This window comes from Corvus cornix, chromosome 1A (assembly GCF_000738735.6).
Source record: "Corvus cornix cornix isolate S_Up_H32 chromosome 1A, ASM73873v5, whole genome shotgun sequence".
In the NCBI taxonomy this organism is placed as follows: Eukaryota; Metazoa; Chordata; class Aves; order Passeriformes; family Corvidae; genus Corvus; species Corvus cornix.
Genome location: NC_047057.1, coordinates 73186653 through 73732264, shown reverse-complemented (window position 1 = coordinate 73732264; position 545612 = coordinate 73186653). Strand labels below are relative to the sequence as shown.

The window sequence follows — 545612 nt, the reverse complement described above, 5'->3', positions numbered from 1 at the left end:
CCTATGTCCAAGGTTAATAATTGCCAAGGAAATTCCCCACCGATCATAAGCAATCACCTATAACTTCTCCTCTGGAATCGTTACTGCTTTGGCTTTCTGTGGAAGTGTTTCCAACATCCATTGAGGCTTCAGGGGCTTGCTCGGGTTGCTTATGGCTCACCCTGACAGGCCCAAGCCAACTCCAACTACCCAGAATTTCAGGGCAATATTGATGCAGTTTATAAATGCTCCCCTTCCCTGCAAGTCAGTCCTTCACTGCACAACCAGGGAGCCGATTTACTCCGTCCTTTGTACTCAAGAGCACCTCTCCAGCACAAATCCCACCTCTCGCAGACACAAACCAAACAGAGACCTACTGCAGGTGTTTGCATTGAAAGTACAATTCTTAGTACATCTGGCTACATGATTAAAACACATGCATGCATTGATGTCATAGAGGGAAAGCTTTTCAGTGGAGAAAACAGCCATCTTGGTAGCATCCTTGGATACACCTTCAGAAAAAGCAGAATTGGCACCAATTCCTAAGACTCCTGCTGAGGAATCCAGCCTTCCTTGGGACACCCAATGCAGCAGACACTGAAAAAGGAGGGAAAAAGCCAAGCTTGGAGTGGAAAAATAGAACATAAATACACCAGCCTTTCAAAAACCTTCACATTGCAATAGTGGGAAACGTCACATTTACTCTTTCCTTGCTTTTTGCGATTACACAAATATGAAATAGAAACATGTTACACAGAATGCAGAGCTAGGATTTTACAGGTGTTTATTTTGGCAGTCTGAATGAAAAATGTCTCTTCCCAACACTAACACCCAGCCCCGTTTAAATCCATACTTAGCCCAGGGGCAGGGCATATCCCCCCTCTCCCTACCACAGGCGGCTGGTGCAGACAGGAGAGACAACCCAGGCGGGCAAGGCCCAGCAGGTATCATCTCCTGGCACCAAAAGGTCTGCCAGCTTAAGAGTTGTGGGAAGAGATAAAGAAACAGAGGTGACCAAAAGGCCTGGTTCCACACTGTAAAAGTAGTACAGGTTGTCAGGAGGCAGAAGTCTCTTACACGCTCCCTGGGAACGGGCAAGACAAATTCTCCCTGAAGCCCGGACGCAACTCCGTGGTCATTTTTCCAGAAATTGAGGGAGAGGATTTCAATGCGTGCCCCTTCAACCATTTGGTGGTAAGAAACATTGGATCCTAAGTTCTGCTATTTCTTAGCTAGCTGAAAATTTAATGGTACATTTAACCCTGTGCATATCATACTAGTGGTCCCTTTTGTCTTACTCCTGTGTAGTAATAGTCTCTTTTAAGTCTCATGTCTGTTAGTTTTGTGTCCATTCACTAAATAATTCATTCTATAATAGACCAAATCGGCCATCATTAAAGAACTTACGAATGAGAGCGGCTCTTGGCGCGCTGGCCACCTCCCTAACGTGACTGCCCGCTACCAGAGGCCTGGGCTAAAGGCAGGGACTTCTTTAAACCCACATCATCCATTCATTACATTCTGGAGTAGTCAAGTGAATATTATGAATGAATATTATGAAAAGAGGGGAACGTGTTGCCCCTGTGCAGTCAGCTAAAAATACCTCTGCTGCTGCTACACAAACCGGCTGCTTGCAAGCACAACACAGCCGTGCAGACGCAAGCATCCCAGCCTCTGCAGAGGCAGATCTTAAGGCGTTTAAGACCGCTGCCGAAAGAAACTCCAAATGTACTGAGAAATTGTTTAGGAGAGAAACAGGAAACAACTGCCTGGAGTTTCCAAGTGCCAAAACCTGCTTCCGAGTGGCAGGGGGGGAAAGCGGCAATTCAAACGCCTCACAAATAAAAACCAAATCAACCAACCCATCAACCTAACAACACTCCTTTACAGCAAGCAAAGGCCACACATCCTAAGGGCTAGATGACCCATGAGCCAGCTTCCCCACATTCCTGCATTTCAACAGCTTCTGATTGCCCCTTGTACTCCCTACAAAAGCCAAAAACTAAACTCAAGTTTTAGAAAAATAAAATTAGAATTGGTGAAACTAACTCTAATAAAAAGTGTTATCTCTTACACGGCTAAAATCTGTTGGGATATCACTAAGAAGCAGTATATTTAGAATGCATTCTACTTACAACTCTTCTGCTTGACTAATCAAAGAGGCAAGCAGAAGCCAGCGTTTAAAAATTGATTCACAAAACCGAATCCTAACACAAAACCCTGTCCCTACAACTGTCCCAAATGCATTCACACATAAATAAAGGGCAGTTTGTAGGAGTGGCTGCCTTCAGCAAAATACCAAGTTCCCTCTCGAAGGTGAAACTCCTGAAAACTGATAACCAGTGAATCAAACTGTAATTACAAAAGCAGATGCTCTATCTACTCCCCACCAAAAGGAAATGTTCCTGGATTTTTCTGCGATAGCCACAGAGTTCGCTCAGATGCTTTAACTTCCATTTGAAAATTCTGTTCCTGTATGTGAATTACCTCTGTGTGTGGGTGTGGCAATCAAGAGAACCACTTCAGGAGATACACATTAGCACTGCTAAAGAAAGAGATAGACCACAGAAACTCCTCCTGCCTGAGGGAGAGATTAAACCAGTTCCCTTTGTCCCTCAACCCCCCAAGCTCTGCCTGCTTGCAAAGACGAGATTTAAATACCAAAGGCCAAGCCAATCCTGGTGATATCGCACCCTACAGCAAAATTGGTTCTAATGAATACTCCTGCATTTCTAGAAATACAGGGCAATAGCTCAAAATGTTGAAACAAGAGCACAAGTGATAAAAAAAAGACTAGGACGTGTACCAGCCAAAGAATTACAAGCTACAGCACTGGTAGTAAAAAGAAAGACAAACACTGTATGACTAATTTTGTATGGTTATCTGGGCTGGTGCCACATGGTGATTGTACCGCTGAAAGTGTTAGAGTGGCAAGTGAATGAAAAAGAGAAGTTTCAGCAAGAAAAAGCTTCAATGGTTGTCTCAATTCTGAGCCATAGAAGTCCAGTTCTACCTGACCCAGACCTTACAAGCCTATCGTAACAACAAAATGGATTCGCTGACAAAAATCAGAAAGATAAAAAGTAATCCACAGCACCGACATCAATTTGGTAAATGGTCGCATTATAAGTTAAGCCATACTAGAAACCTTATTTTTGCAGCACAAAGAAAAGACTAACCATTGACCAAAAAGGTGTGTAAAATACTTCTATACAGCGCTCCCAGTGCCAGCTGAAACTTAGATCAAGCCATCCAAACCTAGCACCATCCTACACATCAAAAGATAACAAAACACGCTGGTCAGCACAGCAGATAAGCTGTCTTGAACCTCTGAACCATCTACCAGTTACAAGTGATTACCAGGAGACGCAGGCATGCTGATACAGATCCTGATATTTCAAGACTTAGCCACTGCTTTTCCAGCCCCCCTGTCCTAAACTGTACAAAGCGACACCCTTGCCTCTGGGCGAGCTCAGCTTTGCACTGAAACAAAGCAAATTTCTCACTGAAGCCTCACAAAGCGCTCCTCCACTGCCCCCGCCTGACAGCAGCGAGCGCAGCGCTGAGTCTGCAGCCAGAGGGCAGAGATGGAACCGCTGCCGCAGCTCTCTGGGGGAAACGCGCCCGCTGTTGCTCAAGTTCCACAGCTGTGATTTCTCCAGTCACCTTGAATGCCCAAGCACACCCTCACCGGACAAAAGCCAGGCACCGGGCCGAGGGGGACCCGGCGGCGCCCGAGCCCCGCGCACGGAGCGCACGCAGCGGGCGGCACGGCCGGGGCCGGCTCGGCTCCGCACGGCTCGGACCGGCGCGGCTCCGTCGGGCCCTGTCGGCAGCCCAGCCCCCAAACTGCCGTTCCTCCTCAGAAATTCCCCGGGGGCCGGGAGTGCTCCCGCGCAAGACATTCGGTGCCGGGGCACGGCCAGAAGCGCCCTCAAATGCAGCGGCACGGCCCCACCTAAACCCTTCAAATGCTGGAAAAGCTGGAGTTTCCTTCAATTTAACCCCTGCAACTGAGGCAACGGGGGCCGTTTACCTCCATTTAAGCCAATACAATGGCAAATAAAGGGGTTCTCCCCTTCAATTTAATCCTCTGACATATCAGAAGGACAGGGGCTTTCCTCAAATCTCTCAAATGATGGGAAAAGGGCGATTTTTACCTCAATTAAAACCCTTAAGAAGCAGGGACAACGGGGCTTCTTCCCTCAATTTAAACTCCTTCTGTCCTCGTAACCCCCATTTTTTGGGGGGGCACTTGGGGAAGGTGTGGCTCACCTGCTGCTGCCTGGCACAAAGGTTCGTCCCTCGGCACCTCCTTCAAGCAACGCTCCACATCCGAGTGCTCCCCCAGACCCTGTGAGATGCTCTCACCGTCCTTTCGTGAGAGACCCCCCCAGGAGCTCACCGTAAGCCCCTCTCCTCCAACATAGCCCTGCAAAAGTGAGCTGAGGAAACCCCTCCTAAAACGGCCCCCGGCAGGAGCCACCCTCTCCTCACCGTCACAGCTCACACCTGGGTGTTGGGGTGATTCCGCCCACTGCAGGGCTGGGGCAGCGGTGCCAATCAATCCCAGCCCATCCCCTGGATCGAGTTCCCCGAAGAGTCAGACTCAGGGGGCGGCTCAGAAGCCTAAGCCGCACCCCCTGGGCGGTGCCCGGGTCCAAGCCACCTCCCCCGATTCGGGAAAATTCTCGGTTACTCGGTCGTTCATTGGTTCTATTACAACTCCCGCCTCTCGGTTTACCCCAGTGGTTCTTGTTAAATTGTATCCTCCCCCTGGCTTGTAACTCATTGGCTGTTTCCCTCTTTCACCGGGGTTTTCAAATTCCCCTATAAAACTGAGGACAAGGGTCCGAGGAGCGATTCCCATCCACCTCATCATCATCCCATCGCATTAAACCTGTTAGAAGCCAGACCTGAACAGCCTCTCTTTTCCTTTGTCTCTGAGCTAATGCAAGCCAACATCATCGGCTCCTGCCGTGTTTCCTCTGCCAAGAAGCCAGCTAGCTAACCCAGCAAGCAGCTCGTTTCCTGATCCCAAAGCCGCTTCTGCGGCGGGCAGAAGTAACGCAGCTGGACTGTCTCTGACCTGGGGCACGCCAGAGCTCGTCCCTCGAGCACCAAACGCTGCGTTACCTGGGGTTGTTGCCAGTCCCAGTGTGAGGGCAGGTGCAGAAAGGATTTGCTGCTCATTCCCTGGACAGCTCATCCTCTGCACCTGACACACTGGGGCACCGGGCTTTCCTTCCTATGGATAACAGATATTTGATGCAAGTTGCAGGTGAACTGTCAGGGTTGGGTTTTGAAATACTTCTTTAACTATAAAAAATTCTGTAATTATGCATGTGATTTTTGACATTTGATATACAAGACTAAATCTCTTGCTGGTTTTCGAGTATTGCATTGAAAGTCCATGTACTTTCTCTTCTTTCCCTGTTCCAGGAGAGATCTTAGGAAACTTCTGTTATCTGTAAGAAGGGTGTAATAACATCAGAACTACTACAACGTATTTGCTCGTAAAGCAATGCACAGCAGCACATTTTCAGGCTGCTGGGGCTTGTGCTCTGCGAGCTACCCAGCAGTGGAAATGATTAGGACATTGTCCTGCTACACTACTAACATCACTGTCATTAGGTCTCCCCTTAACAGGATTTCTACTCAAACAAGAGGAACAGCAACTGTGCTGTGAGGAAGAACATCCCCTCACTAGTCCTTCAGGGGGTTCTAGTAAAAATAAAAAAAATCCATTACCTTCTCCATACACCAAGGATGGATCCAGCCACTCTGTCATGTATTCGATTTCAGTCTCCAGCTCATCACACTGGGCTAGGGCCTATGTCAACACAGGCAGGAAGTCATCAGCTCCATACGGCCTCCCTGGGTTGAAGGGAATGCAGGCAGTGAGAGACAAACCACACTTTTTCACCAGTTCCCGTGTTTGAAAGGAAAGCACTCTTTTGTGCCTTCTCGAGCCTGCATGTCTGTGTTACTCCAGAACCCCCTGGAGTCACCAACGTGCAGCAAAGAGAACGTCGCCTGACACTCACTGCTCGGGAGACCGGCTCAATCCTGTCCTTCCAACAAGCACGAATCTTACGATGCACGCCTTGAGGCATGCAAGGGAAATTTAGAGAGTGGGCTCACCTTGGCACCAGCTCAACCAGTGAACTGGTGGAAAGGCTGCCATGCCAGACACCTGCACCGCTCTCATTGCCTGAGAGATGATGGATAGGCGTTTTCTTTATACATCCAGGGATAACATCCACCTTCTGGAAGCGTCCAGACACCAACACCAGTCTCTGAGTATGAATCCCACAGCAGAGAAGCCCAAGTATAAAAGCCTATTAGATTTGACAAGGAAATTCAACTCATTTCCTTGACAGAAAATAGTCAAAAACACCAGTGAGCAATGGCTCCTGTACCTGAAGGGAGCCTACAAGAAAGATGAGGAGGGACTGTAAGGGCCTGGATTGACAGTGACCTGCAAAGACCGTGCTGTACCAGGCCCATCCATGGTCCTGGCACTTTTCCTGCATTTTGATTTTCTGTTCAGAAGTCACTATGTGGCCAAATCTCTGGGTCTGGCTAAACGGTGTTTAGTGCAGAACTGATGCGATGGTCACTCCAAATTGCCCAGAGCAGGAGCCAACTTGCAACTCTGGTGAAACTCAAGTGACACCACCTGAGGCACACGCTCCAGATAACACGCTGGGGGGGGGGGGGGGGGGGCTGTGGGTGTGCCAGGGTCGGGAGCAAATGGTCAGGGTTTACCAGGGATGGCTCGGATGGCTCCGGTGCCTGCTCTTCCTCGATGCTTTTGTGTTTCCTTGCAGCTCCCCGGGCCGGAGGGAGCGGGGGGCGGCGGGAGCCCCTCCCCTCCGCTGACAGACCCAGCCCCGCTCGCTCCCGCTCCTTGCCCTTGCCACGCTCGGCAGCCACCGAGGCCGCCGCCCTCTCGGCTCAGCCGGCACCGGGCGGCAGCAGCGCCGGGGCGCCGTGCCGGGGGCGGCAGTGCCGCGCTCTCGCCACCAGGCGGCAGCAGCGCCGCCCAGCTCAGCCCGGGGGCAGGGACAGAGCAGAGGCAAAAGCCGGCTCTGGGCGCTCTGCAGCTCCTGCAGCCCGAGCGTCTCGGCTCCTGGGACCAGGCACTTGCTTCTTTCCTTCCTACAGAAAAACGCCGGCTCGTTATTCGCAAAACTTGCTGATCTCTATTCCCAGCTTCTTATATTCCTGTATGCGACAGAGTAGAGAGAGAGGGCTGGCGCATTTCAAAATGAATTTACATCTAAATTAGCAGCATTTGTCTATAGCTGTAAAAATGAAGAACTTAGCAGCTTTTAGTATTTTACACTGTCATACACACATCCCTCCCAGTGGATTTTCTGGCAGTTTTGGGCCCCTCTGGGGGAGGGCACCCAGCATTGGCCCCCCTCATTCCCCACTCACCTGCTCCTCCACTGCATCGTGGCTCTCCCTGCGACATTGGGGGGCCCCAAGTGACATTCAGAGCCCCCCAGTCTCCACCCCCTCCCCCAGCCGTTTTTCCTCACCCCCAAAGAATGCACAAAACGAGACAAACTGCCCTGGACGGCAGCACGGCACATTAATAAAGCCATTTCCATGCAAACATCCCCCAGAAAGGGGCTCGGCAGGCACAGCCAAGGGGGGCAGCCCCCAGAAGGCTCGGAGCTCCTCCCCAGCTCCGCTGTCCCGGGCTGGCACGGGGGCAGCGCGCCCCACGACGCTGCCGCGGCTCCCGCTCAGGCTCCGCTCCGCTCCTGCGCTCGGGGCAGGGGCAGGAGCTGTCCCGTCCCTTCCCTACCCCGCCGCTGCTGCCCCCGCGAGGCCGCGGCTCCGGGATCCCAACCTGCGCTCACGGACACATCGAGCGCTGCGGTGGGAGCACGGGGGAGAGACCAGGAGAGGCAGAAAGAGGGAGCGGGAGCAGAGGGGACACAGGAGGAAAAGGAAGAGCAGGCTGCAGGATGAAATTGAAAAAAAAACCCCACCTGCGATGGGCAGCACGACAGAGAGGGATTAAAAAAGAACAGGGCCAGGGGACGGGACAGAAGGATCCCGTGAGAAACAACGGCACAGGGAGCACGACGGATCCCCCGAGAATAAAAAGGAACAGCAGTGAGGCATGGAGAAGGACAGAGAAAGACGGAGCGGTAAATACACAGCAAAGACAGAGGGATAATACAGAGACAGAGAGGGAAACAAGGACGGAGGGAGGAAATGAGCGCGGCACGGGGGCGTGCGGGGAAGACGGGCAAGGCGCAGCAGAGGGATGGGCAAAGAGAGGGATGGGCAGCAGGACAGGGGGCTCCCAAGAGAAGGGTACCGTGAGGGAGAGGGACCGAGCAGCCGATGCAGACAGGGACAGGCAAAAGGACAGCGAGAGGGACAAAGAAATACAGTCACGCTGCAGCACAAAGGAAAAAGGAGAGCAAGAAAGAAGGAAAGAGAAAGATGCGGGTGGCGAGGGAGACAGAGGGAGACAGAACAGGGAGAGGGATTGAGCAGAATTTATTAAATAAAGATCAGTAAGTATTTCTTAAAAGAACACGAGGACATCCCTATTACAGAACTTTGCTGTCTGCTTCAACTTCACAGCTGTCAGGGAATATTTCTCTCCCCTCTCCTCTCTGCGGTGTTTATTAAATAAAGATTGAGTATTTATTTCTTAAAAGAAAAACAAGAGAGAGTGAAGCAGTGAAAGGGAATGGCATGGGGAGCACACAGGACAAGAAGGCAACACAAAAGACACAATGGACAGAGAGAAGAAAAGAGGTGGAAAGTTGGATGTAAGGCTGAAAGAAAAACAGGAACAAACCCCAGGAGCAAATCATGAGGGGCTCAACAGAGATGGCTGGAGCCATACAGCAGCGTGTCCCTGTTTTGTAGTCATTTGTTTTAATGCATGCCGTTGTCGTATCCTAGGTTGTTTGCTCCAAGATATGAGAACTTTGGAAAGGTTAAGCTTTCCCTGTGTGCCTTAGTGACTTTAACACATAATTTTTTTGTAGAGGTATAGGATGCAAACCTGATACAAATGGAGGAGGCCAGAGGAGTATGGCAATGAGGCAGGCTGGCCCATGATGTCCCAGCAATGGCCTGACTTTCTTCTCTACGTTTACCTCATTGTTTGGCTTATTTCATTTTGAAGATGTGAAGCATTCAGCACGGCCAGGTGTTGGCACTGGGGGTACTGTGAGCCAGAGGAGTATTGGTGACTGAGATGAGTATTGATTCCAGCACAGAGCTGGATGTTACCGGAGTTTTAATGTGTTAGTGATAAAACTATAAGCATCCTTTGTTTTTTTGTGTTTTACAGGTTGTCTGCAGCATTCAAACCGCTGGTCCAGTATGAAATGTGATATTCTTTGGAGAATTCAGCAGGCTCATATGGGTACAGAAAGATGTAAATGGTAAGCATAAGCTTCATAAGAACTCACAGATAAGGAAAATTGTGAAAATGAGCTACTTCTTCAAAATACCAACCGAGAAAAGAATAGAACTCATGATGACAGATCAGGACACATTACAGCCATAGCTTGAAGTGTATATATATTTATACTTTGCTTTTCTGCCAGAAGCTCCATTGCAGTGTTGGATCATTGTTTGCCTTTCCCTGTGGTTATGCTATGGGGAATCCAGCATTAGAGCCCATACTAATGCCCACCATTTTTGCATTTGCCAGGCACAGAGCCACAGAAGGAGGCTGAGTAATGAGCTGAGCTTCAAAGAACAGAATTTCCAGCCATTTTCAAGGGCTGCCGGAGAAATTCCACAGTGCAACATCTACTCCCACATATCCTGTATTGAAAGGTCTACTGAAAAATGGAATTAAGATTGCTTAGCTTTTTTGTTTGAAAAAAGCTTCCAGATCTAAAAATCATTTTTCTGCTGAGCTACAACACAGTCAGTCTCCCTTTATTTTAAGTGGTGGTTGAGAAGCCAGCTTACTAATACAGAACTCATCTGGGTGCTTATAAACAGAGCTGAAGATATGCAAGAGTCATACTATTTCATGGGGAACAAGGATACCATAGTGCAAGGAGACAGCCTGCATGCACAAATAAGACTTTGTGGTCTCACAGAGCTCTGCCTGCCAGGGAGATTGCTTCTTTCTCCTTCAGAGTGCAAATGCCTGAAGGATAGGCTTTGGGAAGAAAAGAAGAATATGGAGATGAAGCCTGGAGAGGTAGCATCTGAAAAGACTCTTTTCTGAAATCAAGCAGAGATCAGCAGGAGCTCCTGAAAGACATTTTGCATGCTGTTAGAGCAGCTAATGCTATTTTGTTTTTCATAAGAACCATAGGAGGAAAAAAAGAAAAAAGACAGAGTTGTAATATATGCTATTGTGAAGAAGAACAGAGAACAGGCCTAAGAGGATCAGACTGGAGACAAACTGGGGCAGAGAGACCTGTTCTGAAACCTTTACTTGCCTACTGTGTTAGACAACTGTATTAACTTTCTTTACCATATACCTAACTTAAAATCTGCCTCCCATAGAACACAAAAACTACTGAATTGGCATTTTGAACCTTTACGGTTGTATGTCTTTAGTCTGGTTATTTTCTGTTTACTTCAGGATTTTTTTGTTTGGGTTTTTTTGTTTGTTTTTTAAAGCTGTGGTTCAAATGTTTAAAGAGCAGCTAAAAGTAACTTGGCAAGTGTTTGCAACCTGTATGTTTCCATTTGTGTTAATGTCACTAAAGCCTGTCTAGCCACAGCTGGGTGCTCTGTACAAGCACTGTCTCACCAGAGCTCCTGCCCTACAAGGAGGAGGACAACAGCTCCCAAGTGCCTGGGTGTGTGACTGACTATAAACCTCATTTAAATTTAGCCTGACTTTGCTGTCTCATCTTTGGCTGTGACTGAACGGTGGGGTTTTTTATAGCGCCTATTTTCATGTACCAGTGGATCATCTCATGTGGAGGTGGTGTTCAGGAAAGAAAGGGTGGATCTTTCTGGATGCTGGGGTAGAAAAAATTTAATGAGGATTCTAATTGTCAGAAAATTTAATGCCAAGTGTGTATTGAACCTGCTGAGACTTCAGTCTCTTATTTCACATTGGAGAACCTCTACAAATCAAAGAAGCTATGTTTATTTCACAGATATGAATACTCCAAAAGAAGGAATTTTTTTCCTTCTTCCTTGTTGCCCTCTGTGGATACAGAAATGCTGCTAGCAAGGATTTTCTTGCTATTTTCTAAGTCCGTGAGAGATTTTTCTCTCTCACAGAAGAGGTAGCAGAATTATGTAAACAACCAAACCACCACCTGCAGCCTTGAAAAGTCTTGTTTACGGTACAATAGAAAAATATTTTGACAGTGGATGTTTTAGGATTTTAGCCAATCACCCCCAAGGGGTGGCTGATCCTTGTCCAATTAGACTATGAAGAAAAAGTCTATAAAAGAGTTCGTAAAATAATGAAATAAATCAATCTTGCTGCACAATTCCTGCCTGCTGGAGCTTCTCTCCTCCTCCTCCCTACGGCTGCAGGACATGGTGGGGCCTAGGCCTGTGATAATAGCCCTCTTGTACTTAATACTCTTCTACACCACCTTTAGAAGCCTTAGAGCATGCACCTGTGTGTGCCATATTCCTTCTACAAACATCTTGCTGACTGCTTGCAACAGGCAACATGATTGACTAGGAGGACCTTGGAGTTTGAGACCTGGCCTCACATGTTTTCATTCTTATCCTAAAATGAAAGAAGACAAAAATTAATTTGCAGTAAAATGAAAGAAGACAAAGATAATTTTGCAGGCTACAGTTACATGTGAATTTAAATCACAGGTCTCGGAATTTACTGCTTTCGTGCCAACAGGCTGCCTTTCAGCACCATGTTCTCCCACCTGTATGATTTCAGAGTCATGCATGTAGGTACCATGTCTAGGAGGAGCTGCTGCCTAGCTGGATGCAGGTAATACCTACATAATCAGGGATCCGTGGTCACTGAGCAGCAGAATATGAATGTCACACAGAGAAGTCAGAGATTTGCTTTCCTATTGCTCTGGAATATAATGAGTCTCCTCAGCCACACAAATGGAAGTTAGGAAAAACAAGCTTGGTTATTTCAAGATTATGGGAAAATATCCCGAACTTTCTCCCAGTTCTCAAAGCATTGCTTTGGGAACAGAGTAAGGTCTTTGGGAGACATTTTATTCTGTATTTCAGAATGTTTTTAATACTTTGTTTTCTTTAAAAGTTTCCTGCAAATAAACCAGTTTCTTTTTGCTTGTTTCACGTAACCCTTGGTTTTCTGTAAATCCCTCAGGTAACATACCTGAAAATGCAAAGTCAGCTCTTGTTTGTTTTGAAAGGCTGTGCCTAATGGGGAATAGGGAAACAACTAATTCAGGTCTCCAGCCAGCTGTAGCCAACTTTACCCACAAAACTGTTCATTTCAGAGGGAGCTGGAGTAACTGACTCAACTTTAGTCAGCTTTGAAAAACTTAAATAGTTATTTTTTAATATCGGGGAAAAAAGGGGAAAAAAAGAAAGGAAAATTAAAGTGGACTCAATGAATTGGGAATTGTTGATTCTGGCTTCATCTTTGAGTTTTCAGAGTTATTTCAGGTATTCCTTTTTAGCTCCTTTTTAGGCTTTTTGCCTCTAAATTAACAAAGAAGATTTTTTTAAAGGACTGAATCCTTAACTGAACAAATATGGTCCTAAGATGTATGAGACTTAGATCACAACCATCACTGAACCTAGATTAACTCTGAGATTGAAAAGAAAATGAGGGTGAGGACTTGTATTGCGAGACTGTGAAATGCAGTCTGATGAGACTGATCTTGATATTTTTGTACAATTGCAAAGAAGCAAAGCAAGGCTTGTTACCCTTTTTCATTGATTCCAGTTTCCTTTTAATTTAAATTGAAATGTCTAATGTTTCCTGTTTTTTTTTCACTGCTATGTAGTGTAATACAGTTGCTGTTTCTATTAACCTTCAGGCAGACAGAAAATCAGTGAAGGTTGATGTGTGATACACTTTCATCTGGAACTAATAATGCTTGCCCTCAGTTACAGAAAAAATATGGTAAGACTTGATTTGTGCTAAAGATAGTGGGATTGAGAGGTAATGTGGCTCAGAAAAGCCATGTTCTATTGTCTAATGGCAAACTCTGCTTCTGTTGGCCACAGGTGTCTCACAGAGCAAAGAAAGGAGTTACAGAAAACAGAGATTATTAAGCCCCTACAAAAACTTAATGTTTGATAAATGGCGTGTGGAAAAAGCACAACGGTAGCTGGTCTTGAATCTCTAGTGAAGAAAATCTTTGCCAGGTGCAACAAGCTGTTACCTATGCATGGTAGCAGGAGAAAACTGATAAAGGTATCTTGAAACCTGCTATGTTGGGCTGCACCCTGCTGGGAGCTGTGGTTACTATCTCCCAAGATCAGGAGACTTCTGCAGCAGCTGGTGAACGGAGAAGTCAGTTGCACCTGAAAAATGATATAATTTTTTCCTAAGCTGCATATGGGGAGGGCTTCGTGAACTTTTTTTCCACCATTCTCCTCAAAAGCCAATCAAAAACATTTCAGTCATTGCAACATACCTCAGCCCCTTACTTACTGCTATATCTCATTCAAAGGGAACAGCCGTTCCTGCATTCTCATGTGGAAAAAGTACCTGGCTGAGCACAAGCAGTGCTTGCAGGATGTACGACAATAGGTAAACTTTGTCTGGGATGGATGGATCTTATCCTGTGGCATAAGCTATACATATGTATGTACAGCGTATGGGATGTATTATGCTGCGCCTGAACAGAGAAACTGCCATGGTGACCGGAGTCTCAGAAAGCCTTTAGAAGCAGTAGCGGAGTGAAGCCTCCAGTCACCTGAAGGAAAGTGGCCCCACGGAAGAAAACACCATCCTGTCACCCAGTTTGTGACAGAAAGCAGCTCGAGGCTTCAGCAGTGATGCTTCCCTCCCTGCCAGGGCCTGCAGGCTCGGTAAAACCCAGACAGCGCTGGGAATCGGCGGCAAGGACCGCTGGAAGCCCCGCTGGGTGGTTCCCTGGGACTTGTGTCTAGCCGTTGACTGCCGTGTGTCTGTGCAGGTATGAGCTACGACCCGGGAGCCGACGATGCTCCCGCTTCTGGAGAGCCCCGGTACCCAACAGGACGCGAACCCGTGCGCGGCCGCCTCCCGGCCAGGACCACCGCGGACGGCGGTGCTGGATGGCAGCGACCCGGCCCTCCGGGGGCGGATCCCCGCTGCCCCTCGGCCGAGCGGGCCCCTCCCTCCCGGGGGCGGCCCCGCGCAGCGCATGGGGAGGCAGCGCCGCAGCCGCGCCCCCTCCCCATCGGCGGCGGCAGCGCTGGGGCCGCGCCCGGCGCACGATCGGGTGAACGCGGCCGAGCCGGAGCAGCGGAGCGCACCGCCCTCGCCCCCGGCCCGCCGCCGCCCCTCGCCCCCGCCGCAGCTCCGGCCGCCGCGCACATGGCCCCGCTCCCGGTGAGTGTGCGGGGGACCCGCGGATCCTCCGTAACAAAAGCTGGGCGGCGCCGGGCGAGCTAATGGGCTGGGAACGCCGCCACAGTGCGGGGGGAGCGGGGAAAGGAGCGGGGTGGAACGGGGCGGGCGCTCCGCGGGGCCTCGGTGGGGTCCGGGCGCCGGGCAGGTGGGGAGACCGGCCCCAGGCGGGGCCGTGCGGGAGCGGCTTTTCCGGCCCGCAGCCCCCGCAGGCCCGGCGGGAGGATGGTCCAGGAACGCGGCACGGGGCCGCCGCTTCGTGCAGGGCCGGGCCGGAGCCATCCGAGCGGGATATCTCCAGCGATCGGCTCGCGGCTGCCAAATCTGGCACCCAAACGCGCGGGCTGCCAGCCAAGCCCGGAGGGTGGGGAAGGCGGGCAAAGGCTGCTGCCAGAAGTACCCCCGCTGCTGGAGCTGGGGAAGCTGTCATTGTCCAGACAGCTGGATGGGGGCACAAGCCGTGGTGCCTCAGGCAGGGATCTGGCAGCTTTGGGCGCCTTCCAGGGAGAAAAGAATGAGCTGGTGTGCCGGAGTAAGGCCGGGGCAGCGTGTGCTCTGTTACGGATCCCACCTGCTAGGGACTGTTCCAGGGCTTGCACGTTTCCCATGTGTGACCTGCCTTTGGCCTTGGGAAAGATTACACTTCCCAGGACAATGGAGGACCTGTGATTTTGAGATCTTCTTTCTAAGGACTTCCTTCAGTGGATAGACACAGAGCCTATATTTCACTCAGCTGTGTTTGTGTCACTTAGCAGTATAAAGGGAACCAGCATCCCAGACCCTCTCCACAGGGATGTTGCTTGGTGTGGTGCATCATCAAGAGAGCTGCCTTTGACCCCTTTCTCCTCATAGCCCTTGGTGGAATAGATAACAAGAAAGCCTGTAGAAGGAAAGGTGAATAGGGCATTCTCACTTCAGTGGTGGTCTTCTTGGAAAGCCAAAACCACTGGAGCTTAGACTGAGTTTGAGGTAGCAACATCTTCTGAGTGGAGATTCAGAGAACCAGAGCTGCTTCTTGGAGAGTTCCCACTCTGGTTTTAGCAGCAAGTGCAGACTCCAGATGGCTTCACACTGTTTTACTTACAGGCATGTTCAGTGTTTAGAAAAGAAACAGCACTTTAGTCAAAGTTCCTTATAAATCAGACTCTCAGATTTTTTGCGAGAGACAAGAGGAAGCTCTTAATATGAATATTTATCCTGTGTGTTTCATAACAATATTTCAGAAGTAGATGTCAACCATGTGCAAACCCCAGCACAAGGAAAATGCTGGACCAGCAGTTCTCTTGCAGGATAAGGCCTTCCTGTACTTGTAGAGCACCCCTTGTATATCTGTGTATGTATATTCACACACATATTTCCAAAGAAGGTTCTTCTCTTAGTGCTTTTGAGCAGGAGCACCTACATTTATTAAAGAAAAGCCAATATTCTCCCATGACATCCCTTGAATGACACAACAAACACCATCAACGGTGAGCAGTTTTTACAGGAGAAAATGGTATCTTTTCAATACATTTACTTCCAAGAGGATACCATCTTTTTTCTTTGAATCCTGAGCAGTAGAATTTCCCATGGCTCTGTTTCCCCATGCACTTGGAAGAGATGGCTTTTCCCCTGTGTTTACCACACTGTTGAACTGTATCAGTTGGCTGGTGACCAAGACACGTTTGCGTTGTTCAGGGCCACCAGCAGGCTTGTGGCAGCTTTCCGCAACTCTTCCTCCTTCACAATCTTCCCAACGGACATCAGCAACTTCATTGTCTGCAGTGAAGTCTGCACCTGGCTGTCTAGTATCCTCAGGAGGAGATCCTCGATGTCACTGTTGGGCAGCTGTCCTTGCTGCTGGCCACTGGCTGTCACCTCTGTGGCTTGTGGGCCAGAAGGATTTGGTTGTGTGCTTGTGGGTAAGGAGGTGGGGATCACAGCCGTGCCTGTGCCAGGTCTGGAGCCAGATGTGGGAGACGTGGTGGGGACTGGCTGGGGACCAAAGCTGCTGGATGACATGGCATCACTGCTTGTGGTGGTGGTGCTGGTGCCTGCTTTGCTGCGCTGCCTGGCTCTGCTGTGTCCTGGGCACATGGTCCTCTGTGAAGGAGAAAACATTCCTCTGGAGAGGCTTAGGAGCAGGCACCTGTGCACAGCCCTGTTCTGTGTGTTTAGCTCTCACTGCACAATCTCATTTTTCCCAATTCCTACTAAGATGAGCCCAGGAAAGAAAAATAAACCTTCATATCCTTAACCTTGTCAAGTCTCCTCATAAATCTCTCTTGGGACTCACAGCCCTCTATACTCTCCTCTTCTAGCCTACATGAATCCCCCTTTCTCCTGGAGAAACCTAGATTGTCTCAACTTGGTTCGGAATGAGAGCTGGAGAAGAGGGCTGAGGTGGTCCTCAAAGGTTCATTTTTTTGAAGAATACCTTCTGCAAAGTCTCATTTTTGGCAAGTGGCTGCAGGTGGCATCTGTGTAAGCTAATCAGCTTGGTGTGAGTGCCCCTGGAAGGTGGGCTGCCGATGGCTCTCTTCTATCTTCCCTGTCTTTTAGCCCTTTGTTTTCCCACTTACGCATTTTCAGGGCTCTCCCTTTTGCTTGTTATTTGCTCAGAGCACACCGTAGTCTTCAGGAAATAGCTAAACAACTCACCTTAAGGAAATACTTTTTCGTAATACAGCGATAAAGAGAAAAGGTGCAGAAGTTGCGGAAGAAAGGATTTCCTGGCAGTTCGGAGCATATGGGCCCTAGAAAGAGGCAAATAAAGACACAGACCCCGTGTTAGATTCCAGTGCTGACATCCCCCTTAACAATAACCTCCCTGTTGAGTGATGTCCCTCCATGAAAACCCCTGTGTAATTTGGGAACCTTGTGAGAAACTCCAATGCTTCTTGGTCATCTTCATAACTCATGGGGTTAGAGGAGGCTGGTCCTAGGGACATGTGTGGATGCAATCAAATGTGAGAGAGGATGCCCATGAGCAGATGCCTTCTCCTCACTGCAGGATTGCTACCCACCTCTCTCCCCTGCCCCAGCTCCTGAGTGTTTCCTGTCCCAGTGATCTGGGCCATGCAGGACCCCTGTCCAACTGCCTGCCCTTGGGAGTCATGGTTGGCTTTACCTGGAGGGATGACTCCGTGGTTTTCATACTCGTCCAGTCTCTGGACCAGTGAGTTCTTGCAGCCGTACAGCTCACGAAGGTGGCAGGCAGTGCTGGCTTGAATGGTGATCCGCAGGAACTTGAAGAACTGGTGGTATTCCTGGTCAGAGAGTGGTGTTCCCAGCTGCCGTGCCTTTGTGCCCCGAGGGCCGGCTATGCAGCCCCAGCCCAAGAACACTGGTGGAAAATAGAGTGCAGGGAGTCAGAGGGAGAAGGAAATGCTAACCACAGCACGTTCGGAAGAGCTGGAGGGCTGAATCCAGATCTCTGTTGCCTTTTCTGGGTGCAGGATCCAGCACACGGGAAATGCATTAACAAGCTAGAGATGGAAGGTCCAGACCTGTGGGAAAGCTGTTTCGCCCATGTTGAAAGGAGTGTACTATTTTGGTGACAGTACATGACTGAGGGACCAAAGCTCTGGAGATTCAAATCTTGAACTGGGAGAAGTGTCTTGGAAGTCATGGCTGAAACTGAGAATATTGCTCTGTTTTCAGGGCTGGAGCAAGTAGACAGTTTCCTTTCAAGATTTTTAGCCTCTGCAAACTCTTCCTCTGGCTACATAGGTCTTTAACCAAGGTCCTCTCTCAGACCTCTTTCTCCTGCTTCCCCTATTGCTTTACTGGGCGAACTCTTCCCTCTTAGCTTTGTGGGTTAACTCCAGACCTGTGCCTTAGTGTCTGGTTTAATGCACCCAGCTGTCCCTATCATGGCATCTCCAGTCTCCACTTCTGCTCCACCCTGTACCCACTGCATCCAGCTCTGACTCCTGCCTGGCTCTTCGGTCACTCTGTGGCCCTCCTCGATGAATAAAATACCAACTCCAGTGGTGAAAACTGCCAAAATTAGAAGCCCTGGGATCTTTGCATCTGAGGCATTGGAGGGTGCTCCATATCTTCCTTTGGCCTCCAAACTGCCCAAGCTGAGGAGTGATGGGGAGGGTGCTGAGCAGCTGGGTCCACTGCCCTTCCTTACAGCTGGGTTTGGAGGAGAGACATTTCTTACTCACCAGACAAGGCCAGATAAGCCCACAAGACCATCATGGCACTGGGAGTGGTGCCTGTGACAGTTGGGGCCCACTTGCACTGCTGGAAGTGTCACCTCTGCTGCTTTGCTGCTGATGTCACAGACACCTGCGTTCCAAACATTCCATCCTCCGCTGCTCTTGCCCCCCATCCTGCTGCCTCCCATCCTGCTGCCCCCATCCTGCTGCCCCCCCCCAGCAGTGTTCCTGCATAAACAGGTGTGTGTGACCTCCTTTCTGCTCACTGCCGGCCCAGATGGTAAAATCCATCTGGAAGGAGGCAGTCAAACAGCCATTTTTCTGGAGCACAGGACAGGAAATTCTGCCTTTGGGCTGCTGCTGTTGATAATGTGTGAACAGATCAAAATCTTACCTCTTGCCCAGATCTGTGCATGCTTGGCTGATCCATCGAGACTGGATCCACAAGGCACTAAACAGGGCTCCAAACCATGGCAGAAAACACTGGGAAGAAAGGTGATGGAGAGAAAATGGTTTGAGGAATTGATATTTTTCTTACACAAAGAAAAATTTGGCATTTTTGGTCTGGAACTGCAGCAGGAAGAACATCCAGATACCTGTGAGAAGGCAGAAAGCTGTCAGGCAGCTCTCTGGACATGTGGTTGACCTCTCTGTGCTACCTAGGCTGGCCCTGGTTACTGGACCTGAACAGTGGTGTCACAGTGTGTATGGCAGGACTGACAGTGACCCTGACTCATGCTTCTGGGCATCATTTTCCTATGGTCTAGGTTACTTTCAGCTCCTAAATACTTATCCTCCTGTAATCTCACCCTACAGCACTGCTACTATGACAGGTATTTATTATGTCTGTTTTCCTTCCTCTGATCTGGACATGCAGTCCTCAGCTTGGCCTTAACCTTTTGGATAAGGTGAAGAGAAGCAGCTTTTTGACCGAAGCAGCTAAACACTGAGCCGGTAGAGAGACTGCTTACAAGGTGAGAAATTAAATTGCATGGAGTGTGTCTGGGAAGGGAAGAGCTGAATGCTGAAAATCTGGGGCGTACCGTGCTGCACATTCCACACCCACCCTGCCTCTTCTGCTTCCTCAGTAAATAGATTCTACGTCCAGGAAGATCTCTAGGCAGAGTATGGCAAAGATGAAACACAGTCCTGGGGTACCTAGTACCCTTTCAAAAAGACCCTGTCCAAAAAGAAATCAATCTTGTGTATTTTTCAGCAAAGAATATACTCATAATGTTAAAAGACATAAACCAAAGTGTGGCTTTTTCTTCTTTTCGTGCTGACAATATTTGACAATATCTGGGTCAGTTTGCTGCTTTGAGGTGCTTTTGAGTAACTTTGTTTATACTGCAAATGTTTTTCAGCCCTGAGTGTTGTAAACAAAACTTTGGGGATTGGTATGACCAGTGTAGTGGTGTCTTCCAAAACCTGCAGATCAGCTGAAACAGAACCTGAGGGGTTTAATCTGCTGCACCACCTCCTATTCCATGTGAGGGGATGATGTTTAGCCTGTACGCAATGCTGTCCAGCTCATCCGCTTACCTCACACTCCAGCATGAATTTCTAAGGTGTGTCTCCAAATCACTATAACCAATGAAAAACCAGCAGCTTCCAAATGTTTCAGTCTAACGGTTCATTTCCGTGCTTGGTTAATAAAACAGTTTATCATTCCACTCAGTTGTCTATCTGTTCTGTAGACAAAGAAAATCTAGATACAATTTGCTGCAGAGCTTTCTTTTTAAGGAAAAGGGCTATGACTGGAAAGAAGAAAGGAAATTGTTTGCTGGGCAGTGGTGGATGTTTCTGGGGTGTTGCTGCTTTCTTCCATGATCAAGCATGGGAATATTGGCTGAAGAGCAGTGATTCAGAGGCAGCAGGAAAAGCAGCTGCAGTGGGAATTATTAAGGAAAGCAGTCATGATGTTCCTCTAACCTTGCTAGACACGGGAACTTTGAGGGCAAGCGATGGGTCTTTCCCTTTAGGGCTGTAACTTTGACAGAGGATCCCCTTTGGAATCTGTACTGCAGTGGCCTCCTATCCTTGAGTGACATTCCCTTCCCACTCACCTTGGGCTCCATGCCCTCACTGTGCCCTGAGAAGATACCAAGGGGCTGTCTCCTGTGCTGTCAGCTCATGGTGGCCGATGTGCAGCAGGTCTTGGTGGTTTTTCTTCTGGACTTCTCCCTCAGAGAAGCAGGGGGTTATTCATTGCTAGTTCCTCTGTTCACTCCAGCAGGTGACAGGACCATGGGTGACATGCAGAAGGGCAGCCTTCATCAGGAACTTCATCAGGAAAGTTCAATGAGAGCTGAACTCCATCTGTTCCCTTCCAGGAAGCTCACAGGAGATTCCCTCCAGGACGCTGATCAAAGACAGGACCACAAGCAGGAGCTGGAAATAGAAAGTGAGATAGAGACGTGTTTTCCAAAGAGACAAGGAATGGTACCTCCTTATGGGATGGAAGTCTGGGAGTGCAAGGACAGTGGTAAAGCCCACATCAGCAAGGTTATCCTTGCTGGGGACAAGCTGGACCTGCCCATGTGTGGGAACAGTGCCATTTGGATTCAGCAGGCGGGGGGGAAAACCTACAAGTGTCCCGAGTGTGGGAAGAGCTTCAGCCGGAGTTCGTACCTGAGCCAGCACCAGAGGATCCACCTGTCAGAAAAACCCTTTGGCTGCTCCGAATGTGGGAAGAGTTTCACCCGCAATTCAGACCTGATCAAACACCAGCGGATCCACACAGGGGAGAAGCCCTACCAATGCAGCGAGTGCAAGAAGACCTTCAGCCAGAGGTCCAACGTGATCAGGCACCAGCGCACCCACACGGGAGAGAGGCACTACCTGTGCAATGAATGTGGGAAGAGCTTCAGCCAGAACTCGCATCTCATCGTCCACCAGCGAAGCCACAAGGGTGAGAAACCCTTTAATTGCCCCCGGTGTGAGAAAAGCTTCAGCGACCGCTCCTCCCTGATCATACATCGGAGGGTCCACACCGGAGAGAAGCCCCACAAGTGCCAGGAGTGTGGGAAGCATTTCCGGGACAGCTCAGCCATCATTCGGCATCAGAGGATTCACACAGGAGAGAAACCCTACGAGTGCACAGAGTGTGGGAAGACCTTCCGGCAGAGCTCCTCACTGGTGACCCACATGCGAACACACACGGGTGAGAGGCCCTACAAGTGCCCTGTGTGCGGAAAAGGCTTCAGCCAGAGCTCGGCGCTCACCACTCACCACCGGATCCATGGGAGAAAAGCCTTGCCCATGTGCCACGACGGCCTCCTGTCCAGCCCCTTCCAGTGTACTGAGTGCGGCCGGAGGTGCAGTAACCACTCCACTCTGGCCAAGCACCAGAGCCTGCACACTGAGGAGCAGCCCTACATCTGCGTGGAGTGCGGGGACAGCTTCCGCCGGAGCTCGGCTCTCAACGTGCACCTGAGGATCCACCGCGGTGAGAGACCCTACAAGTGTGAAGAGTGTGGGAAAACGTTCCGGCACAGCTCAGCCCTCGGTGCCCACCTGAGGATCCACACGGGAGCCAAGCCCTATGAGTGTGTCGAGTGTGGGAAAACCTTCCGGAAAAGCTCAACACTTAAAGTGCATTTGAAAATCCACACGGCTAAGAAACCTTATAAATGTCTGGTGGGTAAAAGAATGCTCACCTCCTGCTCACTTCTGCCATAAGCCTGGAGCGGTTGTTCAGTGCGGGAAAATGAAGTCGTTTTTGGGGTACCTGAATGCATGGTGAGAACCACAGTGGAAAGAGACTGGCTGGAGACATGGTATATGTGGTGTTAGGGCTGGGTTCTTAACCCCAGAGGCACAAAAAACTTCAGGAGATCTGGAAACAGGGAGTTAGTCCCAAGATCTGTGTACTGGTGGTTTAGGAAGAGTGCCAAGAGCCTGAGGAATGAGCACCAGCTTCAGGGTAAGTGGGGACTGTGAATATGTGCCAGAATAATAACTGGGAGAATTTGGCTTGTAAAATACAGCTAAAGTGAAGATCACAAGAAAATGTTCCAGGTTGGTTCTGACTCAAAACTTTGGCTAGTTAGACACTGTAGTAGTCTTAGGAACTCTTCTATTTATTACCTTCCCTCATTTTTCATGAACGTAGTATGTTTACACAGTGTTTGGCAAGGCATTTCCAAATCTTTTGAGAGTGACTTTGAAACTGAACTTCAATCTTTTTGTTTTTTCTTTCTATTCTCCAAATCTTACATGGGACAAAGAATTCCTACCTTATGATAGCTAGGTAACACAAAACTCTTAATGGCTGTTCCCAGAAAACATGAATGCAGAAGCATTTCCATTTGAAAGGCAGTCTATTGCTAGTCCGTGGCAGCTTCTCCCAAATTTGTTGTTGCTGATTTGAAACTCTGTCCAACTTGGGACATCAACAAAACGTGGACAAAAATGTGGCCTTACATTATTTAACCCAAAAAGAAAGGATTTGCCCTCAGGTGTCCTAGTCTGAAATGGTACACGGCAAGTTCTCACTGTTGGTCCAGAGAGTGACTGCAATTCTGTTGTTACTTTTATGCCACTCTTCTTTAGGTCATTATTGTTTTCAAACTATTACTATATAAAGTTCAGCATTTAATGGCTGCATATTACATACACTTCTTATATATTGCAGTGTTTTATAACAAGCTATGCGTTCCCATCCTAAATAAAACCTTTTTCTTTTTTTTTTCTCTGTAATCCAATTTTCTGACTGTGCTTGTGATGGGAGGGAACTGGGGAAGAGGGGTGAGCGCCGACCGGGTTTGGGAGCTCAGGAAAGGGTGGGGGGGTGTCTGTGCGGAGAGGGCAGCGCGGGGCGGCCCTTCCGCCGCGTCACGGGAAGGGGCGGGGGCGGCCCCGGCGCCCGGTTCGAAGCGGGGCGGGATGGCGAGTGGCGGGATGGCGAGCAGCGGGGCGGCGGCGGGCCGGTTCCCGTTCCCCTACACTCCGTACCGCATCCAGGAGCAGTTCATGGAGGCGCTGTACGGCGCGCTGGAGGCCGGCCGGGTCGGCATCTTCGAGAGCCCCACGGGCACGGTGAGTGGCAGGGCCGGGCCGCGGCTGTGGCCGAGCGGGGCCGCGGCGGTGGCGGCGGTGCTCCTCACCTTGTTGGCTCTCCGTGACAGGGAAAATCGCTGAGTCTCATCTGCGGGGCCCTGTCCTGGCTCCGGGACTGGGAGGAGAAGCGGCGGCAGGAGGAGGCGCGGCTGCTGGCGCTGGGGGCCAGCGGGAAGGACGGGCTGACCCCGCAGCAGGCACGGCCGGGCAGCGCGGACGCGGCCGGGGAGCCGGACTGGGTCACGGCCTTCGTGCAGAAGAAGGAGGAGCGGGACATGGTAGACAGGCTGAAGGTGGGGAAGCGCTCGTGTGTAGAGGACGGGTGAAATAACGAGGAGAGAGGATCGGGAGGGCTGATATCACATAGTCACAGAATGGCCGGGGCTGGAACGGACCACTGGAGGTCACCTAGAACAGCCTCCCTGCTCGAGCGGAGTCCCTAGAGCGAGGTACCCAGTGTCCAGGCGGCTTTTCAATATCTCCAGGGAAGGGAACTCCACCACTTCTCTGGGCAAACTGTTCCTGTATCCTGGATGATGAGGGGAAAACACGTGAGGCAAATTTGGTGGTGGTGGTCTTTGCCTGCAGGTTGCCCGAGACAGGAAGCTATATTGCTTTGAGGAGAGTAACACTCAGTAGGCGAGCACTCCGGGAGAATTGACCGTGTACTGGCAATTTTGTTTCATTTAATCTTTTTTCTACGCCCAGAGCGTAAGTAGTGATACCAAGAGTTGAGGACTAAATCCACTTCATTCTACCTTCACTCTCCCTTTATTGTAGGAAGAGCAGATCAGAAGGAAAAAGCGAGAAGATCATCTTGAGAAAATTCGGCATAACGTGCAGTTAAAATACGCAGCAAAGAGGAAGGTGAGTTACTCCACAGAGATCAGAGCTTTCTCTTTTAGTTACCTTCAGTGTTGTTCATACTTGCTTATGTGTGACTTCACACTGACTTTTCCAGCCCGCCTGTTTGAGGAGATTTTTGTATGAGATTTCTGAAATCGGTCATCCAAAACTATTTGTTGGATTTTCTTTTAAAAGCACAGATGTGAAAAACAATTTGTGCATCGATAATTTCCTGTGAAAATGTTTGTGTGTGGGCAGAAATTATGTGTATTCTGATTGCCTTCTGGCCCTCTGCTGTACTTCTAAAAGCTTTAATACTTGGAGGCTTTTTTTGGCAAGATCTCTGTTTTATGAGCATGTGTGAACACTCTACTTCTGGAATAAAAATGGTATTGAAGTTCACAGATATATTTTCCTGGCATTTAGATGCATGAACTGGCCTCAGTGCTCTTGTTGCTTTTTGATTATATGAGTCAAACTTCCCAGAAATACTCAGTTTAGGTCCTCAAATAGACAGATTTATTAGGCTGCCAGGTTATTAATTTGTAGTGTGCTCCATCTCAAATACTGTGTAATGTTTTGGTCAACACCTGTCAAAAGGATATGACAGAAATAGTAAAGAATGGCAAAAAACCAAATGGAAAAAAACCTTCTGTCTTAAAAGGGGATGAAGAGCATGTGAAATGGGAAGCATGATGAAAAGCAAGAAAGCAAATAAGAGAAATATTATGGAGATTTGGAAAAGCGACTGATTCCTCTCTTCTGTAGTGCTTACTAACTGCATTTTCTGTATAATGCCATGGTAACAAAATGCTCATTGATGTTGGAAGATACTGTTTTCAGATGGAAAAAATGAACTTTTCTTTATCGTGACACAGAAGTTAATCAGAAGTTCTTCAACAGTTTAATTGAATTTTTGTGGAGAGGTAAACCTGTGTTAGAGTAACAGTCACACAACTGGAGAAAAAAACAGCAAGAGAAATCTTGTTCTAAACCAGATGCTGAGCTGCTTCTAGCTTTGAGTTAAATGTGCACAGAGTGTTTGATTATGTCCTCACATCTTTGTTTGTTCAGGTTTATTTACACACTATTTTCTCTCAGGCAGACATCTTTTATGGGCCACTTTAAGCAACTAATACTGGATTACATGAACATTTAATTGAGGGTCTGTTAGTTCAGTAGGCCTGTGCAGAGAAGGTCCTTTATGTTTCCCCCTCATAACTGTCTGTGTGGGTAAGTCTTTGGTTGTTGGTAACGGCTGCATTCTGTGGGGCTGAACAGCTTCAGCCTTCTGTGAGGGACTATGCTGTCTTCTGACCTGTCCATGCCATAAGGCAACCCCTGTGCTACTCTTTTTATCTGGAAAATACTGTGCTCTTGTGTTCCTTCCAGAGATGCGAGGAGGATGAGGCAAAGCGCCTTCTTCAGCTCAGCAAGGAGGCTCTTCCACAGGGAGCTGGAGAGGGTGTTCTAGACCAGCTGGATCACAATGAGGAGGAGTTGATTCTTGCTGAATATGAGAGTGATGACGAAAAGAAAGTGGTATCTGGGTAAGGACAGGGACTGAGGGGGGATTCCATGCTAAGGAAACTTATTTCTAATTTTTGTCTTGCCCTGATTAAAGAGGTTGTGCATATTTTATTAAAAAAGTGTTTCTCACCTTTTCAAACAGTACAAAGTGGTGGTTGTTCTGGGTTTTTATTTAATTGGTTGTTTAGGTGGATTTTATTTTAGTTTGGTTTTTTTTTAAACTTTTGTTAGACTGATCTGAGCGACTTGAAGTGCTTTCTGAGAAAGTGCATCTTAAAGTGTGTGGCAGTGTCCTGCCTTTATCCACACTCAGTTTCCCAGAGAGTGCCTCTGGATGCTGAGTGAATGACTCAAGATCAAGTTCCTTGCATTAGAAAAGCAGAATGGAACTCAGGACACCAGAGGAAGCTGTCAGTTCTGCAGATTAGCACTGACATCTTTTGTTACTCTAAAAGCAGAGATGTTCACGTTTCTGAGACAGAGCTTTGGCATGAAAACCCCATGCACACTTTTCTCCCTCATGCATTTGCTTTATGCAGAAAGCCAGAAGCCATACTTCAACACAAAAAGTCAAATGCATTTAAAATACAAATTTACTAATTAATGTCTAGACAGAGTCTTCTGCCTTAAAAATTGAAGAACACTTAACTACTTTTTTTATATGTAGTTAGTTTATCAAACATTAAACTGCTGTTGCCTTTGAGGAGCTCTATGGCAGCTGAATGCTTTCCTGAAGCCTTTCTTTATGCAATAGCTGGAGGGTGGTAAATTGCTTCTAAAGGGAAAGCTTTACAAAAATAAATAAGCTCACCAAAGAATAGTATAGCACTGATTAGCTTATGCCTGAGGACTAGAAGCCCCTGAATCAAAAGAAAAAAAAATCTTGAACTTGCAAAAGGCATGACCTAGAAGAGATTTTTCTTCTAAAGAGAAAGGCTTGAGTTGAATATGCACACTTACACTATTCTTTAAAAGTTGATTTTTCTTCTACCACCTGAGTTGGGATCGGAGGCTTTTCTTGAGATGACTTAATCTCTCTTGAGACCTCATTCTTGTAGTGGAGCATCGTTTGATTTTTACTGTCAGTGGTCTGCTGAAAGGAGACTGTTTGAGCTTTTTCTTTCTTAGGCTGGAAGAAGACGATGATGATTTGGAAGAGGAGCATGTGACTAAGGTGAGATGAGGAAAGTAAATAGTGCCACTTCATAGAATAGTGTAGGAGTGAGCAGAATTATGGCTTCCTTGCACCTTTCCAACAGTCAGGCAGTACAGAAGGATTTAGGAGCTAGCATCCAAAACCTGCCAGGTTTCTTGATAAAGACAACTAGTTCTGCTGTGTTCATCTCCTTCTGGACTACACTGCCTGCCTAAGCAGCTTGCTGTGCTAGCACTTACTAATTTTTGCTGTGGCTTGCTGTAAAAGCACACTGCAATAAATAATTTTTTATTACTTTGCCATGGTGAGTCCCTGTTTTATAGAGACCTTGGAAAATTAAATGGAAACAATGGCAAATGCAGAAGGAAAAACAAAGGTGGAGCTTTTGGCCTCAACAGTTCTAAGGTGGCACTCAAACATGTGTGCCTTCCCTTGTGTTTTTGAAGGCTTGAGCAAGGTGAACCTTGTTGAAGTGCTTGGCTGCTTCCTTGTAGGATTGATCATAGGTTGGCTTCCATGTTCTTCTTGTCTTCCCTTTGTTCTTCCTCATTGCAGATCTACTACTGCAGCCGCACTCACTCCCAGCTGTCCCAGTTTGTGCGCGAGGTGCAGAAAAGTCCTTTTGGCAAAGACACGCGTCTGGTCTCCTTGGGATCCAGGCAGGTACGTGGTGCTGTTCTCAAGAGACCCAGAACACATTGCCAGGAGCTGTGTGGGTCTGGTGCCACCAGAAGTCACCTTGGGGATTGACTGAGTCTCCTACTGAAAAACTAAAGCAGGCATGAATCGGAACACAGATCTGTGTGCTGTACATTTTTCCGTGAACTCTGTTTTGGTCATTTACCTTTTGATGTAAATGCAAGAATCTGTTTTACCTTTTCTGATATGGTGTATTACAGATGTCCGAGTCACTGAGAAGGTGGTCGTCTTAGTAGAGTAGTACTTCTGGCAGCAATTTTCAGAAGCTGTTGCGTAGCAGTGAGCCCTCTTTTTCTCGTTTTTTTCTCCTAAGTTTCTGTGGGTTTCGAGCATGTTTGTAGCAGTTAGCATGCACAGTGTCTGACTGGTAGACTTTTCCTTTTTGGAATCTGGCCTGAGATTGCTTTCAAGAAAATCTTTCATTTTACAGCAGAGGGTGCACAGGAGGCACTCAGTTCTGAATTGACTCCCTTCCTCTTCCTCTCTTTGCACATGCCAGAACCTGTGTGTGAATGAGGAGGTGCGACGCCTGGGCGCTCTCCAGCTCATCAATGACCGCTGCATGGAGATGCAAAAGAACAAACATGGTAGGAACGCTCCCAGCCTGGGGAAGCAATTCCCGATAAAGCTGTCATGAGAGTGTGGAGACAGTGGGCACTGCCAGTCCGTTCTAGCTAGAGTGGTAGGAGCTTGGAAATGACAGGTTGGAGGAAAAGGACTCCTTGGTGCTTTTACTTTTCTTGGTCTCCAGGCTGTGCTGAGATCAGGATAAATTTTCTGAGTGTCTTAATTTGGTCAGGATTTCTGCACTGGAAAGATACTTGCGTTTGTTAACTCAGTACCAAAAATGTTGGAAGATGTCATATGCTAAATCTAACTGGCAAGAGTAGTGTCCACTGTGGAGAAGGAAATGTTACTGCTGAATAATTTTTAAATAGGTGATAGGTCAGGAATACACATGACAAAGCTTGCTTTGAAATCCATGAGGTTCTGCAAAGTGGTTGTTCTAGGCTGCTGTGTGTGTTGCTCATAGCTTTCTTTTGATTTCTGCTGTTAGAAAAGAAGAGTGATGAGGTGAATGAGGGGAAGAAGAGACGGGTGAGTCGCACGGTGTGCCCATTTTATTCCTACGAGCAAATGCAGTTTCTCCGTGATGAAGTTCTAGTGGAAGTGAAGGACATTGAGCAGTTGGTGTCCTTGGGAAGGGAGACCAAAGCCTGCCCATATTATGGGAGTCGATTCGCCATCCCTGCTGCTCAGGTAAGGTGTAACAGTTTTACTGACATTAAAGCCAGGCACTCTAAGAAGGAACTGATGGCCTGCTCCCTCTATTACTGTTACTTAGATTGGGGGAGTCTGTAGGAAACAGGCTGTGTTTCTGTCAAGCTACAGTTTTGCTCAGAAAGCAAAGGAAAATGAGAATTCCCATCAGAAGTTCATAGGGATGCTGTATGTCTCAGCATTTTGAAATACTTGAAAGGTTCAGCAAGTGTGAGGCAATACTGACACATGGGTGTACTCTTAGCTCTTACACCACTCTTCTTCCTTGCTGGGTTCTCTCTGAAGACATGCTTTCAGTGCTCTAGAGGAGATTTGGAAGGTAACCTGAGCCCATATGCAATTGTAGCATAATCATTTCTCTTCAGCTTGTATCCCGATGCCCCCCTCAAGCATGTGCTCCTGGCTTTTTTCCTACCTTTCCCATAATAATAGTGAGTCACTTGGCTGAATTCTGCAAGGCCCTCTGATACGGGCTGTTAATGAGTGGTTGTAGAATGCCTTAAGTTTGTAAGGATGAGAGCTGGAATCAGGGAAGTGCATGCTTCTCCTGTAGCTGGTGGTGCTGCCCTATCAGATGCTTTTGCATGAGCCTACCAGGAATGCTGCCGGGATCAAGCTGAAGGACCAGGTTGTGATCATTGACGAGGCCCACAACCTCATAGACACCATCACCTGTATCCATAGTGCCGAGGTCAGCGGCTCTCAGGTGAGTCACAGCCTGTGAAAGGAGAGGGAGCTCTTCTTCCAGCAGTGTCCTTTCTTGTCTCCTTTATAACAACAGCTTCTGCTTTCTGTTTGTGTAGCTGTGCTGTGCCCACTCCCAGCTGTCACAGTACATGGAGAGATACAGGTGAGAATCTCAGCGGAAAACAGCACAGCAGAGGCAAGGTCTGTGGATGCCTTGGATTGCCTCACGGCTGCAGGGTCTTTCTTGCTTTTCCCCAGTGGAAAGTTACTGCATTAAGAGTTCTGCAGATGAAAAGACACTTGCTTCATTATCCCTGTCTAGAATCCATCTAAGTCAGACTCCTGGGGCTAGTATTAAGCAGTGAGAAGGGGACACCCTGAGGATTCTGGCTTTCCCTTATACACTCAGTTCCTTTCCCAGTATCTCCCTCTAATCACTTGTACTTTGTGATGCAGACTTTCAAAAGATTCAGTCTTTCATGCCTCTCAGGGACCTTAGTCTTTCATGTGCTGACTGGCATTATGGTAGAGGCAGGAAGCTCTGAGGAGGAGGAAGCTGTATGTGGGTTCTGGCTCTGCATCTTGCCATCCCTGCAGTGGCTGATTGTTGTGCTCAATAACTCTGAAGTTGTGGAGCATTATTGCAATAGGGTCTTGAGGCATCACTGCCATCGTAATAAACAAACTATAATTAATACGCAAGGAGAAGTGCAGTAGTAAGAACAGTGGGGGGAGCATGGGTAAGTGCTTTGGGACAACCTTGGGCAGGATATCCAGAAGACTGTGCCCTGTCACAAACAGGGGGAGTGAACCTGCAAAAAATCCTAGTTCCCATCTCAGCAAAATGAAGAAGAGTTCATGTACTTGTTTCAAGCTCAGCTGCTTGTGTTCATCCCTGAAGATGATTTGGGGCCTAAATGTGTCTCATTTTTCATAGGAAACATTTGAAGGCAAAGAACTTGATGTACATTAAGCAGATCCTGTATTTACTGGAGCGGTTTGTGGCCATGCTGGGAGGTAAGCAGACCTCTCGTGTCTCCAGGGTTACTGACAGACTCTGAGCTAGTTAGTGCTTCCTCAGGACACTGTGCCCCTTCCCCCTCTGCAGAAACTTCAGGAAAGTGTTGCTGTCATGTATAAGTTCAGATGCCAGTAATTTTATTTCTCAGGCTGGTTTGTATGTGGGGAAGTTGACTGGTGTCTAGTTGAACCCTTCTCTTTGTTTTAGTAGCTGAAGAGCAGCAGATGACATTGTAAGTTGGTAGTTTCCTTCTCTTTCTGTGTGGTTTTCAGATCCAGTTGGAATGGGGATGATATAAGATGCTAAGTGAGGAATACAGCAGATGTGTAACAGATGCATAACAGTGTCGTACAAGAACTGCATGAAATTAATATCTCAGTTATCTGGTAGCAAGGCCTCTATTTGTGTCAGCATGCATCTGCAGAATGAATCTTTCTTGAGTGGTGCCTTTCCTTTGTGAGAAAATACTGTTTTGCTTTGATTTTAGATCCACAGGAATTTGCAGGACTCCTTTTTTCAAATGATCTGTTTGCTAGACCTTAGTGTGTCTTGAGGAGAGCATGTCCTAAGTTCATAAAGGAACTTCCTCCATGCCCTGGGGAAATGCAGCCCTTTGGGACAGGGGTTGCAAAAGTGAGATGTGAGGTGGGTGTTAAACACTAGGACATAAAATGCAGTGCGTGGCAGCAATTAATCCTGTTCTGGCTGTTGGGCTCTGGGCATGTAGGTGTCCTTAGGTTTTCCCCCTCGTCTCAGTTACCTGCCAGCCTCTGTGCTTCCCAGCTCCCTGCTGCTGCGTTGAGGAGGGGTGAAGGATGCATTGCAGTCCCTGTCCACTGGTCTTTGCAGCATGACTATGTAGTGTGCGAGCATTTCTGATCACCCACCCTACCTGCTGCTTCCTGCCACAGAAGAAATGTAGGTGGTCCTTAGGATGCAGCAGCACACGTGTCCTACAATGTAGGGCTACTCTACAGGGCAAATGAAAACTGAGTGGGAGCTGATGTTTTGTCTGTATAGCTACGTGTTGCAGAGCCGTAGTTACTTCTTGGGTTTTTTGTGCACTGTTCCTATCAAGTTCAGTCTTTAGTTTCTTGCTTAATTTTGAGACAGATTCAAGCCTTCCCTGAATTGGTTTCATGCTTTACAGGTAATGTGAACCAGAATCCTGGATGTCAGGCAGTTTCCCAAACAGGTAAGACTGGAGTGAACTCCTGAGGTATGCAGCTCTCAGTCAGGGACATGGGTATGGGGCAGTAAGGGGTGCAGGCCCAGCAGTAGGTAATAATTTCTTTTCCCCTTTTCCCTCTTTTCTTTCAGGGACAGTGCTAAAATCCATCAATGACTTTCTATTTCAGAGCCAGATTGACAATATCAACCTCTTCAAGGTAATGCAAACATTGTCTGTTAGGGCACAGGTGGTGGTGACTTGTTCGAGATTATTTGGAGCGTGTGTGAGAGCTGGAAGTAGAGCCAAAGCCCACATGGCAGAATCTGCTTTCTAGCTGTCTGTAGGCAAAGCTACTCTGTAAGGGCTGTGGATGCAGAAATTCTACTACTCCAGTAACCTAACTGCCGCCTTGAACCTCCAAACACAGCACCTTAACACTGTGTCTTTTCACTCTGAAATGTCATTGTAAAACTCTTGTGTGGCAGGCAGTGACCACAAAGAGCTGTGCACCTCTCCCCAAAAGCATGGCAAGTGACAGCTCTGCTCGACAGGGATCAAGGACAGCAGGATGGCAGAAGGGGTGGTGAATGCCAGTTCATTTCCTGTCTTCTCTCCAACAGGTTCAGCGTTACTGTGAGAAGAGCCTCATCAGCAGGAAGGTACTTCCCCTGTGGTTTCATAGTCAGCAGTGCTCCCATACTGTTTCACACCTGGAGTTTGAGATGGAAGATGCAGCAGCTGGGGTGGGAGCTTGTCTTCACCCTGCTCTGCAAACAAAATGGTTCCTGTAAAAAGCACTATATGGGCAGATTAACTTTTGCTTACTCAGAAAAGAAACATAAACGTGGTTTACCACGGTATTCCAGGGGGTGCCAATTCTATGCTGCTTGGCCTCAAATCTGCCTGCCAAGTAGGCTGCGTTGCCCTGGAAGAACAGATATCAGAGACTTGTTTTGCTTTTGATTGAGTGGGTGGAGGAAGGTAATGGGAGCTAATACATTCTGATTAGGCTTCTACTGAACACCTACTAAGTAACTTTATCTGTGGCAGGCCAGCAAACCTGCCTTTATCTTGTCTGATTCCTGCTGTTGGTAGTCTTGGTCTTTCTGGCTTTTGCTTGGCAGCTTTTTGGGTTTGTGGAGCGATATGGGCATCCCGCCTCAGCTGTGAAGACCAACAAGGAGAACCAGAAGCTGGCTGGTTTGCAGAACTTTCTTCTGACCCTTCAGCAGGGATCTGATAAAGAGGGTGAGTTCAGGCATCGTCTGCTTCTGCACCTGTGGGCAGAGTGAGGATGTGGAACCTGCATCTCTCTGCATGAGGAAAGCAGGGAGGCAGATTTGCAGAATGAGACTGAAGAAGGTGTCCTGTGTGGGTGTTTTTTAACAGGTCTGACTAGCTGACCTAGGCAATTGTACATTGGATTAGAGAAGTCCCTTTTGAGCTGAATGATGTAATTCCATGTTCACTCCACATGCATTCAAGCATTGCACTTCTGTGACTTGCTGGCTCTGGGACCTGAGCTACTGTGTGTAGTAGCTCTGCTTAGTGGCTCTGCCATCCACAGAAACCAGAGCTTTATTTTCTTTTTTTTTTTCTTTTAGCAATGAGACAGAATTTGGGTTTTCACCTTTAATGGGTCTTTGTTCTCTGCCTGCATATGTAGGCCAGGTATTGTGTTCCTGTAGAGCATGTTTTGTGCTTAGCCCGTGTCTTTAGAAGTGTGGCCTAAGTTGCCTGCCTCTCCTTTCCTTTTTGGGCCAGCAGGTACCCCCCAGAGCCCTCCCCTGGAGGCTGAGCACGACCATCTCCGAACTGCCTCTCCACTGATGCAGATTGAAGGATTTCTCTCGGCCCTTACAAATGCAAACCAAGATGGCAGAGTCATTCTCAGCAGGCAAGGTACTGGAGAGGGTGAGGTGGGGAAAGGTGGCATGAGTCAGTCACAAGCAGGGTGCTTCACTGGCACTGAGGGAAGACATACAGAACCTGTGGGGAACCTGCAGCAACATTTGTTCCATCTGTGATGTAGGCTGGCAGTCTTTGTCTGAGGATGCTTATGACTCCAAGGGAATTCTCAGCCAAGGGCATTGGGACCAGGGTTTGCAGAGGTCTGCTCTCACTCTGAATGTCAATTTTTGTTCTGCAATTTACTGCGCCTGTGGTACAGCTCCAGGGAGATTAGGAAGCAGAGGGTAACTTCCAAGTTGGCGTTACCTGCTGCTGCCTGTCAGTGTTGAATAACAAGTCCTTACTTTGAGAGGTGGGGTCCTGCCAGAGTGCCCAGGGCAGGAGGGAGAATCTCTCATATCCCTGTGTGTCACAGCTAGCTCCTGAATGCTTTTCTCTCCTTTTCCCAGGCACAGTTGGTCAGAGCAGCCTCAAATTCCTCTTGCTGAATCCAGCTGTCCACTTTGCCAAGGTTGTGGCAGAATGCCGTGCTGTCATCATTGCTGGAGGCACTATGCAGCCGGTGAGGGAATAAGGATGCTGTGCTGGGGTCTCAGGAGGTCAGTGGTGCTATCTGCAAGCCGGGGTGGAAAGAGAGCAGCCAGGCTGAGCTCGTGGTAGGTTGGAACTGGCACGGTGAGCAGTCGGATGACCTCATGATGCCATCCGTCATTTCTGCAGGGCCAGGGATCCCACAGGAACCATGCCACGGGGGTGTTCGAGGAAAATCAGTGCTGCTGTGTGTGGGCAGAGGGCGCTGCCGCTCCTCTGTTGGGCCGGGCAGAGGCTCTGGCTGGGCTGGGGCTGCCCTTGACCAGCAGTGCTGGTGCTGCCGGTGTAGAGTTTTTTGGGACACTGGTATTTTACTTGCCTTTGTTTTGTGGATCTTAGGTGGCTGATTTCCGAGAGCAGCTGCTGTGCTGTGCTGGCGTGGACCCTGCCCGTGTTGTGGAGTTCTCCTGTGGTGAGTGTGCCGGGCTGGCAGAGAGGGCTCAGCAGCTGCAAGGGCTGCAGCTTGCCTTTAACACTGTTCTGTCAGCACTCTAAGCAACTGGCATCTTTCCTAAAATTCAGGGCAGTAAAGGGGTGTGAGTTCCCTCCCACTCTGAGCTTCCCCTGTGGTCTTGACTGGTATTGGCAGGCAGTGTGCCATGGGTTCTTCCCAGGGACTCAGGGGATGGAAGTTGGAGCAGCTGAGTGACTTAGGCACTTTGGCTTAGCCAGGCAAACATTTGCCGCTGTCACTTGAATGCAATTAAAGTTCTTCAGCTTATGGGGTTTGTGCCAACAGCAGTGATGTTGACTCTCACTGCTTGTTTTTGTCTCCAGGACATGTGATTCCTCCAGAAAATATTTTACCCATCATCCTCTGCAGTGGTCCTTCCAACCAGCAGCTGGAGTTCACTTACCAGACCAGAGACCTGCCCCAGATGGTCAGTTTGTCTTTTGTTCCCTTCCTTGGGATCTTTTATTTGGCTTCACTTGCTTATGTTTCATAGAAGGGTACACTCTCTGTTTGAGAGGTGAGCTGAGCAAAAGCCATGGCAAGGAAAATCCCAAACCACAGGGGGCAGCTGCAGGTGTTTTGGCACTTCTTCCTTCTTTCTGTGGCAGGCCAGTAAGCACCCAAGGCCAGACACTAAGTCTGCTCTGCCCCTGCTGAATCTCAACCAGATGTGCTAACCAGCTGTCAGCATCTGTTCTAGCAGGACAGCTTCATCCACTGAGGCAAACCGTCCTTTCCTGAATGAGCACGGCTCCACAGCTGTAACAGAAACCCTGGGCTAGGGAAGAAGGCCGAGCAGTGAAGAGCTTTTTAGTGATGCCCAGCTTCCCTAGAGAGTTCTCTTAGACCTGGCATATTTCCCACATTTTTTCCTCCCGGAAGGCGTGTCATAAGGAAGGTGTGATCCTGGGATTGAGCAGAGAAGTGGAGCGGCTTTAGCTGGGGCTCCTGTCAGCTGCAATATGCTCTAATCTCTCTTGCAGATGGATGAGACAGGTCGAATCCTTTGCAACCTGTGCAACGTGATCCCAGGAGGTGTGGTGTGCTTCTTCCCCTCCTACGAATATGAGAAGCAGGTGTACGGACACTGGGAGAAGACGGGGCTGCTCTCCCGCCTGGCAGCCAAGAAGAAGGTGATTGTGCAGCCAGGGCAGTTGGTACTTTCCATGGAGGTGTCAAAAACCAAACAATTCCATATGCATTGCAGGCCTCTCTCTGAGTTATTCTCATAGTCTGCAGCGCAGAGCGGATGTTTATCCAGCTAATCTCTCCAGTAACGAATAAATGATACTTCCCAGATGGCTGAGCACTGAGCTGGGATCTAAAGGAGATTGATTGCAGCTATACATTCTTGAGTGCACAGTCTGTGTAGTGGCTATGGGGCAGACAGTCCTTGCTTTCCATAGCCAGCAGACTTGTTCTCTTGTGGCTGGGGGGGCTGTTCAGGTTGAGCTCCTACAGGGAATTAGTTTTTCCCTGGCTCATCCGTGTGTCCCTTGACCAGCACAGCCAAGGGCTAGGCAGAGTGAGACAACACTGCAGTTCATAAGACAAATGGTGTTTCACTTTCTGCTAGAAGTAGAGATGAGAACTGGAAGGCTAACAGTGGTGACTCCTGTTGAAGGAGCAATGAGACAGTGCATAGGGAGATCACTGCAAATATAAAATCTTTGCAATGACTCTCACAGGTATTTGAAAGCTGGGTATTGAAAGTCAGGCAGTTCAGGTTGTGGTGCAGGGATCTTGGGTCATGTGCCAGGGGCAAAAGAATTATGTACACCCTGGCTGTGACTTCTGTTTACCAAAAGCTAAACAATTTACCACAGTCCTAGACATTTCACAGCCTTGGTGCTGGCATTCTGGCACATGGGGCGGCCTGTAGGTTTCTGGGTGGAAGCACTGTGCTTCATTTTCTCAGCGTGTTTGTAAAGTTACCACTCTTCGTGCCTTTCAGGTATGTCCTGTCAGGGTCCCAAGGCTCTGCCTGGTTCCTCCAAGGCTTTGGGCAACAATCACACAATCTGTCCCAACTTTCAACTCTGATTTGTTCTTGTTTGGCCTTTGCAGTCTCCAGCAAATTGGATATGTGTTAGCAAGGCAACTGGGTGTAAGTGCAGCAAGCGTGACTTTCAACTGCCCACACAGAAGATCAGATCTTAGCAAGGGAAGGTTCAAGGCTTTCCTGAGGTTACTGTGGTGAGATCACACTGAGATTATAACTTATACAGAGAAAGTTAATTTAAATCAGAGGCTTAAATAGCTACTTTTCAATAAGTTAATTTTGGCTTATATTTGTAATTGACAGTTATTTTTCTACTGAAAGACTGATTTTGACTGGTAAAATTTGATACTACTTCTTGCTAACCAAAGGAAAACACATCCTGTAGGTTCTTTACTGTCACAGAGAAGATAGATGTTGGACCTCTTGTTTACTAGGAAAACTACTTGTGTTTTAGGCCAAGGTGCAGCATCTATACAAATGCAGCTAAATTAACTACAGAGGTTTTTAGTAACTAATTAGGTGTGCTAGAATAACATAAAGAAATATTACTTTATTTATGCTTTGCATGAAAAGGTAATTTATTCAGTGGGCAAGAGGAACCATTACTTGGAATTAATTGATGATTCAAATTGATTAGTCCTGTCCCTGTCCTCCAAGATCTCATCCCAGAGGATCTCGATTCATAAGTGCAAGAGGTGCACATTGCTTTTCTGCCTCTCAGCTCTTGGATGACTTGTAACTTCTTGCAGGATTGAACAAGTCTGCCAAAGCTGAAAGGGAATGTTGGAGGCACAGGAGCAGCTGCTGCTCCCTTCAGAGCCCAGCTGAAAAGGGCTGTAGTGTGTTTTCAGTGTGGAGGGAAGGTACTGGTTTAGTTGGTTTTTCAGGCACTTCTCCATTCTGTGACCTTAGTTCCATATGCTGTTAAATGGCATGGGAGTAAAATGATTTACATTCTTTAAACTGTTTGCTTCCTGTTGCTGTAACTGATGAACTGTGCCTGACAGATCTTTCAGGAGCCTAAGAAAGCCAACCAGGTGGAGCAGGTGCTGGTGGAATATGCCAAGTGCATAAAGGTAAGCTGAGCAGGCAGGCTGGTGGGAGTGTGGCAGCCCAACTGGTATGGGAATGCTGCTAAGGAGGGCACTGCATCTTTTAACAAGAAAAGAGGGCTCTAGCCTAGGTGTGGGAGTGTTTCTGTAGCACTGAAATCTTCCCTGCTCTGGTTTAAGTTGCTGGTCCCTCTCCTGCAGCGCTGCAGCCAGACAGGAGGACAGATGACAGGGGCCCTGCTGCTTTCGGTAGTTGGAGGCAAAATGAGTGAAGGGATCAATTTCTCCGATGACCTGGGAAGGTAAGGTGACTGCTCCTTGGAAAGCCAGGTCTGGCTTGTGGTGTAGTGACTCCAAGTAGGATGGGCACATCAGTACTTGCATAGACAGAAAATCCTGGGGAAGGTGTGACTTAGCTGATACTTAAAGCAGCAGGAGGGTCTGTTGGGTGGTGTAAAACCTGCCTGTCCAGGCCACTTTTCCTGTGAATAATGCAGTTAGGCTTGCTGTGCTAGATAATCTCTTGTTCTGGCACCCTGAATCCCTCTGCAGCTCTGTTCAGTATGTGCTTGTCAGACTGCTGTGCTTTATTGCTGCCTCTGGTTTGCAGGGCTGGCTGTCTTTCAGGGGTGCAGTGACCTCTAGTTTATCAGTCTGTTGGCAAAAGGCTCTAGGATAAGACATGAAGAATAATGCAGTCCTCCCTTGCAGGTGTGTGATTATGGTGGGAATGCCTTACCCCAACATTAAATCTCCAGAGCTCCAGGAAAAAATGACTTGGCTTGACAAAAGAATGGTAAGAGCCACTTACACCTCTGTCTCATTCACTTCTCCTTTTTAGTACTAACTTCCCAGCACGTGAGTCCCAGAGCTGCCTTCGGAGGTTTTATTTTTGAGCTTGCCCTCATTTCCCAGACTGTCTGGTACTGAGAGCCCAGCCTTCTCCAGGCTGCTCCTGAGCAGGTGGCCCTAAACACAGGGAGGAAGTTTGGTGGAGGGAAATGCCACCAGGGCTTACTGGGACCTCTGAGTTCCAAGGGGAGCAAGGACCCTTCAACCCAGAGAGGGTGGCAGGGTGGTAGAAGCTGCTTGCCAGGGTCATTTGTCCTTTCTCATTGCTCACTGGAGGTGCTGTTCCTGGGGGCAAAATCTCTGCCTTCAAGGGGGCCTTGGTTCTTTGTGAATGCTCAACACAGTTTTCTGACTGCCGCCTTTCTTCTGTTCCTCCTTACTCTCAGCTTGGGGTCTGCCTGGCCACCCTCTCACTCTGTAGGGGTAAAAGTATTTACCTCACTTTGTCATTAAGACTTCCCAATTTGATTTACATCTGCCTTGTGCCTCGTGTTCAAACTTGTCTATTTCTCCTTTCCAGCCCAGAGCTGCTGGCCAGGCACCGAGCAGAGTGCTGACTGAAAACCTGTGCATGAAGGCAGTGAACCAGTCAATAGGTAATTCATCCTTCCTTGGACAGGCTGGGGGATACAGAATACATTGAAGGAGGACGGTAGGAAAAAGAATGCATTACCCATCAGTCTACAGATGATGGGAACATGAGCTTCCTTGGCTGAGAACAAACACTTGCCTGGGCCATTCTTTGTTTTATCCTCTGTACAGGCAGAGCCATTCGCCATCAGAAGGACTTTGCAAGCATCCTGCTCCTGGACCACAGGTACGCACGCCCTGCCATCTTTAACAAACTGCCCCAATGGATCAGGGAGAGGACCCAGGTGAAACCTGCCTTTGGATCAGCGTTTGCTGAGTTAAGAAAGGTCAGAACTCTTGTATCTTATGTGCTGCTACCAAAACTGTTCCCCACTGTGCTCATCTGGACCTTTCTCAAGCCTTTCCTTGAGAGTAAGGCCAAGGACAAACTGCCTGGTTTTGTGTGTTCGCAGTTCTATCGAGGCAAGTTGGATGCTTTGTGATGTGGACCAGAGAACAGATGGTATTCAGCTCTGTGAGTTGCACCTCTGAAAAATGGGTAAAGTAACACAAGTTGCTGCTTTTCTGTACCATGGACTTTGTAAAATCTCTGCCTTCTGCCTCCTTTGTGGATGTTTGCTGTTCAGTGTCTGAGCACAATGATGGTGAGACAGCCTTCTGCACCACAGCCAGGAGGGAAACTGGTTGTAGGTCTGAGGCAGGTGAATGGAGTAGCAGCAGGCACCTACTTGTTTACAGCTGTTAAGGTTTTATTTAAATTGATTAAATACTTTGAATGAAAACACTCAAGTATGGCGAGTATTATTTAAGTACACTTAATTAAGGGGAGTAATTATTTTGACTGAACACATCTGATTTTTTCCCATCCACCACCAAGTGCAGGAGGCCTGACTGACCAATGCCATCACTGAGCTTTTCACAGGAATTGTAAACTAGCAGGCCACTAATTTATGTCATGCTGAAATAACACAGAGTGGTAATGGAGCGGCTATGGGTAACATTTCCTATCCCCTTCTTTCCATCCTTGCTTCAAGCAGCCAATAGATTGAAGCAGTTCATTCTTTCAAGGGGAGTAAAGCTATGGCCACAATACAGCACTTCTCCTTTGATCATGCTTAAGCACAGGATTGCTCTGCTCTTCTTACCCTCTAAGTTTCTGAATTCAAAGTTACTTTTTTAGTTTAACTTTCCTGGGGTCCTTTCCAGGGTTATGGGTCAGTGCTGGAAGGCAGCAATAACACCAGGAACAGCCACATAATCCCACAGCTGTTCCCAGCTACCTCTGAGCAAGTCTCGTCCACGGAGCTTTGTTTGCTTCTTTTCCAGTTTCAGCAGTTGGATGCTACCTCTCCAGGCTCCCCACAAGGAAGAAAGTACTTACGGCACAGAGCTGTTACCCACTTCCTGTAGGTTAATTAGCCCCACGGGGAAAGAAACAGCTGCCTCTGAGAAACGTCCATTGTGAGTCTCCCGCCCCGTGAGTGGGTCCAAACTCCATGGTCTGCACAAGCTCTGCCTTCAGGGAGGGGCGCACCTGCTTCTAGCAGCTGCTGCCCTCCAGCCTGTGGCGTGTGGTGCTGTAAGGCTAGACAGCTGGGCTTTCCCTTTACACACTCTTAATTGATGGCACTTCCTGCTTTTACCGAAGTGAAGGCAGCAAGGACCTGCTTCCTTCAGCTTTATTGAAAATTTTAAGATAGCAACAGTTTCACACTAATACTCAATGGACCCCATCTATGACTCCCAGTCATCCTCATCATCCTCACCTACGGGCTGCTGCGGGGGTGGGAGGGGTGGTATTGAGTCTGACATACGAGCAAAGGCACCAGCAGGACTGCCAGGAGCATCGGTGTTCCCAGGGGCTCCTGGTCCTTTTCCTGAAATACCTGTGAGGGAAGGAAAGTCACCAGTGAGTGACACCTGGGGACTAGAGACCAAAGATGCTCAGCAAAGGGGAGGGGGAAAGTTATGCTCCCACCACCCAGGTAACCAGAACAAGCCAGCATGTTTGATGTTGCCACAGACCTGTGCCAAGGTCTCATTTAACTACAGCTCCCCCTGAGCAAGTCCCTGCTGTCCTCTGCCCAGCACTGAGGTGTGACCGTGGCTCTAAATGCCCCAGGAACCTGCCACAGCCTCAGGGCATCTCAAGTGCCCAGATGGGCCTAAGCTGCCCAAGCACTGGATTCAAAAAGACACTGCTGTCCCTTCTTCACAGGTAGCTTTCAGAGTCCATCCTCTGAAACACACAAACCCCCCCAGTGCTTCCAGCTGGATTTGAGGTGGAGATTCCTCTGCTCATTCTCTATGAAGACACTCCCAGCCACACTGGGGTACACTGCCCTGGAAGCTCTCTGTTCCTGTTTCCAAGGCTGTGACTGACACAGCTGGGGTGCCAGGAAGTGCTCTCCCTCTTTCCTAGGGGGAAGGAGCAGCCCTTTCTACAGGACAGTACCTTTGCGCCTCAGCACCAGCTTGTTGAAGAGGTCTGACATCAAATCTCCACCTTGTCCCGTAGCTCTCACTGAAACAGAGCAGAACAAGTCAGTGAAAAAGGATTAGTCTGAGCCAAACATTATGGAAAAAGCATTCCCCTGCAATACTGCCTTGAGATTGAAGAAAAAACTCCAAACCTCGAATTTTGTATGACACCCCAAAACTATAGTCCAGTTTCAGGTCAGGAAAACACTAGGCACAGCAGGATTAATGGCATCTTCTGGGGAAATCCAAGAGTGGAATTCATTGAGGGGCTGTGCATTTGCAGTCTCGTTCTGCCAAAGCAGCTCAACAAGCCACTCCCCAGCTTCCTCAACCAAGGTGCTTAAATTGGTTCAGCTCTGTTCCACTTGGCCCCCAGGGTTTCATTTGTGTGCCTGGTCCTGTGCATCACATGTGAAACTTCTCCACAAGCCCTGAGACAGATGCCCTTCTGGCCAGTGGGGTTTAGCAAGTTCACAGAGCTCTGGCTGAGTGGTGAACACCTGAGACCTACATCAGCCTGTGAGCAGAAATGCTTTGTGAGTTCACTGTGCTCCTGACTAGCCCACCTGCCCCCAGACCCACACCTCTGCAGCCTGAGCATGGAAAAGCAGTTCTGCCAAAGAGCCTCAGCACCTTGTTCTTGTTCCTTCTGCTTCTTTTTCTCCAGCTTCCTCTCCTTGACACTGCGAAGGTTGGCCTTCCCAATGCCCCCAGCTTGGCGGATGGACTCCAGGAGACTAGCACGCCCAGTAGAGGGGTTCACCACCTCCTTCGGGGCTCCTTGGACCAGAGCTGCAGGGACAGGAAGGACAGGCAGCAGACATGGGTCAGTGCATCAGCTACAGGCCCAGCCAGATTCCCACGGGAAGGGCTACTCCAATACCTTGACAGCATCTCTTCCCACTGCAGCTTCCCCCCTCCGTTGGAAGGCTGGGAAGGCACAGGGGGTTCCCCAAGGACACAGGCTGAAGGCAAGGAGGCTGGTGCAGCTGTGGAGGAGCCCAGCCCTTACCTGCAGGCACTGTGTTGCTGCTCTCCTCGCTCGCTGTCTGGGCCGGTTCCGAGGGTGCTGTGGGCTGGGGCAGGGGCGGCGGAGGAGGCACCGGAGTTGGCATAACAGGAGGTGGTGGGGGAGGCGGAGGGGGAGGAGGTGGCAACAGCTCAGCATCTTGAAGATCTGAAAGATGAAAGAAGTTGCATCTGAAGAGTCCCATCGAGAGCTTCAGCTCAGACATTCGAAAACCTCAGCAGCAACAGATCAGAGTCCTCAGCACCTGCAGTGGAGCACTCCCACCCCACGCACCATCTCTTAACAGCAGGCAGGGCCAAGGCAGAGTCTGAGATTCCCCTACTCTCCCTCCCCAGCTGCATCCCACTCGCACAAGGGCATCCCACTGGGCTGACAGGAGCCCAGTCCTTGCACACTGTTCTCCCTCCTCCATGCAGAGAGGGGGAGAGAGGTAAAGGGACTGTAGTCAGGCCAGAACTTGAGCAGGGTGCAGCTTTCACTCAGGCCTAAGCCAGAAGTGCAACATCTGTCATCCATCTAACATCCATCTTAAAATTTCTACCAAGGGACTTTCTGCCTCATCTCCACTTTCTAGCAATCCCCGCCTTCCTCTTTCATAGGGTCCTGGGATCAGGGATTGAAAATACCTGGTTGCAAAGGCTCCACCGACTCTGTGTTGAAAGTAGGCAGCTCTGGAATAGCACTGCTGGGGGCAGAGGGTGCAATGCCGGGGCCCAGGTCAGCGCTGTACATGAGATCTGCAGCAATGCCAGGCAGGTCTGGCAGGTAGGAGGGCACATCAATCTCAGGGACCTGGCCCAGATCTGGCACATAGAAGTAATTTTCAGCAACCTAAAGAAACCCAAACCAACAAGATAAGGCAGTGACTATGTGCTTGCTGCAAACAGGGGAATTGCAGGGAACAGTCTGGGCAGCAGTCAGAGCTGGGCTGGTGTACCTGGGTACATCAGCTACTCCTACATCTCTATGTTCAGAGGCTACATCCTGCAGACCAGGCTTGGGAAAGGCAGACTGCAGGAGGAGGAATCTTCTTAGTAGCAAGTGAACTCTGAAGGGTTCATGCACTAACTGCTGCACCCCACATAAACCAGTCCCTTCTCCAGAAGAGGATAGTGTCTGAACCATTTCTGAGATTAAAATGCAGGAGAAGCATAACCTAGTAGTTACAGGCACTTGCTTTTGTGTTTAACACGCAGGCAACGCAGTAGCGATGGCACACTGTGAATAAAGGCTTCGTTCACTATATACATTATATTCTTCAGTCCAACATGATGAGCAAATGATTCCCAGGCTCCTTTCCCCAGTCCTAAATGACACTCCAGCAAAGCTGGTACATCCCAGGTACAGCCTCTAGAAGGTGATCAGTCACATGTTGGGGCAACTGGGTTGGGGCACTGCCTGCCCCATGTGTGCACCAAGCACAGCCCTTTGCTCAGTCTGGCTAGTCCTTCTGTTTGCACCAGCAGGCACCCCTTCCCAGCAGGAATGATGGGGATCACACTTCACCCCAGGGACCTTCTGGCAGTGGCACCTCACACTCAGACTCCTCATGAGGCTCAGGAGTTGGCACAACAGAGCTGATCAAGTGATGGATCCTCCAAACTCCCCTACAGCCCTAAGGTCAAGCAGCAAGGTGAGTAAATATCCCATTACTCTCCTTTCACCACTCAACAAAGGCTTGAGCAGAGAGAAACACCTGCCAAGTTTGAGGCTTTTGTCTCACCCATCAAGCTCACACCAGGACCTCAAGCACAAAACCAGGCACGATCCTTTGGATAATTGAGGTACTCTGCAGCCCCCTAAGGGGCTATTCTCCTACCTGCTCACCGTCCTATTGAAGCCCTCTCTTTTCAGAGAGCTGAGCACAACCCTCTGAAGTGTAAGCAGCTGCATCTCACCTGTCGGTCCAGCTGTCCCCTTTTGGTGATGGAGAGAGGTGCATCAAAGAGCTTCTCTTCTGTCTCTGTTTCCAGAGCCACATGGGTCTTGGTCACTGCTCCAGCCAGAGGATCCAGGAACACATACTTCTTGTACCTAAAGGCAGAGAACAAGTATTTTAGTGATGCTGCCTTGAGATCCAAGGCCAGAAGAAACAGTGTACACAAGAAGGCCTTGGAGGCAGAGACCTGACTTATAAAGACCAACATGTTGGGCCTTCCAGGTTCCTTCTTTTAGGTCCATTTTACCACCTTTCCCCTCTGCAACCAGGAGGTAACCAGCTCCCCACCCTGCCAGTGCAGCCTCCAGACTCATTCTAAAGCAAAGCCCCACTGCAGTAGAACCATGACCAAGCTCTCCTCTTTCCACCACCAGGCCTGAAACCATCCTACAGCCCACAGCAGGACACGGGTGACTTGACACTCAAGATCCAGGATGACAGACAAAAAGGAGAAATGATCCATGGCTCAGGAGCAGAAAGAGACGGTCCAGCAGCTGAAAGCTCAAGGGCTTAAAGTAACTCTTCAATAAGAGCAGAATGAAGAACCATGAGGCAAAGCCCAGTGGGAAAGGAAACTGCAATGAGGGAGGTGGTGGAGACATTAAAGCAGCAAAACCAGTAAAGTAATGCTGTGAGGAATTGTCAGGAGAAGAAGCAGTACCTAGGTTGGCACAGAGGCCAAAGAAGGGCAGGAGTGACACCACATCTCAAGGCTGGAGAGAAATTACAGAGGAACAATAGGAAGAACTAAGCAAAAGGAAGTGCAAAATTGGGTTGAATGCAGGTGAGTAGAGGATCAGGTGTGGACAAAATAACTGCTTCCCCCCAAGGGAAAGAGCAGGGAAAGCAAGGTTCCCAGCTGGAAGGCAGCGGAGAGGTACCAAACCCTGTCCCATCAGGAGCCTGATAAGTAACATCCCCAGGAAAGCGAGCAGTTACTGCTACCCCTGGGGAAGGGAAAGCTCTGCTGAGGACAAGCAGGGGCAGGTGAGCAGCGCAGCACTGCTCCAGCTCTCACAGGTTCTCGGTGGTATTGAAGAGTAGCAGGGAGCTGAGGGAGCTGATGTTCCTGGGAAGGCTGCCAAGGCCTTCTTCTGCTTCATCCTCCTGGTGAATTTTGGTGCTCACGCACACAGGGAAATACTTGAGCTTTTCCTGCAAGAAGACAGATAAAAGGTGGTAAGACACTAGAACTACAGTTGCTGAGGCAGCTCTCCCCAGCAACCACAACCCACACTGCTGGATGCACTGTATGGTCTGGGAACCCTACTGCTCCCTCTCTACTTCTCCTTGAGCTAGGAAGCACGTGGAGAACATTGCAACCCCACACTCGTGAGAAATCTCAGCAGTTCAGACTCCTGGCAAGTGCTTTTGGTGCCGTGGATGGGTCATGTTGAACAGGGGTTACTGTGGCAAGGATCCACCAGAATAAAACCACCACTCCAGCTCTGAAGTCAGAGGCAGGGATCAAGCACCACAGCCTAAAAGGTTTTTGTTACAGTGTCTCCAATTACAACACATTTTCATGCAGGCGGAGTTCCCCACACATCTCTATTACCTCCCCTCCATTGCCTTCACTTGATGTTTTAAGAGCTGTGATCCCAGTGGTGGGGTATGCAGGGAAGGCAAAGGAGAAAGAGGTTAGGAAAGAACAGAGTGCCTGCACTAGGCAAGAGATCAGGCAGAAAGGAGTGCGCAGGGTGGAGCGTGTGCCAGATGGTTTTGCAAAGCCTGAGGGATTTGCAGGAGTTTTCAACTCTAATGAACTGAAATCTTCTCTCTCTCGGTTCTAGAACTTCATGTGTAATATACAGAGCTCCCTTTCGAAAAGGACTTATTACATCTGAACTGCCTGACTTTTACAGAGCACAGGAATTGCCATCCCTCATCAGACCAGTGTTTCAGCTGGCGTGACAGTGCCCACTGCCACATGCTCTGGGATATGAAGCTCAATGCCCACAGCACTCTGCTCTAGAAGGATGAAAGGCATTAGTTCCTGAACAGAGACAGTTTGGGATGATGCCTCAGACCCCTCTGTAGACCCCTCCTCAGCCCCTTCACAACTCTTTACTATTCTTTCTTCACAACTAGGGCAAGTAGCAGCTACAAGGCAGGAAGTGTTCATACCAGGAGAAACCCAGAGCATTTTGTCAGGTTAAATAAGTGGCCACACCTGTGGTTTTCTTCTGCCACCAGAAAATGACCATTCCAAATACTGTCCACAGCTTCCTACTGCCTCACTACTTCCAGCATCCCTGCACCACCCCATTCTCTGAGTCCCTCTTCCCTCCTTGTATTTGTATGGGGGAAATGGAGACCACTGGTGGTTCAGTTTTAAGACCACATCTCAGTGACACAAGCAGTTCCTGTTGATTGAAATTTCAGTCTTGAATCTGGTAGCCAGAAATCCAAGGAAATGGCTTAGTCACAGCTCAGTTAATCCACTAAGAGTTTATATAATGCTCTGAGACTAAAAAATGCTATAAGAAAGGACCTGGAAGGTTTTGATTTAATTCAGGTTCCAACTTGTGAAAAATACACTGAAATTAACACCTTCTATTTTTTTATAGAAGCAAATAGGCAAAAAGATATAAATTGTTATTTAGAGATTGTAGAAGCAGACACTCAAAAATAAAAGTTCTTTTGATCATTAATATTCATTTCCCAATGTTTAATTTTTTTAGGCATGAGGGAGTATTGGCTTTTTTTGCTAGAACTGTTCAGACACACTTAGCCCTCAAGTCATATATATATATTTTTAATTGTCTCTTTGTAGATTTCAGTTAGCACTGGAAGATTGTGCATCACTTTAAGGGTGTAGTGAGAAAGCAACCATTACCTACACTTACTTACAAGCCTCATCTAAGGTAGTTATAAAAGCACTAAGCATGAGTATTCTGAAACATGAAATATAATCCTTTAAATTTAAATGCCATCAAAGTGCTAATCTTATTTGAATATCTAGATCTGTTCTGAAATTTGGAACAACTACATGCTGTCAAAAATACCCTGCAACTGTGAATTCCAGAAGTTAAGGTGCTGTTTAAAAATTAGTTTTCGTATAGGAACATTAGGTTCTTATGCCAAAGTTTGGCAACCTTGACATACTGAAATCATGGGGCGGGGGGGTGTGCTTGAATGCTCAAACACCCCAGCCTGGGGTCTGGCACCTGGCAGGATCACACCCCCAAGGACACTGCATTTTCAGGTGCTTTTCTTCCTAAGAACCTACAGTTAAAAATATATAAAGTCATTCTGGTTCTTCAGTTTAATTAAACACACACTATTACAAAGGGAATTGGTGTGATGCACCAGAAATCCCACTCCCCCCACACCAAAGGAGTGCTGAGGCCAGCTGGGAAAGCACTTCAAGATGAGCAAGTGACAAAAACCTGGTTTAGCCTCCACATGCCTATGGTGGGCTCTGGGAGAGGCAGAATTCACAAGGACATGCCAAGCCTAGCAAGGTTACTCCAGCAGTGGATGGTATCTTTTGCTTGGACTTCTTCCAAAGCCCGGGCAGACCATGTCTCCCACCCTGTTTTCCAGTCTCCTGAGTGGCATGTGCAGCACCCAGACACAGCTCCCACTACAAAAGCAGTACCCAGCGCCTGGGAAGCCCCACAGGGCTGCAGCCAGCTCCCTGCTGAACCCTGCCTTGCTCCCACCACTGCAGTGTGCAAAGCAACTGGCTTTCCAGTCTTACCACAAGCACTGTGTTTCTTACCCTTACCAACCTAAACAGCATCCTCTAAACAGCTGAGTTTTCACTTGCTTGGGGTGGAGGGGGCAAGAAGAAATTCCAAGGGGAAAGCATTTTAAAATAAACTGCAGAACAACAGACATTTCCAACTCAGCTGCTTATCCCCCAGAGCAAAAACCCTAAAGGCTGAGCACAGGCTGCCACCACTTCCCCTCAAACTGACCTGAGCAGAGTTTGCTCTCCTGATGAGGTGGTGTGTGCACGTGTGCAAGTGCAGTTTAGTAAAGGCCATTGCAACTGCTCCCAGCAAAGAGGCTCTCGTTAGAAGTGAAAACAGGCAGTGAGTCTCTGATGAAAGCCCTGAATAATTGAGGAGGGCATAAATGCAAACATTAGACTTCTCCCTGTCACGTTTCATTACTGCAAGGCACATCAGGCTCTGGCTCAGCTATGGCCGAGAAGGGCCTGTCCCCCTGGAAAGTGGTTGGAGCTTGGCCACACTGAGCCCCACTCAGCACATCAGTCCCTCCATCCTTCACCAGCTGACAGCAGCATTCCCCCACCCCTCAGAGGAGCTGCAGGAGCTCATGTGTGTGATCTTGGCAAGAGTGACAACTGCTGCATGAGGCAGACTCAGCAAAGCCAGAGAAAGACCAACAGTCCCAAAGGAGGATCAAAAGATGGGTTGCAAGAGGGGAGCAAACATCCCCCAGGGCCTGAAACAAAGTCCCTGTGATGATGGCAGCTTTAGTCACAAAGGGCAGAACATGGCAGTGGGAGAGAGACTGACTGGGACTGGAAGAGGTGGCATCCCAGGCAGACGGCTGTGGGGAATGGCATGCGGTGCTTACTGGAGCCAGCAGGCCAGTTGAACAGGCACACCATTTGTTCTTTGTGGGACACTCCTTTTTAACAGCTGATGTTCTTCTCAATCCCTTCCCTGTGCAAGGGGCTGTACTTTGGCACCAGCCCTTCAGGGGGGGAACCCATCTCCCTGTTCATTCCCTGCCTGCCTGTGCTCCCCCCACACTCCAGTGCAATGGGGCCACCAGCCAGACAGCAGCACTTGCTGGCCTCTCTGCCAGACACCAGCAGGTCCCATGAAGCTCTGCCTGTGCTATTGGCAGGACTGGAAGGAAGCAGGAACCCTGCTCAAGTTTGCCAGCTGTCCATTGGGCCAGCAATCCTGCTTCCTTGGCCTGGTTGAAATATTCATAACTACCTCGCTGTGTGAGGTCTGAACTCCATTAACACTCAGGAAAATTTAGCATGATAAATTATTCAGTGGCAGCTTTATTTTTGGCCAAGTCACACAAGGATGAAGAAGGAAGTCTCCTTAGGAGAAAGGAAAGCAGGGAAGTTGTCAAGTTGATCCTTAACCTGCTAGGAACAGCACATCTGCTACTCCTGACACACACATACACTGCAACTTTTAAACTTCAAGCATGGCAACTCTTCCTCCTCTCCTTCCAACCCAGGGACAATGCCTAAGTGCAATGATTTCCTGAGGCAGAAAAATGCTCTAATGAAAGACTCCTTTTTCTCCTGACACACTCACAAGGCTTCTTACCTTTCCCCTCTCACCAGAACTTACATCAGAGCCTTCAGAAACTATTTCTGAAACAACTAAGAGCCTGATCCCAGCTGCCTCACTATGCACAGCCAAGCCTTAAGATCAGGCAGCATCACCCACCAACACTGCTGCAGGAAACAGAAGCATTTCAGGAAATGGAACTGCTCCAGAGACCTGGCAGTTGACAGCCACCTAGACAGGCTCTTGTACTGACATGGCCCTCTCCAACTGGCATCTCCATAAGCTCCCCAGCCTGACCTCACACCCTCCCCACTGACAGACCAAAGGAAAATATATTCTACTCCCAGCCTATGTCCCAAAGCCCTGGCCCACTTTGTCAAAGAGATTAACAGCCTCTTTGCTTGTCCTTCCCAAGGTCTGTTCTCCTCCTTACCTGCAAAGCTCTTTCATCCAGCATTCGGTGTTTGCTCTGAATCTTGTGTCTTGGCCATTTCTGTTTAGCTGGGTCTTCTGCACCAGCAAAAATTGAACTGTACTCCTGCAGCCGTTCAGGGGCTGGGTACTTGGCACTGGAAAATACCTATGGAGAAACAAGGAGGGACTGAAAAATCCCAACAACTAGGCAATCCTACAATACAGAAACACATGGAGTGGAGTAAACATGCAATCTGTGCTGCCAGTGGGAATGGACAGCCTTGGAGTCGACAGGCTCCTAAGGGCTATGTGCACAGACCCAAACACACATGGGCTGCCACTTCTGAATCTGGAACTGCCAGAGCTTTTCTTTCTCTCTCTCCAAAAGTACTAGGAGATGACTGGCAAAAAGGCTTCCACTGGCAGGAAAGGAGTTGGAAAGGCTATAAAATGGAGCAAGAATGGGGAAAGAAGGATTTTCACCAGTTTTACACGGCTCTATGGGATTAAGATACACTAAGGGGAGTCTCTCTAACAGCAGCTTTCATTCAAATAACCAAAGTGTCTATGAGCCTGAAGTGTGAGAGCGTTAGGCTTAGCTCAGCACAGGCCTTCTCTCTTTCTCAGGAAGCAGCTGGGACAGAAGCCTATAAAGGCTACATAAAGCCTGGAGCTGTGTGGCTCATGGGTCTAAAATTCATCAGTTAGCCAAGTCAGGAACGGGATTCTCATCACAATCCTGCTCAGCAGCAAGTCATGGAGAGGTGAGTGGGCAGCAGCTGCAGCAGCTGAGCACATTTTCTTCTCCAGAGCTTACATCAGGAGTAAAGAAAGAAGAAAGAAAAGAGGCCATGCAGCCTTCATTGAAGTCACTACCTTAATAGCCTTCTTGCTGCCCTTTATCTTCTCAATCTTCACCTGGGCGAGTGTGACTCTCTCCCCAATTGCCTGGAGCTGTGCCCGGCTGGCCTCCACCCGCTGAGAGATTCTAGGAGGCAAGAACATTTCTTAAGCTGAAGAATCCAGAACAAGTTGGGGTTTTTTTGCAACAGCCAATGCCCAGCCCCTCAGAGAAGGATGTGAATCTCAGGGGATTGGGTTGTTTCACAGAGCAAAACAGTGCTGGCTGAGACGTGCTTGTATCCATCCTATTGAGAGCTTTAGGTACTCCAGCATAAAGTAGGATTAGTCCATGACTCACAGCATGATGTTCCTGTGGCTGTTTGAGGCACAGAAAGATAGAGAACTGGCAACAGAAACAGTGTTGATAACACAGGGATGTTTTGGTTATTGCTGAGCAGAGCTTAGACAGAGTCAAGGCCTTTTCTGCCTCTCACCCCACCACAAGGAGTTGGGAGGGGACACAGCCAGGACACCTGATCCCAACTGACCCAAGGGATATTCCAGACCATATGGCATCATGCTTAGCATACAAACTAGGGAGAGTGTCGGCTGGGGTCCACTGCTCGGGGACTGGACAGGCTTCATCTGGTTGGTGGTGAGCAATTGTTTTTACTTGCATCACTTGTCTTTCTTGCGTTTTATTTCTCTTTTCTGTTATTTTCATTTACATTACATGATTGTTTTATTTTATTTCAATTATTTAACCGTTCTTATCTCAATCCATGAATTTTCTCACTTTTACCCTTCCAGTTCTCCTCCCCCCCACCCTGCAGGGAGTAGGGTGAGCAAGGGGCTGTGTGGTGCTTGGTTGCCAGCTGGGGATAAACTATGCCAAGAGATCAGCATCAGAATGCTTTGGGACTGAGGTGAAAAGCACTCCGTGGCAGCAGGGGAGAGCAGTCAGTGGTTAAGTAGCTCTGCATTCACATTGTCAACATATTCCTTTCCCACCTGGCAGCCAGGGACACAACTGAAACTGCCTCCATGCTGTGCACAGGGGCTGCCGTGCTGCTGGAACTGTCTCACAGGTCCAACCAGAGCTTAGGAGGAATGCTGGGAGCAGGCATCAGCTACAGGTAACGACGGGGTCACCTTCTCAGGAGAGCCCTCCTTCCCCATGCATAACTGGCAGGTTCTCCCCAGCTTCAAGGTCAAAAGCTGAAAAGTCTTCTGAATTTTCACCCCTCCAGTGAAGCCAGGGAAGAATATTTTTATAGCTACATAACCCATTAGGAGAGAGAGCACCCCACTTCAGCACTGTTTTGTAGCAATGAGTTCCATCAGACCATTCTGTGCCTGTAAAAATCAATCTCAAGTACTGTCTTTAAGTTTCACCAGGAGTCTCTCTTTGCTTTTGAGGAGAGAGCTCTCATGCTCTTTTTCTGCTCTGTCTCTCTAATTCCCTTCAGTAACAAATTTGAGATCAGCAGTGATCCATGATTCCCAATTTCAAACTGTACCAAATCCATCTTTTCCTGTATTTTCACTTTGGGCAGCACAATCCCTATTATAGTATAGAAGTATAAAGCCCCCCCTCAATGTAGGTAGTGAAAAACAGTAAGTACAAGCAGCCTATTCTCCTTGTACCATTCTGAAAAAAACCACCCCACTTTCTCTAAACAGTGTCAAGTATTTCTGTTTGTTTACAGCCATGCTCTCCTCTTCCTCGAGGCATGAAAAATCCTTCCTGATGCATATGGCATGATAGCACACAGCCTGTTTCTACCTTATTCTGTTTGGAGTGGGAGATGAGCAAAATTGAACCTCATGAGATTCTCCCTCTCAGAATTATTCTCCATTTCCCCATCCTTTTATTTTAAACACAGTCTAACAGCTTGTATTTTGTACCAACACTGAGTACAAATCTGTTCATGATTTCCTTCCCACACCCTCCTTCTGCCTCAGTGGAGTAAGTCCACATCACTTACACACTTGATAAGTTCTCAGAGTAGTTTCTGTTGTTCCTTTCAGTGCGCATTCCCTGGCACCTGTCTGCAGCAAATTCCATGTGTCATAGGGCTGTCCCATTGCCTTTTGTTCAAGTGTGAGATGCCTCTGAAGGACCTAAATCTTCCCTAACTGCTCTCACCAGCAAATTTTCCCACCTCACAGTTCACCTCTTTTCTAGAAGTTTCATAATTGTATTGATTGACTCTATTTCCAGTACTGCTCCTAGGGGCATCTGACTATTTTTATTTCCCTTCAAAGCTGAAAAAACCTAGCTATTTATTTCTGCTTTGCTGCTCTCCCTCAAATCAATGATGCAATTTTCTTTCTCACCTGTGAGTAGACCTCTCTCCTAGAAGAACTTCACAAAGCTTTCCTGAAGCTCCAAATAAAAGCAAGGTATCAACTGCCTTTTAGCCAGTACCCTGCTGACTTCCAGACACAGTTTTCAGGATCTGACAAGGCACATATTTCTCTCCCAGAAGGAAGTGCTAAGCAAATAGTTATGCAAGCTCAGGCCTAGAAACCAGTAAGTGTTCTCCTCCCTTTCACTCCATGAATGTGAGTGGGTCCAGTGAGGCAGTCAAACACTTCCCTCATTCCCCTTCCTGCCCCACATTACGCCCAGTGCTTCACCAGGTACCAATCTCTTCCTCTCTCTTCCCTCACTCAAAGAAAAAGAAAAAAAAAAGGCAGAAGACATCCATCCCCACTGCCCACCAAATATAATCAGTAACAGGAGACAGTACCAGGCAGACAGCCCACTCCCAGCACAAGCTGGGGAAGCTGTCCAGTGCCAGCTCAGGTGTTTCAAACCATGACAGATCTTCTCTGAGGCACTATACTTTCTCCTGTGATCTCGTGCTCTAGGATTTGACAGCCCAAATCCCATTGACCTTAGGAGATCTGCCAAAAACCTTCACCTGAGGTGGTACAGTGGAGGCCCACAACACAGAAGGAATACATATCAGTCTACAGAATTAATTTATTTGTTGCTGAACAAGATAACTTTGAGGAAAAAAAAAAAAGAAACCGCCTCAATCCAATTAATCCAAATTCTATCACATGTACAAGCTCCCAGAAGTGCAACACTGTTATGCACGAACAGTTCAAGATACAGCTGTATGTGTTAGTTAGAAGAGACAAATACCATATTCTTACTGGAAAAATACACGGAGAAAACCCTCTCACGTTTGATCAACTATTTCTACTGCTGTGGAAACTGAACTTACTCAAAGGACACAACCAGTTTTTGTAAAGAAAGGAAACAGGAAGGAAGGGATGGAGGGATGTGGCCAAGGATTGCAGGGGCAGTGCTGGCAAGGTGGCACTCAGACCTTAACCTCCACTTAAGGGAGAACAAGGACAATCAGGACAAGAGAGGTAAGTGTTAACAAAATGGCCCAATACTGCCTCTCAGAACCCATTGCTCAAGCAGCCAAAACCACCATGAGCATCTGAACCTACCCCATGCCTACTTTCTTAGTCATTACTGTGTTATTTTGCTCTCAGGGCTCTTTTCTGCCTGATACACGCCTTTAGTTAAATTCAATGTGACTTTGGAGTTGCAAAGGAGCAGGAGGCTACATCGACAGCCCCTCCCTTTCAGCAGTAATGTGCTTCATCCAGGACAAGTGAAAGGGGGGTCCGTAGAAAAAGGAGAATACATCACCTACCTTCAAATGCTGGGCACTGAGCCAAATCAACCTTCCCCTCCCAGTGCTTTTCTTTGAGGAAGCAATACACGTGGCAGATTAAATCTATCTAGTGGATTATCTCTTAATCCATACAGACTTTCATTTTTTGATCTAAGCAGATATTAAAGCCAATCTTTCAGCTGCTTTGATTCAAGCTTTCACTTTCTCTTGTCCCTCTGAAATATTTTTGCCCTCAACCCCTCTGCACTTCACCCCCAATTTAGATCTTGTTTCTCCTTTGTTCTAAAGCCCTCATCCTGCTGCCTTAAGCTACTCTCCATTTTACAGGCAATTTTCTCCAACACCCACAGCAAGTTCCAGGAATACTTCCTCCCAGTTCTTGGGAGCCCTCCGGGGCCTCTCTTCCTGGCCCCCTATCCTCTGCCCCATCTGCAACCACAGAGCAGATCACTGCCTCTGATTCCCTTATAACTCCTCTGATAAATCTCACATTCAGGTGTCTACTGAAAGACCTCTACTGTATCTGTGTCTATTCATGGTGGGAAAATCACTGTTTCCTTACTCCCACAGGAAAAAGATTTGAGGCATTAGGAATCTGGCATCCAGGACACTAGATACTGCCTGACAGTACTGTCAGAAGTGGCAATAATGCTACATTTGCATGTGAGTCTCCAAGCACTCCACAGTGCCAACCAAAAAAATTCTGATTTTTATCATCTGTATTTGCTAGGGATCAGACAGCATTGGAAAAAAAGTTTAAAATCAGGGAAGGTTTAAAGACAGGCTGGCAGATTCCCAGAAAGGTGGATGAGAAAGACAGAATTCAGCTTCCTTACAGAATTCAGCTGTAAGGAAGCATCACAGCAGCAGGAGACTCTGCTGAACGTCCACGTCACCCGAAAGTGACAGGGATGACAAAACTTCTGAAGTAGGAGAGAGGATAGGCAAGCTGCACACTGAGGTGAACAAGAAAGGGTAGGCACAGAGGCTGGAGCAAACCTTTCTAGAATACCAAAGAATTTCAATTTTATGTCTGAAGTACAAAAGTAAGCAATCAACCAAGGAGAAAGAACATTACAGAGCAGAATGAGAAATGAAGTTGCACAGGAGGATAAGGCAGACGAAGTATTAAATTACTTTTTCCATAAATGAGGACTGAACACATCACAGCAAATCAGGCTTCTGGTCACCTCCCAGCCCAAGCTCCAAGCCAGAAAGATAGCAGGGAGATGCTTGGCATTGCTGTTCTAAACTTCAGGGTACACATAGTAAATTTATTTTATAAAACCTTGGCTTCTTGCCTAAAAGTCAAGCTGCCTTTTTTTTCTGTGCTAAATGAAGTGTGCTTTTATTAAATTCCTCCCTTACTGCAGGAGGCATGAATAAGAAGTGATGGAGTTTATGGTTCTTGTATTTTATTTTATTCCCAGACTCTCCAAGCAGCTGATGCTGGAGCAGGGTAACAAGGGAACAAAACAGTGTCAAAAATGAACACTGTGAGAAGCCCATTCTCCACTCCCACACAGTGCTTCTGCCCCAGCAGCTGGCAACATCTCAGGATTAAGATGGGGAGAGCAAAGGAAAGTCTGCTAAGACATTTATGGTTTACAGTGATCCAGGGAAGCATTCAAAACTGGCTCACAAAGCCAATTCGCCTCAAAAGTTTGAAAGGCAAAAAGGAAAAATACATACTCTTATGAAGAGCCAAACATGTTCAACCACTCATAGAAAGATCAACTTGTTTGCTTTCTGCTCTTCTCTCTCCATATTTAAGCAGTTTTAGAAGTCTTACTTCTTGTCTGAGTAAGTGTAATCAGAAACTGTCATCATACACCATCTCTGACAGAAAGAAATCCCAAGTGAGGCTGTGTAATCAACGTTCCTTCCTCCATTAAGGGTTTGGATATTATACTAATTAATGTTTATCTCACTTTGATTGCTCCTCGAGCCTGATTTGCAGGTGTTTCAGTATGCGCATATTGCCGTGCTCCTGTGATGCCGAATGGCTTTGCAGATTGGAGAGTGATCCATGTTGCCAGGTTATCCTCAGCAGGATCTGGCATATATCACTTTCCACAGGTCATGTTCTGACACAAAACCATTTCATTTTGATTTTTAACCTCTCATTTCACAAGGCCCTCCTGCTACTGTGAATTAAGTTTATGTAAAACTGGAAACTTAGAATGTTGACCTATCATCACAGCACCCTCCTCCCCTTTCCTCTGCAGCTTGTTCTCCTCTCCAGAAAAGCAGCTTCTCTTTTTCTCTTAGTAGAAAAAGGTCACAAACAAGTTCCTCTTCCACCTTCCAAGCTCTTTACTTGCCTCCCACCACCAACTGATTTAAAAGCAGATGTGCTTTTGGTTATTTTAGAAGAAATATATACTAAGCAGAAAGTCTGTGTTTGCAAATAAAATACACCATTAGATCTTTAAACTGTACACGCTACTTTTGGTCAAACTACTTCTCCTTTGACAGAGTTATTATACATATACTACACAGGTTCTACCATCACAGTGACAACTTTTAGGAAAGACGACTTTAAGAACTCCATTACTTCTAAAAGAACAAATGGATAAAATGGTTCTTTACCAGTACTGCTGGAGTTTCACAAGTGACCTTTTGTGACCTTTCACAAGTGACCTTGTCCTCCATTGGCAGTGGAATTGCTTCCCAAAGCAGTAGCCACAGGAAGAGTCTTGAGATACTAGGCAGCTGATGACAGTCAGTATAGAATCACAGAATAGTGTGGGTTGGAAGGGACCCTTAAAGCCATCTAGTCCAACCCCCTGCAGTGAGCAGGGACATCTTCAGATGATCCAAGTTGGTCAGAGCCTTAGCCAACCTGACCCTGAATACTCAGAGCAATCTGTTCTGGTGTTTTACCAGCCTCATCACAGAACATGTCTACATTATATTTAGTCTGAATCTACCCTCTTAATTTAAAGCCAGTACTCCTTGTCCTATCACAACAGGCCCTGCTAAGAAGTTTGTCTTCATCTTTCTTATAAGCCTCTTTTAGGTACTGAAAGGCTGCAATGAAGTCTCCTCGGAGTCTTCTCCAGGCTAAACAACCCCAACTCTCTCAGCCTTTCCTCATAGGAGCTATGGTGTAGTAACTGATACTAGTACTGTAACTAGTTGTAGTGATTTGGTTCAAAATATCCATTACTTACTTATTTTCCTTCTGTGAGATAAGAATTAGGAGAAAGCAAAGCAGGCACGAAACTTAAAAAGAATATAAAGAAGTTTATTAACACACCTAAAAGAAAGAAAAAAACAGTCCGACTAAACCTTCAGAACACTTCTCTTCCCCCCACCTTTCTCCCTTCTCCCACCGACAACGTAAAAAGACAACCCTTGAGATTTTTTTAGTCAGTTTACCACCTCTATAATAATCTCTTTTTTCAGTTCACTTAGGGAGAGGAGTCTCTCTTGCTCATGCTATGGAGACATCTCCACAAGAAACAGTTCTCTCATGGCTTCAATGTCACAGCAAGACAACCACCCGGGATGGTTCTCTGCTCACATGTGAAAATCCCTTCCCTCGACTTACAGCTTTCCCCACAACGGCTTTCAAGGGTCCAATCTTTAGCTAATGGGGTAGCATTTTAAGGATGAGCTGTTCAGAAGCAAAGGTTCTCTTCACCCATCTCTGGGAGCATCTTACAGTACTAAAAGGGTTAATCTCACCCGGGCCTTGCAGCTGGAATTCGCTTCTCGCTGTTGGTCACATGATCTTTGCCGGGCAGGGCAGCCTCAGATGAATTTTTGGCCGCACAAGGCGAGGGCCTGCACGGAGCAGGGCCGCGGGCTCCGGGGCGGCTGTCTCCCGGCCGGCACTGAGGGGGCTGCGCCGCACATCCAGCGAGCAGAAGCGGCTGAGATCTTCAGCCAAGCCGCGCCGCGGGCCCCCAGTTACCTGTCTGAAAGCAAGAGAGAGCTTTCCCGGGGTTTGTTCGTTCTTAAATGTGGATCACAGAGGCCTGTCAAGCTTCTTAAGTGGCTTTAAAAAGTTGCCAGTATTCACACTAGCCAGTTGATTGGTTCTGTTGGGTCTAGAGGAAGCTGTAAGCAGCTCTTTGCAAAGAATCACTTCAGTGGCTGATGGAGCCCCTCCTTAACTAAAAACCCAAACTATGCTAAACCATGACACAGAAAAGTATTTTTACTAGAAAAGTTACTAATAAAGTATAGTAACTGGATTGTTATCTTTAGAGTCTCCACTCATCCTCGCAAAAATCTCGTAAGTATTTACCCACTGAAGATCAATCTTTTGTAGCAATAGCCTTAAGTGTTTTCAGTTTTGTTTATCTTCTTTTTTTTTAATCACTTGTTAAAGGAAGGCTAATCCTGTTTGGACAGAATTTTACAAGACTGTCAAAAGTAAGGTTTTTTTCCATGTTGTTTGAATTAATAGATCTTATTTGGCAGATAGCTTGAGAAGGTGTTTTGGCGCCTTGTAACCTTAAATTAATCAACTGTGTGTACACAAACACTAGTTTCTCCTTCTCACATCAAAGCTCCATTCTCGGACTAGCCAAAGATCCTCCTGCCCGTCCCCATTGAAAAGAAAATGTGTATCACTACAGAGTCACAGGAAACACAAGCAGTGGAGAAACATCCAGGTGACCCTGTGGTGAACTGTATCAGGCAGCAGGGAGAGCTAACACCTTTAAAAGGTCTGAGATTCCTCTGGATCACTGAGGGTACTGTGTCTGATTCTACATAGACATTATTTCTGTTACACAGCTCACTCTTAATTGACATTACGCTCCAGTTTCCTACTAGCAGTAGTCACAGGAGACAGATCAGCCTCAACTGAAATGTCTGATCTGTGCCCTCTCCCAGGTGGGACTGCAAGAGAAATTCATAAGCCACCAGCCAGAAATGCTGTTTCTCCTGACCTTCACCTGAAGGTAGCAACAGCAGGAAATGAGTACTGACAAGTGGCCCTCCCAGCCCTTTTAGCCTGTGCCTCACTTGACCAAAAATACACCCCCATGATCATGTGGGAGGAGTGACCATTTGCAGAGCCTTCCTCTCCCCCAGCCAGGCAGTTAGGAAGTTACTCTTTATTCCTAGCTTTCCCCCATACCTTCCAAATGCTTTTAAATCAGTTTTCTTGACCAAGGTAAGGAGTACTCAGTTACACAAGTGTAGCAAAAAACAATTAAGTGATCATCCCTGCAGGTCCTGCCCTGATGTAAGGCTGAACCTATCAGGAAAGCTGAGCTCCCACTCCTTTACACCATGACAACACACAGCACAAACACTGCTCCTAGTCTGTTGATCTCACCAAAATAAGCCATTGTCATCAAGAATAAGAATACTGAGCAAAACATGCCTGCCTCCAGAGCAGAAAATGATTCCTGGTGATAGGAGTTCACACTCTCATCGTGCTCCAAGAAAAGTACTGCTTTTCTTTGCATTTAATCAAATATCCTTAGAACTTCATAGCTTTTCACCCAAAGATCTCAAAGCAATTTCCAAGTGTTAATTAAATCTCGGTTGCTTGTGAAACCAAGAGTGGAATAATTTGTCCCCTGGAACAAAGAAAACCTAGGGAAATTCACAGTACAGTCTCAGCAGATCCGATTTTCAGTCCATAATTCATTAACCTGAACAATTGTGCATTAATTCACAGGAATTAGCACATACCTTTCAGTAGTTGCCTAATTTTCCATTTTGCTGAGTTTAAGGCCACCTGTGCAAGTTCATCTGCCTTTTTCAGTGCCTTCCCATCACCAAATCCATCCCACTGCTGCTCTGCAGAAAAAACTACAGCCAGCAAGGACTGACACAAAACATTGACCATTCTCTCACCACTTCTTTCTTGGAATCCAAAATGTAGCCTTTACCCACACTTAGAACACATGTCTACAAGTAAAGGTTTTTGCATTGACTTGAAATTTTCTCCACTTCCAAGCAGCTGATGGCAATCACATGAAATTTTACTAGCAGATCACAAGTTGAACCCTACTTTTTAATAACGCATATCTAAAAGCTATCATTTACAAGCTAGTGCTTACTCTATAAAAACTGCTGTCCTGCAAAATTGGACTTGAATATTCAGGAGAAGGAAAGCCTAACCAAGAAAAAGGACTTGCTACCATAAAATGTCTGTTTCAAAGACAACTACACTTCATCTCTTCTCAAAACGCTTACTTCCTTTCTGACTTGCATCACATAATAAGGATCTGCCTCTGTGGTCTTCCCTCACTGTGCTGACCTGCTGAAGTTGTAATCAGATACTTGGTAAATGACCAAACCAGCCTTTGAAGCATGACTTGGGGTGTCCAGGTCACTTTGTTTTGCACTCAGTACTATGTTTCTGGTTATCACGTTTGTTGCAGTGATCCCTGTACTTTTCAACAGCTTACATCTCAGTGAAATTTCTTCTATTTCCTTGCACTCACTTCTTTTGCTCAGCAATGATCCTGTTCAGCATCCTGTGAGGAGTAGCGTGGATTCCCAAGACTCATTCAAAATTTTGCTACAATTAAACAAGTCCAACCACTTAAGATACACTTTCTCAAAAACACTTAACCAGCCCTTTGGCAGTTACAAACCCTCCTCGCTAGCAGCTTTTTTTCCCTTTCTCACCCTTGCTTTCAGAGAGAACTTCTCTTAATGGATCCTCTGTTTCAAAACACGCCTTCTTCTCTTAAAGGAAAGATATCTTCACATATTTTTTGCAAATGGAGTTTTTTATTTCATAATACTTACTCTTCAGAAACAGAGGTTGTTTAGTGCTACTTCTTCATTTTCCTACAATCAATTGCAGTCGCTCAAATCTCAGAAGGCACCTCCTATGATATGCCCACCAACAAGCTAATTTGAGTGTGCTTCTTCAACAAATTAGAACAACTCTTTATGATACCTTATTCATCTAACACCTTTCCTGAGTGATTACAGCACTTTCTTACTTTCTTGAGGAATTTCTAGTTACTTTTCCCCTGAAAACTTTGGGCCACGAGCAGAGATGTTCCTAACAGCATCAAAAAGCAGATACCTCTCTGCTTGCACGGACAGCTGCTCTGTCATTTCAATGAAACAGTGTAAGGCATGTCAGTGATCAGACACCTTTAGAACTGGTCTAGACACATGATTTCATTTTTCCCATTGTCATTTTAGAAATTACCTTTCCCATGCACTAACTCACAAATAGTCATTGTTGGAAAGACTATCTTTACAGTAACACTAGAACAAATTCGTACAGTGTACCTTCTAAACTTCCTTCCCCACCCCAAAACTGCCAGACCTGTAAATTCACACACTTTAATAGCTTAACCACTTTCCCTGTGACATACACAGGAAAAGTTCTCATGATCAATGCTTTAACAGCAGCTAAACCCCTCATCCCAGCTAAAAGTAAGCATGAAGTGTAATGAAGGGCACGATTTTGGCTGTGTGGTTGGTTGTTCCCCATCCCCTAAATCGCCCATGTGCTAGAAAAAAGAAAGAAAACCCTGCCAGGTGCTCAGTTGTGAGTTTCTCACCCTCCCTTCCTCAAAAGGAAAGAAAACCACATGGAGTCTGAGCTCATTCTGGAATTAACAAAATCCAGGATGTCACTTTCAAAAGTATTGTTGAAGCAAAATCAAACTACCCAGTTACTGGGACAAAGCAACAGAGAGAACTGCACTGTGGAGACCATGAACTTCCTTGCTTCTTGGTACTGAGCTATTGGAATGTTATATATGTGTGTGTGTGTATACATATATGTATATATATGTATATAGGACTGTTATATATATGTCATAGATAATCAGAAAAGCTATTCCTACTGCACTACCACAGAGCAGAAGTGCAACAGCTTTACCTCCTCTTCTAAAAGGAATTTCTTGTTATGCCTCTTAGGCATCAAGCATGTTTTCAGATTCAGCTTTGCTGGTTGATCCAAAACAAGAGTCCTAGAAGTATATTAAAATGCAAATACCCGGTTTTATAATGCACATTAATCCAGAATAAGGATCATATTCTTAGATAAATTAAGAAAGGAATTCAATTCACCATGCTGTGCCAGGGAAAGGAGGGGATAAAATTATTAATGGCACAGCATGGTGAATTCCTTCAATAAAATGTATGTCTGGAGGATTTAGAGAAGGGGATGAAAGTTTCTGGAGCCTGGGATAAAAAATTTGGATGGCAGAGTGTGTTAAAGAGAAACCCCAGGTGGGTAATTTAGGTTTTGGAGGATTTAGATGGAATAAAACCAGAAACTCCTTCCTTAGCATCTACAAATGAGTCTACTGTCTCCAAAAGCACTGCTCTGACTCAACTGTCAGTTGCATTTATATCTAAACCCTTATAACCTTCCCCATTTGCAAAACCCAGCAACAGCACCACAGCAAGTCAGAAAGAAGCACCATGGAAAGGGAATTTAATCCACCAGTCAAGTGTGAAGAACAGACCTTTGGCGCTGGTGCTCCTCCCCCAACTCTCCCCTCGGTGTGCACACTTCCCACTTCCATAGGAGACAGCCTGTAATACACATTTCAAGCCACTCAGTGTTATTTTCTAGACAGTTTTCTCCATGCTGAATCCCTAATGGAAGTCATGCCTGTAAAACAAAATGATTTGTTTGAATCTCTCCCTCCAGGGCTGACTGAGTACACAAAAGTCATCCACGGGAACAGAAAATTACTCCAACACGTGTGAATCTCCAGTGTCTGAAGCTGGTTGGGAAGGTAGAGCTATCACTTTGTGTAATAAAAGAATAACATGGCAGTTGTGTCACAAATAGTGGGAGAATCTGACAATATTGCCAAAACTGTGGGCTAAGAAATAAGGGAACACTTCTGCTGTGAGGCACACACTGATTTGTTGCTATGATCTGCCTCTCCTTGCCTATTTCCAGAGAGCCACAGCCACCTGTGCTCAGGGACCACGGGGCAAAGGAACAACTCTCTGGATGGGGAAGTTCATAAGATCTTTGCCAAAACCCTTTTAATTAACAGAGACTTATTGCTGGACAAAATTAGCTCACAGGAACCTGAAGGCTGCTATTCAATATTGAATTTTCTCCAACAAGGAACAGAGCACAAACAAGAGACTTCCCCCTCAGGGTTAAAAAAAAGCACAAGCTAAAATAAATCAACAGTTAATATGCACTGAAATTACCTTAGTTTCTCCTTACTGTTTGCCTTTCCTACTACACATGCCGTCTGTTTTGATCAAACTGTTTCATATTTCCACAAGATATTCCACTACCACTGTAAGAGTAGAAAGAACCTTCTCAAGAGCTCCTTAAAGTCTGAAATTGTTGTGTGCCTCCTTTTACTTAGCAGCTTTGAGACCAACTCCAGGAGTAGGAGAATACATCTCCTGCAATTTTGCACAGATCAGATCAGGTCCCAGAAGATCTTAAGCCTAAGGATTTTGGCAGCATCCAGAAAGAGTTGCAACCTAGTCTCTTGCAGAACAGTCATTCCCCCTTTGCCTCTTCTTAAGGGTGTAGGATGCCTGTTAGTGCCAGCTGCCCCCAGCCTTCCAAGCATGCTGATCACAACCTCGAGTCACCTCCTAAAGTCTTCTTCCTACAGTCTGGGAACCTCTGAAGCTTGTCTTGGTTTGAAAGACAGGTGTCTGTTAAGGAAGGCAGGAGCCTCCCTTGGAATGGAAAATGTAATCCCCTTCCCTCCGAATTATTATAATTTTGAAATTAAGGGGCTTTCAGGCAATTTTATGAGAAACAGGAATAACAGTTCTTTACTAGTGTGTGTAACAAGGCAATACTATGGAAACACTGGCCTAACCTGACAGAGTCAGGATACGACCCGACACCCTGCCAGGCAGGGTGGTGGTAGCAGTCTGATTAAGTGGTTGCTGCACTCCTCTTGAGGTGAGAGACACGGTTCTGCTGAAGCAGTGATCCTGTAGAAGGGTCTGGTCTCCTCTGAAGGTCCAGTGGTGACTATGTAGCTCTTGTCCTCTGGGAATCCAGTAGGTAAGGGCTGACTGCGGTGTTCCAAACCTCAGATTATATCCAGGTTGGTTCCTCGCCTTGGGTGGAGCACCTCACAAAGGGATGATGTAATTTTATGAGGCCCATTAATAGGAGACATCTCCCAGAGGGAGTTATCAGGGATGTGCCACGGAAGAGATAAAGAACCCTGCCCCACCTGCTTTTAACAGATGGTGATAGAATACATACTTTTGGTTACATCTTACATTGTAACCTAAGACAAAGCTACATCTTTACAAGCTGTCAAAGTTAGCTTCCAGAGGATTAGGGCACATGAATGGTGCCTTCCAAAGGGTGCGCTACACTTAAAAGGAAAATAAATCCACATTACTTGGACATACATCTACAAGAATAACAACTATCTGCAGGCAAAATGTCTTCCCCGTACTCCATGTCCTCATGTCTGCAGGACACTCCACTCACTCTTTACCTCACTGCTTCTGCTTAATCTTCCTGGCAGCAAATGACTGCTCCCACAGCCTCTCATGAGAGGTATCTGAAACTAAACTAGACCTAGCATCCTCTTTCAGATGACCCCTGGGATAACTTCAAAGTGCCACGAGGCACTTTGTTGTTAAACAAGAGTCATAACACTCTCAAATTAACTGGAGAAAAATTGGTTCCCTGTGCTACAGTGCGTCTCTTGGTGTAAACTCACCTGCATGGTGAGCCATCACAGTGGACAGCTCTCCTCCTAGAAAGATCCAACCCTTGCAGCCAGCAGAGGAACCAACACCATGCAGTGTCCAAGCTCCAAGCTGCATTCCAGAGCCCCACTGCACAACAAACAGCACAGTACAGCTTGCAGCAAGACCCTTCTTGGCAAGTTTCCATTCCACAGGCCTCCTAAATACAATACATTTACACTGATGTATTCAGTCCCCCACTTCCATTACCGATCATCATGACTAATCACAGTAATAAGTTTAAAACAAGGAGGGCTATAAAACACCCAAATGCACCTCATGATTACGATTTTGTTCCTATTTTCAATTTCAGAACGACTCACATCTCAGCTCTGCTCCTGTCCTAAACATCCCTTAAGGCTCTGCTGCCCAGCCAGCTACTCCTTACCTTCCTTATCACAGCCTCACCAGATTTCTTCACCACCCCTAACAGCATTTCCACAGTGCTTTTGTTTTCCAGCTATGGTTCTCAGTTAAACTTTTGCTTAATATTAAAGACCTTTTCAAATATGTAATATGAAATCAGTTTGAATCCAACTGGGGAGGAAACAGGATACACTGGTTTAGCAAAATATTATTCCAGACAAGCAAAAGACACTGAAAAAAGATCTTCAAAAATAACAACCAGAAATTCTACTATAAACTGAAAAAAAGAAGTACAAGGATGAGAAATTTTGTACACTGGACAATTTGGGGTTGGATCACAAGCAAAAGAAACCAGGACCTTGATAACAACATTCCAATCCCAAGTATTTGATTTCTTTCTACTGCTGTAACACTCCATGAGATAACTTGCAAAAGCAATTTTCCACACATCTATTACTAAAAAGTGAATGCTTCGAATAGCAAACTGACAATATTAGAGATTATTAACATTTCCTGCCAACACAAACTCCTCAGAAACTGAGAAATCCCAAAGGACAAGCCTACCTAACTAGGGGGGCATATCAGGAAACCTAAACCCATCACCTATTTCAAGTACTTATCACAACAACATTCTTGTAAAATATTCCAAAGCACATGATTCCAACACAAGCTCCCACCCAGAAAATACCGGTAATGAGAAAACAAATAGATGAAAAACTACTGTTAACTGAGTGTTTAAACTGGTCATCCCACCTCCTGTGATCTGTATTAAAAACCCTCCTTGAAAGTCCAGGAGTTAAATTCAAATAGGTATTATGTCAGATTGGCTATGTTAAGTAATGGTATGTATTAATATCTCAGTAACTACAGGCAGGGAATCTGATCTTTACTGCAGCTTCCACAACAGATTAATTACTTGGATTCAGTTAACACAAGCTTAAAACTTCCATTACTTCAAAGCATAAATTTGAGAAGGACATGAAGCCTCTTGATCTCCTCACAGCACTGATATCAGCACCAAGAGGAGAGGACTTCCTCAGAGGAAGGCACTGCTGGACAGCACTGGCCTAAGACATCAACCTGTATTGCCCAGCAGCCAAGAGCTGGGAAAAGTCAGGAAAAAGTCAGGTGGGTCTCTGCCCCTGAGGGTTAGGAATATGATGGAGAGGGATGCTGAGCTGATGTATCCTGCTCGAAGTGATTCCTGATTGCAGTCCAGGCCTGCTCTCCAAGGCTGGGCCAAGTGGGGATGCTCTGGGTCTCAGCCGTAGCTTACCTGTGGTTTTGCACCTGCACATCCCTTGATTGTCTATGAACTAATGAACTCTCCAGTGTCTCATTCACCAAGTATCTTGCCACAGTTAATAACAAGTAAGCTTCTTTGAGAATGATTGGAAAGAAGAGAGGCTGGCAGAGCCTTGTCACATGGATTATTTCCCAAATTGCCCAAAAAGGGGGGAAGAGGAGGAAAGCTCCTTGTATTTTCTTCAAACTCCCTAAATGGAAAGGTATCTTTCTTGTGTCATCTTGACACATTCATTTTAAGAATTCATACTCAATTGTCATGTCAGCAACAACTCTGAGCAGAAACTTTGATTAGCTAAAATGGAAACAATGGAAATATTCCTTTTTTCATAGAAAGTAAGAGACACTTTCACTCCACCTTCAACAAAGCAGATTGGCTTGCCACTCTCAAAAGCACTGTACCAATCCAACTGTTCCCACAAAACAACCTCAGAACATCTGCATCTTTGTAGTACTGAAGTAATGAGTTTGACACACTCAGCCAAGTCTCCCACAGTGAACAAGTTTCCTCTCCATCAACACTGCAAGCTGCTATTTTGCAGATCAGAACAGTCAGCTTCCCCAGATAAGGCAGCTCCTTCCTGGAAATGGAAGACAGAGCTGCCTTATCTCAGGCAAGGGAAGATAAAAGGTCACTCTTCACTAAGTGGCAAAGTTCTCACCTTGAGAGCTTTGCCCCTTGATTGACATGGAACAACCAAGGTCATGGAACTTCTCATCAGATGCCTGCATAATTACTAAATTGCTATTAATTATATCAGAGAGCCAAGACCTCAGCGGAATGGCAAAGCAAACAAAGAAGCCAATGAAGCCTCCTCTGTTGTTGGAGAAAATTGGTAATTAAAAGTCATGAGTGCACCGAAGAGTGAGGGAACAGCATCACAGTCACTGTTCAGTACTCGGGAGTGACTTGCATACAAAGCAGCAGGCTTGTCTCCCTAGGGAAATTACAGGGTACTGTGTTAGACAGCAGTGAGGAGAGGAAAAATAGGGAAAAATAGAGACAGAGAAAGAGCAACTCCTGTATTACCAAGAGCTTTATTTGCCCCACAGAGAGAGACAGGCCAACCTGCCAACCAGGCCCAAGTTTGAGAGGTGCTTTCCACATGTTTACGGCAGCTCTAGAAAGCCTTCTCCCAGCCTTAGATCATGACGTGTTCCCCTACTTTGAAGAGCACAAATGAAGGAGACCTTGTCTTCAACCTAATCCAGCCCACACACAGCTCTTGCCCAAACAAAGAACTATTCCAGTGGAAAGCCTTTATTTCCCTCAATAACCTGAGCTCAGCCTTGGTGACTGCTCTTCACCCAAAGGCTGCCCTTCAAAGTAGCACTATCAGAAACCAAAGAACTTCAATCTACCCTTAAAAAAAACCTCCAAAACTCAAAAAAAGACAGAATGTCATGACCCTGCTCACACCGTAATAAATTAAACTGGATAGTCATGGGACCTCCTGAAACCAAAGCATTTGCTTTTACTAATTAGGCTATGAGAAGATAAATGCTGATCTGTTTCCTTCCCAATGATACTACACACCATCTCAGAGAACTGAGATGTCAAAGATGGCACTGGATGGAAAAAGGCATCACGTTAGCTACCATCATTTGCAAGCAAACACAAGAATCTCTCTGATCTGCTACATAGGCAGTCTTATGGATCCAATCCTAAACATGATCATATGCAACAGATGCCAAGTCTGGACCAAAACCTTGAAGAGATGGGCTTAGATGGATTATGATACTGTGGCAAGAAACCCAGTCTCATGCACTCAGCCCTTCCAACCAAAAGGGAAGTGCAAAACACCAGAAGCCCAAAAAGAACAGTTTGTATGTTGCAAGATCAGAACAAAGAGACATTTTCTACTTTGCTGCTTCAAGCACAATGACTCAAAAAGACATATCTTCAAGATACTCTAAATAACAAAGCCTCCCCTCTAATACATGAGCAAGAAGGAATAAAGGATAAGTGCAGCAGAAGCAGTAATGCAATTTGTGGAAGTCTGCCACTGAATAAAAAATTAATAACCAACAATCTCTGGCTAACTGCAGCCATTTCATTATGCTTAACTTTGACAGACTCGAATCTAATAAACTTACATTGAAGTGCATCTGGTCCTTTTTCATCCCTTCTCTGAACTTCCATTGCTTACCAACACAATGCCCTTTCACTGCTGCAACCTAATCACAGCACTGTGTTTTGTAATGCTGAATGCTGAGCACCCAACCCCTCAGGAGAGCACTTTACCTGTTGAAGATATCACCCGACACCTTTTGCAGATACTGAAGTGCATCTGCCACCTGCTGCACAGCCTCCTCCCTGCGTAGGTCCGGCTGGATCAGGGGCACTGAATATGTCTGCCCTTCCAAAAAGTGCTTCTGGGCTACTGCGGCCATTGTACCTAAAGGAAAGAACAAATAGGTCATTACAATAACAAACTGCCATTTTATCACAGCAGTTATTCAGGGACTTCTACTTTCTGCTCCACTAATTACTTTAGGAAAGCATTTGCAACAGAATTGGTGAGCTGAGGAGAAAGGCACAAGTAGTAAGGCTGACATATTGGATTTTTAATAAATTCAAGGCAGCTACAGTGAGGTGGGAATCTCTCGCTTATCTGAATGTTTTTGGAAACCTTCATTTCATTTTAGCATGCTACTTAACAAATCTCTGCTCAGTACTGTGCTGAAAACAAAGACCAGAGTTAGAAGCAAGGTCAGTTCAGAGTGGCAACAAGACTCATCAGAAATCACCCTGTCCCCTCCTCCCTTTCCTCACATTCCATGTGTGCAGATATATTTCAGGTCATCCAACCCTATTAGCAAAAGGCAGCATTTCATCTTACACTTCTGGTCCAAGAAACACACCGTCAGTCCCTTCTAAGAACAGAAGCCATGAAATTACAAGGCATGCATGTGCACATGCCCCCTTGCTCCAAGTAGGTTAATGAGAGTTCTTCCATTCTGAGACTCCCAGGAGCTGTTTATTGCTTCTGGTGACTGGATTGTTCCTTAGTAACTATCTTGAAAGAAGCCTCCTTATTTTAGAATCCTTTCACATCTCAAGCCTAACCAGTCACTGAAATGTTTCAGTTGTGTGCAACACACACATGAGAGCAGTATGCACACTTTTGGATACAGCTGGGCCAGTACCACTGCTCTATAGCTCAGCCAGGAGACGATCACCCATCACTCATGTTTCCATCCTGAGCCTTGCTCACCTCTCCCTCAGTAATTCCCAAAAAGTCTGTCTCTCATGTCTTTACTTACAAAAATAACAAAAAAGTTCCTGGGACATGGAAGAATATAAAGACAAAAAAAATCCATTTCTCTGAGCACATTAGAAATTGCAAACTCACAAATACATTACTGTTAGGACATTCTGAAGAACGAACAGAGTAGAGTATCCATAAAGTTTTCTAACCCAAACTCTACTGCTAGGTCTATATAACTCCCTTCAAAGTTGTTTCCTCTGTGTCTCTTCCCATTCAGGCTGTAAAAAACACACAGTTTACAGGTGCTCATATCACACAGAGCTCTGTACCTCTGTATAAGAAAATATTCAGTAAGTTCAGGAGAAGCAAAACAAAGGAGGATCAAAAAACAAGGTATCAGAAACAGACAGGGATATCTCAGGATGCACCACATTCCCTCTGTGGTACTTGGAAGTCTGCAGGAGCTAGTCCAGAGAGCACTGCTGCGTGCAACCTGCATTCCTGGCTCTATGGCAGCACAGGCTGAGAATAACATAGAAACACAGCCCACACTGGAGAAATTCACAAGACAGGAGCCTAAAGAGATAGTCACAACATAAACCAACAGTTTAATATGTGAAAATTAGAGGGGTCTTCACATATTCTTTCAATTCCCTATCTTGCTTCATAAAATGAAGAGATAACAGATTAGACTTGCCCACAGCCATTTCTGTACATTTAAGAAACACCATCCATCCTCTCCAAATTTGTCCTTCAAGATGAAGGGTAGAAAAAGTACAGTAGGGTAGAAAAAGCTTTCTGTAAATGTGATGTGGCTGTTATTTAAGGGTATTCTTTTTGGGATGGGGGGTTTACTGGGTTGTTTTGGGGTTTTTTTTTGGTGGGTGTGTTTAGAAATGTATCATATGCGATGTAGAAGCCTTTCCACAGCTAACAAATTTGCAAGATCAAGCCCAGCCATTAGAGAGCTGGCTCTGCTGCCTGTCTAGGAAGCCTAGACCTATTTCATTTCATGCATCACTGGCAGCCAGACTCTGCATCTGAACTCTTTAGCGGCAATGTTTGCACACTGATTAGTCTTCTTGACTGGGCCTACTCAGCAGACAGGAAATTATTATTTAGAGCTGTAAAACATACAAGTTAATCTGAGAGGAGTACAGCTAATTTTGAGACAGCAGTTTTTGATCTGCTGACCACAATCAAGCTTCAATCCTTTTCCTTTCAAATCTACTATGTGACTGTCACCACGGAATAAAGCGAGCAGATAACACAGCAAGGACACGGCTGTGAGTTACTCTGGCCCCAGCAGCAAAAAGAATTTATGATCCTCCCTGCCACTGGCCACAACTCTGCTGTTGCATCAGTGCTGCTGATGTTTGAGATGCCTATTTTTAACTCAAATCAGTTCAATGACCCAATTTACCGCAGCCAGATAAACAGCTGTAATTGTCCAGTCATGAAGCATAGTAGGAAGCAGGGGCAAGAAGGAAACTTCTGAAACTTGCCTCACTATCAAAACCTGTGTAAAGGTAATCCTGAGTAAGCCAAGCTTTTCACCTCTTGAGACCAAACGAGACTATACAGCCCCAATATGATCTCTCAGATCTCTCACCAATCCTAATTCTCCTAGTGACCTTTCTAAAACCAAGCTCAGTTCAGCTGCTGACTGACAGATTTTCCCACTCGGGAGCAGCACTCCTCTAGCTTCCCCCAAACCATTTCTTTCCCTGCAGTCAGAAGCTACAGACTGTTCTTCAGGTCCCACTGCTGCCCTGCAAAGAGAGGAGCACCCAGGACTGGGCAAAGCAGGAAAATCCCTGGATGCTCCTGCTCACACTGTCACAGTTTGTCTGTCAGTAAACTTCACCTTCAGAGGTTCTCAATGAAGATGCTCAAACGAGCTTCAGATTCTCACCTTTCCTAAGAAAACCACAGTGGAGAAATACGGCAGACTCTGGAAACTGCTGCCAGACACAGATACAAGAGATAATTCCTTCTGTGCAAGAGAACAAGTTCGAGATCTACAGCAAGGAGGAGGGAAAACAGCAACAACTAAATGACTAGACTTGGGCAAAATTCTATGCTACAGCTGCTATTTGTTACCTCTTAGGACCAAAGTAATTGGAGAAATAAGCCAGTTTTACAATCAATTTGAGTAAGGGCCTCACCACATGCTTAGAATAAAAGGAGAATTGCTTCACATAACAGAGAGGGACTGTAGGAACAACGAATATTTCAACAGAGAAAATTCAAAATATTCCCAGCAGAAGCCAGGAAGGAAAGCAAAGACTGAATGTCACTTAGTAAGACTGACTCTTCCTTTATCTCAAACTCCAGTGCATTGAGAAGGAAGCAGCACATTTTCTTGCCATGCTCCACTATCAGAATTAGTACATTAAAAAAAAAAGTGAGTGCTGCATGTGAAAATATGTCAACTCTTCTACCCTACCCAATGGGTGCCAAGCCTTCATGTAACATAAACAGCAAAGGTGCAAATAAACTGCTTATACCTTACACATGGAAGGGACTTTTAGCAAAGCCACAAACTGGTTCCAGCATCACTCCAGAATCTTACAAAGGGAGCTGGTGTGTTTCAGCAGGAAGTACAGCATGCTGGAATTATGACAGCTGATATGAAATACTCTGATGCTACAGTGAGAAATGGACACACATGCCCAAAGCAAGTATGAGTCATAAAAACAGATGTCAGATCACCCAAGAGATGTAATCATTAGTGGTGTGACCACCAACGGGTCGCACAAAGCAGAAGAAACAGCAATATAGAGCTTTTATTTTTTTGTAATCAAAGAGGCTCTGGAAAAGAGCTGCAGCATCTGGGGGCTCCAGCCATTCTTTATTCAATTATTTTTTCTATGTCAACTTTCATGATCAAGACAAATAAGCTCTGATGTTATATAATAACCTCATTTACCTTATTAAAGTGAAAACAAAGAGAAAAAGGTTGTTTTCTCACTGCACCACCTGCTTCCAAGTGCTATGTCCTGATTTGGAAGTTCTGACTAAAGCTACTGACTGCTCAGATTTGCACTTCTGCCTTAAGCTGTCTGTGCCTTTCACCTCCGGCAAGCTGCTCCAAAGCTCCTCAGGGCTGGTGGCTGTCCCTCTGCACTCAAAGCTGTTCTCTCCCTCTCAGTTCCAACACTCATACTGGCAAAAGCTGAGAGAAACAGCAAGAGTGGGAAACAGAATCAGTCTCCACCAGACTGTCTTGCCTTTCCAAAAGACTTAAACCAGGCCAAATACAGGCTGAGCACTCCAGGGTTTTCAGGCATTTGGAACCAAGAACTGGGCTTACTGTTCACTCACCACAGCCAAGTCTAATACTCAGGGATATGTGAAGCTCTGCACCTGGAAAAGGAAGTATACAATTCACTGCTCTGGATAGGCAGAGAAATACTCCACCTGCTTTGCTCACCTCTCTCCATAAGAATAAAACTTCTTACGTTAAGGCAAGCTCAAAAGAACTTGTTACAGAGCAAACAGAGTTTGTAAAAGAAGCAACCTTTCCTAAGTTCCTTAGAAAATACTGCTCTGTGGAGGACTGACCACTGGGATAATTATCTAAAAGAAAACAACCCCACAACCTTAAAATATCTTAGTTTTTCAAAGGAACATAAACAAAGGCAATATTAAGAAAATAGCCTGGCTGCCCTCAACACAGGCAAAATGTAAAGCTATATACAAGCACTTACCAGATGTGTACTTTGCTGTGAAAATAAAGGGAGAATAAGGCAAGCCATCAACAATACCTGCTTCCTTAACATGTTTCAAGAAACTAAAAAGAGCAGGCTCAGGGGAGAAGAGGGATTAAATACTTTGAAAAAAATCAGTGTGTATACTTCAAAGCTACAAGGGCTGCTTTAGCAATTACTGTGCTGCTGCTTCTGTCACTGCACTGGAAAGGCAGCAAGAACTAGAGGCCTTTAATTCCCACAGGCAGTAACATCTCCAAAAAGAAGTGGCAGGCTGTCTCTAACCCTATGTCTCTCTTTTGTAGGATCCTAATAAAAGATCAATGCCTTGTAGCCACCTGTGAAGACATAGAGATCAGCAATATGCAATAAAACACAGGTCTGCACATCCCTCACCACATACCACTACCCAACTACCACCAGTATGGTTCCACAGTGGGAACAGACCAAGCCACAAATGAACTACAGGTTAAGATTAAACACACTGAAAAGATGGACGAGACAGGCTCTGGGCATAGCTTATCAGGAAGTGCTGTTTCCTCTGACAGAGGAAAGTCACATCAATAACTTGGTTAACGGTGAGAAGTCGTCCCAAATTCTTCACCGAGAGTAATTTCTTACATGTAATACTTTCTACCATGTTTACCCGGACAAACATTTTCCCACGGTCAAATCTGCTGGCATATTCAAGTCATGCCTTGATTGTTCTGGAGGCTTGCCTAGAGGCTATCCCAACGAATACCAGAATTAAATCCTCCAAGGAAAAAATATGAACAATAAAAAAAGATAATTACATCACCTTGTCCTCCAAAGATAAAGCACACTCATAGGAGTTTACCAGCTGCAAAAACAGACAACTGTATTTTAAAAAGAGACTTGAAAAGCTAGAAAAGCAAAACATGTCATTGCACATGCTCCTCCTGTTCAGGGGCAGGATAAGGCAGTGTGTGCACATACACAGATGTAGACACTGAAACAAAAGCTAGTAATCGCTCAAATGCAGCATAAGAGTCTACATACAAGTCCTATTATTTTGCAGGAAAAAATCATTCTGCCCTGTGTTGACATTTGCAGGAGGGGATGAAATTTAGTCCTCCAGCAGAGCACACAAGAGATAACTATCCTGGATAGGAGAGAAGGATACATTTCCAGAAGTGAGATAAGAGGTTCACCACAGTCCCTGTGCTAATCCAACTTTACGTTTTTTTTGGGGAAGCAAGGTGGGGGCAGGAGAGAAGCACTTCAGTAAGTTAAGAGGATGAAAAGTCTATTTATATTTTTTAATTAACCATCTTCTACAGTGTTATTAAGCAGCAATCAAAGATGCAGATGCTACTGATTTGATTGGCAAGAAGTACACTGTGCTGAATATTAAGGAACTCTGCCCCTATAAATAGGTCTAATCACCATCTGAAGGCTGGAAGGCAGTGATGAAAGAAAGCATTAATAAGACCCTAATTAGGCCCTGTAGCAGGCTGTACCACCAGGGTGCTCATGTTACTAGATGTCTCTTATAGTAGTGCCCTCAAACTCCATTGTAGATGTTACTGCTTTGGTCTCAAGACCTCTAGTAGCTATTTTAGACAAGACTGGGGTTTCTTCATCTTTGGAGCACTTGGCATTTGCGAGGATTTTGCCTCCGAGTGCTACTCCAGGAACCAAAAGGCTCTCCATTCCAGCTGTCCCACCCCGCCCACTCTCAAGGAGTGAATTAAACTGAGGAGCTGGAGTTCCCCAGACACAAAAACTGGCAACAGGTGCTGGAAAGTGAAAAGCTTGAGAAGCCATCATTCTCCCTCCCTCTCAGCAGCAGGAGCACACCTCTGCCACATCTACATCACAAAGTTACTTTAGCCACAGCTGTAAAAGCCATTTCTGCTCCTCTCCTCCAGCTTTAGAGGGTACTTACTCAACCTCAGTCTTTCAGCCTGTCCTTACAGTATAGCATCACCTCAGAAGAACACCACCAACAAAAAGTCCACTTAGAAAACGAATCCTACACGGCATCTCCTGCTCCCACAAGTGCTAGTGATACGGGACTACCTGAACAGCCAAAACCTTTTCAAAAGGAGGCAGTGTCCCAGCACACCATGGCCCTGCAGGAGCAGTAGAACACTGAGGAGTCTGACAGTCAGCAGGACTACCTAAAGAAAAGCACTGGCCTGTCAAAAATCTGCTTCTGAAAATGTGAGCCCAGCATTTAAGGCAGCCCCTTCTCAAGAAGCCAGGGCCTTTGTGTCTTTGGCTTAGACACTTTGCTTTGAAAGAAACAGTACCTGTGGCAGCTACTATAGGTGAAATCTGGAGACTCTCCCTTTCCCTAAAAACTACTTAGAGCCACTTAGATTTGTTGGTTTGTCACATACTGCCGTATTCCACTTAGGCTTAAGAGAAAGAATCAAAATTTGAGATCTCAGAGCCCAGCTTTACAATAGCATACGGCAACTCCTTGGCAAATTGCAAAATACCTGACATTTAAAGATGGATCACGTACAAACAAATTATATTGACTCTCCAAACAGGAGAATGCTATTACATTACTTTTTTTTTAAAGAGAATCTGAAAAGTAGAGACTTGAAAGAATTTAGAGGTGCACTTCAATCCTGCCAGCTCCATAAGCTAAGACTCCCTCTAAGCCACTACTGTCTTCAGGACAATCTTTCCCCTCAACACAGAGCTCTGTTTTGTGAAGCACAGGCAGCCTCCCTCACCGCATCACCTTGCTGAGAAGGCCCTGTCCTCTAAGCACAGGCTGAAATTGATTTCCTCCAGCTGGATACATAAAGCTCATTTTGACAGACAGATGTTGATGTCCAAAGTTAATCAGATAATCCCCTCTGCGACTGCCACCTTTGGCTCTCACCAGTAATGGAGACAATCAGACGCTCTAATGAACAATTGATCGATTCTAGGGCAGCATATACAACTGACCACAAACACTCTGCTAATTGCCTGCCTTCCCTTCCTATCACCACTTATTACAAAAGAAGCCTAAATAAATAGCTTAGCTACACCTACTATACAGACATCATAAGTAAAGCTGAGGGTCCCATCCCAAACATCCAGACACAGCTCTTTCTTCGATTTCCTAAATGGGGCCACTTCGGTTTTGTATGCCTGAAGTGCACAGAAGCCACTGGCTATGCAAAGTCCTCTAGAGAGCCACTTCTCTGCAATAAGTTCTCTTAAACAATGGAATTGCAAAACCGGGCTAACTGGAATGCTGCCGTAGACTCCCTGCAGAATGTTTGGAGCTTCTCATTCTCACTATCAGACCACAGGAATACTTACTTCCAGAAACACAGCACTTAAGAAAAAAAAAAAAACCAAACCAAGACTAAAAAACCCAGCTAGTTTTTCCCTCTAGTTTCCTGATACAAAATCAGCTTCACCCTCCTGCAGAGGGACCTTAGCTGCAGATCTAACCACTGACACATCTCACTGCTACAAACCCTAACTCACAATGTCCCGTTTTTCACCTCCACATTCAGTACCCTCTGCTCCAAAGTTCTGGAGTTTTACAAACCCCAGGCTCCACATGCACCATTACAACAAATCCTTAGACATTTAGTTAAGGAAACAACCAAATCAAACTTGCAATCACATCAGTTCCTGCCTGTTTTATACATTCAAAAGCAAAGGCAAAGCTTCCATTTCTAGAAGATGACAGGAGGGGAACTCACCAAATAAGGAATGTCTTCAAATCTGTTCACATTTGCTAGAAGGAATATCCCTACAGAGTGGCCTGATTGACAGGAGCTGGCAAAAAGCTGGGTCAAAAAATGACACCTGGATGGACTATTTTCTTGGAAAGGTTATCTTGTGAAGGGGTCTAAGCAGAGCTGATTAGCTACAGAAACTGCTTTTCTGAGTGATAAAAATGTTTCCCTTCAATCTCTTACACCACAGCCATGGGAAACATAACAATTTCACACATAATCCTCTTCTTCCTCTGCACATTACCTTCAAACTAAAAAAATGTTATGAAAAAAATCTGCCTTGCTTTCAGGATTACCTCAGTACTATTTTTCCCCAGCCCTCAATTTCTACCCTTCCCTTTCACTCCCAAGCTGAGTTTAAAGTGACTACAGTTACCTGGTATTACTCAGAAGCCAGATTGCAGAGTAGTTCCCAGGAATTACCTACTTTCAGTTTTCTGGCCCATGAACTCCTGAGCTGAGAGAAGAGAACAGCACTTTTTATCTGAAGGAATGAAGATTTAAAACTCAGTTTAAATATCCAGAGTGATAGAAGAAGGACAGATGCTAAGAATAGCAGCCTGTGCTGCTCTGGGAGTGCCTCAGGCACTCTTCTCCCTCAGGGCTCTGGAGGTGTGGCTGTCTCCCCCCCATTCAACACATCCCAGGAATACAGATATAGATAAATCAGGCAGCCTCTACATCCCAGCTTTACTACTCGGACAAGACAAACATAATGAAATATCAGAATTTATCAGATAACCTTCCTAAAATAAAGTCTAAGCAAGGGACAGTTGACTGGAGCACCTCTGATTCCCAGAAAACTGTCACACAGAAAAGCTTCTACAAGGACACGCCAAAGCCACTTTGCTTCCAGGCCTTGCCTCTGGCAAGAGCAGTACTCTCCGCTCCGCTTCCTTTCACTGCTCCAGGAAGGCTCCGTGTTTCAGGGAATTGGCAAGGAATGGGAGCAGTTTTAGCTTCTACCTCATCTGCTCCAGGATAGGTCAGCCCAGACTGCAAATCACTGCCAGCAACACCCACCACAAAACCTCCAAGAAATAAAGAGGTCATTCCAGGCAAACTCCCAATTGACATTTGCCTCAATCACGTGAAATGCCACAACCACAGTCAGCACTACCCCACGCTCCTTATTGGAAGCTGCACTGTGACTTGCACAGAGTCAAGAATTAGCCTCTTCTTTGGAAAGAGGCCTTTGGGAAAATCCAGGTGGTATTCACCCATTCAATATCTGAACAACATTTAATACCTAAAAAAAAAAAAAAAAGAAACCCACAAAAACCCCACAAACAAATAAAAGAACAAAAAGGAGTGGGGAAAGCTTATCACAGGAATTCCTGTTGATTACTAAAATAAATACTATCAACGACCATCACTGCTGGATGTGGAATCACAATGTTCTCTACATCCATCAGCATCCTTTCTTCATGTGCACAGTTAGATCTAGTAGCCCTGTGGTCTTCTTACTGCTAGCCATTTCATTCTTTATCTTGAACAGAATTTTTATTTCATTCTTTAATTTGAACATAGGAAAAGATTATTCCAATAACTGCAATTATCACATCAGCGTTTGGGTTCACTTGCAAACACTGACAATATGTGTTTATTTCACAAATCATTACAACAGCACAACTACTGGCCTGGGAGTATACTTGGAATAGTACAAAACACCCAAACCCCATCACAAGCCATTAGCTGACTTTCTGAGGAAAAATCACATAACTCACAACACAGTCTCATGTCTCTCTCAGACACCTCCTTCTCTTTTTTTTGTTCCTCCCTTCAGGCTGCAGCATCACCTGTCTGTCCCTGCGGGGTACCTGATCTACACTGAAAAGAGGCATTGTCCTTGTCATTCCCTGGAGCACTGTGTGGAGCTCAGGAGTCCTGTATGTCACTGCCAACTTGAGGTTTCCATGCTCCATGCCTGCCTGCCAGATTTCCCAATCCATGTCATAGCTCAGCACCGAATGGTTCAGGTTAGAAGGGACCTCGGTGGGTCATCTGGTCCAACCCCCTGCTCAAGGAGGGCCATCCCAGAGCACATGGCACAGGATTGCACCCAAACAGTCCTTGAATATAAACGAGGGAGACTCCACCACCTGTCTGGAAAACCTTTTCTCGAGGCTGAACAGGCCCAGCTCCCTCAGCCTGTCCTCATAAGAGAGATGCTCCAGACCGTAAATCAACTTTCTCGCTCTCTGATGGAGCTCCATGTGTCACATGCCCTGGGGAGCCCAGAACTGGACACACACTCCAGGTGTGGCCTCACCAACACTGGGCAGAGGGGCAGGATCACCTCCCTTGACCTGCAGGCAACGCTCTTACTAATGCACCCAGGATAAGAAGTGCAACGAACCACTTTCCGACGCTGCTATCCTTTCTAAACAGCCGCTGCTAAGGTCTCCTGCCCGACAGCTGGCGGCACTCCCGACGGGCGGTGCCTGCGGCCCTCAGACGTGACGGGCCGCAGTCCCGGCACAGCCGCCCGCGGGGCCCCGCTCGGGCCCGGGGAAGGGCACCCACCGGAGCCGCGGCTGCTCTCCGGAGCAGTTCCCGGAGCAGTTCCCGGAGCAGTTCCCCCGCCCCGCCCGGGCCCTCCCGGCGCTCTGGGGAGCCGGGGCTGGGGCTCGGCCCCGCCCCCCGCGCGCGCTCCCCGCCGCACCGCGCGCCCCTCACCTGCCGCCCGCGGCCACGCCCCCGCACCGCGCCACTTCCGCCCCCACTGCGCGTCACTTCCGCCCGGCCAGGGCGCCCCCGCGGGGCCGCGGTCCGAGAGGAAGCGACGGAAGCGTGGGGTGTCCTGGGCTGGGAGGGAGCGCGGGGATCACCGAGTGCAGCTCCTGGCCCTGCGCAGGACAGCCCAACAATCCCGCGGTGTGCCCGAGAACGCTGTCCAAACGCTTCCCGAGCTCCGTCAGGCTGGTGCTGTGCCCAGTGCCCTGTGCCCTGGGGAGCCTGGTCCAGTGCCCAGCCACCCTCTGGGGGAAAAACCTTCTCTGAGACCCAACCTAAACCTCCCCTGGCACAGCTTCGGGCCATTCCCTCGGGTCCTGTCCCTGGTCACTGCAGAGAGGAGACCAGTGCCTGCCCCTCCTCTTCCCCTCTCAGGGAAGCTGTAGCTGCAATGAGGTCTCCCCTCAGTTTTCTCCGGGCTGAACAGACCAAGTGCCCTCGGTCGCTCCTCGTAGGCTTCCGCTCCAGACCCTTCACCATGCTCCTTGCCCTCCTTTGGACACTCCCTAATAGTTCCAGCACGACTTCTGCACCTGGATGCTGTTTTGCTTCCACGTTATCTGGCACAAAGCATGGCAAGCAAAAGGGGGAATCTCTGACTCACACTCCAGTGCTCATGTTTAGAGTTGGGCAATTTAAAAGCTGATTTACCGAATGCGGAATTTTAAAGAATGTTGCACTAGTTTGCTATCGTGTTGCTTTCACGCTTCCCTTTGTGCACATATTGAAGCAACCAAGGTCTCCCAGCACAAACGCTCATGAAAAATGAATTGCGAGAGTACATCTGTAAACATTAAACCCACACTTTAAAGGGCTATGTGCTGCACATGACAGAGGTATTTGAATGCTTTCCCACTTAAGGATCAGAAACAATTTCTCAAAACTTATGTAAACAGTTACAACTTCACACTATTTGAATAGCAAATACCAGCTTTTGGATGCACCAGGGAACACTTGTGATTGATATGTAGCATTAAAAGCGGTGCACAGGGGAAAAAAACGAGGCAAGCCTCTTCAAACAGGGAATGCACTTGAAGACATCAGCACCCACTCATGCATATTCAGCTCAGGGGAAAAGGGTACATTCATTACATAAATTACCTGTTGCAGATTGTTTGCTCAGTTCCACTCCTTTACAGTGGGAAGTGCAGACTGAAGTGGGGGAGTGATGTTGGACCCAGTGGAGTTGCAAAGGAGATCAGGAGCCAGCAGCAGCAGCAGCTTCCCTGTTTCAGAGCCTGCAGGAGGTGCAGTTCTTGCCCTTGTGATGTTTTGATGACGGGCCTGGTAAGACCTGTAAGTATGGAAAGCATAAGGGCACGAGGCCTGAGCACTAAGGACCAGGGTAGGAGCTATTGAAACTCTCTATGAGGAATGGAAAATCCTGCCAAAAACTCAAAGCAGACAAAAAAATCAGATCTAGTGTGTGTGGGTGCCAGGACCTGTCAAAAACAAAATGGGGAAGCGGATGTAAGAAGCAACAATCCAATCTATTCTGATCCATTTTTATTTATATACTGCTGACGGAAAGCCCTCCAAGTGCTTTTTGCTGCTTGGTGAAATCCAGTTCAAACCATTTACAAAATACAAGAGAAAGCAAGAGATGATGGCAGGCTGATGCAGTCCCTTCCCATGTCCCCCTCCCAACCTGAGGAAGAGGAGCCAGTTTGCAAAATCCATCATTAAAGGACAAAAAGAGAGCTAACACAGAGAGAGAAAAGGAACACTAGATCATGGGCTGGGTGGGCAGAGCAGCAGGGACCCAGCAAGTCCTAGGTGAGAAGCAATAGCAAGGTAGCACTGGACTGGATAAAGCACTAGGAGGACTCTGGTAGTGGGTGAGAGGCTGTAAATGATTGTGAACTCCTGGGTAATGTTGTCATGTATCAAACTTCTTTCCTGTGCAGACAAAACCTGTCTAACCAGGCACAAGTAAGTGTGGACAACAGCACAGAAAGAATCCGGAGGCAAATCAGGAGAGCAGGTGCTTCACACAGTGTTTAATTCAACTGCAAAGGCACCAGTCTACATCTGGCTGCGTGGCTTGGCTCGTGGAACTGGCTGGTGGGGATGGAGGAACATGATTCCCAGCCAGTGGAACACAGGACACAATTTTTTCTGTCTCCAGAACAATGTTTACTGGGTACATTTCATAACCTTTCACTGGCTATTTTTTGTCATCCTGAGGACAGGACCCTTTTAGTTCAGCAAGGGCTGCTCTCAGGGAGTCAACTGGCACCTGTCACCACCAAGCTCACCCCACCTTGCACTGGCAAGTTCCAGCCAACAAAAAGCCACACACAGTATCCTTCTCCTCCAACAAAAGGAGCACTACTGTTTAGAGACTTCTTCTGTCTGTTAGTTTTTCCATCACTACAGTATTCAAGTGCTTCCACCCTGTCCAGAACTCTTGCATAAAAGCATTTTTTTCCTGTAGGCTAGACCCGTTGCAAATATCTATACACAAATTGATCGCTCATCTATTGTTGTGTCACAGCCACAAATTCGTGTGCAGCAGCCAATCCTTTTAGATTCACATTGTATCTGAGCTCATTTTCATATTTCTGAAACTGCATTTTCCCACCAGAGTGCTTTTTCTAAAGTAAAAAAAGATGCTTTTTCTGAAGTCAAAAAAAAAAAAAGGCAAAACACTCAACCTTCAAAACATTCAATTAACTTTCTCTTTCTTTTGTTATCTTTTACTGAGCAAAGTCACCTTGGGCAAGTAATTAGTGCCTCAACTTTTCTCACTAGAAAAAGGGAAACAATAATATTTTTCCATCTTTGATATTTTTAGGATGGAAAATCTTTCTGCTTAATATTTATTATAATGTTTTATACCAAAATTTAATAACATAAAACTCAGAACCTGAAGGAAAAAAATAAAAAGGGAAGGTGAGGAGAATACAGAGTGCTGCTGTGGTTGTATTTTGAAGGTGCTGGAAATTCCTGTAGTCTGTTGAACAGCGTTTGTCAAACGTTCAGGCAGAACTGTCTGAGTTGCTTTTGCACAAGGCCGGAACACAGATCAGCTGTTACTCCAGACATCCCTCTTGTTTTGGGGGTTTTCAGATTTGAGGGATATTTTGCTATTGCAGTTGGATGTAGGATTGAGCTCACCTAACCTTTAGAAGTGTTTGGAGCTCAGGTTTTGCTTCAGGTCTGACTCTAATGCTTTGCTTGTAGCATTGCCTTAGAAGAACAAGCAGGAAGGAACATCTGTCTCTTGTTCTGTGTCTGGTGATAATTAGCACCTCGTCTGAGTGCACACTAATGATCAGTATATGCTCACAAGATGTTGAAACAAGACAAAACTAAACTGTGTATTGTCATTTGGGAGTGAAAAGTAAAAGACAAAGTACCTTTATTTCCCCATGACATATAGATGCTCTAACTATAACATTAATATCTGCATTACCTCTGAGGTATTCTTACTGCAGGGAGTTAAAATAAGGTCCAAGTGTAGCCCCCTTTCTTTCTGCACAAGTTCCCTTCTGACTCAGATATCTGGAGACACTTTTTCCACACACTTCCTCTCAAACATGTGGCTTTCCTCTTCCCCTAGAAGTGGGGCTTTGGGGTACAACGCAGTGGAGAGGAACAAACTAGAGCGTGAAGTTGATAGAAGTACCATACCTGTACCCCCTCTTGACCACTCTTGTTCCTTCTCCTCCTCAACCCCTTCTGCTTCTACACTTTCTCCCTATCATCCAAGCCTACTGCTCAGCCCTGGAGTCACAGCTTTAAACATCACTCACCAGCATCACATTACTTATTCCTCATGAGTGCCAGAGTGCTTCTGATGCCCTGTGCCTGCACTGCCCATCAGACTGTAAGTTCTCCAGGGCACAACGTGCCACAGTGTTTCACGTAGGGCTCAGGCTGAAGCACTCAGGCAATGCTGGGAAAAAAACCCCCATGATAAACAATGAAAATGCAACTTCTTCAGTGCAAACTTGAGTATAAAATGACTCCTGTATTACTGCCATGGCTTAAAATGGTACCTCTCTGTACGACTGCACTGAACTAGTGTCTCTGATGCACCTTGAACTGGTTGGTAAGGAAAAGCTGGATTGCAAAGTTCTCTGGCTTAAGTGTCGCTGGGAAGACTCTTAGCTGTGAACTCCAAAATGCCGTTCCTCACATTGCATCCACACAGTTTTGCACGCTCACAGGCATAGCCTTTGTTGACTTAAAAAATCCCCCATGTTTCGGACATAAAGGTATATCAGTGAAACAAAGGTAACAAAAACAGACCACAAAGAGTAGAAAGTCCCTGGAGAGGAGCATGGATGAGGACAGTGTTCCATGCACATTCTTTTATTCTGTATCTCCTTTCCACACTGCCAGAGCACCCCCAGCCCTGAGAGTCCTGAGTGGGGCTGATCTCGCTGCCCACGTGAGATCTGTGGGAGCACAGCACAGCAGTGTGGCTGCAGGCTAATGCTTTTATTTCTGTAATGTGTAATCCTAAGAGCATGGTAACAGGAGGTAGGGATCAAATCCATGTTTCTTGCATAACTGAACAGAGCATTCCCGCTAGGCTACCTGGCAAGAGATCAAACCTCCCATACCAGGCCTTTATAAAAAATAAATGAAAGAGAGAAATATTAAGAACAGCCATGGCTAAGAGAAAAGCAACAGGTATTCTAAGGTCATCCATTTAGCCATGCTCTCAACAGGCCCAAATGACTTGTTTGACTTTAAAGTCAACACATACAAGACTCACAGAATCTGCAACATTCTGTTACACCCTCACATTCTCTAACAACCATGTACACAATTCTATACTCACAGTCTATAACACCCAGCTATTTGCCATGCAGACCCAGCTACCATTTCATATTCAAGCCAGAAGTCAGCTATCCAAAGCTCCTCCCCTTTGTTGCAGCCACGGACCCCATTGCTGGCTGTCCTTCTGTTGCCATAACAAAGTCAGGAGTAGTCAAGAATTCACTAACTGCCCTCTGACACATGAAGAGGGCATGACCCCAAGGAAGAAGGAGCCAGTTACAGCTCCCAGCTAACATGTTAGTGAGTCATCATGAAGATCATTCTTCTTTTGATTCTGACATCCATTAAATTCATTTAGAACAGTGTGAGTGCTAAATATTAGAGGTTGCTTCCAAAAAAATTGGAGATTGATACATTTTTTCCATCCTGAAAGGCTCAAATAAAATTCAGCATTCTGATGAAAATTCACTGCACTCCCTACCCAGCTTTGGACATCACTTTTTAAAAAAATTCTTCTGGACTTTTAATTCCTAAAAGGAGAAGAAAAAGGATGGAATTCTCAATAACATTTCTTCCTTTTTATAAAAATAGCTCTTTTAAAAATTAATATTTTTCAAATCACGTATATTTAAAGTAGGAACTTTAATAGTATTTTATCAGTTTCCAACATTAGCTTCAACGTTTTTAAATGTACATTTTAATGCTTCAAGACGTAAGTTATTGCTGGATACAAACTAGGGGATTTCTGAATATATTTGGAAAGTTAATAAAAAGAGAAGCATGAAAAGAGATGCAAGACCCTACATTACAGATTAGAACTAAAAGGAACTGGAGAGAAAGATGTTCTATTAAAAGTCTACTGAAAATATTAGTGTGTACTAAGACATTCTGACAAATGCTTGTCTGAATAGTGACAGCAGGACACACAAATCATTTTAGGAGAGTCTGTTTCCAAACAGAATAATGAGAGGTAAAAGCATGGGGGGAAAAAGAAAAAGCTTTCATTAAACAATTTATTTTCATTATTGTCACCATCAGTTAGGATTCAGTCCTGCACCATTTAATTGTACTTTTGACATTGCCTCCTAAAAACATATTTCAGAAAATTAAGTAGTATGTGGTTAAGAAAAATTTGCACTTAAATGGAATTTGCACTTTAATAAAAGCTTGTTCCTCCAGAGTTAGTTTCAAACTGGAAACAATTTTCCATTTTTTCAAACATAAAAGCTAAATAACAGAAATCAATATTCCCTGGGAATGAGACTCACACCTGTGAGAAGTTCATCCAAATTCCTTGTTGTCAATAGCAAGCTCCTGTTTTAGGATTTAAGAGGATGTTCAAATGGTTGGTTTGTGCAAATAATTGATTATTTGATTTAGTTGTTGAACCAAAAAATTAAACTCTGCTTTTTTTCCAAAGACATGCCCAAAACATTGTTTTCAGTGTATTTGGTAAATAATAAAACCTCCATAGTTTCAGGGTGAGTTATTTGCTATTTGTTTGGTCAGAACCAACATTAGTTCTGTAACCTTTTTTTTCCAGGTATGTGCAATAAGAGCAAAGGACTAGATTCATAGAAGAACCTAGGCATTACATTCAGAGATTTTTTTCCCAGTTCCTACTCAAATGGAATTTTAGTGAAAACTCGAAATTCCTACCTGAAATAGTTTCTTTCTGAATGAGCAGTGAAATACATGTTAAACATTTCCAATGAAGCCATTAGTTTTGCATTTCAATCTTGCAGATGCTTTGTATTGCTCTTCAGTATTCACATGAAGCTATTTCACTTCAAAGCTTATTGTGTGAGTCTATTATAATTCCTCTGTGCTGCAGGCCAGATTTCCTGGTGGTCCTTAAGATTATGCCATATTAACTGCCTTGTAATAGCTGTATGCCAAGGTGCCATGTTAATTCCACAGGATTTTTCTCTAGAAACATGAATATTTTTTTGCATTTGTGTTGTAACATCAGGTCCCTACTTAATTCTAAGACCTACAGATGTAATCTTTCTTTTCATTTGCAAAGCAGTAGGATATATATCTCCCACTTCAGCCTTTAATTCCCCTTCCATTTTAGAGCGATGTGAAGAGGCCAAAATAATAGTGTGCAACACAACATCTATTTTAACAGCATTTTGGTCATTGTTTCATAATAAAACCAGTGTATTTGTTTAGTAAATACTTCTATCAGTATTTCTACATGCTAGCTACACTGCATAGCTCATTAAAAAAAAAAAAAATAGTAAAGCTAAGCATCTATAGATTACTCCAGGCTTTAATTTTTTCCTGTTCCTGGGAGAAGACAAAGGGCTTAGAAAAAAAACAACCCGAAATGTTGTCCTCATTGTTTTAAATCTCAAAAATATTCAGTGAGTGCATTTCAAATTCACAAATAATTTTTCATTTTTCATTTTGACAAATGAACAATTTATGACTACATCCATTTTATCATGGCCTTCAGTTGTAGGTGAGCACATCCACTAAAATGAGCCAGGAACCAAGGATTTTCATTAGGAAGACACGACCACAGCCAAGCTCCCAACCTCCCAGCTCAGGCTGAGCTTCAATCAACAACAAAAGACATGTTCTCAGAGCTACACAGAACATGAATATGAACAGAACTGAGTCCAGAGCATCAGGGTTGAGCCCAGAAATCCTGCAAGTTTGTTTGAGGAGGCCTCTTTGTCTATTTTTATCCAAGTATTTTGCTGCCAGGCAGAGGTGCTGAGTTGGATTGCTGAAGACAGGCTGCATCCTGCCCTGAATGGTGAGACAGGACCCGTGTCCTCTGCCTGCAAGGCCTTGGGGCACTCCTGCCTTTAAAGTGGGTGGTTGTGGATGTGTCTGTGTGTGGAGCAGGGACTTGACCTTTCTGGCATGCAAGGAAGTAGGTAGGCACAGAAATGGCCAGGACAGGCCAGTCCAACAGCATTAGGAGCAAGAAACTGGCTTGTAAGGAAGAGTCAAAAGGCTTGGGACCTTCACAGAACAACTGCTGCAGGGGAGAAAGAATATCTGAAAGGATCCAGTCACATAAACATAAGGAAGAGAAGGATTTTTGGGTGTACCTCAAAATGAGTATGTAGGACTTTTCAGAAGGCAAATAAAAATATAAACCAGCTAAATTGGTCTAGCAGTGGTGGCACTATATCCAGAGGACAATTGGGGCAGCTCCTACCTCTTATTATGCTGACTGGGATTTACAGTTGAGAGCTCCTGACTTTATTTTGGGCTTAATTCACAGAATCACAGAATGGTTTGGGTTGATAGGACCTCTGGAGATCATCTGGCCCAACTTCCCTGCTAAAGCAGGATGCACAGGATCACATCCATTTGGGTTTTGAATATCTCCAGAGGAGACTCCACAGCCTATCTGGGCATCCTGTGCTCATTCCAGTGCTCTGTCACTCTCAAAGTAAATAAGTTTTCCCTCAGATTCAGATAGAACTTCCTGTGTTTCTGTTTGTGCCCTGTGCATCTTATCCTGTTGCTGGGCACCTTTGAATAGAGTCTGGCCCCATCCTCTTGACTGTATTCCTGACAGTCATGCAAATGGTGGCACAACTCCATTCCTCCTTTGAATACAGGCAGCAGGAGCTTGGCCTTGAGAACGGACCATTACCTTCACAAAAGGGAAGGAAATATAAAAAACCTAATGCCAAGCCCAATATTGTTTCAGTCACATTTGGTACCTTATAGACCTGTTTTGTTCAGTTTGGTATAATACTTTTTATGTCCTGAGATCTATGGGCTGAAACACAGGAACGTATGTTATGGAAGAATCCCCTCTGCTGCAGAATCTCAGCCACTCCATTTCCAGGAGCTCAGGACAACATGACAAACTAGTGCCAGGTGTGCATTAAGAACAACTGGTTTTATTTAGGTCCTCCTGAAAATTACTTTTGGTCTTTTTAAACTGACTGGCTTCATTCCACAACCACCGGAGTTAAAGAATAAATATCACATTTTTTTCATTACATCCAAACTCATGCCATATCAATAAAATGTTATCTGCATCTGAAAGACTGGCAGAAGGAGGTAAGTGGAAGCTGCAAGCTGATGCTCTGGCTAGACAGACTTTTGTGCTTGGCTTGAACTCACTGATTTCAAAATGAGGCCTCATGCACCTGCTTGCCTGGAGCAGCTTATAGGATTGGGGTCAGAACTGCAGCTACCAGGGAAGCCTCTCCCTCAACCCTGCCTCCAGTATTTTCTTATCATCATCATGCTTATATCATCTTTAGTAGCACTAATGCAGCCTGATCTCTCAAAACTATGTCGTACTAGTGGAAGAAAAAAACCAATGCTTGTCTGCCCTCTACTTCTCTGTACTCTCCTTCTTTTTATTTATTATCATTGTGGGTTTTTTTAATGATGACTCTGTGAGAATGCCAGATTTATTTTGGCAGATATGGCTGCTAATTCATATCTACTATCACTGAGAGACATGATCTGAATTTGGGATGTCTCTCTATTTATAACCTGTTTGTTATCTCAATAAATATTTGTGATTTGTTTATCTGACACAGATGACATTTTTGTTATTACAAATATGCTTCTTGGTCATGATTCACATTGGTCTCTATTATTTTGGACTGTTTTCATTTATCTGTAGGCAGCTCATTCTGTTTTATATATTCTGTCACAGTTGGTTGTGTTTTGCCTTTTTGTGCTGATCTCTGTCGAAAAAGCCCAAAACATCACATAAAAAATTAAAAACCAATGAGAATGTGTCCAAAACCACCACTTCACCACATCCGTCCAGCAGTAATTTCAATGTGAAACAGAATAGAAACCTGAACAGATGGGAAGCTTTTAAACAAATCATAACTTAAGTTATCAGCAAGTAGCTCTGGCTCCTTTAGGATCCAGACCTATACGCTCTTCAAGTCTTACAAAGTGGACTTCAACCCAATTTTCAAGTTTTGCGTCTTCCTTTTGACTGTACTCAGCATGTCTTTATAACAAATATTCAGCCATTCTCTTCAGTTTACTGGGAGCACTTTAGGAACCTTTCTGTCTCTTTTTGCACGCTCACTTCGCTTCCACAACTTCCACACCAGTCTTGCCTGCAGACCAAACATCAGCCTTCCCCTTGCCTCAGTTCTGCCCAGCACAGTGACTGACCTGCATCCTGTGCGTCCTCAGTCCCTGCCCTCTGCCACTTCCACCAGTCTCCCTGTGTGTCATGCTGCCCAATTCACATCAATTTTTGTTCCCCACCATCCAGCCACTGTTGCTGCTTCTGGCTCCTTAGCCCTCCCTCCTTCCAGGGACAAGACCTTTTGTCCTTTGCCATTTCTCTGCTTCCCAAGGTGAGCACTGCAGAGAATGCTGCAGAGGGAACGAGTAACTGAACTGTTATCTCTGCAAGGGATGGAACGACAAAGCAGTGCTGCTGTGAGCTGTGGGGATTTTTTTCTTTTTTCCCTCTTTTAAAAACGGGTGTAGTTCCTGCTCACTATCTGAAAAGATCTGCTAGGCTGCTCTTACTTGAGAGGCGTGCAAATAAGGTAGAAAATCAGTGGGGAATTTCTCTCTGGCTAAGGTCAGTATTGTAAGTTTTCAGCTGCTTGCCTTGTCACCAGATTGGCATCAACCATAGCCAAAATCCCATCAGTTGTGAAGAAATTCACAAGACTGAATGGCTCACACTCAGAGCTTTACCTTACGTGAAGCTAGCTCATGCAACAGGAAAACTAGACCTGTGGTCTGCCACCGTTTGACCTATATCCTGCTCTTTACATCTGGGGCTCCCAAAACAGAGGGGTCTTTTGTGTGCTTTGTGTGAGGCAGAGGTTCTACCCCGTGGTGTCAGTTGCAGCAATGTGGATGGTGGTAGATGTCTGAAACAATTCTGTTGTGTTCCTCAAAGAGAAGTCTGGAGGAACTTTTGAGTTTTGAGTTTTGTCTCTTCACATACTCCTTGAAATTCTTTCAGACACCAAAACAGAACACAGAAATATTTGTCACAAGTCAGCATGTCTGAGCAGAAGGGATCCTGTCTGAAAGCAGATTTGAAGGCAAAGGTTGACCTGAGCAAAAGCTTGACCCCATAAATAATGGGCAACAAGACATAGGAGCACATCTCAGCAGCGACCTCTTCAGCAAACATTTGGGCTGCCACTAGTTAGACCATGCTGCATATCAGGAAGTCTGAAAGATTACCTCAAAAACCAAAAAACCCCAAAGATTCAAGGTTTTAGAAAATTACATCATTTAAAGAGATTAGTTCATTTATCTTGCTAAAAATAATATCATCAGGTGATTTGATCAGTCACCTTCAAGGGGAGAAAAACTTGAGGACTAAGGAGCTCTTTACCTTCGTGGAGAATGGTATAATTACTCATGTCTGGAAAATAAAAAGGATAAATTCATATAAGAAAAATATTCCAACTTGTCAACGACGACAGAGATTAGCCACAGTGACAAAATATCAAGGAATGAAACAAATTCTCTAACTTTTCCTATCTTCCCAGTGGTACAAGAAGCATTTCTGGAGATACATTTTTCTTAAACTCATGTTCCAAGCTGCATGAGATTATACAGTATGAAGCACATCAGGCCAGATGCTTTATTGGTTTGTCCTGGCCTTAATTTCCCTGAGAAGTCAGCATCTGCTTATGAAACCTGAGCACAGACCAAACAAGCCACACTGTCAAGGTGAAACAGGACTGCACTGAGGGTCTGTAAACAGAAAAGGCTCTCTTTGCTTCAGATGAAGATTGAGTAAAGGCAGGAAGAGTCCTCTGGTATCTTCATCTTTAGTCCTGCAGCTAAAAGCCAGGTGTTATGGTCTGCACTCTTACGTTCTTTAAGCTGAATTCTGCAACAAGGTGAACTCTCTTGTGTTGGGGCTGTTGAATTGTTAGTTCATACTGATAGCATAAAATTAGAAGCAAAGGGAAAATATCTTCTGTATACCAAACATAAAGAGTTGAAATGTGGTAAGGACAAATGCTTCTTCTTCTGTCAATTTTTTTTCTCTTCAGTGGAACACAGCTAAGCTGACATAAATATTTTAAATAGCTGCTCATCAGAAAAATGCTGTACTGTAGCCTGAGCTGAAATGCATCCTGTTCATGAATGTTTTTTGTTTTCTTGACAGTATTTGATTTCTGTCATTGCATAAAAAACTTTTAGTTGTAGTATGAGTTTAGAGCTAACATTATTCCATTTCTTTTTATTTTTTCTCTTTTTTTCTGTGTATCTCACGCAAGGTCAGATCACACAAACTTGTCCCACTTGAAAATCGCCATATAATTTGAAGGAGCCAGTCGGATAATACTGGGAGAATCAAGCTCATATTCAGGTTTTTTTTTCATTTTACTGCAGTATTTACAAAAGACTGAACAACTGTCAGCTCAAACAAAAACCTGATTGCCTCTGAAGAAAATGTCTCTGTGTAGCTTTTGCTCTCTAGAATTAATCAATTAAGTGGTCAAAGCTTAATTTAATGAAAAAGGCAGGAGATAATGTAACATTTAGCAACATGAAAAGGGGAAGTGCAACCTGAAGAGAGACCTTGATTCCTTTTAATTTGCAGTAAATAACAGAAGGCTGCAACAGCACAGTTCAAATACAGACAAGATTTTAAAATGTGTCAAAACCACACATCTCAACTAAGGCTACAATCCAGAATTTGTAGCTTCTCCTGATGAGCAGCTGTTTTAAATATTTATATGGCAGTTTAGCTGTACTCGACCTAAGAGAAAAAAAGCCCCAACCAAAATGGAAAGAAACTGAAGTGTTTGTCCTTACCACATCTCAGATCTTTGTATTTGATTTATAAATTGAGATGTTCCCCACTGCTTCTGGTTTTATGGTATCAATATGAATTAACAATTCAACAGCCACAACACAAGAGAGACAGAGAGATTTCACCTTGTTGCAGATGTCAGGACTGCAGACCACAACACTTGGCTTTTAGGTGCTGGACTAGAGGGTGCCAGAGAACTACTCCCACCTTTACTCAGTGCTCACCTGAAGCAGAGGAAACACTGCTGTTGATTCCAGTGTTTTCTAATTACAGGCACTGAGTGGTGTCCTGTGTGATTGTGGGCAACACGCTTCTCTTGTGTTCGCTTCATTTTATCCATCTGTTTAGCAGGTGTAAGCAAATAGTGACTTGGCTTGGACTGAGGATGGTGAAACATCTCTCATTGAGCTGAATAGTTTTGGATGCAGCCTCAAGTGAAAGGCGCCTGAGTGAAAGAAGCATTCAGGAGGTGAACCTTTTTTTTTCCTCTGGCCATGAATTATGCATGAGAACATTATGATTGTCTTGATTCTATCCTCTATTTTGAAATTATTCATCTAATTCCTGCAGATTTTTTTTGGTCTGCAGGCTGTTTGCAAGCAGTTCTGAGAATTCCTACTTGAGCAGCTGCTGACTTCCAGGTGAGGCTGAAAGTGCCCCTGTCTTCCCCCCGAAATCAGAATGGAAGATGGCAACACAGGACCATGATTCTTGCATCTCTTACCTTCCATCTTTCACTCTAATTCTGTGGGGTTTTATGTGGTTTGTGCTATGCTTCCTTTTGTGTACTCCTTAAGAACTTAGATCCGGTGGGAAATATCAGCTGTGGGGATTTCACTTGCGTTTCTGACAGGACGAAGGGGAGAAAATGTTAGGTAAATTAAGGTAGTTGGCCAACATTAAATGTGCCTTTCCTTAAGTACCAAGGACTTGACCTTAAATGCCAATAATCTTTGTTGTATTCTGTGTCCTTGTACACACTTTCCTAAATTCTCTTTCTCCTCAAAGAAAGACAATAGAAATGCAGGTCTTACAGAAGTATAAAAAACCCTATCATAAGCTTATGATAATAAGTCCACAGAATCATAGCTGGGAGCCTAAGCTATATGCCCTGCTTCTCCAACTGGAAGCACTTTGGATACTGAATTACCACGAGTAAGTTGTTACCTTGCAAGGCTGAGGCATGGAAGATGGAGGAAATTGGGATCAAATGCAAGTAATGAGGAAAAGACTGCCTGGCTTTGCTGTGATGACCTCCTGTTCAAGAGGAGATAGTGTAACTGAGAGGAAGGGAATGCCTCAAACAGAATTTCAAATGGAAAAACATGGTAAGTCTCTCCCTGTCAAAAGGCTGGAGTGATTTGTTTGCATCAAGTTTCAGTGAGGTGTTGAAAATTGAAGTGAGATTAGGACCTCTCAGAAAATGTTGCAAGAATACCCTGCAGTCAAAGTTTTTCTGCAGTTGAAACACTTAAACCTGTTACTACCTTCCCTATCATGTATGCTTATTCGTAAACCTTTATTTATGGATTCATTTTACTCAGAGTAAATAGCTAAAGAAATAAAAAATTAAATCATGTAGTATTAGACCTTTCCATTAAATCCTGGGGCTTGACTCATTTGCATTTTGTTGTGGCTTTATAATGCATGCTTATTTTAATTACTACTGCTGCACTTTATTTGTAATTGTGTGTGCAATGCCCAAGCACCTTGCTAAGTGGATAAGAAAAACACTTTATTCTGTAAGAACATAATTAATCCATTATTATTCATTATTATTTTTCTGGAATGGACTGGAAACAATCAGTACTTTGAAAAATACAATACCAATAAATTATCTATGGCAAAAATAATTTTAACAGAATTCAGGCTTCCCTTATCTTTGCCATTGTTTCCTTCCAGGTAATATCTCTCCTAAAGAGAGAAGCAGCAGCATTTAATGACCTGAAGTTTGGGCTAAATGCCAAAGGTATTTGAAGTCAGAGATCTGTTGTGGTTTTTGTGTGTGGTGTCGTCATGTGTTTCCCCCCCACCCCCTTCCCTCCTGCTGCATCCTCCGTCCCCAGCTTCCTGCGTGGCCTTGGACAAATCATTTAACCACTCTGTGTCTGCATTTCCCTTTTTCTGATGGCTACAATCCTACCATTCACCTTCTACAGAACAGTACTTCACCAGTGTGCAGATCTTTGCAAATGATGTATGCTAGGTATTGTGGCAGCATAATCAAAGGGCCACAATGATGGCTGGACAAAAAAGGAGACGTTTTCCAGCTATGTAGGATTCTTGCTCACATAGAGAAAGAAGACATTTGGTTTCTGGTGATGTCCTTGCAGATTCCTCCTGGATGAAAACCCCATCTTTACTGAATTTTCTTATTACAGCTGATGATGCAACTCTATTAACTCTTGAAGTTTTGTATGGAGAACCCTGCATAGTCCCTCACATTAGGCACAAAAGCATTCTGCTGCATTTTCATTTGGCACATGCTCTCTATAGATACCTGGAAGGTCAGGGCATTTTTGTCCACCAGTCACCACACCTGCACAGAAAACAGGTTTGTTTCTGATTCTCCTACTAATCTGCTTGGTTTTAGCTTACCAATACGTGGCTGTAGGTCTCTGTTTAATTTATGACAAAGATTTGTTAGTACAAATCAGGCTAATGAGGCTGGTCAAGCAAATTAAAGGCGCAGAAACAGCGAGTGACTACATCAGGTTCACTCCGTACAGTTGAAGTCACATCTTCTGATAGGCATTGAAGCACCATGACACAAGACTTCCAAGCTGTTTTGCCCCAGCTCCAACCATCCAAAGCAGGAATATTTTTTCTTTTTGGTTAGTATTTCCTTAAGAATACATGCCACGAGCTGGCTGACTTTACCTGGATAGGCCAGTATGATGTCTATGACCCGTATTTCTTCATCTCTTTTATCCAGCTGTGCTGCAAAGAACATGATGTCCACTGCAAAACCAGAACTCTGCAAAGGGCTTGCCTTAAGATTTAAAACAGCCTCCTCTCTTCTGCCAAATAAACAATCTGTGCCTGAAGTCTCTCCTAGCAATGCTCTGTGTGTGTGTGTGTGTTTGTGTGTACATACATGTATGAGTGTGCGCAAAGCCACCCCTGTTGGTATCTCAGAATCTACTAATGCCTAAAGCATATTATTTCCACTGCTGTCCCTGGACTCTGTTCCTGTGAGGCAAGACTGAAATACTGGTGTTCGGTAGTGCCTTTGAAAGCAGACAGCATGCCAGCACAATCTCAAATGATCACTTCCACTCTTCCCCAAATATAGCTTAGGTGTTTTTACCTCCTGTCTTCCTCCGTGTGCCTTTTTTCACATTCCCCTATAACCATCTCTCCCCTTGCTAAATAATGCCAGTTTCTGCTCAATCTCCTGTCATAAAACATTAATGACACACTAGGCAATGAGATGGAGGAAAGTTTCCCCTACAATTTTCCAATAAAATCATAAATGTGTTGGATTTGAATGCTCATGCTCTTTAGAGTTCACTCTGGGGTCTTCCCCCAACACACAGAGGACATGTGGCAATGTTTCATGATCTCCCAAAGCCACCTCTAAGTGCTTACAAGAGAGCTGTGAATAGCAGTTCTGATTTAGGAGGAGTCTGTGAACAGTTTCTAATCCTGGTGATTCTGTTTGCATCAGTTTACGTTCCTAAGGCTATCTATGAACAGAAGAGACTGGAAATACACCTTTCAGCTCATCTGAAACAGAGATTCTCTTTCACATTTCTTCTTTCCTCACTTCAAGAAATCCTTGCTACAGTGCAGGTTTTGCTGATCTGAAAAGGCAAAATGAGAGCAGCTCTAGACTCAAAATCACTTAAAACCAGTTGGTTTTCATTATGTGGCCTTGAACTTTTTGTACAATCAGTCAAATCTACTGACATGCTTGTCTAACACCTGACTGCTTGTTATGCCTCCTGGATTTTCAGCACCCACAGTGATGGGATAGTATTTTAGCCATTACAGAAATACCTTCATGGATCGACACAGAAGTTCCTGAGGTAATTTTACTCCCCTTAGGCAGGTTATTTACTGATGAATGTAATAGAAAGCACACAGTCTCTCAGACTCAAGGCTGTAAGTTTGCAAACACTGATGGCTGTGGATAAAGAAGGGCAAGAGAAGGTGTTTATTGAGAAATGAAGAAAACCTGCATGGAGCCTTACAGCAAAGGCCCTGCCTGTCAGCTCTCACATCTACAGCAAAACTCCACAATAAGCCCTAGCTTATTTTCCAAAGAACCTAAAGGACACCAAAAATTCCAAGGAAGAAGCAAGTTCATTTAACATCCATTTTCCTCAGAAATTCCTTCTGAGAGATTTAACCCTGCATTCAGGTTACACAAAGGACATTGAGGTGCTGGAGGAAGTCCAGAGAAGGGCAAGGAAGCTGGTGAAGGGTCTGGAGCTTAAGTCATGTGAGGAGTGGCTGAGGAAGCTGGGGGTGTTTAGCCTGGAGAGGAGGAGGCTCAGCGGAGACCTGATCACTCTCTACAACTTCCCGGAAGGAGGGTGTAGTGGGCTGGGGATCAGGCTCTTTTCCCAGGCAGCCAGCGACAGGGCAAGGGGACAAGACCTCAAGCTGCGCCAGGGGAGGCTTAAGTTGGGTATTATGAAAAATTTCTTCACTGCAAGAGTAGTTAAGCATTAGCACAGGCTGCCCAGGGAAGTGTGGAAGTCCCAAATACAAGCAGACATGGCTCTTAGTGCTATGCTTTAGTGGGCATGGTGCTGTTCAGTCAAAGGTTGGACTTGCTGATCTTGGAGGACGTTTCCAACCTTAATGATTCTATGTTTCTAACCAGGTAAAAACAGAGACGTTATCAACACGGCAGCCAAAACTAGACACAATTATTCAAGTCACTCAGGAAAAAAAACCCAAAGAAATCACCGAGCCATCCTGGGTAACGAAACCACAGCAACACTCAGAAACGGCGGTCAGGGAGGAGGAGAACACCGGGCGTTGGAGGGGCTGCAAAGGGCCCCGCAGAGGGCTCGCCCCGGCGCCGGCCGCTCCGCTCGGCAGCGGCAGCGAGGCGCCAGCGGCACGGGGGCGCGCCGGGCGGACAGGGGCCGGCGGCGGGCAGCGCTCCGAGAGAGCACCGGGACGGGACCGGAGGACGGACGGGACCCCCCGGGCCAGATGGGACACACGGGACACCCCCACCCGCCGCCCGGTGCCCCCCGCGCGTGCGCGGTGCGGCCGGGGCCGGACCCGCGCGGGGGCCCCTCCCCCCCGCTCCCGTCCCTGCCCCCCGCGGGAGCGCGCGGCCGCTGGCGGCGCGGATGCGCGTGCCCGTGCGCGCGGGGCGGCGAGGCGGCGTGCCCGCATCCCGCGCCGCTCTCGCCGGAGCGCCGGCGGGCGGGCGGGCGGCGGGGCCCGCGCCGGCGGCCGGGGCATGGAGAGCCTGCTGGAGAACCCGGTGCGCGCCGTGCTCTACCTGAAGGAGCTCACCGCCATCGTGCAGAACCAGCAGAGCCTCATCCACACCCAGCGCCAGCGCATCGACGAGCTGGAGCGGCGGCTGGACGAGCTGAGCACCGAGAACCGCAGCCTCCGCGGGCAGCAGCAACAGCAGCAGCAGCAGCCGGCCCCCGCCGAGCCGCCGGCGCCCCCGCCGAGCCGCCCCAGGGCCCCCCGCCCGAGCAGCCCCCGCCGCCGCGGGCCAGCCCGAGCCGCTTCAGCACACCAACAGCTCCCGGCTCAGCCGCCGCCGCCCGCGGGCAAAGCGGCACCGGCGGGGCCCGGCGGCGGCGGGCGGGCTGCCGGCCACCAGCACCCCCCGCCGCAGCCCCACCCAGCACCCCGCCGAGAAGGACGGCAGGGACAAGGGCTGCTGCGCCGCGCTGCTCCAGCACAAGACCCCCCAGGCCATCGGCAAAGGCGTCCTGAGCCGGAGAGCGGAGTAAGTGCGAAGGGGGAGAGGGGGCGGGCAGGGGTGGCGGCGGGGAGCGGGAGCGTAGCGGGCTCTCTCCCGGGCCCGCATCCAGCAGGGAACTGGGTTATACCCCCCTGCAGCCTCGCACGGAGGGAGAGGCAGTGTGTGGGTGGGTGGGGAATCCCTCCCTCGATGCGTTCTCGGGGAGAGCAGGCAGAGTGCAAAGAGGAGCCAGGATGCTGCTTCCAAGACGCATCAGCCTCCCGGTTCACCGCGCTCATTCCTGTAGACAAGTGTCTGTAGCCCGTTTGGAGCCCCTCGGGCAGCTCACCCGCGGTGCTCACACACGGCATCGTGCCCTCATTGTCTGTCAGAAATAAATAGATCCGTGATCTACGATGAGTGCGGTTTAGCCCAGACACGGGAAGCCTCGCAAAGCACAGCAGCGTTGTGGTCGCTTCTGTTTGCCTTAAGTTGCTGGTATCTATCAAAAAAACCCCCATCATCCCTGGAGTGAGCTGGGGTTTTCCTGCCCTCACTGATGTAAGGGGTACATTATATTGCATGTGATGTATATATGTTCATAGAGATATAGATGCTGTACTTAGGTTTGACATTTAGGGTGCTTATCACACTCGTGTGTGGGTTGTCTTTTTTTCCTGTCTTTTTTTTTGTTGTTGTGTGTGTGGGGTTTTTTTGTTTTTGTTTTTCTTTTTTTTGTTTGTTTGTTTGGGGTTTTTTTTGTTCGTTTGTTTTTGGTGAGTGGCACCTGACATTGATCCAGCTCTCCAAAAGGACAAGGTATTTTTTGCTGGTCTCTCATCTTCAGTGAAGAAAGCTTGACTACTAGTACTGGATACTGAAATGTATTGTGTGCACATGAATGTATAGTAAACAAAGACGAGCATTCCAGCACTATAGGTGGTGGAAAGGGCTACTACTGAAGAACAAAATTCTCTTGGATTATGTATTCAGTATATGCCATCAGTTCACCAGCTGGTAATTACAGCTGCAGTCAGTACTGTAATTTCCTTTGTTTAGGCACTTCGAAAGAGGGGGTTGTTTTCTGGTTGAAAGCCAGAGTTCGTGAAGTTAGAAGGAGAAGGAGCATAGTTTCTGCTGTGGCATCTTTCAGATAAGAAAGAAACTAATATAAGTAGTAAAACTAGATTGAAATATCTTTCCTAGAATTGTCTCTATTGTCTTGGTTATAGTAATGTCAAAACAAGTGAAGTGCACAACACACAAGTACACAAATGAAGTACACAAGCCCAAAACATCTTCCTTGTCTCTTTTGACAATTTAAATAAAGGGACCCTTCTCTCTCATGTTTGTTTTGAATACACAAGCAGAGCTACAACATGGAGCTGGATTTTCCACTGGTGTAAGTAGAGTTACACCACTTCATAATAGCTAAGCATCTATCATGTGGTTCTATGAAAATCAGAGAAGATATTGCTATTGAAAGGAATGCTATTAAAGGAATAGGTACAGTCAAGGCATGCTTGAATCCCAAAAAGCATATGTTTGCTTCTAAAATACTGCACTGTAAGTCTCAATTTTGCAATCACAACTTAGAGGAAGTGAGTGGGCTCCTCAGAGTATTAATGCAGGTAGTAAGCCTTTGCAGGATCTGGCTCTTATTCATTATGAAATAGCTGGAGTTTAAAAAAAGAAGTGGGGCCAGATCCTGAACTCATGCCGATTAGTGTAAATCCAGAATAGCATGGTTTGAATCCCTCAAGTCAAACCAGTAAGAAACCCAAATAAAAATGCATAATCAACCTCATTGTTTTTTCAGGAGTGACTCCCTGCAGTGAAGGCTGTGTAAGAAACATCATCTTGGCAAGGGCTTTCCTTGCTTCTGCACAGAGTTTCTAACATACGTCATTACATGAACTGAAGAATCAATTTCTATGCAAAAGCCTAAATACTTCCTCCTTATCTGAGCTCTTTTCACAGCGGGGTTTGACTGGTGGAAGAATTGTAGGGTTTTTTCCTTCATGCCAAAATGCACAAAGAGAAGTGCATTAAGAACACAGCTGATTGCTGGTATATCATATGATGATCTTTCTATTTCAGATAGATAGATAGAAGGCTGGATGGAGCCTTTTTTGTGGAAAGTCAGGGCTGCTGCTGGGGATAACAGAGCAATCCCTGCAGCGTTCTTTGCTCAGGAAGATTAAAATAGACTGCTTCTGTTTCCTTCTATAGCTTAGGCAAACCAAAATCTTTGTATAGAAAAGGAAATAGGAGAGGTGCCAAACAGTCTACATTTCTCACTCCTGCAGGTTTTTTTTTTCCCCCACTGATTGTATATACTGGGTTTCATCCTCTCTTGTCTGTGACTGTTAGAGGGAAATCAAAGAGACTGCAAAATTTAACTTAAAGGCAACTTGGATGAAGGGTGACAAGTCTTTCACCACCTACTGACAGGATGCCCAATACACTTTATGATTCAGCTCGCCAACCTGTGAGTTGTATTTTTGCTTTTTTGTGACAGCAGGGGACAGATGCGTTAATATCTGCACAGACCAGGTATCTGGTCTCTCTTCCTTCCTTCCCCCCATGTCCAAAAATATTTTTCTCTCTATTATAAACCCTAAAATTCAATGTTATCTATTTTTTTTCTTAGCTAAGTGTAGAGGACTGACTGCTCACTACAGAAAATGGCCACTCTAAACAGAACAAAAAGGATATTTTAGCTTGCTGGGATGCGGTGGCTGAAAGCAGGGGTTAAAGCAACACCCAGGCAGTGCCCCCCCATCACTGCCCAGTAATGGAATTTCCTCTGCCTTCCCAAAACAGGAGGTTCTGACAGTGTGTTTAAGTGTGGACTTGTGCTGGTCCTTCTCACCTCAGACATGGCCCAGGGATTTTGCTCATTTTGAGTCAGGTTTGAGGGCTTTTTGCAGCCCAGCTTACCTCAGGCTCTGGATAGAAGTGAAGACCCAAGCTTTTGGACACATGTGACTATTCATGTCAGCTGGGCCAGTCTTCCATAAGGGATGTCTTCTGCAACCGAAATATCTCTCTTATTTTAAGGAAAACTTCAGTCTTATTTTTGCTGTTAGTTTTTGTAAAAACTGACAACTTTTCTTTCTTTAAAGCCTTTAAAAAAAAAAACCCAACCAAAACCTACATTTTAAAAGGGAACAAAAGCAAGCCTATCTCTGGAAATGGAAGAATTCCTGAGTTATGCAGAGGCCCCTAGCTCTTGCTGTATGTCTTTGTGTGGGAAAGGTGGCACTGAGCTTACCTATGAAAGGAGAGGAGGAAAAGGAGAAAGATTTTTGCAGAGATTTTCAGCAAGAATTAGGTTGATTATTATTCCACAGCATCTGTCTCTTCCTACCTTAGGAGGCTATTGCATAAGCACCTCACAGATTTAAAAACAAAAAAATAAGGTCATTCGTCATGGAATGTTTTGCTTCAAAAACACAGGTTGCCAAATCAGCATAGCAAAGATCACCCCTACTAGGAAGCCTCTTGTCTTAAGGGACCATCCTAAAGTGTCGGCAAATGCTGCGAGTATAAATTTTCCATCCCTTCTTTATCAGAATGCAACCTTCTTTGCCAGTCCCCAGTACCCTTCATTGAGTATCAGGGAAATGCCACAGGGTTGAATTTAGCAGATTAAGTCTAAATGACCCAAATCCTGCTGGTTTTTATCAGAGAAACTCTCAGTAGGAGCTGTCTGTGGAAAGACTTCAGATTCTGAGCCCAGGCATTACTGGGAAAACTCACTCCGATAAATACAATTAGAATAATAGCTAATAATCTGTTATAGTTCCTTCCATCAAAAGACATGGCTGCAATTCACAAACATTTTGTATTAAAGTGGCATTAAAGTCTTCTTTTAACCATGTCATCAACAGTGAAAAGAAGACATAGAAACAGTATTTGTCTGGCGTGACATAATGGATCTAAGTATTGTCTTTAAATTAGTAGCCTTGTTTGCTCTACAAGATAACTCCTCATGCAAAACAAACTCTTAGAACTCTTAGAAGAATTTTTTCTAAAATCACATTTTCCCAGACGTCTTAAAGCTAATTTTGGACTTGCATTGGATTGAAATCTATATTATTTTATTTTGTACTGGTTTAGGATAGAATTTTTTATCTTAATAAAGAGGCAAATTTTAAAAGATGATGTTAAAGTCACTTAGTTGCTTTTGTGTTCTGAGACTGTTTGCTGTTTTTTTGTTAATTTCAAAAGCTCAATTATGTAACTTTAAAATGAAGATATTGCATATGCAGAGGTGCTGTTTTCCATAATTTTTCTTTTTAACTATGCGTTGATGTTCTATTCTATGGATTATCTCCAGGGTAAAGGCATTAGAAAAACTTCTACAGATTTCAATGGGAGCTAACAATAACTGTAAATATTATGGTTTACCATTAACATATTTTGCTATATTTGCGCATTGCACCAGCACAGAAAAACCTCCAGCAATTAAAAAAAAAGATCAGAACAATTCCAAATGGCTCGTGTACCCCAGATATCCATTCCTTTCACTTTGGGCACACAAGGAATGCTACTTTTGCCCTCTTCTTTCAGTCTCTTGGTTTTCCTCCAGCATATTTCAGGGTTTAACTCCCTTGAGCTTTCACACACCAGAAATAGTTGCATTGGTGCTGCCCTGGGTTCTGCAAATCCCTGCTAGCAATGTACTGTCTCAGCATCAGAAGTTATTTGGAGTCGAGTGCTGTAAGCGGGTTTCAAATGACAGGGGTCTGCATTGGCACAGCTTCACAGATGCTGAAGTCCTGCTTAGATTATTTTGGAATAAAGAGCATACCCAAGAGGAAAACAGAAAGAAGACTCTCCGACTACTTCCCATTTAAAGATATATCCATGCTGCTTCCATTGCAGTCAGCTAAGATATACCTTATGACACGAACACACCTGCATTGTACCTACAGCAGGGCCTGTAAAATCCAGGCAGAGAAATATGGAGTTAATGATTCACAACAATATTTAAGAAATAACAGACGAAGTGAGAGATGGAAAAGGACTTGGCTTAGGAAGGGTTCAGGATGAAGTTCTAGGTATAGAATTGCTGAGTAAGGACAGCACAAGGACTTCCACCCATAGGGATAACACTACTGCAGGAAGCTGTATAAAGTCCCAGCCAGAGCAATACAGTGTCAAGGCTGAAATTTCTATTGTGAGAAATCTCCTTGGTGGGATGGGAGCATCAGGAAGAAATAACAAGAAAGGAATCTTTGAGAAACAATGTCTAGCAGTGCTTTGGACAAACACGTCCTCTCTATCTTGTGTCCTGAGCCCAGTTAGAGCAGTACCCGGAGTAGCAAAGACTTGTACTAATCATTTAGCAAGAGAAGCTAGGGGCTGAAAACAACAGCAAGAAGCTGAAATTTAAAATGCTTAAATAAGAAGGGATGCAAATGCATTATTTTGGGTTTGTTTTATAAGATGGTGATACTTTTATGTCACTCAGCTGTGTGCTCTGTTGCAACCAGGCTGCTCTTCTGTGGTGGCAAGGGTACCTTTCTTCCATATGCTTTGTATTGACCCATTTGCTGTCACTTCCCAGGCAGATCCAAGGTAAGGCTCTGTGAGAAGGCTTTAGGACCAGTGGACTCACATGGCAACACTGTTAGCATTCAAAATAATATACACACGGCTGTTTGGAAAAGAATTAAGGGAAAAGTGTCCCAGCTGAGTGGGTGATAACAATGCCCTTGAGAATTCCTGCCAGGGCCTCAGTGCCAGGTGGCTCTTGGGCTGGCTGTCCCACTCTTTGCAGCAACTGGCACTTCCACATCCTTCATTAAATGATGTGCACAGGAATATCCAGTTTAGGCATGCTTCAGACAGTTTATGCACGCAGCAGGTGGCTACTTATATGAGGTAGACTGTACACGTTCCCACCTACTCTGTATTTGGAATTATTTACACTTTTAGTCAGAATAAATCAGAGAAATCTCACCTCAGGATGCTCATGTAGTCCTTAGATAGAGTCAGACCAGAGCTTGTCAGCGGGAAGCTGGGTTTGCTATTAATGATGGTGTCTACTTGTTAAAAAATAAAGTTCACGTGATAAAATGATACGAACTTCTGCAAGAAAAATACCTCTACACAAATCTATATATTAGATTGCAGAAGTGTCTCCGTTTTATTTTTTTTCCTTCTGCCTTGGAATGCAGGTTGAAACAGGAAAAAAGAGCTACAGCCTGTCTACCATAATCTTTCTGTACATAGGGTTTATTCATCTTCTGCTTTTCTGTTATTTTCCCTATAAATGCCATTTTAGGTTGCTTGTTTTCTTCTTTCTTTCCTAGTTCAGCAGTAGTTTATTTCTCTTTTCTAGTCTCAGTTATGAAACCTTTTGTTTTTCTCCCTTAGGAAAATGTTATAGGAAGCCAGAAATAATTCTCTGTTTAAGAGATGGAAAATATTTTATTTGCTTTAAAATTACCTGTCGCCTGTGCTTGTTACTTGGTCCACATTCCATGGAACCAGATAAAAGCAAATAAGAAAAAAATAAAAGAGTAATTTATAAAGACAGGGTCTGAAATGTGACCATTTTCTCTTTTTTTCCTAATTTAAAAAAAAAAAAAGTATATATATGTATATGTTTTTTTCCTCTCGAAGAGATGTACCTTGAAACAAACTAGTATTGTTCTATTCTGGAATATGTAATTTCATACAATTAAGCCCTAGGTGAGAAAATGAGAGTCTTGATTGTTGGATTTGTTCTGCCCAATGGCTCTGTTTAAGATCTCAGTTTGAGCATTGGACTAGCAGTCCTAAGATCAAACTTTAATGCCTCCTAAATTTATTTTTAACCGACGTGCGGTGCTGGACTGACCCTTTCATCTCTGTGTATTTTAAGATCTGTAACAAAGCAGTTGGAGATCTATTGTTATAGACAGGAGTGGGCACGTAGCTCAGGAACAATCCTTTTTCTGAATTCCAGCATAGGAAGCAGTCTAAAGCTCCTGTCCTTGCTTGCAATGTGTACTGCAAGGCAATATGTATATTTGCACATAAAAAAAAGAATGTATTTGCATGAGCATTTGTCTACAGAAATGTCTCAGAGCCAAGTTGAAACAGCACCTAGTTTCTGTGCTTTTTACATACAGAAAAGCAAATCATCTGCTGGAGGAAACCAGTGCATCTTTACTGACGTCAGTACAGCCATGACAATTTACATCACCTGAGGATCTGTACCAGATTTTGGGTATCTGTCTTCTCACGCAAATACACATCCCTCCACTGGTGTAAATGAGTGCTGATAATAGCAATGGATAGCAATGCATAGAGATAACAGTGAACAATGAGAAAACCATTAAGCAGCATTCTCATTCCTTCTGTAACAGGTTTGTGATGTTCTCTCACGGTATTTTAATATAAGGTGGTAGGAGTTTTGCTGCTTCAGGGTTATAAAGATATATTTGCTCTTTTGATAATTTCTTTTCTCTGTGCTGTGTATGCACAGTCTGCTTCTCACACAGGTATTATTGTATTATTTTTATTGTTTTTGCTAAGATTATGCTCATTGCTCAGTTCTTATTTTCATGTAGTCTGAAGTTGCACTTTCTGAGAGAGCTAGAAGTGGATCAATATTTTCCATGATTAGTCACATCTAAGAGAGAACATTTTGATGAAATTGAAGTGATTTTGAAAACAAAATTAAAAATGGAAAGTCTCATCCTTCCTGCCCTCCTCTAGCTGAAAACAAGGCGATCTGTGATCTGCAGAACTAATGAAGCTTGGCTTCCAGAAGCTTTGTGTCACAGTTATATTTTCTGATGCCTAACAAGATGTGAGTTCAGATCTAAGCTTCTCCTGGTGTTGAGGCTTTTATAACGTCTCGCTCCAACATGGAGACTTCTCTGTGGAGAAATGGCCTCAGTTCAGTCAGCAGCCTTTTCCTCATAGGAGAACCTACAAAGTTCTCTCTGTTACACCTGTCAGCTACTTTATGGAACTTGCTAGAGGTTAGTATCTCTGAAATCACTGTAACTGACTCAAACTTGGTTGAAACTCTCTGTGGGATTTGCAGTTACAAAGCAGAAACCCACATAGACACATAGACACAGAGAGAAACACATAGGAGGAAAAAAGGAAAATATTATATGATCACAGAAATCATGTTTTTCTTAGGAACTCAAGGAGTAAAGATCAAGTCCTAAGATGTATTTTTGAATCCATGTACCAATACATCAGAATGGCTGAACAGTCCACTCCAAATCTGTGACCCTCTCTTGGAATTGGTGTTCTGTTTGTAAAAGCCACTTAAAAGTCTTGGAATAGTAAAGTTATGATGGATTGGGAAATTACTGTAGGAATTCAGGGGACACACCAGTAGGGGTTTACCACTGGCAAATGGAGTCTGTTGTTCCTCCTGTCTTTGCATGTGAAGTTGGTGGATCATCTTGTTCTACCTGCCAACATTTGCATGGGCATGGGCTGCTGCTGAGGCTGCTACTGCTAGAGAGTTTGTATTTGCTGAAGCTCATTAAAGCATCTCTGTCATTCTCAAGAGAAGTAGAAAATTGACACTGGAATTATTATAGCTCTTAAGAAGGCTTGGGATTTTCTTCAGGCTTTGCTGTACTTTGGATGTTTCTTCAAATTCTGACCTTTCTATTAAAATTTAGGACATTGCTGTCAATCTGTTTGTCTCTGTCATGTTGCTTTCTAGGCACTCCTCTGAAGTGGTTCACATTATCCTGCTCCAGTGTGAGAATTGCTCTGGCACTGTTTCTTCTTCTTCAGCCTCAGCATCCAGCATCTTGGTATGGCAGTGCCTGGGTGGATCCTGCCTCCATGGAGCATCTTTGGATCTGCCTCCTGGAGCAGTGTGGTTTTGACCCTAAGGTTCTTCATAAACTTTTTAAGTGACAGCATTTTCAAAAAGAGAGGGTATTTCTCCATATTTACAGAGATTATTGCCTTTCTTTTTACCTCAGTGATGGAACCGAGCTCAGCCCTATCTTTTCTTGATTTTTTTTCCCCCCTGTGAGGAATTCTGATTCTGCCTCTTTTGGGCAGTTCAGCTCTGCAGTCAGTTCAGAATTCTCACAGATGTCCTTGTCTTTAATTTGCTGGGTTTTAATTTGCAAATCTATTCCCTGTAGGACACCAGTAAATTGCCTGTGTCTGCCTAGGTACTCACATGGCCCCCTTCACCATAGTAACTGAGTATCTGGATTTGTCCTGATGTCCATGGACACTGGACCACTAACCTTCATCTGAACTAGCAGGGAATCTGAGGAATCTCCTACCTTTGCTCTGAGCATTCACTGATTCCCATGCCAAAGAACTCTCTTCAAGTAATTTTCTTCTATAATGTTTTGTGCTAATAAAGCTGTATCCAGTCAAACTGTTGAAGTAGATACACTGCATGGCTCAGTAATTTGTGCTCTTTTACAATCTAGGTAGGTCTAAGAGCCAGATTCTGTCACCACTTAAATGTAAATCTCCGTGGCTGAATTCACTTTACAAGGTGGCTTCAAATTTGAAGAGACATGAGATACCATCATACACATCTTCTGATGTTACAGATCTTCTTGAACTGACTTCCACCCCACAACTGGAGCTAGTTAGAGTTAGCTATTAGCCTGTCAGATTCTCTGCATACTTGCCATGACATTCATTTGGGATGGCACAGCCAACTGCTGTAATGCTTCCCCCAAGAATTCTTAATTACTCATTTGGGAACTGTGATCCCCATGTTAGCTCCAGGAACATCCATTGCTGGTCCCTTGTTTCTGCTGAGAAAGGGGTGAGTTTCTCCTTTTTGTTAAACTGAATACAGAAGTATTTTCTTCACTAGACATGCTCTGACTGGAACTATTATACCACCTTTATCACCTCATTTACCATGGCTCCTACACAGCCATGTGTACAAGCTGATAGGGAATACCAGAGTGTATCCTTGATGGATAAAAAGTGTTGGCAAAGAGCTTGAGTCTCAGACATTTAAAGGTATTTAGCCTCCCCCAAATGGAAGAAAGAATCTACTAGTTTTTAAGGCAGGGATCAGACTTCTGCCAAACTCCATTTGCTTTCACCAAGTTATTTTACAAGCAAGCAGAAGAAAGGAAGTACTGTGACAGGGGAAGAGGGGAAGAAGAGGATGAGAGGCATCTACAGTGTATCTCTACTCTCTGCTAAGGGCAATCCTCAGGCTGGTTTTAAGTCTATATTAGCCCAGTCTTCAAATCCCAAGCCCAGAAGCACGGCTGGAGCGTTGCCTCAGGAGTACATCCTGGCGGTGTGCACATCTGCATGCTCCCTGAAGGTTCTGCAGCACTCAGAGATAGGACATGCCATAATTTGGGCTTCAGCAGAGGTTATCTGTGGAGGAGGCTACGAGGTGGTAGAAGAGTGAACAGCAGTGGGAAGGAGTTAAAAGGGGAAAGGGAGAGGACCCAGTGGAAACTTTAGAATGCAGGAGAGCTAGGAGCCCAGCAGAGGCTCCTGTGAAGTTTTTGAATGCATGGTTCATTTACATGTGTGACTGTAATGATGCTTTGGTGTAGCTGGGGGAGGGATGGAATGACAGAGGTTTATGTTCTATTTTTATGAAGCCTCTCACTCAGGAGACATTAATAATAAACAGCAAACACTGAACATTATCCTTAACAGATACTGACTGGTTGAAGCCCAGTAGGCAACTCCTGGGCATAAGGAAGGAGCCCACTACTGTATGCCCAGAGTTTATGTGATTAGTTCTCATCACTGTGGGGTGAGGAGAGGTTTATCAGATCTCATAAAGCAATGCAGTTTAACCTGGTTGGGCAGTGCTTGGGAGATCTCCAAGAAATACCCAGAGTGCTAGGAGAGGACAGTGGAGTATGTCTGCAGATAGCACGATTTTTGGGTTGTCTCTGCCTGCCATTAATAGCTCTGTTTATCAGATTAAATGTTGGGGGTTGACCACCTGTGTCTCCTCACAGGATACACACACACAGAGCAAAGGCGTTATGCCTGTTCACATGCCAGAGTAAAATCGTCCTCACACACCTCTCACTGTTTTGTCTCATTGACAACAGGCCTCCTTTCCTGTCTTCAACTTGTGAAGTTATTTTCTTTTGTGTGACGTAGGTTTGAGATGCTGACAAATCCTCACTAAGCACTTTACATCCTGCTACCTTAAGCACAAATAGTAATATAAAATAAAAGGAATCAAAGCAATTTTTCTGCTGCAGTTTTTTACAAGGCTTCATTGCAGTCTGCTAGGGCCAACTCTCAGATCTAACGCCAGAAACACTTGCATTTAAGAAATAAGCACAAATACACATTAATGTTATATTTAGAAGTGCTTTAGGAAGTAAAGCACTTATTCACAGGAGGAGTATTGCTAGTAAATGTTCCTACCAATATCTAAAAGTGCAGCAAATAGCAAATATGTAAGCTTTTCCTCCAGTATACCTCTAACCATGGCAAGATCTTGTGGCAGAATGAATAATAGAAATACCATGCAAATGTAAGTAATAATAATAACAACAACAACAATAATAATGTCTTGTCTGCATTACTGTCTAGCAGTAGATCCTTCAGTTCTTACAAAGGTAGTTCTCATTTGACAGGAGGGAATGAAGACATGGAAAAGTTTTGCTTGAGTTCACCCAACCAGTCAAAGCTGGGAGTAAAACCTGTGTCCCAGGGCTCTGATTTGTCAAGTAGGTGCAGTGCCTTGGAAGAGAGACAAATGGGACAAGAAGCGTTAAACGTTATGAGGTTATGTCTATGGCAAAAATAATATTGCTCTAAATCCTGAAATCTGATTTACTCCCTGGATAGTTTGATATCAAAGAATTTTGGCCAATTAAAGATCTATAATTTGGCTGAAAATCCTTAACAGCCATTCATGATTGGTGTCAGTTATGTACACTAGAAAGAATGAGCATTGGAGGCTGGACACAAAACTGAACATTGAATTTGAGGAGGAACTGAGACACGTGGTTTCACGTTGGCAGGGCTGTGAATGTGTATTACGTGCAAGTCCAGCGAGGTTTACAAAAGAAGCTAGTCCAGCAAGAAAATGTGTTGGAGTAAAAAAGTACAAGAAACCACACACACATACTGGAGGTGTTTTGTTTCTTGCAGCAATGAACCAGATATGAGTTACACAGAATGATGAGGGGTAGAGAAAGAAGGTAGGTTAAGAAGCTATAGTCTGCTGTTTCAGTCTGCTTTAATGGCAGAAAGCTCAGCAAGCACCTGGAAGACACCAGAAATATTCCTCTCATGGCAGCCAAAGGAAAAGCCTCTTACAGAGGCAGGCACTGCATGCAGCCTGGGGAAGCAAAAAGTAATTATCACATACAGAAGTGCATATTAGTAAGTTGACAGAGTACCTTCTTCAAAAAACACTGCCTACCAAGACACAGTTTCTCCTTCCCACAGCTCTATTTCCCCTCCCCCCTGTCCTCCTATTACGTACAGAGCCATAGAGGGGTCTGCGGCCTTGTCCCCTTGTCCCCTGGCACAATCACAGCAGTACATGCAATCACCAAGTCATGCAGACAAAGTCTTGTGCTGTCAGATCTTTCCTGCCTCACCCAAGGAGAGCTCTTGCATGATGGATGTGTCTGGCTTAATTGGATTCTGGGCTGAATTTTAATGTCCAGTAATATGAAGAGCATTTGTGTTTGCCCATCCCTCCTGGCTGTGGTACAGGGTTTGATGGTAACAAGTTTCATTAGCTTACTCTGGTTAGCTTTTACCCAGGGACATCACTTTGAAATGGATCATCCATCCTACCTGGTTTCCCATTCTGTACTGGGGCAGACCCCAGTGGTTCACAGACCCAAGTGCTCTGTGGCATACGCTGGTGCATGGATGATAGCGGGAACACCCTGGGAATTCTTACACAACTTGTACCACAGTCAATAGGTGAATTCAGTGAAGACCTAGGCTGCATTTGTTAACAGCAGAGTTGGCAAGGGAGGTCTGGAACAAGGGCTAGAATGCCTTCAGGATGTGAATGTGCCTTGGATGTTTTTGGAATTTCTTTCTCTTACCAGCAAGGAGTTATCTGTGTTGGTTACTTTCTCCTCTCAGCTTGTACTGTAGGAGGATACTGATTTCCTCAATTTGAAAGGACTTAGGATCTTGGAGTATCACAATCTCACTCTCTCTTCATTATGTTCTAGCTCTGTTTTTTTATTTCTCCATTCTGGTGTTATTTGCTGCTGCTTTGAATTCCCTGAGGTGAACGCTAACCAGAGGCACAATTAGTAACTGTTCCCTGGGGATCCAGTGTGGCACTAGTTGAAGATATTTCACAAAAAATACTTTAAATATGACCAATTTAATGACATTGCTCTATTACTAATCCTTTTTTTAAAGTCACAAAGAAAAGTTAGGACCTGAGTGGCTCCTGATAATACAGTGGCATTTGCAAAGATAGCAAGAATGACACTGGCCTTCAGGAAAAGACCTTAGAGCCCCTCTCCAAACTTCACTGACTCCTTCCAGACAGCATGTCCTGTTTATTCTTACTTAGGTCACCCTTGTTCCTCTTTCTCATTTGCAATTTTAACCTCTCTTTGCCGCAAACCTCTGTTCTACAGCTCTGCTTTGAGAGCAGAGTGTGCAAGCTACACTGTAGGGGCTGTGTTTGAATATAGCAGTGCTGAGAACAAGGCTATGAGGAAGGTTTCTGCTGCTCGATTCCCAGAGAGCTCTTGGGAGGAGAAGAAGCATGGCATGACAGCAGGTACTGAACAGTAGGATAGGTAGGATGAAGTGGCATGGGGATGATACACCTGTATCCTTATTAGAATATGTCTTCCTTTCCCTCTAGATATACATATCTGGCAGGCAAGTGAAGTCTGAAGGAATGAGGGGTTCAAAAGTACATAAACATATATAGTCACTCACCATTGTCTATGAACTGTCATGTGCTTTATGTCACCTCTACTCAGTTTTTACAGCTGGTGACTTACATGGGTTTCAGAAACCCACTGAATTAACAAAATTATCAATAAGGAAAGATGGAAGGGAATATTTGCCCAATTTTTTTTTAAAAAGAACTTCACATTTAATTGTTTTGTTTAGTGGTGCAGTGATGACTACAGAAAAAAGTCAGCTCTTTTGACCTGTGTTTTCTGCTTCAAAGAGTAAGTGAGCACATTCTGAACCTGAGACTAAGAATGCCCCAGAGACAGCTTAGGAGAAACTCTGAGTAAGCAAAAAAGAAGTCATGCTACAAAAATGAAAAACTAAGGAGAGCCTTCTAAGCAAGAGGAGTCAAGCTTGGGAAACTTCTGACAGAGCACAAGAAAACACAGGTGGGAGCTCTCAGTAGGCAAGCAAAATGCAGACTGAAGCAAGCCAAATGCTGCCTACCTGTCACCCAGTTCCTGCCCTACACTGGCACAAAGAGCCACAGTTACATGTGCTACTCAAATCAAGCGTAGCCTTCTTCAGTATCAACATTCAGACCACAGCCTGTGGAGCTAAAAGACTCCTCTTTTAGGAGGAGTCTCTCTCTCACTCTTTTGGGCAACCTCTTTTGCCTCTCCATTCCTGAGCTGTTGTAGCAGATAGCGCGGCAGGTGCTGTAGGATCAGCAGCAGCCATGGCTTTACTTTGGCACAAACTTCAGCGATGTATTTATGCTGCAGCAGAGGATGCTCCTGTTTAAACTGAAATAGTAGCTGTTGTGTACTACCACTACCCTCTGCTAGCTGGGGAAGTCTCTGGTGACAGTCTGACCACAGAGTGGCTACCATCTAAGTAGACTACCATGTGTTTGAATTAAGATAAACTAAAGTGAGCTTAGTGGTGTTTCTGTGGGTAACAAATCCAAGTTTGCTCATCAGAGATGTTGTGAAAGTCCAGAACTGCGTTTGTGAGGTTGGAGTTGCTGGGCAGAATGTATACAAGAGGTCTGCATTTTAAGAAAGAGACGTGTAACTGGAGGAAGTGATGCTGCAGGACTCAGATGAAGACAGTGTTGTGCAAAGGACTAGCACATGCTGCATGTGGCAAGATGGGTGAAGGAGAAAGACTGGAGTAGCACGAGAAAGAGTAAGACAGAATTCTAATGCATCTAATCCACCCTGGAAGAACAAGCAGTATATAAATTATATACTTATATATATAAGTATATATACAGATATGCATCTTCCTGCATCAGCAGCAGAGCTATGTGGATGAGCAGGTCTGGGCTAACAGGGTTTGGGGGTACTGGCAGCGATATGGGTGCTCAGGACTAAGCTAAAGCAGGTGCTGCAGGTGAGAAGAAGCTGCAAAGCTGCACAAAGGAAACCTGCCTGCACTCTGCTTGCCACAGACAATTGCTATTAATCTTTTGCTTCCCCAAGCACTGATATTCATATAAATTATGAAGGAAAAAGAGAAGTTCCTCAAATGAAGCAGGAAAGGTTCTGTAGCTTCATATTTATGAACTTAGATAAAAGAGAACTTGATAGGGATCTGGAAAAGTGACATCTCAATTTTATCCTGCCTGTCATGGTGATGAATGCAAGCGCTGGCTGATTACTTGCTACTGACCCCTCCCTTTCCCTTGTCCGCTTTAAAGTTCCATTTCTCAGGGCCTCCTTTTCACTGAACAGTTCAGGCTGTTCTTTGTCCTTACAGCCTTGTGATCTCTACTAGCACCAAGCCAGAAATCGCCTCATTTGCTGATAGGTATTCTAGTTAATAACAGCAAGTCCATCCACTGAGGATATTTCTGGCCTGCTTTGCAAGATGGGAATGCTGTTTCAATGACACAATGCTGGCATACCTGTGGGGACGCTTGCACCCATTTGTGTACCTGCATGTTGCACACAGTCTATGCACCCCTGGGAACCTGGGATGACCCATGCCACTCACCAAACCGTAATTATAATGGTGGAGAGAGCATAACAATTCCACAGATGGCTGAAAATCTCCTGGGTAGAAAGCCTTGCTGAATTTCCATGCACAGGATTTCTCTGTGTGTGTGACTGGGGATTTGACTATGAAGAATCTAAACCAATTTTCTGAATCAGTCTTTTGATGTTGTCATTTTAATTATTAATTACATAAGAATAGGTTTACATGAAAAGAGAGCTCAAGCTATCTCCCAAACAGCATTCAAACCAGTCTCCAAAATAAAGATTTTCCACAGAATAAACTCTGGATCTAAAAAGAAAATGACTCATATATTTTGTCTGTTTCCAGTGTCTTCCAGATGCTTAGTGTGGCATTCCTGTTCTGTTACTTTACCACAAATGGAGAATAACCATGGAAGGCAATGAAGCCAATCCAGCTGAAGTCCACAGCCATGAACAGGCAGAAGTGAGGAGAGAGGAGGGGCCCCCTTGGTGTTCTAGTGGACCTGCAGGCAACAGATTCAGATTTAATTAAACTTTGAGTAGCTGGATTGAGCAGTTAATAGAGAAAGTTATTTCAGCCTTATAGAAGTACAAGCTGCATTGCTGACAGAAAAAAAGATCCTGAATAAGCAAACAAGAAGGGTAGTACACTGTATCAGTAGAGGCTGTTGCCTGTTGTGAGAACAATTGGCTGTAGTAATGGACGTGGCATGGCTCCCAGTGCCGCTGCAGATTTCTGCGCACTGCTGCATATCTCAAGGTTCATGCCCATCCTGGTTCTACCACAAGTGAGACAAAGATGCATGGGTAAATATTTTTTTCTTTTTACTTGTGTTTTAACTTTTAGCCCCAACAGATTTTTATTTACTAAACGCCCTAGGTACAAAGTCTTTGTTAGTGTCTCCTCCTTTTTGTTTAATTCAGTCAAGGATATTGGAGAATCACAAATAAGAATGTCAACACACTTCTTTCCTTCCACACTCCAGTATTAAATAAAAAAAAACCTCAAAGAAACTCATCATCATCAAGACCCTCACAAAATGGAATGTAAGTTACCCTGCCTGTATCCCTCTTTCCCTACTTCTTCCCTGATACACACTGCTGAGAACAAGAGCCTCAGGTTCCTTTTGGCAAGGATCTGACACAAAAGAAGAAGGAGGTAAGTTTGAATAAAAACTGTGAGAGGAAAGGAGATATGAAATTAAAAATACAGTGCCATATGAAGGCATCCTTTACAAATGATAAAGAAACAAAAAGCAAAACACTTTATTATACCTTGCATTTCCCTGCAAAGTATTTAGAGGGACACAGGAGAGCAACAGTCTGTTGTAATACATGCATAGTTAAGCAGTTGCCTCTGTTTTGCCTCCTCCTTTAACAGACTGAGGGTCTTGAGACAGACTGCAAGCCTTCCCAGGGAGAGATAATAAAGAGAACATTGATACAAGGACATGTTAAGAAAAATGAGTTTCATGAGAGTGATTTATGTAAAGGATCTTGTAATCACCCCAGTCCCAAATGCTGCCTGGCAACTGTGTTTTTTATGAAGGAAGTTAAACATGAGAATGACTGCTGCATGGCCCTCTCCTTCAGAAGGCTGGGTTAATTAAACAAAGCAAAGCAAAACAACAAACAGCTGGAAGGAGGAGATGAGGTAGTAGCTAATGTTAGCAACTGCTACATTTCAGAGGCACATGCCGTCCGGGAGCCACAAAGCTGCAGCACATTGTGCAACATGGCACTCAGTCATCCAAAGTTTCTGCTCCTGCATCAGATGGCCTTGCTGCTTTGCATGTTGAGTAGTCCATTCTCAGATCCAGCATTGTGGTTTTGAGCAGAGCTAGAGGTGAGGTGGAAAGTTTCCCATTCTCAAATGTGCTAGTATTGCTTGATCCCAGAGGTTCACAATTACCTCACAGCTTATGGAATTTCATATGGAGCACATTAGTGCAGGAGCCTCTGGATTTGTGTGTTGGTGTGGAGGACCAGCCTCCAGATGAATTTGAATTTCAGTTTGTTATGGTTATACAATTTAATTTTTTTCTTTCTTCTTGACTGTATTCTCTATTTCCTTTCATTATTACTAATACTTCTTCTTACCTTTCATTGGAGTACTCCTTGGATTGATGTAAAAGCCCTAACTTAATTAGTTGCCAAAGCAGAATTAGGATGCCCAAACCCCGTTGTAACACTCCCCATCTACCTCTTGTACTTCCATCACACTGTTCCTTTCCTCTTTTTGTTTTGCTCCCTGAAGGTTTTTCTTCCCATCAATCTCCCATTGGTCAAAAACGTCACATACTTAGAAAGACAGGGGATTTTTGTTTCATCTGAGGTCAAACAGTAAATGTAAGTGCCATTCCCTTGATCTTTTTGAGAAGCAGAGGCTGCCACAGTCTTTCTGAGCCATTAGAAGCAAGAGGAAGGCTGAGAAAGGTGAACAAAATGCTGGCATCTCCTAATTTCATCCTGACACTTGGAGCTCTCAGTACCAGCTGTAACAAAGTCACTGGTTCTAGTTCCTTGCAGACAAAAGCAGCCATGCTGTAGATGTCTAGTGACAAAAATCCACAGCACTTTTATTCTGTGTGCACTGTAGGCAGCAAAACACTTTCCAACAAACTTGGAGCCTCTAGCAAAAGATCAAAAGAACAGAAGCCAGAACTAGAAAATGTCACAGAAAGAGAGCAAAGGAAAGCAAGACTATTACACAAGTCTTAATTACTGTAGAAATAAAGTGTGATAACTTAAACTCAATGATCCTGGCAAGCAAGCCAAGCTGTCCGTGCGAGAGAGTGAGGATTAGAAAACACAGATAGGCTGAGGAACAGCAAAAAAGAATGCAACAAATGCTTTGGGTTTAGAATCTCCCAGAAAACAAAGGGAAGAAAGGCACAGACTTACATATGCACAATCAAACTCCTCCCTCCCCAACCATAACACCTCAGCAGCCCACAATGAAGGAACCTGTCTATTCCTAGGCATTCACAGAATCTTTTTTTAGGGCAGTTAGCACATGAAAAGATCAACCTGTTGAGTTGGACTTAGATGGCCTGCATATTTCATATCTACATAGAGACTATGAAATTTTGGGTACTATATAAAAGAGAAAAAAGCCCAACCCCATAGAGATTCAAAACACCATAACTCCTTCTCTGCTTGCTAACATCTCATTGGCACCTCCTGGCCTCAGCTGTGGTTTAGCTTCTAAAAGTTGAGTCAGTCTAGTTGCAGACATACCTTCAGAGGTTTATGAGTTCAGCTCTGGATTATGGAGAAGAGGATGATAGGAAATGTCACAAATAATTGTCTTTCCCAATTTAAGGATCATGACAGAAAATTTCAGGCTATGACACTGAACTGTTGAGTGAAGAACATCAAAGAATAGCCTTCCAACCTCTAATATCTTATCCATTCCAGCTCACCACTGTTAGATTTCCAGAATCAGTGTAATATGGAGCTGTACACAGATGTGAAAGTTCAATTCACCCTTAGTGTCTTTGCTATTTATTATTCCTAAGGAAAATCAGGCATGCATTTCCTTTCTGCACATGGCCCTCAGCAGTGCCCAGCCCCACAGGCCATCCCCAGAGCATCCCTTTGACACAACCAGGCAACACCACCTACTCCAAGCATGCTCTCAAGGTGCTCATGACCATTCCAATGGATTCTACTTCTCTTCCTCTATGATCCCAGTTCTATGGTCTGCTAGAGGCTTTGGTTTGCACTTCACAGGGGCTCTTACACAGCAATGCAATTAAATTTCCATGAGTTTCCAATAGTTGTGTGAACTTTATCAGGGCAATTCTTGGCATTCCTACCTTGCACTGAAGCAGTAGCTGAAGCAGTTAAGAAATTCTCTCCCTCTTATACCCTGCCTTAACAAGGGTTTTCAAAAGCTTTTCCCCTTAGAAAAAAAAGAGTTTGTGAATTGAGGAATTCAGAGCATATGTAATTGGAAACAGTTCCATCAAATAATGGCTGTAGACTGGAATTCCCCTCTTGCCCTGAGGGGCATAGTACTTTTTTTTTCCAACCCAGAAGAATATGAATTTCCATTTACAGGATCTCTTTTCTTTCTGAGCACTCAGACTGACCATTATTTGCCACTGAGACACAGCTGCCTCTAGGACAGAAAGCAGCAGTTCTCTGTAATCAGAATCGCCATTTATTCCACAAAATCTGTTGTACAGGTGTTGGGCTGGCAAACTGAGACCAGGCTGTTACTGGTGCCCTGGTGATTTTTGTTAACCAAATGGAGTTTGACAGAAGACTCCAAGTTTAGACACACAAGCATGGAACAGCCATAACAACAACAAAAATCCTTTTAGTCTTACCAGGAGTTCGAGTGGCTTCAGCATTCCATCGTGCTGAGGACACCGAGCCTTACAGCAGCATGCCACAGCTCAGGTGCAGTGGTGCCTCAGAAGGAAGAGTACCACTTACTGCAGCATCCCCTTTGGTTTCTGTTGGAAGTCTGTAATCCAGGTGCATGCCCAGAGTGACTCACATATAACAGCCAAGGAAGCTTCTTCACCTGTGGGCCCACTGCATGTTTCTAAACAGACCTTTCCAACTTGGTGAAAGAGGTCTAACAACTGTAGTCAAAACTTGTCACAGTCTGTCTGCTTTGGAGTCACCCTGAATATGACCTTGCTGTGAATTTTGTCATTCTAAACAGAAGGATCTTACTCCAGTCCTTTTCAAAGGAGAGATGCATGCCTTTGAATGTGGCAAGGATACGACACAAGTAATGTCCAGTCTTATTCCTAAAACATTTCTAAGTGCCAGTCTTGAACTAGCTGAGCCTCAATCTGTGCCTGTTTCCACATTTTTTCTTATATAAAGGCTCCTCATGCTGCAGTTTCCGCTGGTGAAAGGAAACAAAGCTATCAAACACAAATGAAAGGGTAATTTCCCTTTTTCTAATCCAGTCAGCTGCAACAACACAGTCGGAAGTACAGAAAGGCTAGTGCAAAGTGATGAAGAATCACACGGAAGCTTATGGAGGTCTAAAAGCAGTAGAATGGCATACTCTTGTGGGAGCTCACAAAATCCAGCCTGTATACTTGCTTTAGGACAGCACAATAATTGTAAGGAAACCAGACATCTTTCAAGGAATGCTGGTTTCTGAGGACATGCTGCAGTCATGTGCAGTATCTTTAGCTTACCTGCAATCTACAGTCAAGCAGGGCAGCTCTTAGTGCCTATCCAAAGTGACTTACTGATCTGAGCATTTATTTGCAAAGAGAGTTCTATTCAAAGGCAAAGAAACTCGGGGGCTCACGGTGGAGCAGCACATCTCAGATTTGGAATCTGAACAGCAGTGTTCCCATCTGCTCTGAATGACTTTAAAAGGCTCAGTCTTCCAAAGTCACCAGGACATTTCAGGTGCTCAGTTTTCATTAACACTCATGGAAAAAGAGCAGTTAGCTCTTCCCAGAATTACTTAAATCCTTAAATAATCTTCCAGTATATTTTGCAAGGGAAAGTGTTTAGATATCCCTGACTCAAAGCTCCTCCTCACACAGCTCTGCAGCATACTGACTGCCAGATCCCATCTGGTGGGATCCCACCGGATGAGATGGGTAGGCATCAGTGGCACTCCCTCTGTTTTTCTCTCCCCACTACCTAGCTCATAAAGCACTTAAGGGATTAATGGGAGTATTTTAAAAGTTGCCTATTGTTCTTATTCCAAACAGCTGCTCTACCTTAATTTTATGAAATATGTTAGTAGTGCCACAGAGGACAAGGTAGCTTCACTGCTTTTTTTGCCCAGCTATGCTCCTCACACAGGTTGGAGTCTCAAGACACTTACGTTTAGCATCCAGATATTAACTTTTATCTCTTTCACATCTTCTCCAGCAACCAGGTTTCTAACACCTCCCCCTCCCCAATACGAATGCAGTCACATTTGTATCCACAGTCACCACTACTGCATGAGGAAGACCATGCTATGCCCCAGATCAGTGAATAGCTGTGCAATGTCTTTCCCACAGAGACAGTATGGGAGCAGACATCAGAATGCCAGCAGATGGGATGGGTGGGGAAGAGGAGGTGAGTGTCTTCACAGCCAGTTCTGAACTGTACTAACACCCTTTTACAGGGAAGTAGACTTCATTTCTCAGGTGAAGTTCAGCCACCCTAAGCCAAGCTGGACCATGCTGCTAAATGAGGGAGAAAACAATGCACTCAATCTGTGATGATGGGATTGTGCTACCAGAATAACGGCATCTAGTGGCTAGTCTCCAAGAAGATAAGTTAGAATTCAGAATCCCTTTCCACTGAGGACAAGAATAAATTCTTGTAATCTCCCTCTGGCAACATTTAAGAATATTTATGAACACTAAAACTAGCTAAGAAACCACCCACACATTTTCAATGTATGATAAGGTCTCATGAGAACCTGTATCTTTCAATAAAATGTGATGCTTAAGAATCAGCAAACTGTTTTTTGTTCCTGGGTTGTTCATTGGAAGGTCATTAAAAAAAGTTAACCAACACTTAAAAGTCTTTTAGTATTCCTTTTGAGCCAAACAAGCACTTCTTGTCAGGAGGTTGTTTGGATTCTAGCAATTTTTGACTAGTTGTTGTTTAATGAATTGTCATTTAGACAAAAGCCTGAATGCTTTGACTTCTTTTGCTTCACCCAGAAGTGGTATGGGTCATGGCATCTTTGGAGCAAGCTGTCAGAAAGCAACGCAACAATTTTTGCCTCTAATTGGGCCCATTAACAGAGCAAGGAAACTTCCTACTCATTATTCCAAGAATAGCAACAATGCCTTTTGAAAGAGGATTAGCAGAGTATTCAAGTGTGGCAGTACTCCTCAACTCTGAAAGCTCCTCCACTGATGCCAAGCAGCAAGATTAGTCTGCAGGAGGAGGGAGCCTGCACAGCACTGGTGTGGTGGTGTTCATCATTGATGACGTAAGTTGCAACAGGCTGAAAACTCATAGCTATTCCACGTGAGCAAGCGAGTTATAGCAATTCCTACTGGCAGGCTCAGCAGAGGAATTCCCGTCTGCAAAAGCTAGCAAATTCCTTGAACCTAAAACCAAAGACAAGGCAAAATGCTAAAACGACATGGAAGGAGGGAAAAAGGCTGCTTTCCATTCTGCGTGCATGGTACAGCCCGTCGCTTTTGTGTTCCTTCCTCACACAGTAAGTTCCACAAAAAGGAATATGTATTGGGATCAAGCACAGAAGAGGATAAACCTCATTATTTGAGGGCTGTATTTTGTTTATGTGAGTTGTTTTATAAGGAGAAGATGTCTCAAATGCTTATGTGGAAGTTCGCTGGCGTTTGCTCCTGTCAGCTGGCTGAAGTTTCCATTTTGCTGGCTCTCCATTTTATTTTTCCCTTTGCTTGCAGTAGCTATTAGTGAGGATCAGTTAGTAAAAGAGATTTGGTGTTGCCTGTTAGGGCATGCTGCAACTTTTCAGTTTGATCACTTTATTATATCAACCCAAATTAAGTATCTTGCTTATGCTGCACTTCCTGCCTCTTGATATACTTTCTGTCTGAATGGAAGCAGGCAAGGTGTGAGGACTCAAAACATGTTAATGTGTGCCTTGGGAAAGGTAACATTTTTAATGAACCAATGAAATAGACCCAAGTTCTAGACAAACCCTTTATCTCTGGTTTTCTTTGAGCGTATGTGCCACCTGCTTTTTGCAGTATAGTGGAGATGGAGAATATTTGGTATAAGTAAGCCTGGAAACTGGAGGAAATAATCCTAATGACAGCTGCACATTCTCATGGAGTTCCTCTTTTATCTCAATCAGGAAAAGATTCTTTCTCCATAAGAAGATATCTGGGGCTCCACTTCTCTACTGTCAACCTACAAGCAGATGTTTAGCCTCGTTCTGCTCTGCCCATTTGTGTGCTGCTGCAAGACTTCCATGAGCTTTAGTGGTGATTCCAACAGAAACGTGTTGCTTACTTGGTGTGCTGGAGGTTCTCACTGCATTATTGAGGTTCTGTGTTTTCATCTAGAAAGGAGGAGACTGATTAAAATACCTGCAGAGCTGGCCTGTCAGTAACAACTGTGCAGCACAGGTCAGCTTCATTCCTGTGGTTTGTTAGTGATGTGAACCACTTCATTCCAGTTCATTTTGTGCCACCTTTGCTACTTGCAATGAATGGCTTGCTTTGCTCAGCCTGTAAGCCCAGGTTTATAGTGCTCAGGTTCGGGGCCTTTTAATGGTTATATGAGTTCATTTGCTATCCCAGTGACTGGTTACATAGCATCTGCAGCCCTGTCAGAGCAAGGATAATGCGTAACCCACACAGACACAGCATAATGCTTTTGAGACAGACATACTCTGCTTGGACCACAGTTTAGTTTATGTAGAAGAGCACCAGGATTCAAATGCCATTCTTCTCACAGAGAAGAATGTTCCTTTCCCAGTGCTGACTATTCAGTAAAGGAACTTACTTTAGGGAGACCTTTAGGGGAACTACTGGACAGAAGTGACTTGCATTCTGTTCTATAGGAAGTTTCTCCCTTATTTAAAGAGTCTTTTTGGTCTGCAAAGTATCCCAAATCAGGAGTATGGAAGGGCTAGATTTGACAGATACAGGCTTTAGCAGTTAAGTGTAGGTTGTTTCTGTCTTTTAATCAGCACACAGCTTCTTCACCCCCCTGACTTGTTGAGTTCTTTGTGCTGGTTCCTTTCTCTCCTGTGAAATTAATTCTTTCAGCTCCTGTTCAATATGGTGTTAAGTGCCTACTTAATCCTTTGCAGTAGTTTAAGTTGCTGAATAGAGAGAGAGCTTGGGCTACTGCTTAGAAACCAGGACTGAGGTGTTAGAATTGTAGGAGCTTCATGCTACAGACAGGCTTGCCGTGTGACAATGGGCAAATTCCATCGCCTGGTTTCACTCCAGCATCCCCCCGTATGAGCAGATGAGTGTTACTCATTCCCCTTGCAGGGGGTAGCACGAGGTGTCTGCCAGTGGGGTTTGTGGAGGGCTTTGAGAATGCTGCCTTTGAAAGTTGAGCATTGTCACTGCAGTGAGCGCTGGATGGCTGTACATGTTTGACAGCATGCTGTGGAGCAGAGAGATGAGTGGGATTGTGCATTGTAACAAAGGGGAGACAGTTTCTGAGACAGCTTTTGAAGCTCAATTCTATATATAGTTTTAATATATTTTAATTTAGACACAATTCAAGGTGCCACAACTTCAGAAGTTTCAGTAGGGGCTGAATCAGGCAGACATATTGGAACATTCCTAGTGCTGTCCCAAAGCCAGCACTGAGCTTTGGAACTTGAGAGCCTCAGATGGAGAGAATCATATACTATGCTCATATACTATGCTTAACAACTCCATTTTCTCTTTGAGTCAGTTTAGGTGGAGCAATTTGACTTACAAACACTGGTGAGAGAGCTCTCAGGAGGGCAGTTTTAAATTGCTTACACGTAATTCCTATTTTTCCAGCTGCTCAAAGCAACAAATATGGGTGACAAAACAACTTCTTCTCCCAACAGGTGGAAGTTGGAGCCTGAAAAGAGTCAAGAGAAAGTATGAGAAAGGCCAAGAAAAAAAACCGGAGAGAGCATTTTGCTAGTCTCTGAAAAAGATTGATATTATTTTTGGTATTTTTTATGTTTTGATGATTAGATCTATAGAGGTGTATGACAATCCAAATGCAATGGCACAATTTGCCAGTGAGAATACTAAGAAAAAAATGTGGAGGCTGAAATTCAGATCCAGCTTAGCATTTTTTGCAGTAAGTTCTTTGGATTTAGAGCTCATTTAGGAAGGGAGAGAGCCATAGGTTCAAGTTCCCACAGATTCAGAGCAAAGGTTTTCCTCTCCAGTCACTCAGAATTAGGCAGAAGAGGAACAAAGCTCATTCAGTCTTCCACAGGCCATATCAACAATCGGAAAAGCCTGTTATGAAGGTCATTTATACAACAGTCAGAGGTCTCCTTTTGGCTTTCTGGCACACTCATGAGAGGATGATGTAAGACAAGATACGAGGTAACTAAACATAGAGATCATTGCTGCTGCTCTTTTCCTTTCAAACGGAATTTAGCCCTGCTGAGAAATTCAGAGTTGACATCACTGAGGTCTGAGATTTCCTGTTTACCTCAGAAAACAAGTACAGCATGGGCTGTGGTGGCTCAGGCTTCCATGGAGTGCCTCAGCAAATCATCATCACCCCTCACCCAAAGGGACGTGCCACAGGAGCATGGGGCTGTGTTCCTGCATCCACCATCACTTCCCTCTTTCAAAGTGTCTTCAGCCCAAGGATCAAAGGTCTTTCCAGACACTCCTAAACAATGTTCCTGCCACCCACAAGAGGTTCACTGATCTCAGTGAAGAAATGGGGCAACTACTTATTTTTTTCCTGAAAGTGAAGTACTTAGCACCTGCTACTGCCAACTGTGCCTGCTCTCAGCATTGACTTAGTGGGACACAATAAGTCAGGTAGGACTTTGTAATACTGGCACACAGACTGAAGAGAGATTAAGTGGGACAGTTGAAACCTCTCTTGCTGTTTCAGTCTTCTTGTGGCTCATGCTGGATGAGATTGGCTCAGTTGGTTGGAGCACAGTGTTAATAACACCAAGGTTATTGGCTCAATCCCCATATGGGCCATTCACTTAAGAGTTGGACTTGACAATCCTTGTGGGTCCCTTCCAACTCAGAGTATTCTATGATATGGAAATAAATATTATGTATTGTGGATTATATGTGAGCCATGGATTTTTCAGAACAGTATGCCTTGCACACATAATCTCTCTCTAAACCCATGCTCAAGAAGTATTCAGGATGAAATCATTAAGGGCTCTTAAGATCAGGCTGTCGATTCTGCCACCCACAGTAAAATATTCGCATTTGAAAGCGTTTGGTTACAAATGTGAAAAGATTGAAGACAGGGAGGACAACACAGGCATTGCTATGAGAGGCTGCTGTGTGAGAAACCATATTGTTTACTGATTCTCCCACTTGCAATGGCAATAAATGACATTTCTCGAGCTACAGACAGAAGAATAAGATCTGTTCATAAGTAAGAAGAGCCTTCATTTGGATGCAGATAGTTAGCATTTGAGTCAGGACAGCCCTTAAGAGCTGAATTGGCTAGGATTCACTGCATGAGACTTGAAATCAGATTATATACAAACTCAGTGGAAATACTGTTTTAGTGGAAGCTGGAGGAGATCCCAGATGAATAACAATCAGATTCCCTTTCAACCCTTGCTCTTGGACAGCTGCTTCTTTTGTATGTGCTGGGAAAGATTAAAAAGTTTGGAAACAGTATTCACATGGTGCCTTATCACAGTTCTGGGGCATTCTCTGTCCTTCTCACTGCACAGAGGTGCTAGCAGCTTAGTAAGACCAAGGTTTGGCATTCAGGAGTGTGATGTTAAAGCATTGTGTATAGCCAGCCAGGGTACATTCTGTTTCAGTCAAACCTGTTCTGCCTTGGGAAAACTTAAAGGACAAAGGATGATTAGATGTAGAATCGATGCCTGCACAAGCAAGTAGGTGGTCAAAGACACTGCAAGCTTTATTTACCCTTCTCTGGCTGGCATATTGACAGCAGTTATTATATGTTTCCTCTGAAAAGAGTAGGAATTCCATAGAGGCCTCCAAACTCCGCCCTTATATTCTGTACCTTCGACTCTACATGGAGGTCTCGCTGTGTGTCATGGGAAACTTTTCAATCCTCTGGAATCCTTCCAGTTTTTTTGCTAATGGGGAATCTCTCAGTACATGTATGTTCTCCTTACATTTTATTTATGGGGTAACCTCTAATATGGTTAACCTTTGCTAGACTCTCTGATCCTGGGAGAAGCCAACTGCTCCAGGTGGCACCTTAACAGTGGTACCTGAAACATGCAATGGAGTCGTGGCCAACAGTTACACCCCATGGATGAAGCAGCAAAACCCCCTATTTTTTCCTCTACTGATGCCTTTTATACAATTCAGCACACACTTTTATACAATTCAATTGTTTCTCAAAGAGACGAGGTGTCCTATGGCATTAATCACTATGAGATCTCAATAAATGCTAAAAAAGTGTGGTCCATTCAAGTACAGCCTAACCACAAGACTCCAATCTGTAATGGAACCTGTTCTACAAGATGGGAAATTCTGTCTCCGTCCAACTGAGAGTGGGTCACTGTTTGGAAGGGAGAATGGGAATAGAATCCAAGTCCTGCTATCATAAGACCTAATGAGACAGACTCTTCTACTTAAGTTATTTCAAGAGCATAACTTTGGCAAGGAAAAATACTGCTATTCTAAGACCTTGCAGGTTCCAAAATAACATCCTGCTGGAACATCTCAATGTACTCTTCCACTGAGCCTTGTCTGTCCTGGGTCAAAAGTAGCAATATGATCTTCATTGCCTTAGTACTGTATTAGTGTAGACACACAAAAATAAAATTGTTATGGCAGTGGTTGTTCCTAGAAATAAAGGAATTAAAGTACCTTGTTACAAGGACATAGAAACAGGTTCTGAAATATCTTATGTATTCCAGTTATTACTTTGAAAAAAAAGGGATGGCATTCTTCAACAAGCCTAGAAGGGTGGGAGAATTCAATTGTGCTGCACAAAGGTACAAAGCCTGACAACCCCAGGTTGGGCAGGAGTGTTGATCTGCTGGAGGGCAGGAAGGCTCTGCAGAGGGATCAGGACAGGCTGGATCAATGGGCCAAGCCTAATGGTGTGAGGTTCAACAAGGCAAAGTGCTGGGTCCTCTCCTTGGGTGACAGCAACCCCCTGCAGTGCTACAAGCCAGGGGAAGAGTGGGTGGAAAGCTGCCCATCGGAAAAGGTCCTGCGAGTGCTGGTCAACAGCAGCTGAACATGAGCCAGTGTGTTCCCAGGTGGCCAAGAGGTTTATTTTTTATTAAAAACTTATTTTGGTGAGATTGTTTTTCATGCAAGAAGCTTCACTGTCTCTTCATGACACCTTTTGTACAGCTCTGGGATCTCTTCATGCACTACACGCTTCTTATACCACACAGCTGCTGCCAGAAGTGGAAGTTCCCCCACCACACAGCTTCCAAGGCTAAACTAGAGTCTAGACAGAATGTGTTCACCACAAGAATCAAGATTTCAACAGCTCCAAGTGCTAAAGTAACCACAAACGCAGATACAGCCACTGCTGTTGCCTCTTCCCAAGATGGGAAGTATTGTCACAGCCCAGCATGCAGGGTCTGGAACCATCGCTGATGTAGCTTCACAGTTGAAGTGTGAAACCACAAATAGCACTGCCAGCTTATTCTGAGCCACATGGTGTCAGCTTATGCTACAGCCCTGCTGGCACCAGGCTACTGAAGCAAACTTGTTAAATCTCAGTTGCTAGAGGAGATTGCCCAGCTGTAAGTACCACGGAGTTCAAAAAGTCTGCATCAGCCATTTTGTTTCAGGAGCAGAAACATAATCAATCCCACAGCTCCTCACTCTGAATTCTAGTAATTGTTTATGAAACTCTCCTGAAATATCTCTGCAGAAATCAGGCTCTTGCAACAGAGGAAAATCTCTTATGTTTATGTTTCCAGAACCACATTTTATATCTTGGTTGTTTTTTTTTTTTTTTTGCCAAATACAGAGGGCTCCAGCACACGGTGGGAAGTTCCAAGCTTCATTAAGTAGAGAACAGTAGTGGTTTTGTAAGTGGAATGCTTTAGCAAGTAAAGAGTCCCCACGAGGCACAATGGGGAATAAGGCATTACAGAGATATCCAGGAGTACAGACAGATATAAGTAGCTCATTGAATTCCAGGTGAACTGCATATGGTGGCAGGTGCAGGCTGTATAGGTTCCTATAGTCATCACTGACTGAAGCACTGCTCCTTTGGCCAGGTATATATCTATAAATGAGCGTTAGCTGACATTGGTATCTTGTTCTTAGATAGGGCATGGATGAACAATTACTGTATGCAAGGCTAAGAAGAGATGCCTTCTCCATTTTTGTGGTGATTTTTCCCAGTGCTGCCGCACCAGAGAGAGTATAAAATAATCCAACTCCTGCAACTAAGACTAACCTAAACTGTCATTGTCTTGATAAATTGACTTGACAGAACATTGTATGTCCTACTAGTTATAAATCTCAGGAATTATTGAACAGTTAAGATGGGCAAAGGGAACAACTCTCATACATTTTCCAAATATTAGAACACCTCATTAATTCCACCTGTTCTTCTGCAACTTTAGCAAGGCCAGGATTTTATGAAGCCCCAAGAAACTGTGAAACCTCCTCTTAACTGAAAACCAGGTATCTGTGATGGTCATGTGCTGAGCATTCAAGTTGCATCCTCTCCCCATTTGTGTTGGTGCCAAATGGTACATTCTTTCCAGAGCAATTACGTATGCAAATACAGCTGCTCTTGGTGTCAGCCAGCTGCTGTGTCCACAAGCAGCCTTGAGCACTGCCTGCTTTCCATATGTCAAGGCCCTGGTGGAAGCATGTGGGTGTGTTTGGAAGGGAAATGGGCAAATTAAATTTCCCCTGAAGCAGTGGTGACTATTGCTAACTGTTCCTTGAGGCATTACAGTCAGCTCTGCAACTGGGCCTGCACTTTTCCTCTGCTCTTCTCCTTCCCACAGCAGTAGCAACTCAGCTCTCCAGCATCAGGGAACAGCACAATTTAGCCCTGGGTATGCCAGCAAGCAGCCTGTGTCCAGTTCTGCATTCCTAATTCTCCTTGTGGTCCTTCTGCTTTACAAAATCACTCCTTTTTCAGTTATGGGTGTCACTGATGCAGCAGCCCCAGATATGTGTAGGTGTGGTGGTAACTGGGATTCCAGAGCCAAGGCTCCAAAACAGAGCTCTAAAGTGTTCTGCAAGCCAAGCCTTGATCTTCCTCACTGCATTCAATTGCATTCCTCGTGTGTCAAGCCCCAACAGCAGAGCTGGGGCACCTCAGCCCTTGGCAGCAGGATTTACTGCACAGAACAATCCTGAAATTCTTGGTGAGTGTGAAGAATAACATCACCACTGACATTTAGTGCATCAGCCCAACATGGTAGGAATGAGCTTTCCAGCTTCTCTTTGGTTGCTGGTGTAATTCACTGTCATGCTGCACTGGTATCCAGCGTGGAACCCAGAGCTGCCTGTGGGGTACCAGCAGCACATCTGGCCATGCAGTGCTAACCAGGGACAGGTCTGCAGCAGACAGTGTTGCCAAGGGCACAGAGAGCTCAGAAGTGAGCCGTGGATGCAGCTAATTTACATGCTTATGAGATTCCGCATTACTGAACAGCACTCCTTCATTTAGATTTGTGTCATTCTCCAGTGCTAGGGACATTTTGATTTTAGCCTCTGGAAAATTCCAGGGTTTTCTTCCTGTACTAAGGGGTTAAGTGTGAGTGAGAAGCCAGTAAAAAGTGTAAGCTTGATTAAAAACAGATCAAATATTAGTCATAATAAATATCCTTTTACTGAGTCCAATTCTGACACTTATTCAAAAAGTAAAAATAATTTATTCTTACTGAGGAAGAGACCTAAATTCCCTTTATATCTCACAGTCCCAGTAATTATGAAAGGGATTGCCAATTCCACTAACACAAGCCTTTGCCTTTTTTTAGTGTTCATATGTATTGGCCCAAAATAGGAGAGAAGAAAAAAAGGTGTTTGCTCTGCTAGCAGAGTACTCAGGCAGAGTGCTGGCTCTGGATCTCTTTAGAAGGACCACATACTCATTGATATGAGCTGAAAAACTGTAATTATTATATGAAGAACTGGAGGGGATTTGAAGAATGCTTATCAGTGTAATTAAAAGTGAGCTTTTGCCAGCTATTTCCGTTTTATGTAGTTATAAATCTATTATTTGAACAAAGAAGGAAGGGTCTTTGCATAGTACAAAATAGAAGAGGTATGAAAAGATGTTTCAAACTACAGAAGATCACTATCAGCATGCATCTGCTGACATGTAATTATTCCATTACACATATAAACTTTAAAAAAATGATGATATTGAAGATAGTTGGAAGTGAAGGATGCTGTCTTGGAAAAGACATGTTATCTTGGAAAAGACATGTTATCTTGGAAAAATAGCTTTCAATTAAGAAATTAATGGACACAGTTTCTGTTTGTGGTAATTATTTAACTGAAATTATTTCAGGAACTTACACAAACTCCCCCTCACACATGCTTTTGATTTATAGCAGCTTCCTTCCTAGTTGTGATATCTGAAGTATAGTTTTGGCTACAACTTATGAAACCTCTGCTCACTGCAGTGAGTGCTGCATGTGTCACCAGAGGATCCCCTCCACATGATCAGATGCGCACACACGCTTAGAATATCAGACTGCTCTTTATTATAGAGTAGCTGTTTTTCCTGAATTCCACTACTCAGCCTGTTAGCAAGCCAAAGCAAATGATGCTGTGGCTTGTCTAGCACAAAAAAATCATCAACTGTTTCCACCACTGACAGAGGATCTGAACGTGGCTGAAGGTGCACACTGAACTGCATAGTCCAACATACAGTGTTTCCTCCTCCAATGGCCATTTTGGCCTCTTCCTTTTTGTCCTTACAGGCACCAATCCAATTAGCAGACAGCCATGCTCTATGTGGCTGATGTTTCTCTGGAAGAGAGAAATCCAATTTAAATGGAGTGAATGGGCTCCTGATTGACATGTGATTCAACAATATTTCAGGAGATGCAGGCCCCCAATCCCTCTACCAGCTAATGATAAATTCTCTTCTTCTCAGGATGTTTTTTCCTGAAAGTTGATTATCAAGTCCTATAATCTCCCTCATCCCTGTTCCTACTGTGCCTTAGGAAAGAAATTAATAGCAAGAAGAGAAGCTTCTGAGTGAATCACTTCCGCTGGGCACGTAGGGGAGCATGAGAAGCATCCTCCGTAAACACAAAGTGTATTTCATCAACAAGCAATTCTGTAAGAGACACCAACGTATCAACATCAGAGATACAAGTGCCCCTCTACTGAGAGTTTTTAGCAATGCTAGCTTTCCCCAGGCCATCCCTGTGTCCCAAATTGGAATGTTTTGTTCCGTCCAATTTAAGTACTATTTCCAAATCCCTTCAAGCTGCTATCTTTTATAAAGGCACCGCATATGCATGCAATACATTATGTTTGACTACTTTAGGGTCTGACTTTGTACAGTAGATATTTGATCTTAAGTTTCCTCCTATGGACAATTGCTCTCATGTAGATTGTCTCTGGTTATAACAGAATTAATGCACAGATAATTGAGAGTGAATTTATCCTCCTTAGTTCACCTTGAGTGAGTTATTTCATCCCATTATAGCTGAAGCATCAAGAGCCACAAACCTGCACCAAGTAATGCCCCACCTAGCATGAGAAATGGGTCGTGGGTCCAAACTTTCGTGGGTCCAAAACCTGACCCCAGACTTTGCTTCTGGCTATCACAAGGAGATATCAGTCAGACTGGACCCAGAAGCCAGCATGGACTCTCCCCCTGCAGCTGATTCCTGAGCACATCCCATTCCTTTCCCCACTCTTGCTCATTTCTAGCATGTGGGAAAACCTGGCAGTTAGCCCAACTGTGCCTGGTAGACTTAACAAATGGATGAGATTTCCTTCAAGTGTTTCTGGGTGACAAGATGGACTTGTCAGCAGCAATTTTCACTGAATACAGTGAATTCACAGGTGACACAATTCAGGTGAAATCTTTAGGAGAAGTAGCCTGTCACCAAGAGAAAACCATGTGTTTAGGTCCATGGCAGAGGAACAGACCCTGCTGAGCCAGAACACAAGGCCACAGTTAATTTTCACCATCTCCCAGATACATTGCTGACTCTGATCCTAAGTCCAAAAATGCCACCTTACATTAAAGAGGGTCTATCACTACATGCTCAGACCCTCTTTGTACACATCCACACACATTTGTCTAGTGGTCATGTTCTTCGTACTGAAATTGCTGCAAAACACCACAATTTCTTTCCAAAATCCATGCACCCATCTGCCAGTCATGCCACATTTTCCCCCAAGAATTTCTTCAAGGTAAAAGTGAAGATGTACAGGAGAAATGCCTACCACTTATATGGACTAAAGTAAGCTGCGAAACCAACTGTTCAGGAAGATATGGCATTAATCTCCCCATCCCTAGAAGCAGATGGTGATAAGTGAATGGCACATTTGACATATCTGTTGTAGTCACCCAATGAGTTAACCAAAAAAAGATCAGATCACAGCAGCATTGGCTCAGACCTTCTTCCTCCAACACAGGAAATTCCATTTCCCCAGCACGGTGCCCTGTGCTTATCCTTCCAAGCTGTGCTGTTCTGAAAACCCCACAATAGCTCAGAGACACACATTTGTGTCAGTGTCACATTGGATTGTCACTTTCCAAACAGTAGTGTATGTAATGCATATGGTATTTTATACTAGCAAGGGCAATTTTGTTTTAAGACATTTCATAGGGTCTCTAAAATCGACATATTCTAGTGAGAAACTGTAAATACTCTGGCACTGGGAATCCCATCTTCATCCCATCTCCTAGCACTGAAAAAAGAAATTTATAGTAATGCTATGCAAAGGATGTATGACTTAAAATGAATTTTTTTACCAAGAAAGAAGACAATGATTAAGCAGGTGCTAAGTAAGTTTTAGAGGATGAGCACTGATCTTTCAATAATCAAATGTATAGAGAAACATCATGGAAGAAGACATTTTCTCCAACACTCATGAGATGATCAAGACAAGCCAAGTTCCAGACTACAAAACATATTTGATTTTTCATTTCTGGCAGGCAAGCAGAGAGAATAGATGCTCCTGGCAAGTTCCTCCCTCTTCTTCCCTCCTAGCATGACTTTGAGTGGTAGAGAAAAGAAGCAAGAACAGCTTTGAGAATGCTAAAGAGCTGTAGGATGATAGGCACTCAGGTGGACTGAAAGAAGGGCTACCATGCATCCTGGTGAGGCTGGGCATGCCTGTGTATGTTGTATATTCATCCATCATGCTGCCACAGCACAGAGTTTCTTCAGCAGCTTGCTTTTGTTAGGCAGGAGCTATGTGCTGGAATCTAGACATCATCTAGACACAACTTCATTTTTGTCATACAATTAACTAGGTATCTAAACTTGTGGAGGGTTACAGACAGAGGTAGACAGGCAGTGGCTAAATAAGTTAAGAAAATGCTTGATCCCTGCATCCTAGCGACACTCAGGTTGGGATTGTAGTAGTTACTGGGAATGTAAAATAAAATGATTGTGATGCCTAAAGATTTTTAGCTTTTTATATTTTTCATACATTTGTAGCTTTGTAGGTTGCTAATACATGGCTGTAGCTCCCAGTACTTTTCCTACCCTTTTCCCCTACATTTTAGAACAATAAGCTAACATTCTAACACATTTCTGACATACTGTTTAGTCTTATTCCAAGAAGAGAACCAACTACAAGGATGTTCTGTTTTCCAATCAGAATCTGGAAAGACATAACCAAGTGGGCCAAAGAAGCCCCTTGACTGATTCCAGTGGGCCAGTACCTGGGGAAATATTACCTAACCAACTACTCTCCTAATTGGACAGTATATGATAGGTATGCTAATCAACTAACCTTATCAAAATTGTAGAATTACTGTACCACATGCAGGTTTTGCCATATTGTGTACTTGAAGGCTTTCAAGTAAAGCTTTGCTTTTATATTACCATTTTAACGTTGTTTGGGAAGGTTTGTTCTATTTCCAGGCAACAATAGCTTCAGGCTTGTTGCACTCCTACACTTTAGTGTCTTGGGTAATAAGGCCCATGCCCCTTAACACAGAATTTTCTCAGTCAGTCACATTTGTGGTTCTGGTTTGTGTAACTGCTTTTCTGAGATAGCCAGTATCAACTGTTCAAGAGGAAAGATTTAAAAACAGCTACGGGCTTTCTAATGCTGATAAGTTTGAGTCCTATACATTGGCTTTGGAAAAAATCTGCATTAAGTACTCTAATAGGATAGTCCTTAAAATGTCCAGTTCCTCTCTGAATCTTATCAAATTCTTGCTGTCAACAGTATCCCATAACAAATGAGGAGGCCATCAAATTTACAGGGACTTAATGAACTTAAATTGCAGAAATTACTTTGAATTTATTTTTAATCATGTATGTTTCCTTACAATATGAACCCTGCCCATACTCAACTGCCTCCAAAACACCAGTCTAATGCCCTACAACTGAGATGAGCCATTAAGACAGCTAGAAAATTTTAGTGGTATTCTGCAGTGAAAAGTGAAGAAGTGGGGAGAAGCAGCTAGTTGTTAGACAGTACTCTTTTGGAAACAGTGCCTTTTTGAGATCTCACTTCAACTCTCAGTTCCAGTCAAAAATAGATCTATCACAGGAGGGAGGTGATAGAAGGAGTAAGGTCTGCAGCTAACCTTAGCTAGGTTGTGTCACAGCTCCATTGGTAGGTACAGGTAGCATTGAGCTACATTTTGGGGGAGTCACAAGACTGCAACTGGCCTTTCATTAACTTAGCATTGCTAAATAATTCCTGTTTGTGGTTCTCCAGTGCTCATCTTACGAAATGTAACAGCCAGTAAAACTTCATCTGAGATGACTTCAGTTCTCCTTTGACTCTTTCTGCCTTTAATCTTCCCCTGCTAGGCCATGATTTTCTGCGACTCCATCTGTTCTCTTGGCAGTTATCCGAAAAAAAGGCAAGATAGAGACAAGTGGCAAAAGACTCCAGGAAAGCTGAGATATCCAGCACTACAAACAGTGACTTTTGGTCAAAGCCTCTGGCTTTTCTTCAAAAGGCAGAGGTTTAAAGAGAAAACAGAAAGGCTGCATGAGTTGGACTAGTTATTTACTGATAGCACATTCCTTGATTCAGCATTGTCAGATTTCTAAGAACTGCTGTGTGCTTGGGCCAAGGGCAAGGCTGCTGGATATGCAGGCCAGTAGGGCTCAAGGATCAGAACCCAGAGGTTAGTAAGTACTGGCAGTTGGGGAACCCAGTGATCTTCATTTATGGAGCATGCCAGCAATCCTACACAACTGACCAGAGCAGTGGGATGCAGAGGTGTTGCAGCATGGTAGAGAAAAGCACGCTCTGTGTACTCATAGTGAGAGCAATTTTCATTCTGTCTTGTTTTGGCATTTCTTGTAGTCTAAAATCATTCATGCAGAAAAACACAGAGCTGCTCTTTATCTTTGGGAACAGGCCACACAGTATATATGTTTAATTAAAGCTGACTGCTGGAGAGCAGGGAGCACCACCGTTTTCCATATGCTGTCTGGACCGGGGTTTGCTTTTGTGGGGGTGCAGGAGAACAAAAAGAGGTTAGGTTTGTTTACCATAATGCAGCTCTCAGCAGATGGGCATCTCTATTTCAAGATGCTCTCATCAGTGCTAAACTACTGGGCACTGATGCTTGGGGGGCAACACTGACTGAGCAGAAAGCCCATGGCACTTGTCCAAAGGGAAGATACAGCATTAAGGGAATTTTAGGAAAGTTTGCCCTCCTTTAGCCCTGTGATGTGCAAGCTAGAGAGACTTTAAATTTTTGGCCCTCAGTTCTTGTTCCCTCTACAACGCCAGTTTTTAAGAGAAAAGAAGCTTATCCCCTTGGGAGCCATCGATGAAAGACCAAGGCACCATGAATCAGGGGCCCCTTTGCAGCACAGTCCAACTTTCTGAGAAGCCAGAAAGGTAGAGCTAACTCCTGAGCTGACTAGACAGCTTGTGCTAGCCAGGAGGTTGGGCACAAGCCTCTCTGAAGTTCATCACAGAGCAGGAACTGCTGTGGCTGGACAGTTCATTCACAGATACCCCTATTGAGGCTGTAGGCAGCTGGCTGGAGGATACCTCTTGTCAGGAGCAATGTTAAAGATATCTGAATAAAATTCAGTCAGCTGTTTTCTCTCAGAGGAGAGAGGGCTAATGTTTCATTTGACAGCATGGGTAACTACTGGGCCAAGCTATCTCTGCATTTAAGATAGGTCTGGACTGTCAAATCCTTGCCTCCGGAGTGTGCATCCCAGCTAGATGGAGCAAGGCACTGACAGGCTCAGGCTGTTCTCAGTCTTCCCTTTGCATCTGTGCTTGCCTTTGTCCTCTGCTGCTCCTCCACACACGGGTCTCATAGTGCTGGAAAACCTTACCCCAGCATGCCTCCTCCTTCTCTCCCTGAGCCCCTTCCTCTTTTGTGCCAACCAACTCACCCAGAACACCTTTTCTTCTTGCTGGTTTTCCCTTCCAAGCTTTCCTCAGAGTACAGACCAAGAGATAATAATTTATTTTTAAAGCAATAAATTGGAAATAGAACAGTTCAGCAGTTTCCTGGCAGATGGGGAGAAACTATCTCCACAATCACCTGCCTGATCTGCCCGTGATAGTGTGTGTTTAATTTCAGTCTCTGCAATGGTTTGAAGAAGGCAAAGCAGAGGATGTACAGAAAAACACAGGCAGAAAAGCAAGCCCTGGGCCTACCCTTTTAATTGCTCGACCATTGCCACCTACCAGAGGCATTTAAAAAGAAACAAAATTACAGATCCACACTCCAAAGTAATGAGTGAAGTTACATTGCCTCCCTCCCTGTTTTTCAAAGGCTGAAACAACCTCATGCTTTCTAGGGTTTAACTCCTGAGAGGCCGCATATTCAAGTTATGTAGCCTTTCTGGCTTATGAAGTTAAGATTTGTTTAAAAACAAAATAAAAAGGCAGCATGGAAAGGAAAACAAAAAACAAGAAATCACCGTCAAAACTATTATCCTGACTTATGACAGATACTAAATATCTCAAGGCTCACTTCAAACTTGCAAAGGCTGACAACACCACAGGAGGAGGAATTCCACGTAGCCACCAGACATTACAATCCTGACAGGCCCTCCTGAATCACAACAACAAAAATAATGTCTTACCTGAAGACTTCGCAGTGTTAGGAAGACAGTTGCTTTCCTGGAGCACTTCCTTGAGGCTTAGAAGTGGCAGTGAGGCTCTAGGACACTTGCCTTTTGCACCCAGAGGAGAGCAGCTTTGTCCTGATAACAACTGACACACAGCCTCTTCGGGTGAGAAGGGATCAACTTCTCCCACAGGTTAACCCTCTCCCAGCTCCTGTCTGGGTGCCACGATGCAAAAGTGAGGGTGTGGATTTGCAACACGTCAGATATGTGCAGGATCAAGAGATGGAAAGAAAGAGGAAAAGGAGCAGAAGTAGTCTCCACGGCAGAACCCAGTTCCTGTGGTGTATGCCTGGGGAGAACAAAAGAGAAAGAGAAGCAAGCTGTAAAAGAAGAGTGCGAACAGCCCCAGAGCTCCAACTGCTCCTGGGCATTTGGAGAACTTGGATTTAATAGGAATAATAAGATAACCTTCCCTGCTTCCAGTCATGGGAAGAGCTTTCAGCACAGGCTTGGAATACCCATGTGCAACTCATATATTTACCTCCATCAGGCAGTATCTGCTCCTCACCACCTCCCTGGTGGATTCTCCATGAGAGTCATGGCCCCTGGAGTGGGACATAAGGATCCCACTGGAGGCAAATTTCTGCATGTGGGCATGATCAGCATCTGGTGGTGGTACGTAAGGGGCACAACTATTCCAGAGATCTTGGGATCTCCAAGGTTCAAGACAGCTTTGGTTTGGGTAGAAAACACCCAAGGCTGTTGTTGAGCACACATAAGAAATCATGAGAACCAGAGTCAGGAGCTGACTGCAGCTGCGGTGCTCAGAGTGTGCTAATTCTCTGATGAGGATCTGGGATACTTTTTTTTCTTAAACTGCCCACAGGAGACTGAGCCTAAAGTCCTGAAACTTCACACCACTCTTCCTTTCCCTGCTTCCCTTTTACTTTTCTTTGTGTTTCTACCATGATAATTAACTAGCAAGGCATTTCATCTATATATAAGCTTCTATTTCTTAGGTTTTTGTCCATCCTTGTTCCTTCCTCTTTTTCCCTGTTTTTGCTCCCTCTTGTTTGCTTTCTTCAGGTGCAACTAGGAATTGTCATTGTGCATCTGCTGTTTGAATAAAAGCAGAGAACAGTGTAGTTAATTTAGGGAAATGTTTAGATTAGAAATGGCTGAAATGTGGGGTGTCTATTTTTTAAAAGATTTTTTTTGGTAGCTGTTGAAGGCTGTAGAGCAGCTTATGAGGAGCAGCTGAGGGCACTGGAGAAAAGGAGGCTGAGGAGGGACCTTATCACTCTCTACAATTCCCTGAAAGAAGGTTGTAGCCAGGTGGGGGGTTGGTCACTTCTACCAAGTAACAAGTGGCAAGACAAGAGGAAATGGCCTGAAGTTGCACCCGGGGAGGTTTAGATTGCTTACCAGGAAAACTTTCTTCACTGAAGGGGTGGTCAGGCATTGGATCAGGCTTCCCAGGGAAGCCGTGAAGTCACCATCCCTGAAGGTAGTTAAACGACATGTAGACGTGGGGCTAAGGGACATGGTTTAGTCGTGGGCTTGGCTGTGTTAGGTTAATGGTTGGCCTCAATGATCTTAAGGGTCTTTTTCAATACAAATGATTCTTTGTAAATGAGCAGTGTGATAGGATGTAGGAGCTGGAGTATTTGTGTGAGCCTGCTTGAAAACAGACTGAAGTACGATCCCACCACTTGCTCGGTCTCTCACTCTCTCACTGCCAGCATCAGAGGGGAGACAGGCTGCGGTTGCTGTGGGGACAATTCGCCACCACTGCAAGGCTTTGCCTCCTGCTGCCTTCTCCTACCGTGAGTAAAGCTCTGCTTGTGGGAGCGGCCATTGCACTGGAACCCCATGACTCCTGCCACAGCTGCCGAGCTTCTGTTACCTCTTGCTTGCTGCCCCGGGAGAGCCGGCCCTGCCGTTCCTGCTGCCGCTCCGAGGTTCCTGCTGCAGCCCATTTCGCCCTCCAGCCCGTCCGCCATCGCCGCGTGAGGGAGGGCGGCGGCCGAGCTCGCGGCACAGCGCCCCCTGCAGGCGCGGGGAATCCCCGCGGCCGCCCCGCCCGGCCGGGAGCCACCAGCGCCCCTGGCGGCCGCGAGCGGAGCTGCGCCGAGGGGAAAGCGCCGGCGGCCGGGAGCGGCTGCGCTGGGCTCCGCTGCTGTGCCTTGGTGCTGCCACAGTTACTGCTGCTTGCTTGCCTTGTTACACACACTAGTAAAGAACTGTTATTCCTGTTTCTCATATCTTTGCCCGAAAGCCCCTTAATTTCAAAGTTATCATAATTCAGAGGGAAGGGGGTCATATTCTCCATTCCAAGGGAGGTTCCTGCCTTCCTTGGCAGACACCTGTCTTTCAAACCAAGACACATTGACCACAGCCCTGACCAAAACCTCCACTGAAACTGACGTAAGGAGCATATGAAGAAGAGCAAGTGGCAACCACTTGGTAACAAAACACCAAACCAACAAAGAGCAAGGAGACCCCAGACCCCAATAATGCTGTTGGTCTGGACTGTCGCATGAGGGATGGGGAGTTTAGGTCATAAAGGTATAATTGTCCAGGGATTTATTTGTTTGGGGTCCCTCTTTTGAGGCACCAAGGTCAAGATACCAAATACCATAACTGATTTCTTGCAATAAACCTATCTAATGGAAATGAGAGCCCAGTGTCAAAAACTTCTGTAACACTAGGATTTCTTACTTTGGATGAAATCTTTTGTCTTTCTTATCTAATAAACACATTTTTGTCTTTTGTTTTCCTGTTTTGCTCAAGTTTTTTACTTCTTAGGGTTTTGCTTTTCTCTTCTATGGTCTCTTTCTCTTGTCATGGTCTCAGTCCCCATACCTGTGCTTGTTCTGTCAGTTCTCCACTACTATTCCCGGTAATCCCCAGCAGTGGTGTGCTAAGGCCATTTCTGTGCTCCAGGGAGGTTTCACGAGAATTGTCTGCAGAGGTTATTTAGCCCCTGGTAAGAAAAGATCAACTACTTCACAATGTATAGGAAACATATGTAAGAAAACACATATAAGGACATATTTCTGTCCCAAAAGAAATAGAACTAAAGACAGACAAAACTGTTTTTCATGAGATGTATGGGATTGTGAAACAAATGCTCCTAGAAGGAGAACTTTTGGGTTGTGCACTTTTGCCCCATTCTCCACAGGCTGCCATCAGCATGAGAACAGGTAAGGTAAGGGAATAGAACTCTCAGCCCCCTTTTCTCTGCTCTCCTCCACCTTGGAGTAAAAAATGTTCATATAAGAATTAGACTACTCTTTCAGCATCACTGGGAGTCACTGTCCCCTTGGAACAGCTCTAAAAATGGCATTCTCCCTTGAGCTTTCTGCTGAGTGAAGTGAACACTGACCCACTGCGGTTTGTTTTTTCTTGCAGGAATGAAACTGTTTTACACCAGTTCTGTTGCCCAGCAGCTGATGCAGAGCAGAAGCCTTCATCTCCAGACTCCTCACCAAGGTGGGAAATTGTTGCCAGCAAGATCTTTATTTTTTCTACTTCCTTATCATCCATCACTGATCTTCCTGCCCCAGACAAAACTCACATATTACACATGCCAATCCACTTCCATCCTCCCCTACATCCCATGTTCCCAGCACTGCTGTCCCTTGCTTTTCCCTCCCAGAGATTACTGTTTGTACTGTTGTGTAATTGCTTGCAACCTCCCCCGACCTCCACTCACACACACACAAAATGTTTTTTCAGCCTCTTTTCAAATATCTATTTCCATCAACCCACATTCATGCTTGTACCTCTTCTTACTGTATGTGACACTGACATGCACATGCTTCACTCTTCTCCTTCAAATTATTTATCTCACTCTATGAGGTTCCTGGACACACACACTATAACCTTTAAAGTATAGCAAAAGTCACCCAACAAACTCAGGGTTCTGTCTCACACCCTGAATCAGGGTGGGGGGAGCATTTTTGCCTGTGTTAGATGGTCTGAGCCTGCCCCCAAAGAACAGCTGTAGACAGGTACTATTAACTATCACCAGCTTGTATCCAGTGCAGCCAGGTGTGGGGGCACCAGCAGTTCTCAGCTCTCCCTCATCAGTGAAAGATGTCAGTGCCAGGACCAAGGGGTCTGAGGAGCTTCAGAGGTACTCGAGACGCACATACGGCATTTAGCTTCCATGCTTGGCCTTGTCCCTCTGTTCTCGCCATCTCCTTCTCCTCTCACGACTTCCCACCCCTACATCCTACAGACCTACTCTGTTTTTCCAGGCCTCATCACCCTTCTGAAAATAGCAAAGAGGTTTCTCTTTAAAGATTTCTCTCATTACGCTGCTAGGCTTACATCTGACCTTTGGCACCTGTGTAAGAAGCCTGAGTTACTAGCATGGCTCTGAACAGAACTGGGCAGCTGAATTGCAGTAGTGAGGCTACTGCATTTTTTAAATGAAATTTCTCTTGTTCTTCTCACTGGAGCAGGCTGTGGTTTCTGATTTCCTTCCAAGAAAAAGTGTGAGTGCTGGACAACTGTGAAGAGAACAGGGGTGGGTGGGTGTGTATGCTCAAAAGTAGGGTTTGGCTACACTTGGAGACAGGGTAAAGAAGCAGGACCCCTCCTGCCTATGTGTGTATGAAGATGGAAGGGTTAACCCCCATGATCAGTCTGCGCTGAAGGCTTTCAAGCATTGGTAAAGTTTGCATGACAGCCCTTTCATGGCAGATGGGGAGATGGCAAGGAAAAGGAGGCAACAGAGGAGGAGACCATGGAGATTTCTGTGGTAGGGAAAGCCACCTCTCCCTTACATTTCTGGAGTGAGAGAATTTTGTTTAAGTGCTCTAGTTTGTCTAGAAAAAAGGCTCAATTTTGCCATAGTGTTCTATCTTCATACCCTCATCCTTCACCCTGCCCCATTCTTGTCCCAGCCTCCATCTTATTTCTGATCAGTTCCCTTAGTTTCTAGAATGTTCTTGTTCTACAAGGCTGTCAGTCCCACAGTCTTAAGCTCTAGGAAAATTTTTGTCATGTTCTTTGCCAGGCCTTCCTTTTGTCCTGGTGATTCTGAAAGGTCCTGCCTATCCCTTGAGCCTGAGTTTGCCTGCCCTGCTTCTGCTGGGGTTTGACAGGTAAATTGAAGAAGTGACCATGTGTTTCAGTAATTTAACAACTTTGCCAAGTTGCATCCAAAGACAAGTCTGAGCCAGGAAATCCTGAACTGGGGATGAATGACCATGACCCCTATAGCAAGTTGCATCTGGACTTCTTGTACTGATCTATGCCTTGTACTGATTTGATGCCTTTTGCAGCTTGTCCCACACTGCAGGCCTCATGCATTCCTTACTTTTTCCCCAGACTTTCTCATGTTCTTGCCTTTTCTAATGCCTCCAGACCCCAATAGCAGTCCTGAATCTGTCTGTGTGCGACACAATATTCTATGCAGAGAAAAAGATGGTTGAAGCCACCGTGGCTGTTTGAAGGTGAGAATAGGCACAGAGAGTTATTAAACTCACCAGTTAAATTTATGCTGGCCATAAAACATCTTCAAGTCTCTGCCAGGTCCTGCAGTCAGACATGGGCTTCCTTCATGTCCGAAGTTACATGTGCAATGCAGTGAGGAAGGCAAAAGCATGACGGAGAGGGAAAAACACAGAGTCAGCATGGAGCTGATATCCATATGCTGTTGTGGAATGGCTCAGTAGGCTTCTAGGAGAAGTTCATCAGATCATTTACAGAGTCTGTCACCCTGCTCAAATCATGAACAGATTCCTGATTGAACCAAAGCAGAACAAAAGTCAATCAAGACTGAAATATGTGGGTCAGACAGCCTGAATAGGCAATCAGTTCCTGGGTGAGCCAAACATACCCCTAAATAAGCTCATCAGGGCTCCCAGTGGGAGAGCCTGGTACGTAGGAGCTCCCTGTGCACCTCTTCTGAGTGCCACTGAACGGACAGCCAGTCACAAGTGGTGCTGTTGTGAATTCTGATAAACCAGCTTGGGTTTATTCTCTCTTTTCCCCTTCCTGATGGTTTCCCTAAATGAGATAAATCCTGTCAGAACTGATGCCACTAATAACCATCAGCTATCTAGTTTTAATTAGAATTTGCTTCATTAATGCCCCAGCTCCTCTCTGCACAGCAGATTAAATAATGTACTTGCAGCTCATTTACACAAACCCCCAAACTGCAAGGCTGAGCTGCAATCCTTTAATTAAACAGCCCGGCTGATCCTTACCGCTGCCTCGGCTCATCAGTCTAAGCCGATTAAAGAGAATAGGGACTAATAAAGAGCATAAACAGGGAAGTGACTCTCGGCTCTTCAAGGGACTTGGAGACTCCAGTGGTGATCAGCTGCTTTCTCCTTCTCTAGCAGGAACCATACCTCAGCCCACATCCCTTCTGTTTGGGACCTGCAAGAACGGTTCTGTTCTCAGCAGGAACCCAGCCTCATCTTGTGGGACAGGAATCCTTTGGGGGACTGAGGTAACACACAGCAGAGAAGGGGAAGACAAAGAAGGACATCAAAACAATGAGATGAGTGGATGCCTGACTGCAGAAGAGACCAGCAGGACCAGCCATGCAGCTCAAGAGAGGGGCAGGAAGAGAAGCAAATGCAGGGAATAACAGTAGGAGGTTGACTGCAAGGAACAATCTGGGACAAAAGTTTGTCTCTGCTTGTGGTCTCTGATGGTCATTGTTGTTCTTGTGTGGTCTTCCCTAACATTTCTCTGCAAGATTTCTATCTCTTTGCTACTAGCTAAAAATGTCTTGGCTTCACATGGATGGGAATGATTAGGAACATGTCAGTGTCTAACCACTCAACAGAAGGCAACTCAATGAGGCAGTTGAGATTATTCCCACTCATCTTGTTCTGCTTTGCTTCACTGACTGCCACAAGCAGAGCTAGCCCTCTTCTCTCCTCCAGAGTGTAAATTCCTTGCGGGGAAGTTGCAGCTCCATGAGTTTAGCAATGCAAATTTCCCACCTGGCTGCTTTGCTGGGTTGCACCAACAATTAGCAAAATTGGAGCTGTAGGCCATGAATATTAAGAGACAGATTTGATCCCAGATTCTGCCAAAAAGCTCAGAGCCAAAGTACAAGATGAGGTGATGGCAGCAGCAGGCAGATTTCTGTTCCTGAACTCTGAGGTCTTTCCCATATCAAAGGACAGTATAAATCATTCACCATTGTCTCCGCTGGACTTGTACACCACTGGCTTCATGACCGTAAGCCATCTTGCAGGTTGGGTTTCCTTTGGGGATGCCAAATATCAGGCTGAGTGACATGAAGAAACTCCAGGGATGGCAGTAGGAGCTAACCCTGCTCCTTTACTGAGGTGCTGATTAGACTCTAATTTAGCCAAACCCTGTAATTTCATAAAGCAACGGCTCTTTTTCTCGCTGGCTTTTGCCTATTAATGGCAGGGTTTCATTCTAGGCATTTGAATAGCCTAGTAATTGCATTTCCCACTTCTCCCAGTCACATACAGTGGAGACTGGCATCCCAGAACAATGACTTTAAAATGTGTCCAGCAGCAACCCAGTTCTAACAGGATTACATACCATTTTCCTTTGTGTGAGGTAATAAGGCTGAGATGAGAAAGATTTGTTTCTATTAGAGTAATGAGAGGAAATGACGGAGTCACAATTGGAGGGAACAGTATATTCATTCAGTTGCCTTTCATGGGCTTTTCGGAGTCTGCCTCTGTGGTGCTGAATAGGAAATCAGCAGAAAATCACCTCTCCTCCTGTGATGGGAAAAGTTCTACAGAAAACTTTAAGCATCAGGGGTAGGTCTGCTTTGGCAGTGGACTTGGGAATAGCACTGGAGTGCCAAAGCATTGTGGAAGATGTACAGATGAGACCTGACCTGCTTTTAAGGCAAAGGAGACAGAGTTCTCTCAGGAAGAGGAAGCAGTCTTCTGGAAGTGCTTGGATGTGTACTGAGAAGAAGGGCTAGGATCTGAAACATCTTTGGAAAAGTTGGGCAAGCTCTGTTCATATTTTCCTCACTTTCCAGAGGGAGACTGCTGCTTAGATCAGGGTTGAAACATGATTAGTGCCACTGGAAAAGTGTTTACTTCATGACTGTGGACCAATGAAATTATAACTCAATATAGTTTGTAGTTTGAACAGCTGTGGACTCATTTCTAAAGTGCCTGCTGGATTAGTCACCATAACAGACTGGCTGCTTCCTGGCACCAGTTAGTAGTAAAGAGACACGTGAACCACTGGCTACTTCTCCACGCCAGCCTTCCTGGCATTTCTGGAGAAATTCCTTCTTGCCCCACTTGTGACTTATCAAAGTACTGAAATGGAAGTGTGTGTTCTTGCTGGAAAAAGTCCTTGGTGCTTGTTGCTCCATTTTTATATGTGGGAGGCTGATAAGTGGATGCACAGATTTTGGACAGTTTGTTCAAACAAAACCTTCAAACATCTTTCCTCCTAGCTCTCTGAGCTGCATGAGTATGCTGCACCCTCAGCAGCACACGCTTAAAGCCCAAAATCTGATTTCATCTACTTCTGGACATCTCTGTCTCTGAGTCTTCATGTCTCTTTACCTGAAGTCTCTGTTTCCATTGTACATGCATTTGTTCTTTGTCCTGTGAAGTCTTGCTGGAAGATGTTGACACAAAGGAGCCATGAATATTATCCACTGCCCAGTCACAGCATCACATCCCTCTTTGGCTCCCCACTGCTGTAGCCCAGGAGCATCTCTCCTCCCACTACAGCTCTCTGGATCCCCTGGATCACTCTAGGTCCTCTAAAAGTTAGATCCTCCAGAGAAATTCCCAAGACCTTGTTTGGGTTGTGACTGCAATGTTCATTAAGGCTGAGGCCCATGAAGTTGTTAAGAACTGAACCACTCACCAAGTGGACGCTGCCTCTGGACATTACTGAGGTACCTTGAAAAACAGGTGGACAGCTATGATTTTCCACCAGTATCCATCACTCTTTAAGCACTACAGTTAAACAACTGAACTACTCAACATTTTATCTTAATGTGTGAAAGACTGACCTTGCCTGACAGGACAAATACAAATCCAGTTCATGAAATGGGAAATTATAATTTCTGATTTAAGATTGCTGGCAGGATATTGTATATAGAATCTGGAGGTCAGTGCTTCATTTCAGCTCAGAGCTGCTCTGTGGCTTTGGCTCAGGTGTGAAACATGATGATGATTCTAGTCTGTATCAAATCAGATTTATAACCTTCCACTTAAACAAGCCTAACAACTCTGCCTGATTGGCCCCCAGCTGGCAGTGTCAAGTGCATGTTCCTGCAATTAGTGGACCATGGAGGCTAAATTCTTCCCTGATTCTTAATGAAGAAGACTCCAAGTCAGTCTTAACAGGATGTGGACATGCCAGTGCAAAGCAAGCCCCTACACCCATGGTCTTGTGTACTCTAAGGACAAATGACCACACACAGAGCTCACCAGTCTGACTTCTTTCACTTGCCCTGAAGTCCTCCACAGCACCGGTTTTGAAAACACACATAAGTTTGAGCAACATTTCTGCTTTGCTAGCACATCCTGTTTGTGCTTCTCATTTCTTTTCCTTATTGAGGTCATGGGCATGAAGAGAAGATTTTTTTCCCTGCTTCTTAACAGCTCATCTACTTCTTATTCTTCCCTCCCCATAGACTTAATAATCCTGTTCCAGATAGTACCACTGGAGGTTGCGGGGATGCTGCAAACAGGCAGAGATGGGTCAGCAAAGTTCACATAATTATTCCACCAGTTCACAGTTTTCAAAGTTTTGATTCCAGTCTGACACAAAGTTGTGGGACAAGAGTAATGTCTAGACCCATATTTGAACTCTTCCTAAGCTGGGGAGTGAGAAGATTCCTCACTTTTTGTGGGTATTTTGTACAGTGAGGACTAGCAGCTTCAGTTGCTTTGTAGGAGCCTAAGTCCAGAATCACAAAGATGTTTACTGAATGTAGATTTAGGGCAAATAAGGAAACACCTAGATTTATAAGCAAAAAATATTTTAGAGCACATCCTTAACATCGTAGTTACCAAGAACCTTGGGAATCTCTTACAGGGAGGTATAATTGGCAAATCTTCTGGTACTATAACCTGGGAAGAATGGCTCTTTCTGGAAGCATCCAAAGAAACCAGAGGTCTGTTTCAGATGCAGCGTCTCAGTCCTGTAGAGGAGCTCCACCAGGACATTTTGGCTCCCTCTCCCACACAGGCATTTCCCTGTTCCTCTCCAACAGCTGGTGCAGCTACTTTCAGGCAATTGTGGAGAACATGAGGGTGGGGAAGTAAAGTGAGGAATAGATTAGCTCTTCAGCTCTTCAACAGAAGAAAAATATTTCTGGTGGAATCTGGAATCTCCCTGTCACACTGGTTGCTTTCCTTCCCTCAGTCAACACTCTTCTTCAGGATGGTGGAAGATGCTAGGAGAGAGGCCGAAGAAAACACGCTTGAAGTACACTATTTTGAAACTGCAAAGATGCCCATCAGACACATTTTCTGAGAGTCTGAAGCTGTGTCCAGCCATTGCCTGGCCACATGTTCTTCCAACTCATTTTCCCCTGTTGCTTCTATCACTTACATGGGTCCTGCCCTAGAGGAATTTAGACTTGGATTCAAGTGCTCTTCTCCCACATGTGCCAGTGCTTGCTATTTCTTGGGCCATGGTAATATGTGTGAAAAAGGATCAATCATAGCCAACTTTACAGCTGTGGGAGCCTCTTTCAACAGCTGTTGAGATCAGTTAGTGGCATTAATACCAGGCAATTCACTCTGGCTTGCAGATGATCCTCATGTTCTCTCTCCTATACTGCAAAGAATTCCTTGCCCATACCATGGCAACTTTTTGGTACCAGGGGAATGCAACATAAACGCCTGCTCTATCCTGTGTTTCCTGTGTGATAATGCTACAGACATGCACGGGAAGAAACTATGCCAGCCTTGGAAATCATCCTGTATCTACCACTAGAAAACGGGCACAGACGGTTGGTAAAATAATAGCAGATGGACTGTGGTGGAGCTCACACCATTCATCCTAATCCTCTGCTAATATCATCTGACCTGATCTGCATCAGTCAAGATGCACACAGCCCCAAAATGGAACCACTCCAGACCTTTTGTACACTAAGCTGTGCTCTGGTGAACTTGACAGGTGGTTTCTGTGGACCCTCTGTCCACATGCTTGTTAATGGCTTACAAGGCAGCGACAGATAGGGAAAAGACATGGAAAAAAGAGTCAAGGAGAAAGAAAGGGAGACAGACTCATCCCAACAAATGTAACAGTGCTACTGTAAGAAAAATGGATGGCAAACATACTGTACAGAGAGGAAGAATAACAGGAGAGAAGAAGCAGGAAAAGCAGGAAGATAAAAAATAGCTTAAATGAAAGAAGGAACTGCAGGGAACAAGAACATATGAGCAGGAGATAAATGAGCAGGTCCCTTGGCTGGAATAATCCAGTTCATGCCAGCATTCTTTGGCAGTGACACAGTGAGACTGCGGCCTTTTATTACACATTTTCTTGTAGTGTGATGTCAATCCAAAGGCCTTTTGTCTTTTTGGTGCTCTGCAACACTAACTCACTCCTATGAAAGTTCATCTTCTGGTCACCCCTATGGGACAGGCTCTGTGCTCAGAAACACTGAGTTCTCCCTCTGGAAAAACATCTCTGTGTACTAGAATTCCTGCTCCTGCGTGTGCCCCTGGCAGGTTTTCATATGCTTCAGGAAGAACTGAAGAGTCTGAAATGCTGAAGAGGAGCACACTGTACAGCTGCTCAGCCCACCCTGTTTGGGTTCTGCAAACAGAAGCAGATAGCTGAGGGAGCACATGTAAAAAAGTTGGGAGGTATTTGGACTGTGACCTCACCTCTTCAAAAACTGCAGTATAGCTAGAGACTACTCAGTCTTCTGTGAGAAAACATCATCCTGAAGAAAAGTGTCATAAACAGGACCTGAGTTCAGTGAGATTTTTCTTATGAGACTGAGGAACCTAAGTCTGGCCGTGTCACTTGGAAGTGTGTTCCACTAACTTTTATCCATGCTTGGCACTTTGGCTCTTTCCACACACAGATGGTACCATTGCCCCACTGGAAACACTTTACTTAGTGACTAGAGTTGTGTGTCACCTTTGTCGTGTCCCACACTGGTATGGTGGGACTCTGCTCTCCTATACTGCTCTCCTGTAAGCAGGTCATGATGCTGTTATTGTTGCCTGTGTACCTCGGTTGGCTGCAGTCTCTCTCATTCCCTCTTTTGCAGAAAGAGGGAAGATGGGGATAGGCTAGTGCTTTTTTCCTCGTGCCTTTGGAGGTGACTGGCAAAATATAACCAATTCCTGTAATTTCCCAGAATGCACTGATGTGAGAGTGGTAGGTCAAGATGCACAAACCTGGATGGTGCAGAATGGTGTTGTGAAAAGTATCTCTGTGCTGTTACAGCACAACTGGATCTGATAAGAATGTTACAGAATGTCCTAAAATGGAGCATATTGGGCTAGATCCTCCACTGAGGAAGTTGCAATCCACAGGAATAAAGCCATTTATAACACAGGCCAGGATACTGCTCAAAACCACAGTAGGATTGGTTGAGTCTAGGCAAACTTCATGGTTTTTTTATGATCTTGCCCCAAAAGTTCCATGTCTGAGGACAGAGAATAGGGGTAGGAATAATTTCCATTCCTCATTGGTAAGAAAAGTTGAGGTGCCCTAGGGAAACATGAGCTTGTGTGACCAAATATGTAAGTTGCTAAGTCATCCTGTTTTCCAAACGGGAAAGAAAAAAGATAGAAAAAGAAATAGGGCCTCAGGGAAGAAATGTGACATGAAGTGGATCAGAGTGTAAGTGAAGCAGCAGAGACAAAATAGATTAAAAACTGGAAAAGTAGAGCTTTGTGCCTGCTGCATAAGGCTGTGGGGGTGGTCACTGCATTGGGGAAAGGAGGCAGGAATGCTAACCATGCTGTTTCTATCTTGGTCTTCAGCTAAAGGGCAATGCAAGATATCCCCTAGATCTGAACAGAGAGGCAAAGTTAAAACCTGGATAATATCCGATTTCCTAAAGCTGGTGAATGCTGTTTGGATTGTCTGTATTGAGGAGGATGGTGATTTGTGGCTTTGTTACTCTTTATGCTGAGGAGAACCAGGCTTCCTTCTGCTTGGTTTGACACAAGCAGTGACCTTCTACTGGGCTGCAGTAGAAGATGAAGTAGAGATGAAATAGCTGAGATAGTAGAGATGAAATAGCTGAGATACTTGAGAATAGAAACAAAATTTATCTGAGTTACACCAAGATCTTCCCATGAAGTGGCTCACTCACTGCCGTCACAAATCAATTACCCTGATGGCTTAGGAAGGAACCGAGAGGTGCAGTCCAACCTAGAGTCCATCACAACAGGTGGAAAAAGAGAACGGCAGAAGCACTTGCCTAGGTCTATAAATGCCGGGAGTCCCTCACCCAGCTCACTGCTGGATTGGGAGAGCAATGGGCTGAGGAACATGCAAGCTTTCCTTGTCTTGTAGAGACTCTCCTGCCTCCCAGCCCTGAATTCATCTCATTTTAGCAGTGAAATTCTGTCTTCTGCATGATTGCACCGGCAGGCTTTTGTCAGCGAATTTGGTGATGTTCAAACCTGCCTCGGGGATGAGGAGCCAAGAGATCTGACTCGAAGTGGCAGAAAGACTGCTGCTGAGAAGCCAAGTTTCCCTTTCCCGGGGTGCTGAGCGGGCAGTTACACTAATGCAGGATGCCATCTGCTTTTTCCTTCTCTAAAAGGTCATGTTTACCAAACACTGCAGAGGCAAGAGAGGTGTGGGGTTAAAAAAAAGTAATTAAACCCTGCAGAGCAGGGCCTCCTGTGCCTTCAGTGTTCACTTGGTGCTCTTCACACCTCAGTGAAGCACAGGTGCCCTGTTTGAAGCAGCCACAAGAAACCCTGTCTGCAGTGACAGGCCACGGGACCTGTGTCTAACCTGCAGAGACAGCACAGCAACCAGCCCAGGGTGCCAAGCCCTGAGGTGAGACAGGCAGCTCAGAAAGGGGCTCCACTTCCTAGGCTGAGCCGTGTGCTCCTGCAGCTGGTGAAACAGGAGGCATGGAGGGGAAGAGGAAAGAGGGGTGTGCCAAAGAGTTGGCCCAAGTGCCATTCTGAGGTGTCACCCAGACACATGTAGGAACTATAAGAAAAAAACTATGACAGCCACCCACACCACCCAGCACAGCCAGCCTTGCACCATGAGCACCACTTCTCATAAAGTGAGAGCTGCCTTAGCTATTCCAAGCCACCCTCTGGAGGAGCCTGTCTGTCCTCATGGAAAAGCAGAGATCTTAGTCCTCTGGTGGCTGAAATCCATCATGGAGAGCCAGGCCCTCAGACAGGTAGCCAGCCCAGTCTGACACCTGGACAATCATCTTTGCACCAGGAGGGAATGGGGTGCTTCAGAAATGTTTAGCTCCTGTAGTGCTGTTCCATAGCAAAAGGCACAACAACACAACAATGTGGGAATTACACAGCACACAGGGATCGAGTTTAAAGACTAAATCTGAAATGAAGGCCCTGACTTTGGCATGATGGTCCCTGTGAGACAGGAGGTTCTCGCTAGTATTATTACATTCTCTGTCTGCTTAATGCACATCTTACTGAAACCACTTCAAGTGATGCTGAAAAGAGGTTGCCTGGTTCAGTCTAAAGGATGTTAAATTTAATTGATTTCCAATATATTTACTGTACAATACTGTCAAATCTATTTTACAGGTGTGCATTCCAGACCTTTTATGAAACAAATAATGCATACTGGAATGGGTAATGAGCTTGGCTAATTACCACTAATTCCTCTTGGGTAAAACTAGTGTGAGAAGATGGCTGGATGCCACTGCTTTGCAAGGTGTTATGTGGATGTAGACAAAATCAGGATCTTGTTCCTATATTTGTCTTTGTTGGGGGAGACTGTCTGAGAAAGCTGCAGCTTGGCTGGCAGGGGATGATTTGCCAAGATCAAGTTCCAAGTTCCCTGCCTTTCTGGCAGGAGAGACTTTTGCCTTCCATCAGTTTCAGCAGGCTCCCAGAGAGCATTGCCTCCAAATCACCCTAAAACCTGAACTTATAAGCAAATCAGAAGCAATTCTTTTGCACTCAGGCCCCCTGCATGTCAGAAATCTCTCAACTTTGAAAAGATCCCATAATATATTACCAAGCCGCTCTCAGCTTTTTTTTTTTTTTTTTCATTGAATTCTGATGAACCCATTCAACATATGTCATGGGTGTCCTCAGGGAACACTGAAAGGAAATAAACTGAAAAGGCACTTTGGACTCTGCTAAGTCAGCAGCTGATATTTTTTCCTGAGTAGGGAAGCTCAGGAAAGACAGAGGGAACACAGGTTCTTGCAGACTTGGGGTCTGGACTCCATTCTACTGGCATTAGCTAGTGAACTCATTTTCTAATTCTCTACATGGCACTTTGTAGGGTTTTTTTGTTCTGACATCTCTCAAGCTTTGAAGTCTCGTATAAGGCCATGAGAGGCAATTAATCAGGCCATTAATCACTTACAGCAATTTAAGAACACTATATGTACAATAACCAACCAGTCCTCATAAGGAGCTCTGTGAAATGGATGCATAAATTTTTGTGGTCTTTCACAACCAGTCCATGTAGTCTTTGCCTCAGTTACAGGTCACAATCCTGCTCACTGACTGTGAATACCATGCAGAAGGCGTTTGGTAAGTTATACATGGGAAACAGAAATATGGTCTTCCCCTGGAGTGACACAGGGACACAAAAAAGAGCTGAGATAAGCCTCTGCAGGACCTCACAGCCATAGCGTCCTTCTGTGCGATTAGCTAGACCTTTTTGCATAACCACTGTACCTGGCAACAGGGCATCTGAACATCCTCTTCTTTAGTGACTGGTTTCTTAAACCACTCACCAAATCCAGAGGTGCCACTGCTATTGTTTGTTACTTTGTAACAAAATCGCTCTTATTTATCTTCAAAATCTTTTCTTCTTGGAAAGGGAGAGAAGGCGCAAAGAGATGAGTTCTGTGTGCTGACCACATGGGAGCTCTGTAGCTCTGGAGTGATCAGTGAGAAAGCTCAGTTTTAATTTCTTACAGGACTAACATTATTGTCCTTGAGAAGAGTAGCTCTTCTGGCCCCTGAGCCCTGTTTAGTCACTCAGCTACCCTGCAAACCCTTTCCTGAGAGCTCTGAAAATTACTCTTAGACCATGAACTGATCCTGGTATTTAACAGTGATGCAATGGAATATAATGGCTGGAGCATCCAACTTCTGTGCTCCTGCCTGCAGGTCTGCCTTGAAATATCTGAGGGGAAGGGGCTGCGTGTTGTTTCTCAAGTCATGAAGTATGGGAATGTCTAAGCCTGACAGTCAAGATCCAGTAGATAACCATGGTTCATCTCCACAGCTGTCAATTAGAAGCACAGATCCTTGCCCAGCTGGAAACATGTATTTCCATCCAGCAGCAAGGAGGTGATGAGGAGTATGCAAGGAAGTGCAACATCCTGATGATGTAGCAAGTGCAAAGCAGTCATATCTCTCCCAGGACAGACAGTGACACAACAGCTCTGTGCAGACATGGGGAGCTGATACTGCTAGAAATGGGCATATGGGCTTCTCTGGCTTGATAATTTACTGTCACAGATTTGGTCTTTACGCTTCCAAAACAGCAGGGAGGGAGAAAAAAGAGGGTAATAAAAACCCCTCACCGTGATACCATTTCTCCTCTATCCTCTCCCTTCATCCTTCCCTTACTCTAATCCTTACATAAAATCTTCCTGAGAAACCTGCACATAAAAGCTAAGTATCAGAAGTCTTACTTACTTGTGCTAAATAAAAATATTTATGGATGCCAGCTGAATTGTCTCAGTGAGAGCTTTTTCACCATCCCTCTTTCTTGAAACAAACACTGGGATTCAGCTCACAACCCTGACATCCGTGTTGTGAAATGCTAGACTGGGGATAATGTTTTATATAAGCCCTGAGTCAGATTGTCTGTAGTCACCATTTCTGTTGACAAAGCTGGCTGTGTCTGCCACAGGCATATCAAGTCAGCAGTGCAAGCGGACATACCTGCAACACGAGAGCCATTTTTCACAGCAGATGGAATCTATCTGTAATAGTGACTAGGCTTGTTGTTATGGGCCATAAAAGTCATGTAGGAACACCTAGGAGGAAGAGAACAGCTGAATTTGTAGTCTTCCTTTTTATGTGATTGCAAGTGATTTACATTAATATTGCAGCTTTGAATCAGACAGAATTCAAAGAAATTACAAACCTTCCCTAACTGATTGCGTGACTGTAAAAGCCGTGAATAATGGTGGCATATGATACTTGAGGACAGCAAGTAAAGAACACTGATTACAGCTGAAACTGCAGGGGTGATGCTGGGATTCAGAACTAAGTTGACCTAGTTGGAGTTTGGCCGGGACTTTGGGATTCACACCTTAGACTCTGCGTGGGACTTCTAATTATTACAAGTGGTCAGACCAATTTTCTCATCCAAGAAACAGAATGTGCAATAGCTCCATTCCCTTTCTTCATCCCACAGCCAGGGAGTCTGATTGCTTACTGGCCAAGGGAAAGCAAATGAATTCCCCTAATTTGCTTAATAACATTTTTTTTTCCCCAGAGATCTTTCATGCTATACTATCTATCCTTGCCCTCCTTACTTTCCATACTGTTTGTTACTGTGATTATAATAGATCCTTGAGCCTTCTTTTGTTAACAAAACCTGTGTCCTACCAATGCAAATCAACGGTGTCACTTGGGACAGAGGGAAAATGTCAGGATTGTTAAGTTTTAATTTATTTCACGGTAGCATCAATTTTGATCTTTAGCAGTGTATTTTATTTCTTATTTGGGGCTTCATCAGTCATTGCTACTGGAGAACAAAGAATAGGCCTTCCCAAAACACTTCCTCAGAAACAGGTTCAAGATGGGAGTAAACCTGGGATGAATACAGGTTTGGTAAGTGGAACCATAGGGCTGTAATGGTAACATTCAGACTGCTAAGCAATATCAGTCTTTACCCATTTTTTCCACTGCTTATAAGTCACTGAAGTTTACCGCTGAAGCTGACATTTCCCAGGTTTGTTCAAAGGTGAAGCAGGTCTGCCTTTTTTTTTTCCCAGATTTTTTCACACTAAAAAAACTTAAAAATGGTTCAGCCATTTTTTATCACATTTTTTCCCACAACAGAACATGCAGAAACTATTCCCACTTCAGCAAGAGTGTTTGCTATCGCGTTCTGGACAACACAACAGCCAAACCAGCATGGGGTTAAAAGTTTATATTTAGCATAAAAACATCTAGCTGAAAAATGCCTTTGAGTGCTCCAGTGGAATCTGATTTTGATTTGACCGAATTTTGACCCTGAGGAAATTCCATGCATAAGCACAATCCGTTCTGTATGGCTGTATCCACCGGGCTTGGAGCATGCACGGAGGAGGAAGGCAGGGTTAATGTGTATGTGTGCTTAGCTGATGTCCTTATCCCAGCACAGGGTCTTTAGGGGCTTCAGTAATGCCCTGGGAGAGCAGTGCTGAGGCTGATGGTGCTTCTCACACATCTGTGGCTGAATAGTCCTTGCAGTCTTAGGGCCCTCCTGTGTTTTGAGGAATAACCTAAAGGCCCTAAGGAGGTTAACGGAGGCTTCTTGAGCATTTTAGATTGGTCCAACACCCTGTGCCTCCCTGGCAAGGGTCAGAATTGGGTCTGGTGAGGGTACCTAGGGTCAGACACTGCCCAGTCATCAGTAGATCCATGGTGATGTGGCAGGTCCAAGGGTTAGTTAGGAAGTCAGTCTTCAAGGTCCAGATCAAGTGGCCTGTGGCCACATAAAGGGGAAAGCTGTGGCAGGGCTGGAGACCAGCACTCTTACAGTGTTTCTGGGGCAGGGATTGATGGCTCCAGGCTGGGGAGAGAGCCTGGGGAACCTTCATATCTGGAAATATATAAGAGCTGCCTGGAAAAGGCCCAGATCAACCTTATCTGTCTCCGAAAATGGCCCTTCTCTGAACAGGGAGGTGGAGGAGAGACCTCCAGCCTTCCCTCCCAGCCTAGGTTAGTTTGTGATTCTACAAAGCCTGCTAGTTTTACTTCTGCATTAGCAGAGGATGCAGGATATCCTGTCACTGTGAATGTTACTCACTCAGGCTCTACACTGTGTGTGACAGAAAACCAAGCAGAGAGATGCACCCACCAGAGGTGATGTCCTCCTTACGGAGCAGCAGGACTGAGCACTGCAAACCCTTAGGCACGCTCCATGTTCTACCCAGAGCAGCCAGGGGAGTCCTCGGGAAAGCAGAGCTAAGCATATGTGCCAGTGTTTAGAGGACCATCATGTCAGGGAATATTTGCTGGCGTCTAGAGTCCATTGAGGCTCCAAGGGAAGTCAAGGGAGGGTGAGCTCTCCATCTGACTGCCTCAGGCCCTGACCTGCCCTAAAGAAGGTCTGCATAGCACATTGGGCACTGTGGCCTTGACTCAGCAGAGCAATTTGGAGTGTGTGTCTTGCTGAATGAGAGCTTATGCATCTAGCTGAAATTGCTTTATAGGGTACAGTCCAGTTCCCACTGAAATACTCAGGAAGCTTTTGCCATGCACTTCAATGAAAATGTGATCAAATCTATGTCCCCTGGTCGTCCCTTAGGCTGAGGATAAAAATTGCTGCTCTGTTGGTTAAAATCAGAATGGATAGAACGGGGGCTGCCAATAAAAATGTTACAGTGAGATCTGTAAGGGAAAAGCCCTTTAGTAAGATTTCCTGCAATGTGGATGGATGTAGAACAGAGAGAGTTAAAATCAAGAGTTAAAAATATCTTTAGGTGTAGGAAAAAGTGTAGCATCAAGAATAGAACAATGCAAACTTTTATAAGGTGTTCAACATAAAAGAACAGTTTTATGCCTCATTTTAATGTATTTCCTGACTGATGAGTATGCAAAGACGTCATTTTAAGACTCTTTGACAGTTGGTTATATAGCATTTATGTAAGAGACTGGTTTCTTCTGTGAATTTATTTTTTTAAGTGTAACTAGTGACTACAGGTATATGTATAAAAGAAGAAACTTTCTAAATTTAAGTCCTTCATCTTTCTTAATTCTGAAGTTGTGGTAGTGCCTGGCTCATCAGACTTGGAGCCCTCTTAGAAACTGTGGGAATATTTCTAAATTTGACTGTTAATCTGTTGAACAGAAAAGCTGCCATTGGAGAGAATAAACTTCCTTTCAAAGTACTAGTACGTGTGCAAAAGTGCTCTGAGGCTTAGGAGGCAAAGTCTATCTACAGCTAGAAGATTTGGACTCTTAAGGGCTTACAGCACTTTTGAAAATGAGACTTAAATGCTTCTAAGTAATCTGGGCACTACAGAAAATCATATCTAATTTCCCTCTTTTTGCTCTGACATCAACACCAATCATAAAATGATTTATTATCTAGTTGATAGCAGAACTGGTTTTATGTGGAGCAAAACCAAGAGAAAGAAATATGATTCAGAAGTGAATTAAATAATTTGATAGTGTTTAAATATGGGAGGCAGTACATATCCTTGGTTTCAGTGAAATTAAATGCATTGGTTCCATAGTAATTATTTCCAAAGTTGATGTTGTTCCCAGCTAAATGCTCATCCCTTGGAAACCATTGAAACTGTGTCTGATGGACATGGTGCAGTAGCAGCCAGAGTCCATGTAGGCATGAACGCTCCTGGAAATCATAAATTATTCCTCTGTAGCCACAGGAAGGAGGCTAAGGTAACCATGAACAAACACTCTCACGGTTCAAACAGAACCCCAGAATAACAAAATCTTGTTTGAAATTTGGTGATTTTGGAATATAGTTGGGAAGAGGGGTTAAGTACAGACTTCCTCATCACTTCAGTGGATCAGACATATGCTAATCCCATCCTGCCTGGAGCAAGATGTCAGCTCTCGTAGAGTGCACTGTTGTCAGGCCCTAGTTTTGCACAACTGCTGCTGTGGCTGACAGGAGAAAAGAGAACTTTCCCTTCTCCACAAGATCTCAGTGGCAAAGCAATTTGTGTGTCACAAAGAGGCGGCTTCTTTCATGGAAGCTCTGCAGTCTGTGATGGCTGTATTGGAGACGCTCTTTAAAGGGTCAGGATCTCAGGGCTGGCTGGCTCTGCTGCCTCTTTATAGTCTCAGCTCTGCAAGAGTTTCTCTGGAAACTCTGCAACATTCAGTCACCCCTGCCCCATTTCCCACATGCCCTTAGACACTCCCAAGGGAAAACTGGTTCCTTGGGATCCAGGCTCCATGCCAGATGGGACTCAGAATGTGCAGGGAGATGCTGAGCAATAGGCAGCAAGTGCACAGGGGTGATTGCCAGCTGCTCCAGAGGGCAGGAGAGCAGTCCATAGGCCATAACACCCTCCTTGGCTCCCCGCCTCCTCCAGATGCAGCACCTGGAGCAGAGGCAGCCAGGCAGCTCCTGGAGTCACAGGACTGGTTCATACAGGGGTGCCTGCCCTTAGAGAGGGAGGCATCAGAGCTTTGGCTGGATCAGCCTTGAGTCCTGACCCATCACTGGAGGAGACCCCTGACAGCCCAGGCTCCCCAGACATTTAAAATGCAGCTTAGGGAGTGAGTATAGTGAACAACAACAAACATGACCATAAACCAAATATAATATAAACAAATAAAAAAAGAGAAACGTTGCGTTTTGTTCACAGTGACGATCCCAGCGGTTCCACAAGCAAGAAAGCCGGGTGTGAAACGGAGGATCCGAAGGAGGCCGGCAGACAGAGTGGCCAGGAAGGCAGGTCCGACACCCTGACGCTAAAAGCCCAGCATGCGGAGCTCCAAGAAGAGCAGGCAGCGGGGTGTTCCCCTCTGGTGCAGAAGGCGAGCCTCCACCACACGGGCTCCCCAGTGAGAGTGCAGCGCAGCAAAGGGACGGCCTCGTGTTCCCATGCAGCTGCCTCCGATTATGAGCTCTCCCTTGACCTAAAGAATAAACAGGTACCAAGGCTTCCTCCTCAGGCTGTGGGAGAAGGGGATGGGGCGGGTGGGACTGCATTTGCACTGTGGTGGGACGACTTTCAGCAAGTACTTTAGCCTTTTGTTCACCTTGAGCTTTGGCCCTGCCTACCTGCCCCGTAGGCTTCCTGGGGCTGATGGAGGAAGTAGCTTCCCCACCTCTGGCTGAGTCACCCTTTCACCCAAACCTGCCACTGTCTGCTCCTCCTTGCCTGGATTCTGTGGTCCAAAATGGACCTAGAAACCCAGCTGTGAGTGTAAGCTTAGAGATGGGCATACAGAGGTAGTGCCTTGCTCCCAAGCGTACAGTGCTTGTGGGGCTCCCAGCAGCTGGTTGCTCCAGGTGACCTCCCTCATGGGAGAGTCTCCAAGAACCATCTTGCCATCTTGGATCATGCGGGGCAGGCCCCCAGCACACTTCTGCATTGGCATGAGCTTTCAAGAGGAAGTGGGGTTTATTCAGTGAGTGTCCTGCACAGTATCTACCATGATATTTGTGCACTGCTGCCACCACTGCCCTCAGTCCAGAGTAGGATGCTGAAAAGATAGGCAGGATTACCACGCTGAGAGAAAATGACTCAGTCCTAGAAGTTGCAAGCCTTGCCTTCTGTGCCTGAGGCGCCAGCCTAGCTCCAGAACACAAGCATGCCCGTCTCTAGCTCCATCTCTGGATGGGCTCCCAGCAGGGGACAGTGGGACAGGGTCTAACAGCAGCTGGCCTCCTCCCTCAGAGATATTGAGGTGGAATGTGCCCCCTCCCTCCATGTCTCTGCAGATTACAGTCCAGGAGAGCTGTTGTGCTAAACAGAACCTAAAGCATAATTTCTGCCTTTTCCCTGGGAAGGCAGCTCAACCAGAGGCTGTAGGATATGCAGACCATGCAGTCTGTGAGGTGAGGAGGACAAGCAAACACTAGTGACAGTGTCCAGATTATGTTCAGTGGGAGAATTCAGTGGGAGCTGTGCTATTGCAGCTGAAGGGTCTCAGCTAATGAGGTTTTCACAGAAGAAGCTGCTACTTCTGGGACATCTCTCTACCACTTCTCTCAAGGCACTGATTCTGTCCCTAAACATACATGTCAGATCAATGACCCAATAATTTCTGAGCAAAGGAGACACCTTGGCTCTCTAACTCTGTCTTTCTCAAAATACTGCTTACTCAACTCAGACAGAATTCTTGCTTCACACCAGGAAAAAAAAAAGAGAGACTAATTAACTGGCTTCACAAACTAATGTGACACATCCTCAGGGTGGGCCACATCTTGACTGCTATATATGGGCTTAGCCTCCTCGTTGTCCTAGAGCTGCTCTGGTTTGTCCTGGGGAGTGTCTGTCCTGTGTTATTTTAGCTTTAAGGTCATGTTGCCATATCATTGTTCTTGCAGCAGAGGCCAAACCTGCCCTGGATGCATGTGAACAAGAGAGATGTGTTTAGCTGATTGTTCATTAATGGCTGGTGCCCGCAGAACTGACCTTGCAGGGACTGAGCTTATCTCCTTGGTGAAACCACCTTTCTCACAGCAAAGGGGCCTTACAATTTGTGTGCCCCTTCAGACGCACGGATGTCCTCAGTGAATTGCCTCCAGCTCTGGCAGGGGGTATTTTCAGGCAGCAAAGAACACTATTTCTTCCACCCTTGCACTGTAGTATGTGTCTTTATAGGTATTCCTATCAATTTACTCATCAGGTAGTTCTCTTAAATGGTAATAATGGTAGTAGGACCTGTACAGTGCTGTCCCAGTAGAGCCCTACTTATAGGAGAACTTGTAATACAGGAATAGAACTTACACTAAGAAAAACAGGTGGAAGGAGACATTTTTAGTCTCACTGCACAATTGAAGTCACATTTACCTTTTGAGAGAGGACTGAGTGCTAGTAAGGAAGGAGGGTAAAGTGCAGCCTCCTCTGCAGAGCTTGGACCAGTCATTGCCCCTCAGCATCATCCTAGAGAGCTCATGAGTAGCTTCATGTCTCTCCTTGCTCCCTACCCCATGAAACAGAGAATTCTGATAGTGAGCAGAGCAGAAGTACTCTATGCTTGTGATGCCTTTTCCTGGTCTTAAAATCAGGAGTCATACACAGTTAGAAGGGGAAAAGGGATTTTACCTTGGTATTTATTTTAAGGATCCTTAGGTGCACACGGCCAGGTCGCATGCACTGAAATGCACACCTCAATGCACACCCCCAAAGATCTGGTATAACATTATAGGTTTTACTAATTAGCATATCTATCAAAGATTCCCCAATGAGAGGCTCGAGTGAGCCCCCCTCCCTAAGGAACCTTCCCCTGGATGGTTCTATCTCAGGTTACAGAATGTGTTCTGGAGAGGACCTTGGGCTCTGGGGCACACTGATCCCTAGCTACGAAGCTTCTAAATGTTTAGTCTCTTAGCTTGACAAACAAGTGCAAGAATGTAGGCAAAAAGCACTAAGAATACAGAAGTTGTAAAAAGGTATAACAGGGGTATAAAAGAAAAGGCAAAAAATCTTCATGGCATCACTGGGGATCACAGGAAAGAGGAGCATGCTTTCAGTCACACATACTCTTGGGCTGTGCTGAAGGGCAGCAGGTGTCCCGTGGATGAAGGAAAACACCCCACTAACAAATATCCCTTAGAGCAATGTCCTTCCATTGTGAGAAGCTGGAGGGAGGGGGAAGCATTAAGAATGAGTGAGAGACAACATGTATGCTTTGTATGTTTTTTTTTTTTCTAATTTTGTCTTTTTTTCTTTGTAATTTTTTTACAATGCATGCATTGCCTTGAGTGACTCAGTTTCTGTCCCTGAGCCTGATTCTTTTCTTGTTTTAACATGGTGGCACATCACCATGCTCAGTGGCAACCAGTGCTAACCGAGAATAAGAACAGGCCATGATCTCTCCTGGCAGATTTATGAATTTATGCCTATGGGCAACAGAGCCATGGGGCATGAGCCTCAAATATTTGGCTGTATCCAGGCCTGCACTTTGGCTTGCCTTAGGCTGACCGTGTTAAATCTCCCTTCATCTGCAATCCCTCATGGCAGTGGATATTTCACAGCCATTTCTAATTCAGCCACAAGGCCTGAATTGCTCAGAATGGGTATTCATATTGAGGCCCAGAAATGTATTAAGCTAATTATTCTTTGAAATCCCTGCGATCCCCCTCCTGCATTTCCCTTCCTTTGGTGCCGGCTGTCAGATCATTCCCCAGAGAAGAGTAGCTTTAAGTAGGCAATTACTTGTGATTCATAGGGTTTATTAGGAGTGAGAGAAGGCCAATCAGGTCTGGCCTTTCTCGCCTCTCAGATGGGAAGAGAAGGTTCCTTCAGCCATACAGACATACATCTCCATTACCCGTGACTGCTGTGGTGCTAATGGATGCCCTTTCCTCCTCTGGAGAGGAAGAACACAGGCTACAGCTGTGTGAAATCCTTAATTCCTTTGGACTGTCAGTTAGCTCGACCTGACAGCAAATGAGTACGTCTCAGACATCAATAAGCAGTAAATGGCTGGGCTACAGCAAAGAAAAAGAGATGGAGACCCACTGCTACCAAACACAAGAGGGGAGGGTGCCTCTCTCTGGGGGCGGGCTGCGTCTGGCTCTGCCAGTTTTCTCAAGCATCCCCTGGAACAGTCCCTGTCCCTGTCATCCCAGCTGAAAGGTACTGTAGGATTTCCCTTTCTTTGGACAGTGCCAGTTGGCAGTGGACCACATGCAGAACCCATTCTTGCCCCCCTGGTATGAGCCAGAAAACAGACCAGTTGGGAAGTCCTCTCACTTTAGATCTTGTTCTGCTCCTTAATGTCTTAGTCCTCTGGGAGGACGGAGATTATGAACTGCAAAAAGCTGGTGATGTTTTTTATCAAGGTACTGACAGCTTGCTCTGTTCCTTTAGACCTTTAGAACGATCTCTCCTCACTCGTTATTGAAGTCTGCCATTTTTGGAACTGTCCTTGCATGAGATAAACTGGCCTTTTACTTCAGATCAGCAGTGACATCTTGTCTTGGCCTCTAATAAGATCAGAGCATATGAATTTCATGTTTTCAGAATGGCTGTCACCTCTTTGGAAACCTCAGATAATTGTAAGGCTCCTGCTTCTGCTTTATTTTGCATTTTACAGTTATTCTGTCCCTCCCATTTGTTCCTCTTTCCCTCCTAACACAATTAGCTCTACATTTTCATTAACCAGATCATTATTTTAAGTGCTCACGGTCAGTTGTCAGTAATAACTGTCTGGGTTGGGCCTTTGCAGGTTATTGGTTTAATTTACACTTATCTGCATGAGCCTTCCTCCTGAAGGAAAGCGCCAAGGGATACTTCAGTCTCTTTCCAGGCAGGCCAGCTTTAAAGACGTGTCAGGAGTGCTGGTTTTATGGTGTCCTTGTTTATTCAAAAGGCCTGCTGCCAGGTCTTGTGGTAAATGACACTGAATCCATGATTACTGTGGGGGTGATTTTTAGCATCATTTACGCAGACCCTTTCTGGGTGGGCAGCAGTGAAAGTATAAGGCAAATGTTCTTGAAATTAGGAGTAAGCAGAGCTCAGCCAGCTGCCTCTACAACTGCAGTGACCAACCCCATTACTAAGAAAACTGCTGGTGTTTCTCAGTGCTGGTCTTTGATGTTTGCCTTGGACAGACTGTGAGCTCAAGGGCCAGGCAGACAGAAAACAGAAGCCAACCTGATGTTTGAGCACAAGGCAAAGGTCCCTGCTTCATGTCCAGAGAGGGAAATATGAAAGGATGCACTCCCCATCCCACTCTCTTCCATAAATATCAGCCTCCCAGTACTTGCTCCACAGCCAGGATATCAGTGCAGGCAAAAAATGGCTGGGCTTATGTTGTTCCTCTCTGCCTGTCATCTCCCAAGGTCACATTATCTTCCTCTGCTTCCAGAGGAGAAAGTATTGGAAGGATTCCAGAGGTCATTTGCACTTCTCATAGCTGTCAGACCAGGCCTCCACGTGTACCTACGTCACTCACTGATGGTTTTATCTGTAACTTTATGTCATGTTGTAAAAAAGAAGAAGGAAGCAGGTGACATGACATGACTCTGTGAGCTGATGCCTCAGTCTCACTTTGACTGTGAAAGCAACTTGCACATAAGCTCAGACCTTGTGTGAGCTCAGTTCTTCAAACTGTGTGAGTACTGGGCCAACAAGGCATGGTGAGGGACAAGTGGTATGTCTGGGGATGAGGATGCAGTCAGTAAAACTTGTCCTTTGGTTCTGCGAATGAGCTCCTACTCACCACATGACTGATGCAGTGAATCCTCTGCTAATCCAGGACTGACTTAACCAGCACTCTCAGTCCTGCCCTTCATCATTTTTTGGTTTTTCCACATGTGTGCACACACCTATTAACACTACAGTCTGCACCTGCACTCTGCCCTGTGAAGTGCCAGCGATGTAGAGTTCAGCTCATAGTTCAGCCTAAGTCTCAGTGAAGGTAGTTTAAGTTCATTCTTTTTTTTCTTCAACCCCATCTTCCACCTTCATCTTCACACTGTCCCCCTTGTCCTCTGTTAGTCACTCGTTGGAACCAAATCATCTGTCATTCTTCTGGAACTTCTTGGTGAAAACCCAGCTGCAGAGGAAGAGTGGGGAGATTACCAGGAAGTTTAAATTCTAGACTACAGGAATGACTATACATACCTGCTTTGCTGAAGCCAGTTGAGATGGTGCTCAGCTGTGTGTTGATGTATTTACATGTGTTTGTTTTTACCAGCTCAGGAAAATCCTCCTTCTACTTGTTTTTAGTATCTTGTCTCGACACTTAAAATTCAGATTTTTTTACCTTTCAAAATCAAGAGTCTTTCTTTTTCTGGGTATTTTTCTTTTCATTGCTGGCTGACACCTGAAGAACTCACATATCAAAAAGGAAGACAATCTGGGATCCAGAGTGCTTTTTAAGAGACACAAACTCAGAACAAACCCAGCCTCCACTAACTTATATGGAAGTTGATGTTTCTCACTAACTGCTAGATCAAGCCAGCATTCTCTGCATTTAAAAATTGAATTCTCTTCCCTTTTTCTAAATGATTTCTCCTTCCCCTGAAAGTATTTCCTAAGGTTGCTGAGGAGGGGAGAAGCACTAGTAACACTCTGAGACAAGAGATAATGCTTAACATTACCAGGGCACCGCTGAGCAGGAAGACACATTGCTGGAACGTTGTATTCCCAGTGATGAGCTTGCCCTAAAGGCCATCAGAAGTGAGTCTGCAAGGGAAGGGCACCTGCAGGCTCCAGCTTTTATGACTGGCACTCAAGCAAGAGGCATGATCCCGTTACAGCTGTGAGGAAGCTCGTGGTGCTGATGATTTAGCCAGTCATGCCCAAAGGGGAACCTTCTGTTGAAATCAAGGGCATGGCATTGCAGGGAAAAGCTAATTCAGTGTCAGAAGTTCCTTTGACAGTCATTGAGGACTAATCAGTGTAGGGACTGGGGCAACAAGAAGCCATCGGGAGGCAATTGGCAAAAACTAATGTCTCTGTTCTCTATTTTTCAGATTGAAATGCTAGAGCACAAATACGGCGGCCACCTGGTGTCTCGCAGAGCAGCTTGCACCATCCAGACCGCGTTCCGGCAGTACCAGCTCAGCAAGAACTTTGAGAAGATCCGCAACTCCCTGCTGGAGAGCCGCATGCCACGCCGCATCTCCCTGAGGAAAGTCCGTGTCCAGAACTCAGAGAGCTTCTCCGCGGAGAAAGCCCTGGTGGAGGGGTACAACTTCGTGGGCATCCCACTGGTGAGGTCCCCGTCCTTGCCAGCCACCATCAGTGGGGCACTGACCGAGCTGGAGGACTCCTTCACGGAACAAGTTCAGTCCCTGGCCAAATCCATCGATGATGCCCTCAGCACCTGGAGCCTGAAGACCATGTGCTCCCTGCAAGATGGGGGCTCGTACCAGATCAGGGAGACCTTCAGCGCTAGCTCCATGCAGCCAAACCAAGACTTAGAAGCTGAGCTGCAGGATCAGGAAAAGGAGGAAGGTCTCCTGCCAGATACTCTACCCAAGAGCAGCAGCACTCTCATGATGGCTTTTCGAGATGTCACAGTTCAGATTGACAACAAGAACATCTCTGTCTCCTCATCTACCTCGGTGTCCATGGCAAACTGTCTCAGCAGCAACGACCAGGCTGGGCTCTCTCAAGCTACCAAGACTGAAGAAAGCCCAGGAGAAGGGGAGGGAGAAGCCAGTGAACCACCGTCTGCCCCAGAGAGCTTGCCTGAGAACAGCCACATGCTCACCGAGGTGGATGTCAGTACCAACGGCACAGGGGACAGCAGTGCTGAGCCGGATCAGATGGCGGTGCAGAAGCTCCAGTTTGACACAAGCAATGAGGCAGGGCAAAGCAAAGGCTCCGAGTCCGAGAATGCAGACAACTCAGAGCAGCTGAGCAGCAGCAGCACCTCCACTTCAGCCAAGTCAGCCTCTGAGGTGTCCTCAAAAGAAGCCCTGCAGGCCATGATCCTCAGCCTCCCAAGGTACCACTGCGAGAACCCAGCCAGCTGCAAGTCCCCCACACTTTCCACAGACACCATGAGGAAACGCCTTTACCGCATTGGACTGAACCTCTTTAATATGTAAGTAACTCTTCCTCTGCTTCCCGGCCTGTGTTATGCCTCACAGGGACAGATGATGGCAGGCTCTTGGTCTAGATCCATATCCAGGGAAGTTCGTTTCTATTCAAGGGCATGACCATCTGGGCATGCAATGCACAGGACAGGTTGGCTTCCCAGAAGCTCTTTCCCTAAATTCTCCCAAGCACTGTCCTTCTCTTCTGCCTAACAGAGGAACAAGCCCTCTGTCCCATGAGTAGTGTCCATGCTCTCAGAATTCACTGAACCTTCAGTTCCAGTTGCTGTCCATTTGGCATCCACCAGATGAGCCTGGAATCACTCTGGTTCACTCTGTTGCAAAGGAACAAATGCAGCTGCGACTGTAAAGCCAGCCCTGGTTACTTAACATAGGGCAATTCCAAGTAAAGAGACAGAGAGACAGAGGTAGAGTTGAGCTTAGCTAGCCCAGTATGAGTCATAATGACAAAATTATGTCTCTGGCTGTCATTTTTCTTCAGATACTTGGGTAGATTTTCGCCTGACAGACCAGGTTTAGTCACCTGTCTCTCACATATCTGAGTTTGATATCCTATGAGAAGGCTGTAGGTGTGAAAGCAAAAGCAGAGCTGAGGTTACCATCAGAGGAGGGTAAGTCACAGGGTCACACGTGGATTGGCAGAAAGCAGCTAAGGAGTTTTAGATTTGCTCATTGCCTTTTGATGAGACTTTTCTCATCTAAGCAAGCCACAAGAAGTACTGGGTTTTACTTTATCATCACGCTCTCATATCTCTGTCTTTCATTTTCCACTTGAGTCCCCTAACAATGAGGAAGAAATGTGCCCATACTAGGAGAATGTTTTTCCACACGTTATTGTGGGCATTTTAGTCAAAGCAAGGACTGATCGTTATGCAGTCCTAGGCAGAAGTTTGTCACAGACAAAGGGGCAATGCACAGGACTTATATATGTGTACCATGGAGGCTGTGGACTCCAGGAGGCAGGACCCAGGAGGACAGGTTTTTAGGATTGGTCTCAGAGCACATCTAGAAGGGAAGTGATGTTAGGTCAGACAGTTTTGGGACTCTTACAGAACTGAGAAGGACATGTTTCCAGTTCTAAGATCAGGTTGGAGGACAGGAGTGAGGAAACTAACGTGTTAGCCTTGGGGAATGACACCTTTCTTCATTCTCTGAGTGGTATCTAGGGGACACATGGTTCCCTTTGTGACTTCCTATCCAAGGGGCTGGGAAGGCCATTAGGCTTTCTGCAGTTATTTGGTTGTTGCTTTCCCTGTCTATTTCCAGGAGAAGCCAGAAGAAGTTTACTATTGTGGGGTTTGGGATGTGGGCACTGATCCGTAGGGCATGGAGCTGAGGCTGTGTGTGCGTGTGCTCACATCCTTTTTCCTGGCTTTCCCTGGAGCAGGAGCTGAAAGCCTGCAGTTTCTAGTGGAATCTGCCACAGTCTATCTGGCCTTGCCCTGCATTTTTGGAAGGCAGTGCTCTGGCTCAGAGCACGCCTTTGGAAACACATCGATGCAGTGTCACTTTCCCCATCCTTGCTGCACTGTGAGGGGGTGAAATCCCTGGAATGGCGAGTGCTTCATTATGCAGCACTGCTGTAACAGCTCAGTGTGTGTGGGCAGCTGGCTGCGTGGGCAGAGGGAAAGCCAGCAGGACGTGAGGAATCCCGCAGCATTTGCTGGCTCTTCTTCACACCCCTGCAACACCAAAAATGAGTAGCAGGGACCAGGCTCAGGAGAGAGGGGAGTAGAGTTGTCTGCTGCACATCTGGGTAAAAGCTGTATGCTGCACTACATGGGATACATCTGCAGGTGTTCAGTGGCAGAGATGCTGTATTGCTATCAGGATTTTGTGGAGAACAAATTGAATCCTGGGAAAAACTGATGAAAGGCTGCTGTTAGTGAAAGAATATTTGAGTTATAGTCTAGGCAGTTCAGGAGAGCTGTCACAGCTGGACTGTTTCATCCTGCATCCTCTGATGGCATTGTGTTTGCCACCTCTACTGAACACCTGTACATCCATGCCAGTGTGTGCATTTTTCTGGCCATATTCAGCTCTCAGCTCCTCTGGAGTGGATCCAAACTCAGTCCAGTGACCGGAGTCACACAGGTGTAGCTGAGTTCATCCTCATGTTGTGAACACCATACTGTCCCTAGCCAAACACCAAAGTGTGCAGGTGGACGTTCATTTTATGAATCTCTGTTGCTTAGTTTGACTTGTGTCCTGACCATATCACCTTTGCACTTAGCAGGGAACTTTACCTGTACGATGGTGAACCAGTAGGTCTGTGTGATAATAAAGAAGGTGTATTGCTGCTTTTCCATGAAGAAGGCCTGGGGGTTTCAGTATCAGATCTTGCACTGTCCTATTTATAAATTTGATTGTTCTTGCAGCCCTCTCCCCAGGGATGCCACACTGCCCAGGATATTTTCTTTTGACATTACAGAGTAAGCAGAACTATTTCAAGCCCATCTACTTTTTATATGCCCGTGAGGCCCCTGTAAGGAGCAGGCCATTCTGCTGAATGCTGATCCCCTTATAGCTAGACATATGTTGCTCACCCACATACTTCACCACCTGACAATGTCACAGTCTGTGCCTGTGCATATCATGCATTCACGTGCTCTGAAATCTCATCCTATTCTTTCCTCACCCCAGGAAACTGCCTGAGCAAACTCGCTCCTTGAGCCTTGACAAAGAACCCTGAATTTGGATTAATGATGGAAGTATAACATCATTTCATGAAGTCACCCTCTTACCTCTCTCCACTTGCTGGCTCAAGAAGTGTGGCAGTCTTCCTGCCATTGCAGTGATTCACCTCAACAAAGCACATCATGACAGAGACCCTTCAGTGAGACAGACTGAAATATAGGAAGAAAACTTCCTGCACAATACGCCCGTACAATTTGTTCTTGTCTGCGCTGCGAGACAGGCACCACATAGGCTCGCAGGCACTCCTAGGATACACAGGGGCTCATAAGAAAGATGGGGACAGATGTTTTAGCGGGGCCTGTGGCAATAGAACCAGGGGTAATTGTGTTAACCTGAAGGGGGGCCGGTTTCAATTAGATGCGAGGAAGAAGATTTTTACAATGAAGGTGGTGAAACACTGGCACAGGTTGCCCAGAGAGGTGGTCGATGCCTCATCCCTGGAGATATTCAAGATCAGGTTGGAGGGATCTCTGAGCAACCTTGTCTAGTTGAAAACGTCCCCACTCACTGCAGGGGGGTTGGAGTAGATGGCCTTTAAAGGTCACTCCCAACCCCAACCACTCTGCTTCTGTAAGAGCTGTGTGTGCAGGCACAGACACTAGCACACTAAGAAGCAGAAAATCACTCCCACAGCCAGGCAATCAGGCCCACTCAGCACCAGACCTGTTCTCGGAGAGACACAGCCACAGAAGGAGAAAAGCCCTCTGTCTGCAAGCCGCACACTGCTCCCTCTCTTCTCTGACAAAGCATTCTCTGGGTGCCTTCTCTCACACACAGAGATTTCTGCCTGATGGCATGGATCAATAGAGAAGGGACAAAAAACACAGCTAAGGGTGGGGGAAGTGGAGGAAGAGATAAGCAAATCTGAATATGGGATTTCTGTTCAGGCAGCCAACATCAAGCTCAGGTGAGGCAGGTAAAAAAGTATCACTCAACACTGAGCATTGAAAATGTATGAAAAAGAGAATTATTTATGTAACAGAAAAAGTGCCCATCTTTGGTTATCCCCCTTGGAGCCTTGAGCCTCGAGCCTCATTTGCCCATAGACCATGGCAGCAATGTCTCCTAAGTTTCTTCACAGAAGAAAGAGCCTTTGACTCTGGAGCAGATGGATGGCAGAAGAGTCACTGACAAGGTGTGGTACAATGCAGCAGGACCCTTTGAGGCAGTGGCATGCCACTTGTGATTACCAGGTGACAGCAGGTGCTGCAAGTGACACAGCAGGTCCTGTGACATCTTTTTGTCCTCAGCAGCAGCTAGGGGGGCACATAGCAAGTCACATTTCGTCACGCTAACCAGTCCCATTGCTGACACACACATGAACTCGTAGGAGCTTCATACCAAGGGCTGCATTGATGCAAGCCATGGGGTGAGCCTCTGAGAGATCAACGCAAACTCACCATGTCTCTGTCCTTCCCTTCCAGAAACCCAGACAAAGGCATCCAGTTCCTGATCTCCCGAGGCTTCATCCCGGACACCCCCATTGGGGTGGCACACTTTCTGCTCCAGCGGAAGGGCCTCAGCCGCCAGATGATTGGGGAATTCCTGGGCAACAGCAAGAAGCAGTTCAACAGGGACGTCCTGGAGTAAGTGTGGAAATCTCTTCCCCTCCTCCCTGCACTCTAAAGGAGTTGCCAGCCCACTCTGCCCCTGGCTGCACCAGGAAGAACTTTGTTGTCCTCCATGCCACTTCATCCCCACTCTTCAGGAACTCCACCATTGCCAATCCCTATCTGGCATCCCTCAACACATTTCCCAGCTATGTGATTGACCCTTAACATCATCAGTTTTTTCATTTCAGTCCCTCCTCAGAAGGCCTATGGTCACCTAGCAGGAGTTCAGCACTGTCAGGTAGTAGAACTAGACATGCTGGCAGGTTTGGGGGCTGCGAAACTCTGAGGCTATCCCATCCATATAAAGCACTTCTGATGCCTTCTGGGAAGTATTAAGAGAGGCAGAGGAGGAAAAATATCTGCTCCTTGCTGTGAGACCAGCAGGGAGAAGTGAATACTGGCTATACACTCAGTTTTCTTTCTGTCCAGGTTGGAAATTGGTGGCCCTTTGAGTTTGTCCAAGTGCATTAGGAGGATAATAAGAAGGGGGTTGGTCCTGTTTGTGGTGAGGAGGAGGTCTGCATATGAAAACATGCTACTAAGGACTTGTCATTGCCACAGCAGCCACAGAGCACTGAGGAACATCCTCACTCCAAAATCTCCAACAAGCTGAGCTGTCCTTTTCCAGAACAAAATCTGAGGTTTCCTTCCTGCTTCTGTTCAGTGGCTGCCTGTGCTGGATTGCTACCTTCAATTCTCTCACCGTGACCCTCTCCTGGTCACAAGCCATGCATCTCTCAGCCTACACCTCTCTCCTCATGCAAGTCGAGCTCATTCAGAGACCCATTTCAAGGCATGACCAGCACTCAGCTAGGCTTTTCTTTTATTATGCAGAAGCACAATTCTTAGTGAGAGCTGCCTTTCCATTAGGCAGGAAGTCCTTTGCACTGGGTCCTTTATTATGTTCTCCCATTCTCCAAAATGTTCTCCATTTCCCTTGAATTTTGCAGTGGTTTCTCTTGAACCAAACCATACAAAAACTCCAAATCCCATACACGCACCCCACTTCTACTCCAGGGAAAGACTGGAGGATACCAAAGTTCAAGAGCTAAATCTAGGCCCAAATTCTAAAATTGATTCCAGCTGCAATTGCTGCTTCTTATTGCTGCAGGCACCTGGCATGTGGTCTATCTCTTTTTTTAATATACTGTAGGGGTATTGATTTGGCCAGCAACAAGACACATGTACTCTCCAGCCTCTTCATGCTGAGAGCTACAATTAAAAGTAATTGCCTCTTTTTCTCCAGTAAGCATTGTGTGGGCTGCTTCCCCTGACAGATAATCTGCTGAAGTCCAAACCTAGCCTCTGCACACACAGGGAAATATTGCAACAACAGTAGGCTGACACTTCCTTGTAATCCTAAATCTGGCATCATCCCAGCAAATGACCATGTTCCTCTGCCTCACATAGGACTACGAACTCTGTGTCACCAGCTCCTGGGAACAGTCCCTATTGCAAAGCCTGGCGTCAGCCTCACTGTCCAGGAGCTGCTACGTTGGGGTTGCCTGTCCCGTTTCTGCACGTGGCCCGGGGGCCACTGGAGCAGGTGGCCCTACTCCATCGTGCTCATTACTCGAAGCTTCCACTGCCCCTCTTACGGTAACACTCCAAACGTTCAGTGAAAGAGTGACCTTGCCCATCCTATTAACAGCTGTAGAAAACAAGGCTCAAAGATGGGGACTGAGATATTAAGGATGTGTGCACATGGATATATCTTGGGCAGGGACTGAAGAAGTATCAAGCAACTGGGTCTGAATTCAGGGTTCAAACCTGTGTCTGATCTCTCCAGGCAACAGATGATATGCTTGCACTAACAATCTGTGCTGCCATCCCCTCTTCACAATAAATGGCTGATTCGTCTTCCTTAAAGGCAAAGATGAAAGTAGGCTTAAAATACACAAAGAATATTCTAAAACAGGAAGGAAAAAAACATGCACGTTCAGCTAGTTATAGCTGTGCCATTTGAAGGTACTTTCTTCCTGTGCCAGTTCCGAGCTTGGGGGTAGCGATGGTTGGTGGGCTTTGCAAGCAAATTTTTTGTCAACTGCTCATGAGGGCTGGATGGGCAATGGCTGCACACCCGGCAGCATGCTATGCATGGAAACAAGGCATTGAAAGGAGAAATTATAGCCCAGAATTATAATCTTGGTTATTTTTCCTGTCCATGCTGCAGGAAGAAGAGGGCTGGCAGTGTTGTACAGTGTGCTGGCATTTCCAGTGCCCTGTATCTCAAGGGCTGGTCACAACTTATGAGCTGTTTCTATGGGAACGAGAGGCAGATCAAAGACCTTTTGGCATTTTAGAACTGTCTAAGACCTAATCTGGTTCTCATTCCCTATCCAACTCCCATCAACTAGCTCAGGAACACGGACACAGGTTGGGAGAATAAACTCTGCAAGGGCTGTCTTGCTGTCCCCACATCCACCCATGCTTAGCGAAGTTAAGGTACATGGTATTCCCTGGAGAGCATGTGGCAGACAGGAGAGCTCATACAGTAGCTTTTGCACAATTTGCCCAATACCACAGTAATTTCTGTGGCCCAAATGGGCAGAAGAAGACTAACTTGGCACTTAGTCCTGCCAAGGTCAAATGCCCAGGCAGGGTGGCTGTGAGCAGGCAGTAGTGCTTGGACAGGCTCTGATCATCTGCAGCGAGCAAGCCTGTATGCAGGCAGAGATGCCTGTGCTCTTTCACATCCCAAACCTGACCCTGGAGCCTCCTCTACCTCCCAAAAGCAATTTCAATTATTGATGCCACTTGCTATGTTAGTTTAGCTTTCGCTCGATGTGAAAACTTATGTTGCAGTTGTGTATTGTAAGCAATGTTTCTATTGCAGCCAGGTTGAATTAACCCAGCTGCATGAATAAATAATAAGACAGCTTTTAAAACATCTTCAGAAGTGTCAGCCTCCCTTGTGCATTTGGAGGCAGGGCAGAACTGCCCAGGTTACAAACTCTAGACTCAGCTGTAATGTCCAGCCATAAGTCTGTACTCTGCAGAGTTCCCTTGGCTCCTGCAGGTATTGAAGCTGTGCTGGCTGACAGACAAGCCAGCCTCTGCCTGTTCCTGCTGTCAAACAGCAGAGCTGAGGAGTGCCGAGTGGCACCTGGCACTGTGAAGATGATCCCACTTTACTGCCCACCCAGTAAATGTAAAACTCCAGAGAAGTGCTATGCTGGGTGCAAAGCCTTTTATGCAGAAGGGCAGGGGTTGAGGTGAGGCAAGCAGTTTATGAGGCTTGAGCACTTTGGTGTGCTGTTTTGCCTTCCCACACCTTCATGCCCAGCCCCTAAATGCCCTGAAATTGTAATCTCCTTTCCATCCTCCTGCTCTTATCTTTCAACCTTTAACTGATTTTCTTGGAACTCAAAAAAGATGTCTGGATAACAAACAAGTAGTTCAACATACTAACCCAAGGAATAACAGAGAGAGCAGGAGATTTTCAACAGTTTCTGACTATAACTGGCACACATGCATTGATAACACTGAACCACTCCAGTTTGTCTCTTTAGGAAGATGCAGTATGTAATTAGCTTTTTTAGGAAAGGCTTCAATCTTTAAAACTAGGATTTATCTCACCTGTTGTTGGCCACCACCAAGTTTAGTGTCTTCTAGAAATTTATTAATTCCTTTTGTCAGTGGAGAGACACAGGGCCCTCCAGAGTGTTGTTTTTCTCAGTGTGCTAGTTTAGGCTGGACGCGCAGCTTTTAGGCATTTGGTGTTACAGGGCATAAATCCCACCTGTAACCTATTTTAAGCATCCCACAGGAAAACCATTCACTGTGATCAGCATCCCACAGTAAGATCCAAGAATCTCCTTCTACAACCTGCCCTGCTGCCAGCTAGGAGGAGTCACTGGTGACCTACCCCAGGGTTTCAGTGTCTTCCAGTCCAGGGAATACAGCTGGAGAGAGGTAGCCCAACCTGTTAAAGCACCTATGTGGTACTGAGCAGTTTTAATCAAATCTATTTGTCAAGTACTGCAGAAAAATAATTTTGTTGCTTTGAAAAAGTCAGGCCCAAGGCATTAACACAGTTTTAATATGAGACATCATCGTTCTTGCATCCTTTCTTCATTCTGTGTTTATTTGTTGCTTTTGTTCTCCTTCCTTCATACTTTCCTTCACTTTAGTCCATTCTTCCCCTCCTGTTCCTGACTCAGGAATTGCTTCCATTTATAGTTCATTCATGAACAAGATAATGTGAGTGATTTCATGAATGGAGTCAGCTGTGCTGCTGGTACTGGATGGTTTGTGTTCGGCTCGTGGGACTCGGAAGTGCAGATGTGGCTGTCCTGGTGCACTTACTGTCAGAGGAGAAATGGGCAGGGATTCCAGCAGAGGAGACATTGTGCTGAGTTGGGGTCTGGTTGGTGTTAGAGTGTGGAAGTTGCTGCTGGAGACATTCTCCCTGCGGGTGAGCAGGTCTCCTGTCTGTCAGGCCTGTGTTGTCTTCTCTTTCTGTCATGGAGAGTCAGGGAGAGAAAAGCTGCTCTTAGTAAGTGCAGAGCTGGGAGCCCAGCAAAAGGAGTGTCTCTCAAAGAAGAGTTATGTTCCTCTTAGACAGGCAGAAGGACTTGTCAGGCTAGGCCAAATGAGCTTTCTTTCCCCTTCTCACTGAGGTTGCTACAGAGGATCAGTAAGGGACTTGCATCACAGGAGGGTTTGAGCAGGAGCAATAGATAAGGATGTGATGGAAACAGGACAGAGGGAAGAACGTGTTCTGACCTCCTGCTGCAAGCAGGGCTGTAGCACAGACCAAATGTGAGTAAGAACAGCCTTCCCACGCCAGGCTTGTACAAGCTGAAGGTGAAGCTTGAGTGTGCCTAGTCCCTAGGGAAGTTCAGGAAGGAGCCTAAGTAAGTAGCCATGTGAGCTACCAACAACCACAGGAGGGCGAGTAGGCATGACAGCCCCAGGGAAAACAGGCAATACATGTCCTGTAGCATTCTCCAGAAAGGGAAGACTGGTGTGGGCTGTGGTCTCTGTTGTAGAGACTATCTTTCCCAAGAGGGTGTGGAGGGCACGACTGGGACACACACCTGCTAACTTTTCTCTCTGTTCAGTTAGCACATGCAGGGCAGTCTCCTCCCAGGGAGCTGAGCTCTTCTATGATTCACCCAAATCCTGGTTCATCTGCAGAAAGCTTGTAGAATTAGGGAGACTGCGGGAAGGGATGATTTTTATTAATATCTTTGTGCCTTGTGATTTTAAACTTTCCACCTGGCTGCCTCCCCCCTTGCTCCCTCCCTGAGTGGAGGCTGCAGGTTCATTACAGACGCTTTTAGTTGCATCCCAGCTCCTGCTGCACCGTCACCTGAGCGGAAAAGCTGGAAAATAGGTCATTACACTTGGGTGAGCAGATCCCAGCCCCACATGATACAGCTGCTTCCTGCCTTCACTGAACCCTTTTGCCACAGGCTTTTTTGCCATGCCTAGCCCTGTGCTAAATCCTCACAGCTCTTCCGCCATTCTGTCCATGCACTTTGGGGGGATCTTTGCCCTGTAACCTGGGAGGCAGCATGGCTACAACAGAAATAACAGCTGAGCAAAATAATCCATCTAGGAGCCCACTCTTTGGTCCTGGTACCTGGTGTGCAATTCTCTGCACTTGTGAGGTGCCTCAGGGCAGAACAAACTCCTCGTGTACACAGGTGGCACGAGAGCCCTCAAACCCTACCATCTTGTTTATGAGGCAGGGAGCCAGCGCTTTTCCCGCTCACTTCAACAATATGATCCAAACATCCAAAGTCATATCCTTGAAGATAGTGGGCTAAGTGAATCTCTGGGTGCACTGCGAGCTCAATTTGTGTGGCTTGTTGCAAGTTCATGGGCAGGAAGGAGTTGAAGCATGAGATTTTATAAGGTGATTACTGTGTCCCTGCATCATGATCCCTTAAGCCTCCTGATGGTCCTGGAACAGGCATCTCACAGGTGTCCAGCTGTTTGTGAAAAAATGAACTCAGCACTGGTTTTGGCTTGTGCACATAAGCTGTTGGTTTATTCCTGGGAGGCAGAGAGCCAGCTGCTCTCATATCTTTTGTCCGCTTCCATGATCTCTCCCTTGGAAAGAAAAGACCTCCTTGCTCTGGTTTCTCAAAGAAAAGTTGTGCTGTATTTCCGGGGATGTCTGACACAGTTACCAGAGTGCATTTGGAAAGTTAATGTGTGTCTGTGCAGGAATCCGACATCAGGGAAGGCTTCAAAACTTCCAGCTGTCTAGAAGAGGAGCAGGAACATGGCAGCCCCATAGCACAAGGCTGTTTGGCTCTTTGAATGGACTTTTCTGTGTCAAATTTGGTCACAAAAAGTATCAGACAAGTCTGATCCACCTTTCTTTCTGTCTGTCTAGCAGCAGAAACAGCACCCTGGTGCCTGATGGCTCCTCTAGGAGCTGTTCTTCAGGCCTTTGGCACAGGACTTGTCAGATAAACCAAATCCAAGCACAGGCTGACTTCACTTGAATCAAACGTTCTTCCTAACCTGTCCTTTCTGCCTGGTCAACTTTTCTCAGTAAGCAGGACAGGGGACACTGTTCTTTGGGCTGTGAGACAAATGGAAGAGGCTCCCAGGAGTTAGAATTTACAAAGTAAGCCTGCATCAGTCAGCCTGTGAGAGAAACTCTCACAGAAGAAGCTGAGCATAACTCATGCAGCAATGCCTGAGTTTGAAAACAGCTATGAACAGCTGCCCTGTCCCACTTGTCCTAATAAAGGCTTGATGCTTTCTGTATTAAGGAAATGGACTTTATTACTCGAGATTTGTACAGAAAGGGGAGGATGTGTTAGAGCAGCCTGTGTGGAGGGGGAAAGACTGATCAAAGAGGGAAGGAGTAAGCAAAAGATAGATGATTTAATGCTGGTGGATTTGAGTTACTAGGGTGACCTCAGAGGTGTCCCTGGGGTGTGCAAGGACTCTGTGTTCACATGTCTGGAAGCAGACAATAGCAGCAAAATCACCGGGGTCAGTGCTGAGAAACACTGCACACTGGAAAGGATTAAAAAATGATAACAAAAGCCCAAGTGCAGAGGTGGTTGCAGCTGTGAACACAATAATGACTAATAAGAGGAAAACTGTTCTTACTATCAAAGATGAATTCCAAGAGGCAGAATGCCTTGATGTTAACCCAAGGGAGTGAGTATAAGTATGAGAAAAATAAAAATAACAAAGGAAAGAGGCAGTGGAGGAAGTTTTTCTTATGCCAAGTGTTTCTGCAGTCCATCTCTTGGAGAGATAAAAAAATATTTCATGGAAGATTTCCTATGAGAGCAGTCCCTTTGATTCTCTTCTCTTGCTCCCTATTTGTTCCTGAATTTCGATTATATGGACTTTGTGCAGAGAAAGAGCCCACAATTCCTAGCTGAGGTTGTAACAACTCTAACCTCAGAAGATACAAAGCACTTTATGTTCAGTCAGAGCTCTTGGTAAGTTATTCTGCTGGTGTCACCCCAGTTAAACGATGACATCTCAACTCCTGTATCAATAAGGCAGTGGAGGAGACGTCTCTGAGCATTTGAACTCTGTCCCTCACCCATCTGAGGCATTGTGCAACAGATTTTTATTCTAGCAAGGCTGCACATGGCACTCAACAGCTTAGTTCACAAACCACTTCCCGACAACCCACAGCAAACTGCAGCACTTAGAAAAGACCAACAAACACATCCCCAGTTTATCTCAGAAAGGAAGAAGAAACTGGTAACAGCACATCCCTTTATTAGTAGAGGTTTCTTTGGCAAAATTTCCAGATAATCCTAGGAAATAGAAGGATGCAGAAGAAAGCTAATCCCCTCCCCCTCCTTTTTCCCTGTACCACTCCTCACAAGGTCCCAGACAACCTGTCTTGGGGAAAATTTCCTCCTTAATAACCTTAAATTTGTGATCAGTTTATCCTTTACCACACGACAAAGCAACCCAAACACAAAGAATTAAGTCAAGGGGTTAAGGGGCTGATAGATGTAGAATCCAAAGTACAGAGAAGCAGAAAATACAAAGTTCCTGAATTTTTAATACTCTTCTAATGTCAAGGTGGTCCCTTTAGCAAATTGGTAACTTGTATTTAAGGAAGACTTAAAGTAAATGGGATTTTGGCACCTGTGACTTTCTTCATCTGTCAGACAGAATTTCAGCTTTGAAAATTTATTTTTGGGAAAGAATAATGACAAGCAGGAAGGTAAATTGTACATACCAAAGTCAGCAGAAAGTAGATTAATTCAATGTCTGTCTTTGATAAAATAACTAGTTTTCTAGAGGGGGACATACAGAACATAATTCTAGACTTCAGCAAAGCATTGGACATGAGAAATTTTTTGTTGAGAGTAGAAGAGAGAGAAATTAGCAGAGGAATCATAAATGGGGGAGCAAATTGGCTGATACAGACATTAGTGCCTACGTACTCTGCTGAAATGGGAAGTTGGGCCTAAGGGACATTATGAAAAGGGGTTTCTGAGTCTAGTCTTTTGATTAATGCTTGCAGTAATGACCTGAGCACAAAAGGTAGGAGTATGCTAACAAAAGGTGCTGAAGCCACATGGGAAAGGTGTTGTCATTACAAGTGACTGAAATATCATGCAGTAAGAATAAGAACAAGTCGATTATTGACTAACACAGAGAGCAAGAACTGTAGTGGTAGGTGCTGGAGACTAACAGCAAGGCCTTTATGAGATGAGAATGCTTTAGTGGGAAATAAGAGAGGTGGCATCCCCTTCTTGGGGCTTCTAAATTGGCCATGAGTTACCAGTGGGCAGTGAATCGCATTGAAATGCAAAGTGACACCAGATGAGCAGGTGATGTTGCAATGTTATTTCTGTACAACAGCTCCCATTTCCTATTTTCTCTGAGCTGACTCTGGTCTTACTGATATTGATATAGGTGTCTAAATATCTGTCTCAATAAAGATGTCTCTATAATATCTATACACATATATATACTTTCTCTGTGTATGCATATGTGAATGCATATGCTGTCTATGGTATGATACGTATATATCATGGTGTATACATACACACACATATATATAAATATATAGTAAGGCAAAAGAATTGCTCACCAGCTGTAGAATGCAGGAATCACTTGTGTGAAATCACTGCCCGTTGTAAGCAGAATCCAGGAAGCCATAGTGATGTCCCAGGGCCTTTCCCATGGGATTGCCCTTGGGGACTGGGCCTTGGTACCACAGTGAAGGAGCCTGGTGTCACCCACGTGAGGATGTTCTGATGAAGGCTGTGTCCCCCTCTCACAGCTGTGTGGTGGACGAGATGGACTTCTCAGGCATGGAGCTGGATGAAGCCCTGCGGAAATTCCAGGCCCACATCCGCGTGCAGGGAGAGGCGCAGAAGGTGGAGCGGCTCATCGAGGCTTTCAGGTAAGAGAAGGAGTCCTTCAGGTAAGAGAAGAAGCCCTGCAGCCCCACTGCTGCAACCAAGGGAAGCAGGGAACACAACACACCCAAGGCAAAAAGCCAGCAGTCATGGAGAGAAGGGCCAGGGACTTCCCTTCCAAAGAGGGGGATCATGGAGGGGCTCCTGAAGGATGGAGTTCTCTGTGGCACTGCTGTGTCACAGGTGTGGCCTTGTCAGATGCTCAGTGGCATGAAGGGTACAAGGGGCCAGCATCAGGCCAGTCCTGACATGGCTGCCAGCAAGGGATTCCCTGTTCACTGGTGACCCACGGGAAGAGCAGCAGAGGGGCTTGCAGGGGGGCTGGGTTGCTCCCTTGGTGAATCCAGAGGAGTGCTTTGTGCTTAGCAAGGCAGGCTGGAGCAGACACCTCCTGTATTACTCTTGTGCACTGACACACTCTGAGTAGTCCTCTCCAGTCTCACTTGCTTTTTTGGTTCCTGAGGACAAGGCTGAAGTTTCAGTGGCCTATTTCAGCCATTGGTGGGGAAATTTGCCTTCAAAGAGCAGTCAGTTCCTTCGCATTTGTGTGAGAGGTGGAGTGAAAGGAGGAATTTGATCCACTTGTGATAAAGTCATTGTCAAGCTGGAGCAGAGTGCTCCCATGTTCCTTGTTAATTGTGTTAAGTATGTTAATGTTCCATGTTGGTGCATCCCTCCTGCTGCAGCCAGAGGTACTGCATGTGTAACCCAGATGTGGTCCAGCAGTTTCACAACCCGGACACCATCTTCATCTTGGCCTTTGCAATCATCCTCCTCAACACGGACATGTACAGCCCCAACATCAAGCCTGACAGGAAGATGATGCTGGAGGACTTCATTCGCAATCTGAGAGGTGAGGGTCCTGCCTTGATTTTTTTTTTTTTTTTTTCCGTCTTGCTGTTCCAAATTCTGCCTAGATGAAGGCAGGAAACACCTAGTGGAACCGCCTTTCTCCAGGTCTGCTGCTGCTTGCCTGTGCGCCAGACATGGAAGGCCCTTTGAGGTGCCTTCTAGGGTGCTGGGGAAGGGAAATTCTAATTAGCTTTGTTTTCTGCAGGAAGCTGTCCAGCCTTCTCAGAAACCAACCATTTTCCTTTGAGAGATGGCTTCATCTTTTAAAATATCTCATTGCTTGGAAACAGTCCATTGTATTACATTTTCCTGTTGTTCAGCTCCATCCTTCTTAGACCCTGCTGGATTGTGCTAAACAAGCCCTACTTGCTGCTTTGAATATATGAACACATTTTCCTTCTATTCAGGATAAATCTTCCCCTTCTTAATTGCCTGCAATTACTTGTAGTAACTGTAGGTGTGACAGAGTTCATGCATACATTACCTCTTTGCAATTTCTGATACATCAGTTCCCCAAATCAATTTTCTTCTATTTTCAAGGTCGGTCCTTTCCATCCCGGTAATAGGTTGTTAAAAGCACTTTTTCAGATGTGGTCACAACATACTCATATACAGAGCTACTGCCTCGTCCTTATTTTCAGATATAGTAATGCAGCTGAGTATGGTTTGGACTTTTTGACATCATGTCTAGACAAATTATTGTCTAATTTCCCAGCCATATTCACTCCTAGGTCATCCTAGGTCGGCCATTTTCCAAGTTTCTCTTACTGCACATCTGCAATTCAGATAAAGCTCCCTCAAAGTTTTCCCAGCGTAAATTCCTGTCTTTTTTGAAGATTTTGTACTTCTCTGGGTTCCTTTGACTTTTTTCTTTGTCCTGATTGCTGTACAGAAAGCGTCATCTCAGCCTCCCACACCTTCCACAGTTTGTCACCTACTTCAGACTGGTATAATGTGACACTGAGGCACTCTTTCATGTTAATTCCACGGATACTGAATGGGGCTGCTAACTGCCATCATCCCCTTTAGTACTACAATTGATAGCACTAACAAAAGAGGGGGTTTTTTTTATGTTAACTTATACTTAGAGTTGCCTTAAAATCTGTCAGTTCACACCACAATGAATTAAACCAGAATGAAGGTTACTCACCCCCAGTGTGCAACACACCACAACTCATAAGAGTGAGTGAGTGTCACCCCATCACAGACAAGGGGAGACAGCTCAATCCAGACTCACCTGCAGGCCAATGCCCAGGCCAGCAGCTTCAGCAGCCTGTGTTGGAAATGTTATTCAGGATACAGTTGCAAGGATGTGGGTAAGGGAGCCAGGACATCTCAATGCCTCTCCATTCCTCAGCAGTTCCCCACCTGCATCACTCAGGATAGGACATCTCAGACCAGGGAGCTGGAGGGAATGCAGAGAAAATCGGTATAAAATGACTGGAGGAATTCAGTTTGGAGGAAGGACTGGCAGCTTGGTTTGCAGTGTTTGGTTCAGGGAAGGGTGAAAGAAATATTTTGTGCCAGTCTCTGAAGGGTCAGGCAGCAAAATCTGGAGAATTATCTAAGGAGATGTAGAAGAGAAAAGGGGCAGGGTCAAGGCAGAGATATCACAGACAGAATTGCAGGAAAGTATTACTCCTAGGAGACAGCACAGAATGAAAATGGTGGCGATTACCAAGCAGACAAGGAGAGGTGATGCTTGCATTGGCAGGAAGAGCTGCTGAATCCCCTCACAGGCCATCTCCATATCTAGCACTTCTGATGATACAAAATCAATGCAGGGGTTGCTGAGTGGCCCAAGATATATGAATGTGAAATTGTGGCTATAAAACCTTAGGGAACACATGGAAATGAGCCACCATGCAGAGCAATGGAATAATGAATGATGAAATCAACTGCATTGGCCTTAGAGATGTCAGTCTCTCCTGCTGGTGCATTAGATGCATTAGAGAAAGAAAGGAGACAGCCTAAAGTGAAACACTGCTGTTCCCCTTCAGCCTTCCCAGCACTGCACAGTGCAGAGGCAGTAGTGACCTGCCAGGGACCACTGGTTCTTCCCTTTTCTTTTCTCTCTGACTGGCCTGCCCAACATTTTCTGTGTTTGGCAGGGGTGGACGATGGTGCTGACATCCCTCGGGAGCTGGTGGTGGGGATCTATGAGAGGATCCAGCAGAAAGAGCTAAAATCTAATGAGGACCACGTGACTTATGTCACCAAAGTGGAGAAGTCCATAGTTGGAATGAAAACGGTGAGCACCCATAACCCTGCTGGCACCCACTCAGCCCCTCTGTCCCCCACTTCCCTCCCTGCCCTCTTTTCTGTATTTTTCCTCTATGCCTTTCTTCTCTTACGTAATACTTTCCTTGCTTGCCTTTATAAATTTACTCCTTTTTCTCCAAACTCTTTATTCCCTGCTATCTCATTCTTTTCTAATTTTGAGGGATCTCCTTGGCCAGAGTTTACAGTATCTAGTGCAGTAATTGTTTGCCCAAGAATTTTACTGCAGGTCCTGCCTGCCAGTGCTCAACTGATAGCTCTGCAGTGTTTTAAACTTTCAGGCCTTTTAAGGGTGTAGGAAGTGAATGGCAAAGTGATAGAAAGCAATTTTATCCATCTGTCTCTAATGAGGTCCCTAAAAATTGCTGGGGTTAAGAGATCCCCAAATGCACAGCCAGCTTCTTTGGCAGTAATCAATCTGTAATGCAAAAACATACATACTGTGTACCCAAAATAAAGCAGAATGATTTCTCAGAGCCCAGGAAACCTGCAGATGAGCAGTGACCCAAGGATTGGGAGCCAGAGGTAGGTTGTGTGAGCAAGAAGGTTGCCTTTAGCCTGCCCTCTGATTTACCCGGATCACAAAGGCTTTCTCTGTTACTGCACCAGCAGGAGAATTGATGGTAAGGAGTGGTGGTGAGGAGGTGATTTGTGCGGGCAGAGAGGGTGGAATTGTGTCCCTGGGCAGGGTTGTGCAGTCTGAGGGTGGGGGAGACCCAGAGTGGCCCCTCCTTCAGCTGCTGCATGCCCTTGTGTGCTCTCTGCAGGTCCTGTCGGTGCCCCACCGCCGGCTGGTCTGCTGCAGCCGCCTGTACGAAGTGACTGATGTGAACAAAGTGCAGAAGCAGGCAGCTCACCAAAGGGAAGTTTTCCTCTTCAATGACCTGCTGGTGGTGAGTGTGCTTTGGCAATTAGGCACTGCAGTAAAAACACCCACCCTAGTTTCTGTAAGGAAACCTAAAACCAGTCCTTAACATCCATTTCCCCCCTGTTCTAAGGACAGACTAGCTCCCAGTTCATCAACATTGTAAGACACTGCTCTGGATCCTTCACTGTTAAAAACCTACTGAATCTAAAACTCCAGTAACCCCTGAAAAAACAAACTGTCACATCCCACAGCCATCCAAGCAATGTCATTGCTCTCTCCCATGCCTTTGCCAGCAGGGAGGTTCATTTCATGAAAGGGAGGTTCATTTCTTTGTCTGTTTGTACTATAGTAGACAGAGCCCTCTCATGCACTTTAAATCTTTCCTGCCAGACACCTTAAAATCACTGCCTTCTAACGTGGAAAAGGCTGTAGCAGACTAGGTAGCACTTACCAGACCCCCAAATGCGTAGAGTATTTTTGAAAGTGTCCTGCCCCAGTGATGGCATTAGGCAAGTAAAGGAGAGCAGAGTTACACTGAGGCTGGAAGGAGGCCAAACAAAATGAAAGTTCGCTGAATTTAATGGTAAAGTGAAACTCTGGTTTCTGCCTGCAGATGCAAGGCTAAACCCAAACCCTTTTGTAGAAGGAGAGGGTAAGAGAGTTTTACCCACCTATTCTTCTGCACCCATTTGTGCAGTCGTGAACCTGGGGAGAGGCTCTGCTCCTTGCAATCCCTCTACTCCATGGGAGAAACCAGATCCATAATATCTAGTGCTGAGGTGTGAGGGCAGCACAGCATTCACATCTGCTCTGGCTCTCAGCTCTAAGGTATTTATGACAGGCTTCCCTTTGCCTTTTGATCCGTTCCTTGGTGAAGAGAATTACTCTTTCAAAGTCAGAAATGTTGTAATCAAAAACCCAGCAGCTCTGGGAGAGAGCTGAGTGGGCCCAGGGCGATGCCTACAGGATTCCAAAAGTGTTGTTACAAGTGCAGCATTCCAGGCAGCTCTCTGGGCAAAGAGCAGGTCATTCACCAAACACTGCTCCCATGTACACTTAGCAGAGCTTGCAGAAAGCTTTTTTTTGCTTTGAGCAGTTTGCATCGTTCTTGCCCCACTGTTCTCCAGCACCAACAATGCTTCTCTCCCTCCAACAGATCCTCAAGCTTTGCCCGAAGAAGAAAAGCTCCTCAACGTACACATTTTGCAAGTCAGTCGGCCTGCTAGGGATGCAGTTCCATCTCTTTGAGAATGAGTGTAAGTCCAGTGCTCCTTGGCTGCCTGCAGGGGTTTGGCAGGGAGAAGGGGAAGGAGGGAGGGGGCTGTGGGAGTTTGCATTAGGAGAGATTCTACCACGGTTAAAAGTGCAGGAGAGAAAACTGAGGCTTGGTGCCAAGGAGATCACTCTTTAGGTACAGTGTGATGACAAGAAGCTCCTGGTACTTCTCCTAGGTCTGAGCACCTGCAGAAGGGCCTCACTGAAGGATCTGGTTTGTCATGGTTTCAGGAACAACGCCAGTGGTGAAGACTGGGGGAATCAATCCCAATATACATCCTACAGAGCTCTCAGAAGCCAACTCTAGGTGCAGAATCTTGTTGACAGAACTGCTGCTGCCAGCTTTAGCCCCTCTCCCCTCACGCCCAAAGTCACAACCCCCACCACTGCTGTCGGGGTCCCTCTCCCCGCCGCGCAGCCCCGGGCGGGGGGCGCTGAGGGCGGCACGGGGTTTCCCAGCCCCTGCTCAGCCCCGCTCCCATTGGCTGCTCTGTGCTCCCTGCGCGGGAAGGGCCCTCGGGCCGGGACGGCCTCAGCCCCTCGGCACAGCCCGGCCGAGCGGCTGCAGGGGAAATAAACATCTCCCTGAAACACCTGTCACGAAGCGGTCCATATATATTTCTTTTCCACGGCCTCCTTGTTTGGCACGCGTGTTACAGTAATCCCCACTGTAACACACTGCCTTTGATGCTGACAGAGGCTCAGGTGCTGCTGCCCCCTCCCCGCACAGTGCCATGCTGTGCTGAGAGCTTCCCAAGGCAGAGGCAGAGCCCTTGGATCAGCACCCACCAAAGCATGGCGGGAGGCCAGCCCTAGTCAGCCTGACCTTGATGGTCTGGGAATAGAGCCACGATGTGTCATGATTGGGGCTGGTTGTGCTGTGGAGGAGTTCCAGAAACAGGCAGGCTTCCTGCTGGCACTGGCAGAGGGGCAGCACAGCAGTCCCCGGCAAGCATGGCTGATGCCCCTGGGGCTTTGTGAGCACATGAAGAACATGCTGCAAGGCAGGCAAAATGTAGCAGCGCTGAGGCTGTACTAAGTGTTTTCCATCCCTCCTCTACTCCATTGGCAGCATGAGTCACTCCCCCAACACCCTCCTCTGCAGCACGAAGAGACTCCCACATCCCTGTGGGAACTATAGGGTCATTCATACCTGAGCATCCCCAGGAGCCACCATCAGAGCTGGAATCAGCTTTTAGGGGTAGCGTGACTATCCTGAGAGTGCCCAAAGATCTTCTGGCAAAGGCACCCTGTTGTGTATCCCCTGCAGAGACAGTAAAGCAGATGTCCCAAAGAGCTTGTGATCTGAACAGAGGAGAGAGACACAGGGTGGGAAAAGGGCTTGGCACGCAAACAGGGGGAGCTGAGATCTGGCTGAAAATAACAGGTTAGGCCTTGGCTTGCTTGGGAAAGGATGATAAAGGAAGGCTGCCCACGGAAGGCAGGCAGATGCAGGAGCAATGGGGAAGAAGTGAAAGCATGAAAGGGGAAGGCAGAAATTAAATTTAGAGGAATGTGAAAGGAAAGGAAGAAAGGGATTGAAACCACCAGCCATAGAGCAAGTGTTAGAGGAAGTCCAGTCAAAAGTGTGGCAAGTTCTCTGCACTCTTGTGTTCTCCTGATTCTGTTGGCTGAATCTCCAATCACCACCTCCATGCACACAGCCTGATCTTTAAAATGTAAGGCCTTTTGCTGTTATATTTTCCTCTCTTGGCATGTCCTTTCCTTTACATTCCTGTGTGTTTTGCCTGTGGAGAGTACTAAGCAGAGACCTACAAACCCGCATCTTTCCCTTTAGTATTCTCTCTGCACAGTGCAATGAGCTCCCCACCCATGCTGGGCCAACACTCCTCCTGTGTTCTCTGCAGATGAAAGGAGAGGCTGGGGAGAACTCTTGACACTGTGGATGCAATGGCTGTTCTGGCTTTGGCTCCAGAAGACAACCTCTCCTGCTGCATCTCTCACAAGAGAAAAAGTGTTCTTGGCCTCATAAACACTGTTTACTCTTCCGCACATTGAGACAAGCTTTACAGTCCTGCCTCTGTGCTCAGGTTCCCAGGGCTGGTGTTGCACTAGCAGTAACTAAGAGCTAGAGTTCCCTGCTTTTGGCAGCACTGTGGTGCTGGTGACACTTGCCTTGCTGCTGCAGCTTGGTCCTTCTGCTCTCTTCAAGGGCTGCAGTGCTGCAGGCTCCCGCAGTTTGCAGTGTGACAAACTCTGGGTGTGCAGTTGCATTGAACTCATGCTGAAAACTCTCTGTCCTTCAGACGTACCGAAACAACCAACTACTCCATCAAGAATGCCTAGCACCTCTTTATTTTGTTGACACATCTTTTTTCAGATTACCCCCATGGCATTACACTGGTGACTCCAGTCTCAGGCTCAGAGAAGAAACAGGTACTTCACTTCTGTGCTCTGGGTGCTGAGGAAATGCAGAAGTTTGTGGAAGACCTGAAAGAGTCAATAGCAGAAGTGACAGAACTGGAACAAATACGAATTGAATGTAAGGGTCTCTCATAAATTCACACTCCAATACCATCACACTGCATGTGACTACAAGGGAGAAAGGGTAAAGGAAAGGTTCTTCAGGAGCAGGGGCAAAGAGGATGAGCAACACAAGTTGCACAGGATTGTCCTGGGTTCACTGATAGGATGAAAAAGCTGTTGGGCTCTGTGGCCACTGGCCAGCAGGAGAAATGGAAGGACTTAACTACTTCTGATGCTTATGAAACATGGAGTGTGATACAGTGGCCTGGAATAGGGAAGCTTAGCCTGTCACACCCAGAAGATTCTTCTCTGCCCTATACCCCTTTGACTATGCAAATATGATCTGTAGATAGCTGGGATAGATCTGGTACCTTTAACAGGGTTGTCCTTCACTCCAGGAATGTCCAGAGGATGAGCAGTCTGTGTTAGACAAGATGTCCATGTAGCCTTTGATGGCCTTTCCATGTACAAACCAATGAGCCAAAGTAGCTCAGCTCCAGTGGTCCCCATCAGTGAAGCACTAGCCAATCCTGTATAAATGTAGGTCATACGTAGAACGTTGTATGGCGATACCTTTCTCCACATGTCAAATCCTCTGCAGTTTCTGTTCTTCCTTGGCTGTTCCTCTCTCCCTTCTTGACACTCGTGATTTTCTTGCATTAATTCTCCTTGCTGACTTCCCATTTTGCCCCTTCAATATGCTGGTGACCTTCCCTCCATCCATCTCCTCAATTATTTCCATGTGTCTGTTTTGCAGGGGAACTGGAGAAACAGCAAGGCACAAAGACTCTCTCCTTAAGGACCAACGGAGCCCAGATGGAACTGCAGTCTAAGCAAGGCTCTCCAACAGGTAAGAGGGCGCCCAACACCCAGCTTCTCTTGGTCAAGCAGTGCTGCCTTTACAAATGTGTTCTCACTGGTTCCTGTGAGAAAACCTGCAAAAAGAAGTGTTCAATTTCGTATCCTTTAGCCTTGGCCAAATAGAGGAAATATGAGAGCATATACATTCTTCAAATACCCTAGAAAAACCCCTGAAGTCTCATTACCCAGTCTGTAGCTGTAACATCTGGTAAAGAGGTGTTACTGGTAGAGCATGGGTAACTTCTGAAGAACCTGGCCCACTTTTCTTCCCTGAACTGGTAAAACCTACCCCATTAAGCAGCTATCAGGTTGCAAGAGGGTCTGGATCGGCCTTGCACCTCTCCCTTTAACTCTCCAGTCCACAGTATGAGGTCCAGCTCTTGACTAGAGGGGCAGACCTCATGAGTGAGATCTTTTGTTTTGTTTCAAAGGCAAGAAGGATTTGGGGGAGAAGGTCTCGGACAGCACAGTGGAGGTAAGTAGAGTGCAGAGCAGCTGAGGTAAGTAACTCTCCCTCACTTCAGCTCTTCTCACATTCTCTGTTGTTTCTTTTCTCAGGTTTTAATCAATGCCTCCCCAGCCAGACTGACAATTTTACCAATTTCCAGAGATACAATTAAAAGTTACTGCTAGGACGGGTAATACAACTTTCAAATCCAAACTAAACTTCAAAGCATTTTCAATCCGTTTTTATAACTGTAACATCCTTCATGGACCAAGCTCCAAACGCTGTAGACTAACCCACCCCACTGCTTCTGGGGAGACTGAGAACCCCACTAAGGACTTCCCTGACATGCTAACTCCATGCAGCATCACATGCAAATTCCCCTCAGCCCAGCTTTCCTGCACAATCTCTGCAGCTCTGTCTCTCCATCCCCCTGAAGGGGATTAAGCATGGCCTTTGTACACCAGATTTCCTTAGAGCTTCACCTTCCTAGGTAGGGAGCTTGGCTGTCCTGTGTACATCTATCTTTGCAGGAATGTCTAGCATCCAGTGGGTTGCCTGTTTCTTCGCAGACACCCATATTCCCACTGCCTGTGAGGAAACAGGAAAATGCAATCTTCACACTGAAAATCTTATCTACTACTTCCTACTCTCTCTCTCTGTCTGGAATATCTCCATTCTTCTAAACTTGCCCTTTTCCAGGGTAGTTCTTTCCCCTCTTGTCAGCATGTATTTACTTGAAGAATTCAGATTATCTGTGGAGAGTGGGTGCAGCTTCTTTTCCCTGGAGAGCACCCTATTTCCCTGCAGATGCCCCCTTCCTGGGAAAGGTGCCTCTGCCAGCCAGTTTCCTATTCCTGTTGGGAGAAGCGTTTCCTTGTGTAGAATGGCTTCCATGTATCCTAATATCATTGGCACTTCATGGCCCAGCAACCAGTTTTTCCTATGAGATGTTCCACCACCTAAACAAATATTGACACAATATTATATCCTGCTGTGCAGTGAGTCTGAGCAACCTCCATGCCTGAATAGGGACAGACAGCTCATCCTTGTTCCAGCATGGTGGGAGGCTTGGTCACTCCACAGCTCCTCCTTTCCAGTTGCTGGTGTTGCTGCAAACCCTGTCAGACCATCAGGGCAGCCCCACTGTCCCACCTGTGCCCCTGCCTGGCTGGAAGTGCCACGCCAACCTGTGAGCACTTGTTTCCTACCCAGGGCTTGTCACTTGACTGACATTCTGTTTTGAGCCAGCAACATAGCTCTGGTTTGGGGTCTCCATCAGCCCATGTCCTTGCCAGGAGGAACTATAACTTCATCCATCATTTGGGAAGCATTATTTCCCTGCTGCGCTTCCCCTGCTAGGAACCTCCAGTCCAGGCCAGCTCCTCCTTTTCAGACTGGTCTCAGTGAGCTCCCTTATTTGATTCCATTATCAGCACCTCACTGTGGAAACCCTGATGACCTCCTGCTTCCCTACCTGCTTTCAGCTGACCAAGTATTACTCTGCCAGCAGAGGAGCATTTCCATTTCTCTGAGATTATCTAATCTGCTGCCATTTCATCATGAATTTCTTTAATCATTGTATGAGCTAGATGGGCATTTTTTGTTTCTTTTATTTTTGTTTTTTTGAAAATCATTTCCTTTCACTGACAAACCATCAAATGGATCAGAGAGAGCTGCCTTTTGCTAGGCTATGTCAGGTTTCTGCTTTTTCCTTTGTAAAGAGATTAGCCAGTCACGTGGTGTACCTTCCTACTCAGAAAGGCAGGGAGCTGGGAAAGGCTTGAGTTTCTCTGTCGCTCTCTATCTCAGACTCAGCTGCTGTCATTTTGCTGAAACTACAGCCTCGATTACCTGAAACCTTGCGGTCTGGTCCCCCTCTCCTTTTTGCTGGTGGGAACAAAGGCATGACCTCGAGGTCTGTTCATTACCATGAGAATTCACAGACACCACCACTCCTAGAGTCGATTCGTGCTCCCTGTGCTGTTTGGATAATCAAAGTTGCACTGCATTTGGGAATGCCGGCTCTGCTGCCTTTGACGTGATGGAAAGGACGGGGCATTTAGGCTAGATGGGGACAATGGGGCAGTTGAGGGTGACTGTGCGGCCAGGGCCGTACCTATTTTGTTTTTTGAGGGAGGGAGGGTTGAATGCATGTAAGGTTGTCCGGTGGCGGGGGTTCAGGGCAGCCAGTAGCAGCAGATGGGAAAAGTCTTGTAACATTTAATGCTTCTTTGGCTGTTTCTAAACTAGGTGTCAATTCACAACAGGCTTCAAACGTACCAGCACAACTCTGCCCTGGGGCCCGAGAGTGGAATGCAGCCCAGCATGCGTCTTAACATGCCACGGGAGCGGCTGGAGACAGCACTGGTGCCCTCGCACCCCGCCTCAGCGGGGACACTTGTACAGTGCCAGCAGATTGTCAAAGTCATTGTCTTGGACAAGCCGTGCCTCGCTCGGATGGAGCCGGCCCTCAACCAGACTCTGACACGCTACGTCACCTCCGACTCCTGCACCTCCACCCCCTGGCACGGTGTGGGCAGTGGGCTCCCTGGGACCCCCATGAAGCTGGTCCATCAGCCTCCTCTGCCACCTCCACCCCCTCCCTACAACCACCCCCACCAGTATTGCCCCCCCAGCTCCCTGCTTCAGAGGCGCAGGTATTCCAGTGGCTCACGCAGCCTCGTGTAGCCACACCACCAGCACCAAAACAGCACAGACTTCCCCGCTTCCCGTCCCCACTGCCTCCCAGGGACCCTTTCTGCCTACAGAGATCTAGTTTGTGATTTATTTTTTAGTAAAACAAGAAGAAAAGAAAAAAAAAAAAGCCAACTGACCTAACTCTTACCCTGTCTCCCCTCAAGATGATGCTATTTGTGAGGAGCCATCTATAGAAACTGCCAACCTCCATGCTCACATATCCTCACACCTGCCAGCCCAGCTGGCCTCTGTGCTTGTGCTGTCCCCATGTAGCACTTTGCTGCCCTGTTCCTGAGAGGCTTGATGACCTGCTGCTTTCTAGGCACTGTGTCTTCCGTTTCCTATTCCTCAACTTCCTTTCCTGCCTTGCATTTACCTGGCCATAGGTTTGTACCCACCCTGAAACTTTGCCAGCCTCAGAGAGAAACGGACTCACCCGTGCCAAGGGCCGACCTTGGGGCACTCCTGGGGGTGGAGTTCTCCCTGCCACCACTGCTGCCGCCTACTGAGCTGGAGCGAGAACTTGCCCCACTTGCCACGCTTCCTCCTCATCGCTCTCCAAGTATTATCTCCTTGCAGCAGCCGGCTCCAAGCAAAGGAGTGCACGAGTGGAAGAGAGTTTGAGAGGAGGAGAGACTGTCCTGAGCTGCAGTAAAACACAAAGATGGCCTCACTGAACACCAAAACTTTTTCTGTTGTTATGTTGGAGCATTGTACCAGAGAGCTCTGCTGAGACCTAGCAGACCTCACCACATGTAAATACACCTGTATGGTAGCGTACGTATGCGCATGCTTACTAAGGAAACACCAAGCAGTTCTGAGGGAGCAGAAGAGAGGGATTCAGCCCGGGGATTTTCCTGGAATGGATGTGTACTTTTCCAAAGAGATGGCACCAAGAGGTGCCCTCCCACCTCAACACACTCTCACACACACACACACACACACACACACACACACACACACACGATTATGTTCTCTAAAACAGACCCACCTCTGCTTTCCTCCTTCTGGCTGGTTTTGTGTTTCCTGCCCACCTGCATTTTTGTATTCTGAAAGCAAAGCTGAGTGTTATGTTCATCTTCTGGGGTGGGTGTTCCATTCACTTGAGCTCTTCCACCTGTGTTAGAGGGAAGGGGTGTTTTGGAGACCACTCATATGAAGTCCCATCTGTATCTCTTGCCTGGCTGTATTCTTACCTCCATCAGCCCCTTCCTATAGGAAAACTGCCCAGATACCAGACTCCAAGGCCTCTTCTCTCTACCTCTCTATCCCAGCTTCAAAGTGAGAGGAGGGGCAGATCCTGAGATAGAGATGACAGCTCAGCTCCTCTGCTTTATTGGGGACATTGACGTGAAGGAAGACAGCATTAAAAACGGGCTGTGGATGTATTTTTAGAAAAAAATCTCTTTGTGCAGTAGGAAGGGGAAGGTATTAATTAGCTTAAAGGCTTTGGTCTCACTCCTTCATTCTATCTCCCTTCGAGGTTTAAGAAGATCAACTTTAGGATTCTAAAATAGGACAGAATGCCTTTTAGGGCCTTTATTTTTATTTTATTTTATGAGGGAAAGACAGAAATGCTCTTCCTTCCTGTGCAAGGCTGAGACATGAGCACTGGGTGCTGATGATGTAATGGTAGAGTGAGGAATGGCAGGGGTTGTTGCCATTGGTGGGGATGTGCAAAATGTCAGGAAAAGGGAGACAGTGAAGACAGATGCAGAAAACTATTTTTTTACCTGTGGGGTAAAAGGCACACAGCAATTTCCTTAGGGATTGTGCCAGCGTGCTCATCTCTAGGGCTATTGCCAGTGACAAAAGCCACAGTGCATCAGGGACAGGCCCAGTGCTCCCTGGATGCCTGCTGACTGTGCTGGAATGTTCAGGGGAGAGAGTTCAGCTGTGTGACCTGGGCAGAAGCCCAGCTGGAGTTAGGGAAACGGACAGAGGCTGGAGTGAAGGGTCCCTGCACTTGGCCAGCCCGCCAGGGCAGGAGCCTGCTCACCTCCAGGTCCTCTTCTGTCTGAGCCTGACCCATGGACCCAGCTGTGCCAAGAGATCTGAGCTGTTTGCTTAGCTGGGCACCAGGCTGCCACTTTTATCTGCAATAGTAAATGTACTGACTGGGAGCCCCCAAACATAGCCTCTGGGAAGAATGCAGAAGCAGATGACAGAAAAGATTGTAAGAAAACCCTGAATAGAAGCCCAGTCTCCCTCCAGACCAGAGAAGCTTACTCCTAGCCAGCCCCCCAGGGCAGTTTGGATGCTCTGCATCCTGAACTGGATGCTGGGAGAGGTCCTCACCCCTGGCCAGGGCTCAGCCCCTCACCTCCCAGCCAGCTGTGAGGCACAGCTGGCCTGATCTGCTGCTGACTCCCTCCAGGGTGACACCCTGCTTCATCACAGCAGCCAGAACCTCATCTGAGCTGCCCACAGCTTCCCGAGAAAGCATGTGTGGCATCTGCCATTGTCTGGTCAATGCAGTGTGTGGCTGCTGTTGGTTTTGCTCTCTGCTGCAGTGGAAGGGGTGTCCAGGAGGCACTGGCACTGTCCTCCCTTCCCAGTAGTTCTTCTGCTTTCTGAGAGGAATAGCAGTACTAGGTTTGGGTTTTTTCCAGAGTGCAGTGAGCCAATGAAGCTCTGTGTGTGTTAAAATAAATAAATTAGATTTTACTTGACATTTAACACAAAGTGACAACAGCAAAAAACCCTAAGATACTTGAGGAAATAATTTTTTTAGATAAAATATTTATAACAATGCCTATGAAGTTCCTACACAAGATGTTTGCTGCTTTAATAATTGATTGGGAGAGCTACACGGATTTTAAAGAGGGAATAAGGAAACTGCCTTGAGACTCCCTTCTCCATGCTGGATGAAGGGTAGAAGCGAGTGAACTGAAGTGCTGAGGTACCTGAGGCACAGAATTCTCTCAGGGCAGGTTAGTTCTGTTTCCCTGACCTTGCAAAGGCTACTGCTGGCCTTGAGCTTTGGACAGAGAAGCAAATGTAGATAACCCTTGCTGTCTTCTAGCCTGCTGGCTACCACATCTTCTGTTGGGTTTAGCTGGAGAGGCACAAAACTACTCTATTCCAGGTTGTCATGGAACAGGTTGGTCAAAATTCCACTGCAGAGCCAACCCCTTCGGACTTTACTTCAAAACACAGATTTTTTTTTTTTTATTCTTTGGAAGGTTGGTCTCGAAGGATGAAAGCACTTTAAAACATATCTGCACCTCGTCTGATCTATTGTATTGTCTGCTCCCACGGTCCTCCCACGCGCGCCAGTGAGACACACAGACTCAGTGTAGCTGTACAGCTGTGAACAGACACCCTTGCACACAGACTGACAGGGTGCAGGCTAGAAGGAGCATCTCAGTGACAACCTAATGAAGGACAAAATGTGTACCACAGCCCACCTGGAGGGACCAGCCCAAAGAAAAATCACCAGCTCTTGACAGCGGTGATTCTGATCATGAACCTAGCACAATCTTTCAGGTGGAGGAGTCAGGCAGGGAGCTGCTGCAAAGATTAACTCAACCCAAATGAACCAGTGTCTTTTTGCTGCCAAATTCATGCCCTTCTATACTAAAAAAGGAGTGGGGGGAGAGAAAAAAGAGATACCTAGTGAAAAGTGTTCTGCAGTGGGTGTCAGGTAGTCAGTGGACAAATGAGAAGGTGGCTTTGGTGAACAGTAGGAGAGACTGAGCTGTGTTACACCAGGCTCTATCCTGATGCTTGCTCATACTGGTGCAGGCCCAGTGTAATTAATCTGTTTGCACCAGTAGCAAAGGGATGGGCAAATGTGACAGGAGAATCGAGCCTTGCAAACACTCTGGGTTGAATGCAGTGCTTGTCCACTGCTGTAGTAGTTTGTAATGCCATAGTCTGGGCCGCTGGGTTAGCAACACTCCGTGCTTCCACAAGGCTTTCAAAGCATCCCACTGTTCACGTTTTCTCTCCTTCCTGTAGATGAAAGGTGTGGGTATGGTCCACAACCAGAATTTCATCAGTACTCATAGTGAAAGGTACCACCAGATTTGGAAGCATTGGAGGGCCTCTGAGCCATAAGGGTTTGAGTTTTGTTACATGTTCTTCGAAGGCTAAACCTGCAACTACCTGCACATGTTTCTGAGGTTTCCAAAAGAAATCTGAGCCCTAAACCAAGGATGCTGCTGCTTGGCGGAGTCTCTGCTTTGAAATGCAAGTTGCTGAGCAAGCTCCCCCCGTCTCCCACTCCACCAGCTGCCTCACTGTGCTAGTGTAGGCTCCAGGGACTGCCGGCAGTGTTTCGTGAGCTAGAGCTGTCCTTGTCCTGCCCTCTCGTTCACAGCCATGCCTGGGACAGCAGCTTTGAAGTCACCCAGCTCTTCAACACTAGTCACGACCCCATCTGAATGTGTCTTTTTAAAATCTAACAACAGAAGTGTTACCTGTGCGTAGGCTTTTGAAAGCACCTGTCTCTGTCTGTACCTGTCTCCTGCTGTAAATATCACCAACAAAAGCTTCCTTTGGGAAAAGTGGTGTGGTCACACCTAGCAAAGAGTCCAAATGGCTAATATTTTGTAACAAAAATAACAAAAATAGATCAGAGGTATTTTACCTGTTCACTCAATAGAGTTTTAGAAATTATATTGAGATAATGTCACTTGTGCGCCAATGTCTTCTTTGCCTCGGTGTCCCTGGGCTGCAGCTGTGTGTGCAGGCGCCACGCACCAAGGGGTGCTCCCATGGAGTGCTGAGCATCCCGGATTCCTGCTGGCCTCGGGGGCAGCCTGCTCCGGCTGCTGCTGCTTTCTTGTCAAAAGCAGCTGGAGCTAGCTCAGTGCTCAGGCTCTCTGAGGATCAGATCCAGAGGAAATCAGGAAGCAATAAACTTGTTCAGGAGGTGGCAACTTAATTGTGAAATTCACCCCTGCAGTGAGGCAGAGAGGAAAACGGTGAGGGGGGAAGGCAGAGCCCTTCTGTGCCGCAGCCCATTGCTGTCCGTCTTGCTGGATGCTCTCGGCCGTGCAGGCTGCGCCTCGGGGAGGGAGCCCGCACAGCCTCGCCGAGCGCTCGCTGCTGCCCGTGCGCCGCGGCCCGTGTGGAACGGAGGAAGCCGTGCAGCAGGGAGCAGCACACGCCGTGGGGCAGTGCTCACAGCACCTGCCTGCGCACAGGAGCACGCCTCGGAGAGCGTGTAGGCGCCTCGGCAGAGCGTGCTGCACAAAACCGTGGGGCACGGGCACCAGGGGCTGCCTGAGCAGGACAGCTGTGCTGGCTGCAGCGTCACCGCCGCAGCACATCTCACCAGCCACGCAGGCTCAGGCCTGGGGAACACTTGGATGGAGACAGTAAGGAAAATGACGTTTCCTGTGCAGATCAGATATAAGTGCATATTTACACAAAGCATAACCCCAAGGTTAATGAAGCTGACCTTAGAGAGACTGAAGCACGTGCACACAAAGCGAGCTCTCCTCTCCGAGGGCAGGGGAGCCAAGCTACATCTCTGCAGCTGGGTCGAAGAGATGCTGGATTCAGATTGCACCTGCCAAAAAACCCTTGTCTATAGGTTGCAAATTCTTTGCTGGCTTCAAAGAATCCCTTAGATCCCCAGGCCCACCATGAAACACTTGGGAGGACAGAAATCCCTCCCAGACACAGACAGGATACTTCCCAGGGATTCAGAGGCTTCCATTTATGTTTTTGTGTGCCACGGATATGTTATAAATCAGCCCATCACAAACAGTCATTTTCTAAGATATTTTGAAACAGAAGATTATTGAAGTTCCTGGCGGATGTTTAGATCACACACCTGGCTGTAAAGATGAAAGCAATAAAACCAGATTGTCTATATGTGAAATATTCCTCACTTGCTCCAATGTACAGATACTGTTATTAATCAGAAGATGGCAAGTCTCTCTGGGAAGGATACTATGTAGACATACGTAGATAGTGCTGGTACAAAGGATTAGAACCCAAAAATCAAATACCACAATTGTCACAGTGCACCTGTACCCTGCTATATCTATACGGCATCCATTATGTGCAATAACTGATACATAGTGTGGTTGGAATTGATCAAAATACACTGCTCTTTTCCACAGAGAATCTTGAGATGCAATTTTTCTCTGAAACTTTTCAGATAGACTTTTAATTAAGCACACATCCCTCAAATGTTTTGCTGTGGGTGGGGTCTATCCACCCCTGTCAAGCAAAATGCAGACTCACCACTGAACTCAGCACTTCGCAGCCTGCTGCCTCCTGCCTTGAAGGTGCTGCCTCTGGGGTCAGAGACCCATCCCAATGCCCCCACAGAGATGGGAGTCCTCCCGGAGCGGTGTGGTGGCAGGAAGGTCACCATAAGCCAAAGCTGCCACGTGTCTGCAGTGTCACTGTTGTGTGCGGGTCGCTGTGGGTCCCTTTACACCTCGTCTGGGGTACTCTGGGAAGACTGTGCTGGAAGGGGGTGCCTGGGGCACAGCTGACCAGAGCCAGGCTCCACCGCTCCCCACAGACTGAGGTTTCCTGTCATCACCAGCTGCTGGGAAAGAGTCATTGCCCAGACCCTTAATTCAGCAGCCTGGAGTCATGCACATACGCCTGCCTGACCTGGGAAAGGTGGCTGAAAATAGGCAGGTGCCTCAGGATGATGATGCAAGGTTAGCAGGGCTGTGGGATTTAACCAGTTTGGGAACTCCGTCATACTTGGTGGGTCTTGAAGCTACTTTTCTGCAGCTAGTGAGTGCAACTGAGGTTAAATCTGGCTGAGGAGCTGCTTTCTGTCTTAAACCATACAATTCATGAGCTGGGAATGTTCTCAGGCATGTAGGGCAGGATCTTATTTTATACAGCACCCATGCTCCAGCCTTGGGGTCTTACAGTGTGGCACAGTTATCAATGACTTTTCTGAAAACAAGAATCCTGTCTTCCTAATCCTTCCTCCTCATGAAGGGTAGGGTGTCCCAAACAATATCAAGTTCATTTGAAAAAAAACAAACACAAGGAACAGAAGGATCTTCTTCCACAGGAGTGTAGGATCAAGGCTGTAGCAGTAAAAACACTTCAAGTGATACATACCCATCCTGATATTCTATGTACAGCTTCCTATTCCCTCCCATTACAGAAGGCCTGACTTTTCAGTTCATTTTCTTTATCTTGTGGATTAATCCCAGCCAGCAACTAAGTACCTTGCAGCTGCTCACTTTCTCCCCCCCTCCTCCACCCTTGGTGGAATAGGGAGGAGATTAGAAAAAGTAGAACTTGTGGATAGAGATAAGAGCAGTTTAATAACTGAAATAAAGTGAAAGAATAAAAATAATGAAATGAAAATGCAAGAAAGATGCACAATGCAATTGCTCACCACCCACTGACCAATCCCTCAGCAGTGATCAGCAGCTCCCAGCCAGCTCCCCCCAGTGTATGTATGGAACATGAAGTGCTGTGCCATGGAATATCCCTTTGGCCAGTTCAGGTCAGCTGTCCTGGCCATGCTCCCTCCCACCTCCTTGTGCCTCTCTCACTGGCACAGCATAGAACCTTTAACATAGTTGTTGCTACGCAGCAACAACTAAAACATCAGTGGGTTATCAACATTATTCTCATACTAAATCCAAAACACAGCACCCTATGAGGCCACATGAACCAGGGCAGAATTGTCTTCCCTTTCTAAGAGGAAAGAAAAGAACCCATCTCCTGGGATCTGCCCTCAGCCTTTAGTGTCAGCTCACAGCTTCTGGCATCCCTAGTGAAAAGGACAACCCATCCAGCAGCTCAGGACATGCAGCCAGAAAAGAAATGTGCAAGGGAAAAGCCAGAGCCCTATTTAAATAGCTCATTCATAGTAAAGCTCCAGCCATCTGTCGACTTGCCCTAGAAGAGGCACAGCTATAATAATTAGCAGAGGGAAAGGCTGCAGAGATGCCAGTGAAAAAAACCATCAGTTTGCTAACATTTTGCACGGGTCTGTCACTAATGCAATGGGAAGAAGGAGAAGGAGTTAAGAAGTGCAAAAGAAGAAAGATCACTGTACTTCTTCAGAGCAGACACTGCTGGCAGGGTGGGACAGAAGCTTTCCAAGGGCTGCAGGATGCTTTGGGCTGGTGCAATTTGGCACTCAGCATCCCAAGAGCAGATGCTCCACAGGGATTGGCAGCAGCCGATCTCACTCAGGTCCCGAGGCTCTGCCCTGCAGAGGAGTTCCCACAGCTGGAGGGTCACTCTGGGGTCCGTGGTACTGCCAGGGATGGGGGCAGCCCCCACGGGGCTGGGTGCATGTGATCCCCACCAGGCAGTGGCTGGGATGCTGCCAGGGGGTCTGGGCTGCCATATCACTCACCGTGGCTGTGCTGCCCACCCAGATAGTTCCCATTTAAACAGTGCTGGCTGATATAGTTCTGCCCTCCATTCCCAAAGAAAGAGCCCACTCTTTCTTTTCAGAGCTCAAAACGTCTGGAATCTCCTGTGAATCCATTGGTGCAGCCTGACAGTGGCACCTACCCAGCGCTTGGCTGCACTCCCTAGTGCCAAGGCAAGTGCCCAGGGGTGGGATACCCCTATACCCCGGGCTTGCAGAGCCCCCCCCACACACTCTCCCACTCCCTGCAGAAGTGCCGCTCCGACAGCCCCTCCGCAGCCTGGAGCACACCAGTGCCACTGAGCCTCGGCTGCCGATGCCCAAGCACCCACGGTGACTGGGGCTGTGACAGCTGCCCTGTCACCACCTCCCCCAGGAGCATCACCCCTCACAGAGCTGAAAAGCCGCTTTAAAATAAGAATCTTGGATAATAACTTCTAATCCCTTCATTTGCAGTAAGTGCAGAGAGGGGACAGAGATGTCAGCTCTCTTTCTCTCCCCCGTGCAGGACCAAACGCACTTCAAAAACCCATCAAAGTATTTGTGCCACGGGCTGGGCAGGCAGCGACACAGAGTGGCCGCTTGGCCAGGACGTGGTGGCACCATCAGGAGGGCAGAGAGAGGCAGAGGAGGACGTTGCCCCTCTCCAACCAAGCGCAGCCATCCCTCTCCATCTCTTGCCCTCCTTCACACCCAGGAGTTATTTTTAGAGGTGTGTCAGTCAGCTCTGGCATGTGCTGGAGGGGGATGCACAGACAAGAGGGTGGCAGGCGAATGGGCTCAGCCACTCAGACAAGAACAAACTGTCCGAAAGGCACATGGGCTCCCTGGGATGGGCAGAGAGCAGGGCAGGGAGCTGGCACTGCCTGTGTGCTGGGATGGGGGCACAGATGCCACCATGTCCTGGTCTCATCCCCCAGGGCCAGCCCAGGGGCTGATGTACCCCCAAGGCTGTGTAAGGGGCTCTGGAGCCACTGAGCAGGCAGCAGGCAGTGCTCTTTGGGTTGATGGCAAGGGATGAGTTTACACGACAGAACCTTTTGTCTGGACAGACACAGAGCAGATTTTTTCTGGATCTGGGTCAGCAGCGTCAGCACAAAACTAGCAGGCGCGTTTCTTTATGGGGTCACTGCAGGGATATTTGTATTTTCCTGAACAGTTCAATGCAGTACAAACTGGCCAAGAGTCTTCTCCAAGCCATGCAGCCTTCAAAGGGAGAAAAACATCCAGCTCTGCCACCATGCCCTGCTCTGCCAGTGGCCCCTGGCCTTGTGGGAGATGCAGTGATCAGGCAGCAGTGCCCCCCAGCAGGTTACCTGCCCCTGTGTTCTGGCTGGGGGACCCTCGGAGGCCAGCCTGCTCCCCATATCATTACACCAGTGATTCAGACAAGTCCCTTCCTGATGAGTTGGTTTTTTTCATCTGGAAGCAGAAACACCTTGACCCCCCAGGATAAATCCCTCCATGACCACTCTCTACAGGGCTGCAGCTGTGGGGGTGAGGGCTGCTTGTCCCCAGCAGCTGTGGTGGGGACACATGCCACCCCACGAGGGCACATGGCTGGTCCCTGGGGCCCGGTGAATGCTGGTGCCGTTTTCTTGGCAGAGCAGTGGCATCATGCTGGGCTGTCAGGAGGCATCTCCATCAGCGTCATGGCTGTCTGGTATCGGCGCGGGGAGCACTAACCTCTCCTGAGCATCTCCAGACACGGACACTTCCCGGCTGACAGCATCACAGGCATGATGGACACATACTTGTCAGGAGCCCCACAGTGCCCGTGGCAGTGCTGCCTCAGCCAGGGCTGCAGTGGGGATGCTGGGATGCACCCCAACCCCCCTGTGCGTGCACACCATGTGGCCTCCAGTGCCAGTGTTGACACACAGAGCTGAGCACTGCGCCTCATGCACTCAGCTCCCGAGGAAGACAGACAGTGCTTGGTGAAAGCTGGTAGCCCTCAACACAAGCCAAACCACAGTGGATATGTCCCCTCAGTGATGCAGACCCTCTCCCCATTTGGCCATCAGCATCAAATGCAACCAGGATCCTCCAGTCTTGAGAGAAGCCCCCTGGAATAGGCAAGGGATCAGGACAAATTGCTCATCCAGAATGACACCAGCTTTAAGGGCACCCCTGATGCACAACACAACTCCTCTCCACACACCATTTAACAGTGCTGTGGCGAAACTACAAGCTGCACAGTGGCTGGCCAGGCAAAGCCTTGCAGTGCCACATGGCATCATATCCTGTCATGGACATGGCACACGTGTTTTACAACCAGCTGCCAGCTGTTGGAGCACATCTGCTAGAATGGCAGCAGGAAGAGCTCCCCTCTCCCATGGGAGAGGATCACACCCTGATCTCCAGGGGAAGCAGCTCTTGAGCAGCAACAGAACAATCCTGCCTTTCCTATGGCCCATGTCGGCCCCCACAGCAGCAGAGGATCAGGGCAGTGGCTTTTATTTTATATTTTGCAGGCCTCAGGAAAAAGAGGATTTCAGAGGGATTTGAACACAGGTCCCTAAATAGCTCCTTAGAATTAAGAGGTTTCATAAAGGATTATTTCAAGTGGCTGCCTATGGTGGGAGGGAGAGGCTGGTAGTGCTGAGCAGGCGAGGGGGCAGAGGAAAGGCAGGAGTGCTGTAGGTGAGCACAGGGGACCACAATCCCCTTCCGAACCACAGCAGTGGGAACAGGGGAGCATCCCACACCCTGGCTATGTGTCCTCTGTTTTGGGTGAGTCAGAAGGAATGAGGAGCAGAGTGGTGGTCAGCAGATGTGACACACCTTGGGAACAGGACAAAAGTGGTTCTTGCAGTCAATGAACAGGTATGGCTGCTTTGACAGACCCACCCACAGTGGCATTTCAGAGGTGTGGGATGAGCTTAGGGGGGTCTATCGCCATCCCTGACTCTAGATGGGAAACCTGTGCCTGATGGAGGTGGGAATGCTCTTCTAGTGCTAAGGATTGGATGAGTTTGAAATGCTGGAGAAGGGGATCAATCCATCAGACAGAGCTTGACTAAGGGCAAATTCCTATTTGCAGGGTTATGCATGCCAGACTTCACAGATCCAAATATTCATGGTGGAAATAAAGTAGCGCAAAACCAGGAAAGGCCACAAAATCTTTCAGAACAGGCACAGCTCTGTGCACACTGGTGGAATGTGGGTTGAAATGTCTTTCTGAAAATACCAGGAGATAGTATTGCATGGCACAACATTTTCTGGTGCAAAGAGGAAGAGAAATATCTGGAACTTCATTATAATTTTGATATTGGGATGGAAATTGGTTCTTAGGTTCTTAGAGCCTCTGTGGGATCCTGAGCTCCAGCTTTCAGTAGGCAGAAGGTTTGAGCAAGAGGCTAAGCCACAGGCATGCAGGAAGGAGTTCTAAGCTGGAAGAAGAAGTGAGAGAAACAAGGAAGAGAGGCTGGTGATAATAGAAAGAGATAGAAATAGGAAAGAATAGAAAGGAGAAGAGAAAGGGGGAGAGCTGTAATTTGACAGTAGTGGAACTAAGAAAGCAGGAGGAGAAAAGCTGAGGTAGATAATTTCCACTGGACAGATGATAGCAGGGAAGGACTGAGGCAAGAGAACAAAAAGGATCAAGGCACGAGAGAGAGCAAAGGAGAAGGTCACAAGCAGAAAACTGAGTAAATGGTTAAATCTCACCAAATATTGTTATTATGAGCAGCCCCTGCTGCTACATCTGGAATGATGTACCACAGGCAGGGCCACAAGTCAGAGAGATGCTGGGGCTAAAATCCTAGCAAATATGAATTGGGAGTTTAGAGATTTCCTCAGCAACCAGGGAAAGAACTTTGTTTTCTGGACCCTTCCTTCTCCACTCCTCTCTGGAGGAACAACCTTTGAACAGCTCTGACAGCAATCAAACTCTTTGGCCAAGAGTTAAAAAAATTACCACTGACACTGATTTGTTCTTCCTCAGACCTGAGCTGCCCCAATGAAGTTGGAAGAAACAAAGTCTTCCATGGTTTTAAGGCCTCGCTCAAAAATTGAGTCCTTTGCCCATCACGCACCTATGCCACCCTCAGTCTGCACTTGAGGGGAGGGAGGTTGTGGGATCTGGATGCACAGGCAAAAGCAGGTCTCTAGAAGGGTCATTACTGCAAAGTTTAGAGCTTTAACACATTTTTTGAGCACAGATGTTCCTCTCTAAGGTCATACATGTTTATAAAGAGTGGTTTCCTTATTGCCCTGGTTCATAAAAATAGGTGAAATTGAAATAGAAGTTTTCAGCTATACTGGCACAGACAATTAAGGGACAAGGAAAGATGACACGTCTGTAACTGGCTGAGATTAATGGTAATGAGCTATGATGGCAGCTTTCAGTGTTTGGTTTTTGGCTCTACAATACCAAGCCTGTAAATTCAGCATTTCCTCATGTCTATTTAACAGCTGCGGTTTTTTTGACACAAACACTGTAACAATTACACGTAGGACAGGGCATGATCTCAGCTCAGGGTGTTGGACACCACAAAACATGAACTTACTGCCCAGCAGCCATAACTGCTGAGGGCCATGTGTACAAATACAAATTGGTTACACATCTGAAGCAACATTAATCAAGATTCACCGATGAGTTGGCAGGGGACCCACTCCTGAAGGGGTCTGACTTTAGCTTTCACCAGAAAACTTCTTTGTTCCTTCTGTTACTGATCCACAGGCTGGAAGATTGGCAGGAGAGCAGGTTGGCCCCGTGCTCTGGCGAGTCCTGGGGACAGGGAGCACAGGGCCAACCTGCAGCATTTTGAAGCTACTATTGGAGTGCAAGACAATTGTGCAAAGGCTCATCACTCAGCTGTCACCTGCAGTAGGACCCTGGGGGACTACAGTGTGTCACTTCCGAGACCAGACTCTTTGGTAGGAAAGGTAGGTGGGACTTACCTTTTCTCGGATGCTCTTTTATGCGTTTGTTGATTCTGATCTGGAGCTGGGAGTGTGAGCAGACCTGGCAATGCTGGGCCAGGGGAGGGGAGAGACTAATCAGCACTGAGTCACAGCATGTGTGCTCATCAAACACTGTGTACAGGGCTATCTCTGTGCGGGGTCACTGGGAGGCTGGCACAACCGCAGCGTCACTGCCACACCTACACATGGTGCTGTGATCAGCCACCTCCTTTCACAAAGCTTTATCACCAAGAAATATGCTGCTGTTTTAGGAAGGCTCTGAAACACTTCCCAGCCTTCTCCAAGGTGTTACTCTCCTCCAGCACCATCTACAAGAACTCACAGCCCTCTGTGGTTTGTGTGTTGGGAGTTGGGATGTGCCAGTGACAGCAGCTGACTGAACAGACACTTCCCAAGGGAAGTCAGCACTGGTTCACAGGGGTGGGTATGAGCATGGTGGCTGCATCCTGCCAACTGCCTCAGGAGTTCTTGCCTTCCACCAGCTGGGATTTAGGTGTGGCCACTTCCTGAAAAAGGTGCAAACTGAACCATCCATGGGCATTATGCTCCACCTTACTGTTTCCCGCCCAGGGACAGAGTCAGAGAGCGTGCTTGGCAGAAACTACCCTGTTTCTTCTTGGGTGGAGATTTGCACAGTGCTGTAAAATCTCTATCACGCAGCCTTGCCTCTGCATGAAGCTTGTGGTCAGTGTAGGAGACTTGAACAGCCTGTAGCAAGGAGCCCTCCATTTACCCTTTCAGCTGCCTTTTAGGTCAGGGTGTGGCTACTGCACACAGCTGCAAAGGGCAGGATGCTCCAGAAAACAAAGGCTGCCTGCTCCACTGGGCTCTGGCTCACAGTGCCAGCCCCAATGGATGCAGCGAACACGTCTGGAGACTGTGCAGGGCTGAAACACGGCACCTGTGAGCAGCACACACTGTCCTTAAGGCCTTCTCTGGGTGTAGGGTCCTACAGCTACCAGCATGCAGAACTCCTCACTAGAATCCCTTGTTCTGCACTAGAATCCTTTGCTCTGCACATCCCCTCCAGTTACGTATTTGCCGGTGTTTTATGCTCCATCAATCAACAGCCATCTGGGATTTGAACCTGGTGGCAGCAATCTCTCTGGGGTGAAGCACAGCCGTGTGCTGCGCGATGCTCTGTGGAGTTTCACATGGAAAGGCAAGAAAAACAGAAGTGGACAGGAATCAGTCTAAGCTCTCTAGAGACACCACCTCTCCTCAGGAGGAGGAAGACGTGGGCACCAGCTGCTCCTCCCTGAGGGCCTGGACCAGGATGTTGCAGGATGAAGATGGTCACCGCACAACGCCCTGGTGGCAGCTTGTTCAGGGCCTTGGTCAGCCATGCCAGGAGGAAGAGCCATGAACAGGTTCCTCCACCGGGTCCTCTCTTGGACAAGCAAAAGCCACTGCAGAGCCAGGGACAGCAAGCTGTGCCAGAGGAGCTTGAGGGACAACGTGGAGTGGGCAGCTACAGGGCAGGGTGAGGAGTTCGGGCCTTCCTCCTACACGGCAGCATCCGAGATCCTCCCATTCAAGGACGTCTTTGGCTGGAGGCCGTTGTTCTGAGCGTGCACCTCTGGCCTGGGCTGTGTCATCTGCTGCAAACGCTGCCCGGGAACGAAAGGAGAGAGTGTGTCAGCCAGGGCTGGGGGCAGCAGCTGAGGGCTGGGACCCTCGGCGCAAAGCTCAGAGCTGACCCTGGTTACAGGGCGAGGGGATGGTGCATGGAGCGACTCCTCCAGCATTTGGCAGTACCCCGAAAGCTTCTGCAAGTCACCTTTGCTTTGATGCCGCACAGAGCACAGCAGCTCCTCCTTTTACCTGAAACATGGGGAGCACCCTGATAACAGAGGCAAACTGTTACCAAGCGAGACCAGCGGCAAGGAGGAACAAGAGAGAGCTGCAATGCCACAGGCTTCAGAGCAGACTCATTTTCCCATTAGGGTTGATTACAAAGCATTACTAAGTAACTACAGCAGCTTAACAAGGTTGCAGTCTGTGCCTTTGATGCAGATCAGAACATCGGCCTGCACAAACCTGTGCACAGCAGCAACTCCTGTCACCCTGAGCTGATCAAAAGAAAATTGCAGAGTCAAGTAAAGTGAAGCAAGAACCCAGGAAAATATGGAGGGGCAAATCATTACGGGAAATGTGTGGCATCAAGAGTGATGAAGAAGAATGAACCACTTTTGCCAGTCAGGGAGGGACTGATGCTGAGCACTGCAGAAGAGAATGCAGAGGAGGATTAAGCCTGACCTGAACAGACTCACTAAGACAGGTAGAACCTCTTTCCAGTAAAGGGAAACAAGCTCCTACCCTCCAACACCACTGAAGTGGCTGTTGCTGGGTGAAGTCCCTGAAATGTTCACTGAACTGCTTCTGCCATTCATGGTATTTTTTCCCTCTCTCGCATTCATGCTCAGTAGGATCAAAATGACTTGTAATCTTTCCTGTCTGTCAAAACCACTTTATTCAGGATTGGCATCTAATTTCCCTCCAGCTCTATGACAAATTAATCCAGGATCTGTGCATATAAGAGGCCAAGAATTCTCTCTGTCTCTCTGCTACCAGCACAGGCACACACAGATTAGCCTACTTTCTTCCTGCTGCCATGTGCTGCTCACTTCTGGGTCTATGAATGATTGAGAGGGGTCTGGGTCTCGTGATGTTTGTGGGCAATGTTAGAGGAAGAGTCAGATAGGGAGGGTGCACATCAGCCACTCATGCTGTTTACTGGTACTGATGGTTTGCACAAGATGCTGAGGGGATGGGTGGAAACACACTCATGGGGCTTCCCTCCATGCCCCTGGGGCTGCACAGGAGTACACAGCACTCTGGAAGCACTATGGATGTACTCAGCACAAGCCCTTGGTCAGGAGGAGTCGAGCTACTCCTGGGAGGTTGCAGAGCAGTCGGGGCTCCCCCAGATGCTGTGATGTGCTCTCTCCATTTCCAGTGAACAGGATTGAGAGTAGGCAAAGAGTTGAACCCATATCTGTGCTTTCAGGCTTCCTTTCCCCCTTTTCAACTCACATTATGAGTGAATAAGGAATCTTTTAAATGTCTGAGAAAGAGCCTACTATTGGAATTGCCCTGGCCGTCAACCTGAAATCAACAAAGTGGCTTGACATAACACCCTGGCTTGAGTCCTGCAGGAAGGACAAGTACCTAAACCCAGCTTCAGATGAGAAAACAGAAACTGAAAGCAGATCTGAGACCCCAAATCCACCAACTTCCCACATCAGAGCCCATCCAAATGGAAGGCTGGGAGGAAGAAAATGCAAACCCACCTGCAACTTCACCTCAAAGGTAGAGAACCCGAAGCTGACCTCAGCCCAGTAATTCCAGCCATAACTTTTCTGAGTCAAACTTTGTTAAAATACGGCATCCCTAAAGTAAGCTCATGTGATTTAGATGGCATCTGGTTGCTGTTCCAGCTGGGCTGGGAAAGCCATAAATCAACACTCCTGGGGTGACTTCCTACACCTGTAGCTTGTGGCAGACAGCACCGAGCCAGGGACTTGGGGCACAGTGCTCTCAAGACTGAATGTCAACACTGTAAATAAAATCTGAACAGTAGGGTGTGACCTAGAGGCTCATGATTCACTGCTACATAAAATCCTGCGCAAATTACTAAAGAAAATGTTTTAAACAAGGCTAGTGTGGTGAGTATTGTGGGTCTTTCTTGTTTCCTAACCCCTCAGTGACTGAGTGAACTGAAAAGCACATGACAAACCACCCCTGTGCTTGTCTCTGCTGCTGGCAGGGCCTAGCCTGAGATATTTCAGGATTCGGGCCTGGAGGATGCTGATCTCCCTGCTGAGGAGTGCCAAGAAAACTTGCTCATAGCCAGGGACTGTCAGGAGCTGGGATTTCTCTGGGTCAAGAAACCTCAAAGATTTCTTCCCAAACTCTTCCATGGCTCCAATACCCCACACCAAAGGGATATTCAGGGGAGGAGGGCTCCATTTTTGTGGTGGTGACCACACAAATCTCAACGAGGAACAACAGACATAGGGGTAGACCACCTGAAGGTCTACCTGCATGTCCAGCCACAGCCCAGCAGAGCTTCCAGGGTTCAGATGTGTCTTGCTCAGCTGTGCTGGCAGGTCCTCTCCAGCGAGCCCATGTCACTGGAGGCTGTTCAGTGCCCTGGGACTGATCTGAGCCCTCCCTGGGGGAGAGGGTGCACAAAGCTCCTGCAGCACCAGCCTGCTGCAGTCTGACAGCTCTGTCAGCACAGGGCTGCTTGGTCCAGGCTCAGTTCAGGGAGGAACTTGTCCTGAGCAGAGAGCAGAATGGTGAAGCTGTTCCTACCTGCCGGAGAGTCCCTGTTGAGGTGAAGAAAGAGTAGAGCATGTACCCTGGAATCAGAACCATGGAGGACAGGGCCATGAGCCAGCCGATGCCTTGTCCCCACGCAGGATAGACGTATTTTCCCAGTGTCAGAGGGGTCATTTCCACCACACTGAAGAAGAACACACCCTGGAAAAGATCCCCAGCCATTGCAGGGGAGAGTGTGCAAAATCAGGGTCCAGCCATTCTTTGCTTCATTATCCTCTTAGGTCCCAACAGCCTTACAGGAACCCAACAGCTCTACATTAGTCTAGATTCTTTCAGCCCACCAGCTGGTAATTTCATATAATTTCTTCCTATCCTACATAAAAAGCTGGAATTGGAATACCCCCGATTTCCTTCTTCACTAGACTACTCAGACAAGCAGCGCCCCCACAGCAGCTCCTATGCAAGTTAACAGCATCCTCACAGCTGGTCTCAGGAGTCTTCATCTTCCTGTCACTGGCCTTATCACACCACTCCCTGCACTGCTTCTGCTGAAAGGGCAGGAGCCTGCAAAGGCCAAATTGCTCTGAAGTCAGTTATCCTGCATTTGGTGATAGGTTTTGTTCTCATAAGCCTGTCAGAGGCTGAAGCTGGAGTAGCTGAAAGCCAGAACCAATAACAGCTTTTTAAAAGATTAAATTATTTTGCTTATCTTCTGGCATCTCAGAAAAAAAAAAAAAGAATTAAAAACTGATGGCCTCATTTAGATTAAAAGCAATCATCTAGAACTTTTTTACGGGTGATTTCCAGCAGGCAGAGTGAAAGAGGCTCCTGTACCACTTTATCCATCCCAAGTCTGCCTAGGACCCCCTTGCACCAGACCTGTGCTGGGTTGAGAGCACAGTGTTTCCCTAAAGCCCATTTAGAGGCCTTTCTAAAGCCCCTCCTGCAGATAGGATTCCTTGGGTCTTACCAGGCAGACAAGAGGTGTGAAGAAGGCCCAGCAGATCTTCCACCAGATGCAAGGCTTGTAGCCAATCATTTCTTCAATGTTCCTGTAAAACCTGTTCACACCTACAAGAAGAAATGAGCACTGGAAAAAACCCCCATCTCTGCACCATGAGAGGTCCTCCCCTCTTCTCATGGCAGAGCACAGGCCAGGCACAGCAAGAGGGTGACGATGCTGTGGCATGAGAAGCATTAGCTGGAGGGGACGGGGTACTGGGACACAAACTCATGCTAACAGCTTCCATGTTCCTGGCGTTCTCTTGAGGGCCCAGAGGGAAGGACCCCGGGTATCTGCCAGTCTGTGCAGAGGTCTTTGTGATGGCCTGCAGAAGTGAGAGGACAGCCTTCCACTCCTGATTTCCTGAAGTTATCAGTCTAAGCTATTTTCAGTTGCAAAATTGTCATTGTTGTCACTGGCTTCGGCTTTTTAAGTAACTCACTATGCCCATAGGGGAAACACAGGAACGAGGTGTTTTGTGCTTACCATAACACCAAGAAATTGAGATGGTCTCAAAGAAGACAAGAAAGAGAAGACACATGCCACTAGCTGAGTAGTAATCAAACAGCTTGAAGACATAAATGCCGCCCTTAAAAGACAAAAACAAGGTCAAGGAGCTCAGTTATAGATTATGATCGACAATATCAGCCAGCAGCTTGGATTTCTACTGTCTCTGACTGTTGGTTTAATATTAATCTCCTTGGACAGTACAGCCACTGTTGCAATGTTTCCACTGGAGTCTGGTTCCCAGCAGCAAAACTGATGTGCTCTTGCAGACAATTACCCAGCCTGTTCCAGCATAGCCGAGGGTGAGGAGAAAAGAAGAAACTCACTAGGCTCTGTTATATTCCTCTGCTTTAGAAGGAGTCAATTTAGTGTGCTCTGTCCCTCCCAGGAGTTTTGCCTTGCCTCTTCATGAACTCACACTGCTCCACAAATGGTCTTCAGACCACCCAGCCCTCAGTTCCCCTCATGTGAACCTCAGCTTCAGCTCCAGAGGTTAAAGCCCCCAAGAGACTGGGGTTTTTTGTGTTATCTTAACTCTTTGCAGCAAGCATTCCCTAAATTTGGCCTCTGTTGGCTTGAGTCCTTATTGCAAATAGCGGAACACCAGGCCAGACTGACCTGTAGGTCACCAATAGGATGGAGGCATCCTAAGTCACTTGAGATGTAGCAGTGATGAGCAAACCCCTTTATCCAGAATAGCAGAAATGCTGTCACTTCTCCCAAAGCTTTGGTGTTGTGCTATGCCAGGGTGGCCAGAAAGGTGTCAGGAATGGAGGGGCAAGCATAGCCATCTGTACCTGCGTGATGTTGGAGAATCCAATGAGGTAAGAGATGAAGCAGACCACTGCGATGAAGATCTTCTTCCTGGCTCTCAGAACTCGAGGGTATTCATCCAGCAGGGCTGTAATGAACCCTTCCACAGTGCAGAACTATGGGAGAAGGCATACACCAAGGATGGATGGATGGATGGATGGATAGATATAAAAGTATCTTAGCCTGACATCAACCCCACACACATTTAACTTCAGTGCTGAGAACCTTAGTGATTTATGGACTCTCTGCAGACTCTAGAAAAGAAAGAGGCATCTCTGCACAAAGTTGGTCTGAACCATCTTCTGAAAATTCATCTCTCTCCCCACTGAATATAGATAGAGCTAAAATCACTGAAGTTAAATACTTAAAAATAGCTGAGATAAATCTCTGCCTTTTGCTTCTCATGAAAAGCCACCACTTTCTTCCCCCAAACTCTCTAGGGCCTCCCCATCACTGCCCTGCTCCCCACGTGCCAGGGCCTGCGTCACAGTTGTGTGTCTGGCTGCTGCTGGGACATGTGCCGGGCTTTGATCGCTCTTCCCTTCTTGCTCTTCTCCGCCCGTGGCAACAGCACTTGTGCTGTTCAATGATCTAAAACACTCAGTAAGGACCTGCATTACCCAGTCTCGTGTGCATGTGAATAACATCTGACTACCCAGTCCTTGGCTTTATTTCACTTTTTCAAGCACACAACATTAAATGCATGCAGCAGACCAAAAGCCCAGCCTCACAGCGCAGCATCTTTCTAGAGATGGAAACCCCTGGATGGTTTGTGCAGCACTGTACCAGGCACAGTATAATAATGTTGTCTGCACATAACACATAACAAAATCCCCATGAGTGTTGCCTTCCAGTTTTCCTACTAGTTCTCCCTTCTGACACAAGGGCAGTTGGACTGTATATATGTGAAGTGCATCCTTCCCTCCTATTTCTTGATAAAGTGTGAGATTTACTTTTATATCTCGCTCCCAGGAACTACAGGTAACATACCTCTCTCAGAGAGCACATCATGCCTCTAGCTACAACCCTGGAAATTTATGAGGGCAGCAAACTGGCTTCCCTGGTCACGCTGAGCAAATGTACAGTGCAATGAAAACTGAAGCGGTTTCATCACTTTTTGATGTCAGTGACTTCCCTGTCCCTGGGAATAAAAAACGCCCCTGGAGTGAAGGTGAAGGTATACAGACCAAAAAGAGCAGCAGGGGCTTGGGAAGATGTGTGGAAGAACAATGGAGAGCCTGAGCCTATAGCTGGGCAGGGATGGGGGAAGAGCTTGCACACTGCTGACTGCTGGGGCTGGCTTCCACGTGGGCCAGAGCAAGGCAAAGGGAGATGTGCATGCCCAGGGTTTTACACCCGCACAGAAAGCCAGTATTCCCGGAGCGTCAAAGCTCAACTGCTTCCACCTGAATTTTTAATGAGCTAAGCTTCTTTGTTGGACACGAGTGCCATTAAAGCATCTTTTGCCATTCATGCATGGGTTCAGCTGCCTTTATAGCCACTGACAATGAGTTCTTCACCCCATCCCACCTGGCTTGTTGTCTGGAAGAGTCAGGACTGAGCCGGCACCAGAGTGTGAAGAGATAGCATGACTAAAAAACCACTGTCAAAAGCCATTCCTTCCACATGGATGCACGGCCAGGCACTGCTGGAGACATTGCAGGGCCAGGGGATCTGAGACCAGAAAGGGAAATGGGCTTGGAGGGAAACAGGGGTGGTCAGGGGCAGAGGGTGGAGTCCAGCAGAGAAGGAGCAAAGAAAATGGTGCCGTAGATAATGGGATGGAGTAGAACTGACAGCCCTTTGGTGCAGGAAGAAGGATCAAAATCAGGGAATGCACAGAGGGAAAGACAGGGAGATGGGTGATGAGGAACAGGGCTACAAAGTGAGTTGAATTCTCTTTGTCTCCTATGAAAATTAAGCTCCTGCGTAATGGATGAGGTGGAGAAGCAAATGGTTGTACATTGCTTTTTCTAGCCATAGAACAGGCAATTTACTGGAAATTGCCTCATGACAGCCTCAGACTTCATAGGGGATGCATCCTGGAGGAGGCTCAGCTTTCCAGCCCCAGGGACTGCAGCTGCCTGGCCTGAGGTTCACTTTTCCCAGCCTACAGACCAAACCTTGGCTGCTTGGACAAGATATGTAGGCACCTGAATGAAAGCATTCTGCTTTCAGAGTGGTGAGGAGCTGAGCACTGGGGCCTCCTGTTCTTGCCTCTTCAGTCTGCTTTCCAAAAAATCTGCTTTTCCCACCAACTCTCTCCAGCCACAATTTTTAGTACATATTCTTCTCTTCCTCATGTATCACCCCACGATCTTATTTCTTTCCTAAGCATTTTATTTCCATTAACTTCTCTCTTTTGCTCTTTTTCCTGTTCAGGGACTTAATTATTACACAAGCTGCTGGGTCCAGTAGTCTGGGCTTGGGAGTCAATATAGTCAGGAGCTCTGTCTGAAGGAGAGTCTCTCTCCCACCCTCTCCCAATGTCAAGGGCTTGCTATTCCCTCCTCAGCCACACAGAGCTCCCTGCTGGGATGCACGGACCCGTGGGTAGTTTGACCACAGCTGCCAGATGTGCAGCCGAGATCCATGAGAGTGGTCTCACTGCTGGCAGCTGGAAAGCCTCATGACCAACCCGTGTGAGGTGGCCTCATATGGGGCAGACACAGGCTGACAGTCACAAGACTTGCCAGCTCCCCTGGGGAATAAATGCCTGACCTGGAAACTGGTAGGTTAAAAGGAAGCATCAGCATATTACGAAAGAGGGTCCAGACGGGAGAGAACTGCAGCCCGGCCGGATCGGAGCAGAGGGAGCACCAAGGCACGCGAGTGAGGGCACAGGAGGGAGGTGTCTGTCAGAACTGGGCTGCTGACCCAAATGAAAAATACCCGCTCCCCATCTGCAAATGCCACGCAGGATGTGTAATCAGCATGTAGAAAAACAATTATTTTTTTAACGGAATGCTTCAGAATGCATGTGGAATTGCAGCCACTGCTGTTGGTTGCTTTATATGCATAAGCTGCCATGCTGCTGCTGGTGTGTTTGAATGAATCAGAGCTCCAGCACGCAGACAGAAAGCTTCTTTGCATGTATTTAGCTGTGCTTTTCAAAAGCTTGTTTTCCTTTTGATGCTTCATTCCCCCCCAGCCTCTTCCTCCAGGCAACGATAGCCCCCCACAGACTGCCTGCCCTCCCAGACTGCCTGTCAGAAGGGACGTGGAGAATTTCAAGGGGTGTTTTAGAAGCAAATGCAGCAAATAAATTCCACAGAGTGCTTACAGGGCTTGTTGTCATGTCTCGGACTATTTACCAGCACTGAGTGAGTAATCCATGGAGATAATTTTTTTTTTTCTGTAAATGTAGCTTCTTTCAGAACATTTAGGCATTATTTGATTTTTTTAATTCTTTTTTTTTCTAAATAATGTCTGTGGTAATGCAGTCATGAGCTTTATAATCTGTTTATGAGAGTGTGACATGACTGAAAACCAGATTTGGTTGATTAGATTTTTCTGGAAACCAAGTGTGATTGTGAAGGAGGCTTGGGTTTATGAACACTACCTGTAATCCAAGAGAGCATCCATTTTGTACTGGAGGTTTGTGCTGCAGCAGAAGAGCATGTGGGCACAAGGGAGGATATGACAGACCAAGCGCAGGCTTTTGCAGGAACCTTTGATTTTGATGCACTCAAAAGGAAGGCACGCTGCAATTCACTGCTTCACTGGGTAGCTACTTTTATGTGGAATTATCAGGAAAAAGAAGTATCACCACTTGTAAAAACACGGAGATAATGGTTTTTGTTTTGTTTTGTGAGGGCTCTGAGGGGGCAGGGTGGAGACATCTAACAACTACATCTAACTGCTTCCCCCTCAAGTATCTTGTAAAACTTACCTGATGGCAAAGCAATCAGGGTACCCAGGGACCAGCCTCTTACAAGGCACGACTCCTTCCTTCTGCCAGGACCTATCCCTGCTAACCTATGGACCAGGCCAGGGAGCTGCAGCTCTGCTCAGGGCTGCAGTTGGCATCAACAACAATGCCAAAATGCTGCATGAAAGCACAGCCCTCAAACCACGAGAGAGTGAAAAAACGCTCTGCTAGCACTGTCCCAAGTGCAGAAGCGGACACCACCCTTGTACCTGAAGACATTTTTGTATCTTCCCACACTTTGTCCCTGGGTCACCTGACTCACCTGACTGTCCAGACCCAGCATCATCAGCATGGAGAAGAAGAGGATTGACCAGAGTGGGGACAGGGGCAGCTGTGTGACAACCTGCGGGTAGGCGAGGAAAGCCAGTCCAGGACCTGCAGTAATGAAAAGAGGGATGAGCCCATGTTTACAAAGCATCTGATGGGAAGTCTGGGCTAGGGGCCATGGTTAAATAGAGAGACAACAATTACAGCCAAGAACTGTGGGGCTTTTGTATAGGAGCTAGGAACACCTGAGCCTTTGTGCCTGTGACACAGCAACCCAGTGGGATGCATGGAGGCAGGATGGGGAGACAGAAATGACTGGAGAAACAAGTCCTGCAAGCAAGAAAGTCATCAAATTATTGCAACCAAATGGAGCTGGAGCACTTTGCTAGAAAAATAAACTGATATTCAGAGCTGATTACAACTCTCCTGGTGCCCTTTTTTTTTTCCATCACAAAATGCTGTTTCTTGAGATAAAAGCTTTCTCTGGGAAGACAGCAATTTCAAAATATGTCTTTCTGCAGAAAGACACAGTCCCAATCTTGGTTAAAAAATTATTTTGAGATCACAATCTCAAGCTTTTGCATGAAAAAGGGACTTCAAATTTTGGTCACATCTACCAAAAACAGGTAGCATCTATTCTCCATGGGAAGGTTTCAGACAGCAAATGGCCTAAATATTTCACCACAGCAAAATAAAACTTCGGCACATCTAGTCAGGAAAGACCCAAGAGCACCCCATGCTCACTTACAAATGGTTCTCACAGGTTGCTGTTGCATTTGAACATGGCTTTCTGCCTACCTGAGGAGGCCAGCTCTGACACCGACTTCTTTGTGATGTGTGACATGAAGCCAATGATAGAGAAAATTACAAATCCCGCGAATATGCTTGTGGTGGAGTTTATACAACAGACAATAATGGAGTCTCTGGAAGAGAGAAAGAGTGAGAAAAATCCACCTGCAAGTCCCTACCAAGAGCAGAGGGTGGGGCAAACAAAAGACCAAGCCCTGTGGAGAGCTGGTGCTGTCCCTTGGACAGGTAGCAGAGGTGACATACTAAGTGTCCTGCAGGCAGGGAGCACCTCTACAGAGATCACAGTGTGTCTGTCCCCTAGGCTGCATGTTGCCAGCAAGGGGACAGCCGAGATCAGGCAGATTCACCACAACCCCCTCCCTCACCCATGAGCACTCCCTGCCACACAGGAGGATGGAAAAACAACTGACCTGTAGACGTTGTTGTGGAAAGTGTTGTAGCTCCCCAGAGCAATGAGGGAGCCCAGCCCCAGGCCGTAGGAGAAGAAGATCTGAGTGGCTGCGTCCATCCAGACCTGCAGACAAGGAGCCAGAAGAGGAGTGCAGCAGAAGGGGACTCGGTGCTGCAGGTGCATGTCCTGCAGCAGCTCAGAGCAGGACTAGCAAGGGGACTGGGTGCAGACTGAGGAGCTGTGGCCTTGGGTGCACAGCCCAGTGGGGTGGCCAGGACCTGAGGGAACCCTGTCAGTAGGGCCGAGTCAAGAGTTTCTTACTAATATCTAATCTGAAGCTATTCTCTTTCAGTTTAAAGCCATTCCCCTTATCCTATCACTGCATATCCTTGTCAAAAGTCCCTCTCCAGAGCTTTCCTGTAGGGCCCTTTATGTACTGGAAGGCAGGCGATCTGCATCCTTCCCATGTGTCCAGTGTATCAAAGTGCAACCTGGCCCAGCATCAGACATATATCCTCAGCCCTCCAAAATGTGTGAATCAAAGCTGCTCCGTGGGATGGAGGTGGATGGATGAAGGGTCATGCATCCTGTTTAAAACTACAGAGGAGAGCAAGGCAGCTTGAAAAGCTGGCCCAGTGCCTTAAGGTCTTAAAGCTTAGAAAGCTGGTTACTGGTGACATTGCTGCTGAAAAAGGAAGAGTCTTGTGACTCCTTGTCTTGGGGTGACCTTATGATGTGTATCCCATATCGCTGCCTATGCCCAGAAATTAATTTTTGTGCCTTTCTATGCCTCTAAACTGAGCCTGAGAGGGGGAAGGAAAAAACTGAGCAAAACTTTCTCAAAGCAGTTTGCAGCTTGTTCAAGGTCACACAGAGATAGCAGGTTTTTTTTCCCCCCCAGCTGCGGCAGGGGAGCGAGGAAGCACTCGGCTTGCTGCTTTCCAGTCAGCTTTTGGGCAGTTTTTTTCAGTTTCTTGTTCTCTGGAGAGAGACTGAGAGTTGGACTTTGCTTTTCCTTCTCTGGAATTCCGGATTTTCTCCCTTTTCTACTGGACTGCTTGATTGCTGTAACATCAAAGCACATCGGGAGGACTTTCCACCGGGCACAGAGGGCCTGGCCCTGGGCCAAGCCCCAGCTCCGAGGAGACCAAAGGGAGGACTCTGACACTTCCCCAGGTTTTTCCTCTACAGCGAAAGATTTTACCATTTAACATTATTTTCCTTTTCCCGTGTGTTTGGTAAATAAATAGTTTTATCTTCTTCACTTTCCTTCGAGGAAAATTTATTTTTTTCCTGAACCTGGTGGGGGAGGGGTGGTTGTGCCTTCTCTCAGAGGATATATTTCTAAATTTGGCCAAACTGGAACACTCCTAAACAATTTTGCCTTTGCAGGGGTCTGGGGTCCCCTCTGGGCTTCCACTGACCAAGGCAATCTTACTGGCCACCACTCATCATCTAAGCACTTCCAAAAACTGCTGCTGTGTGTGCTGCTGTGTCTTGGGCTGCTTCTGAGGCCCCCATGCCAGCACCACCACATCGTCCTTTCTCTGGGACCACCAGAACAAGGCCAAACCACCAGCCCTAGGACAGTCAGTGAAATGAGCCATTCCCAGCCCAGAGGGGAGGTCCCTCTGTCAGGATGACTTCTGACTCTCCCTGCCCTGTGGATAACACTGCTTGAGTACAACAGAGCTGCTGCACAGATTTCCACCCATGAAGGACCTGTCCCTCAGCTTTGTCTCAGCCTGTGGGACATGGGTCATGACTGCTTGAACAGCGTTATTCCAGCGTTATTTTAAGTACTTACAACATTCATGGGAAGTGCCTGGGGAAGCCTAATGCAGACAGAGCTGGGAGATAAGAGCTTTCCTCACTAGGCTACAAACCTCAGAGTCAGAAAGCTTCCTGAAGTCAGGCGTGAGGTAGAAGAGGATCCCCTCCTTGGCTCCTGGCAGGGTGACTCCCCGGAACAAGAGGATGAAAAGCATGAAGTAGGGGTAGGTGGCTGAGAAATACACCACCTGAAAAAGACCCCATGGGAAAGAAGCCATCAGCCCACCAGTGCCCAGGAGCTTTCCTGCCCACGCTATTGTTGCATCTGGTGTGTCCTCCTGTGAGGGGGGAAGGCTCCCAAGCACACCCACTTTCAGCAGCATTTCCTTGCATTTGCTGTCTCTCATTCCCATGCTAGTAACATTTCTGGCTGTTTGAGGTTTCTCCCTGCCAATGATACACAAGGGCACACTAATCACAAAAGTAGCATGCTAAAGTCTGGATGGAATGCCCAAAGACAAGGGAATTGCACAGGGATAATTTTAGTGCACAGAAGTAATCCCCTTAAGTCATAACATCCTTATTTTGCAGAGCTAAAGCTGGTGTTTCTCTAGACCAATGCATCAAGCAAGACGATTCCACTGCTTTCCTTTCAGCACTGTTTCAGGATCTCACAGGTATGTGCCATCCCTCATCACAGGGCCCACACCAGTAATCACCAGGGCTTTGCTGTGGCTGTGTAGCTAAAGCCTGTTTGAGAGCCACTGGGGAAGTTAACAGCTTAGGTTACCTACCCCTGAAGTGCTTCTTTCTGATCTCTCCTCTAGATTATTCCTTTCATAATAGTGTCCCGCTGCACCATGCTGTGCTCTAAATAACACATCCCAGCATCTCAGCATCGCTGTTTCACTAAATGAAGCAATTACCTTTCTGCTGTGCTAGCCTGGAGTGCTGCACAGGGAATAACAACGGGCTTCTCATCTGAAGGTCTCCCACCAATATCAAAAGGGCAGCAGGGAAATTTTCAAAGGAGATGGTGAGATTTTTTCCACCAGAGGCAGTTTAAGAGACTGTGATTGTCCAAAGGGGGAGACCACAAGAAGCTTCGCTCTCTCAAAGGGCTGTCCCAAGGTGGGAAATACAGGCAATTTCTGACAATGCCTCTTCTCAAAAAGAGTGTGCGCTCAGACCTAAGACCTTACAGGGAAGAGCTATTCTCTGCACTTAGAATGAAAATTACCATAAACATGGTAACAATTTTTACAGCTGTGAAAAGTAAATGTCAGGAATTTAATAGTATCTACTGTGATTTTGCCTCTAAACACCATAATCTCAGTTACAGACACAAATAAAATTGAGTCTGGAGGATATTTTGACAATGCAGCAATGAGAGGCAGCACCAAAAGGCCCATCCCTCACACTGTACCTTGCCCGTCCACTCCACACCCTTCCAGATGGAGAAGTAGACCAGCAGCCAGGCCAGGGCCAGTGTGCCAGCCAGGGGCCAGCGGATGGTGCCAGGCTCCCCCAGGCCCCCGGACATCTGGTGCATGTTTCTCCTAAGGGTGGGAGACACTGTGTTAGGAGGAAATCCAACAATCAAGGGCAGAGGGATTTGGAGCTCCCAGAGGTGGAGGGTGAAGGGCCAGGTGCAGACAAGCGTGAGAACCCGCAAAAGCCTAGAGGGAACTGAGGTTCATGGTGATGGGATGAAGGGAGGAGAAGAGAGGTGGAGAGGCTGTTTGCCTGTCCATCCACCTGACCTGCATCTGCACCGCGCACCCCACGGCCACCATGGCCAGTGGCTGGCTGTAATGCCCTCCAGCCAAAGCTGCCCAAGGGACAGCGCCAACAGGCACAGCCGCAGCCCTGGTGGGCAGGCACGGTGACCGCGGCGAGGGGAGAAACCTGGTGTGGGCAGGCTGGGAACGTACTCCCAGAACTCGGTGACAGCGCTGGTGAGGTTGGTGGTGTCGTTCAGGGAGTAGTTGGAGAAGCAGTGGTCGGTGTTCCAGGCGTTCCCGCAGTTCTGCCACGGCAGGTCCTGCACCGGCACAAGGACAGTGGGGTTATCATTCATGTGAGATCTCCCAGCTGAAATCTGGCTTCTTTTAAACTGAAACCCCGTAATTTTTTTGCAAAGAGAATGGGCAGCTCCACTGGATGGGCATGCCCTCGTAGCCAAAAGCATGGAACAATTTTCCAAGATACGATAAATTGGACAAGAATTTTCCAGGAAAAAATATCATTATGTTATTAGGGCAATGTTGTAGGTCCAATAAAATGTTAGCAACTCCCCAGATAAAAAGCCACTTCCAATTAACTGTTGGTAATTAGTAGCTACAAATTAAAATAATATCAAGGGATATTGTGTTTATAACCAATACAGCTTTTTGCTGGCTTCAGTCAACAAGTGGTTGGAATCTACTACACGAAGAATAAACAGTGATTTGTTTCTTATGTTTCATTTACTCCAACTTCAATGCTTAAAAAGCGACACAGCCCTGAGAATGGAGGCAATGGGTACACAAACAGACTGTTATAACACAAGCACAGGAGTAAATTTAAAGCTCAGTAGCTGTTTCATGCTGTCCACTGCCCTGATTATAAGCAGCACAAAGGGATTCCTGGGAGATGTTTACACTGTGGGTAGCAGTGTGATGGCAGCACAATGCTACAGACTTAGTGCAATCAGCTCTGGCACTGCAGGCAGTGAAGCAGCAGTGTCAGGGGCCGTGTGAGCGTGCAGGGCAAGTCACCCAAGCCACGTAGGGCCACGGCTGAGCCGGCCCAAGGAAAGCAGCTTGGATACGTCTCTCTGCACAGCTATCTCTTTTCCCAAGCACAGTGCGTATAGATAAATGCGGAGCAGCTATTCTGGGCGATTTCCCTCTGCAGATAAGACCTGAGGCTCCAGCTCAACAAAGCTTTAAGATGTTTGTATCCATCCCTATTTATCCACGAACACAGACCTCTTCCAAAATACTATCTGTGTTTTAAGTGCCTTGTGGCATCAGTGCCCTTAAGTGCTGCCCTTACTGCTCCGTCTAAATCAGTTCACTCCAGCACATGATACCTTCAAACGTGGTATCCTGGCAGAACGGCGGCTATTGGAGGGGCGGGGCTGACATTCCAGTGGCCACCCAGGCCACTGCACCTACCCGGTGATTTCGCTGAGGACTTGCTAACTGCATTGAAGCGCAGCACAGCATCTCTTCAATGTTTGCACATTAGAGACGCTGCGAAGCTCTCACAAGGAGGGGCAGGCTGGGGGCAGTTTGTTGCTGCTCCATTTCCTCTGAATTTCAGAGGACAGAAACTGGAGAAGGCAGGCTGGGCTCCTATTATAGTTCAAAATACTCTTAGTCAAATTTAGGAGGGACATGGGACAGACATCAGCCTAGCTTTTTCATTTGCGCCTTGGGTCCTTTTGGGAGTTTGGAATTATCTCTGGCAAAAGAAAAGGTCTTGAGCCAAACACCTGGATCTGCCTATGTACATACAAGCACTGTCACCAGCCAGGTCTGTGACACCTGAATGTACCAAAGCCTCGTCCTGCCCAGGCTGTAGTTGGGATGGGTTCCTTTGGGGAAGACCACTGTTTATTTGGGATGTGCCTGAGAGTGCATCTAATCACCCACAGCCAATAATTTTGATCTAGATCCAGGAGTCTACAGTAATAGGTAGTATTAGTGGTAGAAGCACAGTTGGGAATGCCAAACAGAAACTCAGAAAAAGTCTTGATAGATAGTGGAAATTTTTGCTGAAACAAAAAGTAAAACTGGATGTACAGTGTCCACTCTAGCATTTCAGGGTTATATCTAAATGACATTCAAAAAGATCCCATTTGAACCACAGGGTTGATGTCTTTGAGGCTGCAGATTGCTCAGAGAGTTACGTTAAGGAAACTCTTACCAGTTTCTGGGCTGAAATAAATAATTCAGGTACCAAGAAATTAATACAGGGTGTGATTCTAACCTTCTATGGTAGAAGACCCTGCTGTGGAAGAGGAACCCACTATAAACCATAACACCAAAGCACACACTAAGAGACAGTCACAAGCAGATGTCTAGATACTTTCTGAATCATTTTCCCAGCAGAAAAAAAATCCCTTGGATATCATTTATCAAGAGAGGAGTGAATAAGAACTAATTAAGATAAGGAGTAAGTCCTGAGAAATAAGACCATGATGTGACAAAACCTGACAAAAGCAGTTCTGGAAATATGCAGCTCAGATTTGAGCAGCCCTAGAAATAAAACAGAAACACAGGGTGAGTTTTAAAGACTGATGAGAGCAGGGAACAGTTCCCATAGAGGGGCTGGGACCATCCTCTCCAGAGGGCAAACATCACTACCTGTCAGCACTACAAAACTGCCTCCAGGGCTGATGAACCTCTTGAGGAAGGGTTCAGCAGGATGCTGACAAGGGCTCTTTACACAAATGGCAAGCAGCCAGTGCCTGCTTTGGGGCATAAACAAATCACTGCCCATAAAGGAGTGAGGACCCAGACCACAGCCAGGACCATGCTGCAGACATGCCCGTGACTCACCGCAGTGAAAGAGTTGAAGAGATAGTAGAGAGCCCAGGCAATGATGACAATGTAGTAGATGTTCAGCCAGAAGGACAGAACCATAGCTGCCAGTCCCACACCTGCAAATGAAGGCAGAGAGCAGCATCAGCCCAGGTCTCCAGTACCCAAGGGAGCTCATGGGCACCACAGCAAGTTTCTTTTGAAAACCAGAGAAAGGGAATTGGCTCATCAGAGTGTGCTAGAATTGCACTGTGAGCTGGTCAGCAAGGGAGGCTCATTCCCTCAGGTGTCTCACCCACCCATTTCCACTGGGGGAACAGTGCTACCTTTCAGTGTGCTACCAGTACTTTATGGACAGAGCTCCATAAGAACAACATCTTGTCACTTCCCTGGCAGAATCACACTTTCCCACATCCAAGGCACTTCTAAATCACCACTAGCTTCTAGAAAACAGCTACTCCAAACATGGCAACAGGTTGCATTCCCATGCAATTAAAACAAGCATACGTAGGGAGGTTTGGGAAAACAAAGGGTCTCCTGCAACCAGAGCCCCTCCATCACAGTCCATACTGCTCATAAAGTTCCTTCTCACCACACAAAGCTGCTTGAACGGAGCACAGCGACTGCAGACATCGAGGTCAAGGACAGCTTGACAAAGACAGAGCAGAAAACCCCTCCCCTCACCTGCCACCCCATCCCAGTCCCTGGGGATTTGCTGATTCGCCCCCAAACCATCAATGGGGTTTTGTGTGTAGTTACGTGCCATTGCTGTCCCAAACACACAGCACGGTACCTTTGAACATGGGTGCTAATCTCCAGACTCCCAGTCCACCAACAGAGGTATACTGGCCCAGAGCAGTTTCCAGCAGGAAGAGAGGAATCCCAGCAAACACCAGCGTCAGGAAATAAGGGATAAGGAAGGCCCCTGAAAGAAGGAGCAATGTTATCAGGCAGTTTCCATTTTGATCAAGAAGCAAATGCCTCCAGGTGCATTTTCTTGCTCTGCAGCACCTGTGAGATGAGGAGCAGCCTCTCCCAGAGGGGACAGTTTGCAGCTGGAGTTGGTGTGTTCAGTGAGTCTCCCACTGAGGTCACCACTGCTTTCCCCTTATCACTGTGGGTATATATGTACCATGTATACACAGACATTGACCTCACTAGCTGTGCAATGCCAGGCTCACTTTGTTGTTAACTGTTTAGATAGTGCTAAACCCAATCTGACAACAAACCCAAAAGCTTGGACACTGACATTGGTAATTTGTTGATGCTTTCTGCCTTACCTGCAGACACTTTCAATTCTTCTTCTTCTTGAGGGAACAGTGCACAGGAATATCTGGCATTGGCCACTGCCTTCTTTGTTTATAGCTAATTCAGTCTTTTAAGAAAACTGTGACCAAGACTGTATTGGCTCTAGTAACAGTGCTATATACCCCCCCCCCCCATCTGTGTTTTAGGTTTTACCCTTAGAATTCCTAGTGAAAATATTATTCTTCTTCATGGCCCTATGGAAATCATCTCATCACTAGAAAGGAGGTAGAACACCCATTCACTAGAGATATTACTGGCACCCAGTTTTTAGAAGAGCAATTAGAATAGGAGAGCCTTGCCGTGTGATTGGAAGGCTGTACAAGTTCAGGTCATCCTGACTTCTAGGACCTGGGACAAAGCTCATTTTTACCTTTCTTATGCATGCCATAATTTCTGTGGAGGACAAACTTTTGCAGAAGATGCTGGCTGGGGGCAGAGAGAGGACCCTCGGTTTGCCCAGAAGCAGCTGGCCATGTTCAGGACAGCACTGATTCCTGCTCTAGCCATAGGGCTGAGCTGTCAGTCTGAGTCTTCTCCAGATACTCATGGGAAGCAAACATGAGAGCCAGCAAGCAAAGCCACTCTGGAGAGCTGTGGCCCAGCTTGCACCCAGCAGAGCCAGGCTCCAGCAGCTGCTCTTCGAGGGCAGGGAAGCAGCCAGGCACAGCCAGGGATGCTGGCTCAGGGGACATCCAGCTGGGGACATGGGCCTGCCAAGCAGGGAGCTGAACCCAGCTGGGAGAGGCAGGTGCCAGCACCCGGCATGGGAGTCCATGGGAGGCAGCATGCAAGAGGAGCTGGCAGCGGGTGGTGGGGAGAAAACACTCTCTGTGCCAGCAGTTCGGTGACCATGAGCCTGAATCGCAAGCTGGCGTGGAAGCGCAGGCTCTTGGCTTCACCAGCAGCCTGGCGCAGAGGAGAGAACAGCTTTGGGCATCCCTGTGCCTGCTCAGCATCCTCCTCTGTGTGCTCGCTAGACACCACAGCCTGCAGGGTCCAGCCCCCTGGGAGCCCTGCGGGAAGCCAGCGTCTGCTCCGAGGACACAGCAGCTGCCACCCTGCTGCTGTGGAGTTTGGAGGCTGAGCTTTGCGGCAGAGCAAGTGCCTTCCTTGCAAGCAGTTAATGAAATTTGGCTGCAGCCCTGATGATCCTGCATTTCTCATCTACAGCAGGTCAGGAAGGTTTGTAGGTAAAGGTCTTAATAGACTGTTGGGGAGAAAACCCACCAATTAAACTTTTGGACACAAGTCCTTTATCCTAGCTTGACAAAGATACTCAAGAATAGTGGAAAATCTACAAACCAGACCATCTCCTTGAGCTGAGGGCTATTGGCAATGACACTGTCACTCTGGAGGGCCAGGTCCCCAAGCAGGCATGGATAATATCCCTGGGTCCTGTACAGCCAGATGGAAAATCCGTTCTGCAGGCCTGTGCAAAATATGGTTGTGTGTGACCTTGTGAAAGTCCCAGCTTGTCTCCAGATCCATGGGTGTCAAAGGGTGATGACGCTGGTCTTGCTCAGAGCACTCACCCTTGGAGGCAAGGAAAGATCAGCAGCGCCTGGCACTCACTGTGCAGCCCCAAATGTGCCTGCTCCTAATGTCATACAGCAGAGAATAACAATTAATCCTTAAAACAGGGAACACTGCCCACGAATCAAAAATTGAGCATTACAAGCATTACACGCTGTTGCTTTGAGTCTCAGTGCACAAAGGGGGAGTGCAGGATGCTTATTTAAAGAATTGTTTTTCTCTCAAGTTATTCAAGCTTAGGATCTCACAGGCAATTTTTAGCACGTACTGAGCCGCATTTAGAGTGAATTTGGAGCCCGGTACAATACAGAGGGACTGTATGAGGTTAGAGGTTGGTGTAGAAGCTGGAGCCATGGGCACAGCTGGGCACATCCAGCTGCGTGCAGGGCCATCAGGGAGCCCAGGCATCACTTTGGGTGAAGCCTGCCCCCGCAGCGGATGGGCCGAGCGCTGAGCTGCCGTGCCCTGGGCTCCCTGCGCCGAGCAAACCAGGCGTGAGCCGATGCAGTGTGACAGCGGCAAGTGAGACGACAATATTTCCATTCAGTTCAATTTGCCTGTGCGTAATGGAAGCAGCCCACACGACCGCGCGCCGAGCAGCGTACATGCAGGACGCTAAAATTAGAGTCCCGCCCACAGTCTGCTGCGCTCCGGAGGCGCCTCCGTCGGGGCAGAGCCGAGGCGGTGCCCGGCCGGCTGCGAAGGCGCTGCCGTGCGCTCCCGCTGCCGGTGACGCCGCCGCGCGTCAGCGCTGCCGCCCGGGGCCGCCGCTCAGCACCGCGGGCTGCGGGAGCCGGCAGCCGCCGCCGGCAGGGCCACGGGAAGGAGCCATCCAGGCTGCCGCGAACGGCACGAAGCGGCACGGGAGGCAGGGGGTCTGGGAGCAGGCAGGCACCGATTCCCGCATCTCACCTGCCTGGCGTCTCTGCTTACAGCCGGCTGCTCCCTCTGCGTGCCCGCGGCTGCCAGGGCAGAGATCACCCCGTGTGCCATTGCTAATGCTAATAATAGTGCTCCACACCTCTACAGCACCCTCTCTGCTAGGTTCTCGGCTGACTTTGTATGTAGGATCGATTTTAGCTTCACAACACCCCTCATCTAATTATAGGCATTGTCATCTCCACCTTTATGTGTGAGGAGACAGTCACGGGCAGCACAGAGCCGGTGTGAGACTTGAGATGACACAGCAACCACGGGGCAGACGCTGGCTAACAAGCAGTGCTGGGACCTAGCCGTGGGGGAAATGTTCCATGGGGAGAGCTAGCAGTCAGAGTGGGGCTAGACAAAGACGACAAACCTGCACCGTGGCTCTGGCATTGGCGGCACAGGCTCTCGGGGCAGGCCTGGATGATCCCATAAACCTCACTCGGCTGCACATTTCCACCTTTCCACAAAACCCAAAGAAGCTGTGGATGCCCCATCCCTGAAAGCGTTCAAGGCCGGGTTGGATGTGGCTTTGAGCAACCTAGTTTAGCGAAAGGTGTCCCTGCCCTTGGCAGTGGGTTTGGAACAGGATGATCTTTAAGGTCCCTTCCAACCCAGACCATCCTATGATTCTACAATTCTATGAAAACAACAAATTCAGTTAGAAATCTTGTCAAATTTGCTAACTTTCTGGTCTCCTGTTCAGACTCACTCCACATGCTTCAGAGAAGGGGCCTAGATACCCTTAAATGCCATGAAGTTAAATGGACAGTTCTTCAGGGAGCAAGACCCTTCTCCTCTTTTCCAGGGTTGGAGGAGAAAAGCATCCTACACCACCTGTGACACAGACAGCAGAAGCGGGCTAGTGATATGAGGCGTCATGAGAGCCAAAGGCAAAAGGAAAATAAAAAAGACATGGAGAAGAAACTTGAGAAGAGACCCTCAGAGCAGCATGAATGAATGTGGCACTTGGGACGGGGGCTCCAGGCTGGGAAGAGCTAAGAGGGAAGCAAAGAGCAATGTGGGAACACTAGCAGGCAAAGCTAAAATTATATATACAGCCTTGAAGGTGAGGAAAAGGGGTTTGGACCTGTGTGGGAAGTCTGTAAAAGGGTTCAGGGAAGTGAGCAGCTCTTCAGAGGGGAGAAGGAAGGAAGTTTTAGTAACAGGCACAAGCAATGGGAGAGCTGGGCACGGAGTGAGAAGAAAAAGCCTCTGCTTTACTGACACCAGCCCATACTCCCCTCCACAAAAGCATGTCCCTGACAAGGCTGAAGAAATAGCACCATTTTAGAGGGGAGTTGAGGCACAGAAGTGTGTTTTCTGACTTGATCCAAGATGTGCAGAAATTGTGTAGCTGAGCAGGGAGAATTCCCTTGAGAGTACACTGGACTGAGGAGAACCCCACCTTCAACAGATGCAAACTGGTTTCTCTGGAAGTGCCCCAGAATCCAACTGGGTGTCTATTTGTGCATAGCCCTCCCTGTAAATAAATGAGGTCCCACATGACTTTTTTTTTTTTTGTAGCCCTGCAAATTTGGACAGCAGAAGTGCGACAGAACTCAAACTGATTGTTTTATTTCTGTGGACTACTTCTTCCCAGCCTGCACTTGCTAGTAAAGCCCACAGGTCATAGAAACTTGTCTCCAGACAACTTTATAATTCCCATCATGTGGGAGAGCTCTCAGCTGGAGGACCACCCATTTGCCCAGACCCACACCAAACCAAAACCTGCTCAGGAACAAGGCTGCTCACTGTGCATTTCTCTCACCTCCTCCATTCTTGCCACAGAGATAAGGGAAGCGCCAGACGTTGCCCAGACCGATAGCATAGCCCACACAGGACAGCAAGAAGTCAAATTTCCCCTTCCAGGAACCTCTGTCTGGGATCTCCTTCTTCTTCTTCTTCTTGGTGCTCACAACCTCAGGGCTGATGGGCTCTGGCTCCTCCAGGGCTGCCTGCTTTACCTCAGAGGGAGAATTCAGCTCCACGGAGGTGTTGTCCATCTTGCCCATGGCGACTCAGAAGTATGTCCACTCTTGCTGAGGGGCTGGAGGAGCAGGAAAGGCAGTTTCTGCCCTGGCCACGTGAAGACAAGATGGGAAGCACTGGGAAAAGCTCCTGGTGAGAAAGGAGAGAAGGAAGGTGTCCTGTGTCAATGCGATGTGTCAGACTTGGTTGTTACCAGTACGTAACAAATCCCTCAACTCTCATCTTACCTGCTTCTCATCCCAGGGCTCTGCAGGAGGAGCTCTGGGACCAGTAGGCATGCAGCAAAACAACAGGTTGTAGGTGACCCACCACAGAGCAGTTCAGGCAGAGAAACATATCTGTCCCATCTGAGTGACAGTGGAGGGGGACACGATGAAGGTGCCACAGCTCCCAGGTCTGGGGCCCCAAACTGAGTGCAGCAGCCACAGAGCCATCTGAGAGTTTCTGTGGCCCAGCCAGCCAGGCACAGCTTTGCAGTGGCACCTCCACAATGGATGTGCTCCACTTGGCAATCCCATGCCTTAATCCCTCACCACAGCAGCAACACAGCCGTGTTCACAGCTCTGCACCTGCAACATCTGGCAAGGGAATCGCTGCTCTGCTCTGCTCCTCCCTGGGCACCACGTTGCATGTGTATTCAGCTGGTGCTCACTAGTGCCTAGAGCCAGCCTGTGAACCACTGAAATCCCACTCAGCCAGGACTCCAAAGTCCTGACGATTAATTGGATGAGTCTGACAAAAAAAATTAATTAATACCTGCATTGATTTTAGGCCCTATGAAGTATATAACCATTACACTAAAACAATTTGGAAAGTGAGCAAGAACAGGCTATGTTACTACACCTGTCTCTAAAACAATATTGCACTCGTGTCTTGAAAAATAAGTGCAGTTCTCCCTTCCTGAAAAGTCAGAAAAAGGCATGGAAGAGAGCCAAAAGGCTGCTTAAAAGTGTGGAGCAACTTCCACGTGAAGAGAGTATAAATAAAACAGGATACATTGTTCTGTGGAAGAGGTAGCTGGCAGGGGCCTATAAATGTGTCAGTGTCATAGAATACAAGTATTCACCAGTTCTGACGCAAGAACTGCACGGGATTAAACCGTGACTGGCAGGTGGTAGGTTCAAAAAGAACAAGAGGTGATATTCCAGAAAATGTGCAGCTATGGAGCAAGACTCCCCACTGCAGGACATGCTGGATGCCAAGAGCTTATGACTTCAGGAAAGGAAATTAAGGAGGTAAATAATGGAAGGAAAATCCACCAGGAGCTACTACTGCAATTCTGCAAAACCCTGAGCTGGAAGTTGTTGAAGGTTGAGGGATTCTTCCAAGGAAATAACATTCCATGCTTTTCCTGGTTTTATTCTCTCCCCTCAGCATCTGCCCTCAGCCAGTACAGAATACAGGACTGGCATGGGGTTTGCTCTCACCCACTTCTCAGCCCATTTTGCAGAGACAAATTTAATCCTCACCAGGGGCCCTGAGGGTGATCAGTGCTACAATCTCCCAGACATCTGTTGACAAAAACATTCATAGATGCAAACACTGGAAAACAAACAAACAAACAAAAAGAAAAACAAAATGGGTATATCAGGAAATGAATCAATGCTGTAAAGAGGTGTCATGCTCTAGCAGTTAAAGCTGACCTTGCTTGAGATTCTCACTATTGGCAGTCTAGTCTCCTAGCCAAAGAATACCTATTTTTCCCATGGATGCTTGGGGGACTCGTGAACTGGTGTTTCTGAAGTGTCCTAGATGGACATGCTCTCCCAAGTCCTGGCTCAATGGCAGTATTGACTCCTGCATACTACAGTAGGCATCCCATGGTTACAGCAGGTGAATTTTGTTTCCCCACAGAATTCATCACTGAGGTTAGAAAAACTCTATCAACTGCGAAGGGAATGGCTGAACCAGGAAATAACTGTAATTCTTTCTGATAAGTCAGTGGAGAAGCCAGAAGTCCCTTTGCTGTGGGATGAAGTGTGTAACCAAACCCTCTGAGCTATGGAGCCCACACCGAGCCTCACAACTCCTCTAGCCCAAGGATGGTTGCAGTAAGCCCAGCAGTAAGTGGCATCATGAAAATGGTTTCTGGGGAGAAGAGACCATTTCACATAGCCCATGAGGCAGATGCCAGAAAAGACCATTGCAAGACTCTCAGAGCAAAGGTTTTGGTTGACAGATCCCACTTCCATCCTACACCTTGTGATAGCACTGTCACACCAGCTCCTGGCTCCTCACTGAGGCAGGGAGAAAAAGATTATACAGAACATGTAGAAGGAAACTAAGATAAAGACAATTTATAAATCAAAATAGAAGAAATAGCACCAAAACCCTTAGGAAGAAGTCAGAGCTGGGCTAAGTCAGGATAATTAGCTATACCTGGAGACATAACAAATTGGACTCAGCAGAAGCCATTTGGACTCACTTCTTTTTTTCTGTAGACAAAAAACAGTAGGTAAGCTGCTGTCTTTAAAAAGTATTTATATATCCTGCTCTCCCTGTGCTCTTTTCCCTGTTCCTGTTGCCACAGTTCTGGAGTGATACTGCAGCTGGATGGTCACACCTCATATTTCATATACCTGGGGTAAGATGATTAAGGAGCAGCAGACCACACTGGCTATTTCTTCTTACCTGAAAAGTGAGGTCCTTCATCTCCAGCTCAGAAAGGACAAGCCAGATTCACGGAGGTTTCTCCACAGTCAAGAAACAGAAAAACAAGCAAGATGATCCCACTGAGGATTCAGCCCACCTACAATCCTGTCTCTCTACAGTGATGGATGATTAGGGCAGAAGGGCTCATGCATGTCCCACAGCCCGGCTGTGCCATGTCCTTCCCCAAACACATAGCCCTGACCAGCAAAAACACAAGCGTCAGTCAGTCCAGGCCAAGTGTTTGACTCCTGTGTTGCTCACGTGCTGGAACAAGTGGTCCTACTGGGATGAAATGTCAGCCCGTCCAAACTTATCCACATGGGTCTCCTCCAGCATGAGCGCAGGGCTCTGTCCTGTGCTGACAGCCCAGAGAGAGCAGAGTCGGTTCAGCAGCTCTCTGTCATGTCAGATTATTTGTTCTGAAAAGCACACGGCGCTTTGGGCGCAGCAAAATGCCTGAAGGACTCAAAAGGATAATCAATAAGAGCAGAGCTACAAGCTGGAGGTGGGCTCTGCTTTGCAAGGACTTGAAGACAAGGTCAAAGAGTTGCAACATGACACTATAGCTGGTCTCTCATTCAGCTTCTTCCAAATGCACCATATTCTGAAGCCAGAACTTTCCAAGCAATCAATGAAAGCTAATGCCATAAATCCCTGGCAGTAAAGGAGTTACCTGTGTTTCACCAAGTTGTGCCGAAGGCCTGGTCTTCTGCTGCTCAAGTCAGTAAAGACAATTGCCTGGCCCCAGTGGGTGCAGAGCCAGGCTGAAGTGCAGTCTGGCAAACAGACCTTCTTCTTTTTTTGAGGGATTTCGCTTCAAATAAGAAAACAGCACTGAGAAAGCATTGCTGCCACTTGAAACTCTGCTGCCCGAAACACCGTTGCTAACAACAGTGAACTTTTTAGTTTCCCCTGCTTCAGCATGAAATATTAACAATCTCCTCAAATTTGACAGAAAGCAAAAATTTCAAAGGCATAAAATTGCCCAAAAGGAATCAGCAAGATGACCTATGAAAACGTATGTAAGAAATACTTTCACACACGTCCCCACCTCTTATTTGCCGGTGATTTAACAGCCACACAAATCACTTCTGACCCATGCAGGTAGAGCCACAATTAGTTTAATTACAGAGTGCAGGCTGTTGTTCAGTCAATTAGACTTTTCCTTCCATCCACACCATTTTAATGACAGCCAAGTAGCCCCAAGGTTCGTGTGTCTTGTTTAGAGCTGTGACCGGCCGATCAGGGCACAGCAGACTCTTGGTCGATTTTCTGCTCACGGCAGCAGCAGCCAATGCTGGAGCTTCCCGCACCCATGGAAGCTGGAGGGTCTGGGCAAAAGCTCTCTGTGGGAGCCTGAGGATTCTGGTAGTGCTGGCCCCACATGGAGCCCACTCAGGGCTGGAGCATTGCTGTCCTGTCCAGCTGGCTCACAGCCCTTGCTGTGTGCTGCCCAAGAGGTGCCCCTGCAGTCACCCAACCTTTCATCTCCCTTCCCCTGAAGACAGGTGATTGCTTGGTTGGAGAAGTCAGCACTCACAGAGGGTGTAAAAGAAAAGTAAATCAGCTCTCCTGGGCGATGGAGCTGCTGGGTGGCCTGCAGCTCCACCCCCTTTTCCTCCCTCTTGCATAAGATCTGGGTTGCTGACGCCCAGCTCTGACCTGCAGCTGCCTCAAATGTGCCTCATCCTCCAGCAGCCCATGTCACTCTTAATAATGTGGCAGGTGAGGTTGACACGATGCCACAACCTTATCCAGATGAGAAAGGGCAATCGGGGCATGAGCCACATTTCATAAACCATCAAATAAATAGGACTTTCACATGAGGCCAGGACACATCTTGCAGCCCCCAGCCATGATCCCAGGAGGGCTATGGCAGTACCTCACAGCCCAAAAAAGTTTTTGGAGCTGCCGGGACTGGCTGCATCCTGCCATGCAATCGCTTTGCCAAGGGGCACCTTCATTTTTGTGTTATACATGCAGGAGGAATGGGGCCAGCTATAGCAACAACCTCCCCATCTCCAGGTGCCCATTTGAATTTCCTCTGGCTGCTCACCCCATGGGGGAAAGCGGGATCAGATCCTGCTCCTGGCCGCAGGCTGTGCTTCACCCACCACTGCTGCTGTCCCCTTGGTGTCTGTGGCCACCTTACACTGTCCCTAAGGAGAGCAGGGGGTTGTGCCTTTTTTGGAAGATGCAAATGATGCAGCATCTGAATCATTTTAATGTTATCACTTAAAACTCATCCTGGTCCCTGAGAAGCTTCCCCAGGAAGCAGAGAGAGGGCAGGACTCTTTCTGGGCCCCAAGAGACTGTCCTGACCCAGTCTGAGCCACCACAGCAGCGTGAGGATCAAGGCCAGGCCATATCCCACTCCCTCATGGCCTCGTCTGAGCAGACTGCACGTTCCCAGATTGGGAAAGACAAGGGCAGTCTGCATCCCTGTCTGCATCCTCCTCAGTGAAAGTACCACGTTAAAAAGATTAAAGGCCGATTTCTGCTTATTTTAAATGTGCTGATTAAATTTAACAGCCTTTTCCTTTTCTTATATAGTGCAACCTGTCATGCTGGGATGCCAGTTTCATGATGTTGGTAGTTTATGTGGTTTTGCTGTGTTATTCTTTTGCTCTGCCTGAAGCAACATGGACATTTTTAGCCCAGCTTTATTCTGCAAAGACCCATCTGTCTGATCCCAACCACAGTTACTTTTTGAGTTAACTGGCAAGTTTGACCCATGCTTGAAAAAAGAGCACAGCTCTCAAAGAAGTTCCTCGAGAAGCAGAGAATGGAGGGAGAGAAGAGCTTCAGGTTAGTGTTTCTCCAGAAGAGGGGTGGTGGGGTGACCTGCTTTTCCAGGGAGGCTAATGGAAAAACCTTCCCAGTGCCTTCAATGAGAACATCAGTGTGGCAGAAGTGCCTAGAATGGGCACAGAGAGGGCAGTTTCAGATGGAATTTCTCACTTGCTTCATAGCTCCTGTGCCTGTTCGTGACAGCCCAGCGTGATGTCCAGGCACTGCCACCAGGATGTGGACAGCCATCCACACTGGCCCCTTCTCTCTTTTCCCCAGACAGGCTGCACTGTCACAGCTCAGTCAGTGCAGCCTGAATTGCTGCTCACTGGCCACTACCTCACCGAAACTATGCCTCTGAACCAAGATTTTAGCTTAAATCCTGATGTGAAGCAACATCCTGGGGGAGACTTTGGCCTTCCCAGGGGTAAACTGCCCTGTCTTGCCAGGACTCACCAGTGCTGTGCAAAAGCCATGGCTGTGCAGTGCATGAGGGCGAAGAAATCGTAACTTCATACACATAAAGCTGGATTTGATGCAGCTCCAGAGATGTTGCTAGTGATGTCAGTGGTTATTTGCTGTATTTGTCTTGGTATGCTTTGGTGCGTTTTTTTTTGGTTTTGTTGGGTTGTTTTGTTTTGTTTTGTTTTTTTAGTTTTTGCTCCTCTTTTTTTTTTTTAAATGAAGTCATTGAACTGAACACATTGGGCAAAATTTGTGTTACAAAGGAAAGTGATGACATGCACTTGAGAAAGTCACCTTGGACTTTGTTCCCATAATTTAAAAATGATAAAAATGAATAAGGAATAAAAACTGTGAAGGCAAGAGCAGAAACAAGCATGGGAATGATCCAGCATCTGCTCTGAGCTGTCCAGCAGTGCCAGGGAGCTACCTTGTGTAGCAGAGGAGCAAAGGACTGGCTGTCTCCTGGGGCTGGGAAGCTCAGATTAGGAAATGACCCATCCACAGGGCACAGACAAGTTCAGCCTGCTCCACACCAGCCAGCACCTGCTGAGTAAGATGAGCAGGTAAAAACCCTACACTGCCTCAACAAATCTCTGCTGCTGCATTCAGATGAAAGCACAAAGAGGAAGGTAGATGGGAGAAGGATGAGAGAATCACAGACTTTCCCCCTGCTCCTTCTGCGCAGGGTCACAGCAGCTGCCCAGCACCTCATTCAGAACACAGCGCCTCTGAATGTTCCTGTCACCATTCTGGCACACGTATCCAGCTCCAAAAAAAGACTAGAGCCTCACCAAGCACAGCACAACATTGTTTTCCTGCTGCAGCACGGCCAAGCTGAAGAGAAAATCTGTGTTCATTCTCAGATGCCAAACTCTTTGTTCTTCTTCTCCACGAACCCAGAGAGATAATCATGTTCCAGAGCCCTCAGGCTGCCACACAGCTCCCTTTGTTAATATGCTTTTTTTGGGGTGGAAAATAGAGAACAGCAGAGCCAGCTGCCTCTGCAGGAATCTTGCAAGAGCATTGGTAGCCTCCAGCCCCTTGGCTGAGGTTTTCCTCAAAAGAGCTTGGAAAGCATGCTCATTACCCAGAGCACCATTCCCTGCTGTCCAGGATCAACCCGCAACTAGCTGGGCATTATTATCTCCTATCCTCACTTCTTGTGCTAAGCTCGATAGAGCAGTGCAGAAGGAGCAGCTCTTCCCCCAGGACTTGTGATCAGGAGATAAGGCAGAAGAAGGAAAGGTTGTCCCTGTTGCCTTGGCTGAAGACTCGAGTCACATCCCACACAGCCCATACCAGGGTGCAGGCCCTGGCCCTCTGGCACCAGGAACAGCCTTTACCATATGAGCATCTCCACAGGGGCCAGACAAAACACCCCCTTGCTCTATCCCCAGCAAACACGACTCAGTGTCATGGGCATGTCCGCCCACAGTATAATGACATTAGTTGCTTGTTCCTTCAGAGGAAAATGCATTTCCAGCTGCATTTTTGTTCTCCACACAACAAAATCCCGAACTGTTGCAGAGCTTTTCTTGGAAATGTGCTGGAGGTCTCTACCAGGTGCTGGCAGAATCACAGCAAGGTCACCAGCAAATTGAGGAGCTTTGGTATCCAGACTGCAGCTCCAAGAAGCACTCATGGGAGATAGAGAGCAGGGAGATGGTAGGAGGGGAGGGAGGAAGGGGATGGGTGAGTTTGTCCAGGTCTCCAGTGCTGGGGAGACAGAGAAGGGATGGGGAAGGCTTCACCAAAGGAGAGAGTCACCTCCTTTAGGGTCTGAGTCTCTTGCAGATAGTTAGGAAGGAAGGGCACAGACACAGACTCCAGAAAACATCCCAGCAGCTGTACAGGTGAGGAAGCTGAGTTCACTGCCACAGACCACCAGAGCTTGCAAGACCTTTGTGAAGGGGCACCAAGAACCTGGAACACTGTGTCAAGTTGATCCTTGGGGCTGAAACACATAAGGCTGGGGAGGGCTATCCCAGCCCCAGGGAGGGGCAGCTGAGCCTATGCCTCTTCTGTGGGTATCACCTAACCCACTCCCTGAGCCCTACTCACTGCAGACCCTCCCCAGGGAAGCTTGCCCCAGGTTTTCACATAAGTGCTGAGACAGCCTCTTTACTGAGCCATCATTTGCACTCACTACACTTTTCCCCAGCCCATAGGCACTGTGAGAAGCTTTCCAGTATTTGGGACCCCAGTACCATTTGCGGGTCTGCTCTGGGACAGTCATCTCCCCTCTTGCTCTGCCTGGTAGTGCCAGCTCCCTGGATGGAAGCAGGAGGTTGCTCACGCAGCAGGGCAGGGAGCAATGCCTGCAGATCCTTCCCAGCCACCCCCACTGCAGCATGGGGGAGAGATGGTTCATGCCCCTCTTTTCCACCCTCTCCAGCCCAGGATTTGCTGAGTGAGCAGGTTTTGGAAGCTGGTTGCTGTACCTGCCTGTTAACATCAAGGGGAATCCAGTTAGCTCTGCATGGGAGTGATAGAGGGAAAGTTGCTGCTGTCCCAGCAACCGGTGTCTTTCTTGACCAAGAGGACATTGCCATGGCAATGGCAACCAACAGAAGACATTTAGGCATTGCGGTGGTGCAGCTGTGGGTAAAGCTGTGCTAAACCTGCTCTGCTTCACGCTGCTCCAACTGAGCACCAGGCAGGGCTGTCCTTGTTTGCTCAGCTCTCCATCACCTTTTGGAAGACAAAAACAATCCTGCATCCTGCCTTGTCCTCAGGGTGCTGCGCCACTCAGCCCCACATCCAACCCAGCATGGATGAGGAGAGCTCAGCACCTGCACTGCTCTTGCCCAGGGATGCTCGTGCAGGCAGGTGGCTCTTTGCCACCACTGCTTCGACATTCCCTTCTCTGCCCCCAGTGCTCACACCCCAGACCACACACTGCAGTCCCAGTGGACTCACCTGCCTCACAGTGCCAGCCGGTGGCGGGTCCTTGGGGCGCACAGAGCTGCTCACGGACACACCAGCCCAGGGATGTACATACAGACCTGCTCCCACAGGCAGAGGGGAGCTGTGAGCCCCTCCTGCCACAGGGCCCTTCTCTCCCTGCCTCACCCCACACTGCTTCTCATTGCAGTATCGACAAGTCCTTAATGAGCTTTGAGCTCATGTCCAGTCAAATCAACACCCTGCATGTCGTGGGTGTGGGGCGGGGGGGTCCCACAGCCCCTGGAAAATCACGTTTGCTGGGAGAGAAGAGGCTCCAAGGGCATGGGCACGAGGGAGGACAAAGCGAAAGGGCCTGATGCCAAAGAAGGGGGAGACAACAGGCAAGTGGGCTGTGAGGGGTTGGTTGAACCCATATTGCTGCAGCAGTTCCTGCAAGGATTTGTTAGTTCCTGCAAGGATCAAGTGCATTACTGGCTCTGGGTCAGACTTGTGGGGTGGAGGGGGCAGCCACAGGAAAGTGGATACTTCTTGTTTGAAGTGGCAGGTACCAACCATCAGCCAAGGAAAGGAGCCACATGTGAATAAGCAGTTGCTTAGTGTGTAAATCTTGTCATTGGCTCTAAAACAGTTTGTGCGTAACCTTTACTTCTCTTTCATTTTCCTTTCTGGGGCCCAACATAATTTCCATCCACTGGGATTAGAGAGAAGTCGCTCTCAAAAGCAGCATGGGGGAGCTGCCGATGCCGTGAGCATCACCTCGTTAGAGGCAGCATTGACAGAGAGGCAGGGGAAGGAGCCCAAGTGAGTTAAAACAAAGTTCTCCCCAGAGATGACACCTTAGCACTTCACCAGCTCCTCTCTTTGTGTTAAAGCAGAGCTAGGGGTGCTCAAAATAGTGACAAAAGTACATTTAGTGGCTTTCACTGCTGAGGAGACAACACAGTGCCCTGACTCCCCTCCTGCCCCCACACACAAGCAAGGGCTGGCTTCACCCCATTCATGACATTGCACCAGCTGCGTGGAGGCTCAGGTGCGCTGAGGGTACCAAGGTAACACCACATTTTTATTCCTTGCTATCAAAACTCACCTTCTTTAAAGGTTCCTCTGTGCCTTAGAGCAGGCAATCACACTGTAACCCACCACAGCTAACCCTGACACAGCTCATGAGCCAAAGCCCTTGCCCCATACAGATGGGAGGGAAAACAGCTGCCTCAGAGCTTTGTTGAGGTTGCTGCTTGTGGTGCCACCTACATCTGTGCTATTATCCTGCCAACAGGCTGTGTTTAAAGATCACATTTCAGACTAAGTGGTCACTAGAGGAGATTGGAGGAGGCAGTAAGACCCCCATCAGGCTTTTTTGGCCATTAAAGGAGAAAGACAGTGGTGCCAGAGAGGCTGGAAAGAAGGAAAATGGAGAAAGAACATTATTTTTACTGGGTAAACCCAGGGGGCTTTGAGAGCTGAGCGGCTCTCCAGCACACAGGCTGGAGGCATCCTGACAAAAAGGCATCCTCTCAGAGCTGAAGCAAATGCAGTGAGTGGCAATCCCTTCTGGAAGAAAGCTATGGGTCTGACAGAGCACCCTCATCCCTCTCAGGGAGTCTGTGTCCTCCACACCACTCTGGGAGTTTGAGTACCTCGTATTTAGCAGTTAATGAAGTTAAAAGAGAAGTAAACTACATCTGTCTCAGGAATCTTTCCTTTAGGCTCTTAGCTGGGATAAAAAATCAGCCAGTGAAAATGTGCTGCCTTTGCTCCCTAGGAAACCCATCCCGTATCTCTGCAATTGAGCACAGCCTGCACTGCCCAGGCCTGCAAGCACAGGGAGCATGCAGTGCACAGCAGGGAAATCATTATCACCCACCACGCCATGCAGCACCGCTGGAATTGCTGCCAGCTGAGTCCTGCAGGAGCAAGATCAAATCCCTGCCTGATGAACTAAGGCTCACAGTGTCTTGGAGAGCTTTTCTTGCGGCAGTAGGGTTGAAGCTAGAAGATCTTTAAGGTCCTTTCCAGCCCAAACCATTCTGTGATCCTGTGATGCAAGTCTTGGTGAAAGCAGAGCTGGCAGAGGCACGCTTCCCTGTCTCCTGGGAATTGTGCAGACACTGCCCTGGATGTGCTGGAGCCTGTAGGAGGATCAGCTCTCCCTTGTCTGCCGAGCTTGCTTTGCAGTTGCCACGGAGCCCAAGCCAGGTGAGGGCTTTTTGAAGGTAATGTTGTGTTACTGGGTCAGATTTGCTTTGGCCAAACCAACCAAATTAAAGGAGGTACCTGCAGGTAGTTTCAGAGGGGAGCCAGCAGCAAAGCCCCTGGCCTCCTTTTGTCAAAAAGAGTGGAACTTCAGCTATCAAGATATCGTAGCTCACCCTTTTCTGAGTCTGGCATTGGCCCATCCATCACTGTTCTCTCTCAGTCTTCAATCTCTCCTCAAGCCCAATTGCTGATGTGACACCTCCTAAAATAAAAAGACAGAGAGAGACATTAGCAATTTGCTTGCAGGGCAGGTGGAGATCTCAGGCCTGAGGGAAGCAGCCTGTTAAATGTGTTTTCACAGCTCTCCACAGAGTCCTGGCTGAGGAACACCTGAGAACTGCAGTGGGTCCGCTGGAAACACCATGTGCCATAGGCAGACTCCTTTCACTGGAAGCACAGCAAACCATCTCCCCACCTCATGCACTTCTGGTCTGGAAAGAAAACAGGCCAGAAAGTGACCATTTCCACTGAAGGGATAAAAACTGAATTTGAAAGCCACAAGTGTTTTCGTATCACATTTGTTGTGGTAGTTAGAGGCAGAAGCAGGCTGTATCAAAGGTGCTGGAGAGAAAGGCCTCTTACCATCAGTCTGAGCAATGCCTGCTTTTCCAGAAAAAAGGGAAGTAGGACGAAGAAAAGGAGAGAGTACATAGATATTTCATACTTGGCAAGAACTAGACATGGACTGGTAAGCCCAAATGAATTTGGGAACATGCCTTAGAAGAGAAGCAGAATTCATTTGAAAAGATGGGATTTGGAGCTGCTCTCTTGGTTGTTTTCCATGAACGTTCATGAGACTAAATTTTGATTCACCAGTGTGTTCTCAGAAAATGAGAGCTTGGCTGATAGACAAATACTCGCTGGCTTCAGTATTTGCATTCAAAGCATTTGGGCTGCCACCTCCAAAGCTTTTGGTGGCTTGGGAAATATCCAGCAAAAGAACCCAACCCCACCATATAATCTGTGTGAGTAAACACAAGTGCAAAGAGTGTTTTCTGAATAACAGCTACTGGATGTGATGACAGTGGTGAAAGCAGCCAAATAATCAGGCTAGACATCTCTTAGTTTAAAATCCATTTGCAGAAATCATTAACACAATCATTGCAAAATAAGCAGAAGTATAATCACTCAGGGATAATTTGCAAAGAGGAATAGGGCTGCACTCACTGAAAAGAGCTGTTATGAGATATGAGGCTGCCTGGCTCTGACTAACCCACCACGTCCACCACCTCCAAAGAGAAGCAAAGCTGGCCAGCACAGCAGGGCTGGCAGGCACTGCTTTTTTGAGCCCAGTCTAAGGCATGGCCTCCTCCTCTGCAACCTCAGCAATCCTGCCAACCTGCAGTGGGGGCCAAGCTGGCTGGCCTCTTTCCTCTCTGAGCAGGCTCAGAGCTCAGGTCTGGTCTGACTCCTGACACCCAGGCCATCCTATCCTAAAGGGTGGCCGGTAGGGAATAGACAGGGAAAACGTGTGAGAGCAGGATAGGTAAGGTAGGACAATTCCTGTGCTCATTCCTCCCAGCGTTCACTCACAGGTGCTGTATGTGACTCCCAGCCCAGGTGGCCTGTTGAAAACCCCCCTTGTGGTGTCCAGAGTTTCTTTGTCACCAGTGGCTGGACTGTTAATACCATAATCACCTGCCAGCCTCACTGACCTCTTCTCCCCAGGAAAACTGCCAGAATCTCTGCTACTCCTCATCTTGGGCATTCCTGGTCAAGTTGGGATGAGCCAGTCCTATGGCATGGAGAAAGGTCTTGCCCCCCACAGTTACAGCTCTCCACAGGCTGCCAGCCATGTTTCCAGGGCACACAGCTTCTTTGAAATATCCTTTCCCTGGAAACCCGTCAAATACTTTTCACAGATAGTACTTTTATTTACAATTATCTTCAGCCACTGGTATTAAATCTGCATTTATGCCCCTTGTCCCTGCAGCTGCTAGGAGCCCTTAGGAACAATTTCATCTGGAGATGACTTGTTTCAAAGACTGGGCATTTTTAAATCTCTCCTGCTGTCAACAGCACAAACAAAACAGAACACGGTGAAGGAATAAAAATGTAAAAGAAATATGGCAAGAACAAAACTGAAAATAAGAACAAGAAAAGAAAAGGAATTTCCACCACTGGAGGAGATGAAAAGTGACCTGCCAAAGAAAAACAGATTGGGTTGGAGTGCTTTTGTTCAGTGCATGCCTATTCATTTTCTTTCCCCTGGAATACTCCGGAAACAGGGAGAACTAGTGAGATAATGTCACTGGATATTCTGGCAGTAAGACTTTGTCAGCTGTGAAACAGCCAAGTTCTGTTAAGCTCAGTGGTTTTTGTGTTGTTTGTCCTGTGCACCTTACCATAATTCATGTGGTTGAGAAACACCTGGGAGAAAAACTTCCTCTGCTAAAGATTTGTCAGCACTGAGATTTCGGTCAGCAGAAAAGACCTGAAGGACCAAGAGTTGCCCAGCACAAAATGAAGAAGATCAATCTGACAAGTCCTGAGATGTCTTATGGGAGGAGGGGGATATTAGGTAGCAGAGAAAGAAACGGCCACTAAAATAAAATCCATGCATTTAAAGATGCCTCCATGTAATTTTCCATATTCTTTCTTTTGATGAAGAGCCTTCACCTCCAGTTTGTGTGGGTAAAGTATTTCCAGGTGTGTGACCATTTTTTCCATTTGGCTGAAATAAATAAGGCTGTATACATGGATGTTTCTGAGAGAAGAGAAGCACACTGCCCCACACGTTATCGTGTCTGTGGCTTTTGCCAACAGCTAAAGCCCAGTGAAAGCTCAGCCCTCTGCACCGTGACATCTCCTTCTCCAGGCACAGCACAGCTGGAGGTGGTGCTTGAGGTGGTTCCTGTGGGTAGCCCAGCCCACTCTTCTGGTAGGGCTGACACCTGCAGCATCTCACTGCGATGCAGATTCAGTTTCCCGCTGGGCAAAGCCAGACCTGAGTTGCCCTTCCAAAGCATGAGGTTTAATCACCAGTACCCACCTCCCAGCAGCTGCCAGCAAGCTCCCAAGCTGATTGCTGGTGGGTCTCTAAGTACTGGTGACAGTAAGGCACCTGCTTTCAGCTTTCTTCAGACATGTTCCAAAGGCTGGAGTCCCCAGAGTACGAGCATGCCTTAGGTCCAGGTGACACAGGGACATGGAGGTTCCTGGGTGGCCCCAGGGGCCATGTACCACCGGTGTCCCTGGTGTGATTTGGGAGCAGATTTTAAGTGTGGCAGTCTCCCCTCACCCCCTTCTCTCCAGCTATCTTCCCTGCCACAGGGGTGTTTGAGTGACACTGGGTGTGCTCTGTCCCTGTGACATGCCCAGCAAGCATCAAGGAGCACAAGGCCCTGGGAACCAGAAAGTGAGAGCTATCATGGACACCAGCCACGGGATTTCTGCAGGGAGGATTCCTGGCAGGACCTGTGTAACAGCCGTACCTACCCACTGCAGGGTGTTCTCTTAGGTCGTGTCTACCCAACCAGTGTTGCCCATCTAAATCAAAACAAATTAGGCTAAATTAAACCAGAGCAGCCCACTTTGAAGCATGATTATTCCAGCTTAAAGTCCATTTGGGTAATAAGTGGACATAGTCACATTGATGAAAGTGTGCCTGTGCCTGCAGGCTGTTTTGATAAATGTAGTTAAAACAACCTGATCATCTTTCTGTCAGTGAAACTGCAAGAGACTCACAAGGGACTGGAAAGATTTAGCTCTATTGCTTCTAATCCATCAAAAACAGTGTGAACAGTAATGCCATGTTCAGCTTAGCTCAAACTTGATCCTGATGGACTTAATATAAATTAAAATTAGCGTGAATGGAACATAAATAGAAGTGTCTTCACATACTTTGGAAGATTTAACTGAAATCACATACTCTGTGAAACCAACCTAACTTTAAAGTATATGTGTCCCTAGGTCTAGTTACATCATTGGTGTAGCTCTTACGATTTTTTTTCCCTCTTTATTAAGAGGCTTATGCTAATAAAAGCTCTGAGGTAGATGCTTTAAATCAGCATAAATACAGTTATACTGATGGAGCTTATGCCACTTCCCAATAGAACAGTATGGCCATGCTTTCCTACAGGGAGAAGCCTTATTGCACAGCTGTGTTTGACCTCAAAAGCTCAGGGGTGTGGGAAAAGTGTGATAGATGTGGAGGAAAAAGAGGACAGTATGAGATGGAAATCAGGGTTACTGACAGAGGCAGTATAACCACTGTCTACCACAGGTGTTCCATCATGATAAGGACACAGGCCTTGGAGATAAGGAAGAGCAAAGGCCTGGCTCCTCTGTGAAGTGCCACACAGGGGCAACCTCATTTATTACTGCATCGGAAGGGACGGAGCCTCCACTGTGAGGGGAAATACCTCCAGCCTGCAGCCTTGCTGCTGCTTGGCTGTCTGGTGCACACACCCAGAACCAGCCTCTGTCTGCAGCAATCAAGTTTCACACACCCCCACCCTCCAGGGAAATTGCATCTATCGATAGGATTGGGTGGTGGGAAATTGCTTTGCCATCGCTCGATGTGTCCTACATCAGCCTGCCCGAGGGACTCTGGCCAGAACAACCAGAAGGTGCAGCTGACACCTCTGCCCACGGTCACTAAAACACCCTTCTCTTCCTTCCAGAGAGGGAAGAAATTTTGGAAAGCTTTACCAAGATTACAGATTACCTCTACTTGTAAGTCCAGAGCCTCACAAACTCAAGATGCTGACAGCAACACACTTACCACCAGCCTCTGCCACAATGTCACAGTAGTGATGTCATTAAGACAAAACCTACCAAAGCACAATTCTCCCCCAGATGCCCTAACACACACATGCCCATGTGGAGACACTGATGTGAGATGTTCTGTACCTCTAACTTCCCAAAAGGGATCAGCCCCCTTTCACCTTTCTCCTCTTCACATGAAACCTCACAGGTACCCCAAGGCCAAACAGCAAAGGCTTTGCTGCTCCCTCCCTTGACCACAGAAACAGGAAAGTGAGCCTGAGCTCAAAAACTCCCAAATACAAGGGAAATGCCACCCCCTGTCTTGTACTGCAAAAGAAGCTGGAGTGGGGGTCATAGTAAAAAAAATTTCAGGCACCAAATAACTTTTGAAATCTAATTGCAGCAGGTAACCCATAAAAAGAAAAAAAAATCAATTCCTGTTATTTTCTCAGCTTAAATACTGTAAAGTGAATATGTTCTGAACGTGTTCAAATATCCTTCACCCACAGGCTCTGAAAAAACTAACTGTGCCTGACCACACTGCTTGCCTATGTGGAGATACAGACTCCCATGCTTGGGCTCCTGGACAAGGGGGTTTATAGGACGGGACAACTGGAGGCTGCTCCTTAGCTTCTGTTTTACTTGGCTGGTAATTTATGCTTTGACTAAGGTGTAAAACAGGTGTAAAGCTGAGCCCCGAAAAAGCATTTTGAGGTGGGAGAGCCTGGTGTTGGTGATGAGAGATAGACACACCCAGGGAAGAATTGGACAGGGCACAAAGAGAGAACCCCACCACCATCTCCCTGTTCCTTGACTGATGTATGCATCACACCAGTGCCAAGGGGAGCCACAGTCACCTAGCCTGGCTGGGGAGTTCACACCTCATCCAAAAGCACTGCACAAGAAACTAACACTGCCTGGGCATGATTTCCCCAAAGTTCTGAACCAGGCCAGTTCCCATTGCCAGGCTGCCTCCCACCATCCCAGCTAACCCAGGGCTACGGATTTACACTGCTGTGCCTTGCCACTGGCGGGATTTCTCTTCAGCAGCTCCTGGACCCACTTGCATGCTGCTTGGAGCACTCCAGCATAAAGACCCCTGCTTCGGGAGAGCCTGATGAAGAAACACCAGCTCCAGCTCTCAGGTCATCCTCACTTCAAAGCTAGAATGTGGGGAGGAAGCTCCTGTTACAGCGATGGCCCTTCTCCAGGATATGTGAAAGTGACAGGTTGCTTTTATGCTTGAGGGAAGTTTTATTTCTCTGTGAGAAAAAGAAGATTATTTCATGTCCTGTTGAAATACGAGGTCCAGAAAGGCACCAGATGGTCTGTAATGTCTCATCCTCCTCCAGAGACCACTGTCTATACCATGGTACAACAAAAGCTGCACACTTGATAAAGCATGTTTTGGAAAAGTTTAGTGGCCACTGGCAGATAACGATTGAGTGTAAGTATGCCTCTGGTCCAAACCAGCCATCCTAGTCCAGAGCTCCCATCCTGGCTGTCACCCAGGCTGGGCAGGAAACTATTCTACAGCCTGTAAAAAAAACCAAAACGAAACAGGAGAAAAAAATCAAAAAGCCATTTTACAGAATGGTCTTGGCATGTCATGAAAACCAAGACAGGATGGAATTGCCCACAACTGGCTTTGTACACACATTGAAAGCATTTCTCCCTGGGAATCCCTTTCCTTTCCACATAGCTTTCCAAGCTCAGGCTTGACAAACCAGAACAGGCAGCTCTGAAAATACATGTCCTCCTTTGCAGCTGTGGGTCAGGGATGCAAACCAGAGCCAGGATCATGCTCCAAAAGCAGTTGAGGGGGCAGGGCTTATTGTGGGCTTTAAAAACAGCACAAAGCAAAACACCCTCCACACTGTCCATCCATGCACTGTTAAGACACATTGCTTCTCTTCCCCTGGCAGGTTCAGGAGTAAAGTCCTTCACTTTAATGTCCCAGCCCTTCCCTGCAGCCTTGCACAGAGAACTGGACAGCAGCACATGCACATCTCTTCAGCCTCTCGAGTCTTAAATTTTAATTTTTGAAGAAGTTATTTTATCTTCTCCTTTGATGAACATTACTCCCCTCTTACCCCATTCAACCACAATTTAGCTAATTATTAGAAGCTTACCATATGTAAGCACATGTAACCTGATAAAGCAAAGGACTTCAAGAAGACCTGATGACTGCTATATGCCCTCGTGACTGCTGACTGTCTCTTTCCCAGCCCTCATTTGCTGTGCAACCAAGTCACTTGGCTCACGTCTCTTATTTCCACCTGTGCAAGGCCCACCTCTCCTCAAGATGGGGGAAGCATCTCAGCAAACCCCTCCTGCCACACACCAGGGAAGCAAAATCTCAGGGAAGTCTCCAGGTTCCAGCACAAACCACACAACCACTGCAGAATACCCATAACTCACACAAAACAAACACAGCCTAAGGTCTGAGAAACCCCTATTCTTCTAAGAGTTTTCATTTCCTCCGGTTCAGTCCTTACTGCCCTTTTTCTTCTTCCGACCCTTGGCAAGCTGTGTACCTGCACAGGGGAAATCAAGAGCTTTGCTCAGGATGGAGCAGTGGTTCCAGTCCTTGGCAGCTAGCCCCTGCACCAGGGCTGTGGTGGGCACGGCTTCTCTCCAGCCCAAAAGCTAAGGCGAGGGCTGGAGGGAGGGCATGGCTGCACCTCCAGCTTGTTGGAAGCTACAGCAGGTCACTGTCCTTCGCCGTGATCACCTGGGACAGGAGAACGTTTGAGAGCCAAGGAGAAATCCCACTGCAATTCTCCTCCCTCCAAAAACCAATGTTGAGGGTTGAAGTCACAAAACTTGAAGAGATCCTGGTGATTGATATTTGATGGTTTTATCTTTCTTTCTTCAAATTTTGTCCAGTACAAGTTTTCAATTACCGTTTCCTTCTTTTTTTACCATTTGTCATTGTCAAAGGAAGAAGGGAGAGAAGGCCGAAGTGGGAAGGAACAGGAATAACAGGATGGAAAAGGATAATACAAGACCTTTTGGCTTGATTTCTTTTTTAACAAACTATGTTCCTGTCTTTCCTTCTGGAGAGAGGGGTGAAAATGACCTTTTTATGAAGAAAAAAAACCCCATCAAAACCAGAACAATAAATGAACTGGAAACCCAGAAATGGTAGTTAGGTGTTTACAGGTGTCTGTCCTTTCTTCTGTATACAGTGTTTTAATTCCAGCTGGGAGGAGCAGCACAGTATGGCCACCTTGTACCTTTTCTTGGACTCCAAATGCATCGTGTCTTGGCACGTTATCAACAATTACGGGGGAAAAAAAATAAATCTCTCCCTCCTCTCCATACCAGCCATTCAGTAGTGTATTCCTGGTGTGTGCAGGACAGGAGCAGTTTCCCATCAGACTCAGAGGTGCCCGATTCCAGGGGTTGATGGAGACCTGTCAGACCTGTCACATGCATGCAGCAATGCCTGAGATATTTGTGTAAATTTAACAAACCACTACTTGGTCTCTAATTGTGCTGGGGGTCTCACAGCAAAAAACAGCCACTGGTGGCATTTTCCCCTGTTCCCTCAGCTGGGTGTATGCGGGTGTTTTTAGTTTTTAAAGGAAAGGGAATTAAATGACACTGGGTCACTGAGCTTTGACTTAAAATTCCTGAAACTTTGTCAATTCCATCCAAAGAAACTGGATTAATTTCCTGATCCTGGGAATTCTATGATTGCTTTCAATGGACACAGCAATCTCTGTGTCTGTTGAAAAAAATCCTCTGCCTTTATTAAAGTAAGTTGCTTCCTGGCAGAGGTGGGACGCTATTGTCAGAATATACATAAGGAACAGAGGAACAAGTTCATGTAGTGTTTATTTTCAATAACACGGCCCCACATTTGTGTTCCAAACCGAAAAGTTGTTTCTGTCTAGGACTTTTGTGGTGTTACTCAACTGCCTCAGAAAAAGAAGTGAACACATCTCCACAACTTCTCTGACAGCACCACACTACCTTACATCTCAAAGGCATGGCAGCAGGAGCAAAGGGGCTAAATGTCCTACCAAGGATTGTGCAAGAACCAAGACTGGGAAGGAGCTGCTTGTCCCACCAAATCATGAGCAACACTGGTGGGAGGGAGAGGAAAAATCATCAAACTACTTACCATGAGGCCTGACTGCAAGCCTCTGGGTGCTAAGCTCTTCCCACAGTATTTGCAGCATGACATCCAGCTCTTTAAAAAAATGAAAATACAATAAATGGTGTCCTATGTGGTGCTGCAGTCCTTTGCAGGGAATGTGAATGAGGTTTGCCAGCTTTCTCCACCTTCCACAGTAAAACATTTCCAATCAACTGATAATGTCCCAGAGAGGTACAAATTCTGGTACTTGACTTTCAGCGTTCATTTCACCAGCAGTTTGCAGTTTTTCGTTTTTAAAGGAAAGGAAATTAAACGGGGAAAAGATTGCCCTATGCTAATTCTCCAGTTAAACTCAGAGGAAGCTGCAGCAGATAAGGTTCCCATAGCAATTGGAATAGGTACCGAGCCACGCAGATGAGGCCCGATTTCCCCCCTTGCTTTCAGCGCCGGTCGTTTATCTCCACACAGCACGGGGAAAAGCAATTACTTGGAACAAGGAACAAGGGAAAGGAACCTGTGGCATCTGTGATTCATTTTGATGGCCATTCTCTGGCGTGGTTGGATGCACCAATATTGCAGCACAGCCGTGCACCAGCACGTGTACCCTTGACCGCAGCAGAGCTCCTGGGGTGCATGCTGCCACTGGCTTTTCTGGTGGGTTTAGATGTGAAATTTTGACAGGCATTGAAGCAGGATTTGGCAGGGAGCTTTACAGCCCCAGCCTCCACAGGACAGAGTCATCTGGCATTGCACCAAACCCCGCATCCAAACACAATTCCTCCCACCCATCACATCACATTTTTGACTACCCTGGCAACAACCAACCTTTAATTTGACAAAATCTGCTTCCAATGAACCCATCTTACCTATTAATTTTGCTTTATCTTGCCTGAGCTGATGATTGTTGCGCCTGATTATGTCTTCCTTGTCCCCTGAGCAGTCATCTGCAGCAAAGCCAAGGGAGTGCAATCATTCTCCCACCCTCTTCCCAAAGCTACTCTGCAGCACAGGATCAGGCCTATCAACTCCTTCATTAATTTCTCTACAAAATGCCCCAGCAGTGCAGTTAAATCTGTGGGCGTGCAGTCCTCAGGGTCTCATTTTCCCAGCTGTGCTGCAGCTCTTTTTTTTTTTACCAACTGCTCTGGGACTTTTCTTGCACTCCATGAATTTTCTGAAAGAATTGTCAAATATTCATCGGTTTCACTCTCGGATGCGTTTTCACTGGGCCGTGTAGTTTTGACCAACATCTAGTCCCCTAGATAGTTATTCCTTACCCCCTTTTCCAGACTGAGACTGCCTTGAGATCCATCATCATCAACTACGATGGCGTTGAGCACTCTGTCACTCCTTTCCCTTCCAGTGACAGCTGAAGCTGTAACTACTGACACTGCAGCCTCCTTTTATCATTGGCTATGATATGTTCCTGGCTCTCTCTCCCTTGCACATAGGTCACCTAGCAATGCACTTTCCTTTGTCATCCTCCAGCTTCTTATGAACTACTGAACCAACTTACTTATTTCCTGTGCCAATGCCCCATCATTTTGTGCTTTTGCACCCCTAACTTGGTTCCTTCACACCTTTAATCTCTGCTCTCCTTCACCACTCTCACCACTGTGGTTTCTTTTCCTCCTCCCAACAAGAACACACTTTTTTTTCCCCTTTTTTCTTTTTTTGCTACAATGTTGTTTTTCTCTTCCTAACCTGTGTCAGTACTGAAGGGCACTTCTGACAAAAGTGTGCTGCACTCTCCACAGCTGCTGACGAGAAGAGTTGTCCCCAAGGTGTAAAAGAAATGCTGTTCCCAGTGGGTGCAACCAGCTGTCTGGAAGGAGAGGGTGTCCCAGATGCTTCTGTCACAGATGTGAAGGAATGAAGGGAAGAGAAAAGAAACCACTTTGGGAAGCAGAGAGCAAATCAGTCTGGGTTATGGAGGAAACATCCCAGATGCCTTAGAAGTGGGTTTCTCTCTCTGTGATGATCACCTCCTGGACCGGAGGAGACCATCCCTCGCGCCTCAGCTCTGACGGCCCCGCCACGTGCCGCTTCTTCGGCTGCGGCAGGTCCTCCGCCGGGGAAATCAGCTGCTTCAGTCGCTGTGGAGAGGAAGGCGCTGTTAATTAAGCTGATGAGCAAACTGACAGCCAATAGTGATCCACAACCATTGCCGGGGGCAAAGGCATCTAGAGAGCCAATGCTCCCAGCTCCCTGTTCCTCTCCTGCCGAACGGCCGTGAAACAGAGAAGGAGAGCAGCTTTGCTTCACCTGCTCTCTGACAATTATTCTGCCCCTGAGCTCAAATCTGGGCTGTGGACTGATAATCTGATGTACAGTGCTCCTCACAGACCTGCTGCTGTGAGGGAGGATGCCAGCAGTTAGCACCACAGACATTGTCTGTGGCAATGGGAAAAACACCATAAAGCATTGCTTTTCCTATACCAAGTAACTTTCCCTTGATTTTGGTGGGAGCTGTGAAGCCTTTCAAACGGACTGATCATCAGATGCTGGGCATCTCCTGCTATGATCCAAAGCAGGGTGGTAGGCGATACCTACCTCAGTGGCATTTCCCAGGTAAAGCAGTCCCTCTGCAGACTGGCTCCTGCCCCAGACCATCCTCAGCTCCCCTCTTCCAGTCAGCCAGACTGTGCTGGTGAAGGCAGGGCTTGTGGGCTTGTGAGGCAGCTGCCTGCCCTTAGTTCCCTCTGTCCTGTGCAATGCAGAATGCTACAGGCTGTTCCGCACACATGTATGCAGTGTTGTGACAACTTTGGGGAGTTTATTCTTAAAAAATGAAAATATCTTTGACCTCTTCAGCAAAAAATGCTGGTTCTCAGCGACAGCTGCAGTGAATTTCTGCTCTTCTTCATCCCATTTTTTAAGTCACTCTGGTGCCACACAACTTCCTGAGCTCCTGGTTTCCTCCCAAAGCCTAGTAACGATGTCCTGCAGCTACCTGCCAGCTCCATGGGACAGCCTATCATTTCCCAGCTGAAACCTGACTTTCACAGTTACTAACTTTTTCCATCACAAGCTGTTCAGGACAGTGCATGCTCCTCCCATGCAGAGTGCATCACAAGCAGAGCATCCATGCTCCTTGGATTCATTTTAGTGCTCCCACTCCTTGTGAAGTGTCTGTCAGAATCACAGATTTTGTTCATTTATTCAAAACTATTTGCCCTGTGATTTCCAAAATTGACCTTGGTCTGCAGCAGTTCTGTGGGCACTTCATGGTGAGTTTTTAGTCTTTGGAGCTCGAGCTGTCTTAATCAGGCACATTAGGAACCAGCATTTGCATTTCTTGGTCAGTCAAGTGTAACAAGAGGAATCAGTTTGTTGCAGTGACTGATCATAATTACCAATTACAAACTTGCTTTCAGTGAATGGTCTGCAATATTCAAAGACTCTGTTCCTAGAAACATCTGTGTCAGGAAATTAATTCACTACAATTCTGGAGTGTGACCGGAAAAAGACAACAGGTACATCTTGAGAAAATTTGTTTTAAAAACAGGTACAGCTATCCCAGAAGGTATTTTGTGGCTGGCTTTGATTCTCCCCTGAATCAACCCAGGTTTAGCAGCCAATACCTTCCCACACACCTGAACCGCATCCTTGGAAATTTCTTCATCCTAATGTAGCTGAGGAGTCCCTGGAAATGTCAATTAATAGAATGTAAACAAGGACAAACTGAAAACCCCTTGATCAAAACAGGCCAAATCTATTCCTCAGGTGTGCTCTACAATGAGCATTAACACTCTTCACAGCAGCATTTCGGTCCAAGGGCTTGAAGCACTTGGCCCCTGGTGAGAGATAGTGCTTGTTTAGCAGGCAGGACATGTGGGCAATTACTTCTCTGACAGCTCCAAGGCCTCATTTAGACATAAAAAGCTTCTGAGCTGTGGGGAGTCAGACATGTCAGCCACCCCGTCAAACTCTTCAAACCAGCCATGCATCATCACTAAATGGCCCAGAGCACAGGAAAATGCTGTAGGAGGTGGAACTCGAGGTGTGAACTTGGAGCAAATCATACCACAGCACCCTGGATTCCCCTGCAGTTCCTCATGTTGGGAAGTGTACACCTTCCAGCTCCCTTCCAGACTCATAATCTCTTCATGTCTGCCAACAGCAACCAGGAGGCCAAAGGGTCAAAGGCAGCTAAACAGGAACTATTTTAGTGCAAAATTCTTCTTCTCTGGCCTCCTGCCTGCATGGCTTATGCCTCTGTCAGTGTTCCACTGAAGACTTCAGTCGCTACCAGTCCCATCTGGACCTTGTTCTGTATCTTTTCCTGAGCCTCAGAACAGCATTAGCCCCCTCTGCCACAACTCCTGCCTCTCCCTATTAAGATTCTTATTTCCAGTCAGTAAACAGGAGCCACTGTGAGCACAGATTCACCTTCCCTGAGACAATGGAACAAATGAAGACTACCTGTACCCAGCCCACCCCTGGATGTGTTGGCAATGCAAGGCCCTCCTCTCCATGAGCCCACCATGTGACTGTCACACCTACACCACAGCCACAGGGATGCTCTCATCCCCTGTTCACCTGCTCCCTCTGCCCACCCCACCCTCCAACCAGCTGCAGTGAGAATGGGGAAGGACCAGAAGAGAAATTGTGTAGAAATTTAGATGTACTGTACATCACTCAGGTGTTTCTTCATGGGTCAGGTGAGGTGTCATCTCCATGGTACCATCTCCCTAGATACAGTTCTTCCTAGGACAAGGACAAAGATGTCTACAGTGAAAGAGGACAGGCTCGGGCATGGCACAGGGTAGAGCCTTACAGCTCTGTGAGCACATCCTCTTTAGTAACTATGGGTAACTTCTTTTTTGAAAATAACATGGTCCTGACCCAGGGCTACAAGAGACAAGAAGTAAAGGCGAAACAGAACCTGTTTTTGCACTTGGTTTGCATTGGTATCTACTGCATATATACTACATATATGTCCATATATTGCACTGCGCATGATGGTGCAACACCACACAGAAGACTGCACATCTGATGATCAGCCTGGGAGCTGTGCTGAGACCCTCCCAGCTCTCCCAACTGCCAACGAGAGCTACAGAGCATTCTGGGGAGGGGCCACTCTCACCAGCCCTTGCCTTCTCAGAGGAGAAATGTGCCAGGTACCTCCTCCCTGGGGCTCATCCTGAACCATCTGTGGGAGCAACAGCAACACGCCCAGTGACCACAATCTCAGTACCTGTTTCAGGGGTCCTTTGGTTTTCAGAAGGATGAAGATGGCATAGAGAGGAATACAGACCATGGAAGAGAGTGCCATCAGCCAGCCTACCACGTAGCCCCAGGGTGGGTACTCGTAGGAATTGTTGTATTTCAAGGGTGTGTACTTGATCAGGGAAAACAGGAAGACGCCCTGGGGAGCAGAAAACACAAACATAAGGAGAGCCAAGGGGCAGTGAGGCCCAGCAGCCTGGCCACCTTGCAAGGACTGGCTGCCCTGCAAGGGTGGCAAGGGTGTTCTGCCTTGCATGAGCCAGCAGGGACCTTGCTGGCTGCAGAGAGCAGAGCCTGGTGCATGCTGGCTGCACGAGGAGTTCTCAGAGCCAGGGCCAGGCATCTCTGCAGTGTAAAGCCTTCAGGCTTCTGCAGAGTTCAAATAAGCGAAGTTGGAAGCAGCATTGAGGGTCCAGCAACATTGAGATAGCAATTTATTCATATCAAAGACAAAAATTTTTGTTCTTCCTGGCAGAAAGACTTCAGAAGAACCACACAGGCACAGATTTACCCCTCCTGGGGCTCTCTAGCTACAGAGCTCTCAGACAATTTGGGCTGGTTTAAAAATTTCCCAAATCTTCAAGTCCTGCTGAAGCCTGGGGACAAACAACTAGGAATCTTTTGTAAGTTATAGTTATAGATCCCATCTGTGTTCCCACTGAGGTCAAAGAAAACAACTCTCAACATCAGATACAAAACCAGAATTTGGCTCAGAAAGCATGTAAAAGTCAGTGGAGCAAGACTGGACACAAATTCAAAACAGGCAAGAACTTGCCTGAATTTGGGTGCATTTTCTTTAAACACAGTCACAGAAGTTTTGGAAGAGATTTAGTAACATAGAAAGCCAATGGCTATAGAAAGATATTTCTGAACCATGGGCAGTCCCAGGAACACAGGCTGAAGCAAGTTTTTCAGAACAGGGTAATTCTCACTGGTCTTCTATTCATAGGTAATTTGACCAAACCTCTCCAGGCTTTGAGGATACATTTCCTTTTGCCTTCACAATACACAATTGGCTTCTCAGGCTCAAATAATTTTCCAGGCAAAACAAAAGGCTTTACAAAGGAAATAAATGGCTACCTCAGCTATGGACAAGCTTCTGCTTCTCCACAGCAGTTTAAAAACTTTACAGCAGCACCTTGGAGATAAGTCAGCCTTTTCTTCTGAGAATTTGGGGACCCAGAGTGCCACATCATGATGTCATAATTGCACTTACCAAGCACAGACCCGGGGTGAACACCAGCCAGCAAATCTTGATCAAGGGCCACGGCCGGAAACCAATCATGTCCTCAATGTTGTCGTAGAAGCGGTTGGCACCTTGGCCACCAACCAGCACAAAGTCAGAGGTCAGATTGGTTTTGTTTCCTTCAACCACTATTCACATCAGATCCCAAACTTTCTTTATCCTTGGTGTTTACTCCTGGTGAAAACATGGCTATCCTAATAATAGAGCAGCAGGTGATGGGGTTTTCTGGGATTGAAAAGGCCCATCTGTGGCTAAATAGAGATGGAGAGGCTTAATTTCATCCATAAGTGTCAGAAAGATCGACACTGAAGAAAAGCACAGTTCCTCAGACAGCAGCAGCTCTTAGTGAGAGGATGCAGCCCATGCACTGGTAAGGACTGCAAAAGGAAAAGTGGAGTTCCTGGTTTACAGAGAAGCAAGGGAAAGCTCGTGCAGGTTGAGCACATGGGATTGTGCGAGTCCAGAGTGCTAAAAGGAACAAAGAGAGTGGGGAATGCCTAACAAAACCCTCTCTTCGTAAATAAACGTGCTGGTATACCAGGGAAGTCATGTCAAGAATCACGACTGAGGTGGGCAGGACCCCTGTCATCAAGACCCTGTCTTCCACAGAATATTTTATTATTGGCATAAACTCTGAAAACCTGGCAATTAAAATGCCTCTGAAAACCAAATCTTCCATCTGCAAGTGCTGCTGTACTGTCTGGTGAGAGCTGTCTGACGGGTGTCTGATCTCCTTTTCACTGGTTTCACTTACTGGGTTACTTTGTTCACAGCGTGTGGGATCCACCTAAATCTCATGGTGCCCTGGAATGGGATACAGTTCAGAAAAGCACCTAGAAGTCCTGCCACCAGCCAGATTCTAACCATTGACTCTTCCCAAGCCAAAGCACAGAGGGCAAACATATGCAATGGCATAGAGGAGACAACAAACTACAGATGGATTTCAGCAGACCTTGCAATAGGCTCTAGGATGTCTCCAAGTATCAGGAGCCTAATGTTGGCCAGAAAGAGACGTAAAATGAAGAAAAATCAAAAAGTCATTTATAAGGTGCCCGAGCACCTTTCTAACCACAGCTAACCAGATATACCAGACTGCCTCAGGCAAAGTAAGATGACAATATTGGACAAAAAAAATTGAGCTAGTCTGTCCAGAAAAACGGCTACCAGTTAAGCACCTCTGGGATGAAATAATACCGTATTTGTCTCGTTAAAGTTTTATCTTGGTGCTTAGCTGATAAAGAAGGATTCTGCTTTTGGGGATGTTCATCTGTGAACTCATGGTCAGGTCAGTTCCCAGTTGCAAACGTGGTAAGATTTTGCTTCTTTATATCTCAACACCAGAGGGCTGGACTGGGCAAAATATGTGCCTGTAGAACTGGCCACACTTGTGAATGTTTGGAGTTTGGTGAGTTGTATTGTGGTTTGTGGGTTTTTTGTCTCAGAATTACATTCTCATATTACGTTTCCTTTAAATATAGTAATTCTACAAAAGCACATTATGTGTGCTGCTTTTTTTTTTTTTTTTTGTAATTCTTTGCATTATTTTCTATATCCCATGACTAATGCTTGCAGAAAATCTCTTTTAAACCCAGCTTTTTGAATTATTTGGTGGAGGGGGGAAGCAGGAGGATAGTTCTTTGAACACCTCTTGGTGTTGAGTTGGCAAGTTAAAAACCCGCCTCAAGCAAAGACAACAAGCTGTGGTATATCAAGGGACATGCAGCCTTGTGTGGGAGCCCAGCCTACACCAGAGAACTTCCAAGCTGTAAATACCATGAGGCTTCAGATAGAATTTCTGAAAATATATTGGGGATGAAAGGAGGTGAGGTATATAAAATTAATTTTGCCAAAAAGCCGAAATCTTCCACAGGGTGGGGAAAAAAAAAAAGAGATATAGATCATGTGAATGGCAGTTTAGAATATAAGCACAGCACAGTGTCTTCCACAGAAACACACTGCCATGTCAGACATATGACAGATAAATTAATTCATAATACAGCTTCATGGCAGATAAAGTTTCCCTGCCAATATGGATCTAGGATCTAGTCAAAGAGACATATCAGTTAAAGAAATATGAAAATGCTAAACAAAAAGAACACACACACACATCCATCCCCCAACAAGAAAAAAAAAATCCCACAACTTATGTTGTTAATTATGATGTGCCTCCACCTGTCCTTGTCCCTTTTCTCTGTAGGACAACCGCCAGGTCCTAAATTTCCATGGCCTCTATGGCAGTCAGAGGGTGATGTGATGAAACACAATGGGGACTGACATGAATGTCCTCAGAGAGTATATGAACAGGAAGTTTTACATAGTCTACACTTCACAGGCAGATGAAAAAGTAATCAAGCTTAAGAAGTCATCAGTTCAACCACTCAACACTGGGTTGTTGAGCAAATTAGAAGCTGGAGGACACATACTGGAGCAATGTGCCTTTCCTTCCCAGCACATTAGAAAGCTTAGATAAAGTTCCTGCAGAGAAAACCATAAAAACTTCCCCAAAGAGATTTCTGTTGGAGTGCACAAAGATGTTTGCTTCTATCTCCAATATTTCAAGACAAGGAGGAATGGGATGCAGTCACTGGACAGCTAACCATGAATGCTAGTACCACTTCCCTTGTGCAGATCAACCCCATATACCTTCAAAGTGGTTGTGTGCTCTTCTGACAAATCATTTTGCCACGTAAATGCACAGGAATAAATTTCACAGGAACCTAACTAGAGATTTGCTAACATCCTTATCTCTTGTCCTTATGGAGCCCTTCTCATTTTACTCAGCTTATAAAAACAGCAAATGAGGCCCAAATTAAAAGGGACAAAGATTGAATTTTACTTTTAGCATATTTGAAAAACAGTGAGTTTCACAGTTCTGCTAGTTCGGAATCTATAAAAACTCTCTCCCCGTTTTATCTCCCAAGTTACATTTATTTGCATTCATCTATATCGAATTTCACCCACAACATTCCAAAAGGTGATGACCGTGGCTCCACGCCACAGTACCAAGCGTGTATCTGCTCCCTCTCTGTCTCAAACCTGCAGCATCAACACCTGCACCAGGTCTGTGCAAAGAGCCAGCAACAGAGGCATCCTGGCACCACAGCTGCACATCCCAGCACCACGGCCGCGCATCCTCTGCGTACCAGGCGCACAGAGCAGACCCGTTATGGCCCATAAGGAAGGTTGCTCACAGCCAGCGCATCTGAGAGCATTCAGCACACAGAGCCAGAGCAGGCCCAACAGGCAGGATCCAGGCAGGAGGAGGCTGCCATGCCACGCCACGCTGGGAGCCACGCTGCATGTGAGCAATGGAACCAGAGAAAGATTTATCATAGCACAACACGGGTTTACCCCAGGGTCACCCACAGGTACCCTCTGGCATCAGTTTGCTTTAGCTGTGTAAACAGCCCTAGTGATTTCAGCCCCGGCTCTCCTATAGTAACGGAGGCCCTTGCTTTCTCCCAGAACAGCTAATCCTAATGTGCATGCTGTGACTGCCTGGAGAATCTCCTCTGCAGCACATTTTGGTGGCATCACGTTGTGAATCTCAAACCCCAAGCCTGCTTATAGAAGGGCTGTCTGTCCCAAAGTGGGAGGGAGAGAGGAGAAGAAGCAGGGGGACACCAGAATCCCTGCAGCACTCTCCTCTAGATCAGCAGGTCCAATGCTGTACAATCCTTCCACAGGCAGGGAGCAGTACAGGGGAAATCCTCAGGTCTTTGGGAGAGCAGCTGCCTGGCAGCAGGGGGAAGCTGCCAAGTGGTGGGTGGTTGGCGTATGTGCTGGGAGAGGGGAAACTCAGAACGCATATTTGTGTTAGCAGAAATGTTGTAATTCTTCACAGTGTAAGCAAGAGGCTCAGCCCTGCCAGTTCTGAGGCTGGGGAAAAAAGGCCTTTAATCAGTGCTAGTCACTTTTTTCCCCCACTATAATGCCTCACGTCAGCCCTCTGACTACATTTTTGACCAGAATTACCCCAGTGGATGCAAAGCAGAATGTCAAGAGGGTAAAATCCCACTGTGTGGAGTGTGGCACAAATGAACCCATGGTTGTGAGGAAAAGGGTCACTTCTCTGTCCCCAACTACTCCATCTCCCTTTAAGGCTGCTGGGGCAGCATCACCTCTCCTGTTACTCATTGTCTGCCATTGCTCCTCTCCATGGGTCATCAGAAAGGGCATGTGGCCTGTGTGACTGTAAAAGTGGCATTAAACACCAAAGCATAATTCAGTTTAATCAATTAACCTAGCATGGTGATCCCCATCCTGTCACAGACGGATGGGGATCTCCATGCCCCTTTAATCCCAGAAGGACTGGGCAGAAGCTGACTCAAATCTGGCCAGGGTCTGCTACTGCAAGCTGTGAGGTGAGCTTCCCTTGAAGGAAATCTTTCTAAAATAAATCTCTCTTAGGGATCTCTTGCATTCCCTAGAGCTCGAGACGAAGCAGCTGGACCAGTCACCCTTTCAGTAAGAGAGGAGTTTATCCAAACCAGCAATTGACTCCTGCTCTACATGAAGCATTTGGAGAAACTGGTAAGCCCTTCACCAGCAACTGCACTGCAGCCAGTGCAACCTCTATAAAACTGTAAGCACCAAAAGGAGCACACAGGGACTGACTGCCCATAACAAAGCAAAGGTGGCACCAAATGGAATTGGCAGGTGGCAGATTTAGAATGAGGAAATGAGAGTGACTCCTCACACAACACCTGAGAAAGCCATAGAACTCCTTGCTGCAGCATTTTGTGGATGATAAATGCTTAGCCAAGTCAACTGGAAAAAAATAACAGAAGAGAAATAAATAGATTTCGCTTCTGGCACTGGAAATTCCTGGGCAACAAAATGAGTATTGCATCTGGTTTTAGGATACCCAGCTCAAGAAAGACGTGTAGCTGTCAGAGTGGGTCCAGAGAAGGACCGTGAAAACTAAGAGTGGACTGAAACACCTGTCCTGTGAAGACACACTGAGAGAGTTTGGGCTGTCCAGCCTGGAAAAAAGAAAGCTCCAGGGAGACCTTGTTGCAGCCTTTCAATATATAAAGGGGGCTTGTAGAGACATGACAAGGGCTAACAGTTTTAAATTGAAAGAGGAGAGGTTTAGAGTGTATACAAGGAAGAAATTTTTGACTCTGAAGATGCTGAGACACTCGAACCGGTTGCCCAGAGAGGCTGTGGATACACCACCATTGCAAATGTCCAAGGCCCAGCTGGACAGGGCTCTGAGCAACCTGGTCAAGTGGAAAGTGGCCAAGAGGGTGGACTAGATGACCTTTAAAGGTCCCTTCCAAAACAAACCGTTCTCTGGTTCTATAATAAGTTGTGAAAAGCTGAAGAACATTCACAGAGAGTATCACTCCTAATTTTTCTTCTATTGTATTCCTTCATGAGCTCCTGACCACTGAGACCCAATGTGATGCTGTGTTTGCAATCTTTCCCTGAGGCTATGATGGCAATGCTGCTTGAAGTAGTTGGAACCAGCAGATGTGTGACCATGGGATGTTGAGGTCTGGTCTAAGCTGGCATCTACTGCAGCTGTGCACAATCCTTACAGCTATGAGGCTCCTGTAGTTCCATGAAGCAAAGAGAGGGAGCAGCTGCTCTGCATCACACACAAGACTCTACCCAAAACCCATCAGCCTTGAACAAGCTTCAGGGAGAAAAATCAAAGCCTTTGTGCTCAGAAAGAGATCTCCCCATGGGATATCAGAGAAGACTCTTCTTACTGCACAGACTAACAAGCAGTTGGTTTCCTCCTGATAGTTCATGAAGTTCAGTTTTATCCTGCTCCTGACTGAGTAGTTAAGTTACAGACTTCACTGAGAGCCAAAGCAGTCCCTCCTGTTTCTTTTCTGAGTGCCATCACAGCCAGGATAAACAGGAAGCAGGAATCATCACAGAAGTAGCACATAGCAGGTTTTCATCCCAGCAATTTCTGTTAGATTAACTGGCAGGACTAAACTAAATGCACAGTGTAAGTAGACAGGGACAGACACCAAAGAACAGCAGTCACTCCTCTATAGCTGATTATCTAATTCAAAGGGCAGATGGGAAGAACAGCAAGGCAGTTCAATATGAGGCACCTATGGAGAAGGAAAAAACATTCCTAGTCTAAATGTGGAGCAATTAAGAAATGTTGCAAGGAAACACAGTGAAAACTAGACAAGAAAGAAGATAATTACAGCACTTCTTTGTCCCCTGAGGATCTTCTCTATCCACTCCCACTTCTCAACCCCCCATTCTTGCCTTGATAAAGAGCAAGACAGACTTTTGTCCTCCACTTACCATACACCCATCCTACACAGATGACTTCAAAAACAGCCAGGAAGAGCAGGCATGTGCCACTGGCAGCATAGTAGTCAAAGAGCTGGAAGATGTACATGCCACCCTGTTGAAGAGGTAGAGAAAACAGAGCCATGGCAAGACCATTCCACGTCAGGGAAAAATGGGTGGGCCAAGCAGAAGAATAGCAGCAGAAACACTGAACCTAGAGCAGGCAGGAGAAGACTCTGTTCCAAAAACACCATCAGGCCTGGTGGCAGGAGAGTTTTCATGCCTATTCTATGATACTTCTGGGCTAGGCAGGCTTCTTTGTGCATAAGAGCAGGAGCTGGTTTGTTTGGCTGTTTTTAAACAGTTAGGAAGTTTCCAGAATAATTTTTGACATACCATGTAGCAGTGCAGAACTTGGCACCCAGAAAATTGTGATCTTGAGCACCAGGATATTCAGATACCTCATTTTCCTTCATCCAACTTTACATACTACTCGTGGCCCAAGCTCTGCAATGGCAGAGGCTCATGGCTTTCCTGCTGCTTCTGACTTCAAGCTGAGCCCTGCAGAGTTGTCATCAGCTACCTGTACAGGCCCATGGATGATTTTCATGTGATTTCTCCAAGAGAAAGCCCCTCCAGGTCAAGCAGATGCTTTCAAATAATGCTGAAAGGGTCTAGACACACAGTGTCACTCAAATCGATTACCACAGGAGCTGCCTTCAGCCAGGATCCTGCTGGAGGATCATTTGTCTGTGTCTAAGGGGTTTAACAGGAATTAGCTGTCACTACAGAGCGCACGGAGGCAGCACAGGAGCTCTAAGACCCTCACCCAGGCTTGTGGTACACACAGAGCACAGCACAGCACCATGCAGGAAGAGGTGCAGCGTTTAGCTGCAGAGCAGTGCAAACACTGTGTGCCTGGCACCGCACCAGCACAGCTCTGCTCCTTCTGGTCCCCAGGATCACAGGCTTCCCACGGGCTCCAGCAGGGTTATGGCACAGCCATTACCCGCAGGCTCCTCTCCTGCTGCTCTGCTTTGTGTGGAAAGCAGCCAGCAAATGATCACTGCCCTTAGAAGAGCTTGTTTTCAAACAGCTCAGCTTGTTTTAGCTCCCAGGTCTGGTATTTGCATGAAGCCGTGTGTCAGGCAGCCTCTCTGGGCTGTGGGACCAGGGTCTCTGGAAGGCTCAGTGATGCAGTGAGTGCACCAGTGTCACACGGGGTCAAAGCAGCACTGGCTGTGAGAGACACCAGCTAATGCATTAGAAATGAGAAACAATTAACAGCATCAAAGACAAGCTTGCAGTCTCTGCCCAGACCTCCAGAGCTGTGTAGCACGGGGTTTGGTGATCAGCTGTACAACCCAGCTACTCCTTGCTTACCTCAGTGACCAGCAACAAGCCCAGCAGGTAGCATATGACTGCAATGGCCAGGATCAGCAGCTCCCGACGCCCCTTCTTCCGAAACACACCAGGGAACATGTCGATAATAGCTGTCACCATGCTTTCCACACAGACGAACTGCAGAACAAAACAGGTCAGAGAAATCAGTGTCTCTCCTTCCCCAAGCACGCACTTCTCCTCACTGTCCTTTTTGTCCTCCCACCACCCAAATCCTTATTTTTTTAATTTTTCTTTTCGTCTGTCTTGTTTCCACCAAGGGCCAGCAGAAACAGAGGAAAAAGACCTGGTTATCTGAGCACAAGGGCTGAGGTATTGCAGAGCAGAGCCTGAGCAAAACACCTGCCTGATGGACATGCGGGACACCCTCTGCTCCCCTCGTGCCCGCAGCAGGGCTGCACGCTGCACTCTATGGGGTTTGCTCTTGGCATAACAGGGGTATGGGTTTGTAGGAGGTGGGCACACCAGTGAAAAGAGGACACATGGATTGCTCTGGTGGGATGCAGCAGGGAGAAAACATCCCCATTCCCCATCCCAGACTGCACTGCTCGGTGCTGGGCCTCACTCTGTAGTGTGCACAGTTTTGGAGCTGGCACAGAGACGGGGGATGTAGCTGGGACACCCTCACACACACAGGGAGGAGAAGCCAGCAGAGATGCCAGCACATAAAACCACTGTCCTGCCATTGGCCCTGGCTCCAAGCTCCCACAGTGTTAAAGTGCTGCACACAATGTAGAGAACCTATTCAAGGTACCAGCAAAGCACATACCCACCTTACCCTTTCCAATGGCCATGGGGAGTGCTCAGGGTGGGGACAGGCACCTGCATGTTAGGTGAGGAGGAGAGTTTGCTGTACCTGGCTGTCCAGTCCCAAGAAGATCAGCATGAGGAAGAAGAGGCAGGACCAGAGCTGAGACACAGGCATCATTGTTACTGCTGTTGGATATGCTATGAAAGCCAGGCCAGGACCTGCCAACAGACCACAGGATGACCACTGCCCTGCAGTACAGAGTAAGCTCACATACTTCTTTCAAAGCTCCTATTGCCACAACTGCTGGCCCACCCACGGCTGAAAACTGTGTTGAGGAGTACTGGTCATGCAGACCTCTCTGCAGACACCCATAGTCATAGAGGATGTAGAGAACATCTTGGGTTTCACCTCAGAAGAGTGCCCTCCCCTTCAGGCTGTTTGTTTTCCCTTGGCTCTGAAGTCTCCCAGAAAAACTTACCTGATTCGGCCACTTCTGAGATAGGTACACCCTGCTCTCGAGCCATGAAGCCCAGCACAGAGAAAATGGCAAAGCCAGCAACAAAGCTGGTGGCACTGTTCAGGAAGCAGAGCGTGATGCAGTCCCTGCAGGAAGGAGGCCAGAGAGAAATGGGTGTTTCCTGCTGCAGAATGGATCCACTTAGGATCATGTCTGTACTCAGCTTCCCTGGTTGGACAGCACTAACCAAGAAACAGCAATGTTGTTCTTGAACCCACTCAGAAGTAAAAAGCTCAGAGCAGAGCCAAGAGCTCAAGAGTTATAGGACTATACATGGCATAGCGGGTGAACACAACCACACAACACATAGCAATAAAAAAACTGACAAGAGTCCAGAGAATAGTAAAACAACAGAGAAAATGAGGAAAACAGAAAATTAGAAGAGAAAAGAGGTTGCAAAAGTAAACATAGTCAAGAAAGAGGAGTATCTGAAAGCATGAACACATACAGGTTCAGCAGGTCTAGTAAAACAAGGGTAATAGGATAATAAAAATCCTCACCTGACAAGGGCTGTGTCTACACTGTCCTTATTAATTATGCTCAGGTGGAGGCTGGCATGTGCTATGCTACTTGTCCTGAAACTTATGTGCACTTGCTCCTTGTGAAAATTGGGCACCACTCTCAGCTGGCTGGGCTGGAAGCCCCATACCCCTGGATCCTGCCTGGGCAGCTGCTAGAACTGACCCACAGCATCAGCTGCTGTGGGGCACTGTGGGCACCCGGAGCTAAGCTGCCAGAACAAGGCACCTAAGGAATTAGAGGAAGGTGTCAGCACACTGCTTTATTGGTGACAGAAACATTTTGGAAGAGCCAGGGGAAAGTATTAACTGCCCAACCATAGCCATGGCAGCACCTTTTGGAGAACAAGACAGATGATCGATGTCTCCCAAGCACAATTCCATTTCACCATCTGTGCTGGAGAAATATGTGAAAGAATAACGAAGTCCCTGCTTCTCGGGGCTCTGTAGAAGGTGTCAAAAATGGTCCTGATAGCTCCACTGAGCTCCACGTCAGGCCATGGATAAAATAGATCTGTAATCCAAGGGCAAGGAGAAGGCCAGACAGACTTGATTAATCTCCTTGATAGGATCAAAAGGCCACTGGCAGTACATTACTCCGATGGTAGTAAAGCACTGGAGACAGAGGGCCCGGCCATCATCTTTGTACCACCTCCCCTGTGTCGCAGATGTGATGGCAGAGCTGGCCATGTCACCCCTGCCCATTCACTCTGCCAAAATAGACTGTGCTGTCTACACAGTGGCTGGAGACACTCTCCATTTTCATTCCTCCCTCTCCTCCAGTCTCTCGTTTCCACGCTGACTCGTGCAGGAAGCGCTATTTAAGCCATTTTCTGTACTCCTCTTTTCCCTCAGCCATTCTCCATCCCTGTGCTGAGTCCTCTGCAGCTTCTGCACTCTGAGCAGCTCATTAGTCACAGCAGCATGACCCAAGGTCTCCTCCTCTGATGCAGCTCTGTGCCCTCTGAGAAAATTTCCAGAAGGAAATGAGGAGTGCAGGCTCTTCCTACCTGTAACAGTTGTTGGTGTATTTGTTGTAGCTGCCCAGAGCTGTCAGGCACCCCTGGCAGATGGCGTAAGAGAAGAGGATCTGAGTACCTGCATCCAGCCAGACCTGGAACAGAGATCATCAGTGGTCTTCAGATCTGGCAACAAAATAAACAAATGGCTGTGCCCTGTCAACAATAACTCCTCCAGTCATGGAGAACAAACGCTGTGAGACAGAAAGGGGATCTGCAGCAAATGGAGAAACTCAGATACCTATCTGGAAAAACTGAGCTATAGGACTGGAAGTCCTTCAGGAGAAGTCTCTTGAGGAGACCGTATTTTCACATCCCACTCAAGGTGACACCATTTCTCCATCCCACACTTTTGCATTCAGGGTAGAGATGGCATCCCTGATAGCATGGCTCTGTCTGAAGCTGTCACTGCAGATGTCTGTGGTCCCTACATGACCCAGATGATTAATCTCCTTGCAGAGCCACTGGTGAGTCACCCCAAATGAGAGTGTGAGCAACAATCCGTGTACTCCCTTCCCTGCTCCCAGATCTAGTTTCCCACATCTCTGAGGCCACAGTGCAAGGTGAAGAGCAGAAAATTGCCCAGCTGAGAGACTGCAGGCCAGTCACCCACCCAGGCTCCCCTTTGCTCTGGCATTTCATGGGAAAAGCTGAGTGGGAGAGCTGGGCTCCATGGGAGAGCTGAACTGTGGGCTGAGCTGCAGCTCTGCTCTCACACAGTCCCAGGGAAAGCCCTGAGCTGGGAGTTTCAGGCAGGCAGGGAAACAGCCCACTTTTCTGATGGTCTCCAGGTTCCCCACTCATTCTCTTTTTCCTCTAAGCAGCCCCCAGCTGCAAACATCCCAGCAGCTGGAATTTGGTAGCCTTCAAAGAATCCCAGCCCAGGCACTGCTGCCTAAGTTCACACTGATTTCTCACAGATAGGTGGGTAGGCAGGAGCCCTTCAGGCACGGACACACATCCCACTTGAACTAAAGCCCTGCCTAAACTCAGTAGCAGGATCTCACTGAGGGTTTCCATGAGCTCCAACAACTGGTGGCAGGGATTGACCCTTTGGGCAGCCCCTGCCCCCGGCAGGTGGGACCAGCCCCCAGAACAGGTGAAGGGAACCCAGCTGGTCACAGCCCATGTCACATGCACGCCTTTGGTCTCTGCAAGCACAGGGACCCAAGGAGGGCCTTGATGGAGCCAAAGTGCTAACCAGGTCAGAAAAAAATTAAAAGCGATAGATTATATACCCCCTTCCTTAATTATCTGCATTTAAAAGCCAGGAAAAGTATCTGTTACATGCTAAATATTTGATACACTCTTCTGGTTTTGCTGAGCCCATGAGTGGAAATGACCTAATATACACACATGCTGCAGACCATGAGCAAAAAGGATATGCTGTTTAGGGGGACTAGACCCCTCTCAGAAGTTTTAAGGATCCTGGTTCATTGGTCTCCTTTCAGAGATGACAGCTAGATGCTCAGCTAGCAGCAGATCCCAAGGCCAGAGCATTGAGAACATTCTCGTGGCCAGCATTTGCCTGACACCATCCCTCACCTGTGGGTCTGCCAGCCTGGAGATGTCTGGCTTCAGGTAGAAGATGATGCCCTCAGCAGCCCCTGGCAGCATCACCCCTCGAACCAGCAGGATAAGGAGCATCACATACGGGAAGGTGGCAGTGAAGTAAACGACCTGCAGGGGCAGGGAAACAAGGGGAGAGAGGGTCAGCAGGAACGGGGGCAGGCATCACCTCATCTCACCCCACCCCAGCAAACGTCCCTGACTGCTTTTGGCTGTAGCTGCTGCTGCTAACATAGAAGAGGGGTGGGAAAGAAATTACATCTCACTGGTGGTTTAGTCAATTGACATTTTGTTCTTCATTCAAGACTCTGCCACTGGTTGCTCTGCTTTGTTTTCTCTTTCCAGTCAGTGTGATTTCCCTGCTCTCCAGCTGTTCCCTTCATCTTTCTAAAGCTGCAGAAGAAACCCAGATCTCTTCCTGTCACTGAGTTTTAACGAGGAGTTATTAAAATGGTCCTATGCCCAGCAAGAGTTTTCCAAATTAAACACCAACTTTTGCTGTCCAACTTGAGACACCTATGAGGGGTCTCATTTCCAGGAGTGCTCATGCATCACTCTCATCCCTTCAATGCCTCTGAGCTTACAGGTAAAAAATGGGGGCAACTCAAAGCCTTTAAAGAAAATGTAGACTTTTATTTTCATAATACCTATTTTTACTTCTTTTTGTGTGTGATGTAAATAGATATTACAGTAGAATTAATCATCTCTAAACCATTGCTCAATATAACCTACTCTTTTTTTCTATTTGCAAAATATTTGTCAGCAAGTTGCAACTTCCTAATATTTATTCATTACTAAATTCATCCAAGTAACGTGGAGGCTTGTTTACTCCATGGATTCATAGTGATGGGCCTAAAATGACTTTTTTTGTGCTTAGTAATAATTGGTCAAATAAGTCACAGTAAATGGTACTTTTGCTGTTCCCTGATTGAATGAGAATGGCAGTACTTTGGGCACAAGTATTAAAATCTACCTTCAGAAATCACTTTTAAGGAACATTTATGCACAACAGCTGAATGCATAAGGAAGAGAAACATAGGGCAAAATGAATAAAAGATAAAGGCTTTTAAAAGAAAATGAGTCTTTATGGAGTTATTTGAAATTATTGTCCTGAGGTCACTATGGTTGCTTTAAGTTTGGATTCCTTAAATCACAGAAACAGAAACATAAGGATCTGGCAGGGTTATCTCATTAGAGCAGCCTCTCAGGCAAGCACAACCTCCTGTTTAATCTGGAGCTGTTGAACAAAGTTATGCACCTACTCAGAATTCTTGGGTCTTTCCCACTGCTTATCTTAGTACGTTGTCAGCAAAGAAAAAGAGGGGAGCAGTTGAATTTTTTGACAGTGCCCCTGTAATACTCAAAATTACTGCCTGCAGAGAAGACAACTGGCCTGTTTGACCTGTAGTATATCTGGGGACAGAAACCCCTCCCTTAGTGTTGCACCACATCCATAACACCTGGCTGGTAAATAGCCAATAGCCCTGTATCCTAAAAATTTTGATGGAAAAGTCTTCTGTAGTCTCAGGAAGACCATTCCATTTATTACATGTAGCCACTGCTTCCTCTCACTTTCTGGTCTGGTTTTGCCAAACCAAATCAGCTAAACCAGCCTGACTGAGCTACTTAAGCTTTCGCCTTGTGCAGATAAGTTTTGCACACTGGGGCAGCACGAGGCAAAGGAGAAACTCAGTGGACAAGTCTGAGAGCTAAAGAGAACCTCGGGAGACTTAATTATTTTTCCATGCAGATCACAGCCTGTCGGACCCAATCCCTTGTGAAGATGGCACTGTGGTATTCAAATTAGGGGGCATCAGAGATTCAAGGTTTAAAATGCAGACCATCCATCACCTCTCCCCATAAATGTGGAGTCTGGCTCTCCTTCCTTGAGAAATGGTGGACAACAAGTCAGGACTAGCAAGAACCAGTAATCAGCAAAAACTGGGAAAAATCTAGTCAGGGGAGCAAGTTATCTCATTCTGTTGAAATGGGTGTCCAGTGCAGTTTTAAGGTAGCAGATGGGATTTGACACTGAAACACAGGTGACAAGTACGAAACGGAACACTTGTCAAGAGTAGTGATTTGAAGGAAGAAATCTGTTGCAGAAATTAGTTCCCTTCCTTTGCTATTGGGACATCTCCTGGACACCCACAAGACTAATCATCAATCATCATTAATGATCCACCATCTCATTGCAACTCCAGGAAAGAAAGAGGTCCTGAGCAAGTCAAGGCCATGGCAGTGCCCCTAACACCCAGCCCAAGGCATCAAACACTCACTCACCCCAAAAGGGGAATCAGTCCATCTGCTCTACAGGATGAACCTCAGGCTCATCCCAATTGGCTCCAGCCCCACTAGCAAAATGCAGAAAGTGACCAACTGACCCAAAACCCGCAGATCCAGAAGGAGCACAAAAGAGAGAACAAGGACACTTTTCCCACCCCAAGTGCTTTGCAGGACAAAGAAGCAGGAGAGATTCATTATCTTTTCACTGAGCTGGTTATAGGCAGCAGCTTGTCTGTTTTGCTCAAGTGTTTAATTATTGCCAGGGATGGGAAGTCTGCCACTGCAGAGGATCTTGTTAAAAACACCCTCAAGCCACAGCAGGACAACACAGTGGTGAGTGCATGATTCCCAAGGGCACTTGGGGAGTATCCATCAACCACTGTGGGTATCTGCAAGGGAAAATGTGACTCAAAACTCCCCTCAGTTCGCAATTCTTTCCCAATTCTCCCCTCCCTGATGGACCTACTCATTTATTCTTCCTCTTAGGGTTCAGACACAACTAGTGTATATCAGCATGGCCCCAACAGGTTTTAGGTTTCACTTTGGTGCTGTGTCTCCTGCCTCTACTTCATGTAGAAGGGAAAGAGATTGGGGAAGAAATATAAGATGGGTACAAGGAGGCTTATGACCTGGGAGGATAATCTCCATTCCTACTTTGCCTGTTGACTTGACCCCTTTCCAGATGCAGAAGTAGCAGATGGTCCACGCCAGCAGAAGACACAGAGCCAGCTCCCAGCGCACAGTGCCCAGTTTGTGAATACCATCCGTGAGCCCCAGGACTCGCTTCCTGCCGGTGTCCAGGGACAGGGAGAGAAGCATTAACACTCCACACCACTCACCCATACAGACCCTTCCCATTTACCCCATCCAAAGACTTAACAGCCTATCTACGATACATCTGCCCGCGGCTCCCAGCCATGCAAATCATGCCAGCTCTGCTTAAGGCTCCCCTCTCTAGTCATCTCTGCTCCACCATGTCCTGTAGCTGACCCAAACCCTCCCACTCTCCAAACCCATGGCGCCATGGCTGTCAGACCCACACCACACAAAATCAACACCTGCTCCCCATCGCTCCCTGAGCCTGGCAGCTCCCCAGCAGAGACAACTCAATCCAAAGCAGGCCACCAAAGCCACTATCAGCCCATGGCCACCATTCTTTCTCCCCATATGCTATAGACACCCTATATATAAGCATAAATTATCTTTATGATTCCCATGCCCTTCCCTCAGCCTCCTTGCTTGACGATTCACCATCATAGGTAGGCCACACGAGAGCTCAGCACTGCAGCTCATGCAGTTCCCACAAGCCCAACCCCACATTTACAACTCCTCTGCACATCCTGCTCCAAATTAGTCCACTCAGTATCCCCTTGCGCTCTCCACAGAAAACCTGAACAACTGTTTCAGAGGGGTCTCAGCTCTCACTAAATAGTATGTGCAAGGAACAGGGCAGGAGAGGGGACCCAGCACTGTGCAGACTTTCTGCAACCATGGGAATTTATCATCTCTATGTGCCCTGTGGTGGCTGCAACAAACAAAGGACAGTCAACCTTTTCAAAGGTACTTTAGGAGCCAGAAATGGGGAAAACACCCAAACCCAACTGCTGAAGCTGAGTCCCTGACAGCCCTCTTCTTTATAAGACTTTCCTCAGTAGCATATGGGGCGGTCGGGTGGCTTCACCGATGACCACCTTATCTGGGACACTGTCTGGCCTGCTGCAAGACCCCTCATTCAGACTGTGTTTTAGTGCCTCCAGCCCCAAGTTCCTCAAAATTCTCCTCCTTCCTCAAATTCCTCTCTGGCATCTCATGCATCCATCTCAGATCCCTGCCCTCCAGGGACGATCCTGAACAGCCTGATAGACCACCTCCCTTAGACAGCAAGCAGGACTAGGTCAAAAGAAGGGAAAAGGCAGTTTTTCCACTTTGTGTTTCACTGTGGAGGACTGTTCAGTCTGCCCTGGCCTCTCACATTTGCCTACCACGTGTACCTCTGCTTGCAGCAAGTCCTCGCCTGCTTTTGGTGCCTCTCCCAGTGGCCACACTCACCCAGGCAGCTCAGTGCCAGAAAGCAAACACACCCTCAAGGTGCACATGAGCACCCCTGGGCAGGCATGCAGTGAGCTGCTTTTGAGGTGTACCCAGCCCTCACACCCTGGGCTCTGTGCCCATCCCCTTGGCAGCTCGTTGTGCTCCCCATGTTCAGATCTGACACATGGCACCTCGCTTGCTCCTACAGACACACAGCCCCCTGCCCAGGCACTGCTGCCGCTGGAGCCTTTGGATGAGAGCGAGCCTGAACAGAGGGAAAACAAGCACATACTCCCAAAACTCAATCATTGAGGAGGTGGCGTTCGCTGGCAAGGTCCTGTTGTCCAGGCTGGATCTATTCAGAATGTCCACACAGAGATCTACCAAAAGAAAAGGAAGCTGATGAGGTGAGAAATTCTCTAGGGCTCCTCCACGAAGGATGCTCCTTGCCCTCTAGATCCTAACCCTCACTCTGGCAGAACACAGACCCTTCACCCTGTGCTATAGAGCATCTCATTAAATTCTTGCATCTCATTAAACATCACATTAAACTCTGCCTCTCCCCAGCTATGAATCCCAATCCAGCAGTAGCCAAAGGCTTCAGGAAGGGAAGAGGGGAAGGAGAGAACAATTCCCTGCCAAATTGAAAACAGATAGCTGCAAAATATACATTATCAAGGGATAGTGACTATGAGTAGCCAGGATAGAAAATCCCATTCTCTTTCCACATCATGCACCATTCCCTGTCCACACATGCATGCATATGTTCACACACACCACAAAGGCCTTCCTGTTCTCCTTTGCCATCCCCAACCCTGTTACAGAGCGTGAAATAACTAAAAACAGAGGAGATGGCACACATCCAATGCACCTCATCTTGCTTTTTGCCAGCCAAAGACAATCCACTGGAAAACCAAGGAAACCCAGCTGTTGTTGGGAAGCTTCTCTCTATTAAGAGAACATACGTGGCTTTCCTTACAAACAAACCCATGCTGGGGAAGCTGAAGGAATTGGATCAGCTCTTCTAAAGGCTGGTTACTTCTGCTGGGATGGAAGGGCAGAGAGACCTGTTAGTGAAAGGCCCACAGGATAGAGAAATTTAACTAATTGCAGAAATTAACTGATGCAAGAGGAGAAGGGAGGGAACCAAGCTGCTGCCAAGCAAAACAACCTGTTCAACATGTTAAAAAAGTCCTGATAAGGACATTCACGAGGATTACCTCACATCTACCCCATCTTCCCAAGCTCAGCCCAAGCACCTTGAGTAAAGCCAAAGCTGGGTCTTCTCTGTTGGGCAGAGTTAAGTGAATTGTGAGCACAAAGAGATGAGACCCCTGCTGAATGTAACGGTATGGAGGCTGTGTGGATGTGATTAACCAGGAAAACAGTGCCCTTAGAGTTTTGTGTTACTGGTTCTTTCATTGGGAGACATGAACTGGCAAAATCCTCCAGTGCAGGCTTGGCCTGATCTATCCCAAAGCTGAGTGCACTGAGGAAACTGTTCAGGCACTGGCAGCAACTGTCCCAGTAACTCCAAACAAATGGGTAGAGTAAGGGAACTGTAAGATAAACTGTTGTACCATAATAGCTAATAAAAAGCTCCTGCCACATGAGGAGGGCTCTAGATTGGCTTGAAAACTCTACCACTCACCTCTCCTGCTTGCCAGAAAATGCCTATTTTTTGGTGACATCACATTGCAGCTCATGAGAGCTTCTTATCCAAACAAAAAAAAATATATTTTCAACAAAACACAAATAATTTCTGGGAATTGGAGAGAAGCTAGAAGCTGACCAAGGGAAGGTGTACCTGAGTTCCAGGGGTTATTGCAGGTGGCCCATGGTAGTACTGAAGTGAAGGAGCTGAACAGGTAGAAGAGTGCCCAGGACAGGATGATGATGTAGTAGACATTCAGATACCCCTCAATGACTTGGGAGGCATATCCAATTCCTATGAAGAAAAGCAAAGGAGGTGAGGATGGGACTGGCAACCAGCTCCAAACACATCAGACTTAACCCCAAACAAAGACACAGGTCATGCTGTGGCAAGAAGGATGCAACACCAACAACACGGCCCTCCAGAGGATAGTGCAAGATCTACATAAGGGAAAGAGGAAGGATTTTGTGACTGTGCATGCAGACAGGAAACATTGTTGGTAACTCTAGACAGGTCTGTGGTGAAACAGCCAGAAAACCTTACGCTGCTTTGAAAAATAAATTTCTGATGGCTACCATGCCACTGCATTATAGTGCCTCTTCTTTAGAAAAATACAGCTCTTGCCTCTGAAGAAAAGAAATGCAGCTGAGTCTCTTACTTCTGAAAAGACTCAGGCAAAAAACATCCTCACAGCTGATACACACCATGCTCAGCTTTGGTCTTGAGTCCTGCTTGTGCCCATTGCTGATCAAGACCTCAGAAGAGTAATCAGGCCAGAAAGGCCCAGTTCAGTTATTTAAAACTGGTTGTCAGTGACCTTTGAGATGCCACTGCTGTCCAGCTCCAGGCCAGTGCCAGAGCACAGGGGTCTCCAGTGCAGGAGGTCCCAGACCCCCAGGGAGTTTCAAATAGCACTGCATGCCCATGCTCGAGCAAACTAACCAAGCTCCACTCTGCCTGAGCACAGGTTTCTCCAACTGCAGAACATGGTTAATAAGCTCTCCCCTAGACAAGAGAATTGAGGAAATTATATTCATGAATACATTAATCCCATTAAATAACCTTCCCTGGGGCCTCAGAAGTCCTGGTTCTTATCCCCGTGGCTTAACCTCAACCCCATCCCATCTCTGGGCTGTCAGACCAGTGCACACAGTCTGATTCCCCCAGTTTGCAGGATGTCAGCCTGCAAATGCTGCCACAGCAGCCCTGGGCATGGGAGCGGCAGGGAAAGCACTAGAAACCAGCTTTCCTCATCCTCTTCTCACTATTTGTTCTGGACTACACACAGGTGTTTGTATATTGACACTTCCATCCTTCCTCCTTCAAGCTGGCCATCCTGCTTCTCCTCTCTCCCAGGCTCTGAGCTCCTCAAAGCAGAGGTCGTGGTTCAGCTGGACCAGCACAGCCCCCAGCCAGCACCACACACCCTCACTCACACACAGAGGGGTCAGGGAACTGCCCCTGCACACAGCAGGCACCAGGAGGAGTAACAAGGCTGTGAGAGAGAGGATGGGAGGGAGAATAAAGGAGAAAGAAAAGCCAAATAGTAATATTTTTTAAAAAGGATCTGAGCCACTAATTGTTAGGAAGTGTTGCCAGTAAATACTGTAACTGGACTCACCTTCAAAGATGGGACATATCTTTCTCCAGGCCGTCACCCCTCCCTGGCTGGTGTACTGCCCCAGCGCCGTCTCCAGGAAGAACAGGGGGATCCCACAGGTGAAGAGGAAGATGAGATAAGGGATGAGGAAGGCTCCTGCAGAGAGGGTAAAATGCTGCCTCAGAAACCTCTTCAAAAACCTTATCCTCACAACCTCTTGCCAGGTAGCTGGGACCACAGCTGGAATCAGCTACATAAACATAAATGTGTCTCAGAACTAACCGTGCAACCTCTGCTAAAGAAACAAGGCCTGCACCGCCATCATTTCTCAGAAAAAAATACAAGGGTGGTCTGTCTTGTGCTACTGCGGTGCTTCTGCATTTGGCATGGGCGAAAACCTAGAGGTAAGGAGTAGCCAGGCAAGGAGCTAAAAAAGTATAGTGCTGAAGAAATTCTCCCTGCTTCATGCTCCTGACCTCATTCCAGATTTCAGCAGGAATGGGGTGAACAAAATAACTCCTTGTTTCACATAACCACATTTGTTCTGCCTTTCATGAGAGTCACAGCAAAACTCCCACTTGCCCAGAGGATACAAACCTGGAGGCTGGTGACATTTCTTGGTAAGTAATAAATTTGCCAGGATATAAATTTACTTGAGACATATTTCACGTCAAATTTGGAAAGCAGATTGCACCAGAAGAATGGAAATAGGGGAAGAGTATCTTTCCAGCATTTTCAAAATGAAGAAGTTTAACTTCTATCTTCAAAATCCTTTTTTTTTGCTAAAATGTAGAGAAATGTCTGAAGAGAAATCAGCCTGAAATAGCCCCCAGACTAACCCTTGTCAAAATGGAAGAGGAAGGAGAGAAAGAACATGGCTTTTTTCCAGACACAATAACCAACATAAACAAAGCATAAGAAAAAAACCAAAAATAACAACAACTAAAAAGTTTAATGCCCTGAAAAAATGGTTTAATGCTCTGTTCAGCTGTCTGAAATTTTCTGCCTTTTCAGTTATGCTGCCAAACCAAAACACCAAATATATTCACTGCCCTGCTCAAAACCACTCCTGAGATCTCATTTTCACAGCTGACCTTCCTTCCGTCATTTCACTTTTTCCACATCCTTAGTGTAGATTTTCACACTTCCTCTCCCCTCCAAACAAGATAAGGTGACTGCTTTCCTCAATGAAACAACTGTGGCAGTCTTGCCACTTCATACAATAAACTTTTGGTAGTGAACACCTCTCTTGCCAGTGCCTAGAGAGCATCTCAGCTGCTTGCAACCAAGATGAGGGTGCCTTTCTCAGCCACTGTCCCCCCCAGGCCCTCTCCTTCTGTGCCAGCACAGGCATCCACACTGGCATTCCTTCCTGTGACAATTAGCAACTAGGAACACTTGCCCTTGTTTTTAAGCCAACAGTGTTGCAATAACAAAGAACCTTCAAATTTCCCCTAAACACAGCTGTGTGTAGCTGCAGGAGACCTGGGGCCTGAGGGAAGGAGGCTGGTTCTCGGGGTCAGTCCGGTTTGCAGAGTAGGGAATGGGAACTGCAGGCCCTGAACTAGAGGCAGCAGCTGCTTTCGGTGCTGCAAGATATCTATGCCAAATCTGCAAGACAGCTTTATTATCCTGCACACAGATGACCCTTTCAGCAGATTCCAGACCCTCTCTTCTGATAGAATCTGTCGCAGAGATTGACCCATTTTGGTCTCTGAGCAACAATGGTTTTCTTACACCTCTATTGTCTTGTGTCTCTTAACTGTCCCACAGCAGTTACCAGCTGAAACTCCTGTTGTGATCCTCTCCTCAATTTGCTGCTCCAGTGGAGGAGACTCAGCCTTGAGTGGGGCCCCCAGAAACAGATGCTCTTTCCTTATGCGTCAATAACAAGTTCAGGATGCTGAGCAATCAGATCAAATTTGACAGTGCAGCAATAGATAAGGTTACAGCTGGTCACTTTACAGAAAATTAGCACTATTGTTTCCATGGCATCTGTCTTTATAGCTGTATAACCATCTCAGTACATCCAAAGGTGGAGAAAGGTGACAGGACAGCAGTCTCCAGTTTGGGGGGTGAGGGTGGGACAGAGATGCAGCATTTGTAGGTGGAAAATACCTTTTTTGCAATTTCAAGAACTTTTCCAATAGTGAGAATATCCTTGAGTGTCGTGGGAAAGACACTGCCTTGTCCTGTACCAGAGCTCTGGTTCCCTAGAGCCCCAGAGAGAGAAAAGTACCTTCTACAGCAGTACCATACTTTTGGCAAAGGGAATGTGTGAGCTGTGAGGGAAGGACTCTCCCATCCTAACCTTTCCCAAGCCTAGCCTCGTTGCCCTCTGAATCACAGCCTTAGATATTCCAGAGTAGTTTAATTAGAAAGAAAAATGTTATTCAATAGATATTTAAAGTGAACAAAAGTAGCCTTTTCACTTATGCTAATTAGCATACAAATTGCAAGGACTACTGAACTGGGTACCACAGGCATAAACTATGCAAAGATATCATCTGAGCTCAGGGAGAAATTTTCCATGCAAACCCCATGATTCCTCTCTCAAAGCATCACTGCAGAACAGGCTCTTCAATCAGATGCACCTCCAGTGTTTCCTAACCCCTGCCCATCTGACTTGCTCTTGGTGCCTACCATCAAAATATTGGAGGATCTGCTAAAAATCATCCCAGGTTCAAGAAAAACTCAATTCCATTTTCTTTAACCATTTCTTACCATGCCCCTCTCTGGTTTGGAGGACATATTTTATTGTCTCTTGTTTAATTTGGATAAACTCCAGCAACAGCACAGAGGACAGGAATTTGGAAGGCCTCGGAAAAATTACAGAGGAGCCACTCAGCTATTGGTGAAAGCTCATGGCACCTTGGAAAAGAAAGGCCTTTGGCGCATGGTCTGCAGAGAAAGGAAGCTCAAAGAGAGGAGGGAGGAAAGCAAGTCCCAGAGCATTATTTCAAGGTGTCTCTAGAGAACAAGAACAAAAGAGAAGTTATTGCTGTATTTGACATGTAATTTGTTATTCCTCCTTTTCTTCTATAAAGTTAGATTTTGATTCACCAAGAAAAGTTAGTGACAGTCAATTATTCCCTTAAGTTTCATTTTATTGTTATAAGAAATTTTAACTTTTAACCATATAATGATCTTATTGAAGTGTTACTGCAAGAGAAAAGGAGAGCCATGAAAAGAAACAAAAGGGAAGGTGAATGAACCTTTTTTGGGGATGGATTTCCCTAGCAGTGGTTTGATCACTGTACAAATTGCTCCTGGGGAAGAGGCAGAAACCTCCTCGTAGGGTCCATCAGGCCTTGGCAAGGATACCAGCAAAGGATACCAGCACTATCTAAGCCTTTCCTCCTCTGTAACAAGGGCCTGAAAAGATGGAGTTGACACCAGGAGTAGGAAAAGGGAAATATGTAGGAAGAGGTCACCGTTGGCTTTTCTGACCACTCACAGCATTTGGTATTTTCCAAAGACCAATAATTTCTTGAGATACCCAAGAGCCTTAAGTTGTTACTAGAGTTCAATTTTTTAAGAGTCTAGATTTGAGATTGCTGTTTTAAGAAGGAGTACCCGCTGGGGAGCTGGATTCACCTCTGAGTTTTTATTCCTCCTAGTTTTGGCAGGATCTAACTTGTTGAAGGAGAGAATAAGAGAGTGCCTGAGGGTACATGGGGCATAGGAGAAATGGGTTCAGGCATGCACGTGTCTCTTGTCATACCTACAGATCTGGAACAATTCATGTGTGCTGTGAACTCACCACCACCGTTCTTGTAGCAGAGGTATGGGAACCTCCACACATTACCCAGGCCAATGATCTCCCCAGCCACAGACAGCACAAACTCCATTTTGTTCTGCCACTGGCCTCTCTCTTCCATTTCCTCCACTTTTATCTCTTCAGCAGATGTAGTGGCCCCATTGGGTTCTCCTTCCTTGGATACAGTTCTTGTCATGGCTCTGTGGGACAGAAGAGAAGGAGAGCATGGGATGTAGGGAGCTGCTGCAGGACCCACTTGTGGGAAGAGGAGTGAGGGGACCAGACACCACAACAGATGTGTTCCCACTATCAGCATGAGGTTCCCTCATCCTCTGGAAGATGGCTTCTTTAGTGTCAGCACAAAGTGCTCTCCACAAGTTACATCTGAGCTGAAGGGACAGAGGAAATGTTGCTGTTCAGGTGAGAAGAACCCACCTGCACTAGCCCTTCATGGGACTCATCCCAGAATTCACCCTTCCCTCCCCACAGCCCCATTCCTCATCCTTCCCAAACCACCAGTGTAGTGTACCTCCATCTGCCCCTGACTAAGTGCTCTGCACCTCCATCATTGCTGGAAGCTTGCCTGGGACTTTGGAACCAGCAGTTCAGACTAAGAGAAAAGGAGCTGGAGCTGAAGCAGGGAATGGAGGCAGAAGGAGTTTCTCCTCCCTGTGTGCTTTATACAACAACTCTTTCTAGAGTGGTTTCAGACAGCAGGATAGAAATATGAATAGGATAAGTAGTCTGAACAAGAATGGACAACCTACCATCTTACTTTAAGGTATTGCTAGGAGTGTTTTCTTCGACCACCAGGACACCATGTTTCACTACCACACATTCCTGCCACCTCAGCAAAACACACACACACTTTTTTGGCCTAGGCTCTCCTCAATAAAGAGGTACCAGCACCAGTCCTCCACCTTTGCCCAACCTTGCAAAGAATACAGGGCAAGGAAGCAAAGGCCCTCGGGTGAGCAAAAGGGCCTCAGCTTGTGAGGCGTTTCAGGTGTGAGCAAGGGAGTACTGAGATTAGGCAAGCTCAAGTACTGCAGTGAAAATAGTAGGGGCAAAACACCCAGCCATGGAAACACAGAGCAAAGTCACTGTTGAAAGAGGCACACTGAATATGGCTGGGCCTCTAGGGAGGCACATGAAAGACATTTTCCAGTCTACACTAAATCCTGAATCGCACGTAGCATTTTCTTAATTAAGCAAAGTTAGTGGCTGCTTGTTACAAAATATATTTTTCTATCATTCACAGTCTTTTTATTGGCTATTAATTTAAATCCAGTCAAAATTAACACAGGTGCTTAACACTGAATCTTCTATCCGAATTATTCTTGCATTATTACAGACATTTGATTATGAGAAGAAACTGAAAGGTGAAGAGAGAAAGCTCCCTTTGACTTAGCTAAAAAATTTCTCCTCAAGATCTCATTCTAATGAGTTACCTGAGATAGGGATGCACATGTGAGTCCAGGCAAAAACACAGACCTAACACAGAGCAGGGGAGCTGGTGAGCCGTGCCAAGGAAGTCCTAAATCTAGGTACATCTAATTGGAGGCATTACTGAGCAGAAGCTGGCCTTCACTTTCTAGAAGTGACTGGCTTTAGCCAGACATACACTTTTCTCTGTTCAGATTAGGAAACTACACTGAAAACAAGTCTCTCCAAAGCAGCAGCATCTCTGCTTCCATTCCCATCAGCTGGGACTGCAAAGAAATCAGGGCTTTGTTCCTTTGCAGCAACTTGCAAATTCGTTTTGCTGGTGGTTCGATAAGTTTTTTAATAGCACATCTCTCATTCCTTCTGTACCACCTAAAGGAACATCCCCATCTTCAGGGAGCAACAGAGACAACAATCTGCATCACCCACAACACTCAACATTTCCACTGCCCCTGCATCTGCTCTGGGCTATTTAAATGCTCTCTCCCAGGCAAAGACCAAGCTTGGCTCTGGAGGCAGGTCAGGCCAAGGACCTCTCCCAGTCAAGCACCTCAGTTGTGAGCAGGACCTCATCACCTTGGATGTCCTTTACCTTATAGGACCACCAAATCATCTGCTGACCCTTTGCACCAGGATGGCGCACCAGGACCATGATGGCAAACGATTCCCTCCCTCCTTGTGCCTGGTGTCTCTCCAGCCATGTCCCTCTGGACAAGCACCAGGTATGAGCCGTCTCATGGTGAGTAGGGACTACCAGGGAACCTGACCTAACTGGAAAGAGCAAGTGTAGACCCTAATACCTAACTGTCCTGGCAGCCAAGGAATACTGTGGCATTTGTTGTGGTGTAGTTTTCAAGGAGGCAAGCAGGAACAGGAGCTGGTGGGCCATGCTTGCACTTATCCATACAAGACAGCATCATTACCAAAGTGTCTCATTTACTTCTGTAAGTGAAATTATTTCCTAAACGCTAACCCTCTGGATATATCAGGCCCTGGGGCAAAGAAAGATGCTTGTGTATGAAAAGACAACTTCTAATGAATGTTCACAGCAAAACAAGTAGTTCTTTGACACAGGCATGTTTCCTGCCTGTTATTCAAGTAAAGAAAGGAAATCAGATCTCACAGTGTAATACACCAATTGCTCTCTAAATGCCCTAGGCAACAGGCTTTGTTCCCCCATCTGCTTTCCTGAAGGGCTCATTTTATTTGCTTTGCTATCAGCAGCAGATTTCCATGGACTCTGACTGGAGGACCGAGTCTCATGCAAGACATCAACCAGCGTAAGAGAGGCTACAACAAGAACAGGGGGACATAAACCATAGAGGAGAGCAGTCAGGGGCCAGTGAAGACCATCCTCCAGGCTAATATAATTTCCTCTTCGAAAGCATGGCAGAAAGATCCTGGTTCCTGTTAAATTTGAGAGGTTTTTAGAGCTACTGCCAGTAAGAGCTTAAATATGGGCAGTACTGCAGTGGGTACAACCAGTTTCGGTGTCAAATGCAGATGAATGAGGGCACTGAGGAAGCAACCTCTGTTTTATCCCCAGCCCTTGCCCTTTATGGTCCATATGCTGGAAAGCACCTATTTACTGGTATGGCTTGCACTGATCCAAACCACCAAGGGCTACAACACCTGTGGATCTGCATGCCAGCGTGAAGGTGAATCAGCCCTCTAACAGGCTCCTACAAACCTCTAACCACACACTTAAGGAAGGTGGTGAAACCCAGGAATCAAGGTACACACCCTAAATGCTGGCTTGCAGCAGCAGCTCTGCAGCTCACCAGCAGCTCAGTGGCACAGAGGTCCTTCCAGTCCCAGCTTTGCCCCCTTCACTTAGCCCTACTGCTGGGTTGGATTGGGAGATGGAATCATCAGGTCCTCCTGCCAGCCATTTCTCAGCTTCTGAAGCCCAGGCAAAGCCTTTCTCCCCACTGCCTGCCTGCAGCAAGGCCTGCCAGCTGGCTAATCAGTTTATTCCGATGCTGCAGCACAGCCTCCTCATCTCTGAGAGGAGCAGAGCTCCACGCACTGTCAAATGTGAGAGATAAAGTAACACGTACTTAATGAAACGTGTTTGATCTGTCACAGTCCTTGGCACAGTCTAATTTGCTGCAGTCCAGGGCACGTTATCAACTACAATGATGTTTAAGTCTGGGTTTATTGAGAATGTCCCAAGAAGCTGGCAGGAGAAGACTAGCTAATTCTTTGGTTTTATTCTTTTAATGTAAGGTGGATCCAAAAGCCAGCCTATTTCTACTAATATTTGTGGTTTATTTCATTTTTGCTAGACCTGTTTCACACATGGGTGCAGAGGAGGATCACAATCAGAGAATCACCTCCTCTCACCTAGCCCTGGGAAGGGAATGCATGAGTGCCAGCCCACAGCCCCAACCCTGTCACCAGCCTCCACCTCAGGGACACCTGGACCAGGACTTGGACTCTGTATCTGTCCTCTGACTCCTGAATAAGCCAACATGAAGGATAGAAGTTGGGATGCTGCAATGAGGAACACAGCTGGGACAAACACAGAACAGCAGGGGAGACACAGCACTTCTGCCTTGATTTTCCTGATTTAAAAAGGGGGAAAGCTATGGCTATGAAATCAAACCTTTTCAAGTGGGAACAGATGGTGGATTAAACTGGTGCCCAAAGTTTTGGCCCTTCATGGCATGAACTACAACTTCTCCCTTCCCAAACAAAGCCATGCACATTACACATCCCCACTACTTCCCTCTCTGCTTTGCCTGCTGTTTCTATGAGAAAACCTATTCGTACACCTCCTGGCTCTTTTCCTGAACATTTAATCCTCCTGTGCCCCTGCTCTATATGCTCTCAGGCCAGATGGGGACTCAAATAACTTCTTGTTTCCAGCTAGGAACAATTTGGTTCTCCCACAGCAGTCACAGCCACCTACTGTGTTACATGCTCCCCAACAGGCAAACATTTTCCTTTCCCTTTGGTTGCCCTCTCCTTAATACATGAGTTTGGAGTAAAGACTGTGCCCCTCACTGCTCGCCTGCACTTTTTCTGCTGTTCCTTCACCAATGTTTGGAAAAAAATCCTATGACTACTTCATTCCCAGCCTCTTTTTCCCTTTGCCATGAAGTTTTCCCAACTGCTAAAATGCCATCTGATGCAATCCACAGTCTACCCCTCTCCTGGACGCTCTCAGCCACCACCACCACCCTCTCTCCTCAGCTCCCTCTGACCCCACCGGTCCCTTCTAGAGGTGCTCTGCTGTATTTTCAGCCCTCAGCACTTGGAGGAGATGGGTTTTTTTGCCCTTCACAGAAATGAAGACCTGTAGTCTGTCATCTTCCCACAGAGGGTAGTGGGCTCCCTCTATGCAGCTCCATAGGAAATGGTACAGGATTTGGTGCTGGGCTTGCTGCATGGAGTTAGCCATATTTTTTTCCCAAAATATTTATTGCTGGGAATATAAGAATACACCTGGGTTCATGTAGGACCTGGAAAGAGAGCAGGCAGCATGCAGGCAGCCATAGACACAGAGCAACAAGTTCCATTCTTGAACATTTGAATGGGGCAACACAGTCTCCCCTTGGTCACAAATTTTGGACTGTGTTTGCCCCACACCTACCACCATGGGATCCTTCAAGAGTGGTCACAAAGGGCAAGGCAAACCAAGGGCACCTCTGAAGCACTGTGGTCACTCAGCAGTTGCCTATGATGTGCTGAACAAACAATGCAGATATGCAGAACAGCATTTTTTGGCTTTGTTTGGAAACAAGATGCCACTGAAGGTGGGAGGTAGAAATAAAAAGAGGAGAAAGAAAGTATCATTTGAACCAAAACATAGTGCTATCCTCAGCCTCTCTCAGGGTAAAAAAGGGCTTTTTTAAAGTTACTCAGGTGAGGCAAGGAACAAGAGAGAGACGAGAGAGAAGCCACCTGGAGTTTTGGCGCCAGAGGAAGAAGCCAATAGCAATTCTCCTAAAGCTTTTCTTCCTGCAAGCTTACTGCCTGTTCCTGACTTCTGTCAGACAGGAGTTCATACTGCTGGGAAGTTCACATCCTCCGCTTGACCTCTTCTGCTGTTCTAGCATAAGGCAAATGAGAGGAGCACAATCTCCAGAGGGAATAGTGAAACAGAGAGAACAGCAGACAGAAATGTCTCTAAAAAGCAGCTGATAACATTTATGAGAGGAAGCACAGTGTTAAAGCTCCCTTGGACACTTGAAGGCGCTGCCTGAACTGCAGAATGAGGAATCACAGGTGACAACGCAGACAGCTGCACTGCATTTATATTTCTTGGTTTCATGTTGAAACAAGCAGCAAGCAAGCACGTAAGCTGCAATTTAAGATGGAGAGGGAAGAATCAAGAAGCAAGAAGACTGGGCTGTGTTACAAAAGGAGGAGCAGGACAACACAGAAAATTCTCTGGTTGCACAATCAGAGCCAGCAGTTAGTCGGCAGCTGAAACCCTGCGCTGCATTTTGATGGCAGGAGGTGGGGGCGACTGTGGGAGCAGAGACAGGAAATCAGGGCTCAGCGAGGAAGAGCAGAGCCAAGGTACAGCTTAAGAAACAACACGGTTGAATTAGTGCATGGGGGCTGCTACTGCAATAGGTCATCTCTGCAAGATGGACAAGACAACACTAGCAGTGGAAGCACGTGCTTTCTGGCCAATCTAAGAGCAGCTACGGGAGCAGGGACAGCTGCTTCCAAACGGGAATGCTGCTGGAGAATGGCTCACTCCAGCTGCATATCAGAGAAAGACAAGGAAAGATGTAGAAAAACTGATCAACTCCAGGACAGCAGATGAAATTAAAATGCCTTTCATTTCAAGCAATTGTAAGTTAGTTGGCTTCTTTACACTTTCCAATTAACTTCCAGGTTCTGTGGGCTGCAGGGTATTCTGAAAGCATCTGTTCAGCAAGGTTCGTGAGGCACAGGAGGCTGATACAAGAATCAGATCCTACCTGTGTTTCTCCAATGTGAAATAAGAGCACTGCTTTTGCAGTCAGTGACTTTGCTACTTACTGAGACCAGAAAGAGTGAGCTAAGGAGCAACTGTGAGTTTACTAAAGACACAAACATCTGCAATACAAGCTGCAAGAATTATAGAACCTCACCCTTCAGAGCACACACCCCCAGTGCAGGAGGGTGCCAAATGGCTCCTGCCCTGTCTTCTGCTGCTGGACAGGAGAGCCTCCAAAGCCCCTAACAGTGCCTGCACTTTCCTGAGGATCAGTGGCAAATCTCTTGCTAAAAGCAATGTAGGCTGCTGTTCCCAGGGCCAGATCAGTCTCTGTTGGTGTCCATGGCTCACCAGCCCTGCTGCGGGCTACAGAGACGCATAGGTTGTTTCTTTCTCTAGCCTAGAAAAAAAACAGGACTAACTGATGAAGTCCATAAATGGTATCTGAATATGACCAGAAACCAGCCTTTGCATCAAACCATATACTCTCAAGACCTCCATTAAGCCCATAGTCTGGCTGTATCCAGTGCAGCACAGCAGGAAGGCCAGCCACAGCAGGATCCATCCTTCTTACAGAGCACCAGTGATAGGTCTGGTACAGACACAGATCCAGGCCCCAGTGGAGTCCCTAGAGCCACCTACCTCATGGCTGGAGGTGTCTGGCTGAAGTCCTGGGGCTGCATCAGGCTGGCTCTGAGGTCCTTGTGTGCAGCCAAAGCATGTGGCCAGCGCAGCTCCTGTCACTGGCTGGAGGAGCAGAGCAGGTGAATGGCACAGCGGGTGAAAAGTCATGCTGGCTCCTGCAAACAGGCCCCTGCACAGCAGGGCAGCGACCTGTGGTGCAGCCCAGAGGTGCTGCACAGGGACAGGACAGAGTCTGCAGGATGCCTACAGGGCTGCCACCTCTCTGGGGCAGCAATTTCACAGAGCAAGACACCAGCCAGCAGCCCCGGGCAGGTGAGATGAAGAGATGGAGGCTGCCAGCCCCCAGCCCTGCAGCTTGGCCACCTGCTGCCATTCCAGCACAGCCTGAGGCTGGGGGTGAGGGCCAGGGAAGAGTGGGAAGCAAAGCCGCTGGAGCAGGAGAGCAGAGGAGCCAGCACTGCAGCTGGTGGTTCAGAGGTGGGAGAGCAGCACAGGGAATTTGGCATCACAGTACTCTCGGCACTTGTATCTAAACTCCTCCAGGGAGGCACACCTTGCCTGACCTCCCAAAAGTGCAGCCTGAGGGCACTTGCTGTCAGTGATGGGAAAGAAACAGGGAGCACAGGGGAAGAGCACTCAAGCGAGACTCTTCCAAAAGGTAGGCAAGGTTGAGGCATGACACATTGCCTTATGCTTCCCAGCAGGGAGGATGAGGGGAGCGAGCAACGTGTGTGGCAGAGCCCGGTCCCTCAGCACAGACACGTGTGCAGCCAGTGAGGAGGAGGGTGACAGGGGCTCCCTGCCATGACTGTCCCCTCGCTGTGCTCCCTGCTCAGCCCTGCAGAAGGATCCCAGCACCCTGTGTCACATCCTGGGCAGGCTCAGCCATCTTCAGGCGCTGCTCAGGATGAGTCATATCAGGTGAAATCAGCACAGGCAGAGGCGCATGGACACCATGACTCCAGCAGTGCCGTGAGCGTTTTCCAGCAGTTCCTGCCGTAATGGCACACTGTAATGTGGTGGGACTGCATCCCACCTGCACCCTCCGAGGGGCCAGGCACCTGCTCTCCAGGCTCGGGCACCGAAACTTTCCTGTAGCCCTGCCCATGAGCACGGTCAGGTAGAGATACGGCACAAGGCTCTTTAGCCTGCCCTCTGCAGGGACCGCATCTGCAGCCATGAATCCGACAAAGTTGGGCTGTTGCAGAGCTGCAAAGGTCAGGTCCAAGGTTCAGGCTCTCATATCAGCTGCTGTCAAAGAGGAAAAACTAGGGCAATGGCATTTCCACTGGCATGAGATGAAAGCCCTGATTAGTAGTGATTACTTTAAAAGCACTGTTGATTTAAGAAGACACAGATCAGGTGTTATGAAACCCTCACGTATTCTGCTTGCATTTGTTCACAAATATGCCCACAGATCCCAAGAGTTTAGCACATGCAGAAACTGTCTCCCTGCCTCACCCCTACAGGAACAAATTTGATGAAACCTCAGGGGCAAGAAGAACAAGAAGCGCACTCCCAGGCACATCTTTTAAAACTGCAGCCCCCAAGTCAATGCACTAGGGTCAGCACCTCTGCAGGGCAGCACAGGAGGAGAGGACTCATGCTGGCAGTAGCTGGAATGCCTACAGCCTACTCCACTCCTAGCACCTTGGCTCCTGTACCTATTATCAACCAGTTATCTCTGCCCTTCATCCCTGTCCCTGTCTCACTCACTCTCATCTCTCTCCTCAATCTTTCTGCTGTCTGAGTACTTATCTATCACTCTTTCCCTTTCTCTCTGCTGCCGCAACCTTCAGTACCAATTACCCATCCTTCAGGCACGTCTTTGCTCTCAGCTTCCTGGCACCCCCTGAGCAGCATCTCAGCCTGTCCTTTCGTTTTCCAAAGGAACCATTGAAAGATAAACCTCTTCCCTGGGTTGATCCAAACTGATTATTTGCTCCTTATTTTCCATCTCACTTTTCCTTTGCCTAACGTTGGGAAGATTTTGCCCTTGCAGATTTGCTGGCCCGCTCTCCAGAGCACGGCGAGCAGCTGGCGTGCAGCAGCTGGCTGCGGGAGCACTGCAGTCACCGGCACTCCCAGGGTGATCTGCTCAACAAGCAAACGCCCAACTCACCTGAACCCAGCGCAGGTCTTCCCCAGGCAAGCCCCTCCTGTCCTATCCTGTCCTTTCCCGTCCCACTGGAGTCCAGGCAGGGAATCCACTGAGTGCCAAAGAGATACAGCAAGAGTTAAGGCAGAGACTACCCTCTCTCCTCCTCCTGCCCCACCCCTTCCACCAGCTCCCCCCACCAAATTATCACCCAGCTCATGTGTGGGTGGTGGGACTTAGGGAGGGGAGGTGCATCAGCACAGAAGAACTTTCTCCCCTATTCCCTTACCACATGCACCTCTCCAGACCTTGAACTGTGGCCCTGACAAGAAAGCAAGATGAGAAAACAGCCACAGGCGGGCAGGGTAAATGCCCAGAGTTTGAAAATATCAACTGCAGCAGTCAGGGAGTAACTCCACGTCCTCTTGTCCTCGGCAGGGTGGGAACTCTTCCCTTGCAGACCCCACAGCATGGCCCAGGCTGGCTGCCACATATTCCCACTGTTCTAGGGCTCCACCACTTTAGTGGGATAGGGGCATCCCTCAATGTCATCCTACAAACATGCAGAATGAATCTCCATGAAGCACTACATTAAACTTTCTTCTGTGGCCAAGCTCAAGACTCACCAACACCATCCAGCAGGTGGAGCAAAAGGCAGCGGGTGGCTGAAGGGGGAACGCTTGCTCTGGGGTCACGCAGCCCCCTCAGTGCCTGTGCCGTATGCTGGGAGTACAAACACAGCTCATGGGACAGAGCTCTGTCAGCAAGGAGAGGCATTGCTGGAGTCTTTACAGTGTCTGGGTGCTCACTAGAAGTGAGCAATCCCTCTGTGCCTTTGCCCTGGCAGCTTTCTTTGTATCCATCTCAGCCTTGATGTGCTTTTCCGGAGCTTCTCATGAGCAACACCAGTAGCAGGCATTCCAGTTACACCGTTTTTCTCAAGATACTTCAGCTCAGCTTCTCTCTTTTTCTTTTTAATGGTTGTGTTTAATGCTATCACTGTTTTGTCTTTTGCTTTGTCTGTTAATGTGCCTGCCAAACTCCTACTGACCTTTTCATGCACCCATGTGGTCAAACCAGAGCAGCGTGTGGGAGGGAACATGGGACATACCCAACACGTGCTCAGCTATGTCTGGACTCACCAGAGGAGCATTTCTCAGCCCCTCAGTGGGAAACACAGGAGCTGACAAAAGGCCTCAATGCCACAGTGTGGGGAAGAAGTAGGTTTACCTGCCTGCACACTCTGTAGAGATAGTTTGTAATGCTGTCTCTAGAAAATCCTCCACGGGTGCTAGAAGCCAGTGAATCAGATCCCATTAGAGCACGCTGGACTGCCCTGGGGACAAACGATGCTGCAGAGATGTGTAAGGGGAATCAACCCTGGGCTGGCTGGGATCCTCAGGACAAACCACTGAGGCCAGTGGTGGAGGCAGTAGGAGAAAACGTCTCCATTTACCTGGGGCTGTTTCTGGGATTAAACACTCCAAGCATGCCATTGTCAAAGCTCTGGCTTTCACCTACCCCATGCGCTGGTTGAGAGGATTGGTCTCATACCCAAAGAAATACAGGCTGATTCTTCCTTTGTGAGATCTGGCATCAACATCAGAGGGGACAGGCTACGTCTTCTACCTCTTAGGGGCTGTCTCCAAAGTCCTGAAAGACGGCAAGGTGAAGAGCATGTGCTGGCTCTGCATTGCCTCTGACCCTGCTCATGGAGGACAGTGCCACTGCCTGTTCTGTCACAGAGGACTGGCATGACCCAGCACAACTGAGAAAAAGGTGCAATAGAGGTTATCCAGATATGAAAAGGGGATTGAGATAAGCCTAGGTAAGCAGAGCTGACCTAAAAACTTGATTTATCCATACTGAAGGGTTGCACAGGAACATCGCAGGGTTTTTGCAAAGCTGTAGATGGGAAATGACCTGTGACATTAAGGTAAAACAAGAAGAAAGTCAACCTAAATGAAAACTTTATCCAGCAATGTGTGAAAATCATTCTCCAGGAGGGAAAAAAAAGGCTATTTCTGTTTTCCAGCCCAGAAGGTACCAGAAGTTACACTCAGGCTTCAGAGTTTCCCACCAGGCAATAATTCACAGGGGTTTTAAATCCTGCTATGGGCACAGGGCATATTTTCACCACACCAGCTTCTATGAGAGGGATTTCACTAGTGTGATGACCCAGATTGAAAACCAAAAATCACCTTCTGAGCAGCTCAACTGATGGGGTACAGACTGGGCTCAGTCCCATCCCAGGAGAGAGCCAGGAAAGGGCTCTCCCTGACCACCAATTGCCACCTTTGCTGGCACAGTCAGCCCTGAGCAGGGACTCTGGGCTGAGCAGCTGTGTAGGTAGGACAGGGCTGCTAAAGGATGTGACAATCTGACTGCAGGTCACCCCATAATGTGTGCTCCTCCTCCGTAAGTGTGGGTGAGGTTGCTCTTAAACACTCATCCCCAAAAGGGAAGCACTGCTTGCAATAAATCCTGGAAATGTCCAAAGCATCCCCCATCCCAGGCAGCATGAACCCCTCCCAGACCTGGGACCCCCTTGTTGTGAGCTACTCACACACCAGCAGCACTCAGATCTCCATATCTCTCCTACGGTGCATCCTGAGGAAGCCCCATTCCTGCACCCAAGGGTGCACAGGGGAACTGGGGCAGCACTGCTGTCCGACCACACAGAGGTACCCACTCTCTCTGCAGTTGCTAGCTCAGAGCCAGCTGCACGGGTTTCCTTCTCCTCTCATGAGCAGAGTAAGAAAACTCTCTTTGAAAGGACCAGATTCCCTCAACCTGGCAGGCCCAGAGCTGCTGAAGACCAGGACTCAGGCTGCTGCGCCAACCTTTGGCCCAAAGGATGGCTAACCCCTACCTCAGATCTGTCCTGCACCTCCTCAAAGCTGTCCTCTTCCCCACCCTGCTCACTGCCTGCCAGCTGGCAGTGCCCTCTTGCCTCTCCTTTTACCATTTCTTTTCTTGGAACACATGCTGGCTTTTCCTATCATCTGGGTGTCCCCACCCTTTCAAGCCAGCTCTGACATGCCTGCTGAAGAGCCAGCCCAGATCAGCAGGCTGCCAACCTCAGGGCCATGCTCCCTGGCAGCAGCAAGGCCTGGAACCCCCGAGCCAGTGAGACACAAGGCTTCAAGGCAAAACAACTCAAATCTCCTCCTAGCCCAGATTTTGGGAGAGGTTTGTCAGCATGACACCCTGTGGGTGAATCCAAGCTGTGCTTTACAAGCATTAGAGGCTGCAGAAGCAGTTGCTGGGGCACTTGTTGGAGTCAGCGGAGCCTGCAGCCCTGGCTGCCCCCCTCGCTGAGCCACCTGCAGGGAGAAGCCACGGCTGCCCATGTTTGCCCAGAATAATCCCGCCTTGTAACACTTTTGCTAACAAAATAGGAGAAACTCTGGTTCCCCCATGGGCACAACACTGCTGCTTCTTATGCTGAGAACATGCCTTGCTGACTGAACAGTATGTTTGCAGGGAATTTTCCCCTAGGCATTAGTATAATTTATTTTTTATGTTTATGGCTAATTTCTGCTTGAGTAAGCCTGTGACTTCTGACAACAGTTTCACTGTAACTAATCACAAGTGAACATAACCAAAGCAACAAGAGCTAATGAGGCCCCACAGAACCCCGACGGGCTCCAGCAGCCACAGCACCGCTCTCCTGCTGGGCTCCAAGGGAGGAGGAGGCTGCCCGGAGCCTTTATCTTTGGAAGCACAGGCAGGGTAAGACATCCCGTTTCACAGCATTCCTGGTACGGGAGAGGATGAGGCAAGGGCAAATGGCTTAGGAGCCCAGAGTCAGCAATAAAGGTGGTCAGCAGGGAGGACTGGCAATGCTGGGGAGACATCTGTACAGCCTCTCTGAGCCCCACAGCAACGCTCACTCTTGATCAGAGACCAAGAGGATCACAGAACAAAGGCAGGCAGAGGACACAAGGGTAGGTGCCTGTTTGCTCCTGCTTTCCCTCCCTGCTTCCTCAGGGCAGCTGAGCCTGGTGTTGTGGGACATGTGACAGCAAACACCTCTGATGCACAGGGCACAAGGATGTGAAGGACAAGGTCAGATGGAGACACAGAGAGGCACCTGTTGCTGCTGCCCAAGGTGTTGCAACTCTGGGCAGGTCAGGTGGAGAAGGGGGTAACCAAACCACTGATAACTTCTTGGAAGTAACAGCTTCCCAAATGTGCCTTTGTGCTCCCCCACACATGCTTCCCTTATCTTTGCCATGCAGATCCCCCTCCTGCAGGCTGCTAATGATGTTAGCACACAAGGGCTCAGCCAAACGCCTGCTCTGTGAGATATGCTCATTTGCACCTGCCTGTAGGACACACTTAACAGATTATTTGGGGATCTCTGCTTTACAGGATAAGGTATCCCTCGAGTTAACATGTTCATCTTACTCTGTTCTCTCCATTTATGCACCATGGCATCCAACACATCCACTCTTCTTGTCACCAAAATGTGCAACATGACTCACAATACATGCTTCTACAACAGCCATGAAAAATTGCCTTGTAGACATCACTAAAGGTGAAAGGAAAAAGACTTCTCAAGCATCTGTTCAAACATCCCAGGATTTGGGATGCTCTCCATGACAGCAGATGCATCCTCATCCACAGGTCTGTCCCTCAGATCTGAAGTCTTTTCCCTGCCCTATGTGAGCATCTCCATCCATGGACAAGTAGGGCTGAGTTTTCTCCCCAGGCACCACTGACCCAGAAAGGGAAAAGCAGAGCCTGGTTTTCATGGACAGATGGATGGACAGGTCATTCCAATCACCAATGACCTGGGGCAGAATCTCAGGGACTTCTTTATTTGTAGGTGAACTTCTCATTTGGAAAAAAAGGAAAAAAAATACCCAAAACCAAACAAAAACCAAACCAACAAAAACCCCACAAAACAAACCAAACAAAACCAAAAATCACAACCCCCACCACCACCAAACGATCCATGAAAAAAAAGGCTCTTTAATCTCATGCCTGTTATCTAGTAAGTAATGGGTTGAATTCTCAGACTAAGTTGTAGATTTTGTATTCTGAAGGTGGGAAATACTCAGTGACCACACACCTCTTGTCTAAAGAGAGATCAGCATCTCCCAGCAGGTGAAAGTATGGTGCAAATTCCACAGACTCCAAGGCTGATCTTGGATGCAATGAAAATCCCTTTCACCATATTCCAAATCATAAACAGTCACTGTATGCTGAAATCACCATATTCCAAATTTCACCAAATTTTTTTTTTAAGCATGGGGTCTTAAAAGTGCATGGAAAAAAAATTTCATGTCTGGAAATTTCAAATAAATTAATTTCAAATTTAGTTCATCAACCTTTTCAATGGCCAAGATAGAATATACTTGGTTCATATGTCAAGCCAGGTGTCATCAAATCTAATACTTTCCTTAAAGTCCTGTCAGAAACAAGACACTAATTTAAGAGTATTCAGCAAAACATTTGGTTCTCTCGCTTATCTGACCTACCTAGCTCATCCAATGTTTTACAGCAATTGAGTCATGTAAGAACACAGGCTTGGGAGACTTCCTGGCTTGTATATAACCAGATCAATAAGCCACATGCCCAATTCACTGGACACCAGTCTATTTTGAAACAAAGAAAGTCACAAGCCTTTCAGCAAACTCACACTTTGCCTCCATGCAGCCAAGTAGACTTTCTGTATCAGCCAGATTTTAGAGATAGCTGCAGACAATCACAGTTTTCTATTATGGTTAAAATATCTTCCCAGTGGGACAAACCTGTTATAGATAGCACTGGAAAATGAAAGTATAATTCTATTTAAGGTTAAAATCGCATGAATAAAAAATCTGTTACTGGAATTTCTGTATTGAACTCAGTTCTCTCATTTCTAGCAGTAATTTTTACCAGCCAGTTCCGTATCCATGTGGCAGGGCAGCTGGTTGGCTCTGTCTTCCTTCCGTTGTGAGTCTCCTCCAAAAGGGGCTTTCCCTGGACTTCTGGATTCTTTACTACCCTTAGCTCATGCATGAGCACCTTGAAGCGCAGTCGTAGCAGGAGAATCTGGAGCTCTGAGGCTTTTAGGCCGCCCATGAAAACTGTGGCAGCCAGCTGAGCTCCCGACCTCCCAGTGTTCTCCAGAGGCAGGGAGGGAGACACGCAGAAACTTGAGATTTTGATGTGGGAGGTGCAGACCTACCAAGGGGGCAACCCATGGTTGCACATGCGGCCTAGTAAAAGGAACCCACCCACCTCACAGTCCCTGTGGAAAATAGGCTGGGAAAAGGGAAAACAGGCTGGTAGTGAGGTTTCCACAGCCATGCTGGAAGGAGCCAGAGAAGCCCTGGAGGGCCACAGCTCCGAGGGCGCTCCCTCCCGGAGGTGAAATCTGCACCGCCACAGAGCCTCCCGGCAGCAGATCCCCTCCGTGCTCATCGCACTTTCACAGCCTCCAGAACCAAAGGTCCGCAAACTCCTTTCCGTCACAGACCTGTCTCCCATCTCAGGTTCCTAGGCTCCAAGAACACTAAACTAGGGAAAACTAAGCCCAGGAAAACCAAACTCAGGAACATGTCATTGCCTAGAGGACTAAACCCGTTCGTGCCACAGCTGGGAGCAGAGTTCTGAGATCACCGTTCCCTGCGGGAGGCAGATGTCTGCAGAGAAAAGCTCCACAGGGAACCGGGAAGGAAGGGGGAGTAGAATGGCCGTGTCACCGAGGCGCCGCTGCCCCTCACGGCCGGGCGCCGCTGCCCCTCAGCCGGGTCCCCCTGGCCCCTCACGGCCGGGCGCCGCTGCCCCTCACGGCCGGGTCCCCCTGGCCCTCACAGCCGGGCGCCGCTGCCCCTCACAGCCAGGTCCCCCTGGCCCTCACGGCCCGAGGGCCGCTGCCCCTCACGGCCAGGTCCCCCTGGCCCTCACAGCCGGGTCCCGCCGCTGCCCCTCAGAGCCGGGTCCCCCTGGCCCTCACAGCCGGGCGCCGCTGCCCCTCACAGCCAGGTCCCCCTGGCCCCTCACGGCCGAGGGCCGCTGCCCCTCACGGCCAGGTCCCCCTGGCCCTCACAGCCGGGCGCCGCTGCCCCTCACGGCCGGGTCCCCCTGGCCCTCACAGCCGGGCGCCGCTGCCCCTCACGGCCAGGTCCCCCTGGCCCCTCACGGCCGGGGGCCGCTGCCCCTCACAGCCGGGTCCCCCTGGCCCTCACAGCCGGGTCCCGCCGCTGCCCCTCAGAGCCGGGTCCCCCTGGCCCTCACAGCCGGGCGCCACTGCCCCTCACAGCCGGGTCCCCCTGGCCCCTCACAGCCGGGCGCCGCTGCCCCTCACAGCCGGGCGCCGCGCGGCCCCATCCCACGCGAAGGCCGTGGCTGGGGGCCTGGGGCCACCTTGTGGCTAATGGCGCGGATTGCTCTAATTCGCTTTAATTTGCTTTAATTCGCGGCTTCCTGTGCCCGCGGCAGCAGAAGCCTTGGCCGTAGCGTGGTGCCCATCAGTGTCCTTGTGTGCTTCAGGAAGCTGAGCGCCTCCGGCTGCTGGCTCAGCTCTGTCCAGGCTCCAGCTTCCTCAGGGTTTCCTGGGAGCCATCCAGCTTCCCAGGGTTACGTGTCCTCTGGCTGCCCTCCTCGGATGCTGCGGCTACAGCACTTAAAACACAAGCTCTTTGAGGTTTTCGTTTGTTTTTTTTTTTTACCCGAACAGCCTGGAAACGAGGGACCCTGTTTGTTGACATAACACACAGATACCGTATCCACCACTCAGCCCTTCTGCCATTCATAGGAAAATCAAAATGACTGGCTCCAGAGCACCTGGAAGGTAGTCAGCGTGGAAAAAGACACAGACCTGCCGAGGCAAGGGAGAGCTTCCCATGATCCCTCACCTGCAAGAAGAAAACACAAATCCACATGCTCCTCCACACCCCAGGAAGAGCCCAGTGACTCATCAGACAGATGACATTTCTGCAATGGCTCCAGCAGAAGGTGGCATTGCACCCTTCACCAGGGTACCCTAGGCCTACCACTTACAGGAGCCTCTGAACCACTGTTCCCTGTTTTCCTTCCTACCCTAACCAAGCTTCCTCTCCTCTGGCCACCTTCCCGTATCACCGTGCCAGTGTAACAGAGATCCAGACCAGGATGTCCAGCACAGCTCCGCTGACACACATCTCACCTAACACGCTGTTGGCAAGGAATGCTGGTGGGACAAAACTGAGACAGAGCAGCTCTAGTCAGGAAAAACATAGATTTAATGGAATGAATGGAGAAGCTCCCAATGTCCACACTGGAGCCACAGCTCTGAGACTCTGACACTCATTACTCCAGGGTCAGTCCTTCCTTTCTGCCCACCAGAAGCCTGGGAATGCTCAGGAACACTGGTGCTTGACGTGCCCCTTCAGAGCTCTCTCCAGGGAGAGAATTAAGGTGCATTGCTAACTCCACACAGACCATCTCCATGGCAGCCTCTTCCTCAGCCCTTCAAATCTCCCAGAGAAGGGAGCTCAGCCCAGAAATCCCTCTCTTCTTGGCGAGTGAAGAATCCTTGCATTATCCAACAGGTGGCAAAGGCCGTATAGAAACCATCCAGGGGGGAGGGAGGGAGAGCCACACTGGTCCTAGCAATGAGATTCAAGCTCTGTCAGCGTCAGGAGGCCAGCTCTGGTGGAGGGAAGGGGCTGTCCTGTTCCCGGCCTGGAAGGCAAGTCCTCAAGTGGGCAGGTGAGTTGGCGGAACCTCTGGAAGGCAAAGACAGGCACTAAACACTGCTGCAAGGACAAAAGGTGATCTGGGCTCTCCCCTGCCAGTCACAGGTTTCATTTGGCCCGCCAGGCCCAGCTGCAGATCTGGTCCCTAAATGCTGCAGATGTTCAAAATAAGGACAGTCAGCACTGCAGAAACTGAGGGGATAAACTCATCTTCCAACTGCTTGTCCCAAGGCAAGGTCACAGGTCACTGAGCACGTGAGATATCTAACACATGGACAATGGAAGAAAGCTCTGTCCTCCATTTGCTCCAGGCCAGGGCTAGAAAACAGTCCAAAGGCAGGTTGGTGACCAAGGACCTCCAGGTCATGCCCTCCATCAGCACAGAGCCTGTGCTCACAGGATTGGCTTTAACTGGGACAAGTGCATGAGGGGTTACTCTCAGCCAGATCATGCTGTGCAGCCTTGCCATGCCCCTGCAGCTCTTCCCACTCCTCCCTGTCCGTGCTGGACACGGGGGTCAGGGACCCATTGCTGTCACAACCCATTCTTGAACACTTGCAGGAGGCAGGGAATGTAGAGGGATCCTGGGGGTTCAGGACTGTTTGTGAAACCTCACTCTGAAACTATGAGCTGTGGCAGGGATGGGATGCTCATCTGGAGCAAGGCCTGGTTTTCTAGTTCCCTGCCCCTCCAGTGTAAACCAGGGCAACCAGCAATGCATCACAGCAACTCTGGAAGCAGGGCAGACCCAGAGCATTAAGAATGTGATGGAAACTCCAAATTCCCAGTGATCCCCTCCATTCCAACCCTATGGCCTCAGCTTAGATTGGTGAACTCAGCTGACCGTAATGCTCAGGGGATCTGGAGCTTTCTCAGAGGAAGTCCTCAAGCCTCAGTTAAGGGCAGCATGGAGATTATCCTCTCTATCTAATGACCTTCTTCCTGGTGGTACTTGTGAAGAGACGGAAGAAATAAAAAAAGGGTACCATGAGGCAGCAGCCAGCTTGGAGCAGCCCTCCAGCAAGGTAGAACTTAAAAAAACCCAAGTCTGTTATAGCAATTAACTCATTCAATTGATTTATTCTGGGCTCCTGGCTAATCAACCTGCAACATACAAATGATTCTGCTGCAGGGCTGGAGATCAACACCGAAGCACAGCCCATGCCCTGATCCCAGAGCACCCACCAACCTCACCTCTCTGAGGGAGCCTTTGATGGTGGAGAGTTTGTAGACAACCCAGAGAGGGATGCACACCATGGAGGAGAGGGCCAGCAGCCAGCCCAGGGTGTCTCCCCACCACGGGTACACGTACTTCTTGTTGTACGTCAACGGGGTGTATTTGATCAAAGAAAACAGGAAGGTTGCCTGGCAAGGTAAAAGAGACCAAGAAAAAAAAAAGAGAAAGAAAATCAACACCATGAGCAAAGAGAGGTCTTCCTGGTGAATACACACCTGCACAGAGACTCATGGTAAAAAGGAGCACCTCAGGGCAGCAACAGAGGGGACTCCAGTTAAACAGGGTTTGCTGGGACAGCCCCCACAGGCAACACTGGTCATGGCACCAAGGAGCTTGTCCCACCAGCAAACACCTCTGTCACAGCAGACCCTCTCCCCATTGCTAAGCCCCACACCTAGCCCCCAAAGCAACAAGCACAAATAACAAAAGGCCCCCATAGTACAGGCCACACAACCCCCTACACATATGCACATCCCTCTGTATAAATGCAGGTGTCTGTATCTCAGGGGCACCCAGCTCTGCCCATCTTCCTCCCCACAGCTCTTCCTCCTGTGTGCCCTCACCATGCAAACTGCAGGGGTGATGAAAAGCCAGCAGTATCTGATGATGGGCCACGGCCGGTAGCCGATCATATCTTCAATGTTATCGTAGAAACGCTCAGCACCTGCAGAAGAGGGCAAGGATGGGATCCCTCACTGCCACCAGGGAAGGAGGGCAGCAGGGTCTGTGTGTCCAGGGTCCTGCTTCACCACTGTTTAGGTGCAGTAGCCTCAGCACAGCCAACAGCTGGGTCAGGGAGCTCCTCAGGAGTGTGGCCAGCTTCAGTCTTTGTCCTGGACTAACTTCCTATGCCCCCAGAAGAGCTCGGTGGGTCAGCAGGGCCAGCCCCTCATCCTCTCCAAGGCTAGGACCTCGGCCCAGGTTTTACCCATACCTGGTGACTGCCAATGCCGATAGAAGGCTCTCAAAAAACGTTTGATTCTCAGAAACCTCTAAACAAAGGTTGAGAAAAGATTTTCCAGACATCTCCAATTCCCCAAGGAAGGAGGGTGTCAAAAGCAGGAGCACATAGGAACATGCAGGGGAAATCTGCCAAGCAGATCCCCCAGGGTGTTCCTGTGAGGAAGTCCCTGCCAGTTGAACCCAGGGGCACCAAAGCAAGGATTTAAATTCTGCCTTGCACTGCAAAGCAATTACCAAGTTGAGCTACAGACCAGCATTCTGAGGATGAACCAGACAAGAGCCTGAGATGCCAGAGCTGGGGACCCCCCTAGTTCATACTCACCATAGACCCAGGCGATGCAGAGAGTCTCGAAGATGGCCACAAAGAGCAGGCACATGCCACTGGCAGCATAGTAATCAAAGAGCTGGAACACATACATCCCACCCTGGGAAAGGCCAAGTGGGCAGCAAGGTGAGAGAGAGGGGGAAGGAATCAGGCAAAGAGCTAGAGCCAGAGCAAGAAACAAACTCAGTATCTTCCCCAGAGCTGGAGGCATCTCCCTCTCTGGGACAGGGCACATCCCTTTTACCCAAGGCCTGACAGAGACATGCAGCCACCCTGCTGCTCTCAGGAGTCTGCAACCCTTCATTTCAATGCAGGGCAGCACAGCGGAGGGCAGCTGACTGCCAGAGATTGTGGGGATGTTTTAGGAGAAGACAAAACCTAGGCAGCTCTTGTAGCTCGAAGTGAAGATGGAAACCCCCTTAAGACACACAATCCACCTGATTTACTTTAAAGTCCCAATTTGCAGAAGGAAATAACTACATGCAGCCTGGCTGTTTCACTACCCAAGTCTGCAGGGCTACCTACAAAACAGGCCTGTGGGTAAGTCCAGGCACTATGTTGCATGCACAACATCAGAGACAGCTTTTTCAAAAGTTATGCCCCAATGAAACAGAAAGTGTCAAGAGCATTCTGGCAGCATCTATCCACACACACATATTGCTAGGCAGAGTTGAAAGTTTTGAACAAGAACAGTTAAGCTCCCAGGCAATTAATCACAAGGATAATACAGAGGATATCAGTATAATAGATAAGGGGTGCACTCAGGCTTGACAAGCTTCTTTGTACCAAGTGCTCCTGTAGCTCCAGTCAGGAAGAAAGAGAAGGACAAACACACTCCCCTTCCCATGCAACAGGCTACAGCTGTAAAGGTTTGGTTTGTGTAAAGATAAATTTATAACCAAAACATAGGCTGTCCAGAGCTCCAGCTATCAGTCTTGGCAGGAGAAGTATCAGGACTGTTACTGGCACAAGGGGTAAGTGCTGGAAGGGAGAACACAAATGGCATGAGGAGGGCAGGGCAGCCTCCTGCAGGCACAGGGCGCAGGGCAGCAGGATGGGACTCAGCAGCCCCAGTGGTGACCCCACCACCCACCAGGTCCCACTCTGTCCTGTCAACCACCATGCAGGTGGTCTGAGCCCAAAATACCTCTGTAAGCATCACCAACCCAACCAGATATGAGAGGATGGAGACCAGCAGGATGAGGGTCTCCCGGCGGTTCTTCTTGCGGAAGATGGTGGGGTACATGTCCACAAGAGCCGTCACAAGACTCTCCACGCAGACAAACTGCAAAAAGCAGAGATCCCACCTCTGTCAGCCCATCCTGACTAGCTTCCCAGCCCCACTGGCTCCCCCCTCAGCCAAGCTGAAGCCTGTCCTGAAGAGACAGTGGCTTTTGTCTCGTAGGGAATCGCTCTGCTCCTGCGGCTTTACCTGACTGTCCAGTCCCAGCAAAACAACCATCAGGAAGAAGAAGCACGCCCAGAGCGGGGAGAAGGGCAGCATGACCACAGCCCGAGGGTAGGCGATGAATGCCAGGCCAGGCCCTGCAGGGAGAAGGGCTTTCAGAGCAGGCAATGGGCAGCAGCACAGCACAGCTGGTTGAGACGTGCCTGAGGCAGCCACGCAGCCAAGGCACAGCCTGTGGCCATGCAGCCTCTCACTCCAGTAATACCCGTGCTGTGCATGAAACTCAGGCTCCTGGAGCAGTGAAGGAGAAGCAGGAAGGGAGGGAAGGGGACACAGCAACCTCTGGCTTCTTCACTGTTGCAAGAACTGGGAGCCAGGGGAAGCCTCTGAGCCCAGGGACCATGGCACAAGCCTGGGCGTATGCCATGCAGTCACCTCAGCACCCTCCCCACAAGAGACAGCAGCTGCCTAACCCCAACCCTCACCCTTAGAGGCAGCTTTTATTAGCCTCAAACCACCGCCACTACATCTCAGTATTTCATGAGTGTGCACTCATTTGCACTCATTTCTCCCTGCTTTTTAGAGGTGGAGAGCAAAGGACGGGAAACTGCAGCTGCAGGCATCCCCCTGTCGCTGGGGGCTCAAGTGGCAGCACCCCCACAGCCCCATCCCACCAGGGTCTCCACTCACCTGACTCGGCCACCTCGGCGATGGGCACACCCTGCTCCTGTGCCATGAAGCCCAGGATGGAGAAGATGGCAAAGCCAGCCACAAAGCTGGTGCCGCTGTTGAGGAAGCACAGGGCCACACAGTCCCTGGGAGAAGGGGGCAAAGCATCAGCCACGTATGACCCACACCCCATGGCAGCCCCCCAGGACTCTTCTGCCCCAGCCACTGTGTCTCTCCCAGCACACCTGCAGCTTGACTCAGCACCAGGAGCTGCAGAGAGATGCCCCAGGCTGGACAACACAGCAGGACTCCCCCATGGGAAGCCTTGTCCAAGGACAGCATAAAAATGCATTTCTCGCCTAAGCTCCTTGCTTGTGAGATAGTCTTCCTACACATCTAAATGCCAGGGGTTTTTTTCTCTTTTTTTTCCCCTCTCTCTCCCCTGGTCCCCCCTGTAGCAGCATGTAACAGTTTATTTTTGTCTGAGAAGGGAACATGGTTTTTTTTCCTTAATAGATTTCTTGGACCAGTGACAATCTTCTGGGTTCTCAGCACTAGTAGGTATCTCCTGGTGTTGCATTATGAGAAAAAGATAATCACAGCCATCCAATTTATTTTCTCTGATCTATTCCCTTTTGTCTCTGTTTCATCTCATTCTCATCCATCAACACTTTAAACTGAACATCTCTTATCTATCCAATTCCTTTTCACGCTCCAGTCTCTCTAGTCCTCTTGCGACTGCAACCCTGGGGACAACAATAACATTTGCAGCATCATTCTGAGATATTCTGAACCAAACTGAATGCACCCCTTCTGGCATTTCAAGGCCTGCTCTGACTTTATTAAATGCTAATCTGCAAATCCCATGTGATTTTTCTGTATCAGTCTTTATTTATATAGCATTTTTGGGGCTCTGTGCTCCTCCTTGCATGTTAACTAGGTCTATTCTTGGTCTGCAACCTTTTCTAGAGAAAAGGTACAATTCATGAAAAGCCCCTGGTGTCATACAAATTCAGATTATTCCTTTCAAAGCACAGCTCGTTGCATTGTCAAAGACTGCACAGCACCCAGCACTGCTGCTCTGCCTTTGCATTTGTTTTCTAAGGCCCAATGAATCTCCCAATTGGAAAGGAAGGCCACACTCCACCAATCCCAGTTACCCAATGGGAAGCCCAAGCCAGAACCTCATTTCTCCAGTGGCTATAAACTGCCTGCTCTCCACTCAAATTATATTCTCAGTAATTTGACACAAATTCTCACATGTTTCAAATAGTTCCTCATCCTTCCTGGTGTTTCTCCCTCTTTCCCCTGGATGTATCAATGACAGGTCAAACCCTCCTTGGAAAGGCATGGGCTGGAAGGTGCTCTCCCCTTATCTGGAAGGTGGGAAGGGGTGTCATGGTAGAGAGTAAAATGAGGGGATGGCCAGATCAAAGAGATCTCTGCAGATTTACACCTGAAAGGGAGCCTGAAGAATTCCCTTGCGGTGACAGGAAACAAGAAATGGTCAATGCTGTTTGATGCCATCTAGGATCACTGCCATATGTACAATGGTTCCTACTGCCCATATCCTTCTCCAGGTCACCAAAGGTTACACCTGCCCTGGTATAACAAAGTGGGACACCATGCTGATGTCCATCTCCCCTGTTAAAGCCTGGTTCTGGCTTCTTATCCAAACTAAGCTTGTAGAGCACAGGACTGACTCATCAAAACTGGGTCCACGCCTGGGAACAGGTTAGTCAAAGGTTTGACACCAAAACTAAGAACAGCATTCCTAGAAATGCTGAACAGCACAAAGGGTAAAAGCACAGCACAGCATGCAAACAGACATCTCTCCCCTTTCTACAGCAACTCCCAGCTGCAGTTACAGAAGCTCTTTACAACCCTGCTGCTGAGCAGCCCCTGTCATCCTCTCCATGTTATATATTAGACTGGGGATGCAAAGGGCTAATGTCCAAGGACATGTTGAAGGCCAGAGACAGACCCATTACCTCTTCTTTTCCTACAGCTTTTTCTCTCAAAACTGGATGTGGGAGAAGGGACATGAAAAGAAACAAGAATCGCAGCCCAGCTGCTGTTGGAGAGGCAGCCTCGCAGCAGGAATGAACTCCTAAAATGACGAAAGATGCCAAGCAAGGATCACGTAGCCAGTGGTGTGCCTGAACCTTTGATGGCAACAACCACAATTTTGAACTTAAAAGATGGGAGGAGAAGTCAATGCCAGGAGCAACCCAATCAGTAGAGAAAGTGTGGAAAGACAGGTGGCCTCTTCCTCTCACACAAGCCTTTTAACTGTGGGGATGGATACACCTACAGCAAAATTAGTTAATTTTCACTTGACCACTGCAACTCAGCAGCCTGATTCCATCTGGCAACCTGGTCCGTTTCTGCTCCTGCAGTCCAGCATGCAATAAACAGAAGTCACATCTGCAGGCTCATATGTAACCATAGATAGCACACAGGAACCAGTGACAGCTGTGCCAGTCACTGCCTCCAAATGAACCACAGAAGGATAAATCACAGGGTGAAAGGACTCCAGCTGAGAGCCATTAGACTTCACAGTTCTGCTTCCCCTGTGGCTACTCATGCACCCATGTAACAGGGGAGGCTGTAGTGTGGGCTGGGGTCACAAAACTAGTGAAGAGGATCTAACTTTGCCAAGTGTGGAAGAGGGGACAGACAGAAAATTCCCCTGGGTATAAAGCACAGAGAACTGGATCTGGGGAGAAAACACCTGGAAAGAGTTTTCCTATGCCTTGAGTAGAAACAGAAATCATGACACTTCCACAGGCCAGCAGCCTCCAGCAGATCACTGGTGTTAAGGGAGGGGAGGGCTCGAGGCAGCAGTTACCTGTAGCAGTCGTTATGGTATTTGTTATAGCTGCCCAGAGCCGTCAGGCATCCCAGACAAATTGCATACGAAAAGAAGATTTGAGTGCCTGCATCCATCCAGACCTGCAAGGGAGATGCAAACAGAGGTGAGAAGACAAGGCCAGCACAGACACTGCACAGATGGGAAGAGGCAGAGCCCGGAGGCTGCTGTAAGCACCAGAAAGGCCAGGGGTCAGAAGGCCAGCAGTACTCCGCATTGAAACAAGCCTTTTCTAGAGGCAGCTTGTACAGTGCCAGGAATTGCAGTGCTCAGCAAGGCACCCAGTGGGGCTAGGAGTGCCAAAGGGAAGGGATACGTCAGACGCCTCGTCCACCCAAACCACATGTAGCTCTTCATCACCACCTTTCTTTCTTTGACAAATCTGCAGCACCCTGTGACACTCCAGAGCCTTCCAGCAGCAGGAGACCAGACGAACACTTTCCATGAGGGCTGAAGGAGCCCTCTGCCACCAGAGGAAGGGTACTTGATCTGAACAAGCCTAGTCTCCCACTGGCCAGCGTGAGTACATACAGCTTGTGGTGGTGGCCCTTCCCTCCAAGACCTCACATAAAGGCTCCAAAACTTAAAAGAAATTCAACTGGGTAGGAGTACTAGAAATAAACAGAGACGATTGCAAAAGACAGCTCCTAAAAGAACATACAAGAACACTGTTATTCCCATGAGGCACTCTGCTCTCACTGTCAATAACACATCCCAGAGCTCTAAGGCTGACAGTTGTCAATGCCAAATTTCATCTGAAAGCCTAGCTGTGTGCAGTCACCAATTCAGTCACTGTCACTGCCTTCTGCAGACAGTAGTGAAAGCAGGAATCAATGGTGAGGAATGAAGCAATGACAAAGATTATTAAATAAACCTCTGTTCTCGAAGATCTTTTTTACTAGGGGTTTTATAAAACAGAGATAAGATAGTCATTCAGCCAGTGCTGACGGGTAGCCACATTCTCGAGACAAAAGAAAAGCAGAAGAAAAGTATTACTGGGACAACTGTATGAGGAAAGTCTCCGTTTGACTACACTCCCCTCTCCCAGAGTAGCAGTGCCAGTAAGCCCTCGGACAAACGCCAGCCTTGCCCCAGAGCCCCTCTGAGAAGAACAGGAGCCAATGGAAAGCACCACAGTGGTTTTGATGACTTCAAATCACACCTGTATCTGTCAGCCAAGACCTCATGTCCTGAGGCAATGGTCAGCTGGACAGCACCTGCCCAACCACCCCTGTTGCTCAGGCCAACCTCACCAATGCATGGTTCTGCCTTTCCTCTTTTGTACTGGCCAAAGTTTAATCATGCGGTGAGAGGTTTTGTTTTATATTTACCTCTTCTCTTTCCAGGGCTGATGGGCCTTATGAAGGCGTGTTACAATCCCATTAGCTGCCATTTTTCCAGAAGAAGTTCTGGATTTGGCTCAAGGCACAGATGCACAGAATAAATCCTCTCCCCGCCCACTGCTGCCAACCCCAGCAGGGAGAGAAGGCGAAGTGCTGCTAGGGTTAGGTTTGGTGAAACTGCTCTCCCTGACTGTTCAGCAAGCCACTTGTCTAACATTCAACCCCACAGCCTTCACTTAAGTCCATGGAAACCCTGGACTCTAGGTTTCTGATCAAGCAGAGAGTGAGATCAAATCTCTGATTTGTAGAATGGGAAGGGACAGGTGATGAGGTGGGACTGGAACAACTAATTCAAGGCACTGGGAAGTCAAAAAGTAATTGACCTCAGTGTATTTTACTCTTTTTGGAGATGAATGGGAAGATGGGTTTAGAGCATAAGGTATTAATTTTTTTCAGTTCAAAAATATTAAAAAAAAGATCAAAGCTCTTTTTTAAATTGATTCCTAAAGCATCAGTGTGCTTGTGTGGGCAGTAAGGGCACAGCTTTCATTCTGTAGCTACATTTTAGGCACGGCAAGGCACTGAGGTGAGCTGGACCAGCAGACATCTTTGCATCAATATTTAAACATCTTTGCAAAGACTGGGATCAAATGCTTTGTTAGGTTTGCTTTTTATTTTGCTGTTCATTGCTAGAGCTTGTTTTCTATCAAATTTGAGCTCAAAACACACCCTCTCATGGGGTTTGTAGCTCTTGTAGTTTAATTTGTCAAGATAACAAGACTTTTGCCATTAAACTGCCTACCCCACGCTTGTCATAACATTAGACTCAGTTGATGCTTTTCTACCAGATTTAACAGTTGTCAGAAACCTCAAGGATATCAACTACCTATGAACTGCACGACAGGGAATGGGAAAAAGACAGAAACTCAGGGTCCCCACTGAGCAGAAAGCTACAGGGAAGAAGAGTCAACCAGTGTTATATACCACATAAATCACACAAGCAAAGGAGAAATACCCCTCAGGCAGGAAAAGAACTGGTGCTTTACCAGCCATGCTGGAAGCCAAATATCAAGAGGCCAAACTTCATTAGCTCTGTGGCTTATGACGTGGCTCATTTCTAAAATCCAGTGATAACCCTGACTGTAGCAGAGACCAGCGTGGGGTCTGTGGGCTCCTCACTTCACTGCCTGCTCTGCCCAATCTAACACCTGTGGGGTGCACACCTGGCTGTGTGGGAGCCCAGCCCCACAGAGCTATCTTCAGGGAATACAGGACCTGTCTTAGCATATGCTCCTGTTTGAAGCAAGGCAGCCTGGGGCTGAAATTGTAAATAAAGCGAAGCTTGGCTTGCAGAGCTTATGATCCTACTTAGCATGACTGTGAACACCAGCTCAGGCTGCATGCACATTATTTCACACATTTAAAGGTTACCACAGCTCTTGGGCCAAAGACAAGAGACATCTACAACCTTCCCAGTCTCCTTGCAATTCCCAAATTGCTTGGGGGTCAAAGGACTGCCACAGGACTGATGCCATGTGTGCTCCTGACCCACTGGTGATGGAGTCAAGCAGCAGCAGCAAATCCCAGGACTGTGGGGTCACTGGGATTGGAAGGGGCCCAGCCTCCTCCAGCCTCTCACCAGCAACACCACTGCCCTTCGAGACCCACAGAGCTCATGGGGGCTACATGGACCACTCACTTCAGCAAACAGCCACTCAAACCTTTCCTCCCCAACCTGCTGCCTGTGCTTGTTTCTCTCCCTATAGTCACTCAGAGAAATGGTTTTTTCAGCTGTTCCCAGACCACTCTGACTAAAGGGCCTCACAGGGTCAGGCAGGGCTCTCTTTCCACTGCAGATAAAAGCATCCTGCTGCTCTCTGGCCACTGCTCCCAAAGAGACTGGTAAAGTTTATACTGTTCAGATTTTGCTGGCATATTGGCAGCACAGGTATTTTGATTTAATTGTTGTCTGCATTTTTCTAAGCCATCCAGTTTATTTAATTCATAATTCAATTTCTTTGAACGTGTTGTTTGCTCCAGTTTGCAATAGCCTCCTACTCTCTGCTTCTAGCCAAAACCTTTACACCTGAGCTGCAGTTATCCAAGATGGTTATGGCCATTCCTTCATCCCTTAATTTTCTCAGCAATATTCATTTTATTACATGTACTGGAATTTAATAGCTCCCAGTACCAAAACAGATCCTTCCTTAGGAAGTTCTCAAAGCACATCCAAATAACAGAAAGACCACTTTTGACCAAAATGTTATTGAACCCTGGGGGATGCCACACATCAGATATAGGTGGCATGCTGAGAAGCACTGAACTGCCCCCATCAGCAAGCAGAGATGACACAGCACGGAGTGAGGACATGCTGCGTGGAGGGTCACGCTTGCTGTAATGCATAGCAGAGAGCAAAAACCAGCCAAATCCTGAGCCACAGTTCAAGCAGCATTTCTTTTGCTCACGACATCACGGCTCACGAGTCAGCCTGTGGCGCTGGCACTACCCACCAGCAACCCACTGCACCACACAAACACATCCCTGCCTTAGAATGGAAGATGGTGACTCCTATGGTTTCACTGCAAGACTCCCAGGACACGATTTCCAGACGATTGACATTCCCCTTCACTCAAGACTGGCCCATAGGTCCCAGCCCAAAGATGCAGCCCACGTCCCACAGTGCTGGCACCAGCACAGAGCTGAGGCCCTGCTGCACAGCCCAGGGCAATGCTTCCCCCATCCCCATTTATCCCAGCAGAGAAAAGACAGAGAATGGGTCACTGACATTTCTGGAAAGTGTTCCTGTTCGTCCTGCCCAGCCAACACCCAGCCAAGCATCACATTCCCAATCCTGAGCCCCATCTGCCTGGAAAATACTCCTCGGGAGTGAGGAACGGGGGCTTTGTTCCCAGTTAATCTCCCTGTGCCAGCACTCAAGGCCCCTACAACGCCCTGCCTGAGAACACTGACCTCATGTCACCCCCACACCTCAGGACACCTGGGGACCTGTAGGGACATTTTGCACCCAGGAGGGCCCTCCCACCACTGGGGTTACTTTAAACACAAGAAAACAGGTCCCTGGTTCGTCCCAAGGAACGCAGCTGCCTGCTCCGGGGAGGTGCAAAGGGGGGAGTGGTGCTCCGAGGGCGCTCCTTGCTGCCTGGGAAGCCGGGCTTTATGGTCCTCCCCGCCCTGCTGCTTGCGGGCAGACAGACAGACGGACAGCTTTATTCCTTCCTGCTATGTCAGCGCTGAGATCAGGCTCAGCAGGGCTGCACGGCGGGGCCCCACGGCAGCAGGGCTGGGAACAGGCATGGGACAAGGAGGCGGAGGAAGCCGTCTAAGGTAAATACAGCTGCGGCTCACCCCACAGGGATGCATCGCTCCGGCAAGGCGGAGGAGACAATTCCAGCCCCGAGCCCCTCTGGCACGCTGTGGGAGCATCAAGCTCTCCCTGCCTGCAGCCCGGTACCTGGCCTCTGTCCCCCGGGCGGAGCAGGAGCAGTGCCCGGGCCCGCGGCCCCTCTGCCACGGCATGGGGTGCGCGGTGGGGACAAGCGCAGCTGCCAGGGACAGCCCTGCCAGGGACAGCCCTGCCAGGGACAGCCCTGCCAGGGACAGCCCTGCCAGGGACAGCCCTGCCGGCGCACGTGTCCCCCACGGGCACAGCGGGACAGCCTCCGCACCAAACAAACACAACGCCTGCAGAACGGGAAAGCGGGGTGCCGGCAACAGCACAAACCCGGCACACCGGGTCAAGGCAAAGGCCTGCCGGGAAAGCAATAAATGAGGGGAACAAATAATATTTAGCAGGCCTGTGGTCGCCCTCACCTCGCACAGGGAAGCGGCGGCGTTCGCTGGCCATAGAGCAGCAGCAGGAAGGGGCTGAATTTGGGGCTCTGACCCCTTCCCAGCGTGGCTGCAGAGGCCCATGGTTAACCCAGCAGGTCCCAGCCCTTGAAGATGCACACACCTCTCACATCCTCCCCGTGGTGGCTGGAGGGGCTTATCCTCAGCTCAGCATTGACTGTACGAGCTGCCCTGGTCCAAACCTAGACCTCAGCATTCTCCCTCTGCAGCCACAGGCAGAATGGACAGACCCCCCCAACAAACTGGGGGCATCTTCTCTTGCCTTCCCTTCCTATCCTATCTGTTGGGAAGCAAGATCCGTGTGGGAAATCTGCAGGGGAAAACCCTGCTCCAAAACACACCATCAGGGAAATGGGTGAAAGAAAATGAGAGGGACATAGGGAAGGATATTCAAAAAGTAATGCACAACTCGGCTGGCCATTGGCACCTCCCGTGCCTCCCTGCCCCCCGGACTGGGATACAGCCCCCAACTTCAGGGGCCTTCAGCACACCTGGGATGGAAAGCAGCTTGTCACAGAAGCTTCTTTCTTTATATAAAGGCTGAATGAAGTACAAGCAAATACAGCAAGGTGGGGGTTTTCTGGAAATTTCAGGAGGAAAGTAAGAGTGGGAGGCTTTGAGAAACATTTGCTGGTTTTCTAGAGACAGATAAACTCAGCAGCCTCTGAGCACAACTCTCTCTCCATTCTCGCTCATTAAAGCTAATGAAATTTAGCTAAGAGACTTGATACCACAGTGAAAGGAGACCATTACATTTCTTCTCTTGAAAGCAAACCCAAACACACAAGCCATCACTTTCTGCATCAAGCCCATCAGCTTTCTCTTTATATCTGTCTGTCTAAACAGTGACTGGCAGTGATATGAAAGCTTCAATCAACAGAGAGCTGACAGCACCTGAGAAAAGTTCTTTTAATGACAAGTTTTACACACTTAAATCTTATTTCTACTCTGAATTCCTCTCATTTCATCTTCTCACTAGTGGATTCCACTATCCATCCCTCTGCTTAATGACATTCATAAATTTCCAGCATTTCCTACTGAATAAAACAATTGATAAAACTGATAAATGCAAAGGGTGGAGTGATCAAAAGTAGAAATGGAGGATGACCCCAAAACCCTTTGTTGGTCCACGCTGTGAAATACACAGAATGATTCTGGAGCACAGCAATGCAGTCAAGGAGTGGGAAAAGACTTTGGGCCTAATTATGGCTGACATGCTAACGTCATAATATTAAATATTCTACGTATTAAAAAAATGAGCTATTGCCTCGTTTTTTGGACTTTTTTTTTTGTTTGGGGACACAGTTCAACATAGATGATCTCTTTGGTGGTTTTGCTGTTATCTGCTTGTATTAGAGCATAATTGGTCTTCATTATTCAACACCTTGGTTTGGCAGTTCTCTGTATGGTCTGATCTACATATCAAATGCAATTCATTTACCATTTTAATTATAGGCATTTCACAGATTGAGGAAATGAAGGTGCAGGAAGATTTAGGGCACTGTAGACTTCACAGCCAGAAGAGACCATCATCAATCAGCTCGACTGAGCTCTCATAGACAGGATTTCCCAGTTCTGTCCAAGGTCACTTGGCAGGTGAAAAGTGATTTCCACACACCAGGCTGATATTCTGACACTTAATCACATCTCAGCTGTTGCTGCTCCTCTGGTAGAATCTGATAAATAATTCATCCCCTCTTTTCACCTAGTTTTTCATATGCTTTAGAGGAGCTTTGATTTTGTCCCCTTACATATTGTTTGCTCTTTTTTTAAACCTCCCTTTGAGATGCCTTCTCATAAGGCTCAGATTGGAGAGGTTATTTTAAATTTTTTTTTAATTTCCAGAATCCCTTCCCAAGCACTAAAAAATCTCCCATTTTTCTGGGCAGTACAGGATTGCTGGTAAACAATTACAGCTCACTGTCCTTTGAGCACAAATCAATTATAATCGACTTGGTCCCCGTGGGCTGGCAGGACTCACACCACAGTTCCTGCACAGAGACGGAGGGGCACAGCCACACACGTGGGGCTTGGGGCACTAACCCTTCCCTCTCTGAGGGGAAGTCACAGGAGAAGCTCCAAGCCCTGCAACACAGTTCAGTGGGATGGTTAAAACGTGCTACAGGAAGGCAACTGTTGCTGCCAAATCCTGCTTTTCTCCCTCAGAAGTGAAGCATTCATTGGGGAATGATGGAGTTGGGGAGGGAGAAGCAAGTTTTTTTCCCTTGGTTCCGCAGAGTTTTCCTGCCCTGGTTCAGAGCCATCTTCTTATTCTGTAGGGTTGCTCTGCCTTTCAGCCAGCATTTTCCAGGCTGGAAGGAAGCTGTGCTTCTGAAGCACAGGCTGCAATTGAAAGAGTTTGCCAGGACAGACCTAATGCAGACACAGCTAGAACCAACCACAGCACACCTGAAGTGGCTTAGTTCAGTCCCCTGGGCAACACAGCCACAGTGACAATAGGACTTTTCAGAAGGGAAGGAGCACCAGTCAAAAATATTATTTCATTTCAGAAGCCTCTTGCACCTGATCAGCACAAATGGAGACACTAACACAGTACAGACCTGTCCTCGCACCCTTCCACACTCTCCTGCACCTCCATGCCAAGGGAGCAGCTGTCCTACCCCGCGCTCCTGCCATACATCCACCAGCACTTATGTTCCCATTCGCAAAATTAATAACTGAGGCAGCATTGGTGCTAGACCAGAAAGAGTTAACGGAGTTACCAAGGGTTTTGCTGGCCTATTTTCCAGGCAGGCACCCTTTAATCTCCTTTGGAAACACCTTCACACAAAGGCTGGTACAGCAGCTCAGCTGGAGCCAGGATTTAACATGGAAGAACTTGTCCCAAAGAGATTAAAAGCAGCAGTCGGGCGCTGACCCTCCTGTCAAACAGGCAGGAATTTCTCACCAGGGATGGGAAGGAGAGGAAGGCAGCCAGGCCCCAGGGGCTGCTGCTGCAGCATGCCACAGCTCCCACCATCCATGCACCTGGCATGCTTCCCAAGGAAGATGGAGCAAACATGCCAGAAGCAGGGCTCATCCCCACAAGCTGCCGGCACGGTGCAAAGTGCACCCATGCACAGTCTGGCTCCACAGCACAGGAGCCTCCTCAGGAAAGGGGAGGGACAGCTGGCACCACCTGTGATAGAAGGTTACATCCCACTGCCCATACCCCTGAGCAATTCAGAGTCAACTCAGGAAAATATGGGAACAGCACTGGCGGGCAAGAGAGCAGGGACTATCAGAAAACACACCAGTATCACAGCTCTGCCTTATGGCCACAGAGGGGGAAAAGAGGGGTCAGAAGGTAGAAGTTGGAAGGAAGAGAGTAGGAAAACAAAAAAGGAGAGAGTGAGGGCTGCCAGAGGAATCCATGCAAGCACAGCTTAGCCGTTCATTCCCCCCCGCTCCACCTTACCTGCGGGTCCCCAAGGCGACTGATGTCTGGATAAAGGTAAAAGAGGATTCCCTGGGATGCCCCGGGTAAGGAGACTCCCCTGATCAGCAGAACAATCAGCATTACATACGGGAACGTGGCAGTGAAGTACACCACCTGGGAGGAGGAGGAAGGGACAGGTGTGAGAGAGCAGCACGGGCCAGAGCACACAGTGCCGGCCGGTAGCACAGCACTGACCCAGTCAGGCTGCTTTGCTGAGCACCTTGCTGTCTCCTGCCGTAGGAAGAAATGCATTTTAAAATGCACTCAGGAAACTTATGACATGCCATTGCATGTCTGGAGCCAGAGAAAACCTTTTTAATCCGAGGAGTGATCCAGACCCTGAGCCAGGCTGTCAGCAGGCTGGAGTCAGAGTGGGTCTGCTAAAGCCAGTGGTGTAATATCCACATGCATCAGAGAAGGAGCTGACCCCAGTATCCATCTTCACATCCCTACTCCAAACAGAGCCCGAGTCACACACACACAGTCTCTTCTCCATAGCGTTTAGTGGCGAGGGTGAAGGGGTGTGCAGGTGAGAGATACACCCTGAAACGTGATAGCCACTGAAGGACCACCGGGGACAGCACTGGGGTCCCCAGCTCAGAGCTGGAACTGGCAAAGGGGTTGTGCCCAGCCCTCCCCACTGCAGCAACTCGGAGCTGCTGCCTCTGAGTGACCCCAGCTCAATTACCCATCACGGGCATTTTGGACAGAGCAGGGCTGCGTGTCTCAGAATTGCCACCAAGCATGCAGACCCAAACAGGACACTGAACATGCGTCCTCTTGCTTTTGATGCCACTAGCCCCATCAGCATTGCAGACATACTCAGGGTAGGGTTAAAATCCCTTTCTCTAGCAAGGGAGCGACATCCCTTGGGGGAAAGCTGGAAACCAGTATCAGCTAATCCTTTCAGGGACTTCACCTGTGGTAAATGTGACACTCACTTTGGGGATTACCAGGGTACTTTCAGGACTGTTCAGGCTAACTGCTGTAGCATGCCACAATGACACCACATTGCAGTCTGTTTCCCACACAAACTCGTATCGAGAACTCATGCAACCTCCTCAACAATTCAAGTAATGTCATTAATCCTTTTGCATTGCTTCCACACCTTAAAGAATTATTGACCATCTGAGAAGAGGTTGTTCACTATCATGCTAGGCCAAAAAAGAAATGTTGCTTCTTCTGGTTTTTCCTGTGTGGACGTGCTGAGCGAGGACTTGCATCAGCATGCTGCACCTGAACGCTACCCTACAGCTCTTTTCTCGGCTCTGGCAGTTGTGCACTGGAGAGCTCATCTCTGGAGGAAATGCAAAATGTAAGGATGTGAAGTGATCCATTTCTCACACCTGCCCATCCACCCAGAATAAGCTGCTTTAAAATCCACCTAAAGCCCACCACCCCTTAGCAGGAGTCACAGGCTGTGGCACATCTTCGGCAGTTTCTGCCTTAGGGGATGTCCTAAGGGGAACAAGCACATGACTTCCCTGGACAGTACGACCACCTCTGCCCTGCCCCTGGATAATCTTCATGATCTGAGTAGTGATTCAAAAAGAGATTTTGTTTTCTGGACCCACTCTGATAGACTCCATCTGAATAAAGCAATGTCCAAAGCACCTGACACTGCAATGCGAGTCCTCCCCTAAGTCAGGACACACACTCTCCAGTGATTCAGTTTTGTATTGCAGGACAGGATTTGAGAGATATCCCATCCTTGAAAAAACCCAATACTAGACTATCATCTCTAGCTGCAGCTCCAGGTTTTCTGTGCATTTCGTGTGCCCTGCTCTACATATCTCAGCAGTCTTGGATAACACTGACACAGATCAGTGAAAAATGCCTCCTTGCTGAGGCTCTGGATTGCCTGAGATGTCTGTGTGAACAGATCCACCCCTGTCCCTCTAAATCTGCATCCTGAACACTGTAGAAACCAAGGACAGAATCCTTCAGCACAAGCAAATGCCATCACTCCCCGTAGTCTCAAATTTTCAAGGAGCCTCTGATTTAGAGCTGTACAGTGACAGTAAATCAAATCTGCAGGCCCTGCAAGTTTAACCATCATCACTGTATTTACCACACAACCAAAGTCTTCCTTCAGGAAATAATGGGATGCAAGTCTAAGCTTCCTCAGCCATGAAAGCCAGATTAAAAACAAAAATCATAAAAACAACTCACTGTCTTTGAGCCTTAGTGCACATTCTTCCAGGATGCCAGGCTGCACATACTTGGCTTAATCTCTAAATAACATCAGCTTTGATGAGCTCAGGATACAAACTGGTAGTTGTCTGGCATATGATTTGGATTCACATTTTGGTAACATCCTATGTGCTTTACAGCCCATGTGAATTAGCGTGTTAAGCTTTTCACTCCACAGTCACTCACACCTCCACCGAGACCAGAGGCCTGAATTTGGAGAAGGTTTTGCTGGATTAAGATTGCCAGACTTCTATCTAACAACAGGAACATCTGGATCTAATGAGATATTACTCAGTGCTTGGCTCAGGCCCAATCTTTTTATTTTTTGGGCATTGTTAGCACTAACTACATCACTAGGAACCTTGCCAGGATCAGTGTGATTGTTCTGTCACATGCTGGTCAACAACATCCAGAGTTTTATTTGAATCTGATCCACATGCCTCGGCAAAGTGGTTCCATCTGTGACAACCTCCTGCCTGTGAGAGCACTCCTGGGGGTCGGGCTGTCCCTGTGCTGGAGGATGAGAACCACTGCTGATCCGAGTAGGGTGACTTCAGCTCAGGGTGTTTGATACTCCACAGGCAACTCCTCAGAATTAAGGAATATCTCTTTCCCAGTGGGGTATATTCCCACAGCCATCATTTTAGTCAGGTTATGAAATATGTGGAGGGTTGATAAACCTATGGACACTGTTGCTTCACTGAAAGAAGGTTTCTGTTTTCAGGATCTCACCATCACTAGTACTTTTTGCTAAAAATCATTTGCATTTGGCCTAGAACTTTTATCTAAAATAGATGGAATTTTTTCTCAGGACTTCCCACACTACGTTTGCTGTATCTTAGTATCATATTAGGTGTTATTAGACTGCCTCTGCTTTCTTTTACCAGGCTGCCACAGCAAGCAGTTGCTCTTTTCTTCTAATTTTACTCCATGGAAACCAGAAAATATTATCCCTGCAAGCTGCTTGGTTTCCCTGTCATGTTTCATAATCCCAGACCATTCTGGAAGCAAGAGAAACTGCTAACATCCATGCCATCAACTTGATGGAAACGGGTGCAGTTAAAATTTACACCCCATCACACATGATGGCTTGTTCAAGACATGCAGAGAAGACACCATTTAGGAAACGCACTAAACCTTTTCATTTCCATCTGTTCTTGCTGGCTCCAGACAAAGCTGGCTAGGAATGGGGTCAGGAGGCGGTAGCAGAAACTAAGTAATGGGGTCAGTGCAAATGAGAGTGGCACACTGTAACAGACGGAGCATGGAATGGAGCTGGACAGTCACACCAATCCTTCCCAAAAACAGTCAAAGAAATAACTCTGTAGTGACTAGTGTGGGGAAGGAAAAAGGAGACCTTTATTGCTGGAGAACATGAGCAACTGTAGGAAGAGTGGGGACAAACAAAAAGAATAAAAAGACAACTCCCATGGTGCTGGGGCAGAGAGGGCTTTGAGGCCATCACGGTTACCTTTGTTTATATCTAATTAATTTGAAGGTTTTCCAGCTGCACTTGCCAGCAGAGGCAAAAACATGCTGCTTGCTTACCCTGTGGTGGGAAGGAGGGGAACAAGCAGCCACCCTGTACAGAGGAAGAATGCAGGGTCTCCTGGGCCTGTGGATGGAGAGGGGCTGGATGGGGATATACCTTGGAAGTTAATGCTCTGAGATGCCTCAGTGCTCCCATCCTTTCCTACCCAAAAGCACAGAGCCTGGCTCACACTCCTGCTGCACACTGAGCCCTTCAGGCTCCTGCCAGCTTACGCAGACAGAGGTTCCCGGGGACCTCAAGGACCTCTCTGTAGGTGAGTAGAACCAGTGCTCCAGCTGTGACCAAGGAAAGAAGCCTGACCTGAACCAAGGACTCACCTTGCCCGTGGACTTGACCCCTTTCCAGATGCAGAAGTAACAGATGATCCAAGCCAGCAAGAGACACAGAGCCAGCTCCCAGCGGAGACCACCCAGGTGCTGGATGCCGTCAGAAATCTTCAGCACTCGCCTCCTGCATTGGGAGGAAGCAAAGGAACATGCAAGGGTCACTGATGCTGGCCACTAACATTCCCAACACCACGCTGGTTCTCACCTCCTCAGTGCCTGATGGCTTTGGGGAGAAAAGCTGTCTTACTCACCAGGGCCAGGTCTGAGCTGAAAGCCCCAGAGGAATTAAGCAGTGCTCTCCTCTGAAAAATACTGCCAGCCTGGCAGGTCATGCATGGACACGCAAAGTTCACCTACATTTCTGACATGCTCCAATCCTCAAAGTGAGGGATACACTGCACTTACCATGCAGAATCCATCAGGATCACCCAAGAAGCAATGCTGTCCAACCCCTTCTCCATAGCACACTTCTCTCTTTTGTGGCAGCCACATAATTCACCTCAGGACACGGAGCAGCACAGGGCATCACATTCTGTGATTAAGACCCAACCACGACCACCATAATCCCCACTGCACAGTCAGAAGAGGCCACCTAGAGCATCCTCTTACAGCCAGTGTGGAGATAAAATCCTGGGCTATGTAGACCTTGGTACAAATGAGGTCAGATAATAGCAGCCTTTCCATGCCATGTGTATGTCAAATCTTCCTTGTCACTTACAAAAGGAAGGACTCATCCTCCTCCATCTCCTACACCACACAGTTGGACCCAAGTGTGAAACCCCAGGGTGCAGTCCCAAAAAGCCAAGCCTGAGACAGGCAGAGAGGGACTTGCACAACACTGGAGCCTAGCAGCAATGTCCACGCTGCTGCAAAAGACAGCAATTATCCCAAAATAAAGGTGCTGCTGGGGAACCCTAGTCTAAGACACACTGCTGCCGTCCCTGCCCCACAGCCTTGCAGCAGATTGAGGGGGTGAGAGAAGGCTTGGAAAAATCACACTGCTCTCTCAGATGCATTTCGTCATGTTGCTCTTTTCCTGCTTCTAGGGACGTGGACTCTAACCTGTGGAAATGGTGCCCATGGACTGGAACTAACTGGGTGCTATACTGCAGCCAGGAGAGACCTCTGGAGCATGCCATCAGCTCACTGGCAGGTCAGAGCTCCTCAAAGAAATGCTGGCCTCCTACCTCCCTGCCCAGGGAGCACAGGAACAGATGCTGCATTAGAAGCAATGGACGGTGGAGATTTCCAGTCCCATGCCCGTTATTCCTCAGTAACACAGGGACGGTCACAGCAGTGATGGAAACAACAACTTTTCCAGTGTTCAGCCTCAGGAAAAGCAGTCTAAGGCAGGCCACCATCTAATCACTTGTGAGCAGCAGGCAGAGGGAGAACACAGGCTCAGAGAGCACACAGGAGACAAAGAAAATTGAAAAACTTTGAAGTTTAAAAGCAGTGTCCCTGTGCTGAGCTGAGGAAGCCCTGGGGGTGCCGCGTGTGCGCTCCATCCACCGCCAGGGGCAGCAGGGGCAGAGCCCTCCATCCATCCAAACGCACAAGGGAAATGCGTGGTGGCAGCAGAGGGGATCCCTGCACAGTCACTCAGCCAGGGCTCAGTGCTCAACTGGGCCGCCAAGGATCATCAGAGATCCTAAGCCAACAGACTTATGCCCTCATGCCAGAAATAAAGCTTCTCTGTACCTCAGGGTAACTAACACAAGGGGAGAAAACAATGAACACGAGGGACCAAATTTCAGTGTGAAGTTGTCTGACCTTAGCACTGGTTTTGATTTTGGTGAGTTTCTCTCCTCAGCACAACTTGCATATTAGTCGCCCTGTAGTGAAGACACCACTTCTTTTTCTCTTTTTGAGATGAGACTAGCTCACCTACAAAAGTGACCACCCACCATGCCAGAGCCTCCTGGGAACATGCTGGTGTCACACAGCAGCATGGATTCAAAGGAAAGAGGTCAGTGAGACCAAAAAGGCCAAAAGGTCCAGAGGGACAGGAACACAGCTTCAGAGAAGGACAAAATCAGGTGGCTCTGAGGCATGCCAGCACAGCTCCAGAGCACCACCATGGGCCCAGTGATGTTAACCTTGGCTGACAGGGCTGCTCTTGAGAGCCGTCACTCTGACCTGCCCAGCCTCCCGCCCTGTGTCCTCTTCTGGCAAGGGCGGGTTAATAGGATGCGCTGCTGCAGGGTTTGTCCCTTGCCCAGAGAAAACATGTCTGTGAGGGAAGGAGTGTCCAGGCCTGTCCTTTACTTACTCCCAGAACTCGATGACCGGGGACGTGGCGTTTTCGCTGGTCACGTTGAACGTGGAGTTCGCCTTCTGGAGCTCCAGGCAGTTCTCTGCAGGAAAGGCCCAGGGAGAGGAGGAGTGTAAGCAACAGTGCCCGGAGTACCAGAGGATCTGAAAAATCCCTCCCTGTCCATCCACAGTGTTGAGACTCACTGACATTGACTCCAGGACAAATTTCACACAGTCCCAAGGACGCACAAAACAAAGTCCCTTCTATGGAAAGGCTGGCAAGAAATCTAGGACACTTAAGATGACAGCAGTTAATTTTTCCTTCCAGTGGGCACAGTCCTGATCAGCACTGGGTCTGTGGCTAACACACAGAACAGGATGACTGAAAGATGCCAAGAAGGAAGGTGCCCATGGTAGCTGGAGCCCAGAGCAGGAGTCACCAGGGAGGTCACCACTGTCCAGCACTGGCGCTCTCTAGCAAAGACCCAGATCAACCAAGCCTCTCCCACAAAAGTGCCAACAGCACTGCAGTGACCCAGCACCCCAAACCCCATGTGTCCCACCCACACAGGAGCAAGACACTCTCCTGAGGCTCGGCCCTGGGCAGCAGCAGGTTTCCTTCAGCTGGGATCTGCTGGAGGACAGGGAGAGGGCTCCACACTCACCTGTGTTCCACTCGTGGTCACAGCTGCCCCAGGGGAGGTTGATGGTGAATGAACTGAAGAGATAAAACAAGGCCCAGGCCAGGACAATGATGTAGTAGAAATTCAGCAGTATGACGATGACCTGTGAGGCGTAGCCAATTCCTGCAGAAAGCGAGCCCCGAAGGCAGGTGACCCACATGCCAGGAGCAGGATTCCCTTTGGGAGCTGCTGCTCTGCAGCTGGAGTGCGCTGCCAGATGAGTGTCAGTGGGGCAGCCACCAGAGCCACCATCCCCTCCCCAGCGGCCACCGTGCCACATCAGTGGGCACCCAGTCAGGGGCCCCAGGCACCCCTTTTCCTGCTGCCCCGCCACAGCCTTCCCTGGTCAAAGGGTGGCAATGGGAGGGACCCTGGGCAGGGGATGGGCAAATTATGGCTGGAAAACCACCCAAAGGGCAGAAACATCCCATGGTGCTGCACCTGCTGAGTCACATCTCTTCTAAAAAATATATTTTTTTTATATTTTTCACTTTCCCATTTCATTTTTATTTGGGAAGCTCTTGTACTAACACTGCACACCTGCTCTGGGAGGTGTTAGAGAAACATCTAAAGGTTTTGGCACGTGAGGAGGAGGCAACTGTGACTTTCAGAGAAATCATGGAAAGTGGCTTGAGGCTGGATAACTGTGACGAGACAGTGCTAGAAACAGAGGATCTGACTAACAATTCATTAAGAGAGCTGACACCTTTCCCCGGTAAGCTTTTAAGCCACCTGCAAACTCACAAAGATGACAGAGCATTGACTTAAAAAAAACAGCAGCATGTTTTAAGTTCCTCATAACCACCAGAAGGACTTTCCCCATTTACCTCTTAGAGGACAACCTTGATCGGGCACAAAGCTCCTGGCCAGAGCTGTGGCCCTGAAGAAGGAAACTGGGATGCAATGTAACAATGAGAACTGTTTGGTGAAAAAGGTGACCAATTTTTCCAGCACGATTTTGGAAAGGGAGCAACCAGTGGCTCCCAGGCAGGTGGGCAGGGGATGTGTGGAGGTGCATAACAACCCAGGCTGTGGGGAAACACATCTCTGCTCCTCCTCCCGGGGCCCCGGGGTCTCCCCACCTCACCACACCCTCCCAGCTCCCCCCACTCACCTTCAAAGAGGGGGCAGATCCTGCGCCAGGCCGTCACCCCTCCCTGGCTGGTGTACTGCCCCAGCGCTGTCTCCAGGAAGAACACCGGGATCCCACAGGTGAAGAGGAAGATGAGGTAGGGGATGAAGAAGGCACCTGGCAGATTCAAGTGGCAGACAGAAGAATAAGCCCCATGAGGTGACTGAGGTCAGACTGTCTCCAGCCAGTCACCAGGCAGGTTCCTCCTGGGTGGGACAGCCAGGGAGGGATGGGGGCTGTGGAGGTTGGAAGATCACAGACAGGATGTCAGGAAAAAAATTCCCCCACATTTTATCTTCTGGAGTGATGTGATTACATGAATAATTCAATATATACAAAGATTGGAGAAGGAAGTTGTCAATAGCTGTATGGAAATACAGAGGAACACTGCTGTAAAGACATTACAACTTCTAATGAGGTTGGTGGCTCCTTTCACATTGATTATTGTGACTGAGTAAGCTGACAAACCCATGGATGACAATACCAAGGCTCTGAGGAGCACATGGAGACTGACACTTTTGCCCAGTCTGTGGGTTTGCTCAATCATCTGCTTGCCAAAAAGCAGCAGACATGCAAAGGAAGAGCAAGTAGTGCAGGAAAGTATGTACCTCACAGCAGCAGCCAGGGCTGCCCTCCTGTTCCAGCCCTGCCATGACACAGGCAGGGAGAGAGAAAATGCTTCAAGCTTTTGATTACCCCAGGTTAATGTTGAGTACAGTAATGGCCTTTACCCCACAGAGCACAGGAGACAGCCCTGCAAGATGGTCCATGCACATCATGTGCCACTGATCCGTCATGTGCCACTGGAGCTGCTCAAGCCCTGCTGAAAGGCAGGGACACAGGTCAGGAAAGAGGTAGACCCAAGCAGAGAGCAGCATCTTGGCTGTGGTGGGCTCAGATGGCGTGCAGGGTCAGGGGTGGCAACCCAGGCAGGCACTAGTGGTGGTTTCCCTGCACAGGCCTTCTCCCTGCCTGTGTAAAGCAAATTGGCTTTGGGCTCAGCTCAGGGGGCGTGTATGGGAAATAACAATCCTGGTGCACGAGAACTCAAAACGCAGGAGATTTCATTAAGAAGCTTAGCCGGCATGCAGGGGCAGGGAAAGGGAAGGGAGACTTTGGGGGCTGGCCAGGATTCCCACCCTGTGCTCATCTCAGCCGGGTACAGAGCCACAGCCCCCCCTTCTTGCAAGAAGAAAAAGGAAAAGGAAAATAGACAAGGGTGGGAGGCACCTTGGCAGCTCCCTGTGGACAAACAGGAGCTGAAAGGGGCGCTGGCTTAATGGTTTGGCTCCATGATCTTAGAAGCCTTTTCTAATCTCAGTGATTCTGTGACACCTGGCAGCCCTGCGGGAACAACGCACATCTGCCCACATGCTGACCCTCTACCGGTGAACAGAAGCTGGTGAAGGCAGATGGCAGGGGAAATGGCGTTGTCTCAACACCATCCCCTCAACTCCCACCTTGCACAAAATCATATCATCATGAAAGTCAAGCCTGTTCCCAACAAAGATTGTTGCCATATGAAAGTTTGTATTTAACTAAACTCCAGGACAGGTCTCTGAGGCAGCAGGTCAGGTTCTCCAGCCCAGTTTTCCTCTATTTGCAGCCTGCAGTCTGACCTGTCCCCTAACCTCCAATTATCTCGAGTTTCAGGAGGGTCCTGACACGTGGGCTGTGAAATAACACAGAATCATGGTGGAGAGAAGGAAAAATTTGCAGAGACCTGTCTCTGCAATGCCCTCATATCCCAGGTTAGGGGACACAGGGTGAAATGACTCCATAACCAGCCCCAGTGCCCTCTCCATCTCACTTTCAGCAGTGGGGGCCCTTGGGACTGGCAGATTTGGGGTGCTGGGAAGGGGGTGCAGTGCTGGCAGCCACACCACCAGACAGGCTTCCCTGGTATTTCCCAATCAGCGGGGCCAGTCTGCCCAGTGAGGGCCTGACCCTGCCACTGCAGGTGAAAGCAAGCGCAAACAAGAGCAAAAAGAACAGATTTTTGCTTCTCTTTGTTGTTTTTCTCTACTGTGTAGGGCTTTGGTATCAGGCACTGAGCATTAAATATGTAAGGGACTACTCTGCTTTTGTTATGCTGAAATATCCCTAAAGAAAGGAAGACTGGCTCTTTGTATAACTCAGATTTTGCAGATACCATTTTCTTGAAGAGGCTCATATGTAGGCAAGCAAAGCAAAAGCTGAGAGAAGTTATCACCACTGCCTGCACACAGTTCAGCAGGGAGAGGAAGAGTCATCCAGCAGGGCAGAACTACCTCAGACTCTACTCTTGTACCAAAACTACCTGTGGCACAAGAGCTGATGGTTGTAGGCTGGCCATGATCAGCCTGGGGTTGGAAATTAAATAAAAGCCCTGCACCTTTGTAGAAGAATGGGAGAAGCAAGTGCCTAGACCAGCATTCCTAAAGGAGTGCAAGACAAAATCTCTGGCAACTTTTAAAATTCAACTGGAGGCGTTTCCTGCGTTTTGATACAGTACTGCCTGGGGTAGGCTGGGTTCCGTGAGGCAGGAGGGAGCCTTGTGTCCTGCACCACCTCATCACAGTGCTCTGCCCCAGGAGAAATCTTACAGAAACCACTTTCCTGGCTGCACAAGAGTCTCATGCCCCATCCTTGCTCTAGCCTCGTGGAAGGCCAGAGACGAAAAATCTGCCTGGGACTTCAAACTCCTCACAGTCTCTACTACTTCACAGGACTTTGCTTCAGGCCCATTTTTCCAGGGAAAAAAGGCTGAGAAATCCCTCTGTGTCTTGCCTCTGCTGCTCACACAGCAGCTCCCCTCTCCCCAGAGCTCTCCCTGAGCTCTCACCTGGCACCAAGGGGTGCCTGGACAGGATTCCAGGTCCTGCTCCCATCGATGGAATAGTACCCAAGGAAAGTTGCAGCAGTGGGAGCAGACACAGCTCAACAAGCAGCCAAGAAGAATTTCCCACATAAAAAGAAAATGCGGAAAATTCTCCTTTTTCAACAGGGAAAGAAACTGCCCGACCACCTGGCAAAAAGAAACAAGCACTGAACAACACACAGCATGAAAGTAGCTAAACAGTGTTTAATCCTCTCTTATGCCACTGCGATGAAAGCAGTTTAGTGAGGCCCATGAGACTACCCCAAGCTCAAGCCAGGGGATTTCGGCCCTGAGCCCTCAGTGCTCACTCCCCGCCAGCTCCCAGCCAAGCGCCGCTTCCCCTCTCCCCTGCCCTTCCGGAGGGCCCAATTAGCAACTAATCACCAGACAGGGAGAGCAGCTCCCTCTCTCTACATCTCACTGAGTCGAAGTTGAAAAAAACCTTGCGTTTTCATTTTTTAAAGTTTTGTCCTTTAAAAGGCAGCCACAAACTGCAGAAGCCCCCAGCAACCCTCCACCTGCACAGCGAGCCCACCTCTGCCGCCACGCCGCTGCACAGCGTGGCCTCGGGGATGGCGGAGCGCAGCCCGAGCAGGGCTGGAGCGCAGCAGCAGCACCCTGCCTCCCTATCTGCACACCCATCTGCACCCTCACAGCCCTGCCACGGGGATCAGAGGCAGGGGTCCCCTCTCCTGCACCTTGCAGCTCTGGCAGATGCCAAGGGAGTACCATGGGGGGCAAGAGGGGTGCTGTACTTATACACCAAGGCAGGAGAAACCCCTTCAGTCTGCCCTGTCCCTGCCACCTGCCTCCAGCGCCCAGGGGACAGCCCTCCATGGGCACACACAGGAGCAGGACCTGTGTTCAAGAGCTCCTGGGAGTTCCCCTGGAACTTTCCTCCTCACAGAGCCTGCAGAGACACTGGGGCCCTGTGGCCTCCCCACCGCTCCCTGCTCTCCCACCAGGACCCACCATCTGATCCACACAGAATGCCTGGCGCTCCTCAAGGAAGCGATGCCTGAAGTGAGACACACTGCTCAGAACGCTGAGTGCTCTCCCTGCTCTTCCTGCCTCCCCTCTGCAGAGAGCCACCCACTTCACCAGCAGGACCAGAGCTCCACACACCTCAGGTGTAGCTCCACACAGCTTCAGCCACCAGAAACCCTGGGACATTGCCATGTCCCACTTGGTTCAAAACAGCCCCTGGCTGGGGCCCAGATGGCAGTACCATGTTGGCAGGTTGGCATCTTCTCTTTGGACTCACGAACTGGGCACAGCTGAGAAGCTGGGAGGGATGGTGGAGTGGTGCTGGTGGCCAGGTGCCCCTGGCTGCACTTACCTCCACCATTCTTGTAGCAGAGGTAGGGGAAGCGCCAGACATTTCCCAGGCCTATGATCTCCCCAGCCACAGACAGGACGTACTCCAGCTTGTTGTTCCATTGACCGCGCTCCAGGGTCTGGTCCTCCTCCTCTTCTTCCTCCTTCTCCTTTTCCATGCTAGGGTGTGTGGGCACCATTTCACCATTGCTGACAGCACCAGGGACACTGTAATCCATCCCACCTTCAGAAAGAGTTTCCTTCGTTACATTCAGCACAAGCCATGCAGAGAGGCAGAAATTTGGACCATGGGAGGCAAGAGAGGGGCAAGGACATGCACACACACACCTCAAACTGTTCTTCTCTTGCTCTTCATACTGATTCCTGCTGGTGCTAAGAGTACAGTGCATTTTCACTGCTGAGTCCAAAACCAGTCCTTAACAGCCACTATTAATTTCATTATTTTAGATTGCCTCATCTCAAAACACTCCTGTCTCTGGAAGCCCATCCTCCAAGCCCAGTGTTCCACAGAAGACCCAGCAGCTCAGGCTGGAGCTCCCACTGTGCCAGGTATGGGGAACAGACTTAGGGCTGGAGGGGGATGACAGCAGGATCAAATACTTGACAAGGTATTTTATAAGGGTTTCTCTTCTCCTATTGCTGCCTACCAAGGTCTGGTTTTTCAGACCATGCGATGGATGCCACAAAGCACAGAGAAGTCCTAGATACAGGAAGAGAACAAACTGAAATGACAGGAAAACAAATTTATCCTTTCGATGGTAGCAACTTTTGCTGACAATCTTCAAGGCTGCATGAAAAGGTGATTTTCAGAACGGTGCTATCCTTCTAATAGCAGGATAAAGTGTGCAGAAGTCATGGGCATCTGGGATCTTGCCTTTCTCAAGGTCTGCCCTTCCAAACATCTGTCTGTTTCCTGCAGAGCTCCCCACAGTACTGCTCTCAGATCCTGTGGCACCATCTCTAAACACACGTGTGCTAAGAGAAGATCATTAGAGAGCAGGTGGGCACCCCTGCACTGTCCCTCCTTCCCCCAAATACCTCCAAGAGGACACCATGTGGAAGGATCAGGGAGGGTTGAGCCTGTTCCTCGCAGGCGGGATGCCCCGCTGGCTGCCAAGTTCCACAGCACAAAGGGTGACGCTTGTGGTTCTTACCAATTCCCAGTGTCAAAGCTGGGGTTGCTGAGGACCTCGTGCCAACGAGGGCACCTTCCCCCGCACAGTGCCAGCCCCCAAGCCTGCTCCCTGCCCTGCAGAGCGCGCTGCCCCCGCCGAGCCTTACCCAGCCATTCATCCCTGCCTGCAACTCCCTCGCCAGGAGAGCAGGAAAAGGCGCTGGCAGCAAATGACACTCTCCCCTATCCGGGGAGAACTGAAAAAGGGGCAACTCAGCACTTTCAACCTCTCCCCTCCCCCGACTTAGTCCCCCTATAAAACACTTGGAGACATGAAGAGGACTAAGGAACACTGGCAAGCATTTGACAGCGGCCGAAGGGAAGGACTGGGAGGACCCCTCCACGCTAGAAAATTATTAAACAGGCAGAAAACGCTCCGTGACCTCTCATCCACGGCAGCCCCGGGAGGGTGAGGGGCACAGGGGGAGCAGGGCAGAAGCAGACGGGGGCAGAGGTGTTACCTTGCGGACGGCGCTGTCGGGGCGCGGGCGACGGGAAAGGCGAAGGCAGGACCGAAAGGTGCTGGCTATTTGAAATGTGGAAAGAAAAAATTCAGCGGTGGTGTAATCCTAGACTTCGCCCAACCCACATTCCTTCCCCCACCCCCCAGGGCTGGACAAAAACCTACACATGACTGATTTCATGGCCAGTGCGAAGGGGCTCGTTCCCCCGCCTGGGAGAAGCGCTCCCGCTGCCTCTGCCGGGCTCTGTCCCGGGCCGGGCCCGCCAGGCTCCCGCTCTCCATCGCCTCTCTGCCCACGCTGCCCCTGCAGAAAGGGGACACCACCACACACAGGTGCCTCCGCAGCGCTGCCTGACGGAGTCGAAGCCCCGAGACCTGCTGGGAAGAGGTAAGAGACAAAATATGAATTCCTAGTGAATTCCCTCCCATCGCTGCTCCTTGGTAGGGAGGTCATGGGCACAGGGAAAGGTCCTGCATCGCAGCCTGACCCGCGATTTCCAGGACTGTGCTGTGGCCAGGAGCAGTGGCAGGCAGCAAAGCTGGAAATAAACTCAGCTAAGTGCTCTGCTGCTTCTTACTAAGGGCCCAAAGCAGCCTCATTCAGAAAGCTGGCAGGTTGCAAACTCTCTTCCCTCACACACAGGGATCTTTGCCACCGGTCTTTCCCAGGAGCCCCATCCCAGGACACCACTGCAGAAGCTGCAATGGGAACAGACAATCAAGCAGTAGATGAAAAATCACATAGCAAGGAGACAAGCTCCAGTTGTGCATGCCCAGCACTGGGCTGCAAAATGAGCTGTGCTTGCTCCAGAAAGAGGTCTTGGGATTACAGCAGGTAATGATGACATTAGCTCGGTGCTTAGAGGCCATAAAAGAGGCTAACAGAACAGGACATTATTCACGGTAGATATGTTACAGCTGTGATGGTCCAATGATGTACGTGAGGCAAGGTTTTAAAATATTTTTATTATGCCTGTTTATAAATATCTGAGGCAAGAGGGGACAGAGAAAAAAAACCACCTTTGGGATCAGTGTCCTTGTATGAAGTGTGTAAAGTGGCAGCAAAATGTGTACAGGCAGCCTGAGAAGGTGGTAGGAGAAAAACAGGAAAGAACCAGCAAACACTGTGGCGTCACCGCATTAACCTGTGGTGAGCCCACACAGCACCAGACTTCCCACGGGAGAAACACGGAAATGGAAGAGAGGCAGGCAGAGGTAAGGAACTAATTCAACCAGGGAGTGATCAAATATGGAACAACTCCTCATTTCAGGAATAGATGCCTTGGTTGAAGAGAGGGTAGGTAACAACAGAGGTCTAGGAAAAAGGAAGACAGAGAAGATGAATATATTGTTCACTACATCTCACAATGTAACAACTAATGTCATTTGATGAAAAATTAAGATTTAAAATAAATTTAAATACTTCTTCCTCCCGCTGTGCATAATTGAACATGGTACCTGTGGCCATTACTGCAGAATATCATTTGGAAAGGAACCAGGCAAACCCACAGAGAGCTGCTCCTCTTCTACAGCAATTAAACAGGGTGGTCCAAATAAAACTGCTCCACTCCTCAAACCAGTGATTCTTGAAAACCAGGGAAGATGGTTTTCCCATAATTCCTCTTCCAGAAGAGGAATTCTGCAATATGGTGAGGAACGGGAAACATCCCGTTCTGTGCAAAAACCATCTGACAGTGAATAGTGCAGCTGTTAAATAGGCAGGGTAAGAATGCAGGCATTAAAAACAGCCGTAAAGACAAATCATATCTTGCCTTGTGCAACAGACTGGTGCAAGGAGAGAGGGGATTGATTAAGGAAATATTTCTAGAGACTGTCAAACTCTTGAATTTGTCAGCACTGCTGCATGAATACCCCTCGGTAAGCACAATTACTGCTGCGTACAGATAGCAATAATCTTATCAACAAGACGACAAGCTAATTGGCAGGAACTAATAGACTATGATAGGAAAGTGTGCAATCAATTACAGACTATTTGACTTCCACCCGATGAGATAAGGCTGCGCTGAACACAACAATAACTAGAAAATGAAAACAAATGTTCAGTGTAAACATAAGCAGTGAGGGGAAATATTAAATCTACAAGTGCAAAAGCAAGCTGGAAAATCCTGAGCAAAGCATGTTTAAAGTAAAGCATCACTTTACTCATATTCTGGAGTGAACTAAAAAAAAGTCCATATGGTTCTGGGAGATGTTACTTGAAAGATAGATTGAAAAAAAAAAAAAATTCTGTGGAAGATAGAAAGAGAAAAGAACCAACAAATACCACAAAGGATCAGTTAAGACTACAGAAAATAAAAGATAATTTCAATACATATTTTTGAAATGGTAGAAGGCAAAGAAACTGAGAGGGACTTTAATCAACCCATCAGAGGCAATAAAAAAATCTAAAGGGAAAAATGCAAATAATGAAATCTCAATGTCTAAGATTTTGAGTCTGTAACTGCATCAAAGGCAAGGGCAAGAACAGGGACAGTCAAAAACAAAGCCTTACCAGTTAGGCTTGCAAGAAACAAATAAGAGAAATGGAAAAAGGTGGATTTTAAAAAGAAATATCAAAAAGGAATAAAACTAGATATGCTGTAGTAACAGGAAAACAACTTCATCCAGAGATCTACCGAGACAACGCCATTTAAAAAATTCAATAGATACACACACATATTTATATGAACGAGGAGAACACCAGGGAAGAGCTTTTGTAGCAGTATGTGCCACCTGGAACTGTGCAAGCTGAACCCCCCGGGCAGCTGCAGAACACCTTCCTGCCAAAGCCACAAGTGCTAGCAAGCGGCAGCACTGATGCTGGCACCTGTCCCACAGGCATCACTCTCATGCCAACCCCCAGGACGGCACAAGGGGGTTACTTCGTGGGGATCTCCCTGAAAAGGGTGTGAAATGAGAGGCTGCCTGTTCAGGAACCCCCTCAGAGCACAGGGCTGATGATGGCACCAGCCAGAGCAGCCACACTCCTCCCAGCCCCATCCCAGGCAGTCAGGCTGTCACCCACCGTTTCCTGGGACAGTCCATGCTGGAGCAATGCCTCCAGAGCAGGTCCTGCAGCAGCCTCCAGGTCCAGGCAGGCTGCCAAGCACTGAGCAGCTGTGCCAGCTGTGCCGCGGGGGCACGGCTGCCTTAGACACTTCTCCCCAACACCCATTTTGGAAAGAGCAAGAGCTCTGGACCAGGGGAGTCACTGTCAGAGTGCCTCACACCTCAGCCAGGACAAGAGCTGGAAAATCCTAAAGGCCGGTAATTGATGTTGCATTTTGCTCTTATCTTTCTCTTTACCTTAGAACATTCGCCAAGATTTCTGCCTTCAACTTGGTCCCAGTCTTCCACCAGCAGCTGAGGCTGTGCTCCCAGGGAAGTGCTTACAGCCCAAAGAAAGCAGATGTGGAACAAAAGCCTCTGGAGATAATAAGGTCCTTCCACATTGTCTGGGTCAGGTGTACATAAGAACTGGCCCCAGCCCACGCCAGGAGTGCTGATGCTTCATGCTCTGGTAGCAGCCACAGAACCTACTCCCAGGTCTGGTCTTGCTTCACGTTTATGGTCCAGCTGAGCAGAGAACAAGCGTTGGATTTCTCTCCTCCAAAGCACCAGGCCCCCTCCAGCCACCTGGAGAGGTAGTTCCGACCTAAACAGAGGAGGGTTTCAAAAGGCACTGTCGGGGTCCCTCTCCCCGCCGCGCAGCCCCGGGCGGGGGGCGCTGAGGGCGGCACGGGGTTTCCCAGCCCCTGCTCAGCCCCGCTCCCATTGGCTGCTCTGTGCTCCCTGCGCGGGAAGGGCCCTCGGGCCGGGACGGCCTCAGCCCCTCGGCACAGCCCGGCCGAGCGGCTGCAGGGGAAGTAAACATCTCCCTGAAACACCTGTCACGAAGTGGTCCATATATATTTCTTTTCCACGGCTTCCTTGTTTGGCACGCGTGTTACAGTAATCCCCACTGTAACAGGCACCTACGTAGAGGAATGAGGAGGGAAAAAGAGGAGAGGGAAATGTTTACTGGGGGACAAGCACAACCTCTCGCTGCTCTGCAAGTAGCAGCTACTTTTAAATGAATTATGCTCCAAACCACCGAAGTCTTTCAGGAGAATGATCTGGGCACAACTACTGCTGCTGCTTCGCATTCCCGACACGAAAAGCCATCAGCCACATCTGGCTTTTGCTGAGCACTGAGAGCAACTGTGCCCCCAGTTCCACCTCCTCCTCTGCCCCTCTGTCCCCTCAGCACAAACTGCCTTCACGTGTGCTGGGGCAGTGCAGTCTTGTGAGCCACCTCCCAGCTTCCAGGAACACAATTTGCTGTTATGTTATCTGGGAACCAAAGGCAGAGCAAATACGATGCTTTTCTTCCATCTGATAACCACCCTGCTACTGGCCTGCTCAGCCTGGAAATGTTTTTCAGCTTAAGCAACCATGGCTGTAGCGAGCAAAATTGTCACAAACATGCACAGAAAGGGGATAAGTAGAGGCTGACACTGGCTGGCACATTACAGGAACCTGGAGACTGCTCAGTGGAGAAAGAAGCCAAAGCAAGCAGCAAGGATTGACTCCTGCTTGAGCCACTAAGCTCTGTCCCAGAAAGGCATGTACATTTTGAAATTACAGTGGCAGAAGCAAAAAGCCAACGCCTGCAGTTCCTGCATGACAGAAGATTCTGCTGCAGCCTTTCAGACAGCCTCATTTAGACAGAGCCTCCCTAGTGAATAACTGCTTCCAAATAATGGCTTGAAGGATGAGAATCCTGAGGCTGGAAGAACCCTGTCCTCACTGGATGCCTGCAGAGCAGCATAGACCGCACTTCTGTGCCCAGGTTTGCGCTGTGAGATACGTCTGTGTGTGGACACCATGCTCTCCACACTGCAGATAAACAGGTGACATTTCTGCATGAGCCAGAGCTCAGGGACTGCTTCAAGTGTGAGCTGGCATGCTCAGAGTGCTGCAGAACCTGCTCCTGAGGGTACCACTGCCGTCCCCCTGCTCCTCTGCAGGCAGGAGCCGCAGGCAGTGCTTGCACTGCGCTCCGTGTGTAGGTGACAGTGTGCGGGTTTGCTGCTCTCTATGACCATGGCAGAGCACAGGAGGAGATAAGCTGAGACCAAAAGAACAGTGCCCCTAGAACTGCTTTGGTTGCAACACAAATTCCCAGCAGCAGCAGAGCTGCAGATTCCTGTCACCCCTCTCTCAGCTGTGCCCAGTGCCAGCAGTTTCCCCCAGACCAGGATGAAAACAGCAGGTGCTCCTTGGGTGTGCCCTTGGCTGTCTGGAGCACCAAAGCCAAGACTAAAGCAGGAACACACAGCATTGCATGCACAGTCACAGCTGCAGTGGGAGTGCAGCAGGCAGATCTGTATCTTACCTCTGCTTTCACTGCTCCTTAGTACCCTGTCCCATTAAGCACTCTGGCCCTTTGCACACATGAGCAAGGAAAAGTGGTTTTTCTGCTCAGAATACAAAAGCACCCTCATTTCTTTATGGGCCAAGGGCAAGCACTGCAAGGTTATGCCGTTATAAGCACATATGTATAGATACCTACATAAATGTTTATAAAATAATAAAACACAATATAATATAAGCAGGAGCTGAGTAGCAAGCAAAGACTCCTGAGCCTGGAGACTTCAATGTTTTTAGCATCTCCTTCTCTTTTCCCCTTAACTCCATCAGGTACCACCAGTTCCTCAGGCCTCTTTCCTATTTCCACTTTACAGCAACCTGAACAAACCCTTGCAGAGTAACTGCAGGAATAGAGCCTGAACACATCTTAGGGATACGGCAGAAGTCACTGCTCTTCCAAAATCTAGTCGTGGGCCTCCTGATGGGAGAGCTGGTAGTTGCATGAACAAATTAAAACTCACCAGTTTGTTGTTGCAGCCAAAGAAACAACGGGAGGACCATATACCAAAGGAAATCATAATTCCAGGCTACTGATGACAGCAGTGGTGCTTAAGTGGCCCCACAGTGAGAAGCATCGGAGGAACAGATTGATCAGGTACAGGGTAAATTGAGGGATAGAGAGGGAGCTGTACATTGGGACCACTGATGATCTTTCCTTATGCTCTGTACATCCTACTCCTCTGAGGTGAAGATTTAAGTCTGAAAGAGACTGTCTGCAGGAAGAATGACAGCAAAGCCATTGATAGAGCAGGGATTTGCATATCTCTGCACCCTGTCTGCCTGCAAGGGGGATGTTCTGGCAGGAAAAAGGAAAAAACTTTCCTCAGAGGTTGGACAGGGCTATACTCACTTAACTGATTCCTCCACAGAAAACCCATAATCTGGTTTTAAACAAGCAAGATTTGGGCAGTGATCTCAGAGCATCTGTTCATACTTCTTTAAACACTCTAAAAAGTAAAGAAAAAAAAAAGATACTTCTTAATTCATGACTACTGGGCTGGTAACTACTCAGAACACAAAGTTTCCATTCTGGGAGAAAATCCAATAATCAGATAGTCGTTGGTTGGCAGAGTGAGAGAAGGTTTTTAGAAGTTTCTCAAGAAAGAAGTTTTCTATGCAAAAGTTGACAAAATAAAAACTCGGGCATTTAAAAGATGGTCAAAAAGAAATAAAACATGAGTTCAGTTTTTCCAGCTTCCAAAAATCAGAATTACAGCAGATTTTTAAAAATCCTTGCACTGTCAGGAGATGTTTTCTCTTAAAAACATCACAGGCAGCCCTCATCTGAGCACAAGGAGTGAGTGAGAGCCACCAGCTCCCGGCCACTGCTCAGCAGCAGCAGTCTGTCTCTTGCTTTGCTCCTCTGGTCTCCAGCAGCCCAAGGCAGTGCAGGAGGAAGCAGAGGGACCTGTGCTGCCAGGTTGCCTCTCTAACCTGCCCTTGGCTGCCCTGCTGAGGTCCCTGCAGACAGAGAAGAGGAGCTGCACTCCCCAGCACTCATCCACTGAACTGGCCCCATGCGTGGTGGGGCTCTGACACATAACATGAGCAAGGCCTCGAGCCTTCACTCAGCTTCCCAGGTGGGTGGAATTCTGCCTGAAGCAAGAATCACAAGCCTTCACACCATGGCTGATCCCCTGTCTACAAGTCATTCCTGTTCTGGTAGTCAGTTGCAACATCTGGCACCAAGTCTCTTTCTTTCAGGCTTATTCAATTTGCCTCAAAAAAAGAAAAAAAAACCAAAGAAAAAAGAAAAAGTAATTTGTCAGTTTTGATATCTTAAGGCAATCTTATTTTTCTATTGATGAGTGCCAGAGATGAAAAAGTTAAGCTAAAGTTAAGCTTCAGATTAGATGCAGCAGATGCCTGAAGCAAGCTACCCCTTCCAGCCAAGAGTCCTAATGATGCCAATGGGCAGCTTGCAGTCCCCCAGCTTTTGTGGGAGTAACCAGGCAGCCCTAAGAGGGTGGGAGGCAAGACCTCCCCTTCTGGGAAGGAAAAGAAGTTTGGGAGGAGCAAAACAAAAGTCTGCAAAGGAAGTTTGTCCCAATTCCCTTTGGCCTCACTTCCCTGAGAGCAGGGACTGCCCAAGGTGTAATGAAAGGCCCTGGGGGACAAAAGCAAAAAGCACAAGGAACAACCATGTTTCTTTGAGATCACCAGAGCTGAGAGAGAAACAGGGACATGGAACAGCTGCTGCTTAGGACAAGGAGAAAGCAAGCTCCTTTTTGCAGAAATCTCAGGTATTGCTTGTCCAGCAGCACTCTCTGCACAGTCTGTAAACAGGAGTTACACAAAGGTCATGCCCATTTTCTGCTCCAAACAGAACAGTGGGAATCTGACCCATCAGCTTCCTGGAATCACATTACTCAGCAAGAAAAAAACCATCCTTTAAGTTATGAACAGCTCTTCCATGGCTGTGTACTCTTCCATTTGTCAGCTTTGTGTACTCTCTAACACTCCTAAATCCCAGTCTGACCATTCCAAGATTATTTGTACCAGGAGCCAGAGGAAGCCAATGCCACGGTGGATGGTAAGGCCCAGGCAGTGAGAAACCCTCACCAGTAGGATACAAACCTGGGTCATGGGCTACACCAGCGGCGCCTCCCCTGGGAGCAGCAGGTGGGAGCAGCAGCACCACACACTCACCTGGGGCTGCGCCAGCAGCAGCAGCCAGGGTTGCTGCCAGTGGTTCCACTTCTCCACCAGGGTTCTCAGCAGCGATTCTCTCCCAGGAATGGTTCTAGGCAAAGCTAAAGCATCTGCCTCCTGCCTCTCTCCTGCCTAAGAGACTCGGGAAAGGAAACAATGGGATGTAACGCTATCAATGCACTGACAATATCTAGATTAACTCAATTTCCAGCTGTATGAAGTAAAAAGTTAAATCGTTAGCTGACAGGAGTAAACAATGTGCTACTCATCCCACAGCCCACTAAAACCTGAGCTGTTTCTCAAGTTTGTAGCATGGGTTTGTGTCACAGAACAGCAGCAGCAAACACCTCCCTTCTGCGGGGAGCGACAGCCGCGCCCATTGCTTGGGGTTGAGCCGAGCACGGGCCGCACCAGCCTGGGAAAGGATGCGGCCCTTCCTTCTGCTGGCAAATCAGCCACCCATTAACGGCAGGTGCCAGGCTGGCCAGAGACACCAACCATCATCCCAGGACCTGTGTGCAGAGGTGGCTGCTCCCCTTGGATGTAGGCACCCACAGCAGCTCCCCCTGGCACTTGGCTTTAAATGACTTTTTGGGGGGGCTGTGGGGGATATACAGACAACCAAAAACTGACCTCTGAAAAGCCTCCAGTTAAGACACAATGCCCCACCTCAGATTAAAACTATTCACTGCAGCAGAGCTTTTGTTTTAAAGGCACTCAGAGCACAGCTTCTTACAAGCATTTCTGTTTTTCAACAGAAAAACAGAGCTACTTTCATTTCCTCTACCTACAACTTAACACTCGAGCCAAGCCATCCCATTACACGAAGCTCAATGCTCTCCATGTCTTGCTGTGCAGTTTCCAGCTGTCCCACGCATTTATCACCCTCCCAAAGCCAGTGTGGCTGGAATTCCGATAAGGGCTGGATTTTATTGCACCTCCCTGCTGCCTCAGTGCTCCAAGCAGAGTTCCTGTTTGGTTCAGGCAGGCTGACCAAACACATTCTTAGTGACCACAGCTGCAGAGGATGTGAAGCAGTCCCCTGCTTTTCATTTGCATCTAACTGGAGTAAGCCTCAAATCTTGCTTTAAGCAGACTACAGCACTCAACTTCTTAGAGCAATTTTAGCAGTTATTTCAGGAATATCTAAGAAACTTTTTCCACCCCTAGGAAAACAGCTGTATGGAAGATCATTTTCTTGATAGACTGTGATGAACCCTGTGTACATCATGCCCATTCAATGAAGAGGAGAAAGATGATGGAACCAATCCTCCTCAAAGCAACATGCAGGCCCATGAGGGATAAAGTGACTGGTAACAGTCACCACTATAATCTTAACCCAGTCTGGTTGCCTTCTGTGATGAACTCTATGGACAAGGGGAGAGCAGTGGGTGTTTACCCCGATTTACAGCAAAAACACACTTAGGGAGTGGATGGACATCCTACAATGGCAGTGAAAAATGGGGTGGACTTCTGTGCTCAGGCTTCAGCAGTCACCAATCTGAAATCTTGGGAGACAGCCAGCTGCAAGTGCAGTACCTCAGGTGTTTTTTCTTATCCACCTGGGTGGTGGCATAGGCACAGTAAGATGACAGCAAACAATGCTGGCAGAGGACAGGAGCAGCAGAGCCCAAAACATGGGAAAAGGGAATCCATTCAGTTGGATCTTTCCTGGCTGAAGTGATGTGCTGATGGAAAGTTTATGCCCACGAGTCCTGCATCGGAGAAATTATAAACCAGAAGGCCTGGGGCTAACAGTGGCCAGAATGAAAAGGAGTCAGCAGTACTTGCAGCTGTACAGGCCAGCCCTGTGGGAGGCTGCACAGTAAAAGTATGAGCAGCAGGTAAAGGAAGTTATTTCCCCCCTGTATTCAACATTTCCAAGCTGTATGTAGGGTAACATATTATATTCAGTTCTGGGCTCCTCAGTACATTGACCAACCTGCAACAAGGACCACCAAGACCATCAGAAGGCTGCAGTTCACACCATGGCTCAAGGGAAGCTGAGCTGGGCTTGTTCAGCTTGGAAATCACGGCTGCAGCACCTGCAGGCTCCAACTACCTAATGGATGATTAGAGAAAATACAGAGCCAGACTCTACAAGTGGCAGCAAGCACATTACTGCAAGTGAATTTTGCACTGAAGATGCTACAAAACCAAAGGGGAAATCAGAGAGGTCGTCGAATGCTCATCCCTGGAAATACTCAACATTTTACTGGACACAGCCCTGAAAAATTTCACCTGCTTTCAAAGTTGGCACTGCTGTGGTCAGGAGGTTGACCTGGATGACCTCCAGAAGTACCCCCAACCTAATTACTCTATGATTCTAAAAACTGAAAAATATCAGTGCAAGTTTCACAGCGCGACTGATACAAGAGACAACTGCCTGTTACCTTATGCTGTGTGACTGTATTCCAATCCCTTCAGATAATGCCCATCATATCAACAGTATTACCTTATGAAGTAGTAGTCCAGGCTGCACAAGCATTCAGTTGCAGATGACCTGTCAAAAGCATAAATCCTAAAAGCAATGTACTGAAGGTCAGGAGTGACATTTATCTCTCTGCAAGCAAAGCTGCCAAATTCGTGGCCCTGTTTTTTTACAAGAAAAACCTGAAAACACATAGTTTGTATAAGCTATACAACTCAAGCCCTGGCCATTTTCAGCTCCTCACAACAGCTCAGGTAGTTTCTTTGATCTTTTTTGTCAGACACATGAGAAGAAGTAACACCAGCAGTGGTGAGCAGCCTTCGTAGACTACAGCATTAAGACACTCACCTTTCTAGATACACGAGCTAATACTCCTTGTGCACTGAGATGTTGTCCCCAAAGCATGAGAGTTTTCCCACAGCTGTAGCACACCTGTAAGAACATTTTTATCTTGGCTTAATTTTGGCTGGCTTCTCTGCATGCTTTTACAAAAATTCAAACCCCTAGGATCTGGAGACAATACCACAGCTGTAGCTTCAGGTTTTTCAACCACTAACTACATATCTACGGGTTTTTCCAAAAGTTAACATTTATTCGTAAGTTCATACTATCAGCAATCCTTTGATAGGAATTATGCTCTTAAAAAACAAGCTTAAAACAATAAGATGTAAAGCTAATAATGGTCTTCAGTTTATGAACACCTTATCCAAAAGCAGACAAGACATCTGTGACCAGAAAGAAGTGTGGCAACCTCCTTTCAACAGTGGAACAGAGGCTCTCCATGTGGCTACATGAAAAACAGCTACTAAAAACGTGACTTTTGCATATGATTTGCACACTTCTTTCTGCTGTTTGCTCTTTCCTGTGCTTGTTACAAGCAGAATGACCACGGTTGCACTGTAGAGCTGTTCGTTTCTTTCCATCTTGCTGTAACTAGTGCTACTGTCAACACTCTCCACCACACCTTCTACGCAGAGAAACAGGAACATGCAATGCAGCTTTACTCAAAAGGTCTCTTTTCCAGTTGATGGTGATTACATACAACAACGACTTCATCATGACAGAGAAGGCAGGAATGGTTACGAGGATATGCTCAGTGGCCCACAGGAGATGCTAACCATATTTTCCCTGTTGTGTCACAAATGCTAGGAGTCAGGAAAGAATACAGAACACTGGGATTCTTTAAGAAATCTTGTACTAGTCTACTTCTGGAACGACTAAACATCTGTGACAGATAGTTTATCCACTCCATATAGGGAAACATTTATGTAGTACCATCAGTTAAAGCTTGAAGGAAAGTAGCAACTGTTTAAATCAGTTTACCAAAACTAAGCATACATTGAGAAGAAAAAAAATGTAATTGGAGGCAAAAAGAGGGTATGTCTATCTAAAGCATAGACTCCTTCATAAATAAGTAAACAAATAATACTCTTAAGTTTGCTAGGGTGCCCGTTCAGCCACATGCTTAACCACAGCTTGCTTTTGCTTTTAACACCTCATTAAGTCTTTAGGGAGCAGGAATTAGAAGTCTGTGTCCAATTTGCACTCAAAGCTCCCAAGACCCTGGATCTTCTGCCCTCCATCTTATTTCTTTTGCACATTTTCCTCTTTTCCTCTTCCCAGGTAGCAGGCACACATAGAAGAAAACAATGAAGTTCTGTCTACCTGAGCTGAGTTCTTTTTTTTTTTTTTGGATGGATAATTCTGCCAGATAAATAAACTTCCAAGTATTAGAGAACAGGAGAAGGGACACAGAACAGTCAAGACAGCACACTTTTGTTTTTGTCAATATTTCTTTAAATCCCAGTCCAGCTCCTAGTAAGACTGGACACTACTTACAACACTCCTAGAACTGCAGAAGAATGGAAACACAATAGGGAGCGAGTGGAGAGGGGGACAAGACAGCCCAGGGGCTGACTTCAGACATTCACATACACAAGGCCAGCATCCACTGGAGTCATTAAGGCCCAGATGCCCCACTAATAGGAACAAACCCAAACACAAAGGTAGCACATGAAATGTATTTACCTATTTAAACACAGGCAGCTGGTCAAGCTAGAATGGGGAAGGTAACTGCTAATTCCTTGTACTACAAGGAAGGAATGGAGTAAAAAAACCCAAGCCCACGGGCAGGTTTTTGCTTTGTGAACCTCTGTCTGTGCTGCTGGTTAACAGTGGTAAGTATAAAAAAATCAAAGAAAAATAATCTATTTATAGAACAAGTCAGTAGTCTGAGACATTTAGAAAAAAGTAAAAACAAGTCCTTCTTTAAAAATGGATTTACTAAAACAACTGTCACCCAGGATGACCCCAAGCCCTCTGGTCCTCTGGCAAAGCCAGGGGCAACTTCAAACAAGAACTGTTGCTGATTGTACACTGGTACACATCCAGCAAAGCCAGCAGGGAGGGGGTTTGCACTGTGAACAGCATCTGCAGACTGCTTGCTGGTATCACAGGAGGCCATGCCCGTAGCCTGGTGATACTGGAAAGAGTTGTGAGTGAAACTTTTCACAGAAGCACATGTCACTGTAACCTCTGAGGTAAGTGGGCTGTCTTCTTTCCTTCCCATCCCTGGGTACAGATCTCAGAAGCTGTGCCCTGGGTGCTGTACCTCCTTGCCAGCTCCATCCTGCGCCACGCAACTTTAATGTGCAGGAGTGCAGACCTCTAAGCAAAGCCTAGAACAGGAGAGAGCATCCCTGTGGAAAGGGAAGCACTCTGCTCTTCCCAAGGTCTGGTCTAGCTGAACATTATCAATGCTTTCTGGCCCTCCTCAGGACAGGAAGATCGGTTGTTTCCCACTGAGGAAAAAATTTTGCCTAGTGGAGTAGAGTTGGGTTTCTTTTTTGGTAAACAGAACCTTTGCTGATTTCTGAGATTATGAGCTCCTCTGCCCTTTAGCTACAAAAGAGAAATGAAAAGAAATTCATCCACTTGCTCCCACCCTTATAGTGTAGTGTTAGCTGCCTGGATATGGAGGCAATTTCACTCTCCCAAGACATTCCTCTACACGCTGGGTTGGCATGGAGAGGCAAAAGGTAACTTCCAAAGTCACCTCCTCAGGGTAACCTGGTAGGTCTAAGAGCTCCAGCCCATGCCCACCAGTTCCAGGCCAGCTCCACTGCCAACACATACTTCTAACACCCTGAAGTGTCTAATCTAACAGCCTCGAGTTTGCTCAGTCCTTGAGAGCAACAGCCACACTCAAAGATGGAAACACTCAAGTCAGAACACACTGGCTGGAGCTCCTCATCAGGCGGTGTCTGCATAGATGAGCCGGTACCACGGTGCCTCGACATTCCCGTTGTCCGAAGGAAGCCAGCTGTCAGGAACGGACCAACTCCACTGCACGTCTGTACATCCTTGGAAGTGAAGCTCAGGGGCTACATCAGCTTCAAACCCTCTCTTTCTGAAGGGTTCCCGTGGTCCATTTCCCAACAAGTTCTGGGCATCGAGAGTTGCTAACTCGTCTCCTTGAGATCTTCCACTGGTAGTTTGTAGCCCAGCAAGAAGGGAGGAGGTGGGGCGTGAGCAGGGCTGCTGGGGCCCTGCAGGGGTTTCTTGGCACAGTTTATACAGATGTAATCCTCGTTCTCAGCCATCTCTGGGGAGACCCCAACACACACCTGATGGAACCACTCATCGCAGCCCCCGTCACACTGCACCCAGTCCACCTGCAAGAGAGCACAGCAGCAACACGTAGCATGTTACAAGGAAGGACAGACAGGCACGGCTTCTATGAAGAAAATACCTCCTGTTAAATCTACCTGAGCTACCAAGAACATAACAGCTTTGGGGCACAAATGATTGCCCCTAGAGAGCTTGTTTTAACAAGCTACTTCAGTTTAAAACAAACTAACTCTTCTAACAAACCTTGCCCCTCTGGCATCCTGCAAGGATACAAACACATGACTGCTCCTGAGGAAGATGACTCAGCTCTCTGCAGATGAAAGGAGGTGTGCTAAAACACATTTAAAACGTTCAGGGATGGTTACTTCAGCATAGGTGAGAGTCTCCAAATACACCCTCTTAGACTGCATTTTCAAACAGTGGCTTTTGCAACTCTAAGTCCTAAGTGCCAGAACATTTAAGCTACAATACAAACTGAGCTGAACTTGCTGTAGAACAATTTGTAAAAGACAATAAATTAATTAGAATGTAGGAAGGAAAAAAGACGAATTATGTGATTTCTGCAGTTCTTTGAATAAAAGTATATGCCAACTGGAGTCAGTGGGCAGAAAGTCAGATTTGCAGGGTAAGAAACACATATTCTCCATCCCAATGCAATCCACTGGTACAGCTATAAAAATTTTTACTGCTGTAGTTCTGCTTTCAACTTAGAGGGGAATGTGAAAATGTACCAGAAAAGCAACAGTAGTGGCAACCTATACAAAATGAAGAAACATTATCATCATACAGATTTTATGTTAGTTCTTAGCCAACTGCTCCTGAGCAAGTTGTCCAAAGTGATTAGTAATGGACATCAACAGGGGCAGCTTCGGTCATTACATTCCTGTATCTGCCATCTTTTGACAAGTATGTATGTATGGCATTCACCTCTTGAAAGTACAAAAGTACAGAAATGTACAGAAAAAACATTTGGAAAAGATTTTTGATCATCAGTCTGTGTTAAAAGCTGACAATCAGGACTGGCAGTACCACAGAGGCAGATCAAGTTTCTTTTGTAATAATCCAATCAGGTCTAAAATCATTGATTATTTATCTCCAACAAGCAAAATGAACCACTGAAGTTTGTAGATCAGTCAGCCTGCAGCATCACTGTTCACAGAGTGTATGCAAGAAACACAGAAAATCTACTTCATTTAGGAACATCACACATCCCACTCCTGCTCAGAAACACAGTAAAGCCAGGAACATTTCTGAGTCAAAGAATTAATCCTTTGGATCAGCCAATGCATATATGCATGTTGCACACAGTCAACAAAAAATTACACAGCTTTCAGAAGTTAAACTTCCTGACCAAAACAGAGTACCTTTTCCCAGACTCTAATTTTCCATCTTCTGTTTTGAAGTACCTAAGAGAATAAGGAAGTTCTACAGTTTAATCTGCTAAATCCATGTACCTACCCACAAGTACTACTCAATCCTCTCTCATTTCTAACCACACCACTTCGGTTTCTCATGCTGTTCAACTTAAATATTACCTGGCACAAGGGTTCTGACTTAGCACGGAATTTCCTGACAGAACTAAGGGGAAACTCACTTTGTCCTTGCAGGGCCTTTGGCAGTTCTGAGCAGCACACACAGCATTCTCATCATCTGACTCTTCTGCTCCTGACCAGTCATACTTGGAAGGAATATCCAGAACCTTCTTCTCTCTTTTTTTCTCTGTGCTCTCCTTTGCCAGTTCTACCTTTGCAACAACTGCCTTCTCTCGCTTCTTCTTCCGCTCCTCTTCCTTAGCCAGTTTCTTTGCCAGCTTGTTCAGCTCCTTCGTCTTATCCATGGTGAGTTTTAGCTTCTTCTTCTTGGGTTTTTCCAGTTTTTTCAACTCTTTAGATTTTTGCTTCATATCTCCAAAGAACTGCTCTGCTCTCTCCAGTTTTCGTTTACGCTTCCTCTCAGAAGAGTCCCTCCCTCTCATTTTCAGTGGTTTTTCATCCATGCTATCATCCTTCATAGAAAAAAAGATACACTTTATTCAAATACAAATTTCCTGCAAACCTGAGGTCTGAGAAATGTACTTACCTCTACCTTTACCCTGATATGGCATGAAGAAATCTAGTCAACAACATACCGTTACAAATTCTAAACAAAAAAAGCACTTAACTTCATTTTCACCATTCTATAAAAAAATTTGTAAGTGTTATCAACTGTGTCAAAGTACAATCAGCCAAAAATACCCAGTGGAAAAAGTAAATTATCAGCAAGGGTAAGAAGGCAAAATAAGCAATCATTACAACTCCCTTCTCACACTGCTTTTTAATAGAAGTTGAGAAGATTAATCATTTGTTAGATGCTCTTGCTTATTTTTCATCTGAGGTCAGTCTTGCCTGTAATTATTTTTGAGAGAAAGCAACTGCTGTTTTGGAGATTAAGAAAGAGTAATTGGTGAATTCTTAAAATGTATCATCAACTCAAGCAAGAAGAGAAAGCAACATCCGTTATTTGAACAGCTTCCAAACTGGCAGACATTGTAAATATCCTGGCGTCATCAAGAGCTCTTAAATAACAGATTCAGATCAAAAGTGGGGCTTAAAATTGGCTAACTCTGTCCCTGCAGGTAGCATTCACAGTGACAAGTCCCATTTATATCTGAAAGATTCACTTGTGTAGTCCTTGGTACAAACAGGACTGACTTGATTTCAGTTAATGCAGCTATATACCTTACCCTTAATAATTATTAATAGATTAAAAACATACCAGAAGCCAGTAAAGAGACTGTTTACTGTACATTACTTAATATAGCTACTCCACCCAAAACCAAATCCTCTCAAGATTATTTTACTGAAGTCTACTTATTTTGTATGTGAACAGACATAGAATATATTCAATTCAAAACGAGCAAGTTTTCAACGGTCAAGCAAGTATTCATACAGGTTAACCAATAAATGTTGTAACACATACACACACTCTACACCTCTCACCCCACTCCCCTGGAAAAACCATTGCTTAACTATTAATATAACAGTCTGGCATATTTATAAATTGTTATTTGCTGGCATTAAAACTGCTCTTCAATCAACTCCCTGCCAAAACCATTACATTAAAAGAACATTAAGCTTATGTAGTACTCAGGCTGAAAGGTGGCAAAGCAGCAGCACTTGGGAGGCAGGGGCAGTTTTATACTACACAGCTCCAACTGATGCAGTTTGGCACCACTTTAACTCAGCCACTGTGTATGGATGGCACTCAGAAAATGAGACACCAACTAATATGTTCACCTAACCTCACTGTTCACAGCATGTAACCTTCCGTCCTGTATTACTGTACACCACCAAAAAGCCAGGAAAGAACCATCGTCTTGTGTTCTTCCTGTGCAGCTCAGTAACCCAACAAGCCATCATGTAATCCACAGCTACATATGGTCAAATTGACCCCTAACTGCAACTGACAGATGATAAAAAATGGGCTCCACTCAAGTTCTTCAACACAGCAGCTGACCTTCTCTTCCAGCACACATCCCTTGCCCTCCGCATGAATGCAGCTAAGTGATTTTGACTAGACCTCAGAATCAGCAGATAAACCTGCCTGATCCACTGGCAGCTGGGCAAAGCAATCAGGACATCTTCATTGCTATGTCTGTGTTAGTCTGAGGAAGAACACAAATCTTATTGTCTGCATTATCAAAACGTGTTTTCCTCAGTAACAAAGTTCTGTAACATACAAGTATCACATTATATAAGCCAAGTGTAACTTTCCATCTTTCTAAATGTTTCTTGTAACTCTTTTGCAGATTAGTTCTGTTTCCAGGCTTAATCAAGAAGAGTGTTCCCTCCCTTAACCTGTTACCTTCTAAAATAAGGTTTGCACATGGGACTACTTCAGAAAACCGTTCTAAATATGGTTGACTGTAGAGGATAGCGCTACGGTAGGAGTGATCAAGAACTGAATTTCTGGACCACTTTTTCTGTTATTTTCTGTAATCTATTACTCTCTCCAGGTGAAATCCAAACATGTCAAGCAACTGAGCACTCAGCTATTCAAGATCATATTTATATAAATCCACCAACAGCCTGTGGTGGGATTTTTGTTCCACACGGGAATATTTCTTCAAGTTCCATACCTCCATGACATGAAGAAACCTGTCCTCAGAGGGTGGATGAGTGGCCTGTAAAATGCGCCAGATGTGCTGAGTTTCATCCAGAGATACCTCCAGCAGATCTCCTACCATCATCAGATCTTCCAGCTGAGCTTTTGCTCCAGGTGACAGCTCCAACACAGGGGGCTCCAAACTGCGAGGTACCAGCGGGCTCTTCCGAGGCTGCTTCCTTGGAGTGCTAGAACCTTTCAGACAGGAGCCAGGACACAGAATCATTAAGGCTGGAAAAGACCTCTAAGATTACTGAGTCCATGCCAAGCCCACCACTAAACCAGGTCCCCAGGTGCCACACCCACATGTTTTCTGAACACTTCCAGCGACAGTGATTCCACCACTTCCCCAGGCAGCCTGTTCCAATGCCTGACCACCCTTCCAGTGAAAAAATTTTTCCTAATATCCAACCTAAGCCTCCCAGGCAAAGCCACATAAAGATAAAAGGAAGAGATCAAAACCAAATGACATACTTTTTACAACAATCTAAGGTGGGAAACAGTAACAACCAAAACACGCTGACACAGGTTTATGTATCAAACATCAGGAAACTAACTGCAAAGTAACCCTGCTGTACCTTCCTGCAGACAACCTGTACTGTACAACCCGTATGGATAACAGAGCAGTTCCCCTCCTCACTGACTGCTCAGCCCAGTTTTTTAATCTTAATTGATCTTAATTTACTTTTAATTTTACCTCAATGTATACAAAAGCAAATACCTTGAGAGCAACTTTTAGAAGCAGAGGAATAGGCATGTTCAGCGCAAAATGAGGGAGCAGTCCACATGTGTGTCACCACCTCTTCTGATTTAATGGGGATTTCCTCATCACAAAACAAATTGGGCTCCAAGCTGCTGGAAGATTTTACACTGGCATTGTCCTGAAAAAGACCCACAGAAAACATGCAACATCTGAATCCAGAAAATACCTACTTCAAAGTAAATTCTACTAGAGATCAAGCAGTCTGCTGCTCCTAAAGCCCTTCTCTGAAGCACTCCATCAGAGATACCAAGACCACGTGCAAAAGGTAAAAATTACATCCCTACTTAAATAGTGGATGAACACAGGATCTATGGAGATAGGCCAGTATATTTATAGTTGCACATGAGAAACACTTGACAGGTTTCCTCACTCAGCAATCCCTCAAGTATGGTCTTCACAAGTCAACATGATGAGAAGAGGCTTTCTCTTAGCCTACATAATTTATTATTTTGCTTGAAAAGTCTGACTGGAAGCTCATAAAGACCTGTATCTTCCATAAAGCAGGGGTAAGCTGAGTAAATTACAGTGACTACAGAAAGAAATTATTTAAGATTTTAGAGGTATGGAAAAAAAGGGCGTTCCAGCACAGCAACAAATATCAATATAATGACAATCAAACACTGCCCTGGGATCAGTACTTTTACAGCAGTCTTAAATCAGTTTAAGTTCGGACCAAATACTGAAAGAAGAGGGCTGTAACACCTGAGACTGTCGTGAATGTTTCCATGAACAGAGTAACGATGGCACTGACTTGTGCTCAGCTCAGTGTGTTGTTTAAGACACTGAACAGCTCGAGGCATTAGTTAAGATGGATGCCTGACTGTTTGGATATAGGGACATGTACCTTCAGGTGCAGGAGGAACCCATTAAGGGAGATTAGGAATCTCTTTGCAGTAGGAGAAGCTCTGCTTGACTTTGCATTACATTAGGCAGAGAAACCAGAGGAGCACAGGCCCACCTGAGTAGATTCCCTGATGATTGGAATAGAAGACAAATTTTCACACAACCAATCAAAATTCTTCAGGTGTAAACTAGGAGACGCAAAGTTAAGAACCAACCAACCAAAAAAAAAAAAAAAAAAACAACCCCAAAGTCGCTCAGAATTTAATTATTTTTATACTGTTGACTTTTCCGTGTTGGTTTTTTCAGTTTTTGATGCATAGACGTGTTCCAGCGTGTGCTCCAACAGATTTTTACTTCTAGGTTTCTACAATTACATATGATTGACATCCAAATCAGAAGGTTAAGTAAGAGGTTTTTAAATGATGACAACAGAATCATTAAACAAATGAAATTATGCTCATGCAAAACCCTGAGATCCTGGCAAGCATATGCCATCCTTCTTGACATATGTTTTATCACAGCCTCAGAAAATGCCACATCCTTCAGAAATGCCTTATTAAGACTCCTGATGCAAAGAACAGTTTTGGGGATTATTTTTATATATAAAACTAAATTCATTAAAAGCTGTAGCACCCAACTGCATTCTTGTTGGCATTTCACTGGGGACTGTAAGATAAATCTGTGTATTTGCATCAGGATGCTGAGAAACAAAACACTAAAAATAGGAGATTTCAGCAAATCAGACCTGGAGAATGTGCTGTCCCTCTATAAATTAGAACATCTACCTTAGAAGAATTTACGTGCCTCTTAAGATAGCATCTTCTAAAGTAGAGATAACACTATCACTAAAAAGAAAACACTGCTCAAGAAGAAACTGTGGCATTGTCTTTTTCTCTACATATATCAAAAGAACAATTCAACACATTGAAAATACCTGGTTATTTCCACAACTGCCTTTTCTCCTGGAAGTTCTTCTCTAGTTAAAGAACTTTAACAATTTAACTGCAGTTACAATTTCTGAACTGAATCCAGATGCTAATTTTACAACATGATCCAGACGTCTCAAAAAATTCCACACTCCAAAATGGAACACATATACCTCCTTTATATAAGGGTTGAATGAAGAGGAAGTTATGAAGCCAGAGCTGTGTTCATGTTATCAGGAAACTTCTTACACAGCATGCAGTTTTTGAAGACTGATCTTTTAGCTGTGCAAAAACTTTCCAAGAGCTCTCCATACAAACATTTATATATACGACTTGTGGTATCTCGGAATGTGGCATAAAGACAATGTCCATCCTCCAGGGTGTTATAAATACAAATCCCTTTGTAAGTGTATCTTCTTCCTCAGCACTAAAAGGCACCTTTTGAAATTCAAACAGGACTTTGGAAATTTTGAATAAAAACATTACAAAACTTCACAATTCAGTGAAGTTTTGAGTCAATCTCAGTCCAGAATGGAGACATTCAGAAAAAAATCAAGAACTACCTCTTCTGCCACACACCCTAGGGCAGAATATACACAGCTTAAGATACAATAAATATTGCCAAAAAATGGATTAATAAACGACATGTATTCTGTATTAACTCCATGCAGACAAACCACTCTGGATTACTTACCTTTATGTCATAGCCATATGTCTCCCTGATGTCTTCATCAGAGTCTGTCTCTTCATCATCATAATCCAAAGTCTGCCGTGGGGATGAGGACACACTTCCTATCACTCTGTTAAAGGCTGACTGCTGAAAACTTGTCAAGTGTCCCTAAAAAAAAATGGAATATGGAAGTGAAACAATAAAATTTCCAGGAAAAATCTGTAAAAACCTGAAGTGTTATTAACAAAGGAAACAGTGGTTCTTTTGGCCTGAGGATAACTGCCTGGACATCACAAAAGGGACCAATCACAGCAAGACATGAAAAAGCATAGGGAAATATCCAAGTAAAAGGTTTCATTAGATTCTGAGTCCCTGATTTTTAATAATAGTGACCAGAAAGATCTAGATACTGCTCTTCAGTGCTACAAATTATAGCCTCTTCACCACAGCATGACCTGACCTCAGTCTCAAGGTGAAGAGGTCAGCTATGGAATTATCAGTGTTTGACTACGTTCCTCGCTGAAATTTACTAACAAGACACCAAATGCCTGGGAATCACAACCCATGAGAAATTTAAATACCGAGACCTTGGATTCTGTCACGAGGAAAATGGAATTTGGACACCAAGGTAGCAACTGGTTTACACATCTTGAAGCCTGTACCCAGCTGTTACAGCTGACCTGGTATTTCTTACAAGCACCTTCAGCAGTGGCTATTGACAGTGAGTACAGAGCAAGAGACCTGTTCCTGAACAGCAGTGTACCTGGACAGAAGCCAGCCAAAACCTGAGGTGCACTAAACTAAGTAAGACGTTTTACCATGTGTAGTCCACAGCTTTTCATTGCCCTCCCCTCTTCCCCATGCCTCTCCAACAAAAACAAGGCATTTTGACACGCTAAATTAGGGCAAGCACAGCAAAAAGCAAGACACTCCAATCCCTACCTGCAGGTCGGGGTTAGCTGCTGCTTTCTGTAGCTCTGCACTGATGATTTTCTCTGTTTTCTCCCGAGCTGCCTGCTCCACCATTCGCTGGCTGAGCACGGAGAGCTTGGCCAGAGCAGAGGAGAGCTCGTCGGTGGCCAAGGCCTGCCGTGCTCGGTCCTGCCAGCTCATGGCTCGCTCTGTCAAGCACTGCAGGGCCTCCCCCTCCGGCAGCCGCACCGGCAGCTTCTGCAGGGACACCAGCAGGGACAGGATGGTCTCCAGCCGCGGCCGGCGGGACCGCATGCACAGGGGACACAGGAACTTCACTTCTTTGGCCTGCCAGCTGGAGCCCTTCTTCTGAGAGCTCGTTTTGGGCAGGGGCACACAGCCACTGTGAAACCAGTCCTTGCACAGCTCGCACTGCAGCATGAACCCGCTGGCAGTTTTGCGGCAGATACAGAACTTGACTTCTTCGATTCGGTCCACCATGGTCATCTTGGCCAGGTTGGCTGCCCTGAGAGCATGCATGGCTTCAATTTCCTTCTGTTCCCGCTCCTTGAATACAGCCACCTGCCCAGCGAGGACAAAAAACATGGCATGACCTTCACAGCTAAGAGACTTTTCATTTTATTAGCAACACAGGAAAAGAAAAAAATCCAGCCAACTCAAACATATAAAGAAATGTAAAACCAGCCCAAAATTTAGGAACTGTGTGATCTAACTGAAATTAGAACTCCTCCTCAGTTGCTCATTACTTCCTAGGGTCCTTCTGATAGAGATGCTATGTAAACTTTAGATAACCTTCTCACCATCTACAAAGTTTCTGAAGTTGGTAATTAAATCTGTCATAAAGCCACCAGAAGAACAGGTTCTGACGCCAGAGAAGAAGTCAGACTGTTCCATTCATCAGTTTATTGAGACAATGCAGATGAGCATTGTTTCAGAAGCATCTTGGTGACCACATTTCTCAGACAACTTGCACTTCCTTAATGTTTCCCTTCAGGTAACTACAACCGAGCATACCACAGTCAAATAGACTGTGTATGAGCCATATTAATGAGCCTGCATATATTTCCTTTGTTCCCAGGGAAAGGGCAGCCAGATGACAGCAAATTCTTCTGATAAGTGGCATGAATATCCCCCAAAAAAGAGCAACCAAATAAAACACCCCCTTCAAGCCCAGTGCCCACGACCGAGGATTTGCAGGCTGAGCACAAAATTGACCTAACCAAACGTGTTGGTACTGGTTAAGGCAGAGCTGCACCTCATTACTTCAACGTGATTTCAATTAGTGTTAATATTATGAGCAGCCACAGATACTAACCCGAGAGCATTTAAGTCTTACACATACCCAATGGTATTAAATACCAGCAGTTACACTCTGAACTGTGCTTCCCTCTACTTTCACTGCAATTGAAGTTGAACCATACTCGTGTCAAACACCACATTATGAGGTATCTGTTCCAGTGAAATTTATTTATCAGCTCTTCCCTAGGATTTCTAGAAAGATGAGAGACAACTTAAGCCTATGTTATCAGGAGAGAGCACCTTTCATGCTCCTTACCACAGCTGCAGCGTCCCTGGCCTCCTCCAGGCCATCCTCCAGTTCACTTAAGGATTCCAAGTCAAGATCTTTCTCCTTTTCCTTCTCCATCAACTCCTTTGCCCTCTTCCGCCTATTCTTACTGCTCCCATAAACACCGATATCAGTCCGTGGGCTCAGAACCTGTAACCACCAAGCAAACTTATCCTGTCAGAGCCAAGGATGCCAAGGACATCTCATAGAGGAATGACAGCAGTGTCACCAGAGAACAAGAACTACTCAGCAATCAAACACCTTTGATACCTGTCAGTCAATGTTGGGAAAAAGAGAATGAACAGGTAAGGACAGAAGTATCTCATAGTTATGGAATTTGAATGTAACCCGCACCACTGTGACACGGCAGGTCAAACTGACAGCCACTGTTTTCTGATTAAATGACAGAATCTATTCAGATTACACCATCATACATATAGCTAACCAAAATACTACATGCAGTTAGATACTCACAGTTCAACATTCACTTTAAGGGCCTTTACCAAACAAGTCTTAAAAGCTATTTCATATTTACATCAGCAATTTGGTACTTGAAAAACCCCTAAAAGCATGCTATAAGCCTTTTAATATCAGTATGAGAGGCTGCAAAACTCTTTTAAGGACAAGAATAAAGCTTTAAGTCATCTTGACTAGTTGGAATGCATACTTAAATCTAAAATTTAGCAAATTAAATTCAATGTAGGAAAGCTCAAATTTCTACATTTAGGAAAATGCAAAATCTGAACATACTAAATTATTAGTTAGGCAGAATAATATACAGAAAAAGCTGTATCTAGAGTGTATCACAAAGTGAACAAAAACCACTGTGATGCTGTTGCAACCGGGAAAATCCCACTGGAAAACATTAAACATCAGTACCCCTTTGAGACTCAAGATGTAATTACTGCACTTCACATGGCGCTAGGGAAAGTCACAGAGTGGGGATGCTGTCTGGATTTGGACATCTCACTAAAAGTGAAGACAAACTGCAGAGAATTAACAACAGCATAAGAGAATGAAAAATACAGCCTCTGAGAATGCAGCTGAACTGGAACCTTTTTCCTTAGAAAAGGGAAGGCTGTCAAGTAGATATGATAGATCTTCAAACACATGATAGATTTCTATTAAAACAAGGACAGTGACTACATCCACTGAAGTGAAATAAACGGTAGCTAATTTTTCTTATAGTTACACAGTTTATACAATATCTAATCTATTTTCTTAGCATTTAAAACAGTGAGGCAAGTGAAAACATTTATCAATTTGAGACAGGTCAATGTCCATTTCAGGCCTACATTTCTTCAATGACAAAATAATGCTTTACTTTCCCTCTTCCTTCAAAAGTAAGAGATGAGGTTGTCTATACATAAAACAGGACTAACCAAACAGACTTTTTGCCTTTTTCATTCTTTTCACCTGAGAACAGCTGAAATTACATTCTATCCTGAAAAGGAGCTGTAATCCAGTTAACTGAACCAGCACTGAGGGCCATTGGGACCAGTTTCTGACAGAAGTGTGTTCTCCTGACAGGGAAATGTGTTGCTCACCTGCAGCAGACTGTAGCTGGAATTCTTCTTGAGGAAGGTCCTTCCCGTGCGCTCCCTCCAGGCACGAGCTGCAGCCACCTGGGACTCCAGCTGGGGCAGGGCATCCAGGCGCACCGGGATGGGGCGGCCTTTGGCAGACAAGCTCTCCAGCTGCTCCAGGTAGGCATAGTTGCTCCCATTCTGGGGTGAAATAAATCTTTCTAAGCCAACAATTCCACCACTACATCAGTTGCCAGCTTAATTTCAAGCCATACACTATTTTGTCACTGCCTAAAATAGAGTTCCATAGGAAAGGCAAGGAGGGCAGTGTTTCAATTTACTGTTATTTTAAACTATTCTCTCATACAGTTTTTACTTTAACAGTCATTCTGATGTGGCCAGCTGGCTTAGGGAGTAAGACAACAGTCCTTTTCCAGACAATTATCTTATATGCTATCTGCTTAAATCTAAGAGTTGTATAGGGGCTGATGTGAAATCAATTGGGATTCTCGCTTCAACTCCCAATAAGTACCTGGTATAAGATAAGCAGTTCTAGTACAGTGATCAACACCTAGAAATACCACAGAACTCTGATCAAGTTATGTGGGTAGACTAGTAGAAGGGGAGGTTACTCAACTAACTCATCTGTTTCAGAAAATTATGGCCACCAGTGCCATTAAATCTTACATTTTAGTGAGAAAATACCAAAAAAATTTCCACAGCCAGATGCAAAACAGAAAACCTGAGAGCATCCTCTGCTGCAGCTAAATATTTCCAGTGACAGTATGCTGAACAGTTCCAAAACCAAACACCGTATCATAATGAATTTGCTAGCTTTTACATCCACTCTGAAATGCATAAAAGGAAGGGAAATAGAAATTGGATAACCACTGGGGAAACAAATGCACAGGAAGAAAATCAAGTACACAAGATCTGGTAAGCACATTTAAGAGCCATAGCAGGGCTTCTCTTCAGGTCACCTTTGCGAGGAGAGGTGCTAGGAATAAAGGACACATCTAAATAAAAGGATGCAAGCAGAAGATTCCAGTCCCTGCTGTAACCCCTACCTGAATGGCCTCCACTTTGGCTGTCCAGTCTCTAGCCCGCTGCAGGGCTTCTTTCAGTGCCAGCACATTGGGCAGGTAAGCAGGGATGTTCTTTGCTTCATTCACGATGCCCTCCAGAGCCATCATACTTTGGCGTGGTCTAGAGTAAGAAAAACCCAATTCCAGCCTTCTCTCAAAATGCCAGTCATCTAAATCCATAAATTTGACAGGCTGGTGATGCAACTTCATCACTACACTGCAGTGTAGGATACCATGGCTCTATGCTTGGAGGGTGCTACTGGCTACCAAATACAAGGAGGTGAGAAAGCTGATGGACGTGGCACAGTTGAGCTCAAAAGGACACAGCATCACGACCCCTTAACACCAAGAAAGCTGTCTTGTGTAGATAGCATAGTCAGGGTTCTTTGTCGAGGGGGATGAATAGCAAAGACAGCAGCAACACCCACAGCCTCCTGCCACTGTGCAACATGATAGGGAATCAACACTGCTGCCATTCATCAATCTCAAATCCAACTCTTGAGCAATCTAACTGCTGGGAGGTAAATAAAAAGCCAACAGCAAAAACCAAAGGCAACTACAGCTTCAAGGACCCAGCTTTTCACCACACTTCTCAAAAGAGGATGAGAAACATGAGCATGTGTGACCTCTAAGAACAGTTTGGAAAGGAACACTCACCTGGCCTGCAGGCAGACCTTGGCCTTCTCCTCCCACCTCTCTGAGACCGTGAGCAGCTCCTGCAGCTCTGCCATGGCTTTTTCTACAGCGTGATGTGGTGCCAAGCCCACACCAGAGTCAATCAGCTTCTTCATCACATCCAGGGTGACTCTCTGGGGATCCAAGAGGGTGGATCTCACCTCATCCAGCCACCGTGCCTGCTGCAGTTCTTGCTTCAACCTTGGCAGTTCAGGAAGTTCAACATAAAGGCCAGAGCCCATGTCTATCAACTCCTGCAGCTTGGAAGAGTCTGGGATCTCATCAATCATAGCTTCTTGAGCACGCTCATGAAATTCTTCCACATCATCAAGCAGATTCTGAAGTAACATACAATACAAATCAATTAGGAAAAAACACCCACAGAATCCAGAACAAAATCCTACTGAGGGATCAGTCAGCTGTGAACTTGTATGTGATCATCACATCATCAGTCCAAGCTTCTACACACAATGCTAGCTAGCTGTCACAAGCCAGCAGGTCTGACAGAAATTAAGTAACAGACCATCTAAACTTATTTGATAGCATAATGTTTCATACCCTATGAATGAGTGGCCTATGAGTGGCACCAAACTCTGCACCTAAAATAGTACAACTGCAAATGACTACAGCTCCCAGCAAGACAGAGTATTTAGCACTGCCCAGTCAACCTTAGCTTTAAAGTAGTGGGAAGAAAAGGGACATCTGCAAACAGGTCATCATTTCAATACAGTGTTAGGGGCATTACAGTAATGACTGCAATACAAAGCAGAAAAAAACATGCTGAGGAGAAATAACAAGCCTGAGATGTATGAGAACACAAATACCAAAGATCACGAAAATAACAATGGCGAAGTTTGAAATTATTATTCCCTAAAGCAGGACCACCACTTCTAAGCATCAGGGCTTTATTGCACTAAAGTAAGAAATGAAAATGCAAAACCCTCTTATTAAGGGAGACAGTTTCACAGAAATCCAACTGCACTTGCTGCAGTTGTCCTCATCCTCATGTTTTGGCACTGCAATGAAAAAAAATCAGACAGCAAACAGACAGGAAAGAATCTCTGCAGGAGATTGATCCAAGGACATTCAACCAGTATACTCAACTGATTCACCCCCAAGTCTCCTCCAAAAAGACAGGCATTTCTGACAGCAAGTCAATGGCACAATGAGGAGCAAACCCTGCATTTCCTAACCCTTAGCTTACTGCCCTTTGTGCCTGATGCTGCTTTTCATGACCGTCTGGAAATCGGAAAGCATTTATAAGAAAGAACAATATCTGCTTTATAAAGATTTTGATTTAGGGAACATACTCTGAACGTTCCATAGTGACAACAGTAAATTATTACAGTTTAATAATTACAATGCCTTTTGTGCTAGAAAATACTCATCATCCAACATGACAATTATTTTGCTATTCACTATGATGGATAATTGCATTCAAATGCCATGCTAAAAGCTAGTGAGTGCTTAGGCATAAATGATCATTATCTGACTTCATTCAGAAACTAAAAGACTACAGTTTGTAATCAGTAAAATGATAATATTTATTTATTGACTAGTGATTATGCTGAAGCTTCAAGAACACGCACATGCATAGGCAGAGGACTTGAACTAGAATCACTTTCCTAGTGCTGAGGGGCGAGGGAAGATAGACTGGTTGGGAGAAAGCATTATACAAAAATACAAGCTAACACTGTTAGGAGTTTATTGTATGCCTGCAGTCCTCTCACTTATGAATTATAGTTTAATTAGAAGCAGGTTTTAAATACATTAGAAACAAAAAAAGCCCTTCTGAGAACAATCTTACAAGGTCTACTAATCGATGATGATAAAATTTCATTAATAAATACTAGTAAGTATTTTTAGGTTGTATGTGGAAAGAAGTGAATTAAAACCATCCTATCATATGAGGATGAGAAAGCACTTTCCACTTTATTAGCTGCTGGGAAACTCATTAAAGAACACCTTTGAAGGACAAAGGTCAGCATCAACAAGCCTGGCAAACCTGCACACTAGAGCCCTATGGTTTTCTGAAGGAACCTGTTTTTGGCAGAAACATGCCAGTATTATAAAAACAGTAAGAAATTCCAGTATAAAGTCTCTCTTATCAACACTGAAGTATCATGGAAAAGTTAATATAAAATTAATGAATGAAGGACAAACACTAACATACACTTATGGAAAAGAGGCCTTCTCAAACAAAACTTTTTTTAAATGTATGTTTGGCTATATAGCAGCAGCTGCACCTATAGTAATGTTCAGGATTTTAGGCCCTCTATACAACACTCATAAAACTGTACAAGCAAAGCATACAGGTTAATAAGTGATTAACATACACCTCAAGAAGCATTTCTCTAGGCAAAAAAATCTTTGTTAAGGATGTTTCTTAAGGAGTTTTCTAGAAGTTGGTTAGTAGGTGAAATACTATTTAGTATTTCATCACCAGTGACAGAGAAACAAATTAAGATTGCTGCTGAAAACACTTGCTATAATGCAGAGTGCCAGGATGATAAATGGTAATAGCAGCCAGGGGAATCAGCATGATCTGGATTACTTATTAGTCTAGATTCACTCACAGACAGGTGCAAAGATAAATATGAAGGGCAAGAGATGCAGGCCATGCATACAGATGAAGAAGGCTGTAGCCTGGAAAGCAAGGCTGAGATGTATTTACAGAATAACTGACAACGTGGCACTGCTTTCCTGCTGCCCTGAGAAAGCACACCAGGGAAACCTTCAGAGGTTTCTACAAAAACATGTAGAGGGTAGGATTCACCCAGAAACTTCACCTCTGCAGAGAGCATTAATGATGATGGAATAAGAGTAACCGGTTCAGAGATTTAAAACTGGGCTGCCTGGACAGTGACAGGGGAAGGGGATGTTATATCTTTGTTTCGCTGCACCACCACATCTGACAATGCCTGTTGCAACAGGCACCCTAAAAAAGTGCACATATTTACAACAGAAGCTTTTCATCTCCACTCCAGGCAAAATTATCTGTTAAAAAAAACCATACTACCATAAATCCAGAACAACGTTAAAAAGCACAACATTATCAGAGCAGCAGATGCAATCTTACCTTTACTTGTCGGGCCTGGCTGATAACACACGGCAAGCTGAACAACTGCTGCACAAATGCTTTAAGCTCCTCCATAGTCAGCTTGGTCCGTGTCCTTCCACTGTCTTGGCTCACTCTGCTGTACAAATGGGCATAATTAAGTATTAGGTGAGAGATAAGATGATGATCCTTGGATTTACTCAGTGACAGAAATTATCTATCAGGATTACTGAGAAGTTACCAAAAACATTTCATCACCTAAGAATTCAAAAAGACAAACTTAACCCAAACTGAACAAAAATTCCAAAATCTTGAAAACAAGATTTAATACAATTTCCCTAAGCACCTTCAGGATAATTTACCCTGCCCTTTGGGGGTACCATTGTCTAGATGACTTTCAAACTGCTACAAACAGGTAAAAGAATTTAGCCCCATAAAGTTTGCTTTAGGCAGCTCAGAAGTTGATTGCCATGCCAGGCACTGACAAGAAGTCTGAAATATGTGACAGCAACAAGCTCCCAACACAAGTCTTATTTTCTAGTGCTTTCTCTCTTGTAGCAGAGAACTGCTGAAACCAGCCTTGCAACAGAGGACTGCTATTGAGCGGGACAGGTTCTGCAAAGACATTTCCATTAAATAGCACTCAAAGCAAGTGTAACGAGCCCACTGAATGGGGTAAAACACTTAAAGTGACACACTGCACAAATTAAATACTTAGTGTACAGATCACTGGCAGGCACAGCTTCCCAAGTACAACAGATTTCAAATACTGAAGAGCTGTTCCCTGCTAACGAGTCTACATTTTAACACTACAGAAACAGTAAAGAAGAACAATGGATGGACTTACATAAAACTGTAAATGTAAAATTAGATTAATGATCGAATATAATTACACACCAGTTAAACCTCAGAGTGGAAGAAAAAATCCTGCAGGCTTTGACTTGCTCCAACAGACAGTAAGGAGACCTGCTGTGCCCCCAAAATCCCTGAGTGAGGGCAAACAGGGTACAGGGCTCCAAGGGACAGGACTGTGAGAGGGCACACTCAGCAGTGTCACACTGGCATGCTGGCCCTAGCCCAACCACAGACTGCCACAGCACGAGATGCTGCACAAAAAGGTACAACTATCCCTACCTGTGGAAACTCACATCTTCCAGGAGAAGGCAAAGATCTAGGAGTACAATATTGCACACAACTTCACAGCTTCACATTATTCATTTTTTGGGTTTATTCATGAGATGGCTAAGGCACAGATTTTCTTTTGCTCATCTGACCATGAGTTTATTGCTGCATTAACCCCTGCCAAATTACTCTGTGTGAACACTTGTTTTTAATTTGCCTTTTTAATAACCTTATCCTTTCTGTAAATGTGATCCTTCTCCAGGTGTTAAATATGAACATAAATGTTACAGAAGCAGCTGAATTTGACCTTTATAATTACACTGCCTAGCACTGTTCAAAGAAGTTTCAAAATCTTCCTCAAACCTCAATTTTGTAAGATATTTTTAGTTAGCATACAACAGTCCTCAAATGTATATACAAGTCCTTTTTTTGCCTCATAAAATTCTTTTATCTTTAGATCAGACATGACACTGAAAGTTGCTGAATCTTTCTACCCCTTGTCCTTCTTGGGGTAGTTCCAGAAGCCCACCAAATCATTAACTGAAGAGTTATTTCTTCTTACATATATATAATGATATCTATCTACCTATCTATCTCAGCAACTGAAGGACTGTTGAGAGAGGGCTGACATACTCCAAGAGCAGGAGGAAGACGAGGAAGCAGCAACAGACCAGGAACTCCTGGGAGCTACCAAAATAACTGAAGTTCACTAGAACAGGGCAATGCAACCCCTGTCATGCTGCTTCCCTTGCCTAGGCCAGAGTTCTAAGTGAAAAATACTTCTAAAGCAGTAGGGTCCTACAACCAATAAAAAACAAACAGGAGAGCCTTCTTTAGCCTCCCAATACAGAAAAAAAGCTTCTCTATTGTGTATTAGCTTTCCAGTTGGAAGATTGTTACACTTGGATCTGTGGTGCAACTAACATTTTAGTATTTTTAACTCTCTCAGAAAGTCTTACGTAATACACAAAAACCACACGCACAAGAAATACAACCAACTACTAAACCAAATCTTATCATCAACAGAGGAACTGCAGGCTACATAAATTTACCATACAACTGCTGCCACAAGACTTATGGTCACCTCATCGAATTATTTTCTAGGGGACTTTTATTCAGTGCACAAAACATACAGGAGAGAGGGAAGAACGTGCTCCTGAAAGCTCACGAGAGCAGAACAAGGCCCACATCCAGCACACTGCTGAGGCAGGGCCAGGGGACAGAGTAACACTGAGGCAGCCACAGGCAACAGAGAGAACCAAGGGAGTTACACTGCCCCAAGTCACTGAGGCAAGCCACTACTTTTCAGCCACACATCACTGCCTCCCACGGTCCTTCCCAAGAAGTAACAGATTGGCTCAAGCTGTGGACTGTTCTTGCTCTCTGTACTGCTGCGCTCCCCCAGATCCTTTTGTCACAAACACCCAAAGTCCAAACTTTCCTTACATTTTTACCTCTAGCTGTCTTTCCCTACAACTCCCCCACACGTTCAGTGAAATACTTCATCAGCAATCAAACACAACTTCTCCAAAGGATTTCACATTTCAGTACATAAGTCAGCTGACACTCCAACTAAGTCCACTTCTCTGGCCCCTTGCGCCACTGTATCTGCCTCCTCCCCTCCCTACCTCTTCATTAGTCACAGCACTAAGGAAAGGAAACACTGAAGGAAGTTTGCACACAGGGTTCTTAACTCTTCCAAGTTCAACAAAGTAACAAAGAGACAGATGGAAGGCACTGAAAAAAATGCCTATCCTACCTGTGTTTTTGCTTTTTGCTCAGAAGGAGCTGAGCTACTGAAGCACAGGTCTCTGCTTCTTTCACAGCATCTCGGAGCCTGCGGAAAAGATCATTCTCCGGGTATTTCCTGTCTTCAGCATCCTCCAACATTACTCTCAGCTCAATCACATCTGTAATAAGAGTACATAAATAATTTGTATGTGAAAACAAGAGAGATTTTAGATTGCTTCAAAGGCTTTCAATCAAGGTTCCAACAGGGTAGTTCAATTTGAAATACACAATGGTAATTTGCATTATACTCTTGCATTAGCTCATTTCTTTTTTCCAATACCCAAAACACAGTATTTCTCTCATTCAATGAGAGGAAAGAACAAATGTAGGAGTTTCAGGACATCCTATTAAGAATGACAGAAGTCTGACCTTTCTTGTGGTTGAGATTGGCAGACAGAGCCTCTGTAACTCTACTGACCCAAGTGTCGTAAGACTGTGCCCTCACTTTCACTCCATACAACAAAGAAGGAAGGTCTTCTAGTGGATAGCGGTACCTGAAGGTGTGGAAAGAGAAGACAGAGAAAGTATTAATGCCCACATGAAAGTCAGGGTATTGCTAATATTGAGGTTTTCCAGCTACAACAAGGCCAGAAAAACAGAACACATACAATACCTGTTTGCCTGAGAACCAAGAAACAAAGAGGATAAAAATACTCCTTAAGGAAGAGAGGAAGAGGAGTGTGACCAAATGTATTTGGCCACTGGTCTACAGCAACCTATTAGATATGGAAGAAAAGTAGACAAAAAAAAATCCTGTGTACCTCAGACACTTCTTCTGCATGGGACAGGGACATAAATCAGAGGGATGGTATAAGCACACCAGGCGCTCGGGATTACAGGAACACGTAAGAGCTGACAAGAAGCACGTGGTTCTGCAAGCTGTGCACTGACGTTCATCATCTGGAACCAGTTCAAACACCTCTTCTTCAGACATCAACACTCCCTGACAAAAAAAATTAGCCACTTGCTCAAAAATTCTAATGCAAGCAGGGGAAGAGGGAAGAAAAAGTTCTTTTGCAAGCAAAGGGTTGTCTCTTATTACTCACCATCTGCACAACAGACTCCCTCAGCCGTGTCTCTTCCTCTATCAACAGAGTCATCTCCTTGCAGACCATGGCAGCCAACCCAACATCCAGGCACTCTGGATCTGCAGCCATCTTGAAGATCAGCTCTTCGTGGGAGAAAACACAGTGACGTCCCAGCCTTCGGTAGTGGCTCACACACTGACGTCCAATGGGAAGCTACAGAAAACCACACCATCATCATCCTGGGAAAAAATCATCTCTTAGCTTCCATTTTCCTTCCTTTGTCAAAAACTGGGAAAAGACTGAGACTAAGAGTTGTATTTGATGGGACAGAGAAATTTGTAACAACCTTAAATCATGTCACAGATGAGGAGAAAGAGGGTATCAATGCTGGGGAGAGGCATCTTCCATAACCTTACACACCTAACTTACAGACAAAAGTTTAAGAGTAGTCCTAAGCTCTTTTTACTTCCAGTGGCAAGAAACTGGCACCAAAAAGAAGTCATCTGGTCTACACCAAGGTGAAAACATTGCCCTGTGGATATTACTGTGTGGAATGTCTATGTCCAAGCATAAGATTCCTAGTTAACCAAAACTGGTATCACTCATTTTGTGCCTTTTAAAGCAAAAAGCAGCTAAATGGATTTGCCACACATATTTCTGGTTACATTTTGCATAAGCAAAGGAAATTTCATGTGGCTGGTGCAAGTTTAGCAGTTTTTCACAGAGGTTACACACATATTACATCATGAGCACTGGAGAAAAAAAAAGAGCACTAACACACTGCCAGTCCTACAGACAATTTTTCTGGTAAGTGAATATACGCCTCTGAAAAAGGGCTAAAATTTCCATTTGTAGTTTAAAAAACAAAGCTAGATAAACTAGAGATGAGATCATAACTTCCAACTGTAAACCCTGGATAGTAACAGAACACTCCTTTGACAATTTCCTGAGCAATCCACGTGAGCTATGCACTGGTGTGGCACAGCTATTAGAACAGCCCTAACGTGATCAAAAGGCACAATGACCTGCCACAAAGGAGGAATGAAGACTGTCATAAGCCCATCTCCAACACTCAAATGACAACAGCACTTCAAGACAGGACACAGACCTGTAACAAATTCAGAAAGCGGCATCACAGAAGTACTAGCTAAAGGTACCGTGAGATGCCACTTTTTGGTTAATCAGCAATTAAAAAGGAAGAACATGCACCAAAGTTTCAGTCTGAAGTTGCCTAAAATTATGTGCTCACCAAAATTACTTTGTATAATGGAAACTTCCCTCAGTTTCTAACTGCTGTCCCAAGAACTATAAACATAAAATACACTATTTAACTGAAAAAACTACTCAGGTAGTTAAGCTACTAACATACCACTTTCAAAGGTCACTGACCAGAGACATAGCAAATATATACAAAAGAACAGACCCAGTCAGCAGTGCAGAAGTTCACAGCTTCAGCAAAGTTATATCCCTGGTTAAATCCAGAGTGATAGGCACGAGGAAAGGTCACAACAAACTCGCCAGCACACTGATTGGTCCTGAAAACCTAATAAAGAAGGATAAAGGAAAGAAAAAATACGTAACGTGCAACAGCTTAAGACACAAAAGAGCAAGATGTTTGAACACCACTTTCTGTACCCACAGAACACTACAGGCAACACAGCTAACCCAACAGTGGTAAGGATTGTTTCTGCCTTCTTAACGTGAATACTCAATTTACAGCCTTATTCAAAAAAAGCTGAATATATAAGCCAACAGTTGGAAATTGTCTTTACGAATCCCAAAAGGGATGTTTCTCTATCATCATTTAATCCATTGTACCACAAAGCACAAAAGCTTCTGGAAAAAAGTTTATGGTTTGCTTTGCTGGGGTATTTGCCAGGGAAGCAATTTATCCTGAGACAAAAGCCAATGACAGTGACTGCTGCTTAGGGATCTGCAGTCAATTATGTCTGGTCAGAAAACCATTCTGTAATGCTGAGATTTCTACTGAACATAAGACAAGTATTTTACTGTCAAAAGCTTTTAAAGGCATTTCATACAAACTTGCTGTTACAAGATTTTTTTTTATTAAAAATTAAGTGTAATACACAATGTACGCTTGCTCTAGAAAGTATTTTATGCAGGAAGCTTGGCACACTCACTTCTATTTCCTGGTTAGTCTAGGGAAGAGTCTAGAAAACAGCTTTAAAAAACACCCTGTAAGTAATGAATATGCAAATGCCCACCATACAAATTCTTCAGAGTTATGCCAAACCATTGTTATACAAATCTGGCAGAGAAGGAAAGAAAGAGAGCACACAGAAGTACTTATGTAAGAAATGCTTGTGTGCTACTCACTGGTACGCCATGTTCCATCAGCACATTGGGGTTCATAATAGTGACCAGCTGGTGCAGGAGATCAGGCTGGGATTCAAACAGCTCAGGAGCCAATTCCTTCATCACATCTTCCAGCTGCTCTGCTGCATGAGAGGGCACACCATACCATGTCTTCGGCTCTCCCCTACCAAAACACAAGCACAGGAAGGAACACAATGAGAGGGAACTGATGGCACCACCCAGCTGCAAAGCACACCTCACAGCCAGCAGCACTGTCCTCATAAGCCACTTCACATCTAGATTTAAAAAGTGTCTTTAAATCAACAAGCATCTTCTCCAGGACATACTATTCTAATCTGAAAAAGCAGTTACAGTCCAACACAATTCTCAACGTACCTGACAGTAGATTTACCTTGACAAGCCTAACATGGAACATAATTGTCACTTACCATGCTCCAGAGGGGTAAAATGGGCAATTATTTTCCTTCAGAAAGAAGGAATTAAGTTTAATAAATAAAAGCTTGGCTGTCACAGCTACAGTTTAAGAGAGCTCATGGTACTCCTTCACTCAGTTAGGCTTGGAGGAGTCATATTCCTAAAACCAACAGAACAGTGTACCAGCCATGGGAGTAAAACACATGCAATCTTTCTAATACTCACAACTAATTACTAAAAACCTGTGATCCACTGGACTATTAAGATGAAAAATGCCAAATAACAGGGATTAGTTAAGTACAAGGTTACAAAAATATTAACAAGACCAAAACTAAACAAATCATTACTCAAGCACTATCCCAGTCCTTTCTTAACCAAGATAAACGATCACGACCCAGCATCTGCAGTGCTGGGATGCGTTTTCAGAAGGCATTGCAGTGCGGACTTGGCGTCCCGCGGCTGCGCTCCCGCAGCGCGCAGAGCGGCGCTCCCGCGGGCTGCAGCGCCGCCTGCTGGCAGCGCCCGGCCCCGCAGCGCCGGCAGGAACCAGCGGCCCTGCTGAGCCCGCGGATCAGAGCTCGCCAGCAAACCTGCTCCTCCACAGAGGCGCAACTACGGCCTGAAGGCCAGCAGCTCATCTCTCCCAGGTGTCCAGCAAACTTCCTGACGATTCCCACAGCTCCCCCTGTCCTCCGCCTGCTCCACTCACTGCAACAGAGTCTGATGGACTGGGAAGACTGCAATGCCCATAGTTAATCTGGCACTAGTCTTCTCTTCAAACACAAAAGTTGAACACCACAACAGTTCCAGGACTGTTCCAAAAGGCAGAATTACCTCCAAATTTCTCTTTACGAGTATTTCCGTGTCTACGTGGATCTGCTGCTGAACAGTCAGCTCTGATGCCTCTATAAGCCATGAGACAGCAGACTCCACTTCCAGCACAGACACATCCCAAGTTTAAATCATAAAGCAGTGAACCAGTGAACTCAAACTCAGTTCTAAACAAAAAATCTTTTTTAAAAAAGATGGGACCCTGTAAAGCATGATTTTACAGTGACACTGGAACGCTGGCCACAGAAGAATATTTCATCAGTTAATGAAAAGCTGTAATGTGCTTTAAGAAGTATCTGTATTCACTTTCAACGAGCCACAGCTGAGAATATGGACCACTCACCACATTTAGCTTTTTGTTTACAAATGTCCTCAGTGTGCAGAGGCACTTTCAAGCAGAACTAAAATTTTCCTAAAGCAAACAGGGCAGCGTAAGGGAGATGCACAAAGGACAGCCCATACCAGTGCAGGTAGTTGATGGAATAGCTCCAGTGGTCTTCAATATGCCAGCAAAACGAGGAGAAGCACATCCCTACGTACAGCCAGGGAACCTTCATGCCAGAGATGTCTGCATTGATGTGAGCAAGGACTGACTGTTCTAGAATGGGCATGTTGTTCAAGTTCCAACCAGAGAGAGCATAATCCTGCCAAAAGGAGGAGAAAATCTGAACAAATCAGAAGAACATAATGACACCAAGTCCAGAAAAGGAAAGTACAGATGAAAACATCAGCCTATCCATTTCTATAGAAGATAGTGGGGTATTTCCTGCAACAATGAAACATCAAAACCAGAAATAATTCCTTAAATACCTTAGTCATCAAATAATCACACCAAGATTTTAATACCAGTCCTAATATTTCAATGTAGCCCATCTTCTTTGGATCAAGGCTTAAGACAGTTAGGTTTTGATTTCTTCCCCATCACAAGACTGCAGGTTTCATGCTTTCCTGGTGAAACAAAATACCAGCAACACCAGCAGAAGAACTAAAGCTAGAAGTCTTCAATAATATAGGACAATTTTAACTTGTAAACAATGCAGTGAATCTCATGTTATTATTTCAGCTATTCTAACACTCATTTTACCACGCTGCAGTTTACATTGATCTACTTTACAGATTACTTTAGAAAGCTTTCTCAAGGCAAGAAATTCCTACGTGCTCATTTTTGAGAGGACAACATCACCTGTTAAGCACTCTCACCTTTACTTTCAAATACACACAATTTGTTCAAAAAATTATAATCCAGGCAACCTTGAAAGCCCACTACTGTGCTTTAACATTAATTTACTTTCCACTTTTACAAAAACTATAAGCAGAGATCGACTGGCATTTTAGATATATCCCATAGCTGCTGAAAGGACTGGTCAGGCCCTCAGCTCAGCCAAACACTGCTGCTGTTTCCTTTGCTCTGACACTACAAACACATTGCAGTGAGTCAGAAGACTTAAGTGATCTGGTTAAGAAATTTTTTAAGTGACTACCTTCATACAAATAGCTAAACAATGAGTGCTGACTCACAAAGCAGCTACACAACCACTGCACAGCCAACAAAGGTACACACAGGAAGGTGCAGGAATGGGTGGAAGACAACAGTGAGCAGGATTACCTCTTCCAGTGAGCAGTATAAATTGATTTGGGGCTGTGTAATCAGGAAACCACACCTTTATTATATCTGAATTTAAGCATACAAGCAGCAAGAAAATTGCTTTGCTACAGTAAGGTCTGAGGGAAAATAGGTAATATACTTACCAGATGTTCTTTATAAAATTGTTTATAATTGAACACTGTATCTACATCTTTTCATTCTTATGGTATGCACAGAGAAACAAGCTAAATCAAATTAGTTTGTTTCACCCATTAAGAACCTACTAAGGAGGACAGAATCATGTTTCTGTAGCTAACTCTATAATGAAAAGGTTTGAAACAAGAAAGAAACATTATTTTTAAAGAGTCTCTTCATACTCAAACTGTAACAACTTGCACATCTTTGCCTGCTAAGATTAAGTGATAGAAAACAGGTGTGACTTAAACCATGAAACAAACCTTGATTATGAGCAACCAGATCCGTAAAAGAACCTCAAATATCAGATTAATGCCCCGCTCAAAAGGAATGTTTAGTACATGCAAAAGCCTGAAACAATTTCTTCATGAAAAAATCCGCACTGATTTCTGACCTAAATTCTTAATGTGAAATCTCATGCAGAACAAAGAATGGGGTCAGTTTGCATATCCTTTTCCTCACCTCCTCCTCTGGCATCAGCTTTCGTCGGCCATCCTTCACTGGGAAGCCACTCCCAAAGTCCTTGGATGAGATGTCGGCCCCATATTCCACAATAACATCTTCTTCTATGCTGCTCACTAATCGCCAGAATTCTTTCTCTACCAGCTCAGTGGGAACCATCTGAAAGCAGAAGAGATGTTATGGTATGTGTAGATAACAAAAATTATCATTCAAGCAATAAATCACTGTTAACTCTCCATGAATTTTCATACACCAAAGGCGACTCCCCCTCTCCCCCTCCATCTCTCCAAAGTCATAGTTTGGTCTGTATTCCTCCGTAGTGTCTGGAATGTTTCAGAAACAGGATACCACATCATGAGGGAAGGAACAGACAAAAAAGATGGAATCACCAGAAGTACAGCAAAAAAGGGGAAGAAGAGACAGCCAACAGAAATCAAGCAGCAAAGAGAACAAACCAGCATGCAAATTCCAAACTATTTCAGAGGATAATGACCAGGATCTCTAAACAAAAGTCAGGAAATTCAGATACAAAATTGTGTTCAGGAGTTTGATATTTGTATAACTCATCATTATTATTACATTTATGTATTTATTTATGAAGAATATTCTTAAAATAAGCTTTGTTCTATGTCCCAAAGTTGTATCATAAATTGGAGTCCTTAAAAGGTAGAGGCTTTAGCAAGAATGCCCATAAATTACCAAAGAACCGTGAGAGCAGGAAGACCTTGGTGCTGCATGCAGTCCACAGGATAGTGGCACTGCACCAAAGCAGAAATGCTAGTTTTAAAAATGCTGCTGTGATGCAGCACAAAAAACACAAAATCCCTGTGATTATCAACCAGATTCAGTCTGACTTTTCTACAAGAAAATACTGTAAGAGGAAGGAAAACAAAGATTTATCCTCTGGACAAACTAAACCAAGACAAAAGGCATAGGAAGGGCAGGAGAAGGGCCCCTTTGCCACACAAGATCAAGATACTTAATTCAGTTTATCAAAAAGGGTAAGAACTTTAACTAGACTATGCCCAACACAGTAAACTCTAACAAGCAATAAAGCTGTCTGTCCACTGGAGGAAAAGGGTGAAACGAAGTTGAAATGAGACCAGATGCCAGCAAGCTAAATTATTTGTTTCCATGTTTGAAGCTTATGGTGCCTCTTTAAACAAGGCTAAGATGTCTTAGCAAAAATCCAGGATCAGCTGAAGCCTCTTCTCTTTTTCCCTTACAAGGAATCCCAACAAAAGCTGAAACTCACATGGACCGGCATGTTGAAATAATCAGACTTGAAGTTATCAGCCATTTCACCAAAGCTCTGGAGAGTATATTCCCTGACAGCTTGTTCAAATCCGAAGGCCTCACGGGGTTTGTTGCATTCCTAGGAGATAGAACACAGAAATACTGTTTCCTGCAGCAGACTCTGACACAGTTACATTTTTAGCAAAAAGCCCTAGTGTCCATCTGAGTCCTTAGCCAGCACAATAAGCTACCAGTTTTGAGAGCTTTCGCAGCCGAGGCAGCCATACCACAACGGAAACAGAGCAGAATTAATGGCACAGAAGCTAATCTAACACTGTACCCCAGTGCTCCACACTTCTGCTTTCCTGTCCAAAGCTACATTTCATCGGCTACTGCTGCCAGCCACAGAGCAAGACTATGCACAAGATGCTTAGGCAGCCAGAGGACATTTCTGTAGACACACTGGATTCAAGCACCTGCAGAATAACTGCACAGGAACAAACCCCCAGGAGTTTCGGTTTTAACAAGCCAGCAAATCATAAAAAGATTTGACACTGTGAAAATATGTAAGAGGGAAGAGGAGAAAGGAAATTAGAACAAGGCAACACAGCCAACAACAGACATGGCCCATCTGACAGAAAACCTCCAAGTCTTTCACTGTTCTATCCCCATTCATCCTGAAAAGGCAAAACATACTGGTGTGCATTTCAGCTCCTCTCCCCACTCATTTCCAATGTGTCCTTCTCAGCACCTTCGAAACTGACACCATGTTTACATATACAAGACATATCAGAACACAAATATGATGTACAACAGCTTTTCAGTCATAAACAGGACTGGAAAGGAATTCATCAGTAGTTTCTCTTTTTTTCAAGAGGAACTATCCTTAGACTACTCCCAACATGTATCAAAGAGGTTCTTAAATGGAGCCTGCGACAGAGCATCTGCAACATCTGTGAACACTGTCAAACAGTGTTGACCTAAATACATATAAACAGCCCTTACCCTATTCTTCCCAGCTTCTGTTCCAGTACCCTGCCGTAAAATTACATTAAGCATCTGTGCAAAATTAACATCTAAAGTAAAAACTGAGGCAAAAAGTACCAGTGAATACTTCAAACATCTTTCTGCTGTTACCTGTTTACTCTCCAGTACGTATTAGAGCTATGAGCTTTCTCCTTCCACCTCTTTACTCTCAGCATATTTCTGAAACTTTTCAAGTGTTTTCTGTATCATTTACCAGTAAAAACTTACTGGCACCTTATCTTTCCTGGGTTTGTCCCTGCCTATGTATTTTTGTTCGGTAACAATCTATCCCTGTTTTTACTAGCAACAGTGAATTTGATTTGAGTTTCCACATTCTTAAACTGTTGCAGACACTCTATTTATTACCACAGCCTCTAAATTAACTCCATATTATATTGCTGCAGTTTGCTAATACTTCTTTATTGCTCCTTCTCAAGAGAAACTAAAGAATTAGGTTCATCCACTCTGTCAGCAGCAGCCCAATGGGAAGGTTTCATCTTCTCCCTTTCCTATGAACTTCCACCTCTCTTTAAGCAGCATTTGCCCGAGTTCATCTGACCACCTCATCTCTCAGTGAAGGGTTAGAGCAGCAAGCTGATTCACCTCCTGTGGCTGCACAACTCTCCATCCACCACCACAAAGGAAGCAGCAGGAGCTGACACTTCGGAAGGGCATGGGGGGGAAATGGGCAGATAAACGTGTGCACAACTGCTCCTTCTGGAAAAAACACAGCCTGTTTCACAGAGTGAAAGCCAGCCTCATAATTACAGAGTTACAAACAGTAAGCGTCTTCCTCTGAATCTTGCATCTACCAACTTTCTGAGCTTGCAAAATTTGTTTCCTTAAGAAAAATACCAAGCCAATCAAGTGATGTTTGCTGTCTGGTAATCAATCATCTCTTGGAACTGGGTAGCTCTTCCTCCTTGAGTAATGAAATTCAACTAGCTTCCACTTTCAGAGCTTGAGCAGTTCCCTTTTTCAGACTAAACCAAATCTAAAATAGCTACAACAAAATTTGAAACTAGTTCTTTCACTTTCTGCTACAAGCTATTCTGAACAATGCTGTAACATCTTTCCAATAATCAAAGCTCCCTGTTATACCTAAATTTCATAGTTTACTTCATAGTTTACAAAATGTGTCATCATTATGTGGAAACATCCACTATAACCCTAGTTCTCACCCTAATTTCCCACTACCACGTAATCAAATTGCGTTTCAGCTCTTAATATACCAAGGTCAAAGTTTTAGCTGTCACTTAACGAAGGCTGTGCCCAAGCTCTAGAAGGAATGTTTCTCTCTCTCTATGAATCATCAACCAAGATTCATGGCTCATCAAAACAAACTATGCATTCTACACAGATGGATCGCTGAACTGCTCTTCTTCTGATCTTTCCAGGTACACAGGTGCACGTACAAAGCTGGAGTAGTTCTTGAACTGTACCTCAGCCACGCACTTTGGACATCTCCAGTCACCCTTGGGTACATCAGGAAGAGGAGGAATCAAGCAAAAAGTGTGATAGCTGTCATCACATCCATCACACAGTAGCAGTTTATCCTCATTATTCCCTCTACCACAAAATAAGCAAACATAGAGATCAACCTGTGAGGGGAAAAAAAGAAGAAAAAAAGTTACAAGAAGTTTCTCACCCAGAGCCTGCCTTACTTAAGCTAAGGAACAAAGGATGATATCCCCAAGTCCAATATATGAACATTAACAATCTCCTCTGGTTTTTGAGATGCACTTGAAATCACAGATTATGCTTCATTCCCAAAGCAGCACTATGTGGGGGCAGGGGGACTTTGGGTGCTGCAAAATAACTACCCAGGTCAGCTGGACCATCTTTTGCTATTTAACTTGAGTAGAATCTCATTTATGTTCTTCTAAAGCAAAGAGTAGGTTACAGTTTTTTAGAACTCCCTCTCTTCAGCCCTCTTATCGTGGAAAACAATTTAAACTAAATCTCTACAAAGACTGCATGGCTAAGGAAAATCTCAAAACAGTATTTCAGAAATACACACATCATCACTTGCAACAATACAGTGATATTTTTGCAATGAAAAAGAGGTAACAAAATCCACAAACCTACAGATTTCAATCTAAAAATTCATGAGGAAGCGAAGGAAACCACATGTAAAGCTACCAACTTTTCTCATTTTTTCCAAAGCAAAGGATAAAAACTCCAAATGATAAGAGAAGTATTAATGCCAATACAATAGCAAACAATATTTGAAAGTTGTTTGAGATAGTCTCTCAACAAGAACAACACTGACTGAGAGACATTCTCTGGGGCCAGAGAGAAAACCACATGAAGAGGTTTCAAATTTTCTTTGCTGTTGCTTCCTGTATTGTGCAAAGAACTTTAATTAATATAAACATTTAATATAATACTGAAGAACTGTAACAATCTAAATGAAAAAAACCTGGGTATTACCTTATCATAGGTAAAAAGTTACGTATAAATGTTTACTAACAGCATGAACTTCATGAATGACACCTGCTCCAAATTCTGCTACTACTCCCACTGGCCCCTGGCAACTCAGGCTGTATTTCCTTCACACAGCTCAAAATAACACCAGAAGAGGTGGGGCTGCTTTTGGTGGGGTCTGTTAATTTAATCAAGATGTCACAAAAACATGTGCTTTTCAGCTGATTAGGCTCAGGTGGATTAAATACTTAATGACAAGCCCATCTCCAGTTACACCAGCCTAGTTAAGTATGCAACCTCCTAGCTGTGCAATAATATACTTAAGGAGACTGCTCAGGTTTCTTAAGAAACAATTTTAAAAAATAATGCAGTTCTACACAGAGATGTATCATTTTCCCCTTTTTAAAAAAAAATCCATGCACTCACCCTCATGGAATATCACGTCTGTCCAAAACACCAAACCAGCTGCTTTTGTTGCAAGCACATAGAAGGGAGGGAGGGTATCTTAGCAGGCACCACCAGGTTCTCTTCCCAAAACTTAACAATGCATGAAAATGGCAATCCCAAGAGGAGACACTTTTATGGTACTCACTAGCTACCTCTCCCTGGTAATACCTTCTTCTCTCTAAATTCCTATTAACAAATGCAACCTCTATGCTAGCATAAGTGATGATTTGCCAAATACAAAAACTGCACTGAAAGAGATATTCACAAGCAGCAGACCTGTGATTATGCAATAACCACAAAAAAGTCCTGCTAGCCATGTAATAAAACAGTGTAAGACTATGATGATGTATAACTATATGCATCAAGGGGAGAGGAGATAAAAAGGTGTATTTTATCTCCCAGTTAGTAATTCACCAAATAAAATCAATTTCATAGTTACCACTCTACAAAAAGATAAATAAATGATGGAGAAATACACAAAACTGCACCACAGTATTTTTCACACAGAAGTTATATGAGGTAAGTGCATTACCAGTGCATTTAGGACTGCTTTCCTTATCCAAGTATTTAAAAAAAAAAAAAAAAGCGTGGAACCAAATAGTACTAAGTCACAGAACTTCAAAAGATTAGTTACAGCAATACAGTTCCAAAACAACAAAACAACAGTTCTGTTGTTACAGCATTTTCATTTTCTCTTATAAATACTGGTTAAATGAAAAGAGTAAGCAAATAATAGCTCTCCATTAAAAAAAAAAAAAAAAAAAGAACAAGAGACGAGACAAAATATTTTAAAATTCAAGCATAGTTAAAATTATCAAATGTATATGGCCTAGGAAAACCATATACTCAGAAGCAGTAGCACAACTGAAAAAATTCAAGTCACACAAATCCTAACTTATATGCAATGGCACAGTGATCTGGTTTTTAAATATCCAACTTCTCCCACTTTTCCTTCCCCCCACATAAAAATGTGATCACTAGAGTCTTTAGGTTGCCTTGGCCTTCCATGGCTGAAATTTAAAATAAGCTTTTGTAAGTGTTCTCAGGCTAAGAGAAAAAAGAACCACTGAATTCTAAGAGAAGAGTCTAATTCTTTAGACAATAAGAGCGCGGATCTTCGTTCATGGCTACGTACACACGTTAAGTTATGACACTTTAAAACTAGGAAGCCACATGCTATGAAAGACATGAAGAACAATTATACATTGCTTTTCCATGGACAAACATCAGAGCACTGAACATTTTATTTTTCCTATTCAAATTCAAAATACAAAAGACACAAAATGTGGAATTGCTAAGAACAAACCCCTGAAGTACTGGAGCACCTCAGAATGTCTTCTAAGGAAAAGAAGCAGTATTATAGCTGTCCTGCTAAAGGGAGCTCAAACAAAAACTGAACCACTGAAGGAATTCAAGCACATGGCAAGTATGATGAGCAAAAAGCTTCACACTGAAACAGCCTTCCTGCCCAAAAGATTAGAACAAAAGCCTAGAGCACAGATTGTTTTTCAAAATACTGTTCTTTCTTCCTGTAACACTATCACCTGCTGCAGCATGCACTCATTCATCTGTTGGAGGGGTGGGGGTTCTTTTAGGGGAAAAAGAAAAATCTTAGTAAATCAACCAAGTCTTTTCTATGAGAAATCACAGCAAAGGCACCAAACTTACGAAGTTGACAGAAAGAGTTCCTTTGCGCTGCCTCATCTGCATTCCAAATGCTTCTGATCTGGTTCCCTTGCGCCTTCGCGTCACCTCATCTTGAAGTAAAATGAAGTTAAATGCTATTAATATCACATCAAGATAGACTTAACTTGTAAAAACACCACAGATACTCAGCCTGGCACCCTGCCTTTCAGATCAGAAACTATTTAATAGTCCCAAGAAAGCAAAAGTGTCACGTTATACCTGGCCAATCTAAAATCAACAGGGATTAGCAAAAATGTAGTTTGCTCATCCTCACAGATGATCCCAATGGCCTCATGAAACACAGTGAATTACACTCCTAAGTTGTGCACTTTGCTGGCAGGATCAGTTTCAGTATTTTTAAATCCTGCTTTCCCTTTCAGTCACTCAGTTCATGGAACAGCTGCTTAATTGTTATTGTTACTATATAACACATAAAGAGCTGAAACTCTGCCAAGTTATATGAAGCAGAGTAATGAAATTCAGTAAATCTCTGTAAATCTCCCGTGAATAAAACCCTAGAACACGTAGCTTTCTTTTTCCAGTTTTGATTTGCTTTCTTCTTAATACTGTCTCTAGAGACACTCAGGAAGATTTGACAGTCTCACTACAAAGCAAAGAGCCCAAGATTTAATTACCCTCTTTATCCTTTGCTCCCAATGCCAGTCCCATCATCTTGGGTCCAGCTCCAAAGATCTGCAGTTTCTTTAGTTCAGTGTTTCTACTCATTTCTCCTGCCTCTGCCTAAAAATAAAAACAAGACCACATCAGCACAAACCACCAGTATTTCCCCTCCAGGTTTCTTCACAATTTGTTTCTATTCCACTCTCCCACAATATTTACTCATCAAAAGAAGCAGGACTGAAAAAATACCATCTTCTGTTCCTAAGGCAATGAACATATGCAAATGGAATAAGAGACAGAACTTTTGTCCCAAATTTTCAAAATTATTTCCTATCTAATATTACAAATCAACTACAAGAAGTCACCTTTACACCAAATAAAAGAACTGGGTTTCTCATTTTGCAAAAAATAAGAATGCCAGAGCAACTTTTTCCAAAATCACTATGATTCAGTCAAGTGCCTGGATTTTAATGATGTTTCAACAAGATTTCCTTATGTGCTTCCTTGAGTAGAAACATCCACACAACACTAATGAGTTCCAACCAGCTTCCTTAAGCTTGGCTGCTTCTGGGCTTATTTGTGATGAAATGTTGTGAGTACAACTCAGATCACAGCTACTCATGTTGCAAGCTCAAAATCAGAGGTAAAAAGACCCATTTGGTGACAGCTCCATGCCCCTGCCAGCGATGTTTCCCGAAGCGTTCTGCTCAAATGAACTTCTTTCTGTTTCCTATTACTGACCTACCTCATTTTCTCACATCACGGCCATTAATCTAACAAGAACAAAAAGAAGAAAATATTCTGCTTTCATCTGCAACACAATCACCCTGGCATTTTTCTTTATGTTGCCTCCTTATACTTTGAAAAATCTCTCTGATGTGGTATAGAAGGCCATTAAATCCTCACTGCTCAAAAACTTCCTCCTGAAATTCACTGATCTTAAAAGATCTCAGCAAGCCTATCCATTTTGAAGGCAGGCATGTAATTTTAAAGAAGTTATTCTTCAAGTAACTTCCTGATGGTACTTCCTCTGCTATTTTTCAAAGTTACAGCCTGATATCTCAAGCCTGTCCCTTGGGGTGACATGCCTTCAAAGTTTTCAATCAGTTGTTTTAAAAAACCCTAAAAAACTTCTTTTAAAATAGTGTTCAACATAAATTCCAATACATTTGCAATAAACATAAAAAAAGGATGCTTTTTTTTCTGCCTAAATCAGTTGTTTTTCCTGCTTTCAGAAGACATTTGAAGATATGGTTTCCTACGCATTATTACTCTAAGGAATTTTTGGTGATATTTAGAGTCCCTGTTTCCACTGAGCTGGGTATGCATTATGCTAACAGGCATCTTTCCAACCTAATTACTGCTAATATTCTAATTTTGAATATTTATATAGTGCTATTAAATTATTTTCCCTTTAGATGTGACCAGCTTCATAAGCCCACTGTGCAAATTTTTCCTCATCAATTCCTCACTTTTTGGCTAACGAGCCATAAGGAAACACACTCAGAGACTTCCTAGTCCTTCATTTTCCATTTGAAATTCCTTAACAACTCAACCATTCTCTCAGCTAATAGAACCTGACAGAATCAACCCACATATTTCAGCATAGACATCATTTCAACAACACCTATTAACAATCTCCTACTATTGTGACCTAAGATAGTTTTCTCAATGACATACAGAAAATTATTTTACTATCATATTTACTCAAAGTCAATCATTAACAACAGCAGTAACAAAGTTTTACAGCTTAGTTTAAAAATACATTACCTAAATATATTTTCATAACTCCATTGCCCAGATTTACCTGGATACCTCTAAACCTTAGTGGAGGAAATCCATTCATGTTCAGGTGGAAAAAGCTACAGAGTTTTGAAAAAGAACAGTTTGCACATTGAAAGAGGAATGATTTTAAAAATCAGATCCCTGTGTAACCTCATGAACTCTGACAGGATATTGATGCTCAAAGGTGTCAATACCAAGAGCATTCAGAAGCCCCACTGAGCAGATTTTCTGCTGTGTTCTTTAAGGCTGTAAAAAACCCCAAACTCAAAACTGTGAGTGCATGGAAGCCGCAGCACTCGTGCATTCCTTGCCATTTTCTCACTGCTAACAGCACAAAACTCCAGCTCACTTTTGCATTATACTTTCTCCACGTAAGTGAAACAAACTCGATTACACTGTGATTCTATTCTTATCTCCTCTTTGTCCTGAAGGATACAGACTTTGTTTCTTTTACCTTCTCAACTGGAAGTACAACCCAAGGGCTTTTCCATGATTCCATTACACTGGATTCACTCACTATTCTCTTGTCTCACCCCTCATCAACTCTGACACATTTGCATCAACACTCCTCCAGCCCCAATGCGCAAGACTACAATGGTACAACCAACAACGAAAATATTTACATGTTTGGGGCATTTGTCAGCATCTCCCAGAGTTCTTTTGTTTCACTATTTTGTTTCACAGTTATTCCCATGGAAGGAAATCTTTCAAGCCAAAAAAACTGAAGCTTGTTTTATTATTCTGCAATCAACCAAACCAGTAAGAGAAATCCGAAAGCAGATATACTACTTAGAATTGTTTTTAAGAAAATTCCCTGGACATTAAGTTAATATCCTTTGAAAAGACAGCACTTTTTGTTCCAGTACTGCATTTCTTTACCAGAAATCACCATGACATAAGCCCATTAGACAAATCCCTTGTCAGCTAAAATACACCCCAACAGATCCTCTATGAAGATACACTACCCTTTTCTAAGAAAGTATTCTCTTAAATTTAAGCTTTCCTTAAGGATATTCTCTTTTCCTAATCTGAATTAATTTACTTTTTATTGTAATTTTCTTTACAAGCCTTTAGGAATTCAGCTGCCTTTCTCCAGCTTTTATTTGTGAAAGCTTTTTTCAGAGAAAAGAGAGAATAAAGCATTAAGTTTATTTTCTGAACAGAATCTCTCACCATCTAATTATTCTCCTCCTATTCAGAGACAATGTTTTCAACTGACATTTGATTATAGTAGCCAAAGATTCTCAAGCTACTCTTCACAGAGGAGAACACCTATTCCCTATCTGCTTTCATTTTTCACATTCTCCTAAAATCCCAAAATCTGCTTTTTCAAAGTCTGTCACCCCCTTCTGCTGCTGAGGATGTTTCTCTATTTCGGTAATTTCTGATTGATATATTTACACTTTCTTATTCATTACCCATTCAAGGTAAGTTATCTTCAAGAAGATGCAGAGGATTTTTGGAAACTACTTTCAGCACTTGGAAAAGATCTACAGAGATGCAGAGGTCCGTGGAATTATCCATGCTCACTAACCAGGCATTGGACTACTCGGCACACTACATACAAATCATTCAGACGTTTCTGCTAGAGCAGAATGACATTTATTTAGCAGGTTTTTACAGTACTTGCATATCACCAGCTCTCTAAAGACTGTTTAGACAACCTCTGGTACAATTCCAGGTATGTATTTCAGACAATTAAACAGAGTCCTGTCTACAATAAAGAAGTGCACTGAAATCTGGAACAATGTCTCCATGTTCTCACATACTTATTTATTTACACTGCTACCGTTTCTGGCTACTAAGGGAAAATCTGTCTCTAAATGCTGCTCCAGGGATGACTGAAGATAGTTATACACAGCTTTCAACACAGCCAAAACCTGCTTCTCCTGTCCGTAAAAGTAGGATGAGTTTTTCCTGTATTCGAGAACTTATTTCAGCCATTTTAATAACTGTAAAGCTTAAAAGATAACTTGGCTACAAGCCTAATAAAAGGCATTTAAATATATATATATATATATATATTGCAGACGATCTAAATAAAATAATCTCTTATTTCTGAACTGCAGGCCCTTTAAACAAAGTGAAGCAGCTTTACAGTGCCAGGATCACCAAAGAATCATCTTTCCGACATGGAGAAATGACAAGTACCATTACTCTACTGAAATCAGCAGGAAAAAACATCCCACAGGATCTTAGTAACATAGTGACACTTTTACACCACGTGTGAGAAAAAGGACATACTGGCACTTTGCCATAGGAGTCACTCAAATCCAGAGAAGAATTCCACATGACAAATGACTGCCGCAGTTCATGCAGCATTCTCAGGTTTTCTGGATAGCTCACTACCAATACTCTGAGAGATCTGGGAAGATCAACAAGCCTGGGACTGCTTGTGTGATGCACTGCAATATGGCTGTGATAAGTAACATCAAGTCAGCTTTGGCAAGCTGAGAAAACATACTGAAAAAGACAATTCAGTCTAAGTCACCAGAGAAGAAGGTAAAAATTTATAAAGGATACTCAAATATCTCAGTGACAAGAAAGATTGAAAAAAAAAAAAAGCAGTTGAAGAGCATTTGAAAAAACTTTGTAGTGCTGGAGCTAAGTCTAGAATGGTATGAAGCAAGTAGGAAGTTGGTTGCATATAAATCCAGCTTTCACCCACGCTCTGCTGGTGAGCCAGCAGGGAGCTACCAGACTTCATGTGAAAAGCCTCAGGATGCTGCCTGCAAGGAGTACCTCTGTCAAAAGGGCCTGATTTAAATAGTGCAACAGAGCCATCAGGGCAATACCCTACAATTATTTCTAGTAAGACAGCATTTAAAATGGTGGTGATTCAGTCTGAATCAAGATTTTCTCGGGGGTTCCTTCCAGGATTTAATATCACCTACTAGAATACCAGAAATTCCTATAACACCAGTAATTCAGAAGGAAGGAAACTGCTTTTCAGCAGAAAATCTGTAGAACTCCTACATAGCTCCAGCCATCACTGATGATCTCACACACCTGTTTCACTTCTTCAGAAAACTTGCCTGCCCGGCTGGAGATAGTTAGTCCCACACACAATTCCACAATTAACAATTACCTACATGTGTTTGCATTTATGTAATTAAGAGGCATATTTTAAGAGGTTTTTTAGAAGTTCTAGGACTTCGCACAAGCAGAAGCTTTAACATCAATACACAAACAGGTTTCTATCTGTCTAGTTTTCACAGATATATTCATTACCAAGGTACTTAGGCCACCTGTCAGAAAACAAAAAGCAGCTTTTAGAAGTTTTGACACAAACAGTGCCTCTGATGTATTAAACCAGGTCTCAGAGTGGCAACCTTCTCTGGGCCTTACTTAAATGAAGACTGCTGCCTGGTGGTGCTTTTGAGCAGGCTCCCACAGCCAAAGGCTGCTGCACTGGTGGGAGAAGTAAGTGTTCTCTGTCTGTAAGAGCTGATTAACAGGAGTACCTGGGATTTGACACGCCTGGTTCTCTTCAGCATAACATTCATCCTTGAAGCCTGCTTTGGGGAAGCCTGGGCATCTGAGCTGAGGTCCTCAGCCTCCACCTTTTCCTTAAGATCCAAGTTAGGTTTTTGGATGCCCTAGAGAAACAGAGCACAGGATACTGTGTTGGTCACGCAGTGCTAATCATTCCACAGCCTGTGAATCATTCTGTTTGCTAAGAAACAGGACGAGTGAAATCACACAGCACTACACACACCACCTGAAAAAGAGGCAAATTAATTCATGCACCCTTCAAATAAGAAAACTGAATCCCAAATACCAGGTTATCAAGAGAAAAATACACATTTCCAATTAATTTCCAATTTCCATCTTTTGCCTTGTTTTCCTTCCCAACACAGTTGACTTCAGTCCTACAAAGAAATACCAGAAAATAACTCCACAAGGTCATGTTACAACTTCTAGCACTATTCTGTCACAGATAACTACAAGGGTGGTTCTAGCTTTGTTGGCACAGCTGGAGCTTCTAACAGCACTGACCCTATGTCCTAGTTTCACCTGGAGTAACACAGCACTCTGTGTGCCTTTTGGGTCCCCTCCTCATAGCATGAAAGACAAGCGTCTCACCATGAGGCTGACCCCGGACTGGAAGAGCTCGTAGGGATATAAGATCCGTTCATAGTGAGACTTGAGTAATGACCCCGTGCCTTTTCCTGGCAGGTAGCCAAGCCGACTCGCCACTTTAGACCATTTCTTCTCTTTGGTGACTACTTCAAAGCCTCCTTTGCTGGCAACAATCTGAAACGCATAAATAAAAAGTTACGGGTTTTGAGCTGCTCTCACCAACTTGCATAAAGCAAGAATCATTTAAACCAACCAAATGTTAAAAGGTTCCATGAAAACTGACAGAATCCTGAAATTAGATTTTGTTTCCTGAAGAACTAGTCCTTTAATAACAAAGCACTTACTTATTCTTATTACTTCAGCTATTTAATGTGATTTTTAATTTACTAGCAAATGTAAATCACATACTGTCCTGGACAGGAGGAGTCCAACAGTTAAGATTTATGATGTGCTGGAAAAAATACAAAACCTACCATCAGAACAAACTGAAAAGTTAACTCTCACCAGACTTGTACTCTGCTGTAAAATACAGGTCTGGCCAGAAATAAAACCCATCCTAACAGATCCCAGGCAGAAAGGAGTGTTGGAGCTCAGAACTCTCACAAAACCCTGAAGGGAAGAGAGACTACTATAAAAAGAGGAAAAAGTGAATTTACCTTCCAACTCAGTCCAGTTATTACACGTGACTTCAGTTGGTTTGAGACCAGTAATTCACATACAGAACTAGCACTGCTTACATCTGTATGTATACAGAATAAAAAACAAGACCATTTGCCTGCAAGCAATGATCATAACAGCACATGAGTTGCTTCCTCAGAAACATTGGCCACATTTCCACTGCCTCCATTCCTTCTACAGTTTCACTGACAAGCAGTTTAAAACACAAATGGATTATAATTTCATTTCTATTACTGTAAGACTAATCATTTTTACAGCAGTGCAGTTTTGCGTTCCATTTCTTTACTAAATTTCAAGCTTAATGTTTCACACACTTTTAGAAAACCTCAAGTCAAAACCATTTTGTTAATGGAGTGAAATTTACGGTTTGCTTGGGAGGCTGAGGTAAATTGAGAAGCCTGTGACAGTGAGAAGTAATTTTGTTAATTCTGGTTTCTCCTATAATCACACAAAGTTACACTTAAATAAAACAAAAATATTATTGGTCATTATTTTTCCTCATATTTACACAAAAGTTCTAGAAAAGTCTTTTAAAATGAAGCCATTCCTGAATTTCAACTTATCTTTAACATTTCCAGGAAAACTTGTTTTCTGAAATTATCTATGCATGAACAACAGCTGAAGAAGCCAGTAATGAACTAAATTAACTCAGAGCTGCAAATCTACAGCCAACTGAAATGCTCCAGTTCGTAACAGTGATCCAGATATTTTCCAGTACCTCTCTGACATTCTGCATATCCCAGTAACCCACCACAGACACAAAAAGAAAAAAAAATACTGAAAGACATTTTATCAGCTTTTCTTTGCATTTTATCAGCCCTTCCAGACTTTCTGAAACACTTGACTTTCTTTAAAACTAAAATATACTCAGGTCTTTACATTTGTACTTACCTAAGAGAAATAAATCTTCATGGGGAATGGAAACTGATGCTCTAACCTAGAAGCACTAGAACTACCAGAACTTCGGTCTTTTCCCTGCAAGAAGAAATCTACCTATTTATATTTATTTGCAGCTAAGTTTATAATGGTACGTGTATTCTGCCAGTGCAAAACCAAATTCCAACAGAGATTTGTGCGCAACCTTTGAAAGACGTTTGGTGCGTTCACCAAATGTAACCACAGAAATATTCATTTCTAGCCAGCCTTAAGCCAAGTCTGTTTTGGAAATTAAAGTAAGTATTCCTGATGCTGACATCATAAATTCTCAAAGGTGCACGTTTATGAAAACCTCTGCTAGAAGAGAGGAAGGAGAAATTGCAACAATTCATGACAGACTTGCTGGTCGGAGCTGAACTTCACACAGGCATACAGCTGCCTTCCCCAAGAACACCTCAGCCTTCTGCAGCTCCACCACATGTAAAAAGGGAGAACTAAACATCAAGTGGCCAGCTGACATCAGGACATTCAAGCTATACAAGGTAATAAATACCTGCTGTATGGAATCCAACCAAAGGCAACTAATTTCATTATGCTGTGACATGTTTGGCATAAACATTCAAGTTAGAAATGTTTTTTCACTGTATTTTTTCCCACTTATTTAATCTCTGGATTAATGAGGTTAGCACTGTAACACAAGCCCTCCCTGTTGCTTGGTTTCTTGAGCTTGAATGAAAAACGAAATCCCTGTCTGCCTAAGGCCTACAAATACTTACCTTGCTCAGACCATAGAGATCCAGTATTTTTCTCTCGACCACAGGGATTTTTAAATTGGATCCTTGGAGTTCCCAAAATTTTGCTAACTGATCCAAGAAGTCCAGTTTCACTCTTGTCATTGCCTGAAATCGGTTAAGGTAGACAATCACATAGGTTCCAAAACAAACGTCACAAAACCTTAGAGTCCTGAGAGAAGAGAAGATCAGCTTTTATAGTGTTTCCATTTTCAACATGCAACTTGGCAAGGGAGATATTTCTTAGTCATGTGAAAAACCCCTAGAAACAGAAATATTGCTAAAAAGAAAGATCTTTGCAAAAAGAAAATTGTATATGCTTTTCTCTCTGCATTTAAGACCCTATAAATTAAACTCCTACCAAATAATTTCTTGGTCTGAAACCAAAATGCATATTTATGAAATAATCAGCATTCCAGGGAAAAACACAAGAACAATTATTAAAATATACATTGGTGGGGAGGAGGGGAATAACAAACAGTTTTTATATATGCCTTAACCACACAAAGGGCCTCCTCCCTGGAGTATTTCTGGAGTACTCAAATCACTTTCCATAAGGAGACCCATTTACAAGCCAAATGACATTTTGGTATGTGAACAAAGCAAGGCTTTGAGAAATGTTGTAGAGAAAAGGAAAAACCAGGACGGAGTGGAGCTCATACTGCTTTCAATAAAGCTCACATAGGTTTTTAAATCATAAAATTAACCATCTATAATAAGCCTATAAAAAATCATTTTAAGCCTTAAAAGGCATTATCACGACAGTATGAGGTAACCAGAGGCATCAGAACAGCAGTAAGCATTTTAAGAGGAAAAAAATCATTGCCTGTGGAGCTCTGAAAGCTAGACACTGGCTGCTCTTACTACACACATGATACTTGGAATTCATTTTAGACATTTCCAGTCGAATGTGAAAAACTCCTGTGGTTATTTTGGGTAATAAAATAAAAACCAGATTTTCCTCAAAGACAGGGAGAGTTATTTTAAATGAACTCTGCCACTGCCAAGTATAAACACTGATGTGGTCTATGGGTTTCTAAAGTATCCCCCATCCAGAAACCTGCCAAGATGCGAATCTCAAGCAGGGAGACCTCTTGCTTTCAGTGCAAACACAAAATTGTATCAACAGTGGAAACACTCACCTCCAGTTCATTCAGGCGCTGAATTCGTGGAGTGAAACGAAAACTTTGTACTTCACATGCAAATGGAGGCTGCCAGTCCTAAACAGAGACAGAAAGACATTTTATTGCTTCCAGAAACTTCTCTGAAAAATGCACAAAACCAAAGACCCTAACAATGCCTGAGTAAACAAGCTTCCAATCCTAAATTAGTTTCTCAGAACAACTGGTGATATCATTTTCCAATTTTAAGACATTTTTGTGCTTATACAACAATGTTCCTCCCACAATATTTGAGTTTGAAGAAAGATCCTCACAGATTTAGACATGTCAAAGAAAATAAGGTTCAAAGCATCTCAGCATGCATTACCGCATGCTAAGTTTAAATATGAGATACACTCTGTAGCTGGTCGGTTATTTATTTACTTAAAAAAAAAAAAATCCATATATCTTGCACACTGAAAAATCCTCACTGTCAGTAGCAACAAAGACTAAATCAGGCACATTATAACACATCTAACGTTTTCCTGCTTGTCTACAGTCATTTCAATACAGACAAGACCAGCAGTTGGGAGCCCAATTCTTCTAACAAAAATGGAGCCTTAATTAATGATTTTCTCAGCACCATCAGGGGTCAGTTCAACCACAAGTGCCTCCCAGCCCTGTCTCTCAAAACTGTGTTATGATGTCAAGTAATTCAGCTTTTTAGCACTTTTTACCAAAGCTTCAGTTACAGTAGATTGTCTACCTGGCAGTGACTGCAACAGAGGAAGGACACGCCATTCCAGGTGGACAAGCCACGCCAAGTATTTATTATTTGCTCTGCTGCAGCATATAAAGGCCTCAAGCACAACCTTAAAATACCTACAACTTCTAGTAACAGAAAAGAGCAATAAATCAGTCAGGTTGCTATGAAGCATCTGATTTCACAATTACTGCAGGTTGCAAATCAACCCAACGCGTGCATCCTGTGAAACCCGGCAATGCAAAGCAGCTCAGCAGTCCCGGAAAACACAAACGCACCCGACGGCCAGGAAGGTCCCAGTTATCCTCAATGAACTGCATCTGGATCAGTTTCTTGTGGCCTCTCAATCTGAGCTATTCTGGGTATTTTAGAAAGGGCAGCCCCTCGGAGGTCAAGTTTTCACTGTGTCATTAAACCAACTGAACACATTCCGGGAATCGAAACAGGCCAGGAGAGAAGGAACCATGAAATCCAATCAGCAACTCGGATATTCACGTAGTTCTCAGTTACACGCTTTCTCTTCAGGTTTTCACCTCTCTCACTGTTTTCAAGTCTCTTATTAACAGCTGCATTTAAAGTTTATTTGTACTTTAATAACTTAGCGATGTAAGTGCCTTTTGCCAAACTGCCGGATGTCCTCTCTGTGATGACCTGCTTTGCCAGGTCACTGGGCAAGTGACCCTAAGTAACGACCAAGTCATCGGAGACATTAAGCTGCTGCCGCCTGACGAGCTGTGCACAAACCTAATTCCCGTACACGAACGGGCTTGCCATCCTTCTCTTAACAGTCTAAAAATTATGTTTATAAACAACAACCCATTATCAACAAATACCCTTCCTTCTCCCTCTTCCCCGCCCGGTTTCACCTACAAAGCCTTCCCATTTTTCACAAGCCGACTGCTGGCGTTTTGGAAGTAAAAATAGCCTGAAGTCCCGGACACCGCCATGCACCATTCACTTCTCAGCTGCTCCAAAGCAGCCTCCACAAAGCCCCACTCGGAGGTCAAAGACTCTACAGGTTCCTCGGCGTCCCTGGCACGGACACCGCGGCCTATGGAAGGCGACACACGAAACCCCGAGCGAGTGTGGAGCGCGGGGGAAGGGCCTGCCCAGCTCCCCACGTCCCCCGTTCGGCCACCGAGGGCCGGGCCGCGCTCAGACCGCCCGGCGCACCCCACGGACCCCCCGGGCGCAGCCCCCAAGGCGGGCGGTACCTTGGGGGGGCCGGATCTTGCAGATGCCGGTTTTCTCGGCCAGGCCGCGGATGCGGCCGATGAAGCCGAGCGGGTCGCTGAACTCCTCCCAGCTGGGCTCGAACACGGGGCACTCGGGTGGCGGCACGAAACTCGGCCGCGTAGCGCGACCCGCCGCCCCCCGCCATGGCCGCAGGGGGAGGGGGGCGCCGCCGCCGCCGGGAGCGCAGGGCGGAGAGGGGCGGCCGGGAGGCTCAGGGGCTGGGCCGGGGGCCGAGGCGCATCCCCCGGCGGCGCTGCCGGGCGGCGCGGCGGGACCTGCTGCCGAGTGCCGCTGTCGCTGTCCCAGCCGGGGCCGCTCCCCCCGCCCGAGCCCCGCTCCTCGCGTCCCGGCCCGCCGGAAGTGACGCGTCTTAGTAATCCCTCCCCGGAAGTGTGAGAACGTTGCCTTCCGATCCAAAAAGTAGTTCCTCCGCCACGCTTCTCCTGGCGTGGAGGCTTCCGCGCCGCCGCTCCCGGGGACGCCCCCCGCGACAGATTCCAGCGCAAACCCCGCTCCGCCCGCCGCCCCTTGGGGCACTGCGCACGCAGGAGGGCCGGGGGCCGGGGAGGGCGGGGCCGCCGCCACTTCCGCCGCGGAGGAATGTGCGACGAAATCCAAGGCATTCACTTCCGGTTCTGCGGGGCCGCGTCGCCCATTGTCTGTGCCGGACGTCAGGAGCGCCGCCGGAGGCCACGCCCCCTTCCGCCAAGAGGCCCACGCCACGCCCGCCCGTGCCCTCAGGAGCCGCTGGGCAGTAGCGACGGAAAGTGTCAGAATGTGCAAAAGACCCGCAGAGATCATCGAGTCCGACTGCTGGCCCTGCACAGCACCATCCCCAGGAGCCACACCATGTGCCTGGAGCGTTGTCCAAACGCTTCCCGAGCTCCGTCAGGCTGGTGCTGTGCCCAGTGCCCGGCCACCCTCGGGGGGAAAAACCTTCTCATGAGACCCAACCTAAACCTCCCCTGGCACAGCTTCGGGCCATTCCCTCGGGTCCTGTCATTGCTCACCAGAGAGATCTGTATCTTTTGCCTAACCATTGCAACACAGTCTTCCAAAGTAAATTGCATATTTCATTTTTTCTTTTAACCAGAACTGTGCCTTCAGTGTTTATCAAACGCTACGTTTCACTTTATTCTTACCGATTCAAACCTTGGTGCCGATGTTCTATTTCAACCTCAGAAAAAGTTAATTTCCTCCTCCCGTTACCAGAAGGCTTTACAAGATCTGCTGCACACGGATCAAAACATTTATCTGCATCACTTTCCTGCCAGGTTAAAGAGGTGTCACCCACATTTTACATGTGGGAAACACATCTCCAATACAAATGGCTAATTTTGACAGAAGCTATAGGTAAGAGCAAACTGATCACGTAAACATTGAGCAAATTGAGGTTATTGTGTTGTTGCTAACTGTTCTTCCACCCCAGTAGGGGGTTGCTGACATGGATGCTTGATATTTTTATGTGAGACTATATAATCATGTGGAATACAGATGTTTCCTTACTAGCATCTGGGAATTATGTATTTCTACCACCTCCTTCCACTTTTTTTGTTTTTCTGTTATTATTTGGTTGTGTCTCTCTTCTGATGAGATGTCCCAGATTACCTTTGAGGAAATACATGTGTATTGTATTCCCAAGAACAGGATCACCATGTACCCAGTTTATAAGATAAGGAATGAGTGAGCCAGGAATACCAGAAGAAAAAATCTCTCTGCTTGAAAGCTTTGTTTTGAGAACCAGTCTTTGCTGGTTTCCCTGTAGGCTCTTCAAGGTTGTTTTGGTTTTATGTTAAGATGTTTAGGCTAGTGGAGGTCTCTGGAAGGCAATGCTGGGAATGTTACAGGTTTTCCTAACAGTAAAACCTAAATATCCCAGATATTTAGATAACTGAGGGGGCATTTTTTTTCATCTTATCAGTTCTGCAAGAGATCCTTTTTGAAAGAGAATTTTAAGCTTTTCTCTATTACCTGCTCTGGATTTGGGGCTATTGGCCTTTAAAACAACTGTCCACGTGTGCCCCATGGCAGTGTTTATTCTTCTTGGTTATCTGGAGGTATTTATCGTTTCCCTAAGAGAAAACTTCAGCCCCTCATATAATGTATTCAGCTCCTTTATGAGCAGCGGGGAGAGCACCCAGTCTAACCACAGGGAATCGTAAATGTCCTGAGCTGGAAGGGACTGACCCACAAGGGTCATTAAAGCCAGTCCCTAACAGCAGCCTCTCTTCTGGACTTTGCCAAGAGAAATTAGCGAGCCTGCTCTTTTCTCTATTTCATAGGAAAATTGATTGCAGAAGAATCACAGAATGTTCTGGGTTGGAAGGGACCCACAAGGATCAGAGTCCGACTGCTGGCCCTGCACAGGACCCCCCAGGAGCCACACCCTGTGCCTGGAGCGTTGTCCAAACGCTTCCCGAGCTCCGTCAGGCTGGTGCTGTGCCCAGTGCCCAGCCACCCTCGGGGGGAAAAACCTTCTCATGAGACCCAACCTAAACCTCCCCTGGCACAGCTTCGGGCCATTCCCTCGGGTCCTGTCACCAAAAAGAGATCAGTGCCTGCCCCTCCTCTTCCCCTCACAAGGAAGCTGCAAATTGTGATGAGGAAGACCCTCATAGTTTTGTAAGTGAGCCTTTTTTTTGTCGCATAGAAAGTCCATTTCTTTAAACAAAGTGTTAAGGAAAAAAGAACCTTGGCTTATTACCGAGCAAATTGTTCTCTTCTCCAGCACACTTAATAAATTAGGAAATCGTTTGGTTGCATAAATGGCAACACTACTACTAGGTACTACTGGGAATACACGAGGGGGATGAAGAGGCTAAAAGGCATTGGGATGACCTAAAGAACACAGTCAATTCAGCCAGAATTTGAGCCAGTAACTTCTTGTGGCTGCTTCCTAATGCCAGGTCATTTTCAAAGAAAAACGGGCGTTTTGCGTGGCGTTTTTTGCTGCTGTGGATAAAGGTTGCATTTATTTTCCCGCAGCCCGACCGCGGCCATCACAGCACGGGCTCAGCAAGCGCAGGCCCGCGGGCCCGCCCCTCACAGCCCCCGTGCCCCGGCCATGGCCGCGCACGCGCCGTGACCCCTTCCGCACCCCGGGACTACAACTCCCAGACGCGCCAGCGCGGACCCGCTGCCGCCCGTGTTGCGAGCGCTGATTGGCGCAAGGCACTCGGCGCCGCATGGAAAGCCTGTCTGTGATTGGAGGAGGCGGCGGGGGCGGGGCGCCGCGCCGTTTAAGCCGCGGCGGGCGCAGCGCGGCGGTTGTTTGGCCGTTGGGGCCGTGAAGCGGCGGTGCGGCGGGACCCCCATCCCGGGACCTCTATCCCGGGGCTTTTCCAGCGGGGCTCCCGCCGGGCACCCCCCTCCGCCAGCCTCCCGGGGTGCCCGAAGCCGCTCTCCCATGCTCGCGGAGATTCTGGCGCTCCGCAGGGGCACGATGAGCGCGTCGGACCGCGCTGCGGGGACCCCGCGCTGCACAAGGTAGTGAGCGTGGGGGCTGCTCCTGCCGGGACACCGCGGCTCCCGGAGCCCTTTCCTTACTGCCTGGTAGACTGGCTTACCGTAGGACACCTTTCGGTCTGCTTCTCTGCCTGCTGTGCTTCCTTGTTTTTCTAGCTTTCCGTTTCTGCTGCTCTTCACTTCAGCAGTAAAGCGCCCACCTTGTGCCTGGGTTGCCTCTTTCCTTCTAGTGTTATTTCTCTAAGTGTATTGTTTAAGGCGTTTCTGGTCCCGCAGCAAGTTCCTGCGTGAAATACGTACACTTTTGCATGTTTCATGCTTTCCTGCCGTGGTGAGAGTTTTCACGGGTGTGCACTGGGGTTCTGATCCAAGCAGCTTTGGTGAGTGGCTCCATAAAGGTCACCATTGCCTCGGTGTCACCTGCCAAATCTCTATCATCAAAATTCCTGATTCTCCAGGACCGAATTCTGAACTGCGTTTTCACTAAGCAACTCTTTAGTCAAGAGGCTTCTTAGCTTCTGTTATTCATAGTATTGCTTACAAAAAAAAAGTTTGTCATATGAATATAAATAATGAAAAGAATGCTTTCTAAGGTTTTTTTTTTTAACTGTGCATCTCTATTTGCAAATTTGGTGCTTGTTTAAGCAGATTAAGTGTTTGAATGCACTAAATATTGTTTTGAGGAAAAATACAGTATGTAATTATACATATCCTTGATTTGATTTGCATAACATTGACTTGCTTTCCATGTAGTACTTCAACATAAGATTCAAGAACTTGGCAGCTTCTATTTCAGCATAGAGAGTGGAGAATCTGTGTGGATAAGAACTTTAAGTACACCAGAAAGGAAGGCACATAGATTCCTAGACCTATACCTTAAATTTTAATGGCTGGTGCATCTGCTAGCCTGAATTATCATCTTTATTCGATGGCCTGTCTTTAGAAAGTGTTTTTCTTTCTGGGTATCGGTGACTGTCACAGATTGTTTTCCTGTTTATTTCATAGTAGCTGCTGCTTCTAATTGAACTGCAATGGACTTTTTATCCCCTGAGTTCTGTCCTTCTATTTTTTTTCTCCTCTTTTCATAATCCTCCTCCCCAAATATTTTATGAGGCTTTGCTTCCCTAACATTTATTTCTATCTTCTCCGTCAGTTGGGCCCTCCTCCACAGTACCATACACCTGCAAGCTGTTCTTTACCAAAGGTCTTGCTTCTCCTAAATGCCATGTTGCTCTGTTAATACCCAGAGAACAATCAAGCTAATCTGTGTTTTAAACTGAATCTGTGTAAAAGTTTAAAATCTTTTTAGCTACTTCAGAAAGTGCTTTAATTTTCTTGTCTGAAGCTTACATGTCATCAGAGCCTGTTTCTGTCCAGGCTGCCAACCCACCGTGCCTCATCCAGATCTGCCGAGTCCCAGGCTCTGAGTCAGGACGACTTCACTTCTCTCCCGTCAATCAGCGAGCGCTTGGCCCATCTCGATCCCTCCCATGAGCTGCTGGAGTATTACCGCAAGAAGATTGCTGACTTTGATGAGGAACATGAGGAGCTGGTAAAAAGGCTGGAGAAATACAAACAAGCATATGATGAGCAGGTTAGGAAATGAGTTTTTGAGCAATGGTGGACTACACTCACAAGTTTAGTATTTTTATTAAGTTGAAAACTCAGCATAGAAGTCTTGGGATTTGCCAGTAACATGGTAGAGCTATGAAGAAACAAGTAGATTTTGGGAATTGATGTTAAAATCTAGCTGTCTGTCCTCTGTCAAATCAAACAGAAACATGCTTGTAGGATATTCTTCTAAAGTCATTATGGCTTGGTTATATCTGCACAGTAGGAATTTTGCTTCTTTTTTTTATATTAAGGCCTGAGTTTAGATGCTCATTTTCCATGTTGTCCAGCTTCTTTCCCTTTCTTCTTGTAGTGAAGGAGTGTTCTTTTGGCCTAATTTAATAGGCTTTGACTTATGGATATAATTTGTATTTACTGCAGTGAAATTCATAAGCTTGCCCATAAGCTAGTGAGCAGAAACCTAAAAATTTGCCTTTTAAGAGGAAAAAAATCTTAGAGAATATCTGTAAGATATGCAGTGCTCTGATATGAGCTATAGCATGTATCTGCCTAGCAGTCACCTTTGTAATTGTGCATGGTCCTTTGGGAACAGAACAGTCACTTCTGAGGTGATTGAGGTGCCTTCTCAAGCACTGGCCATGCTTGAAGCAGCCTGAAAGTCCTTGGGGAAATACGTACTGTCCCTCTTGGGAAAAAGAGGGGCAGGTTGCAAAATAATGCTTTTTTTTGTGCAGGAATGGTTTTTTTTGTGCAGGAAAGGTTTGTTAGCTTCCCACATCAGGTGGAAAAACCTAAAACATACCAGCTAGCTGGATTTTTCTCACTGCTAAACCATACAGATATTTTAATTTTTATTCTTTGGTGATTTATTTCAAAAGTAAATGCTATTACAGAGGCTTTGCTAGGTTTTTGTTGATGTCAGACTCCCCATAACTGCTCTGACCACCAGTGTGGTAGTGCAACCACTGGAAACTGGAGACCCAATCTGAGACCTTATTTCACTATTGAGTAGTGACAGTGATTCTCAAGGCTCTGAACTCCCAGCTGAAACATTTTACAGTATCTTTTTCCAATACTGCCCTCATCTGGTCAAATATTATAGGAGAATAAAATAATTCTTGAGCTGGTTGTTCTATGCCAGTTACAGACTCAGAGCACCAGCAGTTTGGAGTTTGTAAGTGTTGCCCAGTGCTACGTTTCATTTCAAGTACCTCATTCTCCCCACTTAGCACCAGTTGCAATGGGAAGTCCGTCACTTGGAAGAGGAGATTGCAGAGCTGCAGAAGGCTTTGAGTGATATGCAAGTGTACCTCTTCCAGGAGAAGGAGCGAGTCCTTCGTCTGTACTCGGAGAACGACCGCCTGAAACTCAGGTGGGCTGGCTTGCAGGGGGGCTGAGCCACTGGCAGCAGCAATTGGTGCGCTCTGTTCTCAGCCAGAGCTGCAATCTTCAGAGCGGCAATTATTCCACGCTTCTTAGGGCGGGCTCCTATAAAACCGTACCAGTCTTGGAGGTGCAGTGCAATCTGTTGGGCTGCTAAATGTGTTTCCACTTGCTATTACTCCTGTTCTGGTAGTAGAAGGAAGAGCAGAAGTTGAACATTGGTTCAGATTTGAATTGTGCGTTACTGTCTTGAAAGTGAAATTCTGATTGAAGCTGACTCTGGTGGGTTGACCTTGGCTGGATGCCAGGTGCCCACCAAGACTTTATTACTCACCTCTGCTGGATAGGGGAGAGAAAATGCAAGGAAAGGTAAGGTGAAAATAAGGATGGAGAGCTCATTCACCAGTTACCATCGTGGGCAAAACAGACTTGACAGGGGGAAGTTATTAACAATTAAATGACCAGAGGGCTGGAGCCTCTCTCTTAGGAAGACAGGCTGAGAGAGTAGAGGCTGTTCAGCCTTGAGAAGAGGAGGCTCCAGGGAGCCCTTATAGCAGCCTTCCAGTATTTAAAGGGCCTACAAGTGCTGGAGAGGGACTATTACAGGAGCATGTAGTGACAGCATGAGGGGGATGGCTTTAACTGAAAGAGGGCAGGTTTAGATCAGTTGTTGGCAGGAAATTCTTCACTATGAGGATGGTGAGGCACTGGAACAGGTTGCCCAAAGAAACTGTGGATGCGCCATCCCTGGAAGTGTTCAAGGCCAGGTTGGATGGGTCTCTGAGAAACCTGGTCTAGTGGAAGGTTCCTTGCCTGTGGCAAGGGGACTGAAACTAGGTGATCTCTAAGGTCCCTTCCAACCCAAATCATCCTATGAAATCAGAGTAGGACAATGAGAAATAAAACCAGATCTTAAAATACCTTCCCCTCACACCTCTCTTCTCCCCTCCCAGCTCAGCTTCATTCATGAATCTTCTACCTCCTCCTCCTCCTGAGGAGCACAAGGGGACAGGGAATGGGGGTTGTGGTCAATTCATTAGATATTCTCTGCTACTTCTTCCTCCTCACTCTCTTTCTGTGCTCCAGCATGAAGTTTTCTGTTAAAGATTTAAGAACTTAACTCAAAACATGTGTTGGTGTGCTTTGGCACTTCTCAGGGGTGTGATAAAAAGTCTGATACAGCCCTTAATGTAGTTTGCTTTAAAAACAATGAACACTTAGAATCTTAATGGATTTTAGGTAGGTCATAACTCTCAATGCAAATTCTTTCCACCATGCGCTATTGTATCAGCGTACATAGTACTGTCATACTTGAAAAGAGAAATGCTCTCCAATCCCAGCAGAATTGGTGGCTTTCTTGTGGTGGCAACATCAGGAATGTCTGAGAGCTTGTTTTTAAAGCAATATTCTCAGGAACTGCAACAGGTTGGAAATCTTGCAAGCATCAACAAGTAAAATAAAAGGACAGTGTGTCACAATGTTGTGATGTATTTAAAAAAAATGTGCTGACCAGTTCCTTTGAATTCCAGGGAACTGGAGGACAGAAAAAGAATCCAACAACTCCTGGCTTTACTGGGAACAGATGATGGAGAAGTTACATATTTTCATAAGGAGCCTCCACATAAGGCAAGTTCCATTTTTCTGTAGATCTCCTCTTTGGATTGTAACATGAGTATCTGTATCCCAGAGTCTGACCACAGACCAGATCTGTCCCACAAGTCAAAGGTTGCTAAATGAGCCCAAAGCAGCAGGGATCTGTAGCAACATTGGGCTTTAGTATAAATGCTGAAAGGTAAGTAGGAACAAGCACACTGAAAGTAGGTCCTCTTAGCATCAACCTCCTCCTACCTTCAAAACATACCTCCAGGTCAGCCTCTAAAATGTCAGATGGGAGTCTGAAGTCATCTGGCAAGAAGATGGCAAGAACACCACAAAAAGGGGGGGGGGGAAGTGCAGAAAATGACCAGGCACAGTGTTTGAAGATCAGCTATCTCAGAATGTCTCTTACAGCTTCAGTAAAGAAGAATATGTCAAGGTTGCTGCAACAGTTTCCTGGGCTGAAGACCGCTGAAGAAGCATCCTCTCTAGGCAACATTTTGTTGTGTATTTCAGAAATGGTGTTGAATTGTTTAAATGGCAGTGCATATGATGTGCAGTGTAGTTGAACCTACTCAAGGAAGTCATGAGTCATTCAGAAATACAGAGACTATGATGGGAATATAGGATTTATTTTGGAATAAGGTGCAGAAAAAGGCTGAAATATGCTGCATTGTTCATGGTTGCTCTGCACTGCTTAAGCACTTCAAAAATCATGCAGAAGCTTTAAAATTCCTGGTTTAGGGTAGCTCTAAAATTAGGCCTATTATGTAATATCAACCTAAAGATAAGCATTGGGGTTTATAACCTGCTCTTTCATGGCCTCCTTTTTTTTTTTAGGTGGGTTTCAGTTCAACAGTTGAGCTTCAGTATTTTTATCACTTAGCATTTGTGTCAGGCTTGTTCAGTATCTTGAGTGAATGTGCTGACAAATTAAGCTTCATGTTTCTCTGTCTTGCTGAGACAAGTAGTAGCATAAAAGAAGGAAATAACATCATCTTCACCACCTTCTCTCCGTTCCCAAAATACTTTTTCCTGCTGAGGGTGCTGATTTTCATCCTAATGAAGCCATCAAAGTCAGAATTACTTTCCACTTTTTCTGGTGAAAATAATAGGGGCAGTAATGGCAAAACTCAACCATGATAAAAGAAACTTTTCATCATGGGCATTACACTTGTGAATGTCTTCCTTGTCTTGTGGTAGAAGTAAGGTAATGCTGTTCTTCTGGATATCTCGTTTTAACCTTTTAAGATTTGTTCTTGACCACTGCACCTGTGGGGAAGTCAGATGCTCAGTGCAGATGTCTTGTTTCTGTAGGTTACTGTTCCACAAAGGCCAGCAGAGACCCAGGAACAAGATGATGCTTCTAATGCAGGTACCACACCAAGCTGAGTAACAGCAGCTCAGCGCTTTTCTTTGTGTGTGTCTGTCTCCTGTATGCCAAAGTAATTCCTGTCTGGGAATGCTTTGGTAAATCTCCATTAAGTGCCCTAAATATGTCCATACATATCCATGCAGTACTCCTGGCTTCCCTCCAACATCCTTTAAAATTACCTTAGCTGGCTCTCGGGTCCCTGATGTGCTCAGCTGAGGAAGAGGCTGTATGACTGTTCTGGAACTGTGCAGGTACCAGCTGGCCAAGCACCTTTGCCACAGCCATTCCAAGCTGTGAGGTTCTGCTTGCCTTTAGTGTAGACTGTTGTGTGGGTCCATATGCCTACATACTCATTTTCTCTTTTGAAATAATTGTCTCATCAAATCGACTGAAATTAGCCAACAAGCTCAAAACTCATTCAAGCCCTGATGTTTGTGCAGCTGTGACATCTGCCTATTCATCAGTTATTTTAAGAAAATGTGTCAAGTTTTCTTTCTATATATGCCAACAAAATTAGGAGGTTGCCTAAATATTGCAATATGATAGAGGGGATAAAGGTATGTGATCACCCTAAGCTGTAGAATTCTTTTCTTTCAGCTAACCCTTCTAGAAGTAATTGTGACTGTAGCAGTGGCAACCTTTTTGCTGTTCCTGTAGGCTCACCAGAACACACAGAATGTCATTCTTGGAAAGGTACTGCAAGTACATTGGAAAACCTTTTCCTACTTTTGTTAAATTTCTTCAGTAGGTATGGAGAGGAATACTTCAAAACCAACAGCAAAAGGAGAGAAACCAGAAAGTCCTGAGAGATATAAAAGAGATGATGAAACACTTCTACTACAGGTAAAAACATTTTCTAACTGATGGACATAATTGCTGGCTTGCAGAAAATTATGATGAGAAAGTATGCCATCTGCTTAGATAAGATGTAGATGTACCAGTTTTATAAATCTTACTATGGATTCACACTTTGTCAGTTTACTTATCTGTTTCATTGTTGTGAATGTAAATGCAAGAACTGATTCTGGAAGCTTTATGTAAGCAGATGTTCCACTAATGTCAACTGCAATATGTTGTCCTTAAGTATAGAATATGTAATTGATGATATCTCCCATAATTTGATAGCAGATATGAATTTACATTAAACCCACTGAAGATGTGCAGGGTTGGGAGTTTCATGGTAGTTTGACAAAAGCAACGTGTTTGAGACAGTATTAGGCAGCCCCCATAAGATGCACTGATACAATGAAATGTTCCTTTTTCTAGACTTCCGTCGAAGTTTACGTATAGGTAGCATGACAGAAAGAAAGATAAAATGTGCAGAATCATGAGCTGGGGAAGATGGCAGAAGCTGCATGTAAAGTATGAGTGAGCAAGGATGAATCAAGAAAAGCAAATAATAGACAAACTTGTACAGCAGAGACAAGTTTGGTGGTGGTTGTTTTTATTATTATTATTTGTTCAAGAAAAGGTACAAAAGTCTCTGCACATTCCACAGGATTTGTTAGATGTGTGCAATTTAAATCTTAACAATATCTTCAATCTATTGTTGCTGCTCATGGTATGCCTCTCTTGCCTAAAGAATGTTTTAGTTGTTTGAATACTTAGCATTAAAACAAAACCAAAAGATTGAGAAATTAGAACTGCCAAAGGTATTATCAGGTACAGTTTTTGATCTGAATCTTGGAATTTAAAGAGACTTGCAAGGACAGGAGCAGAGCTGGTGTGAGGTCTTGTTCAGTAATGTCTTTGTTTGCTTATTCAGGTGAAGGCCCTGCAAGCTCAGATAGAAGAACAGACACAATTAGCCAAGGACCAGGTCGAGGCACTACTCGAGGACAGGCGGATTCAGATGGAGGAGGCTGAGGTCCGGCATCGGAGGGACCAGGAGAAGATAAAAACTGTAACAGAAAAGTGAGTGTTAGAGAATGATCATGATGTGTAGTCATGAGATAAGAGAGGGAGCAATAGAAATGTTATGACTTTCAGTGTGTTGCTTCCTGCAACAGGCAGAAAAGCAAATTATGCAGCCATCTGGTAGTGTGTGTGGAAGATGAGTGGGATAATCTGCATATTAAAAACCCTCTTTCACACACTGGAAGAACAGCACTTCTTTCATTACATGGGTGAAACTCACATTTAGATCACCTATCTCCTCTGGTTCTTCCAACTTGCAGTGATGACTGATGAAATTAAGGTTAGGCACTAGGAAAGAAGTTAACTCCACTGGGATCCCTTTTTGCAGGCTCCATAAGACCCAAAATCTCTTATATGAGAGTACCCGTGACTTTCTCCAGCTCAAGTTTGATGCCAGAGCCAATGAGAAAGCGTGGATGGCAGAGAAGGACAGTCTGTTGAGGAAACTTCGCAAAGATCTGGATCATCTTGTTTTCAGCACAGAGTCAGGAAAAACGAGGCAGAGAGAGCTGAAGAAGATGATTCAAGAAGATGATGGAACTTCAAAACTCCACAGCAGAGAAATAAAGGTAATTTTTTTTGTCTTTGACAGAGGCTCTTAAACAGTTATTGACTAGAACGTTGCAAGCACCTTGGCCTTTGCACAATAGGCAGTCATTAGCAGCAGTTTCAAAGCTGTACTGGATTGCCTTAAGTGACGTTGTTGTTGGCACTAATCTAAATAAAAAACCACTCCTGCTTTGAAATCAGCATCACTTTCAAATTTCAGATAAAATATATAGTTAGGATTTATGGTAGCATGTCACTGTCAGTTTCTTTCATGTCCAGAAAAAATCCCTCATTCTGTAAGCCATGTGGTAAGTGGGGCCAATGGTTTTTAACCTGCTGATTGCACGTGGCTCTCTGTTCCTGTAAGTGCTCAGAGCTAGTGGTCTTAGAATGCTGTGTCTGGATCTTCCTTGCTGCTGTCAGGGGAGAAGGAGTCCTCTCAATTGATGCCTTCCAGCTCTTCTCTAGGAGTCTGAATTTTTCTTCCACTATACTTCCAGTGAGAAGTTGGGAGGTAGGAATAAGAATTGGAAAGTAAACAGGCAATAGGGAATTGTTTTCATCTACCACTGGATGCAGGTGCCTCTGAAATGCAGTACTGGCAAGCAGCTGTGAAAGGGGAGTTACAGCATTAGCTGAATGTTACTTTTAATGATGAGCAGTCATACAAAACTGGTAACTTAATTCAAAGGTTTTGGTAATGGAACTGATGTTAGACTATTGTCTTCACATACTTATTAGCTGTAGTTCCAGTTGTTAATTTTTATTTTCCTGTCATATTGGCAATGTTATCACACTGCTTTTCCAGAGCAGAGGAAGTTTTTTAATCACAATCTTGAGTTGATTCTTCCTGTTCCTCCTATGTCCTAGTTACTGCAAGACAAGCTAATGCAGGAAAAGCACCTGTCACACATGTACAGAGAGCAGTGTGTCTCCCTGGAGGGGGAGGTGGCTAGGATCCGTGAGGAGAGAGATGCTGGCAAAGAACTCTTTAAGGTAATTAGTCTGTAAGCATCTGCTAGCTGTGTGGAGATCTTGCAGCCTTTATTTTGTATTGCCTACTGAGTTCTCATCTCCATAGGAACGCTCAGAAAAGATGGGGAAGCGCCTGAAACTGATGACTCAGCGATGTGAGACCTTGGAAAAACGTCGTAGTATGGAAGTAGAGGGCTTCAAGAATGACATTAAACAGCTTCAGCAGAAGCTGAAAGATGTAGAGAAGCAGTTCTATAAGGTAACAGCTAAGCATTTCTGAGGCAGACTATTATGGGCTTATCCTATGGAGGTGTATTCTCAGTATTTAAAGTGGTATTTCCCCTGGAGTTAAGGAAATAATTCCTTTTCTAAGTGCTCCTTTAAATATCAATATCTGACAAAACCTGCCTCCTATGTATTTTACAAAGCAAAAAGATTTGTCTTTGTTTATCAATTAGGCATCAAGCTTACCAGGAACTGTCCTGGCTATACATTAGCTGTGTATTTTTGTTTCCACTCTCAAGTTCTAATGTGATACCTGTAGCTTACTTAACTGTCTCAAAATTGCAAGGCGGCAGTTTGATTCAGAAATTTATCCTGCAAAGAAAGTAATTATTTATTTTCTTTGTGGGAGCCATAGTGTTTGGTTCTGTTCCAGTAAGAGGTAGATCATTGACTTACGAATTGTGAATATTCTATTTATTACTGTGTCGATATGTCATTTGTAACTTTGCAAAAATCGCTGCAGAAGCAATGGCTGGAAGTTGAAGCTGTGTTCTCTGTATAGCTTCCAGATGTGTAGATGAACATCAGAACAGCTTAGAAGGGAAGCCACAGCCTTGATGTTGCGTGGAGTTTAGGATGAGACATTTATCTAGAATATGCCTGAGAGGATGATCTTGGCATAGCTTAGACTCTCCTTCCGGAGTCTGGCAGTGCTACTGATTCATTCATTTCCTGTACTTTTGGTGCACAGTTCAGTTTACTCAGACTAATGCATTTATTTCGATTAAAGGTTTCAATTTATATATATATTTTTTTAACGGCCTGTGGGTTTTTAAACTTTATTCTTTAAGGACTAACAGCATAATTCAAAAGGGGGGAAAGTGTGTATTATACCTTTACTGTAGACTTGTATGTTTTATATCTGTGGGTGTGCTCTTAATTGTGCTCTCAATTTCTTAACACTGTTAACCACAAGAGGGCAGGGGAACAAAATACTTGCACAAAGTCTCCAGAGTGATCATTAAATCCTTCTTATCACTCGAGGTCAAAATGACTACTGATGACTAAATTTCCTGATTTGCATATTAAAATCTTTGACCAAGAACTACATGATGACAATAAGAAACCATAATGGGTGAGGAGAATAGAGGGATTTTAGGGTAGCTCCTAATGCTGTGCCCTTGAAAGTGACTGGGCTGGCATGCTATCCAGTTGCAGGGTGACAGGAAATGGCAGCCCTGGCCAGCTTGCCATCAGGAATTCTGATTATCCAGCAGCCTTTGTTCAGCTCAGTACAGGCCATGTGGCACTGCCTGAGTTAAGGCATTGTACTTGAATTGCTCTTGAATCCTGTGCAGTTCAGAGGGCAGCAGGTCAGCCACAGCAGTTAGAACACCTAGTTTTAATAGCACAAGATGATAAAATGTCATCTCCTGAGGTACTTAGAACTACATAAGAGTTACTTGATAAATACTTTACCTTGCCCCTTTTTGTGGGTCTCTAACTAACAGAGGAACCAGAAAGGAGTCAACAGGCTATGAGTCAACTTGGTTATATTCTATTAAGATTTCTTCCTTGCCAGTAATATAACACAACAACATAATGTTATGAAAGGTTTGTTCTTTTTTGGTTCTGGATCAGCTTTCTATTGGTGATGTGCATTATCCTAGTGTTATTAACTTACACATTCTCTTTGCTGGCTAGAAAGGGTCTCCTTTAGAGTTCTCTCCCTCATATACTTATAATACTCCCTAAGTTGTATTCTGTACAACTTTGTTTTTCCTAATCTTTTTTTCTTTTTGTTTTTAGGTGGCTCAGAATTTGGGACCAGACCAGGATCTTGCAATTCTGCGTGAGGTCCGCCAAGGAAACAAACTAACACGTAAAATTCAGGGAGAACTAAAAGACTTAAAAGCAAAAATCTATAGCTTAGAGGATGAACTACGGCTCTGCTGAAGCCGAATTATTAGCTGGCATCCTAATTTTAGGAATGGGACATTGCTAGACTTGAATAGTCATATGCAAGAACAGCTCCTGCTTGTTTCCTGGCATCCATTGACAGAAGGTTTGAGGAAATCTGCAGTTAATGTCGTAAGTGTGTACATGAGCCATTCCTAGTGTACCAGATTATATTGCTGCTTGAGCTGAGAGATGGCACCTGATAAAACTGACTTTAAAAGTGCATGATGACTGATATATCAGGAGTGTGTCTATGACTATATCTTCATATCTGTGGAGGGGATCAGTGTATAGTGTCCTTTGTCTTTATTTGGAGCATATTATAAACCACATATATGGTTATAATGAAATTAATAATCATAGAAGGATCTAGTTCAAGGTCTGAATTTTGGATGGCATTTTCCTATGTGAGAAGCAGCTTTTAAAATAGTTTATATGATTACTGTTTTGGTGCTTAGCACCTCAGGATGTAACTGGAAATTCTCATATGGAAAGTCTGTACTAAAATGTCTTACATTTGACTCCTGGACAGCATATTTTAAAATTACTCCTGGACAGTATTTTAAAATTACTCCCCTTTTCTTGGTTTTAACCTAATTGGAACAAGCCTACCTGGTTTAATACGGTGGGGAAAGATAACCCATTCTAGAACTCATCTGCAAGGATGAGCAACATCTACATGTGTTCTGAATGCTTCGTGGGGAGGAAGGCTGAAATTCAGTTTCTCTTCCCCTTCCTCCCAGTTTTTTTAACACACAAAGGAAGCCCATAATAAAAGGGATCTAGTATCTTCCTTAACCGCCTTATTATCTGTCTTTGTAGCTCTTAACAAGGTCATGGTTATGTGCAGAGAAATCATGGTCGGCTTTTGCTACAGCAGTTGTTGCTGCTGAACAAACTGGGGTGGAAGAGCAGGTGCTCAGTTGGTACATGAGAACTACAACTGTAGCTATATAATGATTCTCTAGCCATGTGGTGATTGTCTTCCTACCAGACATGACAGCATCACTGTTATAGAAAACAGGTGAAATCATGAGAAGGGTTACAACATGGCTTCAGCCCAGTTTGTAATTGCAGGTATTCATGCTTCTACTGTAGCATCAGCAAATCTTGTCCACCTTGCAGCCTGAGAGCAGATCCTTAGTGGAAAATGGATTTCAGTGCCTCTGTCTCTTACTTTACCTTTCTTTACTGTGTTTCTGGAGTATACACCATACAGGCTACTAGCACTTCCTTTCTCTTTGAGAAGAACTTAGTGTGGGAAAGCAGGCAATTTCTTTTGTGTGTGGAAGTGGCCGTGCAGATTCTCATTTAGTGTTTCATAGTAGATATGGAGAAGATGGTTGTTTTTGTGCTGTGAAGATTTGGAGAAGGAAGAACTGTTTTTATAGTGTGAGCTAAAGCAATGCAGGAGGGGAAATTCCCTTAAGACATCCATACCCACTTCAGTTGTCTTAACCTTTTTGTGACAAACTAGCTGTCCCTTATGGTCCTGTACTGTGGCTTTTATTCTGTATGTGTTCTTGAGGGCAATTGATCACAGACTTCAGTGTGAGTGGCTGACAGTCTGTACCTGGCTGCTCAACTACACTGCGGCTTGCAAGGGGCTGTTTTAAAGGATGTTGCACTGATCAGCTGAGCTGAAAATGCTGAACTGTTCAGAAACTGGTTCATGAACAACTTGGATGCCGATGCGATGTGGACAGTTAAGGAAGGCTATTTAATGCTATCCATCATTTTGTCTCACTCTGTCCTAGCTGACTGGTACTTTCTTAGAGAAATCAAGCTAATTAAAGTGAGCTTGTAAGTGAAATAACGTACTACTGGTTTGATGATAAGATATCAAAGTTATCATAGGGCCTAAAAAAGCTGCTTCTGAAAATTGCTATGTAATGAAGCCTTAGCCACTCATTCAGCAGGATCCATCTACTTAAATTCAGCTGATGGGAACCTAGCAAAAAGGTCTCTTGAACCTCTGGAATCCTGTTTATTTTCAACTCTTCCAAGCTAAAGAATTGCCTGTGAGATGACATCTTCCTCACTTGAAAGCCATGAAGTGTATCTGGATAAAGACTTCAAGCTTTGACATTCAGGTTTGTAAGACTGGGAGGAAGTACTGGGGGAAGAAGGATGTAAATGTTTAATTTCCTGTCTTCCTTACCAATATTCTTTAATACTTGAAAGACTGAAAAAAATAAAATGACAACATTCCTGATCTGCTAGTGTATCGAAATCAAAGTACAGTTTGAACATGATTCTTATTATGTCACTAGGCTATGAACACTTCCTATGTGAGGGGGCTGGGAGGGAAATTATGGTATTGTTACTCTGGAAACCCGTTTTGTTTGGAAGCTTGAATATTTGTCCAAGTGCAGGAAGTGCAAAGTATTGTACATGCTCTTTCTGTGTGACATCACGTGATCGTGTGAAATGTTGCCAAAACAAATGGGGACCTTCATGCCAAGAACTGCTTTAAAGAGCCAAGTGCTTCCCACCACTGACAACTACCCTTTAAAATGTCAACAAAGCGTTATTTGCATTTTCAAAAGGGTTTCCTGGGAGAAGTTCCACTACCTTAATTGCTGACTTTTTTCCCACAATTTTTGGGTAGAAATCAAAAAATAGCATTTACTCCAAAGATTGATTAGCTTTTTTGCTAATTGAAGTTAGTAATGTGACTTTTATCATTTCAATACAGGTAATGCCAGGTTTTGAGTGTAGGAGCATAGAATTTGAAAGACTTGCAAAATGTCTGCTTCTAAGACTAGAGATGCTATAGTACGGGATTAAAGGTTAGAACTGGACAAATGTTATTATTGTGAGCCAAGATACTGAAATATCTCTTGCATAGCTAGAAGAAAAATGAGGAGCAGGGGAAACCTTATTGTTGTGTAGCTCCTTTTAAGTAAAGGAGTGCCTACTTTTCAGAAGGAATGTGGAAATATTGCTTAAGGCCCAGAACCACAGATGATTCAGAGGAAGAGAAAAGGTTGTGCAAGACCTCATTTTGTCTTGCATTAAGAAGACTGATTAATAGTGTCTCTTGAAGACAAAAAAACAACCTACCAAAGGCCTCTCTATCCTAGCAGGGCAATGCTGAGCAACAACAAGTAGCTTGAACCTGAAGTTAATTTAAAAAGGCATACATTTTTAACAGGAAGACTGTGCTTTTTTTCTTACTGTAACAAACTAGGTGTGGAGGTAACGAATTCTCCATCTTTATCTTCAAAGCAAAAAATGATTTCACCTTTGGAGAAGGTAGCTTGTTTTAATAAGGTACTGGGTTTGACCCATTAGAACTTAATGAAGTATAATGACTTGAGCTAACAGGAAATCATTTAGTGGTTCCTTCTGGCTTTAACCTTATGATGTATGTATATGCAGTATTTGTAGGAGTTTTTTAGTTTTCATGCAGTTGCTTTAATTATAGGGACGTGCTGTGTCAGCTAACCCTACACAGCAAGGTTACACAAGGTAAAACAAAACCAAACCAAAACTTAAAAAAATCCCTCATGATCTTCCTGTATCACAATCTGCAGTAATTCCCAAGTGAATTGATGCTGTGACTGCACTCAGGCACATCAGCAGTTCTCCTAGGTGTTAGAATAAGTCCAAGCAGTAATATAGTATATGCTTGTATGCAGTGGCTATATTTAAATTGCTTATGTAAATAGGATTATCAGTTCAGAAACACATACATTTTACCACTGTGGATGGACTCTCTGGGCAGCCTGATATTCTGGAATTGAAATGTTTCTATGTAGGCCAGTAATTCTTTGATAATCAGATAGTATTTTTGAGATTAGCTGGGAGCAACATGCCTGTGTACTTTGTTCTGGTAGATTTGTTCATACTCATGAAAAGTGATGTTGGTCAGACTTTTAATCAAAGTTCACAAACACATGTAATTTGGTGTACTAGAATGTGTTTGTGCCTGCTCAGTCAAAATCCTAATAAAGGTGTCCTGTTTGTCCCTATTCAAAGTGGCATCATAGGTCATTAGTAGGTAAGGGACATTTTAAGAATTTTCTTTCTAATTTTTCTGCAATAATTTGCTTTTCTGTTTTCAAGTTGCTTTAAATTGTAAGAAGGTATCCCCTTTACTCCCTCAAGAGTTTTTGTTAAATTTTCAAGTCTAGCTGTAGAAGTATACACATTTTTTAGCCTACGGATTGGGATTATGCACCAGAACATTCTTGGACGCAGTGTGGAAAGTGTGAGTGGTGGGAGCTGCAGTGATTCCTTTTGACTGCTGTCTTCAAAAGGTTTTAGACAAAAAGAGCCAAGTTTGTTTGCATTCTGAGGTTGCATCAAAAGTTAAGGACTTTCTGTGCAAAACAGGCCATCAGAGGTAAGCAGTGTTTAACCCACAGGCAGGAAACATTTCTGCTATGACTGAAGTATTTGAGAAGAGTGTGGTGGACTTCTGGTATTTCCCATTTAGCACCAAATGAACTGTTGGAGAAAGGGCATCTTTGAATATAGGGTAGAGTGGCTGCCTGTCAAGAAAGCTCCAGAAATACAGCTTGAAAAACAGAGCTCTCAAAAGGGTTGACTGTTCACTTACCCTGACTAAATTGCATATTCTAAGAATTGCAATGCTGTTGGACTTAGGACAGATCTGTAAATACAGATTATTTGGGTTTATTCAGAAAACCCAGAAAGGCTTTTAACACAGAAGTGCTTCAATGTTAAAGCAAGACAATTATTACTGCACAGGCATGAAGGGATTCACTCTTGAAATGGGTTCAATTTTAATAAAAAGCTCAGGATTTACTCTGGTGAAGCATGTCTGGGATGTGCTGAATGTGCCTGTATTGATTCAGAGATCAAATTGCTTTTCTTTTACTGTAAACATTTATCTCAGTATAGAGTCACTGCTAAACCAGTACAGCAGTTTTTCCTTTTCAGGCCTAGCTTGGGTGGACAGATGTCTGCAGGGAATGCTGCTCATCTTTGTGTTCTGTAATGTCTCTGATGACTATACTGCGTCTTTGGGACTTCTTGAAAAGTAAGGATGATGAGCACAGTCACTTAAAATATAAACCAAGTATTACGTTTAAGACAGGGAAAGGAGAAATTTAGGCAAGACTAGATTTAAAACATGGATTTCCAAAATTATCGAATACATACATACATCTTTCATTATGGTAAATATCTAAAGCCTGCAAAGTCTCTTGAAAGCGTGCAGCAAAAGGAAGTCTCAAACTGCAGCTCAGCCATGCCATACAAACATTGGCAGTGTAACTATTGGTAAAATACGACTGTGTTAGCCCAACCCCCTGTATCAACACAACTGAATCAGGCAAGGAGGTCCTGCTGCAGGTAGGTTGTTAATTGTGGGGCCACACTGATTCCCTTGCAGCAATGTTCAACTGCAGCATTGACAGGGATTTTCCTGGGAATGCTCCACCAGTAATGCCTTTTAGAGCCCAATCAAATCCTGAGGAGCTGAAAAGAGAAATAATGGGGAACCGTGCTTTCAGAAACTGCCTTTTCCTCTTAGAAACACTTCTGCCTTTGAGCCATTTTGATGAAGAATGTTGAGATGAAGTCGTCATTTGTGCTTCAGAGCATAGCTGAGGTCAGGAAGAGGGGTATGGAGCCACCAGGGTGGTGAAGTCTAGGGACAGTTGGGTCTCTTTGGTGTGGAACTTGTAATTAGTGTTGAAAATTGCACAAGAAGAAAGAAGGGAAGGAGCAAGTGGCAGATAATTGAACCTTTGGGGAGCCTACAGAGAAACTGTTGGCATGGAGCTAAAAGTGATTTACAGAACAGACAAATACTTGTTAGATAACTAGAAGCAAAAATATAACAAGAGGCAGAGAGATGCACAGAGATGGATCTAGAGAGGGGAGCCAGGAGGAATGGGAGATGTGTGTTAAGTGCTGCACTTGTGTCAAAGGCTGCTTTTATCCTGAGGAAACACAGCCAAAATAGAAAACAAGCAGCAGCTCAAACAAAGCCAAAAAATACTCCAGTTGGCTCTTCTGGCAAAGAGTCAGTTTCTTTGAAGTGGGTATTCAGGGTGGGCTGGGAGACGTGTCCTGAAGCCAGCAGCAATGTCCAACATTGAAGGCTGGTCCATCAGGCAGTCAGCAGTGCCAGCTCCCTGTCTGAGTCATCTCCACACCCCACGGGCCCTATTCCTGCACCTCCAGCTCACCTGCTGTTCCTCTCCCTGAAGGGGCAACCCCAGCATCTGCTGCCATACTGCACACAGTGAGGGTGAGAGGTGGAAGTCTGGGCATGCACTTGTGTGACTTGGGATGCTTGAGAATTCGGGAATATAAGACTGCAAGTAGACTTGAGATAAAAACAGTTAAGTGAGGTGGTTTTAAACATCACTGCCAGAATTTTATTCCTGGACATCTGTTCTTTCTGCAATGAATCAGTGGTCCAAAATAAATTATTTTAAGTACAGTGCAGAGCTAGTCAAATTTATGACTTCACTCTTTATTACACATTCAGATTAGTCTTGTTCCTTAATACTGTTCTGCTGTAACTATATTGTAACAGATAGCACCATGCCATAGTTATTTCCTTAAGCTTTTTCTCCAGAGACAAGAGCTTTTCTGCACTACAGCACAGTTCTATCAGGAAAAAGTTTGTTTCTTTAGAAGTTGACAATGCTACTGTTAGTCTTTACTTTCACTTTTCCCTTTCCTCTATTTTAGTACAATGTTCACTAGAGAAAAATGTGATTACTTATTTTAATATGCAGCAAAGTGCAGTTGTTATTTTTCAAGCATAAGGTTGTTCATTAAAGAAATGCAGACAGCTTTCTGCTAAGAATACATCATTCAATTCTCATTCTTTAAATGGTAAACAAAGTTTCATTTAGATCTGTATTTATTACACACTTCTCTTAGTATTTTCTGCCTTTTTTTGGAACAAATATAAAAACTTGGTTTATTTTTCTCATGCTGGATAAACCCCAGACCAACATACTCTTAACCAAAAAACTCTTAACAGTGTTGTGTTCTCATGAGTAGTCCCTGCCTTGCAATGATTAAGCTGCCCACAGCTTCCCATTTTTAGTTGTGTGGGTACTGGTGGTGTCTGGCTCTTGGCAGCTCTTTCTGTTTGCACTGGAGGAATTATTCCCCATTATTGAGGCTCAGATGATGGATGTGCATCTGCGGCCTCAAAGGAGATAGGAAGGAGGAACGCAAGCATTGCATCCTCAAAAGCTGCACAATGGCCCTTGTCCCTGAGAGGCTGGGGAAGTCCAAGGACAGAGCCACTCCCCAGGCTCCCCCACCATGGGGTTTGTTTCCGACTTGAGAAGCACCTCTTTCCAGCTCTGCAGTGGGGTATAAACCCTCTGGATGTGCTTCCCTTAACAAGAGAAACCTCCCCAACACACAGCTTTGTGAGACATTCCTATAAAGGAAGCTCTCATCCCTTGATCCATCCCAGCTGTGTGACAGGTAACAGCAGCATCTCTTGGTGCTGCCTGGATGCTGGGAATGTGCTGTTCAGCACTTGATGCCCGGGACTACGGCTGCTGCTCCAGCTCCCCAACCAGTGCCAGCACTCTGCCAGTGTCAGCCTGTCCCTGCTGGGACTCACACCACTGTTCTGTCTCCTCAATGCCATTTTAAAGGCCTTTGGCACATTTTTTAAGCTAAAGAACAGCAAGTGTCCTTTTGTGCAGCCTCACATGTAAGAGTTTATCATCATTTCATTAATTTTAAAAATCACTTCAGCCTGAGGGTTTCTGTTCATGGTCCCACACAGCACAGGAGCTGCATCTGTGCAGGAGCAGAGCTGTGAAGGGGAACAGCTGCCACCACTGACCCAACTCCCATCACACATTTTTGGAAAGGGGTAACTCTGGACTAGCTCCCCAGCTGGATACATGACGTACATCCCGGATGTTATCTCCCATTTTCCTTCACCGAGGAGGAATCCAGTTTGCAGCCTCCAGGACAGCTTGGTGATGTGAATGAAACCAACAGCATGGGAAGGACTCTCAGAAATCACTTCAAAAGTGTGCTGGAGGTATATAATGAAGCAGCAATTTCACCCAGGGAGCGTCCTGGTCTTCTGAGCAGGCTCTGACATTCTCCCGCTGAGGGGTCTGAACGTGTAACATCGCATCTGCTCTGCTGCTTCAGAAAGCAGGTTTGGAGGCTTCACCATCTCTCTTCCTCCTCACCGAGCAACGCACTTCCAACTACATACAGCTGTTGCACCGGGTGAAAGACACTTTAAAATTGATTCAGCTGTGTGTAGTAACAGCGTGAATTGGAATCGTCCCCTCTCGTTCTACTCCCCTCCCGACAGAGGAGTTATCATCTCCTGTGCCCTCACCGGAGGGATCCACCGACGCTCCTGCTGGCACGGAGGCCGGCTCTGAGGGGGTTTGGAGCCTCCTCCGCCACTGAGGCGGCTTTCTGTGGCCTGGGCAGGAGCGGAGCCCTCCGGCAGCCCTGTCCGGGGGATGTGCCCGCTGCCGGGCGCTCGGCGGGGCGGAGGCAGGTGCGGGGGGCGGCGGCAGAGCGGGGCCGGAGCTGCCCGCGGGGGCGGGCGCCGCCCGCACCTGGCCCGCCCCGCGAAGGAGGGGTGGGAGCGGCGGGCCGGCGGCGGGAGCGCGTCCCGGGGCGGCGGGAGCATGTCCCGGGGCGGCGGGGGGCCCGGCGCCCTGAGCGGCGCCATGCGGGGCCGGCTGCTGGCGCGGCTGCGGCGCCGGAGGCAACTGCGGCTGCTGCTGGCCCTGGGCGCGCTGGCCCTGGGGCTCTGGGCCGCCTACCTGGAGCTGGTGGCGGCGGCCGGCGGCGGGGCCACCCCGGAGCGCAGTGAGTGACCCCCGGGCGCGGGGAGGGAGGGGAGCGGGGGGGTCCCGTCCTTCGCAGCCCGGCAGCCCCGCGATCCCCGGGAGCCCCGCGATCCCCGGGAGCCCGTGCGCTGCCCCCGTTCCAGGCCGGCGGGGGGACGCGGGGTGAGCGCAGCCACTGGGGTCTGAGCGGGGCTTTGGCCCCCGGCAGGAGACGGGCGCTGGGGGTTCACTTCCCTGCCTTTGGTCTAACGGGTCTCACCCCCTCTCTGTCGGGAGACCCACCCAAGTCTGACCGTGCTGGAACTGCAGAGCCCAGAGCCACGGCTTTGAGATGTCTCTCGTTCTTGGTGCCCTGGTGCGAACCTGGAAGGCAGCAGAGATGCTTTGAATGCGGCTTTGATGCGAGGAGAAGTGTATGCAGAGCAGGAGGGAATGCATACCCGGGAGAGGCGCACCGCCCGCCTGCTAACGGGCTCGCTTTGTGCGAACTTTCGGGAGCACGGCAGGGCTCGGGCGAAGTGCGTTGAGCTGCGCTTTTCTTTCTGAAGTAGAGGAACATTCTATCAATGTCCTGTGGCTTTTTACGCTTCTCTTTTTTGAGCTACAGAAAGGTTTTGAATGGCTCGTGGTTTTGTAAAAGGCTGTGATGTTGCTGCTGCTTTTTAATAATATCAGTACTTGGTACTAATCTAATTTGAAAGTATGTTTTCAATTACATGTGAGTGCTTAACTATTGATATTTTCCAGCGTATTGGTCCTTTCATTACGTGTTATAAACCTCCTAATTTTCACTCCCATGAGTCAGGCTTGGTTTCAGTCTTAAAGCTTGGGACTATGGCTGTGCAAGGGGCACTATGAATGTCTACTTCTACAAAGTCCATTACGGGACTTCAGCTTGTACAGTTGTTCTGTATAATACGTGATATTACTGCTAAAAACACATATTTATTGTTCCAGCAGTGTAACAGATCTGATTTCTATCCTCTAGTAATAATCTTCTTTTTATGCCTGGTGGAATGAGAAGGTGAGTTGTTCTACGAGTCCACTTTGCATTACATCTTTAACACAATCTCACCGTGCCTTTTACTGTACATCACTTTGGCAAAACCCCACCAAAAATGCTTAGAGAGGATTTGTAGAGGTGGGCAGAAGGCTTGTGTAGAAGCAAGGGAGAAAAACGCCTCAGAAGTATTTAAAATAGTGGTTATGAGGAGAGAGGGGCTGAGTCAGGTGTTTGGAGTTGTACAGCTGGTGGTCCTTTCACTGCCAGCAATGCAAAGGGAGAAGGAGGGGTGGGAGAAGTGGGCTGAGAGAGTGGGGACAGCAGAGATGTGCAAGAAAAAACAACTTTCTTAATGAATTGAGTTCTTCCTCTTTGCTTTAAGACAGGGTTATTTTTACATCTCTGTTGTAAAAGTAATTCTGTTTTAAGACTGAAACTGGAAACAGTGAGATTACTACAGTTACTACCAACCAAAACAGAACACGAGCAAAATAATTGCATTATATTAAAGTTCAATTATATAAAATTCCAGGTTCTCCCAAATCCACCAGAGACGTTGCTGTTCGTTGCAAACAGAAGGTATTTAAATGCTGCTGGAAAGGGTGGGAGGGTAAAATCCTCTGGCAGGCAGTTCCTCACGGCTCAGCATCACAGAGGGCTGTGGTCACACTGGGCACTTGGTGTCATGTTTTCTTGGCTTTGTAGCCAGAATCCTGGAACCTGCTAACAGGAGGAAGGTTAATCTGTGACCTTCCCCACCCTTCCTCTTGCCCTACTACCTCTAAAAGCCTGTTTTGTTTTAAGAGAAATCAGAAATCTGAGCAGAAGACAAATAGCATTTGTTTTCTTTTGGTTGTTAAAACTAAGTAATATTTTCTTCTCTGGGGACAGGGACAGCTGTGTTTGTGACTCCATGTGGTGACTCTTCCCAGGATCCCAGGAAGCTGATGTAGGAGGGAGTGGCTCTCCAAGCAATTAATACTTTTCCCCTTGTTTCTGCATTGTTTTCTGTTGCATGTCCCGGTTGGGAACCCTACTGTAAGTCACACCTGGGACCAACCAAGAGCTGCCACCTCAACTTAGCTGATGCAACAGCCTCCCCAGTTATTAACGATAAAATACAAAAGCTCTCTCTTGGGCAACTTTTCTAGGCAAAAGGCTAAAAGGCTCCTCCATTGGGGCCAGAAAGATGAAAAGCTGCTGGGTTTGGAAGATCTACAGGAGATCAGTGTTTCCATCTCCTGTGTCTGTAATGGAGTTTCTCTTTGCCTCCCTAAAAGGCACTGTAGAACAGCCTGTGTGTGGAAAGCCAGGTATGTTTTTGTCTTTCCAGAGAAGTGATTCTTCCGCTTGCAAAGCTGTAAGGACTCAGAGAAAAGACTTCTTTTCCTCTCAGCCATGCATGAGATGGAGCACAAACCCCTCCGATGCCCCCACACCATCCCTGCTCTCAAGTCAGTGCCTAAGAACAAGTCTTCAGGCATGGTGGATCCTCCCAGCTTTATGTTCCTCTCCTCCTCTTACCCCCCAGACCAGTGTGTGGTGGAGAGAGCAGATGTCAGATGCCCAGGGGGTGGGTGTTTGAGTAAGTGATGCTTAAAAATTGGGGCCCTGACTGTCCTCTCTTGAGATATGTGCAGCTCTGCTGTGCAATGAAGTCAAGCATATAGAATAGTTTGGATAAAGTGAATAAGGAGTCTAGGAGAATATCCTGTAATCATCAGTATCCATTGGCACTCATGATGCTTCATCACCATGTGCTGTGAGAGTCTCTGGCATGAGGTTCACTTTGCTGTAATGTTAAAGTCAAAGGCTGAGGGATCAGCCTGAGGTGCAGAACTCGTGCCTGGTATACACCATGGGTTGGGATTTTTGTGTGCCAAAGTTGACTTGGGCCCATTTCTAGCTGTCAGGGAGGTCGGGATGGGCTGGACAGGCAGAGAGGATAGTGTGGGCTCTTGTGAGTGATGGCTTTCCTTTGAAGGTGATGCTGGAATGAGTAGTTGGGCAGGTAAAGGAAAAAACCCTTTTTTGATTTTCTTGCGATGTGAGTGTCTTAGGGTGGTATTCCTACATATTCTTCCTAGGGAGCCTTGTTGGCAGGACCATGTGCTCGTGGGTAGGAGGGTGTTTCTGTTGTTGTGGGGTTTGCCTTTTTCTTCCTTTTTATTTTTTTTCTTTTTTTTTTTAATTGAGCATGTTTGGCTGGCTTGCTGCCCTGTAGGTGTTTATAGGAATCTTAAACATGTTTACAGCTGAGTGAAGAGAAACAAGCAGGCTGATGTGAGCTGAAGATGGGCACACTCACCTCACACGAATTGTGGCCTGTTGTCATCCAGAACAAGCCGTAGCAGGCAGGACACTGCCTCCCTGCCAGGAAACCCGAGGAGCTGGAGACAGTCTGTTTACTCCTGCTGCTGACAGGCACTAACCTCTCTGGAGTGGGCTCTCCACTAGGAATGTTTTTCTCATCTTTATGAGCTGCTACACAGCACACTTTGCTCCTGCTGGAGATGGGGAGACTTTATTATTTCATGGGTGAATGAGGTGTTGGGGAGGGAGAAAACACAGAGGCCTGGAGAGCAAGTCCTGCATCGTCTCTTTAATGCTGTAATGCAGTTCGCTTGGCATCAGGGATGGAAGGGACAAGGGCAGGGAGAGGTATTTCCTCAGGGAAAACCCTCATCCCAACATACTGCTACTTCCCAGATGTGCTGGAAGTGCTGTTTGGATGGAAAAAGTGGTGGGTGTGACAACTCCTTCTGCTACCTCTGTTTTTCTCTTCTGTGCCCAGCAGTGCCTCATCTTGCCCACCTGTGCAGAAGGGTGTGCCTGAGGCAGCAAGGCTGGTATCAGTGGGCTGTGTTTGCAGGCAGGATATGCAACGATCCCCTTTCGCTCTAAAGTCTTGTGTCAACATAGTAGAAACAAAGCCCCATCCCTGAAGCAGCTTGGAGGTGAGGTCATTCCCAGCCATTGCGGTGCAGAATCTGTTTTTTCTGCTGCAAAGACGATGGTATTTCAGGAGTCTACAAATCATCTGCACTGATTTCTTTTATTGCAGGTGTGTATGTTGCACTGAGCCAGGCACAAGGAGGGTGCTCAGGATTAGAGTAGAATCGTGGGAGGTGCAGCTGGTAGGAGCAAGAAGTTGGAAGCCCCTTTCTTAACTTGCCTTTCCTGACTGCTTTAACCTACCCCTGTTCCTCCACATTTTACTGTTGTGAGTAAATAACACTGGGAGTGTGTTATCTTCCTATCTTGGATTGTGTTTGTGGTTTGTGTCTCACTTAGATTTTCAGACTGCTGCTTTTCTAACTGAGGAGTGCGCACTGCCACTCTCTGAAGTGGGAAATAGGAGAGGTTCAGAAGAAACCGTGGAAATGTGCAAATAGAGAGGTCCTTATGGCAAGGCTCCCCCCTAATGTATGTCTACATTACTCCCTACATTAGCTCCCCCCTAATGTACACCTTCAGTACCCCTTTGCTTCCCAGAACACTGGCTTCTCGTGCCTGCAGCATGCTGAGCTCTGGTCTTCAGGCACGTGCAGGTTGCCTGAGTACTGATGTGAGTGGGCAGTGTGTGTGTTTGTGTGAGAGGAGCGTCTACCAGAAGGGTGAAGTTGGGCATTTAATGTCATGTATCAGCTTCCTCCTCTCGCCTGGGCGCAGGGACCGCTCAGGAGCACAGCCACAGCGGCAGGTTCACTCGCGCCGCGGGCCGCCCGTGCAGGCCCGTGCCGTCCCTCAGCCGCAGGGCTGCCTGCCCGGGCCTGCTCGCTATCGCTCCTTCGCAGGGCTCGTTGCACCCGGCATTACGCAGTGCTCGTGGAGAGAAGCGGGGCCGGGTGGCTCTCCAGTGGTGTCTGGAGTTTGTGCTTCCTCTCTGTGCAAGCTGCTAAGCCAGAGCAAGAGTTAACCCAGGCATCCCCCACTGCACCCCGTCCTGACTGAAGGGAGCGTCTGTGCCACGAAGCTTGCGTGTGGCATTTCTGTACGTGCAAGGACACTTGGGAGACCTTTGCTCACAGGGGTCTCTGCCAGGCAGCACCGTTCCCAAAGCACACTGTGGGGTGAAGGATGGGCCCTGCAGGTGGGACAGGGGCACTTCCAGGGGGTCAGTGCAGCGTCCCTGGAGGGTGACCAGAAGTGCTGTGGCATCCTGCCACACTGGCGTGTGCAAAGGGAGCCAACATCCCCAGCCCCGTATTCACAGCACAGACTGTTCTCACAGGCTCCAGGGGAGAATCCAGGGTTAGAGGGGATCTAATGTACTACATCCCCTGGTAGCTTGGTTTGTGAGGTTCATTGACACACCGGGGGGGAAGCCCAGGCCTCAGGCTGCCTCTGCCGTGCTTGTCCTGAGCCAGTGAACCCCTGCACTGCTGCTGGGGCAGTGCTGCAGGTAGGTTGCAAACCTGGTGCTTTTTCACCACTTGAAGTCAGCTGGGTGTTTGTTTCTGTGGAACTTGGCCTGCAGTTTGTCTGGCCTCAGCAGATCCCCAAATAATTCGCCAAGATTACATATTACCTTTATTTACAGACTCCTGTGTCATCTCTTCATGTACTCGTGTTAACTGACAGATTTATGTAGTGGTGTGCCAAAACAGCATGTATTCATGTACACACCTTCCCGTCTTGAGTTGGACGGGGTTAGGATAACTTGGATCTCAGAGGGGTGCCCTCCTGTGCATCTCCCCCACACCACAGGCTTGGAGAGGAATGATTCTGTCTTCTGGAGATGTGTTTCTGTGTGCTACAGTGACAGAAAGGCTCTGCCTTCTCTCACCTGGAAATTCAGGCAGATGTGAGAGAAGATGGACATCATCTTTCATCTGGTAGTTTGAAATTACTGGCATCTGCAGGATGGGAAAAGGCAGGATGCTCTCCTGAGGACAGAGACTGCCTTGTAGGTTGTGGCAGTTGGGAATGGAGTAATGATGGGGTTCTTTCTCCAGTGCTTACACTGCTGGCCTCAGGAATTTATGGGGTTATATATTTTGTTGAGTTTCCCTTTCCTATTTGTTCTTGCGCTGCACTGATGTTCCCTCTTACAGTCACTTCCCAATTCCATTGCTGTTTTTAGGCTTGCAGTAATAGCTGAGAAGGACTTTCCAGAAAAGGAAATAAGGTGGCTTACTTACACATGGTGTGAGATTTCAGAAAGACCCATGTTTCTGGGTGGAAAAAGTTGTGAATCTGGTCCTCGGATACTCACCCTTTTCATGATGTTGGAAATTCACAGTCTGTGTGTGTCATGAGCCAAGCCAAAGTACACTGGGACCTTGACCAGAGCTGCTCTGTATTTCTGTTTTCCTGAGAAGACTTTCCCATGCCACAGTGCAAAGTCCTTGATGTTCCTGATCTGGAGAGAGTTCCTGATGCTTTGAGATGCTTAGATGGTCTGGGATGATGCTGCCATTAAGTTCTCCTAAGACATCACAGAAAAATAATTCGTGTTGCCATAATAAATAATTTAAGTCAACTACACGGAATAATAATATTTGAGTAGTCAGTCTTTCAGATCTTGAATCATTTCAGACAACACAAAGCTTGTTGGGTGGACTTGAGTCCCCTTGAAGCATCAGTGCCCCATCACTAATTCTGATTTTGTAATTTCCTAAGGCTTAGTTATTTCAGCATCCTGTGACTATTTCCCATTTGAGTTGTTTTGGGGGGTTTTTGAGGGGAAAAGAGGTCAATGTGGTTTTTTTCCCCAACTTCTAAAACAAGGGGATTAAACTGTCACCGATTACTTTGCATTGCAGGTCTTATACCCTTACATGGCAAAATTGTCCCATCTGGGGCTGTTTGTCCTTTTCCATGTCGCTGTTTTCCATCAGAGATACAAATGGAATATCCTAGGCCTTTGCATCATCCATGGGGCTTTCCTTTCTCGCTCGTTTCCATCTCAGTGACCTTGTTAATTTTTGACAGTTCAAATATTCTTGGGTTGTTTTCTTTTTTGCCAGTTGGAAATTGACAGCCAATGCTAGTCAGTAATGTAAAAACACTGAGTACAGATCAGAGACTTGACTATAGCAGGCGTGTGTTATCTTTTTTGACTTTCTTTTCCTCATGCCCTCTGAATTGTGACCATTAGGAGCTAGTAGCCTTACGTGGCAGCCTGTGTTTCACTGACATGTGTAAATCCACGCTCACTAAACAGTAGTTCATTGTCACATGCTGTCGTATTCCATTTACCAGTAAAAATATTTGATCTATGTTATCACCTGTGATGGCTGCAAATTGCCTAGTAGAGCTCTCTTGGAGTGAGGATAATCTGCATTTGTGATATGTGTATTTTTTCCTGCCATTCTAAGTAAGTCTGCTCCTACCTTTCTTGAAGAGGCCACTTACTTATTTCCATGTCATTAGCGTGGGCTTGGCCCATATATTTGGAGTTGGCACCTCCGACAGCTTCCTCAGCGCTGCTGCTCGTTTGAGCCTAGCTGAGATATCTGCAGCCCTTCTCGTAAATACTTCCCTTCCTAAATTAGTTTCATTTGTATTCCGTAATGCAATTTTCTGTAAAATTGCAGTAGTCATGTCTGGGTGCTATTAACCCCATCTGAGCTGCAGAACAAAATTTATAATGGGCTGAGAATATCCTGTCCAGACCACCCGATACTAATAGCCTCCATTACCTGCTGCAGCAGCAGCTCACTCTGCATTAGCTGCCACAGTCCATGCTTTGTTGTAAGCAGGCCAGTTGGGAGTGTTTTGTTTATTTTCCATCAAAAATGCAAAACAAACAATCTGCCAAAACCAAGTTTTCCCATCAAATATGACTGAACTATAATTTCCAGAGGTGTACCTTGGTAATAATTGTCTGCCTTGCATAAGAAGTAAATAGCAATTGCAAAATGAGACTTCTCCTGTGTCTTGAAAACATCGGTGTGTGCTTGTATCAGGGTAAATTCTGTGAACAGCAGTTATGCCCCATAGTCTGTACTCTCACACCAAGGGAGAGAGTAGTTAGCTGCATCCACTTGGAAATTCAAAATAACATCCAAGCCAAGGTGTTGAGAGCAAAGGCATTTTAAGTTGTTCCCCAGATCATATGTTGCTTCTTTTTCTTCTTAGGGGAATAACAACAACAACAAAAAAAGGCAGTGAGAAGGTTTGTTTTTAAATCTAGAGTAGAGCAAGGGTGAACCTTGAAGAGGAAGGAAACACAGGGCCTGTGGACCTCTCTCCGTGTCAGACTCCTCTGTTGTGCCAGCACAGTGGCCCGAGGGAGGCTGGGCCCTATCCCCCTTCCCCTCCCTCAGGGTGCCTGGGGGCACCGCTACTGAATGTGAAGAGCTGAGAACTTGCAGGGAACTGGATCAATGGGGAGCCACCAAGGACCACATTCCCCCTCCCTGCTCCCCAGAATACCCAGAATATGGTAGGGACCATCTCATCCAGGAATCCCAGGCGTGGGCTGGGAAGGAGGCTGGAGCCTAAAGCACCTGGGGGGAGGCGGAGAGCAGCCTCTGTGCCCAGGAGGCAGCAGAATGGTGTGATTCCCAGGAAAGGGGCCCTTAGCCCCCTCAGCCTCTTCCTTCTCCCACGCTAGACCACCTTTCATGCCACAGGTGTCCCAGCTTCCCGAACAGCCATCCTTGGCCATATGCAGTGCCTCATGTTGTGAGCCACCTCACTGCCTTCTGTTCTGGGCCCCATAAATACAGGGACTATGGCTGCTGGCCCACAACTCCCTGAGCTTCAAAGCCTTCTGTTTCCAAGGACGTTTAGGGCAGAGAGGTGTCCCACAGCAGCAAGGCAAGTGGTTGCCCGCTTTTTTGTGGGAAAGCAAATAGGGACACAGAGGAAGAGGGGAGATGTCATCAGCCACGTGGTAGCAATGTAAATATCTGAAAGGATCTAAAGTCATACGGGTTCTAGAAAGATTTTCGGTGCTAAACACAGCCTGAATGGTGGTTTGTGTAAAAGGGTTTTACCAAGTTGGTGCTTGGTTTGTCTCCGTGTGCTGGCTGGAGCACCAGCTGCAAGCACCTCAAGCCCCAGAAGTGGTTTTGTGAAAAACGAGGTTCACTCTCCTGTGAGAATTTAAAGGGTTTAATATAAAGACAATAAGAGACAGATAAAATAAAGCAAAGGGATAACGGCCGGGTGCCTTGGCGCTCTGCCAAGAGCACACCTGATGCTCGAGGTGAGTCCTTTTCATACCATTTTTACTGTCTGTTCTCTATTCATATTAAAACTTTTCTTGGAGCTGTTCTGCATGGCCACTCCTTGGTTCCACCTTTTTAGAGCATGCGTAGTCTTCTGCCTTGTGGTTTTGTTTCTTTTGATTCTTGGGGTTGGGCCCGCTAGGTAAGAGTCGATGGTGGGGTGGATCTCTTAATTCTCCAGACAGTCAGGGCTGATTGCAGCTTTGGCCTCTTTGCCCCCCGGGCAGAGCGGTGATAGCGGCTCTCGAACTCTCCTGGCCGCCCGTTCTCCAGGCAGAGCAGCCTTTGGGCCCTTTTGTTCTCTGGACAAAGTGTTGATCAGCAGCTTCTCGGGCCTCATCCTCTGCTCCCTTGGAGGTTATCTTACTTGCTCACACTTGCTAACATTCTTGCTAAAAAGAGAGAAAACTACATCCACACAGCAAAAAAGCATTTCTAACATTATATAATATCTACCTTTATACTTTGCAAGAAGCCAATATTATATGTTTATAACAGTTTGGACCATCATTCTCCTCTCCCCTCTCAGGCAGGGGCAAAACCCCCTTTATACAGGTGTTTAATTATTCAGGGCCTAAGCAGTCAGGTTCGTGGGAGGAGGAGCATGGCAGGGCTTGCTTCGTCGCCTCTTTCTGCACGTGTGCCTGGGCTGCTCTGTGTCTGTCACCAATTCCTAGGGCCATTCCTGATCCTGCTCTTTTTCAGCTGCTTCCTCAGTCAGGAAGAGCTTTGTAAGGTACATGGGTTGAAGGACAGTTGTACTGCTCCGTGTTGTGCTGTGTTGGGAGCTTATTTATCCTTGAAAAGATGTATTCTAATTCTGTCTTTGCTGTTTTGGTTACTTTTTCTTCAGGGAATTGGACGCGCTTTGTGGGACCAGGGTTTGACAGAATTCAACCTTGATAGTGGGTGTTTTCCTTTTCCCTGGAATTACTGGCTGGAGCTCATGGTCTGTATTTATTTGCTCACGTTGCTCACCTGCTCCAGTAGTGGAGCTAAGATTGCCAGCACTGAGCCTGAATTTAATTTGCTTTTTCTGCCAGTGCCTTTCATCCATTGGCAGTTTCTCTGTTGCTGGCGTGGTGCTGCTCACCTGCACCTAGTCTGCAGCTAATAAATGCCTCCAGCTTTCACGTTCCTTTCCCCTTTCTCTGAGCCATCATCTTCATCCCTGCTGCTGCTCTGAAGAAGTCCTGGTGTTGCTAATGCAGCTCTGCACTTGTGATTCCTCTGAACGTGCCACCCTTCCTGGCAGGTCTTCCAAGGCGTTTCCAGGCGTGTCTCGCTGACTCACACCTCTTGCTGAGGTGGGGAAGAGGGTCCTTTGTGTGTGCTGGTGGGGCAGGGGAAGGTGCACTCCCTCTCTGAACTCCTGCTGTACCCTGCCTCAGTCTGGCTAGTATTATTTCAGTTTGTCTGAACTGTCTGATCGCTGTCTGCATTCCATCAGCTCCAGCCATGTGGCCGATTTCCTCTGCTTTGCAAATTGTAATTGCTTTGCCAATTAACTCTGGGTCTTCCAGTACTCTTTTTTGAGTGCTTTTTCCCAAAACTCCATGCTTCCCAAAGAGCATGACTAGTTGGGAGTTTTCTCCTATTTTTCATTATTATTCTTTGTAAATTTTGTTTTCACCTTTTTCTTATAACTCTGTGTTATAAGATACCCAACATAGGCAGATCAAGGAGGGAAAGAAGCATTTTAGAAAGTTTTGCAGCTCATGCAGATGTAGATGAAGAAAGAAAAGTAGAAGGTAAAACCAGCAGAAGAGGATGCATTTGGAAATACAGATGACAGAAATTATTTAACAAAAGTAAGTAGTGGCCAAAAATGGGACGTGGTGAGACGAGTGTCAGAGCAGAGTGATCAGAAAATGCCAATGGCCACTAAAAAATTGTCGTGGAAGGAGCTGAAGGCTAGATTAGAAACAAATACTTGGGATTTCAGTGGAGCAGAGAGGTTGGAATCAACAGAGATCAAAAAGAGAGATGTAGAAAGAAGGGGGCACAGAATAAACCACTGCCTTATGTTTAAAAGAGGTGGAGGAAAGTGCGAGGATAAAAGTTACAGAAGCTTGTAGGGATCATAAGCAGCTCTACCAGGAGGGTTAAGAATGTATTTGGTGTCATGAGGGTGTTTGGTGCTTTGAAAATCAGTAGCATGGTGGCTTTTTACTGTGGTTGGTGTCTGCCAAGACACCTGGTTCCCCTGTGTAGGGCCCTGTGCTCAGTGCTGCAGATGCTGCTCTTGGTTGGCCGAGTGTGGTTACCTGTTTTGTCCGGGTGTCAAACAAACGCTCAGTACTTTGCCAGTTTTTTTGTGTAGAAAAAGGATTTGCTAGTGTAGTCAGGAATTTTTAATGTATCCCTCTTTATTTACAAAGGATGTAAAGTCCCTTTTCTCTAGGTACAGTGAAAACTGAATAAAAGATGCTTGGTTTGCACGTAGTCCTATGGTTCATGGTCAGGTAGCATTTAATCCAGAAACTCTCTAATTTGCTGATGTTCATGCTACTTCTGCTCCTTTCATAATCCTCAGGGCTCCCTTTCTGCCTTTCCATGCTTTTTGGGGGCTTTCCTCTTACACAGAGGGATAGGCATTGTTTGCTGGAACCAGTGCAAGTTTGCCTTCAGACACAGGGGAAAATTTGCCCTGCTGAGCCCCCACCCCAGGCACCGACTCCCACAGCAGGGACGGCAGGTTGCAGGCGCAGCGGGGCAGGCATCCCATCCCTGGGCCGCAGTTCTGTAGCAGGCAGCACGCTGGAGAAGGGACCACGATGGGAAAGAGCCGGAGCAGGCTCTCCTGTGAGCAGTGTTTGCAAAGTGATGCTTGCTCAGCATGGCACGCTGGAGTCCAAGGCGCACCAGCTCCAGAGCTGTCCAAAACCGATTCAAACTCATGGGATCCTACTGCAGGTTTAGAGCCTCGCTTATTCCTCTGGGCAGGAGTCCTGAGAGCGCTGCCTGGGTCCGGGAGCTGCAGTTTGTCCTTGCTCCGTCTCTCAGCCGTGGGGAGGGATTTGCCCCCATGAGCATGGCAGCCCCTGCCCGCCACTCTGGTATCTTCAGCTGGCAGTGTGCGGTCGGGCCGCAGCCCTCGCCTCGGTGCTGCCCAGCTTTGCACAGCGGCTGAGCTGCTGCTGCTGCCTGGGTGGAGAGCCGGAGGCTAAAATTAGCAGGGAGCTCTTCTCTTGCCAAGTGCTGTGTCTGACCCAGCTGAGCCTGGCGGGATAGAGAGGAAAACACTCTTAAATCTCTCCATGCAGAGCACCCTGTGTGCCTGCTGCCTTCTGGGAGGGTTCCCTGCCAGGGGTGGGGATGTCTTGCCCTGGGATGCTCGAGAGGATGCTGAAGCAGCTGGGAGAACAGGGCATTGCCAGGACAGGCTTGGGACATGGTGGGAAATCCTGATTCTCAGAACTCTGTTTCCTTCTAGTTCTCCTTTTGAATATCATATAAACAGCTGGCAAGGCCAGCTCTTGCTCCTGGACATCTTCAGAACTGCAGGCGTCTCCTCGCTTATGGAAAGGTTTTCTGGGTAGATGTGGGGTTTGGCTGCCCTAAGAAAATGAGTGTCTGTTTGCCACTGCCACCCTGCCAGAACAAACTGCTAAAGATTTCAGTGTCCCCAGCAGCCGCCCTAAATGAGAGCTTGTTTGCTCTCTATTACAGGGTGGCCTCCAGAAGGGGCCGTGGCCTGGTGGTTACAGCACAAATTTGGGGACGTACGCCAGCCTTGTCTCTGCTGCTGAACAGCCAAGGCTTCAGAACAAGCTGCTTCGACCTCTCGTGCCTCAGTTAGGCTGTCAAAGGTGTCAGTGACAATTGTTATTTATTCTTTTGAAATACTTAATGTCCATGAATGGAAAAGCATTCACTGGGTTCCAGATGCGTTCAGTGCAAGGGGGAAGCCTGTTGTTTCATTCTTCTGCTGGACCCAGCCTGCCCTGCTGCAACAGCCCTGCTGGTTTGGCTTCCCCAGGCATTGCTACCACCCTGCCTTTTGTGAGCCAGCTCTGCTGTTGTGTAATGCAGGGGCAGGAGCTTGTCTGGGCCCCCAGAATACGGATCTCACCTCTGACCTTTCCCATTCGTTGCACTTGCCTGAACTGCACAGCCTGGGGCAAGAAATGGGTGGAAGGGTGCAGCTGAGGTGATGTCTTTTAACCCTATTCCTTTTTTCTGGGGCCTTTGGATAGAGCTGTCTGTGGTGCGTACAAGGGCAGCACAATGGCAAAGTGTGACCACTGCAGGGAAATTACCGAGGGGTTTGCACATTATTGGTCTTATCAGCTGTGGAGGAGGCAGTCTGAGGGACACCATGAGCATGGTGGAGCAAAATGAGCACCTCTTGACAGCCTAATAAAGGTCAGAGTAAATACAAACAAGCTTTACATTGGGATTTGTGTTCTATCTGCAGTGGTTGGCAGGCTCTACTTCTGGGGAAAGCTGGGCCAACTCCAGGAAGAAGAGAAAAAAAGAGGAAGGCACGTTCATAGTCTGTCTGATGACTGTTCTTGCTGAAAGGGACATGAAATTCCCCTTTTCCTGCAAATAGCAGAGAAATGGGAGCAGCTGGGATAGCTGCCCTAGCTGTGTCTTACGCACTTGACCAGCAACTTGCAAAGTGGCCTTTCTGTACCTGGAGGTGTGTACAGACTATGTGTGCCAGCCCCCTGCCAGTCTCCATTGCATCAGAAGGACGGAGAAGAGAGAGAGCCCCAGGAACTGGAGGGGATGTGGTACGGGCAGGGTCCACCCTGGCTCCTGTCTCAGCTCTAGGCACAGGTGCCTCCCTCCTCTGTGGTTTCATTCTGGTGAAGTAAAGGAAACAAAACTGTCAAGTAGGTCTCTGGCTTCCCTTTCCTTTCCCTGCCGGAGGTGGAATGAGGACTGTCTGTGTGAAGGACATCAAGGTATTTTTAGGATGGGTGAAAAAAGGCAAAGTATAAAATACATGGGAAAATATGCCTCCTGCAGCTGCAAGGGGACCTGCTCGGGGCTACTGTTTTTGCTGGAAAGGATTTATTTGCCTGAAACCCAGCAAGGTGAAGAAAGCACCTCTTTCTTTAACCACTGGGGAAGGCCGGGGAAGAAGGTGGCCCTCACACAAATCTGGCAAGTCCTACTACAGGATTTGTTCCTGATGCTGGCACCCCACACTGCTGGCAGCTCCTGGCTCTGTGTGCTGGCAGTGGGAGTGCAGGAGGGCTGGGGATGGGGCAATCCTGTGGGGCAGTGGCACTCCTGGGGCCGGGGCCTTAAGGCATTTGTGTCACTTCAGCTCACAAGCCTGTGAGGATGGACTTGTTTTTTCCTGGATGAGCCCTGTTCTGTGATGGAAAAGTGGGTTTTTCCTGTACTCGCTGGTAACAGTGAGAGGGACCTCCTTGCCCTTAGTGATCATCATTTACTGAGAAGTGGGGAAAGTGATTCTTCTGTGTTCTCTTCCCCTTGCTGAACTCTGTTCTGATGTTGACTGCTGGCAAAAGTACAAATTTCTAACCAGCCAGCCACTTGAAATGGCCTGCCTTTGCTGTCTGAGGCTATCCAGGAGGAGCCTGTTTTCTCTCTGCTCTGGTTTCTTCTGTTGGTGCCAGTCAGGCTGTGAGCATCCCTGCCCAGGGCCCTGCAGAGTTGCTGGGCAGATGCTACGTGACATTAAGTGCTTTAGGCAATGTGCAGTGTGCAGGCTGCCCCTCTGCCCTGGAGAAGGCATTGGGAAGGGACTGGTGCTTCCCTGGAGCTGGAACAGTGTGCCTTGCCAGCACTTTGGCAAACGAAGGGGGACTGGGGTGTGACTTGGAGGGTGCCCCTATGTCCCTGTGCTATATTTAGCTCTGCACCCCGTTTGTTTGAAATCCACCATTGCTCCCCTCTGTAGAGCTGGGCATTTACAAGGTCTACAGAGATCTCTGCTCAAAGTTAAGCTGCTAAAATTCACAGAGATGCCTTTCTTGGGCTCAGCAAGTGTCAAGACTGTTTACAATTCTTGTCTCAGACCCTGAAACTGAAGTGGTTCAAGTGGGTGACCTGCCACTCTTTCCTCAGGGTGTTTCATTGGCAGGCTGAGCAGGACCCCTGTATCCCCTGGTGTTAGATCTGGGTGTATTTCTCTAATTGCTGAGTGAAATGATGAAAAGGCAGCTTAAGGCTTTAGTCACTGGAAAGCTTTTTTGGGAGAGTGGAACTTCATACTTGCTTGGCTGAGGCTAGAAGCCCCTGAAGGAGGGCAGCTCAGGAGTTTGGTACTGGGCTGGTTCTCGAATCAGGCAGTGCTTGGTGGGGGGAGTCTCCCGGAGCAAGCATATGCAAGTTTAAAAAAAAAAAAAAAAAGAGAATGAGAGAAGGTGGTGCTAGTGGGGAGTAAAGCTTTTGAGCCATCACTGTGCTTGTGGCAAATGCTCAGGACAACCCTCATCCAGCCCTGGCCACCTTGGCAGGACAAGGCAGAGGCATGAGGCTTTAGTGATTTTTCTCATGAATGTGGCAGATCCATTTGTGCAGTTGGAGGCACATAAGTTATCATTTTTCTTTAATGCCTTCAGGTTTTACCAGCTGTGTCTGTTGAGGGTGCTTGGGATTTGTCATTTCACTATATGGCTTAAATGAAACCATATGGTTACCTGTGTGCATTTCTTTGCATTTCTTTGTAAACAATCCAGATTTTAAAAATTACTATTATTATTTAAAGTAGATGTGTCTGGATCTGTAGCTTTGTAAAGAAATAACTGTAATTTTATTCCTGCAGGTGTGTGTATCTCAAGTTCTAAAGGCATTTTCCACGTGTAGAGGGACTCTGTGTGCTCTGAGCACTACCAAATCAGCCCAGAGTCCAGAACCTCAGAAACTAGCAATTGAATCTCTCAGGAACAGAAAGGTCTGACCTAATTTTGTATTGTGTGCCAAGTAGCCTCATGATAGCATCTTTTAAGTGTCCTGTGCTCCAAAGGCACCTGTGTTCCTTCTGTTTGCTGAGCACATCTAATCAAACCTGTCTGTTCCAGGTTAAGAACTATTATTTCCCATAGAAGAATTGCAGCACCTGTACTTCACTGTGTGTTGTTTCAGGTGGCCAGGGAATTTGATGCTGAGCTCCACTGCCAGGGCAGTTTTACATGCACTTTGCTGACCCAAGGTGGCCTGTGTGGAGCTGATCTGTAATGAACACCCAGTCACAGCTCTTCCCTCCCCACTCTGAGCCAGAGGAGGCACCGTGTGAAGTGGGGGTGAGGTGAGGGTTTTGGCAGCTAAGCAGTGTGCTGCTGCTCTTAAAGAGCACGCTGACAATGCTTGCTGAATTGTTTTGTAGACCACAGGCACATCTTCAATGCCAGCATTACTGTTCTGCATAAAAGCCTTGCAGGCTGCAGTGGTTTCCTTTGTGGAACCAGGGTGGAGCCAGGGTGTGGGAGGCTTCATCCCACTCTACCCTGATGTTTTAACATTACAGTTAATGTTAAGATACAGCCTGGGATTCACGAGATCAGTCTTGGATCAGTCTTAAAGCATCGTGAGTGATACAGGCTGTCTTCTGCATTTGTTGTCCACCAGAAGAGCAAGTGGTTTCAGGCACTTTCTCTCCAGTGTTGGTCCCTTGTTGACACAGGGTTTCTCTTGTTGCCTTCCCACGTGCATGGTGGTAGCCGGGGATCCTGTCTGTGTGTGGCACTCGGGCAGTGAAAGCACCACAGGTGAGACTTCAGGAAGCAGTACGTGTCTATTACGTGCTGCTGTCTCCACAAAAACTGTCCCAAGGAACCACTGTAGCTTTGTAGGTGCATCACAGGTGTGTGCTGCAACTCCTGTACCAGCACCCTGCCCAGGGGAAGCACCTGGATAACCCCAGCCTGTGCGTCGGTGATTGCAGCACATGTTCATTCCTTTATGTTGTTGCACCAGTTTTCCCCTCCTCCCTCCTTCCACACCCAAAGCCCCACATCGCTCTGCTCCTCCCTGCAAAACATCTCTCCTCCTGCCAAAAGGCACCATCCCTTCATCTCTGAGGCTGTCCACCCACCTCATCTCCCAGCTTCATGTTCCTCCCTGTGCTCTCTGGGCGTGTGGATGTGCTCCCCACACGTTCACTCCTCTTCACACATACCTGTCCCCCCCTGCGTGCAAGTACCTGCTTGTTGCTGACCTCACCTACTTACTGCTGTTTCATAGTGTTCCCCTGAACGTTTTCATGGCCGTGAGAGCCTTGCTGTTTCCTGCCAAACCCCTGGGAGTGCACAGCTTGCAGTATGTTACAGTCTTTTTACCTTCTGGCATCCTTTGAAGTGGAGAACAACATTGATGCATGCGAGAGGTCAGATCCTGGAATAAATAAGACATGACATGGCCATTGCAAGTTTCCTTTCTAGGGTTGCAACCATGCATTTACATTTCAAATTCTGCCCACTATCCCATACCATCTCCTCACCTGGAGAGGTGGCGCTGTATGAAATACAAGGGTTAGAATGTACAGAGCTCACAGTTGGCAATGGCACAGCTGAGAGCCTCTGGGTGAGAATCAAGGAGCAAACAAATAATGCAAATGTCATTGTGGGAGTCTGCTATAGACCTCCCAGCCAACTGACAACACTGACAAATTATTCTTTGAGGAGTTAAGGGAACACTTCCAAGTCAACTGCCCTTTTCCTTCTGGGGAATTTGCCAGAAATTAACTGGGAGCATCACACAGGTGGTACAACCTGGGTGCAACCAGAAGATACCTGAAAAACCTGGATGACAACTTTATGGAACAGGTCCTGAGGGAGAGGACTCAGAAGGATGCCCTCCTTGATCTGCTGCTTGTCTACAGAGAGGGTCTTGTTGCTGAAGTGGAGATGGGTGGCCATCTCGGCCACAGCGACCACGAAGCAATCAAGTTTAAAATCTCTGTTGACAGGAGAAAAAGTTGCAGCAAAACCTCAGCTCTGGACATGAGGAGAGCAGATGAGAGTCCAAATGACTTGGACACAGGACTAGAAGGGATACAAAGTAAGTTTGCAGATCATCCAAAATTGGGAGGAGCTGCTGACTCCCTCGAAGGCAGGAAGGTCCCGCAGAGAGACCTCAACAAATTAGAGGGCTGGGCAGTCACCAACCATATGAAGTGCAACAAGGGAAAGTGACAGATTCTGCTCCTGCTGTGGGTAACCCTGGATGTACAGACATCGAGATGCTGGAAAGCAGTGCCACGGAAAGAGACCTGGGGGTCCTGGTCGGTGGAAAGCTGGACGTGAGTGAGCAGTGCCCTGGCAGCCAGGAGGGCCAACTGTGTCCTGGGGAGCACCAGGCACAGCATCAGATGGGCAAGGGAGGGGATTGTCCCGCTCTGCTCTGCACTGGGGCAGCCTCACCTTGAGTGCTGGGGGCGGTTGGGGTGCCACAATTTAAAAAAAGACATTCAGCAATTAGAGAGTGTCCAAAGGAGGCCACGAAGATGATGAAGGGCCTCGAGGGGAAACAATGTGAGGAGCGGCTGAGGGCACTTGTTCTGTTCAGCCTGGAGGAGGCTGAGGGGAGACCTCATTGCAGTCTACAATTTACTCATGAGGGGCAGACACTGATCTCTTCTCTGTGGCGACCAGTGACAGGACCCTAGGAAGTGACCTGAAGTTTTCTCAAGGGAGGTTTAGTTTGGATGTGAGAAAAGGTTCTTCACCCAGAGGGTGGTCACAGCACCAAGCCTGACAGAGCTCAAGCATTTGGACAACAGTCTCGGACACATGGTGTGACTCTTGAGGGTGGTGCTGTGCAGGGCCAGGAGCTGGACTCAATGAGCCTTGCAGGTCCCTTTCAACACAGCATATTCTGTGATTCTGTGATCTCCGGAGGCAGAGATCTTAAAGAGTTGTCACTTGTAGCTCGTTAAGGCAAAAAGAATAATGTTGCTGAGAAAGTTTAAACTTCCAAGAAATTATTCTTAATTTGGGAGTCTTGTTTGCGCTTCCATTAGCCAAGGTAACAGATGTTAGTATTTGTCTGGTCACTTCGAGGTTAACAGGGCACAGCAGCACATAAACAACACCAAGGCAGTCTGTAGGGATCTTGAAATTTCAACCCTGTAACAAATTCTCCACATTTTTTGAAATAAAATGTCACAACTGAATTTTGTTCTGTTGATGCACTGAGAGGGCCAGGTCTGCTTTGTCCACATCTGAAGGGAACTTGTGCAGAGGGTCTCATTGGCAACCCAGGTGCCCTGTGGCGTTTGCTAGATCTCCTGTCCTGGCAGAGCCCATCAGTGAGTGCCTCTGTAGCTGTCCTGCGGGAAGGCTTTGATGGGAGGGTCTGTGCCGGGAGCTGGTGTCAGTCACTGCCTCTCTGCTTGCCAGGGAGGACTGTACTGGCTCCCAAAAGCAGGGTGTCACAGGGAGCCCTTCTGCCTCCTCCAAGCTCTCGCTCATGGACCTTCTCTGTGTCACCTGAGAAATTCAGGATATTGAGGATAAAAAGAAGGAGGGGTACTTGTGAGTATATGAAAATGCATGATGTCAAAGCCCCTCTGCGTTTCATTGTGGTGCTGGAGATGTTGCAGAGAGGAGGCTGACTGGTCATGGCCAAGGGAACTGGGTATGAAGTGGGTGATACTGGCTGAGGGTGGGTGGAAACAGCGAAATTAGAGGAGGAATCCAGACCCTAGCCACCGTTCTTGCTCGGTATGGGTTGCTGCTGGTCTCTGGGACCAGCTGCATGTGGAGTTGAGTACAACTGTCACAAGTAACAGTCCCGTGGACGGTGCCACGATTTAGGACACTTTCTCCAGACCATGTGCACACAGGTTTCTTTATCCATCTGTTTAATCCAAGGGCAGATGCTGGCTCTGTCAGGTCATTTGGGCTTCTTGGCAACTTTTAGAAACCTCCTTGTGCAGCTGTGGGCTGCTGGTGGCAGTAAGCAACAGTAACTGTGGTACCCCAGCACACACCTTGCCAGAGCACAGCATTACCTGTGCCACAGCACTGCTGGGTGAAGGTCTGCAGGGACTCAGCTACCACTTCTGTGCACTTTGCCTGGGGATCTGGCAATGGTGGAGGAAGAAACTGGCTAAACAAGGAGGATTTGGCTAAACTCCAGTGTGAGAAAGAGCTGCAGCTGGACTGAGTGGCAGCTGTTAGCACAGTCCATCAAACGAGGAGAAGACCATGCCTGTCTACCATGTAGGCCAGGTAGGGGAATTTCAGTGCTGGTTACATGGAGTGAGTAGCCGTGGAAGGGTTGCAAAGGGACCAAGAGACGGAGAGGCTGGGGATCGGTGGGAAATAGCCAGAGCATGAGCTAGGATTGGGTTACAGATAAGCATCTGAGGAAACAGCTTCAGTGATCAGGACTAGTGGGTAATGGAAAGGCCTAGGTCTGGGGCAGCTGGGTGGGGACAGTCAGAGGCAGTGGGACAGCACCATGCCCTGTGGATGAGCTACCATGGTAGCATCACATGCTGATGTGTGCAGACAGCACTGGAGTGGCACGAAGGTGTCCATGCAGCAGTGGCACTGGCAGCGTTGTGTGCTGAAAGGATAGGAAGATGCAAGGAGCTGCTTGTGAGTCCTGTGAGGCTGTGGGCCAAGCACAGCTCCAGTTTGAGAGGGTGGACCTCCACAGAGATCCTTATGCACTTGCTAGCACTGAACTGAACCCAGCAGGATTAACACCCTTTGGCTGCACCCAGCTTCACCTGCTCCACAGTAGGACACCCTCTACCCTCCTGTCCTTTGCATTGCTGTCAATCTGGGATGAAACACCTGGCTTTCCCCAGGGATTTGCTTTAGGCAAGCCAGTCTCACCTCAAAGAATTCCTATGGGAGGGGAGCAGAGGATGCCACAACAGGGTCCTAACTGCAGGAAGTACCCCGCTTGACATGGTCAAACTTGATGGCTTAGGGGCACCTGGGTTTGAAAGGTGGGCCCTGGAAGTCTGGTTTTGCATGAGCTGCTCTCACGGCCATTTACTGGTCAGCCCTTGCAGGAGTGTAAAAGAAGGTCAGAACTTCAGGTTCCAAACACTGTTCTCAAAACTCTGCTGCTCAGGGCAGTTACTCCAGATTTATCACAGCATTTCTGAGCTCAAAGCCAGGCCTTAAGGAGCTAATTAAAGTAGGCTGTGTGAGATTTGAGATGGTCAAACCAATACATCCTTCATCTGCATAACTGGATCCCTCTGAGTTACTGGAGTTGTTTGAAAAGGCCGCAGTGAAACCAGACACCTTGCACCCGAAACTGAAAAATACAAGGAAACCTCTATCAAAAATCATCACACGGGCTGCTCAGGAGAAGCGACCCAGGAGTCACTCACTAGTCTGTATGGTAAAAAATTGGCTGTGCAACAAAGCTGTCTGCCTTGCTTGCTGCAGCTCATCAAAACGTAAATAGAGTGAGGCCAGGGGCTGGATCTAAGCCCACAGAAGCCAGTGGTAGGGCTCCCACTGGGCTGCAGCCAATATGGTCCAGAGCAGCTTTGTTTTAAAAATGGAAGAGAGCATAAACAGCATGACTGAGCTCTGACATTCCCTTGAACCCAGACAGATCTCTGTCCGGAGCAGAGCAGCTAGCTCTGAGTGCTTCAGTGCTCAGGGATACCATGAGGTCTCAGAAGGACCAAATGGAAGGAACAGCAAAGGTGGCTGAGGCAGAAGAGCTTTTCTTGTGACATGATTTACTTGTATAAGATACCTATGTCCTTTTTTTATTTTCTCCTGTGAAGAGAGACAACTTAAAGGCGGTCCTACAGCAGAATTCAAAGTGGCTTTAGAGATGACATCAGTCTCTTGATTTGCTTCAGCACCATACCACTTAATGAGAGTTACACCATGAACCTGAAAAGCACTGTTTGTAAAATAAGTCTACTGTGTGTGTGCTGGGTGCTTTCAGCACGGTTAATCCGGTGCTGCAGGAGCCAGTGATGCAAGTGCTGTGGCTGGAGTTTTTTTAAGCGTTGGATAATTTTATGACTAATAGTAACACTTGCAATTATGCATGGTAAGAGAAGAGTAATCACAATTTGTGCTGCAGGGCATAAGCTGACTGTTTCTGTAGGTCATGAGGACTTTTTTTTTTTTTTTTTTTTAAAGTAATACAGCTAAAGGTAGTTTTGAAGGTTGTTTTCTTCTGCCTTTTAAACACCAGATGTTGGCTGCTGGTCAAAGGTGGATTATCTGATGGGATGAACCAATGGCCTGATCTGCTAATTACTAAATTCCTACGTAAGGCTTTTCTTTCCTGCACAGTGAGGTACTGTGCATACGCTGTGACTTTCAGAGAGACCCTTTCTTGTAAGATGGAGTTAAAGCACCAGCTCTGGTCCCTAATTGAAACCAGCAGCATTCAGTAAGTTTGGACCACATCTGCCTGCTGAGTAGCCCTAGGCGGGGCTCTGTGGTTTCTGTTCCATGCACAGGAACTGCATCTCTGGCAGAAGGTCTTAGAGTTGAGTGAAAAAATTGCAGTAGATAATCTACCATATTTATTTCCCTTTGTTTGTTTGCTTGTGGAACTCCCAGGAGCAGATCAAAATCTCCTGGCATGTATTTGATGTTGTTTAGCAGTCGTATGGGCACTGCTTTTTCTTTTCTATTTTCCTCCTGATCTGGCTAAGGTTAGCCTTTAGATAATCCAGGCCTGTTGTGAATGCTTGTAAGAAGTGAATTAAAAGTTGGCCCTCTCTGAGTAAACCAAAACATGGTTTGAAAATAGTTGGGGTTGATTCTTCCAGGGTGGTTCAATCACTCAGAAAACTGGAAGAAAGCTACTTTAATTACTGGGAAAATGAGTGGTAAAAAGAGTCTTTTTAATGTTGTTGGTTGTGGCAGCTTGGTTTTGCTCTGTTCCTTCCACTCCCATAGCTGCACAGCTCTGTACAAACTGTATACAGCTGTGCACACAAATGAGCAGCTGGGCAGTTTGGACCATTGGGCAAAATCCCTGGTGGGCGATGTTTTTGTTTTTAAAGAGCAAAAAATAACCTGGCTTGGTTTTCCAGCATGCGGTTTGCAGCACCACTGGTTAGAAAACATCCTTTTGATATGAAAGCTGAGCAAACTGGAACAAGCTACTAAAAAGAGACAAAATACAGGATACTGAGATGCTCTCCTGTATCACCTCTTTGACTGTAATTGCATTTTGGCATCTCATGGGTCCCACTTAGTCTGCACATCGTGTTGCTCCTCTGTGCTCCCCTGTGGCTCCTGCTTTGCTTGTGGTATTGAAGAGTCAGGATTTCACTAGGGATTTATTCTTCTTTCTCAGGTTCACAGGTACCACAGCCTCCCCAAATCCTGCTCCCATCAATCTGTTAGAGTTCAGAGCTATGTCTTGTCAGGCTGGGGAGGGGAAAGGACTTGCTTTGCTGTGAGAGATGTGATCCTACACTGTAAGGACATGAGCACTAAGGGTTCTCCCAGGCCCTTGTAGCAGGTCAGGAGTCAGCAGGGCCATTTGGTGTCCATCACACCCAGCCCCTGCTGGAGCTCTGTGAGCCTGCTGTAATGGTTTAATTGGTGCTTTTCTCATGTCTGAGATGGGGAAGTCCTGGGTGGAAGGAATAGCTTATAAATTTTTTTCATATGACAGTTTCTCTTTTCTCTCCTCATAATTGCTTGTTTTCTTAGATTTACCCCAGGGTGAGGGATGAGTCACAAAATCTAATGGGCTTTTGTGAGAAGAGCCTTGGGCACCAAGCAGGGAAGGACCAGGGAGTGGCAGCTGATTTCTTGGGAGCAGTCCGTGGCCACCAGGTAAAATGTAATGGTGCTGGAGCCACCAGGTGTTCTCCATTCGGGGTGTTGGCTGGGGCAGCTGGGGAGAACGTTTTGGCTCCATCACCAACCTGCTTAAATGACAGCCTGTCCTGGAGTCAGTCCTGGAGCTTGACAAGGCAGCACCACAGCCTGGCCTGTGCAGATGCCTGCTCCTCGCCTTGGGATTGCTTACAGCCAGAGGAGAGGAGATGAAAGGGAGAGGAGGGACCAGCTATCATTTATTAATGCTGTTGAGTTGTGTTTCTTTCCAGTGCTGTAAGACTGGGGCAGGACTTGCAGGCAGCTGATGAAAGAGGAGACAGAGCTCACCAGGAAACATGAGAGAGCTTTAAGGAGGAATGTCAGGAGGGCCGCTGGGAGAAAGGAAGGTCTGTGTGCTCCCCCAAAACAGAGGCTGTAAGAGTCTGAGAGGGCAAGGGAGTGCCCTTGAGGGAAAAAAGAAAATAAATAAAAAGCGTGGAGAGGCCAGCTGAGAACAGATGGAAGAAACTGGACAGTCATCTTGTTATTGCAGAGTTAGTAGGAAAAAAAATGGGGTTTTTTTCTCTTCTGTGATATTTCCTGTTTGCTAAAAATTTTAAGCTACTTTTATGCCCAAGGTGTATTTCCTCTCATTTGAACTACTGCTGGGTGAGAGCTTGCCTATCCAGAGAGCCCACTACATTGCCAGCATAAGTGAGCTCAGGTTTTGTGAAAAAGACCTGTAAGACTTTTTGGAGTTAGATATGGGGATAGATTTTAAAACATCCTAAAAATTTCTGTGGAGTCTATTGGAAAATTCTGCATGCTCTGTTTTTTTGTAACTCTTCGCAGTCTGTAGCAGGGATGAAGTTGCTAATTAAACTCTTCTTTTATTTGAGATGACCCAAAATAGTTAGAAATGTTCATAAAGGACATCCCTCCACAAGGGTTGCTCTCAGCAACTGAATGCTTTAGGGACCAGGTTTCACCAAAGTTCTGGGACATGCTGTGTGTCTCTGGTTTTGTGACAGTCATGCTTTTGATCATATGCAAAGATGAATAAAAAATGTTGCTCTGACATTTCCAAATTATGCAGTTACAATCATTTGAAGTTAAACCCAGTGAGGCTTATTTTGCCAGCTTCTGAGATAGAGTTCAGATTTTTTTTTAAACTAGAAAGCAAGGTTTTTTTCTTATTTCTAATGAGGATCAGAGTGCTCAGAGGCCTGATCTTTCCAATAGAACCAGTAGCATTTTTGTAACAAATCTGTGTGAGCCTGAGTGCACAGACCCTGTGAATTAGACTCTCCATCCTGGTATTTTGTGTTTTAGAAAGTGAAATAATTGAGCCTCACAGTACTTCTGTGAATCAAGTTTGTTACTCTCACCATCAAATGTTGACTGAAAAAACAGTCAAGGAGAGCATGCTGGCACCCAGGACACGCCAGAATTTACTCATTCCATGTTTACTCTTCACAAGCTTTGTCCTGGTCCTTCATCAGTGCTGCTGTTAAGATTACTGAATTTTCACACATCAACACAGCTGCTTTTCAGAGAGGGTGAAAGCCCCATCTTCGCAGTGCTCTCTGAACCAGGGCTGAATGGACTCCTCACGTTACAGTCAGTGTTGTGAGAAGGTGTGACAAAACTCACTCAGGCAGCTCAGATCCTGAAAAGCAGGTAAACCCCAGTGTGCAATATCTGTTGAGTGAGTGTCGCTCTTGATGTTGGCTCAGAGAGTGAGGGCTAGGAGAGCACGCTGGGCCCTTCTGTCTTCACCTCATGCACTGCTCTTCCTCTCGGCTTAACTCTTGCCAGGACCCAGGGCAGCACAGAAAGGAACCTGGTGGAGGTGAGCAATTTTGGTTTGCTGCCAGTTTACCTGTTAGCATATCCCATCACAGCAGGACTTTCTGGATGGATAAGCTCCTGGACAACAGACTGCTGAAAATCCCATTGCATCGGTTTGGCATTAACTCTCCAAGCAGAAGCGTGTGTCCAACAGTGGCACTTAGGTGTGTTATGAAATATAATAGACAAAGCCCTAACATCCTACAGCAAACAGGATTTGCTTTCTGCTCCAAGTTTTATAAATCCTATGAAATGCTGATGTGGTAGCCTGGATATTATTCTGTGGTTGCTTTATTTGAATGAAAAGAGAATTCGTATGTCATTAATATAGTAGGAATATGAATAATAAACTTAGGTTGCAAAACCTTATTCCTTCTGGCATTCAATCTCTTCTCTTTTGTCCCTCCATTCTCGTTTTCCAGGATCACAAAGATTTTTGATCACAGACTTTAAACTTGCTGTGAAGAAAGTGCATCTCTAATGGGGAGATGGAGAGCACAGAGAGAGAGAGGAAACCTCGCAGTATTTTTGCAAACTCTGAAGTAGTTAATTGTATTGCCATTTTAGGCTAGGCTCTAAACAGGCACATGTGTGGCTTGGCTCAAATCCCAGCACTTTCCCTTGGGACTTCTGCTTCCAAGGTACTTACAGGCACGTTTTTCAAAAGTAGTGAAGTTGTAAACTCTTGGGGTTGAGAGTTATCAGTGTATTTAGATGACTGGCTGTCTTAAAACTACTTCACAGATTATTTTTGCCTTGTGTGGTGAGCAGACTGGAGTTAACTTGGAACAAGGCCAGTTACAGCCCTGGACTTTGTGAGAGAAGACTTTGCCATGTTAGGGACCTGCTCCAGAGAATCCCATGGGAGACAGTCTTAGGGAGCTTTGCAGGAAAGGACTTTGGGATTCTGGTGCAAGCTGCTTTAGGTGACAGTGATGCTGCTGTGAGCAGGGGTTCAGACCAGATGATTTCCAGGGGTGCTGTCCAACCTCAGCAATTCTGTGCTTTGGTATTAGCATGCATTAAAAATAGATTAAAAGGGTATTGAAGAATGAACTGCCCTGGGCTATTTTTGGAGCCCAGGAAGTCATAAACACACACAGCCCTCATCTCCATCCCAGGAGACATTGCTCTGGGAACTTTTCCTATAGAAGTGTGTAGCACATAAACTGTACTGTAATGTTTCAGAGCCCCAGACCTGAGGTCTGATGCTCTCCTAGCAACGTAGAACCTGGTGCTTTGTGAGTGATTGGGGTCAGAGGCACATGAAGGACAGACAATAAACAACTTTTGGCAAAATGCAGTTGAGAGGACAGCTGCTTTCACTTGCCTTCAGTTTTGGCAGAACATGCTAGAAATGGGTATTTTGATATATGTGGTTAGGTTGTGTAAGGCAGTACACTCTTACCATTATGGAAAAGGACTGAAACTGAACAGAGTCAGGGGAGCTTGGTAGGAATCACACCAGGAGCCTGTGGAAAAAGGTCAGTAAAACTTAGTAAAGAGACTAAGAAGGATGAAATCTCAGGTCAGCATGTAAATAACCGATGTCAGATGGCATTTTCAGTGGATATTTATTCTGGAGCCCGTACAGGAATTACTGTGTGAGTTTCCTGTACTGAATTACACAAGAGGCAGATTGGACAGTTGTTAGGGTTTCGTTTGTCCTGAGGTTCATTAGCTGGATGAGTGCTGGGCAGTAGGAAGCCCTCTTCTTGGCTTATGGAAATTTCCAGTGCATTGGAAAAAAATGATAATTTTGCAATCGGTCCTTGCAAGCCACCTTAAGCAGTGGGAAGGGCAATTTTAATGCTCTGGTAGAAAGCTACAGCACAGTTAAATATTCCACTGAAACAGGATAGCTCTGTGAGGCACGCTGGCCCAGCTCCAAGGCAACTAACCCGGCTGTCTCCTGCTGGGTGAAGGATCACCTCCTGGAAGCCCTCAGGAATGCCTGCTGGTGGCAGGGATTGCTTGTGGAAAACAGGGGCCCTGCAGCAGCATTTGGCTGGCCCCTGCAGTCTGGGCTCTGCAAAGTTCAGCTGCATCTCAGCTCGTGAATGGCTCTGAGTTTGTTCTGTCTGGGGCAGAAGCTTAGCAGAACTCCAACCAGAGATTTCCCAGTAAATAATTTTTCAGTTCCATGGAAGTTCTGAAAGAGCAGTAGAAGTGGTTCCCCTGATTTTATGATATTTAGGGCAGTGTGATAAAGCACTAGACCTATCACACAGGTTTTACCAATACAGAAGGTAGCACAGAAATGAGTTAAATTTATAATACAGCTTAAATGTCATTCACAAAGTGCAGCGATGGCACAATTTTACCATCATATTTCAACTGTTAAAGCATTTTAATTTGTGTTTCCAACTCCCAGCAATAATAATACATATTTAAGCTGCATCGCAGTGGAAAAAAAAGCCCCAACAATCTGCAACAACTCAAACTCCCTTATATAGGGAGAGAATGACAGGAGATATAGTATATAAGGGTTTTTTCCCTAAGGATGTGGATCTTTTTCCACTTGGTGTTCAGAAAGGATCTACACTTGGAATCAGCTAAAAATGAGAGATGCAGTTTAACAATCGCTGGCACTTCAGATAAGAAAGATCTTCATCAGCTTCAAAACCCCTCTCAGTGGGGGGCGTGCCTATGGATCAGCTTAGAGCAGAACAGTTGCTTTGTTTCTTCTCTTTCTGCCCTAAGTGCGTGCGTTATTACTGCGTGTACTTTGCTAAAGCAACCTGAACCTGAACCTTCTCCAGCAGCCATTAAAAAGTCCTTTAAACTACTCGAATCATAAACCTCCCTGGTTCTCAGCTGTGCTGTGCCTTACACAGGGGTCTTATTTGTGCCTCCTATGATGGTATGTCTGCACATCTGCAGATGTGCTCATTGTGAGCAGATGACAGCAACCCACTGGAGTCTTTAGAGGAAAGTTCAAGGATGGCGTTCCACGCACGAGCAGGAGGGCAAGGCAGGGCAGAGCCGGGCGGGGCAGAGCTGGGCCGGGCTGGGGGGACGTGTCGAACCGAGCCGGGCTGGGCGTGGAGTTTGGGGGCTGCTGGTGCCCCAGGGCCCCTTGGCTCGGTCCCGCTCCGCGGGAGGGGTGGGCCAGGGGCGTCTCCCGGCTCTGCCACCTGGAGCATCCCTCCTCCATCCCTCCTCCATCGTCATCCCTCTCCCAGCTCTGGTGGGTTTTAAGGATCTTGAGGGAAAAGTTAGGCTCTGGCGTTGCAAAGAGAGAAGCCCTGGGATGCTCAAAACAAATGAACTTTTAAGACGAGATTTACAGAGCAAACTAAAATTGTTCTTTTTGCCTCGTCTTGTGTGGTGTCTCTTAAGTCTTCTTGAGAAAGTTTTTAATTGAAAGACACCACATTAAAAAATTATCCCAAGTGAGAGTGGATGGAGTCTGTCCCAGTTTAGTGGGCTGAAAATATTCAGTAAACTCAATAAATCTTCTTTCAAACAGTGGGATTTAGGCGTGAGTGTCTTAGCAGGCTAGTGTAGTGGTAAACACAGGCTCGCTCTTTCTGTCTCTGTGGATACGTGGGTATAGGTTGAATATCAGGAAAGGGTTTTTCACTCAGAGGTTTTTTGGGCACCGGAACAGGCTCCCCATAGGGCAGTGGTGACAGCACTAGCCTGACAGAGCTCAAGGAGCATTTGTACAAGGCTCTCTGGGATTCTTGGGGTGTCCTGTGCAGGGCCAGGAGTTGGACTCGGTGATCCTTGTGGGTCCCTTCTCACTCAGAATATTCTGTGATTCTGTGGGACAAAAAGTATTTTCTGTGAACTCCCCCCAGTTCCTGCTTTCTTAGTTATTTTTGTCAAGTATGTTGCACAGGCTAGTTTGAGATCCAAAGCAGGACATTTGATGTGGGAGTTAGTTCAGAAAGAGGAGAAACAATATTTCAGAAGTTCATGTTTTGGAATTATGTCACTGGGTAAGAGCTCTGTAAAGAGAGTTTACACAACCCTGATTTTTCCTCATAGCAACCCGTGTTGTGTAAATAAAGCTGTCCCAGAAGCAAATGTCTGTGCTTTGCATCCTGACCCATTGCACAGCATGCATTTGCTTGGAGGCAGGATGCCTGAAGGGAGGACTGGCAGCTTGTTTTGTCCATGTGAGCTTTGAGCCTGTGTCATGGAAGAGCTCGAGCTAGCTCTTGCCCCGTTAGTATTCTGAGGCTTGGTATGGTTTTTAGAGGCATAGGTGTATAGGATTTCCCATTACTTATTAAAATGTTAGCCTGTCTTTGCGTGTTTGTCTGCCCTGACTAGCAGTTGGTATTTGATGATGATTCAGAGGAAATCAGTGTTACAAATCTCAGCTTTGCTAAATAGAGATGCTGGTGTCAAGGTTGCTTGCACAGTTCCACTGCAAAAACAGATGAAGGCTGGCATTTAGGCTCGGAGGCCAGATAGAGCTTTGAGCGTAGATTTGGTGGTGTCAGCATCTGATGAGAAATTTCAGACATTCTTGAAGAATATCCTGATATTCCAGTTGCCTTTTGCTGCCATTTTAATCAATGTTTGATCATGTTTATAGCAGCCTTCCAGTACCTAAAGGCGGCCCACAAGAAAGCTGGAAAGGAACTTTTGACGAGGGCAGGTCAAGACAAGAGAGAATAGCTTTAAACTGAAAGAAGGCAAGTTTAGATTAGCTATTAGGAAGAAATTCTTTATTGTGAGGGTGGTGAGACACTGCTACAGTCTGCCCAGAGAAGTTGTGGATGCCCCATCCCTGGAAGCGTTCGAGACCAGGTTGGATGGGGCCCTGAGCAGCTTGGTCTCGTGGAAGGTGTCCCTGTCCATAGCAGAGGGGTGGGAACTGAATGATGTTGAAGGTCCCTTTCAGCACAAATCATTCAGTGATACCTAAGTCTGAACTAGAAGTTGTAGTTTCGGATCTTGACTCACAATTGTGGAGGTAAACTTGTACACAGGGATTGCACCCAGGTTCCTGAAATTCTTGGGAGTAGTTTTAGAGCCCCATCCAAACCCCAGTAACGTTATTAGAAGAGCTTCATCTGACTCAAAGTGCAATCATCAGATTGTTTCTAATGTGGCATACCTAGAGAGCAGTACCAAAGCAGTACCTCAGTCACCGCACTGCCAGTTCCTCTTTGTTATGTTAGAAGACTTGTTACATTGCTCTAGGTTTGATGTTCATCAGTATTCCTGCTTCTGGTTCCTCCTCAGCAGAGCTGTTGGAGAGCTGCTGTGCTGTCGAGGGGCCTCTGTCTTCAGGGCTTTGTTTGATGTCAGAGCAGGGTGTCCCATGCAGAGCCACGGGCAGAACGGTCCTTCTGCTGTCCCCAAGAACACAGGCAATTGAAAGTAATTTAAACAAACCATAAGGTACTTGTGGGGTGGCCTGCAGGAGAGTTGGCTTCCTTGCCTTGAGGTCAGGTCAATCCTACCTGCACCATTTCTGGCAGGTATTTGTCCAGCCCCTTCTTTATCTTTATTTTCCTCTGTCCAGAATCATGTCCATAGTCTGCCTCCAGGCACCACTGAAGCTGAAAGTGTGGGGCAGTAATTTTGTTGCAATGCTCGCAGAGACGCTGGAAACGATGCATTTCAGCAGGAGGTGACTTCAGGGGGAGAAAATGGCTACAGCAGCTTTGAGCAAAATGGCGAGTAGAAATGGCAAGTGACTGTAAGCAAGGTGTGGGGGTTTTTCTCACGGAAGCAGTGAATGGCATTTTCTACGGCACAAAGTTCCACAGAACTTGACTGAAAATCAAGCTGCAAGAAAATATTTTGGGAATGCTGCATCTACATGGAAGTGGCAAGCTATTGAGCCTCAGGAAAGTCCTCACCCAAGATAAAAAATAATGCATTATCTATGTTTGGTAAAGCAGTAGCAAATGTTGACTTGAAGGTCTATTGCTTAGTAGATGTTCAGCTTCACATCCTAGACAGTTCCTGTATGTAAAAAAAAAAAAAAAAAGTCTTGGAAAGCTCTTTGGGCAGTCTGTGTGCTGCAGTGTTTGGATCCGTTGAGAAAAATGCACTTACCAAAGCTTTCTGAAAGCCTTGTGGATGACCTTGTTGAGCTCTCTTGGCCAGTCCTGTTGCAGAAAGAAAAACAGATGGCAAAGACTGCTGAGCATAAAATTGCCATTTTCTTTCTTTATTTTTGTATGTACCTCCCCATGCTCAGGGGAGGCAAGCTGCCTACATATGTTACTTCTTATTAACTGCATTTATTCAGATCCCGTGGACATCAAAGCAGCAGATCTGTTGGTAGTTGAAAGCATTTAGAAACATGCATCTCTTTGCAAAGTAAGTCCTCACTGCAGTACATGTGAATAAAAGCAAGCAGGAAGCCTGCCAGGTCCGAGTGCAGTGCCTGTGATCTGTTGCACTGAGGCACTGATAAATGGAGGCAAGCTTCAGCTTTTAATAACTTGTTACCTCAGTGGAACAGGCCTTTGTTGCCTCTCCTGCCTGTAAGGGCACGGCTTCACCAGTGCCCCCAGATGACGGGGAGAGTGCCAGGAATACCACTTGCAGTAATCAAAAACAGGTGGAACATCTGCTTTTCATGCTAGTCACCTTGAGGTTTAGGTAGGAATTTTCTAAGTTGTTACTATTATTTGTATTGAAAACAAAATACAGCAGACAGCAGAGTGTGAGTCAGCAGTTGAGGATGTGGTCCCTGGGAGTGAACTGGTAGAAACCCATGCAAGTGTTCCAGGATTAAAGGCATTTTTGAAACAAAAATAATGCCTAATGTTACAGTTCACCATCAAAGTAGCAAATTATTTTTACCTTAGAAGCAGGAATAAAAATCAAAACCTAGCCTTGTATACAAACACCTGGCTCTGTGTTCCTCTCACAACCTGCTGCTTTTTCCAAGTGCTCCAACTACTGAAGTTTGAGCAAGGCAAATCTCACACCAGTAAATGCTTTGATGCAAATCCCATATTTTAAAGATAATGACTGGCAAAAGGCTGGTTTGGTAAGAGTGATTCCATGGTGAGAGCTACTCAAATACCCTTACTCTTGGTATGCCTGGAAGCAGCCCTCTTTGACACTGGCCGTAGCTGCTTTGAGAGTTTTATAGCTGTGCACAAAGACTGTAAAAACAGAGAGACTGCTCTTTGTGGCAATATTGTACAGAGAGGCAGACACAGAGGCAGCCCGTGTGCAGCACAGCGTCTCAGGCACAAGCACACCATAATTGCAGCACAATTGCCATGCCTTCTGTAAATTAGAGAGTGGAACTTGCCAGCAGTTAAGGATTTTAACTGCACAGCTATCATGGCCATAATGCTGAAAATGTATATTACGATTTAAAAGCTTCTATATGTGTTTTATGTGGTTTCAGATGGCCCATGGAATACTACAAGAGGGTAGCAGACTAGATAGCATTTCTCCCTGCTTTGCTGCAGAAGTTAGCAGTGCCAAAATAATGGGCTTTTATCTTATGCTGCTGAAAGCAGCAGTAGGTGCTCTTCTGCTCAGTCTTCATTTGAGCCACTGTTTCTTCCTTCCCCTGAAAAACAAAGTGCTCTGCTCTTCCCCCTTCCGCAGTCTAATCCTTGAGGACTCCTCAGTGCAGTTTGGCAGAGGAGAGGAAGGTGTGGAGGGATTAACTGCATGACTGAAGAGATGAGGATGGGCAGGAGAGGACGCAGGGCTCTTGTTGGCAGCAGTTGCCTCAGGCAGGAGGCTCTGACTGCCCAGCCAAAGCAGGGCCTCTGTGGCTGGGCTCCTCAGCTGGCTGCTGGTCACAGCCACCCTCCCATGCTGGCATGAACTCCTGAACCTCCTGTGCCTTCAGCGTGGCAAGTGAAGACAGGCAAGGGTTTGCAATTGTTTTGCTCCAGTACATTCTGGGTTGAAACAGAGGCATTTCTGGAGCTGGCATAGGAGCTCATGAGGCCCCATAATTTTGAAGGATAATGCAGCAACATGATGATCTTTCTCACTCAGATCCAGCACTGCATCTGCATGTGTGCATATCCTCACTGAGCTTTCAGACAGCAGGCAACATTTGCTAGATAATCTTTTGGCATGGCTGGCTTTAGTGATTTAACTAGGGCAATGGAAATTTTTAGTGACAGAAGCAAGATTTTAATTATATTTTCCACAAAACCGGTTGGTGCCCCAGCCATTGCTTATCAGTTCCTCCTTGCTGCATGAAACACATTTCCTATACTGCTGTGGGGAACAGCAGCAAGGTATTAAATTGTGGGTGAGTCTGGCAGTGAGACTGCTTTAGTGCCCTGGATAGTTAATGTCTGCTTATTTTCTTCTCCTTCCCAAGTGCAATGCTCTGCCTTTTCCTCCGTCATACTCCAAGTACTTTTAATGTTGTGCAGCTTATTGTCAGTGTGCAAAGCCATTCACAGAGCAGTGAATCAGAGTTGTACCTGGAGGAAGAATGGGGTAATTTATTCCTGCACACAAGGTTCCTAACTTGAGATTTGTCCCTGGAGGAGGTCAGCAATCTTATTTGTGGGTTCTGCACTAACCAGAAATGCAAAGGTTTGCAGGGCTCCTTCTGTAGCACTGGGTTTCATGCTCCTTGAATCCTTTTAACTGCAGGAGTATTGTTCCAATCTTGACCTGAGGACAAGGAGTTCACTCTTTTCTGTCTATCCTTTTAATTGACTTAAACAAGTAATCAAAGAGACTCTCTTGGCCTGGCCCTACCCTTGAATGGGAGTTTTTTGGCAGTTTCTCTGACCCTGTCTGTGATTCATGGCTTGACCCAACTCGCCCTTATGTCCAGAAACTGCTGTCCCTTTTCACTGTATCCTTCACCCACATCTGTTTCTAGAAGGTCAGTTTACACCTCATCTTCATGATTTTTGCACTCGGTGTTGTGGGGCTGCGTTGGTGTGTGTGCTAGGCCAGGAGATGGGTGTTGCTTCCCCTGCAGAGCGGCACCAGCAGTAGGGTTTGCTCTGGTCAGGGTGTGTGAAATGCATGTCAAACTCTGTAAATACCTTCTTGTGTTCAGTTTCAAGCAGCCTTCCCCAGCATCTTTTGGACTAGTATGTGTGCAAGGCACCTAGTGGTAGTGTCTGGGGGTATTGGGTATTGCACCTGCATACCTGTTCAGCCAGGAATAACACTGGGAGAGACCTCAAATTGTGCTGAAGTCCCATGGAATAACAGTAAGTTGAAAATAATCAGGATAAGAGGAGAAATAAGACCATCCAAGAGAGGGTTAAAATATCAAGCCATGTTGAGGCATCTGTGGATGCTGGGGGTAATGGAGAACAAAACCCTGCTTCATTCCTGCCAGTTTCTTTCTTGCCCTATCCTTGCAACAAAAAGAGGAGGAGAAGGCTCTCAGATAAGAAGGAAAATGCTTTTGTGCAAAACAGCCTGTGGACCTGCTCTTTCAAGAGGCTGCTGAGTGAAATCATTTAGCAGGGTTACAAAAGGGTTGGCTAGCATGTGGGTGTTAATAGCATTTCCAGCTATGTAAGCAGCAGTAACAACGGCAGAGTAATCAAATCTCATCTTTCAGAGGGGAAGTTGATCACCTGAGTGGGTCTGGGATTTCCCCTTGCACGATTGCCAGGTATCTCCACAGGCTAATTGAAATGTCGAGTGCTGTCTGGGGCCGGGGGCATGGCAGTGGCAGGCTGGATCTAATCTCTGAACACACAGAGCAGCTCTGGTCACACTCCTGCCCCGAGGCCTGATAGCTCCCTGGGTACTGCTGTCTCTTATCTCTGGCTGCGGCTTTCTGCTTTTTTCATTTTTATTTTTTTTTCCTCTTGAACTGGGCTTCAAGTGCATTGCTGTGGCAGAGTTTTTACTGTTGGGTAAGAGCTCTCCATCTCCACTCACAGCTTCCTTCGCTGACTTTTAACCCAAGAGTAGTAAAAAGCATGGCTGAGAAGAGGCAGCCGTGGCCCTTGTGCCTGAGCAGACCCTAGGCAAGACTCATCTCCATCTTAGTTTCTCTTGGTACAGCTTTTTTGTCTCTTAATGTTTGATTCACTGGATCTGTGGGCCACTGGCTCCAGACTGGCTGCCTCTGGTGGGGGTTTCTGCTGTAGGATGCAGCATCTGTTTTGGCCTCCTCTTCAGCTTCTTTGCCTTTTCTTTGTATTCACCCGCCTCTTTTTCCCAGTAGGAAGCTCAGGTCCTGAAGGCTTCCCATCTTGAATCCAGAGGAGCAGCTGAGGGTCAGCCCTGCTGGGCATTTGGGTCCTCAGCAGGCATCTGCCAGCCAGCCTGGTGGGAACAGGGAGAAAAAGGACCACTTTTGTCTGAACAAGAACCACCTTCATGTTTTTGGGCAGTGGCTGATCTCTGTGAGACTGGAACCTTGGACCACTGGGGTGCAAAAGTAGAAAGAAAGATGGGCCTCTGCTTGTAGAGAGGAGATCAGACTGATGCCAAGGAGGGAGGAGTACGTGGCAGCAAGGCTGGCTGCTGCTTCTGGCAAGCTGTGCCTGTGTCAGTGTTGCCTTCCTTGGAGGTGTTTGAGGTGAAAAAATAGCCTTGGAAAACAACTGGTGTGCTTGGGGAAGTGATGGGAAATGCTCAGGAAGTGATACCCAGAAGGGAGAAAGGCAAGGAGCTGGCTGGTGCATCTGTATGACAGGCTAATGCAGCAATGCCTGGCCCAGCATCTTCCCCTGGCTTTGGGACAGGCTCTTCCCAAGCCTTTGATTTCTGCCTTCATGGGTTTTTTGCCTTTGCCCATCCTAGCCAGAGCCGGTTTTGTAGAGGGACTGGAGCAAAACCATCAAAGCTAATAGTTCTGGCATTCCTTCTTAGTAACACTGAAGTGTTTGCTGAGGTAATTTAGTTCTTGACTCCTGCTTTTTCCAGGCGTAGGCTTGTTGACTTTAAGTAGCCATCAAGAGAGTGCTCGAGCTGGTGAGCACTGCTCATGGAGAGCTTGAGGACAGGCTGAACCTGTGGTAGATCACCTCACTCAGGTGCTCCTGAGACAGGGCAGTGGATGTGGCCTCAGGGCTCCACTCTCCAGCTGTCACACAGGAGTGGAGACCTGCAAGGCCATGTCTTGAATCCTGTGACATGTGCTGTGGAGAAAACCTTGGTGAGCAGTTGGCTTTGGGAGGTGTTCTGACTGCAGGAAGCTGCCGGAGATCTGTCTTTTCTGTAGTTTCCTCCCTTTAGTGAGGAAAGCATGGGGAAAACCAGGTCCTTCTCCAAGGGTGTCCTGTGGAGACCCCCAGGGAAAAGCCAATCTTTTCAGAAGGAACTGGAGTGCCAAGAACTTTCTCTAAGGGGAGTGTTGATCCTATTTTATTCTGAAAATCATTTCCTACCACGCTGAGGAATTGGCTTGCCAAAGTGCAAATTACCCAGCAAGGAAATCACTGCCTCCAGATTAATTCGTAGCTCCTTTGTCTGTTCTGTGCTTGGCTGATGTGTTAGGTAAATATTTGTACAACACAGAGAATTGCCTCCCTTTCTTCTCTTTTCCAAGGGTCAAAGAAATGTCAGCCTTTGGCACTTCTGTGCAGCCAGGCTTCTGTGTTTGTGGGGAGGCAGGCTCCGTGCCAGCCATGGAACAGCCAGAGTGGCTGCCTGTGGTGGCCAGCACCCTTCCCAGCAGAGGCAGCTTACTGATGCTTCATCCTGAGCTTATTCCACGGGGCAGTGAAGTGCTGAGTTTAACAATGAAGCCAAATAACCTCTCCCTTCTGCACAAAAGAAAATGACCTGCTTCTCTTGGTGTCTTCCCTCAGTGAATCTCCAGGGGTGAACTGACTTCTATTGCCTTTTTTTTCCCCCCTGATTTTCTTGGTTTCTCTCTAGCCAGCTGGGCTTCAGTGATCCTTGTGGCTCCCTTGCAAGTCAGGATATTCTATGATTCTGTGATACTGGGTGTATTCTCTGAAAAAAAAGCCTGTTGTCCTCTCCCACTATTATAAGGAGCCCTCTAAGTAGCAAGTGCTGAACTTCACATGAACTACAAAGTCTGTTTCAGCCCCATTCCAAGTGGGGCCATGTGTCCAGTTGCAGGACACTCACAAATAGTGGTTTCTGCCTCATTGCTCTGAACAAGGGGGAAACTCACCAGTTACGTGTAAAATTATGTAAAGACGAAGGAATTCCTCCTTTTTTCCCATTACAGTCAGTCTCTGAAGCACAAGTTGTGCTTAGCTGCATTAATCAGTAGATTACTCACCCAGTGTCTGAGAAATCTTCTGCAGAAGACAAATACTGACCTTGATATTTTTAGTCATAAACTTAAACGATTAGCTTCAAATCAGAATCTGGGGGTGAGAAGATCTCAGTCAGAAATTTGTGACTGTTCAGTACCTAACAGGGCCTGAATGAAACCCACACATCCAAGCCAACACCCACATCAGGAAGGCAGGACACCCTAGTTGCCTCTGAGCCTTGTCTCTCACTTCAATCTCTGACTGCTTTCATGTTCCTCACATTTCTTGCACTTTCTTTTTGTTAACTGCCCCCTTTGATCAGCACACCAGAGGAGGCAGCTTCAACATCTTCACTTTCTGCTCACCTCTGTCAGACCCTGTGGGACCCAGATTCAGGAGCAAGTGGAGACAGAGGTTTTCAACCCTATTTGTAGTTACAATAATGGGCCAAGAGCTTAGCGCAGCCAGGGAGGGGGATCTGGCAAAGGGCTGTCTGTGAATTCTAGTTCCTGGGGTGGTTTGGGGTTTGCCTTGGCCTCTGTGTAGCCCAGAGATGTTTGGGGGATGATCTAAGCCATGTGGCTTGTAAAAGCCCCCTCCAAAGCAAACGGATGGAGCATGCTCCTGCCTAAGGCACAGCGGGTCTCCCGTGCTGCTGGTTGGGTGGGCACGGTGCAGGTAGGTGGGTTGGGTGAAGGTGGCTGTGCTGGCTATGAAACAGCAGATGTTTCCCCAGCAGTGGGCTGTTTGTCCCCCTCAGAGCACGTTCCTGCCACCTCTGGCTGTAGGAATAGTGTAGAAGGCTCAGACCATTCACCTGAACGCTCAGACCTGAAGCTGTCGGGGTGGTTCCCTGTATATACCAAGGCAGCCAATTTCTGTGGGCCTCCTAGAGCTTTGGGGAGGAGCTTTTTCCAGTTTTAAAGAAAAAGGGGAGAGAGCCTGGCTCTGCTCTCTGGTGTGTGGGTGCTGAGCTGGGCTGCCACCAGCCTGGCAGAAGCCAGGGCTGGTGGAGGTTTTGGCACTTGCCCCTCAGGCTGGAGCTGTCGTGCAGCGTGGGCACAGCACTGAGCTGCTGGCAGGCTGGTTAGTTGCTGATTAAGTGCCAAAATGTTTATCAGATCTGAAAACCACAGAGTGTGAGGCGCTGTAGCACTGCTGGGAGGTCTGAGCTCCGCTCACCAGCACTGCCTCATTAGTGACAGGGGCAGCAGGCACGGGGAGCTACAAGGTTCTGCTGCACCTGCTCGTCTTTGTCCCTCCTACGCCTGGGAGGTCACTAAAGCTTTGGAAGGAAATCAGAATTGATCCTGACTTCTGGATTGAGCAGAATGAGAGGGGGAGGGAATTTCAGATGAAGTTGCTTTGAACCTGGAAGGTGACTTCACTTGAATAGCAATGTCCTTGGCTGCATCACTGCCAATATTTCAGGTGTTGCAGATGAGTGTCCATAATTTCCTTCAAGAAAATATTAGCTTTTTATTGTGAAAATAGGTGCATATAAGAATAATATGCTTTTGATGGTTAAATTAATTAGTAATCTAGTTATTGTCTTGTTTTTCTTTAGCACTGCTAATTGATAAAAATTGATGTTCTTTAGTTTGACCACTGGGATTATCTGAGTAATCTAAAAGAAGTTCCCAGTCCTGTGGTGGTTAATGAAATCTCTGACATATATTTTAGAACTATGATGAATCTTCAATTTATGTGTTAAATTAATAAGAAGGAGGGAAGAGCTTTTAAGGAAGATAAAGGCAATTTTTCTCTCTGTGCCAGTCTGCCAACTCCAAGCAACATAAACAACTCCTGGTCTCCACTGGACCATTCCAGACTGTTAGAGGTCTCTCAGCCTTGTAAAGACTAGTTTATTCTGGTGACTGCTGTACTTTTTTTACCCTGTTCCCTGACACCTTTCTGTTTCCTCTGCACAGGATACGAAAGCTGGAGGGAGCTTGCTAAGGTTCTGTCAGACACCAGTGTCCCAGGTGGGGACACAAGCCTTCAGCTTGACTACCCACAGAAGCTGGGACACCAGGTGAGGAGGCTCGGGCTGCCTTCTGAGCATGCAGAAGGGCAGCCCTTCCTTTCTGCTGCTGGCCCCAAGAGACAGCTCTCTCTTCTCACAGGAAAGAGAGCTCGCCACAGGGCAAGCTCTGAGCTGACTCACAGCTACGTGAACGGACAATGGCTCCGCTGTAGTCAATTAAGTTATTTTAGGTGTGCTGAGCTGCTGCGGTGGGACGAAGCTGGCTGGGTTTGTGGCACAGGAAGGCAAGATGGAAGCAGAAGCGAAAGATCAGGAGAGAGTTTGTTGCTCTCCAGTGAGGCACATCTCAGTACTGTTGACTGAAGGCAGTGATGGAAGACGATTGCTTGGACATTTTTGAACCACAGATGGGGGGAAAAAAAACCCCAGAGAATGACCTAAGTTTTAACTCTGTGCTAGCACACAGTTACAAAATACTGACATCCTTTTCCCTCAGTAGTTCACCGTGGAAATGTGCTGTCAAAAAAGCCAGGGAGCATTTTCATCCTGCTATGTCCATGATAACTGGCCTGTCCTTTGGAAGGGGAGCTTGAGAACTTGTTTTATTTTCTTAATTGTTCTTACGACCAGGTTCGAGCCCTCTTGTAGAGCTTGTATAGAACTGTCTTGTACTTGTCACTGCCATGTCATTTATCAGGTTATTTTGACTTTTCTCTACCTGTATTTCAGATCCAAGAGCTGCAAAGAGGTGGGAGGAATAAATCAAATGGTGCAGCTGTGGACAACCCTGTCCCATGGATGCCAGAGGTGGGTGCCTTTCTCCATCATTTTGTGTGAGGGGGGCATAGCTGGAGGCCTGTACAGCAAAAATGAAAGGCAGGGACGTCTGCCTGGAAATTAATTCATTTTGCTAGAAGTCCATTCCCTATCACCTTCTCCCTGCTTAATGACACTTCCAGACCTGACTAATCATCTGGAAAGACTGGAGTGTCCAGATTCGAGATAATTTGGTGTCTCAAGGCTCCGAGCACCCACCCGCAATTCCCTGAGAGCAGGCAGCCCACTGCCTTCCTGAAAAGTGAAGTTTATTCAGGGCTAGGGTGTGTAGGGCCAAGCATCCAACAAGCAAATACATGACTGTGGCACACAGAAGTGCCACACTCTGCTCTTGCTCTGGCTTTCACTGTCCAACCCCTGCGTGTCATACGTGGAGATTTCTCCACTTCAGTGGCACTTCCATGAACAGGGACCCTCTCTGGTGACCCTTGCAGACTGGGGTAAACACTCCCTTTGTTTCCTTCATGCCTCGATTATTCTTTCTTCCCCTGTTCCCTTATCTCATCATTCCTCTTCAGATAAGGGAGCAATGCAGCCTGCTTGTAATGAGAGGGACACCAGCCAGGGGGCATTTAGTTAATGGAGCCAGCTCACTAAATTCCTCAAGGTGATTAGAGACCTGCACAAATTAAAGGGCCTCTGTGACTCCCGCAGGGAGGGAGCAGGCTGCTGGGCCTGCACTCAGCACTTCAGATCTCACTGGTGATGGAGGGAGCGTGTGTCCATCCAGCCAGAGCAAGGAGCAGCTCAGGTCCCTGCAGCAGGAAGCAGCCAGCACCAGCCACCCTCCAGTGCCCAGAAGCAGAGCAGACCATTGATCTGTTCTGCATCAGAGCGTGGGCTCTGGTGTGCTGGGCACAGCTGGAGCCTGGGGCCTTCCTCCAGCTGCAGGGCTGTGCAGGCAGGTGCAGGCAGGGCTGCCTCTCAGGGGAGCAGCTGCTGGCCAGGAGCCAGCGGGATGTCAAGGGCTGCTGCTGTGCCCAGGGATGACACCAAGCATTTGCTGCTCCCCTCTCCCATGGCACTGGGCGATACAGGCTCTGCGTGGCATCCCCCAGCTTCCCTGAGGCTGTGCCCTGTGTCACTGATCCCCTCCCTAGAGATTTCTCAGAGCTCTGGAAAGTGGCCACCTGTGGTGTGGGATGAGCCTTTACCGGGTTAGAGTGCAGCTGGTGGGGTGCACACTGTGGCCTGGACACTTTTCTCTTTGGCCTTATAAGGCAAAATTTCCTGCCCTTGCTGCAGCACTGTGTGTACCCAGAGGGTCAGCAGAGTCCCCCTGACTGCAGACAGAGACCAGTGGTTCACCAGTACCAGCTGCAGGAGGTGGAGAGGGATCATGGGCACGGCTCTGGATAGAGCTGCTTGCTGTCCTCCTAACCACTGACTGAAATTTCTCCCAGCCTGGGGATTAAGTTTTTCTGTGACTCTGCCCAAATTAATTACCCAGGATTTATAATCCCATTGTGCCCTTCCCACAGCATCTCTAATAACTTAATTGCAGCCTTATTCCTGGGGCAAGGGACACCTGGTTGCCTCACACAGGTCAAGGAGCTGGGCTTTGTTTGAATAGAGAGGCATATTCCTGACAATCATAAATAATTAACAGAGTTTCAAGGTGAGCTGGCAGCCAGCATTGCCAAAAAAAGGACAGGTTTCCATTTTCCTCTCTCAGTTTCAGGATATGAGATAGGCAGCTTAAGTCTTCAGCCTTGGATAATGTGGTAGGAAAGTGTGCTCACTGGAAATCCCTAACTGAAGTTTTGCTCTGGCATCTAGGGGAAAGCAGGGTTCAGCCTCGCTCCTGGTTCCTCAAGGTGCCTGGGCATATGATGGTCCCTATCCTTACTGTCACTTCCAGGCACCAGAGCAAAGTCTTCCAGCTCCCAACATCACCCACTGCCTCCTCAGGCTGGAGAGGTGTGGGGTGTTTTGTTTCATTAATTCAGAAAGGTGCCTGGCTATCATCAGGGTGAACCTGCCCTGTGGGCTGTGAGTGTTACCATTTGACAGTGTTCTAGGTGTGGGGAGGACTTTCAGGAAAGTGACTGGTAAGCCAGACTGTTCTCATTCACCTCTGCAAAAGCACCTGCTCAGCTCTGAGACGAGAAAGGTCTGGGCAGTGCTGGGGTGCATTTAAAATGTCCTTTCCTCCTTCACGTCTGCGCAGCCTCAGGAGTTCCTTCTCTCTGAAGGGAGGTGTGTGGGATGTCCAGGAGCACAGCCCCTTGCAGGCAGCACCTGCACAGTTGCACAGCTGCTGCACGAAACCAAAGGATTGTGCTGGAGTGTTGTCCTGCTACCAAACCTGCCCGAAGAGGAAGCATCCTTTCCTGAGAGGACTGAAAGACAGAGCTGTTGCTGCTCTGCTGATGTCCCTTCCCTGTCTACTCGTGCCCACCCAGACAGGGGGGCTGTGTTGCTAACTTGTCTTGATGGATTCCCACAAGTGCCCAGCACAGCAGAGTGTGCAGCCAAGCCCAGCTGCTGGCTGCTGAATGTCACCCAGTCAGGGGAGCTGGGCCAGGCAGGAGGAGGGGCCGCAGCCACTCCGAGGAGACAGAAGAGTCTTACAAACTCAGGAGTTTCTGGTTGGCAGCACAATGTCGCCTTTCTTCCCTGGCTCAGGCTCTCTCTGTGCCCTGTTTATCATTCTGTGGACTGCGTGCAGCTACGCAGCTGATTTGCCTCTGTGGTGCCAAAGCCGCCCGGGATTAAATTAGGAAAGCCTTCTCTTCTCCATCCTGCTCCAGTTACAGGGCAGGAGGTCGTGTCTCTGCTGCTGCAATCCTCTCAGCTTTGTTGCTTGCCCAGATCTTTCTTCCCTGGCCTCCTTGCTCAGCAGGAGCCCCTGGGTGTGTGGTGCCACCCCCCAGATAGTTTTGACATGAGAGGGTTTGGGCTAGGAAGAGTTCTGGGCTCTGTGTTCCTGCTCCTCCTCTACGGTCAGTTTTTGTAGCAGGGGCTGATAATCTAACATTTCTCACTGGAAGGAAGCGGAAATACCAAAGTCTTTTACTGCAGCGCCAGGGCTGCAGGCAGACATTACTGCAGCCTGGGAGGGTCAGCACCGGGGTCAGACCAGCCACAGCCCTGGAGGGGCATGGCTGCATCAGTGCCAAGGCAAGGGCCTGGCCCAGCTGTCCCCTCCCTGCGCTTGTAAGGGTTCAGCTCCCCCTCGCCGGGACCGTGCTGTCGCTGTGCTCAGGGGGGGACAGCCTGCCCGGCCCTCCCTGGGGTGAAGAACCCCGGTGCTGTGCTCCAGGGCACACTCACACTGTGCTGACTGTGCCCGTGGGGTGTGACCTGTGCCCGTTCTGGGTCTGAGCTGGGATCGTGCACTGCTGCTATTACAGCAGGGTGATAAGCAACTGGGAAGAGGTGTTGGGACAGGGAGAAACCTCAGGGGCAGGAGGAGCCCTCTAAATGGGAAGCCACAGATCACATAAAACCCTCTCTCATTGGAAGCTCAGACTCATGGCTTCTATACCTGGTTCTGGCCAAATCAGTCTATCCAGAATTTTCAAAGCAGATGTTTTTAAGTGGAGAAGGGGAACTTGTCACTTGCTAGGTCCTAAATTTTCCAGCCCTTTACAAAACAGGGCCAGGTAGTTCCAAGCTGGGAAGTCAAACGTAGCAACCATGTTTTAGAATCACATTCTAAAAACCGTGTTTTAGAAAATCCATTGACATTTCTGTGTGCATGAACTGGGAATGGTGGCGATGTTGATCTATAACTGCAATCTGCAAAAGCCCCAAGCAGGAGATTTTTCCGGCATGTTCCATGAGAGGATACTCATATAGCAAACAGAGGAATTTCTCAGCTGCCTGTAATGGGCGGCCATGAATTGAGTTGGAGGGACAGAGGTGATAGAGTTTCAAAACAGCTGCTACACTGATGACTCGTGGGGGTCTAAAATTAAAGCTCAGCTCAGTTTTCAGTCCCAAAGCAGCACTTTGGGCAGCCAGCACTTATCTGTCAATAATGTTCTTTTTTTTCCTTTAAGAGGAAACAGAAAGTAAGTTAAGCTGCTGCAACTCAGGATAAAATCTGTTGATTTAGAAAAGATTTTAAAATTGCATGCAAGAAGTATTTATTATTTACCAGTTAATTATTTCTAGTAGCTGTGAGTGCAGGAAAGCAAAGTGATCTCATTAACTCCTGCCAGAATCTCCTCTCTGGAGGCTTTGTAAAGACTTTTGTAGGAGGCAGGAGTGTTGGGCTAGAAATCTCGGGAACTACCTCTTTACGTATTGATGGTACACCTAGTACAGTGGTGTCTGCCTTATTTTTTAGTAGGCTGCCCTCTCCCTAATACTGCCAAACTGTGCAGTAAAGTGTTGTATTGCAGGGGGACTGGTCCAAGTTCTACTCTGCAAACATTTGAGCAAGTCTAGCCAGTCTTTTGGGGTTTGCCCCATAAATATCTGGTTTTGCGTTTGGGCTGCCCCGTGTCAAAGCCAGGCCAGCTTCATTGCAGTCCCGAGCTTTGGGAGCATCCCCTGGGTCTGTCTGTGGAAGGAGTGGGTTGCAGTGCCAGCTTGTCCACAGTGTGGGAGTGTTGTGCTGCGTTTCACAGCGCTCTGAGCCTGCTGCCTGCAGTGTGCAGAAAGGAAAACCTGCATTACTTGTGGGTAGCAGCAGGCTTCCATAGGACTCAGTTTCTGGCAGTGACTCCGTGGGAGCCCAGCCTGTTCCTCTCACTTCATGTTCCACAAGAAACAGCAGTTGTCATTATTTGATTTGGCTGAGAAAAGCAGTGTAAGACCCTTGGGTGTGAACCTGGATTTGGCCAAGGGGCACGGGACTGCACAGCAATTAAATTGCAATTCAGTGTCATGCTTGCAGAGATTTGTGTCGCAAGTTCCTGCAGAGTCCCGGGTTTCTCTGGGCTGCATCCGTCACCCTGAGCCCTCCATCTGTCTCCACTCTGATCCTGTGCATTGCTCTGAGGAATTACATCCCTTTTGTCTCGCTGCTTTTCCTCTTGTCTGGTGGGCAGAATCCAGGCTGAGGGATGTCAGCAGAGGAAGGAAGAGGAGAAGATGTTACTGGGGGGCATCGTGGGCTTGCAGACATCCATCAAGCCCTGGCACTGAGGACACCAGTGAGAGAGGGCTGACGAGAGCCCACTCCAGAATCGCAGTGGTTGTGAACGTGCTTTGCCTGGCACACAGAAATGGTTTTCGCATGCACGACTAAAGTCCACAGCTCGCAAGGAGCATTCCTGCTGCAGAGCCAAATCTGCTTCACGGCCTTCCTTCAAGCCACAGTTCATTTCAAAACACATCCCCAACCCACCATCCTGGCAAAAATAACTCAGTGGAGAAGTTTCTCTGCCAGGAGTGCACAGAGAGGCTGGACCCTCCTCCACCGAGCTGCTTCAGGCCTGCTAGAGTCTCTCCAGTGAAAACTAGGAATTTGCTGCCATCTGTAGACATTTGGGTGCTGTTCAGGCCGTTTTCCCAGCCCTGCTCCCACAGCCCTTATATAGGCAAGGCAGCCACAGCAAAACCGCCACAGTCCCAAGGCAACCTATTCCTTTCCTCAGCATTTTGCCATCTAAGGTAGCTTGTACTGTCTCCAGCTTATTTATTCCTCACTGTTGGATGCCAGTCCTGCAAGGAGGGTTTCAGCATCTAGCTCCACTGGTTGCAGGCAGAAACTGGACTTTGTTGGGGGGCAGACAGTGATTCCCTTCTGAAAGGCTCTGACAAAAATAAAGTCTGTCCTTTGAGGAGTGTGTTGCTGAAGTCCCACGGTGGCCAGCAAGCTTTTCCCAGCCCGGCTGTGCTCCAGGTCTCAGCTGGACACCGACAGCCTCTCCTGACAGGGCTGGCTGCATAGCGGGGACCGGACTCACACTGCACACCCTCCTGTGCTGCGCGGGGTGGAACCCCCACTTCCCTCAGTGTTTCTGTGTCTCTGCAGGCACATGGAGGCCATGCTGCCCACTGACCTGCCTGTGCTGCTGCTCCCCGCCCTGCCAGGCCTCCATCTCCCCGTCCCCACCGTCCTCTGTGAGCTTTACCTCTGAGACATACTTTGAGAAGGTGATCTGCCATCTCCCCTCCCTAGGGCGTCCCCTCTTCCTCAGGTCAGGAAAACAGCCCTGAGATGGTGAGGGAGTCCAAAACACCTTCTTGCAGAATGTAAGATGTTACATCATGGGGAGCTATTGCCACCCTGCAGCGTGTTCCACACCACGGCCTCGGAGCACGGCCCTCTGGTCAAACACCTCCTTGATGGAGCAACTCCCAGCCGTGTAACTGAGATGTCCCAAGCATTAGCACAGTTCCCTGGTGCTGTTCAGTCGTGTGGGCCAACCCCACACCCTCAGCAGATGAGAAGCATCTGGACCTGGACACCATGGGCTCTGGACCCATGTCTGCTGCAGACCAGTCCATCGTAGCAGAGGAATTTTCTTTCACTCTCCCAAGCGCTCCAGTACCGGGGCCCTGGCCAAGGCTGTCAGAGCAGGGGAAGGATGCAGGACATGGATGCAACAATTCATGGTGCCCCACTTCTGCCTTCTAGTTCCAGGGCCAGGCCAACCTGCACGTGTTTGAGGACTGGTGTGGCAGCTCCATTGAGCAGCTCAGGAGAAACCTCCACTTCCCCCTCTTCCCTCACGTGAGTAAGACCATGACATGCAGTGTCCCGCACTGCCTGGCTCAGCTTCCCAGGTGGATCACCCATGCTCCCTTCACATTCTGTCCCTATCTCGCTCTGTCCTGCTGTTTGTTCAAATCCACCACCTCCTTCTCAACCATCTGCTCCATCCTCCTGCTGAGGGAGCAGGAAGCTTTCACGAGGGTTCAAGTGTGGCAGCTCCTCTGCTGCACAGGGGAGGGTCATTTCACGTGTACTGGCCTGCCAGGGCTCAGACACAGGCTGAAGGAGCCCTGTATTTGGTGCTCTCCTTCCAAGTGGCTAGGGAATGCCATGGCCTGTCCCCACCATCTCAATGGCATCCCCCATGTAGCTCTTCCCTCCACAGCAGCACCTGCTCCACCTCATTTCTTATTTGCTTTGCTCTTTTCCTCTGCCTCCATCACATCCTGTACCCCACCCAGAGAAAACCTCGTACTTCCCTCTGCCCACCTGTCCCACGGTTTTTGATTCTCCCCTTGTTCCTGTCACATCTAAAATTATTTTTATAATTTTTTTCTTCTTCCACTTCAGACAAGAACTATGCTGAAGAAGTTGGCTGTGTCCCCAAAATGGACCAACTATGGTCTCCGGATATTTGGCTACCTGCATCCTTTCACCGATGGTGAGGGTTCTGAGTGCCTCTTGTCACCTTCCCCTCCTTCCCCTCCTGGTGCTGCACCACTGGTGCCCTCATCCTGGCAAGCCCAACACCAGGTCCCTCGTGTGGGTGGCGTGCGTGACTGGCCGTGGCCTTGGCGTGGCTGGAAACACATCTGCCTGCCTCCCTTGTAGGGTGGAGAGGAAAAGCACAGAAGCAAGCAGATGGGAAGTGCTAGATAAATAACAATGCTGTTGTGAATGCACAACCCCATGGCGTGTATGTGGGCACGAACAAACCCCGAGCTTTTCCTCCCTCCCTCTCATGGCCAGGACTGTACATGACATCACTGATGTCCCTGCTGCTCCCATGAATGCCAGCTGACAGCAGCTGGCATCTGTATCCCCAGCTGCATGCCTCTGCCCGGAGCAGCCTCTGGCACTCGCCCTCTGTCACGGGCCCTGGCCTGCAGCTGCCATCCCCGTGACCCTGGACAGAGAGTGAGCCTCAAGCGCCTCTGTCTCCCTCTGTGGCTCCATGTGCACATGCCTCCATCCAAACAAATTTGCTCTGGAAACAAAAGGGGTGTCAGGGAGACTTAGCATAGACTCGTTAGCGTTCCGGGTTAGGTGTCAGGTGAAGCCAGTGCAGGAGGGGCAGTGAACCAGCGACATCTGTAAAGTTTGTTTTCAGTCACAGCAGAGTTAAGAGAATTCAGAGAGGGTCAAAGGAGGGAAGGTGATAATATCAAAAGGGAAGGTGTGGTCTCACCAGGAAAAAGGGCAAAGATCCCATTTTAGAGGAGCAGGATCTGTTCTGTGCACAAGCCCTTACCCAAAGCCCTACTTACTCCCTCCATCTCTCGACAGGGGAGTTTCAGTTTGCCATTGCTGCGGATGACAATGCTGAGTTCTGGCTGAGTCCAGATGAAAAGCCCTCTGGTCTCCAGCTGCTGGCCAGTGTAGGCAAGGTACAGTGCATGCTGCACGGCTTCTCCCATCGAGGCTGTAGTGTTTCTGTGGGAACAGAGACCTTCCTGACTCACTGCTTCCCTGGACTTCCCAAGTTTCTTTCCCTGCCCAACTGCAGAGAATGTCAGCGCAGATGCCAGATGGGTATGACATGTGATACCTTAAGCCACTTACCTCTTGGTAGTGCTCTTGGGAGTCCCTTGTTCACAATTAAGGGACTTCAATCTGTCCACAGGTGGTGGATTTCACAGATGACTTACCAGGAGGAATTGGAGGGAAGAGGGAGCTCAATTTTCCTTTTATCACTGTCAGTGCAGTAACAAGGGAAGAAACTCATCTTAACTAGAGCCATCTTCTGTCTCTTCACAGACAGGGAAGGAGTGGACCGCACCAGGAGAGTTTGGGAAATTTCACAGCCAGAAGTCAAACATGGTGAGGTGAGCGAGCAAAGTCCCTCAGTCTCAGCCACCTCTGCACATGACCAGGAAATCACAAGGACAAGGGAAAGCACCCAGGCTTGTCCTGAAGAATTTAGCAATACAGAGAAAGGGGTTACTCTGGGGTATTGCTGAAGCTTTGCTGATTTACTGCAGGAATGCAACACTGAATTTTTCTTCCCTGGAGCAATCAGTCACCAGTACATCCATACTCCCCTATATGAACTATATCCCGAGCTTCCTGCCTTGGAACTGGCCAGGTTTCCCAGAGGCCAAAACCCAGCAGCTGACACTGAGAGGGAGTTATTCAGAGTTAACTGAGAAGGGTCTGGAGTGCTCCAGGTGCACAAGTGAAGCTACCTATCTCAGTGTCAGGATCTGGATTTTCTTGGCAGCGCTAACCTTGCTTACCCTGAGAATTAGGTTGTTTCATGGGTGTGGTTGCTCTCCACTCATTGTCTGCTGACAAGCTAAGAAATGTTCCTTTATGCTTCTAGTGACAGACACCTTGTTCTTCACAGGCTGTCAGCGGCAGGCAGGTACTATTTTGAGGTGCTGCACAAGCAGGATGACAGAGGAACGGACCATGTGGAAGTAGCAGTGAGTCTGTGGAAATGGTGGTCCTGTATGTGTGTCCCCACAGAGCTCGGGAATGATGTTTGTAACCATTTCCCTCCTTCCCCAGGCCACAGCTCCTCATTCCATGAGAGGCAGCTAATCCCTTCCAGAGCCCTTACCTACTTCTGTGTGGGGTAGTCCTGGCTATGTGTCAAGACCCCTTCCTCTGCTTGCTTGGGATAGATCTGCCTTCTCTGGAGTCTATTACAGCTTTTTGTCCTTTCCTGTTGTGGATGTGTCCTGGGGGATCTCAGCTCATTCCCAGTGTTTTGCTGCTGGGTCAATTCGGTCCTAGTAGGGAGGAAGAGGAAGCTGCGAGCCCACATGGTGAAAAACATCTTCTGTGTGTTCCTTTCGTTCAGGCTTGGTTAACTCCATAAGCACTTCATTTTAATGTGTTTCTCTGTTCCAGTGGAGGCTGAATGACCCAGAAGCGAAGTTCAAAGTCATTGACTCCCAATATCTCTCCCTTTTTGCTAGTAAGTATCTTCATCACAAGTTTTCCCAAGCACCTCCCCATTCTTCCTAAATGTATCAGCATCCAGTGTTTCACCGTGAATCATTGTCTAGCCAGGCATATACCAGGCATACACATCATTAGGAGAAAAAGGTGGAGACAGTTCAGGGGAAAGACTTCTGGACAAGGGTGTGAGTCATTATTAAACACAGGAGAATCGGAAGTAAGGTTGGAACATTATTTCAGGGGAGTCTAGATGTAGAGAGGAGAGTCTCTGAAGGTGAGGAGTGTTCTAGATTGAGAGTAACACAGGATGGAGTTTGCTTGCTGCGAGCCAGGGGAACTTGAGTCCCATGACATGGGAGCTGTGGGGGTGCGCTGCCAGCTGGTCACAACCAGGGAGAAGGGGCTGCTGTGGCGCTTCAGGAGACCTCACTCTGGATCCTGAGCACAGCAGGATACACTGTCCGTGCTGGGGGATGCTGCTTTCTCTCGTCCCTTCGAGTTGGTGCTGGATTGCTGCAGACGCATCAGTCCAGTCCCTCCTCTTTTGTCAACCCTTCTTAGCACATCAAGTGATGGCATTATCAGTTAAGAAGCTCCTTAGTCCTGTTTACCCTTACCTAGGTTTGTCAGCATCAGCTTCCTCTGCCAGCATTCCCCCTTTCCGTATCTACTGCTGTTGCCTTCCAACATTTCTGGGCTTTTTTCCATACCAGCCCTTGAGTGCAGGGAAGACTCCCTGATGTAATGGAGACATCTGTTTGCTGTGTCTTGGATCGCAACCTGCTGCTATATTTTCTGAAACCTGCCATTTGGCCAGGACTAGGCTTTCCATTAGGTCTTCCATCTTCATTCTTTTTCCATCTGCTCTTTTCTTCTTATTAATTCCCTGTAGAATAGAAGACTGACATCCCAGAAGATCCCTTCGTGATTAGGTACAGTGCTGCAGTCACATTTTTATCTGTCACCTTCTGCCCATAGTTTTTCCCTCTTTCATATTAGCCTTTGGCAGTATCACATGACATCGCATTCTTTCTGGGGTCCCATGTAGTTCAGTACCCAAAAGTTGCACACCAGTGCCCTTGGGAGGATATTGCTTTTCCCTCATGGATATTTATTCCATTCCCCTCATTTTAGAGTAAGATCCATGGAGACATGAAGTCCTGTGACAGCAGCACCCACGGAAAAATGTAACCACTACCCAGTCTGGAGTTTGAGCTTCCTGTTGCTCTTGGCTTACTGTGGGGCTTCATTCCCTTTCTGGAGTAACATCCTCCTCAGTAACTGAAGCTCTTGCCCCAAGGTCCTGATCCTTTTCCAGCACAGGCAAAAGCTTTGCTCCTCAGGTTTCTCCTCCCATTCACCTTTCTTTATCTCCTTTGAAAAGAAACTTAATCCTAATAATACAGAGGTGTCCAGTAGTTCCTGCCAGCATGGGGCCTATTCAGCACACCACTGCTGGTGTGTCCAAGGCAGGAGGTCATTTTCCTGCACTGCTCATCACTCTGTGTGTTTGCCTTCAGTGACAGCCACGTTCCCACCCCACAGCTTCTGTATCTCCAGCTTTCTGTGTCAGAGCCTTTCCTTTGCCTCTGCCAGAGACAGCATTAGTGCCACGGATGCAATGCCATTTGGCAAGGGCTGACAATGGAGAGAGGTGCTTTTTGGGACAAGGGACAAATTAGCCCTTCCGTCCCCCTTGTGTTGTGTCTCTGGTTTCTAGACGAGACGCTCTTGAAGATGGATGAGGTTGGGCACATCCCGCAGACGCTGGCCAGTGGCAGGAGCCGGCCTGCTGATGGCGCCGGCAGCAGGGCACACCCCGCTGACATGTTGAAGCCTGACCCCCGGGACACTCTTTATGAAGGTAAGACTTGCAAAGCAGCTGAGGAGGTAACTGCAGCCTGTGCAGGAGCACAGCTGGGAAGGATTGTCCTCCCACACCGCGGTTATCTGGGCCGTGCTTTTTTATCCCTGGTGCAGAAGAGAGGGGCAGCGACAGTATCGGTCACTGTAGGAGAGAAAGCACAGACTAAAGCCAGCTCCTCTTTCTTGGTATGCAGCTCACACAACATCCCCAAGCACGTTTTTGTGTAAGCATCTTAAAGGAATGTAAAGAGTTGAGCTGTGCAAGAAAGTTTGTTTAATCTGTTTTTTACTATTTCAGATGGATAAATAGAACCCGGGGACAGAAGTGGCTAAGCTGGTGCGTGGGTTGCAGCAGGGCTCCTCCTGCAGCTCTTGCCTGTGTGTTCCTTCTCCGCAGTGCCTCTGCTCAGCAAGTCCCGTGTGCGCCGGGCCCTGCCAGACTGCCCGTACAAGCCCAGCTACCTGGTGAATGGATTTCCTCTGCAGCGCTACCAGGGGCTCCAGTTCGTAAGTTGGGTTTCTTAATCGGGTGCTTGCCCAGGAATACACGAGGAGGAAGGAGAGAGATCCCATTAGCCATGGGGCCTGAGCTTGCCTTCACAGGGAGTCTCACAGTGGCTGAGGATTTCGTTCTCCATGGGGGGACTGTACTACGTGTGGATTACTAAAGTCCTCTCTTCAGGAGGACTTGCCCACCTCTCTCCCACTTAGTTCTCCCTCTGTTGTAGGACTTAGGCTCACAGTTAGAGGGGTGGACAGATGCTGAGAGAGAGAGGAAAAGGCACATCCATACATGTATCCTAGCATGCTTCTTTCTGTTTTCAGTTCTCACAGCCTGCTACTGGAGAGGCAGAGAGTGAGCAACTCCTGCTCCCTCTAAAAAGGGCTGGTTACCCTGCAGCTACATCTGGGTCACCTTGTGACTGATGTCTGGCATTTATGAGGGTTTTACTTTGTCTTTCTCCCTTCTTCCCAGGTTCATTTATCCTTTGTTTACCCAAATGATTACAGCCGTCTGAGCCACATGGAGAAAGACAACAAATGCTTCTACCAGGAAAACCCTTATTATTTGGAAAGGTAGGATGCTGTGAATGTGGGTTTAGCAGGGTGGGGAGGAGCTTGAAGGCTGGAATTGGTGTGGAATTTCATGCTCACTTCTGTAGAATTTTCTTAATTCTTAAAGATCCCGTAAGTCTTGCAAAACATTAAAGCATTTATAGTTTCTTTTGATGACTTAAGTGAAAATATGTTTAGGTCTCAAGTGGAAACTACCAGTGCTTTTCTTGCACTGTTAACCCAGTAGCTGAGTCAGAGCATGTTTGTTCTCCTGCATCAGGGAGTGTATTCCCAGCAAGCTTGGCCTGCCAGTGGCTGAAGCCTTCTGATAGCTGACACAGTGAAAGCCAAACCGTGCTCACTACCAGGCCTCTCTCTGGGGGAAGAAATGCATGTCACTCATCCTCACTGGTGCCCAAATCCCAGTGGTGGCCCCATAAGGGAACTGCCGCTTGCATGCTCCCTCCCTGCAACAGTCAGACACCTTGTGCAAGGACTCCCACCCATGCAGGAGGACTTTTTTGCAGGTTAAGGAGGGTCACTTTCCTAGAGAAATAACTGATGATGGCCTCCCTGTGCTCAGGATCTTCTTCCTCCTTCCAGGAAAGGGCAGAGTAGCTTTCATCAAACTTGTGTTCTGCTCTTCCCTCTGCAGATTTGGATTTTACAAGTACATGAAAATGGATCGGCCAGAGAACAGCCTGGACTCTGGAGAAAAGACAGAGCAGCCAGGTAGGGGCCCTAATGCCAGAACCCAGAGGATCCTTTTATCTGGCACTTTGGAGTGTGGTCTTGCAGCACCAGCTGAAAGAAGCTGTTGACTTTCCATACCAAGGAAGCCACAGCCTTTCCCTGCCAGATTGCTGTGTCTGGGAGGAGACTTTTGCTGCCACTTTTACTTCTCTTAAGGGCAGGTTGGGAGCTCACCAAACAGTGGGCTGCATGACAGCTCTCAGGCCCACAGCTTAGCTCAGGTGCAATTCTAGCAAAAACACGGGCAGGAGCAGCACAGCCAGAGGTGTGCAGCGTGGCAGCCTGTGCTCACACCTGCCCTGCAGGGCTGTGGCCAGACCGACAGCTAAGGACAAAGCTGGAGAGCTCCACAGCCTGTGGCAGTGGTGGATAATGGGTGCTGAGGAGGCTGGTGGCAGCAAGAGCACGGCTCCCACGTGAGAGAACATCCCTGTCCCTCTGAGCGGGAGAGACAACACTGAGAGGAGGCGAGAAGTAGCTGCCCCTCCTGCCTGCTGGGTGCCTGGTCAGGGCAGGGAAGGCAGTGGGAGGATGCCAGAGGTGTAACTTCGATTCATCCTGCAGGCTCCCAGGAGGGGAACCTGGATGACCTGCAGTACGAGGAGCAGGATGTGGAGAGCACCAGTGCCCCCGTGCACCCCGGCACAGGGAGGGCAGAGCCAGCGGGCCACGCTCCCAGCAGTGTGTTGGGCAGTGATAACGTTCCCGAGGACTATTCCCTCCGGGAGCGTCGCCGGCTCCTCTCGCTGATGGGTGGCAATGCAGGAGAGGAGATACGAGGGAGAAGGACAAAAAGGTCTGGTGTCAAATCAGCCATGCTGGCCTCTAACAACCAAAGCCTCGGCCTGACTGGGCTGGAGGGAAACCCAGTAACGAAGAGACCCCGTTTAAAAGCTGGAGTCAAAGACAATTCCAGGAGCCCTCCGCAGCATGCCAGGGCCATCCAGGGGAGAGCGCCTGTCAGAAGGGCAAACCCTCCTTCTAGGACTGTGACTCAAAGGCAGCAGTCGCTTGGCCACCCAAGGGACTCAGGGGTCACAGTTCCCACAGGGGTGAGACCTCGAGGAGATCTCAGCACCACGAAGGACGGGCTGCAGCCAGCAGGCACCGTGCCAGCTGGGGAAGGAGGCCCAGTCCCTGGCAAAGCCGGGAGACACGCGGTGACTGCTGCCAGCCCCAGGCAGCAGCCTGGGCTGCCACAGTGGCTCAGCCAGGTGCAGTCCTACATTGCTGAGCAGAAGGTGGCCAACAAGGGGGATGTGGGCAAAGGACAGGTGCAGGTGGCATCCCCTGTGAAGGGCAAGTCCGGAGGAGCAGCAGAAGAGGAAGAGGAAGAAGTGGATGGGGAGCCAGAGGAGGAGGATGAGGAGGATTTCGATTACGTACCAGTGTTTGACCAGGCAGTCAACTGGGAGCAGACCTTCAGCATGAGCAACCTGGACTTCCATATGCTGCGCACAGACTGGATTGACCTGAAATGCAACACCTCAGGAAATCTGCTGCTAAGAGAAAGGGAGGCCCTGGAAGTTACACGTGTCTTCCTGAGGAAGCTCAACCAGAGGAGTAAAGGGTAAGGCACAGTGAGAAAACTGGGGGGCACTGTCCTAGGGCTGGTTTACCATGCTGCAGGGGAATACCTGTTGTGTGAGGAACTGGTGAGAATCAGAGGATGAACTAGGTGTGGTAAATAAGATTTCAGGCAAGGAATCTGTGTAAAAGACTGGACTTCAGGCACGCCTCTTGTGCCTGAGAAATGGTACCAGCTTTTGCTGGTGCTCTTTTGTTACATGGTCTTGGAATGGTTCTTCTTCTCAAGACTTACCATCCCTTCTGGCAAACAGACACACTTCCTCTGTGCCTCCATAAGCTAAACAATCTGACTCCTGACCCTTCTGTTGGCCTGACCTTAATTTTTATAATTTTTTTATCCATCTTTTTCCATGCAGGTTTCAGTTGGTGCAAATCTTCCTATGCATAAGTGACAGTATCCTGGAATGGCTGTTACTAGCTTCTAATGCCTGCTGGAAGTAGGCCTAATGCTACATATTAAGATCACATTTGCTTTTTCAGGGTCACATCAGTCAGTCAGGTGTAACTGATCAGTACACACAAGCTTTTCTCAGGATTTTTAACTGACAAGCATCTATGTTATAGCAGAAACTCTTGTTATGATCCGAAAGGGCATGCCCTGGCATTTCATCCAGTTTTGGCCATTCTGAAGGTACAAGTCCTGCCAGTTTTTACTGTATGATTGCTCAGTCCTACTCCATATTCTTGTTTGATAAGCTGTAATGAGCCGGTTTCAGTAGCCCAAACACGCTCCCTGTGCCAAGATCGTTGTAGGTGGTGTTGAATACACTCACTATTACCAGCCCTACACAATCATTCAGACACATTTGTTATTTTCTGTGTCACCTTTATTTCATTTCTCTTGCCAAATATTTTCTCTTGGCTGGAATACCAGGTCTTACCCACATGCTTGTGGATTTAGGAGAAACAGGTGCTAAACATTCCCATGGGACTTTGGAAGCAGTGCAGCAAAGCAGGGGGAAGCCGGGGACAAAAAAGGTTGTGCTGGCCTGGAGGAAGGAGTGCAGCAGGGCTGGAGGTGGGAGAGGGGGGCTGGAGGTGGGAGAGGGGGGCTGGTGTGCAGGGCAGCCGTGTCTCCTGCAGGCGCTTCCAGCTGCAGCGCATCGTGAACGTGGAGAAGCGCCAGGACCGCATGCGGGGCAGCCGCTACCTGCTGGAGCTGGAGCTGCGGGAGCAGGGGGGGCGGCTCGTGCGCCTCTCCGAGTACGTCTTTGCGCGGGGCTGGCAGGGCGCTGGCGGCAGCGAGGAGGACGAGAGGAAGATGAGGAACCTGGCATGGGGCCGCCGGCGGCATCTGATGGCTGCGGCCAACGAGCCAGAGCTGTGCTGGCCCCAGGGATTCTCCTGGAGCCACCGGGCCGTGGTTCACTTTGTGGTGCCAGGTAAGGGGGACCTGCCTCCCCAGGACATCGAGGGCAGTCCTGGGCAGTGGGTCTGAGCCAGTCTCAACCACCTTACTTGGGTCACTTCCAGTTTCTGTTCCCTCCAAGTTAAATACCCTCAGAAATGTGATAGGGCCCAAGCACCCATGGCTTGTAACCTCGGAGAAAACCCCTGTCACATGGTGGGAAAGAACCCACACTGATTCCTTGGCTCCTTGGAGCAGGTTTTCAGCCTGGGCCTATTTCATCATCCATGAAAGGTTGTTGTGGTTTAACAGAAGGCAAGAAACCTTGCCTGTTATGAAAAAACACCACTATTGAAATCAGCTTGCTTTGATTCTCCCTGTGTTGCAATACAACTAGTGAAAAACCAGGCACGTTGGGTGCTGCAGTTCATCTCTGACATGGAAGAGCTATTCCGAGTCACTAAGGATCCCTACTTCAGCATCATCATCACAGACTACAGCAGTGATGACATGGATGTAGAGAAGGCTCTGAAAAGGTCGACCTTGCACAGGTGGGAGCACTGCTTGGTCACAAAAAGCCACTCACACACGTGTGCCTGCAAACAGCACATCTGGGAGTCTCTGTTGACCAGCCACAGCCTGCTGCAGCTGGAAAACCAGACTCCATCCATCCAGACCTTGCACATACACATGAATATGTTTTTGTTATGATGTGCATACACATATTTTCATGGAATCGTTTTAGAAAAGTGTAAGGCAATACCTGGTGTAGTCTTCCAGCCAAATTTGTTGAATTTGTCTCTTGTTTCAAGATTGCAAGAGAGAAGAGAAAGCAAGTCTCACAGTGATGGGGCAGGGGGAGGGCAGAAAAGACAAGAAAGCTGTGAGAAGTGGGACAGAGAGCGTGGAGACCTCTGCTTGCTGGAATGACCCTACTCTGATCTGAAACAGCCTTGGCTGGTCATTTCCCTTACATGCCAGGGGTTTCCAGGTCTAGTCCTAGGACAGAGCTGGGCTAGAGCTGAGAAGAGTTTTGCTAGGCACTGCACAGGGGCAAGACTCTCTGAGCACACTGGGGCTGGGAGCAGTGCTGGGCCTGTGCGCTCCCCCAGCAGAGGCTTCCTGTGCTTCACAGGGTGCACGGGGCCAGGGCAGCTCCACAGCCCAGTGCTGGTGCAGCGCTGCCTGCGGTGCTTCCTGTGCCTCTGAACTTCCCCTTCACCTCTGACCCCCAGATATCGGTACCTGAAGCTGACGGGCAATTTCGAGCGTTCTGCCGGGCTGCAGGCGGGGATAGACCTCGTAACGGTGAGTCAGGGGGGCCTTGGGGTGGACAGGGAAGTTTACAGGATGTGTCTGGTATTGCCACTGCCTTTGGTACTGAACACGCTGGATTTTAGGGAAGGGAGTAGCCTAGCAGACCAGTTCAAATGTAGGTGTGTTTCCTGCCCTTCCAGAGTAAGGGTCTCTTTATTCTGAGGAGCCTGTGCTCTGTTTGATTCTTGTCCACCTGCTGGGACTGTCAGACAGGAGGGAAAGCAGCAGCAGCAGCTTCGTGATCCTGGCTCTGCCAGGCCACAGTCATGGTATTTCACACTCCTCATTGAACATCCACTCAATGGACATTTTTCCAGCCCTTGGGATTTCAGTTTCTGATGCAGTAATGAGACTTTGGCTCCCATGTCTCTGTCTTCCTGCCCCTCAAGAAAGACTTTCTGAAAGTCAACCTGGTTTTTTCCCAACCGGTATGATTGGTTGCAGGACCCGCACAGCATTGTCTTCCTGTGTGACCTCCACATCCACTTCCCAGCTGGAGTCATTGATTCAATCAGGAAGCACTGCGTGGAAGGCAAGATGGCCTTTGCACCCATGGTCATGAGGCTGCACTGCGGGATGTCCCCACAGTGGCCTGATGGTAAGAGGGTGTGGAGCCTCCTCGGTTCAGACTCTGGGAAATGGGGAAAGAAGAAAGTGCCTGCCTCCTCTAGATTGGTTCTTCTGGTACTGTCAGGGTCTGGAGCTCGAGGTACTTCTAGGTCCACTGCGTGAGTGTGTGTTAGACATAGGGTGGGGTTTAACAGCATCAGGTACCTGGAATTTGAGATCAAAAAGTTAGCAGAGCCCTTTGTCTGATGTTGTTTCCTAGGGCTCTTTATGGATTTAAGGACCTTGGAAAAACCCTCCTTTATTCCTGTCTGTCCATATCTCTCTTTTCTTAGGGGGCACAGCCTATCCCGAGGAGAGCTGGTAGACCAGGGCTGAGGGAAACAAGCCAAGCTGGAGGGAGAAAAGTGGCACAGATCATCTTAGCATAGGATTTCCTTTAGACAGAGGTGGCCATCCTGAGCCATCCAGGCACAGGGACAACCCTGGGAAGCTGGGACAGTCCAGGAGCTGTGTTGCCAGACAGGAGATGTGAGAGGCTCTGCTAACAAGTTGACAGGACAGACCACGCTGTCTGTCCACACGCCTTTCTCATTCCCAAAGCTGGTTGGCATGGTTGGCTCTGCTTTGGTGCTGAGTTTGCTCCCTGGTGCCAACACTGTGCTAAAGGTAGCTTGAGTCTCACTCCAGCAGCTCTGCTAGAGCCATCAATGGTTCAAAGCCCCAACAAAGCTGTGCCTCTTTTGTGCTCTCCTCAGGCTACTGGGAGGTGAATGGGTTTGGTCTCCTGGGCATATACAAGTCTGACCTGGACAAAATCGGAGGCATGAACACAAAAGAGTTTCGGGACCGCTGGGGTGGAGAGGACTGGGAACTCCTGGACAGGTAGGCATCCATCGTCATTGTTCAAGTGCTCAGGAGGGGAAGCCCATCAGATCTTGGAGAACCAATGACCACAGGAGTGGGGATTTGAGGGGATTGAGATGACTACTGCCGCCATAACCTTGGCCAGTGAGGGAGGGTCTTTGAGCAAATCCTGACCTCAAACCTAGTAGGTGAGGGGACACAAAACACTCTGCTGCAGCTACTAGTAAGAGAAGAGCTATTTTCTGCTGCCTTCCAGCCACACTGCTGGTTGGTCTCATGCAGATCAGGCACTGGTGATCGTGAAGACTTTGTCCTCTTCAAGCAGTGCAGAGCACAGTCTGGGTCCCTCACATTTCCCATATAACATTTAGCAATTGAATTGCCTTGAAGACCAAATGGTGGAGAGCATTTGAAGATCATTAGGTACAGTTAAAATTTCTGAGTATTTTGTGATGAGGGATCTCCACTGCACAAATCCTGGGCCTCTGGGTTTGGAGTCGTAGGGTTTGGGGCCTGTCCTGTCTTTTCTGTCAGCTGACTGCAATCCAGTGCTGCCAGCTGTCTTTCCTCCTGTCTTGGCATATGCAGGCACTCCTGACCAGTCTTGCCCTCAAGGGTGCATAAGCACTCAGAAAGTGTCATTAGATTTCTGCTTATGGCTATGGGATGCCCCTGAGCTCTTCTGGACTATCCAATTTGCTTGCAGTCTCTTGTCAATAGCACAACTTAAGAGTTTTCCTGAGGCTGAGTCCCTCAGTACCTTTGTGATGAAATTTTCCCTAAGTCTACTCTTCTTTCTGCCAGGATCTTACAGGCTGGGCTGGAGGTGGAGCGTCTCTCCCTGAGAAACTTTTTCCACTGGTTTCACTCGAAGCGGGGCATGTGGAACCGACGCCAGGTGAAGACACTGTAGCCTTCAATCCCAGAGCTGTTCAGCAGCTGTCCACCATCTCATCCAGATGTGCACTTTACTGGGGCACACAGCCGAGTGCCCAAACTCTTCCTCTGCCTCCAGAGCCCTCTGATGGGATGGCATAGCTGAGGAAGGGATGATCAGGCTAGCGGAGTGGGAGCCTCTCTTGTGAGCCATCGTATCCAAGATGTGGGATCCATGTGTGGCTGGGAAGGCATGTGGGGGAGATGTCGACAAGTGAAGGACTTGCATTTCCTGCCATGCAGTCTGGTGGAAGGTACAGTGGGAGAGGTGCCTTGTTTCCTGTTGAGTCTTGCACCAAACAACATAAATCCCACCTAAGCCCAGAATGGTTTATTTAGAGCAACGCAGCTTCTCATTCAATACTTGAATGAAAAAAAAAAAAAAAAAAAAAAAAGAACCCACAACCATCCCCATTTCCTCCCATTTCCTTTCCTTTGCCATCTCTCCAGTATCCATGGTTTTGGACCGGGGACCAAAGTTCTCTGATCAGTATTGCACCCACATGCCCATGCGCTGGCTCAAGGAAATCTGGATGCGGAGGAGCTGATAGGCACTTCAGGCTGCTGGTGCTTAGATGGTTCTCTGTGCTTTTCCCTTTGGTCATTAGGAAAAACTGTGCTCGTGTTGAGCAAATTATGGGCCATGGATGGAGATGCAAATACATTTCCCTTACAAGAGCCACGTTTGCCTGTAGCTGGGCGAGTGGCAAGGGTGACGTTACAATTCCACCTGAATTATTGATCCACTGCCTGAGGGTAGTGGAGGGTCTGTACAGAGAAGCTAACAGGGCATCTCAGGAGGAACTTTGCAGCCTTATCTGACAGACGTGTGTTTGTCCTAACAATATCAGGGAAATCCTAGCAGGGAAGAAGTGGCAATATTTTATTAGTTGAAATATTGTGATTTGTCAGAAGAGGAGACAGAGCTCTCAAAATCCTGTACATTTATGCAGCATCTAAAAGTTAATTTAATAAGTTATGGCCTCACAGTTGGGTCTTGTCGTAGCTTGACTCTTATGTCAAGAGCAGGCTTCTTGGTTGAAGAACCAGCACAGCTGCTGGTGCTTCATCTCTGGAGCAGCCCTGGGAGCTCTGGCCTGGTACGGAGGAGGTGGCCTCAGGTCTTGGCACATGCACTGGGTGTAATGAACAGTGAGGACAGATGAGTGAATAAAAGGATGGGCAAACCCATGCTGTCACTGATGCAAGAACTGTGGAGAGAGAGCTGGCCTGGTGCTACAGGGAAGTCTCATCCCCTAAAACTCCTGTAAGTGTAAGGCAAGATTATTTTACCCTGTAACCATTTTAGAAGACTGTTTAAACCCAGAAATCCCAGCTCACTCAGTGCTTTACACTGGAGCTTCAGTGTCCCCATACCATGCTGAAAAGGCTGCTATTGGTCTCAAGCTTGAGAGGAGAGTGTGGCAGAGGATGCTGCTCATGGTGCCCAGTTCTCTGGGGAGTTGCTGGGAAGGAGTACTGGATGTATGCAGAATACAAGCAAAACTGACGTGGTACTAGATTTTTTTGCTCTTTGCTGGTGGAGTAGATGCCAATTCAGAATAGGCATTCATTTATTACTGGGTCTGTGGTGCTCGACGAGTCCATCAAGTTCCGCTACTGCAGTAGAAAACTGAATGTGCAAGTTCTGGCATGTGAGATAGAAATTGTGTCAAATTATCTGTTTGCATCAATCTGGGTTTTGTGACTGATGGATTTAGAAAAGGTCAACCAGATACCAGAAAGTTCTGCTGTGCAGTGTGCAGCTGTGGTGAGATGTAGACAGGAGGTGGTTGTGTCTTTGAATCCGTGGAGCCTTTGCCAGAATGGAGACACTGAATATCCCAGAAGAGGCAGCCTTAGCCAGCTGCCCAAGCCAGAGTAGTCTTCCTGTTGAGGGAAAATACTTTACCCATGCAGATCCTAAGAAATTAAATCACTGCAGTTGGGGTGAGAGGGAAGAGGCTGACAGAGTCAACACTTTTTTTTTTAAAGTATTATAAGAGTTTGGGAGACCAGAGCCCCATGATGCAATGTTGCAATAAGCTCTGTTTCTGCCTGGAATGTGCAGTGTCAGTGCTGCTCTGGGTGCATGTCAGAGCTTGTGCTTCCCTCAGACACAGGCACAACTCCATGAGTGTGCAGGTGAGCTGCTTTCCAGGCTCCAGGACTGTGCCTGCACAGCCTGTCCAGGCTGGCTGTGTCACGCAATCCCTGTGGAATGGGGAGAGGCTATCGGGAGGGCGAGAGCCGGGACACGGCGAGCGAGGCGTTAGCAGACCCAGCTGTCTGGCCCCATCAAGCTGGGACCAGCATGGTGCCCGGTCTGCAGGTGGAGAGCTGCTGGATTCGGTGGCAGCTCCTAAGTCGAGCACAGGGAGCAAGAGTTACTTGTACTGTGGGCTTTCACATCTGGCTGTGGATGTGGTCTGCAGCTCCTAAAGTTAGCAGCTGGCATTCACCTGCAGACACTGGCAAGAGTTAGGTGCATCCAGAAGGTAACTCACTTGGCTTAAATGACGTGAGTAGCCCCTCTTCCCCACCACAGAGGACAGCCAGCAAAGAGTGGACTGGACAGTAGGGTGCACCCCTCACTGCAGCACTGCCAGCAGAATTTGAGGATTTTGCCCCCATTTTTCAGCTGTGACTGTACTCCTTCCTTCACAGCTTGTAGCCCAGGCCAGTGGTAAGCAGAACTACCTCATGAGGACTCCTTGGTGGAGATGTAAGGAGTTACTGGTTTTCTGATGGCCAGTTTCCCCACTGTCAAGGCTGCCATCTCAAATGTTCTTCCCTTCCAGTGGGAATTCTCAGTTGGTATCCAAGCATTGCAGTAGTAAGCTAAACACTAATTGGCACTAGCAGGCAGCCTCCATGGAGGAGCTTGGAGAGCCCTTGGGGACAAAACCTGTCTTGCAGCCCACATGCTCAGAGACCTCACTGCAGGTTGTAGGGAGGGAGCTCACAGTCCCCAGTTTACTGGCCAGCAGCAAACCTTGCAGGAGCAGTGCTGGGCTTCGCTCTGGGGCTGCTGCCCCTCTTCCAAAACAAGCTGCAGTTTTTCTCCCCAGACAGAGTCACGAAGAGGGGGAGAGCAGGAAGCACAGCAGGAGCAGATCCCTCAGCCATGCAGTGAAAGGACATGGCCAGGAAGCTGACTCCCCTCAACAGCTGGTCACATTTCTGTCACCAGGATCTTTTTAGGAAGCTGTGCTGGGGTTTCTGGCCTTCATGTGCATCCTGGCTGTGTCCTGCCTGGACAGCCAGAGGAAGTCAGTTGCATAGGATTTTCCTTGCACCAGGCCAGGAGCAAGCTGCTGCGGAAGCTCTGTGGCTGGGGAGATGATGGACCATGCTGCACAAGAGACCTTCCCCACGGTGGGATGTGACCAGGCTGGGGAGTCCGGGCCACCGAGTGTGAGGTGCAGGGCAAGGGGGCTCTGCCTACAAATGTGACTGTGTCTTCAGGCCTGAGCTGTGGTGCTCGGGCTTGCTTTGCAGGTCAGCAAGGGAATGAAGAAGGGCTGGCTTTTAATCTGAGCAAAGTGTATTGTGTGAAAATTATGATTTGTTTCATCGTTGTCTTGATGTTTGCCCGGTATGAACATCTCTCCTCATTGTCTACAAATGTCTGAAGTTGATTGTTTTTTAGATACAGATGCCTTGTGTTGAAAATCTGAGTTGTCCCTTTGAGTTACCTGCCTTAAAGTGGCTCTGTGCCTTCAAGACGACTCCTGGGCCACCTCTCTGTTGGAGCTGGGGGATATACAGATTCTCCCTCGTGTTTTATAAATACATTGTCTTCCTACAAGAGCTCTCTTCTGTCTGTGTGTTACTTTGCACCCACATCACCGTGCAGCAGGGATTAGAAACCAGGTGTTGCTCCTCTCTTCATTAACTGAAAGCACAGCCAGCACCAGAGATCACTCTCTGCTCAAGCCAGCAAGAGCTGGGTGGGAGATGCAGTGGGCAAGGTTAGCCAAGAGTGAGCCCTGCTTCAGTCCCCTCCAGATCTGCAGAAAATGGGATGGCAAAAACCCAGGTTTTTTGCTGTCTACATGGGTATATCATGTGAAACAAGGTGGAAACAGTGGACAAATACACATTCCAGCAAAACATGGGTGTGATGTGATGAGAGAATGTGGGAAACAGTGGTACCCTCCTGGCAAGCAGAGGACAGTTCCTGGAGAAGACCACAGGTGAGAGCCTAGGCCTGAGCTCGGTACTTGGCACAGCCTACATACACAAATGGGAGGTCCGCTCTTTCACTGCACCTGCTTCTTTGGATTCAGTTTTGGCCATTTTCGCTTCAACTGGGCGTTCTTTGAGTATCAAAAGCTTGGCAGCAATGGGAGTCACACATGAAGAGGGGAAAAGGCAGCCACGGTTGCTAATGAGTGTGATTTTACTATAACAAGAAACTGATATTAAAGGTGATGGAGGGAAAGTATTCCAATGTGCTGCCAGCCTTTTGCTTGCCTGGGATGGGTGACAGAAGCCTTCTGTGCTCATGCAGGCCTCACGTGCTGCCATACCCGATCTAGTTGCTCTCTGAAACAACGATGAAGTTAAGATCTGGTAATGAAATTCCCCCCACTGCTTCTTTCCCAGTTGAATCTTTTCTGTTTTTCCCTCTCTTTACATTCAGTCATCAGTGCTAATTGCTTTGCCTCCTGCTCCATGAAGCCATGAGTCCTAGGGTTTGGGGTCTGCACGCAGAATACGTAGTTTTTTACATTTCCATGAACCCAGCCAGCCAGCAGTGGCTGAGAGCCCTTGGCTTTGTGGTTTCACTGTGCCTACAACTCATTTTGCTACCTCTACAGTGAAGCATTTTTCTAGAGGAGGCGGGATAAGAGGCTTCCCAGAAACATCCACCCCTGTTTGCTGCCAGTCACAGCAGAGACTGAGGACCAGGTTAAGCAGCAAACTCAGAGTCTCCCCAGACCTGTCATCCCCCAGAACAAGTGGGGAGCAAGTCTCTGCCTGCTTCACCAGAGGCCAGACTGTGCTCAGCTTTGCCACTTCAGGTTCTGGTAAATACATAACTGGTACTTTCCACCCTCCCCTTTTTATGCAACTTTCCTTCAGCTCAAAAAAGTCCCTGTCAGTTTCAGGTGCTAAGCTGCTGCTGGCCCGTGCCCTTACCCACCTCCTTCGTGGGCAGGATCATTCACACCCTCTCAGAAAAAAGCACCTCGTGTGACTTACACAGAAAATTGGGGTTGTAAAGCCAAATGCAGAGTACAAATGAAGTCTGTCTGTATCTGTCAGACACTCCCAGTAGCTCCTGAAGACCGGTGTGAGGATGCTTTCATGACATTTCTCTCTCAGGGGTGGCAAGGATATACAACATGAAAAGTCCTTATTGAACTCTGATTCTGCAGTACAATGGCAAAAATCATTTAATAATCAAAAGAGCATGTAATTATTTAAATAGGCGTACATAAGGCTATTAAAATACCATTTTTAGCATGACTATAGAGTTAAAAAAATTAGGATCGAAAATTTTTACTCTTTCATAAAAATCTGGAAACTCATTAATTCAAAGGGGTTTTTTTAAAGGAAACAAATTGTTCTAATACAAGAGAATTACCAGAGCTGTCAATATAAACCAAATATATTTTAAAACATTTATATTAGTGTTAAGACTTTAAACCATAATGGCAATTTTTAAAATCAAATAATACGCTATGCAACCGTGATTTTTCATTGTGGCAATGAGCCTGGGCTGTCCCCTTATGTGTAATGTTTCTTCATTTTCTCCTAAATATTGTCAGGCTATTCTGACATCATTCCTGGAAGGTCCCTGATGATGACATCAGACCACAATAACTATTTTCTGTCCTTGTTAACATTCCAATGCTGGAAAGATCTGATTGTTTTCTTAACTATGTCACATTTAATTTTAAACAACCAGGAAAACATTTGAACTGATTCTAGCTATCTTCATGTGCACACACCATTCTATCCTCCTAGGAAAACTTCTTTTTTAGTTTGAGAAATCCATTCCAACATTTGGGAGGTGCACTACTAGATAGAATTGCTTTAAGGGCATCAACTTATGTTTGAGACACAAAAAAAGCCAGACTTATTTATTTAGCCTAAAAAGTAAATCAATCAGTCTTCTCTACCAAATGAGCCAATATTGAGTATATGAAGCAGGCAGCAAAAATAATAAAAGAGATTTACAGAACTGCATTTTTAAAATGTATAGCTGCTGCTGTTCCTGCAGTTTTCTCCTGCAGAGTTTGCTCTAGCTTGGAAAGGTGATGTTCCCACCCCTCAGAACTGCAAAAGCATTACAGTAAGGGGCCAGTGTGCTATGACACACACAGAGTTTTGAAGTTTAACCCAGTTTTCTGGATTTGTCAATTGGCTCCTGCTGAGGTCAGTGGAAACGTGGAGGAGAGCTTTCCCTTCCAGCTGCACTGCTCAGATCCTGCAGGGAAGACAAGAAATGCTGGTAAGGTCACCTCAGGCTCCTCTGTGCTGCGTGGCCGGAGAGCAGCAGCCACAGCCACTGGGTCCCTCGGCGCCACAACTGCCCCTACACACGCTGGGTGCTGCTCTTCAGCACCTGCCCCCTTCTGGATCCCAAACCAGCAGTGTTTCTGGAGAGGCTTCTGGCCTTTGCACCCGGCCTCACCATAGCATGTGTCTGTTGAGCTTTCTCCTTGGCCATTGCCCTGGTGTGTGGCATTTAAACTGTGTTTACATTTTGCTGGTCATGTGAGCAAGAAACGTGAATTTTGCTTCTTGAGCTAAAGTGCTTTGATTTAAGAACATGCCATTCCCTCACTGATGTGACATGGGAACCCAAGCATTTGGATGAACTCTTATTTACAGGGCTTCCTTGAAAATGAGCATTAGGTGCTTAAAACAGTCCCTACCAAACCACAGTGGCTGTTGTGAAGAGCTCTTCCCCCCCCCAATCTCACCCAGCACCTTGCTTTTCTTCTGCTCACATAGTGCTGCCATCTTTGAATTCCTCCCAGAACACACCTGGTTTTCCTCCCCACCTTTAGCTGCCGTCCACAGCTGGTGTTCGTATCTAGCATGAACTCTGCAGCCTTCCCAAAACCACTTGCTGCTGATAAATCCCAGCAACTGGGATGTTTGGTGTTCTTGCTTTAGAGACCAAATGAGGAGAACTCCTCCTCCTCTGAGGGAATTTGTTCAATGGCTGCAGGTTTTTGTGGGACAGCAACGTGCCTCTGGAAAGGCTTTGTTAATTTGTGCAGCTCTGCTTTCTCCCCCTTGCAGTGGAGATGTTTTCTGAGACTGAGAGCCCTCCTAGGGGCTGGCAGTGATGGGAACTCACCCTTTCTTACCTGAGTCCATCGCTCCATGAATTAATAAGGTCCAAAATTCCTGGTAGGGTAGAGGCCGGTCTTCTGCACCCCGAAGGCTGTGATGAAGATGTTGAGGATGACTGTGATGAAGATGAGAGCTGTGGCAGCATTGTTGAGTATATTCAGGCGGGGTTGCTTTGCAATATCGTTCAGGTTCAAACGAGCTGTGCAACACAGTGCAAAAAGAGAGAGGGGTTTGCAGACTGACTCCAAGTCCCCCAGCTCTTGCAAGCCTCCCCCTCCCCCTGTGGTAAATACCCATGGTGCCCCTGAGTGCTGAGGCCACAGAGCAGAGGGAATAATCACAGGAATGTTACAGGAGCCACAGCTTGCTCTAGGATGACACAGAAGGATGGAGCAGAGAAAAGCTCCTCTTTGTTTTGCCATGGAGGTTCTGTGGCCCTGCAACGGGCCGACCCTAAATCAGCGAGTTACTGCTGCACACCAGCCAGACACATGCCATGGTCCCCCCAGCGCTGCATGGCCGTGGGATGTGGTGAGGGCAGGCTGTGGGACATGGCAGACAAGGGCAGCAGGGCTCTGCTTGGACCGGGAGGCCAGTTCCTCCTTGACACCCAGATGTCACATATGTGCTGGCACAGCTGTCAGCCCTGGGTACGCGGCTGGGGTTGGTCCTGGCTCATGGACGTTGATCCCTTTGGACTCAGGAATACCCTGGTTACCAGGGCTGTCTGGCCAATAAGCCATGCAAACAGCAGCCTTGTCATGGTCCCTTGTGCCCTTTCTCCTCCCAGCTGGTTCCAGCCATCACAGCTGCCACCAGGAAAAGCTGTGGCGTGTGCGACAGGGGAGGGAACATGTCCCGGATTTCCCATAGCCTCCAGTTCTCTGTGCCCCATAAAAAACCATGTAGGATATACAGGAAAATGCAGTGTTTTGCAGGGGTTTAACACTGGGAATGTGTTGGAGACTGAAATACAGCAGCTTCTGTATCAAATGGAGCACTGGGCAAACCAATGCTGGTGTTAATGTACTGTCTGTAGGGCACTAGGAGAACCATGGGATCGGTTAAATGTGAGGTTAATATAGGGCATAGCTCTGCCTAAATTGTTCTGTTAAGCCCCAGATGAAGTGAGATGTAAAATACAGCTAAAATGTAGTGTCTGCAAGAGCTCCATGAAGGAGCACATAGCAGTAGGGGCAGCAAGAGGCCCAGCTTGGCCAAACCCCAGCTGTTTCACTGGGACAGGGGGTCAGCAGTGAGAAAGTGAAGGAACAGTTGTGCTCAGAGGTGTGCAAATGAAGAACAACCCACCCACCATTTTGAGTAACACAGACCACCCTACCACCCACATCATGCTACCTTCAACCCTCCTGCAGCCCTGGATGGAGACAGAGGGGAATGTTTTGGGGCAAGAGGCTTCTCCCTTCCACCCCCATGCCAGCCAAGCCACAGGGTACCCTGCCCCTGCAGCACCCTGCAAGGGTGCACGCGCCTTGGTGGCCACCTTACCAGTGATGATAAGAAGAATCCCAATCATCACCTGGAAGAAGAGGGAGATGCTGATGAGCACAATGAGGGTGGCATAGTACTGGAAGGATGTGCCCTGCTCCAGCACGGCTTTGAGCTGGGTGACGTTGGCCATGAAGAGCGCCACGTCCAGCATGCTCTCTGCCACGCTCTTCTTCGTCGCGTAGTGGTTGATGTTCATCGGCCCGTTGATCCGCAGGTGAGGATTCACGCCCTGGGGAGACAGGAGGCATCACATGCATTGCTAAACCAACACACACATCTGTGTCCAATGGGATGCTCTCTTCTCCCTGGGGTTTACCTAGAAGGTCTGGGAAAGAGTCAAAGTTGCATGTTGAGAGTACCCAGTTTCCCCTCACAGTCGCCTCGTGGTATTAGTAGGCACAAGATACTTGTGGTGAGCAAGAGCTCAGCAAGGTTAAAAAAATAATGGGTATTTTTGTGGAAAACGAGCTTGTCCAGAGTTACAATAACGTAGATTATCCAAAACCCAGGGATTTTGCAAGGAATATTAAATTCTCTTCCTTCAGGACACAGACAAGCCTCAAACTTACAGGGCATTAGAGAGAGATCTTCTCTTCGGGTTGGCTTTTGTGTTTAATATCATTGCCAATGATCTGGATGAGAGGATGGAGTGCGCCCTCAGTTTGCAGGCAACACCAAGCTGGGTGGGAGTGTTGACCTGCTGGGGGGTAGAAAGGCTCTGCAGGGGAATCTGCAGGGGCTGGATCAGTGGACTGAGGCCACTTGTGTGAGGTTCAACAAGATGAAGAGCTGGGTCCTGCACCTGGGTCACAGCAACTCCATGAAGCGCTACACACTTGGGGAGGAGAGGCTGGAAGGCTGCCTGGTGGAAAAGGACCTGGAGATGCTGGCTGAACATGAGCCACCAGTGTGCCCAGGTGGCCAAGACGGCCAGTGGCATCCTGGCCTGCATCAGAAATAGTGTGGCCAGCAGGACCACAGGGAAAGGATCATCCCCCTGTGCTGGGCACTGGTGAGGCTGCACCTCAAATCCTGGGTTCAGTTTTTGTCCCTTCACGATCAAGAGGGACTTTGAGGTGCTGGAGTGAGTCCAGAGAAGGACAGTGGAGCTGGTGAAGGGTCTGCAGAGTAAGTGATCTGAGGAGCAGCTGAGGGAGCTGGGGGTGTTCAGCCTGGAGAGGAGGAGGCTCAGGAGGGACCTTATCACTCTCTACCGCTCCCTGAAAGGAGGGTGTAGCCAGCTGGGGGTCAGTCTCTTCTCCCAAGTGACAAGCAACAGTAACAAGAGGAAATGGCCTCAAGTTGCACCAGGGGAGGTTTAGATTGGACATTAGGAAAAATCTCTCTTCAACAAAAGGCTCGTCAGACACTGGAACAGGCTGCCTAGCAAAATGGTTGGGTTACCATCCCTGGAGGAATTCAAAAGACATGCAGATGTGTCACTTAGAGACATGGATTAGTGGTGGCCTTGGCAGTATTAGATTAATGACTGAACTTGATGATCTTAAAGGTCTTTTCCAACATAAACAATTCTGTGGTTCTCTGACTGTCAATGGCTGGGCTTTATATCTCCTCTGAACACTTTTTGCTGGCTTTTGTCTTCAACAAGATGCTAGGGCAGAGGGAATGATTCGTGGTTTTATTTCTGAAACCAAGGGCAGTATTTCTTCAAAACATCGGGCACTGATGCAAAAATGCAACAAGACAAGGGGTGGGATCCATCACACCTAACCTTAATTAATCAGTCAGGCAGGTTTTTTTGGCAGTGGAAAGAAACAGCTGTTTACAAAGGCCAAATCACCTGGTTGCCCTTAACCTAATTACAAGGTGTAGGTAATTTGGCTGCTTTTAGCCATCCATTGCTAAGTGAGTTCACCTGTTGCTGTCTTGACCCAAGTGGTTAAAAATAAAAGAAGAGAAGTGGATGATAGTTTTGCATTCACCCAGAGCCTCATAAGCTGGTAATTGCAAAGGCAACAGTTACAAAAGATGTAGCTGTATCTGCAATACACTGCTAGTCTTTCTAAAAAAGAAAGAAAAACAACGCTTCTATATAGCAGAGAGGCTTCAGTTCTGAGTAATCAGCCTCCTGTCAGGTGCCGTGGAGACCAGCAGCCTTGCTCTCAGCACGCCCTTTAAAACCAGGGCTAAGGGCTAGCCTCGGCCTTTCTTTTGCTCGGGAAAGGGGGAGAGATTTCTTTGGGTGCATACTGGAAGTGCCTACATCAAATGGTAAGTTCTGTTTTGCTCCTTTTGTACCTGATAAAGCAGGAAATGTAATCTTTCCTCCATGCTCCAGGCAGGTCACTAGAGAAGGGTCATGGCTCGTGTGTTATGCTGTGACCTTGGGTCTCTGTGTGCAACCCTGGACAAGAGCGGCTTTCTTTGTGTTGGGAGAGCATGAACCAGCCAGTGATCCTGGGAGAGCAGTGTATGTGGGGGTGTGACCGATGCTGAAACGGGGGCTGCGTTTTGGAAGGGGGTTGTGGTCACCCTGATGTGACAAAGATGCGTGAAAAAGGTGAGTGGGAAAGGCTGTGTCTGTTGTGAACTGTGATCCCTATCAAGGGACAAGCTTGGGGTAGGAAAGGGCTTTTGGTTTGGTTGGGGTTTTTTTAATAACACTAGCTCAAAGCATTTAACTGTTACAGTTTCTGACAGTGGCATTCCTGTGGTTATGTGGTTCCTTTGCAAAGCCTGTGTCTCTTGCTGTGGAGGGTAGAAGGTAAAAGATACTGGAAGGAGGTAAATGTAGAAGTCCAAAGAACTGGTAAAAACTCCAAGGCAGTGTGTAGGTGTTCGAGACTCAAACGTTACAGTGTGGTGTTGGGGGCAGAGTAGAGGCATCTTGAGGAAAGGAGGCCACCAAAAGGTCAGGTTCTGTGACTGCATTTTAGAAACCTATGTCGGGGGACTGCTCCCCCTCAGATGGTTTAAAAACGTGATCCTGCTGAAACAGAAAGGAACCAATACCAAATGGTGCAAGGTTGGCAATTTGATTCCTCTCATGTGCTGTTTTCCTTGTTCCTGAAGAATCAGCCCCCCTCCTGCAGTATCATAAGGCTGAGCATTGATAGTTTATCTCTGTGTAATGATGAGTTAAGGGTGTGAGAACAAGGGTGCTGTACAAACAGGGCAGAGCTGCTGTTAAATGAGTGCCTGGTACCAGGAGGCTGAGACATCTGTTTCTGGTTGCTTTCGTGGAGAAAAATAAAGCAAGTCAGGAGGTCTTATTGAATGAAAACACATCCTTCTTTTGAGCTGCCCTCACGTTCCTTGACCTGGAGGGTGAAATGGGGCAGAGTTGCAAGGTCCTGAGCTCTGTGTCCCAGATGATCAGGCAGTGAAAACAGACAGCTTTGACGTGGGCTTTTCTCACGTGGATGAGTGTGATGGCATGTTCCCATCTGGGACATGAAAACACAGGCAGGTGCTGCTCTCCCATGTGGAGTAACTGGAACTGGGAAACCTTCACAATAGGAAAGGTGTGACTGTAGATTCCAAGTTCTGTCAGTCCAGGCAGATCCAGAGGGATCTCCAAAAGGATAATGGATGATGAAAGTCGGACACTAAACTTGAATTTGGGCAGCTTAAGATTTGTGATGGGCAGCCCCCAAATGCCCACCTGGCTATACCCTCCTTTCAGGCAGTTGTAGAGAGCAATAACGTCCCTCCTGAGCCTCCTCTTCTCCAGGCTGAGCACCCCCAGCTCCCTCAGCCACTCCTCATGAGATTTGTGCTCTGGTCCTTTCACCACTTTCGTGGCCCTTCTCTTGACACACTCCAGCACATGGCACACGTGACTCCTTATGCTGCAAGGAAAAGTTACAGAGATCCAGGTTTTTATGGATTTGGCCCTCAGTGTTCCATCTAGTCCAGCAGCTATGAATGCTTATTCATCCTTATTCAGCCTGATGTCTTGAATAAGGAGAAGCTTAAACATACCAGGACTCTTCAGAGACCTGGCATTTGGATTAATGCTGGAGGATGGATTTGCTTGGGATGCCTGTGCCATAACTGTCACCAGTGAACCACTGTTTGTGGGGTGCGTATGCATGGCTGTGGCACTTTTTTTGAGCTGCCAGAATGCACACACAGCTTTCCAAAGACCATTTCTGCTTTTGCTTTCTTTAAAGTTCAGTCCTGTAAACCGCTGCAGCTCAGGAGCTGATTCACAAGCAACTTGGGTTTCCCTGTAGGAGGATTGCCCAGACAGCTGTGGGAGGTTGTGTGGTATCACTGAAGAGATTAAATGGTTCCCTTTTGGCAAACAGAGCCCTAAGTCAAGTCACAGGACATACCTGAAGGCTCACCAAAGTGATTTATGTCATCAGGCTAGAGCTGGTGACTTTCTAGTCACTTTGAAAGGGTTCCTCTTAGGAAAGTGGAGATCACTGCCTTTTCTTCTCTGTAACATGTCAAAGAGCTGGATCTGGCAGTCAGACACCAAGCTCATCTTAAAAGCGTTGTAGCAGAGCCAGGACGTCTGCTGGAAACAGCACTTTCCCCAGGGGGCTCTCTCACTATTGCCCACTCTCTAAGAGTAGGGAAATTAGGACCTGAAAAATTCCATCCCAGCCATACTGGATGAACTGGTGCTGGAGCTACTTTCCTGAGTCTCATTTCTGGATGTTTCCATATGAAACAGCCTCTTTCCCTGCAAAGACCCTGCTGGCTTCAGTCTGACCTCAGGCAAATTCCCTTTTCCTTTTTCTCTTGTGTAAACCTGGCACAGGTTTACAGATCACCTCAGGGACTGAGTGAGGCACCCATCTATGTTTTCTAAGTTGGAGGCTTGATTCTTACTCAAAGTGTGCACATGCACACAAATATTTAACTCCCACTTCTATTGTTATTTTTAACTTTTGTAGGAATTCTTATGCAAAGAAGGATGAGTATCACCACGAGTGGTGGTGAGAAAATAATGGAGTTTTTCTTTTATTTCTTTCTTTCTCAACTTGTCCTCTGGTTTTGCTGTAGGGAGCTCTCAGGTCCCCAGGCGTGTGAAACCAGGCTCTGGTACCAGAGGGTATGCTGAGCTCCACAGCTCACTGTAACTACCTGAAGAATTTCCACTAAAATTAGTTTTCGAGAGAAATTCTTTGGGGTTTTCATGCATTTATTTTTACAAGAAATAGCTACTTTCTTCTGTAAACTTTTGGAGGAGCTTCATCTAAATATTTCTTTCAAAGCTGCTAGATTTTGGGTCAAGGGGAGCACAAAGCTTTTCTAAATTTTCTTGGACAATTTCTACAAAACCTGCAGTTTACTTGTCACATTTTTCAGATTAGGGGGAAAAAAAATTGAGAGCAGATCTAATTGCAAATCTCTGTGTGCTTTGTGGGTTTTGTGACCCTGTCCCCAGGGAGAACAGCCTGCAAGAGGCAGTGGAACAGCATGAGGCTCGCAAGTATGAGAATGATAATCTTTATGGGAGCAGTCTGTCAGAGGGCAATGTCTGAATAGGAACTGTATGACTGGCCATTACTTCCAAGGGAAATGCTGGAGAATGCCAAAGAAAACAGACACAAATGTAGGCTGTGCACTCCGAGGGGTAAGCACAGAGATGGCTGCCACGGAGCTATGCTGGGCCGTGAACAGCCAGCCCCACACAGCATCAGGCACCAGGGAAAACCCAGGGAATGTTTCCCCAGCACTGGCCAGTCAGCAGCTTCAGAAATACTTTGTAAGCATTGGCTGGTGAAGGTTAAAGCACCCCGGCAGTCATCATCATCATCTTGCAGGGTAGGAGAGGAGCACAATCCCCTTGCTGTGGGCAGAAAGCAGAGGGGTTAAAGGCCTGGCTCTCAATCAGTGCTTCTGCTTCTAAGGGCACAGTTACTGGCTACTGTCCTTTACCAGGGAAGCTCACTCCCTGCAGCTCCTGACCACTTCACTTGGGGTGAAGGGAACAAATATTTTTAGCCTAGATGCCCAGGCACAGAGAGCAGCAGCACCGGGAAGAGTGGCGATGACCAGATGCCTGCTCGCCTGATGGGCTGGGATTCCCTGGCAGAGTCTTACGTGGGTGGGGAAGCAGGTCTGTGCACAGCCCCACGTGTGCCAGAGAAGGGACACACGAGGAGCACTTTGGTCAGTACTAACTGTATTGTGAACTTGGTGAGGCAAAGCCTGTTTTTCTCCAGTTTGGCACAACAGCAAGTATCCTGGCTGCTTTCCATAAACAGAAGTAATAGTAAACCTCATGGTGGGTACTGCAGGCAGAAGGAAAACTGAGTGTTCAGGGCCAGTCCCCCCTCCTCAGCCTGTGTGGAGGCTCTTGGCTAGTCCAGTTGTGCTTAGGGTTTTTTTCCTTTTAATATAGCCATCTGTTCTGCTCACCAGGGGTCCTGTTCAGAGCCAAGTGTTGTGTTGCCTTCAGTTCCTATTGCATAAATCCCAGAAAATAAATCAGAGATGTTTTCCTAGTATCTCTCCCCATGTACCAGACTGGTCCAGATGGAGACCTATCTCTGAGGTGTCCTTAAGGTTCTGTGACAGGTCACTGGTGAGTTTAACAGAGAGAGCTCATTGACCAACTGTTTGGATGAGAGCTCTCCAGCCAAAAAGTGACTTCCAGGAGCTGGCAGCCAGTGCCTCTTCAGAAGTGGAAGCCTAGGCAAGTGGCAGGCATGGATTCTGTGTGCTTGACAAGCACTGTTCATGTTCTCTGCTCTACCAAACTTGGCCTCTCCAGTTGCTTTGTCTGCCTCCTGTGTCTCGTCTCACACCTGCAAGCCGACTTGGTGAGGTCTCGTGGGCAGAGACACCCGCACAGTGCAGCATTTAGGCCCCTCACCCTCGAGCCGAGGGGTGCCAAAGCAGGGCACTGCTGTCGCTCAAGGATGAGAGTGCAGCTGGGCGAGACTGCCAGCAGAGCCCGTCCGTTCGCCAGCAGCAAGGCTGCCTGAAGGCTCGCGGCAGCTCCTGGAGGCGGCCGCGCCTCGCGTTCTGCCAGCGGGCCAGCGGGGCTGAGGCACGGGCCAGCGGGCCAGCGGGGCTGAGGCACGGGCCAGCGGGGCTGAGGGCCGGCCCTGGCGGGCCAGCGGGGTGAGGCACGGGCCAGCGGGGCCCCAGAGGGCCGGGCGCCTCTCCGTGCCCTTGCCCTGCGGCTGACACGGAGCCGGCTCCGCTCCCGCCCGGCTGCGGCAGCCGCAGCCTGCAGAGACCTGCTTGTCGCATCGCGTGTGCGTGCTCTGCTCCTCATCTCTGCCTTTCCGAGCTTCTCCTCATCTCTTATTCATCCCGCAGACCCTCTCTGCCCGTCTGCATCTTCAGTTCAGCTCCTCCTCTCCTCCTTTATCCTCTCCTTTTCCATTCTTTTCTCGCCCTGTGCCTTTTCCCTTGTCTGTCTTTCACGCTGTTTCCTGCCATCAAGCTCCTCTGCTTCATGCACCGCCTTCCTGGGTTGCTGTCTCCCTGTTCTCCCCCATTCCTCTCCCCCTTTGGCACTCTGTGCTGCTGTCTGGCAAGTTTCTTGAATCTGTTCCCTCTGACGCCACTCAAGGCTTCCTATGCTACAGGGCAACATAAATTATGTATCACTCAAGTAACTGTGTTACCAAATCTATATTAAACTCCCTCGTTAAGTGTATTTATGATACTGAATTGAAGGGATCCAGGAATCGACTGGCAGGTTGCAGGGCTGAGCTGGAATACAAGATAATTCTTCTTTTCCAGGTAGCTGGGATGAGGAGAAGGCGGGAAGGGTGGTGGCAGTGGTGGAGGAGCCTCCATCCATAGCTCAGGAGCAGTTTGTGAGTTTGGGGCTCAAGAACTGCTTGGCACCAGCAACTACAATGTGCTGATGCATGATCTCTGACTGTTGAACAGAAGCAATCGGGTGTGTTTGTGTGTGTGGGGGACAGCTCTTTGAATATATGGAACTGGGAGTGCACTCAAAAGGATTAGTAGGAACAATTATTTCTAAAGTCGGGATATAGAAGCTGGAGCCTATTCAAATCACTAGTGTTTTATCCCAGTGTTTTGGGGGAAGGGGAAAAAAAGGGGGCAGGGGAAGAGTAAAAAGAAAAGGGGCAGAAGGGAAGACTAAAAACAGCTTTAGAAGAAAAAATTCAAAGTAGGTTAGCAGAGAAAATGAGTTTATAAAAAATGGAAGAGCAGCCGGGAGGCACAACAGTAACTACTGCATTGTGCTTACAAAGCTAAACATGTTAAGATGAATAAATCCCCAAGCTGGATGGCTTACGGCCCAAAATATTAAGAAAAGCTGGGTCTAGTCGCAGGCTGCTGCCAGATCCAAAGAGCAAATGTGTTCATATAAATCATTTTAATACAAAACATTCATAAAGCAAGGTCCTAAAACTGAACTCCTTCCAAGTCTAAGCGTGTTTGTATCCAGTGTTGAGGGGTCAGGTTGATCCCTGAAACTGAGGGAACGTAGTAACAGCTGTACTGGATCAGACCAAAGGTCCAGCTCCCCTCTGACTGTGGTTTGTAGCAGATGTTTGAGGAGGGCAAGAAAAAAATCTTAGAATGGGACAAGTCTCTAGCAATGGTCCCTTGTGACCCGTAACTCTGTACTTAGAACTGCTCCAGCCCTGGCCTGATGCTGCTTTTCATGTGAGGTAGCCCAGGGTTAATTTGTCATTTGCCATGTGCCTCAGGGCATCCTAGTTGCTCTTTCTGGGTTCTAGTTTTCCCTATCTGTAAATTAATGTGAATCCGCATATGGGTGACGTGTAGGAGGAGAGAGATGGGTAAGATCTCCTGTCAAAGTGCAGTCTGTTCCTGTGCTGTGAACACAATCCACCTGGACTGAATTTGTCATGCAGGGAAGCCCCTGAAGCTGCTGAAATCAGGTAGGTGATTTTCTCATTCCCAGGGGGGTTTACATCTTGCAGCATTTCCCAGGTAAACCTCGCTGCAAGGCACCGGAGCTCAGGTTCATCTGACGATTTTGGGCTTTACCTGCCCCTGGCCACCCTCTGAGTGCTCGGGGCTCTCCACAGAAAGGAAGCTGTGGGAATCCAGGTGGAAAGAGGGAAGAACATGGCTGAGGGTTTTGACAGAGCTGATGGCCCTGCATCCATAAGCAGTGGGACTCAGGGGTTCTGGTCTCTCACATGCACATGCCACACACACCACTGGCCATGGACAGCTGCCACAGAGAGGTGCCACATCCCCTCCTCAGGCATTCCCAAAAGGTAACTAAGAGAGAGCTCATCTATGCAAGACAGCTCTCGAACATGTCACTGGTAGCTCTGAAAGGGCGTGCCAGTCTAGTGGGAAGCATTGGCAGGCTCAGTTACAAAGCAGAGGAAAACACCCAGTGAAATGCCTTAGAGACCTAGAGGTGCTCCCTTCTAAGCAGCTGAGGTTGAGCTTTTGTCACTCTGAGCCTGTAAGCAGGTGAGATGAGAGAGGAGCTCTTTGCTCCTCTCATCTCTCAGGAGGAATTGCCACTGTAGTTCAGGTCAAGAAGGAATTATCTGAGTTGCAGAGGCAGGGATATGTCCCACAAGGAGGGGATGCTTCCATTTCCAGAATCAAGTGGTGCCCAGGCACCTCATCACATCATGGGTGTCCTGTTGTGGCAGGCACAAACTTGCTTAGGACACACAGGCAGCCTGCAACAGAAGCAACCCAGAATCTGATCCAGTTTTCTGACAGATGCAGCATCACCTCCCTTCCTTCAGACTGCAGCTTGCTGAGTCCTCACTCATTGCTGGAACCAAAAAATCCCCCACTCTGCCTCTTCCTTTCCAGTTTTCCTCAGTCATTGGTACATTCAGCGCCTTTTGTTTGGGGGAACACAGACATTGTTTTGGGGATGATGGTGCACAGGAAATGTTCAGGTTTCTCTGCTGTTAGCTGAAATTATGTGAGTCTGAACAAACAGGAAAATCCAGATGGGGTTTTGTGCCAGAACCTGTATTTTTGGCCATGTGAGACAGAAACCTGAAGCAGACAAAACCTTGAGATGGATTTGCCTCACATCAAAAGGCACACACACAAAAAGGAAAAGGCTTCCAGTTTGTAAAACTGGAGATGTGAGAATAGATTGAGCTAAAAAAAAAAAAAAAAGCAGGGGGGAATTATTTAATTAGATAAATGGTGGGATGAGGCATAGTAACTGTTAACTGGGTCACCAAGGGAGCCCTTCCTATGTTCAGAGCAGAGGAAAGAGGCAGCACAACATGCACTCAACCCCCTGGATCCGGAAGGAAAATCAGGAACTAGCGGAGCAAGTGCCGTGCTGCTTTATATGAGTTTAATAACTTGAAGGCTGGGCCAAGGCCCTGCCTTAGGACACAGTGCAGTAAAGCTCATGGGGGAGGTTTAAGGTGGTTATGGAATGGAAGGTTTTCCTTGGTAATTAAAAATATTAAGTTTGGCTTCTCCTTGTCTTCCTGGAGTTCTTTCAAGGGTGGGGTCATTCTGTTGTTTGGGTTTATAGCTTGCTATATTGACAGAAGGATTCATGGGATGAGATTGGTTTTGCTTTTTCTTTCCATCCTCTAGTCCAGCTTGATGGTGCTGTGAGAGTTAGGCATGCTAAGTTCAGGGCAGGGATTTAATGGGTCATAAAAATGGCCATTGGTGTATCAGTACTTTAAACATAGATTGTGAATTACTGTTGGGCAGAGATGAGAATTGAAACAGCTGGTGGGCAGTAATATCCCCCACTTTGGAAAAATGGTACTTGGACTTCCCTGTTCAACTTCTCCTGAATTCAATGGAGGTTAAACAATTAACACATTTATCTTTGGCCTAAGTTCACAACGTTAAATTAAATTATACTCCAAAAGTGTGGCCCTGAAAGCATCACCTTTAAGATACTTTGTATTCCTGTGCCTCTGCTAATATACTAACAATTTTTTTTCCAGTGGATTATGAATTTGGATATAACTATGACGAAAAAGGGTTATATGACTTCTAGACAGGCGTTCTAGGTTAGGAGGTATTGCAAAAGTGCATTGAATAATTTGGAAACTTCTCTGAGCAGCTGCACAGCAGGGACTGAAGCTTAAGGGCAAAGGTTCAGAAACCATAGTTCGCTGGTCTTCAAAGATGCTACTAAAACTCATTTAAGATAGTGCTGGAAGTATCCATACAGTAAAAGAAATGCTGCAACCGTAGAGCTCTCTCTCTCTCATTTTCCTTCTACTAATTATCTATTAAATTTTAATTTTGTTTTAATTTTATGCTTTTATATTGCATTTGAACTAATACACAAGGCCCTGGACTAAGTTGTGACTGGAAGGTAACAGTGAATAATGTTTACAACAAAGCTTGGGAGGAGAGCTCTGTAAAAAGAGCTACTTCAGAAGTTGATCATGCATGTAAAACTGGCCCTTATTAAATCTGATATATTTTTTTAATGGTTGTTGTAGCCCTAGATTGTGTTCCTTTGAATGTTGGATACAAACCACATGACACACATTCTTCCCATAAAATTTCTCCTCAGTTAAAACTGTCTCTCCTGCTTTAACACTACATGTCCTGAATGTCAATTTTAGCCCCCTGAAGTCTTCAATTTTTCTTTCCTGCGCTGCAGGAAGGACACTGCGGTAGGGCTTGGAGAGATTTTATATTTTGGGCTGTTTCTCATGCAGCTGATACTGTGGCTGTTTAGTTTTATGTAAAAGGAATATTAAAGATCAGATTAGAGAGTGGTTTAGAAATAAAATCGGCCTTAACCTAAATTCTGTGCAACCTCACTTGCTGACAGTGCACAGAATGCAAGCAAGCAAAACTTCATTCTCCTATTTCACTTTTTAAAGCAATGATTTAGAGCAACTGTGCTGTGAAAGAAGTGTTCCTGTACAGCCTTAAATGGTGAAGATCTGCTTGTCTCAGATCTGGCAGGAAAAGGAACCCACACCATCGCTTTCTACCCCAAGTCACAGACAAAAAGGCCTAGGGTACCATATCTCAAGATTAGACCATTGAAGTGAGCCAGAGGATGGTGCTTGATGCTTCCAGAAGTGTTGAGGACTTTCTAGATTATTGACTAGAAAGGAGCTAGTAAGCATTCAGGGGTCCCTAAGAAAGCTCATGTGGCTGAAGTTGGCTTGTGAGAAGGCTCTGCAAGCAGCAGATGTGTGGGGAGGGAGATCAGGTGCCTGGTTCCTGCCTGGCCAGTGGAGCCAAGGTGTCCTGGATGTGTTCGTCTCCCATCACAGCAGCAGGACATCAGACCTTGTTGCTGTTACCCATGCAGCATTCCAGACTCATGGAAGCATAACTGATTCATAAATCTCCCACTTCAAAATTAACAGTGGTCTCTCCTAACCATTAAGCTAGATGTTGATCCTTTCAATGAGCCTGACAGGGCTGGAACTTCTGGTGTAACCAGTGGGAACTTCTCAGCCACAATACCTTGCTTAGGCAGCTGTTCCAGGCAGCAGTGCAGGAAAATACTGCTCTCTGAAAAACTGTGCTGTCTGAGGCCTTGCTAGTCACCTGAAAGGAGGTGGATGGAAATAAACTCCAAGCTTCATTATGCTGACATTTGTGAAGTGCCACAGGAAGTGCTTTGCATCGGGGAAGCCAAAGCAACATTTAAGCAAAGGGCTGTGGAATGGCCTTTTGCCTGCAATTATTTTCATTCAGGGACCTGTTTGGTGTGTGCCTGACTCGATGGCCAGCTGTGTTCCTACTGAAAGCCGTGGGGAGGAAAGATCCACTGACCCCCTGTGGGAAATAGGAGCTGGAATGCAGTGGGCAGCCCAGGGCTGTGGCTGTCTGTCCAAGGGTGCTGATTAATAACTCCTATTGGCTTTGGATTTGGCACACTTTCAGCATTTGTGCGGGTTTGAGGCAATCTTCTCTAGTGTAATTAATTAAGATTAATTTAATTAGACTGTAAAAATAAAATAAGAGAATCGGAGCCCAGTTCAGCTGAAGCTGTTCTTGCTTTGACAAGCAAAACAATGCCTTTGAATCAGTTTCCTTGAATTAATCTCAAACAAGGAGTTTCCCTGTTCAGTATCCTTGCTGATAACAGAATTGTCTTCTGGAGGAAGAATGTTACATCAGTACATTAGAGGGGAAAAAAATCCCCCAAAAGACCAAAACCACACACACACCCCCCAAGATAAGATAAATCTAGAACTACAACTTGGTTATTGGACACCCCTGGTAGTTGTGAGATTAGCTGGTGGTGTCTGAGATCATAGCAGCAAGTATGGATGCCCAAACAGACTGAAATTATCGCTGCTGACAAGCCAAGAGAGCTCAGATGGACAGCCAGAGCTGCTGTGCAGGTCACATCACTCAGCTGTGTCACATCTTAATGTGGAAAGGGAGCTGAAGCACCCAGACCGAGGCCAGGAAAGAGTTCAGGAGTGGTTGTTGTCTCCAGCTGTGCTGTTGGCTCCGCTCCAGCTGCTGCCATGGCACCTGCACTTTTGCACTTGTATTCTCTTACCCCTGGAGAGTTTGGCAGGTGGTTCATGTACCCTGATTCACAATTCATCCTGGATGAAGTTTGCAGGAAAAGCTATTATCTTTGGTGCCATAGACACGTGGAAAAAACACAACCCATGATAAGTTCTTTCCTAGCAAAAGTTTTCCTTGCTGTGACCTACAGACTTCTGCCTGCGAAGTTGGGATGGAGATTTTGTTCTGGCAATTTGTGCACCATCCTATCACTTCTCTCCCTGTGGTTTATTCAGGTCATGGATTAACCAAGCATTCATTTAGTGACACCTTGCTCTCTACTGCTTCCAGTACAACTTGGTATAGCAAGACATCAGTTATAACAATTACCTAAAAAACCCCATGAACTGTTTTTTGATTTTTTTTTTTTTTTTTTTTTTTGGGGGGGGGGGAGAGGGGAAGCAGAAAATCCCAGCAGCTTCTCCCCTTTCAAACAGTTATTTTTTCATAAAAGAACCACGGAGTGCCAGCACAGTTGATGGCTTTGAAATGCCAGCAAGAGCTGTGCTGGGGCATCCTCTGTGCTTGTCAGACGCCTGAATATGAGCCACAGACCTCTCTGAAGAGACAGGAAGGCCCATGTGTCAAAAGCTCTATTTCTGGAGCCTACATCCTTCATGCCAGGAGGTTGTCACAGAAGAGGCACCACTGTCCTGCTCTAACCCTTGAGCTGCTGCAGGATTTATCCATGGAGGCTCAGGGCCCAGCCAGACTCCGCTGGCATTAATGGAACACGTAATTGATTTTGTGGTGGAGCAAAAAGACACATCCTACAGCCCTGTGAGTAGAAAAGGTCTGTTCACTTAACGAGGAAGGAATCTGATGCCTGTAGTCCTGGAGTACCTCGGAATGACCAGCCACTTTCCCAAGGCCAGCTTACACTGTCATTGTGGATGTTTACCTTCACAGTACAAACAAAAAAGGGGTGTATTTATTGACGGGGTAAACAGGCCCACTTCTCTGCCCAGAAACCAGTTTGGTTAGTCAGCTGGGTGTTGACAGGAGAGGGAAGGAAATCATTATGAGAGACTGCGTAGTAGGCACGATAATGAGCCATGTGGTTGGTACCAAACAATAGAGGCTTGTGTGGAGCCTGGGGAATGCAGAGATAATTTTACCTCTCCAAACAGGAGGGCATCAAGCTGTGCTTCCCTGCCTGGGAAGTAGGTCAAGAGGAAGTGCACTTTCAATTCATATTCATCTCATAATTATTTCACGTTCTCAAGAACAGTATTTCTGTCAAGGGGAAGCTGCTTCTGTGGCCAGTCTCGTGGAAGAGCAATCCTCCCCTCAGAGCAGCAGCATGCATATTTGAAGCTTTCAGCACCAGCATCCATCAGCACTGCCTTCCGCATGAGCTCTCCTTGCACTTGTGCTCTTAGTCCTGACCTTGCCAAGCTTCATGGTCGCTCCGGGCATCACCAGCAGCCCATCCAGAGTGCCTGATCCCAGCACGAGACTGCACCACTTTACACTTGCCAGTGGAGATCACTGGAGATGAGATTCATTGCTGCTCCTGGTACTAAAGCAAACAGTCACCTTTGGAGGTCATCAGGTCCAGAGCTCTGCTCAAAACTCGGCCAAGTGTGGAGATACCTAAAGTTCCTCAGGGTCATATCACTGAAGTGTTAAATGGATGGGGTCTCCAAAACCTCCCTGAGCAACCTACTGCAATATTGGACCACCATCAGAGAGATTTGGTTTTTTCCTAGAGATCTCAAAGGTGTGTTTCGGAGATGGATGTCAAAGGTTAAGTAAGGATAAATCTGTATTAGACTGGGTAGAGAACAAGTGTTCTGCAGTCAGCCTCAGTACCTACTCTTGGCTTTTTGGTTTATAAGAGCCAATACATATACCTTGCATAGATGTATCTATATCTCTCTAGATGTATATTTCTGAAGCAGGAGACAGTCTTTTCCAGAAAAAAAGTCAGATAGCTGCGTTCAAAGTAAATTTTCCCATGATTTGAAGGAATGTGTAGGGGAATAGTGAGTAGAAAAGAAAAACCAAACAGCTAAGCTTAAAGAATTATGACAATGCGATGACTGATTTAGCATTCAGCTGTAGAGAAGTGTAAACATGAGACTAAATACAGCCACTCCAATTGAACAAATCTTCTGTTGTATGCTGAGAAACAATAGACACAGGTGGGAAGTGCTACTGTTAAAAAGCACTTTCCTTTCAAGCTGCAGTGTATAATCTCCACGTATGCCGGTTACTGATGTTTCCTTAAAAAAGTGACCTAATTTTTAAAAAAGAATTGCCAATAGCACAGAAAACCAAATCTGCTGCACCAATTGTGTATGTTCCAGATCTTCTCCTGTAGTAAAATATTTAGTAGCTAGTTTGTTCTCTGTCCTAGTTAAACCTTTTTTTTTCATAAGGTGTTCTTGGTTTCACCATAACTGAGAAATAGTTGCAGTATCATTTCATCATTGTGTTTCCAAGATAACTAAATTCAAGTCCAGCGGGGATAGGACTATGTGGGTGTTATTTTAGTCTGGAAAGAGATTTAAAACTTTAAAACCAGATAAGAAAGGAGGCTGGGTTGATGGAAAACAATCAACTTTTTTATTCCTGCACTGGAATCATTTCTCCTGTTGCATTATACATGAAACACAAAACTCAGCCCTTGCATCAGTTATATGGCCTGAAGTACCAGTAGCATGCCTGGGATGAAGAAGTCTTTCCCTCAGGTTGACAATTGTCATTTTCCTCCTGACACGTCCACGTTTACTGCATATCCCAAACCCTTGGTTCCTCCTGCTGTGTTTTTAATTTTTCCTGGCTACTAGCCATTTTTACCTGTTTTGTGCACTATTTTATTTCCCTACAAACAGCAGCATTAGTATCAAGTAAGTAGCTATGATGTTGGAGCAAAGTTTCTATAATGTTTATTAGGAAGACTATTTTCTCAACAGTTCTCTTCCTTTTTTCCTCTTCCCTCATGCTATTGCAGACAACTTGATTTAAGGAGGAAAAAAAAGGAGAAAAAACCCAAACAAACAAAAAGTCCCCACCACCCAGAAAACAAAACCAGAAAAGCTATTTAGTAGTTGTGCTTATGCATAGCTGAATGCTCCTTTTGTTGTGTGTTATCATACTTGCCCTCAAACAGAAAAAAAAGTCTACCAAGAATTAGCTTTATATTCCTGCCACATTTTTGCTTAATGAGTGCTCAGCTGTAATCAAGACTCTAATTTCATAATCATTAGTCCTTTCAGCTCTGGTTAACTTCTGCATCGTCACGTACACTTGTCCTTTTCTTCCTTATGATTCTCAAACCCAGCATGTAACAGGAAGGAGGAGCATCAATGGGGCAACTTCATTCATCTGTTCTCAGCTTTTTAGGGGACACTATACATTTTCCATCTTTCACCAAGGCACTCCTAAAAATCTGGGAAGGTAATGCTATGTCTTAGTGTTTTCCCCCAGGACTCCCCAGTCCAACACAGCTGGACTAACAGCACATTTAATTATCACTGCTATTAATAAAGCACTGTCTGGGGGTGCTCGGTTTTTCCTTCCCCCACTCAGGCCCAGTTTAAAGGCATAGAAAGGTACAAAAATTAATTTCTGGGCACAGGGCAGCAATATGGGATACACATCATAAAGTCACCCCAAGACATTCACAAGCTTCTGAAAAGTTTAACAGGAATGAGTAAGTAAGTACTTGGTATTTTAGTGCTTATTTAAACTTCTAGACTTTTTAATCTCATTTTCCCAGTAGCCTCTCTTTTCTTTGGTAGTAATGCCTAAAACATATTTCCAATAATTTTCAAACCGAGTGGAGCTGGTTAATTCCTAGAAAAGAGACTGCCTGTTCAAGCTTAGTAATTCCTGGTAATGACTCTGTAATTAGAGTGAATGAGAACAGGACCTGAACCCTAGTCCAGCCTATTCTGAAGAGACATTGAAAATAATCTCATTTTTTCTTGTTAGAAAAACAAGAAATGTCAGGATGTTAAATGAAGAACTTTCCATCTTCTGACTTGTCTAAGGAAAGACACAAGATTTACTCTCTAGTCTGTTTCCTGCATCTCTGTCTAGTTTTGTGTCTGATGCTCCCCATGGCCTATTTTGCCCAGCAACCAAGAAAATGTTGAATGAATGTGTTTGGGAAGAGAAGTTCAGACAGAAGTTGTGAGATCTAGACAGGAAAAAGTGAATGAAAACTAGAAATTATTCTAGGAAACTTTACTAGATTACTAAAAACCACAATTTCATAATGGTGAACAAGGACATCTTTGGTCAGCGGCACCTCCTTGTTAAGTGAGGAAGTAAAGGCAGCTTCAAGATATGTAAGATAAATAGGGAAGAGGAGAAGAAAGAGGAAGGAGGCAGCAATTATGTAAATTAGAGCCTATGGAAATATAAAGAAGGGAAAGATGTGAAAGGGAGCAAAAGAAGCCTCTACCTTGCAGCCTAAGGACAGTAGGGCATTTTAAAGGGTAACAGCAGTAAAGTATTTTCTAACAATGGTATGGCTCACTTGCTTAGCAGAAGATGGTGAAAGTCTTAATGATTCAGGAACAGCAGAAATACTCAGTAGTTCTCTTTTGTGCTTAAAGAAAATCAGAGCAATGTAATCAAGCATCACGGGAATGCAGAAATACTTTCCAGCCCTCACAAATAGCCATGAAAGATGAAAACCAGCAGCCATAAAGAATAAAAAAATAAAGCCCAGCATGCCTAAACAGCACCAGGCAAGCAAAAGAGCTGTGTGAGGTGCACAGCTTTCTCTTGCTAACTTTTAATAAGTTTTTGAGCAATATGGAGACTTTTGAGTCTAGAGAAGAGATACCTCAGAGAGAGGCATTGATGACCTCAGTAATCCTGTCTCAGCTTCTTTGATAGCAGAGGGCAAATAATGAGAAAGTTTGATATGGGATTCAACTAGCAGAGCAGGTAAGGGAATAGAAAATATTGTGCCCAGTAGAAAGTGAGGTTTGGCTTTTTGGGCATTATTTTTTTTGTTTCAGAAAATATTATTTGAAAATATTCATTGTGTTAAATGATACTCTGTCAGATTTCTTGCCCTTTGCAGCCCTTTATGAGCCCCACTGATGTGCTCTGTTGGCCAGAATTAGCTGGTGCTATAGCTGGGTTTGGCACAAATGTTGAGTGCTAGAGCTGGAACCATCCAAACTGGGTTTGACGTGTTGACTGCTGCTGTGCTGAGGCAGCTCAGTATTTTTATCTGTGTCATTTCTTGAGCCCAAAGCTGGCTTAAAATAAGTGTTATAAAAGACTCTTGCAGGCCTGGAGAATAGAATATGTGAGAGGCAGCCTGTGATAGAGGGCATGTGGGCCATGAGGCTGCAAATATGGCTAAGGGAGCAAGTGAAACTAATGCTATTTAACAAAAATCTATTCATATTTATTTGTGGAGGTTGGGAAGGCAAGAGGGGATCACTGAGCTTTGTGTGTCATGAAGTGAAACCAGCCTCAGATGAGCCAGTATGAATGAGTAACTTGATTCTAATCAACGTGGCCACACTCCAGGTAATTTTGCCAGGCCAGTTTGCATTGATATGGCATGAAATAATAAGGGTTATTGTAACTATTTTTCATATCTAGTCTTTCTAGTAATTGCTAGGTACGACTCAAGTGAAATACAGCTTATGAGCATTAAGAAGCATCCAACTGGAAGGCAGTTTCAGAAATGGATTTAAGGGTCCTAATGGAAGTAGCACTGAACGTGAGCTTTCTGTGGGACACAGCAGTTCTGCAGTGATGACAGGAGCAGACCTGCGTTCATAAGATTAATTTGTTTAATATCACAATGTTGTGAGAAACTTGCTCACAGCTGAGAAATCTATAAAATCTGGAGAGTGCACAGAAAAGGACATACAAATTGTGAAGATGCTGTAAAATACCTTGTGAGGGGAAACTGAGAGAGATCCAGCTGTCCTGCTTAAAAGAAAAGTTAATTCAGGTTTAATAAGTATCAGGTACTAAACCAACTTTGTGATATTGCTGGAGAATGCATACAAACCCCTTCTAACAGGAAGCTGAATTGAGGTTAAATTTAAATTGAAAATGAGGACAGGGAGATAACTTGCCAAGAGAGGGGGTAAATTCTCCATCTCTTGAAATCTTTAAATTAAGATGCAACACCTTCATATGCTCCAGTCAAATACCAGTTACTGGATTTGGTACAGAAGCAGCCAAGTGGTGCAGCATCAGCCTTACTCAGAAGGCAACACTGAATAATTCAGTGCTCCCCAAGGACTCCTGAGTATCTGTTTCTCTTCCTAAACTTCTGAAATGCATTGCTGTACACTGGTAAACTTGAGTCAGCTTTGCTGCTGATATAGCAGCAATTCTAGCCACCTATTACACTGAGGTAAAGTTAGTCAATTCTTCACTTTAATTGAGTAATCTGTTTATCATCTTTGTTCAAACGGATATGTGGGATCAGGATATCGATGCCAAAAAGTGTGAATTTAAGACATTCCAAAATCAAGGGTGTTTATAAGGACCTTGCCATGTGATTATGACAAAGTACATTTCTCTTAATACTGGATATTTGGATATTTTTTTTTTTTAGAGGAGCTGTATTTTCCCTGCAGCGACTCCTCTGCTTTTGCGTAGCTTCTTGCCAGAGAACAGCACACATTCTAAAACCTCTGCCATCTATCTTTATCTTTTATTAGTTTCCTCTCCATAAATAATCTAGCATGGCTTTAAAAGACAATAAATTGTAGAGTTAAATAGACGGTAAAGGCCGTGCCTCATTCAGATCTGGTTGTGTCCTGACATCAAAAGTTTCTTTTGTTGAATGGATTCACCTAGCTATAATGATCCCAAAGATGTAAATGGCAGGTCAGCAGGATTATCCAAAGCTTAACTGGGTCTGTGTCCCTTGAAAAGGCAGTGGAACTGTACTCATACTGCTGCAGTTGCATGACAAGCTGGATGGGTATTGAGCCACCTGAAGGATCTGCTTGATTTGTCTTTTCCTGTCATGGTTACTGCAACAGAATACATCTGCCTGCTGTGCAGCAGCTAAGCCTGCCCGGCCAAACTGTGCATGGCAAACATCTGCAGAGATATCTGCATAGCTGGGAGCAGCACAAAAACACAGTGGCAGAGGCATGGTCATTATCTGAGTCAAATCCTGAACTTCAACACTCCTCTGCTTCACTCTTCTGCACTGCAGCAAGGTGATGCTATGCATCAGTGCTCCTGTGAGAGCCCACCTGGAGCACTGCATCCAGCTCCCAGGCCCCCAGCACAGGAAAGGTGTTGGCCTGCTGGAACAAGTCCAGAGGAGGACACTGAGTTGATCACAGGGCTGGAGCTCCTCTCCTATGGAAACAGGTTGGGAGGGTTGGGATTGTTCAGCCTGGAGAAGAGAAGGCTTTAGATAAGCCTTGGAGCTCTTTCCTCCACCTAAAAGGGGCCTATGAGAGAGAGGGAGAAGGACATTTTCCGAGGGCATGCAGGGATAGGGCGAGGGTGAAGGGCCTTAAGCTGAAGGAGGACAGGTTTACAGTAGATATTAGGAAGAAATTCTTTACTGTAGGGGTGGTAAGGTGCTGGAACAGGTTGCCCAGAGGGTTTGTGGACTCCCCATCCCTGGAAATGTTCAGGGCCAGTCTGGGTATAACCTGGTCTAGTGGAATGAGTCCCTGCCCATGGCTGGGGGGATTCCAACCCTAACCATTCTATGATTCTTTGAAGAGGTAAACCTTTTGAGAACAGGTTAGAAAGGGGCTGGTTGTTAGGATGTGCTGAAACTGTGGGTAGTTGCTGGGTTTAGCTGGTAAATACCCAGCTCTTGCTGGTGTTTACTTGTAACAACCTCAATTACATGCTCTAGCAACCATCACTGAATTTCTTGTAGTGTTGTTAAAACTCTTCTGTTCAGCTGGAAAAAACTTGCATCTCAACCAAGAGTTACATATAACCAATAATTACCTGGGACCGCGTTTAGGTCTTCCTCTGTTTTTCAAGATCAAGAAAGGGAAACATTTTATGCAGAAAATCTCAGTCCTCCACACATCTGAACTCCTCTATTTTATTAATCAATGTATTATAGGCACAAAGTGCTTGTTCAAGGTATCTTGCTACAGAGTTTGGAGTTTGCTCTGTGTTTACTAAGACCACACAGTTGTTCTTACAGTGCTAGAGTTGCAGAATGCAGGGAGTATAGATACTGTTGTGATAGCCAATGCCTGGACACTGAAGCCTTAACTAGAGGATGTCCAAAGCTGATCATGGGAGTCCCTGCAGCCTGAGGTGAGGAGCCAAGGTTTTCAGCAGAAAGCTGTAACTGATCCAGACCTTGCGTGGCTCGGACCCAGAGGAGAGCGCGCAACACGCACTCATTACTTGGTTACATTCACTTTGTTCTGATCTGGAAGGATGATGCTAAGTGCTTCAAAATTGTCTGGGAAAGAAAGGTTAAAGGGGAAAAATATCCGATATTATGTTGAGAGAAAATGTTTCAACTACCCCAAAAATATTTTAAATGTTTTGTGACATAAAATACCAGGTCAATCGAATACAAAATAAAGAGCTATTTCGAAGTGAAAAGATTAGATGTCTCATCCTGAAATATTTAGATGGAAAACTTTCAAATTTTGGTATTCTCAACACAGTTTCAAAAAGATTCATTGGAAGTTTTTCCAGTGGAAAACTATTCCATATCAAGATTTTATTCTGACTAAAACTTATAGCTGAGCTGTTATATTGCTGCAAGTAGATGTTAACAACACTTGTTCAATATTTCATCAGCTGCTCTTTCAGGACTCTGAGCTGCCCGGGGGAAGAAAAATACAAACCCAAAAAACCTCCACATTTCCTGTGAAATGTTCATATGTCACAGTTGTCAAACTGGCAATAGCAACACAAGCATATATTTGCAAAGATGGACTTTTTTTTGTTGAAAGAGAACTCTTCATTCCAAAAAAGGCTATAAAATCATTCTAGACTACAGGGGAAGAAGTAACTTCCCTTATGACCTGCTTTGTAATGAACCCAGATTGTCCACATGTGTAGCCCCACCTGATAATATTCATGTTCAGTGGCTTACAGATCATAATCAGAAAAGAAAATGGAGAATAACTGTTTGAATAGCAGCTGCTCCACAGAATATTCATCAATTTAGGTCACAACTCAACAATGTGGTTCAGAAAACATAGTCCAACAGTTGGAAAGACATTGGAAATAGTTTAAATTTTTCCTTGTTTTTCATCTTGGCAAATATATCCATAGAAAAAAGACTGCTGGATGATTGCATAGGGACATTGAATGCATGCCACTGGTGAATAATAGCATATATAGTGGACACTGATTCCAAAAGAAATTTTCATGTGTTGAGCTATCAAATTATATTTTGGCAAAAAACGTGGTGGTTAGCATTATATTTTGTGGTCAAATGATGTCAGCCTCTGTGGACCAGCTGGGTCTACAGAATGAAGAATTAAGGGCTTGCTATCAGAAATGCCCTGTCCCTGTGGATAGTCAGGTCACTGGAATGTTAGCAAAATCACTGCAGTGGATCTCAGCTTTTCCAGCTACAGCTGGGGTAAGGGATAGCTGCTACTGCAAACAGAGCATGAGTACTTTTCAAAATGCATTTAATCCCTTGGAGTACACCTAGAAATAGAGGGGGAAATGGAGAAAGCACTTCTTACCTCAGCTATACATTTGACAGTTAAATGAACAAGCAGCCCCATTCAGACTGCCTTGTGTTCTGGACAGCTTGCAAGTCTGCACTCTCAGGAATAGAATCTTGAACTCACTGAGAAATCCCTGCCATGTGGAAACGACATCTCCATATGAAAGAAATTATTGCAGCTACCTGGAAAAATGCACAGAAAGGACCTTCCTGGCAGTTCTTTTCCTTTGGGAATCCAGGCTCCCATAGAGAGACAGAGCACAATGAAATCTAGTAGTGGTGTCCAGTACAAATGGTTTTCATCCTGTTCATTTCTTTCCATGCCAAAGACCCCCCCCCAAACCCTTTCTGCTACTGTGGCAGGAGGTTATGCAATGTGCAAGCCTTACAGACGTGTCTGAAAGTTCCTGAGGAGTAAAGCAGATGCTGCTCCACCACCATTTCCCCCCATGACCCCACATACCACAATCATCTTTAGCACGAGTGCTCAGTCAACGTCCTGTTGCGTCTTGACACAGAAGGAGTAGCTCATTCCAGTGGGAATGTTTACTGTGTCTTGAGGATGTCCCAGCTGAAATGCTTTAACGATCTACTTCCAGCATCCCTTCATCAGAGTCAATCGGAAAGGCTCACGTGGCTCCCTGTGGAACCCCTCATGATGGGATAGGGTTGGATGTGCCTTATTTGCCTAATGGCTGCCTCCAGGCCTGCCCCTACTCCTGTGCTCCTTGTGCCCATGCTTCATTCTGCCACTGCCTCCGGGCTTATCATCCATCTCACCCATCTCCTCTTACTCACATCTCTGCGTGTTTCCCAGGTTGCCGTATATTCTTGGGTGCTTTGGTTTGGTACAGCAAGAAATCCTGTGTGCTGCCATTTATTATTATTATTATTATTATTATTATTATTATTATAAAGAAATTCTGCAGGTACAAAGAGATTAGCAAGTGCATGAAGGAGTGAACAAAGAGAGAGCTTTTTTGAGGGAAAAAAAGGCTATTGATGCACACGAATCAAAGTTGGCATCAAATTTCATAATTCAAAACCACTATCAAACCAGGCTCAAAGGAATCAGGAAAATAATAAATCCCTACAGAGTACTGAAGCCAAAGTTGATCACATATTTCTTAATAACAAGTTATTAGAAGAAATGTTGCCTTAATGAGGCTGAGATGAGTTATCACCCCTGCCATTCAGCAGCACTATCAAACTCCTCTTGTAAAGGACCAGATTAAAGTCCAGCAGATGTGGTAGCCTGACCCTTGTAAATCATCTTCTCCCCACCATAAGAGTGGCCTTATTGGTACTGATAAGTGAGTGGGATTCATTGAAATCTACTTTAGATTAGAAAGGGAAGGGTTGGGGTTTTTTTTCCTAAAGTAAGATGGAGAAACCATTTTCCTTTTGTTTCCATTCACAATAAACAGAGTGTGACTCAGGATAGTTGGGAAAACCCACGAGCTGAGAAGCTGGATACCTGTTAGAGGAACTCGAGTGAAAGACCAAGAAAGGCTTTGTAAGTGTCAGCTCCATGTGTCTCTGGAGCACTTCTTGCTTTGTCTCGTATACAAGTCGTAGGAGGGAATTGATAATTTCAAGCTCAAGCTCCCTCAGTGACAACAAATAGAGTCAAATTTTGAATCTGCTTTGTTGCCTCAGGAGAGAAGTCCCTTTCTCATAGAGTGGAGGTTGAAGAGTTCCAGATGTCCTCCAGGTTATAGGCGGAGGTACTGAATGCAAATCATGCCTTTCTTTCCGACCCCTGTGGGTTTGGCTGGAAATGCAAATGTCCTTGCTATTTTACACTTCAGATATTTAGCAATGCTTCTCACACCGAGAGAAGTTTTAAATCAGCAATTTAAAAACCTAAAAGAAGAAAGGCTAATACCCATGTTATTCTTAATTAGTAAGCCAGAGCAATTGTGTATAACTAAATCAGAGCCTGGAGTGTGAATTTTGCAGGAGTTACAAAGTGATGATTAATCCCTAAGTGAGGATTCCTCTCCTGTTCTTTAAAATCAGGAATTGTTCTTCCTCTTAGCAGAGGAAAAAACTTTGTTAAATTATGTTTGCCAAATCCTACTGGCAAATATTCTGGCTGGTAAAGACAAAAACTGTTGTGCTATTAATGCATCAAAATTAATTATGCCAGTATAACTGGTTATCTTTGGCACAAGTACAGAGCTTGAGGGACCAGACATGGGGCTGCCCTCTTTGTTACCATGGTAGACAATTATGAAAGGAGTACAGATCTGGACTTGCATAACTCAAAAGCAGTTCTGACCAGATTGTAAATTTCCAGGTTAAGAGTAAAAGAAATATTCCTTTCTCAAAAGCTGTCGTTTAGGACCCAGAAGGAATCTGACCCATTTGCAGGGGAAAAAAAAATATTACAGTTGAAAGAGGTACGATCAATGTTGTAGTACAAAGGAATTTTCACAAACCACTCTGAAAAATCCACTCGACTTGCACTTACCCTGGTACAAGGTGGTAAAAGTAACTTAGGTATGGGATGAGATTGGTATTTTTAGCTTGAACTTCTCTGGCCATATCTTCTATATTTGGGGCTGAATATGCAAGCAAAGTAGTGAGCTGCTTCTGTGAGACTGCAGTAAACTTTTCAGCCTGGGTGGGATGGTGTGGTCTGGGTAAGATGGTATTTGTTGCTTTAGATATCTGCTTTTCTTGAAATTGAAGCTTGGTCAAATTGTGATCACTTATAGGTACAGCAAGGTAAACAAATAACATCTGGGATGTGGAAATATCTTTTCTACTTCCCAAGAATTAAAAGCACCTCTTTTGATAATCCCATGGGTGCAAGGCTGCAGAAACTTCATCGGGAAGTGGCAGGCAACAGTGAGCCTGATACATAAAGATATATCAGCAAAATAGTTAGTAAGGTTTTGTGTCTCCTGATTATAAAGGAACTTCCTCAAACTTATCTGCAGAGCTGCCTGCAGTGAGTAGTTGAAGCACACGTAAGCAGTGTGCCAAGCAGCGTGCTCTTTGCGTGTGCCAGATGTAAGCAAGCAGTGATTTATGTGTGCAAATGCCTCTGTGAATACGTGCACACGAGCTCATAGGGAATTTAACAGGAGAGCTTTCGAAAACTTGAATTCTGAGCTGCTTCCCACAACTTGTTTGTTCTTTCACATTAGAACAGGCTCTGCTTCTGAAAAGATACAGAGTGGAACTTCACAAGAAGCCGAGGGGATAAGAGTTGTAGCTCAGTAACAAATGGAGGTGAATGCTGGTGAGTCATCTGCTCAGTTTTGAGGGCAGATGGCTGGACAAGAAATCGCAAAACATTCTTTTAACACCACAAAAATCTCTCTAATCTCTGACCATAACTATAGGGCTGTTCAAAAGCAGAATCTGGAAGGATGGGAGCAGTTCATTTTCTCAGAATTTAGCTTCCAAATACAGCTGCTAAGACCAATTTGTAAACTTTTAACCTGTGTCTAACAACAGCCCTTCCACATCTGTCACCTCTGTACAGGAACTGAGTGCCAAAAGGAACAAATGCCTGTGCATTTGTAGGGAGCCAAAAACACTCCAGTGATGCTGGTGTTGAAGGTCCTTTAAGGATCCTGACCAGGTGCCCTCCAGCTCTAGGGCATGCAAAACTGGACAGAGAAAATGGACTTGAATGCCACAGTGACTCATGATGCTTGTTGAGCTTCTCTGTATTTTAGCTTAGTGATGGATGCTGTCTCAAGCCACAGGGAAGCCATGTGGGTATATCTGATAGGGAGTAAAGCATTACACAGCTCTTAGAGGCTGTGATGCCCTGCCATCGTGGAATGTTCAACCCATAAAAACTATTCCAGTTGTGTGTCATCAATTCTAATTGCCCCGCTTCGTTCTTTTGTGGTATTGTATAATACATCTCTAAGAGGCCAGAAATATTCTCTCTTCTGCATTTGCAGCCGAATACAACTTCAGAATTACACCAGTTATTCTGCTAATCTGCCTCCTGACTTGGCTGAATTATCTCAGAAAGTAGCTATGGTCAACAATAAGAAAAAAGAGAAACTAGCGGCCACAGAGTATCTTCTGTACAACTCTGAGGGTTACACCTTGTAGCTATGGTGATCTAAGAGTCCAGAGCAAATGCTCCTGCTGTGAGTCTTGTGCTCTCTTGCACTTTTGCTTTCCTAAGACTCTCTTCTGAGCCAAACCAGCTCAATAAGATAAGCTAAATTAAAATAAATAAATAAAATCTTTTTAAAAATTAGAAAGAGAGCATTTTCTCTAGCTTTAATGAGCTGAATTATCTGTGAGAAGGGTTCGGCAAATTCCAGCACAAGGGCAAGGTGGGCTGTGTCTCTGGGAGCAGGAGATAAGGAGGGAGCAAAGGGTCATAGGCTGAAGTGGAGCAGGGCCTCCCCCTTTTGGGAGCAGCAGGCCATTAGATCATCCTGATATCTAATCTTTCTGGTTGTTAGTCACTGCTTAGACTGGGGGTGTCTTGACAAAGCCTTCGTTGCTATTGTTGTTACCCTTATGACACAGAGGAAACATGACTGGTTTCTCATCATTTCCTTCGTGTAAGCAGTGAGTAGGAATTTCAGTGTCTCCGTACCCCAGGCAATGACTACTCAACAGCTTTTGCTGTCTGAGGAGAGTGCTGGGCTGGGAAATGAGAATGGTGTTGACTCTGAAAGTGGCTACAAAGAGCAAGATGTAATCCTCATGTGAAATATAAACTGAGAGACCCTGAGGAAAAGAACCACTTTATCTCCATGTATGTTGTCCTCTTGAGGTCACTTAGGTAAGGTCAGAGCAGCAACATTTGATGATATGTTCGTGCCAAAAAGTCATATGCCACCCAATTCAGCCATAAAAACTGTTAATGATGCAGTAGAAGCTGTATTTCGCTGCAGGTTTTGCTACTGTGGCACCACAAGCAACATCTTCACAGTATGGCATATGAAATATAGGCTGAGATTCATGTGGCCCAGAGTGATGCAGAATTTCAGGTTTTGTGAAAGGTGTCCACTCTGTGGAGTAGCTGCCCTGCAGAGATGAGCTCACATTACAAAGTGAAAGTCTGGATCCAAAACTTCCAGCAATTCACAAGCAGCCTACACCAGTCTCTCACTTCCAGTCCATAATTTTTCATACACTTATATACGGTTATGTGCATATTTAGAGTCCGGACTAGGCTCAGTAAACATACAAGAGCGTGCCAAGAAGGAATTGAAGCACAGTACATAGAATTTCACATTAGAATCAAGTAGGTGTGAATGAACTCCCCAAGTGCTCTGTGTATTTGCACAGTGCAATCATGGGTTGCCTGGTTTGGGTGCTCAGATTGTGTATGTGGAATGGCAGCAGTTGATTTACTGAAAACGTTAAGAAATACATTACAATGCCTGTGGAAGTTCTCCATGAAGAATGTTCCCAAGCTTGCCTTTACATGTTAACTCTTTTCTGTGTGCCCTCTGAAGTCTGTACACAGTAACCTATTTTCTACATGGCCAAATCAGTGGCAGTATCTGTGGAGCATCAGTTTCATTTGCCCCTCCTCAAGAAGCTCGTTCATCATTTGCAGTGAGCCTTAGATAAAAGACCCTTCATCTGTGTAAAATATTATTATCGTTGTTGTTGTTAGGCTAGTGTTTTCAGAGGGTTTTATTGGAACCTGATGTCCTGCCAAAAGTAACACCCTGGGAATCTTTCAACAACTGTTCCTGGGTGTTCTGTAGATTACTGCTGTTTTCTCATACACTGTCCCTGGGAATTACATTCTCAGATTAGAAGAACGTCCGTCCCCTTCCCCCTGTGAAAAGAACTGCTGTTCTGGCTCTATATTAAAGGATTAGGATAGTGTTTTTTTCTGGTGACTTATTATTCAGGTTGTGTTTTGTTTTCTCATTAACCCCTTTGCAAAACAGGTTCAAAATGTAAAATAAGATTGATGTGTGAATGATCTTGTAGCATTATGCAAACACTTTGCATAGCTGACAATGGCCAGTTAAAGGAGGACTGGTGGAAAATTGGTTGCAGACATTCAGTCAGCAACTTTCAACCCTGCAGAGACAAAGAACCTTTAAGAGCTAACTTTATAATGAGGAGCTATAGTACAGCATGGCAGAAATTAAAGGGAGGCCCAAATCTTTCCCTTAGTGACAGTTGTGTTTTTCTGAGATCTCCTGAGTAGATGTTGCTTTGAGAGACCTTTGGAAAGAGGTGTAGCAAATGAGGCCTTCCTAGGAGACTGTATTGGGGAAGCAAATACCTCAGAGCCAGAATAGGAATGGGAGGAGATTAAAGCAGAATAACCATTCCTCTGAAAATTGAACGCCCAGATTCTGCAAATAGTCTCGTTCTGAAGAAAGCATTCACATTCATAACTGAACACGTTAAGTTTTTGGAGTGGGAAAACAAAGCTTTGGAGGAAGTGAAGTTTCTTATGATTCCTTTCTCACTGTACCTAGCGTTTATCCTGTAGTTTCTCCCTTCAAGATGGCCAAAGGACAGAAGAAGTGGGAACCACTGATGCAGAACAAATGCCCTGGATTTCAGGTGGAGTTCACTCAGTGTGCATCGTGTACCAAAGCTGGATCCTTGTAAGGGGATAGCCAAAATGCTGTGTCCAAATGAAATCCTTAATGTTTGAGGAGGGATGAAAGAGATAGGGAGGAGGAAGAAAAATCCTGGACCATGTAGGGCAGGCTGGGCACTGAATGACAGTGTTTGAAGGGCAGTTGTGGTGGTCTTTAATTGGCCTGGGCTTAGACAAAGGGCTCATATTAGCTCCCAGTTCTAGTTATGCATTGAAACATTTACACATACCTAGCACAAAATGATTGAGGAGTTTATCCCTGTGGTTTATTCACGTCTGATCACACCCTTTCTTTCTGGGTTTCTGCCTCCCCCCGCAGAGCTCACCCCTGTTGGAGCAGCTCAGCTTTACTGTCAATATGTTGTGCAGCAGCCTTTGGGGTTTTGTGGTGCCTTTCTGTGCACCCACTACAGTCTTTTTTGTTGTTGTTGTTCTTTCCCTGAAAAAAAAAACCCCAAATAAAACCCAACAGAAAGAAATGCCAGTTTGCCTCTTTTTCTTATCCATGGCTTCTCATATTCTGTTTCAGCACCCTGATACTCTGTTTGAGGCTGCTGCTAGCACGACCAGAGAAAAGTGGGCAACAGAAACTTTTTTGCACTTATTAGTATGATTGTCATGACCAGTGGCTTTTAATATATATTTATCCCTACCTGACAGGGAGATAAATATTTAGTGAAATCATTTTAATTGTTCTCTCCAGTTTTTGACTCTGGCACCAAACAGTTTTGTTTTCTTGGGCCTTTTGAAGACCTTTTACCTTGTAATCCATCTTCTGCCCTCCCTACATCATCTCAATACCTCAGCTCTGCAGCACTTGAGTACAGAATGTGAATTTCCCTCTGCTCACAGGTATCAACATGTTAGCATTGGCTGTGTACCTAACGCGTGTGCCTTGGGCAAAAGGCAGACTGAATGCTGCTTTGTAACAGATACAACATTCCCACAATTTTGTGTCCACAAAGTATCATCTACAGCCCAACCAAGAGGAGTCACAGAGTCCTAATGCCCTTCGCAATGCACCAAGAGGAGAAGAGGGCCTTTAAAGGACACAGATGTTTCCACACAAAGATTGTGATCAGTAAATCACAGCCTTCTCTTAGCCTGTGTGTTTGGCTGGTCCTGACACAAACTTCCCACAAGTACGGCTCTCATTTCTGCTGAATCAGCCTTACAATTACGCCCACTGAGCAGATGATAACAAGAGAGAAGTACTTTGTCAGTGTGCAGGGTACAAATGTATCATGTGTATGGAATTGTATCATCTGTATGGAATTGACTGATACAGCTGGAGGAGTTACTCGGCCAGATACTGCCCCTCAGTTCTCAGAGAGGTCAAGAGTAGCACTGGAGACAGCGTCTTCTGATTTAGGGATAGCCACTGGGAACAGCACCTGCCAGCCATATCTGCATCTCTATGTACCCACAATGTACTCCATAAACAGATTTATCAACCCATGGACATGCATGTTTAATGTACAGGGCTTGTGGTAAAGCTCAGTGTTCCTTGCTCTTGCATAACTCCTTTGAGGTTTAGTTGGCTGAACTTTACTTTTCATAAGTCATTTGATAATATGTAAAACAAAAAAATGGGAGGAACATAAAAATGATATTAGGCACACCAATAACAGACTGACCAGGCTCCTAGCTGAGAAACAAGTTCTCATCAGATAGGAAAACACAGGAAGGGGAACAAAGGAAGAAAAAAAATTGCTTTTGGATCAGAATAAGGAGGAATGTATTGTTATAATTTGCAGCCACAGAGTGATGCATCTTTTTTTTTTTTTTTTAGCCATTCTTTGCTGTTGGCGATGACAGGGACACCTTTCCCTGCATCTGGCCAAGCGTCTGAGTCAGCTGCTCCCCCAGGAGAGATAATGTCCCTGTTTGTTGTTGTGTGAGTGAGCAAGAGGAAGCGCTTTGGGACGGCCCTGCTCCACCCTGGCCGTAAGCACCTGAGTTCACCACCACGCTGGCCCGCAGCCGAGCCCCGAGCCCACTCCCCTTCCCAGGGAGGGGCCTGCAAGGGAACTGCAGCTTTGCCACGGCCCAGAAAAGGGAACACCATAGGACTGACCCTGTTCAGTAACTCAGGGTGATGGCTGGGGGCTTGTGGCTGAAGGCAGGGCAGAGGGGCTTGGAAATGAATCAGAGGGCTCCTCAACTCAATGTCACTAGCCAAAAGCTAGTCTAATTAGTAGCCACCAAGACCTGTTGCCATCTGCTCTTGAGTTGCCTGTCTGAGCCTGGTCCTGGGTTCAAATCTCTACACATGGATAAAGATCTACAGCGTGCCTGATAGCTCCTTTTCTTACGGTCTCAGCAGAATAACTGGGTGTTAGATCAGCTCAGAGACAAAACACACCTCTTGCTACACTTGGTAGCTCAGACTAGGGGCAAGTGGGGCGCTCCATCTTCTCTGGTTTCTGAGGACAGAGTCTCTGACGTTCATAGTCTGTGATTTTATGGCACACACCCTGCTGGAGCTCTCTTCTGGGGCTGTACTCCTCTTTTTTTTCCCTTCTCCTTCGTGATTTGCTCCCTGTGCTTACTTAGTGAGGTTTTGGTGTATTTGTTTTGGTATGGGTTTTTTTCTTCTTTTTTATTTTTTTCCCCTGCTTCTGGGATGCTGAAATTATTCCTTCCTCTGAACATGTGGTAGCTTTTTGTATTTTGGTAGGCCCATATCTCTTTCACCCAATATCTGTGTAGCTGCACCTGGATATGAGTAGTTTTCTGCCTCAAACTCCGTTGCACCCTGGCTCCTCGTAGGAGAAGGAGGTAAGAGGGGCTTTTATTGTACCAGTGGACTTTGCCCATCCCTCTCTGGGTCTGAACAGGCCAGCATTATTTCACAAGTGCTAAATCCACTCACAATGGTTTTAAATGGTTGAGCTGCTGAGCCAGCTGAACAGCAAACACCAGAGGGGAAACCACATTTCGTGAGCGCTTCAGATTCCTTCAGACTGTACGTGGAGCCATTAGGAGCAAAGTAAAAGCCCTTTGACACAACTCCCTTCGGCAACTTTTTCACAACCACATGCCAAAAATGGGGGCTGGCTAAGGAATTGGTCCAGAGTCAGCTCCCAAGAATCTAGCACGTGAAGATGGAGTTCAAATCTGTTCTGGTTAAAAGAAAACAGCAGCACATTCTGTTTTCTTGTAGCATATCAATCCTTTGCTGGATGTCTCCCTGATCAGCGTGGATTGGCAGTCAAGGTATCACCATGGGCAAAAGATGAGAAAAGCCCCAAGTGCCAATGTTAGGTAGGAATAGTTTCTATTGCATTCGTATCTGTTAACTGTTTTCCTTATTTTTTACAACTAAGTGAAGAACCCAGATTGTCTATCTGTTGTCTTCTGATAATCATAGACTAACTAGATCTTCAGCTAACATAATCAGCCAAGAAATATTCAAGAATTCAAGCAATTATCCCATTGCAATAAGACAGATAAGCCTGTCTAAAGGAGCTGCTATTTCTGTCTCTGTCCAGACATATTCCCTAATGAACTTCTTTCACAATGATCTGGGTTAGCTTAGACACTCAGTGATGGAGGTTTCCTAGCCCAGACAGTCTTGATAGAGTGATTACTTTGAGCGTTGCATTGAGGCAGCAACAATAATTGATGGTGGTCATGAGGAAGGATGAACCTCCCTGTTTAAACTTCAGTCAGCAAAAACCATGTGGCCACAGCCTGAAATCACACAGGGACGTGCAGGAACATTTCATCTTGAATCAGCCAGAAGGAGGTGCAAAGTTCAAGTTGAAAAGTTGCATCAAGAACCTGAGTGGTCATTCTGAGTCAGAATTTCTGTTTAACATAGTTCAGCTTGTTTCGCTTTGGGGTTTCATCCTACACCACTGTGGTCAAGTGACTCTAGTTCCAGCAAGAGAGAGGTGTGAACAGAGCTCGGTGCCTGAACTTTTGAAAGTGTGTCAAAATTTGTTTCCAACTGATGTTGAAGTTAACATTCAGCAGGGAAGGAATTGTGTGTGGTCTCTTGCTGACAGCTTCAATTAATGCTCTTCTTTACATTGTGTGAATTAACATCTTTAATGGTTTCATCGAAAATTGTTAGAGATTAAGAATTTAGCCAGTGAGAACAAAGATGAAACCAAAGAATACTGCTGCTCCGTGGCCATTCACCCATCCAGAGATGCTCAGTCTTTCCTTCCTCCTTCTGTCACCTTCTACTGCTGTGTCCTTGGGTACGTCAGTGGTCATTTAACCATCTCTGCCTGACTTAATATCAGTAAAATAGGCAGGAAAACAGCTCTTGCTCCATGTGGAGATTGCGAAATTAAATTCATTGATAGTCATAGCACGCTTGGAGAACGAGGGACAGAAGAACCTGGTTCTCGCACAAATCCTGGGAAAGTATTGCTGTGCTGTTATTTTCTGCAGAAATACACCTTCAGTAAAACATAGGTTACAGAAGAATGGCTGGTGCCCTTTGGCTCTTGTTAGATTGGTAGGAGCAGTTGTTTTTCTCTCATAATCAAGGTCTGTGGTGAATTTGGGCCTTTTTTTAAATCTCACAAAATATTATTCAATTATGTGACTGCAAAAGAGAAAGCTGCAGCAAATATGCATAAATATTAGGGAAAAAATAAAGAAAAAACCAAGAGAGCATGAACAAGCCACAAACCAGTACATTATCTCATTTTCTTGTTCTCATTTCTCTAAACCTGCCAACAGGATTCCCCCAGAATTTCCAGCACTCACTGAACCTTGACCCAAGCAGCTTCATGAGAAATTTCGTCCCCAAGGGTTATGTTGGATAGCAAGTTCTAAGATCCTGAGTATAATGGTTTTCACAGCTGTAATTACAGACTCACGTATCTGATTCATGTAATTTGACAAGGAATTATAGCTTGGCTAGTTCAAAGGAGTGTGTCAAGGTGGATGGTAACTGGTGATGTGGATCTTGCAGCCTCTGCACACGGGCCCTTCCATCATTCTGGGGTCCAATTCAGACGTTTCTGTTATATGTTTACATACCTGAGGCAGTCTAGATTACAGTCGTAGAGCTCATTTCTTGTCTTGCCTTTCCTCACAGACAGTTTTATAAACATTTGACTCACAAGCCAGGCATAGGGAAATGGCAGTGAAAATGCCCATTCACCCTTTTGTACTTGGAGAAGCTCACACTTCTGTGTGTGGTTATTGTATGCCTGCAGCACTGCCCATTTTTGGTTCTCAGAAGAGAAACAGAGCAAATTAATACAGATTTTACAGGAAGGGCTGAGAAATGGTGACATGGACTGGAGGCTTCCATTTTCGGTGGTCCAGGGAGGGGAGGTGCTGTACCTGTGTGGCAGCTGGGGGCAAACAGAGAGAAGCACATGCATGGATTAGCTCTTGGGCACAGGCTGGAATGAAGGTGAGAAGGGCAACTATTTGACAAAAGATAGAAAAATTCAATTTAGGTGTGTTTTGGCAGGTATTTCATGCTGCAGAGGATTCCCACTCACAAAGATGTCTCAGTGGGAGGTTTTGTTGTCGGCCAGTCAGGAGAGCTGTGTTGCCACCACCATAACCAGGGTTATGATTACTCACTAAAACCAACACTCCTTGTGCACTCAGACCTGCAAGGTGCAAGTGTGGGTGGATGTATCTGTATCTCGGTGTGTGAAATGGCTGCCTGGCAAGAGATGGTGCCCCTGAGGGCTGTGGCTGAGGAGGAGATGGTGCAACAAGAGAAGTGGCACTGGTGGCCAACGAGCAGGCCAGGCCAAGCTGGTGGAGCGGCGCGGGGCGGCAGACTGGTTGTCCTGGCATGGTTTGGTGTGGCTGATGGCTGACCTTGTCCCCCAAACAGGGTGTGACCATGCTGACGTGCTGTCACTCAGTGGATCATGGGCCCCTGAGTGTCCCCTCAATCCCCCCGTGCTGCACAGGTGCCATCTTGTCACCCCAGGTCCTGTGCCAGTTCACCTCCCTCCCATCCCCACAGGGAGAGCCTGTGCCCCCTGGGCCTTGCTCCCTCTCTGCTCTCCCTGCTTCAGTTGTACAAGCTTTACAAAGAAATTCTGTTATTCTTAGTAGACTTTTATAGCAGTCAAGCTCTGAGGTTCTCTTCCCTTACCTCAGGGTGTGTGGCAGCACCCCCTGACGCAGGTCATTCCCTCCTTCCCTCCCAATTTTCTCTTCAGAAGTGTCTGGGCTTCATCAGATTGCTTTTACAGAGCCCATTTTTTGTCCCCCTCTACTTTTAATATTTTAGTTGTGACCTGAGCTCTGGCTGTGCTATGGTCATCAGCCATGTCCAGTGCACAGTGTGGGACCAGGCTCCCTCCCTGCCAAAAGACATTGCTACTTTTCTTTCACTGCCCCTCTACAAGGTGGAGTGTGAGGATCCAGGTCAACCACTGGTGTAAGGATGCTCCAAGGGTATATTTAACTCCACACGTGCCTCATCTTCCCCACATGCCTTAAAACCCTGAGGCCAGTTCCTCAGGGTGAAAAATACTATTCCGGTGTTCGGGAAGGGCCTAAGCAAACATTCACCCTAAGTGGGAAAGCTGGCCATGCCCAGGTAGAGCAGGCAGGAGGAATGGAAAGGGAACAGGAGAAATACTGCATCTGACAATAGAACCAAGGACCAATTAGTACTGATGGCGAGAAATAGTCTCCTCCTTCTCAGCACGTGTGCTCACACTTGTCTGTGTCCTAGTGTGAGTGTTGCTGCTTTCTGGGACCAGCACAGGTAGTGCTACGCAGACTTTTGGGTCCTGGCAGCTGGGGAACAAAAGCATAGGATCACTCTTGCTCCAAAGTGTAGTAATCTATTTCACACCTGTCTTTTGACCAACCGGGGCAGAGTGAATCTCTGCCCAAGCCCTGTAAAGGCTTTACTCTCAAGGAGCAGCCTGAAATCTTGCAGTCTGGGTGGTGTCCACTAGTGAGAGCAATCATTGTTACTGCTAGGGCCTTCCCTGCTTCTCCCACTGGCTACACCAAGACCTGAACCTTCAGATTACTGGTCTGAAGTGAGGAGTAGCTGCCACTGAAAGGAGATATTCTGTTGCCTCTCCATGCTCTCATGGCCACGCAGTCCCAGTCATGGGCAGGTGTGGGATCCTCCCAGGAACCACTGCAGGACAGCGAACCAGAACATTACCCCTGCCAAAAAGTGTTTCATTTTCTCTGAATGTATCTCTCTGAACCAGCTTTGCCAGAGTCAAATGAATATCAAAGGTGATGGAGTGTAACCCTGGGAGTGGGGTCCTGTTTGAAAGGCTGGAGTACCTGAGTTAGTTTAGTTAAAAACACAGTGAGGTAAACTCTCAGACTCTTGATAACTGGACTGCACACAATGTACAAAGATGTGACAGAAATGGATTTTTCTGAAGCACTTAGGTTTCTTTTTGAAAGACTCCTTCTCAGTGCAGACCAGGCCCCAATTACAGAACCCAGATAATGCTACAGAGGTCCACTGGGGCAGGCACTTTGCTTCATTGGCCATACAAGACTGCCACTATTCTAGAAAATGGCTGAAGGAGAGGAGAGGTCCTGGAGCACTAGAAAATACAGACTGGCTGCTGCTGCAGGAGCAGGCAAACACATGCCCAAACCAGGAACCTGTAAGCACATCACAGCCTTGAGGCACAAGTTAAAGCCACAAAACACCAAAAATCTGAAAGTCTAACCCAGCTGTGAACACTCTCTCTGCATGCCCTTATCAGGTCTAGACTGAAAGTGGGATGTGAAAGATGGGATTTACTGTGATGAGGGGGACTTTCCAATAGTTTTGTGGGCATTTTGGAAAAGTCCACACTGTTACACCTATAGCTAACTCTATTTATCTGCCTTTCTAAAATCTGCCTGCTGTAGATCTGGCCAAAAACTGAGCACTGGAAGTAAACTACGCAATTACTTGAAATCTTTTTTTCTTGCAAGTTACTTGTAAACCTGTCTTTATTTCCACAGATGTATTTTCCATTCAAGGTATTCATGAAGCAACTTCTGCCAAAAAATTTCAGTGTAGGGTCTGTTTTCCAGAATGATTATTTTAGCTGTTTACTCTTTTTACTTTTGAAGTATGAATGATTCCCTAAATGGTGAGGTATTACTTCTGCTTCTCATCCCAGAGGATTGTAAATTTTTTTTATCCAAAGACTGAGAAACTATAAAAAGAAAGACACAACATACAGTATATAACCTCTTTTGCAATATGACCATGGATGACATTTCATCCGGCACGCATCCCTTAAACACCCATTTGTACAGAACATAACACCCATGCAAGAAAACATAAAAATATAAACCTAATAAAATTATGGAGCCATTTAATGTCAGCCCCAATCTTTGCTCTGCTCTGCAATATCCATCTGGGGCTCTAACAGACCTAGCTGTGGCAATATGTGTGAGTGTTACTGGTTTCAGCTGTCCCCAGAGCTTCTCCCGGTTACTGCTGCTGTGGTGGGAGTGGTGGAGCGGATGTTGTCTCAGTCGCTCCCATTCAAGGGCTGGGACATTAGCTCAAATCACCAATGAAACGGGGTTGTGTTAAGATGCCAGACCGTGAGCTGCAGCAGCTGAGGTACACAGCTAAACAGATTTAATGGGCCTTTTGCTGCTGAAAAGAGCTGTCCTGTATGGCTGTCTCCTCCCCTGTCCCCCCTGCAAATCTCTATGGAAGGGTTGGAGGCGAGAGTCAGGGGGGACAATAGCATGAAGAAGTGCAGACAAGTCAGTCAGAGTGTTTCTATCAAAGCCATACTTCTAATTTATAAACCTGTGCTTCCTGAAGTAAGAGGAGACTGGTGACGGGATCTTGTTGGATTGTTTTGTTTCTATCCCAAATGTGTTTTTCAGATCCCAGCTACCTCAGGATGTACTCTGCTATACCTCACCAGGATACTGCTCTCTGCCTGGTTTCTTGTCAGTGGCAGGTGTTTAATAGAGGAAGGTGAAAGTTTCTCTTGGAAGCCACAAAGAGAGACGTCCAGGGAGAAAAATGCATCTTTCAGATTAAATACTGTCAAAGTTTTATCTTTTAATACGTAAATTAATATTTTTAATTAAAATAGTTTCATTCCAGTTTTATTTATTTTCTTAGCACTTGACTGGCTGGCATAAATCAGGTAAGGCTGCACAGTCTTGTGCCTTTTTTCTATTTCAGCACCATTTCTTTTTTGCATCTGTCTCTGCACCGTTTGAGGTTTTGTTGGTCTTCCTAGAAGTCAGAATGGAAAAAAGACTCCTTAGAAACACACAGAACAAGAGAATTTTTGTAAGGGAGAAGGTGGGTTAATGGGAGATACTTCTTGCTGTTAAAAAGCAGTCCTAGGTGTCACTTATGGAGAGCTGGTGTCTAACTTCTCTCACACAAGCTGCCACTTGTACTCTGGTCGGCAATTGTGCCATTGCCTGTAGGGAACTGAAAAGCATATTTATTTTTATCCTGCTACTGGCTTATGGAATTTGAAGGTACCTTTTTTAGCTTGCATAACTGTAAATATTGTTACTGGACCTCCCAACCTCTTTTAAATGTTTGCTCGCCCCAATATTTGACCTTGTAACCTGCCCCAGGAGATGGCAAATTCCACAGGCTGATGACATGCTGGATGAGGGAGTCCTGTTACAGACACTTTCGATTTTGCTGAGTGAGCTCCTGTTCATGCTTCAGAATAATCAAAAAACTTTGGGGACTGATCAGTTCTCCTTAGAGCCTTCTTAAATCTTGATTGCCTTTTCCTGCTGTCTCCAATGTGAGCACAAAGGTCCATTGTTTTAATTTTAGTTACCTGCCTAGCCTGTCCATGTCAATGTTGTGTAAGACATGCTAGGAAGTACTGTGCAGCTGCTTCGGGCACAGGACCCTCGGTCTATAAATAAAAATTCCTATTTCTATATTGTATCATAGTTAACTTTCAAAACTGTTCCTGCTGCTCCATCCAGGAGCTCTTTGAGGAGGAGTGAGTCGCGTTACAGCGTGCAGTGCACATTCCCCGAGATCTTCGCAGACCCACAGCTGGAAACTTCCAAGAAGATACCTGCTCTGCATTCACTGCTCGGAGCAGGGACTCTAAAGAGGCTTTGAAATGTACTTTCCACTGAATAACATTTTTTTTCCTCTGCCACTGACCACTCCTCCCCTCACCTCACACTTGTCAAGTCAAGTCATTTACAGGACTCTCTGCTTGTCTCAGCTGTTGTCCTGAACCCAGATTCAGGATTCTGCAAACTACACCAATTTGTCATGAATGGGGATTTAGATCACTTCAAGAATCATCATCAAAGATATTTGTGAAAGTGATTTTAATACGATGTTGTAAAAATGTGACTTAAAATATTCGATGGCAAGCTTCACTCTGCTATTATACAGCACAATCATTTGAACAATGATTCGAAACTACTAAGGCACAAGTCAAAGTTAGCATGAAAAGAAATCAAAGTTACCAAGATAAAATCAAAGTTACCAGGGCACAACTCAAAGTTACCATATGACAAGGTTATGTGCAGTATCAATCACTTACCAAAGATCTGCTGCTGGTAAAAGGTCTCTGCTTTGAGGAGCAACCCTGAGGGTCGTCACAGTAAAGGGGAAATCACTGCCATGCAGTCAGGCTGCTTAGCCAGGAGAGCTAAAGAAGTCTCACTCAGGCCTTTATTTATAGAATAAAGTGGTTGGCTTGTAGTCAAATTGCATGTGATAGTAAAGGTATGCATGAGACTCCTTGTACCCACAACTTTCTTTGTTCCTTGATAAATGAGTCTTGGAAAAGCCACTCGCTATTCATGTGTTAATCGCATGATTGGTGTTCCAAGCTCATGCCTCGATGCTCACTGGGTCAACTCTGCTCCTTTGTGGGTTTTCAGAGAGCAGATTGAAACCAGAGTTGCTCTTGCTCCATTTGCAGCTCAGGCCTTTACATCCTTTGGAGTCTGAACCAAACTACGTTCGTTTGGTTAAGGGGTTTTATCCATCACACCAGTGGGTGACACTGCCTCCCCTGGCACTGTGTATTTCCTGATCACAAGTGTGCAGGAGTCTGTGTGCATTCACCTGTGTTTTGTACTGCCTGCTGACTTCCCTGGGAGGCATCACAAAGAAAATCTTGGCAGCACAGTTATTCTTGGGGCAGTCTGTGTAGCGGCGCACGCTCTACACCTCCCTGCTCTAGAAACAGATAGGATGTTCTTTTCAGTCTGGCAACTCAAGGAACCTTTGACCTTCTGGGCTTACTTCTCTGAGTATTGTAAAGGCCGATGATGCTGGTGATCACTTTTGGCTCTTCACTTAACCTCAAGATGGGTTGAAAGAGAAAACTTCAAACCCCAGATTTTTCAGTAGTTTGTGAGACTTTTAATCAGTGAAGCTGATTTTTTTCATCTATTATACCTGGACTTCATGATAAACCTGAAACTTTCCATCGAGCGATTTAATATACAAGTGTTAATTTGACCTTTTTGTTTAGCATAATTTTCTTGTCCTCTCTTTACCACTAGTTCCTGGCTTAATGACATCTATATTTTTCCCCTTATCGTCTAGTTCTAGGAAAGACTAACCTTTATCTCTGCCAGTCCTTAATAAAGTACATTTTCACCAACTGTTCATCCTCCTCACTTATTGTGTCTGTTATTGAGCATAGCTACTCCCAGGCCTTCAAAAGCTGCTCTGCACCTCATATCTCAGTGGAGATAGATTCTGCAGGTTTGGAGAGTCTCAGTCCTCCTTTCTAGTTAAGGATAATGGTCCTGATTATTTCCAAGGGCACAAATCTTACCATCTTAATTTCTTTGACGCAGGCCGAAGAAATAAAAGTTGTGACCCCAGATAAACTTCCCCACTGCCAAGTCTAAGGATGATTGAGACCACTTCAGACAGAAAAATCATCTGCAAAATTTGGACCCTGATGCCACCTACTCAGGGCTGGAAGCTGTGCCCTAGGCAATGCTTCATATTTTTCCCTTCTCCACAGTTGTCTGAAGTGCAGATCTGGACTTGACCTTCTAAGGTTTGATGGGTCTTTGTGATCTGGGCTTTTGATTCCGTTTCATCTCTAACAGTCTCTTTTTTCCAAACCCTTGGGTAGTTGCCCTTTCCGAGAACGCACGCTGCGCATAAGAAACACCCTTCTTAAAAAATACAAACACTCAGAATAGGAACACAGAGAACTGAAAGAGCTTCACCAAGAAGTTTTGTTTCTCTATAAACCCTACATAGGAAACCTTGGCCTCTGCACTCCCTCAGTATTTGCTGTATTTATTTCCTTTTCTCCTCTCCAGATTGAGAGTACTTTCTGCCAAACAGAGGAAGGCTTTGTGAGATGAGGGACAGATCAGACTTATGCAGCTTGTAGAGTATGTGCTGCCTCCTTCTGAGGGCTGAAGGCTAATCTCTTCCTCTGCTGCCCCTCCTTCCCTAAAAAGCATCTCTTTTTAGTAATGTCCCTCTTCTTACCCTTATTTTTTTGGAAAAAGGCTCATAATTGCTCTTGGCAGAACACAGCAGACATCCTGCCGCTGGTTTCTCTTCAAAGGGGAGCAGAGGAAAAAAGCAGAACTGAGTTTTCAAAGGAAATTGGCTGCCAAAGCTGAGGAGCAAATGATAGGAGCAGTGGATATTTCCCCCAAACTGGGGCTCTTCCCCCCCGCTTCTCCCTCCCACAGGTATTTCCCCAAGATGGACTCACGCGAGGATTGGTGTTGTCCCTTTCCGAGGCCATCCTCCTGCCCCCGGTCTCTTCCCCAGCAGCCGCAGCGGAGCGCAGCGCCCTGTGCTCCCGGAGACTCCCTCTGTGCTGGACCAGGACGCAGCTGCTGGAACAGACCTGCTATTCATGTGCCGGCGGCCGCCCGCCTTGGCATGGGCTGGGGGGCGAGAGAGGGGGTGGCAGCCAATTCTTCATTGTCCAGGCAGCCCTGGAACAAGTGCCCCTCTTAGACTTTCCATGACACTCGTGTTCACTGCGTGTCTGCGCTACCTCTGCGAGCCCAGCTGAGCCCCATGAGCTCACTTGGGCAGGGACACGGTGATGCAGCCAGTGTACCAAGAGGTTCCTGGCATGGGCTGTGCGGCCACAGCAGCCATCCCCATCTCTTCCCTCTCTCCCCAGCACACAGCAGAATGTACAGATGAAACACTAAGGGGTGAAGAAACGAGGTCCAGAAAGTTGTGCCTGCTAACTGCTGCTGCTAAGATAGTGTTACAGCTCAGAGAAAATTCGCACTTTACTCTTTTTACAGTCCCTTCTTCTCATTTTTCTCCCCAGCCCTTCCTTTCCCCTCCCCAACACTTTTTTTTTAGTTGAATTTGATATGTCTGGTCTTAGCTGAAATGAAATCTTGCTTTTCGCTGAAGTTAAAAACAACTACGAATGACACTGGAATGGAAATGTGCGCAGCCGGAATCAAGCCACAGTGTAGAAAAACATGTTGTTATTATTGTTTGGTGGGTTCCTCAGGCAGAAAAATCAGCAATATTTCTCTAGATTTTAGAGAAAGTGCTACTGTGTGCTACTTGCAGATCAGGTAGGCGTGTTTGGCTTTTGAAGGAGAATTTCTGTAGTTACAGTATCATAGAAAATTTATGGTGAGGAATATATTCTGTTTAAACAGTTCAGCCAAATGCATGTTCTAATACTCCAGCCTGCCTAAAAGTGCTGACAAGTGTGTCAGTAGACGATCCTGTTGCATTGATGCTTCCCAGCAAAAGGCCTCATTTTGCAGTGAGAATACTAGTGCTTAGTACTGCAAGTTCATTTCAAAGTGCTGATGAATTTAACCTCTCTGCATTCCTCTTAAACAGCTTTTTTTTCAAACTTACAGATATATGAGCTGAAGCAGTGAGATGCGTTTAGGGACCGGGCTTGTGTTACACAGGAAAACAGGGCTAGGATACAGCTCATTTCATCCTTAGGATTTGGCCTAAGGCTGAAAGCCCATCAGGAACCATGAGGCTGATGCTACAATCAAAAGCCACCACCAAGGTTCCTGCTTTTGAATGAAAATTAAGACCCCTGTCTCTTGTTATCACCGAAGTGATTATTTGAATTCTGCAGGAAAGTGGAGGTGAGGAGAAAGAGGTTACTCATTGCTACTCTCCAGCACCTGTTGGCTTTTGCCGTTTTTTCCCCTTAATATAAAGAGCATTTAACCCCAAATGCAGCCGTCTGCTGCTGCTGTTGACTTGCTGTCCTGATAGGAACCTATATGTTAACTAAAATTCTCTGTGAGTATACTGCTGCACAGATGCTAATATAGATAATTACCTGTTTTAAATTACTTTTTTTTACTGTAGTCTATAAAAAGATGTTATGGTTGATCAAGTAATAAATACATGTTGCTTATTAATAGATAATTTACACTGGGTGGGTGCCAACAGTATTTGTTAAGGCACTCCTGGGAGTTCAAAGGACTTCATCTTGTACAGGTCCTTTGTGAACAGGCTTCCAGCAAACAGCCCATGAAAGCTGGCCAAAGTTTTTTGAGTTTCTACATGTGACATAGGCATAAAACCAACTACAAAATATTTTCTGGTGGGCAGACAGGAATGAAGTATCTATGATTTCATTTAGAAGATAAACAAATATTACCAGTGCACAGACTTCAGACAGGACTGCATGCCATATAGAAATGTGTCTTTTTAAAACTGTTTGTTCTGAATATATCTAAATGCCACGCTAGGAGGTTTTTCTTTTAACACACTCTCCAGAGAGGTACTGCAAAGAGTAGTAATCTCGTACTATGCCCTGAGAGTACATACAGAAATCAGTCAAAACTTATGGCAACCCCTGTGTCCTTGTAGGTCCTTCAATCAAACAGGGTCCTCATTTCCCTCTCCCAGGACAACATGAGAGGAGCTTTCTGCAAAGTGTGTTAGTGGTGATGGCTGTACCAACCTCCCTGGAAATGGTAGGAGCCAAACATATTAAAATGAGAAAACTTCAAATGATAAAATTGCTCTTGGAAATGATTTGTCTGTCATTAATAGCAAAGCTCAGAGCCAAAAAATGTGAGAAGAGAGGGGAGCGGGTTTGTTTTAAAGAGGGTTGTAATAGCTGCCCAAGAACGGAGTGCCTCAATGAACACAGTTATTTAGATATACTAATTTCTAACTGTGATTACAAAGAGCCACATTTTTCAAAGTATCTTTCCAGTAACTGTTAATTATGATGCAAGAATGCACCATTGTAATGGTCCAAAGACTATGGCACAGAAAATGCAGCCCAGCTTCTAGAAGGGATTGTGTGACATGAGTAGTAGCACTCAGCAGTTTTAGACTAAACAGCCCCTGAACTCTCTTCCAGTCCTTTGTATAACATAAGGCAAGTGGGACACCTTTAAAACCTGGCTGTTCTAGTGGCTGTTGATTGATTAGAGAGTCTTTCTGGTATGGCATGCTAGAGACGGCCAGGGGAAGAGCAGTGTTCCTTGAAAGGAGGGTGGGGAGTATCTGGGGCATGACGGAAAACAAGTCCGTGATTTTCCTTGCGAGATCAGCCCACGCCAGCTGAGAGCAGAGGGGAGGCTCTGCGGATCAGCCACCTTCGCCTGGGAGGAGCACGCGTGGCAGAGTTGCTTATTTCCACCCCCATCCTCTTCCCTCCCTTATGCCAGCCAAAGTGCTTGTGCAGCCACCCAAGAAACCAGACAGAACTTCTTCCAGCTGGAAGGGAAAATAAAGTTGCAGGCTATTTTTTTGGCTGGGATCAGCTCCCTGACCTGGTTCCGCGCATAACTGCGCAAACACTTCCACTGGCAGTAGGGAGGGTGTCCGGTGGGAAATGGAAAAAGCAGCTGGGAGTGGAGGAGGGTGGGGACAAGCCGGTTCCAGCAGCATTGCTGCTGGATGTGTAACCACAGCGCTGCAGTGCTGGTGCCACCACTGGGGCTGGCCTCTGACAGGCAACGTGGGAAGGAGAGCTGAAGTTTGTGGGCTTCAGCTCTTTGCAGTAGAGACTGCTGGCCGCAGGAAGCAGCCATGCTTCCTGAAGACTGAGTTCCTCGCAGAAAATGCTCTCCCCTCCTCTCCCAGCTTTGTTGCAGCACTTCAGAGAGTGTCCAAGATGGCAACAGTTTCTGTAGGACAACTGCTCCTGTAACAGGGTGACTTCACTTCGTAACTCTTCCGAGGCCTTCGTCTTGCATTACAAAAGTGGGTTGGGTTTGGTTTTGAGACGCTCTTTCTCCACCCTGTAATTTTGGGTGACCTCTGCTCTATCTCAGGAGACAAGAGTGTTACTGATCTACTATGAGTGCCTTCACCTGACTCCCTGGGAAGATGAGAATACAGCCTGACCTGTTTAGCCTTACAGAATGAAAACCAAGAGGGATACTGATGCCAGCTACTGAGCTGGAAAACTCTAGAGAGATAGAAATGCAGCAGTAGCACAGGAACTGATTGATAAACTGGCCAAGAAAAAATGCTGGGTTAGAAAGTAGAGGAAGGTTCTTGGCTGCCTAAGTGCTGATGTTCTGAAGAAAGCAGCCAGTGAGAGTAGCAAGGACAAGCAAGTGAACCAGACTGGGGATGGAGTTTGCTGAGCTTGCCACAAGGATTACCTGCTACAGCTGCCTGTGACAGCAGGGACTGCCCCTGCAAACCCTTCTTGTCCCAGGTCCTATTTTCTGTGTTTCACTGGTGGAGGAGCAAAGCTCAGCTAAACTGTAGTGCATGCTACTGCAAAAGTGAAGGCAAGTGACCAGGTAGGCAAAGGCCCATTTTCTGTAGTTTCCTTAGGAATATTAGTCCTTTTAATTACTGGTAGGGTGATAGCTGTGGGTTGGCCAGGCCAGCTTCACCTTTTATAGGAGAGAGCCACAGAGAACAGCCTAGTGTTTAGAAGAGTCATAATCTCAAGGAAGCCTCTGGAGGCAAGGAACACACACGTGCAAGTAGCACTTCTAAAATTCTCCCAGAGGGTGATAAATGAACATGTACTTCTCCAATGAATCGTTAAATTTTATGAAAGCAAGGCTAGAAAGGATATTAAAGAGTCACCTGTTCCTTCTCCAGCTCCAAGAGAGTGGAGTGCTTGTGGTACCCACAGATGTTGATCCAGCCTGCTTTGGAAGTGCTCCAGACATGTTGATTTCCAAGGCAACCTACCCCAGTGCTTCAGTAACACCATTCTAACAGTTACAAGCGGTTTTGCTGATACTTAATAAAAAAAAGTCCCTGCTGCAATTTTAGCCTGTTATTCTTATCCTCTCCACGTGGGAGAGAAGAGATTATTTCCTTCCTCTTTGCTACAGCCGTTTACATTTTTGAGGACTGTTATCATGTCTCTGTTCAGTCTTCTCTGTATTTAAGAAAACAAAAATTCTTTTGCCGTCTCCTCATAGGTTATATTTCATAGGTCTCTGAGTGCTGTTGTTGCTATCTGAACCCTTTCCTGTTAAATTATCAGAGAGTTTTGGACTGCTGGGAGTCTGCATTAGCACAGGTGAAAATGGTCATAGGGGTGCAGGTGAGAGAGATAATAGAGGAATAATCTTTTGTGTATTTGGATTGATAATGGGAGTCTGGAGCATAGACTGTAATTTTTGTGGGGTCTGACTGAGTAGGAGTTTTCTGTTTGTCCTTGAGAGAAAATCACTATTTTCCTCCAGAAGGTCTGAAAGATCCTAGACAAGAAAAAATCTTTTAGCACTCTTCAGCTTTTTAAAATGTTGTGGTAAACCACAGCCAGAGTGAGAATAAAGGTGGATCAGGTTGTAAGGAGCCCAAGGTCACCTCCTGAAGCTCACGTAGCTGACTATTGATGATTCCCAGAAATCCTAGCAGCCCAGGCTTGCTTTGTCTCACAAAGGAAGAATTTGTGCCGTTTGGAGGATAGCTTCTTAAGCCTCAGTGTTCTTTCCTGGTTGCTAGACTATTAGATTTTTTTCTCCCTTAGTCAAAAATTTGCACTGGAAAGGTAGATTAGGAATATTAATTAACCCTGGCAGAAGATATCACTCCAGAAACAGAGAGTTTAGTTTGACTACAGCCTGACTGGCAGTTTCTTGAGCTCTTTGAGAGCTTGAGTGGACAAATAACTCCCATGTCAAGCCTTATCTTCAACACGGGAAGGTGTGAGAGGTTAGAAAAGGGTTATGTGCATTCCAACACACACCCCCTCTCTTTAGCAGCTCAGCCACAGCCTACAGAAATTACAGGTTGCTTCACGCTCTCTTTTTGTCTCCTTAGCTCGAGACAGACTGATACTTGAAACTCTTTCAACACAGTGGGTCAGGAGGCACGCACATGTGCCCCCCTGCACACACACAGCCCCCCGTTACATGATCATTGTTAGCGTTGCATGATCTTTCAGTGAGCCCTACTACAGACTTCTCTCCTGAGTTCTCAGGTGATTACCAAAACATCTTACATTCTACTTCTAAACCTAAAACCTGCTGAGAGCTAAACTTCCTTGTGGATATTTCTACTGACTTCAGTGCTTGCAGCCTTGGTCCATATCTGAGTTTGGCCTCAGCCCCAGCCTTGCTGTGCCTGGCAGCTTTGAAAGACATTTTCCAGGATAAATCTTGGAAAACTCATCTAATCAAGAGTCCCTCTTACAAGCTTCTTTAACTTTTCTTCTGAAAGTCTCTGAATCTGGCCCTTGCGAACTGGGCAAAATAAGACTCTTCGTCTCTTCCCCCTTTTTGCTGGAACCAAGTCTTCCCTGACTCTGACCCTGGCAGCAGACCTTCCTGTGAGCACATTTTGCATGCTGTGAACAAATCTGCCTGGTTCCCTATGTGGCATTTCACCTGTATGACATTTTACCAAGGACCTAGAATGTGAAGCTTGAACACAACTGGGGTGTTCACACAGACTAATTCATAATATTCGGGTCGCTCTGATGTGCTTCAGCTGGAGTTGAAAGCATTTTGAAAGCAGGAAGGGAATAAGTCCTCTGCAGTGAACAATTCCCAGATTCCTTCTCTTGCACCCTCCCTCCTTCCAGTGTTCACCCCCATCTCTCTACCCACAGCCACAGAGAACTGACCCAGCAGTAAGCCGAGGGGTAAATCTGGAAATAGTATGTTAATGGCATTCCCTTCTGCCACCTTTGTTTATTCCCGTCCTAATGCCATACACTAAATACAAAAGAAACCCTCAGCCTTGCTAACTCTCTCCCTTCCCCCATCTCTGCCCTCCTGACAAAGTTTCCAAATAAACCTTGAAAGCCACTATCAGTTGTAAAACGTCTAATCAATGAAAGACACTGGAGTCAGTAATATGAAACCCTTTGCCTCAAGATCTCAGAGTTTCTTACTGAACTTCAGTCTTTAAGGTCAGGCATTCTCGCTGCTGTTTGGCTTGATGTTCATTGAATGCAAAGTCAAACAAGGGGCAACCCTGAGTAGGTTATTCCTCTGTTTACAAAGCAAGCAGCTTACTGACTTCTGGCAAAGTAGAGTTTAAAAGGCCATCCTCACCTAAAGGGACACGGAGAAAAATAGGGAGAGATTTTGTACAGCAGGATCTGGAGCATCATTCTCAGTGGGCTGCCTTGTCCCCAGGGTATTGATGAGCTGCAGACAACTGAAGCAGCAGTGGCTGCAAGACAGTGAAAACGTAATTTGCAAATAAATGTTTTAAAAGAAAAGCGTGTGGAGGGTAACTAAAGTCAGCACCTCCTACAAAGCCCCTTTAAATCCACAAAAGGTCCCCTTGACTACAGTTAGCTTTACAGCAGCCCTGAAGGGAGACAGGAGCGCAGGGGGAGATTCCGTCAGTGTTTGAAACAGGAGGGAGGAGGGAAGTTATTTAACAGGGTAAAAATACAAGGACAGTGGCATGAGATAAAACCAGCAGCCCCTGGCAATGACCAACACGTTTACTAATGTTTCAGCATCATGTCTCCAGGACGAGGAAGACCCATGCTTTTACAATGGTTCTAATTTGATGTGATCTAGCTCTGAGAAGTGTACAGCAACGAGGCAAAATAGTGGGGATTTTATGGTGGAAGGTGGGATTAGGAAATTCAATGCAGTTATTGGATTTGTGTCTTGAATGTACTTTCGGGTTTTTACTCTGGGGTTCCAAGGGCAAACAGAATTTTTCAGGCTCAAAAGTGGTTTTCTTTATGCACGCATTTTTCCTCCCTTCTAGGATTTGCCTACAACAAATGGGGACTGAGAGGTTTTAAAGTCCGGTGTCTTCAAACGATTTTGTCAACAAGCAGCTGGGATTTGTTTATGTTTTTAAGACATTCTATTTAGTTAAATTGCCAAGTGTTACAAGTGTTGTGGTTATGGCAGTGCCTCAGGTCAGGACCAGAAATACAAAGTGCAGTAATGTATATTATTCAGAAGGTTGTGTTACTGAGGACAACCCACCCTGCAGTCAGTGGAGAGACTTTCTCTGTCTTTCAAGGGCTTAGGAGCAAACATGTACTGATCCAGTAACTACCTGCAAAATATATATTTATTTGCGGTCAAACTCCATTTTTTGTGCTGCAAATTGCAAATCAAATACTCGTGTTTAATCTGGCTTGACAAGTACTTTACCTTGCTTGGTGCAGACACAAGAGCTACTAGAGCCTTTCTGCTGTACTTTGTCACTTCCTCAGCATTTGAGATATTTGTGAGAAGCTCTTTTAAAGATATTTTGCAATAAATTTTCCCAATGGAATGGAAGAATTTCAGGCCTGAAAATCACTGGTCTGTACAGTTTTGATCCTGAATAAGTATTTCACTGGGGTGGTTCCAAAGGCTTTGCTGGAATCCCTCTGATTTACACCCATATGAGATCAGCATTAGGCCCCAGTGTTTTCATTTTTCATTTGTTATTCTTGGCCCTAGTGTCCTTTTACCACTGTTGAATACAATGTTCCTAAAGCACCAGATGTGCTTGTGCGATGAGGGAATGTGGCAAAAAAAGAGATTGCAGCGATTCACTAAACAACACATGATCTCCTTTTGCTCCGTAGTCTGAATTCTGGGCTTTTCCACCAGTATAACTGCACTTATTTCTACAGGACTGTTTCTGATTACCACTGGGAAATGAAGTTGTAAAACCTTCCTGGCCTAAGTACTTAAAAGGATCATTGCATTATGCTCAGTATTAGCTCGTACAATGACTGATGCTTAATATTATTTTGTAAAAGTTTTGGATTTCAAATCACTCTTAAAATATTTCAATCTCTATATTACTGAATGGTTTCAAAGTATTATGGGCTTTACTGCTTTTTCACTACTTGCTTAATGCTCACATTAGGTGCTTGAAGATCTTAAGTAATATAGTTGTTACAGATAGTTCAGTTACCAGTTTCACATAGTTTATACCAGTTAAAACTGGTGGGAGATCCAAATCTGGCCCAGTATCCAGATTCCTTTGATGTGGTAGGAAGAACAGGTTCAAATCTGCAGAGTGCTCCAATCTTAGACAGCAAAGCATTAAACAAAGTGCTAAGCTTTAGCTGAATGAGTAATGTGACCAAACAACCCATCTGCTCCTCAGCCTGCACAGCCAAGCCCTGTGAGCACAGGGAAGCTGAGGCTGCCTGGGATCACCTGCATTATTTTGTGCTTGAACATGAGACTTGGCTGCTGTATCCAGCTACTCACAAAGTCATCTGGTTCAAAGGTCTGAGGCATGTTCACTGATCATGGAAGTTACAGAGAATTGTTTTCTCATGCAAGCAGCAACAGTAAATTTAGTACTTTAGAGTAACGTTTTGTTCTCAGTTATACTGCAATATATTTGGAGCAGGGCACTCGATGTCAGAAATTCACCTCAAATTAATGCTGGTACAAATGGTGCCAGCATCTTCTCCAGTGAGTCTCTTTCTGCTGCACCCATTAAACCCCACTGAAATCTAGCAATGGGAGCAAGATCAAACCTTTCCCTGCATGTGTATGAATAAAAGTATTGGTATGTCTAAGCATGTCCATCCTAGCTCAGCCACGAAGCACGGGCTGCCACGACAGAAGAGAGGAGGAAAAGGTGCTGTGCTTGATACCAGCCTGGATTCCCAGGGATCCATAATTGACTCATCTTCTGGCAGAAAGCAGAGCCCTTGTGGTAGACACCAACTGGTGGGATTACATCTGTACAGTCATCCATTATGTCTGTTTCTCTGGGCACAAGTTCTTCTCACAAGGTACTCAAAATGCAGACAGGGTCAGTCCTTTTTCTCCTAAAAATATTAGAAAACAGTGTTGGCAGCACTTTCCCCTGAGCCAATCTCCAACGTGTTATTTAGTAGGCAATGTTTTATGTGGTGGTGCTTTAAGCTCAGAAGTAAAATCAGGGATTTAACTAACTGTGTCAGTTAAATTCTGTGTCACTTTCTTTGTAAATCTCTTCATTTATCTCTGTCTAGAATTCCCTCCTAGTCTCATTAAAAACATGATATTCAGTACTTTATTCTTAGATCCCTCATGTAATCCTTGCTCTCTGCCTAAAACACTGTCTCTCATCCCAGAGGGGGCTGAATTGCAATGATGAGCCAAGTGCTCTCTGTGTCTACAGTAAATAATCAGGTGGTGAACAACATTAGGTGCTTGGAGATCTCTGAACAGAGGATACGGCATAAAGTCAGTCAGTCCTGGGCAGGAGCGTGTGGGGGCTCTGGGTGATGGCTAAAGTGAGAAGGCCAGGTGTGTTGACAATCTAACATAAGCTGAAGATTTACAGTGACTCACCCTTTCTCCTCTTTTCATATTCAGTTTTGCAGGGTTACAAAAGAAATTAGATTACTACATACCTTTGCATAAGTTAAAGGTGTCAAAGACATTAAAAAATCAAAGTAATCTCTGTGGACTTTAAAATACTTCCTGTTTTCACTGTCTTACCCTGTGTACTTCACCTGGGATCTGAGGGGGTTGTTCAAGGAATAAGAGACCACACCATACCTGTGTTCATGTTTAAAAAAACCTACTGCTGTGATGGTTCTGTGACACAGATCTTTTTCCCAGATGACCAAACACCTCTCCTCCAGAAGTTCTAAGGGCTTGATCAAAACACACTGAAAGTAACGGAAACATCCCCAATTACTATAAGGTAGCCCCAGAACTCTGCTTGTGCCATTTCAAACGTCTGCTCTTTATGCTGTAAATCCTCCATTCCGGTAGGTTAATTATGTATCAGCATTCAGTATTCCTTTAGGAAGTGATTGGGATGCTCCTCAAAGTAGTAAGCAAGGGAAAAACAAATATATGTTATTTTTCAGTCCACCATCCCATGCTTAGTTCTAAGTGAATTTCATGTCTTGAAAAGTGTCAGGTTGATGGCCCAGGCGCAGGCGTTCTCCTTTCATCTACAAACACTTACTCTAGCAGCAGAACAAAAGCCTTCTCCATACTGATCCCTGACAGTACATCTTCAAACTGCAGAGACTTCAAATGGCAGGCCCTTTAAGTCCTTGATCTGTCTGGCAGCCTCTGTAACAAAGGGGCAAATCTGTGATGGGGCTTTTTATGGTACACATCTCTAGCTCGACTGGGAGTCTCAAATTGTCTCAGAGATCAGTGCTGCCTAATATTATTATGCACTGGTGTTCTAAAAATAGTCCTGATTAGATTATCATAGATAGAACCCCACAGAAATGGTTTAGAATGCTAACAGTTTATTTTGGAATAAACAGAATTTTTTCCTAGTGAAATCTATCATTATGCTAGAAAAAGATTTCCTCCCACAGGAATTCTTTTTTCTGTGCCCATTAACTAATATGAAGAGTGGTTTGGTTTGTTATAATTTTTACAAAAAAACCACCCCTGTGCAGTAGAAGCAAAGAAATATGATAACAAAGCATTTCTCACAAACTTCTCCAGTCCTGTGTAAGTGCTGACGAGGATAACCAATTACACCAGGCATCTGTGACTGCCCATCCCGTAGGAGTTACAAGCTTACCTCAAGCTAAGGCAAAAGAGAATCGCAGTCTCTCCCAAAATATAATCCATAGCAAATCGAAAGCATACTGGGGATTATGAGTTAGCAACCATCTTGCTTTTGGATGCCTGAACCAGGATTCCAAAATCCACAATTTATAAATATCAAACTTCATCCTGACTTGCTTGGGTTTTTTTTCCTTCTCATTATAGTAGAATTACTGTTTGAAGAGTACTTCTTCTTCTTCTAAAACTGGTATAGAAAGGAATTTTTCCTGTCAGACAGCACTTGCTGCCTGAATGGAACCAGCATCCTTGGAAACTGGTGTTTTATCCAGGTCACCTGCAGACAGAGGCTCTGGGCCTTCACTGCCTGTTCCCCAATTTGGAACATCAGCACCAGATGTTTTCCCTCATCACTCAGGGCTGCTGGCAGTGTGCATCCCTCAGCCAGGAAGGTGAAGATGGGGGGAAGAAAGCAGAATAGCTTTACAAGCAGCTTGGATGGAAAGGTGCTGATAGAGGGAAGTTCCGGCTCTTTACCATCACAGGACAGTCTTGCCTCCTGCCAGCTTATGATAATGAACACCCTGGGCACTCGCCTGAGAGCATCTCAATTTAAGCTTTTTTCCCCATAACGAATCAAAGGCGAGGAACAATTCAACCCACCAAACAGGAAAAATCCCTGTCGTGCTTCTGCCCAGACAGGCAGTCCCTGTTGGATACCCCAGGGAAAGGGCTGCCTTTGTGTTGGCCTGTCTCTGTGTCCATCCCCCTCCGAAGCACTGCATCTCCTCCTCCCCGTTTGCATCCCTCATCTGGGACCCATGCCCTTGGGCAAATTCCCAGCACCTGTGCACTTGTCATTACAGAGCTGGACCAGCTGCTTCTGCCAGCTCTTAGAGGGCCAGCACGCCCTACTCCGAGCAGCAGCCAGGGGAAAAGGACAGCGTGTCCTTCTGCCAGCCCCCACCTAAACCTTTACCTTTCAAGAGCCCTGAAGCAGACAGGGGTGGAGACCTTGTACCCAGAGAGGGATGGTGCCACCAGCAGCGCTGGGAGATGGAGCATCCCTGTTGGTATGAGCAGCCTGCTGTGTGCTGTTTCAGTGTGGAGCTGGGTGTGACAGCAATTAGCTTTTCTTTGGAAGCAACGGGAAGAAAAAGAGAAGTTCTATTCACATCACAAGATTTCATTTTCACGGGCTTTTTGTCCATGCCTTACTGTATCTGTCTGAGGTGCTCCTGTATTCCAGCAAAGCAGAGATCCAAAGGATAATGAAAACAGTGAGAAAACTGAACCTCAGAAAAGGAATGTAAGGAAACAATATGGAGCACAAGTAAAAAAAAAAAACAAATCGTGTTTTACACTTACAAATTCCCTCTCAGACTAACAGCTAGCCAGGAGTACTTTAAAGGAATAGGCAGAAAGAAATGAAATTAATTGCTATGACCCACAAGTAGACATCATGTTGTGATTTACAGGTGACTAAAAACTGGCAAACAGCAGAGGGACAGCCTAATTTTCCAAGGAAACTATATAGTAGTCAGGCCCTTGATTTTGAAAATGCTTTTTATGAGTTCTCTGCCCAGTGAGCTCCATGGATTTACTTCAGAGGGTTGCACAAGCCTGAAAGCCTTTGAGCTTTGGATGGTCTGTACCAGAGTTCTGAAAACTCCTAATTGTTTCAAAGATCCATTTTGTTTGAAATGTTTTGTATATTTTAACTGGTTCATACCTCCATAAAATTTCTACTCTCTCCTCTGTTCTTTCAGTACAATTTAGGAGCAAATCCATAGAAGTCAGTGGTGCTTGTTGTAAGACCTGCCTCACTGAAACACTGTTTTTAAAAAAAAGTTGTTTTTCCAGCAGCATTGGTATTTCCTCCTCCTCCCCAAACCACCTCACCTTTTTCCAGTCATCTATTCTTTTGACTATTATTTTAAGTACACCAGTAACAATATTGATGTAAGTTCAGTCCAAAGCGCTTAAAATAATAGAAAACCACAGGCGAACCCTTTGGCTTCTTCTTTGTGCTCGGTGTGGAACTGTTAGCACAAAAGCTGATAGCTGATAATGAGCAACCCTATGGAGAAGGATGCTGGAACACCGAGCTGTTTTTGCCGGCTGATCCAAAGTATGAGGAAGTTAGTGGATGGCTTTATACTTCGGGCTCCAAGATGATGGGCTGGTATCAGGTTTTGAGAGGATGTATAATAGGCTAATTGTTCTGAACAGATAACAGCAATTTGCAGCTGGATGGGTATAATGGGGCATTCATTCTAGAATGTTTCAACATGCCGTAAAGCAATTTTTTTTTACTCTTTATAAACCAAGGAATTTAATACAAGAGAAAATTAATAATTTTGAAAGAGCTGAATTGCTTAACAGGGATATCTTACCTGCACACCTGACAACGAACTCATCAGCTGATTGAAAGAGTACTTATACTCCAAATGCTTTCAGGATGTACTGTGGAGTGTTGTGTGCTGCCTGCGTTACCTGCAGAATTACCTAAAAAGACACGTACAAATATAATCAGAATTTTAGTAAGAAGTATCTATGGTCATTATATTTGTAGAACACAGAATAACTGAAAATGAGTGTAATTTGATAACCTTATGGAAATACGAATCTGGGATGTTTGAGTCATTGCTGAAGCCAAAATGGCAAGGCTGAGTCCTGGCACTGGCTGCAGCCTGTGCTCCCCTGCAGGCAGCCAGAAGGGGATCTCCAGCTGCAAGCCCAAGAGTCCAAGATAACAATCGCTTGGAAATGTTTGTGCCAAGAAGTGTGGCTCCATTACTGCTCTGCCACTAATGCGAAGGATAATAGAATCAGATGCAGGTCTGGAAGGGGCCTCAGTAAGTCCTTTAATTGGTTTCCTGCCCGAAGGCAGAATGAACTGTACTCACGCTATTTCTGGTAAATGTGAGTCTAACCTGTTCTCAAAGGTCTCCACTGATGGAGGCTTTGCAGGCTCAGAGCACAGGGCAGGTGCTGATGACACCCAAGGTGGGAAGGCAGGATGGGAAGGCAGACAGAGGTGGAGAACCAGTTAACCAGGAGGAGCTGGGTGCAAGAGCAAGGGAATGTGATAAAAGGAAGCAAAAAAAGTGGAAAATCTCAGCCACAACATCTATAAGAAATATGTAAAGAATGGGGAGCATAGGACACAAAAGCCAGAGCAAGGCTGTTTGTCAGGAATTAATTGAGGAAACCTGGAGTTCATACAAGAGGAAGTTAGGTAAGAGGAGGAGGACTTGTACAGCAGGAAAAGTGGACTAGTGCTGGAATCCTCGCACATTTTATTATTTTATTTTTTAAATAATGTTATTCTTCTTGTTACTTGACCCATGATCCTATGAACATTCGTGCAATTGTTACCTTGAAGTTTCTGTAGATACCCAGAGCACACTTCATGAATTGCTGTGATCTAGAGGCGGTTGCTGTGTCTGCTATATCCATGAATAAAGGTCTCATTCTCAGCCCTGAAGTGTTTCCATATAAAGGTGAGAGCACATTATAGTCAAGTGTGAACGCCTAGCTAGAGGCATAAAGTTCTTTCCTGAATATCTGTCAAATAATGCTGCTGTTGAGAAGCTGCTAGACCATTAGGGAGAACTTCTTTCTAAGATAAAATATTTGGTATATACATCTTTACAAGCAATTTGCATCTGAAAACAGTAGACCAGAACCAGATGAGGAGAGGAAGATAAGAGAAAGGAGGAGGAAATGGAGGCTGAGCACTTTATTTGGTATAAATTGCCTTGCGGTCTGTACTAGCTGACTTGGCATTCTCCATGCTAGGCTGGAGACAAGTTGCAGAGGGCCATCCTCGGGACCTTGTTTAGGTACTGAATGCCTCTCCAATTCTCATGTGGTTCAGCCAGTTAGGCTTACATGTAGGAGAGGAGAGCAGGTGTCATTCCACAGCACAGGTTAAACAGGGTGTCCAGGCAGGCTGTGGTGAGGATCCCTTTTGGTCCTTCAGTCCGTGTATCCTAGAAGTGTCCACAACCTGTCAGGGACCCCATTCTCAGCCCATACCTGAAATGGAAACTTCCTCAGAGGAGCAAGTGCCACTGCAGCCGCTTGCATCCCACCTAAGCAGCGCATAGGTGGCTCTGAAGAGCCATATGGCCTTTGTTAGAACAGAAGGCAGATGGAACCAGGAGGAGATTAAAGCTCCATAAAAAGAATTGAAGTTACAGCACACAGTGTGTGGCTATTCATTATCATCAGACATATTGTCTTGACACTGATTGCATACAGGGATGAAAATCTGTACAAGGTAGGATGAATTAAACAGGTTTTACTTAGTAGTATGCTTTTCAAACACATGTCAGCAGAAACAGAGAAACTACATTTTAGAGAAACCTTCACTGAGTCCCTTGTCTTAAAGGGACTGCACCATTAACTGTGCAGAGCTGTGATGCATTAGAGGTGCCCCAGGTGAGACAGCGATGACAGAAGCTTGATAATAATGCTTATCTTACTTCTAAGTAAAGAACAGTACCATCCTACATCATCAGCTCTAGGCCAAATCCCAGATTCTTTCATGATGTAATGCTTGAGCCTGGAATGACACTGAGAAACCCCAAGTAAGAAATGAGGCTCTGGAGCATCTCTGAGCAGGGCTGGCTGTCCCACATGTACAAGGCTCCCTATAACAGAGCTGTGCTCTGCATAGACAGGGTAATACTGGTTCCTTTGTGCAGGTGGGTTATGCTATAGAAAGTCAGCCTCTGGCTCAGGTGTCAGGTGTTGAATACATTATATGAGTGCAGCAGAATTGCATGATTACTCAGGAGAATATTCCTGAAATAATGAAAAGCTTCAGGAATGAGGCAGGAACTGTAACAACTCTGATAAAAGCATTGCTTTCCTGCCTCTTCTCCGTGCAACGGTGAAATGTGACAGCGCGTTGGCCAGCAGGCAGCTACACCACCACAGTTCAAGACGTTCTGTCCCTGCTTTCCTAGAAAGCTTTAAATTAACCAGCTGAAGAGTATAATGCTGGATTGTCCTGGCGTGAAAGCAGAGTAAGTGGTCATTCTGGCCACCACAAACAAGGGGGTATCTGTCTGCAGAGCAGCTAGGGCAAACCTGCAGTCCCTGCTGGTGAAACCCTGCCTGGATTCCACTCACATGACTTCACTTGTGAGACAACTAATGGTTGCATGTATTGCTCCGAGGCCAAGTTTGAGGCAAGAGATTCCTTCTGTGTCTCTAGTGTTATTTTGGTATATTTTATTTGGCCCAGAATTTGGGAAAACAAAAGGGAGGTTTTCCGTAGGGAGTGGAATGAGGAGGCAGGAAGGGCTACCATATTTCTCCAGACGGAAACTCCCACAGTGTTGGAGTCCAGCACTGCTGCAAGTGTCAACAGATCAAATGTGATACAGAAGGCCCTCTGCCAACTCTTTGCTACTGCAGCAGCAAACTGGGAAGAAAGCAGGAGCTAATATCCAGTACCACTGAGCTAGGTTCAGTCTCTGCTGCAGAAGGATGGAGCAGGAAGAAATTTGTGACCACCTTCTCCTTCCCATGCAGTGCGACATTGGCTGGTCCAGGGCCCCAGCAGGACAGGGCTGACCCAGAGAGGCTCACCCAGAGGGTGTTCAGGCCACTGCTGAGTCAGGCGTGGTGGCAGCAGTTTCTGTGATAGGATCTTAATATGAGCAGTTCTTGTCACAGTTGCTGCCTCCTAAGGAAGACCCCAAAAATTAAGGTGCCTCTAGAGCACCTCACCACAAACTGTGCCCCTCAGTGCCAGGGGGTGTGATTCAGACCAATAGCTGCTGAGGGCAACAGATTGAGCAGTAATTAGCTGCTGTTAGTCATCCTCTTCCCAAGTACAAGTGGTATAGCATTTGATTATTTCAACACAGTTGGATGTGGGAGGGAAGGTAGGCCTGGAAACATTTCCCTGACAGCATACTTCTCAGCTCTTTTAAAACGCCTCTCATGTTGACACTCAGCACAGCATTTCAAATAAAATGCTATTTCCTCTTGTGGAGCAGCAAGGAAAAAATGCTGTCACAGGATTTATAACAAACATTAGGTAAGCAGCAATCATACCCATTGTGCAATCTGGGATTCAGGTAGGAAAACAATCCATAGATGGCTAAGAGAGAAGTACTGTGTGTCTCAATAATCTAAATAAGGAGTGAACTACTTGAGGACCAGAGAGAAGGGACAGGGTCAAATGGGTTAGTGGGAGAACTTCACACAGCTAAGTGTGAAGTAGTTTTGAGACTGAAGCTTAAAATTGACTGAAGGAAATGTGAGTTATTTGTGTTCAGCTAAGTTCTTGTTTCTCTCTCATGACGTCACAAAAATGTGCTGTGGTCTGCCTACAGCACTTGCCTGTCCTTCTGACTGGTCTGATCCAGCATGTACTGTCACTGGTGATGTCTATTTGTAATATAAAAACCAGAGACTTTATGAATGGGCTTGTAACCTTTTTTTTTTCCTACCTGCTGCCTTAGTACTTAATTTTCCTCCTGAATTCACAATGCCCCAGAAATCTGACAGCTGCATTTCTCCTACTTTGCTCTTGGGCAGACATATCAGAACTTCCTACTCAACTGTACCTCTCTCTGAAGGGCTTTATGTTGGTCCTCTCAAAATCCTGCTTGTACAGAACTCCCTTTGGGGGGAAGCAGTTAGTGATCCCGAGCAAGTATAAGGTTCTCAAAATCCACAAGTAAATTTCTGAGTGGTAACAGAAGATTTGACAAGGAAAACTCCCAAATACAACTTTTGGCTTACTTTGGGAGGGATTAATGGGATTCAAACAGCATGTAGTTAGGATTGTGTTAGGATTCTAGCATTCCCAATATCGTGTGTCCAGACTAAGTGTGTTCCCTGCGCAAATAGAGCATGTATTGTGTAGTACAGGTAAATAAATACAGATAAATGCTGTCTGTCTATGATCAGCTTTTATAAGGCAAGAATATTTCTTTCTTAGCAAGCAAACATGAAAGAAAAGGAATCAAGACAGTAAGCTAAACATGCACTCTGAAATTGCTTAGTCCAACATTTAGAGCATATTGTTGTCAGCTTGCATTTTTAAAAACTCTGAACCAGCCAGCTGAGTTGGCTGAGCTGCTAACAAGCAGGTCAGAAACCACACCAAGTGGTGGTTACTACTCACTCCTGTACAGAGATCTCAAGAGCACTGATAAAATGATATGAACAGCTTAATATCCTGGCGTGGTGTACAGGTGCTACCAGTTTTACAGGCGCTGAAGAGGGTGTATATCTTGGTTTTGAAACAAGAGGGGTGGATGACCAAGAAAATGTCTATATTCAGAGTGGGTATTTTTTCCTCAACCAAGTATTTCTAGTGATGCATTTTACTGACAATGATGAACTCATTACTCTTAAAATCAGGGTGATGAACTCTGTTATAACAGCTTGCATAAGTAATCAATTTCATGTGCTAATGCATCTCTCATTTTGCATGTTTTAACACAGTAGATTTTGAATGCTCTTCAGGGATTGTCGCGGAAACAATGTCAAGTAATTCAGTATCAGCTCTGTCTTATTGGGACATTATTCCACATTCAAATATATTCAACTTGTCCATTTTTCCATTCAACGATTCACCCTAGTAGTTCTAATGTTACTTTCCTGTGTTACATTAACCCTCTCTGGGGTTAAATGCTTTAAATATCTATAGATTGTTGTAATGCCCAAATAATCACATTTCTAGTCCTCAATACCTCCTGCATGGTAATAACACCTACATTTTAACAGAAATTAGGCCTTTTAAATTAATTTAATTAAGTTAACAGAAATTAGTCCCTTAAAGGAGGTAAATCACAGCATTGTGATTGGCCTTCTTTCTGTTGTTTTTTGTTGGTTTTAATTGACTGTCAATACATGATCAGTCACATGGGGTGTTACGTATCTGGTAGAGTGAGGGGACAAAAGATTCAGATCTGAGGAACAATCACAATTTTTCTGATGTGTCTAATAACATATATGATGTTTGAATTTTGAAACACACATGCACTAGGATTTTTTTACAGTCAGGAAGAAAGCTCGTGCAGATGTTGAGCACAGAATTTACACAAACTCAGGCATTTGTGTGATTTGCGCCTCATGCTATCTTGGGCTGCTGCCAAAAGTGTGAGCTGCTGAGAGACTGGTTGTTTCCCCTGAGATTGAATATTCCCTGTAATGCAAGATGTTTTTAAAAAGTAATTTACTCTCTGTGATATTAGAAGTCCTAATGAGTAGATCTATATTTCCTTCTGGGTCTTTTCTGCTGGAAAATCCTGGCAAACCTTGTAATGAATGTTGTGTAATCTCTGTCACTTGATTGTGGATCTAATTCTAGGTACTGGTGTTTGATTTGGGGGATTTTTACTACTTTAAGAGAGCCCAGAATTATTTGCCTTTCTATGTCCGGCATTGTTTTGACCCTGAAGTGATGTACCTGTAAATCACATAATCACTAAGAACCTGATCTTCAGACACTTGCTGCTGTGTGCAATGTAAAATGTCAATGGACTGTTCATAGGACTAAGTGCTGTTTCCCAGCTGAAGTGTTTGCAGATTTGGGTCCTGACGATGCATGTTTGTGTGCCTGTCTCCAGCACAGTGGAGAGGCTGCTGGCAGGGAGGAAGAAGGTGCTGGGAGTAAACAGCTTATGGTTCAGGTTCCAGGCACCCAGAGAAGTTCAGCACTGCATCCCAAAGCAGTTGGAGTGAACTACAGGAAATTACTCTGGCTCCTCCAGGAGTTTTAATAATTTTTCCTTTATATTGGTAGTGCTGTAGAAAATCTGTCTACCTTATCTTTGTGTAGCTGCAAGTTTTGCAGCCATGACTGTATCTAAATATACCTGTTTCCTGAGGCTTTGTCCTATGACCTAGGGCAGTTGAGGAGTTGTCTGAGCAGAAAGGCATTGCTCCTACAATACCTCATAGTCTGGTTTTCCTGTGACGTAAAACACACTTTCTTGTGTCCCCAGAAGGCAATGTCCTTGCTTTCCAGCAATCAGTGGCAGTTCATAGTTTGTGGACGAGAAGGGGAAGTTGTTTCCAGAAAATGAGAAAATGAAACAGAAACATTTTAAAAGACTGATGTTTCAGGATTGAAACAGCAGAACCACTGTGGTGGTATCAGAGGCAGATAAATTGAGCGAGCTGTTTCTCAGAGAAAGACATTAAAATAGAGGTGTCTCATATATATATATATATACACACACGTTATTGAAATACATTTAAAAACATTTTGTCACATCTTAAAGGCAGTTGAACTATTAATTTCCATTCTGCTCTATTTGAGGCTACTTGATGAGCTCTTGTGTATCTCAGTTAGTTCGAAGAGGCTGATGTTTTGCATTGGAGTCAGTCATTAACTCTTTGTGACAGTTGGTTGTCCACATTGAGGTAGTACCACAGGCATGAAAATGAAACAGACAGCTTTCCAGTTATCAAATACACTCAGTTCACCTCTCCCTTCTCACCGGAACTTGAAGACACTCATCAGCCTCCCAAGGTCTCTGAGGAACATGAAGTAGATTCCGTGGAGTGTTTCACTTAAGATCAAGCGCAGCAAAAGACCTAGTGCTATCTGCAGGGCATCTCCCTGATTCTCTTCCCAGTCTTGGACACAGATTTGGGCAACATGAGAGCTGCTTTGACCTGTGTCATCTGGCAGTGCCCCCCAAGAGCTTGTTTACCCTGGATATTTCTTCATTGGATTATAATTACACCACTGAAACTACATGAGTGGGAGAACTTTGCACGTGTGTAGCAGCGGTCACTCAGGTACAGAACTTTGTCACTTCTAATACCAGTGTGCTTATGTGGTCAGTAAAGCCTTTCACTCCTGACAAAGCACTACAGTAGGCCGTGCATTAGCTCTGGGTTGCCAGCATGTGTTATGTTCCGGCTTTGTGCCTCTGCTCCTGGTCCTGGCAGGCTGCAAGAGGAGCCAGCTGCCCCAGTCTGGAAGTGAACAGCTCTGTAATGTGCACAACTTGCCAATCACTCCTCACGCTATTTGGCAAGGAGAGAAGTGGTCTGAGGAGGTTACTGCAGATTCATGTTGCTCCCTTCAGCCAAATGATCACATGTTCCTTTTTTCCTTCAGGAATCCTGCCTTGTCAAGGGCTCCATTCTGCAAGGTGTTGAACCCCACTGTGTGGGGCTGAGTGCTCTCGCTCTCCCCAGTGTCAGTGGCCGTGGAGAACACCCATCACCCTTCAGGAATGTCCAACTCATTTCAGAGATGGCAAGCACCTTCCAGTACTGGATCTGGCAGAAATGGCACCAGAGCACACTAATGTTTTGCATTTGGACCAGACTGTGCTTTTGAAGGACATGAGGAAGTTCATTATGCTGGATATGAGCCTGCTCCTGCTTTGACTGAAGTGAGTAGTATTTTGTTTTTGTGCTTTGATGTAGAGAGGAACAGGACTGGACCTGCTGTGAGAGTGATTGATTTTCATCAGCTTGTGAGTGGTGAGCAGAAAGCAGGGCAGGTTGACTGCTGCACAGCATCAGTCAGTTGCAAACACAGCATCACCATCTTCACACTTCCCTCCACCCACCTCCATCAAACAGCTCCTCTTCATTAAAGCAGTGCCCCTGCCTCTGTGCTTGCTTTAGAAGTGTTATGACACTGCTGTGAAGCACAGAATTCCCTAAAGCCTCAGAGAGAGAAAAGATAAATGAGGCATCCCGAGCAATTGACTAAAGACACAAAAAAAGGAAGAACACGATGCTGATTTCAGCAAATATCTGTGCTTCCACAACACTTACTCACTGTTTGACTACTTCATGAACTTGTTAAATAAAGGAAACATCACAAGAGTAGCCATGAAGATATTGAAGAAAGAAGTGAGCCATGTTTTTCCTCTGCTCCCAGTAGGACCGACGTTGAATTTGGCCACAGCATCTGCCATTAGGGCTTGATACAGTTTAAAATATACATGAGCCTGAACAATAACTGCATCTCATCTCTGATAAAATCCAGTGTTTGAGTTATTTTAAGTGTTATTCTACCATGTTCTTGTTGTTCAACTTTATCCAAATGGATTATGTCTGGAGAACATACATAGATAAATATGCTAATAATAAATGCAATAATTGATTAGATACGAACAACAGGGAGCCAGCAGCACAGCCTACAATGAACTCTAGACTAGAAGTGGTTACTTGTCGCAGTGACCGCTGCTGCCCACTGCCCAGGCTGGCTCCTGTGCAGCAGGAGTGGGGAGCAGCTGGAGGCACGGAGCTTTAAAGCTGCTCCTCTGAAGCCTCTGCTCTCCCCAGGGGAGTGAAGGCTCCAGGCACTGTGGCAGCCAGCAGCCCTCGACGAAGGGAGAGAGAAAAAGTAGCAGGGAGGCTTGCCACGGGACGCAATCCAAGTTTATTGAAGGGGATCCACGGTGAACGACAACAGTTGCAGGGTTGCTACACCTTATAAAGGGGTGTTGAACGGGGGCGTTACCCAGCTAGGGACCAACAGGCGGATGAGGAGGGAAGGACGCTGGAGGGAAGGACTCACATCTGGTCCAATGGTCTTGGTGGGTGGAGGGAGAGGGGCCACATGCCCCAATGGGGCGTCAAGGTTTAGGGGATTTCCAAGAGGGGCGGTATCCGAGGGGACAGGGCCTCGGGGGATTGACGGGGACCATCTAAGGGTAATTAGGGAGGGCTTGGGTGACAGACACAGAACAGTCCAGAACTTCGGGAGGGGTTTGGGTGATTGACAGGGAAGGAGCCAGAACAAAGGGAGGGGATAACCATTTTGGGGAGCACCGGGGGAGCAGCTTGGATCTGGGACAGACCACCTGGGAGCAGAAGTGAGGAAGGTAGGGATGAATCATTAGGGTACAAAGACCATACAAAATACAATAAAAACATCTCATCACCACAGTTACTAATATAGCGGAAAGTTGTACGTTGTTCCTTTAAAAGCACAGGTAACCAACCAGTGACACATCCTTCTGCTGATTCTCTTACTGGTTTATTTTCACATGCTTGGAATCCATTTGTTAATGTAGCTCAGGAGAATAGGGAAAAAAAGGAAAGAAAAAGAGTTATGCTTTCTATTCTAGTAGCTAGAATGGGGGTGGATGGGTGGGTGAAAGGGAAACTTAGGTTTCATTCTGATGAAGAAGCACATGCTCTGCTCCAGTTTTATGGTGCAGGGTT

At 46.4% G+C, this 545612-nt stretch overlaps 12 protein-coding genes and 2 long non-coding RNA genes across 47 annotated transcripts; 5 read left to right on the top strand and 9 right to left on the bottom strand.

Moving 5' to 3' along the window:
- Positions 1 to 14290: 14290 nt before the first annotated feature.
- LOC104692228 (zinc finger protein 501-like) lies at positions 14291 to 22323 on the top strand. 5 transcript variants are annotated; one of them, XM_039570206.1, is made up of 4 exons: positions 14382 to 14452; positions 19496 to 19592; positions 19983 to 20186; positions 20952 to 22323. In XM_039570206.1, exons 3-4 carry the CDS (start codon positions 20116 to 20118, stop codon positions 22297 to 22299), a joined length of 1419 nt encoding a protein of 472 aa, XP_039426140.1. In that variant the 5' UTR covers positions 14382 to 14452; positions 19496 to 19592; positions 19983 to 20115; the 3' UTR covers positions 22300 to 22323. The 5 variants fall into 5 exon arrangements, with proteins under 5 accessions (XP_039426142.1, XP_039426140.1, XP_039426139.1 ...); XM_039570205.1 differs by lacking the exon at positions 19983 to 20186 and having other exon boundaries at positions 20855 to 22323; XM_039570204.1 differs by lacking the exon at positions 19983 to 20186 and having other exon boundaries at positions 20852 to 22323.
- LOC104692229 (acrosin-binding protein-like) lies at positions 14444 to 18700 on the bottom strand. Its single transcript, XM_019288663.3, has 4 exons — positions 18625 to 18700; positions 17580 to 17795; positions 17111 to 17205; positions 14444 to 16552 (listed from the first exon to the last, which is right to left on the bottom strand). The coding sequence occupies exons 1-4, from the start codon at positions 18656 to 18658 to the stop codon at positions 16109 to 16111; spliced, it is 789 nt and encodes a 262-aa protein (XP_019144208.1). The 5' UTR covers positions 18659 to 18700; the 3' UTR covers positions 14444 to 16108.
- A 141-nt stretch (positions 22324 to 22464) lies between the features above and the next one.
- On the top strand, positions 22465 to 40305 carry DDX11 (DEAD/H-box helicase 11). Of its 4 annotated transcripts, XM_010404071.3 has the most exons (27): positions 22470 to 22543; positions 23584 to 23658; positions 23748 to 23972; positions 24460 to 24546; positions 25918 to 26075; positions 27184 to 27229; positions 27767 to 27874; positions 28410 to 28497; positions 28968 to 29170; positions 29745 to 29897; positions 29995 to 30041; positions 30816 to 30895; positions 32050 to 32094; positions 32220 to 32287; positions 32691 to 32729; positions 33195 to 33318; positions 33835 to 33972; positions 34431 to 34543; positions 34912 to 34984; positions 35350 to 35453; positions 36010 to 36159; positions 38036 to 38104; positions 38282 to 38382; positions 38792 to 38876; positions 39453 to 39528; positions 39695 to 39849; positions 39976 to 40305. In XM_010404071.3, exons 1-27 carry the CDS (start codon positions 22526 to 22528, stop codon positions 40003 to 40005), a joined length of 2658 nt encoding a protein of 885 aa, XP_010402373.3. In that variant the 5' UTR covers positions 22470 to 22525; the 3' UTR covers positions 40006 to 40305. The 4 variants fall into 4 exon arrangements, with proteins under 4 accessions (XP_010402376.2, XP_010402373.3, XP_019144186.2 ...); XM_010404074.3 differs by lacking the exon at positions 23584 to 23658 and having other exon boundaries at positions 22465 to 22543; XM_019288641.3 differs by lacking the exon at positions 22470 to 22543 and having other exon boundaries at positions 23471 to 23658.
- On the bottom strand, positions 40252 to 82090 carry WASHC1 (WASH complex subunit 1). Of its 6 annotated transcripts, XM_019288660.3 has the most exons (12): positions 80463 to 80623; positions 78480 to 78560; positions 69705 to 69858; positions 51501 to 51612; positions 50644 to 50790; positions 45992 to 46128; positions 44933 to 45068; positions 43661 to 43865; positions 43017 to 43181; positions 42638 to 42796; positions 41979 to 42047; positions 40252 to 41409 (listed from the first exon to the last, which is right to left on the bottom strand). In XM_019288660.3, the coding sequence occupies exons 3-12, from the start codon at positions 69851 to 69853 to the stop codon at positions 41258 to 41260; spliced, it is 1431 nt and encodes a 476-aa protein (XP_019144205.1). In that variant the 5' UTR covers positions 69854 to 69858; positions 78480 to 78560; positions 80463 to 80623; the 3' UTR covers positions 40252 to 41257. The 6 variants fall into 6 exon arrangements, with proteins under 6 accessions (XP_019144205.1, XP_010402372.1, XP_039426143.1 ...); XM_010404070.4 differs by lacking the exons at positions 78480 to 78560; positions 80463 to 80623 and adding an exon at positions 81941 to 82090; XM_039570209.1 differs by lacking the exons at positions 78480 to 78560; positions 80463 to 80623 and adding an exon at positions 80783 to 80817.
- Positions 82091 to 98720: 16630 nt separating this feature from the next.
- IQSEC3 (IQ motif and Sec7 domain ArfGEF 3) lies at positions 98721 to 197497 on the top strand. Its single transcript, XM_039570202.1, is given in 15 exon segments — positions 98721 to 98985; positions 98987 to 99267; positions 141259 to 141339; positions 159518 to 159806; positions 166312 to 167390; positions 171525 to 171686; positions 180952 to 181074; positions 181777 to 181943; positions 184054 to 184193; positions 184990 to 185115; positions 186247 to 186346; positions 188707 to 188868; positions 189610 to 189702; positions 190145 to 190188; positions 192412 to 197497. Coding segments are annotated over 15 exon segments (3510 nt in total). The 5' UTR covers positions 98721 to 98760; the 3' UTR covers positions 192850 to 197497.
- On the bottom strand, positions 174992 to 188707 carry LOC109145241. Of its 2 annotated transcripts, none has more exons than XR_005604398.1 (4): positions 187519 to 188707; positions 183180 to 183347; positions 180760 to 182108; positions 174992 to 176174 (listed from the first exon to the last, which is right to left on the bottom strand). It is a non-coding gene; the product is annotated as an uncharacterized LOC109145241 (long non-coding RNA). The 2 variants fall into 2 exon arrangements; XR_005604399.1 differs by lacking the exon at positions 187519 to 188707 and adding an exon at positions 185542 to 186255.
- A 6131-nt stretch (positions 197498 to 203628) lies between the features above and the next one.
- On the bottom strand, positions 203629 to 239200 carry LOC104692231 (sodium- and chloride-dependent GABA transporter 1-like). 8 transcript variants are annotated; one of them, XM_019288653.3, is made up of 16 exons: positions 239014 to 239144; positions 231657 to 231729; positions 229967 to 230316; positions 225224 to 225355; positions 224449 to 224549; positions 221833 to 221942; positions 221325 to 221457; positions 220012 to 220146; positions 218145 to 218248; positions 217723 to 217847; positions 216920 to 217032; positions 212711 to 212842; positions 211893 to 211995; positions 211374 to 211474; positions 210437 to 210604; positions 204296 to 207726 (listed from the first exon to the last, which is right to left on the bottom strand). In XM_019288653.3, the coding sequence occupies exons 3-16, from the start codon at positions 230208 to 230210 to the stop codon at positions 207622 to 207624; spliced, it is 1806 nt and encodes a 601-aa protein (XP_019144198.1). In that variant the 5' UTR covers positions 230211 to 230316; positions 231657 to 231729; positions 239014 to 239144; the 3' UTR covers positions 204296 to 207621. The 8 variants fall into 8 exon arrangements, with proteins under 8 accessions (XP_010402390.1, XP_019144198.1, XP_019144199.1 ...); XM_019288654.3 differs by lacking the exon at positions 239014 to 239144 and adding an exon at positions 232819 to 233369; XM_019288655.3 differs by lacking the exon at positions 239014 to 239144 and adding an exon at positions 232567 to 232582.
- Positions 239201 to 241370: 2170 nt separating this feature from the next.
- LOC104692232 (sodium- and chloride-dependent betaine transporter) lies at positions 241371 to 295143 on the bottom strand. Of its 9 annotated transcripts, XR_002046523.3 has the most exons (17): positions 290576 to 290816; positions 289079 to 289166; positions 279930 to 280126; positions 276188 to 276322; positions 274720 to 274860; positions 273205 to 273292; positions 271536 to 271668; positions 268572 to 268706; positions 267018 to 267121; positions 265451 to 265575; positions 265078 to 265190; positions 264204 to 264341; positions 262833 to 262935; positions 256524 to 256624; positions 255276 to 255446; positions 251780 to 252171; positions 241374 to 241459 (listed from the first exon to the last, which is right to left on the bottom strand). XR_002046523.3 is itself a non-coding variant. In XM_019288643.3 (16 exons), exons 1-16 carry the CDS (start codon positions 290808 to 290810, stop codon positions 252028 to 252030), a joined length of 2151 nt encoding a protein of 716 aa, XP_019144188.1. In that variant the 5' UTR covers positions 290811 to 290816; the 3' UTR covers positions 249791 to 252027. The 9 variants fall into 9 exon arrangements, 8 of the variants coding, with proteins under 8 accessions (XP_019144195.1, XP_019144188.1, XP_010402391.2 ...); XM_019288643.3 differs by lacking the exon at positions 241374 to 241459 and having other exon boundaries at positions 249791 to 252171; XM_010404089.4 differs by lacking the exons at positions 241374 to 241459; positions 290576 to 290816 and adding an exon at positions 289681 to 290161 and having other exon boundaries at positions 249791 to 252171.
- A 2107-nt stretch (positions 295144 to 297250) lies between these two features.
- SLC6A13 (solute carrier family 6 member 13) lies at positions 297251 to 335948 on the bottom strand. Its single transcript, XM_010404092.4, has 17 exons — positions 335894 to 335948; positions 327998 to 328210; positions 327831 to 327895; positions 326197 to 326418; positions 321980 to 322114; positions 320848 to 320988; positions 320199 to 320283; positions 317918 to 318050; positions 313835 to 313969; positions 305183 to 305286; positions 302353 to 302477; positions 301687 to 301799; positions 301402 to 301539; positions 300252 to 300354; positions 299530 to 299630; positions 298924 to 299094; positions 297251 to 297759 (listed from the first exon to the last, which is right to left on the bottom strand). Exons 4-17 carry the CDS (start codon positions 326411 to 326413, stop codon positions 297640 to 297642), a joined length of 1821 nt encoding a protein of 606 aa, XP_010402394.1. The 5' UTR covers positions 326414 to 326418; positions 327831 to 327895; positions 327998 to 328210; positions 335894 to 335948; the 3' UTR covers positions 297251 to 297639.
- A 2944-nt stretch (positions 335949 to 338892) lies between these two features.
- Positions 338893 to 386823, bottom strand: KDM5A (lysine demethylase 5A). The gene is given in 29 exon segments (XM_039570379.1): positions 338893 to 342001; positions 343552 to 343962; positions 346075 to 346295; positions 346822 to 346981; positions 349327 to 349470; positions 350245 to 350796; positions 351791 to 351952; positions 353350 to 353529; positions 354396 to 354534; positions 355071 to 355426; positions 358168 to 358282; positions 361028 to 361178; positions 361429 to 361553; positions 361821 to 362002; positions 362106 to 362300; positions 363511 to 363630; positions 364425 to 364587; positions 366132 to 366313; positions 367912 to 368070; positions 369167 to 369286; positions 371616 to 371774; positions 374716 to 374804; positions 375369 to 375474; positions 380604 to 380738; positions 381226 to 381396; positions 383553 to 383675; positions 384710 to 384787; positions 386640 to 386774; positions 386776 to 386823. Coding segments are annotated over 29 exon segments (5082 nt in total). The 5' UTR covers positions 386812 to 386823; the 3' UTR covers positions 338893 to 341788.
- Positions 386824 to 389909: 3086 nt separating this feature from the next.
- On the top strand, positions 389910 to 408482 carry CCDC77 (coiled-coil domain containing 77). Of its 2 annotated transcripts, none has more exons than XM_010404094.4 (11): positions 389910 to 390152; positions 391509 to 391725; positions 392933 to 393075; positions 394616 to 394712; positions 396000 to 396057; positions 396806 to 396900; positions 397823 to 397971; positions 398303 to 398543; positions 399394 to 399519; positions 399605 to 399757; positions 401533 to 408482. In XM_010404094.4, the coding sequence occupies exons 1-11, from the start codon at positions 390073 to 390075 to the stop codon at positions 401677 to 401679; spliced, it is 1506 nt and encodes a 501-aa protein (XP_010402396.2). In that variant the 5' UTR covers positions 389910 to 390072; the 3' UTR covers positions 401680 to 408482. The 2 variants fall into 2 exon arrangements, with proteins under 2 accessions (XP_010402396.2, XP_010402395.2); XM_010404093.4 differs by having other exon boundaries at positions 396803 to 396900.
- Positions 408483 to 410303: 1821 nt separating this feature from the next.
- B4GALNT3 (beta-1,4-N-acetyl-galactosaminyltransferase 3) lies at positions 410304 to 475014 on the top strand. The gene is made up of 20 exons (XM_039571102.1): positions 410304 to 410487; positions 450267 to 450370; positions 451052 to 451129; positions 457698 to 457793; positions 458346 to 458436; positions 459282 to 459382; positions 459753 to 459820; positions 460342 to 460420; positions 460851 to 460917; positions 462622 to 462765; positions 463165 to 463274; positions 463744 to 463844; positions 464479 to 464555; positions 465141 to 466146; positions 467250 to 467548; positions 467912 to 468065; positions 468750 to 468822; positions 469276 to 469429; positions 470157 to 470283; positions 471070 to 475014. Exons 1-20 carry the CDS (start codon positions 410304 to 410306, stop codon positions 471176 to 471178), a joined length of 3222 nt encoding a protein of 1073 aa, XP_039427036.1. The 3' UTR covers positions 471179 to 475014.
- A 1559-nt stretch (positions 475015 to 476573) lies between these two features.
- On the bottom strand, positions 476574 to 522597 carry NINJ2 (ninjurin 2). Of its 4 annotated transcripts, none has more exons than XM_010404099.4 (4): positions 522290 to 522597; positions 480031 to 480262; positions 478526 to 478720; positions 476574 to 477643 (listed from the first exon to the last, which is right to left on the bottom strand). In XM_010404099.4, the coding sequence occupies exons 1-3, from the start codon at positions 522320 to 522322 to the stop codon at positions 478557 to 478559; spliced, it is 429 nt and encodes a 142-aa protein (XP_010402401.1). In that variant the 5' UTR covers positions 522323 to 522597; the 3' UTR covers positions 476574 to 477643; positions 478526 to 478556. The 4 variants fall into 4 exon arrangements, with proteins under 4 accessions (XP_010402401.1, XP_010402400.1, XP_019144291.1 ...); XM_010404098.4 differs by having other exon boundaries at positions 478536 to 478720; positions 522290 to 522590; XM_019288746.3 differs by lacking the exon at positions 522290 to 522597 and adding an exon at positions 520130 to 520203 and having other exon boundaries at positions 478536 to 478720.
- Positions 522598 to 529455: 6858 nt separating this feature from the next.
- Positions 529456 to 535934, bottom strand: LOC109145249. Of its 2 annotated transcripts, none has more exons than XR_002046537.3 (3): positions 535829 to 535934; positions 532870 to 532979; positions 529456 to 532564 (listed from the first exon to the last, which is right to left on the bottom strand). It is a non-coding gene; the product is annotated as an uncharacterized LOC109145249 (long non-coding RNA). The 2 variants fall into 2 exon arrangements; XR_002046538.3 differs by having other exon boundaries at positions 529456 to 531733.
- Between the last annotated feature and the right edge of the window lie 9678 nt (positions 535935 to 545612).

Bases quoted from the DNA above. Each gene is read 5' to 3' on its own strand.
- LOC104692229 (XM_019288663.3), bottom strand. From the start codon at position 18,658: ATGATGGTCTTGTGGGCTTATCTGGCCTTGTCTG. The intron at 17,796-18,624 runs GTGAGTAAGAAA...ATTTTCCACCAG, and splicing joins GGCTTATCTGGCCTTGTCTG to TGTTCTTGGGCTGGGGCTGC. The intron at 17,206-17,579 runs GTAAAGCCAACC...GCCTCTTTCTAG, and splicing joins CCACGGAGTCATCCCTCCAG to GGCCCATATGCTCCGAACTG.
- WASHC1 (XM_019288659.1), bottom strand. From the start codon at position 69,883: ATGACCTATTTGTTCTTTCCTTTAGGTACAATGGCCGCAGTAGCCCAG. The intron at 51,613-69,704 runs GTAAAGTGCTCT...CTTGCCTCCTAG, and splicing joins TCGGGTGATATCTTCAACAG to AATCTCTCAGCGGGTGGAGG. The intron at 46,129-50,643 runs GTAAGGAGGAGA...GTCTTCTTGCAG, and splicing joins TGGATGAAAGAGCTTTGCAG to GAAAAGCTCAAGTATTTCCC.
- NINJ2 (XM_010404099.4), bottom strand. From the start codon at position 522,322: ATGGCCTCGGAAAGGGACAACACCAATCCTCGC. The intron at 480,263-522,289 runs GTGAGTCCATCT...CTGTCTCCCCAG, and splicing joins GGGACAACACCAATCCTCGC to GGCGTGAATCCTCACCTGCG. The intron at 478,721-480,030 runs GTAAGGTGGCCA...TGTGTTGCACAG, and splicing joins GATTCTTCTTATCATCACTG to CTCGTTTGAACCTGAACGAT.
- LOC104692228 (XM_039570205.1), top strand. From the start codon at position 20,866: ATGGGTGACATGCAGAAGGGCAGCCTTCATCAGGAACTTCATCAGGAA.
- DDX11 (XM_019288641.3), top strand. From the start codon at position 23,506: ATGGCGAGTGGCGGGATGGCGAGCAGCGGGGCGGCGGCGGGCCGGTTC. The intron at 33,319-33,834 runs GTGAGTTCAGGC...TTTTTGGGCCAG, and splicing joins GCAGGGATCTGATAAAGAGG to CAGGTACCCCCCAGAGCCCT. The intron at 35,454-36,009 runs GTCAGTTTGTCT...TCTCTCTTGCAG, and splicing joins CCAGAGACCTGCCCCAGATG to ATGGATGAGACAGGTCGAAT.
- LOC104692232 (XM_019288643.3), bottom strand. From the start codon at position 290,810: ATGCCAGTCCTCTGTGACAGAACAGGCAGTGGCACTGTCCTCCATGAG. The intron at 262,936-264,203 runs GTAAGCAAGGAG...CCTCTTCAACAG, and splicing joins GCTTGTTGCTGGTCACTGAG to GGTGGCATGTACATCTTCCA. The intron at 256,625-262,832 runs GTAAGTGGAGGA...TTGGTGGCCAAG, and splicing joins CTGTGTAGGATGGGTGTATG to GTGCCAACCGCTTCTACGAC.
- SLC6A13 (XM_010404092.4), bottom strand. From the start codon at position 326,413: ATGGATTACAGTGTCCCTGGTGCTGTCAGCAATGGTGAAATGGTGCCC. The intron at 299,631-300,251 runs GTGAGTATGAAC...CCTCTTCTGCAG, and splicing joins CTGCATCGCCTGGGTCTATG to GTGCTGAGCGTTTCTACGAT. The intron at 297,760-298,923 runs GTGAGGTTGGTG...TTTGCCTTCCAG, and splicing joins TCAAAGGCTCCCTCAGAGAG to AGGTTCCGCCAACTCACCTG.
- B4GALNT3 (XM_039571102.1), top strand. From the start codon at position 410,304: ATGTCCCGGGGCGGCGGGGGGCCCGGCGCCCTGAGCGGCGCCATGCGG. The intron at 451,130-457,697 runs GTGGGTGCCTTT...TCTGCCTTCTAG, and splicing joins CTGTCCCATGGATGCCAGAG to TTCCAGGGCCAGGCCAACCT. The intron at 464,556-465,140 runs GTAGGGGCCCTA...TTCATCCTGCAG, and splicing joins AGAAAAGACAGAGCAGCCAG to GCTCCCAGGAGGGGAACCTG.
- LOC104692231 (XM_010404088.4), bottom strand. From the start codon at position 230,210: ATGGGCAAGATGGACAACACCTCCGTGGAGCTGAATTCTCCCTCTGAG. The intron at 221,943-224,448 runs GTGAGTCACGGG...GTGCCGGTGCAG, and splicing joins TCTTCAACTCTTTCACTGCG to GACCTGCCGTGGCAGAACTG. The intron at 217,033-217,722 runs GTAGGCAGAAAG...TCATTACTGCAG, and splicing joins GTCAGAGCTGGCCTCCTCAG to GTCCTGGACTGGCTTTCCTC.
- CCDC77 (XM_010404093.4), top strand. From the start codon at position 390,073: ATGCTCGCGGAGATTCTGGCGCTCCGCAGGGGCACGATGAGCGCGTCG. The intron at 397,972-398,302 runs GTGAGTGTTAGA...CCCTTTTTGCAG, and splicing joins ATAAAAACTGTAACAGAAAA to GCTCCATAAGACCCAAAATC. The intron at 398,544-399,393 runs GTAATTTTTTTT...CCTATGTCCTAG, and splicing joins TCCACAGCAGAGAAATAAAG to TTACTGCAAGACAAGCTAAT.